At 38.8% G+C, this 478,860-nt stretch overlaps 5 protein-coding genes and 1 long non-coding RNA gene across 10 annotated transcripts; 4 read left to right on the plus strand and 2 right to left on the minus strand.

Moving 5' to 3' along the window:
- The first annotated feature begins 1,328 nt into the window (after positions 1-1,328).
- On the plus strand, positions 1,329-10,921 carry LOC114152385 (protein FAM13C-like). The gene is made up of 11 exons (XM_028030271.1): positions 1,329-2,176; positions 2,649-2,967; positions 4,845-4,986; positions 5,722-5,803; positions 6,089-6,149; positions 6,347-6,467; positions 6,560-6,643; positions 7,105-7,200; positions 7,513-7,721; positions 7,829-7,930; positions 8,403-10,921. Exons 1-11 carry the CDS (start codon positions 1,963-1,965, stop codon positions 8,524-8,526), a joined length of 1,554 nt encoding a protein of 517 aa, XP_027886072.1. The 5' UTR covers positions 1,329-1,962; the 3' UTR covers positions 8,527-10,921.
- On the minus strand, positions 10,117-21,038 carry asah2 (N-acylsphingosine amidohydrolase 2). The gene is made up of 21 exons (XM_028030270.1): positions 20,914-21,038; positions 20,125-20,240; positions 19,613-19,692; positions 17,626-17,769; positions 17,037-17,213; positions 16,734-16,861; positions 16,116-16,193; positions 15,750-15,870; positions 15,326-15,451; positions 15,155-15,241; positions 14,962-15,066; positions 14,373-14,454; positions 14,177-14,292; positions 13,862-13,956; positions 13,722-13,761; positions 13,539-13,637; positions 13,184-13,279; positions 12,847-12,996; positions 12,456-12,512; positions 12,231-12,319; positions 10,117-11,906 (listed from the first exon to the last, which is right to left on the minus strand). Exons 2-21 carry the CDS (start codon positions 20,237-20,239, stop codon positions 11,714-11,716), a joined length of 2,178 nt encoding a protein of 725 aa, XP_027886071.1. The 5' UTR covers position 20,240; positions 20,914-21,038; the 3' UTR covers positions 10,117-11,713.
- A 2,034-nt stretch (positions 21,039-23,072) lies between these two features.
- Positions 23,073-27,430, minus strand: LOC114151711 (microfibril-associated glycoprotein 4-like). The gene is made up of 6 exons (XM_028029065.1): positions 26,792-27,430; positions 26,054-26,209; positions 25,310-25,348; positions 25,043-25,139; positions 24,801-24,968; positions 23,073-24,057 (listed from the first exon to the last, which is right to left on the minus strand). Exons 1-6 carry the CDS (start codon positions 26,795-26,797, stop codon positions 23,804-23,806), a joined length of 720 nt encoding a protein of 239 aa, XP_027884866.1. The 5' UTR covers positions 26,798-27,430; the 3' UTR covers positions 23,073-23,803.
- A 2,101-nt stretch (positions 27,431-29,531) lies between these two features.
- LOC114152218 (stonustoxin subunit alpha-like) lies at positions 29,532-33,178 on the plus strand. The gene is made up of 4 exons (XM_028030035.1): positions 29,532-29,666; positions 29,806-29,905; positions 30,395-31,876; positions 32,130-33,178. The coding sequence occupies exons 2-4, from the start codon at positions 29,815-29,817 to the stop codon at positions 32,645-32,647; spliced, it is 2,091 nt and encodes a 696-aa protein (XP_027885836.1). The 5' UTR covers positions 29,532-29,666; positions 29,806-29,814; the 3' UTR covers positions 32,648-33,178.
- A 32,568-nt stretch (positions 33,179-65,746) lies between these two features.
- On the plus strand, positions 65,747-103,128 carry LOC114152246 (uncharacterized). 2 transcript variants are annotated; one of them, XR_003597085.1, is made up of 3 exons: positions 65,747-65,830; positions 76,256-76,321; positions 101,803-103,128. It is a non-coding gene; the product is annotated as an uncharacterized LOC114152246 (long non-coding RNA). The 2 variants fall into 2 exon arrangements; XR_003597086.1 differs by lacking the exon at positions 65,747-65,830 and adding an exon at positions 73,200-73,360.
- A 41,254-nt stretch (positions 103,129-144,382) lies between these two features.
- Positions 144,383-415,493, plus strand: ca10a (carbonic anhydrase Xa). 4 transcript variants are annotated; one of them, XM_028030174.1, is made up of 10 exons: positions 144,383-144,599; positions 178,416-178,490; positions 250,063-250,205; positions 377,127-377,312; positions 393,873-393,968; positions 403,755-403,827; positions 410,625-410,779; positions 410,947-411,121; positions 412,101-412,180; positions 414,456-415,493. In XM_028030174.1, the coding sequence occupies exons 1-9, from the start codon at positions 144,440-144,442 to the stop codon at positions 412,136-412,138; spliced, it is 1,101 nt and encodes a 366-aa protein (XP_027885975.1). In that variant the 5' UTR covers positions 144,383-144,439; the 3' UTR covers positions 412,139-412,180; positions 414,456-415,493. The 4 variants fall into 4 exon arrangements, with proteins under 4 accessions (XP_027885975.1, XP_027885976.1, XP_027885977.1 ...); XM_028030176.1 differs by lacking the exon at positions 144,383-144,599 and adding an exon at positions 148,805-149,480; XM_028030175.1 differs by lacking the exon at positions 412,101-412,180 and having other exon boundaries at positions 144,386-144,599.
- Positions 415,494-478,860: the final 63,367 nt, after the last annotated feature.

Raw genomic sequence — 478,860 nt, forward strand, 5'->3', positions numbered from 1 at the left:
TGTTTTGGGCAACATAGGACTGGTTTAACCCAACCGCTGTCACACATGGGATTAGTGTGGCCCTTTAAAATGAAGCTTACTAAAAATTTCAAATGAAATATCCCTCTCCTGTCTCAATATTAGCCTTTTCCATAAAATAAGCATTTTAGCTATTTCCTTCTCCCAGGTCAGTGAACCAGTGCATTAACTTTAGCAAATATATTAGCATTTCACTGCATAAGGAAAACTTAGCATTTCACTGCCCCCCACTAGTGCGCTGCCTTGCGGGGCAAGCATTTTAGCAATTTTTTATTGAATATCTGTTTAGTATAGTGAATGGAACAAGTCAAAGGTATTTATTTATTTTGGTAAAGTGTCAACATTAAACACAGGAAACAAGTGTGACTGGCGATGAATCATAAACTCAGAATTTTTATAACCAAAATGATGACATTTTTTTAATCCAACCCCAAGAATACGAGTAAATAACACAAAAAACACAAAGCAATATTAATCGACAATTACGCCAACATGGCCTATGTGACACACCTGCAGTTATTTCTATATACATGTACAAGCTTGTGTTGGCATTGGTGACAATATGTTTTTGTGTATGTATTGACATTATCATCATATGATTTCTCAGTCAATTTATTGACATTTTTCAACTCATAGCTGTCTGTGTGGACTTGATTTTCACATTTGTAATTTATATTTCCTCCCCATCTGCCTGCACTACACTTTTACATGTTCGCTATAGTTCAACTTGGTGGAGTTAGTCTGTAAGTCATTCATTTTTCTTTCTGAACTTGTTGTACGTGGGTCATGGAAAATTATATTGAAGGTCATGGAGAGTCATGGAAAAGTCATAATTTTGTTTTTTTTCTAAATACCAGTGGGAGCCCTGACTTTGGTCTTGAAAAGAACAAAATCTCAACATAACTACACTTTGGTCCAACTGATGATGCAATTTTGAAACATTAAATGATTGATGGTTTTATCAGCTTCTCAGTACTTCAGTCGGTCTTTTTTACCAAATACTTGCTTACTGTGGCTGAAGTAATTTCTTGGATGACTACTTTTTACTTTTACTTGTGTAAAAATATGTTGAAGTACTCTGGGTATAATCTTTGGGTACTCCATCGATCTGATGTTGAAGAAGAGGAGGATGTTTTGTGTGCATCTCTCTGTGAGGCAGCAGCGTTCACTGACTCTAAGGAGAAGGACGTCCCTCCTCCTCCTTCTCTTTCTCCTTCATCCTGCACATTTATGAATGAGATGATGTCAGCAGCAGGGCCCTCCCTCTCTGATGCGGGAAAAACCTCACAATCAGATAGAGAGACGGTCCCCCACGCGTCTGTAAGCCTGACGGAGGCAAACATCTCCATCCTCCTCCTCTCAACCCCCTCCTCTTCCTCTCAAGACTGAGGATGAGTAATCCAGCCGGTGAGGGAGGGGAGACGAGAGAGGTGCGCGCACAGTGAGAGAGAGAGGGGGAGGAAGGGAGGAGACCATTGCATCATCACCACCATCATCATCTCAGTGAACGTGCAAAACGACAGGCTGAGAATTCAAAAAACCATCCTGCTGAGCCGAGTCTGATCGGAGCAGGCTAATTCCTGAGCACTCGCTGCCAGCGCAGGAGGAAGGAATCAGGAGAGCATCATCTACGGCAGCCGGATTTGACTGAAACACCTGGACCACACCGCTGAGTGAGCGAAGGATTTATATTTAACCTCCTTACATCTGGCTGACCCACAGGGATGAGGCTAGTTCGTGGATTAAACGCTGAGTGAGTCATCCTTTCGTTTGGAGGACATGATCGTACCACAAGAAGCAACCAGCACATCTTCCTGCCACCTCAACATGTAACCATCCAGGGACAGAGAGCGGGCTAATATCTGGATCCATCTCAGTGACGGGACTCACTGCTGTGCGTGTTGGACACACTCCTCTTAGGACCTGGTTTACCAGTGTGTCGGCATGTTTTGCTTCTGCCTGCAGAGTTCCCTGCTTAAGCTCCAGGCTCTGGATGTGGAGGGAGGGTCCTCGCGGGGGACGTCCCCAGAGGAGAGCCCCTCTGCCCTGGGCAGCAAGGAGCAGAAGAGCCCCTGCGTCCCCGTCGAGTTGGGGGGGAAGGACGGGAGGACGACAGCTCTCTGCCACAGAGCCCCAACAGATGAGAACCACCCACCAGGTACACCTGTTTGTCTCTGTCCTCACCTGTCTGTCTCTGTGCAGGTCAAATGTTGTCCCTCTTAAGCTCCTTCTGAACTGTTTTCAGATTTTTGTCTCTGGGTTTCTGATGAATCAGCTCCTTCTAGCCTCTCGCAGAGTGTGTGTGTGTGTGTGTGTGTGTGCTTTCAGTCTCCCACCTCCCTTCAGCGATCAGCTATTTATAGCCACCGAAGTAAAACTCTGTGAAGCACACTGACCTCCTTCGGCTCCTCGACTCTCACTCAAACTGTGTGCTTCACCGAGGCTGCTCTCTGTTAGCATTTGCTGAGAATTTAAAGTGGAATCGGAGACTAAGCAGGATCAGCTCCTGTAGCAGGAGCATCTTTGCATCTAGCTAATTGCTGAAAATGTTGGAGAACCGATGTGATCCCATGAAATATGCATGAGAAATGGGCCATTATGTCCATTAATTTGTCGTTTGTTTTCACCAGAGCTCCTGGCGGTCCTGACCAGACCTTCACAACCCCCCAGACACCAGCCGTTAGCTTCCATCCATCCCAGCCAGCAGCCCCTGGTCTCCGACGGGACATTGTCCCCCAGTCCTCATCATTCCCCACAGAGGAGCAGCCCTGGGGGTGAGGTTGGAGGAGGAGGAGACGGATGGGAGGGGGGAGGAGGCGGAGCTCTCCTCCAGCTGCTGGCAGGCCTCCCCAGCCCTCTCCCCTCCCCACGCTGCTGCAGCCCCAGCCTGAGGTTCAACTCCGACCCAGATACAGCTCCATCACCGCCCTGCAGCCAGCAGTACATGCTGTGAGCATCCGAAGCGTAGCCTTGAGATGTTAACCTTGGTTAAAAATACGGGTGTCAAGCTCCAGTCCTCAAGGGTGGATGTTGTGCATTTCTTTGGATGAGAAAATTCGGCCGTCTGATTCAGGTGTGCTGAACCGGGGCATACCTAAATGTTGTAAGAAACTGTCCATGGAGGACTAGAGTTTGATGCAGGTCTCTGCATAAATTAAGGAAGGGATTCAGTCATTTGAATCAGGTGTGCTGGAGCATTTTAAACAAATTTGAAATACTCAAGAGAGCTGCCTCTGAGGAGCTGGATGGCATCGATTCAGTGGAATCGATGGCTTCTGGATTCTGGACATGTTGGATGACGTCCTGACATCATATGTCCCTTTATATGTCCCTTTATAACATATAAAGGGACATATAAATCAACATATATATAAAGGGAGTTGATTTTGAGTTAGTTTGTGACTTTAGGTGTCGTTTGTCCTGAAATAGTTTCCGTTTCAGTAATCAGAGTTTCACAGACCTGGGATGTGACTTAGAATTTGAGTTGGGACTTTTGAACCTTGACATCCGTCCAGTTTCAGTGTAGATACGTTTCAGACGATTTACCTGATTTAGGAACTGAAAAGGGACGTGTTGGTCCTAAGATGGCTCTGATTTTATCAGTCTTCTATGAGTGTAGAATTGGAGCCCCATAGACCTTTTATGTTTTTACTGGTGTAGTTGTTGATGGTTCTCTCTTGAGTCCAGATTTTGGTACAATGTAGGTCTGGGTTTAACAGTGGTACGACTAGACTTCAACAGCAAGCCCTGGTGTTTGTCAAGTTTTGGCCCTTGATGCCGTGTCTAGATATGAGACAGGATGTTTGATTTATCAAGAATAAAATTCTCGATCTATTCTTGAGCTTTATTTCTCCTGTCCAGCTCTAGACGAGCGTGTTGCTGGTTATAAATCAAATCTGGGTTTTGACCACAACAGTTGTAGATTTGAGAATTTGCTGGTGGTTTTCACTTGACAGTGCTGATCTGGCGGTGGATTTCATGATGTAGCTTTTGTTTTGTTTCTTAATTTTTTACTTCATTAGTGCTTTTGTGTTTTTCAGTTGGGTTCTATGGGTTATAGGTCACATTGCAGGTGGGGAAAGTTTCTGCGATGATTTATTTTGATCTTGTTTTTTTTGCCATAACTTTAACAACTCAATATGCATCAACATTTTAATGGGACAATGTATTTTTATTGTTTAATATATATATACTATATATATATATAGTATATATATACAGTATATATCCATTTTGGGCTCCTTTGAATGTTCATTCATAGTAATAGGTAGAGGCACAGTGTGGGTCTGGTTACACAATATGAATGTCTATTGGTTATTGTCAGACATAAAGGATTTTCATTCCAACACACTATCACAAGATTTATTTTTTAAAAAAGGCAGAGCGTTTTGAATGAAATCTACTGAGACTGTTGTTTTCTTTTTGTCCTGATGAGCCGATTGTATTTTGACCTTTTTAATGCATCTTACATAATCCATCCATTATTTTCCTACTTTATCTTTAGAGCCAAAGCTTGAGGCAGGGGGTCAAAATGTGTCCATGACCCAGTTTGTGGTTTGATGTCTCACTAGACTCTCTCTTCCCATATCACCGAATTTGACTCTGTGTTCTGCTAGAGAAAGGCTGGCCTTCCCAAATTATTCAGGCATTTTTTTTAGAATCGACTCCCTGATTATGGGTACGGCTCTGAGCGTTGATGCTCAACAGAAATGAGTGAAACTGACACATAATATCTAGTTTGAATTTCACCGAGGCCCTGGTTTGTAGTTGATGTTCGGCGGAAAGATAAAAACTAGTGACGCTGAATCTTACTTTCCTCTACGCAGGTGCAGAAGCCTAGGGGACAGGACTGAGGTTTCAGAGGACGAGAGTCCAGCGTCCATCCCTTTCCTCACCCGACACATTCAAAGCCTGAAGAAGAGGGTTCGCAGGTTTGAGGATCAGTTTGAGCAGGAAATGAACTACAAGGTAAATCTACACTTCCTCTCTCACATGATGAGGTAACGGTCGCCTAAATCAGTTTAAAGGCTTCAAATACGGTTTCCTTTTCTCTCCCTATTTTCGCTTTATTTATGGCATATATTTATATATCACTGTGGAGTAGAACGACAGAAAAACGCATGATTTCCAGCTGTGTTTGTTCCTTTTTTTATATACTGAAACACAGTACAAACCATTTCATAAGCAAACAAAATAAAGACTGTTTCTACACCGGACACCCACGCAGTCTTGATATTCAGAACATATTCCACAAAAATAGCCAAAGCCCTGCTTGCTGCCAGCCTTCAACAACTTAAAATTCATACAAATAATCTGAACTTTTAATATGGTTTTAAAGGGCAGTAGATTTCAGCAAACAGCATGTAAGATTAGCATGTAAAGCTAATCTTCCCCTTCTGAGTAGAGGTTTCCGCCCTCCGCACACGTGGGGGGCGGAAACTCCCTGTTTACTGCATGTGTGTAAAAGCATTAGAAACTCGTTCATGTCATAATTGTCAGATAAGTCATATTCTTTGGTGCTTATTCGTGCCCCTCTACTGAATGCCGCCCCGGACAACTTCCCAAAACTTCAAAAACGTCAACTGTCTACTGATATGTAAAGTTTAATATTTAAATAGATATTTGTTGTGATGATTTATTTTAAATGGCGTTGAACTCTTTAGTTAATCTGAATGGTCGTGTGTTTTGTGTTTGTTTTTTCAGCCGTCCCACAATGATAAATACTCAAACCCAGAGATGATCAGAGTGATGAGTGAGCTGGCAAAAGCTCGCAAACAACTTAAAGGTAAAATGCCACAAAGATCCGCGATTTCTGTCCCAGCTTATCAAAAAAAAGAAATTGATTTGAATTTAGATTTGTTACAGTTACTATAATAAATCTATTGTAGTTCGAACATATAAAAAAGACTAATAAAAAACAATGAACCACATGTTAGGTATTTAAATGGTCTTGCTACGATATCCTCTGTTTTCTCTGCAACACATCCCATAAGCAGTTGGTTCAACGCAATTATTAATGTAAATGTTATTCACTGTAGTTTTTGCTCTCCTGATTGTGCGTCCCCTGCAGAGTTGAGACTTCGACAGTCGGTGTTTGAGTCAAAGGAGCAGGAATCCAGCGAAAAATGCAGGTAATGTTCCATACAATTTCATCCATTCATTGTTTGAAGACCCTTAGAAGAGTCAGGATTTGCACAGCTAAAATTACTTAATTAAAACAATAAAATTTGTAATCAGATATTTAAAAGGTATGACTCAATTGTTGTATAAACAAAAAATGTAAAAAATATATATATTTTTATCTGGGTTCTTTACTCTTAATCTGCAGATCGGGTTCCGGTCAGCAGGGGGCGTCGGACCACAAACCATCTCTAGAGGAAACTGTGGAGTCTCTGTTCAGACGGCTGAAAGAAAAGAGACAGTCTCTGGGTCTCCCTGACAACATGAAGGTTCGTGTTCGCTGTGATGGCTGTCTGAGTTGCTTCTGTGAGCTGAGCCTGACCTCCGCTTCGACTTCCTGTCTGCTCCTGTTGGTGTACAGGAGATGACGCAGGCACAGATGGTCCTGGAGAAGATCACACTGCAGAAATGTTTGCTGTACTTTGAGAGTGTTCACGGCCAACCAGTAAGGCCCCAACGGAAACTCTACCTTCATCTCAGATACCTAATGAGCAGGGGCGTCCCGATACAACTTTTACACTTCCGATATGATATCGATATTGCACCCTTACATATTGGCAATACCGATAGTGATCCACAATTCATACGTTAGTTATTTTGTTGTAAGGAATGGCAGTAAAGGCTTTATAAAGTATTATAGTAAACAATAGCCAACAACTATGTATTGGTTATTATTAAACAATGTGTCTGGAGTGGAATAACGGAGCAGAGTGATTTTAGATGCCGATACAATCTGATACTCGGGTTTTTTGGCTTACATCGGACTGATTTTCGATATCAATATCAGCTCGGGACAACCCTGTTAATGGGGCTTTTTTCCCCTTTAGTTTGTGTAGAAATACTGTTGAAAAGCTTATGTCAATATAAAGGGTTTCAGAGGTTGATCATCTCCTTTTTATCCTTCAGGGAACGAAGCAGGAGAAGAACCTGGTGAAGCCTCTTTACGACCGCTACCAGATGATCAAACGGTTACTGTGTGCCAGCCCCACCATCACCACCATAGTGAGAAACAAACACACACACACACACGCATGCCCACACACACATACGCAAATTGTTCTTGACCAGTTTTGCTTCTTTCTCAATTAGGAAAAAGTCTGAATCAGAAGCATATTCTGAACTGAATCTGCTTTTATCTGTCACACTGTTTCCTCTGGTTGCACTCTTAATAAAAATATATTTCAGCTTTTACTAAACTCAGTGGGTTAATGTAGCTGAAAATCAGCTCATACAATGTCTAAATTACGAAGATAAAACCACAGAACTTGCGCGTGGAAGAGAGAGCGTAATCCATTTTCTGTTTCTGTCCCTCAGGAGGAAGAGGAGGGCTCAGATGAAGAGTCTCTGACCTCGGTGGTAAGTGATGTTCTAGTGCCGCCTTCTTGCAGAGCGACGTGGCCAGCTGCCAACGAGGAGGACAGCGACCGGGACAGCGACCCGGCCTTCGTGTCCCCAATAGACGAGGTGAAAGCCGTCCGTCAGCACGGCGCTCTCACCACGGCCAACCTGCATGAAGCGTCCAGGTGTGCCTTTATAGAATCACAGAATGCAACAGCGTCTGCATTCTTCATGTTTTACGCAACAACAGAGCCGAATGTCTCTTAACCCTTCTGTCCTCCTGCTGGTTAAGGTCTCAGCTGCTGGAGTGTTTGCGGCAAACCAGAGCTGAGAAGAAGATCAGGAGAAAAGTTCTGAGGGAGTTTGAGGACGAGTTTTACCGTCAGACCGGACGGTATGTAAGCCAACAGTGCCTGGTCTAAATCATGAGAAAATACACATTTGCCATTGTTCAACTTTGTAATGTATCAACTGGTGACAAGTTTTGAAAATTGGCAAAACTTTTGTCCTAGAGCTTCTGTAATGCAGAAAACGTGGAGGAATCCCCTTTAAGAAACAAAACATTGAGGATTCTGTTCACTTCTGGATGTGACCTAAATGAATCAAAAGTGCTATAAACTTTGTAAACGTGTCTGTGATGAGTGATCAATGATGGAGTTCCCCCTTTTAGCTCAGCTGAGGTAACGTGTACCTCACAGAGGACCCTGTGTGCACTGCAAAAAAAAATATCAAAAGCCTCTAATTTACGGTAAAATACTGGCAGGTGTGGTTGCCAGAATTCTACTTATTTGATCGGGATATTTTTTTTTAAATAAGTGAGCAGCCATACATGGCATAACTTACCATGTGACTGGTTTTCCCAACAGAGTCTGCCAGAAGGAGGACCGCACTCCGATAAAGGAGGAATACCAGGAATACAAACAGCTGAAAGCCAAACTGCGGCTCCTGGAGGTTCTGCTCAGCAAACAGGACGTCAACCAAACCCCCTGAAAGCAAACAACAGAAGTAAACTACAAAAAAAAACCAACAAAAAAAAAACTGTGTCAGATGCTGAAAATTAGTGCCATACGTCAGACAGGATAAGAATATATCTTCAAGATAGCTGCGTTTCGACACAATGTCTGAAATGACTCTGACACGTTTTGCACATGTTTCTCATACATTTCTGATGTGTTTCAAACATGTTTTCAGGTATTCAGTCTAATTTGTCTTCAGCATCAGTTCAACATATCGCACAAGTGCAAAATCCATTTACAGCGTCATTTATCCCACAGCAATGTTCTGACGTCTGAACAGAACTCCCACATGTGTTCGCAGAGTTTATACGGTTTGTCCAACGCGACCACGATCGATGGAAAACATGTTCACAGCGTGTTTGAAACGTTCTCCTCGTGAGGCTGGAGTGTGTTTGAAGTGTCGCCTGTGTGTGTGTGTTCGTGTGTGTGAAACTGTGTGACTTTGTGTTTGATGTTTCTGGCGTGAGCCACTCCCGGTTTTCCCTCTTAAACTGCCCTTCAGCTGATCAGTCAAAACGCCCGGACTTTGGTCACACACTGGAACTTCAGTCTGAGTGACTTCTGCTCCGGTCTCGGCCCAGTTGATTATGAACAAACATTCCTTCAATCTCTGACATTATTTTTTTTATATATAAAGAACGAAGGGGTCTGTTTTCTTTGGTGAAGAAAGTTGCACAGATGGTCGAGATGCTTTCATTTTATTTTACCATATGAAGACGACCAACCTTTACTAAAAAAAAAAAAAAGGTTTATCAGATCCACTTTATTCCTGGCTGTAGGATTAACTACATTAGTTACTTCTAGCATAATAATGGCAGCTGCTTCATTTGAGTATGTTTTATGAAATATCACACAGCAACAAGCCTGTCTCAATTGAATCTCAAACATGTCTGAACATGCCTACTTTTAGCAATTCTTTACAGTTTCAAATTTAACTCGACAAAGCTTGGCCATATATTGGTTATTTTAGAAATGATCACTAAAAATAGTCTAATGCACAACTTATGTGCTCCTAAGTCACTTAAAAACATTGGAATCACCAAATGAATGCTATACTAAATATAATTTTTTTACCATCACTGCGACCGTCTGTCTGTAGCAGAGAATCTGACAAGGCGGACAAATATTTTACTTTATTTCATTAGAGTTCATCCCCAATCCTGAAGATCCTGGCATGATGATGATATTCAAATTCGAAAATCACATTTAAGATGTGAAGACTGATGTTCCCACGTGCTTTTAATCACTACATGCTCAATCAGAGGCCGCTTGTCTACATGCTAAAATGTTATCGAATGAAGTTTTCAACACTCTATCAAACGCATCACAGCATCCAGGAATAAAGTGGATCGGTAAGCAAGTTTCTCAAAGCAGATAAAGATTAATAATGAAAAGACAGATATAAAAAAAAGTGTTAAATGTCTATATTTTTAATAGCTTTGCTTCAAAATTAAAGACAGTAAATAACATGTAAGGTGGCACCTTTCGGTTATTTGATGTTTACAGTCAAAATTCAGTTTGCATCCCAACAGACTGGAGAAATAATTTGACTGCGAAGCCACAATAGTTTTTACATGTATATTTTTTTACGTTTTGTTTTAACATTTGTGCCTTCAACAATCACAAAGGTATTAACAATGTTAACATGAAGCTGTGACTCAAACACGAGAACAATCTGTTACGCTTTAGCTCCGGTTTTAGGGAAGAAAATAGGATTTGTTTTTAATCCGAAAGAGCTGCTTCCTATTATAAAGTAGAACCAAAAGATGAGAATTATTGTGAATTATTCAGTTATATTTAAATATAATGTTTGTTGCCGTTGGTCAGAATGGTTTGGAGACGAAAATATGGAGGGATCCTCTGCTCCAGCATCATCAATCTACCTGTGACGTCACTTTAAGTGCAGGAGGACATCCCACCGCTCAGCGTTTAATCCGACTGCTGAATGAACAGAGATGCATGTTTTAATACATCCAAGCACTTTAGATTTTCAAAAAGGGAAAAATCATTTTCACCCAAAAACTCAATATGCAAACGGGTTTAAGTTGCTCCGGTGACATTTAGTTTTCCATATCTTCAACGGATAAGAGTTTCAGTTGTTCGGGATAAGTGCCGACAGATAACCTGTAAATAATCTGTGAATGTGCAAGATGTAGAGAGAGAGAGAGAAAAAAAAAAAGGGCTTCCAGAGGCTGCAGGGCTCAAATGTCAAACGTCACACGAGTAACGTCTGTGCGTCAGTAGATCCCAACTGAACCGTGATGCATTTTTACACTTATATGCCGAGTAAAGCTGGAGAACAAATCCGTTTTTCCCCCCCCGAGTTTGTGATGATGATTCATAAGACTGCTGACTTAAAAGGAAAAAGACAAAAAAACGAAACAAAAACAAAAACAACAGAACATCACATGTTTAAAAATGAAAATGTACTCCGTTGTTGAGGAAAAGCATGTGTAAAATAATCATAATCGAGCTTGTGGGTTCCGTTATGTACAAAGAAACCTTGGTAGTCTTCTGTAACCCCCGATCTCTCTGGTGAAATGTGTTTTACTTGACCGAGGTCTAGTTGTCCGCCGACTTCCTGAAACCGCCGAATGCACGTCAGTGTTGCTGTAGTGACCTTATCCATGCTGCTGTGACGATTAATATTGTTCCTGTAATGTATAACCCTGGCCTGGCTGAGACATTTCTATACAGACAAGTTTAAAATAAATATTTTTGCTATAATCGTGAGTTTGTCATTTTTAATTGAGTTAAATGTTTAGCTGAGGCTTAGAAATAAGTGAGAGATTTTAACAAATAAAAAAAAAGAGAAAAAATATGGTTGGACAATGTCGTAATAATAGGACAAAACATCTGCAAAGACGACCACAAAGACAAACAGAATGAACGTGTGCGGAGAGAAATTGTTCTCAAAAAACACAAGATTATACGTCTGAGACACAATGGAAATGCTACAGAATCAAGGACAACAAAAGATTCTTACCAATATACACAAAGCAATTAATTTATATTTCATAATTTACTATTTAGAAACATTATTTTTCTAAATGTGTTGTGGCTCATTCCTTAAATCTAAACAAATGTTTCTGAGATCCTGATGGAACAATTCTGGGAGTTCAAAGGAAGGATCAACAGTTGTGGACCGGTTGGTCATGTGATTAATAGTAGCTGGACCTGACCGAGAAGACGTCGGACGAGCCTTCATACGGCGTGATGACGGGTCTCAGGCTTTTCAGCTCTTTGTAATGTCCAAAGTGTCTGATCCTGTAGGAGCCAGTAGGAGCAGAGGAGGGGATGAACCATTCAACTGTGGCATTGTTCTGTAGATTTGAACCCTTTAGCCAGTGAAACCTGCAGAAATTACAGCTGGGGTTAACTTTAGTCTCAGGTTTAAAGAAAATATGTTTGCAACTGGGTACGCCTACAAAAAAAAAAAGATTTTCTTCTGCAATTTGTGGCCTGAAATTGAAATTGCTAGGTCCCAACTCAAAACCGTTGAAAAATAACATTTCCAAACCTCCTACTGTACAGTTAAGTCACAAATGAAACCCCCCCCCAAAAAACTAACAAGCCACACAACACTACACTGACGCAAGTATCCCGTTCATCTCATTATTTAAGAATGTTGAAATGTATTTATTTTTTGTCCATCAAGAAATTTGCAGGTAAACCAACCTGGTCTCCCACGACGCATCATTGTAAACAACCTCCCAGCTTTCTGTTCTGTTGTCATAAATCTCCACTGTGACAAATGTCCGGTCTCTCTGCAACAAAGAAAAGAAGTTGTTAGTAAGGACGAAAACAGAATCTTACAACAATTCTGTAAAACTCTCAGACGTTCAGAGGTAAAAATCAACAGCGACTACTGCAGAAAAAAAACAAAAAAAACTCTTTCCTTACAATGTCTCCTGAATGTCGAGGATTTCCTGCTACAAATGTGACTGAGACGACGTCACCCTAAAAATAAAAGATGTAAACAAAGTTTATTTTAGATACGTACATTAAAAAAAACATATCTTCATTTAAGTATATGCATATAGAGAAATTTAACGTGATTAGTGTAAACAGTTATCTTAAAGTGTTCCATTTATTTCGCTTTCGATTAAATTAAGTTAAATGAAACAAAATATGTGAATTGTTGGGAGAATTTGTTCTAAACTAAAGTATTCAGTGATTAATGGAAGTCTGTTGAATGCTTAATAAAGCTACATGACATCATGAAAACAATAAAACTGGGCAGATTGCTGAAGCTGTGAAAGAAACCTTTCAGGTGTGAGGGTGGGAATCCTACCAGCCTGTAGACGGGAAGAACTTCCTCCAGAACGTCTCCGAAGCTGCTGTTTTCAGGCTTCCTGTCCACCGCGGCTGCAGCCATTAAATTAAAGAGGTTGTTTGTAAAGAAGGGAGGCTCAGGGCCAACAGGCAGCTCTGACACTTTGTCCTGAAAACACAAAAAACATCCATGCTGTCACAGGAACTTCATGCATCTGAGATATATATATATATGTTCATCGTTAAAGCATCAAACATCTGAGATTTGATGTTTGATCAAGAAGAATATCCCTAACTAAAAAAATCTTTTAATTTAAAAAAAAATCACAGCAGACTTATTCATTGCCTGACCACACCTGGGCGATGGCTTTGGCTAGTTCACGGTACTTGTGCAGGTAAGCAGTGAGTGTGTGTGGACCGTAGATGGTGGACGCTCCTTCATACCGCTGCACCTGCAACACACGGGTGGAAATTTGTTGGATAATATCAGAAAGTAACTAGAGGCAACTATCAGGCCATGAAAAAAAAAACAAATCTCTCATCATAACTAAATTTATTGAAGTTATACATAACATAATAGGACTTAGTGTCTTAAATGCTTGATTTAGGTTCATTTAAACACCCTTTATGAATTATTCACATTTTGTTCTGGTCTTGTCTGCGTGGTACTGATTTTAAGATGACACATTTGACGACTGATCAGACAAATACCTGGTACTCCTCATACGTGGTTATGTAGTGAGTGTAGACGTTACTAAGTCCGGCAATCACCACCTCTGAGTTCCTGAAGGTGTCCACGGACGTCAGCTCCTGATAAACAACAACATGTGTTTAGATCTCAGCGTAAAGCCACGTAAAGAGCTGCAAAGTATTTGTGTCCATGTTGGCGCTCACGTTTTTCACCGCTTCTCGCAGCCTCCTTCCTGACATGGTGCTGTGGAAGCAACCACATAAATAAAGAGCATATAAGCAACAGTGCTAGTGTGCAGTCAGCTTCTTTATGGTCAGGGATAACTGAGGTAAAACATGGTTACGTAATTTCTCCAGGGACAGCGATGACGGCCACGGATCCGATGGTGATGATCTGAACATCCACAATCTGAGGATGCCAAGGAAGAGGCCAGTTCATCTGTACGCCACGAGAACAAAAACGCTCAGAGTGCTTCAGTGATCACATTTTCGATCTTTTTAAGTAAACTGAAGAGCAAGCGCTCACATTAGCAACAGGTTGAAAATGACAGAGTAATACTAATATCAGTCTTTTTTCATTTATTTATACTCTGTCTGGTCATCTTTTGGAGAAAAATTAAATAAAAAATAATCAGCATCTAAATTCTGCTACGTTTCACCTCGCCTGTGCTGAAGAGGATGGGTTTGGGATGATGACATTCCTTTGTCTGATTGGATGGTGGCCCCACCAGAGCATCCCTGATCCCATCCCAAAAGGGGTCTCCTTCCACAGCACCTTCACACACAGCGAGAGTCACAGTCACAGCCAGGGAAAGGGCGACGTTTCATAATGACATTTGACCACAATAAAATCACCTTGAGTGAAATTCAAGTCTCCTCCCCCGTCTATCGCTCCTGCTGCAAAACTGTGACCCAGTGCTGGTTTGCATGTCCTGACCTAAAAAAACCCCAGCACAAATATAAATATATACGGTGGCAACATAGAAGAAAATCCCAGTTTGAATTAGTAAACTCATAGAAGCTTTCCCCTGCTTTCAGATACTCACAACAATCTAGAAAAATCATGATTTTACTAAATGTTTATTCTATAAAACATCCTATGACTCCAGACACCAGATTTAATGATGACATGCATCTTAACTCACAATCTGCTAGCTGCCACGCTCTACAAACACATCAGTAACATAAATGAAAATACAGATAGAAGGAAAAAAAATCCTTTCAGAAATGAAGCATTGCAATAAAGGATAGTTTGAAAAGGTCTCTAACAAAAAAAAAGAAGGTCAAATTCAAACATTTTAATAAATCTGAATGCAAAGGATGCTTGAATTGTATTTCTTTTTTAAGCGTACAAAAATGTTTAATTTTCAATAAATATCTCAGGTCCTAAACTTTATCTAATAATTAAGATCATTCTAAATATGTTTTACGTGTGTCTCCTGACCGTGTGCGTGTCGTTGATCTTGACGGTCACGTCCGTCATGTTGACCCACTGATGAGCAAACTGGACTGGACCTGTGACCTCTTCCACTGCATTCGCATACAACTCCTGCAGGAGGCAGCAGCACAATGTCTGCCATTTTTGTAGAATCAACACTTTGAATCTGAGCTTCTGCTGTCCCAGAAACGTAATGTACCTTGGCCTTCAAGTAGATGTTGTGTCCAATGATACTTGTGCTGTCAAACATGTCTTTTCCTGGCCCCAATGCCTGACACATTACAGTCTGAAAGAGACGCACTTAATGCTCAGCTTTTACAGACGGCAGTTGCTGCGACTGTGTATTTTTATGTGGTGTGTATTTTTGTACCCCGCCGACTGGGCAGGAACTGTTGAGATAGTCACAGGGTAGCCCAGTGTTCGCACAATAAGGTCCTCTGGTGTTTGGAGTGACGTCGCCAAGGTTACTGGAGGAGAAACCCGCGACAAAACCCCCCTAAAAACATACAAGTGTGAGCGCTTCAGTGTAAAATTCCACGAAAATAGAATATTCGAGCATGAAATAAAGCAACAGGCAAGTTAGGAGAGACGCAACAGACTCGAATGCCAGTCTAAACAGACGTGTTGTTTGTTGAATAATTGTAAACAGAGGCCTCAACTCATCAGTAAAATCAATCAGGGGAAGAAAAATAACTACAATTTCTATCAATTCCCAACACAGAGGAGAACAAATGGGAGCTTGTCTTTGAATGTCCCTTACAAATTTATTACAAAGTAATAAATGTGTCCTGCACCTGTCCAGGTAGCTCTCCAGGGTTCTTGTCCTCCTCCAGCAGGTAGGAAGCATAACCCATGTTATCACTGCTCACCATGCGATTGGTGTAGTTCATGCTGACAGCATGCACAGCAAACCAGCTGTGGACATAAGGAGCTTCATATTAGGAGCTGCAATAATTAACTCTTATATATATGCAAATATTAAACTGTTTTACAATATTTTTCTTAACAGATATTAGCAGAAAAATACAAAAAAGTGCAAAAACCCTGGTTAATGATCCAGAATTAATATACTCATCAATAATTTACACAATATTAAAACAACTGAAGATATTTTTTCAGAAGAAAACGTAAGTATACATTTTTTAAAATCATATCTTTACCTAATCATACCAATCCCGTCGCCATCCAGATCTGTGAACTTCAGCACCAACACGTCTTTGTCTGTGTTCGACTTGTACCTGAAGAATAATGTTAGCACTCATTAATAGTACCTTCAGAAGTTTCACCAGCTGATTAAAGCAGGTCTGATTGAAAAAAAATACACAAATTTCAGCTCCTCTGATATCTGGACACATCTATTTATCGGAACAGACAGAGATCAATGAGATTTTTCTTGCTCTGTAGGCTCAACATATCCTGGGTTTCATCTAATGATTTAACCTAATATGCGCTAACAATGGATATAACACCTAATGGTCAATTTGATATGTGAATAAAAATAAAGTACCAGTACATTCTCCAAAGGTTTCTCAAAAAAGTTTGGAGAAAGTACAGGAAAAAATGCTCGACATCAAAGTAGAACAAACTCAAAAGGCAAAGCATCGTGAAACACACAAAGTAAAGGAAAAACCTGTTAATGCAGTAGCTTTAAACTAGACCCATTAACACAGTCAACCAACGTCATCATAATAAAACAAGATGAACAAAGATATAAAACCAGATGAGAAAGGCAAGAAATGTTGATCTTCACCTCCTTTATTGTTTGCATGCATTCATACCTGTTCCTTTCATTCTGTGGGTTGTTCATGTAGGAGTGAGGACTTCTGTTCAGGTTGCTGTCGTCCAGCTCTCCTCTGTTCCTATAAATCCTGCCTGGCTTCATGTTACTGTGAGCTATGTCTATGCTCTGAAATAAGATTGAAATTAGTTAAGTAACTATGGAGATGTTACAGATGACATGTTCTTTTTGTTGTTGTTTTTCCAGAAAAAACCGAAATGCAATATTTTAGGTAACATCCAGGTTGCTTGGGAAACCCAAACCGGAGTCAGACAGGAACCAGACCTCTCTGGTCCACACGAACCTTAACGATGCCGTTGACCAGAGGCTCCACGGCTGCCTTGATGTACCCCTTACTAGTGAGCATAAAAAGTGTGTACTGGAAATATCCTGCCGGTCCGCAGTGGGTGTGTGTCCCACTCAGAACTACGTTGTCATGTCTGTACAAGTCTCCGTACTTCTCCTTCAGTGCCTGAAGAACCTGAAAACAGAGAAATTTGTACAAGAACTATAATCCTGACACCAACCAGGTTGTGAATTCAAACTAATCCGGACAGTAAAAGCAGCATTGTAAGCTTCCATTATATGATTACGCAGGTAAGAAGTACAAACCTAACCCACTCAATTCCTTCTCTTTGCTTGCGATCAGGTAATTTCTTAATTGTTTATTTGTCTATGAGTGTGTGTGGAGCAAAATAAAGCAGGTCATTTGTTACTTCCCTGTGGAAAATGGTTGTGTTGCAGCAGCAGAAGAGATATTTTGAAGAAAACATACAGTACATAGTATGTTTTCAACAGTATGCACAATATGGGGACAATAACAACACAATCTGTACAAGGCACTTTGTCCATCATTTCTCTGTACAGATGTGTGTGTGTGGGTGTGTGTTTACCTCCAGCCGCAGCCTCTGAGAAATCATCCCCACATCAGCAGTGACGAACACGACTCTTCGACTCCCGTCGTCGATGATGAAGGCTCGACTGTACAGACGTGTGTGTATTCCTGCAGCTGTTTGTTGAGGCTTTGCATAACCCATCTGAAATACACAGAAAAAGCACGTTTTGGGAGGAGGACAGTATTCTTACCATCATGTTAGGAGGATGATTCTAGCATTTACCCTTACAGAATTGTGGGCGGCGGTGATCAAAGCTTGTGCACTTAAAGATGAGCTTTAAGCTCAGTCTATGTTCTCTGGCACAGTGTGAAGGATGGAGTTGAATAACAGGTAAACATTCAGCTATGTGTTTTTCCCCGTTTCTATAGCAACATAAATGTTTTGGACGGTTCACCCGCTATTGTCAAACTTATCCAACTCCTAATAGAGGATCCAAAGATACTGCCAAACAAGAAATTTGACTTCAAGGTTTTAGTTTCAATGTTCTGTCTAGAGAGTTCTGAATCTGTCTCAGGCTCCTGATATGATCTCATGAGGATAAATTGGCCTGAGGGTAGACGGCTAAACTACAAGACATTCAATTATCTCGAAGAATGTATGGAAAAATGTGTCAACCCCGTTCAGATTAGTGTAGACCAGGTCACCTGCTTAAAGGCCTACCAGCAGGAACCTGTTGGTCAAAACCTTGGGCTTGGCCAGGCTCAGCACAGAAGGTATTAAAAGCTTCCTATGCTGTAGCCCAGCAATCTGTTATGGAAACTGTTTTAATGTGGAATTTCCCAAAAATCCTGAATCAGTTCCAGACAGATCCTGCAGCACAGTGTACGACTCAAAATGTGTTTAATCTCACACTTATGAGTGTATAATTTTTTGGATTGTGACAAAAAAAAAAAAAAACTGAAATAAGCTTTGGATATGGGATTTAACAGGAGAAATGATTGCTTCCATCAGAACTGAAAACTGAAACACGTGCCTGTTGTCTTCTAATCAGATTAAGAAGTCTTTATCAGGTTGCTTTCTGATCCAACCCCTTCACTTTGACACAGTCCGACATCTCCTTTGCTGTTTTCTGGTAACTCAGCACGTGTGTCGAGCAAGATTTCTGATGAGTCATAATAAAGGATATCAGTCTAACACACCCAGTCAGGTAAAGGGGCATCCTGTCTTCTACCGACTTTCCTTCTTATGATGTTGTTTGCCTGCTTCAGATGTGTGGACCATTCAAACGCTGTTAGAGCCAAAGGATTTTTTTCAATGATAATCTGCTGATAACTAACAGATAAGAAGTCAACAACCAATGGCCTTGTGTAATTAACCCTGAATGAAATTGTAACCTCAGTCAGGCTCTGCTGTTATCGTCTGTACTTGATTTTCTGTATTGCACATGCAGTACTGTTTTTTTTTTACGTTGCCTCTTTCAGCGGGGTAATGCTCCCTGGCAAAAAAGCTGACCTGACAAGCAAAACAATGTGTTTGAGGTGATGAATTGGCCTCAAGTCCAATCAAGCATTATGTGCTGGTCAAAGAAGTGTGATTCACTGTGACCACACACACATATTCCAGGAATTAATAAGCATTTGCAGCTACCACAGCGCACCTTCAGTTTATACCTCATCAGAGTTGCTTGAGCAGCAAATGGAGAACCAAAACACTGGCACGTGTGCTGATTGTTAGATGACAGTGATCCTATAGATGCAGTTCACTTCAAGACTTTGATTGCTCCCAATAAACACTACAAAACTTTCAGTTTTCCTAATACTTGTGTGGCAGCATGTGCTTTCTGCTAAGCTGAACGTAATATTGCCTTATAGTAACTAGAACCAAACATGGAGATTAAACAGCAAATGTTATTTTGCAAATAAAGAAACTGAAGCATGGTTTTTGTACAGCTTTGAAACTCTCCTTCCAAAGCTTTGTAAACTAATGTGAGCAAAAAATGTTCACACAGAACGCCTTTAAATATTTGGTATGGTTTGGTACTGACCAGAGGGATTTCAGCTGGCGGTGCTGTGCAGTCAGATCGGCCTACTCCAATCAGGTAAGTTGTGTCCTGAGGCCCTGGCGCTGGAAGGACAGAGATACTGACTGAGATGAAGAGACTCTTGTCATGCTTATAATTAAATTCAACTCTGGAAATAAATTTTCATACTATTCATCATGTTTAAATTTCCAAAATCAACAAATACATGCACTGAAACACCCAGCAGAGAACAACCAGCATCAGGCAATGTTTATTGAATATCTCCGCTGTCTGATAGTGAGAACATTTATTTATAATTTGTGTTAATATTTGTTTTTGCCAAATATACATTTTGGCTTTAAAATGTGTTAAATTGATTCGTTTTTCTTTGTTTTCCCTGTGTAATGTCTTTGTGTTTCTACATCAGGTTAAAAAAAATCTCATAACTACATGACAGTTGAATTCCCCGAAACATCTAGGCTGTTTTTATTAAAATGGACACAGTTTATAAATGTTTCAGCTGCATATGTATTTACCTTTGTCTTTTTTACCAGTAGTCAGCACTACAATCAGTGCCACACAGACGGCTGTCATGACGACGAGCAGAACGATCAGCGCCACCTGAACAGCTGGACACCTCCTGGCTGCCATGCTGCCCGTCAGTGCAGGAGAAAACAAATTATCATCACTCAGCTGTGTAGCTTCAGATCATTCATTTTTCATTTCACATTTAATTATCAAAATGTGCTGCAGTACGTATGGAAGTCATATTACAAGATATTAACAAAAAAGGAGGAAATAAGCAACATGAAAACCTGCAGTTGTGTTTTCTTATCTTGCAGATTTGATAAAGTTTAAAAAAAAAATTAAAACATTGAAAAAAGTAAAATTTTTTCTGGAAAATATTTATTGCTATGTATCAACTAATGCATCTGGTAAAGAAGAGAGGTTGGACTTAAGAAGAAAGCAAATAGCATAAATTTCTACTAGGAATAATTTATATCTAAACAATTGTCGCACATCATCAAGAAACTTATAAACATAGTTATCTCTAATTGTTGCAAAACATGGAGAAAAGGTCAAATTAAAAATTAAAAAACAATTTTTTTGTCAGAAAATATCAGATGGGAAAAGCCATGGCTTCTGTGAAACCTTGCGTCAGATATATTTCGTCTTATTCAACCTTCCTTCTGAACATTAAATCTAATCTAAAATCAGTTTTATGCACTGGACCTGAAGTTTTACTGGGAAGTACAGACAGACTTACTGATGAAGAGAAAGAAAGTAAAAGAAAATATTTAGGAGCACAGGTAGTTTTTACCCACCTTTAATCTGAGTAGCTTCAGCACCAAGTAGGAAAAGTTTGTAATTGTTTATTGACCTGAGCAGTGCTCTACAGTTCAGAATATCTCCCAGCACCGAACACTGCAGCTGTTATCTACCTGTTGTTCCACACAATCTGCAGGTTTGCACTTCAAAGGTCAACAGCTGACCTTCAAACCGCTCATAGATCTGATAATTAGTTTCAGAGAGAACCAACTGAACAGCTAATAAAGATGCTATCAAAATCTGACTCCATATTTAGCTGAAACGCCAGAAATAAGGGCCAGATTTGCACTGCAAGTATGTTTTGCCTAAAATAATGGCCTAAGTCACCATTATTTTAGGAAAGTGATGATATTTAGTTCTGGCAAATACTTAAAGTCTATTGATCATGTTAATTAATAAAGAACAAACCAAAGTTTTCCCAAAATGACAGTTCAGTTATTTTAAATAGTCATGCAATTTACACAAGTATATCAGAACAAGTCAAGAGAGCTTATATTTTTTTTTGACAAATATCAGATCTAGGAAATTTGTTGTCATGTTTGAAGAACGATTATCTTTATTTCTATTTTTAGGTTTTAAAATAAAAATAAATAAATAAACTGTTTGCAAAAATGTATACAATTTCATCTGTAATATCGACCTTGTGACCTTTCTCCAATAAGTTTACAGTAAATATTATTTTCCCTCACAATAGGTTTTGAGTTATAACTTGCAGACACCCTGGTCTACTTTGTAATGTCGATTTAAAATCGCATGTGTACACACAAAGATCCTTAGAGAAGATGGGTTAATACACTGCACTGATCTGGTTTTAATGAAAGTTCCATCACCAGAGGGCAGAAGACATACATCTTTCTGATTTGACTGCAAGTAAACTGCTTCTTTTTTTTTTACTTCTTTTCCATATTTACAAGCTACAACTACTGTTTCTGTTAAAGATCTCTGTATGCTAAACTTCACAACCTGATCATGTTTTGGAAGAGGGTGGAACATTAAATCAATCTGTTTCTTTAGGATACAAGGTACAATACCCTATTTTTGTTTAGAAAATGATGTAAGTGAAGCTTTAGTTTTGTTTTTTTCGCTTTTTTGTGGTTTTACTCGTAGCTGTAAAACAAATTCAATCTAAATATTATGCTAAGCAAAATGATTTAGTAATGCAGTAAGAAAAAACTGAATAAGGTAACAACATACTTATATTTCTACATTTAATGTTGATTTTTTTTGTGTGACATTATGGGTTCTTTCCATATCAATATTGATGTTCCTTTATGCTCCTTTTTTATTTCATTTTAAGGTTTTTGTTATTCCTTAAACAAAATGGGACCACTTAGAAAATGTTCTGGCGAACAATTTGATCCTGATAAGTATCTTTATCTTTACTGATTCTTTTTTTATTATTATTTCAGAACATGGGTGCTAACATCATATTGTTGATGTTTTTACTCAAAGCCTCTTCTGCTTTGGCTTCGTGTAACGCTGCAACCTGGTGGAAACAAATCAATAAAGCTGTATCTTGACTCTGTGAGGTTCCTGATAATTTGCTTCCTGTTTGATAATGCAGTCACGTTTGAACCATATTTTAATGCTTTATTTTTATAAGGAAGCAACAAAAGGTTATAAAACATACAAATAGAATTTGGCGATAAATTCAATTGTCACAAAGCAATAAGATGTTCAGATGAGACAGGTTCAATACTCTCTAACCCTGAATGAAAACTTTTGAGGTGTATCTTTGTGCTCTTTCAATCAGATTTAACATATTATTTCAGATTTCTCGCATACAAGGAATACATATAGGTTAGAGAGAATTTGAATTATTAACTAAACATTTTTCAAGCCCATTTATTTGGGTCAGCAGTGTTTTGACCAGGCAACAACACAGCCACCTAATCTTCACGAACATTGTGTTTGGATTTGGCTGAAATGTAAAACAGTTTGGTCAACTTCAGGAGCTTTTAAAAAGTGCAACACACATGAACTGATTATTAGCATTACGACACTGATGGACTCATTGTGATTAATTCAGCGTATTAAACATTTTCTCCTGAATATAACTGAGATCTCATTCTCCAGCAGCAATGAGCATCCAGAAGAAACATAACCTCAGTTCAAACCATGTAACATTTGATACAAGACACATTGCTAGCACAGTAGATAAAATCATATTTTTAATTTACCAATAGCACATTTTAAGGAAGTTAAGCAATGTATTGTTGGGTAACTTCCACAACAACAGATAACAGAGAAATTTACATAATGAAAAAGAAAAGAATTAAACTGTACAAAACTGAAAAGCCAAGGACAATATGGTGTAATTTAACTGTTTCAATTGACTGAAATTAGGAAGTTGTGATTCAGCTCTCCATGAATAAAAGACTAGAAAGTGAAAGGAAATGTTTTGACAATGTAAACAACCTCAATTTAGAGTAGAGTAGCGGAAGATGATTTCAGCTACAGGTTAATAGTCAAGCTAAAGACGTGAAGAGAAAATTAAAATTTATATTCTGACTGAAGGTCAGAGCACATGACTGAAGGTCTTCAGTAACAACTAAAGCTCATATTTAATTCACAAAATGTAATTACTTTAGACTTTAATTACCTCTTTACTGGGAGTCATAATTTCCTTTGTAGTATATCACCTCATTTGCACAATTTAGGGTGAAATTGTCAGAACCTAAAAATCTCTAAACAATTTTAATGACGGTAAAATTATGACACTACTATTGCAAAAGAGTTTGCCCAATAAAAATAACCCACACATGTGATATAAGCAGCAGAAAGATATCTTAACGTGAAAAACAGCAGATGATCGCAGATATATATATATACAGTATATAAGAAAAACAACAATGTGATGCACTTCTAAACATTTATGCTGCTATTTTACTGAACAGGACGAATCTTAAAGCTGATGGCTTTCAATGAATAGTCGTGGCCTTTCCACGTGGACCATTCCACTCCAACAGCGTAGAGAGTATCATCAGCTCCCCAGCGATAAATCCCATTGGGGTTGTTCATATGACAGCTTCCGTACCAAAACCCCCCTAGAAATATTCTGGCACAACTTGATTCAGAACCATCCTGATCTTTGTCAAAGGTGGAAAATTTTAATCCATTATGGGGACTTAGAGAGTCTCCTGCAGAAACAAAGATGAAATTAGCCCACAGTTAGAAACAGTTCACTTCAAATGTTATACAGAAACAACTTATAAGTGTTTGTTTTCACCCTCCTTTCATTTTATGTCTTAAAATGAAATTAAATGCAACCAACTGCTTTCAGAGTCAATTACTAGAGAAAATTCTATTAGTAATTTAATGTAATTTAATATCAATACCATTTACCATTTCATATCAGTATAAATGGAGCTGCTCATTTAGCATGTTATCATATCTCTGAGGTTATCACCTCAGAAATATGATAGCGAACATAGTAAGCAAAACACACACAGAAAAAAACATCATAAAGACCCAGGAGTATGGCAGACATGTCAGGGACAAAACTCAGGTGAGGTTTAATTGAGGAGCTTCAGAGAAGAGAATCTGTTGACAAGACAACTATTTATCTTGCACTACACAAATTTTGCCTGTCTGGAAGAGAAGTAAAGAGAATGGCTTTACTGAAATAAAACCACTAAAAGTCTAGTTTTTAGCTTTCTACAAGCCATCAGACACAGCAAATATTTATTTATTTATTGCTCAACATCCAAAACATCTTATACAAAGTAGACTCAGGTGGCTGATTACAAATGGAAACCAAACTTTTTCGATTTTTATATGTGAAAAAAAATTTAAACCATGTATAGTTGTTACAAATATGCACAATTATTTAGTGTTTATCAGAGAAGAGATAAATGAGCTTGTATCTCAAACACATACTCACCTGCACCTCCATTACTGAATCCAGACACATGCAGAATATATCCATAAGACTCTGGACCAACAGAGAACAAGGAGTAACGAGCAAACGCCTTATTTCCTGCAAAATCCTGCATGTCGACCAGCAGCTCATACTTTTTCCTGAGACTTAAGTGGAAGAGCCTTTCCAGACCTAAAAAACCCCAAAATTTTAATAGATAATTGGTTCTTCTTAAACTTCATGGCTGTTTCAGTTTCAGGTCTCACCAAGCCAGTACTCTCCATCAGCATTCCCAAAGCCCTCCTTGTAATGACCCCAAGGCCTGTAGAAGTTCACGGAGCCGTCCATCCTCCTCTGGAACACCTAAAAAAAAAAAAACACAAACAAAAAAACAACTGAAACTGATGTTCTTGAATCTAATATTGAACTGAGAATGATTGTTCATAACAAAGCTCAATGCAGAGCAGCTGATAGCATCAATGAAGATCAATCTGTCTGAAGATGATAAGAAACTGAAGAGTTCAGACACTCACTGTCCACCGTCCTCCCAAAGAGTCCATGTCACAGAACACCTGCAGAAACACAAACAGGAAGCTGCTCAGACCTGCATCTCTGTTGAACTGATACAGAAGGCAAATCCTAAAATTTACTTCAGCTCATTGCTTTGAAGAATAATGTGAAAATCAAAGATATGACAATAACCTTCCTTCCTATATGGTTCCTATTTTGTTGGGTGATGGCCAACTCATTAAAACGTAATGCTTGTTAAATTGCTGACTGTATGGTGTTTCCTTTACAGCTTTGTATTTTTTTTTTTGTTTTTATAATGTAAAGCATTTTATCTGCCGTGCTGCTCAAATGTGCTACACAAATAAACCTGAACTTGCGTTACTGATACGTAATGTATTCCAAAATAGATTGTGATATCATTAACAATGTCTTTATGTGGCTCATTCTTTCAGATTTCTTTCATACAACTCATTGAACAATAGAGTTGATCCAATAGTTAACATAACACATGGAACTCATTAAGACAGAAGTCTAAGGTACATCTGTTTCCAGCTGTGATTTACACTGATGTATTATATCTAGGTTTGGGCAGCCTAAGCTTCAAATCAAAAATTGTGATTTAGGATTTTTTGGGGGTTGTGATAGGAGAGATAATTCTGTCCTGTGTGTCTTTTTTGTGTACATTTTCAGGTTATCTTTTTCCTTCTATTAAAACCGCCTAAAGTTATGAAATATTTAAATGTCTTCTAATATTTGTTTTACTCTACCTGGACAGCCGAAGTGGCCCCAATAGGATAGATAGTGTAAACGCCGCTGGGTTTTCTGTTATCATGGTTATAGATGTCGCTGCAGTCCAGAGGAAGGACAAGAGGTGCACAGCTGGCCCATAGAGGAATCAGGAAGAGCAGGAGAGCTGACAGCAGCTGCAGAAGAACAGATTCCATCTCTTATTAGAAATGCTATGTAAGCACTTTGTTTATGAGAAGGCTAAGGTTTTGTCTCAAATATATACAGTATATATATATTGCAATATGTAGATTCACTTGTGAGAGGTGGGTAAAAACTTCAAGTCAAAAATAAACAAATAAATGAAACTAACAATGATTTAAGAGCTTTGTCACCACAACAACTTATTGTGGAGTTTCTTCAATTGACACAGGACCAAAATTATTCGTACGTTAACGTCTTCTAGTTGTTGGCTAAGGACCCTTTAGTTTCAAAGACGTGATACTGTTTTATATAGCCCTCAACAACTTCTGGCATTTTTACAGCTGAATATTTGACCACTGTTCTTGGATTGGTTCACTTTAGTTGGCTATTTTATTGACATAAACTTAAACATCAATATTGAAAAAAACAAACACTAGTTTCTTTGCAGTAAATTAAATAATAAAAACTTAGCAGAAATAAATTAGGCAAATGTTTGGTATGGGATCCTTTGAGTAGTTTCAATATGTCTTAGGTACAACATAACCAATGCAACCCTAAAACAGCTGTAAACTCACCTTCATGTTCTTAGTTGTGCCGCAGGAAAAGGGATGAAACTGCCAGGAAGAGTTACTATGAGTTCTGCTATAGCGATCTGATGTCAGTCTCTGGTCTCTCTGAGACTTTTATAAACAACAAATTAGTAAATGATCAACATTGCATACCCAAAACACCTTAGACTTTGTGACAGTGTATTCACGAGAATGTAAACAATGTCTGATTAACATTTAACTAGTGATCATATAAAGCACACTTCTTTCCATATTTTAATTGGCTGACAAATGAGTCAAAGAGCAGGTGATATTTCCTGCACAAATTTAAGAGCAAGTGTTGCAAGTCAGCTATCATTTAATTCAAATGTCTAAACTATATCTGTGGCAGAGACTCTATTTCGGTAGCATTTTTATAAACCTTAAAAAAATCAAACAGACCAAGTGATATGCCTACATGGAAAGGAAGGGGAAAAATAGAAAGAAGCAATGTAGCAATCAAAACTGTAATAATTAGCCAAAAGTCAAGATAAGAATTAATCCAAGATAACAAAAGCTAGTTTGTGTGTGAAGCTGTTGCAGTTTTACAGTTCTCCAGGACTGTTTCAGAGTTTACTCTCTGAAAGAGAACAAGATCTAAGATCTAGATCTATCATCCTATAGCGTCAAAGATGACTGGTTCGTTTTCAGATGTTCATTAAACAAGAATATTAGTACGGCTATAAGGAAAGATATAACTATGAGTATTAAGGACCCAAGAGGGAACATTGATCTGATGAATGAGGAAGTGTTTCTTTTTATCCCCTGTTTCTCTCAGGTCATCTTTGTACAGCCTGTATCTGGGTCCGGTCTAATTCACGAGAATGTGGGTTAGTGGAACAATATCTGATTAACATTTAACTAGTGATCATATAAAGCATGGATTTCTGTTTTTATTGCTCTTGTCCTGAGAGCCTGTTCCTGCGCTGCCATGATTAGGGTGTCTTCCATAGTCTTTTTGTTGGCCATCAGGTGAAGAACCACATCATTCCATCAGATTTTTGCTTGTTATATCTTCTTTCACAGAGAATGCTGATGTTCACACACTATGATTTGCATTGTTTGCAACAAGTCAAATATGCATTTCCAATACAAAAAACATAGCTTAAATCAGTTAGTAAAACTACTGAGATAATTAACTCTCCATAAAGAGCATCTGAAAGAACCTTTTCCTCTGCATCGAGAACTTCAAGATGAAATTTGAAATTCTGGGAAGAGATTCATAAAGTCAAAGATGTTGACCAAGAAGGTATTTCCTCAAATGGTGATTGCTAAGCCTAAGATAACAGCCTGAGATCAACTTTATGGAGTGAAAAGACAAGAAAGGAATCGTCACCAAGAATCATTAGTTGTCACCAGAAGTTGGTCCAGAAGCTGATTGCTGGAAATATTAACTCTGCATGAACTGGAATTACACAGAATAAACTCACAGCTGAAACTGTGTTGCTGAAGGAAAAAGGCTTAGTCAATATCTGTGTTCATTTTCACATGAAGCTGCTGCTGTTTAATAAGTTGTCTGTGTGAGAGGATTCTTCACTGACAAGTCAAAACTCTTCCTAAATATCTGACAGCAAGATGTGTTCATTGTTCTTTGTACAAGTGGGGCAGATGATGTGATCTATGATGGCAGATCACGCTCTGAGGAAAAAAAAACAAAACATGTAACCCTCTGTCCAGCCAACACACATTTTGAAACTCCACGGGGTGAAAATAATCTGCTGATTTATGAGAGCAACAAGTCCAAACTCCTGCTTAACATTGAAACCAGAATGTATTTGTACACAGTAGATACACAGGATCTACATTTTATTTAGAACTCAAATGCTATATTTCTGTCTTCTGACTGAAGATCAATAAAAGAAAAAAAAGAAAAGAAAAAGCTTTACCATTAAATTAGTGCAGTCGATCTCAGTCACCATTGCAATACCAAGACTCTTATATCTTTTAGAGTGAAATTCACCATCCATTTTAAAATGTTTCTAACCCCCCCTTCTGGGGTAATTTGAGGATACGGAACAAATCAACCTTTAGTATTTGAGCATCAAGCCATGGCAGAACAATCTAGCCTTTGTCGACATTAGGAGGAAACATGCCTAGACTTTTCTTGCTGTGAGTCTTACTGGAATTCCTGAGACTTTACTGTTGTTCGGGCAAAGCAACAAGTCAAACCCAATCCTGAACATCTTGAACCAAAATAATTATCCACTGGATCAATAAAGTAGTTTAAAGCAAAACTCTAACCTTAGAATCTCAAAGAGATACATCATTATTCTGTAATGATCCTGACTGGATCATCTTTTAAATGTTTCTAAAACCCTTCCTGGGGTGAATCTGAGGACATGGAACAGATCGATCTTTAGATTTTGAACATCAAGCCGTGGAAAAATAAATCAATGAATCCATCACCGCCGCCAACATCCACCATTCATCTTCCCAAGTCAAAAGTCTTCCTAAATATCTGACAGCAAGATGTGTTCATTGTTCTTTGTACAAGTGGGGCAGATGATGTGATCTATGATGGTAGATCACTCTCTGAGAAGAAAAAAACAACATGTAACCCTCTGCCCAGCCAACACACACACTTTGAAACACCACGGGGTGAAAATAATCTGCTGATTTGTGAGAGCAACAAGTCCAAACTCCTGCTTAACATTGAAGCCAGAATGAATTCTTGTATGTATTTCCTTGGCACGTCTGAGCAGATCCTCAATAGTTCATTGAGTTCTACATGTCACAGAGACTTGAACAAGTGGGTGTTCCAGATACTTCAGTGGGAGTAGCTATAAGGATATAAGAACAAACCCCAAATCAAGAACTCAAAACAAGTCAAAAAAGCTTCCACTGAACAACTCGTCTTCATCAGGTAGGGAAATCCTCATGTTTCTGAAGAGCTGCATAATTGTTTGCTTGTCATCATTTTATCCAACAACATAATATATTTATTCCACAGTTCTGGAATTGCGTCTGTATTTACCTCCTGATGTTGCTGTCTGTCCTCTTAGATCAGAGACATGTCCTCAAATCAGGTTGAGATTGCTGCCCTCGGCCGGCCTTTCGCCTTGGGAATGCTGTATGATGCTCGCAAAGATCAGCTGATAACAGGTGAGAACAAACCTGCTCATTTCTGGAGATGATTTAGACTCAAACAGGGGGCAGATAGTTGTGGTTTGAAACTGTGTTTCCCAATTCTGAGCCTCAAGAACAACTGCCCTGAATGTTTTTGCTGCTTCCTTGCTTTGGTACAAAGAGTTTTGATGAATTGCAAACAGTTGAGTCAGGAGCGTTAAAGCAATGAAAGTCACACAGGTCAAACAATGCATCAGGAAGAGTAAAATAAATATATATATATATATATATATATATATATATATATAAGGAGGAGTATAAATTGCTTTTATTTACAACTTTTTAAATGTGAGGGAGACCTTGTCCATGTTGATGAAACGTTCATGTGACAAGTGTTCAGTTGCCTGATATTAAACAAATATTTTGGAAATGGGAAGCTGGAGTACATGCAGAGAACCCACAGAGAGAAAACTCCATGCAAAATCTAATCTAATCTAATCTAATGTGTTTTTGTGGATTCTACAGGTTTCACGCTTTGCAACACAGAAACAATCAAGAAGAACAGTTCTACTAAGGCTCAGAACAGCAGCTCTTATCACGTTACTGCATCTGACACCCTTGAATCCAAGTCTTCTCTGCTGGATGTGAATGTGTCGCTTAAAGCCAGTATCCTGGGTGGTCTGGTTGAGGTTGGAGGATCGGCCAGTTATCTGAATGATAAGAAAAAATTTAAGAACCAGAGCAGAATCACCCTTCAGTACAAAGCCACAACTACATATGATCATCTGTCTCTGTCTCATATTGACAAGAAGGAACTGGATGCTAAATGTTTTAGTCCAGATCTCAGTGCAACACATGTCGTGACAGGCATACTCTACGGAGCAAATGCCTTCTTTGTGTTTGACAGTGAGAAGTTAGACTCAAGCAGTCTTCAGAAGATTGGGGCCAGCGCAGAAGTTGCAATTAACAAAATTCCAGTCTTTAGTTTTGAGGCGAAAGTTAAAGTAGAGCTCACTGATGAAGAAAAAGCTGTAACTAATAAGTTCTCCTGCAAATTCTACGGAGACCTAATTCTCGACAAGAACCCTGCGACCTTTGAGGATGCAGTGAAGACGTACTCCAGGCTTCCAGAGCTCCTTGGAAAAAATGGAGAGAATTCAGTTCCTATTAAAGTCTGGCTGACTCCTCTGAAGGATCTGGAACCATCTGCATCAGAGCTGATGGGAGACTTTTCTGTTGGTTTGGTCAGAAAAGCAGCAGACACTCTGGAAAGTATCAGAGAAATGGAAATGAGATGCAATGAGGCTCTGGATGAGAAAGTGGTGGAATGTTTTCCAGAGCTTTATAAAAAGCATAAGCGCTTCCATAATCTCTGCAATGACTACACAACAATGCTCAGACAAACCATGCAGAAGAAGATTCCCCTGATTCGTGAAGGTAAAGAAGATGAAAAGTCTGTAGAGAAACTCCTTGATGACCACAAAAAGTCTCCATTCAGTGAGGAAAACTTAGATAAGTGGTTAGATAACGCAGAGAGAGAAATCAACATTATCAAATCATGTGCAGATATTATGGAGGGAGTCAAGACGGTCCCAGATGAGTCTGACTTGGACAGAGAAGCTCTGGCTGCAGGTGTAGAAAATGCTCTCTGCTTTGTTTTCACCTCTGTGGAAACTCATGACCCCTTCACTGAGCAGATGACCAACTATTTGAGCAGAGATAAGGCAGCACCCCCACCGAGTGTGACTGCACCCACTAAGGACCACTGGTTCTTCTCCAATGAGATTGTAACCACCATGAGGGAAAAGGCCAAAGAGTTCTACACCACTGCCAAGAACCTGAAAAGCAGCAAAAAATTTCGTTTCCTTGTAGCAGTTCTTCCAAATAAGAAATTCAAAGGAGCAACCATCTACCAGTACATGGACGGCCTTCTAAAAACTGAAGACTTCTCAAAACCTGTTATTACTGATGTCACAGCCAACTTAGATCGAAGAAATCTCTTATATTGTAAGTACATTATCTTCATGATATTGTTTAAATACGTGATTTTAATTTGAGCCAAGATGTTGAGAGTGAGGCCTTTCTTTTAAGGAAAGGATTCATATTCTTCTAAAACAAAAGATGTGTTTAAATTAAGCTAATACCATCTCATATTATCATTTATTGCAGTAGTACATTTATATTTACATAATAACTTGTTCTAAAATGAACTAAAAATAACTAATCAGACTTTAACAGACTGTCTTCCTATGTCATCCAGACTACTGTGATCTGACCTTGGACCCAAACACAGCCACTGACTCTCTCGAACTTTCTGAGGGAAACAAGAAGGCGAGGCTCACTGCGAATACTCCTCAGGATGGCTCAGTTCCTCATGTTCTGTGCACCGAAGGCCTGACTGGTCGTCATTACTTTGAGGTCACATGGACCCCAGGTGACTCCACATACGCTGGTGTAGTTCTTGCATGCACTGGTGGAAAACCTGGAAAGCAAAAAACATTTGAGCATTATCACAAATATTATGCTTTGCGTTGTCTGTGCGGAATGTACTGGGCAGACCAAAGCCAAACCATGAGCTATGATGTTCATCCACCAGAAGGATGCAACAGGTTTGGGGTGTATCTGGACTATCCTGTTGGTACTGTGTCCTTCTTTGCTGTATGGGGAAAAACTCTGCATCACCTGCACACCTTTAAATACAACTTCACTGAACCAGTTTACCCAGGTCTTTACATTGTACTGAAAGATAACTATGCAGCCTTCTGCCCAGCTGAATAACCGATGGTCAGATGTCGGTGATGGGCTTGGTTTGGTCACGATTTGTTGTGCAGCTAAAAGTGAAACAAATTAAAAACATGAGATGTTTAGTCTGCTGTAGTGTTTCATTTCATTATCTAAATCTATCAGCTTGTCAAATCTTAGGGTACTATTTTTGGATATAGATGCGGTGTATGTTTTGTTTTGTTATGTAAAACTTACGTGGAGCTTGAGAATTTTTTATTCAGTTTTGTGTTGAGGCTAACGCATGTCTTTTTGTGATTATCAGTTTTGTGTTTTTGTTCACAGCTGTAAAACAAATTAAATTTACATATCATGCAAAACTTTGAGCCACGCGTAAAAGATTAAATAACCCAAGTAGTGAGTAAGATAAAACCATGGTTCATGTTTTTCTGACATTTAATCCTGGATTTTGTTAGATATTTTTGGCTTAGTTTTGTATTTCAAGGAAATGTGCTGCATGCCGTCTTTGGCTGTGTGTAATGCTGCCCCCTGGTGGAAATAATCAATAAAGCTGGATTCTGAGTTGAACTGTGTGAGCTGATTATTTGCACCTTGTAAAATAATTCAGTAAAGTTGGACTTATATTTCAATGCTGTGAAATTATTCAACACTACGTTCAGTTTTAGCATTTCAATCAAATTTTAACCTTTCCTTATAGAAAAGTGACAAAACGCTGCAAAACAATCACCAACGATTTGATGATGAATACAAATATAACAAAAGAATTCATGTTAATTTGAGGGTTTTATCTTCAGCTTAAGATATTTTATGGCTTTGGCTGATTCATTTCTCTCTAAATTCTCAATGAAAAAAAAAGGAACCATAACTTTGGCAAAAATAAAAAGGGATTTACTTTGAAAGTGTATTCACAGTGCAAAGAGCGTAGAAGGTCTGATCTCTGCTTTAGCCTCAGACACCCAGAGTCATTTCCCTGGAAAGGTTCTGGTCCTCGGATTGGAAATATGAAATTTTATAAAATTATATGTAGTCACATTCTACCGCAATCTTAATGGCAACAAAAATAATTTTTTCTGATGTTTTAAAACATAAAAAACATGATAATAGTCTCAACAACACTGAAACCTACTGAAGTAAAGTTTAAACATCTGGCAAACTTTTTTTTAATCGGATCAGATGTAATTTTATTCTAATTGGACTTGTGATTAGATTAGTTTTAGATTGTTTTTGTGAAAACTGAATCTCTCTCCCAAAGCGAAAAAGAATTTTCCTAAACAACTGTAAAACTCAGCAAATTCTTGTTGAACCCCTTGGGTCAAAAGAGTGCAAGAGTTTGTTTATATTAGTTTTTATTGTAGCATGAAGCAGCTGATGTGAGAAAAAGATTTTTCTTGGCAATAGGATTTTTTTCCCCAGACAAGTCGATTCTGATGGCAGAATGTGCAAATTGTTCTTTGTGTAAGGACTCAATGTTTACCCACTGGCACCACATATTTCACACATCTGTGAAAAAAAAACTGCTGGTTCGTGAAAACAAAATAAATGCTAATCGCAAAAACCATGTCTGCCTTTGCCTGGGCATAACTTCTATACACGCAAATCAAATCTAAAACATACAACACACACGTCCTTTGGAAAACATGTTTTTTAAATCCTTTTCAAATGCCTTCTTGGTAAAAGAAGAGCTCAGTGACTTTTTTCTTGACTTTTCTTGATTCATCTGAATTCTCAAATAGCCACTAAGCTGTTTCTGCCTCCCCAGAGGTTCCATATCCTGTTGCTGACAGACTTATTGAATCCACTAAGATATTTAAACTTTGACTGCTTGTGTCAAAAACTGAAATTTGGGTCCTCAGTTCGATACCTTTGCATACTGTTCTGTAGCATCTGAGAAAATTTTGGCATACTTAACTCATTTTGTGTTATTTTCTGCTTTTCTGGGTTCATAATTTGTTTAGAATGCACAAACCCAGAGTTTTACAACAGACTAAATTTGTTAGAACTGCTTCTTTAGAATTTCTAGTTTCTTCAGAGTTTCTTCTTCTTCTACAGAGCAGATAGAGCCACACATAGCATGTGGTCTATATTTGACTACAGCTCCATATCAAAGGAAGACATACAAACACATAAATAATTTAATTATTTATGTGTTTGCATTATGTTTGCATTATATGTTTGCTGGTGGACAAGCACCAGCTTGATCACATTGCATCAACATCTGTTCGTTTGTTACATACGGGGAAATTGTTTGCTGCTAATTCTCTCAACTTGATTTCATTTAAAACTTGATCTAAGTTATTCTAACACCTAATTGTATTAGGAACTCTATAACCTGTTCTGATGTTTATCAGAAGTATCATACTTTATATTGTCTGACCTGAAAGTACACCACAAACCAACGGGTTTGGGGTGTATTTGGACCATCCTGGTGGTGCTGTGTCCTTCCTTGCCGTCTGCGGAAAAAAACTGATTCAAACCAGAATAAATAACGTCTGTGTAAACCAAATGAATCCTTGTTAGTGCAAACTTTGCATTTTTCAATTATGTGATTCTGACTCCACAGCTGTCCCTCAGTTGGTTGGCAAAACCTTTGTCAACCAACCATCATATCTCTTCTGCTTACACATAGCAGATGAGATATGATGTGTCTTTAATATAGCAAATATCAAAAGCTCAAAAACTGTTTTGGCAGTTGGCGAGTAAAGTGACCATCGATATTACAGGATTCTATAAAATGTGACTTAAGGCTGAGATGCTGATGTTTGGATATGTAAAAATATATATTCTGTCTGCATATAAATCTATAAATAGTTTGGTTTCTGTCAGTTCTGTAAAGACACAAGAGAGAACAAAGCGAATTTCTCTTTTATATTGACCAATAATTTAATTTTACTTAATTTAACAAACTATTGGCTCCTGTGCTTTATGATATATTTCATCCTATTTGATGACTGCTCTAAATATTTTCACGTTCTACGAACAAATGACGCAATGATGTTCTGGGTAAAATGTAGAAAAACGGGTGATTGTATTAATTTTTTTTTCAGTCTGTCTGCTTAACCTAAGGTCACGCGCAGACTCGTTGCCGTGGCAACCAATAAACAACAGCCCCAGGAGCGCAGACCAAAGATCACGTTCAAGTGCATCGGGAATTAACACAAAAGAAACGCACAAAAACATTTTCCACACAAAAAACAGAACATTCTGTCCGGTGCAGATTTATATTTTTGAATTTTCATTTTGCGATTAGTAGGAAGAGATCGCCTGAACTCTCGCGGTGGTTGATTAGCCAACTTAAACACCCGCTCTCCTGATTATCTGTCAGAAAATCAATGTGGGTCGCCTTATTTTTGTGCTAATTGAACCGAAATACTCGCTGCGCAAGCTAAAGTAATAAAAGTTAAGCTAGCATAGCTAACCTACTCTTTATATGTATATTTTAGTTAAAGTTTTTTACTGACCCGTGAAATGTGATCCCTCAGCCTTGTTGTCTTGCTATCGTAGTATTGACAATTAACACAGCAAGAAAAGTGGTGTTTTTGACCCTGTATACTGACGTGAGCGACAGCAACCGACAGCTAGCAGGGCAGCGCTTTGTCACTCACGGGAGTCAAAAACTGTCGGATGCGGAGTCCCGTAAGCGTAAGCGAGGTGCGGGGGAGCGGGCTGGCGGGAGGTGTTAGCGACTCTACTTAGCATACGAATAGCCTAGCACAGGGGTGTCAAACTCAATTTCACCAAGGGCCACTTCAGCATAGTGGCCACCCTCAACGGGCCACATTGACGGTATAAATCAGGAATGCCCAAGTGCAGTCCTCCAGACTGCAACTTTTAGATGCGTCCCTGCTAAAACATACCCCAGACAAAAAGTTGACTTCCCTCATTAGCAGCAACTCAGTTCTGTAGAGGCCTATGAATGAGTCAATGATCCAGGTGTGTTAGAGAAGGAACGCATCTAAAGTTGCAGAGTGATAGGTCTGGAAAACTAGACTTGGGCAACCCTAGCATAAATGTATGAAAATACAATGTTAAAAATAAATTAAACAACACCTCATATTGTTAAATAAGTGATTTTATGTATTCAAGTTTTAAATATTACATTTGAGTTTACATGGATGTAAAATTACTGCTCAGATTAAAAATATGCTCAGTGTTTTTAAACTGCTCAGCTAAACTTCGCTCTTTAGCTCGTTAGCTTGTCGATGTTTCAGTTTTATTCGCTGGGAAAATTATTCTTTGTCTGCTTTAAAGATAAGCAGACAAAGAATAAAAACAAGTTTTGATATTAACTCTCAACTTCATTCACAAAACTTTTTTGTTATTTATTACACAACGAACATGTATTTCACATAAGAACAAAACAATGAGGTGATGCTGCCTGTCCTTGAACACAAAGCTGATCCTCTTCACCCTGTCACCAACTCACACACATCCTCATTGTGTTCTGTAAATAAACACAAAACAAGCTAAATCAATAAACTATATGCATGTTCCATTATACTGAGTTTTGGTTTTACATTCATTCTATTTCAATTTAGTTTGTTCGTGCTTACCAATGTTTTCTGGCCGGATGTCTGGCACCGTTTTCCCCTGGTCAGTTCGTCCATGTCCGGTTTTAGTTCTTGTGCTGAGGAAATCCGCAAAATGGCGTGTAGGTTTTCGTCAGTAATGCGCGATCTGTGCTCGGTCTTGTTTAAAGTCATTATTGAAAACATCCGTTCGCACAGAGAGGTGCTTCCAAACATGGACAAAAAACACGAGCTGCATGGAGTCGCAGCTGTGGCATCAAATCAGGGGCAGTAGGTAAAAGTCCTTGATTGAAACATCACGGAACTTTGCTCTTTAGCTTGTTAGCTTGTCGATGTGTCAGTTTTATTCGCTGGGAAAATTAATAATCAGCTTGAGGTGACTCTGCTGCACTCTAGTGGCGAGAAGCCATAATGTTGGCTGGTAACAATCGGGAAGGCATTATGGGAGATGTAGTTTGTAGTCAATTCGTGCTCAAAACCTATTTTAAGTCAATCAATGGAGCTGTAAAACGGTGGTGGGGGGAGAGGGCCACACAAAATGACGTAGCGGGCCACATGTGGCCCGCGGGCCTTGAGTTTGACACATGTGGCCTAGCATATGCAAAGACTCTTCAGCGGACCACCGTGGATTCTCATTGGATGATAAACAATGACATCAAAATTCATCACTGACATGTGATTGGTTGGTTGATGTGCCCCCATTGGACAGCACACGTTTTTATAAATAAGTCCCGCCCCAATAATAGTAACTTGTAGTCATTTTTTAAATATAAAATTTGTGTCAAATTTTTATATTTTATGTACTGTATGTAAAATATGTGTCTTGATATTTTGGAAAAAGGTATTTGTAAGCATTTCTTCTGATAAGTTTAGATTAGTTGCGTTGCATAGTTTTAGTTCATGGTTGCTCTTTCTTTTCTTATAAAACAATAATCTAATTAACAAAACATCTCATGGACGTTTTATCCTGAACTATCATCCAAGTCTACTCACTGAGTTTCTGGTTAAGACACAAAAATATAGATGTTACCACGATGAGTGTGTTGTTGCTTTTAGGGCTTTCGTATCTGTTTATAGGCGAAACACTGCCACCTGTTGGGGAAAACAAACAAACAAGCTCAAACCTGAATTAAACTCTGAAGTGTTATTTCATTTTAATTTTAGTTCTTAGTGAATGCAGTGGAGATATGACCATAGCTTACACGTATCCTGTTCAAACATATTACAATTGGACAGATTTGTTGACTTTAAATGTCTTTATTACCTTCCAGAACCTGCAACTGTTGAGAAGGTTTCAAAGTGGCATTTGTCATGCAGACGAGATGGATTGGCAGCAGCGATTAGAGGCACACCATTGTTTATGCTTTATGGTTGGACCAAAGAACTTCTTGTTAAAATACCTCCACTGTCACTACAGGATATCTGTACAATGCAAGTACGCTATAAAATCAACCTCATCTATGAGCCATATAGCTTATATAAGTTAGGTTTGTTGTGGTGTTGCATGAGTTCTACATTCCGTTGAAACTTCTGTGACACTGAAAATATCATGACATCAACACAATGTCCTGACAATCAGTTTGTAACTTTGAGCTAAACTTAAAACTGAAAAATAAAGAAAAACATCCATCCATCTTCTGTGCACCCTTGTCCCTAATGGGGTCGGGAGGGTTGCTGGTGCCTATCTCCAGCTACGTTCCAGGCGGGAGGCGGGGTACACCCTGGACAGGTCGCCAGTCTGTCGCAGGGCAACACAAAGACATACAGGACAAACAACCATTCACACACAAACACACACCTAGGGAGAATTTAGATAGACCAATAAACCTAACAGTCATGTTTTTGGACTGTGGGAGGAAGCCGGAGTACCCGGAGAGAACCCACGCATGCACAGGGAGAACATGCAAACTCCATGCAGAAAGACCCCGGCCGGGAATCGAACCCAGGACCTTCTTGCTGCAAGGCAACAGTGCTACCAACTGCGCCACTGTGCAGCTAAAGAAAAACAAGGCCTTTTAAAAACACAATTCAATATCAAGTACCATAAGATCCAGTCACTTTGACATTTTAACGTTGACTGCAATTTTATAAAATAAATTACACACTATGCAACTTAAACCTAAATGAAACTTATTTTGTTTTTCCAAAATTCCTGATGTTTTTATATATTTTTTGTCAGAGAGACAAATATATTTAAGTTGTTCCTCAATAATCAGAGTGGGAATTTGTTTTAAATATAAATAACCATGACTTAACAGGGTATTATTTTAAACTACAATACAGTGCCTGAAGAGATGGGAAATTTTAAATAAAAATCAATCGAGACTAGAACTTCTTATATTTTTCCACTAGGGGGCAGTGTAACAAAAATTATAGAGCAGATGAGCCTCAGTTTTTCAGCAATCAACATCATCCACACCGTGTGAAAAAGTCATGTTTTATTGCTGCAAATATCAGTGATTAACTGAATCATGTTTAAGAATCGACATGTACAGATGTCTCCCGAATGATATATTCTATTTATTTCATGAAAATAAAAAGCAAAAACCTAACATAATTTGAATATCACACAAAAGCAAAAATGTACTCATAGAAATGATGATTAGATACAGACAGATTTCCCTTTTATTTCTATATATGGAATAGTTAAAAGACAGATGATTTGTTTCTCATAATAGAAAACGTAGCCACAAAACCCCTAAATGTTACCAGCAAAATATAACCCTGTTTACTCACATTTTCCCAATGGGTCATCTCTTCAGTTGCAGCTGTCACATCAGGAACACCAGAGTTTGAAAAGTCATTGGTTATCTGCAAACCGTCACTGTATGCAGATGGTTGCTCCTTTGAAAGTTCTTCTTCTTTTGGCAGAACTGCTACAAGAAAACACAATCTGCTGCTGTTCTTCTTGGTAATGCAAGCTGAAATTATAAGGATGCTGACATTATGTGTGAAATTGTGTGCTTCCAGGCCAGCTAAGAAACGTTTCTGGGTCTTACGTTGGGTCTCCTACCTGTGGGATATGTATGGTTAACCTCACCAGGAAGGCACCCAAACTAGATTCCGAAACCAGATGGCCAAGCTTTGTACCCTATTTCTAAGGAAGAGTCCTGACATCATGCTGAGCAAACTAGTTTTGGCCGCTTGTATCTTGTGATCTTTTTCTTTTGGTCAATATCCAGAGATTGCGAGAGTGTGAACATAGATCAACCAGTAAATTGAGAGAGAGAGACGGTTTTCTGCAGCTTTTAGATGTGTTCATGGTTCAGCACACCTGATTCAAATGGCTGAATTAACTCCTCGGTATGCAGTTACGTTCTCTAGAGTTCTGCTATTGACCTGATTTTGTGACTCAGGCATGTAGCATAGGATGCAGTGCAGAAAAGGTGAACAATGTCCAGACATTTCAGTGTCTTGGGCCAAATCTCATTCACTTGTGGCATCCTGAGATTGTACAGAGTTTAAACCCCATCATCGACCAATGAGTCAGTGACAAACTTACCTTCTCCCAAGTTCTCAGAGCTTTTCTTTTTAGCAGTGTTTCTTTCCTGAGTGAGAACACTGAAATACCTACTTATTTATATACCTCTGGAAGCACTTCTGGACCAACACACCTATGTTCCACTGAGTCTCGCTCTACTGGAGACACCTCCTGTTAAAAGGAGTCTTTCTTTTCCACTGTTGCCACATACATACTCAATATTAGGGATTGTTATCAAACTTAACTACTCAATGTAAACAACCCGTGTTGTCACTTTTGGGAAATAATGGGGCCTACAAAATGTGACATAATTTAGAAAAGTAGGAAAATAAAAATTCAGAGGTAAAAGACAAGATGTAAAATATCAGAAATAGCAAATAGAACTGCAAAACCGAAATGAAGTTGGAGGTAGTGTGGCATGGCGGCAGATTGACAGGACAAATTATGTGCAGACAGGAGAGAGGAAGAACTGTTCCAGGTCACATGCCGGGCCTGTTCACCAACACGACGAACAACACTGGGGTCTGTCAAACTGCCTCAGCGCCTCACATTAATTGCCCACTCTACACTCTGCTGAGCAAATGCAACACGAAAGATCCTGAGCAGGATAAGAAGGATGTCCTTGATTACAGTAAAGTGATAGGATGAGACACAAGGGTGGTATTTCTGGAGAAATGTCTTGGAAACTGTCCTTTGTTACTAACTGTTTCACTGAGTACCAGCACCATTTGCCTGCTCTGTCTTAGATCTCAGTGTTGAGATTACTCCGACAGACAGGAACAGACATTTATGTCCATCCATTTCAAAGAAGCCCAATAGAAACATATGAAGGATTTGCAGGACATGATTTCACTGTATGCGTTATCCAAAAAGCAAAGAATGGCATCTCAGGTTTGAGGTTTTTCCTTTACTTGCATAAAAACTTTAAAATCGACTTAGATTTGTGTCGTAAAGACCTAAAATATGACTTGAACCCCTGGCCTGAAACTTGAGTTTTTGTTAAAGTTTTTATCTCATGTAATGAGGAGTGAAATGAAACCACTATATGGGTGTGTTTTCTGCACACGTACAGCTGCAAAAGAGGATATGGTCCATTGTTAGCCATTACTTACAAATATGGGCATGCAGGCCAGTCCACAATCCTAACTTAGTAATGTCAAATTTATCGGGGAGAATTGGTTAAAATTCTAGAAAAAATTTGAAAATACCTTAAAAAATGTATGTCTACGAAAGACTAAGGAACTATCTGTAGAAATCTGGCTTTGAAAAAAAACCCTAAAAATGTTCAAAATGATCTAGCTCTGTGGAATTAAAAACATAACATTCATTAAATGATTCATATTTCATGGACAGCCATAGTGGTGGAGCGTCATAGTCTTTGAAAAGTTCAAAATAATTTTCCCTGATTACAAATGCACATACACTAACACTCTTCCTACAGAGCTGGTTTGTTTGTCTTTTTTGCTGGTTCAATTTTTTACCTGTAAAGTAGAAGAAGAAAAAAAAGAAAAGGGTAAATCTCCATATTGGAAGTGGAATTTCCAGATGCAAAGCAGACTCTTACTGAAAATGTTCAAATTCTACACAAAAGTTTTTTTTTTCTTTTTTAAATCAATAACTAAGGAGAAATAAAAAATCCATTAAGTTACCATGGTATCCTCTTATGCTTTTGGATGTTGGCTGTTTGAAGCTTGTAGTAATTTTCAATCAATTTAATTCAATACAGTACAAAGGAGATAGTGCACACTACAGGTAATGTCTCTTAATAATGTGGTTTGGGTTTTTTAAAATTTTGAACTGGCACTGTGCCTGCTACTCCTAACATTCTGCGCCATGTTCCTCATGGTTAGCGACATGAATGCTAAGTAGCTGATAAAGTCAATTACTTTCAAGCATTTCTTTTGAAGTCTAGACACTAACAACACTGACAAAAAAAAAAGTTTCTGAAGGTGTTCTTTGAAATGTACTTCAAAATTATGGCAGGATGTCAAGCGAGATTAAACAAAAAACAAAAAACCTGGTCACAGAATCCCATTTGTTCCAGTGGTTTGTTATCTGATACATCTTGGACTACTGTAAGTCATGCAAACGCACAGCAATGAGCTACAGGTGTCTTGACCTGTTAGAGGTTTTGAGGGCGGGGGAAAAGAATCGAGATGAACCCAAAAGACAAACTGACGGTACTCATCTGACTGAATGAAATGAAACTGAGCGTAACTCAACCTGATAAGAAAATGCTTGATTTTATAGGAAAAACTCAGAGATTTTTTTCTTGTTGTAATAAAATGATATACATACATAAAAGACACAACCATTTTTTCATGGTTTGAATTTAAATACAACATTTTCTATTTTAAATCGGGTACATTTATGAAGCTGACATGACTTTGAAAACTTCAGATTATTTCACAGTATTTGAGTTAGATCAGAATACACCTGTGGCAACACCTCCAACACACTAATGTCATAGGAACATTAAAAGAAGTCAGGCAGGGTATAAAGTATAGACATGTGGATTTTCATGGAACTTCATACAGTTTCCAGAGACCAAAGGACAACTGCTGAAACAATCTAAACAGGTGACCTCTGACCATAGCAAGGAGGTTATCATTAACTGCTTACCGGACATCTGTTACGTAAGTAGTCTTCTCCAAAGTTGTTTCTACTTTCCTGAATTTCACATTTGCGGCCATATTTTGTAGGATCCATTATTTCCCACAAGTGACAACAATGAAAGGTTGTTTACATTGAGTAGTTAAGTTTGTTTATTTTTTTTTTCTCAGACTCAGAAATATATTTTCTGAGTTTTCAGACTCAGAAAATTTTGTTTCTTTTTATGTAGTTTTCAGACCATCAAAATTCTGTGTTTTCATTTGCCACCATCCATAGTAGTAGAAATTAATATAAATAAATGGCTTAGATAATGAATCATGGTTGTAAATGATCTTAAAATTTATCACGATTAACTTGTAGGATGATAGTGCATACATCCAGGGGGGAAAAAAAAGAAAAATTCTCAAGCATTTAAGTCATTGCAAGCACAGATGCACAACTTTTACAGCCTTCTTCTGCTTCTTGTCCTCTGAGATTAGATTCATCTAACACTTTTGTCTAGCTCAGCATTTTTCTGTGGCACCACTGCCCAGTGCCTCCACACTACTGGGTGCTTATTCTCTTGTGGAAAGAGTTAATAGCTCCCCTAGGGGATAGGGACAATGAGAAAAGAGCTCAGCGAAAATACAAAAAAAGAGAAAAAAAAATAGAGAATAGAGAAAGATCTCAGTTCAGTCCTTCCCTCACTTTGGTCTATGTTAGTTCTTAGTAGATTTTTAACTGGAAATAAAAAAGTTTTCGAGTTTGTATCCACTAATGATGACAATGTAAGGTTTGTTGCACTCTCTGTGCTCATGCAACAGTTTAATGCAATGAGGCAGTAAAACCCCTTGTGGAAGAAGGAGCCACTACCAACCAATAAATCCAAGAATAGGTTTATAGCTGGTTAGTGATGTGCAGATCACAATTTCTTTGAATAAAATTGCAAACAACAATAACACATTAAAAATTACACATTTTCAATCATTTTCGAACTGTATTTTCTGTGGTTTTAGGTGTATGTCAACTAATATGGTGCTTAAATGTAATTGCAGGTCTTACATCTTAATTTTGTTATTGTCAGTTCTTAGTTTGAAGTCACCTTATAGCACCTGCATAGAATCTTTTCATTCTGTGGGGGTATAATAATAGTCTTCCAAACTATCAAATTATGCAACTTTAAAACACACTAAAGTTGCATGTTTAGTATCCTAAAACATACCACATCAAACACCAAAGCAGAGAGCTGCCACTAAAATACAGGAGGTCTCCCACCCAAACAACAAAACCTGGATTTTGATGCAAAACCTTGGCACTTGCAACCCATTAATAACAGCTTGCAGTTCTACTGTTGGACTTGAAATATAAATTTTAAAAATTTGCCAAGTTTAATTGTTTAACCTCTTGCTCTTCTTTATTATTTTATTATGTTTAAGCTCAACTTACAACCTAATCCTGATCCTAATCATGATCCACTCCTGGGAACAGTGATAAGACTCTGATCAGGAGTGCATCTCATGTGGTTCTGTGTCGGTGCCCAGGAAAAAAAAAACATTAAACAAAATTCATTGGAAGTATTATCCTATACCCCCAGGTATCCTTTTTAATACTTGTTTTATTTCTCCAGTTTGTTGCTTTCAGTGAAAACTTATCACACAATATTCAAATATTAATTAACATGGTTAGAATGTTAAACTATTTCTTTTCGCAAGCAGTGGGCATTTCTCCCTGCGTTTGAATTGTTATTCCTTTTCTTTGAAATGTACCCCAATTTCCTCATTAAATATCATTCTTAAACTAACTTCCATATACAGTATTTGTCTCTCAAAGTCCCAGTTATTAGGTACTGTGCCGACGTTCTTATTGCCAGCCTTTTATTAGATATTCTTCAGAATGGACTTGAGGCTTGTTCATTCTGAAGGTTGTTTGCTTTGCCCAGCACATCCCTCTTAAGGAAGAGTGAAATTTGTTACAATCGACTTTTTCAAGCTTTTTGCTTGAGTTTATGCTTCCGTGTGAAACAATGCATCTGCACAACCAACAAGCATTTTCACAATGAAGGAACTGCTTAAAGCTGTCTCTAACGTGAGACCATACCGGCCCACCTCGTGGCAGATTAAAATGTTTACGAGGCCCGTTCATCTCAGCTATACGCAAAAGAGCCCCAGCATCCATATGTAAATACGTTGCTCTCTGCTCCCTCTCACTGACAGTGAAATTGATTAAAGTTGTGTTCCTGGCTGCTGCTGAGGGAGTGCTCCAGTTCAATGGAATTTCACATGGCAGCAGATAAATGATCTGACTCCCCAGTGGAGCCTCACAGCTTTGGCAAATTCATCATACCACTGAATATAGATATCCATACCAAACAGAAGAAGAAGGAGGCAAGGTTACAGTTCCAGGTATGCTCCCGTCTTATCAAGGGAAAAGGCCTCTGACTCCATTTTTCTTCATCAGTCTATTGCAAATGAAAGACATTCATCGATTGCGTGGAAGCCCTGTGCAGATAACTAGCTGCTGCTGCAATCATTACTTCGCAAAGCCCACAGTGTCTGCGGGCTTATGTAAGACTTAGGACTGCTTAACTAGCTGAATTCATTTTGGAGGGTTTTCACACCGTTGAAAAAGAAATTTCTTCCGTTATGTCCAATTGAACTAAAAGTTCAATTATAATTTTTTAAAAAAAATTTATTTCAGTCTTGGTGACCCGGCTTAGCACACATCTGGATGACTCTGTATCTCCTCGGTGAGAGAGGAACATGTGGATAAATAAGTCCATCCACATCTCACACATCAGCAGTGAGTCACAAAGACCCAAGCCTGAATCCCCCCCACCTAAAAAAATGAATGAAAACAGTAACAGAAACGTACAAGCATGCAATTTGATGTTTGAATCACTTTGAATGCATCAGGCCTGTCTTGTACAGGAACTGGAAAATGGCTTGTGCCTCTCAGTCTGTCTATTATTTGCTGTGGGAGCTAAAGGAGATTGGATTCTATGACTAGCATCACAAAATGAGATTTATCTGTATGAAACAGAAAAAGACCATTCCCCCCCCCCTTCTACTTGTTCCATTTACTGGCCAAAGGAGCCATGGAGAGGGTGAATCCGACTGCAAAAAGTAGAGGGATAAACAAGAGAAGGGGTGAAAAGAGATGCACACCGGGGAAATTACTTTCTCCTAATTGTGGCTCAAACAATTTAACCCCGTCGTTAAAAACAAACTCGGCGAGCCGAAGGGGAGGGAGAACATTTTTTATCGACTGAGAATATCTGATATCGGGGTAAATTAAATTTGGGCACACGAGGACAAACTGCTGCTGGGAGGTTACTAGTGATCGGTTTATGTAGAGAGACTGAAGTGAAATAATTTGTGATGGAAGCCAATGGATGCTACTTTTTGGAATCTAAAAAAACCCAACAAAACAAAAAAACCGCCGTTCATTTAGAGGGTAAATTGACCCCAGATCAGGGTGATTATTGGAAGCGTTGCCATAACAAGCACACATTATAACATTATAACAACTCAGCTTAATGTTCATGCTGACCTCCACCATTTCACATGGACACCTAACTTTAAACTGGAAAGCTTTTTTTTCTTTTCTTCCAATGTTTAGACACTTCTGCGGTTTGATATTAAAATCTTGAGGGTGGTCCCAAAATATATTTACTGTAATATGATTAGCGGTTTGGATTTCTACTAAAGGGAACCATTAAACTTTGGTTCTGGACTCACTCCACTGGCTTCTCATTCATGACTCAATTGATTGTTTTTAATATAAATTGTCTTGCTCGTTCATAAGGTTTTAAAGTTTATATATAAGAACTGCTGCTAGACTAGAGTAGTTTAAGAGACTTCTCAATACCTATTTCTACTATTTGGCGTTTCAATCAAATATGTAGTGTTGTTTCTTTTAATGCTTTACTTTGCTATTTAGCAATGTAATGCAACATATTTCCTATTGTAAAGTTGGTAGTAAGAGTTGCTCCTAGTGTTGAACTCTAAATGAAACCCTTTCTACATTTAAGTGTTTCTCTATACAAATATAAAATCTGTAGCTTCTCAAATGGCTATTTTACCAAAAGGAGTGAATTTGGCAATCCCACACAACAGATCAAAGAAGGGGTTAACCAAGACTTTTTATATCATCTATAAGATTGAGAGTCAGGTTAGAGAAATGAGGTTTAACGTTTGTTTTCCCTCCAGAAGCCACGGTAGTTCTTTTTTTTAGCGTTTCCCTCCTGATTTGTTTCCACCACGGGAACCAAATCAAAAAAGGTGTGTAGAAGTGTGTGGAACTTTCAAAACGTATCAATACAACCAGTTAAGTCTCGTGGAAGCGATTGTTAAACGGAATAACCAAAGTGTGGACCACTGTCGGGGACAGAGGGAGTCACGTTCTCGTCTAAGTAATCGTTTAGGGATTTAAACCTGTCAAGTATAACGTTTTCAGTGTTTTTATTAAAACACTGCAGGATTTGTAGATCATGAAGCCATTTTAAGTCTGATAGAAGAAGGCTCTGTGAGCAAAGCTGCCAGTGTGCGAGAGGGAGTTAATCAAGACAGCTCGACGCTGCACGTGTGTGCTCATTAAACAGCGGTGGAGCTTGATGGACCTCAGCTGGATAAGTCTGTTGGACTTGCTGCCCAACTGGGAAAGAAGCTCTCTCTAGTTGTTGGCCAGCCTTTGAATGATTGGAAACAACAAGTGAGCAAACATGAATGTTCTTTGTTGACTAGTCACTGCGCAGACACTTGATTGCCAGATTACTCAGATCCTTTCTTACCTTCAGAATATTCTGTTTTTAAGAACATCTCTTTACAGGGATGACAAGTGAGCATGTCAAGGGCTTTGATGGCTCCATCTTTACAACACAAAAACCATGGAGCTGTGGGTGGACTTCAAAAGAGCTAACAGTCTGATGGTCCAACAAATGCCTGGGTGTCGTAGTATTCGATCAAACTGGAAAGGTCTGCCAAAATAAACATTGTGTGCTCCCAGTAAGGGGCACTTCTTCCTGAGACATAATATGCATGTTTCTGTTTTTCACGCACTCACTGAAAATACTCTGTTCTTTGCCGTTGTCTGCATGACAGTCCGAAATAGTAGGCGCCGCAACCAAAAGGGTAAAAATGGACACTTCTGTCAAAGGCAGGAGGCCGCACAGTCTCAGAACTAAGATGGAGCTGCAGATGAGGGAAGTTGTATTCAAGCACTGAAAAAAACCCCCAAAAAACTTCTCACAGCTGCACTGATGAGAGGCTCATCTCACTGCGTTGCAGGATTGCAAAGTTTAGCAGGTCGCTTAACCGTGACACTTCCATTCACGTTTGTTTTTACTTTCTGTTGTCGTAATCTTTAAATGCCTGCAAATATATTAGTTCCAGGCTTCCTGATCATTTTAATGCCGCCCATGGCTACACAGATAAAGTATTCCTGTTCTACTTTATTCTAGAGAATAAGTGCTCCTTTGTTTGGCCCTGATGAACTGATGAAAATAATAAGACAGACTTGTTTTTTACTCAGTTAAACTCGCTGCAAGAATATAGATGAGTTGCTTTCAAACATCCTCCCTTGTTGCTGACAGAGAACGTTAACGAGCTTTGTACTAAGTTAATAGATCTGAGGAGACTTGTCCCGAACTGACTCGGTATAGCATGGCGACACTCACTTATGTTCTTGCCTTGCTCTGTCTCCTGCTTTAAGATGCACTATCTCTTGCAAAGCACAGGTCCTCACTCAGTGACTCTACATAGATTACGTTGGAAGTTCATACAATAACAAGGGTTCTAACAGTAGTCAGTTGCTCCTTCAACATTTCCACACCATGTCCGTTCCTCATGAGGTCATTTGTTTTGTTAAGCGGTCCAGCACCTCCTACGGCGAAACTCCTCAACAACATGATATTGCCATCGGCGCATTTCATTTTCAATTCATGCTCATTATGGCAAGACACGTCAATATTAGTTTCATCAAAACACAGGCTGTACTATTAATAAAGTATGTCCTTGATTTGATTTGCAAACATTATTCTGGGTTTGTTTGGAGTTATTGGTTATTATTTTCAAGGCCACCAGTTTGACTGTGTGGTGTGGACAACGATGTCATCTTGCTAGTGTCAGACAGCATCTTCTAACCCCCTGTGGAAGTCTGTTAGAATGTATTTATTTTCATTTAATATGGGTAATACAAACACATTACCAGATGGATTGTGTTTGAGCGTTACAGCTAACATGCTAACTTTCAATGCCTGTTCACAGGAAGCTTTTCTAATATGGAGAGATGTACGTGTGTGTAGGATGTGACCACGTTGTCTGTGCAAACATACATCAACAGCTAAAGATGAAAACAAGGACATATTGTATGTTTTGAAGAAACACAGTTGAGAAAACACTTTATTTTTTTTCTGTTTCCTTCTATTCTTCTTGTTTACCTGAAAAAAGAAAAAAAATCACTGTATTGCGATACACCTACTGTCTGAGACTTGAGTAACAGCTTTCTATTTGAGGAAAAAAAGCTGTTCACCAGCTATAATAGTAACAATACAACCTCATAATTCTTCATAAGGTCCAAGCAGCATGCGTGTGTGTGTGTGTGTGTGTGTATTGAAGACAGGGATAAGTACTGCGTATCTCTCGACCCAAAGCAGCGTGGCTTATCTTAGTTTAAATCAATGCACCCAGATATAGATCAACACGAAAGATTTTAACGTGGGAGTTGAAAGTATACTGCGTACTTGCCTTATAAAAATAATCTGAGTATACAAAAGACAGTTGTTAAATGATTTAATTGTTGAAAGGGAGAAAAAAAGCTACCCAAATCAATCTGGGACTGTTTTGCTGTAAATCCTTCAAGGAATTAGAACAAAAGCTACTTCTATTGCTTGAAATACTTTAAATACTTGTTCAGTATTATTCACTACATTTTACATTTTTCGGCCCTGTGGCAACAGGTGTACAAATGTAGCTTAACTTGTCTCTTTAGATAGACGACCAGTCGATTGATTTGTTGTGGTTTTGCAATTCATCACTTTGTTTCCATATCGTTGAAGCATCCAGTTTTCAGTGATGAGATGAAAAAATTGTTAACAATGTTCTGTTATAAAAGTGACTAGAAATATAAAATAGGTGCTAAGTCTGGTAAGTTTCTGTTTTCTCTGGAGCCTAGAGGCAAGTGATTTCTTTTTTCTTCTTTTTCTTTTTCCCTCTGCAGGGACTGAGGAGGGATTTCTTCAGCTAGTGTAGCCCAAGGCATGCTGCTTTCAGGGGGCTTAGAGCTCAGGCTTCGATACACGCTGTGAGGGGCTGACCACCAAAACCTTCAATGTGTGTGTGAGAGAATGTGAAGATGTTATAGACTGAAGTTTGGGAGCTTCCTGAGCGTGACTTGGCATGCCGATGCACACGCAAATCTTGACGTCCGTCGTAACGCTCTCACCTGAGATTTCAACAGATTTCAACAAATTCTTTTATATTGAAAGACTATTCATATTTGTCTAGTTGTTAGAAGGAAATCCTCCTTAGGAAATGAGGGCAGATGCGTGCATTGCTCTCTTAAAGTCTGCTCACCATTTACGTTCTACACATTGAAAACACATTTCTTACCATAACCATCTCAAGTCGTGTCGTCTCGTTGTCGTTGGACTTTTTTTGTTCTCTTTATTTTATCAGACTTGCCTTAGTTTGTTCCTGCCAGACAGGCATGTTCTCTGTTTTGCACATTTCTTACTTCCAGTAAGGAAGCAGCAGGGCTTCTAGAGAGAGGTCCCACTGTGTGTTAAGGTGAAACTGTTCTGAGAAGGTTTAAAGAAGTGTTCCCAATCTGTTCTCCCCAGCAGCAGAACAGCGAGTACTGCACCACGTGAATATTAACATTCTAACCACTGACAAAAAAGAGGCTCAGTTGGCGTCTTTTGTGCTTTAAGCTATGTATATCTTTGTATATTGAGCTTTAACTACACCTCTATTTGTGGAATCATAACAGGATTTGCTCACATCCCTGTAGAACCCTTTGTCAGTGTAACTCAAGATTACATCCATACTATGTGTGCATATATATATATATATTTATATATATATATATATATATATATATATATATTTTTTTTTTTTTTTTTTTCCCAGTTTTTCAAAAAATTTAATCAGTCTGTATTGTAAAACAAATAAGTTTTTCAGTGAAACCCAAACAACAGGTTAAGGCTATACCCCCTTAATGGTGTAACCGGGCTGGTCTACAGAACTCATTGGCGGGCTGCACCTTCGGCAACACAAAGACACACACAGTACAAAATGATTTTAAAAATACATTTGCCTGACAGACTACTATAAGTTGTATCGCAAGTTTCAAGCAGAATCTATTTGAGGTTCTTTTTTTAAAAAAATGGTTTAGCCAAGTTGTAATGCAGATGACAAATGTCAGTAAGAGACGGAAGAATGTAACTGTGAACATGTGTTGTTAAAAATAAATAAAAATAAAGTTAAAAAAAAATGGTTTCAAGCTAATCGTTGCTGGCACGTCAAGCTCAACAATGGCTTGACGTGCCATTGTTGAGATGGAGGGTTACGCCATACGTGTGAAAAATAAATTTGTTGTTTTTAAACACACTGCGCCTTACTCTGCATTAATAAAACACACTAACAAAGTTTTTTGTGTTTCCTTGAATGTCTGAAACTGGAATTACGTCAAAAGCTGCTCTTAAGTTCTGAAAGTGATCTCATCTACAAGCAATCAATTTGAAGCAACGTTACCTTTAACCTGTTCCGTCTGCTATAACATGCATGTTAAGCGTTACTTGGAAACTTCTTTTTAAAAAGCTGAAGACATTTTAATAATCCCTCAGTGCCCATTTTCCTCAGATTACAGATTTATGTGGGCTGTTATTACATTAAAATGTGGTAGACCAAATTAAAATATTAATAGGTTATAAGAACAGGGTAGAATAAAAAAAATGAAGAGGGAAAGAAAATTAAAGTGCAATTTTGCTTATTAAACAATAAATTGGTGATGGGGGGAAAAAAAAAGTTTACTTCAGGTGCCAAAAGAAATTTGTCAATGTGGCTTAATCACAGTTTTATTAGAGGGGAGCTAGTAGCCATATGTTGCCTGCTCTAAGACATGAAGAATGCAACGTAGCCTTGTGCGATCACAACAAAACTGAAATCTCTTGTAGAAATAAAAGGATGGCGCTGAAGAGAATACACATCCATCTGTGCAATATCAGATGCAATTACTATTTTTCTCCCTTTCGATACTCTGGAGGTGGAGGTGCGGGGGGAGGTGAGGCGACCGGCTACCTATCAAATCAGCCCTGAGGACGCCTCATTGTCGGCGCTGCTCCGATAACAATTTGGACGACAGAGAGAAGCAGCAGCAGCTGAGAAGGAGCACGAGAGATCCAGCAGGCCTGAAAACAATCAAGTGGAGTCAGAGGTCAGTCTGCACAAGCCTTAGAACAGACCTTCTTCAATACTCATTGTTGTTCTGATAATGGGGTTGCATGGACACTCTCACACACACCCCCCCGCACACACACACACACACACCCGCAAACACACAGTAAATAAAGAGACGGAGAGGAAAGAGCAGCACATATGCTATCTCAATTTTTCAGAATTGTTTCCCTGTAGATTTGTTTACAGATTTGTGCATTGGAGGAAATGTAAACCTGTCTTACATTAAAAAAAGAAGAAGAAGAATAAGTTAACAATTACAAATCTAATAACATTGCTAAAACTATACCAGAGACCGGAAAAATTACAAAGTTGATTTCAAGCTAATGTTAAATGCATAATATCCTCATCACTATGTCATTTCTTTTCTGTTTTGTTTGTTGCTGAAAATATTAGCAAAATTAACCAATACTAAGTTCTCCAGAAGGAGATGTATTTGGTGTCACAGATGCTTCTCTTCTTTAGCCCTGAGTGCATGTTAAAGCCTATCCACAACATCATCCAATGCTTCTGATGCTGTAACTGTGAGAGAAATTGGCTGCGGATGATATTCGTTTGGTTACCTCCAGTGGACTGAAGGGCCATCTGAGGACAGAGGTGACTTTCTTTGATCAAATTATCCAGCTGCTTCCTCTTGGCTGTTGAAAGTTATGTTTTTTTCCCCTCCAGCAAACCACAGCATAGAAAATTGATAGTCTGACCTGAGAGTCAAAAAAATAAAAGTCGTTCAGGCCCCTGCATCCTAAAAGACCCTTATCTTCTCAGTAGGTAGTCTGTTCTACGTACTTCGGGTTTATTTTTTTGTTCGCAAGAACACCCACTTTCTTATTCACCCATTCCCTAGGATGTTCTGCAGGCACATTGCAGTGTGCCTGCGCCTGCAGAAGTCCCCCATTAGCCGTGCAGTTGTCGCCGCAATAATCTGGAGATGGTTCCGCTGGCACTGGTCCACAAAATCCTGTTTCCACAGTCTGTACCACGTGCAGTCCTCATCTGTGAAGAAGCCGACAAGGGAAGTATCTTCTGAACAAAGTAAAAAAAAAAAAAAGGAAGTGGCAGTGTGGCACAGTTGATGATGAAGTTTGCAGTGCACAGGGTAAACAGGATTTGTGCGTGCATCATGCCCTGCAGCTCCCCTCCCCCCATCCTGCTGACTATCTTTTAAGATTCACAGCTCTGGGTCTTCACAGTTTGCGGACTCAGGCTTCCTCACTTGTCAGCTCTAGTTTGTCCTTCAGACTTCTGAAGGACAAGCTGGTGGCTAAGCGAATACTGTGTAGTCAAGGAGCTCTGTTGGGAAACATTTAACTGAATATTAACACGGGTGTATGCATACATTAATTTGACCCTGTGTATATTATTCTCACAAGAGGGGATTAGAGACTATTCACAATAAATTCAAGAACGCCATGACTTTAAATTCTGGCCTGAGTTTGCATGTTTTCCCTATGTACAGGTGGATCCCTTTGGCTTCTCCAGCTTCCTCCCACAGTTAAAAAAACCTTATAGTTGTTAAGTTGATTTGACTCTAAATTGTCCATATGTGTGCATGGTTGTCTGTCCTGTGTCCATTTAAGTTACTCTGTGATGGACTAATAACCTGTACTCAGGATGTTCCCCACCGCCCCCCCAATGAACCACTGGAGCATTCAATCTGCCATCAATGTCTGGTCTTAAATACTTATTTGGATTTTCCTTCGTCATCATTCGCAATGTCAATAAAGTTGGAATATTGACCGCATTCATTTGATTTGACTAACTCTAAGATCTACCTGGTGGTAGATGTTCGTTTTAGCTTCACAGCTTTTGAGCTCTCTTCCACCGACTCTTAAAAATAGCACAGTGGCAGTTTCTTCTTCACAATCCTGGGGTTACAAAAAATTAATAATTAATATGTCAAGATGGATCATTGGGAAAGACCATATATATATATACATATATATATATATATATATATATATTATTAAGTATATAAATAGCGACAGAAAGCTCTACTTTTTAGGTCCAAGACAACCCGGGGTTAAATGATTGGCATTAACAATGTCCATGCAGATAAATTTATGTAAGTAATTAGTTTAAGTTAACAAGATGTAGCACTAGTATCACTTTGACATCTATTGCTGATATTAGCTTAAATTGTGTGTTTTGAAGAAATAAAAAAACGTTTTCCCCTCTCTTTTCCTTTGTTGTTAACTTGCTTTGTCTTGAGCAAAAGCATTATGTTTTTTCCTGCTTCTGTTCCATCTGCTTGCCAGCATGGAGCCTCTTTATGCATCTCAGCTCAATGACAGGTCTGAGCGCGAGCTAAATCACTTGCAGGTTTTTAAAGGGAAGAAAAGATCCTTGGAGAATATCCCTCATTGTTGTTGTGTACAGGATGTCGGCGAGCATCCCTCACTGTTGTTGATGCGAGATTTAGCTTCTCTGCTACTTTATTTGGCCAGGGAAAAGCTCATAGTGTAATTTAGACATTAAAAAAATTGCAACACAAAGACATATTTTTGTCTTTTGGCCAAGTCAGTGTTCAGAAATTAACCAAATGGCATGCTATGGAGTAAGTTATGTATAAAGGATTTTTGTTATTAAGAAGAGAAGGTCAAAATGCCTCAAATGATTCGAGGGACAGAACTGATGTAAAAGATGCACAACAGTAACAAGTACGGTTAGGTAATGTTGATGAAATAGTTTGCAGGCAGTATATAGGTCTGATCTTGTAATTTGTTCAGATTCTGTTCTTTGGTAGCTTTGGATCAGACAAATATGTAGCAAGGTCCATCTGACTATTCATAGTCAGATGGTTCACAGGGTATTTCATGCCCCATGAACTGCTGGCCTACATACAACAATGAATATTGAAGGCAGATGTTAGTTTGAAAAATTTCTCATATAAGATAAGACAACAGCTTACTGACGTACACAAACGTTGGCAAGTTCCCAAACGCAAGCAGATATTTACTGATATAGGTACAGAAGACCTGAGGTCAGATATCACCATGTCAGGCTGAGGGTAATTAATTATGTGAATTACTTTCACATAATTAATTATGTGAAAGGGTTGTGTGTCTGTGTCTGTATTTCTGCTGTAGCTTTAAGGCGCAGTGATGGCCAGCGGGGTGGCATGCTTCAGCACAATAATTGTTCTGCCAATATGATTGATTCCGAAGTGCTTCAGAAGGACTTCGGGTAATGAACAGAGTTCAACATGGGGAACAGATGCGGAAAGAGCGGGAGAAGCTCCTGTGGAAATTTTAGCATCCTGTTGGACCCCACTAGTTGTTTTATAATGACACATTTCAATATGCTACTGGTTAACCTTTTCATTTCATACAAATATACTAAAAGCATTCATACTAAAAGTACAACTGCAGGTTCAAAAGTTTGGCTATGCTTCAAATCCCCCTGGCGACAAATTCTGATGACTAGGCTCCGAACGGATTTGTAAAACACTGCCAGGGATTTAAATGTGCAATGCTTCTTCTCACAGTTACGATTACAAAGCTCAAACACACTTGTTCATTTTTTTTTAATGGACACATACTGTACATGTTGCTACTTGCGACTAAATCCCTGGATATGAGTAAACCTTTCCAAAAGCTTGGGTGGTGAAAATATTCAGAAAACTTAGAGAAGTAAATTTGAAAACCAAATAAATTTGAATACTACTTACATCTCATGATGTTCCCTAAGTTTCTTGCCTTAATTGGTGTAATAGTAGAGCAGGTTTTAGTTGGCCTTTTGCAATTCTTACTGTCTATAAAATCAGATTCAGAAAAGTTTTAATTTTAAAGGTCTTACTATAACTAACTTCTTTGATTGTCCACGGCCACCCAGGCTAGTACATATGCAGAACAATGTCAAAGTACACAAACATAGCTTTAATAAGCTATGTTTTTGTTTTTTTCCAGCAGTACATTTACAATGAAGAATGACAAATTCTGCACATCTTTTATACCAGTTACTGTTTTGATGACTTCACTTGTCTCATTCCCTGTGCAAAAAAAAAAAAAGAAAAAAGAGAGAATGAAGTTTTCAAAAATGAAAAACCAAAAGTTAAAAGAGAGTTTTTGATTCTAGAGTTTTAATTTAAAAAAACAGGAACATCTACAATGTGGGGACACACACATACACAAACACGGGCACAGAAAAATGACTTGTTAGAGCAATCTAAGCTCATGTCAGCCAAGGAGAGGAATTGTTCGTAGATTTGTGTTGCAGAATAGGAAAAAAAAAAAAAAAAAAAGGACCAAGTTTGGAGAAGCTTTGTAAAAGTGGCATTGGTATGCAGCATCTGGTTGTGACCCAAATTAAAAATGGAATGTATTACAAGGGATTTTACACTTGGTTGAGCAGGCTGGAGAAAACTCATCAATCCACGGAGCTAAAGATAACTACAAAGGTGGTAAATTGGGGTGGAGGCCGCGGGCTCCTTGTGTTTGTTTCCTGACCGTGTGAAAATCATTCCAACTCCAAGACATTTTGCCCTTATGTTATTACTTCTGTATTCATTTGACCCAAAGGTGGCTAATAAACACTCTCTAATCTCAGGAGGGAGACGAAAACTTTGACATGTTTTGTTCTTTGAAATTAGCTTTTGGACTTCTTGGTCTGGATTTGTAGTTTAAGAGTCTACCGCAAAGCGGCATCTATAGAGTAACCCTCTATAGAGGGACTGCAGCTCCCTAAATAGAACTGTCAGTAAAAGCAACAGCAAAAAGAGGCAGGAAAGTGGAACTAAGTGGGAAGCCGAGGCACTCATTTTTGAAAAAAAGAAAAAGAACACGTTAGGTCTTATGTTTTTGTCTCTGTTACCGAATAGACAGCATCAAATCTTTTGTCCCATGTTTTATTTGCTGTGGATGAACACACCGAAAATATTGCAAGTAGATCCCCGTCGTATGAGCATTGCTCTGACGCACACAACACTGTGCAGAATTATTGTCCATTGTAAGCTCCAGACCTTTGTTCCCAGTTTTAGATGATGCGTGCTGAACTTCTAATAGTTATTCAAGCAATGCCTCTCACTCGGAAATCATGTTTGCCACCATCACCTTGCAGGTTTACAGAAAGTAATCACTATAAACATCAACAAGTGTGGAGCTGAGTGGAGTTTTTTTTGTGTGTGTGTGAATAAATAGAGATGGGGAAAAACGGCAAAACGCTGCTAAATCATCGGTGTTTGCTGATCATCCATATTGTGTAATCATGTGTTACGGTCAAAATATAGATGGATTGATAAGTCAGAAGTGTTGCACATTAATTTAGATAATTTTCCAACAACAGATGGGAACAGCACCTCCATTACTGCAGAAGAGGCCTCCATCTGCCTATCAGTCACCCACTCCATCCCGCTATCACTTGTAAGCCAGACACCAAGATATTTATAGCCCATTTTGTGAAATAGGGACTGGCCCCAGACGTGAAGGGAGCCGTTAATCTTTTTATTTATTTATTTATTTTTAAAAATTGAACTTGGCAAATGTCAGACAATTTTACGTTATGACATGTAAAATACTCTGAAAGCGGTGTACATTATTCTGTACATTATTAGGTTTGTCTAATCTTAACGCACTTATATTCATATAGTTATCCATTTTTAAGGTTAACTTTGAAGAGCGAGGAAGAGTAGTTAAAATCCTATTAAAAGCTCAGAGTTTGGGTTGTCGAAGGCCTTCTTGGTGTTGTGATATAGTCTCCCTATGTAAATTAAGTTAATAGAAATAAGCTGAATGGATTGAATTGAACTGGATAAAAATCCCAGTGCTAAAATTGTCGTCAACATCTCTAGAACTTGAGAAAGTTGCAGTTTCAACTTTATCAAATATTGTTGGAAACAGTTCCAAAAAATGACTGCTGGCTAGACTAGAGTTACTATTACGTCAAGAAGATTAGATCTAATAATACATATTATGGGATGTTTATTTTTTCTCAAAGTAGCTGCTGGGACCGTATCAATAGGGATCGTTCCACTCCCATTAACGCAACAGGATATTTTATTGTTTTAAAGCGATTTAAAAACAGAGAAGATATGGTTAGTTGATGTTATGAAAGTATATAAACCATTTTCAAGTTTGTTGTTTCAATTTTAATACATCACTGTTTGCAAAGTGATCATTTGGCAAGAATCAAAAGACTTTATCATACTGACAAGTGTAGCTCTAGAACCCCTTACCTCCTCCTACATTTACCTAGAGTGTGCACACTGTGACCAAAACATCTCAGCCAAGAAAAAAAATCATCATCATGTCTTGTTTGAGTTTCCATAGTTTTTTTTTTTCTCATTAATTGACCACATTGTCATATGCAGGTGTTTGTGCATAGAATTTTAAGGAAAACTCATTTAATACAATTTGAATGAAGGATGTGACATAAAGAGATGCTCAAAAAGAGAAGTGCTGTGAATACTTCCTGGATGCATTGTATCTGTCTATATACTGCTATAAGTCAAAGTCCAGACTAAAGTCTGGTAAAGAATCTGTGGCATCGGGAAGAAATTATCGAACAGCAGTGGAACCTACACACCCGGAAGGAACAAGAACAGTTCTTTTGTGGTAATGGTCATAAAGCTCAGTGAGATACAGTATGCCACAGGCTGTTTGAACCAAATGAGCTGGTGTAACTGTTGCAAAAGGAGGCTGTAGAAAATATTCGCCCGAAGGATTGGTGAAAACTGACTTTATTTTTTTATTATTATTATTATTACTTATTTTGTTTGCTGTGGAGCTTGGCAGTTTCTTCAAAGTTTACTTTTAGGCAATGAGTGTAAGATTGTGTAAAGAAAAGAAATACTTTTAAATGTTAAGCTCCTTTGTAAATCTGTTTTGTGTTAAAATGAGAAAGGCAGCTTTTATTTTTGAAAAAAGGCAGCAACCAATAATGAGCAACAAGCTCTGTGTTGAGATATCTGGCATAACCTAACGACTGTGTTGTTGGATGCATTAGTTGACTCAAGCAGAGCTAAACCTTTGTATAGTCCTCAACTATTTGTTGTGGATTATAATCCAGATGATAGGACTTGCTTTTTCAGGCTTATGTTTCTTCATTTTTCCATTGTCTGGATTTTCTCTCTGTGTACAGAGAGCATAGAGCAGCCATAAGCTATTATACCTTGCCCTGTCTTTGTTCACAAGCAGGCATGAAAAACAAAATAAAGCTACAGTGGGTAACTCTTATAGAAATATGTTTCTTACATATTTGTTAAAATTGTCACTATGTCCAGACAGAGAATTGTCCTCACTGTGGCTGTACTGTCATATATATCTATTCCAGTCAGAAACAAACCAATCCGAGCGAGGAGGAATGTTTTAATGCTCTCAGTCGCACTTGTAAAAACACTGTTCACATTTTCCGTTTTGCTTTTGCTGCCTCTCCCACATCGGAGCCAGCCCTTAAGAATGGCCACCAATGATGGCAGGTAAACAGTTGTCCTGGTTTGAGGAGTGCATACACGAGTGTGATTAACAGCGCTACAACACGTATTCTGACTCCGACTGGTTGTTTCTGAATGTATCTTCCCAACAATTACAGAGGAGCGCATTTTTTCACAGATTCTCTTTCTCATATTATATTGTTAGAACATGGCATCAGATTTAACAAATATGTAAAAATCAAACAAAAAACCCCAACATATTTTTGTAAAAGTTATCTGCTATAGCTTCAAGGCAGGAGTAACTCAAAGTAAACAACTATAAGCATGCTAGAAGTGCACAGTTTAAAACTCAATTGCCACATTGTAATCTTACTGGTCAGGGTCCAGAAATGATTACTTTTGGTTTCCAGATGGGCTGTTGACCTCTGAGCTAGAGGTCATGAGGCAATAGTTCTCCAGCTTTATGGATATACTTCAAAGATTTATTTAATGTCCATTGAATGTTTCGTGATTCAATTTCAGTCTATTAATCCCTTCCTTGACGGTCACCCACAAAAGGCTTACGCATTAGACGACGGTTCTATGAAGACTGCTGTCCTTTGTGACAATTAAGATTTTAAATCACAACTATCATCCAAACATTTCATTGTGTTTGTTAGGCATCTTAACTAAGAATCACTCAGCCATAAAATACTTATAAAGTTAAGGGGTGAACTAATGTCGCACCTACAGAGACAGATCACCTGGGGAAGAGGCTGAGGTCATATGAAACTCCTTTCAAGCCCTCCAGAAGCAAACTTCTGTTCATTCAACTAGTTTTTGAAAAATGATCCAGTTACCACATTTCGCTGAAGAAAAAAAAAAAAAAATCCCATTTTATGTGAGTGGATGGTCATTCATCATCAAATGTTTGGAGGCCTGGGCGTGCTGACCCTACAGGAAATCACAAACCTAAACGGCTTAAAGTTTTGGACCTTTCCCTGAAAGCATTTGTATGTATTGCTGTCCGTAACCGTGTGCATGGTTGTGAGTATGTGTGTATGTGTGTGAGACATGGACAATACAGGTAACAGGTCCAAAGGCTATCTGCCACAAACTGACTACCATCTCTATGGAGATGTCTTGAAATCTTCCCCATTTCATCCGTCTACAGCCCTGCAAAAGATACTGACTTCTGCCTGAGTTAGTACTATTGTCAATTTCTATAGTTTGTACTGCAATCTACTACTAGGAATAATAATAATAATAATAATAATAATTAATGATAATAATAATAATAATAATAATAATAATAATAATAATAATAATAATAGGCAGAAGAAAGAGTATATCCTGGTAAATATATCCTATCAGATCCGATTTATTTTCAGATTCACTTTCATTTGTAAAAAAAAAAAAAAAAAACTCTCACCAGAAACGAAGAAAAGTTTTCATTCACATATATCTATCTACAATAACTCATTCTTCTGAACATTCTTCTAAATTGATAGTATGTAAAGACACACAAATGCACAATGGGTTTTCTTTTACTCCAGCAAGAAAATCCAGCTGTTCACTGAGGAATGCCCTGATGGCTATCAAGAGGAGGACAACCTGAACGAAATGAAATGAATAATTCAGCAATCAAGAGTAGCCAAGGGACCGGGGAGACATAGTAAATTAGCAACTTTGAAATTTCACAAACTTGTTTGGTGCTCATTATGCATGCAACCCATTTAAATTTCTTCCAAGCTCAGCACAGACCCTGAGGCGGTTTGGTTTCAAAACTGAAAAAAAGGGGGGCTATATTTCATGAATAGATAGGCCAGATGATCCACTATTCATCTGTAGTGGATTATAGGGAAATAAAGAGTAAAAAAATCTAAACAACACTGTATTATGTTCTTCTTCAACCAAGCAACATGCTCCCACAACTTTAGCGACTACATCTTCCAAGCAAAATTGTGATGCTTGTAAAAGCTCGAGGCTATTATGGACAACACCAGGCACCCTCTGCACACTGTCATCAGCAGCCAGGAAAGCAGATTCAGAGAGAGACTCCTCCTTCCAAAGTGCAGGACCAACACACTAAGGAACTCCTTTGTCCCTCTTGCAATGAAACTCTTCAACTTCTCACTGGAGGTTGGAAGGAGGGCTAGCAGGCGTACAATAAAAACAAAGTGACTATAGAATGTTAATGTAAAAAATAAAATAAATAAATAAAATTGTTTAAGTATTTGAGGTATTGGTGCTGAACTACAATTTCCCTGTGGGTAAATCCCAAAGGGATGAATAAAGTTTCTATCTAATCTAACTCTAACAAAATAAATAATAAATAGAACATTTAAGCGACTCTACAGTACGTTTGGTGAACCTTGACAAAAAAGAAAGAGGCATAAAGAGAAAAAAAATACCAATTGTTATAACTGAAAGCAATTAGTCTCACTTTTTGGCAAGATAAAGGAATCGAAAACCATGCTGCATTGTCGGAGTCTCTCTAAGCACTTCATCCTTGAGCAAAATGTTCACGAGAGAAAAAAGATAAATCCACATGGAAATGTGAAGTCCCGAAATTATCTTGTCACTTACGGTTTTAGAGAAAATTGGTAGCACTTTCAAACAGATCAGAAAGATCTGAATGAAGCAAATAACAGTTTCATTCCGGTCAACATGGCATGAAATGCGTCTCATCTCCCAACAACAATTTCTATGACAAAACATTTTATGTTTGGGAATATTTTACGGGTTTAACCATTTCATGATTGTTTATGACTTTTCTAGTGCCACCGCACTGCATTGTGGTGGTGTCCGTAACCAATGCGCCTGAAAACATTCTAGAGTAAGCAGACTTAAATAGAAAACTACTGTTGGGTATTTTCTGTAAATACAAATAACAGTGGAGCTGAGAAGCATATTCACAAGCAGAACTGCCTCCAGTGTGTGTACATTTTATGGCTCTGTAAGCCCTCTGTACGGAACTAGAATGTTCTAAAAAAAAAAAAAAAAAGCATTACTTGACTTTTTGAATTTTAATACTTTCAAGGCAGAAACTGTTGTTAATAGGTCCAATACGCTACATGTTGAAACCACAGTAAGCAAGTCGTGTTTTAGGTCAGTTTGGAAATTCATGTGACATGCATATCATTTCTACGCATCCAGTGGGGATGTTTTTTTGCATGAACGATCTTACATGTTCATGCAAAAAGTATGAAAAAGAGAAGCAATGTTTTGCTATTAATTGTCAACTCTATGGCAACTAGGCAACCAGGATGCCCAACTTGCCCAATCCAGTAATATATACACTGGTGGTAAGGGTTACCAAATTTATTTTTATTTGCTAAATTAAAAATTTGGTATTTAAATTCAGAAATTTGCCTTTAGACAGTTTGTGAAAGCTCAGAGGATGATGTGATGCCTTTGTAAGCTTTTGACAGGTTAATTAACTACCGAGTTGAATGGAAGCACAAATGTAGGTAAGAGCTTTCGGTTAATATTTCTGCTTGTCTGTGAAAACCCCTCCCGTACTGATGCTTCTGACCTGTATTCTTCGATCTCCTTTTCACTCTCTTCTCTTTTTCTTTTCTGTGTCCACTCGGACTGTCCAAATTAGTCTTTGAATGCTAGGAATGTGCGAATAAGAACATTTTATGATGCCATTTAATTTTAGTACCTCATAACATGGGCATAATGTGCAAAATGTAAGGGTAGGGTTTTGTGTTCATCAAGGTCATGAGTAAACCAAATGGAAAATCGACTAAATAATTTTTTTTGTTAGATGCAAAAAAAAGGTACTGTGAATGTGGTAGGGCTGGCACATTTATGCATCCACATTTAAAAAGATACAAGAAACAGTACTGGGAAAATCCGCAATAATAAGATGACAATTTAATGTTTGCATCAAAGTCTGTGCTGCCTTCACAGTCTGTCAAAAGCAACAAACATGCCTCTTTTTGAAGTAATCTTCTGGTCAACTATGTTGCCTTACTTACACAATAGGTTAAACTCTAAAAAAATGACAACTATTTTCATAACACCAAATTGAAAAAATCTTTGACAAATGTTTAATACGAACCTCTATATCCACTGCTCTGCCATAGTTGCAGATTGGCAGCCAAAATGTTTCTGTGTATCAAGAAAAAGACCCATAACTCAACAATGGAGGAAAAATCTCTCAAACCTGTCAAAATGTCACCCTAAGTGTGGACTCCCATCAACTAAAACCACATTTTACAACCTCTATATTCAGAGATTAGATAGCCTGACTTCGTTTGGGTTGCGACAGATTCCACAAGTGAGCCAGAACTAGAAATAAGGACAAGTAAAGTTCTACCAAATATTGCAGGACCTTTTCAATCTTGGACACAAGCCCACGTAGCTGCCTCTTAACTTTAACAGTATCCCTGCAAGTTGGGTTCTGCTACTTTGAAACCGTCACAGGGGACAGTATTGTTGCTATTTTACCCGTCAGTCAGCCATCACATAAAAGAAGAAGACATTTTCCTTTTTCTGCCTAGACCGGCTCCTGACCTTCACCGCAGTAAAGAAACCCTCTATGTCCAGGGAGGAAATATTGTCTGTAGCTGCACATCAACAGCCAAGACCCATTTTCAAAGGTTTGTCCCGACCTGAGGCCCCCTCAGCTATAGCAAACTACAAAGAGCGGGCATTTTTCAATCACAGGTCTCAGTTGCACTGCCCTCACTGTCTTTGGCCCCTGGGCACTCCAACTCAACAGTGACCCTATAGCTCAGTAGTAGAAGAAGCTGTTTTTAAAGATTTATCGTCCATCAGCAGAACGCGGAAATAAGCTCAAGTTTCAGAATTAACCTGTGTGAATACCTCAGCACAGGAACAAGCAAAACATCACTTATCCACACTGGGGATCTGAACTAAAGTGATTCTGCAGAGCATGAATGCCACTGACAGATTTACTCAAACATTTTTTATTTGGTGACACTAGTTAATGATGATTTATGGTTTCAGGTCTATAAAGCGGACTCTAATTCGCTATGGCCCCAAAACTTGCAAGACTCACTAACAGAAATTATTGCATTAATATTTTACAACAGTAATTAGGGCAACACTGGAAAGCTGTCTTCATTTTTTTTAGGGGAATTCTTGGTGGAGAAACTATGGTTTATTTTGATCTATCTCGTATCTGAAACCATAACAGTCGCTGGTTAGGGGACCAGCGTGCGTCGGAGATTAATCCATGTAAGAAATTAACCTGCTCTGTGACATGAAAAATTTGGAACTGCACCTGAAGTTACCTCACAAAGCTATTAATCCTGCTTTGGCTTCAGTTCTGTTTCATAATTATTCCCCCTGTGTATGTGTACTCCAGATTTTCGGTAGCTCTCTGCCAGAACCTGGTCGGACCCTGCAGGGACTGTAGAAACATTTACAATTTGCTTGGCCTACAGTCACCAGGTCCTTCCCAGAGTGAGGTAAGGTAGTAAAACAAACAGTTGTGAGGAACAAGAATGCTTTCATCAGTATTGCTGTTTGCAATTATTATGATTATTAATTCTATGGATATCCCATGTATGTACATGTAGAGTTATAAGTGAACAAAAACCACTAAGTATAAAACTAGGCACCCCTACATTATTTTTCTTGTTCTATCTTTAATTTCTCGTTGTAATAAGTTCTTTAGAGTTATTTCAGTTATTCAGTTCAGTGCGATTCCACATAAAACCAGTAGGGGGTGCTTATCGCATTGGTGGCATAGAGAAGGTTGTGCACACAGAAGAAGAATAAACCTTCCTGTTAGATGCTAATGGAAGCTCCACATGTGTATCTCAACTTTTCTGTATCTCACAGGTTAGTAAAATTGTATTTTGATGCATATATATTGTTTCCTTTTAACAGCTGAATCGAGAGTCAACTAGTGAGTCACGTTATGCAGTTTGTGATTAGTATTGTGTAGAAAACGGGACACATTTCTGCAGACAAATTAATGCTAATGCTCACGGACTTTGTACATGTGTGTTAACCAGCTGAAGGACTACTGAATCCACTTTGAATGTATTGTATTTTACACAGTTAGAAATGGTTCTTACACAAAGGACATTGTTTTGGTCTCTTGTAAAATGGACATTTCTTTATGAATTATTGTAAAAACCAATAAACTCACCGAATGCCATATTGCTATGACCTTCAGTGAGTAAGGCTGTCTGTATGTGAAGCTTAGTAAAGAGACACACCATTAAAGGAGCATGAGAAAAGCTAAACTGCTTAAATGTTAAAGTATATGTTATTTGTGCAGAGTAAAAATAGTTATTAAAAGCAAATTCATAGATTTTCCTTTTGATAGTTAATAATAAAAAAGGTCTGAGAAAAAGGGACACTGTATTTGAATTAATGCACTAACTTAAAAAAATCTGTGGTTTTAAGAACTAAAAGCCATCTGTTGACTTTCTCCCTTGATAAAATTCCTAATGTAAAACGAAGCATGTTAAAGGAATTTTTGTTTGGCTTAAAGGGATATTATGGCCATTTGTAATGTACTAAATTTAAGGGTTATCTATTGCAGTTACTGAGTGATATCTGAAGTTTTTGATACCTTAAGAATTTGACAAGTATTGCATATGAAGTATTGTATATAGAGTATGTTCATTACCCAGAAGAAGAATAAACCTTCCTGTTAGATGCTAATGGAAGCTCAACGTGTGTGTCTCATCTTTTCTTTATCACAGTGTCACAGAAAAGACGCTGTGATACAGAAAATTACCACGTCGCCCTCAGCCCATACACGGTTGCTGGGTAACAGATACGGGAAAATACATGTTGGCAGAAGTTAAAGGAACTTCGAAGAGAATTGTTTATGTTGTAATATGAAGAAAGAAAAAGCTTTTTTTTATTATTCACATCGTAGCTAAAGTGGCTAGAAAATGCAAAACGTTCATAAATTGAAACAGTTGGGAGTTTAGTGTGGAGAAAAAAGGTCAGTTCTTAAAAAATCATACACTGATAAGATTAGCATTGTAGTTGCTCATAATTCAGCCTCCGTTACCCTGTTTAATAAACTGAATGGAGTTTCGTCTAAAGTGCTAGACATTTATTGTGAAGAAATGACTTGAGATGAGGTCCAATTACAAAGATGATATATCCCTCTTCAGTTCAAGAAGAAAACAGCAGGAATCTGCAGGAGAACACAGAGTAATTTTAGAGGCTCCCATTCCTCAGAGGAGGTTTTAACCAGCAGCTTAGAGAAGGTGAGGCCACAGAAAAGTTGTTTTCCACAGGAAGTTTGGAAAATTGAAGAAACGCTTCATACTGAAAACTTGGTCCTATAACCAAAGCATTTATAGATTGTGATTTTTCTCCACATTTATTTTGAGTTGTTTTCTATACTTATAGCCCTACAAAATCTTAATGTAACAAAATGATTTTTTTTTAGCTATTTTTAGTTTTGTAACACACACTCCTAGATGAAAGCCATAAAATATACCAATTTATTATTAAAATAATCAAATCAGTTGAATAATATAGAATACTAGAGAATAATATATCAAATTAGAGTTGGAAATCATTATTAATCCTCCACCCCATCAAGGAAATTCAAAATGACCCAAATTGACCACATTTTTACTTAAAGTAAAAAAAAATTTTAAAATGACAAGAAACATATAATTTTTTGACAGCGTAGTGTCTTTTATTCATTTGATATTAACAAAAGATTTTCAAAAACCTAGTGCAGATGATCTGTCTGGAAGACATATTCAGAAGTGTTTTTGAACCAGTTAAATGTCTAATGCCTAAAGAAAAAAAAGAAAATCAGTGCTGTATGTTCTCAGGGTTAGGACTGACTGCCAAAGCTGTCAGCGACTCAACATTAAGAGCCGTGTATCCTTGCTGAATACAAAAGCTTTTATCAAAGCCACAATCACAAGGTTAGATGAAAAGCTGCAGGTGCCAGGCCTTAACTGTGGCTTGTGTGACCCAGCAAACCTGCAACGTGTTATGAAAATAAATAATCCTGTGTCATGGCTGTCTTGTTTGATGGAAAGATCCACATTTTGTGCTCTAAGAAAATAACAAAGATCAGTTCTTCTTATTTTTTGCCATATCAAACTTCCACAAAGAAGTATATAAAATGTTCCCATTTACCCAGTCATATACAACCAGCTGTGTATGTTTCCATTAAAAATAAACCAAAAAATTACTTTTGCTTCTGTATTTTCATTGAAAAACTGACCATTGTTGCTTAAAGAAGCCGAAGGCAGCTTAGATGTACCATGTATTTATGGTTGCCCGTTGCTGTAATAGTGTTGTTAGCAGAGTTGCTCTAGTCTTTCCCATCGCCAATAATTTTAACTCAAAAGAATTCAGTCAGAATCTAGCTTTACCCATCAATTTTTAAAATAACAATGAAATATTCAATTGCGTTTAATTTTTATTCGTTTAATATTCAAACTGAACAGAGAATCCTCATTGTGCCGTTGCACATGAAGCAGAAGAGATGCAACTTTTTTCTGCTGTGACGAAAACCATTAAAGGTGGTCCCATCTCTACTCATAAAATAATTATTACTACTACTCCAGTAACTCTGGAGTCGACTAAAATAAACAACTGGATATTCTTTGAATACAGCATCTCCAAAATCGGAAAACGCAACAATTCTAATGATGACAGGGGCTTATTAAGGAGGAAGTGCTTCAAGCAGGAGCTAAAACGACGGTGGACTGGGAGAAACAGGTGATGAGGCTATTAAAATCACAGAGAAGTGAGGAAAAGAAAACGATCAATATGTGTTATTCAGGGAAGATTGCGAAGTATGTAGCAAATTGCACAAAGGTACTGCAAGTCTCTAATCCGTAACTCTGCATAACGAGGAACTCGCAAAGATGAGCCCCGAGGTAGGATTAAACTCTCCGATTTTTGATTTACAGCATCAGCACTCAGTCCCTCATTGCTGCTTGAATGTTAAAAATATCCTCCTAGAAAATGAGTTAAATAATCCTTTTAAAATGCTGTTCTTCTTAAAAATGCATGCACGCAAGAAAGCAGATTTGAAAGATCTTAGCCTCTTATGAAAGATTTGTATTACTAAGTACAGACTGCATTTTGCAGTAAATACAATACCTATAGAAAATCCTTTTATAAATCCAATAGGATTGGTGAGTGACAATTTACTGTTCTAGTTAGGCAAATCTGTAATTAATTTAGTTATAAAAATAATCATGGCTACAATGCAAGTTGCACCATCTCCTCCAGAGAGACTTTACCGGAGTTCCTCTGTGGTGAGCCATTTAAAACAAATGTGAAATACTTAAAAAAAAAACGTGACATTTTAATCAGTGCTTTCACAATGGCATCTAAGTGTATCTAGCTTTTTAAATCTAAAGAAAACCACATAAACGCCACATTTTTCAGATGTGTAGCAAATTAAAATCCTTTTGGTAATCCTTGCTGACCTAAAACAGGGAATGTTTTGTCAAATCAATAATCGATGAGTCACAAAATAGGTTATCTGTCTGTTGTGCAGTGTAAGTACCCAGCTCTTCATACGTTTTATGTGGTTAAAACAAGAAGCAAATGCAGACATGAAAACAAAATGTTCATTGTGATTGATGTTTCATTGTTTTGACTTTAATTAGCATGCCGAGCGCACTCCATTATTTATGGAACACAGTAAGTTGCAAGAGTGATGCAAGAGTGGGTAACATGAATTCAGACCTCCTCCATAGTATAACAGTTGCACACAGTCGGCTGCAGACAAAATGTTTAGATTACAAAAAGATCTTAGAAGGCATAGCAGAGGTGAAGCTAAATTTTAACTTCCTGAGGGAAGTGAATCTTTAAAGGTCTTTCTATGAAAGTTTACATATTCTGTCAACTGAGATGTAATGAAGAAACTGAAGGCAGGTTTGTCAGCAAATATAACAAAACTGGCTGCTTGGCATTCGTCAATCAGTATCCTGTATTGGATCCAGATGGCAAGAATAAATGGCACATAAATGACGATAATGACACTGACTATGACCTCTCATTTTAGCATGTTTGTGCCTATTTCTTGTCAGGTTCACTTCTTATCTGTGCATTCTTTTTTGTTTTTAATTATTCAAGGCCTGTCTTGTAGTAGGCCATTTAGCCTTATGTTTAAGAGAAGCTATCTTCACAGCATCGTTTTCTTTAGTTTATCTGCCTGTCTAAGACTCCAGTCTTAGTAAAAAAAAAGTAAATAAATAAAAAGGTATCCTCTTTAAATTTTTTAATTTGTACCAAGACATAAAGATGCCCTAATTTAGGTCCCAATTTACTGAAATATGGACCTGGATTCAACACTGTTCTTTTACGTTAGCTTATTAAAACAATACCAAGGTGGGAAGTCATTTACAACAACATAGAAGATCACATCTCTTGGCCCTTCAGTGGATACGCTGAAAAATTATTCTAATTATTTGACTAATATGAGCTCCATCTGAAAGTATGGAGGAAGCATTTACACCAATTTTAATACTGGTCTTCTTATCATTAGTTAAGTAAACATGTATATTGGAAAAACAGAACTGATAACTTCACCCACACTCCCACATAAAAGCCTCCAATTGATATTGTGAAAATTGATGAAAATTACCTCTGAAAATTAACGTAGGAATAAAAGAAAGATTTTTATATTTTATTATATAAAATAATATAATAATTCTACTATATTTAGTAGAATTATAATAATCCCATAACTGAACTCTGGGATTTTGGAGAAAGTTCAGATTCTTCTTCCAGAGTGATGGACAAATCAGGGTAAAAAGTGAAGCACCCATTATACCTGGTGCCATGGGGGCAGTTCTGGGGTTGTTGCATTTTGTCAGGTCTAGTCTGGAACTTTATTTGTCCAAAGAAGAAAGGACAATTACTGAGGGATTAGGTTATTTCATCATTGAATTTCTTCTTTTCTGTTGCCATGGGCCTGTTCCAAGTTGACAATGTCAGGATTCATCAGACTAAAATTAAGCACGAATGGTTTAATAAACATGAGGCATAATTTTCACAAGTGGATTGCTGTCCAGAATGCCCAGAACTTAATGCTATTCTGAATCTTTTGGATGTGCTTGCATAAATTTGCACCACAGTCTTACTTTCCCATCTCTTCTGCAAAACATAAATAAATGTTGTGACATTGCTGAAAGAGATATGCCAATTAAGCATGACAACTTGGATAAATTACCAACTGCTTATTATTGACACATTTAGACTTTGCTGTTTCTAGTAGCAGTCACAGCAAAAATTCCAACTTTTCTTTAAACAGTCAAAAAATCCTTCACTAGTTTGCCGACATTGATGTGTCAAATGAGTTGGAGTAGGACTTAAAGCTGCGGGGAGGTTGTCACTCTAAACCACATCAAAAAGTCAAAAAAACAAAACATACCCTAAAACATAACTGTTATTGACACATTTTTTTGCTTATTTTATTTAGACATCTCCAAAACTTGGGAGGTCAAAATGAAAGAGACTGGAGCATATTGGTATCTGTTGGAGAGTTTTAAGACCAAATCCTCTGTTGGCCAAAAATAACTAGATGCCTAGCATAAAAGTAACATTTCAAAAAAATTAAAATAAAAAATCGCATCACCCGTCAAGCTCAGTAGTGTGGTGGTCTGGGGCTGCATTGTTGCTCCAGGAACTAGCCGTAAGTGTAAAGTTTTAAAGAGTGAATATGTTCAGTCATCAATTTGTGACTGTAAAGATTTTGATTTGACTTTTTCAAGCGAGGTTCTGTGAACTTGTTATGAATAACGAAATAATGTAATATCACATGGGCAAAGCCATAGCTTCACTTGGCTTAAAATCCTTCCTGCAGCGGTGTTAAATCCCTCACTTCAGTTCAGATTAGTTTTTTCAGCTAATTGTGGTTCGGTGCGTTCTGACCGGATTTATTCAACATTCCAATCAGTTCACCCAACAAAAAGAAAAAAACAAAACAACTTCTGAATAGGAGAATCTGTCAATGTGGCCGAGGCATCGTTACGTCCTCATCCGTCTCAGTGAGTTTAAAATATATCCACGCTGGGTTCGACTGGCAGCAGACTGACAACACTTGACACTGCTGACTAACAGCTCACGCAGTGCACAGTTAAACACCATGTGGCTCCTGTGTGCTAAACGGGCCTCTCCTCTGACCTCCATGTCAGATTCCTCACCAACACTATATTTCCTGCCTCTTTTGTTAAGTTCCAAATCAATAGATGACAAAATGTCAAACATGTTGGTATCTGCTTGCACAGCTCAGCATGCACTCTTATCTGCTGGTTGGGCTGGTGTCAAGGCTACCGGAGATTCAATCTGTTACACCTGCCCTGATAGAAATACTAATGACAGGTTTATGTTGAGCTACAGGGAGAATCGATGAGATTCTCTTTCAAAGAGTAAGCCTGTATTGCTCATATTTAATTTAACTTTTTCGATCTCCCAGTGTGAATCACGCAGGCAACAGATCTTACAATATTAATGTTTTCATCAATAGTACCAGAAACCCAACTAGTTTAACAACCATGAATAATAAGGACTCATCTTTAGAATAACGTGATTGAAAAGCTGCCACGGTCAAGCGTAATTGATTAAAAGTCTTTTGATGGAAAGGCTCAATGTGAAATTTCAGAATGGAAAGAGAGCGTTAAAAACAGCTTGTTCCACAGTTTAGGTGCAACAGTCTGGAAAGAGCAGTCCCTCTATTTTAATATCTTGTTCTTGTCACTATGAGTAGATTTTGGTTGAAGGGCCTGAGGGCTCAAGTTGGAGTATGTAGCTTTAACAAATCAAAAACATAGGAAGGAGGTTAGCCTGAAAGCCAAAGTCAAGATTTAAAAAATAATTCCAAGGTAAACAGGCAATCAGTGCACAGACATTAAGGCAATACTGATACTAGCTCTTTTGTTTGTTCCAGTGAAGAGTCTTGCAGTAGAATTTTGTCTTAAATGAAAGTAAGTTTTTGTTGTTGTTGTTGAATGTGTGAAAGTGTGTTATGTCACACTTTCACACATAAGAACCTTCCAAAAAAAACATCTTAATTTCTTTCTTTGACACTAACTTTCTTAGTTTAATTATTTCAAATATAAAAACACAAAAAACAAGTAATGTTGACTGAACTTCAGGAGGAAACACATCTATGTTGTGTAAGCTTGGTTGTGTTGGCTTAGTTCAGAAATCCTATCTGTTGCCAGAAACTCCCAGCTCTCCGGGTCAACGATCGCATGCTTGCCCTTCTCAACGTCTGACACGTTGTTGATGTGAGTTAGTTTTTAACCAGTTTGGATGTTTTTAAGCACTCAACTAATTCAGACAGCGTAAAGAACGAAGAGTTTTTTTAAGGAGCAGTATTTTTGAATGGCATCTGCATGAAAGTCATCGGAGGTATTGTGAAATTCAATAATCTGCCAAAATGTATGTGTATATAGCTAAATAGAACCAAGAAGTTTCCAACTGGATTCAGATCTTGGTATTTTTCTTGCCATGGGGTAAGAATTTCTCCGCTTTGACCCCTGAGCCATTTAGTTATCACATTGGTCTTGTGAATTGTGCTGTACCGTGCCGGATATACCATTGCAATTGCTCTTGGTTCATTGGCCAAAGTTGCTCATGGAAGATGTTTAAATTCAGTTTTTTTTCGCTCAAGGTAGAATTGAAGTAGCATTTTCTGAAGTAGCAGAAGTAGCATCCCATTAAACCCTGTTATTTTTCTTGCTAATACATGGCGTTTTTTTGGAGTCCTTCTTGTACCTGTTCTGTGTTGTTCTGTATGTAGAAGACACTCACATTTGCCATTCCCGAGCAAGCTCTGCACTGGTATCAACAAAATCCCTGCAATCCTACTTCAGGAAACATTGATTGCAAAAGCTGGACTTTGAGATTTTCTCTTCATCAATTGTAATATCGTCTTTGAAATTAAAACATATTGCTGCAGCACGCTGGTGTATGAAGCACTTTTAATGGAAAGCGATGGTGGCGTTTTTTCTCTGACGATCATTCATGTGCAGTAACAGCATGCAAAAGAGCAGCATTCCTACAAGCTGCTTTTCAGTTTCCTTCAGCCTGACCGCTGACCCATTGACTGTTCTTGTGACCTTTGAGTTGAGTCAAATATGATCCACCTCCACCAAAGTCTATTATTGAGCCCTTCCGAGTTCTCTGAGAGGACTAAGTATGATTGCTGTCTGTCAGCCGCTGATCTCAAGCCCTGTGACCGCTTCGGTAGATCCAGTGAACTGTGGCTTGATCGAATTAGCTTTTTCATTGAACTTTCCGGTCCCTTGTTCACCCTCTAGATCATCTTATTTAGTCCTTGTGGCCTCCATGTTGCCCTTTTTGCTGGTTCTTGTCTCCCTCGCTGCCCTCGGTTGCTCTGCTGGTGGTTCTCTTGGCCTCATACCTCAAATCTGTGCCTCACCTCTGGGTCGTCTGGCTGAATTGCACAGTAGCCCTCGCCACCTTTCCTGATTTTGGGTAAATCCGGTTCAGTTTCTGTTACTGAGTGGTAAATCTATTCCTGTGCTTTGTTTTGTTTAGTTATCTTTGCTTACTGTCTAGTTTTTCCTTTGTCCCATTGTTTTCAATCTGTGTTTACTCTCTACGCAGATTTAGCCAGTAGCTATGGTTCCTTATCTCCATCATTTGTCTTGAACCAGCATTATGAGCCACCTGTTTTCAATATAGTAAAACCCTTGCTAGTATCAGGCCTGTGATGTACAGAATTTCACACTACAACACCAGAGATTTCACGATGTTACCATTTACTAAATAAACATTGAGTCAACAATGAAATGAAAAAGTTTGTAATCATTCTTGTACAAAAGAGTCCATGTTTTGACCGTGACTACATGCATACTGATATTAGCCAAATCAATTAAAAGTAAGACTATGGAAGAAAATAGTTTCCGAAAACGACTAAGAGGGCAAAATGTCTAATAAATCAGATGCCTGAATGGTTGTCAGTTATTTTAAAATTTCATAATTTGGTTCGTCAGAATACAATAAAAATAAATAATTTATGTGTTTTCCTTCCTGGTCTTGTGTCTCCCAGACCATCTGGTGTCGCAAAGGTCAGAGGCTGCAAATGTTGCCAGAGTGTGTGAAGCTGATGTGCAGACCAAGTTTTATGACTGTGGAGGGCAGCATAGTGTTGCATATGTGGAGCAGGGGTTACAGCACCAGAAACGCATCAAGTTTAGATTCAAAGCAATGCAAACATGCAAAACCTTGGGTGGGTCAAAGAGTAATGAGTTCAAAATTGCTGACAAATAAGAATTCATTCTGAGTATTTGTTCTGAGCTGTACATGGAAAGTTAAACAGATTAAAAACTGCAGTGTAATGAGCAGAGAAATCGTTATGATCTGTGGGAAATAAAATAACATCAAAGCAAAGTAAACAAGCAAAAAACACTTAATGTTAGTACTAAATCAGAAAGGACAATCAGTTATTACCAATTAAACAAATAATTAAGAGATAGTTTCTTAACTTAGGCCAGACATTTGTAAATCACAAATGTCTGGCCTCTTTAAGATTACTCTTTCTGTTTTTAGTATAAACACAGTATTGTTTGAAAACAGAGCAAGGTTGGAAAATATTCACAGATTTGTAAATTTAGGACATATAGCCGAGAAAGCGAAACAAATGGGGGGAAAAAGGCTTCACTGAGCTTTGAACACAAGATCTTCTGCATCAACAGAAGTGCCATAGCCCACCTCGTGTGAGAAAACACTAAAAACAGTTAAAGCGTCGCTGGCGTCTGCTTTTACAAATTCGCTAACTGTGTAGTGCATTTTTAACCTAATACGAACAACCCCTGTTGTTATTGTTTTTCTTCATTTCCAGCTGCAGCCTCCTCCTCTTTAAAAGCCTTCCTTTCATCTCAGTTGTCTCTAATGTACATCGCTCCATCAAACAAGAGACACAAAATCAATTGTTTGCTTTCTATTTGTGTGCAGCGCAAACACCCTGCCACGCATCAATATGTGGCAGGGTTAGTCAGGCTCGATGGCCAAGGTAAGAGGTGTGCTGGTAGATATTTGTTTTAGTATGTGTGTGCTTAACCCAGAAAGAGGCCAAATTAGATCAGATCATTCCTTTTGGGGATCTAACTTGGTGATTAACAGCTTTTCTCCCTGAGTGTATTTTCTGTAAAACTTCTCTTGAAAGCTTCAGTGAATGCCCATATTTATGGCCAGTGGAAAATATATATGTGACGCATGAAATGCATACTCCATATCCTGTTTAGATTGTCCTTGATGTGCTGCTTTTTCTCCCTACAGATTAATTTGCTTCTTATCCTTGATGCAATGCCAATAATAATTTCTACTGGATGCAAAGAACTGAATGTGAGTACCTCTTTAAACCACTGTCACATTACTCTCTAGAGCCAGTTGATGTCTCAACCATCATTAATAAAGCACCTCCTTCGTCACTTAGCTTTTTCAAAAAACGCAACCAAGTGTTTTCATCTCCCTTTACTAGATCAACGCGCTGTCATAAACCCCTGTACAATATGTTGAATATATCTTGGATAGAAGCAAACCTGCACCCTAAAAGCAGAGTCTTACGGAAATTTACAGTAAATAACTATGATAGTAAGTAAAAACAAAATCTAGAGGTGATGAAAAGTTTGACGTCTGCCAGTTTTAACAACATTATCACAACTAGCTAGTATTCCTGATTCATTTTTAGAAATCTCTGAGGATATGATCTAAATATTCGATTTCATCTTTAAAAGTTGAACAATTGTTGGAGCTTATTTCCAACAAATAAAGATGTCTGTTGTAAGCCTGGGTTGTATTGAAAATGTGGTTTCTGAGTGAAGTCGTGGACGGTTTTTCTGGAGAATACATAAAGCTGTAGTATCAAATTGTGAAATGTGAAGTCTGCAGAAGCATGTCATCGCCAATACACGAAGCTGTGTGTGGATTTCAATCAGCTGATGGCCTCCACTGGTTCAGTCTGTCCGCTGACACCAAGCCATGAAAATTCACACATTCTCTAACCTCCATTTTCTCTCTGAAATCAAAACCCATGCTATGGAAATGTTTGCCGAAAATATAGCTGGAGCTCTCTTATGTATTTTTGTCTGCAATAAAACACTATTACAAAGTGTGTGTCCGTGCCACTGACAGTGTAGGTTTTGGTAATTACCTATACTGCCTCTGTGAAATATAGAGTTGATCATGATTGCATTGGGTTATTTTTTACTAAATGAATAAAATAAGGATCCTTGTTTTTTGGGGGGCCAAAACAAACTTGCATCTTGGTGTGACCTGTCTCCCGTGAATGACGACTGAGCTTCATGACCAATTTCTGGCAGGAAAAGGCTCCCTGTGCTAGACATGCAAGCATGAACAACACAGAATTAATTGGTGTAGTACACTATTGTGATCTATTGTGAGCTCAAAATCTCTATATGTGGTGTGAACAAATGTTAGAAAATGCATTATCTGTCATTATTTTACAGAACTAGGCAAAACTGGGATTCAAGCTGTGCCTTTAATGGCTGCATATAGTAGAGAAATACATTTTTGGAGGATGTTAACAGCAACAAAACAACAAAATTGCTCATTCGAGCAACTTCAGTCTAGCTTTGTCAAAGCATTATGTCAAATTAAATGACTTATTTCCATATCTTTTTAGATTATGTAGAAAATAATTGGATTAACTTGTAATTAGCATTTTTGAAACAAATTAATGCACAAATATAATTCTGCAAATTGGTCAACAGGTAAGGCGGTAACAAACCGATGTCCTGACACACACTTCAATGCAATAGAGTGCTGAAAAAGCTGGGGGCGCTTTTCTTTAGTATTCAAAACTACTTGGTGCTATGGAAATAGTGATGATTTAAGACCTTGTTATTTCCCAACTGATCTTTTGTTTGGTCCATATGTCATTTCTTTGCCTATTTTGGAAATTACTCCTTTGATCTGATGAGCAACAGGGCACTGGTGGTTCTGTGGAATAACAGCGAATGTCTTCACTACAAGACCGCCCAGTTTCACTTGAAACTGGTTAAATATTTCAATATTCGTTCAACAACATCTGCTTTTACACCCTACCCCAGTCAACTATGTTTTTCTTAAATTAAAACTTAAAACAGAAAAGTACATATGTATTGTAAATATACCATAAAATATTCTTATTGACAGGCAAATTATCACAACTTAACCTTAACTTGCTTCTGTATATGCCTACACTGACCAAGTTTCAGTCCAAGAGCCTCTTTAGCATTTTTGTTAAAAGTCTAGTTTCCCATTCGATTAATTAGTAAATTACCCTCACCATTTCTATTCATCACCCAATTTTTACACTTTTTCACGTTACATTATTATTTGTATTTTGTTCGTTTTAACAGAAAACCTGACGCATTGATGAAAATATACAAAATAAATTATTCATTGAATAAGTCCAGAGATTTTACATGGTACATGCTCAAATTATCCCAAAACATGCAGTAGCATTCCTGTTGAAATGTTCATGTCTAAAAAATGTCTGTGGATAATGTCAGTTTTATTGTGGCTTACTGCAGTAAAAGGTACATTTGAAGAAAAGTGAGCTTTGTTTTATTTTTGCCATGACTGGATATGGTGCTTTAACCTAAAAACAAGCAGATGTGGAAACTTTATCTCTCATCTCCTATTGTTTTATTTATTTTTTTATTGAAACAGGAATTCAGACATATTTCTTTCTTGACACTTTGATATTCAAAGAAGGTGCAATAATATATACCTATAGGAATATTGGGGGAAGAAAAACCTCTAAAGGTTTGAAATTCCTCAGCTAGACTTTCATCTGACAGTTTTCTGAGTATGTAATTACATGTCCAATGGCTGTTTATGTACTTTCAGTATTACTAATGTGAGCAAGATTTGCTTTATGATTGGACACCCGCGCGACCATGAAGGAGTTGTGTGGTGTCTTTTGTCATATGGCCTTCAGCGGTCTCTGCTCAGTGACATGGCCAATTTGCAAAGTCAGTAGACCAAAGAATTACTCTGGTCCTAATCTTTCAGGAGAGAGAAACAAATGAGGGTAATGGCGAGAAAAGAACCCCACAACATCGCAATAAAAGAAGATTGCAGGAAAAAGGTGTTTGACACAGAGATAATTTCACAGCCCACAAATGACACCAGCGATCAGCTTATTACCACGGGATGTATGGTGTTCTGGAACAGACCTTTCACGTTCCAAAATCATTATAGTAGGGCTGGGACATTGATGCAATTATTTCAATTAATCAATTAGATAAGTTTTAATGATTTGATTCAGTTAATCGCATTTGTTTTTACGGGCTTTTTTTGTTGTTTTTACGTACAAAAGTCCCAAACCGGAAACTTTGTTGCGTGCAAAACCAATACCTCTTTCATAATCAAATTTTTGTGATAAGAGGCTGTGTTTATATGTTACCACAGTGTGAAGTACTACTGGTAACATTATGCATTAACTGTAAATTTGTGATTCTATCTGGAGCATTTTTAGTCAAAACTTTGTATTACTGACCAAAACTTTGTTTGTGGTCCGTAATGTAACCTGAGGTGAGTAGTTTAGCCAGAAATTGTACTCAAGTAAGTCTATCATTACTTGCGGAAATAATATGACTCAAAAAGTAGTACAAATGTGTTATGCAGTAAAACCGCCCCAATAAGCTATTATTTCTCAAAAAGTTGCTCAAGTAAATGAAATTGAGGAACTAGAACCAGTTACTCCCAATCTCCGCCCAAAAGCTACATCATAGTTGGATTATTACATGCATACATGTAAAACACGACATATCTTAAACATACACCTTTTTATAGGAAATTCATTGTAGACTTGAATCATTTGGTCATCTTAACTATACCAAATACAGCTTGAAAAAATACTGCATTAACAATAGTGGGACAAAGTAAGTCTACAGTGATGTGTAAATATAATTTTGTTTTTGTCAAGCATTTATGGCTTTGACTGTGGAAATGCCGAGCACCTTTGTCACTGCTGGAAGGCAAAAGTTGCAAGAAAGAAACACCGGTAAGGAGTGAGGTGGAAAGAGAGAGGACAAGAAACAAGAGTAGAGACTGACAAAAATTGGGAGTAAGGAGTGACAGCAGCAGCAGCAGCAGCTGAAGGCAGAGACAGAAACTTAATCTGAGTAGCAGGTTGGCACTCAGCAGGAGTCTGAATGAGTAAACACACAGAGCCTTTATCAGACTGACAGAGAAACTGCTTTCCGGCACAACAAACACTTCCCCTCAGCAGCCCATCTACATTGGGCAGCCTGTTGGCTCGTGGCACTTGTCAGATTGGATGGATTTAGCTGTAAATGTTTTCAGCGAAAAGACGTGATGCGGGATCACCAAGCTGTTTTAGTTCCTTAAGTGTTCCTTGAAAGTTCCTCTAAGATTCCCTATGAAGAAAAGTAATCTAAAAAGAACGAATTCATTCATGGTTCATAATTCTAGAAATAGATCTATTCCATCCAGCTGTTTTTGTTTGGCTTTCTCGGAAAGGGTTTGGCAAGAGCATTAATAGGAAATGTTGTCACATACCAGAGATGTGTTGGAGTAGTGCACATTTCTAGTATGTAGCAATATAATATACTTTATACAGTATATAACTCCTCGCCCTAAACCGCCTCTTGAGCTGAATTACTAAGCTAAATGACACCAATATTATAGTATACTGACATCCACAGCTTTTTTTCTGTTGTTAACAGATCTGAGTTTACACAGAAGTGCAGCCTCCTGATGACTGGAATTGGAGGGAGTAATAAATATGATTAAGAAAGTTGTAATGGGGGCGGTAAAAGAAATTCAGCTGTTTAGGCCCAGGGATTGTTGGCCAGCGGCGTTATCCACCGTCGAATGTGAAAACACACCATTCTACTGTCGCTTTTCCATCAATCTGCCTGTAAATTTCAGTTTATCTTTGTCTTTTTATTCCTTATTTTTACTAATTAGTTTTAAGAATTCACTTTAACAAAATAGAAACCAAATCTTTGGGAGCTACAGCGAAGCATGACATATTCTATTCTGCTAAATGCGTACATCACCATCGAGCCACAATGCTAAATCTACAGAAACATTCCGCTCCATTTATCCTGAAGTTGTCACAAGATGTCCCGATTTTCCGTTTATCCCTTTATTTTGACCTTTGAAACAACCAATATTTCCTCTAGTCATTTCCTGAAGTTCAGCGATGGACACTTTAGTACAATCATAGGTAGCCAATTTTTAGGAGACAGGCTATGCTTCTGGCAAATGCTAAGACAAAGAAAATTGAGCCAAGGGACCAACTCTCGTGGCACAGTGTACCAGTCCACTAACTGATGGGAAAAGAAACAAGGAAACATTTTACTTGAAAGTTTTCCCTTGGTCCCAAAGAGAGTGAAGGTAGATGGAAAATAAAATGAAAAACATAAGTAGAAACTCAAGTTTCCAGGTTTCTTTTCCTTCAACCACCTCATTTTTTTTAGCTTGAATCAAAATATGATTTTTACAGTTATTTAAGATGGAAAAAATGTAGTATCTCTGTTATCCAATGTCAGAGTACGACCGTCTAATGTAGTGGAAAGATCAGAAGAAGACAATATAAATAATTGTTGTTAGATTTTCCTTTGATGGTTGACCTCTACTCTGCTATTAAAGATCTACAATATGAAGGCCCTAGAGTTCAAAGAAAATTGTGCAAAAAAAAAAAATGCTTGAAGGCAAAATGATTAAAAGATCAAGTTCCAACATAGCATCCTTTCAAACAACTGTCCATTCTTCCATCCCTCCAAAAAATAGTTTATCTAATGTCACTCTTATCCTAGACAGCTATCTTTATTGTCGAATTGTCTGTGGAACTTATTTCCTTCTCTTGACTGATACCACAGGAATTATAGAACGACAAAATATCTACAATCAAAATAGAAATAATGACAAGTAAAACAAATAGAAAGCAGACCGTTTTGAAATTTCAACCACTTCTGTCTTTACAGTTTGAGAGAACTGATCGGAGCGCAGGCATCTGTGCTTTACCACGTGATATTGTGACCCTTGCAGGATGCCTTTCACTCCCTTTACCACCAAATTGTTTTAATTTTAACAGCAACTAATCTTCTTTTTATATAAAAAAAGCACAAAACCAGGAATGAAATTATATCAAAAAGGTCATGTATTTATTTATTCATTCATTTTTGTTAAGCTCCAGACTCATATTTTTAGAGAAACTGAATGCAAAAAATGAAGTAATTTTGCAAATTTCTAACTGTTTTCTTAATCTATGTTTATCAGATTTATGAATAACGCTAAACAACACTACCGACAGCAATGGCAACATGGGGGGTGCTGACGTCTGCTGGCAACGCAACACCTGTCATTCAGAATGTGTTAAATTAATTTTGAACAAATAATGACATTAATAATAATAACGATAATAATAATCACCAGAAAAGAAGAAGCATAAAAGACAGACATGCTTCTGGCTGACTCATTAGTCAAGTCTAATTTCTACTTTGGTGACTAGGAAACTGCACAGCAGTGTGCATCAGACTCGCATTATATACACATTAATGCAGCATTTGATGAGATTCTAGACTGAATAATTCAATATTGTTCAGTGCTACAGCCTGGGCTTGAAATGAAAATTCAAATGAGTTGCTGGGATTACAGTGTCATGGTAGTTCTATGGAGCTTATTGGTTTTAAACTGCCAGTGCAACAAGCTTCACCTTATTGCCTTAAAGTAAAAAGAAGGATATATAGAAGTAAGTATATTCTTTCTGAAGTTCAACGAGATCCTAAACCTGGGTTGAATATACTCTTCTTCTGAGGACTCTTTTACAGAATCATGATAACTATGTTGTGTGAGTACATTTTCATATTACTTATTTTATTTCCTAAGATTTCCTAAGTTAGTCCTTCCTGTACATTGCCAAAAATAAAATCTTCTGCTAAATAAAGTCTGAAAATTCTGTAAATATGTAGGTTTTGTCACGTAACATTGCATAACATCTTCTCCAATTCATCCTCACAGAACTTTTGTCTCTGAATCAGGACTGCAGGAAGCCTTGGTTGCGAGCATCTTTTCAGCTTTGCCCACATTTCTTCTACAGGATTGTGATTGGTAATCCCAAACATTGACTCTGTTGTCCTTAAGCCGATTTGCAACTAATTTGCCGGTCTGTGTATGGGCGTTGTCGTTTGGGAGGCTATAATATAATGCCGTCCATTGTTGTCTTGTTGGGAGGTTTGGAAGAGGAACCAAATATATAACCGAACAGTAATGCAGATGAGCAGAGCCTTTAATAATCAAAACGGGAGAACATATAGGTTTAACACAAGGAAAGTAGGACGTGGAAACCAGGGGAGCAAAACAGAACAAACTAGCAAGGAACAATGCAAAATAATAAGCTAAAATAACGTGGCAAGGGTGGGGATTGAGGTGAAGAGTACTGTCAAGGGGACTAAGGGAAGGAGACTAGTAAACACAAAAAAATACAAAAGGAGCTGAACTCGGACACAAAGGGATCCACAAATTAAAAATGGGACAGAAAACTAGACAATAACATAGGATTTCTGGAGATCTGGTTGGTCAGATTCTAATACGCAACAAGAACAGGTGGACAAGTGAAGACACCAGATAGAAGGCAGGCAACCATAGACCTTTTTTTAAAAATGATAAAACAATCTAATCAAATGTACCGAATAGACGCTTTGACCAATACAACAAAAACACAGGAGGATATGGAGAAAACTAGCAAACCATCCAATGGCAATATGAGAATCTGACAATGAGTTAAGGAAAGCAGGACATACTGAGACAAGATGACTAAACTGATGCAGGTCTGAAAATGACAAATGGCAGCATTAGTGCAGTCTTGAGCTCGCAGCCACTCTGTTTCCCTTTCAAAATGCTAATTTTTAATTGGTTCCTGCATGGACATTTCCATTCTGTTGTTTATTTTGTATGTATGGAGGAATTAAAGTCTGGCTCTGAATTTACCACAACTGCAGACTAACTCAGACCTTCCAGGATTCCATCAAAAGTGTCCAGGAGGCAAACACCCAATATTATCTCGCCTTCAAATTGATGCAGTCTCATTAAATTTGTGCAACACAAAACATATTTATTTTCTTTGAAAAAGTTTGCAAATCATAGGTGAAGAGAAGAGCTGATACCCTGACAAAAAAGCCTTTTGGTGTTCATTTTATTTGCTTTTATAATACTATACTGCACAGTGGCGAAGTTCTGACCCTTGTTAAGATCCTTTTTATTCAAAATAGGCAAAAGAAAAAAATAACAAAATTTAATGAAGTGTCCAATATCTTTGTCCAGGTGGCAGTCACTCATGTCATTTCCCCATGTTACCACTGGCACACAAACATCGTTGACTGTCCTTGGTGTGGTCTCAGTGTTGTGTGTGAGTGCTGTTATGCGTCCACCTATGTGTGTGAGTACCTTTCCAGGGAAATTTCAAAATTTACCATCTGGCTTGGGAGTGCTAATATGAAAAATGTGAGATCTTCCCAATAAAGTGGATGAGATTACAGCTCTAACATGCCACCAAAGAAGCTACAGAAAAACCAGCCTGATCTGCCTGACAAGCGACATGGCTAACCGCGCTAACGGCGCTAACTGCAAACTCACACATAAACACGGCTTTGCTCTGTGTCGTCAGCATGAAAGAGAACGGTAAGAAGGCAGAAGGGGGTGCTGACTGTGTTTGTGAATGATAAATGATATGACTTAACCATCGCTACCATTAACCATTAGCTACAATTACAGAGGTGTTAGTTGTAACTAACTTATTTAATAACTAATACATGAGCTGGAAATGAAAGCATGCTATAACAAAAACATCTTTAAAATGTTTTGAAGACCTGAAACTTAAAAAAAAAAAAAAAAAGTTACCTTAGCAGTCACAGTCCAACAAATTTTGCTACATGCCAATCTGGAGATGTTTGAGTAATAAATAAAAAGCTCAAAAAATAATCTGAGGAAAAGCAGATCTGTTAGTTTCAACTGTTCCATCTCAGATGTGTGTGTCCACTGCGTAATGTCATTTTCATGATCTCGGAAAGCATTCCTCAATATTCTGAGCGGGTAGGAGGACACCAAGACCTGCCGCCGGGTTAAAGGAAAACACACAACCCTTTTGAAATAGAGTTGGAAGGTTTTCTTTTATTAACATTTAGACTGCTGAGGATTTTATGTTCTGCCCTGTGTAAACACGGCAGGAGAAGGTGGAATGAAAGAATAACGTCTTGGGCAGAAGTAGATTTACTTGCGGCAGCCGAGGAGAAGATTTTGAGCCATAAATAAATCAGAATGCATAAAGAACATAAATAATGTGTTCAGAATGCCAAGATGTACAAGTCCAGATTCTAAACGAAGCAAATTCTGGAAAGATATTATAATCCCAAGGAGTTGCATCTGGTGCCTCAACCCTGTGGATCAGGGCTCTCAAACTAATTTTTGTTTTGGGTCAAATCAAGATAATGAATGCTCTTAAGGGGCCAGTTGTACAAGAATGTATTGATAAAACATGTTCACTGTTAAAATAGCAATTACGTCTGAAACCTAATTAATATTATTGAACGTCTTTTCAGCCCCTCCAGGATTTTGATTCTTTTTGTGATTTTTTATATATTTTTTTGCAATAAAAGTCAAAGTGTTTGTGGTACTAATTTGGAAAGATTTACATTATTTGTGCTTATTTATGAAGATAAATGCGACTTTTTATTATTCGCTGTATAGATCATGGACTATAATCTGACATTAATTAAGGCTGAGGCAGCTGTTTAGTACAAGTAATAGACAATTTTTTGAGAAAAATGTGAAATAAACTCCCATTTATATATTAGAGCAAAAAAAAGTGCGGAGATTTGTTGATTTTGCGCAAGAAACTGGAGGGACTGATTGATATAATTTGGCAATAAACAGATAAAAACTCCATTGATTTTATCGATAACATAATATTTAAGCACATTTAGTGTTTAGTCTAAAATCTAGAGGGCCACATACAATGCTATGGCGGGCCGGATTTGGCCCGCGGGCCTTGAGTTTGACACTTGCTGTGGATGTACCATTAGCGTGCAGGTAGTATTTGGAGATTAATATCATATTATAAAGAAAGGAAAACCCCACAAATGTAAACTCCTGCAAATTAAATGCCATCTTTACAGTTTAACACTTTCCAAGAACGTAAAAGTGTCCAAAGATTTTTACATTAAAGACACGGGTCTGAGCTAATTAGTTGGACTACACAGCAGTGAAGTTTGAATAAAAAAACAAAACAAAAGAGTTTTGTTCCTGAGAACACAAAAACATTCTTGGCTATCACCGTCCAGCATCTGTCGGCAGAAAGATAACACCCCAACGCCGTCTTGATTTAGTAGAGGCTGCTGATGCATCGATTCATATTTTGTGCTTGTCTGTGAATCATGAATTAATGGATGAGACAGCCATTATCTCCATGGTTGTCTGCTCTCACCCACTTCAACATGGGATATAATAACGCAGCCATACTCTGTCTCTTGGTCCAGCATATACCTTTTCACCTCTCTCTTTTTCTATCCTTTTTCTTCATCTTAGATTGCTGGATCACTCCTTCTCTCGGGCTTCCAAAGCTCACCTCTTCATCCTGCTCTCGTTTCCTCCCTTTCTAAATTACCTATAACGTCTATTCTGAGTCCAGAAATCCTTGCCCGCTGTTTTATTAGTAATAGATGCTTGACAGCTTTGGAATTTTATCTTTTAGTAGAATGAGATTAAATTATAGGTGAGTGAGGAGAGCTGAAGTAAAATGTTAAACTCCCAGTTTAATAGTTTATGTTTGTTCCAGCAGAATGCGAAACTTTAAAGAACACACGGGGTTACTGCTTGGGGACACTTGTAAAGTTGTCCCGTGTTCAACTTGTGTTAAAGATAAAGACAACCCTTCATCTATTGTTATCTTTCAAAGTTATTTTATATCTGGCTGTACCTGCTTGTCTGTGCATCTTCGAGGGAGAAGCAGCCAATGGGCGAGAGGTAGAGTATGTCCTGGACATGTGGCCAGCCCATCACAGGACAACTCAGAGAAAATCAGAACAAACAATCACACACGCACACACACACGCACACACACACACACACACACACACACACACAAGGGTAATTAAGGGAGACCAATTCACCTAACAGCCATGTTTCTCTTGATTGTTAAGTATTTGTCAAGTAAGAACATCTTCCATGTAGCCACAATATATTGAGTCTTTTTTAAATGGTTCCTAGCGCTAACCCTGCTTACTCTTGCTGTAACTAGTATATTGCTAGTCACAGCAAGAGGGACTAGCACAAAGCAAAGCTCTTGATTTATCAGTCTGTTTACATTCTGTCTATTGTCATGAGATGCAGATAATGACCCAAAACAACAAGACCCAGAACACAAGCAGCTACTTTAGTTGTGGAGGTTGTGCAGTTTCATTTTCGGAGCAGAACCTTGGCGTAGAACCGTTGACAAAGTATTTTTTGTTGTATTTTGTGCTTCAGTTAACGTGGGTATGCAATCCTCCAAACTGATAGTTTAGTGTTTTGTACACCACTCATTAATTCGTAATGTTTTTATGCTATATTGAAGGTGGTGTAGTGGTTTAAATTTTCCATTTATTTAAATAATTTTCATTGTAATATTAGAAAACTCCTTTATGTCAATTTCACAAGACTAATTACAATCCTACGGGTAAGCTCAGCTTTGAAAGAAATTAAAAACAGTCTCGAGAAATGGAATATATCTTAGAAGCGTGAATAGAAAATCTAACGAGACAAACTGCAGTCTCATGATCAGCTACAAAATTAATCACTCTGCCTTCTCCACCACACACACACGTAGACAAACACACACACTGCAGCAGGCTTGAGCCAGACAAAGAAGTCTTTAGTCATATCCTTCCCCTTTTGTACGATTTGAATATAAAATAGCTATCCTTTAGCCTTTTCGAGATAGTAAACTAAAAGTTAAAGGACAGATTAATAAAAAATATATTTCTTTCACAAAGAACCAACCTAAGGCAGAATGTAATTTGGAGATCGTCTATGACACCGTCTTCTCATACACCTCTCACAACAGCACGGCTAATATTGGCCCTGCTTCACAATAACACCCATTCACAAATGAGTAGGAAAGCAGAAAATTATTCTGCTCAGGTTGGTGACTAACGTTTGGCTACAAGGCCAAAAACAAAATGTGTGTTATAGTGACAGTAATATGTGATAATTGCATTAAGTTACATACATCGATTAATTGTTCAACACATGGATTAACCCATACTTCCAAGATGCTTCCAGATGAAATTTGCAATGATCAAATATCCCAAATGTCTGAAGGTGATTAACAAAATGAAGACTTTGTACTACTTCTTTCAAATACAGTTTTGGTAACTTGTTGGTCTGCTGACATGCAGATCTGTTAGCACAAGGTCAAGTTCCAAATGCATCACAGTTGAGAGTGTTACTGAATAATAACAAGCTTCTCTATGATGCCACTAAAGAAAACAAGTCATAATTGGTCTAATGTTATTAAGCATGAAGACATCAAGGATACCACTCTTCATAACCAGCTTATCAATCAGCAACCAGTAAAACTATTAATAGTCTGGTAGACTCTGTATGATTAGGAATCAAAATTGCAACATTTGTCACCATTTCTAGTTGGTGAAATTCACTTTCACACACTATCAAACAAACCAAAACCTTTGAAAAATCAGCTCAACCCTTCTGAGCCCTTGTGGTGTCACTGGACCAAGAACCACTGAAGGAAACGACACAAAAGTCTCTGAAGCACACACTGAGAAGGCAACTTCCTTCTCCGTGAAAAGTAAACCAAAACGCAGTGGCATCAGATTTTAGTTGTGGGATGTCTCTTTTGTGTTTGGAAAACGACTACGTCTCATTTCTCAGACTTGCAACTTTGTTTTGAATGTATTTAACCAGATTGGCCTACATGAAGAACATTCAAAGTGTGGGAGAGCTGCACACTTGACTTCCTTTTAATTATTATTTTTTGCTTAGGCCAAACTTGGTTTCCTTACTGCCCATGTCTTAAGGTATAAAAAAAATCTATCAATTTTGTTTCTGGTATAGGCTTGGTGAAGTTGCTAAATGTCTCATGTCACATCCCACAATTTGAAAATCGTCCACCTATCTTATCAAAAACCCAGGTATCTCTTAAAACAGAGGAGACAATTCAACTCTAAATGTTAATTATGTAACTGCACCTTTCAAATCCAGTGGATCAGTAAGCAAAACATCTCTGTCGAAGCCTCTGACGCAATATTTGCCAAGACACGACCGTGTCAGTTTAAGTTTATACCAATTCAGAGATAATTATCCTGCATAGTACTCCTCATTTGTCACTGGAGTCAATGGGGTCCATCTTACTGCCATGGAAAAATCTGACCTCATCACTAAATGGCTTTGGGGGGAGAAGAACAAATGAGGGGAATATGCTCAGTTCATGTTGACAATCTTCAAACAGCTTTGTACAAAGAAGGACGAATAATGACTCCCCAACTCAAATGTTCTGCAGTCATCGTCACTTAATTCTCTTGTCCTGTACAAACGTCCTTTGTATTAAAGAGACAGAAATTTTCCTGCCAGATCCAGACTGATAAGATCCGTTCATCCTATCAGCTTGATGCAAGAATAGGTTTAAAAAAGAAAAGGTTACAATTGCATTCATTGACAGGACTTTATGGGTTGCGATTGCTCCTGCAGTGTGGAAATAAAGCGCATAACTTAGGCCAACCAATAACGAAAACAGTTGTGAATGTCCTGCTAAGCGAATTCCCCCATGACACCGTGTTCAAAAATAGCCAGAAACTTGAAAAATGCATCATCTTGTTTTGGCACATAGGGAAAGCAAAACATAAATAATGATGGACCCGATACTTAGATATATATTTTTCACCTTAATGGAAAACAATTATTCCTTTCGTTTCTTACCTGGCAGGGGTTCTTCTTTGCTTATCCATTGATGAAATGCTCTCCAACAACCATTGACCTGAAGCTCACATAAAGGCTTGTCCAGAAAAAGTTCAGCTCTGTCAGTGAAAAAACACATTACTTAAGGTAGCATCTCATTTAAAATATTCAGAGATTCAAGTAAAGGAAGCAGATTTGACGCTGCAACCGATTCACAAGCAACAAATCACGTGCAGACTTCAGCTCGCGATAACAGAAAATGCTGGCTAACTTTATTGAGCAAAACACTGAAGAGAAACGTCTGTAAAGGTTGGCATTTACCCTCAGAGGCTTTGCAGAATCTAATTAACCAACTGTGAAGATAAAACATGAAAGTGAATTAATTTAAATACTTGTTTATCTGCTTGCTCTGGATCAGCCGGGGAGAGTGATTTTCCAAGGAAAGTTTTCCGTGTCGTACTGCATGTCATGCTACCAGGTAGTACTTCGTCCTGTGATAATGAAATGTTACCATGCATGTTAGCTTTAGAATATAAGATGTTTTGTTTTTTACTTATACAACTGACTGAAAGAAGTCTTTTTTTTTCTGTGTCTCCATATTGTATCGCCCGGCTAAATAAACTCATAAGAAAACAACCAAGACCAAAAGCTCCCAACAAAAAAACGACTCAGAAAGTCCCCTCTCTGGCTGTTTAACACGTGGATCCTGATGAATGTCTACAGGGGCTTGATGAAATAGCACACTTATGTTGATTAATCCCTCCTCGCATCAGAGGAATTATCACTTGATTGATTTGATGTTCATCTATTGACCGCCATGACCGGTTAAGAGCGTCGATGAACGTCAGGACAGATCGAGTTCTGCGGAGGACGTCCCTCCTTCCTTCCATTGCAGGCTGAGTTTTTCTCTTGTGAAGAGGCCTATGTTTAGCTTACACCCCTCAGCGGATGAAGAATGGTTCGAAAATGTGAAGAGGGTGGCTACAGCCGGTGGTGGGGGACAATTTTCAGCTTTCCACCATAATTCACTGTGAAGATGCAATCAGACGTGTCCCTTGGTATTTACTTACTCCACTCCCTTTATCAGTTCTGGACCTCACCTTACCGTCAGTGATGGTCTTTATCTGAAATGCAATCTTTGTGAAGTGTAACTTGCTGAATTTGTTGCCCCACACTCAATGAGCACAGAACCAAGGGTCAAAATCAATAACAGCCTACAAGCTGCTCTGTGTCAGAGAGTTGGGTGCTTCAGTGGGAGTTTCCGTGGGTGCACACCTGCACAAAATCCTGTTCTGTTGTCGCCGATCAGAACTAAATTAAATGTCACTTGAAAATGTATTGAGTGAATAAAGAGAAGTATCCATCATGTGCTTTTAATAAAGCCCAGATGAATCCAAGGTTCATTTTTACATAAGTAGAGTTCCACAATATTTCTGAAATGTAAGGTCGTGTATGGTAAAAAAAAAAATAAAGAAGAAGAAACACAACCACAATATTCTGGGACTTTCCTCAGGCTGATTGCCATATTGGTCACCTGCCTTGCTTCGGAATAACATTTCATTATTCAACTAGCATTTGTTGCAAATCAGCTGTTATGTTTATTTTCATTACTGCAAGCTGATCCTGTGGAGAAACAAAATCTTGCCTAGTATTTTTGGACTAGTTTGTAGTGCAAATATCTTGGCAAAGCTTAGTTAGGCCACTGCATCGTTTCCACAACCAAATTTTGGTGGTCATGTTCTTATGCCATTAGAAAGATTGTCTAAGGGAATAAACCTTACTCCCATGAAGCATTGGTAAAATAAATACATAAATAAATGTATCACAAGTCTTATTTACTCTTCTTTCACCTTTTTTGAAACATGGACTCACTAAGTTTAGCATGTCGTTTTAGATTTATGTACATGTCACAAGGACAACCTTCAGGTCATTTCTGGAAAGAAACCAAAAGGCAAAGGAACTAGATAAAATGCGAAGCACAGCCAAAGCGGGATTTGGCTCACTCTTACCTCTATGTGATGCCAATTGATCTGTCAAGACGACCCTGGAACATGACGCTTTTTAAAATTTTTTATCAAGACCCATCATTTCACAAATTGAAATTGACTGACTAAGTGATCAATTTATGCATGTCATAGTTCTGCGGTCATCAGTTAATGGATGTCTCCAGGAAATAAATGAGGAGAGGAGTGCGAGTGAGAGTCATTCAAGCCTTGTTGGACGTTTGGCACAACAAGGATAAATGCTACCATCAGTTGATATATTTGCACTTTTTTTTTTTCATTGTTAACATGGTTACCAATTAGTCTTTTTACTTAACAATCTGCCGTGAGATTTTTTAGGGGTCATGTCTACCATGAAATCCCAATATGCTGCCATCACAGTATCAATCCAACACAGCCTGTCAATTTGAGCATGTCTAAAATGCTAAGGAAGCTTCAATAAGCCATAGCCACACCTTGGAAATACTACTCACGATTTAGCTCGATTTTGACATTGTACCACAGGTGTAGTCTGCTTTGACAGGGCCTCTAATTCAAACAAAGTGGCTATGCTTTAAACATGTCCTGATATGTTACGGTACATCTTTGGATAACATTAGATCCGCTTTTATGTGCAACACACATCGGGTTGGGGAATGAGGCCGTGTGTAATTGATGGTACTCAACCTGAAACACTTTCTTATCTTTACATTTCTGTTCTCTTGTAAACAGGGATGATGAGTGGCTGCCCAGTCTGAGTCAAATCTGCTTTTATTGGCCAAGATAAAAAGTGACATGAATAGATTTAGTCTGAAAGGTTTTCTTTCCTGTGATTAAGAGTCTAGCGGGATGCGGAGCAAATTTTGATTCCAGCAAATTTGTTTTCCATATGCAAACCCGCCTCAAGACAAACTCATCAATTTCACATCAACTTTTATTTAGCTTAATGGCCACCCATTAACAAGAGCAATCACCTTCCCCTCAGGTCCTCCCTTGCTTTGTGAATCGGCACATGGCATCATATTCACAAGCTGGCTTTGCAGTCAGTGCCACTAACTGGTGAAAAATGTTACTAGCCTCTTACTCTGAGGTGAGAAATCTTAGGTATTTATTACCCCAACACACTTCGGATGACTTTTTAGACCATAATTTCTCTTGTTCGGCCATCCCATTTATACTTCATATAATGTAGAGAGACAAAAAAAACAACAACAAAAAAAAAACGACTGACAAATAGTGGTAATATTGAATTAAATTTATTCTTTATTGACAGAGTTGGCATTCATTTGTGGAATTGAAAAGAGGCTATTATTCTGTATCTGCCCTTAAAACAAAGATAAACAGACACGAGAGAAGAAAGCATGTCTTTAATAATTTATTTAAAAAAAAGAGTTTCTAGCACCCTCAGATTACTAACTCTAATGTCTTTAGAGTTAGTAATTTCATCCGTTAACTCTGTTTAATGGATGAATTACTTTTTGTTGCACAATAAATCCTCGGCCATCTAAAAGTGCTCATGCAAACTCTGACCAGGTAGCATCAACAGATGGCTGGATAAATTGCCTGATTGCAGTTATTCCTGAGTGTGATAGAAGTTGTATTCTGTACATTAGCTCTATGTCAACTGTGACCTTTTCTTTTTTAGCACAGCACTGACATCCTCATTTTATTATTTCCCATAATCCATCACAATTTTATTCAAATGTCCTTCTCCTCAACTACAAATACAACGATTTCCATTTTAGTCAGTGCTTAGACTTCCATCAACCTTAAGCCTACCTGGAGACGGCAATCATTTACCGTAAAACTTATTTTCATCTGATGAAGACCCACGTCTGAACATGGTACACTCTAAAACATAGTAAACTGAAGAAAAAAAAGACATTGGGCTGGGCATGGTGGCACGCGACAGGGTCTCTTAGTTTGTCGATTTTGACCCAATTGTTTGAGATCTTAAGAAAATGTTTTGCACATTCAACGTCTTTCAAAACCTGATTACCATAACCAGCTCCCTGATAGACTGCCCTGAACTGAATAACAATGTGAGGAACAGCCTAAGTTTGACATCTCTTATTCTCCTGCTGACATTCATATGCCAGTTTCTGTGTCACAAGGAGTTTCTTTAACATAGACAGTCATGGCGCACTTCTAGAGTGGGCATCGTAGATTCCTCTTTGGATGTTCAGGTGGATATTCTCGGATCCCTAAGGAGAGAAGGAGGATGTGGCGGTGTGAAAATGTATACGTTTTCTGACTTTTACTGGAACGTAGCTGAATCAGCTAGACTTTGACTCCAATTTGGAAATCTGTGTTTTTGGAATTGTGTACTCTTTGGACAGAGATGTAGCAGTGACCACTAAGCCAATGGGTGGTCACCAACCCGGGGGTTGGTGCAACATTGTGGTTGCACTCCAGCTTATGCACGTTTATCGTAAACTTTGCACTGTTCTTGTGAAAGTGTTTTTTTTTTTTACTTGTTTTCTTTTTTTGAATCCATTCCTATCTTTTCTCTTATCTTTGTCACGTTTTGTCAGGAAGAAGAACTTCATTAAAAAACGCAGTAAAATCCCTGCCATGCCCCTTGGCAATCTTAGTGACGTCTATAAATATAAATAAGATAAGATTGTTATATCGGGTCCCATCAAACCACTACGGGCCAAATTTCAACTGTTGCAATCATGACAGAGATATAGAATGACACTCTGTAAAACCAATAGACTGAGGAAATCTTTCATTGCCACTTCTGTGAGATTGATAAATTCCAGTATGTGAAGATTCCACTGACCCTCCTTTTCTGCAGCGAAAGATTGTTTGTTGATCAAATTGCTGTATGTTTTTATGTGTGTAGCTGCTGACAGTGCTGCAAATTTCCTGTTGGGGCTAATAACGTTTAACTGAACTGAACTAAATGTTCCAGAATTACAACGTTTAATTCCCTGTAATTTTCTCAATCTGGTTATGAGAGCACATCCTAAAATCTGCAAATACCTGTGGCACCGTATTTTACATTGTTAATGTGACTCAGTGCCTGGGGCAACTTGGCCTAAAGGCGTGCTACAAGCAACTGAGGGGCATGGAAGAAGTCGCCCTTCTGTTTTGAATCATGTGAGTTTTCTGTTACACTCGGGGGGGAATAAAAAAATCACTAAACACAAATGTGAATTCAGAAATCCCCAATGATGCAACGTGAGAAACCTGTCATTGTCTACCAACAATTTTTATCACATAAATAACACTCTTCATAATTTTATTTATATCAGCAATTTATTAGATGTAAAAATATGTTACTCTATTTATACTCATATATGTAAAGGGAAAAAAAGCCTATAAAATGTGTCTACATGTGTTAAAATAAGAATTCTTTTGTGGAAAGAATAAGGTTAAGGATAAAGTATTTTGTAATTTTTGAGTTTCCATAAAGTATCCAGAATCTAGTTTTTCATCTGTTTTACCTGTAGGGATGGAATAAATATTTCTATCAATAAAACTGTCTTGGTTACTTTTATCTGGAGACGTAACATTTTCTACTGCAAACTGACATCGACAAAGTAGTTATTGAGTACAGTAACAGCAACACTGATTCAATTTATTGCCACTCACAAACATTTAACTGTTAGGATTTGGGTGAGTGTCGATAGGCTTATTGCCTGACGTTAAACCGTCACTCGTAGAGCCAAGTCAGTAAAGCATGTACACTTTTGCACCTTTTCTTTCTAATTTTTACTCTATTTTGTCACTTTTCATATCTGTTTTGTTCACATATTTCCAACAGAAACTTGGGACATGTGCACGTTTTAAATTCACTGTTGCCAGGTTGCAGTTTAAAAGCAATAAAAAAACTTTTTTCAAGGATATCAGAGTATTTTCCACGTAACATGTCATATTTGGATTACATAGTAAATCCACAACAGACCTAATGAGGCGTTTCATCTGAGGTCTAAAACATTGTCATCAGTCCCCATTTGTTATGGCATCAATTGTTTAATAATAATAATACACAGGATTATGAGGAGCAAGCAGCCAGCACTATCCTCAGTGGAAATGTTTGTCTTCTTATGAAAAGATTTTACACCGCTGGTGGCACTACATCTGAGTTACATGATGTGACTGCCTTCCCACAGAGCTGCAAGTAAAAAAGAAAAAAAAAATCTGTGCAGGATGGGCTCAATCTGATTCAGTGCACACAAGTCAGGAGATGGATAATACCAGAGGATAGGCACAGAATTCCATTATGTTGTACAATATTGCAAGATATTCATGTTATCTTGGATCTCTGGCTTGAAAACAATCTTTCGAAAGTGTCAGACCACAAAACAACAGCACAGACCAGAGTCGACAAGAGGACCGCTGACTTGAATCATTGTTGTTGTTTTCAGAAGAAGAAAAAAGCACAAACACAGTACAATTCTAACAGCCTCAACCCTCCAAGGGACACCGTATTCACCAGGATGTGGTTCTGGAGAAGTTTGCAGTTTGGTGTTCAGACTTCTGCAAACTTTGCATGATCTCACCTGCGGTCATCACATATGAAGTAAAAGCTGTGAACTTTTCAGATATTTAAGAAAAGCACAAACTTTATGGTAATATCTAATAAAAGCAGCTATTGACGTGCAAACATGGAAAAAATGATGTAGGACGATCTCTTGTCATCGCCAGTCGCAGTGCTGGTCTGTTTCTCCTTGTAGTGATTGGCAGCTTCACTTAGCAGAAGCAACTTTTTTTCCCTCCTGTTTAAGCAAGACATGATAAGAAAATTGATGGTAGCTGTAGCACTGTTGCAGGGCAGGACCGCAGCAAATTAAATCTGCTGAAACAAAAAAGCATTTATTTATTTTTGCTTACATACACGTTAGCATCAGAACTGCAGCTTTGTAATCTTCCACAGAAAGCAGCTAGTTTGCAAATAATGATGCACATTTATGGAAATCAAGGTAAATAACGTGGAATATATGCCCTATTTGACATATCCAAGTAGATGTAAAGATGCCCTTTTTACATATTACATATTTTTGTGAATTTATATCGACTGCCCAGTAGGTGGCAGTGCATGAGGCAGAAAGGTGAAACGGCTTTGAATGTCAATATATCAACAATCTCGGGTATTCAAAAACACTTTCTGAATAGCTCTCTGCACTGTATTTAGAATAAATATATTATTATCTGATGACTGAATTTATGCGCTTAACTTTATCAGTGAAATTTATAAAAGATCAGAGTTGTTATGGGAACCCTGGGGGGAGCCTAATGCAGAAAAATTACTGAAATGTCATTTTGTTATGAGAGTGGGACATTTTAAGTATAATTTAATGTCAAAAATAACACTGAAGATTGTACCAGGTCTTTGCTTTAACAATTATTTATTGTGAAACCGAGAAAACTCTGTAAACTGAACAAGTCATTTGTTAAATTAAATTGCAATATTTTTGATATACTACAAAAAAAAAAAAAAAACACATTCTGGATCTGATTTTTTTTTTTTAAACCAAGAGAAACAAGGTTCACTCCATCTTTTAAATTAACTTCTCTTGACTTAAATTACCTTTTCAGATCTTATGCTTTATCCAAAGTGTTACACTTGGGCTCTGTGTTCCTCCTCACTTCAATTCACTAAAGAACACAGAAAAAAGTAACAATATTCTAAATTGTTTTTCTCAAGTCTTGTTCTAATGATCACATCCAAATATATATACATATTTTATTTGTGTCAAGAATTCACCAAAAATGTTATTACAGCTAAACCTCTAATAGGTTTTGTCACTGAGGATTGTTGCTCTCAGCTGTAAGTAGTTCAGATTCCACACTGCTATGATTCATTCTTTCACTCAGGTTTTATTGTAATCTTTTAATGTTAAAGTCGAATTGATTTCTTTTGTTTTTCATCTTTTTTTTGACATCCAATAATTCATTAATCATTGACTTTAATTTTGTTTAGCTAGTTCAGCCACTTGATCCTTTAAACTTTTAGTATACCCCAAACTGCAAAGGTAAGACACTTTGATCAACACAAGCATCGCAGAATTTCTGAACAGGATAATGATCACATGAAATACAAAATAAATGTTTAAGTTGAATTTTTTTTCTGGTGTTTTAGGACTTAGGGCTGGTGTTTTAGTTGATTTTATTTTTGTTAGTATAAATGTATTTTTGACTCATTACATCCTCGCTTACAAAAAACAAAAGAATCTGGTATTACAATCAGTTACTCAGCACTTAAGTAGCCTTTCAAAACAAATACATATTTGTTCTTAATTAAGTACTTTTTAAGAATTACTACTTTAAGTTTTAAAAGTAGTACAATCTCACCCCAGTACAATTTTTAGCTATTCTGCCAACCTCTTGACCAGGCATCGCTGATGTACTTCCAGATAAGTACATTGAATTCCTATTTCTCCACAAGAAGAATAAATAAGTATGGAAAGCAGTTCATAAGTATACGCTGCCAAAGATATATGGTTCACTATCTCAAGTAGAATATATATATATATATATTACAAAAAGCAAAAATAGCATGCACAACTTGAACTTTGTCCTGTTTTATCAGATTCTGCTCCACTAGTTTGAGGTCAGCGTTGCGTTATGAAATTAAAACCATCAGTTCACTCTATCAGTGGGCTCCAAGAAGCATTTAGTCTTCTTTGTTTCGGCTTCATGATTTGTCGGGGAATTACTGTGAAATCTGGCAATGGATTAAGATGAGGCCTCTTTGTTTTTCCACCTTACAGGACATGGATACTGACAATTTCATCCCACTCTGCAGGTATTTGACATGTCAAAACATATTTTACGGTATTATTTTATAATTTTTTTTTTTGGTAATGCAATTAAAAAAGAAAAAACCATTTAAAAAAGTGCATTTCTTGTCAGTAAATATGGCTAAAGTTTTTCGGTTTAAGTTGTCAAATAATACTGATCAGAGGCATCGTGAGATCCTGCCGAAGACGTGGATGTCGTAAATACAGACTTTTAGAAATACAAAACACATTCTGATGTTTATTCTAAAAGTGAACTATGTCCACTTTTGAAATGAGTGGACATAATTCTTTCAGAATTTACCTTCCTTCATTTCTACAGTATTTGGTACCTGTTTATTTAAATGCTCTCAAACATTTATAAGTATATCGCTGCCTTTTAAAAATCTATAGGTTCCACCGAGGCTTTATAACTAGCCCTTGGATCCTGTATTTTATAAGTTTTACCAAAATGAATTGGTAAATAATCCACTCTCTGCTCCTGTGATTGTATCTTTTTTTTTTTTTACTCCCATACAACAAAACGACTGGCTTGATTGAAGTTATCTGTTCCCTTTAATTACTATGGAAAAATACCATAGTTGAATTAAAGAAAAAGCTTTTCTAAACTCCATTTTATTACAGCAGCTCTGTGCCTAGTCATGTCAGTCACACCCAAAGGAGCCTCCAGATCAGCCAAGACTCTTCTCTTCTGCCATGCCTCATACCTGTTAGGCCCAGCCAACCGGGCTTAACTGAGATGCTCATTTCTCTCCCCACTCGGATCGATAGGGCAATAATACGAGCTCCCTTGATTGCGGCTGCTCAAATTAGTGTACGTCTGGCAGATGCAGCGGTTGCATTTGTCAGCTCTTTCAGACACAAAGTGCTCGGGCTGTTTAACAATTCATGGGCTCTGATGGCAACATGCGACTCATCAGCGCTCTGGACCCTGTTTGTTGGTGTAATTGGCTGAAACTGGAGCCCGGTCTGTTGCTGCCATCGGGGACAAGGATGATGTTGTGGCATAAGATTCCTTTCCCGCATTTCAGCACAGTGAGAAGTTCTGTGTTCAGATGAGTACTGCGCAAGTGATGTTGAGAAGTGTACTTTATGCACCAGCTTAGTGTTGGAGAACAGGTTGAAGAGAGAGAGAGTAGAGGCAAAACCTTTGGACCATTCACTTGGCACAATGACACACAATTCACATGTGGAGCCACACTTCCATGTTTTGTTTTGGCTTTCAGTATCAAATTGTGACGGTCACATGAATGTTGCAGTTGCCTTTAAGACTTATTGGCCCAGGCAAATTTCTACTAATTCTGTCATAGTCCAATTCTGATTCACTTTATCGTCTGTTTCTGATTCTTAACTGACAGAAGAGGTCTTCCTCTGGTGTAGCCCATCAAGTTAATTTACAGATGGGATCATGCACACCATGACTGCAAGCACTGGTCATTTGAGGTGCATTGCCTTTCAATCATCTTAAACCAGTTTGCCCATTGTCCTGCTGTCTTGCACCTCCATTGCCACTCATTGGAAATTTTCTCGCTTCCAGACCATCGTCTGTAAACCTGAGAGATTGTTCTACTAGAGTCCCAGTCGATCCACAGTTTCACAGTTTCCGGACCATCTGGCACAAACAACGTTTATGCAACATAAATCCCCTTTCTTTAACATTTTTCAACACTTGTACTGCGTAGTACAATGTATATCTTCCAGATGGTGAGAAGATTTGCTACTTTGACAAGCAATGCAGAAGTTGTACCTGCTAAAAAAAAGCCAATGTGTGTACAGTGTACTTACACAATGCATAAAACAGCTGAGACACAAGAGTTAAATTCTATTTTTTTTTTCAAAGTAACATGCCATTAACTTGTTAGGTTAGAATATGGAAACTCTGCTAAAGTAGTTGCTCAGAGTATTTTAGAGGCCATGTAGTGCCACTTTATAGCACAATAAACTAACTGTTACCTTCAGCTGTTATGCAAAATACTGTACATATGTTAAGAATAACTTAAAACAAATGTAACTTTGCATCAAAGCTGTATCTGAAGCCTTAAAACTGGCCTCTATCTCTTTAAGAACTCCTTACCGTTTCCAACAGTTCTTCAAAAAAAAAAAAAAAAACATACTGATGTATGAAATGTATGTCTGCTTCTTTGTCAGACCCTTAACAATTTGGTTCAGTCTTGCTAATACATGATTTATTGTCTCGCGATGGATTGATGGAGACATGTATGTTGTTGAATGTGGTTAATCACACTTTGAAAGGAGGCAGTAAAATGGAGGAAGGGGGGGGGGGTGAGACAAACAAATCAATATTCAATTAAAGTCAACACCAAATTTGTGCATGCCACTGAGGAGGCAAGGAGCCTGCAGCTGAGAGAGATGATTACCAGATTACAACTGGCTGAATGTTACAGAAATGGACTCCCAGGCAGGAAGAAATACAACATATTTAGAGACTTTATCCTATTAACAAATCAATTTGTAATTTCAGCCTTGTGGTTTATTTTGCTATGTTTCATAATTACTGCAGCTTTCATTAATTACAGAGAAGACTCTGCAAAACCTGTGTTTACGTGTACGCACCCCCAGTTGTGCCATGTGCAATGTTCAATTTGCCTGCCTCCGGTGTTGGAACCACGCAGCTCCCAGTGGCTTGTAAGAAGACAGTAACTGAAATGAACTGGTTAATGGAAAAGTTATTCCAACAGCGTTTTATTATTCTTATCCTTATTGATAACTGCATAGAAAAATCAGTGTGACGTTTGAGAAAACGTCGCATGCACTTCAAAATGTTATCGTAGAATTGGAGGAAGGGGTCTAACAAGAAGTAACTCTAGTTTCTTAACTCGTAGAATTCATTGTCCGTTAAACTAACATAACACTTGAACGCGTACGCGTGTACGACTGTGCACGCGCTAGATGCAATTTTTGGCTGAAATCTAGATGTATCAGTTACATTTAACATGTTCATGGAAGAATGGGACTTTTTATTTTTTTTGCTGCCATGTGGGACACGTCATGATTTTCTTCATGTGTTCCATGTTTGAATTCCTGATCAGTTTTCTGCCTCTTGGCCTTTGTCTTTGCCTGCTCCGAGTTCCTCTGCTTTTGGCTTCTTTTACCTGAATTTTGACGCCTGCCTCACGGACTCTGAATTTCTTTTGCCCTCTAGACCCTCGCTTTTCCTGACCTGAACTGTTCACCTGACCACTGAGCTCTGGATTATGGACAAAGCCGCCACTCTCTCTTCCCCCATGGTGAGACCTGATCACTGGATTAGTGCATGTGTGAACCTTTTTACCCCGCTGCCAGTTTCCCCGCCCCTCTGTGACGTCATCGCCATGGCTTCCACCACATATAGGGGAATCCTCTATACCAAATGTGTCAAACGGTACAAAAAGATAGAAGTGGATCTACTGTGTACTGAAGTGTACTGTTGTGCCATGCTAACAGCTCAGTTTCTCTATTTCACAGTAATATGTCCTAGGTGACATCATCAGCTGTCGGAATATCCTTATAATCCATGTCATGCTTTTTTTCACTCTTTAAATGTCGGTCTGGCTGTATGGCAAGAAATCCAGGAGGGGTGATGTTGGAGTTGGGGATATGATTCTTGCCCAATATGATCACTGGAAGACACGGAAGTCTCAGTTTCAACTCCTCTGAGTTTTGGGGTTGTGGTTCATGTATAAGTTGAGTTTCCGAGATGCTAATCAGCTCCTCCCAGTTGTACAAACAACACCTTGTTGCCACCTTGCAACTGACCAAAAGAAAAGAAAAAAAAAAAAAAACAACCAAAGATTCCTGCTGCACCGCATCCAAACCAGAAAGAAAAATTGTTGCAGCACATGTTTGGACAATTCTTTACAAATCCCAAGCAACGTGCAGAGTTACTCCAGCCGGCGCTTAATTTTAGTGGTACAATACCACAGGTACTGTGCAGCATGTGGAACTAAATAGAACCTTTGTGTTTCGGAAATGAGTGATTTTATAGGATAGAACAGATATACATTACTTTGCTGGACTATGAATTATGATTATATATAGTCTGCTTTTGCATTATGGACAGGTCTTGATGGGGCCTGAGTTCAACACCTCTTATGAAATTCACCCTGTATGACATGAAGCTGTATAAATGATGGGAACAGCACTGACATGCTGGAACGATACTGCTGAGCTGTGCTCGTTTGAATCCAATTATAAGAATACCCAGATGGTTCTGTGTAACAAACCATCTGGTGTCAGGTTGTCTTCAATGGATGCTTTATAGTTGGTTTAGACTAAGTTATTGGAATAGTAATATAACCGACCGTTAAACAAAAATAAAACCAAAAGTATAATCAAAGCTCAAATAAACTCAATTGAATAGGTTCCTTTTTTTGATTTTTGTATCGCTTTGAAGTGGCTTATTGGCAGCCATGTTGCAAGCAATACTGCCTCGGAGATTCTTTCAAGCAATCAAGAGCTATGCCACTAGGACCAGGTTTCAGAGGAGTGAGAGGAAACAGAAGTATCTTTGAATAAAAAACCCTTCCTAGCCTAAATTTAAATGTTTTATTTTTTTTTTTTTTTGTGGAAGTTGACACTACCAACCGCAACCTCACCATGTAGACGAAGAGGTTTTTCTTTTTCTTTTTCTCAAAAAACATCTTATGTAAGACATTGACAAAAAAAGGGTGAGGGAATTTGCAGCAAGATGTAAAAAAAAAAAAAGACAACTACATATATAAAGGAGAATTTTAAATTACATTCTGAATTTACCAGGATGCCAGAGTGAGAAAAAAAAAAAAGAAATGCACTCCCTGTTTTTTACATTCTCATCAGCGCTTTCAGTCTAGCATTTTGAGATTTTGGACTTCTTGATTAGTAAAAAAATGAAAGTAATCCAGCCTTGAAGAGACAAATCCATTGATAGGTTTTTTTTTTGTACCAGTCTGGGAGAGGATATATCAATCCTTTCTCTTTTGTTAAAAAAAAAAAGAGAGAGGTTCTAAAAATCTGTTTTGAATAAGAAATCTAATTGGAACATTCTTCACTTTATTAGTGGAGGCCAATTGAATTCCATCCAGACTAAGCAGATTTTTTTTCTATGGTTCAAATATTACTTCTTTTGTGAATTTGAAAGAAGAAAGCTGGAACTCATACATGTTTTTTTTCTCCCCCCCAAGAAAAGATTTGCATGTAGCTTACCTGACAGATAAAAGCAAGTTAAAAGTCCAAGTAACAAAACACAAATTCCTGAGCTATTGTGACTCCAAAATAAAACTACTGGTAAGGGCAGTGCAGTATAAAACAGTTTTGAGAACCCCAATGAATTTGATGTGGATGACGGTGTAGTAGCAATTACTAAAGTAGCAGCATAGTCTGCTTGGGACTTGCAAGATAAACATGGAGCAAAAAAGCCAGATTTGGATCGATAAAACTATCGTAACTTTAAACCAGTTCCCTCAATTAAACATGCACTGCTAATGGACAGGAAGTTTGACTTTAAGAAAAGAAGAAAACACAACTAAATAGAGCCTCTAATACTGTGTTGTCAGTTATTTTTACAATTATCCAGAGAAATACAAAGTGATCAATGATGTTTGTTTTTGTGAGAAACACTATAGAATTGTAAATTAGCTTATCTCACAGACTTTGGGTAGGTTGAGCACTATATGGGTCAAGCTTGAAGCACCAATACATAAAAAATAATGTTTTTTTCACCAGGGTGGCATTTTATGTTTCAATTCACTCCTTGCCTTGCTAGGTTTGGCATAAATCTGACCAACTATCCATATATGATCACCGGTTGAAAAAAAAAAGTACACAAACTGACTTGTGTTTGTGTACATCAACACAAGTCTGAATAAACAATTTTCTGACAGTTTTTTCTGACAAAAACTGTCAAAAAAATATTCTGACAGTTTTTGCAGAAATATATAAAGTGACTAACAGTCAGTGACAGCTTTCCACATGATAGAGATACAGAAAGCCACACATCTCTTCTTACTCTGTTTATAAGTGCATTTATAACTACAGATGCACTGGCAGAGTTCTAATGTGCATAATGGTCTGCACCAGGTTTCCCCATGAGGAAATGAAACTGGGACACAGTCCTGTTACATGCTTTGACTTATCCTATAACAGAGACAAAAACTTCTCATAAAGTAGGATTCCAGACTGACTGAATTAAAGGGGATCCGTTTCTTCTGATACAAGTAAATGAAGGAACGTTTGTCAGCTTTTCTGCAGTGATTAAAAAAATAATCAGTTCTTACATCTGTTTATCTATTTAGTATTTTCCACCCCTAGGTTAAACTATCCATTAGTTTTAAAAGCATTTATAGTATTTTTATTTTATTATCCAATTTTGTTTTAAAGTTTAGCCCAAAAACTGTTTTTTTGTGTGTTTTCTTTTTGTTGTTGTAATGAATTAATATCATTTGAAATAACACAATTGGACAACCTCATTCAACTCCATTTGAACACTTGACTCGACGTGGCGTGCACGATACTTGAAACTGAAAGTGACAGGAATATTATTATTTCAGCTAGTAATCATCTGACCACACAGAGGCACAAGTAAAGCATGGCAATTGTATTCAGTGGCAGTCGGCTGATTGTTTTTTGTTTTTTTTTAAATTACGAGATGGCGTCATCTGAAGGAAACGTTACCCAGATGACGCCAAAAGTGACTCACGGACTTCAAATACCTGGCAGGACAATGATGCTCAATAAAATACCAAACATTAATACGCCAACACGTGACAGCATCTTTAGAACCGTCTTTGCTTCAGCTCAACCCGTAGCGGAGTGTCTACACAGCACCTTCTAGATCAATATTCCTTGGACTATTCGTGGTGAAGCAATGTTTAATTTTACATTTCAATATCGCCGCTAACAAGTAGGTGTGCATGCGACAGTGGCAGCCTGGAGTGCCGCCTCACAAAGGGTTGTGATTAAAAACTCCAGTTGGACTTTGATGAGTGTGGGATGAGTCTGTGTGGGCTCCCTCCAGTTACTATGTCAACTTCTTCCAGCACTTTCAAAAAGGCTTCTGTTAGTTTAAAACTCCTGCTCGTACCTTCATGGTGGATAATGCAACGGTGGCACGGGTGACTAGTTTGGGTTGTGAAACTTTGCCGACGCCCACGCACACAAACGCGGTTCAAGACAATATTCAAATTATGTCGATATATTTTGAAATATGGTGTTTCTTTTGTCAGCATATTCTGGCCAAGACAGGCATATGCACAAAAAAAACAACAAAGAAAACAGAGTTTCAGTTGTACAAACAGGTAGGAATCAAGATATTCCAACCATAAAAAAAGCTTTAAAGATGGTGCATCAACTTTAAAAACAGCATTAAGGTCTGGACGAGTTAGAAAAAGCCCCTGCAAACAGGTGCAAAGAGTTTTGCAGTTTATTCCACAAGCGGGAGCAGCATATCTGAAGTTTTTTTTTTTTTTCCTTCTATAGTTGTGACCTTGCTAATAAAATGTAGCAATAATAAGTTATCCAAAGATTTTTAAAGGGAAAGAAATGGGGGCAGTCAGCTGACTGCCGGATTTATCAGGAGGTTCAGAAAAGTGTTGAAAACCTGTTAATTTTTTTAATTTAAAAAAAAATATTTTTAGACTGAATCAAGCCTCATTGGAATACTTTTTAAAAAATGTATTTATTGAAGACAACTATATTTTAAAGTGCATCAATCTCTACTATTGCAAAACACCTCGCAATTTTATTCCGCCATCCCAGACTTTGATAGTTGGGATGGTACTCTCTGGTTTGAAAGCTTCTCTTTTTTTGGTTGAAATTTAACAATGATAAATATTGCCAAACAACTGAGCCAAAGGAGACAAATACCAATGATGGCATTTGTCGGTGCAGTTTCAACTTATTCAGTTCAATTCCCGTCTCATTGCAGGGGATTTGTTTGGCTTTTTTTTTTTTTTTTTTTTCGAATTGCTCGTGGGAAGAGTGATTTTGATTTTGAAGAAAGTGAAAAAAGTCAGGGTTTATTTGTTGAAAACATTTCAGCAAAGAGCCAACTCAAGGAGCTTTGAAAACAGAACACAACAAGCAACCAAAAAAAAAAAAAAGAAACATTATATTACAGTGGCAAAACAAAGTGACGAGATGATCTCACTATTTTGGCATTTAGAAAACAGGAATATTTATAATCTATACACTCTCACAGGGATGATCTTTTTTCACGTCATTACATACTCCAAGCTGCAGACATAAATAACTTACACGTCTCCCGAAGCGTGTCACATCACAAACACGCACAGCAGCATTTACATTTTCCCCATATCTCACATCTACACAGCCTCATTGATATAACATATATAGCACACACAGCCCCCATTTGTTTCCCTCGCCCCCCCTCCCTTTATGCACACTGACATCACATCACAGGAAATACAAAGGGATGATTGTCACAGGGGTTTGTTTAGTGCAATGATGGCAGAGGGTACAAAACTTTTCTTTAAAACTGGCTTCTTTTCCCAGGCTAGAGTTTTGGATCTGTGGCCAGATGGGAGTGCAAATGAAGAACCAGCTCAGATTTGATGAGTTGGTTCTTTCTGGCGACAGTAGAGTGAAGAAACGGGGGCAGCACCAGAGAACGATGCTTGAATGATGCTTTTGTAAAGTAGTAGCAGGAGGAGGTGGGATGCAAAAAACAGTGATCTTGGTTTATTTTATATGGTAAGCCCAAAATCTTTGAAAGTTTAGCTTGCATTAAGTAGTCTGGATAATTTGTAGTAAGTGGTGGTGGGCAGTAAACTCTGGCAGTCATTTGTGAAGAGTGTATTCGTAAAGTAAGGGAATAAAGACACAGCTCTGGGGGTCTCCGGTGTTGGTGATATGAATAATGTTGTCCATATTTTCACTGCCTGTGACTGATTGTTTTATGAGTTGTCTATCCATTGGGTGAGATGATGATAAACATTTAGGTGTTGTAGTTTCTTGATGATTTACTGGTGTTGGATCAAAAATATTTTGGTAATGCTGACAGGAAAAGTTAATATGGTTTCAGCTCTACACTCTTCATAATGGGAAATACAAGGGATTAATAAAAACGTTGTAATTGGAAGTGACTGTTCTTTCACATTCATCACAGAAAGAAAAAACCAACACTTCTGGACAAAATAAATCTTATGGCTAGAGAAAAGATTTATGAAAGTTAAAAAAATTCTTCAGCTGATTTGCCAGAAATTGTTTAGCACTTATTATTATTTTTTTAATTCTGGGAAGCGTTCTTTGAGAGCGAAAGGCTACAATGCTACCCTCTCTCTTTCGTCCTCCATGTCTCTGTGATTTCTAAAGCATAATAATCATGTATTGTTCCACAAAGCTAATGAGGATGGATCAAAGTTTTGTAATTGTAGGCCACAGAAGGTGGGTGGGACAGAATTAATAAGTGCCAGCCCTGTGTTAATTGTCTTAGAAAACAGGGTAAAGTTCTCGTAATTAAATTAAAGTGGAGATGAAAAACTGTTTTTTTTATATTCTGGGAGGTTAAAGAAAGAAGTCCAATCAGAAGTGGTAGACGGACGATTTCACTAAACAAGGATAGTTAAGGGCACCCCTGCGCACAAAAGACATTAACGTTCATCCATTTGTAGGTCTAAATGCAGCTGTGGAAATGCATGTCTTAGCTTATTTTATCCTTCAACCCATGGTGTATCTTTGCTGTAACTGATGGGTGAAGGGGTTGAACACACCCTGGACACAATGCCAGTGTGAGTGAGTTATGTAACTTTTCCAAAAATTTGTTTTGCAAAGATTGCAGGCCTATGACGTAGAAAAAAACAAATGCACACCCACAAAAGAAAACATTAACCTTTCACCAGATAGGTATTAGTGGGGATTTGAGAGGCTGACATTTAAGACGTTGCGTGTTGATTGTATGATAGTGCAAATCCAAACAATCCACATAGATGTACCTGCTAAAGGACATACTGCCCCATTTGCATTAATCATGTCGGAGCACCGTGGAGATGTCTGCAGAGGTTTTAGGGCAAAGTTGGCATAATGAAGTTTGCGTTGCCTTACTGCGCTCCTCAGACACAGAAACTACTCAGAAATACTCTCTCTATCTGTGTTTGATTAATGTGCATGACTCACTGGCCAACAAGCCTCTTGAAAAGTAAAGAAAGTAAAATCTCACTTTGGGTTTAAAGTTGTATTCGTGTCACTGTTAAATAGCACTCATATAAAGTAGGTTGTGTTCTTTAAAGAGAGCATTTTCGCCCGCATTTCTCTCGCATGACACAAACAGGAGAACGTCATCAACTTTGGCCCGATATGGACGCTTACCTGAGTTCTGCTTGCCACAAAATGCACAATGGTGTCCAGTCTGAGGTTCCCATTTCAAGGGAAACATTTCACAAGCGGTTAATCATGCAGTGGACAAACAGCTAAAAGTCTCAGCGGTGTGATGAGGGGAACTGCACACAAACACAAAACTACACTCACCCACTGGGATGTGACAGAATGAGAGTCTTTAGTAGGATTCTCTAAATAGCACAGATTGATTGACAACTAATTTACTAAATTAAATGTATAGTTCGCTAAACTCGATTTTACCGTTTCGTAAAGGGCCTGTCTTGAATCACCACATAGAAATACCTAAAAGTACCAAAAACTACATAAGTGTTATGAGAACTTGCTGAAAGTCAGTGGAACTTGTGATCAGCTACCCACTGCACATTCAGCCTAACACTGTTGTCCTTGACAAAACAGGAGAAAACAGGAATAAATAATGAAAAGGTAACTGTAAAAGTATTGTCATTATTCCATTGTATCCTCCACAAAATGGCTGGAAATAGGCCAGTCCTGCTCTTGGCTACACCTTGTTTATCTAACTGTCCCAATTTCATCTCGGAGGGCATTTTTTCTTTCTCATACATCGTTTGCATTTATTCAGTAACAGCCCAGAGAAGACACACCTCATGGAAAACCTTGACCTAGGAAAAAGAGTATGGGGTATGTTGAAGCTAACCCTAGATTGAAGAACTTTCTCAAGTATCTATTATTTATATAGTTCCTTGTCAAACATGAATGTCTTGTATGGATTTATTTATTATTTTTTATATATATCCTTTTGCAGTGTGTGGTGATCTTTGTCAATTACATCAATAGATTATTTGATCTTTGGAAGACAGTATCACAGACTTAGCCCTATTTAATAATCATTTTGACTGGCGCTTCTTTTGGCTGTACATGAAATGTAAGCAGAGCAGTGGAAGGCCGTTCTGACCGAGTTTGCCAAATTACTTCCCACACAGACTGAGCAGAAAAGGAGGGCTTCACTAATCTTGGAATTTTCATGAATTATCCCAGACGACATTGCTGAAATTCAGCTTCTTCTTTACGCTCAAATGAGATTACCAAGAGTTAAATCACCTTGTTATCAGCTTAAGGGTTTTTTTTTTTTTTTTTTTTTACTTCATGAGTTTGTAGGTTTGATGACACTCCAATTTAGGCTTTAGCTAAAATCACCACATTAAAGAATCTTAATGAGATGCCATGAGGAATCAGCTGAAGTGCCCATATATGAACTAATGCTACCGTGATCGGAAACTTTGCAGACATGTATGGGGATTCAGGTACAGCGCAGGTTAGCAAAAAATCACTCTTATGGTCTTGACAGACTTATGCTGAGGTTTTGAACAGTTAAGATTTAAACGCCACAAAATTTTCGCTCGCATGGTTTGGAGTTCTTTTAACCCCTCTCACGTGTGTCGATGTGCAGTTCCAGTCTTTCCATTTCCCCTTTAGCTGCAGGAAAACCGAACTCACCTGTGGAAATTAAAAGAGCGCAATATTGCCACACTAAGGTTTTGCTGTTTTCCACTGGAGGCAGATAGCGAATTCGTTAACCAGCTAAAATCATCAGAATTGGTGTAACTGTGTTAGTCGAGAAAGATCAGCAAAAATGTCAACACAAAACTGTTGAAAAGAAATTTAGCAACTATTTATTCTTTACATTTGCTTTTTTTGTGCTTTGTCTAACCCTCATGAAATGTTTGCAATAATAATAATAAGCCTCTTACATCACTGTATATGGGACGTGGTTCCATTTTTATTTGCATAATTCTTTTAATCATGCTACAGTGAAGCATTTGTTCTTTTTTACACGAATGGCCTATTTGAGGTTGTGCCACAGTTGAGTCCAATTTTTATTTATTTATTTTTTCTTTGATAGCAATCAAACTTGTACAAATATTTTATGTTTTTTCTCTTAAGCAATGAAATCATATTTTAAAATTTGATTTTCATATTTCGCCAGGTTACGTTTTGGACGGTGAAATGAACTATTCCCTGTACTGTATAGTCCTTTTGAAAGTTTCAGTTATTTAATTTTCTTCATTCATTTTCAGTTCAGTTAGAATTATTATTGAAGAACCTCGACTTACAATCCTAGACTTTCTGTAGCTCTCCACAGCTCTATACATTTGCTTTCATTTCCAAGTCATAGGACTTTAAGGCAAATTGCTTATTTAATGTTTTGATTACATATTTTTATAATTCTTTACAACAACAAAAAGAAAAGAGATGAAATTGTATTCGGTAACACTGCTCTGTTGCAAATGTGTTCATTGACAATCTGTTTTTTTTCTATTCAGCCTGAACCATTCATAGAGATTTAAAAAAAGAAAATCTCGATTGAACAATTTAAAAAAAAATAGTTTTTAGAGGGAATAAAAAAACCAAAAACTAAACGTTTTCCCTTTCTGTGGATCAACAATACAACACATCCCTGAAAACTGAGAGCAGGCCAGACTTTAGTACAGTCAATATGCATAATGTATTTATAACAGTGTTGCTGTTCAAAGAGGGTGTGCCCCGAGGTGAAGCTCTAATGAGCCACACATCTAATCAGTTGACAGGGAAAAGCCTTCGGGGTGGAACTCTGTACTGCACCGCTGACTCTTTTACATGTTTTTATCGCTTCTTTCTTCTAGTTTATGTGTGGCTCTGTAAGTCGTCTGGTGGGTGGATTCATATACTGTTCTATGTGCTCATAGTCCCAAATCCTGCAGCTCGGGTGTTTTTACTGGATCAGTTCAGGTCAACAACGTAGCCGAAAGATTTATGTGTGGGCTACAGACTCTCGGCTAAATGCAACGAACCAACCAGGTAAACATACCTCTCAGGCTCTATTTTAAGAAAACACACCATGAGAGGCTCCTGAACAGCCTTTGCTGAGAAGCTCGCAGCTTCCTGCCCCTCAGGGGAATTAATTACAACAGGGAGAGATTTCTGAAAATTATTATTTTCCTCACCATTACTCCCTAATCAAAGGTTCTCTGGCTTAGTAATCTCGACAGCAGCTTGTTGTTATCTGTCAGTCAAGAAGGAAAAGCTGGGAGGTCACACCTACACACAAGGAAGGCTTAAAAACATTATATCTGCCTTTGAAGCAAGGGAGCGAGAGGGAGCTCACATGGGTTCATGTACCTCTACAGCCCTACGTTCCCGAACCACTGGCGACAGACACCATACGCTGGAGCTGTTCAGCGTATGGTGAACAACTGGGGGTTTAAACAGCTACCGGTTTGAAAAATGACCTCAGTTGGTAAAGTGCCACTCCCCGGTCATTAAGACAGAACAAACAACAGCGGGAAGGGAAGCGCAGAGTTTGTGAAGCACTAAAAAACTTGTATGCTTTTGCGTGGCTACATTTCTCCTAGCTACAAAAAAGTGTGTCTTCTCCCATGAGTCAACAGTTGCTCCATGCAGTGAGTTAGTGGATTTAAGAATAAGTACCTTTCCCCCATTGATTTCACCAATTGTGCTGTAGCTCCTGTTTTGCGCATTGTTACAGAGGCCTTTGGTTGTAACGTAATTTCTTGACACACGGCGCCATTTTATAGCATGATCAAATTACTTTCAGTTCTAAAAAATATGCATCGAACATTACTTAAAATAAATGCAACTTTGCAGTTTGATACCTTGAAATTTGCCTCTGTCTCTTTAAGAATCTCCTACTCTTTCCGATACCCCGCCTCCGGCGTTAGGCAACAGCCAGAATGGCTGCCTCTAGATAATCAAGGATTCCTCAAAGATGTATGACTGATTGAAAGCAACACTCCAGGTACAGTTTTGATGAGGGAACAACAATGTAACACGATATAAAAGACAAGTCAATTTTACATAATGCCCCTTTGTCCTCCTAGATGTCAACTGTATATCAAGGTTTTCTTGGATATTATCTCTAGAATTTGTAAGTTGAAAGGATGGGATTGTCTTTCTGCAGCCATGACTTCCACCCCATTGAACACTCAAGGGATTACATTGAGTATGCTGTTTGTCCCAGAGTGACCAACACGACTACACTGGCTTTCCACTGATCCGACAATTGCTGGTTGAATGGAATGTCATCCCACAACAGTGTGTAACCAAGCTCGTAACTGGCATTTAGAAAACTATTAAATCAACCCTCTTATTTCATTAATGTAGCCATGCATGTCCAATGAACGGCTGTTGGACCCCATTGTGTTGGTTAATAATCTAAAAATTACAGACATTTAATGATGACTTGACTTTTCGAAGAAGTACACTATTGAGTGAGATGCCGGCATAATGTGGGGTGAGTTTCTACATTATTGGTATTGGATCATTGAATCAATATTTGATTCATGGTGGCACGGTGGTGCAATTAAATTAGAATATGACTGAGTGACATTTGTGGTAAGTACGATGATTTTCTAGTGCTAACAAAAAGACAATATGTAAGATAAGAATATTGCGTCAGACTCAATAAAGTAAATGAATGTAGAAATGTGGGTTAAATGTAGACTATGTTTAATGTCTTTTGAAAGGTTATTTTCAAAAGACACTTTTTATATCCAAGAAATAAAGATAATGTGTGTTAGCTGTGGTGCTAATTCTGTATAAAATGTTCTATGTCCAAAAAGTCTGTGGTAGCCCGGTTTATCTTGTGATCAAATGATGTGTGCTGCAGAGTTAAATATATCATAAGACAAGAAAGGAACAGGTTTTGTGAATTTGCCACATATGGCGATAACCTTTTTATAGCTAACGATAAAGTTTCTCAATTTGTTCTATTTATTCCGCGCCAATGAATCGTCCAAATTCTGTGTTGGCATATGACAGAACTGTACTGACACTGTAGAAGATTGATAGGGATTGTTTCCTTTTCAGGAAAGCTGTTCTCTGGAAAAAAAAAAAAAAAACTGAAGAAAATTCAAGTTGCTTTTGTAGACATCAGATGTCAATGAACCTAAATGACAATGACATGAACATCAAAGTCCTAATTTAAAAAATGCAGTTGTGGCCAGGATAAATGACGCTGCACGCAATTAATCTATTGGGAAAACGATTGTCCTGAAAATGTATTTCTGCTCATTTGTGTTACAGTGAGAATGTTTGTTGTACTGACTGTCTCCCTGCTCTAAATGTATTAACTACTCTTAATGTGGAAAATCCCATTTGTTTTTCTGATACAGTGTTCAGCTCAGTTTCTAATTTTGTTAATTCCCATATAAGAAAATTGATATTTTTGAAATTTAGTGATACATTCACTTTCGGCCCAAGACATCTAACTTTGCGCCTCATTTAAAACAAATGAATCAGTAAATTAAAACACTGCACAAATTATGTTTATTGTGTACGTATTTGACTAATCTTTTTTTCCCCTCTATACTCTTTCATTGCATGTCCTTCTGAAAAGTAAAATCCAACCCGTTTTTCCATCTTTTTCACCCACTCATAATAATAAAGAGCTTTAAGCAGACTTTTTTTTTTTTTTACAGAGGTCAAGAGTTTTTTAATTCTAACTTTATGAATAAATGATAAGCAGCTCTGATATCACACTTTTCACGCTGTCAGAGCAGCACAAACCTATTAAAAATACTGACCATGAATTATGAGTTACCCAAAAAAAAGAAAAAAAAAGAAAATGGTTTTACTGGTCACAGCTTCATTTTTGGGATGTCATGTTTCACAACACAAAAGATGTACACCTGGAAGTGATCATCCTGCTGAGTTACTGTTGGTCCAACCACCATTGTAAAACACTCCAAGACAAGAAGAGCTTGTCCTTATTGGAAAATGTAGGACCGGGAACCAGGAATTAAAAAAAAAAGAATTAAAAAAAGAAATATTTTGCCTGTTGGTTTTGGTCCTATACTACAAATATAGATTAAATTGTCAGTGTGTGCATCAACATTATCTCCACACTTGGGTCAGTTCTTCCTGCCATGGGGACCGTCATGGCTGCTGGACTGTTTCTGGTCCTTCTGCCTTTTTTTCACCCTTTTATGTTGGTGGTTATACAGTGACTATAGCTACGTACATCTACTGCTCATAATTTCATCAAACCTGACACATTACTTGACCACATGGTGAGGCGTAGTGAGGCGATTATGATGCTAACTAAGTTCATTCAGGTTTTTCTCTAGCATCACTTTCTCTAGTGATGTTCTCTGTCAAAAGGGAATCAAGAAAATTGTACAGCGAACCAACCACAATGCTCCTCTCCGCAGCATCAGAAAGTACACTTGTCCATCCACTTTGCCACCTACACGTAAACATTGCTCACAAATATCAATCTTCAGGGCAAAGGATCAGATGCTAACAAGCGCTAACAGCTGTTATCAGCTCAATTGGCATTTTCTGGAACATTTTTAAATTTCCTGTCAATTCAGTCTGCTGTGAAAATCTATCTTAACGAGATATGTCTTTATTCCAAGTTTATTAAACCAACTTAAACTGACGTCTTTTCCAGCAAGAATACATGGGTAAAATCTTAGCTTGGATTGTGACAGGCTAGCCCATAACGATGTCAATTTATCAGAAACTGATCGGCTTTTTAGGAATTAATATTTTTGCTTCTTTAAAATGTCTATTTTTTAATGGACCGCAGTAGGATTTTGGTTAACGTGAGGGCCTTTTGAAATAGTTTTCATTCTGAAGTTCTGCTTTTTTGTTTGTTTGTTCTGAATTTCTCATTTCATTAAGTAAAGGTCTTTTACATAAAAACACATAAAAGTGTCCCGTGAAACTTCAGCAGTTTAACATAATATGAGCAAAACTTTGAAATTGCCAGTTGAAAAAATATTTTTGCATAGCTAAAAAATCTGTTTGTTGTGTATTAGCGGACCTATCACAAATAAAACGTAAATATAGCATCTCTGTTCAATAGAGGAATTAAATAGGCATTTTTTTGTCAATTAAATAAAATACCCCTATGAACTTTATATCCCTGTTTCTGTTCTCTGTTAATTTCAGCTACAAAATTATGAGTACCAATGTAGCAACATTTGGAAAGTTATTCTTTTTTTCTTTCAGTTCACTGATCGTTTCTGCACTTTATTATTTTACACACCCATAACTGTGCCAAAATCCCATTAACACTATCTCTCCTTCTATTTTAACAATGGGGCGAGAACAGTTTGATGCCTCCATGCAGAACCAATTAGCCACCCGACCTAATCAGTGGAGGGAATTTGAATAACTGAGTTTGAATCTGCAGCGTTCTGCACGTACCGTGAGGTGGCCGCGTCTGATTACTTTGTGCGGTGGCTTCCAGCAGAATCAAACTGCCACAATGAGATAACCTGTCACCAAAGGTTGATTAGTCAAGCTTATTGAAGTGTTAAAAAGCCCAAAACAAACCTAAATTTTACTTTTGCATTTGTTGTAAATTCTGATTTAACTGGATAAAATTCACCTTTACAAGAAGTCTAAAGATACATGCTGTGAGCGTGAGATGTAAATATGACTTAAAGAATATTTGTGTCTTCACTGTGGTTTCCTTGTGTCCTCTGTGACTGCATCGATGTCTCTGGGGTATTATATGGAAGATGCACAAGATAGCAGCCATGTAGGTCACAAAATTAGGCTTTCCGTTCTCGTTATGCACTTTGTAATGCGTAAAACCACGGATTTGTGTGACTGCTGTGGGAGTATGTCACACAAATGACATGACAGCAGCAAAACTCAGAATACGGTGGCTACACAAGGATAATATCAATCGAATACATACTTTCAGGGAGGAATAAGCACGGAATTGTACCAGTTCTGGACATGAATCTTCTCCACCGTTCATTTTGAGCCTCGGCTTCCACATTTGTATCCATCATGGCTTGTGGATCGTCAGTCATTTTCTGGCTCAGACATGTAAGATAAAGAAGCTGCTTTCCTCTGGGGGAGAGCGCCTCTGTCTCTTTCCTGAGTTGTGAAATGGTTTACCAGAACTTCTCGGGGGCGATGTCGTAAGCCCGTCTGCACAGCCTCTCTGAATTCCTTGCTGCGGTCTCTCTGGTCACTGGGTACATGTCTGCTAAATCCGGCAAGTAGCGCTACTCAGCACGAGTAACGCTACTTCAAATTATTATTTTTTTTAAGTAGAAGTAAAATGTAGTCATCCAAGAAATGACTCAAATAAGCATAAAAAAATAGTATGTAACACAAACCGAAGTACTGAGTACTTGATTCCTACAGACACAAATTCTGTACAGGTCCGGATACTTACGATAATAAAACAAAGAAAATTAGTCAAAATAAATAATGAATGCATTATTATGAAATAAATTTGTGCAGAAACAAACACACTGATCCAGATCTGCGTTTTTCACAATATAAAACTTTCAAAATTGACACTAAATGTAGGCAATGTATAAATTAAAGAACAATGTGAGAGTACTTCCTGTTGACACTACCTGTTTCATTTGTAATGCCGTTGAATATTTGAGCCAAACCTCAGTAGATCTGTAAACAGAAATGTCTATTCTAAGATTTTAATTTTAAAATCAAGTATTTGCTTAGTAAAAAAAAACAATGACTCACATTTTTTGAAACATCTATTTAATTGTAGTTCAATGCACTGGTCAGTGACTGCATAGTGAGTAATATTCAGTTTAATATGAACCAGTTAATAGTAATAGTCAAACTGTTAGTTTCAGGATGTGTTCACTTATGCAAACAGATTTCTGATGTTTTTATAACATTTCTTCTTCCATAATACAATTGGCTTTCAGTTGTTCTATATGTGTTTAATTTTGCTCTCAGTTTTAATATAAAAAAATGTAATTATTTTTAAGCAAAGTCGGGCGATATTTAGGTCCTTAGTCATCACAGTTAATAAATAAACTAAGTAACTTAAAGTAAGCGTAGAGTCAAAATAGCTTGCTGTATTAAATAAAGGTTTTATGAATGCATATTATGTTTTTACAGACAAAGAGACACTTGTAGTTTGGTTTTCCGGGCCATCAGGACGATAGAAGAACAGAAATACGAAATGACTTCATGGTTCAAGCAGCGTCTACTGAGAAAAAAAAAAAAATCTTCCTGAAAGAAAACCTTCCATTCCACGAATGAAGGATTTGATGAACCAGTCTGGATTAATTAACCACCAATTTGATGTTTAATGGCGGATTTCAAAAGAGTCTTGTCGCCGTCTCGCTCGCCGTCGCTCGTTGCGCGGGAGGCGTCCTCCTCTCCCCCGCGCACTTGCAGAAGAAACACGCCGCCAGCTCTGCCTCTGAGGTTATAATAGGCGGCGGGGAGGGTGGCATTGGACTCAGAATTGGATGACGTGGGAGGACTACATGCGTCAGAAAACGGATGAGAGTGCGAGTAAGTCCGGGGGAAAAAAAAAAAAAAAAGAAAGGAAAGAAATAAATCAACCGCCTTCCTGCTCTTACATTGCTGAGCCAGTTTCTTCTGATCAGGGTGACAGGCTTGGTGGGAAGCAACTGTGCAAGGTCACCGCTGAAGCACAGGGCTGCACAAATACACGTTTGCGCTTCCAAAGGCTCCTGCTCTCTTCAGAAAGGCGAACGTGCGCGCAATACGAACGACAGCGTTTCGAGGCACCGAGATATATATCTATATCTATGTGTGTGTTAAATAATACAAAACGTCTGAGAGTTGAAACACACAAAAGTGGATCTCTGGCTGAGTTGTGAATTCATCCCCATGTGGAGCTAATCATCCTGCATGTGTCCTTTACTTATGTGCTCACACACACACACACACACACACACACACACACACACCGAGAACCTTCGTCCAACCTAGTCGTCAGGAGCTGGGATAATCTTGGGGTAATTTTCACAACATGAATAAAGGTGTCTGAGAAGAAGAGTGGCAGTTTAAAAAAAAACAAAGAGGCAGATAAACTGTGAGATAAGTTCATGCAAAGTAACAGACCCAACAAATGATTTTGTTTTTAAGTCTTGGTTCTAAAAATCAGTCTGGTTTTACTGAGATACAATCACAAAGTAGGTCTCTTCCTCAAAGCTGGGAGTTCAGTGTATCAACTCGGAATCGGTACCAGGATCGGATCGATTCTGACGTGGTGAGATCAGTACTTTAAATTGAAATTTTGTTTTATTTTTGTGTTTGTACCTAAATATCAGAAGTTTGAGGACATATCAAACTTAAACAAAAAGGTATTGTGCAAACAGTCCGCAAAACCACTAAAACTCTACAGGTCAAATAAGATGAATTCATTATTTCAGTTATGCATTCTTTAACCTTCACTAGTCCAAGTAATTGTGTGCCTGTTAGTTTTTTTTTGTTGTTGTTTCTTGTTTTTTTTTACTTTCAACTAATGTGTGTGTGCCAATACACATCAGTTGGATAAATAATACGTTTAAAATTTAATTACATTAATAGCTTATGGTGATTTTGTCCTAATCCCTTGCTGACACATAAATTATCTCTGATTTGATGGCTGAAACTGCAGCACTTAGTTCTGAAAACAAAAAAGGGAAAGGAATCATTCCCAATAAGTTAAAGGATCAGGATCAGAGTTCTTCATCTTTCACCAGAAAAGCTGTAGCACCATTTTTTTTTTCTTTAGCACATTTTCCCTCTGGTTTATACACCGGTGCATAGCCCTGTAGTTGGGGAGTTCTTATTTACATCGATAATTGATAACAAGTGTTCCTGATTGACTAAATGATTGAAAGTGCATCTCATGAATTTCCATCACACACCATATATACTCTGATGTGTTATACTGTAAATAAAAGGTTGTGGAAGTCTGAATCCCTAAATAGCTTAGTACATATATAACTTGCGGTCCCAGTAACAACATCTTGTGTATCTCGCATAGACTGAGTAGCCTGATCTGTATAAAAAAAAAAAAAAAACTGCATTTGGCTTTCTGAAATCAGAGTGTACTAGTTTCGGAAAACATTGTATAAATGCAATCCATGCAAGAAAACAACACACCCTCCAAGATGGAGTCTGGAGTCTGCCACAGTCTTGAAATGCTCAACCCAATAAAAGGTACGACAAACGTTTCAAGTGCTAAAGGATGCTTTTTGCAACCACAGGCAGCGGGTACAACACGAGCCAACGTAATCGCTCCCAATGCCAGTAAGGAGCTATACATAGTCTCTTTCTTTCTTCTTGTGAAAACGTCATAATCCCCGGTGAATGCAAATGTTATTTCCATAGTGACAGAATCAAAAGATTTCACAAGTCTTCCAGGTCATGTATGGTAAGTCGGCGTGTGCAGTTTCCCGTTCTGTGCTGGTTATCTGGGTCTGTCAAAAAAGGGAGTGCAGTTTCACTCTTTTACTACATGTCCGAAGCAGGAAATTCATCTATTAGTTAATATGATTTTTTTTTTTTCCTCTTTTGTTTTTCATAGAAAGTACTAGCCTATTGAACAATTTGGTTACTACTTTAGTACACAATTACAAAACCAGACATCTTTGTCTTGAATTTATACGCCATGATTCACTTCCGTTGGATGATGGACTGTTAACCTGTCCATGTCTACCAGGCACATGAAAACGTCTTTTATATATATATATATATATATATATATATATATATATATATATTGTATATATATATTGTATATATATCCAGAGAGGACTACAGATAAGCTCATGCAGTAACTTGTAGTGACAAAAATCCAGTAACATTTATTTGTTCATCTTTTTCCGCACTGCACACTTGTAAACAATCATTTCACCCTTTGCCTTGCAACTCCACGCCTCGAACCCGATTTGTTTCCAGTGGCTTAGGCTTAAGTTGAAAGAGTTGTCGGCTCTTCAAGGCTGAGATTTTTCAGAAAGACATTTTGAAATGAAGGGTTAGGAGCTGTGCGTGCAGCTACACATACAAATACAAAAAATAAAAATTTAACCCATTGAAGCTACTAAAAGAAAAGCTAAAGCCAAAATATTACATTTAAAGGTTAAGTATCCCCAACAAGCATGCAAAAAATCATTATACATGTTACTATTAGTATAATATGCCTTTATAAACCAATGTAATGCATCATTTTTTTGACATAAAAAAAATGCTTCCAAAAAATTGCAGATGTTTTTTTTGTTCTTTCTCTATATGCTGATCTTTAGGTTTCATGTTGAAAGACATTTTTCATTTTACCAAACTGCTTCTTCTGACGAAAGAATATTAGCATTCTGGAGACACGTCAACATGATGGCACGGAGCCCCTCCAACGTCAAAGACAAAATTGATATAAATCATTAAAATAGCAGTAGAAATTTGCAAAAACAAAATAAAAAATTGCTCTGTTTTTAGAAGACGGGGCTGATCGCTGCAATACCAACAAATGTTTTCTCTCTGTTTTCACTGAGAAGGGAATGAATAATTAGCAACATGTCATCTTTTTTTTTTTTAAATAAAATGCAAACAAACTTATTTTCAAAAGTCACGCTGTTAGATTGTTTTATTATCTTTTGAGAAATGCCTGTTTCATTCCCTTCCCTTCTGTCAGTCTATCTGTCCACTCTGAAATTACTCATCTCTCCATTTTGCTGCAAACAGTTGGCTTTGTCTGAAATGTAGTAGCAATGAGAAACTTTTATAGATGAACCGAAGATACTAAACTCACAATTAAAAGGCCGGGACTTACTGGGAATCTTTGAAAACGTCCAACATGTCAAGTTTATATCGCAGGTTTTCCTCTCTCCACTTACTCTATGGTTTTATTTTTGGCATTCTTCTTCCTCTGTGTTTTCCGGAGTAGATTTCTAGAGTTCTCACATGTTTCCACCTCATGCAGTCTTGGTGAACACTGGGCCACTTACGCTGGGGCTTTGTAATTGTAACTTAATTTTTGCAACTGAGGGACATTGCCTCAGTTAATCCAAGTGTACGGGAACATCATTAGTGCTTGGCAAAAAAAACAAACAAAAAAAAAAAAACAGGAGCGTGGGATCCCTGAAAGCCGTAGCCACAAGAGTGAGGAGAACGTGGAAACACAGGGAAATTGGGACAGACTGCTAATGAGGCCAGCTGCAAACAGGAATGCCTTGTGTTGTAATTTATGGAGTGTAGACTTTGGGAGGGGTGTTCAGGGTTTGAGGTAACTAGCAACAAAGGAAAGGAAGCTCCACAGCGGTACTAACGTTAGAGTGTCCTCAAGCTCACTCTGCTCCTTGAGGAACCATTTAACAACGGAGAAAACTTCAGTGCAATTTGAGGTAGTTATTTCAGACGGCGTTAAATTTAGGATCCCAAAGGTGCAGAGGAGCAGCGGAACGTACGACGACGCCTGTGGTTGCAAGTTAATTAACACGAGAGGCAGGTTGGAAAATCGGAAGCAGAAACGTTTCTTCCAGCGATGAATTGGGCTCGTTTACGTGGGGCTGAGGCTGAGGAGCGCGCGGCTGACCCATAAACGCGAGGACATAACTCCGGCTGGAATGTGTTAAATGGGAGGGATATTCTTCTTGGGTTGTTTTCGGTGAAGCGTCTAGTGTTTCTTGTATTTTGTTTTGTTTTCAGTGTTTTTTTTTTCCACTCCCTTGTTTTTTCCCCACACAGTTAGTAGATCTTTCTTTTCATTTTCTTTCATTTGTGATGTAAATTTGGCAGCTGAGTTGATGTTCCTTAAACCATTTGGCTCACTTTACTCCTCATCCACCATTTTTTTTATATTTCAAATAAAAACCCAAACGCTTTAATACACTCGCTTCCATTCATATGGAATAAAGTAAAACTTACTCATATTAACTGTTCCATATTAACAGCCCTTCTGATTGTGCAATATTGATACTGAGTTTCACGCAGTTCTGAACAACCTCAAAAGCTCCCAGTTGGCTCACTTTATCCTTTCACTTGGTTCAAATTATCCCTGAGGTGGGACAAGACAAGCCGCAATCGTATTTGATTAGCTTTTAATCCTCGATGTGTTCTTATTATCTCCGCTGTTAAAATACCCTGAAGAATTTGCTGATTTGTTTTTTCTTTGTAGATGTATAATTTGTTTTCGCCTAAAAATATGAGACGATGGGACCCCGCTCTCTTCTACTCGCTACTTCCCCTCGAAGATGAGGCTCTAGGTCTTACGCTTTTCCAAAAAACAACAAAAACAAAAAAAAAAAACACGCCTGATGATGTCAGAATTCCACGGCACAAAAGCTGAAATGATGCTCCTCCTGAACTCCCACGGTGGACCGGATTTTTTACAACAGAATTTGCTTGTAGAACTGAGAGTAAAGGGAGTTACAAAAACGCCTCACAAGCACACGTCACACACACACACACACACACACACACACAGGGGTATAACGCGTTGATCTCTCCTGGGAAGGGAGGTAGTTCCACCTCAGGGAGCTGCGAAGGCCGACGCTCTGCAGAGTTGACTTGAAGCAGTGCAGCAGCGACCAGCAGCATACAGATTGTCAGGCTTTGTTCCACGGGTGTCTGCTTTAAAGGCCAGGTGAAGGCTGCTGTGCACTGTACTGTATGTACTTTCGGGGGTAAAGGGGCAAAAGGTCGGGACATGCTTCCGCGGGGCTACATGAGCAGATGGTGTTTCCGGCTGCAGGGGAGACCTATATGTGCAGAGGAGAAGACGGACTGGAAGCAGCAGAGTGGGGTTGCGAGGCACCGGAGACAGCAAAGAGACTGATAAGCAGAGCTATCTGAAATCAGTGCACAACTCAATTTCGGTTTGGAAGTTTCTATTTGGAAGAACGAGTTGTCGTGTTGACGCATGCAGAGCTGGCGCATCCGGAGATAAGTTAAATCAAAATCAACAATGTGTGGGGGGGTGTGTGTGTACATGATCAAAATCATATCTCCATTTGGATCTCATATGCACTTTGTTGACACACAGCAACTTAAAACCATGCACACTGCCGGTTCCATAAAAAAGAAAAAAAAAGTCACTCCTTTGATTTAGGAAAGCAGACATGTAAGAAGCTCCTGATAAATAATTATGAAGTGGATGATTTAGTAACTGTGCATAACAATGTCTCTAGAATCGCCTTTAAACTGTTTTACAGGTCAAACATTTGGGGCATCTTCCTACAAACTTCTCAGAACATTTTTCTGCAATATTGGGCCATTTTGTTTCCCATCTGGCGATGCGCTTAGGGTCATTGTCCATCTGGAAAAAAACCCCCAAAACATTTGTGCTTCCCTAGATGATGTTTTGAGATATTGCTTGAAAATTGCAAACTGTATTATTCCGTCCAGCAGAAATACAACAGGTACATAAAAATGATGTTGCCTTCCGTGTACTTCAGTTTGGTAGCCCTGCAACCTTCCCCTCTTTTTCCTTGAAATGGCCACTACAAGACAGAAATGTCGGCGTTTTGGGGATGGCCTAGCCAGTTAGGTTGGCTGATCTTTCACCAAAGTATTTTACATTTTTAAAAATTTGTATCCACTGCCTTCTAATTTAGAGAGTCACATTACTCTCCTCATTTCTTTCGTTAAAAACGCAGAAATGAAAGAAAATGTAATCCTTGAGACAACGGGCATTTAAAGCTTCAAGGAAAAAAATTGGCAATATTTTGTTTGTGTGAAATAGTTACAGAATAGTTACAGTGCTGGATTGGCACTTTTGTGTGCTTAAGTTGTTTTTTTACAGCTTAAAGAAAACATTCGCACATGGCTGACTTATGTCTCAGAATCTTGGATCAACAGTTCATAAAAAGCTTTTGGATCATAACATTTTTGTAAAAAGAAAAAAAAAAAAGCATATATTTTTTATTCTCCTTTTCGGACTCTTTCTTCTATTAAGACAACTTTAGATGGAGCCTAGCGTAAAGAAAAAAACAGTGTCGAAAGGTCAAATCTGGAATGAACGGTGCTATAATCGATCAAGACTCCAATCAAGTTGGTGAATCCGATGCAGTTTATTAAAAAAATGAAACTAAATAAATGTCCCAACAATTAAATCATTTGACACATTCGCTGGTACAGGACGAGCAGCTCGACCAAGAGAACTTCGGTACCGACAGATCATCTGGAGAAGGAACTTTCTGAAGGAAGCGCAATCGAACACAGGTTGTCTCGTCTGTCTTTTTAACTCGAGATTATTTCATTGCTTCGGAGGCCAGTGCATGATGAGTCATCCTGGCTTGTGCATTAGAGTATGATAAAAGCAGATGCTATTAGTCACGTCACTGGCTTTCTGACAAGCAGTGGGCTTTTTCGCTGCTCTCTACATCGTGTTTAAAAGACCAAAAATGGTTTTTGTTTTTGTTTTTTTTTAGATGTGACTTTGACATGGTCAGATCCCAGCCATCATTTCACAGAGGTGAACTCTAATCAGTGCAATTCTGATTAAAGCGCAGGAGACCATTCTACTCACTCAGTAGCAACACCCTGTTTTAGATGGTGGCTGTATCCCAAATAAATTTGTTCAGCGCGAAAGTCATTGTGACGCTACTAAACTCTCTGTACTTACAAAATAGCTCTTTCACTGCTGGCTCCTTATTTCTGACATATTCTCTTGCATATTTGTTGCATACGTTAACAGTACCTTCCCAGAAAGATCCTTGAATGTATGCCTGCGGCTGCAATATTTTCTGGGCCACCGCATTAGGATGTGGAAATCATTTCACTCTTTTATGGCACTTTACACAGACTGTGACTATGTCATGTTGTCGGGATGAAGCCAGTGTGGTCACTGTCACAGACTACAATACTTCAACTAGGAAGTTGCTGCTACCTCAGTAATGCACAACCAGCTACAAAAGCTCATGATCCTCAGAAAACTCTTGCACTATGTAGTGTAGAGAGAAGCCCGCCCTTGGCTTGGTCTTCTACTCCAGAAGACAAAGCTAAGACTCCGCAAAGACCGTTCACATTCTGCTAGAGATTTCTTACATACTCAAACTCAATCATTACCCAGCGAGTAAGAACCTTTAAGAGTTCAAGTGGTCTGATGTAGAAGGAGTTTTACTCATCCTGAAGGATCAAGAAAGTCTGGTGAGGACAAAGGAAACACAAGAGTCCACTTCTTAGGGCACAAGTAAAGAAGGGCAGCTTATCAGGTAGAGTACTGGGGCCAAATCTGATTGCATACGATTAGGAATGGATATAAAAATGTCACATTTGGATGTTCCAACATGACACAAGGCAAAGTTTACCTGTCATTGGCTTTAATCCAGAAAATTCAAGGTTCTGGATTGGCTGCTGTAGTCTCCTGTCTTTGCCTTTGATTATTGTTTAGTCTGGAGATAGACTACTGACAACCCAAGAACTTACAGAAAATGGAAGTATTTGCAAAGAAAAGCTGTCGATTTTACCGTCTAGAAAACATAAAACATCTTATTCACAACTACTGCTAAACTATGTAGATGGGGGCAATACACTGAAGTATGAACCTGACCATGTAAATTTTTTGTCAATTATCTCTTTGAATACCTTTTCTCTATCAACCACATTTGTGAAGGAGAGCAATTGTTTCATTAATTAATTCATTTGTATTTTATTGATTTGAATTACAAAATATTTTTGCCATTTTGATGCATTTCCAAATGTCTGATACCTAGACTTGCTTTCCTTTACTGATCCTGTGTTTGATGTGTGTTTTGAATCTCGCTTTGGATTTTTAATTTCTAAAATTAGTAGAAGATGTCTTTAAGGTAAAATAAGTAGCAACTGATTAGAAAAACATAATTTGTTAGGTGTGGTCTTCAAAGCCTTTTGAGTCTGTCTATGTCCCCGTTTGTTCAGTTACCATGGTCACGGATGGGGGGGGGGAGGGCTGTTTATTTGCTTTCAGATACAGGGCTCATCTTCTGCTCCGCAGCAATACAGCACATGGCTCTCTCCTCTATATTAATTCCAAGCTGGACGCAGATAATATATCTTTCTCCAGACACCTCCACTGTCTCTTTTCATGTTAGTTCAATGCCTTGAAATAGACCAATGATCCGTCCAGGGTATATGTCGCCCAAAGACCGCTGGAGACAGGCAGTAGGCATGCCTGCAAGGATAGCTGTGTATAGACAAGGAAGTGATGAAGATCTTGCTCTCTCTTGTTTTTTATTCAGTTTTTCATTCAAGTCCTGTGAGTCAACATTTATCTTTTGCCTTTTCGTTCCCCACAAAGCTTTCAGCTTACAAACTACCAAGCCTATGTGACCTTTGGTAACCTAATTTCTCGTCAAAGAGATTTATTGCCCCATATCTTTCACAGACCGCTGTCAGGTCTCTTTTCTTGATCCGTTTGTGCATATTAATTTGAGGTCAGTGTGCTCCCCAGCAGACCAACATGTCGAAGGAATCAGTAGACCGATGATCGAATACAAGCGGAGCAAAATTATTCCTATTCCTGCGGTGGATGGCAGTGGTCCTGACTGAATGTGTTGCACAATTCCGAAGCAGAAGAAGAATGAAACATAATTTCTACAAATCAATATTTCTGGTACAGCACTTTTAGACCACAGCCTCCAAATTTTTGTCGAATCATATTTTGCAGCATGTATTGATCGGTTTTAGTTCGAGCGCAGTCATATTGGATGGACAAAATTTTCAAATCTTTTCACATGTACTCACTTGGCTTCAGGTCCTGGTTTTGACTGGATCAGTACAAGCAGACTTGCCAACAGCTCCCTCCCCTCTCCAGCATCCCCACCAGTTTTACCGTCCTCGCTAAAGAAAATCTGTGCAGCTTATCAAATTTGTTCTCGAGTTTCTCTCAGGCAAACAACACAACTAGCAGGAGTTTTTCTGTTTGTTTATCTTGGCATGTTCTGTTTTGCAAGTACGCTCACTTTTTTAATAAAATACTTCAACCCCCTTTCAAAGGCTGATAACCTGATAACAGGCATTAATTTTGAAAAACCTGAATGGCTATAAACTGGCAGAAAGACGAGAGAAGAATCCAGAGTTCCACCCTTGAGACAATACATTTCATGCCAGGTAGCACCATTTCTCACCTAAAAACATTGGAGACACGGTGAACAAAATATACACAAAAATATAGAACAAAAATAATTATTGTCATATATATACTGTTTTTTCCATTATCAAAAGTTTAGAGATTATCAGGCATCTCTAAACTCTACCCTAATCACTGGGTCCTTCAGGGTTCTGCATATTGTTTTAGTTTTCCTTCAAACAAAGCTATTTGCATGTTCATTTCTGTGGGTTATGGCAAACTGCACATGGGACTTCTTATGAATTTCTCTTCAGTAAAGAGCAGATTTGTGAAGAGTAAACCAGTGGTGACCCTTCACACAGACTGATCAGTGCTCTGTGAGGAGGACGCTTTTAACTTAACCCTTATTCAAACTTTTCCACAACTTCAACCTTCACCTGTCTGCCGTGTTCCCTGGACCATGCGATCCTACCTGACGGCTCATTTTCTCAACAAACCCGCGGGGCTTTGAGGGAACAGCTGGCTTTATGCTGAGATTAAATTACACACGTTAAGACACCTAACGAGGCAACTGTAAAAGTGTGTTGTTTTTTTCCCACACATGAGCATCTTATGACTCATTGTTAAACAAATGTTATGTTTGGCATCGCTGTAGATATTAATGTACAACATTGACATTCTCAGAAACGCAAACAAAATAGATGTAAATACTAATCACCTTTTTTCTATTGAGTTCTTTAAATTTTGCACACTGCACTGTTTGGCAACGTGATCTGTGTTGTGTTTGTGCTCCTTATGTAATAAAGTATGCAGTAGTGATTTACATACGTTGCATCCCATCACAGCTATAGGTAACCTGTTTCACTCGCTTTTTTTCCCCCTTTCATTGTGTGGGATGCATGTTGTTTGGTCCCTTTCATGTTTTGTTTTTTGCCTTGTGCTTCATCTGTGTTATGCTGCTCTGCAGCTCTTCATCTCCCTCCACTTCCTTATGATTATATTGACCTTCCACGCCACCGTTACCTCTACCCTGTTGCCTTTTTTTTCTTCCTCTTTTCCATCTAAATGTCCCTAATCTTGCAAGGACGACACGTCGTGTCTCCTTACAACTTAATTTCTGTAAGATTCACAACGGCTTTTTAAAAAATATATATATATAGGTATTATTTTAAACCACAAGCAAGTAATTATTGTGTGTGAGCTTTTCTTTAATAATTTAATAGGTAAACTGAGGTCATGCCTTTCCTGGTAAATTAACGTTTGAGCATAAATGACAGGATGTCTTAAAACATTATTAGAATCTATTGCCATTCATGTTAAATGCTACACTAATAGACATATACTTTTACGGTGTTAACATTCAGTAGAGAGCAAATGCTAAATTTACTTTCAGAAATACAATGTTGGACAACTGAGCAACAGTCCAGTCATTTTCCTCCTGAGCCCACTTTACATTCTCTATGGTTCAGGAGTGGCTTAACACACAGATTGTGTCCTGAATATGTTTATGTTCTGTGGCCCTTGAAGCACTGACTTCAGCCGTAGTCCATGTCTTGTGAATTTTCTGAAATTTATGCTTAGATAAGGCACTCTGTGAACAAGAAGTTGCTTAGCAAAATGACCTCTGGAGGCTTAACCTCCTGTGGAAGGGTTGTCAGCGACCGTGTGCTGAGTCAGCAGTTTTCCCAATGATTACATAGGCCACAGCACAATCATAAAGTCAGGTTTCTGTCATAAAAATCCTCAGTTTAATCGTCTGATTAAATATTCATTAGGGGTTTTCATTAGCTGTTGTCAAAATTAAGAACATAATTGCTTAAAAGTAATCTATTTAATCTATCTGTTAGGCCTTTTTGATTCAAACCACAGAAAACTTGATTTTCATATTTATTAAAATTCATGCGTTTCATCACATGCATTTGTTATTTCAAAAAATGCCTGCATACAGGATGTGATTTACAACTGGCACACACACAAACAACCTCTCCTGATTTCAGATTTTGACATAACCCTAAAAATCAAGCCCTACATCTGTGCTGCAAGACAGAGACCACCCTTCTCAATAAGCATGTAAACAACTGCTGGGATGGAGCTGAGCATTTAACTCTGTGTGTTTGCAAGCTCTGGTATCCCCGTTATCGGAGGTTAAGTGTCCAGATGCACGCTGCACTCCACTCCCCATCCGGGACACAGCAGGACCACCGAGGACTCAATCTGTGGACTCCGCTGCAATAACGACCCCGTGCCGGGGGGGACGAGTGTGTGTCCATGAGTGAGGAGCATGTCAATAAATGTCTTTGGGTGGATGGAGGTATAGCAGTTAGCCTGGTATATCCGGTTTAATGTTATAAACTTCACGAGGCCTAAATGCGTTAAACCTTCTGCTCTGCCCTCACAGTTTTGTCCTCACCATCTAGTGAGAACCCGATCATGACATAAAATAGGCTCCTACTGATCTTGGATTGACAAAAAAAAAACAAAAAAAAAAACTACATATTTTGTGTGTATAAGGACACATTTGCACTACTGCTGACAGTTGAAGCTAAATGCAGTTGTTGGGTTCAATTAAGTTCTTAAAAGTCTTAAACCATACATTTCAGAGCAGCAGCAGTCAAACACATGCATGAGTTGACATTGATGATGATGATGATGATGATGATGATGATGATGATGATGATGGTGATGACCTTAATGGTGATATTGGTAGTCTTCAGATCAGAGGAGACTTCAAGTTACCCATTTGTTTTGAACTGAGAATTAATCATCCATTGGTTATCCTCCACCAAGCAAAGTGCAGCAAAGTGCAAGTGGAGCAAAGCAGTGAAAGGAGTTTAGTGGCAGTGGTGAAAAAAAACAACTCAAAAAATATTCCGTCATTCCCGGTCTTTGACCACGTCAGGCCAAAACAAGGTGCAAATTCTTCAAGTGAATCGGTGCTCTTTATGGAGCACTTCCTGCTCCTGCTTCAGTTTCATCTATAAGGACTGGACTACATTGTCACCATGCTCTTTTCAGCATTTATAATCACCAATCTATGCTCTGAGAACTGACAGCAGTTGCACCTGAATTTATCTCTGCCCAGCTTGCAGGCAGCAGAGTTGGGAGAAACTGCGTCAGGCCCACAGAGGCTCCTCTAGGTCAGGAGTCTTTAATTCCAGTCTTCGAGTGCCAATGCCCTGCAATCTTTGTCTGCAGGATATTGGCCTTGACCGTTTCAGGTGTGCCTCAACACACCTAAAGCAAATAGTCAGATCATTAGCAGGACTCTGGAGAACTTGAATATACGCTAACGAGTTAATTAAGCCGTTTGATTCAACTGTATTGGAAGAGGGACGGGCAGGACGCCAGCACTCGAGGATCTGGTCTAGGTGTTTGCAGGTTTGGCGACCTAATAGTTAAGAAAGGCAGCAGTGGTAACTTGATTACAATAAGTTTTCTTGTTGCACAACCGTCTTAAGACACGACTAGCTGTTTTGGTGCATTGTGGGACAGTATGGCGTGAGTGCTATACCGGAAGGTCGTCCGTATTAAATAAATGAAACCATCCCACAGATGTGATTGTATCGTGACTCAGAAAATGGTTAGCAGGCTTTGAGCCTGACATGTCTGTTCTAGTAGGTCATATTGGCCATGGAGAGTACAGAGCGGTCTTCACATTCCCAGGATCATTTTAGAACTAATCTACCTTTCAGTGAATGAAAAAAATATATATACTTGTTCACTTTGAACAAGGCTGACCTGTAGCTATTGTTGGTCGTTAATGTGCTGTGCTTTTTTTTTATTTTATTTTTTTTTATCCTGATTATAAACCTTTAGTGGTGAGAGGTTATGAATAGGTAAGCTGCTTGCTCTTTTTAATCAACAAATGTAAGGCATTTGGCTGTATCCTGCTGAATGTCACCTTCTGTTTTTAACAGAAAGCCAAAGCTGTTTGTCAGTCTGATGCAAACAATGGATGACAAAATAATAGCTTCATGTAGAAGACTGAAGTTGCCTTTTGTTTGTTGCGCCCTTTTTGTTTTTTGTGGGGCTTGCGTCTTTCCGCTCTCGATGTTCTTTAGTAGAAGATGCATCACTTAAAAATAAACCTGTGAATGAGTTTACAAAAAACAAATGGTGAGTGGGTGGAAAGGGTTTTCAAATATGCGTTCACGGCGACACACCACTGCCTACGAGGAATCTCGCTTATCGAGCTTGCTGTGTTTTTAGCGGTGGCTGTAATTCGTTTCTTGTCTGCATTAATACTCAGCTATGTAAGAAGCCTTGAAAAAGTATTTGAATTGACAGCCTGTTTAAGAGACAGCGTCCCAATCATTGGTTTTAGAATTTATAATTTTCTGTAACAGAACGCACAGCTTCCAAGAAAATCCCCTTTTACGCAAAAGGCTTGCAGATCATGAAGATGTTAGGAACGCGAGGCAGTCCTATATGTGTGGGTGTGTGAGTTACACTCACAAAACTCAGTCAGTCTTCTGGCTTTGCTCTGCCTTTCGGACATTGGTATGATATGGACCTGGTGATTTAAATAATTATATTCAAAATACCTTAAATTTGTGTACTCTGTATATAGCTGAACTCAGGTGCCTTTTTGGAGGTAATCAAAACAATATAACAGTACCTGTGCGTGCATTTGTGTATGTGAGTGTAAAGGTCAGACTGGTTTGATGGAACTCAAAGTGACGTCTTTTTTTGAGGCAGAATATTTGTGAACTCTGTAGCTATTTTGGAGATTTTGATTCCAAAGCAGCATCATGCAATCAAGTCAGGAAGTGGACATCAGGAATAGCCCACCTGTGAGAAGATCTAGCATTAATGAGGCAAGCAAATAGAAACTCCGGGCAAATGTATTAATTTCCTGGGGATCAATTAGCAGCCAGCGCTCCAACCTTTTTAACCTGCAGCTCGTCCAGAGAATAATGACGATAAGTGAAAACCGATTAACATGTGAAAGGTGGACTTGGGCCTGAGAATCAAAATCTGATCCATTTTGTGACACCACTTTACAAGACTGAGACTTAAACATGTGAACAGATTTAAAAGTTCAAGAACATCCAATACAATTCAGTTTATTTAATTTGTACTAAAACTACATCTGTAAAAAACTACAGTTACGAAGGAAGCTAATTGATTGAATTGAATTCTCACTCATCCCGAGTCCAACATCCGCTTCAGGAGTGGAGGGTAAATGAAAAAAAAAAAAAACCACAAATAAAACTTATTCTAAGAGGAAGAGACCTCCAGGAAAAGCAGACTCAGTGAGGACAGACAGTGGCCTCGAGAAACTGGACACTGAGAGAACAGAACAGAGGCAGACAAACACAAAGACGCCTCCTAAGGTGACGAAAACGAAAGATATTTGACTTTTTTTTTTTATTCCCCTTCCACTCAAGAGTCTTTACTTTTTGTTGTTTGCTTTCACCCATCCACATATTCATGATTACGAGTCTGCAGAGACGGCCAACAGGACTGACCTTCCCTCCATTCAGGACTATAGGGTCTGAAAAAGTGAAACAAAACAAGCACATTTGCACTTCTAAATTATTCCATTCTTTTTCTTTTTTTTCATTTCTTTATATGTAAAGATAGCTGTACAGACACATACATGTGCATGTTATGGACAGACTGGCGACTTGTCCAGGGTCTGTCCTGTCCAGGACCTGTACAGGGTAACTGTCCGGCCTCTCGCCCGGAACGTTACCTGGAGATAGACACCAGCACCTCTCCTGACTCCACTAGGGACAAGGGTGTTAGAAAATGGATGGATGGAGGATTTCTTCTAAAGTTTATATGGTTATATTTTTTTCTCTGTACACTGTGAGAATCCAAAGTCAAATATCTTATTTAAAAACCCAAGATATTAAAGCATGAAAATAAAAGACATCCTTGTAGCTTTTTTTTTTTTTTTTTTACCAGTCACTAAAACATAAACCGTTAAGTGAAACACCTTACCCTTTATAAATTATTACACATTTGTCACTATTACGATGGAAAGTGTCATAGGTTCAATTATTTTAGTAACTAAAGTTGGACCCATTCACATCGACTTAAAGTTGTTACTATTAGTGACTAATATTGTAAACATCGCTACCAAGGGGGATATTTTTAACTTGTCACTTTACTGATTCTGAGATAATTCATTTTTATTTAGCCCATATTTAGATTTTTTTTTTATCATTGGTGTTTAATCTTAAGTCACAAAATGTTTTAACACATTTTCACAGATTTTTAAAAAAATGTTTTGAATTAAACACCTGTTTGAAAGAGTTAGCAGGCAGTGAAGACATGAACAATGGAGGTTTATTTCCCACTTTTACAAGCCTTGAAAGTGCTTTACATAAAACCGTTGTATTCAGTGAGTCTGATCCTCTAATCATAGAATAACAGGGAGAAAAAAAGCTGCAAGTGGAAAAAACTAACCTTTTTTGCTGTCAAATCCTTACCTGTCGTTCCGTCAGTCCCAGTAATCTGGCCATGAAAAGCTTTCATTTAATCAACCAGTGACAGTGGCTGTCTCCTGTCCTTCAGAGAACGATCTACGCTAATATCACGCCGTCCGTCGTATTTTGCAGCTCGCTAAAACAGAGGTGTCACTGTGACAACAGCTTGATCAGAACCACTCAAATCTTAGACTGTTCCGGTCAAACAGAACAAAAGTTGGACATTTTCTATTCAGAAAGATATTATTCGATTTTAGGGCGAACGGAAGAACAGCAACTGATGAATTCACAGTAATTTGGCTAGATTTGGGATATTGATATTAATACACTAGTGTTGTGTTTCTAGCATAATTTTCAAATACGCCGTGCAACCACAGAGTCACATATAACCTGCAGTTTATTGTCTCAGTATTGATGTCTGGGACGTCACTAGTGGGGTGAAAGGCAGCAGGGGTAAGTGTGAAGAAAAAGTGTGTTCTATCTGTCAAGGGATCACATTTCTCAGCCTCTGTAGGTCAGATTGCCATAGGTATTTGGAGAAGAGCATCTGATCTATTGTCCAGCCTTGAATTCAGGTAATGTTGGACAATAGTTTTTTTCTTTATTAATCTGGAAAAGATCTGCTGGCATTCCAAGTTTCATTTACAAGGGGGACCTGGCTGAGAACAACGGCACAACCACACGTCTAATGTTCTTTTACGGGTTTTCGCCTGGCATTTTAGGCATACCATTTAAAGGCACTTGTGTTCTTCGAAACAAGATATCTCAATCCTGCGTGACTGACTGTAAAATCAAGACTTTGTAGTAAGTAGGAAGGCCACCTTTCTGTACAAGTTCAAACATTTGGAGTATTTCTAAATTCATTCTCGTCTAAACTCTTGCCTCCTAATGTTTTATTGTAGAGATGCACACGTTTCCATTTAATATCATGTTGACGGCAGGATATTCAGTGACAACTTCAAATTTGGGATTCCTCACGCGGTTGTGCTGTCGGACTGCATTAAACAATCCAACAGGATCAATCCAGTTAAATCAGAGATCCAGTTCTTCTTTGACACGTTTTGGAAAGAAAAAAAAATAGTCGACGCAATTGTAGGGATCCGCATATATTCCTTTGAATAGTGACAAACAAGTCACCTTTTAGTCAAATTTTGTCTTCATTATTAAAGTTTTCTATGTTATGACTCTCTCATGTAAGTGGCAGCAGCAGCAGCAGCAGCTCTCCAAGATGACCGTTCTAAAACCTCTTAAGTATTAAGTTATCTGGAAGACAGCTAGCTAAATGGGCTACTTTTATAATCTTGTTTTCCGCTCAAATTACTTTACAGTACAAGCTACATTTATTCAATCACACACACATACACACCCCCGCATTCGTGGAACGACTTTGTCTATAAACTCTTCCAGGCAACAGAGTTCTTGCACCCCTTCACACTCCATTGAGCTGATTGAACATAAGATGGGGTTCAGCGTGTTGCCCAAGGACACTTTGACATGTGGACCGCTGGCGCTCAAAATTAAACCGCTGACCTTCCAAATGGCAGACAACCGCTTTATCTCTTGTCCTGCATCTTCAGAACACACTGAAGCATTTACAGGCTGCAGCGTGTGAGCAGCCTAAAGGAAAGGAGAGGGATTAAATAAATAAAATAAAATGTAATTGCTTAACTGGGCTGGCATCTGACTCTCAGTGCTGTGTAGTAAGGCAAAAGCGGGGAGAGGATGCAGACAAACACGAAAAAAGAACGCAAGAAATGATCTATATTTGGAGAAGGAGCTAGCGGAGAAATGTCAATCAAATTTAAAATCTGATGTAAATGTGTCGGATAAAAAAAAAAGATGATCAAAACTGAGAAAAAGAAACAAACCGACAGATGAGCGTTCTTACCATGCCACAATTCTGACCCGCCCCCATTGTTGTTGTTTCATATCCTCCTTTTTTCCCACAAGGTTTCATCGGTGTGCTCAAATCCCAGATGTGTTTTCCTCACAAGGAAAAATAAACATTCATTTCTAACTCTGAGATTTGCTGTTAAAAAATAATTGCTACAGCAAAGTAAGAGTTGAACAAATGCAAATGTGCTTATTGTTTTGTCCAAAACATATTATTAAAAGAAGATATGGTAACACTTTATTTGAATGTGTGTGCATTAAACTGACATGACACTGTCACAAATATGACATAACACCTATTATGAACATGAAGGAGTCTTCATGAATGTTTCTAACTGTTGTCATGATGTGTCATTTGGTAAATTATGCCAATTTTAATGCAAAGTATTACTAAAAGTTGCATTAAAAGAGCATTAAAATGGCCAAGTTTGCATTATTTGATAAATAATGACGCTTTCAATGCAATGTTGTACTAAATCTTTCACTAAAAAAATTGATTGAAAGTGTCAACTTTGCTCTAAAAGTGTCATTATTTTCCTAAGGACACTTCATGACAACAGTCATAAACATTCATGAAAACTCCTTCATGTTCATAGCAGGTGCTATATGACATTTATCACAGTATTATGTCAGTCTTATGCACGCCCCTTCAAATAAAGCATTACTGAAAATATATTTAAAATTGCATCTCACAGCCCTTTGGACCCGTTTCAAAGGTGGCATGTTCCTCCAATTTTTGTGTTACTAGGACAAAATGTTGGTTCGAATGGTGGCTTTTCAGATCCACCTAGAGCCAGAAGAAGTACAATTTATTGTTTGTCTAACATCGTCTCCAAGTCTTAATCTAATTGTAATATGTGAATGAAAGTATCAGCTGAGGTGTGTACCCTGAAATCTGTTTTTTCTTTCCTCCATTATCAGTCTGTGCCGTTTTATTCTCGCTTTGATGGACACTTTGGATTCCCGAGAGGCCTGAGAAAAGCTGTCTGCTTGCAGCTGCAACATGACTGTCATTACAAGAGAAAAACAAAGCTCAGACTGAATAATAATGAGACATGTCCATCTTTGAACAGGGATATTCTGAATGAATCATAATTAACTCAAATCAAATCTTTTTTCTCTCTCGGTGTTTCGTTCTTTCGTCTCCACTTCTAATCTCTCTCTCTCTCTTTGCCTTCTATTCTCCATCTGTTTCTGATAAGGCAAAGTCATTGAAGAAAAATAAAATCATTTGGTCGGCCTTAATGTGTTTTGATTTTTCCCATTAGCAACCCAGTCATTCGTCCTCATGTAGATGTGAGCATAATTAGTGTCTTTCATCTGCATAAATTTGGTTTCTGAACCACCAGAGCTCCGAGCGGGCCGCTAAACGCTGCCATATCGACAAGTAGTTGACTCCGCAATGAAGGTCAAGTTACTAAAAACGTCTAGGAGGGTGCTTTCTTACTTTCTTCCATCACAGACAATTTTGAATGGCATTTTAACCGAAATCGAAGAACTTGAACAACCTACAAGAATACACCGTTTATGATAAGCCTTGATTGATACTGTCCAACTGTTGCCAACTCAACGACTTCATTGCAATTGTGAAATCCTTTTCAGATCTGCCCAGAGATTTTCAACCAAAAACAGTGTGTGTTGCACTTTCAAACTCTATTTAGAGCCAGCCGTCAGTAGTACCAATCTGTTTTGTCTGAATTTTGGTCAGAAGTATTTTGGTCGGCGCTAATCCGTTTTCAAAGCGAGCAGCCAGTGTACAACTTCGCTCCTGCCTTCGAATTACACTGATTAAATGACTCGCGTTGCCAATGAGAAGTGCGCCGTAACTTGGCGGGTCCGCCATTGTTTCGGTTTTGTCCACATTCAAGCCACAGCTGCCTCTCAGAAAAGCCCCGCCTTCGTCCTCCCTATTAAGACCTACCACAGTTGTTTTTCCGCACTCTTCTGGCGGCCTGGGCGAAAGAGTCGGCTCGCATCAACTTAAAAAAGCAGAGGCCTCGAGACACAGCTGCGAGAGAAGGTGTGCGCAAAGTGTGCTGACACAGGAGGTGTTCTGTCTGACCCAGACTGACTGTGGCTTTCACTGAGGAAGTGAGGCAGTTATTAAATTTAATGGTCTACTTGATAGCTGCATCGCTGCACTTCTTCTACCTCACAACAAAGTCGTGTGGCTGGGCGGCACATATCTGTTGGGGAGTCGTTACGCTCTGTGAGCTTTACTCTCCAAGAATGACTGTCTGTTTTGCTTTAAAAACGTAACCCCAATAAGCCGAAGGAGGCCTATCCTTGAACAGGTTAGGAAACGTCTGTTCTGTCCATTAACATTCTTGGATAATGAGATTTTAGTCTGCTCAGTTCTGTCTATTTTCAGCTTATTTCAGAATGAGCTGTTTCGAGGCCTCTTGTCACGTTAAATCCAAATTTTTTTTCTCCTTGACTGATGTAAAGCTAACACAAAATTCTGTTAATTTTGGCTCAGTGGTACCAAACCGGCTGCTGCTTGCCTTCCTCAAAATTTTCAATTTCAATCAAATATCTATCATGAAGTTAGTTTTTAAACAGACACTGGTGACAGGCAAAAACTATGGACATGCAGGACCGTATCTCAATGTCAAATATAAATTGGTCTCAAATGTCACAAACCACTGCTAGTTTGTATGTTTTGCCAGGAGTCATTTTGTTTCTGATTGACGCCCGGTAGCCGCCCGTCTGACTGTCACTCCGCTGGTGACACCGCTCCTTACGGCTTCTGGTCCCATGTTTTCAAGTAGATAAATACTGGAGAACCTCATTGATTATTGCTTATTCTTTACGCCCAACTACATGAAGGTTCAAAAGAGCAATGTCCACCTCACCGCCAATATCGCCAACAATTTGTGCAGTGCAAGTACCTGCCTACGCCCATTTGCTTGATTTCCGTCATCCTAACTCCTCTGAACCTTGCAATATTGCTTAGCTTGTGCGGCCTGGGAGACACGGCCACATGTTTCCAAGAGTTTAAAGAGATCATCATTTTAATTGCATCATTACAAGCGAGGATACACTCTTGATCATGCTGGAGTGGATCCTAACATCTGTCTGCCCTCTGGTATCTGGAATGAAGTCGGCAGAAGGAATTAGGAAACTCTTCAAACTTTTAATTGCGTGTAGGATTCTGGGCATGGAGAGTTTGCCAAGAAAAGAAGTGAACTGTTATGTCTTATTCCCAGCTTTCCCCCCATCACCGTGTCTTGCTCCGTCTGCAGACTTATCTTTATTTGTCTTCCCTGCCTCAAAGACAAAGTGAATTCTGCTCTCTTTCCAATTTGCATTTGACCCTTTAGAGTTCCCCTAGCATTTCTTGTTGATTTCTTTTTTGTTGTTGTTAAAAATTGGCGTTTTCTGACCTGGCCAGTGTAAGAGAAAAGAATAATTACATCTCTTGCTTCTTTGTGCTGTGTCAGCTGACAAGTAAATTGCGCTAAAGAGGAGACACAGTTTCACTGTACTCCCCTGATTATTTGAATAAATTGCACTCTTTTGGGGGGGGCATTATGCCATTTATTTCAATCCTCAGGATGAAGGTGCATTTGCAAGTGTCATGCTGTCAACGTATGGGACCTTAAATGATGAAAATAGGTAATGTGACAACATGTTGTCTGTCTTAAAGCAGGGGTGACATCACTTTCACATTCTGGAAAACACTCATAAATTCGGTGTGTTCCAAAATCGTTGACATTAAGCTATGATCATGTAGCACTCAGTTTAGTTTTGAACTAAATATGAATACCTTTTTTTTTTTTTTTTTTATAAAATAGTGGTTGGATGTTGGGCGTTTATTCCGAAGTATGTTGATCCTTGTCTACAACTATGATTTATATGTCACAAAGCTTAATGAACTTAATGAAATTACTGATCTGACTTCAAAGACTAGAGTCCAGACTGCTTTACAGTGCTTTAAATTTATTTGACTAAAAAAAAACAAATAAAAATTTCAGTTCATAAATAACAGAGATGTTTGTGAATATAAAGGAAATGCGCTGTAAAAATACGGAAAATTTCATTTTCGGATGAACAGAAATGTTGGTGAATTTAACACGGAAACCTTGTTAAATTACAAAGTTCTGACGGAAATTCCATAGAATTACAGAAAATGTACTGGCAGGAGATTAGCAGGATATTTTCAGGGTTTTTTTTTAGGGATTTTCTTCTTTTAGGGAAAAATATGGAATAGTTTTTTCCAGAAAGATGGACTCTTTCTACCTCGGTTCTTTCCTTCCATCCCTCCATTTGCAGTGACTCTCCTCTACTGTGTCCTTTATTTTCTTCTCTCGCCTCACTGTGTTCTTCCTACATTTTTTCCTCCTGCCATCTCTCCATTTACTCCTTCGGTACATATTACCTCCCTTTATTCTGTGTGTTTACTCTTCCTTCCTTAAGTCTTTTCTCTTTTGTTAAATCCCCCTCCGTATTTTAATGAGAAATGTCTGCCATATTTTTGCAAATTGTATGTTAATACATAAAACCTCTTAAAAGTTGAGTCTGGAAAAAATCTAGAACGTTTACATTAAAAAAGTGGGCAGAAGCCCTTGGGAAAGCCTCCAGTCTGCCCTTAATAGTGACCCTGTGAGTGAAAACTTGTTTTAGCTTGCAACCTGTCTGGAGCCTATACCCTCCAGACTGCTGGAGATGGGCACCAGTGACCCTGAACAGGGCAGGTTAGGATAAAAAAAAAAAAAATAGCTGGATTGATTTGATGACTCATTTTTCATCTGGATCCAAGCAGCATTTTGTGTCGCCAAGCGGTTGAAGTGGACGCTCTTTTATTTTTCATTTTTCTTTGCAAGCCACGATATACATTCAGCGCTTGCGAATAAACAGAAACCCTCTAAAAACACGTCGTAACTGAATAGTCGCAAAAATTGAGTGCAAATGTAAATGTGACATGCAGCGGGGCGCTTTTAGAGAGGCAAGAACTTCAGTTAGCTTTCTGTGACTTTTAGTGTAATGATAAAAAAGTAGACTCGTTCATTTTGATATCTTATTTCTGTAACGCTAAAGCCTGTGGCTCTTCTGAAATGTTCCTACTGGTAACAATTTGAAAAGATTGGACGCTCTTACTTTACAAATCTGTTGTTTGTTTTTTTTTGGCACCTCTAAATAGAGACGGTCATGATGGATCATTTCTGAATAGACACCATGACAATCCCATTGACACAAAGAGTGAGCCTGAGTCAAAGGAGGAATGAAGGTGAGAGCTGCAATTTTACCGTTTTTTAAAAAATTTTTATCCAAATGCTAGCTGAACAATCCATTGATTCCATCCTTCCAGGAGAAAACCACTGTTTAAATGTTCTTTTTAAAAGAAGCAGCTTTACTCTGAGAAGTCACACACTGCAAGAAAGACACCGGACGGATTCTTGATGGGTTAAAGCATTGCGGTCTAAAGGGACACGGAAAAGAAGCACTTTGAGAGAGAGAGAGAGAGAGGAAAAAAACCACAAGCTGTGTATGATATTGATCGCCCATGATTCTCTACCTCCTGCCCGGTCTGTCTGACTTAGAGCATCACATGGGCAATAAGCTGAGTGGGATAAATGGAGGAAAATCACAGAATTAGGTTTTTTATGCCTCTGAAACATGGCAACACTTTGAGATAAAATTCTGAGGCTTCCAGAACTGGGAGCCACAAGAATAAAAGGTTTTGATTTTCCACAAATTATGTTTCCGCTGGGATGACTTTTTGTTGCATTTTGACTGCTTTCATGTCAGTGCTTGTGTTCAAGCCTTGCTCCTGTCAGACAAAAAAAAAAAAAAAAAAGAGAATAAAAACCTCCCTGGGGTGTTCTTGTGTCTGTAAGGCCATATTATCGCTCTGCCTTAACCTTTAGACAACTAGTGGATCAAAAATTAATTTTTGAAGATTTCTGGTTTTCCATTGTACTGTAGGTGACAGGCTTTTTATTACTTTATCAGTACCACACAGTTAAATTTAATAAACATCATGCAGTTACAGCATCTACTGAAGTTTTATTGAAAATTAAAATACCATATATTTCCTTTTCAATGCACTGTATTTGAAACTAATATCTTGCATTGACTGTCTAGAGTCTCTATTGATTTACATGCCATAAATCAATAGAGAATTGAGCAGGCTTGTAATATAGATAATAAGGTGGTATAATTAGGTTATCGCTAGCAATGCTTCTTCAAAACGAGACGAAACCTTACAAAGTGAGTCTTTTTTGTTTTTGCTGAATATAAATCTAGCAAAATTTAAAGAGTCTGGACGTGATAATAAAAATGGCATGTATTTTGTTAAAGTGATTTTTCTGAGTATTTTATACATTTATTTGACATCTTAAATGAAATCTGTTTATTAACTATAAGTAAAGAGTGGTGCTAAAACTCAGAAACTTTGCACCTTTACTTGCTGAGCTACCTAATCACATACAAATGCAAATTATTTACACAATGATAAATACTTTGGTTAGTTAGAAACTAACCGAAATAGATTAGGCCTCAACAAAGATTTCAATATTGATTTATTTAGAAGTGCTGTGTCTGTTTTTACAAATACAAATGTAAAATATAGCCATATTTCCTGTTCACACCTTCATCCATTTTTTCTACATTTTCTTTCATATAAACAAAAATGCTGCTGTTTCTACACATTCATATAATTAATGCAAAGTCACAGGAAAAAGGGTGAAATTCTTCCTAAATCATATGAAGCAGTTTTTAGAGTTTCGATTTGCTGAAATTATGCTTTTTTTTTTTTTTACAAACTTGTTTGTGGGTCTTACAACCCCCCCCCAATTTTAGACCACTTTTATATCAAGCTATTTGTTTAGCAGCGTATCAAAACCCAGTAATATGTACACACAAAATGGTTACAAAATCTGAACACTCTAACCGGGTTGTATCGATTCTGCCCCACCTCACGGATGAGAGGCAAATCAAATCTTAAACAGATAATAAACAAGTGAAGTATTCTCCGGTGTGATGCGAAATGTTGCTCATTCTCAATTGGTTTGAAAAGGTGTGAAAACTTTAGAAGATCAAGCGCTCATTTTCTACAGGATATCCACAAAACAGCGTTTTGCCCGAATATGTCTGTGCTAAGAGTAAATTCCTCTACATTTTGAATTGATTTTGGCTCATAGCCAACGCTCGCTGAAGCTATATTTTCATCCGGTAGCCGAATATCCTGCAGTACCAAATGCACCACCGTGATTAGGATGATCCGTTTCACCTGTTGTTGTTTGGGCAGAACAACAGAACTCTGAGAAGGCCGTGGAGAAAATGCACAGTTCGGTGGTTTTTGTTTGTTTCCACCGAAAAAAGAAACACTTGTAGCAAAACCAAACATTTTATTATGAAGAGAAGTGACCTTTTTAAAATAAAATTGACCTGAAAGCCTCACCTGTGAAGTACTGGATTGAAAGGTCGGGAAAACTACATGAGAAGCTGCTTTCCGGTGTGCTTAGTAAATAGAGGTCCAGGTGAGCTAACAATTTCATAGTTTTAACGTGGCTGCTCAACAACGGTTCTTATAGGTACTATAAGACATTATAAGAACTGTATTGTTTTTTTTTTGTCAAGTGTTTTGTCACTTTGGTGAAACACACCAAAACGTTTTGGAACTTTGTCTCTCAGAGTTTTCCATGATCATTTTAGTAAAATGCAGCTAATGGCATTAGGTTTTGAAAGCCTTAGCAGTGTTTTTTTTTTTTCCTATGTAGGTGGTACAAGCTGGCCGTAACGAGACAGAGTAGTAGGACATAAATATATAAAAGTGATTTTTCAGACATTTTTAAAATTACCATACCCATCTTTATGAAAAGCATTTGGGATTCTCTGTATATTCCTGTGTTATTTACACAATGAGAAATACTTTGGTTGGTTAGAAACTAACCAAAATAGATTAGGCCTCAACAGAGATTTGAATATTTATTTATTTAGAAGTGCTATGTCTGTTTTTACTTTATTGTTGTTATTTTAACCTGACTTTGCCTTTGGACTCTGATATAAGCTTTTTGCTGTTCTTGCTAATCGGGTGTCAGATGTTTAGAGATGGAGTCCTGTTAAAGCACACATTATAATTAACTATCTCTTTAAAATGTCTGATTGGGATATGCTTTACTTCCCTATGAATGCTTATGCTGAAACAACTCAGAAATGCTATTGGCCTTTTAGACCATGCCAATGTTCTTTGGAGATATTCTTTGTTGAACTGCTTTCAGACGCATCACATGACCCCCTGTGTATTTTCTTAAAACCCTGAAAAGACTTTCTCAGCACCTTTTTAAAAAAATATATATATATATTATTATTTTTTACTGTAGAGAACCTGCCAGTTCGGTCACACTGGAACCTTCCACAGCGTGACCCAGAAAACTGGAACTGCCTAACGAATGTGCCGAAAGAGAATGACATCTCTGAGCCAACGAGGCCAATTCAAAGAAAGGCGTGTCAAAATTCCCCACCCGGCCGACCGTGCAACGGAGAGGGAGTGTTGGCTGGACTGGCTGTCCATCTGTGTTGTTGAAAGGAGGAAGGAGTCTCATGTTTCAGGTGGGACTCTCTTTGTTCTGCTGCTGTGAATCTGAAGGAGGCTAGAGTGTTTTAGAGAAACTGAATGGCTTTTCAAGCTCCCACTTTTCATGAGCATTCGATTAGAATCAGAATGATTTGGCAGTCTTTTTTTCCCTTTGGATTTCTGGGGGTCTGAATTTGATCCGTTACATAGCAAATTAGCCGAATATTCACTTAAATGGTCAAGAACTGCAGTATTAATACCTTTTTTGTGTTGGACATCAACACAAAAATGTCAATAATGCACTTTTTAGATTTTTATTTGTTTCTTTAAGAGCAGATCAAACTGTTTCGCTCTTCACTTGCACCAGAACTGGTAGTATTCATTTTAGAGCGTAGTACATTCCTTCTTCTGGGGATTTTTCTTTTCTTGAATCCATTTCTTCTCTTAATGAAAAATGTTGATAAATTCCTGTAGAATTTTTGTATTTTAAAGGCATTGGAAGATTGTGCATAATCAAATTATTTGAGCTTTACACCATGTCATTCCCTGTTTTGTTTCCTTCTTGCATATTTGTGGAAGTTTGAATCTCTCGTGGCAGCCGTTTTGCGGTTTCTAAATGCTTTCTCTCACAAAGCTCCAGCTAATTCCACAAATCTCCTCCTTGGAGTTGCCGACTCCAGCAGAGCTCCAGTAGAGCTCCAGCCTCACACAACTCCACCAGACTAGTGGCAGCAGCATTTGGCAAAAACCTGGTGGAACTGCTGAGCTTATCATACATACTTCAGTCCAACACTCCTAAGGCCAGTTGTAAATGGCTTAATGGAAGACGTTTGTGATGAAGTTCTGAAGGCAGTGTGTCAGAAAGAGTAGGAGCTTCTTAAAAAGACAGAAGCTAATTTCAAAGCATCAAATTGCAAAGTCAAATTTCTTGTGATTGATGTATACAGCATATTTGCAACAACTAAAGGAAGCGATTACAGTTTTATAGCAAAGTATGCATGGAAGGAATTGGCACAAAAAAGCTTATTCTTGTATCACCGCATTAGCTAAGACTCATGCCTTGCTAATGTCTTGTCTTTTTCAGTCCATGTTGGATAGTACTCTCTTATATGTAAAATGCCTCAATGTTTGATTCTCCCATTTTATTGATGCATGTTTATACCTGAGACAGACCCAAAGTTATGATGGAAAAAATCTAATTAAGTTGTCCGTTTTTGTATTAGCTGCTAGTTGAAATCAACACATTTAACCTAACATCTACACTTTACCTTTTTACTGGCTGATTTCTTAAAATATATAAATGATGTGTTTTGTCTTTTATTGTTTTGTTTTTTTTGCCAAACATGTATTAAACATAAAATTCAGGGCTCATTCACAAATTGAATGAGCCCTGGATCACTCATTGATCACTGGATCACGCATCCTGGATCACTCAATGAGTGGTTGATCCTGTTAGGTGTGATGCTGTCTTCTAGTCACTGTGATTGGTTGATGAATGAGGGATACAAAAAAACAAATACACCTCCAGTAATCGATTGATAGAATTTTAAAAGGCATGTCATGATAATGAAGCAACAGTATACTGTACCCCATTTATATCTCCATTATTTTGATTTGTCATGGATTCTCACCATGCTAGCCATTTTACTCATCTGTTTATTAATGTCGCTGCTCAGCTGTAGGCAATTTACAGTGATTGCCTGCTTGTAAAGTTGTTGTTCTGGCGAAATGACCTACATACTGTAAAATGCAAGTACAAAAAGGACTAGAAAACCAAACATTGACAGAGGAGCAGTGGCTGCTGCTGGCACAGCTCTATCCATTTTACAGACTTAATCTTTGCTTTCTGTCTCTCTTTTCACCATCTTCCCTCGATTAAGACACTCTTAGGTTCACTAAAAGTCCTTCTCACTACTCCTGACAATTTGTCACATTAGGAGCTTTCTTAAAGCCTAAGGTGCTTTGTGAATAACTTTTCTTACCAAAGTAAGATCCTAAAGACTTTTTGAATACCAGAAATTCAAATAATTTTTTTAAAATAACATCACAGTATGCTACTTTTAGTGTATCAAAAAAGTAGTTCAGTAAACGTTTGACATTTTTGAACTACTGTACCCTATATGTCCCAGTTTATTGTATTAAATCAAAAGTTTAAAAGATATTTAAGTCTGGTAGACTTACAGTTTAGATCTTTTCAACCCCAAAGGTTGTTGCTGACGAGAAAGGAGACTAATCTCTCAACAAACTCACAATTTAAAAGGAATATAAATTCAGATTTGTTTTTTCTTGACCTCAAATGTATTTTTATTTTCAGAATGGCAGATTATTTTTCAGTATTATTTTTGAAATGAGAGATTTACATTAAGATTATTTTGCCTTCAGACAGTTTGGGTGATGTCAGATGATAATGTTGCGACTCTGTAAGCTTCTGTTTTTACATTCATATTGTTGGATGGAAGCACACTTGTGGGTGCATTGGTACTGTAGTGAACAAAATGATCAATTTCAACAACAATATCATGCTTAAGTGGGAAATATAAAATAAGTCAGTCATCCATGTGCACTGGTTGAAGAAGGTATTTAAAGATTATGGTTTATCAGCTGTCCTGACTGCAGAGGTTATATTACAAAATGTATATGGCATATATTCCTCAAACATACTTTTTTTTTTTTTACTCAAGTTGGAAAGAATATTATTTTTCTGCCTAGAACATTTCATGCTTCACAAGTAAAGTGCAGAGCTCCTGGAAAGTCTCGATATGGTGCTTCCACTGCAGCATATGTCAGTTTAGTAATCACACCCACCTTATACTTATGAGCAATCACACACTTATCTGAGACCTCATGAAAATAGTTCTGCTAAGATGCGTCAAGGACAAGCTGCGAGAACTCCCATACTTCACTTACAAGAGCAGAAATATAGTTTTCTCGTGCAGTCCTAGATGAGAATGCTTTTTTTGTTTTCATGGATTAAAGCAGAAAGAGGTGTCTACAATCCTGACAATGGGATAAAGTCACCATACTTTGCCAATTGACTCCTGGAGATAGGGGGGGAAATATTCCCCATGCAAGCTTTTACAGTTGGATTTTGGTCAGAAATCTTAAATAAGTGTAGTTTTTCTATTGTTTTAAGCTGTGGAGTGTGCACAGAACCTGTTTAGGTTAATTAAAACAAAAATAAAATGATGGATATGGCATGTTTCTATTTTAAGATTTGCATGTGGTAATAAATGTACTTTAAATGTTCATATACATTTTATCTTCATTGTCTTTTTGTCATGAATAAAATCTAGGAGTTTTTTTGTTTAAGTTCAACCGTTTTTTTTTTAACAGTGCACCATTTCGATTTTTTTTCTTTGCTTCGTCTTCGTCTATCAAATATCTTTTCCTGTTCGCGTTTTAATCCACTGACTTCTTCCTACGCTGCTTTGAAATAAGCCGCATCTGTGAGGAGCCACCAGTACTTTAATTACTGCGACACGGACAATATTTCAAACCCAAACATGTCACACTTTATCCCCCCCTCTCTGTTTCTTTCTCCCCGCAATGCGCGCGGTCCGTCCACCTGTGTGCCAGCCGTATGAGCGCGCCTCGATGAACCGCGCAGGATAAGCCAGACTCAGTCTTGGCAGGAAAGCGTTCATCATCTTATCGTCAATCGATGAAAAACACAATTTACTTCTCAGAGGACTTTTTAAACCAAAATCGACTTTCCTCTTTAATTAGTTTTAGTCGCCAGTTTAGATTTCCGAAGGGCCCACAGGCGCAGTTGTCGCCTGACGGCTCCGGAGGGTTTATTTACAGTTTCCCTGGTCTCCACTCAGCATGGTGTCTTATACTCGGGATGCTTGGATACTACAGGGCGCGGTGGAAAGACGAAGCTGCATCACTTTTACTAACTTTAGAGGCGGAATAAACGGAAACTGAGCGGTGATGGATTAAAAATAAAAGCGCACACAAACCACTAACCAGAAAGGGGGCTAGGGAGGAGTACATGACGGACTGAAGGTATTAAGAGGGCCCGCATAATTTTATTTATTTGTCGAATTATATTTCGAAGACAACACTTCGGTAGCAAGAGCTTTTGCCCTCCATACTAAAAAACGGACAAAACTTATCTAAAAAATGCTACATTTCAGGCCTAAATATAAATAAATAATAATATATATATTTTTTTTAATCCCCAAAACTCTTAATTTGAAGTGCTCCCCGGAAGTTTAGTTGCCACACTGTCCAGCTTGACGCTGGCACGTTCCGGTGACGCGGAGAAGTCTGGATCCGAGGCTTGCACCTGGACGCGAGTTTTGCCGAGTTCTGGGTTCGTCTCCAGGTGTTAGACGGACCCCACAGCTTACCCAGTAATTACAAAAAATCAGTCGCATTTATTTTTACTTTCGCACACCTTCCTGTGGGAGAAAACAAAACAAAAAAAAACCCTCTCAAAGATCTTCTTTTGACGCGTCTGTGAGGACGGGATGTCCGCCGATACGTAAAGAGGACGGCGCCGGATGGATGAGCGGACGGATGGATGGATGCACTGGAATATTACTATGAACTAAATGCTCGGAGGAGGAATCTGCTCTTGGATCTTTCTCTCTGGAGTTCTTGATTGTTTTCTTCCTGATCAGTGAAAGCCATCTCCCGTCCTGAGGATCTGATCACCTGCTATGCGTCTGGTGTGGAGGATACCTGGCGGAAGGTGTTCAGCGGGATCCAGCCTGACAGGACACAACTTCAGCATCTGATAACCCAAAGCCCCGCTTCCCATTCGTTTTGCCCCATTTAAAAAAAACCCCAAAAAAACCAACAAAACAAACCAATCGTGTGCGTGATGCGCGTGGAATGAGGACAGATGATGGATATAATTTGGGAGCTATTGATCATTCTTCACGCGAATGTTATTGTGTGCATATCAGGTGAGTCATGGGCGTCACTTGCGCCTTTCTGGGCAGGTGCAATCAATATAGGCAGATACAAGATATGTTTGACTGATATTAACGCAAGAGTACGGGACTTTGGGGACTGATGTGTGACGGGGGTGGGGTTGGGTGTTGAAGTGTGTGTGGATGGGGGGGGATCGAGATGAATTCACCAAAAATGCGTATTGACACCTTCGGATCGTGTTTTAGTTGGCTTACTGCATCATTCACTCTGTATGTGTGATTGTTTTGTTATAAACAGAGATTATATTTTATCCAGTTTCCAGGACTGGATGCGCAGTCCTTGACGCATGGATCACACAATGGGGCTTCAAAATGTTAACAGTTTCAAAGAACACGTTCAGGCTATTTTATTTATTTATTTTTTTTTACTATTCATCTACCCCCTCTGGTATTGATGAATCCTCTGCACTAAAGAAACTTCTGAGACTGGAGCTTTCGTGCGAAGCGCGATCTGCGGTGTTGTGGCGCTGTAGATTGCACCCTGCGTTAATGGTTTTCTGTGGACATGTTGACGCGCCTTTTGGTTCTTTCCTCATTCTGTAGTTTTTCCCCGGTTTGTTCATTATCGGCCTGCTGATCGCATAAATGACTTCTAGCTTTGACTTGTGTTGGAAACTGGAACGCTCTAAATATACGGCAGGTGTTCAGTGTTTCTAAATGACGCAAATCTGGAAATTTATGGCAACTTGTGCGTAAATTCCTGTCTCTGCGTACTGCGCTTGTCAGGTGAAGGGGGATTTTCAAATATTCATGCAGACTTTCTTTTTTTCGTTATGAAGATCACAAAACACGATTTGCCTCCACCCATGTTTGTCTTTGGTTTTCTTCACTTCATCAAAATGCCTTTTTTGTTTGAGAAGTGCTTTTGGTATCTTCCATTTAGCCTTCCTATTTCCCCTCTTTTTTTTTCTTCCTTTTTCTGTCAATTATAAAGTTGGACTAAAATTTATGCCAAGACAATAAGTTAGATCTCTTAGGTTATAAATATACATAGTGGAGTTTAAGTCTGATGCAGCTTCTTCAGATCAGAGGACGAACCCTTACAAATTAAGTCACACCATGTGTTTGGAGTATTAAATGGAAAGCTTTTCCAATGCTACATGGTTTCAAATCAAATGGTATTTCTATGATCTGTAACAGAGACAATCTTAAAACTGATGAGAGGACAATTAAAATGTGTGTCTGTAAAATACGTAATCTTAACAGTACTTCCACAGTTAAACAACTTGAGGCAGAAGGTTGTGAAGCAGGTTAGTGTTGTTGCCGTTGATGTTGCTGTACTCTGTCTGATGGCAGCAATTTAACAAGTTCATAGGGAGTGTGTGTAGAGTTCGACAACAATGAGAACCATGATATACCACCTGCAGTATATCTGAAACAGATGAAAAGATGCTAAAATCACTTTTTCATCTCCCCTCGTTATTGCTTTAATTCTTTTATGCATGCTTGAGAAATCCTATATTCTCCTTTAGCAGCCATTTGGGGGTGCCTAAACGCTTGCTCTCACCAACCGCCACGTTTTCTTCAGTAAAGTAAAGTAAACCAAATTTCTGTGCAGAAATTTCAGAGGAAGATTTTGTGTGCATGTCCTCACATCACTTTACAAAGCTATTCCAAAAAATGTTTTTATCTGGCAATCTATATAGTCCATGCAAATAATTTATAGATCTCCTGCTTGAAGCTGGGTTGCTATCAGATTTGCCAACAGAGGAGTATTTTCAGCTTTACATGTCATTCACTTTTTAAAGTCGTGACTGAATTTACCATTCGCTGGTTTCAAAAAAAATAATTTCTAACTCAAAAGTCAGACTTTTTAAAATGTACATACATCCTGACAGCCATTTAAACAAACATGTTTTGATTGTGACAGCACAGCAAGGTCTTCAAAACTCATATCTTGAAGGTCTCACTGCATTGCCTTTAGGATAAAAGGTTCATTTGATAATGTGAATGTATCTAAAGTCATGATAAACATTTATTCAACATGTGCAAAAGTTCAGATCTAAATGGTTGTATGCACGACAGGATGTGAACACTAAAAACTGCTCTGATTGTTTGTCCAGGATGCCTAAACTTTGATTTGTGACCTGGCATGTTTGCTAGCTTTTTACAGTTGTGCATCATCTGTACTTATTTGACTCAAGTTGGTTGGTGAAACTCTTCATAATTATTTGGAACTGTAACTAATTGGAGTACTTTCTTTTTCATAACGGTGTCTTCTTCACTGGATGGAGCTGTATTTTCTGAGCTGTACATGGATTGAAATCCGGTTAAACCAGATTTCTTAAGATGTCTGTTATGTAGCACAGTTGAGCATGGAATTTGAACATGACTCTTATCAGCGCTAAGACTTAAATATCTGATGCAATCGAGAGCCAGAGCTTGATGCCGCTTTCACAAGGAGGAGACTTGCTTGGTGGGCTCTGAAAAGATGGAGCTCCATGTGTAATTTTGAGATAAGATTTAAAAGAAAACAGAAACCTCATTCGTGTAATTGTAATAAAGTTGAAATGCTTAAACGTAACAATAGAAACAAATAATTAAAATGTCCACTTAGCTGTGACAAAAGAGCTGGTGTATTAGTAAAAAACAAATTACTGCTACAGATTACTGTGGCAACAATTAGAGAGGTAATGATTACATGATTACATTACACACTGAAGCCTGTGACTTCTTGCTGAGGTTGTCACGGGAGAGGCACAATACAGACACATCTGATCAGCATGCAAAGCAACGAATGAAACCGAAAGAAATTCACAGCAATTCTGTCAAGATTAGTCATACAGCGAAGCACTGACTGTGTGAGGTTTGAAATGAAGTCGCATCATCCGGTCGCGCCATCGTCTCTGAGTTGGAATGGTTCTGAAACTGAAGAGCCGGCTACTCATGCTCAGGTCACAAAACCATCTCCCAATCCATGCCGTCTAGAACTGTAGTGGATGTAAATGCCTAAAACCAATCTAAATCCTGTTTTCATAGAAACCTAAGAAGTCTATTTGAAATGAAGTTGAAATAAAAGTATCATTCGGCAAGTAGTGAAGCATGCCTTCTGTTCTCAAATCCTCCCGCACAGCCAGATTGTAACGTTTGAATAGGAGAAAGTAAGTAGCTGCAGTAATACTGTGAGCCATCAGACTTCACCACATATCTAATATTTTTGCATAGGTTAAACAAATGTCACCTGAAAACACTTTATGAATGAGCCCTAAACTTTATAAATTTCATTTATAGTAAATATTTTTGAAGATAAAAAGCACTAATGCTCCCATGAATAGGTCAGTAATGGACATCAGTCATTTTTCTCTTTCCTGCCTCTCAGTTGTAATTGACTTTTTGTATTTTGAAAAATTATTTGGGGATTTTCATGTGCATCTTCAATAACTCTTTGAAGAATATAAATTAATACATTACAACATTTAATTTCCCTTTGGGATTAATAAAACATTGAATTGAGTAAGTGAATCTTAACTGAAAGCCTTCAAACCTCTCAGTGTAACATACTAGGAGCATGTTATTTAATGCACTTTATTTTGAATTAAGCAAGTTAATATGGATATTGAGAAGATCCTGAGTGCTTGAATTTGGGTTCTGCTGTGTTTTTACCGTTAAGTTTTGTTCATCTAGCTCTTGCCTCATTATTTATAGGTTTGTTTAGTTTCTGTATTCTTGTTTTGTGCTTTTGGATCATGTTCTCTTGGGTCAGTGTTGTTCGAACTCACCCACATTTATTGTTTGTGTCAGTTCAGCTCTAGCCTGGTAAAAACCATACTGATGGCCTGGGCCCTCAGCTGTTGAGAAACTGCTAGTTGTGGACTCTGAAGCTTTAAACGTTAGGTATTTAACTAATCACAAAGGTTTGGCCATGACGTATGTAATGTTCCAGTTTGACTTGTTGAGGCTTACCAGCTGTCATCAACCGTCCTCCCACTGCAAAGAGAGAAGAACCAAGGTAAACAAGATGGCTTTTAATGTTAAGTCAGTATTTAGAAGCGTGGCCAGCACACACTATTTCTGTTCACCGTTTGGCCCAGTTGAAATTCTACCAGAAAAATTCATCTCAATGGGAGAAATTCCAGATGGAGCACAGAAGGAAGTTGAGAATCTAGTGGAATGAAGTCATCTTCAGCCCTTAAAGTGTTCATTATTCACTTTCCTCATCTTGATTATTTTGCTCCCTTACACAGCAGTCACCTAAAATCTAAGCATGACACAAAAGCACAAACTGAGGTTATATTGTAATCCCTTTTTCTGTTGGATGCAAACTACAACTTTAATCAGAGCATCAGTGTCACACTTTCTGTAGGGTCATTATATTTTTTGAATTTCTCAAATTAGAACATAGTTTGAACAAAAAGCTTGTGACAGCGACTTAAATGAGTTTGCAGGTCACAAAAAAATAGAATACAAAATTATCAACTATGAACTGTGGACTAATTATGTAGTTAATATTTTTACCATATATATATATATATATATATATACACCTTATTATATAAAATATTAATAAAATTTACAATTTCAACAGCAAAAACATCTTATGGCAGTTCAGCTGCATGCTGCTATTTCAAAAATTCAGAATTATATATATTTTTAATGGCATTGGTACATCTACAATTACAATCACAAATTTAAGAGAATTTGTAACTTGTCCTGTGTACTCAACACTTGTGTAAAAATCACAGGACCCAAAAAGTTATATTTTCCCTTCTCCCAAAGAACGAAGTGAGGATTATGACCGCTTGGCTTTGTTTAGTGCACTTCATGGGTGACTCAGGATTGAACCTCTTAGGCTTCTGTAAATTGTAGGGTTAGTTATTACTTGGACCATCTTCTGATATTTCTTTCCCTGCATTTTCTCGCTCTTACAAGAAATCAGGCATAAGAGCATAATTATCTTGAATATGGAATCTTCCCGTTATTGATTGCTAATTATAATCCAGGAATAATGGACTGAAAGGCTTTGATGTTCAAGAGACTTCATATAGCTCTCCAGACCCTCTAATGTGCATAATGTTTGATAAGTAGACTGTGCTGCACTTTGATAAGTAGATTTATGACTAGTGTTACGTCTACTAAACTCTGGTTGCTTAACTTTAGGTTTATAATTCGTAGAAATATTTAAAGATTTTTTTTTTTATCATAAATCCCAAAACATGCTTAGAATACTCAATACATTCATACAATACATTCATATTACAATAGTGTAATATTACAATGGTGTAATATTGCAATAATGTAATATTACATTAGTATAATATGAAGAAAAGTTAAGATTGGGCACTTTGGAGAGAGAATGACACTTGATTGAGGAGAATAATTTGAATAAATCAATCAGTTGGCTTAATTGCATTCCTTTAGAACCAGTTTTCTTGTCCACATTAGGGAAACAGTTGGATGACATCTAATTAAATATGAAGTCAATACCTCATAATTTGCAAGCTGGTCTTCATGAGAATTGGCTTTCTAAGTGCTATTTTAGGGATCATAAAAAGACCTGACTGTTAAATGTGTCCCAGTGGATGAAGCAGGACTGAATCAGTTCACTCTAAATCAGTTCACCCCGTTTATTTTTCTGTTTTTGAGAAACTGTACATTTTTTCTATTAGTAAATGGCGTTTTACCTTTAGACCCAGCCTTGTTTACTTTGAGTATGGATTCTTGTGGGTTTTGAAATCAACAACTGATATTATAAGATAAATTTCAGTATTGTTGAAACATTTGAGATGCATGTTCACTCTACACCACAACAGAGTGATGAATGGAGAAGCAAACTAGTAAACCATAAAAGAACACAGAAAGAATGGTTCACTTTAGACTTAATTTGGCATACAGATATTTTCATGCAGACCAGAAAAATCTCACAAATCCAAGTCCTAGCTTGTAGGGAAACTCTTGTGCTGTTGGCTTACCAGGCAAAATTCAAACTAATTGACAGACCAAGACTTTTCAATACTTGTGTAGGGTCTGTTTAATCACAGCACCATCATCTATCTATCGCTGTCTATTTCTGTTATTTTGCATTTATCTCAGAAATGTATGGTAAAATGCCAAGGCAGTTCATGCTGGGCAGCTTTTGGTAACAGCACCCAAATGAGCAGCTGCTGTTACTGCATAGTTGTCCAGGCATTTGGTCTTAAAGGTGTAGTGTGAAAATGAACAAAACCAAATAAAATTGAGACATTTTTCCTCATTCCTATCACCATGGCGTTGAGTACACCTAACTGTTGTGGTGTGAAAGCACCATTCGATGATTTTTAAGGCCTTGATATACCTCTCAACCACCCACTTGGATCTCTCAGACAAGCATGCGCCCTTATTCATGCTCTTTTTAGTTCAGCTGAACAACTGTGTTCCACTCAGATTTACTACAGCCTCCTAGGAGCTTTTTTTTTTTGCCCTTGATTTTACCCATCACTTTATCTGCTCCATGTTAGTCACCACACTGATTCAGAGTAATATTGTCCCCGTAAGCACATTCATTTATTTGGTCACAAAAATCCCGCCTGAATACAGATATCCACAGGAACTCCTAGTGGATGGGTACAGATGACAACATTTTGACGTCAAGTGGACTGAGAAATATGAATTGGGCCGAAGTACTAACACTTGACAGATGTTAATAAGCCAAGTTGCATGCTATCTTTTTTTTATGACGTAATTCAAATGTAAATTTACAAAAATGTGATTTAAAAAAATATTCACATCTATTGTTTCTGTTTTCTATTTTATTTTTATTTCAGAAAATATGAATAATTGAATCATTTTCTTTTATTTGGGTGGTTGGGTGTATTGTGTTTGTTCTTTTCAAATCATAATGGCAACAGAAGTTACCCAATTGGCTCAGTCCTGAAGTTGAAATAATCATGACCATCTATTGCCCTTTGCCATGCAGACATATACATGTAGCTTCACTTGCGCCAAAAAGTCTCCAGTTTAAAGTGAATTCACTGCACATTTGATTTCTCCCCAAAAAGACTGAGATGGTCATTCCACAATCTTCAGTTTTTCTTCAGGAGTCAACTTGGATCATCATTTTGGAACATCGGCGTATCTCTCGTGCAGCTTCATGTCTGCTGGTTGCAACATTTTCTGGAATATTCTCTGATAACCTTTCTCTTGCATAAATTTGGAGCAGGTTCTCAGTACCTTTGTAGCTCACATATTGCAATATTATAAGCAACCCACATTTGTATGTAGCTGCAAGGAGTTTGTACTACTTTCCTTTCAAATGTAGCATTCACTTTTGGTTTTTAAAATCCCTTTAGGTTAACATTTCATGCTGTGCTGTTGACATAGTAATCTCATTCATCAGGGGACTGAACTATGCAGCCTGTTTCTAACTGCCTTCTTATTGTGCATCTTGAAACGGCAACATCACCTTTTTCAGGTTATTATATTTCAGCTCAAGTTACCGAGAGGATTTTCTTTGTATTACAAACATCCTTGTGGTTGTGGCTAAAATCCTTTTGTTTTACAGAACCATAGCTTCTTAATCAGAGTTTGAAAACCTCTGGCATTCTCATATCCTACATTTTTCACCCTCTTATTTTTGACAGTTTAGCTAGCTTTTCCAGCAGTTCCTTTGATTATGCTCGCCACATCCCCATGGCTCAGAATCCTGGAACGCCGCTGCAGTTCTGGACAGAAATGGTTGAAAATAGATTATTCATTTTTCATTAATTCCCTTACAGTATGGGTTCCTCATTCATTTGATATTATTCCTGTCGGTATTCCATGGGTCTCTCATGGATCAGATCAAAGTATTGGATGTTCAAAGACCCCTTTTGTTTGCCTCTTGTTGCAGTTGGCTGCTCTTGCCCACTGTGATGATAAGAGAAGAAGCAAGCCAAATGGTGCTTCTGGTTTTATCCAATCAATCGCATTCATTCGGCAAAGCTATTATGCATTGCATTTATTATTATAGCAGCAATTTAACCTTCCTGCTTATTTTCTTTTCTGGCTTATCATTTGAGGACCCAGATATACAATGACTACAAGTGTTGATTATGCCCTATTATAATTAGACCGTCTTTAGACTGTTCTTCTGATCTTATGACTTAGCATGAATAAGAGAATTGGCTTGCCCCTACAGCACACTCTCGCTGTTTCAGATATTCAGAAACAAAAAAGGATATAGATTTTTTTTTTTTTTTTTTTGTGCTTCAGACTGTGAGATCTATAGACTATTTGTGTGTGCTTTTACACAGCTTATTTCTTTGATGGTAAAAGGCCATAACTCAAATAAGATGTGATGTAGAAGACATTCATAAACTATTACAGTATCTTTTATCCTACAGAATTAATTTCCTTCTACTTGACTGGAACAGCTCTGAGTATTTTCAACTGCCTTTCATGTGGTAGGCATCTGAGAAACCCTGTACAGAAATCTAAAATATTACAACAGCATATAGAACAAACATGCATAATATAATTAAAAAGGGAGCTCAGACTTTTTATATTGTGGGGTTATGTGGTGTGGCTGTGAACACTCACAATCTTACTCTCCCTAAACTCACTGGGTATTTACTTTATAAACATGCAGGTGACATTTTCTAGAAGGCTGAATCTAACGGCTAATCAGCCAAAGAAGATTTCTATGTGATAAAAAGAAAACATTCATGCGCTTTAGACCAAGGTAACTGTTGCTATGGTTTTACAAAGCTTAACATTTTAGTATTAAAGCACACTGGCAGCACAGGAAACCAGAGAAAGACAAACAATTTTTTTATTTTATTTCTTTTTTTTTTTACCTTGCTCCACTGTATTGCCTCACAGCAGGAGGGCTTCCGGTTCAAACCTCATCTGACGCCTTTCTATCAGGGGTCCACTTGTTCTACCTGTGTCTGTGTGCTCCAAAGCCCGAGGGGCTAACAAGAAAGGTTAATTGGTGGTACGGTTGTTGGCTGAAGGTGTATGTGCGTGTGTGTGGGTTTGACACACAGCAACAAGCACAGCTTAATTAACCTCAAGACCCCTGGGTAAAGATTAGCTGTCAATTTTAGTTTCATTTCCCCGAGGCCCAAAAAGAGCTGGAACCAAGTAGTTGATCTTAATGTGATTGGCAAAAGGTGTATTGTTTCCGTTTTGATAACTAATTTCTAGTTGGTGGGTGAATATTTGAACATTTTATGTGCACTTCATTGAAAAAATTATTGAAAGCTTGTTTAAGATTGTATCCACTGGAAAAGATTTTAGTTTCATGAAGAAAATGCATGATAGACTTTTTAACATTTTACTTCAAGAGCTTGATTTTTCTACTTTATGTCTCTGTCTCTGAACTGTCTTGAAACCAGAAAAGTCAAATACACACATTCATCTTTCAGTAGATTCAGAGATCTAAAAGTCTGTTGGTTGTGGTCCATATTTTTTTCCAAGACTTGAGACGAGGTATGAATTCTGTAGCAATGCGCCTCTTCATAGTCATGGTCTCACTATCGTGACCTCACTTTATCTATTATTAAAACACATCCTGCTATCATTTTTAGAAAGTTCCAGGAAGGGACTTTCACACGCAATGACAAGGTAGTAAAATAAGATGGTAGTAAAATATTGACTAAGTATTCAGAGAGAAATAAAGAAATAGGATGTTTAATGAAAAATTTGAACAGTGCATATGATTTGGAGATGAAGATGGTGTAATTAAACTAATTATGTTTAATTAGAGTTAAACATAATTAGTACAAACTCTAAAAAGCTATGCATTTTCTTTTACCCTATAATAATCTTGACTAAGTTAAACACTTTTTTTGTCTCGTTTTAGAAGGTACCATTCTGGGCCCCTGAAAGGGTCTAGAGTAGTCAGATAAAAGTTGGAAAAAACAATAAACAAGGCACCAAAATCTCACCTTAATACACTGAAATCCGATGCATTCAGTGACATTTAACCCCAAGGAGCACTGAATCCAATGTTTTCGTTATAACATTTTATTCTTTAAACTTAAACAATAAACTTGAACTATATCTATCTCCATACAATAATGTAACTCCCATATAAATAACTAAATAGATGGGAAAAGCACCATTGGATGTAACCGGTAAATTTTCTCTCTTTGTCACATGTAGATGTAAATGCACATTGGTCTGTGCGCAGAAAAATGCATTTAAAAATGAAAGGCTGCGCTGAAAAAGAAAACAGGGCTGGATCAGCAGCTCAACTCCAAACAGGTCAGATTTGAGGATTCTTGAGGTGAACAAGGTCTAGAAAATCACACATGTTCATGTGTTCCACTTTTCCTGCGCAAAAGTGGAACAATAGCAACTTTGGCTCTGATGGAAGGAGAGTGTGTTCAGAGATCATATTGATCTGCTGGCACATGATGGTTTATTATTCTTCAGATTGCCCAGAGCGATCATCCTGGAGCTCCATGCTCACTCCAGAGAGAAACTAGAAGGAGCCCTACGTTGTCTGTGCAGCTGGAGCGGGCTGACAGGTTGAGGATGTCACAGTAATGCCTCATCCCAGCCGTGCCATCCGTATGGAACGGCCTCGGATACATAAAGTTCTCCTCACCGTGGCTGAACAGGCAGAAATTAAATTGCAATTTGCTGAGATTTTTATGAGAGGAGCTGTTCACTGCACTCTCGTTGGTATGACGGCACTGTCTAGAAATCAATGCCTCTTTGTGAATGAAAATATTTCCATTCAGTAAACGTGGAACTTATTTGTGATGCACAAAAGTGCCTAAAATATGTAGCCGTTTGTGGTTCAAAACACGATTCCTCCAGATGGAATTGGCTTCTACATTCCTCACTCTCCACAACGGACAACCTGTGTAAGTCCCAGCTGAAAACTCAGCTGTTCCAAGGAGCAATTCCACTTGGATTGATCAGCAGATCCATCATTTTACTTTTTTTTCTTTTCTAGTTTGAAGAATTTATCACTCTTAGAAATACTTCTACTATTGCCATGTATTCATACACATGTATATATGTATATATTTATGGGAGGCCACAGGGCAGTCCTATCGGCACCTGCATCTGTTCTCTATTCCATGCAAATTGAGATGTATAAAGGAAAGGTTCCGAGTCACATGCGAGTGCATGGATTTATACATTTCCAAAATTTGTCCGCCTGCCACCTTTCAGTCTGGAAGCTGCGTTCTCATTATGCATAAGGACCCTGGTAAACTGTTCCATTGGCAGGACAAAACCTACTTTGCTTTCACTGAAACCCAAGGCCCTCGTTCTATGCCCAAATTTTTTCAAAAAGTGAAATCCTTACACTGATTTGGGGGGGCAGTTTTTGTCTCAAGTAGAATGCTGTATGAAGTATGATTGGTGCAGAATCCCTGCAATGTGGGCTCTGCACCAGTTGGTTGTGGTGAAGATAGGGTTCTTTCTACTTTATCTTGCAACAAATTCCTATGGACGAGAGACAATTCTTGTGAACAAAATAAAATCCCAGTTACAAGCAGCAGATTTTTATTTATTTTTTGTCAATGTAACTGTTAAAGATAATCACAGCCTACCCTTAGAAAACAACATGACCTCAGGGAAGCTTAGAAATTTTAAATGGTGTGATGAAATCAGAGGGTAGGAGCCTTTGGTGTATTGGTGAAAATAACACGTGTCTCCACCAGCCCGGCCATATGCCACCAAAGAAGCATGTTACCAAGGACGCTTGCAATCACTCCTGACGCTACGAGTAAATGCAGCTCATGTTGCAAACCCCAGTGGCATATGGTGTCCGCACTGTGTTTCTCCTTGAATCTCTGCCCATTCACTTCGTTGCTTCTGTCTGGTCAGTGTCCCTGTGCGTCTGCTGCCCTTCTGCTTGTTTTGATTACCAGCCAGTTAACTTTAAACACCAACAGCTAATGCACAGCAGCTCCATTCAGTCTGGAATTTGCTTAGAAAAGCGTACTACCCTCTATAAGCTGTTAAATTTGACTGGGGAGAGCAGACGTTATTTATTGATTATTGAAAATTTGCTTCAGTTTTTTTTTTCTGGTGCAGTATTTAAATTTTGTATTTTTATTTTTTTAAAGCTGTTGCCAAGACTTAAAATGAGACAACCGGGGCTTCCATACTGTAGAGTAAAAACAGTCACATATGAATAAATGTCAATCCGTCACCTGTGGATTGCAAGTGCAGTTCCGCCCTCTTCCCCCTTCGAGCACTGATTTGGTCTCCACCGATACTTCAATTAGATCCACCTCATTAGCTGCTAAATGGCTTCACTATGTTTCACAGCTTGGAGCAGGCTTCATCTGTAGAGAGCCTTTTAGTGGATTTAAGTGTTGTTTTACATATAAACAGCTGCCTGCTGCTAATTATGTAAATGAGAGTGGTAAGACTGTGGCATGTTTTTTTTTAAAAAAAGTGTTAATGTCAATAAAATGCATTCTAACCATTTTGTATACCTGTCATCACTTGCTTAAGGTTTATTCGGTCAATATGTAGTTCTGAGATTCATGATGGCCAGCACATATAACAATTTGAAATTAATTTCATAGAACAGGGACTAGTTTGTTTATTTTAGACTTGTGTAAATATTTCCGTTTGCAAGGAGCTGGTGTGTCTAACAAGCGTCAATGGTGGTATGAGAAGTGTGGTAATTGTTATTGTTTTACAGGCAGTCGCTGGCTCATCCAACAGTTCAGTTACAATAATGAGGAAAGATTACCAGATGCACAATGGACGGCATTATCAGCACTCAGTGTTTGCATTAACTTTGGATGTGCAATAGGCACCATTATTGGGATTTGACAGGAATTTATGGGATAAACAAGAGTAGACCTGGTACTTTTAGGCTTCACACAGGGAGCTGCAGGGCAACTCTTTAGCCCAGTCAGTTCAGCACTGGCTGCTTAATTAATTGGGAAAAAATAACATTATTTTACAGCATTGAAATGGAAGTTGTTTAGCTTCTTTTGTTTAGCCAATTACCCACTGATTTTATACAAACAGAAAGTTAAATTTCCCCACGCTTTTCACTAAACCTTCCCATTACTTTTAATTTATGTATTTAAATGGAATTTATATATTTTACATATTTAAATATTTATATATTTAAATAAGTAAATGCTAATAAATTAAACAATTTATTAATCTTTTACATGCTCAGAAAAAATTATTAAGAACAGTATTTAAAAAAGCATACACTATAAAATATACTGTTTAGTACACAAAGTCCTGAAATGAAGTTTGTCAATCCTTTCCTGCCATTCTTTTCATCCTAGCATATTTTTTATTCCTCTTTGCTGTCCTCTTGTTTCTGTCTTGTTCTTCTAGTCTTTCTTGATGATCTAATCTTCTACTGATGTTCCTCTTTTTAATATTAGACCAAACTGTGTTTTTTATTATAATGGGTGGAAATATTACTCACAACTCATATTTAATGTCCTAAGCTAAGGAAAAGATTCTCTATTTAGTGTTAGGCCAATTTATTTAAATTCCAGTCGCTTTTAACCACAAAGGAGCATTTTACTGCTATTGGTTTTGTAGCATCCTATCTCTGTTCTTCCTTTCCATTTCTTTTTTGTGTCCCATTTTTATTCTCCATCTTCTTCATCCCTTCCCTCGCCTCCTACCTACAAACTTTTCCTATGTTATAAAGTCAGAGCTGTGCTAAAATATCTATCTTAAATGTATGACTTATTCTACTTATATTTTTTAGAATGAGGACTGAGGATTCTGCAAAGCTGAGTTGGAATAACTCTCAAGGTTTGACATGAAATGGTATTGGACCCTGATATAGATGTTTCCCATCTGCAGTTTTTTTGTCATAATGACAGTTCAATTTGAGAGGAAACTGCAGAAAGAAGGAGCCGGCCTCTAAAATGAGGCAGAAAAATAAAGATGCTGCTCACAGTGACAAACTTACAATTATCAAGAACTCTTAAGAATGATCCTCTCAGTAATTTTGGCCAATTTGTGTTTTCCATTTGACTGTTTTGGCAGCATTTGTCTCTTAGGCTTTCATCAACCATGATTTCACCCGCAGTATTACACTCCTTATGTGCTGAAGAATTTTTAATGTTATTTTCCTCAGGGATAAACTTTCAACTTTTTTTTAAGATTTCTTGAATTTTCAGTATTTGCAATGTTGTCACAGTCATTGGAAACAGTGTATCAAAATGCAAATTCAGTTTTTAAAATAAATTTGTTGGCTAAAGGATTTGCACTACACAGCCAACTTAGAAATTGGTAGTTTTACTGCCCTAAAGCAGAAGTTTTATGTGACGTTTTATTTTTAAATTGGTTCTTCAGTGGAGCGAGTTGGCGTTGTGTGGCTGGAAGAAAAAAAAAAGATGCCTGAGCTATAAGCGATGGCTCTTGATTCTGCTTTGCTATTCAGATGGTTGTCAGAATTTGGTGTAAACATCAAAACATGGGTCCTTCCTGCCTTGTGTCAAAGGTCCAGGTTGCTGCAGGTGGTGTACTGGTGTAGGAGGTATTTGTGACATACATTGAGCCCTTTAACCCTAGTTGTGCATCATGTATACACCACAGAATTGTAGTTGACATAATGTACCTGTCTTTTGCATTATAATGTACCATGTAACTAAGCTCATACTGAGTCTTTTTTTTTTCTTTTTTGAAGATAGTGAGATGTTCAGTGTTCTCTAAAGTTCATCAGTCATCAAGTCGAGCCCTTTTTGTGGTGGAACAGGAGAATGTCCCCCTGGATGTTGGCTACCAACATATGTGATTGCATCACATCATTATGAACCAGATTCTTTGACACTATGTTGAATCTTTGCCATCTAGGCATAATTTGATTAAGGAGTTGGACATAAGTCAAGTACTTGCCTACCCAGTGAGTGCATACATCAAACGGTATACCTGGGAAAAAAATGCAACGCTGTGTTGAAAATGATAAATATACTAACACAAGCGGGCATATGGCAATGAGTACACAGTGACCACCCAGCAGGCTGTCCCTGAGCAGCCACAGCTCTGCACGTTTTCTGCTCGGGATTCTGCAGTCTATCAGCCAGCTGGAGTGAGACGACCTCCATGCCAGCTGTAATTTACCACCGGGAGATGGGAGGGGGTGAGTGTGTACATATGCGAGTGTGAATGTTTGTTTGTGAGGGATTGATGAAACTTGCAAGGACGAGATTACCAAGTCAGCAATGAGTGGCTGAGATAGGATGCAAAAGAGGAAAGGCAAGCGGGCGTGGTGTCAGCGTTGATGTGGCAGAGATGCCCTACAGGTGGAGGAAGAGGTATTTGTTTGTTGTTGTGTTTTTTTATTTAAGCTACCCTCTCTATTTTGTACAGAGCCACAAGCTAATCGCCCCCAATTCCATCACACACAAACCCGTGCACATCCTAGCCCTGTTAGGGAACCCAAATCTCCAGCTGCTAATCTGATAATCCTGTGCAGATGGATATCCTGCAGCAGGAATGGAATTTTGTGTGACAGAGATGGAGTATCTTCTGCAGTAAGAGGGAGACTGATACTGTAACATGTGGAGATGTTCCTAACCCAACTTGTGAGACTAGTGTTAGTCAGTTGATTGCATTGTCAGAATGTCCTCTGAAATAATATATACAGGGCATCACTATTGCAAAGTTTTGACAGTGTAAAAGCTTGATGTCAATAATGAATTCTGGAAAAAAATTAAAGATAAACATTGCAAAATGAAGGTTTATTTGATGTTTTTGTACATTATTCACTTTTTACTCAATGTGTTCGCCTTTAATTGGCCAGAAAGGTTAGGATAAATTTGCAAGTTGTCGAGGCTATTGATAAATTCTAAGAAAATAATTTGAAAGACTAAAGGAAATGATCTAATTTGCAGGTGTGTGATGAAACATCAACCCTATAACTTATTTAATGTATCATTTTATAATTTTCAAATGTCTTTTAAATGCAGAAAGATATTTTGATTTTTATCTTGCTGTTAAGACCATTCTATAAATATTCATAAATAGTACTTTGTGAGAAATATCAGAGCATTTTGATATCACAATTCTAGTATCTTTATTTTATTCCCAAAGGAAAACCCAGTAATGTTAATTAAACATCCTAATGAAGTAATAATCTTTGAAAAATTTCTATCAGGATTAAAAAGGACGGTTGACTCAATACTACTTAGACATATTTGTATTAACCCAGACTGAGTCAACAGCATATAAACCAACAAAATTATTTCTTTTGTCTTGGAAGTTTTCAAAAATAACATTTCTCTTAATATTCCATAAGTAGTGCTGATTTCAATTTGCTGCGTTTTCATTGCATCATCACCACAGTTTCTTTTTTGACAATCTTTCCAAACATATTGGATTGTAATGGGGATAGTTTAGCTTTTCTTTGAAGTGTTTGATGGAGAGATCTAAAGTAGTTTAAATCGTAACAGTAGATGCCTCATTGAACGCCTGCATGGATGAAACAGTTTTTAATGCCCCACTGTGCCACTGGTTAGTCAGAATGCTGAGCAGACACATGGAAATTTCTGCTTTCATAAACGAGTCTAATGCAAGAAATGTTGTTCATCAAAATTCTATTTTTAAAACCTTTACAAAGGTGCCAAGTTTGCATTAGGTGCTTGAGCAAAATCTTGAAGGGGAGAGAAGTTGCAAGCATTTGCCTTTCTTGCAGGTAGATCATAACCAGGTTATGAGCAGAGCTTTAAAATACAAAAGAAAGTCATAAAAGTTACAATAGGCAAACTAGTAAAGATGCATTTAAACCTAAACTATTCATCTGCCAATGAAACGTTTAAGATCATTAAAAATACTTTTTATGTATTTTGTCAGCCATTGATACTGTAATGAACTGCAATGGTAAAAGTAAAAGGCTTTTTGTATTTTAGAGTGCAGTGATGATGCATAATGTGAGGCCTCACTTGCAAAGAAAGCTCAGCAATACTGTCAATGCCCAGACAGTCACTTTAAATGTTTGTAAAGACCCTGAGAGTACTGGGATAAAAATGTCAGACTTACAGCCTGTAATATTTCATCTGCACAAAGAAAAAGTGGTGAGGGATGCTATTGGTGGTCCATGAAGACATGGACAAATTCTCCAATTAAGGCCTATGCTAATGTGGACTACGATCTTAAAAGTCCACATGTCCAATGTACCTATGGGAATTGTGACAACAGTTCCAATGACATGAAAAGATTTATTTTTTAACGGTACATGATGTTTAAAAGTGCTCTGCTTCAATTTTAAGTTTAACTTGATTTTCAGATTTGCAAAACACAAAGTTAGTTAAATTGCTTTATGTCATCTTGGTGATTATGTATGATACACCACCACACAGATCGACTTACAGTATTAACGTTAATGAAAGCTCCACTTTGTGTTTCCGTGATAAATGGAACAGCGCCGGTGCCTCTGCTCTGGAGCCGGGGTGTGCGTGCAGAGATGCTGCCACTTGAAGTTGTCTTGTCACAGGCACGACTACAAAGGGTTTCATGGCTTTAAGTTCAGGAAGATCAGAGGCCAACACGCACAAAATTTCCTTTTTAAGACTCAATCAATTATTAAGGGCTGCTTTCCTATAGTCTACTTTCCTGTCTACAAAGAAAATGTTTTTTTTTTTCATCTTTTTGGTTGAAGAGAAAACTAAGGGAAAGTTTTTTGGGTTTTTTTTTCTATTTTTTATTTATAACTGTTGCAGTTTGTGTAATGTGAGCCCTAAGGAGTTTTCTTTTTGTGTCTTTTAGTTTACCCCTTTCAGGAGTGATGTTCACTCCTGTATCATCAGCCAACATTTGTAGTTGACAAGCATACTATTGAACCGGATTTTTAAAAAAAGAGCTGATAAGGTTTATGTGAAAGTGTGAATAATGTCGAAACACTATGCTTATTGCTTGGTTTCAGACACGTGACCCGGATGACGCCCAAAATTCAGATGGAGGGCCTGAAAGGGATTTCTCCGGTTCAAAACAAAGCAAAATTGATCACGAGTACATTAATGCCCTAAATAGGCTGAAACAGACAAGGCATCTCGAAAAAAATACACGTATATTTAGGATATGATCGGTATTAACACAGTAAAAAAGACTTGTCTTACAATCTTTAGGATTTACCCGGTGTCAAGGCGATACACATAACTATCTGGAGCAGCAGACCTCATATTATAAGATGATCCAGAAGAAAGTTTTCAAAAGCCTGGAGAATACAATCATTTAGATTCAAGCATTTATGATCAAAAGAGGCATTAAATGACTATCGACTTGTTTCTGGTGAATAGTGAATTGTGTTATTTTAAGTAATTAGTCTATGATAACGATGCTATTGCTAACAACGAACTAACCCATGTTATTTCTATGAGCTTGGATCTCATGGTAAATTTATTTAGCTTCTGTAAACCCAAATTCTTGCTGGAGCTGTACGTTAATGTTGAGTCATTGCAGGACGGTGGATCCAGGTCCAATGTAGGTCAACTATTCGCACTGATCTACAGAAACCCCGATGTTCGTGTCTGGCCACGAATATAGTTTGTGTCTAGACACGAAACATGTGGGGGAATAGTCATAACTCACTGTGACTGTATGGCTGTGTAGGTTATATTTAATTTATTTAGCTTTATTTTTTTTAGCATGAAATAAACTGAATGAACATTATCTTTTCTGTCTGTGACTCGGCACTGAGCTAGCTACTAACATTAGCACTTTCAGGAGTGACAACCAAGCTAGGGCATAAAAGTAATATATCTTACCTAACATATGAATGCTTGTCTTTCTAAGTAACTGTCCAATAAAACATCTGAAAATACAATTTAAACGATGCGATGGTTACCTGTTAGAAAGTGGGTGCTCCAAACATTGTTAGTTTCCGCAGCTTCTGTTTTTAGTTGTAGATTGTTGATCCACTTTTCTTCTCTTTTTTTTCGGTACGTTTTTTAAAAATTAACTCCCTTGTGTCCAACTACCTTTGAAACACAAAAATAATGTTTATCTTTCTCTCTATTAGAACGGTTGGAACAACCTAACAGGACACAGACTTTAGGCATTTTGAAGCTGGATCAACAGAAATAAACAGTCTGCATTTACTTCTGGCCCTCCATCTGCGTTGGGTGACGTTGGTGCTACATCGTCTGAAACCCATCAATACTCCAACTACAGACTGATCTGATGATGGACTAATTCTGGACAGCGTTATCAAACAGTTCCACCATTAATATGTTTCCGACATCACATTTCTGAACATAACATATTTTATGAAGTGCATTATGCTAGAAATGAACTAAACTAATTATCTATATTGACATATATTTACAATTATACAGCCAAATAATGATATTCAAATGTCGTCAGAGTAAGCTATCCTTGTATAGACTATATGTCTGCCATTTCTGCCATTATACACCTTTGTACTGGTTACATTTTTTTAATTCTATAAAATAATGAATACTAATTTATACTATTATCAGATAATATTGTATGTTTTAACATCCAAGTAGCCACATATGTTACAGTGGGACATTCCTACAGCACCATTTTTGAATATTATGATTTTTAAATGGCAAGTTCAAACTGACAGTTCAGTACCACGGACAGCATCATCCCCAAAGGCTACGCTCAAAATAAACTGGAAGACTGCCGATATTCAGTATGCAGGCTCTGGTCTCAGTTATGGTCTGATTAGGCACAATTAATCACCGTTTCTGAAAATGTTGGAATAAGTTTATTTCACATAATTATTGTGCATGTCTTTGCTGTTTGCATTGTGGGACTGAAACGTGGCAGTGCAGCATCCCGACGGGGTTCATGATGAGTGTTCAGTTGGATCGATATCCAACTTTTCACAACTTGAGGGATCATTAATGTAATGGATCACTAGAAGGCCGAGGTGATGCTTCCAAGACAATAACTTCTGGGTCATGGTAGAGCTATGCAAAAAAAAAAACAGGCCCTTTGGCCTGTTTTTTTTCCTCCATTTTCTGTTTTTTGATCTTAGCCTATAACTGAATGTATGAAAAATTAGGTTTGCATTTAAGAATCCTAAAACAAATTAAATCCCCAGTCACATTCTCTTTTTTTTCCTCCTCCTTTTTTTCCCTCTAATTTTTCTTTGTAAATTGAATATCACAAATGATTACACACCACTTCCTCTGTGCTCACATCTGTTTTGGCAAAATTTGTGCTTTTCCTGTTACATACAAACGCTATATCAATTGTGCTTTTTGTATATTGAGCTTCATTTTCCATTTGCAGATATTACCTTATTGTTTTTTTTAGATATTGAGAGCATATTTTTCCTGTGATGATGCCTGTGCGCTTTTAAGCTAAATCACTGAATGCATGTGACGACACAGCAATGGATAACGCTCCATGTGCAGTAGTAGATTTGTATCTACGGGTGCTTCTGTGTGAGTGTTTCCTCCTGTTGGTTTTCATCCTATTTATTTAATTAGTTTATGAGACTTAAGAGGTGATTAGTGTGAAAGTGGCCTTTAGTATGTGATCTCCTGAACTGCCAGAGAGAAAGGAATGGCAACCCTGTTGCCCCCTTTCCTCATTATCTTGTGGTTTTAAAGCTCAAAGACTATTGACGCTATCACAGATTAGCTTGTGTGGTTTCCTGATTGGTCCTACAGGATAATTTTGCTCCAGTCACAGCTGTAACACTGATAAAACATAATGGTAGCTCATCTTCTTTCTTTGGCTGCCTAAACTGGCTGCATCTGTGAATGTATTTGTACACTTGTATAAGGTGTGCTCTTTCTGATAGGTAGCTTTAGTGAAACTGCAATATTTCTGTTTATAAATAAAGTCATCAGATTATTTGGCCTGATTTCTGATCAGAATTTCTTAAGTGCTCACCTGCTGCCTTTTAGAACAAAAGGTGTTATAAAAATTTTTTTTACAATAAAATCTTTGATGTAGCCCGAATTTGAGCAATTATTTCTCAAACACTGAAAATATTACAGTAAAATCCTAAAAGTGATGGGGCAGAGGCATCCTTATAATACAGTCCAACTAGAAAAAGTAAGTGAAAATAACCTTTACGAGATGGATTATTGCTCTTTTTTTTTTTGTTGCACACCTGACAGGAAATATAATTTTTTTTAAATTCCAAAATCAATATTATTCAAAATCCAGAACTGGTTCTTGATTCCCGTCCCTATCTGTGTCCAATCTGACTGAACTTGAACTTTTTTCCCAATTAAGAACTGGCAGAAATTCAACATCAATATATTTTAAAAAGTGCAGGAGCTGTAATTGCACTGAAAGCTTGTTTTGCAAAGTGTTGACATAGCTGGGCTAAATGCATGTGTGTAAAATCTGTACATTTTACAGATTTTCATTTCCGAAAAAATTTATTCTTTTTCTTATACCTCGAACTTATTGGAAGTTAATAATTGTTCATATGTAACAAATGTATAATATATATAATTGGTATTTAAACCAGTTATAAACTGTGTAATTGGTATAAATACCAGTTGTATATATGCTATATAATAACCATATAATTGGTTTATATTTCTAAACCAATATAATTATAAACCAATATTGGCCATATATTGCTCATATATACAATCCCAATGAAACCCATTGAAGTGATCAAATGTGAAGAAGTTATTAGGAATATTACTACAGAAAGGACTTTCTAAAGTGAGTTCCCATTACCATGACACATACTATTATAGCTTGAAATAATTTTTAAAATGTGTCTTGAAAGTGACAAGGAATTGTCTAGATTTTACTGTTAGCCATGACTAAACAAATCAATAATTCATTAACAAGAACAAAACAAATGTTTTATAAAACACCAAGCCATTCCTCTTGCTCACTGTAAAAAGCTCAAAGGAAAACAATCTTTAGTCTTTACATGTGTAACTTTAAGGAGCTTGTGTGGTGCAGCTGCAAAAGCAGCTTTTTTCGTTTTAAGTTTTGATTTGAAATCAGTGATATTCCTACAACCAACCATTTCTCTGATGGGTAACTAATTGGATTAGGTTTTTGATGCAGTGCTCACCGGAGGTGCGCACAAACACACATGGGCACACGCAAATGTACACAGCTCTAGCAATTATAAAGGGGGGTACCGAAAGGAGCTCAGTGAGAGATAATTGTCTCTTAAGTCAATAAGCACAGCTGTTGGCAAGGTCAGCTTTCAGTTATGGACACACATCGCTGCTCTCAGTTTTGTGCATGTCCTCTCCAATCTGTCTTTCCTCTTTATCCTCTCCTTTCCAGTCTTCTCTCTGAGCTCGTCCTGTAAGTTGGCTGCTCCCCTGTCACTCCCCTCCATCCTCTCTTTCTGCGTGACTGGGTTTCTAGATTGCTCGTGTCCCTTGATGAATATTAATGGCGAAGTTTAGATATTACATGAAAATGAACTGTTTATTTACAATGACTCTCCTTTGGCTTAATGGGAGGTTGGCGGGGGAGATGCACGGCAAGATGGCAGATTCCCAAGTATGGGGGAAGAAATTGGGTCAGTGCTGTGCTAAACAGGATTCCTACCAGTGAGAAGCTGTGGCCAACCAAATTTGTCATGGAACTAAAGAGGAGCATTCTGTTTTTTCACCACACAGGCTGAAACTGTTTGAGCAGAAGACCTGAGTGGACAATAAACACCCTCCTTACTGGTATATGCTCTTGTAGCTGAATTTTGTCTGCTTCTTCAAAGGCTATGAAACACAGAGATAAAATGTCACAAATTGGTTTTCACTCAGGATAAGCATTGCGGGACAAATGACTAAAGTCAAATACAACAAAATAAGCATTAGAGGTGTGAAAAAAGCTCCAAGGTTGAATGAAGGTATAGATAAGAGGAGATTGAAAGACAAACAGGAGACAGAAAATGGGGAAAAACATGACAAGAAAAATTTAAAGTCATTGAAATGGTACGACATATGGCACTGAAGAAGAGAGGGAAAAAGAGAATTAAAGATCAAATTAAAGGTAAAAGTTATGCAAACATGATGGCATTGAAAAAAGTTGTGCCAATTTACTAAAGAGACTAAGTGAACAAAAAAGCAGATGCCTAACACTAACCGATTCAATGCCGATATCAAGGTAAGTAAACAAATTAGACTACTGCTAACATTAGCATTAGCTAGGTAGCTACTGGCTGTTTAGAGCAGACTGCTTTTTTGCACAGTGGATAAAACATGTTCAGTTTGTACATGCATAGTGTACTGTAGTGAATACTATATGGTGGTTAAAATATCCCAACTGCGATTTCACTGTTATCTGCAGTGCTGCATCTGAAGTGAGGAACTGATATTAAACTTGCCATCAAAAGGTTTATTGGCAAAGGTGATTTTTATTTTTAAATGTAATACTAACAACCCTAAAACTATACCAGACATGGCATTCAGTAAAACCACAATCTATTTGTTTCCTCCTCCATTTATGAAATGGCAGGAAAAGGACAGCTAACCAGTGGCTAGGGGTCATAGAACTATTATAGAATATGCCTCAGAATATCCCATGATTCTCTGCTTCTCCTTATTGCCAGCATTTTCTAATCCGTCACAATCTAGTATCATCTTAGCAGCCAGCTGTAGTTTAGACATGTCTGCAAATTTTCAGGTTGGGTGGTGGCAGCATTCTCCCAAGTTTTTTTTTTTTTTTTAAGTCTTTCTAGTCGCATCCAGATATTTTTAATGAGATTTAGATCAGAGGAACACACAGGATGCTCCAAAAGTAAATTTTCAGGAAGAAGTCCTTTGTCAGGTGGATGTTAACTGCAGCATTGATGTTTTAAACCCAGTCATGAAGGCATAGAGGAAGAAGGATACCTGCTGCCACGTCTTTATGTAGCCTACCACAGCTTGACAGCTCTGCAAAAACCTAAGCTACTTTGTCCTATTTAAGGAAAAAGGCGACCCAGATAATTATGCTATCATGTATAAAGCATTATTTTTAATATACAATTAAAACCGGCTATTTCCATACACTGCATTAAGAGGCATAACCTTTTATTGTCCCATGGTCAGAACTTAAATCAGACTAAACTTTTCCTGTTTTAAATCAGTGAGGATTACCAACATTATTTAGTAAATGCAAAAAAAAACTAACAAAAAAAAACAATGCAAGTGATATCTTAGATGTTTGTTTTTTTTGTTATTTAAATTCAGTATTTTCCTTACAGTTACTAAGAACTGTCATTCAACCTGTAGATTTGGGTCATTTCTTTGGGGAATCTTTTAACAAGCTTCTCACAGTATTTTTCTGGAATTTTGGCTCATTATTTCTGATGTAACTTACTGAACATTTTTAACTCTGCTCACGAACGCAGTATGGGATTGAGTTTAGAGCTTTGGCAGTGGTCATACCCAACATTGACTTTAACCGTAAGTTGCAGTATTTTTGCTGTGTATATAGGGTCATTAGGATATCTTATAAGATATCTAAGGAATTATTTTTGTGTATATTGTAAAAATAAAAATGAACCTAAAACAGATTTTATTGATCTACTCTCACAAACCTGAGGCATATTTTAAACAGATGTCAATGGATGCTTTTAGCAAAGCAGTTTCATGTTGAGAGTTAATCATCTTCTTTATCAGAAGCTTACAAACTCTTCAGGATTCCCTAAATTGCTTGACGTGACCTCTATATGCAAGCCTCTGAATTAGAAAAAAGTTCTAAAATAAGAATCCTAAAAAGAAATGTCATGGTGCCATTTAGCAAACAGAATTAATTTAAGTTTTCATGTCAGACAAGTCTGCGAAGTTGAAAAAGGAGAGAGACTTTTTAGCTACCTTGATCAAGTGAAATATGCAGGAGCTATTTGGTTCTGTAAACATGATGTCCCTGGAAAGAAAGAAAAATTGCGAATGCTGTCGTACCGCGAGGCCCAGAATGCCCTTGAGACAGAAACGGTGGGATCCTGGAACACGGTGGACAGCATATAGCCGTCCCACTGCTCTTGAACCACCTCCCTGACATTTTAAGCATCATGCATTCTCTGGGACCCTGTAAAATGAAATACAGCGATCCATCAAGACCTGCGGAAGGCTTCTCTGCCTTCCGCAGTATCTAGTCTGCATTTCCTTTTAATAGATCGAAAGCATTTTCTTTTTTGCTGATGTCAGGAAGCGTGTTTCAGGCCTCAACCAGTCATTGTGAGAAATGGGACTCCGCCTGTTGTGCCACTTTGCTCTACCTTCTCCTCACAGTCCTTCTGCTGAGCTGCAGGAAATGATTGTGGCTCACCTATTGACTGCATGTCCCCAAGCAACGATTACAGCAGGCTACAGGATTTTGTCAAGGCTGTATGTTAAAGAATCTTAATTACCATCTTGGTTTTAAATGTAACATGGTTTTGAAAATGACTGTGGAATGTTTTCCATAAATGTTGGGGTGATCATCTTTTTGTTGGGAGGTTGTGAATTAGACTCCACCTTTCTTCCATCTTGTTTTGTAAAAGTTCTTGGATAAGACACTGAATCTCACATCACCAGTCTGCGAATTGAAGTGCAAGTGTGTGTGACAATAGCTAATTGAGACATGAGCGTAAAAGTGCTTCGAGTGGTCAGACCAGCAACTCGTTCAATAAATGGAGTCCATTTACGCAGAGGATTGTTCACATACACAAAAAAACAAGAGCCTGATCTTTGCTCTTTCCCTCCTGTTATTTGAGAATAAACTTAATTCTTGGGTTACAACTTTTTATTTTTTTATGCAAAAAATAAATAAATAAAATTGTGTTTTTTTCAATATTGAGAAAACACACAATTCTTGCTTTTGAATTCTGCAGTCATATTTGTGATTAACCCAGATTTTCTTTTTCCTCCCAATGATTGATGGCCTCAATACTGGCTTTAGTATTTTGGGAACATTTGTTTGTTTCTCCCAAATGCAGGTACATCACTTTGCTTTACAGCTCACCAGAATTTGCTCAACTTAGAATGGCAAACATTCAAAACAGCTCCCAATATTAGTCACTGAATCTGTAATATTAAAAGTAATAAACCTCATAAATTACAGCCCGTTGTCAGCTGAAATGGTTTTGAATTCTCAAAGAATGCTTTGATTATAGTCTTAAATTGTGGAAATAATATATTTCTCTTTTGTTTGGATACATTTCTCCAGAGCTAGGTTCTTAAAGAGATGGAGGTAAATTACAGGGTGTCAGATGCGGCTATGATGAAAATTAAAATGTACGTTTTTGACGCATGTCATCTTAATAGGTGAATGTAACTGCTACTTTAAATAATAACCTCCATTCAAGTAAAAAGAAATAATGGACATTCTCATAAGCTGATTGGTTTGCACACAACAAATGTTTTCACAAATGTTTTATGACAGAACTGTGCAATTGTAATCCTCTGTGTAGCCCGTCACAGCCAATACTAGGTTGTGATTTTTTAAAAATGTATTTATTTTTTTAGATTTAATACATCTACTGTGCTGGTACTAATTTCAGAATATACGCTTGGTACAACAAGTACAGAGTATTGAGTGCATTTGAATATGCACCTAACTGAAAAAATATTACATAAGTTCACATTGTATCTGGATATATTTACACTAAGACTTTTTCTTTTTTTTCTTTTAATGACATACATTTTCTTTTTCCAAACACGGCCTGTAACAAGCTACTTAAAAATAAAGTAGACTATCAGGAAAAGCCATTGATTGGCGTCTTCATTTTCCTTGCGTTGACTAAAACCACTAAAGTATTTGTCAGTGTCTGAACTGAACAGGCTCACACACACTTGGTGTCTTTTGTTGTCGCTTTCATTGCCACTTTCGTCTTGAGGCACATTTGCTCTTGAGATTATGCTGTCCTCTTCATCACACAGCTGTCCAGCCTTCTGAGACCTGTTGGTGAAAACCCATATATTAGCCGCATTGCAGTGTTCATAGTGCGTGAACAAAGTAATGGATTACAGTCTGGAAATTAGGATATGCAAAGCTTGTATATTTCTCCTTAATTGGACCACATTGCAAAGAAAAATGCATTTGTTGGGTTGAGCAGCAGAGTTCAGTATCAACGTGTTCCCCAAGGAAAATGTACCAAATTCTCTTTTCCAAACAGCTTTTTTTAGTCCCAGTGTGATAAAGTGGCTAGAAAAAAATATCTTCATACAAAGATATGCCAAGGTGAGATTTAGCAACTAGTGGTAATCCTATTTCTCTACTCTTGCAGTGGGCTCAGAGCAGAGTTTATTAGAAACTACCTTCACTACCATGGAGTGGCGCCGACGCAGTGGCATCTTGCAGCCATGAACTGCTTGCGGGATATGCATGGGTGTTGCAGACTGAACACAACTGACTTGTGACAATGCTGTTTGAGGGATGTGATGCAATGCGATGAAACAGTGTGTGTGACCAAGCTGGTGACCAGCCTGAGAAACAGGTGCCAGGCTGTTGTGGTTTTATTTGGTTTGGGTGCGAGTGATGGTCATCTTTGCTGCTCTTTCCAAACATTCATTATTCTCATGAATGGGGATATATTTGGAAGAGAAATAAAAAGGTTTTACAAAAGTAATATTTCTGGCAAATACAAGTTCCCTTACTTTTTTAGCTGAGTGTTGAGCATGGTGGAGGATTTGAGACATGTTGGATGTACTTCTCTTTTGTAGGTTCTGAGAAGCTTATTAGCTTTTGTGGCATCATAAACTCTTTGAAATAAACACTTAAAGTTTTCATTTGGTCTTTTACAGGAGAATGACCCAAAAATGAGGCTTAATTACCAATTAACTATACAGAAAACATGTGGGTAGGGCAGAAGGAAAGAATACATTAGAGAGGAAGCACAATTCTGCAAAATAAGGGTAAAAGACCTTCTCCTCTGTGTTTCAGCTTTCTAAAATGTTACAGGAAAAGACCGTTTAAACAAGCAAATATACAGTCATGTGGGATACATGATTTTAATATTGTTTTCACCCCCCACCCCCTCTAATTTATTTTACTCATATTAAAGATATTTAATTTTCTGAACGTCTTTGCCAAAGACACCAATAAAGTAAACTGCAGTTCCTAAATATAGATTGCACTCAAGTGGTCATAAATCCTGACTTTTATTTTCCACAAACAAGCCACTGAAGTAAACTGAGGTATACCCCAGAAGAGTGCATCCAACAAAGACCTTTTAGCTAAATTTCATAATTGATGTTGTGTTTTGAAAAAAGTAAATGTCTTTGTTGTGGCCCAGCAGTGTTGGCCTGGAAGCAACCAGTTCATTATTGGGTTGGAGAAATTTCTTTCCAGGCCTCGAAGGAGTTGTTCAGTTTGTTGTGGGAGGAACTGTGGATAATTTTGAGTAAAGACAAAAACTCAAACATTTTAGAACCCTGGACATTTAGTCAGTGAAGATTTAGTTCAAATGTGAGCTGCTGCTCCAGAGTTTTGTGGCTGCACTGATTGTTTAGAAACCCTTTCTGGACTTGGTCCAGCCAGTTCACTCATTTGAAATTGAACCTGCTATCCAGCTTTGGTGCGGTGAGGCTGTTGTACAGGGATAGCAAAAAAGATGAGGGTTGTTTGGTTACCTCAATCTCCATTATAGCCAACCAAGCAGGGCAACCTCTGAACTGTGATTAAACTTTCCTTTTTCCTGTATCGGAAATGAACTGGAAAAGGTGTAAAAAGCAATATCCCAAATTCTTAGTGGGTAATGCTCGGTCAAACCTTGCCTTTTTGTACTTGGACCTTGTGTTGTCACCTCAATTATGCTGCACCACCCAGCTCTAATCTAAGGCTTTCTTTTGGAGCTCACAACATTACAGAATGCATTTCCATAATGCCGTGAAAGACTCTGCACCAAGAGACAGTCTCTTAAGAGTGCTAAGCTGGTTCGATGTAAGAGCTTGTATTCTCCACAAAAGAACTCCGGCATAGTCCTAAGCCATGTCTAAAGCTCTGTTTGCTGAGGTCTTCTTCTGAGAGGGTTGGTGTGTCTGAAATTGTTTTTTTTTCTTTCTTCAGAACAAGATTCGGATGTCTGTGAAACCTTTAGGACATGGTTTTTGCTTCGTACTCTCAGTATTACACATAAAAGGCTGATGTCCTTGCTTCTGTCTTCTCTTTACCTCACAGCTCAACCAAACCTACCGAAAATTCATGAAGGATGGTGGGCGTACAAGGAAGTGGTGCAAGGGAGCTTTGTTCCAGGTAAGCCTCAAACAGCATGCTGCACTTTGATGTGTGGAGCCTTTCCCACTGAACACCGTTCCACCCCACTTGTCCTTCCCACCCCCCGTGTGCATACACTCCAAACACAGTGTGCTTGATCTTGAAGTTGCCACTTATTACATATTTAAGATAGCATCGAGCCACCTTGCCGTTGGCAAGAGTTATATTTTCTTATTCTGACAAGACCTCTTTGTCCTTCCCACACAGTTGACGCTTTTTCACATGATTGACTGACAGCTTTTCCCTTTACCTCCAACCTTTTCCATCTTGTGTGTGTGAGGCTAATGTTTTCTTAAGATTGTTTTTTTTTTTTCTGAACTGAGAGGCTCTTGATAAAGCCTGCAGTTGTATGCAAATTTGTGTGTGCAAGGCAATTTATCTCCTTGTGAGAAGCAAATCGTAAATATTTAAGTAAGGTTTTACTGTCAGGGAAAATATAGTATTAACATTTATTTCAATTCAAGAGCTACAGATTACTCACAGTGTGGGATGCCAGGGAATTGTAGTACTTAAATACCATATTCTGTTACACAAATGGTCCCTTCAGTGTTTTCCTGCCCAACCACCAAAAAGTGGGGAAACAATCTGGTTGTCTTGACAAATACCAAAATTTTAAAACCAAGATTTAAAGAAAAAGCAAACAAATTTAATGAAATTCATTGATTTTATTTTAATGTAATATCTGTGGGAAATGTACTTTTCTGCACTACTGCCTCTTTAACACCAGTGGCACCCTTGCTTTTATAACAAAAAACAAACTTTGAAGTTAAGGCAAATTGTTTTAATTAATTAATTTATTTATTTATTTATTTTTACCTTTAAATTTGAACAAGACTTATTTTTACTGTGAAAGTGAAGGCTTGTTCTAGCCAAGTAATAAATATGTGGATCTACCAGTTAAAGGACTTCTGTTTGATTCTATGTTGTGATGTCAATGTTAGAGCAGAAATTCACTCACTGGGTCAATTCAATATCAATGCTGTTATGTTTGTGGTTAACACAAAAAGTTATAAGATTGTATGCAAAGTATGTAGACTACGGCTGCAAAAAGATAATTGGCTGTAGCAACAGATTACTTGAAACAGGCTGCAAATCCTTACAGGTTCACCAAAACTGGACAAAAGCTGATTGGTAAATGTTTCCTGATATTCATCTTGATTCGAGTTGTAACCTTGAAAAGTTCATCAGCATTTGACTTAAACATGAAAGCGTGTTGCCTTGTATAACTTCAAAACCTTCATTATGATTCTCCTTTTACCCATTACAATGTAGACTAGGTAGAGTGCTTGGAGATAAGATCACAAAAGCATGGTCAGATATTTTCCTTCAGGATTTTCTGGGAGAGATTAATGTATTAAGTCAGTGTTATGTCTTCTCAAAAGGAGACCTCAGCCCCAAACTATGTAGTTTCACATATGGTCATGTTGGTCTTCATAGCTTATTTCACATAATCAATAAAATCAATGTTTAAAGACTGCTGCTAAATAACTAAGTACTTGATTTTAGTTTGCACACAGGACCAAATACAATCTGTGGTTTTTAAGATAATTTTCCCACTACAATGGTCAAGTCTTAAAGTTCTTCCACCTTATCTGATGACAAACCTTTTTGTGTTAAAGGCAGAGGTTATAGGATCAAGACCCCAGGAAACTGAAGAACAAATAAAGGTTAACATTTGTTTTAGTGTTGGGAGCACAAAGTGGGTAAAGGCTTACCCTTCTTTCTTAAAAAACCCCCAAGAAAGTAGGTTCTTTTACTGCTCTTTTTATATCACAACCATGTCTTTCAGCAGTTCTCCTTGACAAACTTACTGGCCTAACTACGGTACAACAGCTAAAGCTGTGAAAACATTATTTGAGATTCTCCAGCGGCCCTGCAGAGAATTCCCAGCCCTAGTTACCTTGTTCTGCACCCAGCAGGATTTCACATTCGGGATATGAAAGAGAGAGAGAGAGGCCTTTTAGCTCCAAATGGAGCCTAATTTGCTGGCACAGAGAGGGATAATATTGATGGAAAATATTCCTATTGAACCTCGTCTACTTGGACAGTGACTTGTGATAAAAGAATTCTCTGTGAAGTGGGATTTCATGTTGGATGTGCACACTGGGACATATCAAAGGAATGAAAATACTCTATAAAGCTGCAATCTGAAAGAATTAGTTTTATAACTATTCCTCCTCCACTCATACCTGAAACGTCCCAGAGAGAGAGAGAATCGTTGCATTAGTTTCTGGAAACGCTAGCACCATCTAGTTTTTGAATACTTTATGAAACATTTTGCAGTCTTCACAGCTGCAACGCCTCTTCTCCGTTTGACTGGCAGTTGGAAAACTCTATAGGAATAAAAATGGAAAATTATTTTTTCGTCCATCTCCAGAAGAAAGGGAGACAATTGTGAAGCTCGACACGGTAATTGTACAGAGATGGAACCCTGTGCCATCTCTGATCCTTTTTTTATCCGTTAATGGCTCATATGGCTTCTCCGATGAGTCTCTCTGAGGAGACTGAGAGCTGCAGCTTTTCATATTGGAACATTTGCACCCTGGCATTAGCAAATCAGATGAAATCACGTTCTCTGACTTGTGTCATCAAAGATGACCTTTGCTTATCCTTTTGAGCACTCTCAATTAGCTTTAAATTTGCTAAAGGTCACACGGCTCTAAGTGCTTCCTCCATTCTCTCACCTTTTGTCTTAATGTTTAACTTCTTAAATCAGGGTTAAAAAGCTTCCCAACCTCAGTGTTGTGCTTCCTCCTGCAGCTTCAACCAGGCTCAATGATTCAACCATTTATTCAACTTCTGTGTCCCCAAGTAGTGTTTTTTTAAGTTGGTGAGTTGAAGCATGCAGAGTATTTGTGCTCTTTTTAATTTGTGCATTCATTAGTTTGTGTCTCATGTATTATTTTATAATTCAGCAGAGCTCTAATTAGCATATCTTTGCAAAAACACAAGAGTTTATCTCATTAAATTCTCCTCCAACTTAAAACTTTAAAACCTCCTGTGCTTTAAGTCTATTTGAGCTTATTAGAATGTCAAAGGTCCAAAAATAGCAGAAGTTAAAGCCTGCATTCAGTGTCATTAATAGAGTTCTCCTGTTTCATTATACTATCATTCTTTTTCAGTTTCTCTGAAAGCACTGTTGCCTAAACACTAAAAATTAAATTTGGATGTGGTTGTCTGTGTTGACTCGACTGTTGTTTCATACCACTGTTCAAAATCACAAGAGATAGACTAAGTGTTGTTCAGCCCTCCTAAGTCATTGGATTTAGGTTTTGCCTGTCACTTTCATGGTTTAAGGGATATAAAATCCAGCACACAGACACGGAGACTCATTCTTTCACAAGCTTGAAAGAATGAGTCGGTGTCCAAAATGTTTTGAAAGCCGATGCGGCACCGATAGGATTGCAGTCCGTTCATGAAACTTTCTCTCAGTGGCATAACAAATGTGGAAGCAGTTAAGAACAACAGCATCTCAGTCATGTTTCCATCCCTGTTTGGAACAGCAAATGCTGAGGCACACAGTGAGGCAAGGTTGCCACGTTTTTGACTTGGCACCTGGGAACAGCAAAAGGCCCATAAGGATGGGAATGAGTGAAATTTGTTGTGGATGAACTCGGCATCCCTGCACACAACCCTCACTTTGACCTGATGGAAGAATGTCAAATATTCTCATGGTAAGTGGGCTGTGCTTTATAACACTTTATTAACTCCAGAGGACTCTACAGCACTTCACACTTCATTCATTCAGCCATTCATGCACACATTCACACGCTGATGGTGGTGAGCTACATTGTAGCCACACACTCCTAAACCTTGAAGATTATTTCCCATGAAGTTGCATTTGTTGTAGCTGCATCTGTCTTTGTGATGGATTTAATCATCTTCTTTTAATAGATTATGGTTGTTGGTGGTGTTAGTTTAACCTAAAATCCCACTTTGCGATGGACTTTTTTTTTTTCTTCAAATTTGTGATGTTCCTTATGCGAATGAGATTTATTTTCAGTGCGCCTGTGGGTGCATTACACCGAGCGAAGCCACTTTTCCTTCAAGACATTGTGCTATTACATTTTTGAAAGGATACTGCAGAGAGAATGTGGATCACAAGAAAGCTGGTTTTAGGATGAGAGTGCCTGTGGGTACTGTTTATATATATATATATATATATATATATATATCTATGCTAAGGTAGTTTAACATTCTTTTATTTTTCTTTAATCAAAATCTCTTTTTAATCCAGGCAAAAATGCAAGTCTTTTTAGAACTCTATAATAAAAGACTTAAACCACACAAGCGTATATGATTTATACACTTTGCTTTTCAGTGTTATCAACAAATATGTATAGTAGTTCTACTGGACAGACTTTTCTATGTCTCACATTTTAAACAAATAATATTCCAACATGGCAGCAATGACCTGGTAGCATTGCTTATAGTTGATATGTGGCATTAAGTAAACAAGGTTCCAGAATGGCCTTCCTGTGCATGTCATGTTGTACAATTGTTACTAAAATGCCATTATATTCTATGTAGACGTTCTGTCTGTACCACTGAAGATTAGTTGACCTTTTCATGCCTAATGTTTTTTGTGGCTCCAACTAGCAGCACTGTAACAAGCAGCACTTTCAGATTCATTTAGACAATAGGTTTTTGACCACTAGGCCAGGAGGGGGGAAAAAAACAGTGAAATCTTGGCAAAAACAAACTCTCTCCACCTGCAGTAGTAGCCTGTATTCTATCCTACAGTACATCCACTATAAAACTGTTAATAAATTGGACACAGACCTTAAAAATGTCAGTAGTACTTTCTAAGGTCAACAGGGACAACCATGTAAACATGCATAGACACCTGAAGTCAACTTTGAATTACCAGATGGGTGGAAAAGATTTTTTGTACTGTGGTACAAAACTCTAAAACAGCAGTGGAAGGCAGTGTGAGAGCATAGAGCCCCCCTACAGGAAGGCCGAAGCCAATGCTTTAAATCATGTCCTTACATCTAGCTGTAAGGCCATCATCTTAACCACTGAAACCATGATGCAGGTAAAACTCTGTAGCGAGACTAAATATCTTCTGACCGGTCTCAAAAGGTTTTTTAACTGAAAGATTTTCCTGAAATGACCCAACTTCTTGGCACCAAATGGAAAACCTGAACAGTAAATTGGCATGTTTATTTTTATTTTTTCTGTTTTTATGTAGAAGATAATTAGCCACTTTTGATAAATCTAAATGGTTTACATGAATTCATTTACATGGTTTAATCAATCAATCAATCAAATTTTATTTGTATAGCACATATCAGCAGCAAGGCATTTCAAAGTGCTTTACATCATTACAAACACAGAAACACAATGCAACATAAAATCAACAATCAAAACGCAGCATTAAGTCAAGTTCCATCAATAAATTTGTAATTGATTACATTTCAAATACAATTTTAAACAGGTGGGTTTTTAGTTGAGATTTAAAGAAGTCAGTGTTTCAGCTGTTTTACAGTTTTCTGGAAGTTTGTTCCAAATTTGTGGTGCATAGATGCTGAAAGCTGCTTCTCCTCGTTTGGTTCTGGTTCTGGGGATGCAGAGCAGACCAGAACCGGAAGACCTGAGAGGTCTGGAAGGTTGATACAATAAAAGCAGATCTTTAATGTATTGTGGTGCTAAGCCGTTCAGTGATTTGTAAACTAACAACAGTATTTTAAAGTCTATTCTTTGAGCTACAGGGAGCCAGTGGAGGGACTTTAAAACTGGTGTTATGTGCTCTAAGTAGATGTAATTTTTTCCCAAGTGTATGGCATCTAAATTAAATGCTTAAAGGTATTTTATTGTTGTTCAACAGATAATTGTTTTAATTTATTGTATTAGGTTTCTCTATGTTGCCAGCAAATTTTGATATTCCAATGCATGTCATGTTAGTTTAATTTCAGTATAAACACACTGGTAAGTTCAGATATTCATATTCTGTGAATAAAAAGGCCGATCAGAATGTTTTGTTTTTGCCCTTTAGCAACGTAAGGTGAAATGCTAAATATGAATGTAGAGGTGACACTATGAAAACTGTCACAGAACACAATACACTAGACAACCTCAAAAGGAAGCAAATGTTGTTCATGTGTCAGACGTGATGCATTCAGACACAGTACTGATGCTCTGATGTTCCTCAGTACCCAACAGGCAACCAATATGAAAAACACACAAACATTCCTAACAAAAAATATCTAGTTTTTTGAATTTTTAGAAAAAATTTAATTTTATATCATTCTGAGTATTCTCTTTGAAATTACGTGCACACTGAAACCATGTGCAGTGCTACAGTCGTGTCAGTCGCTCTTCGGATTATGATAGGAAATTGTTGCACTTTAAGTCTTAACGAAGCACGGAGGAGAGCGCTTGATCTTATAAGTGAGAGCAGCCGATCTAATTATCAGGCCTTATCGTTCATCTCTGCATCTGATTTGTTTTTAAAGGCATCAGTGCATTTTTATCACAGCTCCTCATTTGAATTCTGTTTAATCTGACGTTTCCTACCCGGGATTTCTTGTTTGATGTCCACTTTTGTACCAGCAAACGAGCTGCAGCGGTGTTTCCTGCAGGCTTATGAGCTGATTAAAAAACATTTTTCACATCCCACTGAGACAATAACCAACCACCAACTACAAAATTCCAGTTGTAGAGTCAAAAATCTGGGTTGTAAAAAGAAAAGAGAAAAAAAAAAATACCCTCAAGTGTTTGTCTTGTTCTCTTTTTGCTTATCCAGCTAAACTCCTTTTATCAATCAATGGAAGATGCTAATTGGCCAGTACTTTGTAAATGTCTAGGAGGTAACAAGATAGTCTTCAGGTGGCAATCAGTGATCGAAGAACAATTAAGGAAGCAGAGAAAACTCCAGCAGGGCGAGTCTGCATTTGTCGCTGACAAATCTGTGCGATGAAAAAGGATATCCATTAGCTGCTGTCTATTGTCGGTTTATTTTGAAGCCGGCCTCTGCTGCGCAAGTAAAATATCCAACTTTGAAATTTGCAGAAGCCACTCTGCTGCAGACAGGTCTGATGAGAAAAGGCCTCTCACTGGTGAGGTGAGTGCCTTTAGAGTGCATGGAGCTGCTTTCTGACAGCTGGTATTGCACACATGAGACTTTTTTTAAGGGCAGTCAACATCTAGCAAAACAGATGCTAGATGTTGTGGAAATCCTGCCACCTATCACAGTAAAATACTAGTTTCTTCACTGAAACACTGCCTTGATATGTTTTTTTCAATTTGGGACACAGATGTACCTTCCCAAACTATTAGTGTTGAGGTATTGGCAAATGGGAAGGATAAAACACTGGATCTGTTTTTACTTTAAGTGTAAATTGTGAAAGCTCTTGTAGGCTTTCGGGTTCTCTGAGAGGCAGCAGCTTAGTCCAGCATGACGGCTGATATTTTCTGTTTTCAAAAAAAACAAAACAGAATTAAATCTACAAATTGATGTCCTCTAATAGCTTCAATATTTTTCCAGCTTGCCAGAAGCAATAATCATAGTAATTATTCTTCTTCTACAGGATAAGAAACATTACTCTTCCAAATCGTACAGAATAATCAGACTAAGGCAAATTTCATTTTCTGGTGCTGCCCATTAGAGTAATCAAAGAATTGAACATTTTAGTATAATTGCTTGTATGAAAAAAACAAATTACAAATTGGTAAATTTGCCTAGCATCAATGTTTGAAAATGAGTAATGATGTTGTGCAAAATGTGCTTTCATAATTGGCAATAAATCATCAATGCATGACTTTGTTTTTAACCTAAAATAGAAAATTACATCTAATGGTAGCCAAATGCAAAACAAAAGGGGAAAATTCAAAACTCAACTCTCATGAAGACACAGGTGTCCTCATGGACCCGTTGTCTGCAATATAAGTATTCTAGGGGTCACTCTTAAGGGAAATCAGATAGCTTAATACTGAATTGAATTATCTATGCCCACTATTCTTGTTGGCAACAGGGAAGTTGGAGCACATAAATATGCTGAACGACTTAATCAGATTCCATTTATCCAGAACAAGCAAACTCCAGGCAGAAAGAGCCCAGGGCCTTTTTGGTGCAGGACAACAGTGTCAAGTATAACAGCCATGATGTTAAACTGTCTTTAGGTGATATACAAGCAAAATCGATATAATTCAAAATGGTTAAATAAGGCTTAGACACCTGAGCGGTCAACAAAATATTTAGAATTTTTTAAAATTTTTATGTTGTACACATTAGAAGTCACTGTCCACTGCTACGCAAGACTCAAAATTCTGTTTTTAAGCAAAATCCAGTACGGTTTAGAACTCATAAGGGGAAGTAATAGAAAGAAATAAGAAATAGAGAAGCAAAAGGGAGAAAAATATCCAGAAATATAACATACAGAAAAATGGTTGAACAGTTTGCTCTTTGCATTAGGGCAATATCTCTACCGGAATGGCAGCTCTGTTTCAGAAGTCCTGCATGTGACAGCTCTTGGAGCTTGATGGACACCCCTCTTGTCTCGCAACACAACGGTCTTGTGTGAGCAGCAGTAGCTGTAGTGGTTTGTCCTCTTCTGTATAAGTGTGTGTCTGACACGCTGCTCGTTCACATTCGGAGAGGCTTTGAGGCGAAAAGCCTGCTTGCTGTCAGAAATGCCCCAAAGAACTTGCACACAGAAAATAATTCAGTTTCAGCAGAGCGGAGAGAAACATGGTGTGCTGATGCCCAAGCATCACATTAACATTTTTGTAAAGCTTCTGTCAATTACCACTGCCATTTTTGGGGGAAGAAAATCCCATCCGTACACACACTCAGAGCCTGTGGCCACACAAAGGTTCTTAAGACGCACACCAACATGCTCTCAGCGACAGCTGTTAGAATTAAGTGGCGGTGTGATGGATAGGGTTCAGACAGGAAGGCTCTCATAACCTCCCCTTTATTTACCCTCCAATGACTTGGAGCAGGGAGAGAGAGAGAAGGAGGAAGGAGAGATTGTAGGGCAAACAAAAGTTAAAGGAAGTAGAGACAAGAACATATCAGAAGATAATTTAAAGTGTGCCAATGGAGCCTCTCAGTAAATGATCAATGTAATAAGTTCTAATGAGATATCACACAAATACTAACGTTTTATAAGACATAGGGGAGCAGCAGGGATTGATTTATATATATATAAAAAGAATCTTCTAAACAATGTAATAAATGAAAAGTTATAAATTATAATGTCTCTGGTTGCTATGATGATTCCCACCACTTTCAGAAAAAAAACCCATAGACCAACACAGACCCACAGTAAAAAAACACTGCCAAGGAGCAGCACGCTCGGAAATTGAATGGGTCTACATGTGTCTTATGATGAATACATGACAGGATGAAAGCAGTTCTAACTTCCTCTTTTGAAGAAAAGACTCAGAGGAATTATCATGGCACCAGATGATGGGGTGGGTATTCACTCTGTGCACTCTAGAGGACGTTTGATGGAGAATCCTATAGCAAAGAGACATGCGGTGTACGACACTTGACAAAAAAAATTTGTATGCAAAATGGCAACAAAAGTAGCATGAAGGCAGTAAGCAAAAGGCTTCTGAATAGTTACCAGGACTAAAACCCAATATGCATATCCAGAACCTCCTAGCTGAACATCTCAAAGTGGAACACTTACAAGTATGATGTGCGAACTAAAGTTAAGCAAAGGTCAAGCAACATATGACCTGTTTGAATGTTGCTTCTACTGCAAATCATAGTGCAAAAATACTTTTAATATTTTGCATGGAATGTACAATTTGCTACCATCAAATTGGGTTTTAATTCATTTTTTACATCTATCATTTCAACACATTGTGTGAGGAATGATCTATCGTTTTTACAAAAAAATCATACTAAAGTGGATGCATGATGCTTTAAAATAGAAGCCAGGTAACTGAGAGCAAAGGGAGGTAAACAAACAGGAAAAACAGAGAAGGGGCCAAAGGTGTTAAGAGACAATGGGTATAGATAATTGGAGACATAAGAAGATGATCAATAGATGGAGAATACAAGCAAAGTTTTATAGTTCAAACAAGGAGACGGTTTGAAAGACGCAGTTAGAAGTAGAGAATTGAAGAAATGTCAGCAGAGAAAAAGAGTGCAAAGGGAGGTTGGGAAGGAAAGATGAAAGAACGGAGATGAGAGAACAGGTAGACGGACTGCGAGGGTTTGAAGAGCGAGGAGAGGGGAGGGTAGTTGTGAGGGAGAGAAGTCAAGTCCGAGTTGGACCAAGCGCCGAGATGAAAGCAGAGGCAGCCGAGTGGAGGTTAAGAGAAAGAGAGCACTAGGGATGAATAGAGCTGAAATTTGGAAGGAGGGAATGAGGGCAGGGGGATCTTAAAGGCGCAGGCAAAATGGAAGAAAAGAAGCGAAATTGAAAAAACATTCCTCTCAGCTGGCCGTAACCCTGTGATGATGGGTGCAGTCGCTCTCCTCACCTCCTTCAAATCCTTCAATTGCACGGGTCGGTGTGAATCTGTCAATCACAGCTGCTGTGGCTTCTGCTTCCCGTAATGACAGAAAACTTTCTTTTCACCGTTTCATTTTCATCTCCTCTGATCACTTAAGTTGTGTTCGCTCTGTGGGTTACTTTGGCCCCTCCACTTTATCCCTATTGAAACACATCCTTTTTTTCATATCTTCCATTTGGCTTAGAATTCAGATATCAATAAAAGGTTTCTCAAGTACTGCACACTCTCACTCCTTGCTCCTCTAATACTGATGGGCACGAAAGAGCCCTGCGCATCGACTTTTAATGCACGATGAACTGAACTGCACCACTGTAGAGGCGAGTTGTGGCTTCCTTCTTTATGTTATACTGTGGATATAACTGTCGCATAGCATTCCTAGAAAAACCTGTTGGTTTTTCTTATTAAGGCATATAATTTTACACAAGTGAGAGCTTTTAATGCACATTTTTCAATTAAACACTTACTATGCTGTTATTGCTATGGTGTAGCCAAGCATTCAGAATCGTCTCTTGTAATTGGAAAGTTCTGCATTGCATTGGGGTTGATGACTAAGCCAATGCCACACAAATTTAACTCGGGAGAGAAGGAGAATGAAAGGATACATAATGGATTGCTTATAAACACAGAGGAACTCAACATTACATAGGGAGTGCATAGACAGATGTACTATCTGTGGATGTCTTAGTAACGTTCTAATAGAGGCAAGACCTGTCAGTGGCTCATGCCGTCATCAGGATCCTCTGAATCACTCCGCGATGTAAAGTTTCATGGCTTCCTCACACCATTATGCCACAAATAATCCAATTCAGTGTCCTGCAATGTTGGCAGAACAATGCTCCCTCCTTTGTGCTGCACATAAATGTCATCAGGCCATGACATCCCTTATGGCACTTTACTAAAGCAGCTATCCCCTCTTTTGTTGTTGACAGCCTGCATGTATTCATTAAGACATTGCATATGGTGCAATAAAGACTTCAGCACCTCCGCTAAGATCACAGGCACAGAAGCCGAGATGAGGTTGCTGTATTGCAGGAGGCAGAATGTTGTGGCCAATCTTGGTTGAGCAGAAGCTTAAAACCATTTGTGGGTGGTCTGAAGTCAGCTTTGTTTTTAGATGTTTATTTATTTTTTTGCAACCTCATTTCTAAACGGTTGGAAAAAGTGGTGTACTACAAGCATGGCAAAAGACAGTTGCAACTACTAACTAGGTATGCTTGACCCAACAAGATGAGTTTGCACTCTTAGTGGAAACTGGACTAGATACAGAAAACCAACTCGCGTATGGGTAGAATATGCAAACGGCACAGAGAAAGTTACATTAGCAGTTGCCACCCATCAACATGCAAAAGCGACCAATGACTTAAAAAAGTCCTTAAATCAAGGGAGTATTATAAAATGATTAGAAAATATAAATAAGCACTCTTGCTGAGATAAAAACGTATTTCGTGTAGGGGGGTTTGTGTTTCTTTTTGTGGTTGAATTTATCTGAGATTCTTGTGAGATATTTACATTGATTTGAAGATACTTGGATTCTTAAGGAACTGTGAATAGAAGAAGGATCTCCTCTCTTCATTTAAGCAAAAAGAACAAAACTCTTGACTTAGTTACTTGAAAAGCAATGCATCTTCTGCAAGTCTAAGCCAGTTACGTTATCATCAGAAACACTGTTTCTATTCACAGTTCACCCTATCTGTCTGTTCTAATTATTCATTCATCACCCACAGATGCTGTGCTTGTTATTTATCTTCAGTGTGAATTCCATCTGCCAAACCATCACGGTCTCTCAGCTGTTAGCATTTGACCCAAATGTGTATCAGCATTCAGCCCAAGCACGCTTGCAAGGCTCCCCACATATTAAAGTCTGAAAACCCCCCCCAAATCTCTCCAAAAGCCGAAGTATGAATATCCTCGCCAAAGAGTACTGCCTTTAATGATAGTGATACGTTAGACTGAAGGGATTACAAACTGATACCAGTCAAATAATGCACGTTCATCTGAGCCTGGTGCAGTACAAAGAAGATTACAGGGGAAAAAAACACAAGATTACATCTGGTTCCCCTTCACGACCCGCTCTGCTTATATACTGCTCTGTCAGCGGCTCTGCAATGTTTTTTTTTTTTTGTCTTTTCCAAGTGGCATTCGGGAGAGTCAAAGTACACTGCGCACATAGCATCTGTTCAACTAGCCTTTTGTAAGTTAACACTTACTGCTTAAGTTAAGCCATTTTAATAAACTTTACAGTTCAGACAGATTAACTGCAGCTGCAATATGTTTTGTTCTTCACGTGGCCGTTTATGAAGATTTAGCTTTGTCAATCTGCATTTTAGCAATCTGCACTGGTGAATGAAACAATCACCACAGCGGTAGTTATCATTGATAAAACTTGCTTTTGTCCTCGAGGATCTGCAGGGTTGTGTCAGCAGAATGCAGAAGCTGAATACTATATCAGGGACTTGTGTTGCATTGACTAGTGTGCTCCGTGAGATACTGAGATTAAGCTGCATCCCCAGGCTTGCCACTTCCTTCATCCTGCTTATGAAGGCAGAACCGCAGAGTGCATCCTAAGTGCCAAGCAAGAGGAAGACAAAGGACATTTGAAGTCATTCAAGCTTGTACTAAGACCCTGTGAAGGCTTCCAACACAGAAAAATCAGTGGTAGTTGGAAACCCAACGAACCATATCGCAAAGCACTTCAGGTGTCTATTTACTGAACAACAAAAGCATGCAGAACTTGATCTTAATTAAAAGCAAAATTTTATTCGATTATGTTTCACCAGTTTTGCACAAACGTGACAGTTTTCAGTGATTAAGCAAGGCGTGGTTGGATCATCATAATAAATATCTGTTTTTTGTTTTTCTTTTAGATGAAAAGTTATTTCACACATTTACATTACAAACTAAATTTTACAGCAGCGTTATAATAAATACTAAATTGAAATGTTTGTAATTTACTTTTCTGGATGATTGGACTGAACTGACAATATATTGCTTGCATGCAAATGTAGTTTTTTTTTTTTTTTGTCTTGTGAAGTGTCTTGAGATTTGGTTTGTTGGGAACTGACGCTGCATAAATATACTGATTTGAATTAAACATCGATAATCAAGTCATGTCTGAAAGAAGGAATTACTGAAATTAACAAATTTTTTTAGACATCCTAATGACTGATGATCACCAGCAACTCTGAAACATTTTGGTATTATTGTTTAAACATATGAAGACGTCCACATGGTCAGGATCTACCTGAAGCTGTGTTGCTACACATGCTTTATGACCAGCCTACCAATATGCTTCATTCACACAAAATGCATTGTCAAGTTAGATCTTTGATGTGCTGATATTTTTCAGCATCTTTTTTTCCTGGTAGATTAATCTTACGTAGAACTTTATGGGGTTGTTGATATTTCGGTTTCTTTTTTTTTCCTTAGAAGTGGCCAGTGGTTTACAGATAAGTGTCATCCTGGCCAGTCTATAGTTTGGAATAGGAGTGTCGGTTTTAGTCGAGCCAAAAACTGTTTTTGTTGCGACAAAACATTACAAAAGTTATAGTCTTGAAACGCAAGCATTGATTACATACACCATATTTATGTGCCCCATTAACTCTACTGCTGCTGACCAGTAAAGGAGGGAACATATCATTTTGATATTGAGCTGTGGTTTCAATGCTTCTAAGTTACTGAGTAATGTTAACTGTGTATTTGACTATTTTTAAGTTGCAATTTTGTGACTTAGGTAGGAAATGCAGTCAGGGCTCGTGTGAGATACTAAGCAATAAAGGCACACACAACACAGTAAAAGTCTTGAAAGTGTTTTATTATTATTATTATTATTATTATTATTTAACCCCATTAGAAGTACAAAATGGTCTAAATACCTGATGGGCCCACACAAGAGGTCAACTAAGTATAGCTCAACTCTATTTGGTCAGACCATTTGCACACAATAGGGGAAACATCAATCCTACCTAAGGGCCAGATAAGCTAGCTAAGCCTGACCCCCTCTTGGTGACACACACATGGTTGGTCCGGCTGAGTTGACATTGTGCTTTCAAAGTCCATAGCACTTAGTCGCCCCTCTTGCCCAATTAGGAAACAGCCCAACTCAAAAAGATTAATTACAACAAAATACATTTTGAAAACCCTATGATGCTATTATGTGCACACTTTACATTACGAATACTGTAAGGATATTCATGAATTGCATTGCTAAAATACATTTAACTGCAAAGAAAAAAAATTGAGGTAACTGTGTGGACTTTTAATTTTTTTTCAAACAGAACAAAACTGTTGCTCATTATTTCCAAAATTTAAAGTAATGCCTGATGTGATCTCAGCAGCACTGGCAATCATTTTCAGATGCTAATGTGAGTTCTATGACCAAAGCTAAAATATCAGCTTAAAGTTTAGCTCTTTCAAGCCAAATATGCAGAGACCTTTAGGAAATACTGCCAGTAAATACCTCAATGTCTTTTACTGTGATGTGTCTGTCTGGGCTGCTGGTTTGCAGAGTGCTTCAAGGACTCCTTAAGTTTCCTGTTTAAAATTTGGATAATTTAGTCAATATTATTATCTAGATTTTTTTTTATATATAGCTGTAATAGCACAAGAAAAAAGTTACACGTGGTGCACAATAAGCAGAATTGTTGCAAGATTAACGGTATATACTAATGCTGAAACAATTCTGCTGGTAGATTTATTTCTTTTCTGTACAGCTATCCAATGGTTGCTTGGCTGGAGCATCAGCCTCCACTGCGTTTGTTCTTTCATTCATGTTTCCCTGCACTTCAGCCATGTTGCATTTATTGCAACATGGCTGAAATTTTAAAGAAATTTTAAAGAGAAAAGCGTGTCTCTTGGGAGTAGCAGTTCCTCCTTTCATAAATCATGACTTCATGTTAAATGTAGTTCTACAAAAGAAAATAGTGCATTTCAGAACAAGATTAAAAGATATTTAAGTTAAATATGTATCCCAATGCAAAGAAAATCAAAGGATATTTGTAAGCACTGCTTAAGTAACTGTTTTGAAATTAATTTATTTTGGTCGTTCTAAAGACTCTCTAATTTTGACTCAGGACATTTTTAGGTCAAACAATTTTGGAAATGCAAAAATGCAAGAGCATTTAAAGCACGTAGTCTAAAGGCGACACTTTTTGTTAATGAGATGGCTTCGTGAACAGCCACACCTTTAAGTTGCCTAAACCTTCCACAAGTTAATCAGTCAAACCAGCCAAATCATCATCGGATTGGTAAGTGAAAGTAGCATCATTGATTCAAAGTTCTGACTGTGTTAGAGAATGAGCTTTAGTAAAACACCTAAAGACTACAAGACACCTACAAAGAGACAAATATTGGCAGGGAGCAAATGTTCCCCTCAAACTGCAAAGGAGCTTTTGACAGAGAAGAAAACTAGAGGCCCACACTGAAAACAAAGTGGGTAGAAAATCTAAGACTTTGTCTGTGTAATTGACTCAACCAATAGATGGATTGAAAGCAAGAATTGAGAAAACCTAAGGTGTACTTTGTGCTTCTGTGTTGTTAAACGAGTGGCTAATGAAGACATGACATCTTGGATGCATATCGTTGCTTTAAATATTATATCTAGCAACTTATGTTGTTTAAGAGAGGAATCTTTGCATTTATTTACCTTTACTATTTAGATTCCCCACTGTACTTTTAACAACTGCAGACTCTTTACACCTCAATTAGTTGTATACATGTGACAATAACGTAACCCTCCTTATTAATTGTCAGAGGTAGCATGGTCCTTAGCATGGCAATTACTAGCCAAAGGTGTTCAGTGTTAAATTCCTCATTACGCTGACTACTGAAAGAGTGACAGAAGTAATTTTACAAGGTGAACCTGAAAATGTCTTTAATGTACAGTAGATGGTCTTAAGCTCTTATGAACATCACTGACCTACGTCACTGATATGGCATGTACTGTAGTCATGCTTGTCAACAATTTAGAAAGGTTCATAAACTGCTATATTGATTTCCCCCCTCCTCACTCCCAACACTGATATGTTCAGTTTTAAAGCCGTCACAGCATTACTCAGCGTAGTATTAAAGCATCCTCACATTGCAAGTTCATCCTGCTCCATCAAATCCATTAGATAATCATACGTAGCACACCTCAAATGACACACTGTTGTCAGAAAAAGAGCAATTGCTAGATGAAGTCCATTTAAATCCCATTTGGCAACTGAAGAGCATTCATAATGTAAAAGCAGAGAGTTAGAAACAAGAAGCAGGTTGTGTGGGTGAAGAATAACAGAATGGCCTCCATGATCTACCCCTTACTTCCAGACATGGTAGAAAGCAGTGCTAAAAGGTTGTCTTTAGACTGTAAGTAGGTAAAATTGCATTTCTTCTTCTTTCTAAGTTTCCAAATGTCTCTGGATTTTGTAAAATAAGTTCTTAATTGGTTTGTTTCTGGAATCTTAGTTTATAGATCAGTGTGTGATGTCCATTGTCATTCAGTCAGGTTACACAGCCCATGTCATTCTGGTGTAGGTCTCCCATACAGAACCTGACAGTCCTGTATGCTGAGGAGGAAGGAAACTGGACTTTTGTAATTTCAAGATGTCTTGCTTCTCATCAGATAGACTTCTTCAGTACGCTTCAATTCAAATGTCTTTCTTAAGAAGCTTTCTTGAAGCATCAAGAGAAGTTAAGTTGCCTTTTTCCTAAGCATTTAGGAAAGCCTGTCTTCTTCAATTTTTCAATTTGAAAGAACAATTGCTTTGTTCTAGCTTTTAAATTTGGCTTTACCAGGTGGAAACCAGCTGATCTTCCACTTTTATTTACATCTGTTAAAAGAAATAGCTTAAAATGACCTGCTACTTTAGCTAGGTGATTTTTAATTGATCTTACAACTTGTGAATAAAGTTGCAATAAAGTTAAACTATGAAATCTCACCAAAGGACTCTTACTGGTAGGTAGAACCCTAATACCTACCACACTTTGTTCTTTATTGGAAACTTGTTTTTTTGTATCTTGCATATCTTTGAAAAATAACTTGTAAAAACTTTGGATCCAGCTCAGAATGTGGCATTCAGATAATCTAGGTCCATAGGAGAGCCTGAAGGATTCAGGGGCTGCCTACAATTAGAAAAAAATACATTCACACGCAAAACACACACACTCAGAAAAGGAAACAAAAGGGTTGAAAAAAAAGATTACATCCAAGTTTCTAAAATCTAAGAATTAAAGCATTTCCATTCATGTCCCATGAAACTGTTTAATTTACCCAACCAACCTTTCTTCCTGAACGGTTTTCCATCTCATAAAATACAATTACTGTTCAATGATGGGGAGAATCTGCTTTGCACACTAAAAATTTCTCCATATTTTCTGTTGCTGTAGGAAAAAAAATGTAGCATATGAAATATAATCAGAAAATCTTTAGCAGCAGCTGAGCGTCCCAAATAATCTTTGGTGGAAACTTTAACTGCTGAAGCTGATAAACTTAAATAGACCCATTCCTTATCAAATTTCAACCATACTTCATTTGCATACATGAGCCTGGGACTTCTGGTAATTATATTTCATATCTGCTCTGATACTTTTAAGGCTGAATTATGATCACAACTTTGTCCCCTTTTTAAAACGTCCCTGTTTGGATGACCTTAGATTGCGTCAGCAGTTAAAAGGCCTCATAAAACGGTTGGTTGCTCTCTGCTTCTGCTGAACTCATATAACCATTCTTCCACAACCTTACACATTCCGAGATCTAATTTTCCAACTTTTCCAAGTTCAATTTTCCCCACTAACCCATTTCCACCCGGGTGTGTCGCTCGTCGCGTGACATTGAAATCGGATCACCCCGCCGTAAATACACGAGCTGCCGAGGGTTGAGCTCGAAATGGAGTCTCCATTAAGTTGGGTAATACAGCGCAACGCTGTTTGAACAAAGCTCCTCTGTGGGATTCTGCCGCAGTTCAACCCCGGCGCCTCCAGGATACCTTACCAGACTGAACTGTAATGAGGAAGGAGAGCCCCCGAGGCTGGTGACCCCCCGCTGATTACCAAATCTGCTTCACAGATCGGAGCAAGGACACAACCATGGATTATCAAGATGGATTTCACAGCAGGGACAGAGTGAAATGGGTAGATAATGACATAACTATTCATTTGCACAAATCTTTAGCTTTCCTTTCATCACTCGTCCCCAGCAGTATTTTTTTAAATACATTTTGCAAAATGCGGAATGAGACCGCGTTCAATCTTCGAGGGATTGCTGTGAAATAATGATGAAAGTGAGGAGTAAAGTGCTTGTCACAGTGAGACAGGAGGGGAAGGGTGCATATAAATGTAATACAGTAGCCTTTTATTCTCCCTGCTTTTATACCTTCCTAAAGACTCAGCTGAGATACCGTATGTAAGCTTAGATGAGGTGTCTGGAGTTTCTGAAGGGTCCAAACTCATCTGAACCAAACTCTCCTTAAAAATACCAGCTTCAACGCCACCCACTACCTTCTGTATCCAAAATCGCTTTTGCTCATCGGGTTTTTAAACGGGCAGTGTTTTCCATTTTATGTCATTTTACAGCACACTAATGTAGCTATTGCCTTCAGTTGTTATAAAAATGCTATATATAACATGATATAAAACTCAAACTTTACATACCACTGCCCCTTTTTAAGTCCCACCTTCCTAATGGTTTCAGTAAAAGATAATGACATTCTAAGATTAAATTTAACTTCAGAGTTTTTATTCTTTTGCACACTTGTTCTTGCATTATGACTCCTAAACCACAGTATGCAAGCTCTACGTTGTGCTATCACCTTCTTAAAGACACGGTGACACAGTTGACGTTACAACTGCTAGCTGGCAGCTGTAGAGATCCACATCAGTCAGTCATCATGCAGCTTTTAAAGCAATTATCTCATTTGCTGCATCAATAAAACTCATCATTCCTTGACAATAGTGTCATTTTGCAGCATGTTGAATGCCGTTTGAATGCAGCAGAACAAATTGGCTTTGAAATAGAAAAGTTTCTCAAAGAGGAACGTAATGGTTTTGTTTGCGTTTGTTTCTCTAAGAGGAGAATTAATTCTTGAATGCAATGGAGCTACGGGTTTTTTTAAATAAAGATTTCTGAAAGCAGACGAAGATCCTCAGCCGTCAGTAACGGATACTAACCAGAACCAAAAATGGCATTTCATGGTTTGATGGGAAGAATGTAACGAAAGTACAAAAACACAAAATTATACCAAGTATTTTTTGTCTGCATTCTAGGACAATAATCTTAGTTTTAAAAAGTGAACTTCTCAGCATGAAACATAAGCTTGTTTTAAGTCAGTAATACCTTAAAATTTATTTTGAAAAAGTACTTTATCCACTGGCAGATTTTTAAACATAGAAAAAATGTATTGGTGTAAGTGAACAAATCTGCCAATGGAACTAATACTTTCCATCAATATTGAGGAATTATTGAAGTAATTTTAGTCTTAAGTGAACTGAGATATTCACACTAAAAACAAGACAAAAATACTTTTGTTGTTGCAGTGTGAAATGTTTTATAGGCTACATTATATCAGTTTTTATTATTCTGTTGATTCCATGATCACCCCCACCCAGTCCCAATGCTGCCCTCTAATAAGCGCATGCATCACTTCCTGACTCCTAAACCTTTTCACCGTGCCCACAGGAGGCAGCTGCAGGGTGCTGCTCCTCAGCTAAAGGTTAACCAGGCTAATATCAGTTCCATTACCTCTGCTGCTTCATTGGATTTCATGTTACTCACCTCTGAGCATTGAGGGGGCCATCATGTCTTCCCGTCAGGCCGCAGAGTTGACATAGGATTTACGCCCGAACCCGTCTGATGTAAATTCAGCGGGCATTTTTACGAGCAGTGGAGACTAAGCTGTCCTGCTGCTGGAAGGGTCCAGACAAATGGATCTGTTTGACCGGCGTCTGAAAACAAATCACGGCCGGGCAGGTGCTCCGGTGTGATTTGTTTTTAACGTACGTGTATGTGTGTCCAGGTTACAGAAAACGGCATTTAATCTGTTTGGATCGAGCTGATGCGAGGACTTGACGGAGAGTACATTCTCGCCTACACAGTCTGCACTCTTGGCTCTCCAAGCAGAAACAGTTTGGACAAGCTTAGAGAAAACACTGCCCAGACATCTTTGACTCCTTGCAAATATTTTTATGTACAATCAATAGAACTCAAAACAGTCTGCCCAGTCTTTGTGATGTAGTCCAGACAGAACTCTCTGAAATGTTTGTATTTTCAGCTTAAAACTTCATTGTTGTGTACACTCGCATAAGACAAAAGCAAAATTACTTTCTCCTTCTGACATTCAATTCCATTCAGAAATACTTTAATAATCCCAAAGGGAAATGAAATGTTTTTAACTGATGTCATACAATTATCTTAAGAGTTGCTATAGATGCTCATGGCTGTGGGCAGGACAGATGTCCTGTAGCAGTCTGTGTTACAGCAGGTCACAAGAAACCTATGTGACCTGCTTTACTGAGGGTGCTCAGGATTGTCCACAATTTTCTTGATTTTATGAATAATCTTCTTTTCCACAGTAATCGTCAGGTTGTCTCATGGGGCCTGAAATGTTAAAACGCCACTTTCCACACAAAGATTTTGATAAAACACAAAATGTTGATGTTCTTTATGCAATATCTAGTCACAAATGCTGAAAAACCTGAGCTTCAAGAAGTACTGTTGTAAGTGTCTGTGTTACAGGATGCATACAGTATGTGCGCTCATCAATCACTTATGCATGCCTATTTACTACAATAGATTAAAAAAAAATCTAATTTTTTTCATATAAAATCAAATCAAAAATCACGTTTGTGTGCCTCAGTCCAATCTTGTAAATGTTCAAAAAAATCTCCAACCTTACATATATTCCCCTGCAGTATTTTACAAACTCTTCTGCCACTTTATTTTCTATTTCTCCATTATAACTGATTATAAAATACCCATTTGAGCACTGAATAATTGTAATAATCATTGAAAAACACAAGATAAAATCTTTGCAAAGAGATCAGAAAAAAAATAAAAGGCATGTTGAGTTACTGTAAGCTTAAAATAAACATCATTTTTCTCAGAGATGGAACTTTTTACAATGCAATTTTTTTCCCTTTGATTTACTTATATATAAGTACTTATATATTGTGTTATGTAGGTGCATTAGAGCAGAGTGGGTTTCATAAATGCGCTGAATTCATAAAATTGCAAATGCATTAAAAGTGAATATATTACAATCAGCAAGCATAATATGGAGTGTGGCATAAATAGTTTCTGGTTGAAAACTCATCCGAGGGAACGGTTCATAATAACCTGTTGAAAATATGATTCTGCAATCTCTCTGCTGGCACATAACTGAGAGAAGTATTTAGCTTCCATAAAAGACTTGATTACAGTTGTCATTCAACTGTGTGAAGTGTTTTGTTATAATTCAGTCTACTGTGGGATTTCCTATTATTGCATGTTTTTAATACATGAGGGATAGTTGTTTTTTTTTATCAGTTTGAATAAAAGTACTTTTAAATAAAAGTAATTCCAATAGGCATATGAAAACAAACTATGTTCAGTCATGGTTAAAATAAACCACACGTTTTGATATTCTGTAAAATTTTAATGTAGAGATGTTGGTCTGAATATGTATACAAAACATTTGGCAGTTAAATCTGAAAGCAAACCTTGCATATGGATGAACTACAAACTGAAATAATAAAAAAACAAAGCATATGAGAAATGTTGTTTTGGACTCAGGTGTGAATTTTGGCAACCATAGCTTTTAATGAGATCAACTTAAAATGATCTTTAAAACAATACCGGAATAAAGGGTTTCCTGTTAAAACAGCACACAAAACAACTGGTGCATTATTTTTAGAAGGTTAGGTTTCTGCAACTTTGTCTTTACTGGCTAAAAATAATCAATCAGGCAGATACAGCTCATCAAAAGTTGTAACCAATATCAGAAAAATAGGTCATGTTACGCCCATTTTTTATTTATTTTTTAATTACTACACTGCCTGCCTGTTTTTCAAAGAATAAACTTCATAATTCTGCTCTTGGTTTATGAAGCTCTAATGGGTGTTGGACCAAGATGCATTTGAGTTGCTTGTCATGTTGACCCCTCAGGTTTCCAGTCACCTGCTTACTTGGTGTTGCCTGGACCACAACTAAACGATGTGAGGCAGCATTTACTTTCATTGTTCACAACTGCTTCTATCGAGGAATCCAATCCAAATCGTTTGTCTTACTGATTGATTGAAGTATGAAATTGAAGAAAACGCTTGGGTTTCATCTTTGGTTTCAGTTTTTTTTTTTTTTTTTCAATGGGTTGTACAAGCTTGAAAGTTTTAGTTATGCCAATGTTTTTAATTTGATTTTGTCTTAAGCACCTTGGATCCCCTACTATACAAATAGAGCTATAAAACATAATCTTGCTCTGCCTTATGGAACAGATTGCTGACTTCACAGTTGTGCATCAGACAGTCACTGCCACACTCCAAAAATGTGCCTAAGCCAAAAAACACAATTGCTACAGTAGCTGGCTGTTTAGACTGCTGTATTCAAACACAAATTATGCAAAATTTGAGTGAAAATAGATAAAAACAGAGATAAGTACAGCCTTTAGAGGATTGTGGAACAAAACCAAGGTGTAGATCAGTCAACAATTTAAGAGCCATCAAACAGATATATCCATGACATGGACTACTTCTGTCAATTCTGACAATCTTTCAACAATGCAAAGTCCTCATTTCATTTCATCCATCCATTTTCTAACACCCTTGTCCCTAGTGGGGTCGGGAGGTGTTGGTGTCTATCTCGGTGTTGGTGTCTATCTCCGGCTAATGTTCCGGGTGAGAGGCGGGGTCACCCTGGACAGGTCGCCAGTCTGTTGCATGGCAACACAGAAACAGACAGGACAAACACACTCACACCTAGGGAGAATTTAGGGGGACCCGACAGTCATATTTTGGACTGTGGGAGGAAGCCGGAGAACCCGGAGAGAACCCACGCATGCACAAGGAGAACATGCAAACTACGTGCAGAAAGACCCCGGGCCAGGAATCGAACCCAGGACCTTCTTGCTGCAAGGCGACAGTGCTACCAACTGCGCCACTGTGCAGCCCTCATTTCATTTCAGATGACAGTAATTTTTGCATCATAGTTGGGAAAATTAAGGTCACAGGCTCTGGAAGAAGAACAGCGGCGAGGCACAGCATCCAAACGGCTTCAGTTCCAGTGCCGCTGTCAGCATTGATTTGAGGAGTGTTTCATTAAGTGCAATCAAGTCCACAAGGAAATTTCAGAGCATTTTTCTCTCCACTGCCCACACTGGCCAAAGTACCAGATAACCTGCTCTTAATGACCATAATATCACAGAGTGTGTCTGGCCAGCAAACTGGCCTGACCTAAATCCCACAGAAAATCTGAGGGCTATTTAACAGACACCAGAGCCAACAAACCGGATGAGCCAAGGGGCAACTTGGATTTGTACAGGATAGCCACAAGCTGTTTGCCTCCATGCTACACCACAATGACACAGTAAACAAGCAAATGGAGCCACAACCAAGTACAGTATGTACTGGAGATGCTTTTCAGCAAACCCACATTTTTGTATCCGAAAATGTTTTTATTACTAATGCACAAAAATAAATTTTCTGAGAAACTTCACTTCAAGTTCCATTAGCTATACAATTATAAAACAGGGGATATATTTCTCTGTGTATTAAGATTTAATGAGTTAGTTTATAAATTAGATTCTAAAAAATGCACGAGTAGATGCTATTACTGGGTCCTAAATTGATTTACCTCTAACTTGAAGTGTAAAAAACCAAACATTGCATAATATTTGTATCTTACAGATGGTAGATTGGTGATTTCCTTTTTGTTTTCAGATGAGGTCAATATTCCAAATCAATATTCAACCTACGGCTGAACTCCTAAACAAAATTTCAACACATCTTCCTGTAAGAAAGGAGATATTCCGTGTTTTTTGAGAGAAACTGTGAAGAAGAGACTCGTGAGTCACATTTAAGAAATGAACTCGCCTTCTAAGGAATGGGAAGTAATTCCCTGGATGAACCATTAGGATATTGTGAACATAAAAGGGGAGCTGACCCAGCACTCAACTTAGTCGTTGATTTATGTTCTGACCATTGCCAGCGCTCGCCCAATTTGTTATTGCAGATGAAAGTTCTGTTGCGATTTTGGAACAGTCTATGGGTAGGAAGGAAGGATGGTGTATTATGGGTAAGTTAGGAAAGCAGAAACAAAAGAAAGATGGATTTGAAATTTGGGTTCTAACATTCTTTTGGACAGTCATTTCCTAGTTTTTATTTTAAGATTTTATTTACTTCTTGGTGTGATGAAACCAGAAAATAGGTTAACAGTTTTAACCTATTTATATAACTAGGATTTATTTCCTTTGCTTCTGGGGATTTTCTTCAGGTTATATCACTCTTTCCTGTCCCACATGATCAGTTGTGATATTATTAGCCAAACTAAAAAAAAACAACAAAGTTCTAATTGCTTGCTTTTAGAATGTCCTACTGCAGCTGTGTTGCAGTAATGAAGCTAAATCCACAGAAAAGTTGAAATAATTTCATCTTTCACTCTTTACGTCTGTCCTCTACTGTATCAGTGCCTCTGTTAGCACCTTTGCTTAAAATTGGGACGTTTACTTCTGATGTAAAGTTTCTATTGAGTTATGTTGTTGTGTCCTTCAGCCTCCACAAAGCTGGACAGCAGCCCTGGCAGTTTCCACTCCTATCTCTAATGACCAGGTCTCTAGAATGGGGGGGGGAAATGATAACCTTGAATCATCCTATCAAAGAAATTAATGTTTTTCTATGAAGCAAAACTATTTGGATCTTTGGATTCTTTTACTTGTAAACATGGTCAAATGGTGTACATTGTCTAGGATAGTCTTACAAAATGCTGCTTTTCAAACCCAGCGAAAACAAATTCAGTGTCTTCTGCTTGCTAAACGTTTCACAGACATAAACTGCTGTAATTTTCCCACCTTCACAGATTTCTTTTAGTTTTGCTTTTGTGTAACTCTTAAAGATTTCAGATCGTCGAATTAAAATTTGAACACCAGAAATAACCAGAGTAAATGCAAAAAATAAAGCCGTTTTCAAAGGAGGATTTAATTCATTAAGGCAAAATGGGAACCCAAAGCAATCTAGCAATATGTAAACATATACCTTGCCTCTTTGGAAAAAAAAGAAGCAAAGTATCTAAGTAAAGCCTCTGTGATAACAAAGTAGGCTACAAGATCTCAAAAAGTAAGGCGGCGTTCCCTGACCTAAAGAGATTTAAGAACAGATCAGAAATTTGTGAGTCCAGAAAGGTTTCAAAGCATTTGCACTCAGGTGAACCACAGCAACAGCCTTTATTAAAAAACAGATTAATCATGTTACAGTGATGGACCTTTCCAGAAATGGATGGTCTATCTAAAATACTCCATTGGTACTGAGTATTTACCAAAACTAACATAAAAGGATTTTGCATGTTTGCCTGGCATAAAATTACAGCAGCTTTTCAGAAAAGGAACATACCAATAGAAAAACATGGTGATAGTAGTAGATACTGTTGAGGAGTATCCTGTACAAATCGACTTAAGGAGTCATAAATTTTGCTCTTTAGGATATAATTGTGAATTTGTGATCTTAAACTTAAATGAATTATTTAGTAAGACAATTAGCCGTAGTCAAAAAGACTCAAATAATGGATCTAAAGACGAAATGAAGGACTGGAGTGGCCTCATCACAGTCTGGATTAAAATAGGATTCGGATGTTTTGAACAGGGTGCTATTTAAAAATCCTCCAGAGCAGCTAAACTGAAACAATTTCGCAAAGAGTGGGTAGTTCCTCCATAGGGATTTAAAAGTTTCATTGGAAGTAATTGTAAAATGCGTTGATAGCAGTTGTTGCAGCAGAGTATGACACAACCAGCTATTAGGCTTTAGGGGTCATTTTTCATGCTGCAAAAGGTAATAACAGCCATATCTTCTCACACAGTTGTGGCAAGACCAAACTACCACTCATGACCCCCAATCAGCAATAATCAGTGACACCCTAAGTATAGACTTGCATGCACCCATACTTGCAAATCAAAAAATGTTTCTCAATAGCTCATTTGTCATTTTGAGTAAAACTCCCCTACTGGACAGAAATCGATGTAACCTCAGCTTCCTGGGCAGCATCTGCTCACTTCAGGTCAAGAAAAACGACCTAGACGAAGAGATGCTATTGGCATTCCAAAGCGATTATGTCTGGGCCATGCTGAAAATCATAGCAGGCATATTTAATCAATTCAGTCTGGGTCAGCAGCATGCCTACAGGGAAGAGAGGCTGCATAATCATCAGAGATGAACCCCCCACATCCTTTCGCTCCTCATCTGCCCCTATGATTGTTCTGTTAAACACAACCCCCAAAACACTGATCCCCCAGTTTTGTGCTCCTGGCAGAAAACCAAAGAAATATGACAAATAAGCCCATTAACCAGGGGGTAGAGCAGAGATAAGGGAGAGAGCGGTCTTCACTGAACGCCCAACAGGATCCAAATGAGACTTCCGACGTCACCACCACAGCCCGCTGATGGATAGTCGTGCTGCCACTTCTGCTGTCATTACTGTAGATTTGTATTCAAATCACTCCTCGGTGGCATGAGGGTGAGATTCATTTTATGTTGTGTTGTTTCATTTTACGGCTAACAAATATTGCCGGGGTGCCTGGCTGGTCCTTTGTAGCCGGCCGCTGCATTACTGTGGCTCAGGGGCTTTTATTTGAGTCCATTTGCTCAATTTCACTCAGTCAAACAGATAAACAGCATGTAATTTAAATCAAAGAGGGAGAGCGGGGAGAACTCAAAGCAGGTGTTTCAGAAACAAAATTTAAGATAAAGGTTGTCCGTTTGCCGTTTTTATTTTCCAAAGGGCCTCCGTTGGTACACAAAAGCGAGTTGTCCGAAGAAATGTATAAGGAAGAGTGGTGGTTGTGCATTTTTATGTGCATACACAGGCAGATTTGTGTGTGGTGTTCAGGGAAGTGATAAATCACCTTAGGCTCACTGCGGAGTCCCAGCGAATAAACCACTAAATCTATTATGGTAGTGTGTGTGCGTTTGATCCTAGATGTGTGTCAGTGTTTTAATAGGTTGACCCACGGATCACCAGAGGCTGCCAAGGTGGAGCTCCTCACCCCTTGAGACGACTTGTCACGCACCAGAAGACAGGCACACAAGAGGAATGGCCGAATCAGAGAGAGGCGCCTCGGCTGTCTCTGTGTTCTTGGCAGCATTTCCCCCCCAAACTCACAAATCTTCTGCTGTGCCATTTTTACTATTCAAGAATAATTTTCACTGTAGTTGGAAGTGATCAATAATGTCTAATATGTGTTCAAGGCTTTCTACTCCAATGAAAAACTAATCTTGGAGTCCGTTTACCCAACTGACCAATGTTTACTGTAAGGCAGCAACTCGGCCGATTTAGACTTGGAAGAGTAAGTCTTAAAAAAAAAAAGCAGACCATTGGGACTTTTTTTTTTCCTCTATTCTTTTTTTCCCCCTCTGGTGTTATCACCTTTAGCGGACAGAGTTGCATACCTAATGTCAGATTTAAAATTAAAATGTGTGGCCTAAATAAGTCTTACGAGGATCTTCTTGATTAGAATGTTGCTCCGCAATTATTATTTCAATCATGTGGGAGCTTAGATGAGTGTAGACTGAATTTCATTATTGATTTTTGTCAGAAACCTGAATAAAGATAAAAAGTAAATAAATAAATAAATGAGCAAAGTGAGATATTTTGTTCGTTTATGCAGTCACTGAGGAAATCAATTTGGCACCAAGAAGGAAAGCTTAGAATTGGACATAGTTTGGTACACATGCAAACCACAGATTATTTGAAAGATCTTAGGCAAAACTGAAAGACCATTGATGTCAGATTATTTTTAATGACTGACGTTTCAGAGTTATTCAACCCCTTCACAAAAAGCATGTGCACCACTTGGAGCACCCTTCCTGTTGAGAGACTCTGACTGCTGAGGAATCTTGCCCTTCTGCTCCTAAGTAAAACCCTCCATTTTATGTTAGATACAGATACTGCCCTTTTCACTATTATGTTATGGGACTTTTCTGACACCAGTTCTCGGCGAACTTTGACGTATGCTTTTCCTTTTGTAAAAGTCAGTGACATCTTCCACCTTCAACATCCACATGAATGCCAAGATAGTGGTGTGAAAGTGTTTGGTGCCTTTCTGATTTTCTTTTTTCATTTTAGTATGCGTTTTGGGGAAAATGAAACCTCTGTGTCTGATGCCAGTAAGTCATTCAGAGGTTTTTGGCCACCTGTCTCCCTGAATTCTGATGGCAACTGTCAATAGCCTTCTCTTGCTGCCACTTTCAGTAAAATAGCACCGTTTCCTTTAACTTTAAACTTGTGAACTTTTGTTCCGAGTTCTTTCACCTTCTCTGGTTGAATCGCTGTGCCTGGGAACACACCTGATTTATGAGAATGTGGTTTTATAAAAAAATAAAATAAAAATAAATCTGCTTAGGAGATTGTTGCTCCTCTCGAGTTTAATTAAAGGCTTAACTCAGTTCTTCTGTTATACAGCCATTTATTGTGGACACATCTTACAACGTCCCAAAAATGCCATCAGAACTAAAACAAAAGGTAACACAATACCCAAATCAGTTCACAATAAATGGAAGAAATAAAAGATACAAATAAACAAAACCATAACTCATTAGCCGCATTGACTCCAGAGGAACAAAGCTTCAGCTTCTTGAGCTTGAATGCCCCATGTGGCTCTAAGTGCGCCAGCTAATGTTTTCCCGGGCAACACATGGTCCGCGGAACAAAATAAAAGGCCCCCCCTCCCCACATTTGAACGTACACTCAACTGAACCCAACGAGCACCAACACAAATTCACCAAAACTACGACACACACCAAACCCAATGTTCAATATCAAATAAACCTCAACCACTGCCACCCCAAACCAAACATCAAAACAGTAAACCAGATGCAGTTGTCCCAACAGCAGCTACAGAGATTGAATCGATTTGAGAAACAGAGACATTTAGCTTTGTGTTTTGACTTCACAATATTTTCAGATATTTCTCCCTGGTTGGGCATTGTAAGTAATGTTTGAAAACAAACTGGAAAGAGTAGCTTAAATAAAACATTATCATCCTGAGTAGCAAAACAACACAGACACAGACAAAAAGAAACAATTAACCCCTACAGGGAATAAAATCTTCAGTGCCGGCGTAGATTAATGCGAAAACGCAGTTAACCGGCAACTACAGACAGTTACTGAAACAATTACCAACATCAATCAGGAAAAATGAAAAAGAATCACAGTCAGAGAATACTAAAGGGAAACATGAATGCTACGTCTGCCAGGCCCAAAGGGGCCCATACTGCCTGTTAGGCCAAGAATGTTTTATTTTTTTAATATGAATAAAAACAAATTCTTCTCAATAAGGGGAGAAAAAGTAAAACATTTCATTTACAGCATGTAAATGGTGATATCCAATTTGATTTTTGCCTGTCAATCACACACTTACAGCATATTTTAAGGATCTTCATATCCTGACAACATACTTTTTTAACTCTAGTTATTAGTTTCATTTTCATACACAAATGTATCAATGCACGCAAACAGCTCTTCAGATAATATGTACATTTCCCTTTAAAAAATCAAAAGTACCGTTTCCAGTCGGACAAACACCGTGTAGCACCACCTGCTCATTAGAACATGAAACAATGTCACTTGTTGTTTCCAAAGTGTTTTGGAATCACAAGACTCCTATATTATTCCCTCGTGAGTTTTAAAAGGGTTTTACAGCTTTTTTACCTTTTACCTTGCCAGAGTATGGCAGAGTATTACAAAGGCATGCATATGTTTCGATGGAGCAGACTCTGCTTTCTCTAATAGGGAATCTTAAATGGACCCACTGTGTTTTATACAGTCATTTATTCCATGGAGCTTGTGACGTTTGGAAGATTTCTGCTCACACTACAAAGTCATAGGTTCATCCCTGGAAGTGTGTGTATACCAAAATCTGCATCTTTTAGAGGACTTAGTTCACATATGCTGTAATACAAACTTTCTGTAGCCTGTGAAATGAGCAAATTAATAACATGGATGGAAAATTGCACATCTACCGCTGCCCGCGAGGTTACAACTTCCACCCCATATATTTTGCATGTTATATTGACATACTGTCAACCTGGAGCCGTAAAGAGTATACATAATTAGCATTATCCAGGTTTTGTTTTCGATTTGCTTATGGATGTCGGCACAATTGTGGTAGTGGAGAATCGTTTTGTTTTAAAGCTTAATTACAGTCTTGGAAGTGATTATCTCAAACCTCCATGTAAGGTGAAAATTTTCATGCTTTGCTGTCTAGTTTTCTTCCTGTGATTATAAGCCTTGACATGGCATTCATACACAACCTGACAACACTATTTGTGTTTTGGCATAGGATGTTGCTTTGCCTTAAGTAATTCTGAAAGCTTTCAACAACAGAAGCGATTTCTATAAATAACACAGCCACATTTGTGAAACAGGTGATTTCTTCAGCTGGATTTCTCTCCAGCTCATTGGAACCTGAAAGTATTTTGTAAAAAGGAATGGTTAACGTCTGGCTTTTGAGCACAATCGGAAATGCTAAATGACATGTATTGTTGCTTGTTATGGCTGTACAGTAACTGAAGCCTTTACAGGGAAACAGTTTCATACACACACTTACCTTTTATTGAAGCAGCTGCACCTAAAAGCTACAACAGTACGAACACCATGTCTGCTGTTTAAAAGTGTACTATGAGGAAACTTGGACTTGGATATTAATTTCCTTCATGACGTAGAAGGGTTTTTATTATTCGTCGCCTTGCTTTGCATGTGACTCTCTACCATCCACAATTATGTCAGAAGATGAGCAAGGCTGCCAAGTATTCTGCTGGCACACATCATGTACCCTGCAGATGTGCCCGACTGCCGCAAAATCCACACAATTAAGACTGGTTTTGTGTAGCATACCCAATAATATTACTTAATGTTAAGCTGTCTGCCCTGAAAAAAGATTCAAACATCTTAGCATTCTGAATGCAGTAAACTAAAAAAACAAACAAAAAAAAAATCACTGGCTACTTTCTTAATGCTTTGGGTGACAGTTATTTTACCACAGGGGTGGGCTCTCAATAAAGCATAAAAATGTAATTTGCAGGTGGTCAGTTGATCCTTAGGCATTAACATAAAAACAATAATAAGATGTGACTATTATTATAGGCGCATTTTATTATTGTGACTAAGATTATGCACACTCCTAATCTTAGTGCACAAAACTGGTTTAAAAGTAACAGGGCTTGATTATTTTCAAAATCTCACTCATTCTCTCACATTTACACCCACATGTAAGACATTTTTCAATATCCCAGCATACATGTCAAGATAGGAAAGTGTGACTATGGGGTTAAAATAACTCTAATTGAAAATGATCTTCCTCCAAAATTGAAACGCTGCTGCTGGTGAGATTTGTTGCTTGCTAAATGAAAAGCAAAAAAAAATATTCTTTCAGTCGCCTTATACGTTAAACATCCATCCTTCCATCCATTGTCTAGATCCCTGTGACTCGCTGTGTGAGTCACAGGAACAACTGTGAGCAATTACCACCAAATATCAACCCAACCACTCTCTTCAGCGAAGGCTAGAATCTCAGGATCCATACTTATTCTAATTAAGCTCTGCAAAGACCATCCAATTATATCCAACCTAATTCTTTTGGCTTCAATCATTGTAGTGTTTCCAATGCGCAGTGGCAGAAATACAGCAGCACTGCCACGTGCACAAGCAACGTTTTTGCAGAATCTCTCAGTAGCCAGATGGCTGCAAGTCAGCCTCTTCATACAGCAGCTGGTGAAAAAGCACAAGCTAAGCAGTGCACCCTAATTTGGGAGGCACTTGTGAAGAATTTTAACAGGAGTTGCTTGCAGAGTTGTGTAGCTAATAACTGGTTTAAAATCCAAAATATCAACTTAAACCCTCCGCCTACATTTTAGCCCTCATTAGGAGCCATTTTGTTTCTTCCTGAAGTTTTCCATAAATGTTAATTTTCTTCCATTTAGCCCGTAATTGCTTTAGTGTTTACACTGCACTCACCAGTAATCACCGTGGAACTGCATATCTCTAACCTGTCAGCAGCTTCCACACCTACAAACAAGGCACTAATTTAAGACATTATGAATATATTAATGTGTTAACTTGAAGATGTATTCATCATTTCCTATTTCTCACACTGGTACCAATGGATCAGCTGAGTGTGCATTCTATGAAACGAGTGTGGTGCAGTTACAAGGCAGAAATATTATTTCAAAAATTCACTTTTGTAAAGCTTTCAATTACGTTTTTATTCTTTCTTTCAATATATCAGCTAAATTGACCTGATCGGAATAAATGTAGATGATTTTCTTACCCCCCTTATTTCTTATTTGTAATAATATTCTTATGGAATTTTAACTGAGCAGGAACAAGACAATGTTACTTTTAAAGAACAGTTGATCTGTCTATATGCCGTTCCGCTGATTTTGTAGATGAACATAAAATATGTAGTGCGACTTACTGTTTTTTCCCAACATCTTGCCATACTTTATACCAAAACTTAGCTTTGCATATACTTTGGTACTTCCATGTTTTGGGGATAATTGTCAGTGCAATTGACTCATTTTATGTTCTTTGCGTCTTAATAGACAAATGAGGACAATAACTCATGTCCAAATTACACAAAACATTAAGAGTTAAGAGATTACATATTTAACACCAGTTAATATCACATTTCTAAATGGACAAAATGGGACATGCTTTTATTCTGAAGAACTAGTTAGTTTTGTAATACCAGCTTAACAGTGAGAATACTAAGTTGTTTTTTCTTTTTGTTTTGAACCTACCCCAAGTCACCCAAAATGATACTGCAGCTGACACAAAGAAATTATGAACCGCATTTCCTCCAAATGCAGTTGCCATAATAACCATTTGTACCATTTTGATAGAGTAGCTTACTTAGTGTAAGTACTTGCCTAATGGTAGCATGAAAAAACTGACAAAATTGGAAGCTGGCATTATCTCTTTATTGTTCTGTTGAGAAACAATTCTCACAATCCACATTTACTGCTAGTATAGTTGCCATAATAACCATTTGTATACAGTACGGTGGCAGTTATGGGTCAATAACTATTTTCTCAAACTATCTACACTTATTGCCTCATTTCCACTCATAAACATGAAATTTGGTTTGTTCATGTGTGAAACTCCAGCCTAGATCAAAGACCTCAGTCACCATGCTGATTTGGTTCAACAACTACAAAAAGAATAAAAAACAGGACTTAGATTTTAGGTTAGTATAAAGAAACATAATTATATGGTCGCCAAATTCTGACAAAACTTATTCTGATTTCAAACATTTACTGTTTTTCTTACTTTCTCCCAGTCCTTTTTAATCCCACGAAGATATTTGTTTTCTTCGTTCCGGTGCAGCCTTCGTTGCCTCTCTTTCCTCTCGTTCCTCTGACTGATAAATCTCATTGTTTTCTTTAGATTTTCTGTTCTTTGTCTAATCAAGCAAAGTAGACTGCTCAGCCAGACTGCCTCTGCTCTTCAATTAAGTGCAAACACGCTTCTGTTGCACCAACAAACATTAAAAATGTCTATTTGCTTTTGCCTGTGGACAAACCAGCTGCAGAAGCTTACGACGGTAAATAGCAAAATCTGACACTCTTGGGTTACAGTATGGAGTCCTAAATCGCCATTATTTTCCTCCAATTTGCTCTATTCTCCCCATTTTGTATTAGAACTTGGTGGTTTTACCTAAAACGAACAATCGTACATATTCAGCACAATATATAAAGACCACAGTCAGAGGAGAAAGTGTGCGTACATTCTGAACAAAAGCAGATTTTTCAACCATTGGCGATGCAAAAATGCTTACGGTGGTTTTATGTCAATATATGAAGTAAAAAAAAAACTCCACTGATCTTTTTTTTGGAAGAATTTAAAGTATCCCGTTGTTGTAAAAACCCACTGCTGTGAAAGTGAGACAGCATCTCCTCTGGTAAATCACACTCCTTTTTGCTCACTCTGATCTTTGATGCTCAAAAAAAGAGCAATAAAGACTTGAAAGAGGATTTGTAAAAAAAAAAAAAAAAAAGACAAAAAAAAAAACAGGCATGATGACGATAGAAGAGACCTGAAAGGAAGTTTATAACAATCCCCCACTGAAGCAGAAGCAGCTTGATGAAAAGTTAAATCGGTGCTGGGGTTATGGCATCATCTCTTTAATTACGGTGCTGTGGCATGTTGAAGTAAACAGAGTGGATTTGAAGGAGGAAAACACAGTATACACAAGCGAGTAGCGCCTTTGGTAAAATTCAATTTCAAATGCACATAAAATAAACCTGCCAAATGCAATTACAGTGACTGCAGTCAACATTGGAACAGCTATTTTTAACACCCATTAATTTGCACTGACAAGAAAGTAGTAAACCCCCTTCTTCAATCTAGAATTAACACTTAATCTGTATCTGTACATAAACCTAATCTGTTTGAGCGTTAAACACAGAACAGCTTCGTGTGCAGGTCTCAGTTGTTTGTGTTTCTATCAAGTACTCACAAATATAGCACAATTATGTACAAATATAGCAATGATGGGCATATTTCACTGAAAAAAAGATGATTTAAAAGAACTGATGATGGCAAGCTCTACCACATTTGAAAAACTGTATTAAGTGGCTTTTTAATCTAACCAATGTTTTATGTCCTGAAGCCATGGTTACATATGATTATAGATAAATTGATGGCTCACATCACAGGCTGGTTATCATGCTCTTCCTGTTACTTTTTTGAATATACTACAAAGTTGAGCGCATGTAGGGTGGTGGTCAGCCAGTTGGACTGGTGAAGACTGCTGCAACCAACATTTGTGAAAAGGTGCAAAATAATAGCCGTGTTGTTGATAGTAAAAAAAAAAAAGTCTAATATATTCTTAAACTTGCATCACATGCACATAGCACCCAGAAAACAGGCTTACAAGGGGAGAAAGCTATAAACTGTAAAGTTTTAAATAAGGTCAACAAAAGCTATTGAACACAATGCAAAAAGTAGTTTTAATCTAATTAAAAACTGTCTCTAATACTTTCACATTTTTAAAACAGCCACACTCAAAAAAAAAAAATAAATAAATCAACCACTTTAATACTTTGGGACTTCAAGTAAACTTCCACCTATGAATGGTGTTTCGTCACATTTTAAAAACTCTTGCATATTTCAACCCCTTTCTTAGTTCATTTATACTTTTGTGAAAAGTCTTTCATTTTACTTTCTCCTCCGATCACTCCCATTCCTACTTAGTTTTGACAATCCCCTTTCAAGTTTCTCGGCTTTTCATTTGGTCTGAGCTCACGCTGCGCTCTGCCTTGTTGGTGTGATTGTAAGGCCCAGCCACGAGGCACGACTCTGTCTGCAGAAGAGAGACTCGGCCTTGCTCCGTTTTAAAACCTCTGACACACCGAATAAGGTGCCAGAGATAAAAGAAAAAGGCCCTCTGGATAATTTTGCCGGTTGCTGTTTGTCAGAATGTTTTCCTTGATGAAAGTCGTAGTGCTTTGTTATCGAAGTGGCAGCTGTTTAGACAAAGTGTGACAAAGTTCAAGAAGTAACAAAAAAACAACTGGTAGTTATGGGATAATTTCAACCTCCAACCATCGCTTTTATTTGTGAGATGTTTAAGGGGGATTCAAGTACAACCTGTTTCAAGCCACCTTCCAGAATCTCAAAAGGATAAAGATCTGGGTGCCTCAGTCCAGGGCTCGTGTTTTGTTAAATCTCAGCCAGTCCTTGATTGATTTTTATTCTCTTTCAGGCCATTGTAGTATTGAAGGGTTCAGTTCTGCCTCCATTAGTTTTTGCTCTTCAAAAGATGGTGGATGTGGTAGAAATGAATGTATATTCTATGAGGGTGAGCTGACCATGAAACCCACACCGCTACATTTTGCGTTTGAGTTTTGACTTTCTTTTCATTGAATGCTTATTTGTTTTAAGCAAAACATGTCCTTTCTTCTAGTGACTAACTTTTTAAAAATTATTTTAAACTCATATGTTTATCCAAAAGTTCTCATCGTCACATACATTCTCACTACAACACATAAGGTTTACCTTTGTATTTTTCTTGGAGACAAAGGTTTCCATAGAAACCTCCTTAAATCCCTCATTGGATTCATAAAATCCAACAATCTTTTCTGAAGATGGTTCGGAAGTAGTATATTCAGACAGCCCTCTACAATTCACTTTAGTAGTAACTTTCACTTCAACAGTCAGGAGCACATCAAATTAATGTCTCAGGTTTATACAGGGTAATATAACAAAATTCTTATTCTGTTCACCTAATTTTTGTATTTGTAAGTGATTAAATGTGGGGGTGCTCTGATATATCACTCACAAGAAATTGCAAGTCTTAAAATTATATTTTGAATGAAGTTTTACAATTTTAAATGTTTGGTTATAAAGTTTTAATTTAGGCCTTTCATTTGGTTTCCTAAGCTTTTGTTTTATACATGACTGTATAACTTTACCTTTCATGGTTCACAGCAAAAGTTGACAGTGTGTGGATGATTATATGAGGAACGGTAACAGTAATATGGATTTTGACACTGATGTCAATAAATAATAAAATGTTCGTATGAGAACTGAACTATGATCCATATCACTTCTCAGACTGCACATAAACTGTACATAGAGGTCATATATACTTCTACAATGTTCTGCTCCAAACGTGGGAGTATGGCGAACGCCCAGCTACTGACATTAAACCACTCTAAATGTACTTCTGCTCTGTCAGTAACACAGGCGAGCTTAGTGGTGAGTTGGGTTACTTCTTAAGCAGAGGAGCATTTTAATATGAAGGATTAAATAACAAGGCCCAGAATTTTTAATACAGTCTGTATGTAGATTTTTTGTAGTATGGAAACCTACCAGAATATTACCTGTATGTATTGTTTCAAGATAAACCAGGAACACAATTCAGTCACAGCAAAATTTGAGCTGTGACATTCAGCTAAAGTTTTTCTTTAACCATTCAACAGTTGAATTTGCAGTGATCACCACTTAATAGAAAACAGTTTGTTTTTTTTGTTTTTTTTATTGAACTAATCCAAAGAGTCCAGAACCATTTAGTGTCTTGTCTGCAGTATGATAATTCATAACTTGGGGCCTAGTCACAGTGCATTAGTTATTAAAGCTATGTTTCTCATCTTTTTCAGAAGTAGCTTTTGTAGCATAGCAAACAGAAAGTTGGGTTCAGACTAAGATTCGATCACACAGGTTTAGATAAAACAATGTATAACATTGTCATCACAATATTACTGACAAATGCAATATGCACAATTATCCACTTTTGAAAGAAATAAAGTGGAGACAAAGTGAAGGAAAGGGTGGAACATGGACAGTGTCAGTGGTACATGATGTGCATTTTATTGTATTTTTGGGGTTATGTACTGGTACTATAGGTCGTGGTATCTGTTCAACTTTACATGGCATGGTCAAGGTGAAGGTTCTTTCAGCAAGAGCATCTCTGGGGGCAACGGTGTATTAAAGCAATTTGGACAAAATTCTGTAGTTTTACATGCTTTAGAGCTATAAGAGAAAGTAAATAGTATTTTTTTCAAAGTGAAGACACTATCAACATGGCATGGTACAAGTAAGATAACTGGTAACATTAATTTTCCTGTTTTTGGTTTAGTCTTCAAAATGTGTTGTGCCATTTTCTTTTGAAGGTTTGTTTAACTTTCAACCAAAACATAAAAAATATTCAAGTGTGAGTAAATTCCTAGTCATCACACTCCTAGGACCTCAACTATATCACATTTACTTAATTTTCACAGAAAACAGAAAACGACATCTTGATTCAGTCGAGCAACAGTGTCACAGTGAGCGATGAAATCCAATATATTTCTCTTCTGAGACAGCCGTTTTAGTACTAACCACTCATAATTTTCTGCAAAGCCTTTCTTCCTAAGTTAATTACTTTTGCTGCTTTTGAATTTGCAGCATTTCAAAAAGACGTGTCTGCAGAGAGCCGTGCAACAAATAAGGACCAGACTGATTCTGACCGGCTGTTTTTCCCACTCCCTGCTCTCTATCGATCCATGCCATTTGCACCTTCGTTCTGTGTGGGTGTGTTGCCATTTCTGGACTTTGAAAGCAAACGGGCGTTGGCTAAAGGCTTATCTTATACTTCAATAATTAACTTTGTCATCCATTTTTGCCTACAGGCTTTCAAGAATATTATTTGCCTCTATTTGCAAAGTTGAAAGAGTTTAACCTAAAATGAGCTAGTGGAGCTTTCCAAATTGATTTGTGACAGACGTACAACATATAGGCACTCACCACTTGCAGAGTCACATGAATAACATAAAACCCTTTCTTATTAAATTTAAACCATTTTTGAAATTTCTACTCTGATTTCTATACATATAGAGCCACAAGCTAACATAAATGATTCTATAATGAATTAAGTCCATTTCAGACTCCAAGTCTATTTTGAGACTTGGAGGCAGTTAATCCAAACAGTTGGTTACTATGGCCAGAAGGTTAAGGTTGTGCATGCAGAGTGTTAAAACAAACTGTAGAGGGATTTTGTCTCCATTAATCAAATGTTGGTCCACCTGAGGAAGTTCTTACAAATCTATTACTGCTCAATGAGGTCCAATATAGAAGAAGAAAGAACAAACAGATATTCATGCAGAGGTCAAACTAGACAAAGTGACACCTGTTGCGATTTAAACCCAGTCAATGCTGCTGAGGGAAGAAGAGGAACCCTGTCAATGTTGCGAAGAAAAACTTTTGTTTCTATAGGGTATCACTCCTGGTAGTCATTCAGAGAACCCTGACAAACACGCCTATCACTACTTGCATAATAAGAAAATGTGTCAACATTTTTTTATTTCTTTGGAGGCACCACCTTGGTAAAGCCCTTCAGCAAAACATCACCTGTCCACAAATGCCCTTTGTCTATGTCTGTCTGAGTTATGGTGGAACCTTTTCTGTCTCTCAGTCTTTCTGGAGTTGCAACAGCCGGGAGCTGATTTGCTGCAGGAGATGAGGTATGATCCCGTTCTCCACCAAGAGTTTGAGAGGCTGTGATATTTCAATACATGCAGTTTCATATCAGTTTCACTACTCCATCAGGATACTTAACTTTTTTGACAGTGTATTCTGGGCTATACATAGATTTTATAACTAGATTTTTTGGGGGGGTTAATGGATGCAGCTGGGAAACCTTTAATTTCAACCTGTGGCCTATTTTTTTCTTTAGTAATAAATATTAGCTTGCTAAAAAGAGAAGAGACTTGGATAAAATGTGTTATTTTCTAAAGTATTTACAGAGATTTTCTGATATTTCTGCAATTTTTTCAAGGTGATGTAGTTTTTGAAACACTTGTGTTATAGTTTGCTTTTTCAAGATGTTTTATATCATATAGAATACAATAATCTGTACCGTCTGTTGTTTTTCTTTCTCCTGAGCAGTTACTCAGATTAAACTTTGGATTTATTTCTTCTTTCATGTCAAAAACCACTTCCTTTTGAAACCTGTTCCTTGTAACAGACAAAGATTTTGCACCGTACGTCTGCGTCCTTTTTCTTTATTTCTACCGTCTTGTTTCCCACTGTTCCACTACTCCTTTCATCTACCACTTGTTCCAGGAGTGGTGGCTGCTCTCAGCAGGGCGTCCATTTTGTTAAATGCCTGCAGGAGTTTGTGGAGTGGCAGTTTTGCTAGCAGAGCATCGGAATGAGATGTAGGAACAGGAAAGAGGCAATAGTAGGAAGTGGGAAGAATTTATGGATATGAAATGAAGATGGAGAAAATGCAAAGGGACAATGCAAAGAAGGAGGACGAAGTCCGGGACGTCATATTGGTTAAAAAAAATTAAAGAGCTTTTTTAACTGATATCAACTTGCGCTAAATGCGTCGAAGTCTGCAAATAATTTAGAAAATCTCTTTATACCAAATTATTTGTCCTATTTAAAACAAAATATTTGTGAATGCTTTTTCCTGTCTTGTTTTTTTAAAGAGTGAAATCTACAATGTTTGATCACATCTTTCTTTTTTTCTGTAAGACAGCCAGCAGACAACTAAAAAGTGCACATTGAACTTATTGTCCTTATTTGTTATTCATACATATACCCTTGCTTCTCTTGCCTCATTCATATCATACTTCAAATAATTTTTGCAATCAGGCCTCTGGGGAAGGGGAAGGTGGGAGCACAGCAGAGAGGGTAGGAAATATAACCCTGCATTTCAGCTGTTTAGTAATTATTTCTTGGGCCAAAGCGAGAAAGCCCAGAGGCTGATGAAAGGCCAGTGGATCTTGGGAATCCTCTGAGAGCATGAGTGCTCTGTGAGAAGAGCTCCATTAATGCGAACACCAGGGGAAATCTTGCTCTTGGTGCCCAAATGTGATCACCAAAAGCTCTTAATGTTGCTTTTTTAGTTCTGATCATTGCTCAGAGCCTTTAAAATAAACCTTTAAGTTAGTATAAGTAGACCTTGTTACTCGTATTGTGGAATACTGTAGAAAACGGTAGAAAAGCATAATTCCTATGGAACTAATATACTTGTTGCAGTTGCGTTGGCAAGACAAGACGGGAAGATCTGCATGCCCTGACCCACAACATGCTATAGCATCAGTACTGCGTAGCATAAAACAGTGGCTCTGCTGCGATTTCAGTGCATGTAGCATTAGCAACACAGAAGGTCTCAATTTTACCATAAAACCCAGCGACACTTCATGATGTCCAAAACTACATATATTTTCTGTAGTTGGTTTGAACCACACCAGAGTTTGTTTGGAAGCAGACCAAGACCACCTCAAAAAGTTGGTTTTGATCCAGTTTGTTTCGCTTGACTGTGTTCACACCTGCGCAAAAGGTCTGGACCAACAGGGGAAACAAACTCTGGTCTGTTTAAAGTGGACTAAATGTGTTAGGTGTAAAAACACCATTAAAATCACATTTCTGGTCTGTAGAACTAGAATGACAATGTAGAACTATGCCATAAATAATGTATAATGTTAGTGATAAATTAACAAGAATATCTCTTGTAGAACGGATGCTCCCTGACTTTAGTTTGTACTTCATTAACAAGATTCACTGATTCAATTTACCTTTTTGTATAGTTTCACACAATACTATGCTTGTATTGTGATTTTGACTAAACAAAAATCTGATAGAAACAAAAGAAAATGAGTGTCAACTGAAAAGTCATGCATGCTTTAGACTTTTCTTTGTTGTATATATATTTTTTTTCTACCTAACAATCTTGTCTGCTAATCTGTATTTGTCAAAGGTCTGGTAAAAATATTAGGGGGAAAAAAAGTAAGCATCTTTTATGTTGGACAAGAAAAGCCTTAAGCTCGTGTTATTTTTTTATTTTTTTTGCAGAGTATTTTCGTATCACTATTTAACGGTCCGCTTGCCGGGACCATCTGTTGGAACACACTATTATCAAGACATCCATCACAATCGGCTCCAGAGAAAGGTGCCATGAGACAAGATTGATAGATTCAGCTGAATGATACAGCTCTTTAATCCTTCTCTAATGAAGCCATTTCACATGGCTCACATTTCAACAGTTTGCTTGGTTTTTCTAATTTTATTTTATTTTTTTCAGTTTTCATATTCATATTTCATCTTTGACCATGTCTTCCAGAGCTATTATAAGCAGCTCAAAGATTGAGTTGTTCTGTCACAAGGTTCTCTGCACCGCTAAGACATTAGCTGTATGCCAGGACATGCTTCCTGTCTGATTGCCAGTTTTCAGACAGATCAACTTCACATCTGTTTAATTCTTATTTGATTAGAGTCTGTGTGGCTGAATTGTAGCAACATTCTAATGGCTTAATCATGAGTTCTTTTGTGACATAAGCAGAGGCAATCTTGCAATGTTTACTTTTTTGTGACCAGAATATGAAGTGGCTTAAGCAGGATGTGGAGTCTACCTAATTAGACATGGATATAAGGTTTTGAGAAATGAATTTGGATTAAAACATTTGTAAAGTGCTCTCTCCTACTCCACAAAGGACAGAATACAGCCTGTTCTTATCCATTGGAAAGAGTAACTATTTTTATGATTTGGCAACCTGGAGAAAATAGCGTCTTCCTGTATCTCCTTGAGCTTCTGCCAAAGTCTGTCTGTAGTGAACAGCCTCTCTCACACTGTCTGCACTTGTCAGCAATGCATTTAAATCAACTGTTGAGAAACCATAGCTTGAGTTTTCAACTGTGATATGATTTGCTCAGGGCCAGAGTTCAAATTTTAATACTTCTGATGTGGCCACAGTTACTGTTTTTAGTTCAAAACTACAACTATGTCAAAATAGCTAATGGCCATAAAAAGCTTAATCCACCGTCCAGTGAATAAAATCATTAACATTCATAAACTGCTGAAAGAAACGGCAGAACCACAATCCAAAGCACACCAGCAAGTCTGCGTTTGAGTAGGTAAAAAAAAAATATGTATATATATATATAAACATTTATATTTTTTTGAATAATCTAAAGTCGAGGCTAAACTCGAGATTTAAGTCCTTTTGGCCAAATCTCATAATTTAGCTAAAATTAACTGTTTTTCAAGAGTTTCTACAAAAGAGTGCCCCACAAAGATGTAAAACACTCACTGCCAGCTAACAAATGTTTGATGTTCAAGGGTGGCACAACAGATTTGTAGGTTTAGGGGATAATTAAATGAATCTACATTTAGCAAATAAAACACGGGTCAGCAAATACTTTTTCAAGCCGCTGTATTACTAATCTTCATCTACGTGTACCCAAACGGTGTACCCAAACCACACTGTTTGTTTGAGCACTTAACTTGCATCTTTGTTATTTTTTTCCTTCTGGGTCTGAGACTATAATTGACTGCGAAATTCAAATCAAAGCCTATCGAAGCCTATCTCTAGATAGAGCTGGAAGCAATTGCATCAAATTTGTAAAGTTTACCAGCAGCATCCTAAACCGAAAACTCTTCAAGGAAGCAGATAACATGAAACCATTTTGGCGTAAAAGCCATCAATTCAAGTGGAATCAGAATTCAGTTGCTGACCACTGCCTCGTCTCAAGCTTTTAACTCGCATTTTTATCTCTCTGTTTCCTTCTATCTCTTCAACAGTGATGAATTTAAAAAAGGAACTATGCCAAAGGTTTCAAAACAAACTACCAATTTTCATTTTGCTTTTGGGAGAGGTCAGGGCGAACTCTACTTCCCAGCCTAGAGAGGACTTTCACACCCACTGTTCTGCAGACGAAAGAGGCGCGATCCTGACTGTCTTACTGTGACTCCCATTCAACAACATGTATTACCATAAAAAAGCCTTTGAAGCCTTAAAATGCAAAAAACATGAGGTTTGAAGAGGAGTCCCTCAGTGGAGAAATAATTGGATGTTTTCTACAATTTCAAGTATGTAAACATACTGTTAAGAAATCCTTTTTTTTTTCCAAGGCAATCTGACTACTTGTTGCTGCAATGGAAAGGAAAATGAGCCAGGATGGTAATTTATACAATGAATGGGGAAAAATATCTTAAATTACATCCAGCACAAACTTTTTAGACATTTCCTTTAGATAGTTTTATAGAAACCTTTAATACTAGTTGAAGCACAGGACCTTGAAGTTCATTTTAATCTACTAAATATATAAATATTGTTGATCAATGCTCTTACAAGCCTAACATTTCACTTTATGAGAAATAAAATAATCTGCTATACTACTATATAGAGAATCACATTAAGGTCTGGGCTGTTTCTTTGGAATGCATTTACATTTTTGTCTTGTACGTACACTAAAGAAGTGTAATGTGAAAAGCAGATGGCATCTGAGATTTATGCAGTTTTTAAGCAAATGCATGTTAAAAATGCGCTTCCAAGAGAAACGGAGCACTTTATGTTGTGCCCACTAGCTTTTTACAGCTGTTATTACATATTGCGATACTGTAAGCCAATGTGTTTGGATCACCCCGCTTGAGATGAAAATGCATTGGGGGATCAGTAGCGGTCAGTCTATCCCCCACACAATCCCAGTAAAAGGATGACACCAACCCTCTGTTTAAACCATAAAATGATGAAGATGGTAGCAATTTTGAGGGTTATATTTTACATTTCCTTTTAATACAAAAAAATCCCTGTTGGAGAAGATATCTTCTGTGTAGAAAATTAGTTGTAAGATCCACAGTACTACAGTACACAACTGTCCTGGGGGAGACACTGAATCCTCAGCATTACTGTTCAAAATGTGACTATGAATAGAAGGGGAACGTGTACAATATGGATAAATGTTAATCACTGTCATTCCTCCTAAAATGTTGTAGATCCAAAGCACTTTGGGGAGAAGCAGTTGCATCAGAAGGACTTACCTGGGAAATCAGTGCAAGTCCCTCTGATGTGTAACTCTTTGGTCAGCAATGTCTGTTCAATAGACTGAGCTAAGTCTCCATGACAGCTGACTGCTGGATGCATTGTGCATGTACTTAACGAAGTGAATTAAACATCATGTGAATAAAAACATTCTTTTGTCCAAGGGACAAACAGTTGCATTAAAAATGCAATAGTGTAGCAGTTTGAGGCAGGGTATCTCTAACCAACAGCTCTCCTGCTCAACCATGGCATCCTCCTTTTACTTTTTGTTCATTCTCACTTGGGCAGCCAGGCCAGCTGGCTGCCTCCTTAGCAGCTTGTCATGTAGTTTGTCCTCCATAAAAAGCTGCTCTACATCATCAAAACTGAGACTTATCTCCACAGAGAAAGCCCTGCTCATGCACATTGCATCCGTCTAAAAATAAACATACTTTCCACTGAACAAGCATTGTGATACAAGCACCTAGGAGAAATGGTCTGATTTGAAAGCAGTTAGGTGAAAATGTAGACCAGAGATGGGTATGTATACTTCAGGCCAGACACTTGGAAGCTACATTGACACTCATGCCTTTAAAATAATAAAAAAAAAAGATCACATGAGTTCTATGAATTTTGTGCTGTGTTTACTGAAAGATTAGACTTTTATTGATTATGCACCATTTCAGTCTACCTATAAATATAAATTGTATGCTACACTCTCATTGCTGAATAAGTTAACAACAAAAGGCATGAAAAGCAAGGGTGACTTACTTTAGTGTTAGCTAAAACCAAATCACAGCTATCATATCATATATGCCAAGTCAGAGGACATTTCTTAAAAGAAAAACAAAGTCCAAACAAGAAAAGCCTGCATATCCAATAATGATAATGCTGTTCATAAATCAGTTGAACAAGACAAAAATGAAGCCTTATAGATGCTTTAGGTAGACATTATTAGTAGCACCTAACAGAAGTGTTAAGGACTCGGGTTGTAAGGTCAGGTTCTTGTATCATGTATCTGTCTGGCACGTTGAGAGTTTGTCTTACACACAGTGCAGAAAAGCTCGGGGTGATCATGTATCCAGATGCACCCATTCGTCCCAACACTGGGTCACTGTGGTATCATTAAACCCCAAAGGGACGGATGGGCATTTTTACACTGCAAACTTTTATGTTTGCACAAAAAGACAACATGACCCCAACAAAACTCTCTCAGGTTCCCGTAAGGCTGTTAATGGAGCCACAAGGCATCTTCAGTGTCTAGTAGTCGGGACTCACTATTTTGAGTGAAGCTGGGAACGGCTTTTAACACAGCGATGCACTCTTGATTCTATCACTTGTGTTCTTTGACGTCCGTTCGAGAGGTGCCACCACCTTGCATGCAGAATATTTAGACACCCACCCACTGGCTCCTTTAACCAGTCCATGTAAATCAGAGAATGGAAAAATAAGATCTACACAACTTAGTCATGGTTCAAAGGAACCAATGTAATAGCAGGTGATATACAACACATAGAGTAATGGAGTCCTCCAGGCTTCTGTAAATTGCAGAAGGCTGCACTGAAGATGTACTCTCAATGCCACATAAGCACATTTGTTCTGGGGCTTGTTAGCACACACATTAAATCTGCCAAACACACTGAGGTGAAGTGTAAGTGGTTGCTTGTGCCAGATGGACTGGTCTGTATATTAGAATCTTCTGATCTGTGGAGAACAGAAAAGTTCTGGGGGAAAAAAAAATCTAGTGAGCAGAAGTTGCACTGACAAACAGGTAGACTGATGTCAGGTGATAGGCAGCAATAGTTCAAATATCCGCTTCTTATACCCAAGGTAGTCATAGAATAAACTATGAATGTACAAGACTTTGTACCTTGAAACAGTGAACCACATGTGGCCCCCTATCTGTCGGCCGGCCTTGAGAGTATAATTCACACTGACTCACAAATCGTTTCTCAATAACACTGGAAAATGATTCCTGGTATGATTTGTCTCAAGTCCGTTAGCAACACTTCGGGTAAGAATTTGTCAGGACGTGTTTAATTGGCACTCTCTGGGTTCTTTAGTACTAGGTTGAATGCTAGTGCCCATCCCTTTAAGATCTCATTGTCTTCATCTTCTGATGATGGCTGCTTCCAAAATGAAAATGTCCAACATCCAAAAGACCAAATTATTGGTAAATTTTTTTGTCAACAAGGCAATGGGTTCACTGTGCTGCTGTGTCATCTATGATGTCAGTTCAGAAAGAGAAACCTTACTGACACCTTCTTGTACATATGCCAGGCAGTTCTGAAAGCAAAATGGGGCCAAATATGCAAATATGTTACTTTCAGTTGTTTTTACACAGTACATCAATGAAAACTATGATTCTTTATGGTATTTATGAAAAGCTTCTCCTAAATTGAAAAAATTTGTCCTCCGTCAGACCGAGGCAAGCTAAAACGAAGTCTGTGTTTTACTGCAGCAAACTGATGCCTATGCATGTATGCTGTCAGTTTTGTAGTGCCGGTTGAAGAACAATTCTGATTTCATCTGGAAAAGTGAGAGATATAAAGTGCACCCATACAGATTTAGCTTTAGCAAAAGTAGACCTAACTATGGTTGACCTCATCTGGAGGTTAAAGGATGACAGAGAAGATGACATCTGAGTTTCAGCTGAGAGCTTTGTCGTGTCTTCCTGAGTGCGACCGGGTGGTACGCTTTCTAAGGGGAAGACTGGGAATACCTTCTGTGTCTATTCAGGATCAGCCTCAAGGGTTGCCCCCAGCCTCAGATGCACAGCATGATGCCAGTGCTTTAAGTTCTTCTTAGGACATCGGAAGCTGAGGAGAAACAGACCTGCATGTTGAGTTCTCTCTCGACAGTCTTTCTTTCTTTTCTTTTTTTCTCTTCTCAGTCTGTGTTCTAGAGATGCTGCAGAATGAGTAAGCTAGGAGGATAAACAAAAGTATCAAAGCCCAGATGATGCAAAAGGCTTTCCGGACAGAGATTTCCGATTAGAGCTCCACTGACGTTTCATCTGCCTGCAGCCTTGGGAACACATGACACTGCAGATAATCTGCTCAAATAGCTCACAATAATTAAAATATCCATGTGCCAACATGGATACATCACAGGCGAATCTAATACACCAGCTCCAGCCTGGTAATTAGGCACCAGTAGCATAAGGAGATTTGAAGTGCATTTTAAGCTACTGCTCCCCCCCCCCCCCCCTTCTTCTTTATTTTGCTAATGAGAAAAGCAGATGTGCTGTACATGTGCTTCAGATAACAAAACACTCCTAATCCTTAGTGAAGGAGGCTTTTTAAAAGCCTTTCTTCAACTCACTTTAAGCAAAATTATTTGGCCTGCCAGGCTAGATGCATTACATAAAGACGTAACACACTCCTTTCAGTCCTACGTCACAGCCTAGTTGGCTCTAATTAGGACCAGTCATGTCAAATAAAGCCTTGCTGTTTGTTACCATCCCATATTGTATGATTTCACTCAATAGTCCCTGGAGGTGAGTCGAGAATAGATTTAATTTGTATGGAACAAATGAAGTTGTAGGCTGTTTATTGTTGTGGGAGAAATGCAGGACGTGAGACAGGAAAACCCAACCTGGCTATTTTGTGTATTTAATATCGAGTGATAATATTATGAGGGAGATATTTTTTACCACCAGACACTCGGGGGTGGGGGTGGGGCAGAAAATGCCTGGCAGAATGTGTAATGAGCGAACAACTTAGACACTTTGGGGAAAACTGTTAGAATCACTTATGAACACAGCTGTGAAACCACAGTGCTAGTTGATAGAAGAGAACCAGAGATATGCAGACATGTGGGACAGTACATACTATAAACCTGACTCGCATAAGGTGGTCTAAATTTGGTTATTTTCCATCATAATTAAGATTATTAATGCAATCTTTTTAGGTTAAATCTCAGACAAAGCTAATTTTTTTAATGTTTTCTCAAACAACTCCATGCTTTACAATGTTATTACATTTATTTCTTTAGAAAATAATCTATTCTGAAGTTCAAAATTATATTATTATATTATCTACACAATGGCATTTTATCATTGATTATCAGAGTAGACTGATAAAGCTCACTTCATATATATATATATATATATTGTTGTAGAGTGTCTGGCTTTATGTCTGCTGCACCTGCTGACGCAGCAGTGTGTGTTTTCTCTCACAATCTAGGCGTTTTTCATTCTATACGATTATGTTTGCAGTGAAAGAGAGACTACTAGCTTCTGGATCTTCCTATCAGCCCGTGACAGCATTTGGTTTAGGGAGAGCTGTTGAGAGAGCAGTTCAACCAGCGGATGTCTAATTAGGCAACCCTGGCCTGCTACTTCAAGCAACTGTTCTACTCCTTTGAAGAAAAAAATCAGTTTCAGTATGGGGTAGATAATTCAAAAGAAAATGAGTGTTTTAGATCACTGAATTTTTTAAACTAATTAAATTTCAATCATATCCATTGCACTGATGTCCATGAAGCACTGAAATGGAACCACTACTGATTGTTTAAGGGGTCACATCAGTATTATGGCTAAGATACCCAGAACACTGAATCCTTTCTCTGACTTGGCCTTTACATCAGATAGTTATTTGGGTAGTAAGTTAGATCTATTTACTTCAGTGGCTAAGTTGAACCTTCTGAAATGCATATTAATAATAAATCTAGTGAAGTAAACGTGATAGGAATAACTTTTTCTGACAAAAATTGTAAGAGATAGAAGTTACAACATCTTGAGCTAGTTTTGATTCTTTTCAGTTTCTTGCTCTTTCATTTTCTTTCAACACTGAAGTTATTCATTGCCATTTACTGCAAGTGACATACTGACTGATCAGAACTTTACCACAGGAACTTTCTCCAGACTTCCAACTACAGACATTGTTGGATTTTGGCTTCTGGGGTTGAGCCCTGCATCTCACATCGTACAAAATTTACAATATATACATTATAAAATTCTACACTATCCCCGCCCAACTTATAATTGGATCCTCTAATGATGCATTTGTTTGGATTCTGTTTGGATCTCATACACGAAGTCAACTGCACAAACTACATCAATACAGATGAACCAGCAAGAAAACAAAGAAAACATGGGCACATGTTGCTAGTGATTCAGTTCAGTGTCTAAGCATGTGTACAATTGGAGTTCTTGGTAGGTTTATTTCACCGACGGACAGAAGTGTAGTTTGGAGAGGTAGAGTTAAAAAATTTATTTTCCTGTCATTTCAGTAACCGTAGAGATGAGGGGTTTTATCCGTATGAACACAATCTGGTCTTGAAATATGCAAAATAGCTGTACAAATATAAAAAGGTTCACATTTCCAAACATCTTTGGTTATTTTTCAATGTCCTTCCATGGAGTAAAATTTGCAATCATCTACAGGGAATCGCTTGGTTTTTTAAAAATGTATTTTATATTTCTGTGCTTTTTCATTCCTTTTGTGTCTAGTCTTAGTATTTCTGATCAATTTTATGACTTGGTTGTGAATTGGTGGATTGGACCCATCTCTCTTTATTCACAAAATACATGTCGTTAATTTGTACCTAAACTGTAGCAGGATTTCAGACTGTATTAAATATGAATAAAGCAGAAACCGAAGGACAAAATAACCATCATCACAAAATTCAGAAATCAGGGGAAAACATCCAACAAAAATATGAATGAGTGCCGCAAGAAGCAGCAAAGATTATCCGGCTCATTGATCCTTTTTATGAGGGAGGGAAGGAAATTGGAAGCTGAGGAGTGAAAAACACTTTGATGGAACCATAAGATTTCATTTTAAATGAGAGGAGGATCCCATTTATGAGACAGAGTTATCATAGTTTCTGTAGGTTTAAGAGTCAGATTTTAGACAAAATGTGTTTCTGTAAGTGTACAAATTAAGTTTTTTTTATAGCCCTTAACCCAGACTAACAAAAAAAACACCCAAGTAAAAATATTTTAAATTGGGTGTTTACAGGCAGAGGACTGGTACTGACGAGCTTGATGACATTTTTGTTTCACAGTGTCGATTGAATTACACAGATTATTTTGTTACTGATTTTGAAAATGTTTCACCACTATACCTTGGCCTCACGCATACAATCCAAGGTAAACACATTAAGTTGGAGCTTGTACTGTGACACAACCTGGGAATATTCGGATATGATTAATAAAACTCTCTAAATTACCCGTGACAGTGCTAAAATTAGGAGAGGCAGAGGTGTGCTGAAACTAGAGAACAAAATTTGTGATGTTATCACAGATTTATCAAGTACTTCCACAGAATGATCCCTGTTGTGATGGTGGTATAATATCGTTTTTAAGGTCAGACAGATTTGTAGATGCCTTAATGAAATTTGGCAGAGATACCTTATTCTCTTCACACATGATTTTCTTCAAAGGGCAACTAACTGTCTGCGAGGCATCTTTCTTGGGAGCTCAGCAGAGGGTCTCTACTTCCAGAACTCAACCCTCGAACCAAACGGCTAGAGTAAACAACGTTGGATGTGTGTATGCGTCTATGGTGTACGCCGCTGAGCTCGGTGTCAGTTATGCAGCGAAACATTAAAGTCACCCAGGATTTCAATCACAACCCAGATCTGCACATCTGCTGTCCTCTTTCTACTGTGCTATCAGGCTTGGAGTTGAGTCTACTTTTTAATACACACGTTGTTTTTTTTCTTTCTTTCTTTCCCTCTCCGTCTCAATGTGGTTCTGTTTACATTGTGCTTCTGTCCCCAATTCAAAAATGCGCCCCCCCCCCCACACACAAAAAACGAGATACCCAAAACTATGTTTTTGGCTAAAATTAACATAAACCAGGCTAAGAAATCTCAAAATAATTCTTATCTAAATAAATCTAAGAACAAATGAGAAAATAAGTTTTGAAAATAAGAAACAGTGGCACACTATGCCAGGCAAAGTTACTACAAGAGCACATCGACGACAGGTACAAAATGTCAGAAATGAATCCAGTAAAATATTATGGAGCCAAATTTTGCCAATTTTGTCACGGGTCAGAAAAATGTTGCTTCTCAACAAAACGCATCTTATGTTAAGCTACAGCCAGACACCTTTTAAACTGCAACTCCTTCTCAATTTATGTATAAATGGCAAAGTTTCACACAATGTTATTATGTGCCAATATACCCAAAATATGAATACAAGGTATATTTAACTTACTCAGTTGTGGTTTGAGTTTGTAAACAGTAAATTCCCATTTCTAAAACCAATGCGGACCTAAAAGAACACCAAAAGCCTGTCTGAATAATTCTTGATTATTCACAGTATTTAGAGGAAAGTTTTCTGAGAGGACAGGCGAGACCAAAGTGGAATTTTTTAAACCAATGGCCCTCATAACATCCTGCATAATACATTCAAACATGGCGGTAGTCTGATGTTTTGGGATGCTTTGCTGCTTCAGGACCCAGAATACTTTCCGGCCATCTGTTCATAACCTTGATATCCAATACTCTTGGGTTATGCCGCAAGTCTACCTCTGAATACTTCTAGGAAGAAAAAAAAAGAAGGTTTTACAGTAGCTTTGTCAAAGTCTAGACTAAAGCCCAATTGACATACAGTGGCATGACCTTTAACAAGCTGTTCATCCTCGAAATTCTTGTAGCATAACTAATTTAATTTAAAACAATTTTACAAAGAATACAGTTGCAGAATTCATTCGCTATTATTTAAAGTACGTGTTGGCAGTTCAGATATTAAAGGAAATTGTTTCATTCAGTGCCGTCTTAAGGAATCATTAGATTTAACAGATCATTACTTTTTCACATGGGTACAAGTTGGCCAAAGTAGCTTTTCTTCCATTCTTGCATTTTGTATTTGTCCAGGTTATATTTATTTCATACAAAAAGTTGTTGAAGTGTGTGAAATATTTAAAAATGATTAAATAGCAAACAGAGAAATCTGTAAGGGGGGGAATATGCTTTCATGGCTCTGTGAGTAAAGCTTTTTGCTGCTCACTCTCGTCTTCACACCATTCGTCCTCACCCTTACGTTGAGTTGGTGGCAGCAGAGAAAAGCTGTGTCCTTCTCAGTACATGCATGCATCTCATTCACACCACGAATGGTGGCGCAGCAAAGCCTGATCGTGGGAATGCTGCAACTGCAAAGAAAACCGCTTCCCCGTCACTGTCTCTGCATCTGTTTCTAGCAGCCTGGATGCAACTAACAAGGATCAGCATGCCACTGTTTGTAGGGAAAATTTGAAACATGCCAGCAGCTCCAGCTGCTGCGCGAGTTACCAAGCAGGAAGACAGCTGACACGAAAGCCCTTATTGGATTGTCCCATCCATTCAGGGGAAAAAGTGAGCTAGAAATAAGCCTTTGGTAGTTCCGGGATATAAAAAAAAACTCCTTGCCTGACCATGTTTTTAGCTTTCTTTCAGACTTTTTAAGAGAACAAAATCAGCGTAACAATCCCCTTCCGTGTCTGTTTTAACCAGACTACAGTTACCAAAATATTGAACAGCAAAAGACTCTGTTCTCCCTCTTCTCACTCCCACGCTGCCTGAAGAGAAAGCCTCCAACACATCATGGATGATGTGACATGATGTAACACACTCTCTCTCATCTCAGTTCATATCTCTTTGTTGAGGTGCCTTTTTTTTTTTTTTTTACTAATGGGGGTGTACATTAGTAAACTCGGGGCTCCCGCAGCATGTCTGATAACATTACTGACAAAATGCTTCATCCACAGATAAAATCCGAATGCACAGCGAGGGCTGAGTGTGTGTAGGCTTTATTCAGAAATCCCAATCTAATTCTCTGATTTGTAGTAAATATATCTCTTGCTTACCAAGTCGGGGTGCACAAAATAAAATATGCAACACTACTCCATTTAATTGTCAACTTGACATTTAAAAATAAGTTTTCTTCATTTATTTGAGCAAGGGGGCAGTGTGGAGCTTTACTTCAAATCACTTTTAATCTCAGTATTGCCAGAGAAACAATAGAGAGGAGCACAACACTGATTACCAGGTGGAGGGGTTAAAACAAACGTCAATAGTAGAATCACCAGGTATTTGTAAGACGATTAATAAAATCCCCACATCTCAAGGTGGCTGAACTGAGTCCGCCACACTGTAATTTGTCCATTTTTTGCTCCTCAGTTTCCAGAAGAAAAAACATTTCCAGCTGTTTTAGAGCTATGACTTGACGATATCACTTTTAGCCAATTCCCACTTCTCTTTTATGATGCATGTTTATGTGTCATGACCAAGTATCTCGCTTTTACCTTGATGGTGATGTTTTGCTGTGTTTTTAAAAGAATCAACTTGTGCTGTCATTGGTCAGACAAGTAGTTTACCTGTTCTCAATAATTATTGGTTGAACTAATCACACAATGAATCCTGCTGTCTCACTTTCAGTTTTAAGTGTCCTGCACACAGAAGTGAGTGAAGGGTTAAGATAGCAAAGAATGAGATTACTTTGCTAGTCGTTAGTGCAATTTTTGAGTTGATGTTGCCTAGTTTATATGGCATGGATGTACTGTATACCTGTGGGACCAGTGGGCAGCTTGCTTGTGTGGTTAGATTATATTTTCTATAGTTTTAAATGCCTAGGAAAGTCCTACTGTCCTACTGATTTCTTGTTTTTTAAAAACTTGTTTGAAATAAATAAATAAAATAAATTTCTAGGAAAGTGATGCCTATGATGATGCGTCTTCCGGGAATCATAAAAAAGACAGACAGGCATGCTGATGTGGTGTTAGATTTTGAACTACAGATCCAGACTCATTAACAAACTGGGAAGAACCGTTGGTCACTATCTTTATCTCCAGTTCTTTCAAACCCTATTTTTCTCTGTCACCTTGTTTTGCTTCTAGCGAGTAACGCGGCTGCCGCATGATTTCAAAATGTTGAAGGCTCTTTAGAACTTGAGTGTTATCAGGAAGGACAAAGAAAAAAGTTTATTCAACTCTATCAATACAACTTGAGAACAATTTCCTTCATAAGTGTCCCAGACACAGATGAAAACATGTCGAACCTTATAGCACTAACCTCCTTGGGTCATAAAAATGAGTTATTTTATTTACAAAAATATGGTTGTTGTTGGCAGTTAAAAACTTTCTTTAGCTGCCAGACTTACAAAGAAAAATATTGTGGTGTTTTATTATCATTAGAATTCACACAACCATTGGTGTGAGAACAAGCTGTTGAATGGTGCATTTCTTACAGATTTGTACACATCTTATCAGGGATGTCAGTAGTTGTGAAGGACACTACTGTTTAAGAGCTTTAGTAGATCTGGGAATTTGGAATGAGTTTTTTGTACTCTTCTGTTTTCATACCAACTCCTCAAGAATATCTCAAGCAAAATTTCCAAATATGAAACATCTCAAGGATAAAATCATTAAGGTATTTGAAAGGCTGCACCAAAGTTTTACCCTCTGTTTTCATTTATCTTGGTCCATGCTGCTAAATTTAAAAGTACCTTACACTGTTTCTTATTAATGTGGAATGTCTTCAGGCCAGACTTTCACTTTTACGTATATTTTCAGTCGATGTGCTGGTGCGCTTACTCAAGCGTGACATATCTCCCTGACCGCCGGGACGAGCCTCAGTGCTTGTTTTGATTATATATGCAGCTTTGCGCTCTATCTGTAATCAAAATGCAAAATGGTGCAAATTAATTTTGAGACTTTATTTATTAATTTATTTTTTACCCATCTCAATTCAAACGCAACAGAGCAGACCACACACACAAATGAAAAGGGCAGGTACATACTGTATCTATCCACCTTTTATGTTGTTTTCATATACATCTTCAGTTTTCACATTTTGTGAAACGTACAAAACAACTGAATCAAAAAAAGTTATTTCGGCTTAGTCTTTAGAAGGAAAAATGAAGCGTTCCTTGTTGCGAACCAAGATTTATGTACCTCTTCCAGCAATATCCTGCGCCCCTTACAGGTGCTGCAGCCACACAAGACCTCTGGCCTGCTTTTGCAAAGAAAACACGGCGGCGATCACGTTATTACCATCAAAGTTGAACTCGAAGTGGGCGTGGGACACTTTAATGTCATTCACAGCCCAGAGCCTTAACTTAACTCTAATACTTTCCATCGCTTCATTAACAGGGACAGCATGTATGAATGGATGTATGTATGTATGTGTCTGTGAGTGGGTGTGGGGTAGAGAATAAGGAGAGAAGAGCAGCACTGATGCTGTAACTCGGCTGCCATAATGGCTCAAACAACCCACGCAGAGGCAGACGGAGTGGAAGAAAAACCATTATTAATATTTCCCCTCTGAAATGAGCCTGAGAAGAAGTCGTCGCCTGCTATTGAAGTTCCCTCCCTTACCCCCCGCACCCTCACTTTTTTTTTTTTATTTCTTTTTCGGACATGAAAGCTGACACAATGATTTCTATTACTGCACCTTATCAGGCGCTTACCTGGGAGATTAGCACTGGTAATTCTCTCTTTTTTTGAGGGGGGAGTTAAAGTTTCTTCTTTTCTTTTCAATAAAAAGCTGATGCAAAAGCTTATGAGTGAATAAAAAAAAGAGGAGTGGCTCCATTAGCTTCAGGCTGGTCTTTCAGTCATAGCCGCATCAGAAATCCACTTCTTTTTTTTATACTATACTCTCAGCTCTTGGACTTTAATCATGGAATTAAAATTGTGAATTTCAGTAGAAAAACTAAAATATACAGTAATTGCACTTTGTACGTACGCCAGAAAGGTAACAAACCTCGTAAAGGTGCAACTGTGACAACATTTTGTTTCTCTTTCAAGGCTTGAGAAGAACAGAGATAGCTTCCACCTGGATTAAACGTGGTGTTCAAGCCATGAATTGGTAATTTCACAGCGTTTACATTGTGAAAGTGAATTTGAATCACCTCGTAGTCAGTGGGAGATGGTAAAATTCACAGAAATTGAATAAAGCCTGAGACACACACAGAAAAAATACCTAATTTCTTTAAAAAATCAGTGAAAGATCCCCAGATGTTGCCTGCTTTGTCCCTCAATGCAAAAACTGTAGATTTTATTTAGAGAAATTCTGAATCTCTTATTGTCATGATCTGTGTCTTTCTGTGTTTATTTAGAGTTTTCTGTCCCCTTAAGTCTCTTCGTTGTCCTGTCCTCCCCTTGATTGTTCCCAGGTGTGTCTCGTTTCTATGATTACCCCCAGTGTATTTAGTGTCACCTGTGTGTCTTTTCTTTGTCGGGTCCTTGTCGTTACTTGCCGCCCTTGGCGTTTGTCGTGCCGTTCCTGTGTGCCCTGTCTACCTTTCGTCCCTCGTTAACCGGTTGCTACCGGCGTCGAGCCCTGGCTTTAGCTCGGCCGTGCTGCCCGGCTTTGGGACTGTTTTTGGACTGTGTGTTGCCTTATTAAATTCCTTATTCATCATACCTGGGTCTACAGCGTCTGCCTCACCACCATCCACACCACTTTCATGACAGAAGGACCCGACCAATTGTACGGTGAGGCACGCTAATTACATCATGGACCCAGGGGGCTTGCGGAAAACCATAAAGGACTATGTCGAAGAGGTGGCAAGGCCATACTCTGCCCATCACCGCCTGAATATAGCCACACGCTTGGTGATTATGCTGGCCGAATGGATCCCGCGACTTCCGCATCTGGGGCTGGCGGAGTTGCAACAGGAGGCAGAGAGGGAGTGCCTGACGGCGGCTGCCGTGCTGAGAGGTAACCCTCTGCCTCCCAATCCGCACAGTTTCTCCGCCAGCCCAGATCCAGCTCCAGCTCCGGGACCAGCCCCCCCAACCGGCGCAGCCGGCGCACCCGAGGCCGTTTCAGCCGGCGTTCCAGCCGGCGCACCCGAGGCCGAATCAGCCGGCGTTCCTGCCGGCGCACCGGAGACCGTTCCAGCCGGCGTTCCTGCCAGCGCACCGGAGGCCGTTCCAGCCGGCGTTCCAGCCGGCGCACCCGAGGCCGAATCAGCCGGCGTTCCAGCCGGCGCACCCGAGGCCGAATCAGCCGGCGTTCCAGCCGGCGCACCCGCCGGCGCGCCGGAGGCCGTTCCAGCCGGCGTTCCTGCCGGCGCACCGGAGGCCGTTCCAGCCGGCGTTCCACCCGAGACCCTGACCTCCAGCGTTCCACCCGAGACCCTGACCTCCAGCGTTCCACCCGAGACCCTGACCTCCAGCGTTCCACCCGAGACCCCGACTCCAGAGACCCTCTGCGTTCCTCCCGACACCCCGACTCCCGAGACCCTCTGCGTTCCTCCAGAGACCCAGACCCCCTACGATCCTCCTGAGACCCCGACCTTCTGCGTTCCCTCCGAGACCCCGACCTTCTGTGTTCCCACTGAGACCCCCTGTGCTCCACCAGAGACCCTGCCTCGGGGGGCTCGTCGTCGCCGTCTGTGGGCGGCCCCCGGGACTCCCCGTTGCCACCTCCGGCGCCGCGGATGGCCGCTAGACCGCCTCCGGGGTTCCCGCCTCCAGCGCCGCGGGCGACCGCCGGACCGCCTCTGTGGTTCCCGTCTCCAGCGCCACGGACGGCCGCTGGACCGCCTCTGTGGTTCCTGCCTCCAGCGCCGCGGACGACCGCCGGACCGCCTCCGTGGTTCCCGCCTCCAGCGCCGCGGACGACCGCCGGACCACCTCCGTAGTTTCCGCTGCTGCGGACGACCGCCAGACCACCTCAGTGGTTCCCGCCTCCTTTGCCTCCGCCCACCCTGTGGGTAGTTTTTTTTTGTTGTTGTTTATGGACTCTTGGCCCTTCTTGTTTTTCCGCCCACGACTGTGGGTTGTTTTTTTTGTTAGTTTGGACTCTGGCCCGCCGTCCGGCATCCCTCCACCCACCCTTGTTGGGTTTTTTGGGTTTTTTTTTTTTTTCTTGGGCGTCTGGTAGCCGCCCTTGAGGGGGGGTACTGTCATGATCTGTGTCTTTCTGTGTTTATTTAGAGTTTTCTGTCCCCTTAAGTCTCTTCGTTGTCCTGTCCTCCCCTTGATTGTTCCCAGGTGTGTCTCGTTTCTATGATTACCCCCAGTGTATTTAGTGTCACCTGTGTGTCTTTTCTTTGTCGGGTCCTTGTCGTTACTTGCCGCCCTTGGCGTTTGTCGTGCCGTTCCTGTGTGCCCTGTCTACCTTTCGTCCCTCGTTAACCGGTTGCTACCGGCGTCGAGCCCTGGCTTTAGCTCGGCCGTGCTGCCCGGCTTTGGGACTGTTTTTGGACTGTGTGTTGCCTTATTAAATTCCTTATTCATCATACCTGGGTCTACAGCGTCTGCCTCACCACCATCCACACCACTTTCATGACACTTATTGTTGAAATTAAGAAAAAAAAACCTGGTTGCCGACCATTTTAAACAGCTGTGACTCGTGATTATCATAAATTGTGGAGAAGCGCCACAGACAACTGGTTGTCGTAAAAAAAATAAAGTTGTACAACAGCCCATGAACTGTGCCACAAGAAAAACTAGAGGACATCAGATTGGAAACGACAAAGCTGGAGGAGCACAAGATGACCGGCATAGAGGAAAACAGAATGCAGCTCGAAGGAGAACCTTGCAGGATTACATCTACTGGGGAGGTGGATAATTGACGCGAGATCCTGGTGTGAGTAGAATGGCTGTACAACCAGGAAAAAAAAAAATACATGTGCAGGGAACTGGAGAGAAGGTGACTATTACTACTAATACAGAAATAAACACAGAGGGAATCAGACAGAACACAGATAAAAATAGCCTGAGAAAATCACCTCAGTTCCTGGAAGAGAGTCTCATGCTGGAAACACAGCATAATCTTTCACCAAGCTTAAAAAAAAAAAAAAAAAATCCTCAACCTTTTAATTGCATGATAAAATTAGTTTCATTCAGGCTATTGTCGAATTGCATTCCAGGCTTTATGCTGGCGGGTGACTCTGGCGCTTCCCCCCTCCAGGCTAACCTGAATGTAAGGATAAAAGGATTTGTTTACTAATACCAGTCCTGTTCCTGGGTTCTCTCTCTTGCCTTTCTGAAGTGATGCTTCGTCTTGACCCCTGGAGGACTTGGACTCATTGCCACTGTGATTTTTAATCATGTTCATCCGCGTAGGCTCGGATGCTCCCCGAGTGTTGCTCAGACTGCGAGCCGGCCGGAGAGAGTAAGGCAAAGATTAGGTCCGCTCATTCTCACAGGGATTTAATGCTGCATAAACCCACGAACTCGCTTGCCAGGACATGCCCACTGCGCAGTCGAGCAGACCACGATAAAATGTAATGACATGGACTGTCGAGTGCCCCGCTGTGATTGAAATGGAGACACAAAGCTGTGGGAAAATGGAAGAGAAACGCCGGAGCTCAGTCTTATTCTGTTCCCACTGTGACATGCTACATGGTTCGTCTACTTGTTCAAAACCTTTGTTTGCGACTCGAAACCGTTATTCAAGCTCTCTTCCACAAAGAAAACAATGGCGGAAAACTTTTTAGCGCATGTGTTAATGCAGATTACTTTGCAGCAAATCTATCTGCAAAAAGCAGATTATCCCCAGGACAACTTGGCAGAGCTGTGGATTCTTTTTTTTTTTTATTTACGTGTTTGTAATTACTGGCCCAGTTTCTGCTTGTACCTGTCTCTTTCTTCTCTACTGGGGGTAAGTCTGTGAGCGCGGAACTCCTGAGGCGAGAAGTGGCTTTGCTGCGAGCCAAGGGGATCGCCATCATTTTGGTGTTGGCCCGTAAATGAAGCCTGGAGTCTGCTGCTGCTGCAAAGGATGTGCCGGTAATTAACAGAGTTTATGACTGTCACAGATTAGGGCAAACTGCTAATGTACTACAACACTTCTTGCTGCTCGCCATAATAGTATTTTGTGATCCTCATTCATTCGACAGAGGATTTCATCGCTGATTGGGAATCCTGGAACACAGCAGCGCCGACACAATGGAGTAGAATAGTGGGAGCAATAATAGTAAAAATGCACGTTAGTCACAATCATTGGTGTCTTCCTGAGGATGGCATGCACAATCCCCAAACCAAAAAAGCTCATAGGCGTTCTTCATCTCCCTGACTCCCAGTGATATTCCTACACAATTCCTGCTCACAAAAAGAGGGACAAAGAGACAAAAAAAAACACCCAACAAAAATAACCTCCCTTCCTCCAGAGTGACGATCACTTCCTCTTCCTTTGCCACTCCTTCAGCTCCACCTCAACCCACCTCCAGGGACTGTGTATTTGTTATTCCTCCCCCTAGAGTAAACCCTCTGCTGGCCGCCAGCTTTTATATTCCACGCCATTAAGAACTTGACAAAAAGAGTTAGCTTGAGTGGCATGTTTATTGCTCTGTGTACTGGGTGCTGCTAATGAGGCCTTTGCACTGTGCTGGGCCAGCAGGATTAGCCCAGCATCACAGGAACAAGCCAAAACACGAGTCACTGTCACTGGCCATCTCCTTGCGTGTCCAGATTCACTCGCAAAATCAAACGTCATGCTTACGGTACTGTGACACAGAATTGCAATGAATCTTAGATCCATTTATCTCTAGCAAATGCAAACTGCTTTAAAGTAATTTAATCATAGCTGCAGTATCTGCGGTCAAGTGGTGCTGGAAATTAAGAGAGACAAAAAAAGAAAATTAGCATTGTGCACATAGTTGATGCTTTAGTAATTTGTTAACTTTGAAAGGAGATTTAGCTAAGCAGTAGTGGGATGGCACAAAGCTTTCTAAAGCAAGTCATTAATTAGTGGGGAAATAGCTGAGTACTTGGCATTAGGTTGAGAGGGCTGGTTGGCTCCGTTTACAGTCTTCTGTGCTTTCTATTCCATTCCATTAAAGCTGACCTGAACAAAAATGTTCTCGGCAAATGGAATATGATGAGTGAACAGTAGCAAGTCACAAACGGAAAAAATGTAAAGTAACCATGGTGTCTTATCTGGTTTTCATAACAGAAGGCAAAATGTGTTGTCACAATCTGATCACAAACTTTTAAATGTAATTAACTTAAAGTTAGTAGGAGGATGACGAAGCTGATTTTGTGGTTTACATTCACCAGCCCTTAAAAAATGGATTTAGGAAACGGTCATCGATGCTCGTCGGTCTGCCTTAAGTTTTAAATGACATGTTTTATGTTTCTGGCACACAATTAATTTTGTTTTTCTTCTGCTTCAACAACTGAAAGGTGCACACTTTATAATTTCACTCTCCTGTATGCAAGGTCTCATTTTTCAGCTGTTCAACAAAATTCTGTCAAACTCAGCAGCCCCTAGGGATTTTTTGTTTCCAGTTATTGGCGGTTCCCACAAAAAAAAAAAACAACTTGATTCATGTAGTTATGAGTCTTAGCAAGTCTAAATCAATATTATTTTTACAAGGCTATCAAAAACTAACCCACAAAATAAATTTCTTGGGCCTCTGTATTTTGTATGATGTAGACGAGTGTCAGATATTTTGATGATTGCTTACACATTCTGTAAGCCATCTTTACTTGTATGTCAGGTGATTGACTTTGAAGTCTACAGTTATTTATACTGTAAGCCACTATTATCTGCAACATAGTTTACAGTAACACCAACCATGACCTTCCCATGTAAACACATTTGACAAAACAGAACATGGTGTTTCCAGTTAGTTTTACACCATTATACTTTTCTACTGTTAACTTTTCATTCATTTTTGGAACATCCTTTGTGTAAAAACTTATGTAATCAAATATAAATAATTATTACTGTGCTCCTTTTTGACATGGCTGAACTCTTCGAGATCGAGGTAGAACCTCAGGTAGAGAAACTCTGACATTGATCTAGCCAGCAACACTCCCCAGCGCTCCTTACAGGGGATCTTGACGCATGTCAAGAATAAAAGATTTTGACTTTAGACTTAAGCATCTAATACAATAATGTAGTTAATGTATGAAAGGACTTATGTAATATAACATAAATGTCTTGTAAATCTCTTGGTGAGTTTACTAAAGTGTTAATCTTTTACCATCACATTCATGTTATGTAAAATGAGGGGAAATAAGTTCTGCCTCCCTTAATGGCGTATTTCAGCGCCTGCTGCCTGTCCAGAACCTTTACTTTTAAGCATATGTCCTTCTGTTCAGAGACGCAGCAGAATGCCTATAAAAAAGCCCCCTAGTGAGTCAACACGATGGAACCCACAGCGCCGCAGCGGCGTTTCAAATTGAGAGCTCGCTGAATGTGACATTGCCTTTTTAATGCCGTTCTTAGACATTCATTATCATTAAGATGTTGCTTTCCATACCTGCTTAAGTAAGCATTTATCCTAAAGCTGTTAGGTCCCATGTACCTCATACTTGCTCTCTCTCCTACTGCAGGCCAATTTGCAACCCAGCTTTGCATCAGCAGTTACAAAAGGATGCACTTTATCGCATACTTTTCCCAGCATGTTCAAACAAAAAAGGCTGTACACAATCCAGCTCTTTGACGGATGGCATGGACATAGAGTGTGTGTGTGTGGGGTGGAGGGAGGAGGAGGAGGGACGTGTGTGTGTGAAGGTAAAACTTCTATATAGATTCTGAATAGATTCACTACTAATAATTATTTTTGGAAATACTTGGTTGGGCCTGAATTACTGCAGCAATGCGTTGTGACATGGAAGTGACTAATTTCTGGCACTGCTGAGGTGTGATGGATGACCAGGTTGCTGCATTGTGAGGTCCGGTGTCTGTCATCTTCCTCTACAGGACTCAGGTCAGGTCAGTTTGCTGGCCAGTCGATCATAGTAACATCATGGTAACTGAACCAGCTTTTGGTACCAAAGGCAGTGTGAGTAGGTCCCAATTACAGATGAAAAATGAAACGTGCAACTCCATGAATCTCGTCAGCAGAGGGAAGTAAGCGCTCTAACTTACTGGACCAAAACCAGCAAATGACATGGCACCCCAAATTATTAGTGTGTGGAAACTTCAGTCTGGACTTCTTCAAGTAATGTGGATTCTAAGCCTCTCCACTCCTTCTTCAGATTCTGGGACCTGGACTTCCAAATAAAATACTAACTTTTTTTTTTTTTATCTGAAAAGAAAACATTGCACTACTGAGTAAAAACCCTCTTCCTGAAAAGAGTGACTGAAGCATCTTGAACTTTTTCATGATATTTTGACATATTTAGATCATTTTTGTGGATGGTAGTTGTGGTTTGAGCTAAGATGGGAGTTGAGTTTAGGTCGATGTTTGGGATAGGTATTATCTGTTAATGGTTTCAAGATTGGTTACTCGTAGGGTTGTGTGAATGGATAGAAATCAACTCAACATCTAATTAAAGACAAGTGTAAATGTGTTTGTGTGTATGCATGTCTGTGTGATTGAATACTTGCAATCCTCCTTCAAATTTCTAATCCACATCTAGTAAACAAAGTAAAGATATTTTGCTCATGCTCTCTCTGCATTTGTATAATGAAATGCATATCTCTGCAGTATCCAATATCCATTTCCATGTTAATCTCATTTGCATCAATTGGAAACAGGATGTGTTTGGTTTTTATTTTAGTGTCCTCAGATTTCTGATCTTAATGCACTTTTCAAGTTGCCTAATGCTATTCGAGTGGCTGTAGCTTTTCGCCTGCATGCAATGTGTAAGATGCTTACTTGTGGAAGTAATTAATGTTAGATCTAATTGCCCAGCACATGTCTCCTTCGACTGGAATCCCCTAGGATCCCTTTCGTACAACCCCAAAGTCTAATAAGGCCACATGGGTCACCCAGACAAGGCAGTCATAATTAGTCTCCAAACATGGCCTCACACACACGGGGAAGTCGAGGTCCACCCTCTACCGTTGCGCACACTGACAATGTTGGACAGTGTTGTTTTGTGTAGGACATCCATTCAGTTGGAATCGGTGAAGACAGTGGAGTTTGCTTTACAGATGTTGCAAATTGAAATGGCTGCCTTTTTCAAGCAATGCCCAGCAACTATGGTCGATAGCAAAGAAGAGACAAGACTACAAACATGAAATATTCAAAGACTGGGAATACCACAGACCAAGACAAGATAATCCATGACCATAGCAAAAAATGATGCAACCAAAGATAAAATGTTGCAACAAAGTCAATGACCCAAGTACAAAACTGTACATGTAATGTTTTGTGGCTACTGTAGTACATCACTGTTCAAGTTGGGACTAAAAAATTCCACTTGTTCCAAGAAAGCAGGTGCACACAAGAAGAGAAAAGAGAAGCGAAATACGTGAAGACAAACAACTTGAACAAAGGACAAGACTGAAGATGAGTTAACCAGTTTTAAAGTTGGAAACAATACAACTACTGTAGATAAAGTATTTTGAGTGTCCTGTGTATATTGTAGAACATGACCTGTCACTGATTTTGATGATTAGTAATTACACAAAAACGGTTCCTGAACTGTCAGCTGAGGTCTTCTATGTGGAATGTTTTGACTTTTTGTGTTCATCTAAGCTACATGTTTTAAATAATGCAACGTTGGTAGGGGTTTTGTCCACCTCTGTCTTTGTGTCCTTGAGGGAGACACTTTACTCACCTTGCCAGAGGGCACTGGGGCAGGGCAGCCTCGCTTCTGTCATACTGCCCTAAGGCAGCTGTGGCTACTATCTAATAGCTTGCCACCATCAGCGTGGGATTGTGGGCTTAGATGGGTGAGTGACTGAATGGAGTATGAAGCATTTTGGGGTCTTCTGGACTTGATAAAGTACTATACAAGTACAAACCATTTACCATAACAGTGGAAGCTGGTCACTTTGACACCTTTGGTAGATTTGATTGATTTGTACCATCTGGGACAAGGCGTTTCACACTGGCTATCAGGCATGATGGTTTTGTACTCACTTTGAAAACCAAAAACTTTGTGTAATTTTCTTTGATCTACATAGTTTTCTGCAAAGGAAATGTGATTATATTAGTATAGAATAAATATCTATCAGCAAAATTGAGCTGAATGTGGAAATCTTAATCTATTCCACATATTGCTTAAGAGGCAACTGGTCCAAAGAAGAATCAGAACTACAGTGACTGTAAAAAAAAGGTGTATGGCTTTCTTCACAGTTTATGAAAATTCTTAACTTGGTTAATACTTGCGAAAATAAAGCAAAGATTTGTCTGTGGGTACAAAGCAAAACAAAATGGAAGTAGGAATAGATGAAAAGGCAACATGTGTTTACAAAATGGGGACTGTTAGAAGCAAACTGACCCAGAACTGATTTGAAGAAACATGGACCTCAAAACATCCAAACCGGGTCGCCGCTGAGAAGGAACCGTTTTGCAGTGCTGGACTGGAAATTCCACTTTGAAAATGATGTGTGGCACCTTATGAGCGAAATTGACCGATAACCTTGTTCTGCATTGATTCTTGATCCATCCAAAATGTTTTTTGATTCACGAAATCAAAATTGGTTAAAGAAAACAGATGGATTCACACTGCCCATGAAGCAAAGAAAACTTCCCACCGTCAATTGCCCTTTTCTCATGCACATTATAAATCAGCTCGGTGTGACATCTTCAAAAGGCCACACCATATATCCCTGTCCGCATTTACTGCGTGCCAATAAGAAATGGAAGTGGCTCCAACACTTGTGAGGAGCTCTAAGTGAAATATATCTGTATCAATTCTAGAGGAGGAGATTATTGACAGAGCAGCTTTTGCCTTTTACAGCAGTGAGTGATATCCCTTGCCGCCATTGCTGCATTCAGGAATCTATCAACGGCTAATAATTATGTGTACATTTACCAAAGGGGGCGCGGGTATAATAGATCGATTCACACACACTCCTATTTCCATTCTGCACATGGATTTCCTGTCATTTTCATGAAGGATTCTGCTTCAGAAGACTGCTCTCTCTCTCTCTCTCTTTCTTTCTTTCTCTCCCTCTGTGTTCTCTCAAGCAACATTCCTGATGAATAATGTTACTCTCTAATTCATTAATGCTTTTTAATAAATCATGACTCGCAGCATGTTGATGTTTTCCCATTTTGTCTTGCTGTATTTGCCTCTGTGAAATAGCTGGCGATTGTTCATACATGACAGAACTGCTGAGGCTGCTGATGACGAGTCCTCAGTCTGATGTTTAAACATCACAGTTTGCTAGTGGCATGTTCGTGTATTAGCAGTGGTGTGACTATGAATATATAAACCTATATAAACCTGAATATATAAACCATATCGCTGTTAAGTCATTCGGACTGTTTTAAGGAGTTAAACCTAACAATGTCTTGCTCATTGTTCTTAGATTCCTGACAGATTTTTGCTGGCGTGTGAAAATTGAGTAATTAATGTAAATTATATTTAGGACTAAAAAAAAAAAAACTGTGAAATTAATATCTGTTCAACATCACTAATAAAGTCATCTGAATGTTTTGAAAACTAGCACCAAGCTAAAGCAGGGAATTATAGCTATCGTTAAAGTCTGCTGTTTAGAAACATTGCGGTCTTGCTAAAGAGATTTGACGAGACAGATATGAATTTAAATATTTACTCTACGATATTTTGTAGGTTTAAATTCAATAATACCATGACGTAACAGCAGGTTTTCTGCAACACCTTTTTTAAATATTTCGTACAAATACAAATTGACCCAGCCTATCACGTTTTACTCAACACATCAAATTTCCTGAAACACTCCTCTGAGTGCAAATTAAGGTCATTTAGTTGCTTCGATTGAGTAAACTTTACAGATATCTAGAGGTTGATTTTAGTCTCCCGTTTAAACCTTAATGTAATGAATTAAGTTGCAAGACGCATGGAAAATGTGATCCGAACTGATTAGTTTGGGATATCCGCTTGAATTTGGCAACACTATTTAAAGTCTTACATATTTACCTCCATAAAGTCAATTTGTTCCAAATAAGCTACTCAGTGAGCCTATGTTGACCTTTTAGGTGTTACTTTAGAGTTGAACTGCCTAATAAAGTGTAAAGTTGGTGGTTTGTTTTAGTAATTTACAACCTGCAACTTTATTGCTGAACGTTATAAACTGTAATTACTCTCATTAATTAATGGACCGAACAGCATGAAGGATTGATTTTAGGGTGGCTGCCATTGCTATTTTTACAACACATTCCGATTAAATTACAGTTCAAATTCAACTATGTGTCAGTCATGTTTTCTGAGAAGCTACGAACAGTTTGATAAAATCACAATCAGCGCTTTACAGCAATCACTTTGGTACTAAATGTCACATGAGAACACAATTCAAGTGTGTGGCATGATTACTTGAGTAAGTTTGGATAAATAATAAATAAGCTTCAGGCAAACATGTAATAAGCTTTGAAAGGTCGTTGCTAATTAACATGTAGTTTAAAAAGGTCAGCTTGTCATGTTATTAAAAAAGAAACAAAATATTCAGCAATGTTTTTTGCTTCCATAAACTTAACTGAACTGTGTTCTGGTACTTTATATGCGGTAATAAAATAATTGCACCATAAGTGCTCCAGGTAAATGCACTTTGACATTGACATTTGATCAGTAAATATGGCAGATATTCAAAATAAGTTAAAACAAAGTTTATTTGCAATATTAAATTATCTACTTAGAGTGAATTTCAAACCCCGAGTAAAATGACTGTTTTGTGACATATAAACTATTTCTTTATAATGTTTTATTTGAAATGTCAACTCTCTTTTTTTGCCTTGTAAGATATTGTGCCAAGCAAGTCAACTGAAAAGCAATTATAGAGGGAACAGCAGAAAAAGAAATGAGGGCAATACATCTTTTTATTTTAGAAAATTCAGCAATAAGATGAAAATAAAAAATGTTCAAGCCAAGTTTTTTTGCTTCAAATGCAACAAGTGAATTGCTTTTTTCCCCAAAAAACTGAAAAAAAGATCAAGACATTGATCTTGGAGAAGCTGCAGTTTTTGTCCACCAAGCTCTAAAAGAACTATTCATGCCCATCTCATGAAGGAAAAAGTTCTAGATCTTTTCTAGCTCTCAACAATCTTTTTTAACTTTAGGGTACAAATGAACAAATGCAAACAAAATCATTCTAGAACAGGCATTTTGATTTTGTCACTCTAAAATCATTATTTTAGGCCCATGCACATTTATGCAACCAGCATTTATAGTTTCCTCCCCTCTGACAGATTTGCTTGTTTTTCTGTTGTATAAAACAGGATCCATGTTACATATTAAAAGGTGTTTTACAAAAGGTTGAAATTATTTATAGCACTATAATTTTTGTATCACAGGAACTCATTACGTATGTATTTGACAAACACCTGTTTTTGGTCTTTGCCAGTGTTTAGTGTTTGGAGAAAACTCCATTAAATGTGCATCCGTCCCTAGCTTACAGCGTGTTCGCAGAGGGAGAAATGAATACACCGGCACTTCACTTCTCTTGACTCCATGCTTTTATCTGAACAGGGAGTTGGTGTTTTTCTCTGCAGAGCTTGCCAACGAGCGCAGCAAACAAACACCGTGGCCCAGAATCTGGAGGACTTGTTGACTTCGTGAGCCTTTAGTTCTAAATTCACGCTGCACTGTGTCAGATTGCCTCTGATTCATTGTGTATTTGCATATTTTGAAATTATCTCTTCTTTTGTTGGAACTCTCAGAGGAATTTGCGTTCCAGTGAGTCATCTCAGTCTTATTATGTCTTTCTAAAGGTGGGGGGGAATACACTTGAGGGGCCGCAGTAGAAGCTGCAGCTGAAATCTGTGTTTTGCAGTAGTTCATGTTGATGTGGATCTGATTCTTTCTCCCTGAAAAACTATGGAATCCTTCGTCCTGGTGGCCAATTCTTACATAAGGGAATTACAGCCTGTCTGTCACTTCACCAAGGCTGGCATTCACTTACAAAACCAGCCTGTTTTACTGACTTTACACTAACAGAGCGTCTCACAGTCGGACAATAAAACGAGAACTCAATGAACATGGAGGACGCCTTGTAGACACACGCGACTCAATTAACAGCACTTAACAAAGTTTAGCAGGTTAGTAATAGTTGACTAGGATGCTATATTATGCAACATTGGAGCACAGAGGATGATAAGACACGAGTAGGCGCTATAGGGGGCTCACATATCTTCAACTCCCAATATTGGGTCACCATGACAAATCTGACATTTCATTTTTAGTGCTTGACCTAAAAATATACTTTATTTCTAGAACCGTATGGGTGACAGCAGTTTTTTGTACAGATGTTAATAAAGTTCACCTAGTGATTATTGAAAATAGACAGCAGTCCTCTGTCACACTGCACTGACAAGTGGATGGAGAGATCGATAGATTACTACAGCACTTTTTCTTTTGCTTTTAAATTGCAATAGCAAACAGTGTGGGCTGAAATTATTGACTTCCTACAGAATCCTGTTTATGCTTCATTCTCACAAACAAAGATAAATAAGATATTAGTTAATCCAAAATCTAGCTTTCAAATGAGATTTTGTAAGATTAAATAAGATTATCCTAACCAAACTGCATTCTTGTGAAACAATGCATTGCTTCACCCCCGCCTTGTTAACTATCAAGTCAGCAGTGATCAATCACATTTTTTTGTGTGGAAAGCTGAAATGAGTTTCAAAAGCCCTGCCTAAGCCTGCATCCTGCCAGAATGACATCAGTTGGGTTCAAACCTGTCTGAAAAACATGAAGTATGCTTAAATTAAAACACTCCATGCTACTTTCTAAATAAAGGCAAAGCTAGTTAAGAAATGCCATCTTATCTCTGTCTCATTGTGGTTAAAATGCCCTTTCTAAAGCTCTCGGTTTTTATTGAAAGTCAGAGACAGCTAGCATTGAAAAAACGACTTAAACAAGAGTATGGATGAAAGCAAGTAGCACATAAAAAAAAAAAAAAACTTGTAAGGTGAGGATGAACATAAAGAGTCTGTCTAGTCTGCTAGAGCTAACAGTTAATTTAGTATGTCCTTTATAGGTTCTGGTCAGTAGATCTTGCCTCTGTTTGTGAAAAAAAAATTTAAAAGATTTTATTGAACACTAGGTGTGAAGCTGTGGAATATGTGCCAAGGATTTTAATCACTTAACTTCTGTTTTATGACACTGTGTCACTGGGTGTATCTCTGTGAGGCTACCTCAACAAAATTAATGAAGAATTATAATGAAGATGAAAATAATGAATTGGTTGTTACATCTATTGTACACCTAACAATTCAGGAAAAAAAAAATTATACTGACAATCTCGCCTGGTTTTGCAACTAAAATTTTAGAAATGATTGAAAGGCCACCAACAAATCCACTACTGAATAGCTCAGGAAGAAAATAATGTGTTTTTTTTTATTGGCCTACTAAAAAAAAAGAGATGGTGTGGCATAACTTTTAACGGGGAGCTCATGCTGGGAAATGCTCACACTAAATTAAAGCAATAGCGGGCCAAAATTATGGGCCATATAGATGTAAAAGATTACTGCATAGGCGCATGGAGGTTTTTCCTGTTAACGGTGGAACCAACAGTTAGGATGTTAGTGGATAATTTATTTTTCACAGAACGTGGGTTAGGCTGGATGGCTTTTTTTCGTCTTTAGTAAGTTATTCCACAACTGCTAATCAATGTCTAATTTTTTTTGTTGTATTAATGAGCTAAAGTACAAAAGGAAAACTGGTTAAATACTTTACAACGATGCACACATTGAGCTTTTAAAGACTACGGTACTGATCAGAATGTCCGGGTGTGCCAGCAAATGTGGTATTGTTAAAAATATTATCCAAGGATTCAGGTCCTGTTTTGGTCAACTGTTGCAAGTATGAATTTGTCTCTCATTCACTCAAGCAGTCACATTTTTGTAAATCTGTTTGTGTTGCAGTGCCCTCCTTCTGGGGATTGGTAAACTCGGCCTGGAACCTGTGCTCTGTCGGGAAGAGGCAGTCGCCAGTCAACATAGAAACCAGCCACATGATCTTCGACCCCTTCCTCACCCCCATAAAGCTGAACACAGGCGGACACAAGGTAAACGCGTGGACGCAAAGCCGGCCGTTATCTCCGCTGTCTGTTTGATGAATGCGTTTGCCTTCTGCAGCCAGTTGCTCTGCTGTTGTTTGTCCTCTCGGACGCGGCGCTCCTCTGTTCTCAAGCTATTGGTGTTGGTTGCCATTTTGCAAGCTATTGTAGTTTGATCAGTTGCGAGGCCCTGATTGATGATCTGGACTTCTGTTTGTGCCGGCAGACAATCTGAGCTATTTGTGTGAACAGCACTCCCTTCGGAGATAAAGTGCAACACAATTCACCTGTTTAAGAGCAGACAGTAGTCGTGCTCCGGTTGAAGAAAAGCTTAAAGTTGATCCTGAGGGCTTTGCAGATAAAATCCTGCAGCCTAACAGCAGATTAGTTGAGAATAGTGCGCATTATTTCCTCCTATATAGTGACACTCCAAAGACAGAAATCTGTTCCATCGTGGGCCATATGACAGCAGCTAATTGGGGAGCCTCCACAGATGGACCGCCTTCAAAAGTGCACACTTGCATGCTGAGATTAATGCTTCGAGTGGGTTATGTTTGTATTCCAGCACAAGCTTGGCCCTGAGCAACAATGGAATGCATAGCACACATTGCAGATAGCCACCCGTGGCACATTGCAGCTGTAAGTTCGCTTCGCTTAGTAGATCTCGGAATAGACACTTGGAGAATCCTTGTGCTGCTGTTTGAGTGGTCTCATTGAAAATTGTTTGGTTTTTAAAATTAATTTGAGTTAAAAGTGCCAATTAGAATAGTAAACAAAGAGTTTCTCATTTACATAATCCAAAAAATGAAACTATTTCCTCCTTTACAGTTCTGGGAGAGCAGTGGACATGTGTGTTTAGAGTGACAATTTTCTGATTTTCTGACTGCATTAGGACACGGTTGAGAGAGGAGGCTAATTTAATATTTACATCTCAACGAGATCACCTTTAAAGTGTCCTCATCAAATTAGATAATTTGATGATTTGTTAAGGATGTCAGCAGGGAGGAACATCTTGGAGCCATTAGAATGAGTATTATTGTCTGCAGAGACACAGCAGCAGTGGAGTGACATTTCTAAAGTTCATGTTGACTGCTAGTCAAAAACACAAACACAAAAAGTAGTTAAAATGAAAAATGAAATAGTTTAAATTATTTACTCCATACTTTGGTCTCTTGCGTTGGCTTTGGTTTGTAACTGATTATTCCACTGCCCTTTCCATTTTGTAATGGAAACTGTGATGCACACATACAGAAAGGTGTAACACCTTACAGTTCCCTCTGCTTCTCTTCTCTTCGGTCTTCAAAAAGGCCACCATGCAGCCTCAGAACTACTTTGGTGATGCTATGAGGACGATGCATAACAATATGTTTTATGAACTGAAACATTTCAATTATTTGTCCCTATTTTCTGGAAAGAATGCAGAGCACAGCAGAACTCGTTTTTAACACACTTATTCTTTAATCTTTAGGGCCGAAACTAACTTTTAGGAGCTTATTGAACACATTTGTTGATTCTATGGTTGGTTGTCTCACTGAGACATAGTGCTTTGTGTTACGTATGTGTGCAACTTCCTGACTAGCATCATGACATATAAACAAAGGGTCCCTTTGTTTAAATGTGTATATGGTGACGTGATAGAGTAAATATAAATAAATCTATGGATTTTTGTGATCTCGGAGCTGAAATGGAATGAAAAAAAGAACATAATTTGATTCAACTGAATGAGACAATTCACCTCATCTGCAAGATTGCCCTTGAGGATTGTTACAATTTCCCTGGAGAGTGGACCTTTAAAGCTGGATGCATCAAATGTTCTCATATGTAAGCTGAGCAACGGGAGGTTCAGAACCACGGGTTGAGGGGCCCAACCGGTTCGCTTGGAGGCGACACAAAAAGAGTCAGGCCAAGATTAAAGCATGTCTAATCAGTCTTATGTCTTCTTTTATTGCTTAAAATAAAAGCAATAAAAGGAAAAATGCTATTGTGATTTTGTTTTTTGTAGGTTAACATTTTAATAAATAAAACATAAGAAATATTTTTTTTAGTAGAGAGGCTTTAAAGCATGCATATGATTTTAGCATTGTACTCATTTATTCATCTAAATTGGTGAACCTTCTTACTCTACAGGAATTCACCCGATCGCATGTGCAGCTGTAAACATTACAACAAGTACCAAAACTTTGAAAGATGTTCATGAATGAATTTAGCTAAACAGGAAACCACTTACTTGAAAAAAAATATAACTTACTACACATGATTGGACAACAACACAAACCAGTGTACTTTGACGTACATTACCTGACTTTGTTCCCACAATCAGGACTACAGCCACACCACCAGGAATAATTTTAATGTCCTAATTAACTTTCACCAATTTCTGCAACAATGTTAGTCTGGGTTGGTCTTAGCTTAGCACTACTAGTGTAGCAATCCATGTAAATCCCAGGTCAGTAGTTCTCTTTAAGGCTGTGTAATGCATCATCATTACACAGTTTCTCAATGCGCAACATTATTATCGCTAAAGACTGTTTGAGGTGCGATAATTCTTGGCTAATACTGTATATTCCAATATTAGCCAGTTAGCCACTGGCACATTTCACACTAATCTTTCTTTACACAGCTGAACAGATTCTCAAACTGGATGCGAATGACCTGTCAGGTCACAGAGCACAGGAGGCACAGATGAGAAAGAGAGGAAAGAAGAAAATACAAATAAGTCACAAATGATGTCACCATAGCATTAATTTCTAAAATTGTGCAGCCCCTGTTTCTGTGTCGTTACGGCTAGGCATCCTTGCATGACTTTGGTGTAGAGTGCTTTAGATATTGTCATCGGTCATGACACAGAATGAATGTGGTGATTGCCTGTGACAGATACAGACGCACTCTGTATCTGAGCGAATTCACCAGACTGTCTGTACCATTGCAGTTTAGTACAAACACGTTTACCGCTCAGTTCTCAACAGTTAATCTGGCCCGTATCACAATGCATCTCTGACACAGATGTGATGCCCTGTTAGAAAAATATTGCTCTTTATTGGTCACCGTCACCAGATTTATGTTTCAAATCACTTCAAGGGACATTTGAAACGACAGCTGAAGGTCATCTGTAAAATATTAATGTGGGTTGTAATAAGCTTCTTGCACATGATGGGTTATTAGGTATCTCTTTTATGGAGGAGGCATGTCAACTGAATTACAATTTCACCACAAATAATTTGAAACCTTATTATTTACTGTTGCCCTGTGGCCTTCAAGAACAACAGCTTACTGTAACGCCCACACATACAGATAAAGGCCAAATATCACAACCTATCTGCAGGAAACGTTTCCTTCGTTTTAGAATGCCAGTTTTGGACCGTGTCGTACTTTCTATTTTCCTTTATCTCCCCCCCACCTCCATTCCCTGCAGTGGAACTAAATGTAATCTGTTGTGTCTCCATCTCTCTGAGCACCTGAGCTGTCAGCCGGTGAACACGAAGCCGGCTTCACCTTGTCAGTGCTGATTCATCTCCGCTCTGTCTCTGGCTGTTTGGCAGCCAGTCAGCCTTGGCCAAACACGCTGCGGAGACCAGTAAAGAGCTTCCGCTCAGGTTCGCGGTGGCTCAGCTCGCCACTTCGGCACAGGGAGGGCTCAAGCCCACTTTTTTTGCTCCAGGGAAGAAGCCGAGGGAAAGATTAACCCTCCCCCACCACCCCCTCCCATCATCCGCCAATACGCAACACAATCATGAACACGGCTCAGGGAAGATGAACACTGCTCTTAATGGATTTTTGTGCTGCTCCGTATTATGGCTAATGAACAGTTAAAGGGAATTAAATTGACCTCCAAAGAGAAATTTTAATTAACGACATGGAGATACGTAAGACTCTGTGCGACGGATTGAAGGAATCACAGTTATTAAAAAGGCACTATTAATTGAATATTTACTCTGCCATAGATGAGCTGCAATTACTTGAAGAGATTTTAATGAATTTAATCATTTTGAAGCCTCATTGGTGGGAAAGACAAGTTTGGTCCTTTTGAACTGTGGAGTGATTCCATTAAATCTTAGTTCCAGTGAAACCAGATCAAGGTTTTGCCCTGTTCCCTCCAAATGCAAAGATTCTCCTTACAGAGGGACAATCTCCAGGTTTGTCTACAGCACAGAAAGGAGTCTGATCCACCCTTAACTGGCACAACTCCATGTTCAGTCAGGCAGAGTCATGCCTTTCTACTCTCTGTGCATTTACTTTCCCTATGCCTGTCTTGTTTAACACATTGTTCTGCTGTCTTGATCAGCCAGATGAGTGTATCTCGCAAGCAGACAGTTTGATCCGATGCCTCCCTGCACTATCGTCAGCCGTGAGTCTGAATGATTACAGGTACTGTCAAGTTTAACAGCAAACAGCGGGCTCTTTAAAAGGAAAAAAAACAGCTGCAGTGTTAAACCGAGACAACGGCGTGCTCTTGTGTTTTCGCTACTTGTCAAGGTCACCAGAAACCGGCTAATTGGTTGCTGGAGCTTCGTCTGTTCATGACTCTAATATCCTGAGTTTGATGGCATGTTTGATACAGTCAGACTGAGGTCAGAGATTGTTGTCAGGTTTGTTCCTTGTTGTTTCAATACTTCCGGAGTGATTTCTGAAACGTGCTTGGCTGCTGCATCTCCTGTAATCTTATCTTTTCAGCCAAACATGAACAGCAGAGCGCATGAATATCTTGTGCTGTTCATGGTTTGGATGGATGGAAAGAATAAAACTTTACACCAGTTTTGGAGACTCAATTTATAAAATAAGCATTTTTCGGGAAGTGTAAGTGTCATAAATTCATTGAAGTATTTGATTCACTGCATGAGGTTCACACATCCATGTGAAAACAAGACTGATTATGTAAAATTTGGTTAAATTTTAAATTTTACCAAAAAGTGAAATATGACCATTATTTTGAAGAGGGGGGGAATTATTTAACCCTTTAAGGCCTTAGTTTCAAATCTTTTGGTTTTCATATCTTATTGGTTATTTTAATTGCACAAAGTTCTTTAAATTTCCTGTGAGAAAATATATTTGTCCATAACAACTGGAACGTTCAATATCTAGCAAGTTATTTTCGCAATTTACCATCTACTAAAAGAGAGTTTTATGAGAGTAAACCACAGGTCTCAACCTCCAGTTCTCAAGGGCCGCTGTCCTGCAGTTTTTAGATGTGCCACAGGTACAAAACACTGGAATGAAATGGCTTAATTACCTCCTCCTTGTGTAGATCAGTTCTCCAGAGCCTTTCTAGGCCCTGTTTAACTAGCCCCAGTGTAGCACTCATAACTTTGTTCTATTTGTCCAAGCTGAGAGTGGAAAACTACTCTAGATACATAGTACCTTGCAACTGTCCATAACCTCAAAAAACCTTTGATTTCGGGAGCCTTTTTAAGATTCTTTACAATAATAAAGTAGAAGTGTGCAGTAATGAAGCCTTTTTTTGTATTTGATACAGTGAATGCAACATGGAACGTTACAGTTCACTCAGCAGTATGTGAATTGACTTAATTTACCATAATCTCCCCTAGCCCCACCCCAGAAGCTCTTCTGTAAAAAAATGAGACACTATAAACAAATGTTCACTCATAACTCATTTATTATCCTTTGTGGCAACAAGGCCCATTATAAGACTCTTCAGTGGCTTGTGCAAGCCAACCTGGAATAACTACACAACTTTACCGCTGCATGACTCTAAGCTCATAAGCAAGGTAAAAACACTCACTAAGCTACGCAAAGTGCGGACTGCTTGTATTCATGGTTAAAATCCATTTCTTTTGGAGAAATTCTGTTCCATTAATGCAAATGTTCTCAAAGAATTTTAGACTGGGTATTACCGTACCTGATTTCTTTTGTTTTCCATCTTGCTATATGACACGGATGTGACAAATGATGTTTTTGCTTTCTCTTCATCATGCTCTGTCAGCCCTGCCTGTAAAGCAATATAAATATGACTGTCCCTGCGGCTTCTCAAATTGTCCTCCTGTTAAAAAACAACAACAAAAAAACTGTCAAAATACTTGTCAAAGTTGAAAGGGATGTAAGATACGGACAGCACCCCCATAGGTAGTGTTGGCAGTTCAGAGATAAAAATCAGTCCTGCAACGCTTTGGCGTGGAGATAAGCTTGAATGTCAAAGAGCATCTCCCCAGGTTATACCACCCACAGCTGAGCTAAAATAATTTGTTTTCCGGTTTGCACAGATCCCAACACCTGTGCTTCATCTCATTCAAACTGTTTTATTTTTTCCTCTTTGCCTGCGTGAGTCGCTGAATATATTAGCAGGCTGAATACTTCCTGATTTTCTGTTGTAGTGCAGAAAGAAGTTAAAATCGGTGAGAACTATAATGAGGAAAAACAGAAAAGGATGGAGCATATTTCATTCATTTTGCTTGTACCAGTTTACACCAAATTGTTGTACCATGTTAGTGAACTAATTTTTTAGATTGTAATTATAACAAATGGTCCATAAACTACTTCTTCCTAGTTGAATTTTTAGAAGAACTTTTAGTCTTTAACTAGTTGATCTCATTTTGCTTGAGGATAGCTAAATGTGATTTGCATAGTGATTTCTCTGCTGCAGCTGAATCATGTGAAAATCATACAAAAAAGAAATAGTGCGAGTACACAACTTGGTGGAACTCCATGGTTACTAGGTGAGAGGCAGACACAAAATGTGTGGGGAAAACAGGAAGTGAAATCTTAAAAAGCTTTTGGGAAGATGCTTATCAAATTTCAGGATCTGTGATTGCTTTTAGCTGCCTAACATATCTTATGATGTAGGGTTATTATAAAAAGACCAGCATACATGCAAAAATAAACCCCCCCTCAAATTTCAATGTTGATAGTTGGAACAACATTGAATACAAAAGCTGCTCATGTAAGCCAATAAATTGTCCAGTGGTCACTCTTGTGAAGTGTATACAGTAATTCTGTTTGGTCTCAGCGGCACAAAGCAGCGATCAAACCTGCTAGGAAATTATTAAATAAATCCAGTTTTATGATCACATCTCATTAGTTCTTTTGGCTGACCAACTATCAACCATCATCAGCATAAAGTTTTTTTGTTTTTTAATTATTATTTCAGCTTCATTTAATACTTCCCAGGTAATGTTTTTAGTAGTTGATTTGTCTCGTTTTAACTATACATGTCCATCAAGTGGAATATGTTTCATTTTCAGCTCAACTGTGTTTTTCTTTCTTCTCTCAAATTTCACATTTCAAACATGAACTTAAGAGATGTGACAAGGTTACATTTTCCTTCTTGTCAGGTACAAATGTTAACTCATGTACATGGAAGAGTAAAAGGCCTGATTAGTCTGCAAACAAAAGCCTACGTCAGCACAAAAAATCCGGAGCGTGAATTACAATAAGCCAAATATTCAGCTATGCAAATTAATATTTAAATTACGGGGACACAAGGATAGTTGCACTTAATCTGTGAACGTGATGCAGCGTTACAGAAGGGAGAGCGGGCCACCGTACAGGAAGATGTGGCATCACCTAATGGTGGCCAGCGCTCACGTATTGCAATTTCTTCTGACACATGGGCCATTGCAAGCTTAGGGATGCTTCACGTGTCTCTCATTTCACAGCGAGGTGTATGTGGAGTGGTGCTGTTTGAGCCAACATGCAGAGCAGCCATCCATCTGAATCTCAATTAGCAGAGAGGCTGGAGGCCAGGGGAGGGGTGTATGAAGCAGGTCAGGGAATAGGCTGTTGTTGTGACAAAAAGTAAATCCAAAATCTTTTTCCGGACACATAGCACACCTCCACACATGTACAAAAATACAGATTTGATGAAAAAAACAAAAACAAATAAGCATTCAGCAGAATAGAGTAATCTTTGGAGAGGGTTAAAGTAAACCCTAAATTGGACCATTGTCCAATTTGGGGCCTTTTTATTATGAGGTCTTTTCATTGGTTATCAGATATTTGATGTTGTCTGTAAAGTAACAGCCAGAGAGTACAGGATAGTGGATAATGGAACAAGAACATTACGCATCAATATGTAAACAGATTTTTGGGGGAGGCGAAATGTCGGTGAATAGATCTATATTTTTTTTGCTTTATGGTAGGTTGTAATTTTGTTACTCCGTAAAGCCTGTGAATCCCATAACTGATGAATGTCACCATGATTTTTCTCTAAGATAAATGAATAAATCAATCAATGACTTAAGAAATGTAAGTATTACAATATATTAAAAACTACTGTGTAAAATGAAAGCATGTAAAGGCTTTTGTTAGAAACTGAAGTGTTATGACACTGCAAAAAAAAGAAACAGTGCACTGCATAGCAATAGGTGGGGGAGGGTGAGTGAAACCTTGTGCCACATGTGGCCGTGATCACTCCAGTACTTGTTGGCATCACAATGAATGGAGTACAAACCACACCACCAGATCACATGAAACAATACATTGCTATAAAACCCACTAACAAAAAAAACCAAAAAACAATGTAAAATGTTTTAATTTAAAAAATGCTTACTGCATTCACCCAATTAGTGACCAATATTGTATAATTTTTGTTGTTTACTAGTTTTCCAGTCATAAATTTGACCTTTTCTCTGCTTGTGAATTGCTCTCTTTTGACCCTTTATGGCAGTGGTTCTCAAACTTTTATCAGTGATGTACCCCCTTAAAAATATATTTTTAGTCAAGTACCCCCTGACACGGGCAAAACATTTTTGGAATAAAAAAGAGGTACAGTGCTGTAAAATCACTGTCTGATTTATTAAAGCCAAACAACTTATATCAGTGAACCTGACAAATACATCCATATTGCAAACATTGCATGGTTAAACAAAAAAGAAAAGCAGAAGACGGTGACCACCAGGAGGGTATAAAATCAGTCAAAACTGAAATATGCAAAACGCTGCTAATTTATATTGGTCACTGTAATGGTACAAAATTAAATATATACATAAATAACTAAAATGTGTTCACAGAAATAAATCTATAACTTAATTATAAATAAATTATATTTTGTTTATAAAATAAATTAACTTAATAAATAAAGATTTGCTCACAAAAAAAAATAAACGTTACCTCTTTTAGGATAAAAAAAAAAAGAAGATTGCACTTTAATCACTTTGCATTGAACATTTGATTTGATTTGAACAGTATGTAACAGGCAGTGATTTATGAACAGGAAAAAAATTACTTAGTTCATTTTAGTGAGAAATATGGGCTTGCACCTCACTGAGGATCTTTGTCATTCTTGGTGGCAGGGAGGCAACTGCAGTGATCAAGCTCTTCTCCAGGCACAGTCTGTTTCTTTGCTTTGTTTTGATCAGCATCATTGCTGAGAAGGAGGCCTCACATAAATATGTGGATGCAAAGGGTAGCAGCTGCTCCAAGACTGATTATGAGGAGCCTACTGATGTTTTAAAGATATTTTGAAAAGCTTCACGTACCCCCAGCAGTACCTCCACGTACCCCCAGGGGTACGCGTACCCCCATTTGAGAACCACTGCTTTATGGAACGCTATGAAGAGCTAAACCTATATAAAGTAAAATTATGCTGAACATGGAGGAACATTTGCATTGGCATCGAATTATCAATTTGATCCTCTTTGATCTCATCTGGTATACTCCATGGGAATTATTTCTATTACTCAGTATAATCTTGGACTTGATATCTAACCCGACTTCCCATGTATTTTTCTTTTTTGTGTCTAGTGTTTTACGCTCCCGCGGTTGGCTTTTTATGGCCTTTCCATTTGTTCCTATTTGCTCAGCCTGGTTACCGGTGCCGGATTAGAGGAGCCTGCTTTCTGTGCTTGTGCTGTCGGGGTATTATAATGGCAGGGAGAGATAGCGAGCACATACAAGGTGCTAAATGTGCACAACAGGATGTGCCAAGATGACTCAAAGAGCAGTAGCAGTTGGTCATACTCCACTGTTATCCCGTAATCCTCCAGCATAAATATGCAGGCAGGGGAAGGTGGGTTACACTGAGGTTTGTCTTTGTTATGCGCGAAACTTTAGCAGATTGGAAGCAGAAAATCTGGAAGAATGGATTTTTACTAAAAAGCATGATTAGGATTTATCTTGTTAACTTCCTGTAAGCTTTCATCTCTAACTTTTATTGGTAAAACACAAACCGAGGGGTGTTTATTATCTTTATTGTAATCTGACTGTTTCTTAAGAAAGGAGATTATGTCCCAACATTTTTGCAGCTGCTATTAAGACACATAATGGTTTCCTGCATTTACTTAGAAAAGGAAATTAACCAAGTTTGTACTTCAGTTTTGATTTTTGCTCCAAACAATCACAAAAACATCATCATTGAAAGATATTATTTTTTAAATATAAAATCCTGACCAAAATAATAAGATCCAGGGTGAAAGCGTTCAAAGGAACAGTTTCTATATGACACAAAGAAGTTGCTTCTACATGGCATAGAAGTTAGTCTATCATCCAGGGAGAGTACCAACTCGACTAAATTCTCCTCTGTATCAAAATTAAACAGGTGGGTGATTCCAGCATATTAATGCTATATTTGTATATATGTAAAGAAAACTCTCAGTGAACGTTTTCCAGGCATAATTCTGGAGCACACTCGTCAAATTGACCATATATTCAGTTTGACCTGGAAATGCCAAAGGGATTTCACATAAGGAGCTGAAAAGTGTTGGACTGAAAAGGGATTGGTTTCCCTCCAGGATTTTATTGGGGAAAAATGGAAGATGACTTATAAATGAAAAACTTGAATGCAATTGCAAAATTGAAAACCAAATATAGTGTTAACTCAATTTTCCTTTTAAAGTTACGTGTGTAGATCTGCACCCTACAATTTTTGTCTTCAACTGTTATTTTATGGTGGAAATGATTTCTTTTGCATGTGTTTCACAAAACAATATCACCATAATTCACTCTGCAGTTATTTTCTTGTTCCCAATAGACGGGCTATGTCTAAGATATGCAAAAGTTGCCCTTTAGTTTTAATATCCTAATGTGCCGGTGAGCATAAAAGATGAAAAGCAAGCAGAGTCCACCCTGTGAGGTTTGCATATGTTAGGATGATTAAAGGTAAGGAAAACAGTCAAAGATATTTAAAATGGGATTTCTGTCTTCATATTAACCTTTAACTTCCAGCTGTAGTAGACTACTTGTCTGATTTAAGAAATATTTTCAAATTCTCCTCAATCCGTTTTCAGTTCCAACATGCCAGGGCATATATGAGAAGTTCTGCATTTTTCTCTAACCAGGTAAAGAGATTTTACCTGGACTTGGTGTACCTTACACAGAGAGATACCAAAGACATTCAATAGTCTTTTGGTACTCATACTTTGGAAGTGGTTAAGGAAAGGATGTGCCAGCACTACTGGTTAGGAAATCCCTGCCTTGGTTTGATAAGATTCAACTGCAGCTTCTGTACAAGTAGTGGATGAAAGCTTTTCATTTTGAAGAACCATACAACTGTACCTTTAACTTGACTAGACATATTTCTCTTAGGATCTTTCTATATTCTATGTGTGACTGTATCCAACCTAATAGTCTGAACAAAATGTCTGAGATGTCTGAAAAATGATTTTCTGACTTTTAAAAGCATCATTGATCTGTTTTCTTTGCTTTATTTACTGCAGAAGCAACTTCATAATGTAACAGACTGACTTAACAGGGAATTGAAATTATTTTTTTAGTATTTTTAACAAAAACAAAACCCCTACATTGTATCAGTTATCTCTAAAGACTTTCTTAAACAACCCTCACTGTCTTACTGACTCATCCAAATTCTTCCTGTGTCGTGCCTGTAATCTAACCAAGTCAGGTTATGATAATTGATGGAGTCAATCTGCCGCCTGCCAGGACTCTCTGTGCATCTTTGTTGCTGATGAAGACAGATTATTTAACCTAACAGGGTTACTAGACTTCTGAGAAAATGACACGGAGTGGAAGACTGACAAACCTATCACTCCGACTGTCCCTAGACAAAATAAGAAGCAGATGCTTGAGTAAGTGAACCTTGAATTTTATTTAGGAGATCTGATGGACTGCTTAGATGGGATGAACAATGGCCGCATGAGTTTGTAGATGCAAAAGTAAAAAACTGAGTGAATCATGCCTTATCATGCTGAGTGATTTATGCTGTGACATTTTATCCTGTTCATCTGACAAGTACAGGGTCCTCCACTGGTTATACCGGTACTCTATGCTGTTCTTCTGCTTCTTTATGCTACTTTGATTTTCATTAACCAAAACATGACAACTAGTGTCTACAGTTGAAGCATCCTTCCCCTGGTAACACAGCTGGTGTATGCCATTTTTTTTAAAAAGTGCTTAATTAAGACTTACAGAATGTGATAAAGATCCTAAGGCTTTCCAACTAGACTCTGAGACTGCGAGATAAGATGGTATTTTTAGGAAAGAAGTGCCTCCAAAGTGACCCTACTCCCCAAAATTAACCAAACAAATTTAATCTATTTCCTATAGGCCACTGTGGACAACTAGTCATTTGGATAGTTGTTCACTAATTGTGTCAACTATACAAAGGACAGTTGCCAAAGGATTGTCTTGGCAACTGTTCATTTTGGACTACTTGTCCAAAATGAACAACTAGTCCTTTGGGTAGTTTTTGTCCATTTTATGACTATTCATAATTATTCGGGTTGTGTTCAATATTAGGAAAGTACACTACAAGGTATATTTAATAGACTACATGATGTAGTAGCAAAACAGTGTCATAGAAGAAGGTTACCTACCTGGCATCCAACCTGGAGTTTTACAAGCAAATTGTAAACTATTTGGGTCCAAAATCATCAAGGTAACGTTAAGTACATGGTTTTGTGTCATTTTACGTTTACCATGTGATGGATTGGTCACATGACTAGGTTGTGCCCGAGTTCTTTGTTTGTAGGATAAGTTTGTTTTGGACCAGAGCCAAACTATAAACCTCTGGCCTACTCTACTAGACCTGAGTTGCTCTTCTACAACTCCTCTCTCCGAGCCCCTGACACAGATCCAATAAAGAGTTGTTAGGGTTACATCCTGTCATTGACTTTAACCTGCAAACTAAACCACAAAGAGCAAATGTAAAAGGGCTTTCTTTTTGACCCTGCGGGCTACTCTTTTGAACCTTTTACTGATTTCCCCAAGAGAAAGAGCTGCAACGCTGCAATTCCCACAGTTTCTACAGAATAGATGCTGTTTTGCCGGAAGAGTGAGTCCCTGGTGGATTCATGCTCCGGATGGTGTTACTAAATATTGACCATGTAGGAAACCAAACCCATTGAATTGAGTGACTCCAAAGCTATAAAAGCTACATTATATTGCTGTCTAAAATATTTATGAAAATCTTTAAGTTGTTTTCTGCTCTATAAAAATCAAATCACCTTTTTTTTTTTTTTGTCAAACATTTTAGCGTGTAACATGAATCTCTCCAGGGATATCAAATGTATTTTATACAAAAGAGCGTTAGGAAAGCCTATGTGATTAAATACCTTTGCTGTAAAATTTAGTGAAAATACTTTGGTTCCTTAGATTTCTTCTGATTTTGCTCTTTTGTCTCAATGTTTCAAATCATCAAATAAATTTTAATAAAAGATGAAAATAACATGATTAAATACAAAACAAGAAATCTGGGTATTTGGCCTTTTCTTTTTTGGCAGAATTGTTTTCATTCACATTGGGAGTTTCAATGCTTTTTTGAGGTTATGCCACACCACCTTTATTCTAAACTTTGATTAGACCATTGCACAAGATTATTGTCCTGCTGTAATAATCATTTGTATAATTCATTATTGGCAGGTTGTTCAGTCTCATAGTAAACAATAGTCCTTTTAAAGACTATTCCAGTTCTTGTGTTTTCCCCTCTTTTCCAGCTGAGCGATTTTTCCCTAGAAGAAACAAGCTAATCAGTCGTTCAAGCTGCTTCTGTTCTCTGCTGACTTTGATTGCAAAATGTTTGATATTTAACATTTTGTGAACCTTTACAGAGTTAAGAGATTGTCAAGTTTGTTGCACACTCATTTTCTGCTTCATTTTACTGACACTTCTGTAACGTTATAGTCCATCAAGATAGAATGATAAACACTGTTGTGGTGATTCTGGTTCCAAGAAGGAGCAAATAGACTGGTTAAAAAGGTAAAATATTTTCAAAGGAATGGCCAAGAAAAAAAAAAAATATATATATATATATATATATATATATATATATATATATCTGCAAATATTCTGTTGTATCTCACAAATGCATACATTTTTAGTTTGCTGTTTCTGTGCTGCTAAAGACTTGTTTGTCTTCAATTTCTTTGAGGTCTTTTTTTTTTACTTTCAAACAAGCTCACTGTGATGTGACATCTTTATAGATCAGCTGGCATAAGGCAAATTAACTGCTATCAATAATTACTGCACAGAACCTCACTTAAAGCTCACTTAAACTTCATTATGCCTTTAAGGTCTATAACTACTTTAAATGGAGGAGATTTTATGGAGTTTTTATTTTTTAGGTGTTCTAGCTTGCTTCATGTGGTCAGACAGGCTCTGTACAAGTGATGCACTGATTGTAGATGTCAACCAGTACAGGGAGCTCTGCCTTCTAAAGCCAATTCCCAAATTAAAGTCAAATTATTTAAGTTATGTTTGATATGTACAGCATTTTTACAACAACTGAAGTTAATATAGTTACTTGATTGTGCTATAAAACGGCACTTAATTCCTGTAAAATACATAATATATCTCCTTTAAGACACTGTTTTATGACAAACAATGAAACAGGACATTTGTTGGAAAACAAAACTGAGAAATTACATTAATTTTAACAAAGTATTGTGTTAAACTCAATATAAAATGAAATCTATTCTGAAAGCAGTGGAGACTTCGAGCCCTGATCAGAACGGGGGGAGAGTATGTTTGTATTTTGTGAGCTTAATGTGGTCAAAGTTGTTTACTATCCTCTGTGTTCTGATTTAAACTTTTCTTTATTCAAATGTATAAATAAGGTCAGATGTTTTGATAATCTGATAACATTTAAAGTTGGATTAATGATATGAGCATTTTGCATTTGTTGCTTTTACCTATAAGTCGTGGGAGAGAAGACGAGTGCGATATCCCAGTTGAGTTTAAGATGTAAAGATATTTTTGTGGAGCATGTGATCTGTAGGTGGCCATTTTGCTTTAGTTTTGGGGTGTCTTATAAGCAAAAGCAGCCTAGGGACTAGAGGTGCATGCCACTTAAATAAAATCAATCAATCAAGCAGTAATCGCGACTGGCTGTGGTAAGTAAAACTGAGCTACAACAACATGGCTGAGGATTTGACAAGGACAACGGGCATGACTTAAAGTAGGACCAGGTTATTTGGGGTAGCTTTTTACTCTTAATAAATGACATTTAAATAGTTTTGTCAATTGAATATGATTATTTTTATTGATAAAAAGCAGTTGGATTATCTTTTTAAACCTCTATGTGTGCCACAAATTTAAAAAACTGTATGAAATACGTAAAAGGGAAAAATGCTTTTTTTTTTTTTTGCATAGAACCTGCAAAATAGGTTTGCCTTCTCAAAAAACGTTCACAGCTCCAGATGCTCCTTGCTGACATGGCTTCTTTCACCTAAATGTTGCAGATCATACCAACAGAATTTCGTAAGCTCTGTCCAGACAAACCACACTGTGCAGCCTTTGTGTCCCCAGTGCATAGCTGCCTAGAGAAATCTACATGTTTCTCACAGCTTATTTCTCATCCATCAGAGTAGCTGACAGCCGGCTCAGAGCCCCTCGAGATGATATACTGCTCCATCACCTCTCTCCACCCCTCACACACCCTTTGCTTCCCCCCACCCCTCTTATTTTGTTGCCCCATAATCCCATACACTCCTCAGTCATTAAACAAAGGTCTCAAGAGCCTCATAATGAGTATAGTAATGATAGTCCTGTTTTATGGGCCTGCTCTTTCAGAAGACATTTTTCCCAGAGGCACCTGTTTTTTTTTGGGGGGGGGGGGGGGGGGGGGGTTCTGTGTTTGAATCTTTTTCTGGGTATTTGTAAAATAGGTGGCATTATAAAACTGATGTAAGCCTGCACTTAGTCCCCTGTTCCCAGATGGATTAGTGTCCATTATGTTCAGGATGAAGAGCTAAAGATGGCACAAAAGGGAGAAGTCTCTGCTACCTTAAGGCGGTGCCGCCTCCTGGTTGAACCTCCAACCCCTGCCGCCTCCTTTCTCGTAGCAGGAAATGAGCAACAAATGAATCATGTGTTTTGCATTCGGACATTTATTACGACGGATTTAATGTTTCGCAGTTTGCCGAGCCCGTTTAGCATTTTGTAGATGCCGTTGTCGGTAGCACAACACGCTTACGGGAAATCAGCTGGGATGCGCAGGTCTGTCTTCGCCGAGAATGCGCTGAGAATTAATTGCATGTTTTGTTTAGGTAACAATAAAATGATGTCACGTCAAAAATGCTCTAATTCCTTCTGAGCCTCTCGGATGGCATTTGCTGAAGATATACCTCTGAGGCGCCGAGCGGCTCTGGTGCATTCATAACGGAGACAATTTATTTTTTTTCAAGTGATCAACTAAATAAATCCTCCTGTGTCAAAAGTACACATCTCTGAATGGAAACCTGGAAACACTGGAAGCTGTGCCAGAACACGACGTAGGCAGTGAGTGACAGTTCAATGAAAAGACATGAACAGCCGTTTTAAACTAATATTATTTACTCTGACAGCACACTTTTAATGGAGTTCCTCAGGTGAATGAATCTCGAGAGCTACCACTGGCTGAAAAGTAAGTTTTTTTTCATATGAAAGTCTAAAATCTGGTTTTAAGAGCAGAGAACTACTCAGATTTGATCAGGAGAGAAATACAAGGTTGTAGTAAAACAGGCTACAATAAAATATGGTAATATTTAATAAATCTGCCCATTGCATAATCTATCAAAAATCTACTTGGATGATGAAATATAGGAAAGAAGATTCTTTCAGTTTTCAGAACAATGTTGGAATCATCCAACCCATTACACCTACGGTGATGGTTGTGTTTGTAGTAAAATCAACATAAAATGTGAGAGGAATGTTAATCAAAATACATTAGACTTTTTTTTAGGACGTACACACTAAACAAAGATCTAACGTGTACAATGAAGACACACCTGTTAAATTTAGGTTTTTCTCTGAAATTAATACATTTATTATACTGTTTCTGAGATCGTTTACGTTGTTTTTAATTGTAGGCATACGAGAGACTTATTGTGGGGCCTTTAAATTGAAACAAATACTGGATTATATGTGAGACCTTAAAATGTGAAGCATTTTTTTGAAAAATGTTGTGTAATGATTGCCATCATAACAATATTGTTTTTTCTAGAATTTCTCATTTCTAATTTACCATGTGTAGTGGTTATCATCATGGTTAAAGTTAAAATGGCAGCAAAATGGCATGCAGCAGCACAGTAACTTTCTTGGACAGCACCAGACAACCACAACCCTCACTATAAATGCTTTGATCTAAACAGTTGGGGTTCTCTTGTGCACCATAGTGTTAACAGTATTCACCAGAAGACATTGACATCGACTGCGCAAAGACAACTCAGGTTGTCCGTTTTTAACATCTTATCACATAGTATTAAGGAGAGATCCAGGAGACTGAAACTAATGGACCAAAACATAATGTGTCTTTTTCCACTGACGGATTCCAAAAAGCTTTTTAAAATACAGAATTACCTAAATCATTCCAGTTCGTATTTTTCAGAACTGGAAAAGCTTATATTTTGTCTTCCAACATTCAGCAGAATCGGATTGGGGAAAGGGAAGTGCTATAGTACTACATGTTTGTAGAAAGCTTATCCCTCTGGAACTGTATCTGTAGCTTTTTGTGTAAAGGGGATTCAAAACTTGCTGAAGCTTACTTTTTAAAACTGAGGTAGAACTTAAAGAAGTGAACTAGCTCAAATCTTAAGAACCAGTTTCATTCTCTTATATATTCCTGTGGTATTACAGTGGGATCCTCGGATGGTAAAAATATATGAAGCTTTTGGGCATTTTTATTTATTTATAAAAACATTTTTAACAAATATAGGAACACATTGTAGATTTTAGTCAGTAACAGCTGAAATCCCATACATTCACTCTGTTGCAAAAATACTTCCTCAGCATTTGCTATTTAGGAAGATTGCATTCACAGCTGATGAACAGTCACAAAATATGAAGATTTTTTTGCATCCCACTGTGCAAAGTGACCTTAAACAAAATCATCTGCCTCCTACTCAGTATCCATCCACACCCATCCTGTCTTATAGAGTTGCACTTAGCCACACTGATGACATAATGATGCATTGGGCAACACTATCAGAGCTGTAGGGATGCACTTAAGGGACTGACACAGAGTCAGGAGGGTATTAAATATGAACGCTGCTGTACAGCTAAAAATAATGACATTTCCATTTATAATCTAAGATATCGGCACAGACTTGGGCCTGGGGAAAGATACAGCTCTTATCGAACTTGTTCCAACTGCTGCATATTTTCTACCCTAATTATCCTCAGAATCTGGTAGATCTCAAGGAGTTCAGTATAAAATGTTATTTTCATTGTATAACTGAGGCAGAATGAGGGTTGTTTTTCTTTGCATTTGATTCTAACCACCTCCATCACCTGATTTTTAACCTTTTAACTTTTCGGAGTAATTGCCCTGTCTCGGTATGCTTCCCATGGTTTTCTATCACTCACGACTTCCTGCGCCGTCTTGGCACACGCGTCCCTTTTTTTTTTGTCTTCCTCTCCATGAGATCAACGTTTTCCTATTTTTAAAAGGTTATCACTGCCACAGATTGAAATACACTGGAGCACCTCTCTAAATCCAATTGTACATGTCCGTCTTTGTCAGCCTTTATCCACGAGCTGAAGAGGGATTCATAATGTTTCGTTCTTTTATCTCTGCCAATGTTTTTGCTAAAAAGCTACGTGCTGTGCATGTCGAAACTCAAATCCATTCAGGTGATATCTCTCCATTTCTCCCCCTTCCCCTCCAAGCCATCTGACTTTCCCTGCTCCCTCAAGGCATGCTCAGCTCCTAGAGTAACTAACTATGTAAGAAGTTGGAGACCTTACTCTGCAGCTGGGATTTTTGACAGTTGGCTCAGTCTCTAACAACATGCCAGCTCTAATATTTACTCAGAAGTGCGAGGTCTGGCTTGAAAATCCAGCAGAAGCTCTGATTGACTTTTGCCGCAGATAGACTGTAGTGCTGAATTTGTGCTCCTTTTTGTCGCCTCGCATCCTTTTTTTTTCCCCAGGGCAGGAGAGCAATACTTGACTTGATGAAGATGTAGTTAACTGTCGCGCTAATCAGCACTCTACCTTATAGCCTCCCTCTATTCCGCCTCCTCCTGTGCTCTCACGCCGTCTTTGTTCATTCTAATGATGCCCATCCTGAACTCTTCTTTCCTCCCCTTTCATTTGAGCACAGGCCCTAATGGCAGACAGTGAGTTAATGAAGAGCAAATGGGAGCGGAGAATGGTATTAATCATCTTTGGCTCTGCCGTGTGCTCGATTATCATTCGGTTGCTTTCATCTGGGTCTAACCTCTCTCCCATCTCCTGCTCACTTCCTGGTGCCTGTGAGCGCTTTAAGGTTCCCACTGGTCATATAATATTTCTGGAACCTTTAAAAGCCTTTGAAGGTGACAGTCAGTGAATCTGATATGGGCATGGGCACTTGAAGAATTTTCATTTGGTTTTTACAAAGAAATTCATTGTGAAAAAAAGAGTTTTCAGACTTTGCTTTGAATCTAACTGCAGTCACACCGTTTACTATCTCGCTATTTCAGGGGGGAAAAAAGCGTTATGTGGGTCTAAGTGTGAGAAGAAGAAATGGGTTTTCTTGAATATAAGTCCCATCATCTCTCTAATGTATTTGTATTCCATTTAATTCACCCAAGCTTTGAATAGTGTGTCCATAATGGGATCAGAGATGTGGAATTCACTGTTCTTCCATATAATGTTGTTTTACATCACTTCTGCTGTGGTGTCATCATCTTTTCTTATTTATTTTAAAATGACAAATTATGTTTATAGAGCATTTGCATAGCATAAACTGACATTCAAGAGATTTTCAAGTCACAGTTGCAATTATTCTAATGTCTGTTATGCTTACACAGCATGCAAATATCTGTCAAGAAGAAATGATGACAGCATGCCATAGCTGGTGATCCACTTGTGTGTCAAAACTGTTGCTAGGGGATACCATATTTTCCTATGGCATCATATATTCCAATGGCCTTTAAAAAAAAAAGCTGAACGGCTGTAGATATAAAGATATTAAGGAGAACTTTTACTATGGGTTGGTTTATACTCCAACCAGGGTGTGGTACAGATAAAACAGAAAAACATATTTTTTTTAAAAATAAAAAATTATTTTGATGAGTGAAGGTAAATGATTTGTTTGTCTCTTTCAAAATGTCAAACATAATCCATCTTGCAAAAAGTTTAACCTGAATCTGAAATGTCTCCCCTGTAAAAAGATGGTACAGACAAAAAGTAATTATAAGGTTGTCTTGGTTTTTTTTAACCATTTGCAAAATGAAAGGCAATATAGACTGATTAATTTCTCCCAATACAAAAGAACAAAACAAAGAAAAAGCAAAACATTCGCCTTTTATCTTCGCTATTTATGTACTCTAGTGGAACTTATAAATGGCCTGGCAGTGTTTTTAGGATGATTTATTAGACTTTATTCTACACCATGAAAATTATGATTTTTCTTTTTTTCTTTCAATATATACACAACTTGCTCTTTACTTTTACTGTCTACCCCGATGAGTATTTTCCACCCTGCTGAATGAAAAGAGCGCATGTGTATCTTCAGCAGCCATTTTGACATTTCCTTGGTGATGAGTGTAAACGTTCATGTCTGCAGCTACTGATTTTGTGTCCTGACACTTGGCACAATCTATTTTATTTTATTTATTTATTTTTGTCAAATTGAATTCACTGAACTGACGTCTGTTGGCAAAACTTGACATAAACACCTTATCCTTACTGATAATTTTGTATTATGGATTTTATGGAATCAAAAGGAAGCAGCGGAAAATACAGGTGGACTTTTTAAATATTACTGTTTAGTCTATGTAGTCATGAGCAGTTTAAAGTTGTTTCTTTTTCTCTTTGAGGATTTGATTTTTAAAAGTTAACAGCCTAAATTCTGAGGTGTATTGCGGTATGCTTCTTTTTAAGCTTTTGCAACTGTTAGAATTAATGTTAGAATAGACATCTTTGAAAAAAAGGCAGTTGCTAATTTGGGGAGGTAAATAAATCTTAAGACGCTGACAAGAAAAGCATATGTAAGAGGATTACATAATTTTTTTAAATCCGCTCCAAATCCGACAAGTTCTCTTTGGACATTTTTACATCATTCTAATCTGACATGAGAAAATTGTGCAGAACAAAGAAACCCAATCATTGCACGGTACAATTCAAAGCTCTATGGATAAACTTTACATTAATATAACAGCACCCTAAAGAAGGCTTCCAATCAATAGTCAAGGATCTTGCTTTTCTGGGCTGCCCTCTCTCCGTCTACCAAGGTCTTCCATGGCTGAATTTAATGCTCCTGCTTCATTGCGTGTCCGTGCGGATGTTCCAAAGCTTTTGTGTGTGTGGAAAACTGCTAGCCCACCAGCTCTCCATTTCAAGGCTCAGGAGGTGAAGGACGGGGTCGGAGAAAGAACGAGGAGCCTCGGGTTGAATGTGATCCCACTGTTAATGACGGGTGAGTGGACTGGTCTAGGAGCTACAGTCCTGTCGATCATCATCTCTTGTCCTTTCTTGGCCTACACTCAAAACACCCACAAGTGCTTTTTTATCCTGGCATCACCTTCTGTGTTTAGCTCTCAGATAACTCCTTCTATTTATACAACCTTAAAGGGCATTTATGTCAGAACAACCCATAGGTATATCACATAGCAGAGTCTATTTTGGGCTTTTTTTACTCGTAATATACAGTCAGTGGTCAGTGTAAACCCTCCTGTGATTTTGGTGCGATACTCAGGAGGAGTTCGGCTTTGCCATGATTGGACAGTGGGAGAGATGTCCAGTCAGAGCGTCAGTTCCCGAAACAACACAAAAAAATAACGTTTAAAAGTGCAAGCAGACTCAGTGCAACCCCACAGGGTGAAAAGCTTGCAGGGTCCAGTTGACCCGGTCTCTTAAGATCGCGGAAATTTTAATGTCGTTTCTGACCTAATAGACATAAGACGTTAGATAATTGTTGATTTTCTTGGATTTTTTTCTTTCTATAGCAGGTTCAGATTGCCTTTTTTGAGCATAAAAGGCAATCTGAACCTGTTTCTTCCAGCTCAGCTATACAACCAGAAGTTGCTTTAAGTTAGACTTTCGTCTGCAATTCAGTTAGTAGAGTTGTTCTCTTGCAATCAACAGGAGGTGGGATTGAGTCTTGCTTTCTCCCCCACCATACTGGTATGGCCTTGAAGAATCCATTAAACCCCAAGGTGCTTGTTTGAGTAGTGCTATACAGATTCAGCCCATTGACCATTACTCTACTTGTTAAATTGGTGGATAAAATAGGCTCCACATGTTGTTTATCACCATTCTGTATGTCTTGGATTTGAAAATGTGTTGGGGGTTTTTTCCACTCATATGGTGTTCATCACTTTTTTAAATTTTTAAATAAATATATAAAAGCTTGTTAAAGCTGTTAGGACCACATTGAGGTGGTGTGTGTATGTACTACTGTGTCTTTGATCAGACGCACAATATCTTCTGAAGGAATACAAAATATTTATTTTGTTTATAGGAGAAGCCACAACCTCCTAGGAAGCGTATATTAGAGTGAAAACGGATTATTAAATTGAACTGAAGAAAGCATAATGTATGGTGGGTAATGCATATGGAAAGCTGCAGTTCAGAATATCATAGGTCAAGCTTCATCAGTTTTATCATCTGTCTTTCAGTCCACTGAAAGTAGCCATGATGACGGAACTCTAGAACTTAATTAGATAAAAAGCCTTTGAAAAATTCAGATTTAATAATGGTAAAATCTATATTTCCCACAAAATGCAATCACTGGATACAGTACTTATCACCACTTTTGCCTTGGTTTGACACTATATGGTGAAAGGGCATCACTGTAATTTTCAGCTGTGTTCTTGAGTGTCTTGTGCTTGTGTTTTTTTTTTTCTTTGCTTCCCCCACCCAACATTTCTTGATTCTGGTCATGGAAATGAATGTACAAACTCCAAAAGCTATAAAGCTGAACATAATTAAACATGAAAGTCTGTCAAAGTGGTAAGAAACAACATTTAAGTACATTACCTTGTTTTATGTGCAAAATGAAATGGATTAGGGACAAAACTGATATATATGATTGTACCATGATTGGGATATGATTGTCAGAGTTTCAAAATGACCCAGAGACAACTTATGCAAACACAAAAATCTAAAAAGAGGCAACAAATAAATAAAATAAGAGTTAGTCATCTCCAAGTCCAAATTTTGCTTTATTTGGTTTAGCTGACACATTCAGCTGTCACGGTAATCTACTTTGGGACAGTCATGTATTGAAGCCCTTAAACCAAATATTAAACTTATTTGTATTTTTGAAAAAAAAAAATGCATTTACTGTTGTGGTCCATTTATGTCTCTCTTATCAATTTTTTTTTTCTTTTGAAAACCGGCAGGTTTGAAGATTCAGCCTTTTTTTTTTAAATGCCTCCAAATGTCAGGTGTGTTTGTGGAAGCACATCGAGATGCACCTGCTCTCCGTGTTCAACTCAATTTTCCACATATTTCAAAAGAACACATGGCCGGGCCGCGCCGCTGTCATTTTGTTGAGAGTATTTGTGGCCCGCCAGCAGACAAACACGTGGACAGCAGGCCACCAGGCTACATAGACCAAGATAAATACAGCTAGTGCACACGACGCAAAGAACTTGGAGCAAATGTGGTTGAGACGTAGCTTGAGCCTGAGGTTTATTTATGTTTATTACCACCTGAGGCAGTCATCTCCTCCGTTGAAGAGATGCTGGTGAAATAAATGCAAACCTGGACAAATGTAGGACAGGATGCTGTTGTCTCCTTGTCTTCCTCCCCTCCTTAACACCTTGAATCTCCCTCAACAGAACAGGGTGTACTTTCTTTTATACCGCCTTCCGGTCATATCTCCCTTTGGAGTGCCACGTAAAATGGATTACTGGCTCCAAGACTGCTAAACAGCTATAAGAAGCAGATGTATATATTCTGGTGGCGAGGATTCATTTTACGTGTAAGAAAAATGTGACTAAATAAAACTCCATAATGCTGGCATTAGGCAAATGTAAGAACACTGTGTCTCTGTTTGGCTTTCTGTGCTGGTAAGTTCCTGTATAGGCAGCATATGAGGTGTCAGCAGTTTGCAGAATATAAAGTGCCTCTCTATAATGAAAGGCTTGAAGATCATAGGGAGTTTTTTTTTTTTTTTTGCTTTTTAATATTTGCTTAGTTCTGCCTCTCCCCAAAGCCCCCCCTTTTTTACTTTCACAGTAATAAAGCTGGCTGCATTCACACAGTTTGCTGCAGTCTGTTTTCCTACATTTGCAGTTTGACTTTGCTGTGAAATACAACTGTGTAATTTTGCTTTAAAGTGCAATTAGATGTAAATCTCACTGACTACAGTTTCCCACTAATTCCTCAAACTGTGTCCCTCTTTAGCTGTAATTCTTAAAGAACGCTGATGCATGACTGTCATTGTACCATCGTACTGTGTTGTCTAGAAACAGTTGTATTGTTTCTAGACAATACAATTGTCTAGAAACAATTGTTTCTAGTAAGGGTCTAACCCTTACTAGTTAGACCCAGTAAGGGTCTAACTAGAATGTTAGACCCAGTGAGGGTCTAACAACACAATTTGCTTGTGCAGTTGTATTTACCACACTAAGATCCCCTTAGTTTTTGCTTTTTGACACACTTAAATCTTCAAAAAAGATTAAAAAGAAGGAAAAAAACATTAAATAAATAAATCCACAGATAGCCTGACCAAATATTTAAACATATTTTATCAAATCATTCCCCAATATATGTAATTTAACAAAAATACTGAAATCTATTAGTTTGGACTATGGTGTAAAGCAGTTTCAAAGGCTTAGAAATTCTGCTGAACTATAGCTAGTCGATAACTACATGAAAAAATTGTGGTAACCCTCATAGAGATGGTCAACCTACCAGTTACTGTAAGAGTACTGACACATTTTCCAGGTCGTCACAATATAGAACCCAACAAAACATTTGAAGCTCGATGGGGCTCACCTGCTTACTTTAAGGTCCATGTTTCTTATTCAACATTGAAGAAAGAGTCTGAGCAAAAATGTCATCAATGCTTGCCAAAAAAAGAAACATCATACTGCCAAATTGAACACAGTTGTGGTGATAGTCTGGGGATACATTGTCTCTAGGTTAGTCCAAGTGTTGGATTGAGTCATTATTTATGACATCTTGATGTTTATGACAATATCTCAATGTTGTGGGATGACATAACTATTATTCCTACAGTGCTAAAAGATGGACTCAGTCCTACACATACTTATATAGCATTAAAAAGACAACTAAAACCTGCCATAACCAGTCAGACATAATGACTCATACTTGGTCAATTACATTTGATATCATGGGTTCATTTAAAAATTTTCAACTGAGACATATAAATTAGATATCATTTGGCCTGACTTTGTATCACCCCCTCTTTGGAGTTTTGATTTCCCCCATGAGGTGATGAATGTCGAAGAAAACTTGGATCGCTCTGATTCTTCTACAGGAACCTTCGCTGGATGAACTGTCGGTTCTTCAGGATGTGGAATGGTTCTTTAGGGAAGATGGGCTGAGACAGAAGGCCTCAAAAAAAAAAAATCAAATTCTGGCTGTTCAGCAGAGCAAAGCAAAAAGCATAAGCATCATGACGCTTTATCCGTAATCATGATCCTATTCCATTTTAATCCATCAGGTTGTGACAGGAGTTCTTCTTTAGCATAGTCCAATTTCTTCACGGCCCTCCCAGTCCAAAGCCTTGAAGTTGTTCTTTGAACGGCAACCTTCCTGTAATAGTGGCCAGTCTACTGTAGGATGGCATGGTGCTTGATTCTCTGGCCATCTTCTTGTAATGTTCTGGTTCGCTGTAGCTAAGAACTGGCTTGAGCACTGCTTCCTCATGGACCCCTTTCTTCATCAGTAGTACTGTGTTGAAGTTCAGTACTTACTTTACAAAATCTTGGGCGTTGAATCTCAGCTTGATCACCGTAGTTGCAGGCCGATCTTGAGCTTTAATCCAAACTCTCTGCCCTGTTTTCAGTGACACTTCAAGCTGCAACTTCCCTTTTCCTTCCTAAGCAAAAAGGAGAAGTGTCTTCGCCTCCCTGCTTTCTGTGACGTGAACGGAGTTCCTCTGCAGGGGAAGACCTGCTCTTCTAGCAGTTGTCACTGTGTCCATCAGCACCAAGAGGTACTTCTCACCTCTCTTTCCTGTTGTCCCCATTGGCTCTGCTACATCCATGCAGACTGAACCCCATGGGACTGTGCTCTTGATGAACAAACCTTCCATCCGCTGCCCTCGGCGACCTGCGTTGTATTGACCACACACTTCACAGTCCCTCAGCACGCGTTGGACTTGTTTCACTGGGATCCAAAGATCTTGCTCCTCCAGCTCCTTACGGGTAGGTCGCACGCCTGCATGTCCAAGGGCCTCATGCACGCTCCGCACGACCTCGACCACGTACTCTTCTGGGACCTCCCGTCCTCTGGGAGTACTGTCCCACTTCTTGGTACCGACAAAGACGATCTTCCTTTGTTGGACATAACAGTCCACTTCATCATTCCCACGCCAATGAGCTCCCTCATGCGTGTGTGCTCTTTGATGCTCAACTTCTATCTCCAACTGCATTTTTAGCTCAGCAATCTTTTTCCACAAATCTTTGTGTGCCACGGGCTTGCCCTTTGCAGTCTCGAAACCATTTTCTTCCCAAATGGCCAAGTCCTCTCTAAGGGCTTGAGCACAGTAGTAACTGTCGGTTACTAACCTGGCACTCTTGATTTTCCTTTTCACCAGCTCCAGCAATCCTTCCAGTACTGCCGTTACTTCTCCGGCTTGAGCACTACCGGGAGCTTTTCCTTTCTGACGGCATTTCTCTCTGCCATCCTGCTTCAGAATAAATCCCCAGTATGCCGACTGGTCGGACCCCTTTCTGGATCCATCGGTGTAGATTGTCCATTCCGGTTGTTCTGGCTTCTCAGATGTCTCTTGCGGTCGTTTCTTACTGGTGGGTTGTGCTGGCCCAATTTCAAGCTCCGGGTCCAGCAGGATGTCTTTAACCATGTCTGCGTCTGTGTGATGATGTCAGCTGCTGGTGTTTGTTCCTCTGTTGCCGGATGTCTTCTCGATGGCTGCAGTGGAGGACGCGGTGTGCTTCCTCATCCATCGTCGGCTGATGACACCTTTCTCCGTCTCCTCTGCATGGTTGCTGGCTGGTCTGGTCAGCATTACATCACGAACCACTCCAGCAAGAGTGAGCCAGCTTTCCTTTGTCAGGGGTTGATGTTTCAGTTCCTCATTCTTGGAACCAACTTCCCCACTTGCTTCAGGTCTGAGTCACAGTAGCTGTGTAGAAGCTGATGCAGTTCTGTTGAGGTCTCCTCCTTTTCCAAACGATCTGGACGGCCGGCTTCCTCCGGTTTCTTCCCCAGATTTTCCTCCTCGAAGTGATCATCCATCACTCCGTCTCTCTGTCGGTTCGAGTTGTCTATCCCCCAAAGCCTCTCTTTAGCCTTCGAGCAGGGATGGGTCTAGACTATGTTGGCTACTAGCTTCACTGTCTGGATCCGGTCATTTATCCTCAGTAGAAGCTTTCCCTCACCTGTATGCTATACAGTTACTGCAAGGGTTGTGACTGACGGCCTTATCAGTCACCATTAACTCTATTCCTTAAGAGTTAACCATCCAAGTGAGCTATTCAGATCCTCACATCTGTTTTTACTAACTTGGCCATAGGGCCCTCCTACTCCGTTGGACTGGGCCCCACGTTGGGCGCCACTTGTTGTTGCGCAACACCCCCCCCCTCCTTTCTGTCTCTACTCTCTCACTCTCGTACTTCCTCTTCTGAGAGGGGAGATGTGCTACCAGCTCTCCGTCTAACGGGTCCGTTGAGTTTCCTAAATCTGCTGGGATTTACCCTGTCCAGAACTGAAGTAAACTCTGTTTAAGCTGGTTTCGAGAAACGATTCGCCTGGTTATCTGACGGCCTACATCCAGGTGTCCCACCCTTCTTCCCCCTGTGAATTAGCCAGACTGAGCAGCCTACAGCCAACTAGTTTCACAGAGCACACCTGTTAACGGTCGCTCGTTCTCTATTTTGCAACTTGCATTTGTTATTGAACCAGGTAGGTTTTAGTGACTCGGGCGAGTCCCAAGGATGAGGTTTTAAATATGGGCTACCAGCAACCTAAAAACATTTTCCACCTCTTCCTCTCCAGAATCAAACATCACAGCTATTTTACAACCATCAAAGAACTTTAAGGTGACTCATTAACTGAATGTCCACAACATCTTTTAGATTTTCTTTATGCTAAATATTTTATTAGTAAGGCATTTTTGCAAGGGTCAGTACAGCTTAATTCAGTAGCAGAAATAATCAAATAAGTAAAATCAGTCATCTAGTCTATCTTTCCCTACTGCTGATACTGAGAACTAAAAAAGGGAACCTTTGAGAGAGACGGACGGAGTTTGGCGTTTCGAACCCCAGACCTGGCTTGATGATGAAGAAGGTGTGGCAGCAGGAGGAAGATGTTGATCGGCGAAGGCCAGGATCTCCGCAGGTCCGATGAGCTTCTTCTCCGCATGGATGCTGAGGTCACACAGGACTTGGTGCTGGCAGGAAAAAAGGCACCAGTTCTTCTTCCTTGTCTTTGTCTTCATCTTTGTCTTTGGGGTCAGAACCCAGCCGATGAGAGAAGTGCGATTCGAAGCCACAGATTGTGGGCCAGACGGGTTGGTCTCCATGTGCAGGACAGTCTCCGGCTCCGTGGCCCCGGCTCTTCTTCAGCTGCAGAGTTCTTTGTCCATCTCGATCTTGGCTCGAAGCTGCCCGGAGGATCCAACAAAAGGTTCCTCTTTTGCACCCACCTTTTATAGGGTTTATCCACCCCCCTGGTGCGCCTGCTGTCTGCTTAGACAGATGATCTCATATCCATCACTGTCTTACAGACATTTCCTGATGTCTGTGCTAATGTCTCAGGGTTGCTCAACCTCCTGTGTCCTTTGCCTGCACAACCTTTCACCTACTCTCTACCTCCAACATATCAGTGATGTTTAATTGCAGTTACACCTTTTTACACCATTTCAAGTTTAATGTCAAAATCACATTTATATCACATTTATTTTCTTTAGCTTCATTTATGATTTTATAACCATAACTTATTAATTATTCTTATTATGATCTTAATGTGAGTTATTACAGATGTTTTTCTGAAAAGAAACCAAGAATAATACATGATTCTAATTATTTACTACTAAAGTTACAGTTACTTGTTTTTCTTGTAGTTCCCACAAATATAAGTGTATTATTACAAGTAAACCAATATTCATATAAGTATTTTACTTTGAATCTTATCCAATTACTAATAATGTTTAGATTTAATTTTTTAAAACTTTCATGCTTTAAACTAAGAAATAGTCTCAGCTATTTTTATAAATGTGCAGGCTGGAAACTTCCTCTTTTTCCAGGAAACCTGCTTTTCCTGTTTAATGAATCTCTCTGACTGACTATGATTTTTTATGATTAGATAGAAAAAAGTAGAATTAAAGCAAAGTTTGCATGAGACAAAAACAACACACACAACTAGATTTATTTTATTGACACTTAAGTCTAATGTTGGGCCTTGATGTCACTTGAGTGATTCATTTTAAAGATAACTTTATTTATTATTACTGTTAAACTAAAATCTCCAGCATGGGGAAGTGGGATGAGCTCGGATTTTCTTGACACCCCCTCCACGAGGTCAGACCTTTCACATGCTGGGAGTCCATCACCCTCCTGCAGTTCGCCGTCCTCATCCCCTAGAAAGAGAAGAGGTTCGTCTGGGATGTGAAGATGCAGATTCTTCATCCTCAGTTTTCACAGAGGGCTCAGTGTAGTCATCAAAACTCCACTTCTCTTGACATTGTTCATTCTGCTGGTTTACTTTAAGAAGATGTGGTTGGTTCCTTACCTTGTGGAGTTTGAATCTCGAAAGTGTGTGTTCTCATGAGTTTTCTCTAGATATTGTGATTTTCTTCAAAAGACCCAGAGGATGCATTGTTAGTGTGAGTGGTCACTCTAGGAATGGGCATTTTAAGCACGTGCTATTTGTTGATGATTTGATTTAGTTCTCTCTGGAAGATCATTGCTTCCAGAGACTGCTTTCACCCAACTTTCCAAATTGATTTTCTTGATCATCTCCTCTTTTACTTTTAAAGATTCTGAGAATCAACTTTTTTAAAACAATAGTCGGTTTTTCAGTCCACCTTTCGCCAGTCTCCCCATAGGGTGTGTACACACATTGGAAACTTCTGGATATTGAATGAATTCTCGGTTCAATTTGATCCAAATTTGAACTGAAAATAAAACTAGTTTTGTATCTTCTGAAGTCTTGTCTGTATTTTCTTATCAAGTGTTTTCATGGACAAATGTGCAGTGAAGCAGCAAATACCTTCATGTTTTCCCTTATGATTTATTTCAAGTACTTGAGCATGTTCTCTTTTTTTTATTTTTTTTTTTTTATTTTGGTTTGGTATTGGAATAAATCCAGGCTGAACATTTGGCTTTGATGTTGCAAGACTGAAACTGAAATCAGGAATATCGCTGGGGTTCTCAGATGTTGAACGCACAGTAAGAAATTCTTGCCTACTTTAGCTTATGGCATCATAAAAGCAGCGAAAAACAGTTTGATGCTCTGCACACTTGATATTTCTTAGAGGGGGTTTGACACTTGAGCAATAAAAAATGGACTAAAGGGTGGGAAAAAGAGCGTGACATGCATTCTTCCACTGCTTTTAGCCATTTAGGCGGATTATCTGCAGCGGGGAACACTGATAGTAGACGCATTCTGTCTGTGCTGTGCCGTGTTGTCTCGCTTACACCAAAAGCTAGAGTCAGCTGTGAAGCATTCAGCTTGCTTCCCAATTATATCAAACTGAAGTGCGCGTGTGTGTGCATGTGCCGGTGTGTGTGGTTTTGTACTTCTACAGTCATGGAGGCCTGCCGTACTTGTGGAGCCCATAAGCTTTGAGGAGGGCCGACTGGGCGGATAGTCGGAGAGGCTATGTTTTGGTAATGGGATGCTACAAAGAGAAAAAAACAAGTGTGTACACGTACGCTTGTGTGTGAGAGGAAATTCAAAGGGATTTCAACATGCCGATTTGAGGCATCTGTTTCACTGCTTTGGCCAGGACTTATTAAATCAGAATATGCTACAGCATGTGTACTCTTTCCACCTTGACTTGTTTATTTACGGTCTTTTTTGCAGTAACATCTGTCAGAGTTGTCGGCCATCCTACAGAACTATACAGGCATTTTTCTTTTCCGCAGATGGAGATATTTTATAATCTGTAGTTATTTGTCTTAGTTCTTTATTGATATTTTTTCTTATCCATTAAAAGCCTCATGGAGTCCATCTTGCCATGGTTTAAACTTAAGTCATCCTTACATAAAGTGCTTAGATTTAAGATATATAAAGTCACTATTAGGCTGTTTAACACATATCAGGAGTAGCTATCTCATCAGCTTCGACACTTCCTTAAAGGTAGTTGTTTACCTTTCAATTTCTTTTCTCTCCACTGTGCAGAACTAATCAGAGAGACAAGGGGGGTAAAGTCACAGCAAGAAGGCAGGCAAATGTGACCTTTATCAGCATCCCGTCTCCTTACAATCTCCCTCCCTCTCCATTTTTGGCTCTTGATCTCTGAATATCTCTGGAAACTTCCTTTGCAAGCTGTGCTCTTAAGGGGGTTAGGTTTTCGCAGGTTGGGGGGTTAAACACGTGGGATGGGAGAGGTGTAAGGAAATGCTACGCTAAAGGTCACAGACACCTCCGCACCCATCTGTATGCACAGGAGAAAAAGGCAACTTTGTTTAGCACTTTATATAAACTAATAATAGAAGTTGAACTGCTACATTCATTGATATACTGTACATATATCATATAAAAAGAGACTGGAGCTTTGTGACAGTCACTCCCAAACATTTTCTTTATCTTTAAGTCACTTTGTGATTAATTTAGCAGTAGGATGTATAGTTGTTCTCAATTTGGAGAACCTATTCTTACGCAGGTTCCTATTTTCTGGCTGATGTCTTAAAAAGTTGCAAACTGTTCTTTTCTCGTGAGATCCCATTGACATTGAGAAGTGCACCAGTTCCTCCGAAAGCAAAATACTCACATCATGATGCTGCCACCTCTTAATGTTATGTGCGGTGTAGGGTTTTCAAACTGTATTTCTCCAAATGTAAGGATGTAATTTTTATTAAAGCAAAACACTTCAATTTTATTTTTATTAGACCACAGAAGATGTCTACATAATCTAAATTCTTGATGATAATCATAAAATTCTCAAACTGTTCTAACCATCAGAACTCTTTCCATATGTCATGCTTGATTTTTTAAAAAAAATTTTCAATGATCTCATTCTAAATAGCCACATGTTTACGGTCTTTCCTTAAAATGCATCCAAAGGCTGCATGAGTGTTTGCAAATCCCACCATTGATAATTGGTCTGCATATATTTGTATGAGTGCATTGTTTATTTTTATTTTATTTTTTATTCTTTGCCAAGCTGAGTATCTCATTAGTGGCCTCATGTCGAAGGGTCAAACCCGGCTTTTAACCTTTGACCGATCGGTCAACCTCTCTAGTTCTCCAGTTAACTCCGGGCTGCTGACCCCTGTACTAACAAGCTGAACTCCCTGCAGCAATGACAGACCTGTCCTCTGCTCATCAGTAAAGGAAAGATTCCGTCGGGAACCTCCGAGCCAACACCCCCCTCCTTCTGCACTTTACTTTTTAATTACCTCAGCTGTGCCCAGAGAACTTCCTGCTTTGCTGTCTACTGTAGTTTGATATAACTGATTTATTTTCAGTTCAAATATGGATGCTTTAAGATTTTCATGGAATATATATATATATATATATATATATATATATACAGTATATTATACGTTCCAAAGTTTTGACTTCAACTGCAAAGATTCTAGATTCAGGCGCCTTCAGATTCCAGTTTCTGTAGGGGAGCAAAACTTTCTCAGACTTTCTCCATCAGTGAAAGTCTCCTGTAAATTGTAAATGTTTTATTGGATGAGCAGCTCCATCAGGCAGGCTAAGACATGTGTCACTGTAGATTTCACAGATGGCCCCTTCCAGAACCGTGGGACAAACACGCACCACCCTGGAGTGTGACTTGGATGAGTTTCTTTTTTTCATGAAAAGGCTGAGGGACTGCCTTGTTTGAGTTTGCTATATGGGATGTGTTGGTTACAAGATGCTCAGATTCAATTGAGCTTCACACTGGCTGCAGTTCCTTATTTTCTGTTAAAATAATAAAAAGGCAAGAGAGATGAAAATCTAAAAATGTTTTACATTTGGATTGATTAGAACAAGCTGGTTTCGTATGGATCCTTTTTCCTCAAAACATTGGTACACATTGTAGGGTTGGTCCTATATTTTATTGGGATACTATGTGATAGATCAACATAAGGTAGGACCCAACTGTGAAGTGAAATAAAGAGATAGATGGTTAAAAAAATAAGTAAATGGAAATCTGAAAAGTGTGCTATGGATTTAGTTAAGTTAAAAAAAAATATTAACAACCCTGGCAGATTTAGGTTTAGAGTAGTGTTTTATTTTGTCAATCATGGTTCTACTGACTGGAAGTAGTTCAGCATTGAATCAGCCATTGTCCCCAACTTGAATCCGACAGAGAAAATGTGTAGCTGGACAAATTTTAAGATGACGGCATGCAAACCTTTTAACCTCAAAGAATTGGAGCTCAAAGTTGATCTATTGGGCTGATAGACCATTGTATTCTTTCTCACCAAACTCACTCATCTCCATACAGACTTTGTACATGTAGATGCCGCACACGCCTTCAAGTGTGAATACTTTTAGCACTTGTGTACCTCACTAGACTAGTTGCTGTGATTGAAATATAGAATGCTTACATAAGCCACTGATTCAATGCATTTAAATGTCATAAATTCCAACATATGGCCACTGTAAAGTCAAGATGGCCGTCTCCCAGGCAGTTGCCTTTTACCCTCAAATAGGAGACTAATGGGTTGAGATGCTGCTGTTAAATGATTAATATATGGAGATTGTGTATTGTTTTTCTAATCATATCAACCACTTTATGAGCTTTTGGCCAACAAGAGACATTGACTCATCCATATACAGAGATATAGAGTTCAGGATCTAGGACATGATTTGAGAAACTGGAATTCAACCAGCAAACTTCTCTACTGTTCTTCCCCACAGACACATTATGAGTTTAAAAGCTTACTTTCTGTGCGGGTATTAAGAGTGTCCCTTGAAAATACTGTCTTTCCACAAAGAAACCATTTCAACCATAAGAGGCGGACATACAACTTCAGCTTATTAGTGTCTTTCTGTTTGTGTTTTGTCCAGTGTGCCTGCATCTTGGTTTTCAATGCTTCGTTTGCAGTTCCGTACTCGAGCTCTGTGGTCTCTTCATTTGTCACACTTAGAAGTGAAACCTTGAGTGCACCATGCTTTAGGAGCCAAGCAGAAATCACACACACACACAGACACGCACACAAACGCTTAGCAAAGACTGATGACTGGGTCGCAAAGAAACGGAGCAAAATATACGATTTCAGTTGGAGTCGGATGCTGTTGTGATGTTGGGTCTGAGTTTCCTGTTGCTACTGTTGGCTATTTTGAGAGGGTAAAAACACTAGACTTATATTTTCTAAGAGACAAAGTTTCAGTTTTCCAAAGCTTTGGACACTTTCAAAGCTTCGTTTTCCTGCTCGCATCACAACCTCAAGTCAGAGCCAGAAAGCTGAACCCCGCTCTAATCTCTGGCTCTTTTTTTGTAAAATGTTGATGGAAGTTGAATTGGCCAAGTTTTCTTTCTGCCCACCTTTATCTTTCACCCTTCCTCCCCGTTTCTATCCCCACTATCATCGTTAATTGCTTCCCCCTCCACCTGCCTGCGCTTGATTTCCACCTGTCTCATTGTGTGATGTGATTAAAATGTAAAACGCAACAGCGGATGGGGCCGCTCGCGCGCTCGGCTCCTCCATCATGCCTTATTGCGCTGGGCCTTGGCTGTTTTGCAGGCAGTGCTGAGGGAGTGCGCAGGGGAAGATTGAATAGGTCTGTGGCTTAGCGCGCTATTTGCTCTAATGCACGACGGGCATGAAGGCTATCAGGGAGATTAATACCGTTTTGGGCTGTTTGTATCACTGGCATTTATTCTCTCCATAGTCCCAGCCACTGGAGGGTACTTCCTTATTCCGGCATGCCAGGCCTGTTTACCTATCAACTATGTGCTGCTCTTGGCCGTAATCCATTTTTTCCCCCTCTCCACCTCTATGTATGGCTTTCTCCATCTTCTCCTCCATATGCCTATACTTTTCTATCCTTTAATCATATACTCTCTGTCTCATGTCTTTCCTCTTTTTTTTTGGAGCCTGAAGCACCAATCCACTCTGATTTTGAGAACTGTACAAAAATAGAGGAAAGGCCAGAGAATCTGCAAAGAAATAAAAATGCAAGGAGATTTTCCCCTGCAGATGTAATAGAAACTAACGAAGCAAAATAAATAAATAAATGTATATATTTGTTACATTTTGTCACTTCTTTCCAGCTTACTCCAGAGGGAGGAATATACCTAATCAAAAATTGGCTCGACTGCCTCCTTCATCTACACATTGCTTTGATAGCATTAAGGATGGCAGCCAACTCTGAGCAGGTAAATAGTGCAGAGACACCCGGCTCCGAGATTTAATTCACACTGCTGAGATAAATAAACTTGTCAGCCACATAAGAGAGCGCGTGCGTATGCTAGTGGGGCCAAGAGTTTGTGCGGATTTACTCCCGCACCAACCTAAAAACATCAAATGGTTTCATTCATTTTCATTTCTCACTATACACCCAGAGCCTATCCCTTTCTGCAATGCAAGCATTCTACAAATAGCCCGCCATCCTTGCCCACTCCCTGTTTCGAAAATAAATTTTGGGCATACTTCTAGGGTATCGCATATGAACCCCCGCCGCCCACCCCACCGCCTCCTTTGGTTTCAATTTACGGTCATATTTCCGTGGGTCCTGCGAAACAGAGCGGATTTGGTGCTCGGGGTGCAATAGAAGAAGCATTAAATCCCCTGCAGTTTTCTCATCAATCAAGTGCTTGGGCCCTGCCAAGGCGGGACATGTTAACGGATTTTACACTTAAACTCACTCAATATTGCTGTACATTCCCAGGGCTGTGGGCACACACACAGACACACCCCGACATGCACAACACACTTAAACTGCTGGCTGAAAACAACTGAAACCAGGTATGTACAGTACATAGTCTGTATAAGAACTAATGGTATGACTTTATTTGGAGGGGTGTGCATAAGACTGACATAATACTGTCATAAACATGATATAACATTTGTTATATCATGACAGGTGTTACATGAAAGAGTCTTTTTGAATGTCTGACTGTTGTCATGAAGTGTCATTCGGTAAATGACAGTTAATGCAAAGTTTACACTTCTAATGGACTTTTAATGCAACTTTTAATACAACTTTGTATTAATAGTGTCATTATTTACTGAATGACACTTCATAACAGTCATAAACATTAATGAAGACTCCTTCATGTTCATAGCACGGGCTATGTCATGTTTATGACAGTATCATGTCAGTCTTATGCACACCCCGTCAAATAAAGTGTTACCAAAGAAACATTAGCTTTTGGTTTTTTGTCCATTATCTCAGTGGTTCCCAAAGATTTTCTGGGCCCCCCTATGGATTGCAATAAAATCCCCCCCAAAAAGGAAAAAAAAAAATCAACTGGGCACACACATCGTTCAACCAGACATAAACCATCCACCCATCCATCCATCCATCCAGGGAGGAAGCCGGAGTACCCGGAGAGAACCCACGCATGCACAGGGAGAAAGACCCCGGGCCAGGAATTGAACCCAGGACCTTCTTGCTGCAGGGCAACAGCTCTACCAACTGCGCCACTGTGCAGCCCTCAGACATGAACCTATACATATATTTTGTTTTCAAACTCCACTGAAGTTTATTTCACATTTCAAGTTACAACAAAACACACTACAAACCGTCTTTACAGTGAAACACTTTTGTGCAACAGTTTTTTTTTATTTTTTTTTTATTCATCCATACCGCTTCCTGCACCCCCACCCCCCCACCCCCCGCAATGGCACTGTGCCCTCCCTAGGGAGCGCGCCCCACACTTTGGGAACCACTGCATTATCGGATGCTAAATAAGATTTTTTTATTGTTTTAATATTTTTTTGGATGACATTGTTTTTCTTGTTTTTTTTTTTTTATTAAATGCTAAATTATATAGTGAGATGACTATGGTTTTTCACAAACTTCCTTCAAATTTTGTAATTTGGAAATTGTAATGTTTTTGGTATCACTGCAGAAACTTCTCTTAATGGTTTGCTGAAATTTGGGCTTGTTGTTTCAAACAGAGCAGGAGTAACAGAGTCAGATTTATAAACTGCTCTGCCCACACAGTTCAAGAACGCTTCGTAAAACACCATTCTCATGGTGTTTATGCTTGTGTTTATATGTTTGAACAGATAAATGTGATGCCTTCAGGCTTCTGGAAGACCAGACATGGACCTACGATTATTTTCTTAATATCTTAACTGATTAATTTGGATTTTCCCAAAATGTCACTCAACCAAACGATGTGCTCTAGTTGTGTCCTTTACACTTACACTTTTCAATAAACTAATTCAAATGTTGTGACGTAACCAATGAAAAGGCCACAAATCTTTCAATATTCAGGAATTTTGCAAATAAAAGAAATATTGTGGTAGTTTCAGCTGACCTAAACCTGGGAATACTTTCTGATTTTACCAGCAGACACCAAGAAAAAAAAACAACATAAATTTTTATGAAGCATAGGTGAATATCTTTTTCTGCAATATGTTTATTTCCAAGTGTGAATACATAGTTCTTAATTGAGGTGTGCAATTCTTGTCATATTTCTCCAAAGAGCTCTCTCTCTCTCTGAAGTATGCAGGTTAGAATGCCGTAGATCCACTCCAAAAACACATTCTGCTCTTGCAGTCTTATCTCCACTTGTACTGATGTGTTTCTCAAAGATGGCAGGCCCGTGAAACACATTTGGGAACTCTTTTTTTTTTTGCCTACACTTTTAGATGACACTTCATGCATCTTTAAAGCACCCGACCGGTAAACGGTACACAAACACCTTCAGCAATTTCCTGTCTTCCGATCAGATCTAAGCGCAGCTCGTGGGTCTCCAGTCCTGCTGAAGGTCTTCCAGCGTAGGTGGGCTGACTTTATTGGAGAGCTGAGTAAATCCGACTGTGTGTGGGGGGAGGGGAGAAATCAGAGAGTTGAACAGATGGATGGTAATGAAAACCTCCTCATAAAAAGGTTAATGTGAAGGATAACCTTAGAAATATTTAGACAGTCAACAGCCGCCTTCCGCTTAAAGATGCCGTGTACGCAGCATTGTGCTTCGGTTATGAGGAAAACATAATACTTCAAGGACTTGTGCTTTCTATTGGAGATTAGATGGAGTGAGTCATGGTGGTGGCTCTGAGCACATGTGGTTGTAGCTTCTCCTTCCGTTTCTTTTCCCATGGGTCATGGCTCCGGTTATTCTGTCTGAGCCGACACAACACTCATCTTCTTTTTAATTTCTTCTTCCTTGATCAGAGCCAAGGTTTCTGCAGCGACAACGATGAATTACCCTAATTGAACTAAAAGTAGATTTTCCACTGATTTATATTGCAGGCTAACTGAAAGGATGATTTTTATTAAATTATTGTTGTTAATGAAGGCATGTAAGGATATCTATCACAATATCTCCTATTGTATCAAAGCTGGTAACTGCATAGTGATACATTTATTAGTCATAAAATTACTAAAATTGATCAGCTCTCCTCCAAATGGATGTTAATCGAACTGTTTTACAAGTTTTTCAACTCATAAAAAACAGTCGAAAACAGCTTTTTAACCCTTTATGACCTCAGTTTCAAATGTTCGCCTGGATGTTTTTGCTTATTTTAATTCTACGCAGTTCTTTAAATGTCCTGCGAGTAAATATATTTGCCCATTTATCCATAACAACTGGAATTTTATCTAGCAAGTTATTTTTGCAATTTACCGTCTACTAAAAGAGTCGCCCCTCAGATTAATTTCACTCCCTTCCACGATGGGGGTGAAATTACCGTAGTAACCTGATTTTGGCTGAAAAGCGCAACGTCCCCCCTTTCAGAAACGTTGGAATTTTTCAGACAGCGCAAAGTGTGGCGGTATTATGGTACTGCAAATTTGGTCGAATCTTCGGCACTCTTCAGTCTGGAAGGGTTAACTCAGCTGTTTATTTACTTTTTTTTTCTATCTAATGCCTGCTCCTCTTGAGCCTTTTGGTTGCTATATAAAAGTGTTACTGATTTAACTAAAGACTTCCTGTTTTAAACCCCATCTCTCTCTCTCTTTTCTCATATATATATACAGTATATATACAGTATATATATATATATATATATATATATATATATATATATATATATATATATATATATATATATGTTATTAAAAATAAAGTGGTGACACGAGAAACATGTCCAGCTTGAAGGCAGCAACTGCTGCAAATAGACTGACATGCTGTGTTGACAATCCGGCTGCTAACTGTCTCTAAGATTGACAGCAGAACCGGGACAGGACTGGAGGAGGTGGAAGGAAAATAATATTTACAGTGCAAGTGTGCGTCTGGGACATATAAAATTAGAACACACAGTTCGGGATCTGCTTCAAAGCACACGAGGTTTGCAGAGCCCAGGTATGGTTCAGAGTAAGAAAAAGCAGGAACAAGAGAGGAGGGAAGAGGGGGCTCTGACAGAGTTTGCCCTTCACCTCCTCAGTCTGGATCGCTAGAGGCCATCACTCCACTGCCTTTGATCTCCTTTCTCTCTTCAGCCCTACTGATCAATGACAGTGATAGTGATATTTTGTGAAAATGTGGCTTTTTTTTCCTCTCCTTCTCTCTCTCTAGTCCTCAAAACCACCTCCTTCAAGTGTTCAAAGTTTAACTAAAATAAAAAAACAAACAAACATATGCTTATTCCTTTCCTAGATTAAGAGAGAGACAATTGTTTATCATTTTGCATGCGTCTGTCTCCTTTGCCAGCTAAGTTTTGGGTTTCCTTCAGGACCAAAACAAAAATGCCTTAGAGTAATTCCTGTGGACACACAAAAAACTGCACGTTTCCCCTTTTTTTTTCCTGTTCCTTTACAACTTGCAGGGTTGAGCTCTAAGCAATAAGGTCATTGAAAGTAATAAATGGAGTAAATGGAGTGGTAGAATATAGCATGTTTTGTATAGCCAACTTCACACAGGTCTTTCTATGTTCAATCAGCAATGTCATCAATGGTACTGGGTGGAACGTAGCATCTTTCATTACATCTGACTTTTTTTTTTGCTCCCTACTTTAAGTTCCACTAATGTCAGTCAAAGTAGTCTCACAAGAAATTGTAACTCAAAATAAGTTAAAAATAGCTATACTTATTTTAAAATCTGTTGATCTCTCTGGAAACACATTTAAAATGTCAGTTAACTAAGAACTGGGATCAAATCTGACATTAACATGCTGAAAGACATTTCTTTTTCTTTTGGAAAATTGGCACCCTGTATTGTTCCCTCTTCTTTGCCCTCAACATTTTTCCTCATAGTTCAAAATGATCTTGATGAAATTTATATAATTTGCATCGCTGCGAATTTGTGAAAATGTGGCTTTTTATATGGTGCAACTCAAATGTTGTAGTAATGGTTAAACCAAAACAAATTTTCAGCTAAGTCCATGCGGAAACGAATATGGTACATATTTGTATAACAAGAAAAAATGGTTGCACCCAATGGTGTGTAAAATGAAGCATCGTGGCACCCAGTTACCAAAATCATTTCTGAAAGAATAAATTACTTCCAGGACTTTGTCTCAATTTTGGCAGTATTGTGCATGCCATGTGACAGGACACTTTTTAGATTGGAAAAATATAAACAGGTCAAAAAGAAGTTTGTAAGAATGAACCAGTCATTTTCTGAAAGTGTAATTACTATAGTACTCAAAAGAAAATGTGTGAATATACATAATAGATAAGCCACCCACTAGATTACAGATATTCCCAAAAAGCCTTTTATGTGAAACTATTCCCATGGTTGGTTTCTGTGTTGAGTTGTTTGCCATTTACCATTCCCTGTAAAGTGACTTTCTCCTGCAGTAATACAAGCTGGTGTCATTTTACCATCTGACAATTATAATACAAAGCGGGGGGAAAAAACGTCCCCCTTGCAGCCCCTTTTTAGACTTTTATCTCATATTTGGTATGAAAGCATGTTCAATAATTCTGTGAACTGTGAAAGCCATTTTATTTATTTATTTTTCCACCGGACGCATGACTGATACCTGGCTGACGGCTCATTGAGCAGCAAGCTGAGCAAATTTATGGACCTCCTGAGACGGTTTACAAAACACAAACTGGACTCAAAAGGAGGATTTGTATCGGGGCCGTTTCATTTCATGATGCATTTTCCCTGGAAAATTTGGAAAAGAGCAAAGGTAAAATATTGCCCTCAACCTTGGATTCATCTCTTATTTTTTTACTTTTTGGCTTTTACAGATTTAGCTGGAAAGGTTGAATGTTTTGTGTGCAGGGGAGTGGCACAGATAAATGGATGGTCTTTCTGGTAGCTGGCCTGGGCGTGGAAGGCTGCAAGTAAGGATGACATTTGGAGCTGTGATTGCCTGGCAGGCCATCTGACACTTGGAAGTGCTGCAATCCCCACTGGGTACATCACAAAGATGGAGTGAAGCTTGCAAGATCACACACACACATGCAGGCGCGCACATGTGCGGTGTGTCACACTGAGCGGCCTAGGTGCTCCATCCATGACCAATCTTGGGTGTGATTCTGGGAAGATCCAGGCAGGGAAGCTTGTCTAGGCTGTTATATCCCTGCTGCTTTATCCTTCCGCCTAACCTCGTCAACCTACAATCCCACCACGGCCCAGAGGGAATTGCAGCTCATCACCACACAAATCTAAGTAATGCAATATACTGCAGCGGAGGGGTCAAACCGGACCAGGGTGAGCCACGGGGGACACTCTCCATCCGAATGAACGCCCTTTTGAGGTAAATCTGAGAAGACATTGTGTATGAGCTCATTTTTTAACTCGCTAAAAAGGTTTTCTGAATAAAATACATAAACAATGGAAGCTCTGGTAAACGGTTTAGCTGTGTGTGCTGGAGATTCATTCCCTTTTCTGAGGCTGAAGGACTGATTTGGATTTGATGACTTTCACTGACTTTCCATCGCTTTGTTTCCCTCCATCATGCTGGTTTAGCCTGGGTGTGATGAAATGATTATGGAGAGCACGCACAATTTAGACTCGACTGTAAAATATGATGTCAGTCAAACTGCAGCAATAACGGCAGCGCGAGAAAAGACGGTGGTTCTAAAAACGAAAGTATAATTTTTCTTTTCCAAGACATTTTCAAATACCTTCAAATATTTTCTAAGGCACAAATTGCAATTCCCTGCAAATCAGAAACATAACATCATACATGTGATATTGGTTCCCCTTGAACTTTTCCAATTTGCCAAAGTAACAGCCATGAACCTCAGTGTGATTCAGAAAAAGCTTCAACTTATTTTGCTATATTTTTTTTATATGAGTTTCTAAAATGTGTGTTACCTATTTGTATTTAGCCTGCTGAGGCAATACTTTCTTGAAACAAATTTTCGCGCAGTTACAGTTAAGTTGAGTTAGCTGTCATATCTTAATCATTTTTAACAGGAAATAGGTTTTATCAAGTTTTATTGGAAAAGTAGGTTTATCAACTCACTCCAGCCTGCCACCATCCTCCCATCTGTCAGCAACTAAGAACAAAACTTTCAACAAACAGACGTTTTTACACGCAGCCATAAAACCATTTTCATGAAAAAGGATGAAACTTTTATCGACCGGCAGGTGTTGAGCAACAATGCCTGGCTTTATTTCCCCTGCAGCCGAGCCTGCGAGTGGAGACCATGTTGCATTGAAGAGTGGTGGGTAAGAGCCGCTTAATAATTAATTTGCATTATATTCGATGAGCTGTTCGTGGGCCAGCAGAACCCTGGACCACGAAGTCTTGCAGCATTCTAACAGGCAGACCATATGCAGCGCCTATCTGCATCTCCTCTTTCTGTGTAAATCATTTAAACAAAGCTTTCTTCTCCATCTCGATGTCCTATTCTCTTTCTGAGCACATGTGGCGGTCCAACCTAGAGCTCATTAAAAGTCTAGCACAGTTTTCCCAATTGGCCATGGAAGCAAACCCAATGCATCATTCATTCTTTCCCTTGTTTCCTGTGCATTATAATATAATTTAGCTTTCAGTTCGTTTTATTATTGTTCCATCTCCATGCTTGTTTAAGAACCCCGTTCTTTCTACGAGTTAATAGTAATGAATTCTAGCGCTGATGACGCAGCTCTAGATAACAAAATCAAGATGTTAACACAACTCCCACAGCAACATCGAATCATGCTGTTCTTCATCTTCACGTTTATCTTAGGTTTTTCAGTTTACTTGACATTAGTCCTGCAAAATAAAGACGTTTTCAGAAAATAATTTCTACGTTTTTTTTGTGTGTGTGTTGCACTTCATCCATAAAATAATATGCCAGCTTTAGCTGACACTGTACAATAAAGGCAGATCATAAAAAATACAAACCTGATCATCAATCTGTTTCTTTCGAGTAACTCGTAGACAGTTAAATAGATTTGTTTATTTTGATTTTATGGTTGTGTTTTGGTTGTGTTCTTTGACTGGTTTACTGGTTTGTTTTTTGGCTGGTTGTATAATGGATTGTGTTTTTTGGCTTTAAACACATGATAAATAATTGTAGAAATCGTTCAAATTCTTCATTTTTTAACACAATCCTGTCTGAAAATATTCTCTTTTTTTGGTGCTTAAAATACTCATTTGGGTGAGTGTTTTAAAATAGTACTGACTCTTCATAAAACAAAAACAACTCTTCATTCTTGCTGTTAGACATTATTTATTGGCATTGTAAAACCACATTCTTACAATAGACTTTGAATAGGCCACTAGTTTTACTGACAAAGTGGATTTGAGACATCGTGTCTGGACGGCAACATATGTCGAGGCTTCCTGCTCTAAAATGTTAAATGAAACAACCAAAATTTCAAAGGCAAGACATGGTGAACATGCTTAAAATCATAATCTTTAGAGTGTTTCAGGCCAAGTGGGTAAATGTTGAAAATGCATATCCATCTTAAGCTCTTAGTATCATTTCTTCCGTCTCAATCAGCAGGGAAGCCCTTAAACTGCTCTAAATTGGTGATGTCACGCACAACCAAATGAACTATTATACGAAAATCTTAATAGGGTTGTACTAGAGGACATTTTGAGTTCATTTAAAATGAGAGAATGTGCATTAACGCACATTCTCCGGCTTTGGAATGAAGACATTATTAATAAATTAGTGCTCAGGAAGCAGGTTAGGGTGTGTGCTCAATAGCTGCGTGATTTAGTGGTGTTGATGTAAGACTCTGATAGGAACCTCACGGCATTAGCTAGGAATGGGAAAGTAATCAGTTGAAGTACATGCGCTCGGACGACATGGAAGTCTTCCGCTGCTGTCTGCACGTTCAATTCATTTATTTATTTATTGTGACTGTGGATCTGTTTGCGCGTGGGCTAGCTGTACAAGGCCATCAACAAGAGGAGAGGCTGACTAACAACCACAGAGAAGCAAACATACTAATGCAAAGCCAGAATTATATGGACTGCAGCTCTGCCTGCAGCCTTGCAGTGCGATGACGCTCTTTTCTCTTATTGACTACCAGAGCACAAACTGAATAAGTAACAAAAACATCAATGTTTTACATTAAAGTTATATCTGATCTAAATAAAATCCATAAAATTGCATCTGCAGAGAGATCGGCTCATCTTGGATTCAGGACATCACAGTAGAATGCGTTGCAATGTATAAGCATACTTATAAGGGTCTTATTCGTGCTTTAAAGTGTCTTTTGAGAACTGCACTGAAGGGAATATTTTGGCTGTTATACACACTTGATATCTGTTAGTAAAATCTATTAGATTTAGTTGGAAAGATCTGAATATCCTTTAATTCTTTTTCTTAAGATTATACCATGCTATTTTATTTTTAAAGCATTTTATAAAAACATAGCATCCGATCAAAGTTCTGTACAATAATGGTAAATAAAGAGCAAAGATAATACAATAACACAGTTATGAGAATCCAAATGGAAAAAGGGAGTTACAATAATTCAGATGTAAAGTAATAAAAGCGTAGATTGCTGCCTCTAGGTGGCGCCTGGAAAGGATGGGTGTGATTTTTGACAGGCGTCTCGATTGAAAGGAACCTCCATGCCAACACAACATTCAAATTTTAGGTTGGAGTCCATTTTCATTGCCAGATTTAAAAATCCTAGACTCAGACTTTTGTTCATTAAAACAGAGGAAATTCAGGGCCATCCATCCCCTGATGGTATCAATACAGCCCAGGAGCGGCTGAGTTCTGTTTAAAGGATGTAGACTTGATAGTCATCCGCATATAAGATAAATGGGATGCCATCCTTTTTTTAAGAAATAGAACCCAGTGGCAGCAGATAAAGCAAGAACAGGAGAGGACCAAGAATAGAGTATCAGAGGTAAAATAATCAATCGTCACACAGAAACTTCCAAAACTTCCAAAGGTTTCTGTGCAACTTAATGCTCTGATGAAAGCCTTCCTGGATGAAGGCATTCATCCAGGAACTTTATCCAAGATTTTCGGATAGAAACGGTAACCTGGAGATTGGCCTAAAGGTTGACATGAAAGGCACATCAAGGCCCAAATTTTTTCAACAATGGTTGCACCGCAGCATGCCTAAAATTGATTGGCACCACACTAAAGATCAAATTGCTGTTGGTAGCATTAAGAACAAATGGGTCGACAGTAGCCAGTTTGTCTAGATAGGAGAGGGGAAATGGGCTCTGACTGATCAAATACAGCAGGGCAGGGAACCAGGATGGAAGAGAAATACAAGCTCTACTGTTTCTCCAACAAATCCGTGGAGACCGATTGTGGTTTTTTGACTATTCATTCTCAATTCTACAAAATAAACTTATCAGAATATACAAAATATGAGCCTTGCTGATCCTTTCAAAACATAATACACTGCAGAGGTTATTACGCCTCAGCATTTCTGTGGAAAAAAAAAATAAGCAAAACCACACCATGCACTAAAAAGAATGCAGGAAATATACTTGTATGGAAAATTTGCTAAGCTATTTTTTTTTTATTATTATTTTGTATTCTGTGTAAAACACATCTCACAAAACAAGTAACTTATTCTCACTTTTCTTCAGTGAGAATAAGGTAGATTTGTCAGTCTTCGGGGAAGGAGTCCATCTGAACCAAGGTGGCGACTGAGTTAACATGTCATTTCAATTTCTGTGGTTGTTAGGCAGCTTGTAAAAACATTCAGCATGCTCAATGGTATACTACCGTATACATGCCACAGAAACAGACCCTCAACCATCAGAATGCCATTTAAACACTGCGCATTTACTAAGTGCATTTTACATTTTCCCTCCCACAGTAATCAAAAAGTCAACGTCAACTGATGATCCGTGAAAAAGACAATGATGAGAGCTTTTGTTTCCAGAATACATCATCAGTGATGAGACATGATTTCTTTGCCACAGTTAATTTTACTGCGGCAAAGATTTAATTTAAGTTCTCTTCACTGCGCTGAGCAGAGGAACGGATGTCAGAATCAAAGTGCCTTTGTCAATAAGCTAATGAAATACAGCAAAACAAGACATTAATACAGCAGATAATAGCTTTTCATAGGCAACACCCTGACTATGAACTGTAACAAGACAGCTTTAAGACAGAAATGTAGTGAATCTAACAGCCCAAATCCCATCACAGGGAATGTTTCCCAGCCTTTAAAAACAAGAGAAATGCTAGCTGTTTAGTCTAGTGTGACTGGGAAATCACTTTAATATGTCTAATTATCATCGCTTTTATTACCTTACAATAAAAGTAAGTTATTGTGCGCGAGGTGTGGTACATCCACTTTCCTGTGGGTATAACTCTGGGCTTTATTAAAGCAAATTCAGACACTGCGTATCGGGACACAACGCCCATAAAGACGAGAGGAAAACTCTAAGAGCAAATGGGACAACTCGTGAATTGATATTTGTGCCACTCTTTCAGTGCCGCCATCATTCACTATGCAGCCCTCACGCGCTATATTGTCTGAAGTGGCGAGCGTTGGCATGGTGTTATTGCATGCCACCGGGGCCTCTCGGTGCTGATTGATGGCTAAATGCTACTCATACATCTCAACTTCCATCTGGGATGGGACGGCGGAGGCTGGCTGACTGCAAGTGTCACCTTACAATAACACAGAGAGCCAGAGAGGATTGGGGCGTGTGTGAAGAACTGCAGGGCCCCACATTTGATTGATACATACAAGGTAGTCAGGTGTACAAACAGATCATCTTTTTTTCCCCCCCTCATGTCACTGCTCCGTCTCTAGAATTGTTATGCTTCTTCTTTCCACTTCTTTGAAATCTCTGTCTTTATCTCCACTTTTTCCCAATTTCAATATCTGCATTAAAACCCTTCCACACGTCCACGTAGCAGGCGGTTTATAATAAGGTCATTTATCACCGTGGTTTTATTGCATGTGCGTGAGCCCTCCTGGAAAAAAAGACACGTTTTCAAAAAAAAAAGAAGATTTTTAGAGTTTCGATCTTGTTAATCCCTCAGAACAGTCACGCTGAAGCACCAGACGCCTCTCCACCACTTTTCTAGGTTTCTAAAGCTATTAAAAGTTGTTTCCTTGTGATGGTATTATGAGTGAATTGTGTTCCTTGTGTCTGCCCTCTAGCTATCTCCCACTCTTTCATCTTTGCCCTGGCACATTCGCCTTCCCATTATTAGCCAGCCAGCAACAGTGTTAGTTATAAAACATAATTGGTTTAAAAGACCTCAACTTCTTGCATCAGTTCGATAAGTCACTTTTCTTAGCACACCTCCAGGAAAGATCCAGTTTTCTCTCATCAGTCAATAGAATTTAAAAAAAAAAAAATGTTTTTGGTATGGAGCCCCATAGGGGACATGGAGGATTTTTTTTTCCTTTGCGTTCTCTCGCAATGATGTTCTGATCAGTTCATGCGGCATAACTGAATACTAAAAGTCTTTCTGGCCACCGTACTTCCTGCTATAATGTTTCGTAATGTCTCGTTTGTATGTTAATGTCTCGTTTGTGAGATATCTGAAGTTTTGCATTTTTTTCTTTAGGATAGAAGTGCACCACAAACCTACAGTATGTGCAAATACAAAAGCAAAACAGGTCAAACATGGGCTTTGCAGCTCTTTCCATCCCTTCTAAGATTTAAACAGAAACTTTCCGCAGGAAAGAAAAGAAAGTAAAAATACATCCCAACTATTTGGACCATTTCTGAGTTACTTTCGCGGGGTAATAAAATCATCTGACATTTGTGACGGTCTCATTTTTGTGCGTGTAATTTGAATGGTTTAGAGGCAACTTTTGTGTGCAGTTCTATCTCAACCTTACACAAACAAATGTTTAGTGAATAAAAAGATTTTGCGTCAAATAGTTAAGAATGTATAAACACATTTTCACCAAGCCTCTTTAATTTTAAACTGAGATTCATGACTGTATGCAAAAATAGACCAGCGTGTATTTGCTAATTTATTGCGAGGGAATGCAAAAGAAAAGAATTTCCCATGCCCCCTAGGGGGCTGCGTACCAAGATGTTTCTGGTAAAGGTGTTTTGTTTTTTTTTGTGAGCAGTCAGACTTGTTTTTGCCTTGTGTCTCCTTTTTTATCATTGATTACTAAACACTGATTTTCACTCTACAAGTAAAGTCTGCAAGGCTTTAAGTGTTTTCCTCGCTCCTTTTGTGACCTTCTTTTAGGACTTGTTGATAAAGTCCTAATTACTGGAGTGATTTGATAAGCTGACCACCCCTGCAAAAGTTCACCGCTGTTTAATGTTTTCTCCATTTGAGTATAATGGCTCTCACTGTTCCTCAATGCAGTCCCAAACTCTTGGAAATGATTTGGTAGCCTTCTCCACCACCTAGTTTTTGAATTAGTTGACACATCTTTCACATTAAAACAAAGCCTCATTTCTAAAATACAATGACAGTTAAAAATTATGTCTCGGTCTCTGTGTTTGATAAGGATGAAGAAAAGAAGAAAGAAACCAATGCCATTATGACTTATGCATTTTGTTCCTTCCAATGAGAAATTCCCAGATCACACTTTCATTCGTCTGGACAATTGACTCTTTCAGTAAGTCAGTCAGTCAGTTCTCAGACACACTTTATAGCACTCAATCCAAGAAATTCAAGAAGGCTGGTTGTTATGAATTGCCGTTTGGGACACAGAAGGAGACGCATGTCATTCAAAACCTCATTTGTCATCCAAAGGTACAGAGAAACCTCCGTCCCTGAGCACAGATGAATCATCAGTGGACTTTTGCGACGCCTCCTGCAGGAAACGGATCAACACAACCGTCGTCTTATGTCCTTTCTCGAATGTTTTGAGTAAAGATTCCCAAAAACCGGATGCATAGCAACAAGAATCCCCACCAGATTAAGACATTAGGATCTCTGGTCCAGATGAGGAATCACAGTCACTTGCTTTTGTTTATAGAACAGTCTTTAGTCAGACTCTGCATTGAATCAGTTTGCCAAGAGAGATCCTACCAGTGAACATCATGATTACTAGACGAGCCTAGAAAAAAAAGCTTTATTTTTCTGTGTATGAAATTAAAATAATAATGGGAAGCATTCTGTGCTAGGGTGAATGGGAAAACAGCTAACACACTCAAATACTCAGTGGTTGATGCTCTTGTGTGAGGTGCTTATTGAGGTAAATTCAATTCATTGTTTTTTGTTCTCAGCCATTCCTCTTGAATAATGCAGGATCATTTTGTTATTTTTCAAATGATTCTCCATTCTGAGAAAATGACTCTGTAGCCTCTTGTGAGGGGTGGATGAAATTACAGAGGAGCCAAAATGATTTGATTAATGCAAGATGAAAAAAAAAAAAAGAAGTCATTGTTCAAATCCAAAGCTGTCACTCTTCTCGTGACACTGGGGCGACAACGGCTATGAGGCTCGAAAGGATACATTTGTGTTAGCGTTTCTCCCAGAGCATCGCACATGGTCCTTGATAGCCTTGATCCCTATGCACAGAAATCCCATAAAGTTGGGATTGAAATTACCTGAACCAAAGGATACAAAGACAGAAACATCAACATGTCATTCAGCACAAAAAAATTACACCATAGATTCCTAAGTACCTTTAAAATGTTACAATGTAATCTTCCTTCCTCTATCACTGCCTCAACGACGCAGTTGAGGCAGCTTCATGTTTTGGATGAAATAGAAATTCCGAGTTTAGCTTAAAGGTTACAGTTTCAAAAGTCTTTGAACATAGGTAAATGATAAGAAAAGAAAGTAAAGGGGGACAGACTTTAAGAGCTCTCTAACAATTAAAGTATACCAGACTTCTTTAACACTCATTACTTTATCACTGGACATTTTTATTTAAAAAAAAAAGTTAAAACCTGACACATGTAGAGGACCAGTCAAAATAAACGTATTATTGCTGCCATCATGGTTACATTTACTGAAATTTACGGGACCTGAAGGAAAAATTCTTTAACATTTCGTCTGTGCTAATGGAATTTGAGTCATATGCTAAATGTTGGCAGCTAAAAGAAATAAATGATTGCAGTGAACGCTCTCATTGCGGAGTCCATGCGAGGGTTGTACATTTAAGGTAGGGGTATGTTACTCTAGTGTTGAAATATTAGCTTTGTAATAAAAGCCACTAGCCCAAAATTCACAAAAGATTTTTCAAAGACTCAATAGCTCAAAAGAGCTTTGATGTTATTGGTAACTGCATTCAGCATAAAATCACTTTTTTGAATAAAGGTTTTAAATCATAAATTTGAGAAATCTGCTAATGTAAGGTACAATTTTATAATTTTCCAAATAGGATAAAGTTTTGTTACAAATCTGAAACCTTCATCATTAAATCTCTAAGTGTAGAATTAACCAGTTAAGATTTTACAGTGTGTTTTAGATTTTTGAACAATCTTGTCAAAAGCAATCAACACTCCTTAAAAGCCATTCTGTAACATTAGCACAGATGGGAAACTCCAAAGCTAATGCTACACCTTTTGTCATTGTACTTTTACAGTTCTTGCTACTTGTGCGCTCTGGCCACACATTGTGGATATTTCATCATGAACACCTACTGCTCCAAAACCCCTGTTCACTAACACCATGAAAACGTTTTTTGTTTCTAGATGCCAAACATCTTAAAGTGTAAAGGCAACATCTCCATACACAGTATGTGCTTTTACAAAAAATGTATTTCAGGGGTATGGATGTGTTCCTTGCAGTTGTTTTGGACTTTATTTGCTTAATTTGGTTAGTATAATACTTAAACTTTTCATAGACCTCCATGTGCAACGTCCCTCCCACCCCCCTCTGTCATGTTTTCAATTTTAATTCAATTAAGGCCGGCACGAAAGCTATCGATCCATATTGTTTCCAAACTGCCCTTCTGCAGACACACAAACACACCTAATGGCATTTGTAACTCTATCCACACACAGAGTGCTCTCCGAATGGCCGGAGATCAACAAAGAGGGGCCGAGACGCAAAGAGTTTCACAACTCACTTACAGCCAGCCTGAATGATGGCCAGCGGAAGGGAAATCAATAGCAGGAGGGGGAGACACCATCAAAGCTGTCCGCCGACCAGCAACCCGTTGCTGTCGACAGGTTTTAATCCATAAAGCTGGAGTCTCCCTGCAACAAAGAGAGAGGCAGGAGGCCCCTATCTCAACTCTATTCAGGGCTTTGAATTACAAAGACCTAACATTGTAGTGTTAGCGAGGGCAACATGCACCCAGACTAAAGATCTAAAAGTGTCTTCGCAGCCCTCTGCTGCATGTTAATTTCAAAAATTCTTCCATCCACTGTGTGGTGAACAACTTCATTTAGTTGTGAGCAAAGATACGTTTACCATCACTGCCAAAAAAAAAATAATAATAATTATACAAAAAGATGAACCTGATTTGCAGGCCCATCTTCAGTGGTGTAGCCTCTCTGACTGACAGCAGAGTAAAGAGGTTTACCCGTGCCGGAGAGTCTGCGCCCTTCTGACAGCCATACATTTTTTAAATGATGTAATAGGCTGGGAAATAGTTCAGCATGGCTTCAAATCAGTTGTACCTCAAATCACTGTGATTAGATAGCTGCCAGCAGGTACGAAAATATGAAGAAGAAAATATGGATACAGATTTTTTTTTTAAGTAAGGTTTTAACTAAACCTTAGAATCATATTACATATTTAACTGTAATATTTTATATTTGATATATCTATACATATTTGAACAAAGTTTTAGCCTTAAAATAATGACATCATGTTCAAGATAGGATGAGAGCTCGCAATGCTTTTTTTTACAGCTTAATTCATAGTCTTTTTTTAAATGATTTTGCGTAAAATCATTTACGCAAAAAATAAGCTAATGAACTCAATTCATAGAAATAGACTATTTAAATGAACAGCAGTAAAATTGGAGGTTTATAAACAGAGAAAAAACGGTAAGCTGTCACTTTCAGACAAATAGATGAACTGATAATATAAGTAATCAGCCAACGGTTTCCGCACACCTCAGATTCTCAGTGAATATTCGAACCTCATGCCGCTTATTGTTTAGTTTTAGTTCTAGATACACTTGGTCTTCGGCCAGATAAAGGACAACTAACGTCTTTGCAGACCCCACACATCCTGGACACGCACTGTTTTACACAGTTCTAAGCAGCCTACAGACAGGTTAGTACCCCAGACTCTTTGATGAACACAATGATAATCTTACAGCCAGTCATCTTCTCTGGAAATGTTTTTATTTTATTACTTCTAAAGTTTATATATTCCAAAACTTTAAACCAAAGTGAATGTATTGGTTTGTTCACCCTCTCTTGGCTTATAAGGCTGATTCTAAATTATTCTAAACAAACCTGTGATGATCTGAGGGATCCAGAAGAGTCCTACCTAAAGAGGGTTTAGTGACTTGCAAATGTTTTCATACCCCTTTAACTTGTTCACACTGTGTCCGTTTTTCTTTGCAAAGTGACTCAGGCCTAGTCGCACAGGAAGGAGAACGCCTGCGAACATCAATTTTCCAAGTCTTTCCACAGAATCCCAATTAGATTTGATATACTGGGAACTGGTTCCTGACTGTTATCATGTGGTGACTCATAAGAGATATTGTAATATTGTAATCTGAGCAAGCGGGAGATTGTAGATATTTTGCAAGCAAGTGAGCCGAAAATGGTGCATTGAAGAACTACATATGTAATCTTGGTGCATAAAAAAACATAAAATTACCAGATCGTACAAAGTAATGCTGCTCTGCCAAGTAACATTGGAGCCAGTTTAGCAGAGCATCAGACAACCTTACTGATGTTCCCTGTCAATCAGCCAGTTTGCTATGAACAAATCTGTCAGACGCAGCACTGAGATCAAGTTGAACCAAAATATATAAAGTTTAAAACTTCAGCAAGTTACTATAGGTGTGAAAGTTGTATTCATTTTTTTCTTTCTTGTTCTTTTTGGATTATTTGTGTTTTTTGTCGTCTTAGGAAACTTTTTGTGTACATTTCCATCTGTAACTGTCATATCAAAACTAAAACTATTTACAAGTTTACTGCTGACTTTTGGCAGTACCTGGACAGACTGTCATTTTAAACAGGACAGTAGAGTAATCAAATAGAGCTACAGTTGTTCAAAGTCCATCAGCAATAGACAGACGTTTGCAAATGGCTCAAACATAAAAGACCGTTTATAAAGTTTGTTTCAAAACCTCAGCTTTATTCTGCTGTACTGATCTTACATTTGAAAGGTCCATTAATGACAAGTAAACTAAAGAGATCCCAAATTGAACTCTTATGTTTTTTTTTAACATGCCTGGTAAACAGCTGGCTGAGCAGATAGCTCGTATAATTAGCCAGCCGATATCGGCGTGTATTGCTTGTGACAAGTAGTGGAAGTGCAAAGCGGTGTAATAACTACAAGAACTGAAGAGTCATTGTATTGTTAGTCAAAAACATAAACCAGGGAGCACACAAGAAAAACTGTATTGCAAAGACTTGCAGTTGGTGAGTTAAAGAATCCATAAACGCAGAAGTACAGCGGGTAAAACGAGTATCGAGCTCATTTAATTTCAATAAATGTAGATCTTTAATAATTTATCGAATGAAATTCACACTGGATGTCTGTAACAACCCGAGAAAATTCACTCATGCAAAGCAGTCAAAGCCAATCCGTCTACAAATGAACCTATCCAGTCTTACCCACAACTCAAGTGTCATTTTTATTAAATATTTCAAACGAGAATATTTGTGTTGTACTTGAACTCTCATTAAATTGTCAGCACACTGTCTCTGCTTGAACTGAAAGGAAAAAAGTTGCTTCTATATTAAACCAGTAGAAAAACTAACATTAAAAGTTGTTAAACAGTTTAAAAGTCTCACAAAGGCAATAGACCATCATATAATTCAGTTGAATATTACATTTGGCTTATTGTTAGCTTGAGGAAAAAGTCAGGGTAATTATTTGATCCAGGACAATTAAAAATCTTAATTCACATTACAATAAGGTGATTAGCAAAGAAATAAGCTTAATAATCAACTTGAAATAAGCCAGAATAAGAAATACATATTTTCCTTTGGTATGAAGAGAACCAAACTTTCCAGTAATTTAGCTTTTTTTTGCACATGCAGTTCATTAATATTAATAGAGAATACCATGTACAAAACTATGATTTTTTTATTGTGTAATGAGATCAATTATTCTTGAAACTTTTCTTTTGTTACTTAAAGAAATACTACTATCCTTTTAAAAAAATATGAAGGACAGGATGATGATAAAGGTTTGTACGCTTCTTCATTCACAACATTTAAGCAAAAATGGAGGCACACCTGAGGTTATGTTTAAAACATCTCAGACAAACTGATTTGTTTTGTGACGCATCGGGAGAATAAAGACATCAGCCAAGATGTTGGAAACATGACAAACAAACTCCATGAATTAGGTCCATTTTTGGGTGAGACGTGCAGGTGCTATTCCCATCTTTTCAAATAATGTGCACCATGCAAATCATCCAACCATCCAGAGAGGAGATTTGAAATGTTGGTATCAACACTAGAATGAATGCAAAAGAAGATCTGGAGCTAGTAAGAACGTTATTGTCCACAATATAGTGAGTCCTGCAACAACATGGGCTAAAAGGCCACTGAGCAAGGAACAAGAAATTGAAAAAGCAAGAAAAGTAACCATGTAACAGTTTTCAAATGTACTTGCGGACAAAAACCCTAATAGTTGGAGACATATCATGGGCTCTTGTTGTCAATATTGATCTGTAGTTGACAGTAGAATATCTACTTTTTGTTCTAATAAGAACATGAAAACAAAATGTGTGTTAATTACTACTTAGTAATTGTAGATGAATCACACAATCCTAAATAAGTTCCATTTGTTAAGTCGGGGCTGGTATTGGTTGAAGTTCCAGAAAATGATGGTGACAGCTTTTTTGATGGGTTTGCAGCATCTTCTGACATTTTTGTACATTTCTGACTGAAAGATTGAATTATTCAAAAATTAAAAACAATGCTTTCAACATTATGCCGTTTAGTAAAGGGAAATAGTTTAGGTAATTGTGACTTACATAACACAGGAAACGAATTCAGTCTGATTCGTTAAGAATATTTTTGCCTCTTTTCCACATTTTGGATGAATGTTAGGTATATATATATATTTTTTTTACACTGCCTGATTAGTTCTGGGAAGTCACCATCATTCCTGAATGAAATTGAATCAAAATATTTTAACAAACACACTGTGGAAAGGTTTTAAAGCAACACCCAGCTGACTTTGGCCGTGCATGTGCTCTGCATTATGAATGAAAACTCAGCTGTTGAGTCAGCATTGAGGACCGTCCATCGATCCAGTAAAAATTCATCCCGACACCCTCACTCAGCTCTCAGCTCCCCGCATCTGATCCTGGTGTCTCGTCCCGTCGGATCCTTGATCTCCCGTTTCCGCCCCACAAACCCACCCGTCTTCATCTGCCCCCTGCAGGAAGTGGATAAATGCATGTGCCGGCTCGAGTTTTCGACTTAATGCATCTGCAGGGGTGTGCGTGTGATCTCGCAGCCCGACAGGCTCATGTAATATTCAGCAGACCCCCGCGCCCCCTGGGTGCCACAGGTCTGTCCTGTGATGGAATGGAAGTATCTGCCCTCATCTCATCTGAAGATAGGAGTTACCATAACCTTTTTTTTTCTTCTTGCCTGCCTCCCATCTCTTCTTCCTCCTCTTCCTCTTCCCCCAGACTGCCTGCTCCCTCTCTCACCAGCTACTCTGTCATCTCTCTCATGTTAGCATCCTGCTGTCACCCTTCTGTCCCCGTCTAACCATATGTTGTCTCCCTACTCTCTTTTCTGCCATTCTTCATTTTATCTCGCCCTCTTCACAACTCTTGACGCAATCCTTTCTCTTCTTCTTCCTCCTCCTCTGCACCCGCCCCCTCCTCCTTCTCCTCCTGCCACCTCTCCCGGCCTCCAGTCTGCCTGTTTGCTGTCAGCGCAGCGGAATTAGCCCGTCCTCCCTCCGCCTCCCACCCACCACCCCACCACCACCCGTTAGCTCCTTCTCTTGATCCTGAGGGAAATAACACTGTTGCAGTCTGCTGCCGTTCTTTTTCACAGATCAAAGAGTTGAAATTGAAACTGGCTGACCGAATAAAAAAAAAAAGAAAAAAAGAATACATATAACAAAAAAAGGGGGGGGAGGAGAAAAATAGCTGGCTCCATTTGCATCATTCTCCTTCTTCCTGCTGAGCGGGGCGTGGGTCTCTGCAGCCGACTGTATGAGCGGCCTGTTCATAAACTGTGTACCCAACAGTTGCTCAGTGCCAACACTCCCCCTGGTGGAAGGGACTGCTGGGGAAAAAAAGAAAAAAAAAACATGGACGCATGAAGAAGCTGTAGCACAAAGCAACAAGTGTGGCACACTCACTTGTTTTTGCAGAGCCAATGCAGAAGCAGATCTTTATGGTCTCTAATGTCTAAATGGGGATTGGGCAAAATATGACACCTGCCTCAAGTGCTTCATGTTAATCAACTTTTGCACAAGGGAAACAAATAGAGAGTTCAATAACCAGAACTTGGTTAACTCATACTAAATAAAATAGTGTTCATCTATAATTATGCCTCTTTGCTATAATACAATGTACTAAGTTAGAATTCACGATTTAAGATGAAGTTAGCTCAATTCTGTCCAGTGCTATAAAAAAGGCCCATTTAAGGCTTCAGAAGTCTTCAAACTGGAGTGAAATTTTACCTTCAGTCCATGTGTGTATGGAAAACACAAACATGTTAAAGTGATCTTGGTCTAGATTTAATTCTCAATATTTGGTATAACTTGAAAATGGATTTTCACAGTTGCTATTAGTCAACTCTTAAAGGGCTTAAGCTTTTTGTGAAGAATAGTGAGGAATTTCAATGTCTAGATATGCAAAGGTGGTACAACTGAACATACCACAGTTCTAGATTTTTATTGCCGTTAAACACTTTAGAACTAAGCTCTGCATTGTGTATTTTATTCCAACTATTTATGATTGACCAACAATGATGTGACTTATTTTATAACATTTCTGTCAGGGCAACTGATGGCATTTCATACTGTCCAAGTTGACTTGGACTGTTTTGATCATGTGGGCCCTACTTCCTTTTCTTCTTTTATTCATCTCTGCAGGTTGTAGCAAGAACAGAAAATGAGGCCAGGCTAGATATAACGTTCCATATAAATGTCAGTGCCATATGATTAATGAATAGCAGTAACTGGTCTGGCTTGAAGGCAACAGAAACAATATTTCTTTTCATAATTTTTCACACAGTAGCTCTCTCATAGTCCCATCGCTCTCACTAGACCACCTTAAAATATCACACAGTGAAACGCTTCTTGAATTGCAAAGCTGTTTCTGAAATCTAAATGAAAGCGCTCACCCTATTCCATAGTTGGTTTCATTTTGTTGTAATTCCTGGATTATAATTTGTCATAAGTCAAATGGAAACTCTTGATATAAACAGTTACTGTAGCTGTATTTAGTCACATTGTCTGTGAAGTCTGTTAGCATACAGTGTTGGTTGTTTCCTAAAGATGACTCTCCTGAAGTTTTTGTTTAGACTAACTGGTCGGGTTACAAGACAGATGCATTTAAAGAAAAATAAAAACACCAATGAAGACCATTCCTACAGTAAAACGTGAGACACTGGTATGAACAGTTGCAGTTTGCAACTTTGGGCACAAAGTGGGTTGCAAAGTGGTTATACAACCACTAAAATACAGACTCAATATGAAGGAGAGAAATGACTTTTTTTGTATAACAATAAGCACAAACATGCCAAAAGAACATTTTTTGACTCCAAGATAGGAAATTAAAAATAAAATACAGAATTATAGAATATATTTTAAAAAATGGTGTTGGCCATTTTGCCGTCACCCTGAAGACTTTTTATTCCAGTTGATCATTTTTGGAGAATTGTACAGCGGATTTAATGCCGTCGTTGTCCCATGTTACCTTCAGTTGTTGATGGCATTCTGTACCATAATGTGTGTGTATACACATACGTTTTTGTTCATTATGACATGGAGGTACGAGTTGCTGCAAATGTTTCGGCTGTACATCATTGATTCTAACCTCCCACTCCACCACATCCTAATTATGTTGGTCTTATTGTCATGCTCGAGAAATAAGGTTAATCTTATCAGAGCAGAAAGAAGACACAAGGATTGTAAAGCAATAGATAGACAGTATTTTTTGACCCCTAATCTATATTTACATCAAAATCTGACCCCACCTTTGAAATTTGATGGCTAAAATGGAGGTCCATTCAACCAGAATATGTTTTACTAATCTATTACCATCTGGTTTTGGTGAATCTGACTGAATTATAAACTCAATCACTTCGTCTTAGCTGGAAAAAGTAGTACTGGGTGTGTTGCTGCTCTGTCCCATCTCCTTCAAGATTTGCTGCAGTGTTCATTCAGAGGTGGCATTTTGCAAACTTTTTGCAATGCTTTATTTAAATTGAGTCAGACATACAGGCGAGACTCAAAATGAAAATGTGGTCTAATTGAAGGATTGTCATCTCTAAGCTAAAGACAAACTCCATTTTGTTTCTGTGCCCTCTTAGCCTCCACTGAATCGTCCAGGAGGACCAACACACATTTGTCACGCAAGACATTTGGACTGTCACAGCAGTGTGTAGGCATAGCGTATTGAAGATTGCTGCAATCCACTTAAAGGAGGCCGTGGTGTTGTACATGCTGCCTCACTGTCGTGGCTTCCAGGCATAGCTAACACAACTGAGCCCTCATTAGTTTCACCTCTGTTTCCCCAACTGCGACAAGTAGAAATGTCACAGAGAAGCTCTTTAGAATCCTACACAGCCGTGTGTGAAAGGGAAACCAAATCTGTCGTCTGCATAGTTCCTTATGGTTTACAAATCGTTTGAAGCTGTAATCATACGAGTCAGTTCTGTGATGTACAAGAGCTGATGATTCCACCATTTTGATAATGCCACCATTATACTATAATCAGCCAGAACATCTGGATGTACGCTGAACGGCGACCTCCTGCAGAGCAGTGTGCCGACACGGCCGCTTTGATGCAATTAGATTTTACTGGATCTTAAACTGAAGAAAAAAAAAAGTCTTGGCCTGCGTTCAACTTTTCTTACTTTTTTTTTGGGCTGTAACACAGCAGCGAGGGAGGGGGGGGAAAAAAGCAAACAGTGTGTGATATCCAAACGTCTGCCGATGTAAAACGGGAGCAGACAAGAAGGGGTGGGGATGTGTCAAGTGTAGTGGGAGTATCAAGTCAAGTGGGTAATATTCTCACCAGCCGTCTGTGTTTATGTGAGTGTGGAGGTGTTGAGGCTGGGCATGATGGAGGAGTGATGAGAGAGCATGCTGTGCTTTTTAACATCTGGGCAGCTTTTTTTTTTTTTTGCTTTTTTTTTTTGAAGTACCCAGGTGGCAGGTACTGCAACAGCTGCACTGCTTCTCTTCTTTCTGCTCACATAAGATCAAGGGAGTCTGACAGACTCTTGATCTATAACTCTCCCCTCCAACGCCCGACCATCACCACCACTCCCAGTAAAATGCAGGCCCTTCCCTCATCCCATTGCTGAGTTATACAATCAACACCACCACCTACTACCTAGTCCAATACACGTGCAGATGAATTCGCTCCACAAGTGGGAACAAACTGACACTTTCCTTCCCATCAACAGTAATCCCACAGTGGAAGTTGAAACCAGCTGTTCCTTTAGTGCCTAATCCAAACTTTAATAACAGTGTAAACTTTAAAAAATTATGTAGCTTTATGTTATTAAAGCTAAAGTTTAATCAGTAATACTTTTATAACAAATTTGTCAGATCATGATTTCTTGATTAATGTCAAGTTGTCATAGCAAAGACATTTTGAATAATGTCAACTTTGTATTAAAAGTGTCATGATTTACAGAATGACACTTTATGACAACAGTCATAAATATTCATGAAGACTTACTCTTGTTCATGACAGGTTATGTCATGTTTATGACGATGTCATGACAGTCTTATTCACAACCCGTCAAATAAAGTGCTACCAAAAACGCAAACTGAAGAGCCATGATACTTTCAATTAGTTGTGTTCCACACCATCGTTCTTGCACATAAACACATTCTTGCCATTAATACTTGTGAGGGACCAGACTCAAACAAGGACAAAAGGTGTTCAAAAAGTAGAAAAGTTTCCATTTAATACGTCCAATTATTTTTAGAAAAACAAATCATATGGTCCAGGTTTCCTCCTCTAGGTGGTCTGTAGTTGCAGCACTTCAAACAAAACAAGTGAGTTAACCATTCAGACATTCGCTAAAGTGTGCACCTATTAGAAAACATATGTCTAAATAAAATAACTAACTTAAACATACTATAAGCTGTAACTAATATAAAGAAGAAAATAAATACTTACACAATGTGGTGGTGGAAGGAGCATCCACCACATTAGTTTATTCAATCTAAAACACTCAGACACACACACATAATAATAATAATAATAATAATAATAATAATAATAATAATTATTATTATTATTATTATTATTATTATTATTATAGTAGTTGTTAATCAATCAACATTCCAACTGCAAATCAGAGAAATTCAAAACAAAGTCGGATAACAACAAAATGTGGTATTGATCAAAAAGGTGTAGGCGGGGGCCATTCAGGTTTATACGTTCCCGACTCCTGCGTATTCATTACAAATAAGCCATTTCCACCCTTTGTAGTTTTTGTACAAGAAATATTGATAGAATGCACAGAAGCTACAATTAAATTGAGACGAGAAGAAAAAAAAGAAGCAAAAAAAGATTAAAAACTACTTGCCATTTCAAAATTCAATACTGCACATATCTGGATTTTTTTAAGAATAAAAGAAACATATGTCATATAGTTTATCTTAAAATGTCCCCATACATTACGTTGAGGCATGCCGTCATGGGACGAAATCTGGAAAGATTCAAGGTATGTCAGCACCGGCAGAGGTTTATTTTCCACCATAATGTTTCTATTTTTCTAGTACTGCAAGATGAAAGTCTGCCGCATGATCATATAAACTTGTACCTAGGTAATTCATATATTGCCTTAGAAATGACATTATGACAAAGTGCAGTTAAACGCTACACTATGCGGACGCTTTGTCTGCAACAATAAAAATTACAATGGAATTGGCTCACGTCACTCTCTTTATCCACCCGAGGAAGTCGCAAAAAACTGGGAATGCCTTTGGTCTGCAAGAGGCAGTATGTATATAATTTTGTACAAATCTCAGGCAGTAGAAGCAGCTTTTCAGTCTTCTAGTGTAAACAGAAAGCAGATGTCCTTTCTGTCTGAAATATCATATATTTATAACATGAAAAATATGTTGATTAGTAGACTCTAATGAACTGGATGGTACACAACAACTGTGCTTGTATTTAAAAGGCTGAATCTATTTGGATGGTGTGCATAGGAACTGTGTCACAGATTTCAGCCCAGGTGAAATCCCTGAGGTTACATCCCCTGCAGGTGAGACTGAAAGCCGTGGGCCACTCCCCCTTGATCCAGCAAACCCAGCTACATGGTCTGAATCCTAACACAGTCTGTGATCTTGCTGGATTGCCTTGCATGATGTAAACAGACAAAGCTTGTGTGTCTAGCGTTACAACAGAATAACAACGCCTGGCACCGCCGGCTAGTTCTTGATAATCTGATTTATATTTTTCTCACATCGTTTAGATTTACCTGATTTCGCTCCAAAATCTTTAAGCGACAACAAACGTTTCCGCATTTTAACAAGCGTGCCAGATTTGAAAGGCATCTAAGTCAATATATGTCACAGATCTTCATTCTCTTCTTTGAAATAAACATTGTAGCTTCTCTACCTCTTAGGAGACTGTCTGGATCTTTGCTCTGGGTTCTAATGATAAAGTTCTTTTCTCCAGTGAGATGAAACTCGCAGTTGTGTTCGGTCAAGATAAAAAAAAAAAGGCCAGTGCAAAGTTTTCTTAGAGTGATGGAGTCAGAAGTAATTGCTTATTCATTAAATTTCTCCTGTGTAGTTTACTTTGAACTTTCCTTCTAAGTTGTGGCTCCACGGTGTTTCTTTATGCTCCCCAGTAGCATTTTCCACTCCGGGGCTTCGCTACATTGAAATGTTGAAGGGCAACATACAGCAAGCATATTGCACTAATTGCTTTCAGAACCATTAAAGAAGCAACTCTTTTTTTCTTCTTCTTCTTCTCCTTTCACACTTGTCCATTCAGAACCATCGTAACAGAAAAACTGATTAAATCTGAGGTCCTGTGTGATGAAATAAAACTGAAATCTCACACCTTCGCAATCTCATTTATGGGCTTGTGCAGAAAGAGTCGAGTATTTGAGACGAACGGACTAGTCTAAGTGTGCGAGCTTCTAAGAAATGTTATTGAGTTCCTTCTCGGTGGGGCGGAGGCGGGAGGAAGTCTGGAAGCCTTTCTTTCCATCTCCCACACGCCACAGACCCTCTATACCCTAATCTAATTTACCAATAAGCTGTCGTAATTATGTCCCAAGATCTGCTCCGCCGTGTGAAATGGGTTCTGTCCTCTGCTCGAGTGGTGCGAGTAAAAGCACTGCGCCGTCGCTCCCGATGAAGCCCGCGACGGGGAGGCGATGTGTTGGGGGCAGCAGAGTTACAAATGAACATCTTTAGCAGATTAATCGGGGGGGCTGGGGGGGGAGCCTCCGATGTGTGCTTCAGGTAATTAAGGGAGACAATAATGGCAACGCTAATACGGTCTTGATGTCGTTAATAAAATACCACAAAACGGTGATGAGCAGCCTGATTCGGGGTTTTACGACCTCACGCGGGGGGATACATAAAACCTGCGTCTTGGGCATTAGTGAAGTGTAACTTCTCTGTTTATTTGAAAAAAAAAAAAAATCCTCCTGCGATCCTCCTCTGTGCTCAAAACAATTTAAAGGCTGCGTTACACGTTAAGAGCTCCATAATGAGCCTTGCAGTGGGCCAGATTACATTAGAAAGCATTGGAGTTACCAGGCAGCTGCTTTCTTTTTCTCCTCGACATTCGCAGCGGGCAGACTGAGCTTCCGTGTTTTTTGATTTCTAATTAATCAGACCTTTCTGATCAAGCCATTTCATGTCATGTTTCTTACTGACTAATAATGTTGCAAGTATTTAATTAGCTAACACTCCAGTTCTGTGTTTATATCAGGTCTTTGAAATCTTCTTCCGCTGCGTTTCTGTGCAGAGGAACTTCGTCGTACCAACAAACTCAGCATTAACTTGGGCTAATAACTTTCTTTTAAAGATTAGCTACATTAGCCGACTCAGCCTTCCTGTTATCTATTTGTGCACTGGTTCTTGGTTTAACTCTGTCTGAGCTTTCATATTCACTTTGCACTCTTGAGAATTAAGTGGTCCATCATACATATGGCTAAAGGGGCATAATATATGTGTATATACATAATTTATTTGAATGCGAAATGAGGTTCTCTGAACAAGGTTCCCACATGAACAACTAAAGTGATGGTCTGCAACATTTTGACTTACCATTGCTTGTTGCCTCTCATAAGATTCCGGCTTTAGCTAGCCTTCTATGAAGGTTAGCATTATCTCTCTCAAACAAGAGATACTGCAGTGTGTGGGGTAAGAAACAAATGACTTTTATTCTGTCCAACTTGTTTTGCAGTACTCTGTGGGTAATTACTCTGCCACCACCAACCATGACCAAAAAAAAAGCCACGAGCGTTCCCAGTGAGTGACTCGGTAGTCTTATCGTCCTCGCTTTGTGACCTTTAACAAAGACGTAGATGGTGCGTCCTAATCTCCATCATCCTCAGTCCGTAGAGGTTATATCAGAGGGGCACAGGAGGCACAGTCTGCTACCCTCACCATCTGATAACACCTGAGCAGTAACTCTGCTCTAACACAAGAACAGGATTTACACTAAGAGTTAGAAGGTTGGTGTTATTTTATTAAATGTTTTTTCCGTTTTTCAAGGAGTTGGACAAACCTTTAGGACTGCGCTGTGTTCCAAATGCTCTCCCTTCACCAGAGCCTCTGATAAATCCCTGTACGATGAGGTGGTGAAGTTATTTTGCCACAGACAGACTGGAGATGCAATTCACTTAAATGTGTTGCAGGTTCATGTTTTTAGTTAGGTTCATCTGCCCATTTCTAATGTTGTTAAGTGTCACTGCCCTCATACTTCCAATACTTTTATGGAGCTAATATAGTTGTTAGGTGATGTAGCCAGTTGTTGCCAGCTCTGAGCTAGCTACAAAATTTAGCTAACATGGCCAAAAGATGGCCATGGTGCAAGAAACTCTTGCACCAAATTATCTGGCGGACGTCCGCATTAAAATGGTTTTGAATACTCGCGTACCTCCACAAAATGAGGAACGCCCGAGTCTGCTGGGGCCTTTAGGTTACGCATCCACAGGCTTCCCGTTGTCTGTCCAAAATAAGCATTAAATGAATAGACTCTTAACAGACGATAGAAGAGTGACAGAAGACTTTGTATGTGTCTGCTTATAAAATGTTGGGTGGTTAGACTGATTGCATTAAAATGCTAGGATGTGACTGCTATGAAACAACCTTACATTTCTGCAGTCCAGTCAGTTTCCTGGGCTGCCTGCAAGGTGTCTACAGAGGCATTGATGGCACTTCCTTGAATCCGTTGCATCTTTTCTTATGAAAGATGACGATCTGCTTGTTCAACTTTCCTATTCAGAGAGTACACTTTCATTTTTGATGACATCAAACCCTATTTGGACTACCCTAAAGGCTGCGTGTTTTTCCCCTTGCTATTACTTCTGTTCACAAAAAACTGTGCCGTATCCCATTAGGTTGGAGCATAATTTAGTTTGCTGATGATACAGCCTTGCTCTGCCTTCTTCAAAATAATGAGCAGGAGCATGCTTCTGTTGTGGATGAGTTTCTAAATGGTGCAAAGTGTCTCACCACCAGAGATGCCGACTCATTTTAGAAACAATCAACGTAGCAAAACATCCGGTCTGAACGTTATCAATGGGCAGCCCATAGCGTTGGCGGCAGAGTATCTCGAAGGTTGTTCTAATGAACCGGTTGAAGTTGGACCCATACATAGAAGTCATTCAGAAATAGGGAAGCTTTTTCTTAAATTGATTTAGTCTGATATTGACTAAAATACTGACAATTCTCTGCAGGAAGGAAACTAGCACTTGTTTCCAGTAATCTGCTGCGTAGCCACTTGGATAGCTTAGAACACACTCGCAGAGAGATATTCAAACAAAGCGAAAAATAATTCCAGCTCATTAAAAGCATCCATTTCTTATTGCTTTTAAACAGTTATCCCTCAGCAAGAAGGGACTGCAACCCAGCTGATTACAATACAGGAAAACCCTTAATTTTCCCTGAAACCAAAATGGTTTATAAACAACAATTGAACACGGTTTTGAATTTTTACCCATTTTTTTATGATTAGCACGTCTGAACAGTAAAACCTTTTTTATGTGTATTTTATGAGAAGATCTTTGAACATGTCATGCATTTATAATAGCGTTTTTCTATAATGGATAACCCTCAGTGCATTACTGGATTGTACACATGGAATCCATGAACTGCAGAGGAGGCCGCTGTTGTGTCTGCATGTTGGGATGCAGATGGCGTGTTGTAAGAAGGTGAAAAGGTAACTAATGAGACTCAAAGATTGCAAAACAGATATTTGCTGGCAAACAGACTCAAATTTACATTGAACTGAAATGAAAGGATCAAAAAGGTGACTCAAATGCACGGAAACGAAGCAGGAAAAATAAAAAGTAACAGCAGAGAAACGAAACTACCGCCAGTTTCGAAACTACGCCCGGAGATGCAGAAGGATCGCGTTGACAGCTGCTGCATGTGATTGTGTTGTCTCCTGCAGTTTCACTTTGGGTTTCTTGCTGCTGTGTAGGAGTGATCAGGAACCTTTTAGAAGCCTGTTCTCAGGAGCCCGCTGTGTCCCAGTTTGTCTCTGTCACCTTTCAGTGCAAAGAGGATTTCATAATGCTCGGCACAGTTGATGTGTGGGCCCTCAAAAGTGACTAATATGAGGGAACTTTTCTCTTCCCTGAGTAGACAAGTGGCATTATTATCAGTCACTTTTATTTACCAGCCATAATTACACAGAAGTGGGAGGAATGGACTGTAAATGTCTCTTTTTTTCTTTTTTTCTTCCCTGAAAAAACTGGTTTTCAAGTCCAAAGGTCACCCTGAGAACAGACTCAATCTTCACCTCAAACAAACCATGACAACCGGCTGCATTTATCTGCTCTGAGGTCATATACTTTATCCAACTAGACGCAGAATTTTTCACGGCTGCGAGCTATGAGTTGCTGATTGTTTCTGCCTGTTGATCTCTGACAGGCTGGGCCAGCTCACTGCCTTCTCCTCCACCCCACTCCTCCTCTATTTTTTTTTTTTTTGCTTTTTATCCCCCGCCCCCCATTTGTCTTTCTCTGCCCGTCTCACAGCTTCTATCACGTCAGTTCTGGACGATCACCGCCCATGCCGTGCAGTTATTTCATCCTCGCTTCTGCATCTGCCGCTCCGCCCTCTCCTCCCCCACCTTTCCCACTCGGCGTCCTTGTCCTTCAACGACTCGTCTCTGCTTTTGCAGCCCACACTAAAGACTTTGACTGACATGCAGCGTTGCTGCGTGAAGAGCGCTCCGTCAGTGAGCTGAGGAGCTAAACAACACTGTATCTCCGAAGACCGTTAAAAATAAATTAAAATAATCTGCTTTTTAGTTTTCTTCCGTGGTTTTAACTTGCAACCATCAAGCTCTGCTTTGAAACAGATTTATCTTTAGGAAGCTTTAATCCGTATGATTTTGGATTTTTTAAAATGGGTTTTAAAATGTGCGCTCTTGTCTGACTCATTGTTGTCATTGTTTTCAGCAGTGGTATTTTGCCTGTCCCAAAAATACTAAATATTGTAGCTTTTCACAGGAGTGTTATGTAACCACACATTCATCTCTTTGCTGCTTGAAGCAGAATTACATTTCTAAGGAACCACTGACGTTTAAATGAATTTAAATTTCAGAATGTAACTGCCTGTTATTCCTGCATCTCTTAGGTCTGGTGTATGTAATGCCAAATCTGTTTGGGCTTCTGTACATTTTACTTGGTAAAATGATTTCCATGACAGAAATAATATTTTACATTTCCAGTTTTCGTCATCTGAAAGATTCATCCATTGTCTCCATGCTCAATCTTTACAACTTCACAGATGACCTGGTGCCCGTCTTCAGTGCGTTAGATCTAGCTCAACAGTACATCACAGGGCTAATGCAGAAATAGTTAGGATTCAATTTATTTATCTATTTTTTGTCTCTATAAATTCCCCAAACTTCTTGGTAAAACTCATAAATAAATCAAGCCCTTATCTTTGGAGTGAATCAATGTGTATTAAAAATATTTCCTGATTTTTTTTACTTTGGTTATAGCACACATTGACACATGTTTAACAAATGAGCGTGCTACTGTAATCGACTTTCCAGCCGGAGAACTAATTACCATAAAGCTTTGTCACAGATGGTTCCCCTCATCCTAGGAAAGCTCCTACGTAGAAGTGGGAGCTAAAACAGTTTTGTAAATCGCACTTGTCTGAAGACTTCAAACAAAAGAGGGAAGTATATTTGTCATCTGTTTCTGTTTAAATCCTGGAAGCATCCAGGAGGTGTTAAACAGATGATAAATGTTTGCTTGATCCAAATTTTTATATGTAACATATTATGTTTTTTATTTTTATTTTTTATTTCAGTGCCATATATGCAGTACAGAGGTAAACAGACAAAGAATGAATAAAAGTTGGCTTATCCTTTAAGACCTCCCTTGTCCTATTCCTTGGAGAACTCTGATTGGTTCAGATGTGTGTCATGAGTGATATCATAAGTGAGGTGCCTCCATACATTGCTATGGCAGGCCCCAAAAGTGAGTACACCTTCAACCTTTTTGAAGATATTTTATCATATCCTTTTATGGGACAACACTACATGACATTTTGATACAATTTAAAGTAGTCAGTGTGGAGCTTGTATAATAATATCTAAACCGTTAGCAACAAAAGTGAGTACAGCCCTGTAGCAGAAGGGCTGACATTGTGCCCAATAAGCCATTTTCCCTCTCTGGTGTGATGTGACTTATTACGGTTAGAAGATCTCAAGTGAGATCGGGGAACAAGTGTGTTATATGTGGTGTTATTGCTCTCACACCCTCTCTCATACTGGTCACTGGAAGTTCATTACAGCAAAAAGCTTTCTGAGCATCTGCCAAGAAAAAAAACAGCATAGCTGCTCCACATGAAGCAGCGTTTGAGAATAATTGTGGAGTGTCTCGCAGGACATGTTTGAAACACGGAGGACAGTTTGCTCGCATGGCTCAGATTTACGTGAGGGCACTGTGGTGAACGCTAATATTTGCATATTTTAAACTGTCATTTAAAAATGGTAGATAAGAATTTTATATATCATGTTTACAGCTTCTGAAAAGGACAGTGGTACTTTATTCCATGAGGTTTGGCTGGCAGAATAATATACCAAACCACCTCAGATTAGCTCATCCCCTAATTCTCTATGATAAAGTTTTATGGAGGTAATATTTTTAATTAATAATAACGCCAGAAAGAAAATAACTTCAATTACAATTATTTTTCTTTTTTATGTATTCATCATGTTTGTCCATCTGTGGTTCACTTTGTGACAGCTCTGCTGCCTTCCTGGGCTTTTATTTTGGTTTGACAACCCACTATAAACTTCCTGGTCACTCCTGCTCAGCAGTCTTAATGAGCCACTTAATATAAACACTAGCATTCAAGAACTATTACCTTTAAATATTTGAAATATGACACAATAAATTAAAACTCACTCATGGGTTAAACACTGTGGCTGTCACACACATTAATAAACATCGCTATGGATTCATGGCTCCTCCTTTTTTTTCCCCCTTATTGTTCTGCTGCAGGAAAATTTCTCCCCATAGCTGAAGTCTGTGAACCTGCTACTCTGCATGTCACTGTAAATTACACTCTGTAATTCAATGCAGTTTTTTTTTTTATTTTTTTTTTTTTTGCAAATGCAACATTTGTCACACTCTGCAGCGCTGCGGTTTTCTAGTGGCATCAAGTTTGTGTAGAGGCAACCAGGCGAGGAGTACAAAGATGCCTACATTCAACCATGGTGGTGGGAATTTCATGGTTTGGGGCTGTACGCATGTTGTGGGGAGTCATAGTTAATTTATTGTGAAATATTTAACAAAAGTTCTCTCTCCTTACTCCTTACTGTTCCTAAGTCTAGGAAACTAGGAAAGGTTTAGCAGGTTTTAGATGTCAGACTGGGGGAAAAAAAAGAAGTTTGTATTTGTGTTTCAAATCAAAGGCTGGTTTTAACTGTACCTCTGTTTTCATTCATTATGGAAAATCATAATAACCTTTCAACTTCGACTAGCTAAGAAAACTTGCACCATAAGGAATATCTATGGCTCTAGGAAAAAAAAAAACATTTTCCAGGTTGTTTCACTGAATATTGCTTTACTCTATCAACACAAAGGCAAATTAGATGTATAATTTATTTAATGAAAGCCAGAAGCTGTTATAATGGAGAAAATCATAGCAGCAGCTTGATGACTATTAAATGTCTGAGGGAGAAACATTTCTGTGAAAGTGTACCTCAGCCTGATATAAACATGTCTTTTTTCTCTCTCTCTTTTTTTCATATGCTATTATTACTCTATCCGTGTCCCTGCCTTTTCATAAGGACTAATAAATCTTTGTCTCGGTGTAAACGATATCTTAATGGATACTATCTAAATAGATCTTACCCCTGCTCTTCAGATATTAGGTTTTTGTTAGATTACAGCTTTGCTGGATCTTCTCTTTTTATCAGCGGGATTTTATTGCAAATCTATCACGGATGGAGAAGTTCACACCCATCAGAGGCGGTGAGCAGAGTGACAGCAGACGGGGTTTCTTGACATAGTCCCGCGTTGACAGTGAAAGCCAATATCCTTGGTATTTGTCCAACACAGTTTCTCATTTCGAGGTCAAAATCACATTATGGTATCGTGCCGTGTGACAGCGGGGCATTTATCAAGGCTTAGGAAATGAGTGAGATAGGTGCACATCATTGGATCCCCCTCCAAGAGTAAAGCTGTCAAGCTAATGCACGGAAAAGAGAGGGGATGATTTTTGGTAATATCTGTCTCGTTAAAAAAAAAAAAAGAGCGCCTGAGTTACACACACGTTACATGAAGGCACATGTAACGTGTGCCTTTATGAAGGCACAGACCGACAGTTTCCCCTGCATGGGCCAAACATACGTCTGACGCGTGTCATGGCGCCAGCTCTGCGTCCCTGATTTGAACTCTTTCTGACAGATTTTGATGCTTTCCAACACATAACAAGGTGAGTGGGTGCATTTGGGATGTTGTGAGTCTTTAAACAGATTAAATTACCTCTGTTGCTCAGGAAACCTTTTTATTTTTATTCCAGAAAGAAGGAAACACAACACATGAATTGCACAAGGAGGTAATCCGTAGATGTTAGCTTCAAGTCACCCCCAAGCCCTGAGGGTGCACAGGCACCTGGCTTTATGAAGATGTTTAAGAATTACTATAAAGATACATGCATAAAGTTGAACTTTAGCTATTCATCTGCCATAATTTAGGTGTTGTTGCAGAGCTTTTGTGGTCTCCTGGATGAATCGTCAATGGACTCCTGGAGTAGCTTTAGAGAAATGCTAATTACTCTAAAGCACAGGTGTCAAACTCCAGTCCTCAAGGGCCGCTGTCCTGCAGTTTTTAGATGTGCCACAGGTACAAAACACTGGAATTAAATGGCTTAATTACCTCCTTCTTGTGTAGATCAGTTCTCCCAGCCTTGCTAATGACCTAATTATTCTATTCAGGTGTGGTGCAGCAGAGGCACATCTAAAAGTTGCAGGACAGCGGCCCTTGAGGACTGGAGTTTGACACCCCTGCTCTAAAGATACTCTGGTTGGGGCAAAATGTGTTACTTTTCAAGGTTAGTAACCTGGTTAATGATGGTATTCTATTTCATTTAGTCCGATTTGAGCCATGAGGTTGTTGCCCGCTTAACGTCAGACAACCCAACACTTTGGCATGAACGAGCCCCTCTACTGCAGCATCATCGTCTTCAAACACAACGATCGCATTTTCCCCATTGTGTGAATGAAGAGCCACGTGCTAACACTGCTAACAAGCAGCATGTGTGTCAATTTTCACTGCTGAGCCGAAAATTGACACGTTTCATCAAAATGGAAGCTTTTAAGCCTTGACTTAAAGGTTGAAAGAGTGCTTACCCTGAGGAAACACAGAGTTGCTACTGTAAAAGATGAGTGCGATAGCTACACCTCTGCCTCCCTTTATTCTCTTAGAACATGAAATGCTGTGCTTGGAAAGTGTACATTTGAGATGTTTAAGAAAAAAATGGAGTCTGAAATATTGTTTAAACTCCTCGCCACGATGCCATCAGATTGCCTTCCGTTTTGATTCGGTATTGTAGAGGAGAGATCCGTTTGCCTCCCTGGAGTTAACACGCAGCCAACATTCATTGTCAGCTTATGTAAGACAGTGGCCAGCGGGGGAGCAAAGCGGAGAAGAAAAAGAAAACAGTGATAAAGCCGGGCGAATATGATTGCATGAGTGAGCGATGGCCGTGTTTGTGAGTGTAATTGGATGCGGGTGTGTTTGTGTACTGTTCTGCCTGCACGTAAAATCCCAGGCCTCTGCGTCCTTCCTTCCACGCTATCAGGGTCTTCATTTTTCCTTCCCTGTTTTCCAGTCGGAATAAGATAAGTGGATCAAACTTTTTTTTTGGAGCCAACGCAGAGGCCAAACAAGAGTTTGCTCTCCATATTTTCTGGAGGCTATTCCTTTATCTCTAATTATGCAATTAAAAAAGAAGAAGAAGAAGAAGAAGAAAAAACTGATATGCCAAATCCAGGCGAATAATATCTTTTGAATCTTGGCTGTATATTGGAAATGTCTCACCATTTATTCACTCTCTAGCTGAGTGCGGCCTCTCTTTAGCATCTGTTCGGTCAGGCTGTTCAGCCGTGGTTTTTTGAAAGCTATTTTCCACCTCTGAGTGGCTTTGAACTCTGAGAGCTGTTGAGTTTTGTGTGATCATGATGATGTCTGTGCAGTTGGGATCATTAAGAAAATGTGGGTTGGTATAAAAGCCATATGTTGTTGTGCTTGTGTTCCAGCCTACTGTACTATATTATAACTTGTTTTACAGCAGAGGTATCATAACAAAATTACTTTTAGCACCTGTACTACCAACGTTTACATTGTCAAGTAAATGTACCTTACATCTTTAATGTGTTTTTCATGAAACTGTAACTGTGAAGAATGTACTAAAGATATACAGCATGCAGTGCATTTAATCTTTGCTTTCTTTGCTACACTGAAATGGTTCAGATCAGACAAATGTTATCAAATTTCAACATAACCGCATATGTAGGTTTTAATATAACTTGCCCAAGCTTCGTTGCGTCTACGAGACCTAGTTGATTTGCCATAATTAATGGAGCCATGAATTCTGCTCTTTTGCACAAATACTGATGGGAATGTTTGGCCATCAAGGATCCTTAAGTTTGACAGTAGAAATATGATCCAGGGGATTAAACCAACCTTTTTGAACAGCTAAATTTCCTCAACGGTAGCCAAGCACTTCAAATCATACCATAATCCAGCGGTTCCCAAAGTTTTTCTGGGCCCCCTATGGATTACAATAAAATCCCCCCCCTAAAAAGAAAGAAAATCAACTGGGCACACACATCGTTCATCAAGACATAAACCTATACGCATATTTTGTTTTCAAACTGCACTGAAGTGTATTTCACACTTCAGGTTGCAACAAAACACACTACAAACTATCTTTACAGTGAAACACTTTTGTGTAACAGTTTTTTGTTGTTGTTTTTTTTTTTTTCATTCATCCATACCGCTTCCCGCACCCCCCTGCAATGACACAGCACCCCCCTGCCCCCAGAGGCCACGCCCCACACTTTGGGAACCACTGCCATAATCCAACTGTATCTGCACCAGGAAGCAGGTTGTGTCATCTTTGGCATTGTTAGTTTCTCTCTCAAACTTCCATTTAACATATCCAATCATCATATAACTATTGTTAATAAGAGAAGATGTCACATTCAGCTGTGAGTTACTGTCAACACCAATGTGCTCAAGAATACATATAGTTGCTGCTTTCATGAAAAGGCTATTTACTATTGCATAGCCATGGAAGCCACATACATTACTATAAGCTAGACAGTGTGACTGTATAACTGTTATCACTATCAAAGTCTGTCAGCTAAGAACTGACAGAAGCGGTCACCCACATTTAAGTGAAACCAGTGGATATCATCAGTTGGTGACAACCTGCTAAGCTAACTTTTTTTTTTTTCCTATTATAGCTTCCTGTGTTTTGAATCGACTCTTTGCTAAATTGGTTTGCCTTGCACCTCAGAAAGTGCTTTGTGCATGCGTTCATTTGTAGTTAGAGAAAGCAATTGATGCTGCTCAAATGGGAAGGTGGCTCCATGACAATTTATTCATGCAGAAAATAAAAAAATAAAAAAAGCAGCTGCCTTCTGTCAGGGCACTATTACAAAGTATTTGATCATAGAGTTTGTGTGGCAGCTGAGCTCATGGGCCTGAAGAGGGAAGCAAATGGAATTGGAATTGGAGTTGTCTCCAAGTTCATAAAAGCGCTAAGAAAACTAATTTTCACAGAGCAACAGTGGCTTAAAGTGATTTACCTGTACTGAACTGCCATGGCACAGACCATTTGATGAATCTGCTGTCAGTTTGCCACCATATTGTCAAAGTTAGTTTTGTCGTTAAATAGCTATTAATGCCTAGAAACACAATGTGCAATTGTTGTACCGATAATTTGTGGGGGGTTTTGTAGACTTTTGAACTGATTTACATTCTGGTTGGATAAATCGGTAACACTTTATTTAAAGGGGTGTGCATAAGACTGATTACAATGTCATAAACATAACACCTGTCATAAACATGAAGGAGTCTTCATGAACATTTATGACTTGTCATGAAGTGTCATTCAGTGAATGACACTTAATGCAAAGTTGACTCGTTTAATTGACTTTTAATGTAAGTTTTAATGCAACTTTGCAAAAAAATTAATTATTTACCAAATAGTGCTAAGTTGACACTTTTAATGCAACTTAAAATGCAAATTACCAAATGACACTTCATGGCAACAGTCATAAACGTTCATGAAGACTCCTTCACGTTCATAGCAGGTGTTATGTTTATGACAGTGTAATGTCAGTCTTATGTAAAGTGTTACCGGTAAGTATCAGGTTACCACAGCAACAAACAATTTTGCTTTGTCAAAATTAAGTGCTATTATAGATTCAACTGTTTTAAGTCTACCAAATCAGGACTGAGGAACGTGCAAATGGAAAGATGACTTTATGGTTTTCCCACATCTTGGATTACTATTTTAAGTCACACATGTTAGACTAATGGTTGCAGTAATTATACGTGCAAATTAGGGGTTAAAGGCAAATGAAATTTTTAAAAGAAATAAAGGTCAAGACAGCGGAACAAGTTGCTTTAAATTATTTCCGAATTCAACGATCTCTTTTTCTTCCACATGCCACCAACTGTTTGACACATTTTCATCTGTTCAAAAGTGAATGTGCATGTGACGCACATGCTGTGAAGCATTTAATACTCCCTGAGTCTGTGTGCAAGATACCAACCTCAGATGATACCATTCTGCAAGTCTTCCACCGCTTGCTTGTACAAAATAACAGTATTAATTGCTTTACTTTAATGAAAGTAGACAGAGGATTTAATAATCTTTGTTAAGGTCTGCTTATATGTATTACTTCACGTCTCTCATTAATCTAATCTGCCAGTTTACGTTCCACACTTTAGATTTAGGCACACTTAGATATTGAAACGTTTGCTTCGAGGAAGAAAAAAATTGTGCCATAGACTATTTGACATTTACAGTGTTAACCCTGCATGGCAGATGAAGCGACTATGAACTATATGCTTCCGAACTGGTCACTGTTGTCAACTGTTGACATGACATTGCCCCAAACATCTTACATGTGATTTGTAGACAATCTGAGCATGTGCCGACCATATTGATTTTAACCATTTGAGATGCACCATTGACAACACCAAAGTATGCTACCAGAAGGACGGGCCGAGACCGGACTAAGAAGTGGGAATCTAAATTATTTAATCAGGAAGGAGGTGGCAAATTGAAAACTGGAACACTTGGAAGTCAAGGCAGTTTCTTTTGAAGTTTTGCAATGTCCTGGATGATTGGAAATCACCACTGTGCAGCTGTTCACGTGTAGCATTCTTCCAAACTGCAGTATCTACACTCCCACACTGGTCTGAACATATACTAAAATAGGTTCACATTGGATTATTCCAGCTGGCAGCTTAGGTTGGTGGTTTACTGTGTTTGTGACTGAGTCGACTAATGTCTTATCTGACAATACAGTTGCATAAAAATTGAAAAAACCTTGATCAATTTGATATAGTATGAAACATCTGGTACAGTTAGCATATTACTTACTATAGGCGTAAACTACAGATCAATTCATTGATTATGTTGGTCTTTTTTGGAAAGTGAAAGGGGCAATACATCGTCTGCTCAATCTTGACATATCTTTAAATCAGTTGTGATTCATGAAACTTGTTTCTTCTTTATAAATATTCTCAAAAGGATTCTCATTCTCATGAACTCATTATTTTGTCTTATCTCAAGAACTGAATTTATCATTGCACTCTTAGTTCCCATAAATGTTGTCTCTTCATGCCAAAATAGGCAACTTTGGAAAATAGCATCACAATAAAACGCCAAGAACTCCAATTTGCCCTTTTTGTCAGAAAGGTTTCTTTGATTAGTTTTACCAAATTAGTTTTTACCAAATATTGAAGTATTTAATTTTAATTATTTTTTTTATTGACAAACTAGGCTGCGTTTGTTGTTGTTTGCAGTAACTAGCAGATGGAATCTAAGCAAATTCTTCAATCAGCTCTGTCCACTGCTGCAAGGTCTCTAAATGTCATGAGCACTCACTGCGAAATTGCAATTAAGAACATAATAAATAAGTGATCGAGAAACACTTTGTCTGCTGAGCCTGAATGGACTGAGAGACATCCAACTAATTAAGATTTTATGATCAATTAGAAGCATTCATGGTGAGGCAGAGGAATCGTTTGGCATAAAGTGACACAGGGAAGAAACAAAGTGGAAAAAGTCACCCTTTTTTTTCTTTTTTTTTTCATCCAAATATCCAGCACAAGACACTGAGCGCTTATAAGGAGATACTCCTCTCTCATCCTCAGACAACCTCGCACAGTTCTTACATCGAAACAGGTTGGCGTGGGAAAGGGTTGTGAAGTTCATCTGGCAGATTTAAACTGGCTAAAAAAGCAAAATAGTTCACCGCTGTGCCTTTTCTCTGCCTTTCACATGGAGCAAAGCAAGCAAAGCTGGATTTATTGTCTGTTCACAGAGGGGCAGAGTGAGAGCGGGGCGAAAAAGAAAAAAAAAATAAGGATGGAGGAAGCAAAGAGAGTGAGTCCTCAGAGGCTGCAGCCTGTAATGCGTTTCAGGTTGAAACTAGATCAGACAATTAGAGAAGAAACGGCTGAGTTGGTAAACAGTGGTCCTCCGTGGACCCATCTCAGATGGAAACTAATTCGCCTCTGTGTGTCAGAGAGGAAGTGTTTTCTGTTGCTGTCATTAGCAGCAGCACTTTGGATTCCGTCAAACTCCTGCTTGATTGTTTGAATCATAAAAAAAAACAGAAAAACGAAAATTTTGATCTCACTGTCTTCCTCAGGGAGTCAGGCGCCATCTGACTGTCTTTCTCTACTTTTGGCGCTCATCTCCTCAGTTGTAGAGTCCAAACATAAATCAGAAGTGCCTCCTCTCATCCACTTTCGATATCATAAAGAGGGAGATTAGACACAAAAACACAACAGATGTAGGAAGGCAGTAAGAATTTGAGAAATGAGGGGGGGATAAAAGAGAGAGAGAGAAGGGTAAATTAGGCAGAGAATGGGAGTTTACTGTAATGAGCGTGACAGATTGGCCTCTAAACACACTAATTGTAAAAAGGCATATTCCCTTTTAAAAATAGATGAGGAGTAATGAGGCAGGAACACAGAGGACAATGCATGAAGTAATGACGTGTGTGAGGTGAGTATCCGTCAGCGGGCGCTTTGCCATAACACGGTAGCTAAGGACAGAGAATTGCTTGTGGGGTCCAAGGTTCAGCACTCGAGGACTTTGGGTCATTTGGTCACTTTTTGTGTTCCTTCTGTAAGAGAAGGTGATAAGTGAACAGAAAGAGGAGTGAAGAGGATTAGAGGGGAGAAAGGATTGTATCGAGGATAAGTGGGAGGACAATTGGTTATAAGAAGGGGTGCAGGATGTCCCTTTAGGCTTATTACTTGGATGGAGGGTTACTGACACATTCGAAATGTCTTCTCATAGCTTTGACAGAATCTTCCTGCAACCAGCAGAAATTCCCTGGAATCGCACCACTAAAACGGGAGTTAAAAACTAAAACGGGAGTTAAAAACTAAAACGGGAGTTAAAAACAAAATAGTATAACTGCTTTTAGTTATGAAAGAAACAATTACTTTGCAGTTGCTGCTAATATATTTGCGCAGGCCTCAATTGATTGTTCTTTAGATTCTAATATATAGACATGGACATGGGCAGCGAAACAAAATGGTAGTTGCATATTTTTCCTGTGAGGGTTGAGAGTCTCATGGAAATGATTTGCATGTAGCATATTTAAAAAACATAAAGGTGAAAAAATGATCTCTTTTTGAGAAGACAGATGTAGAGATGCATTTAAAGTCATGCTGACTTTAAATGTCATTAAAAAAAGTACAGCTTAGCAAAATACGGAGTAAACACCTGCTTAATTTAGTGGATGTTTTTTAAAGTAAAAAAAAAGTTAACTTTAGTCAGCCTCTAAACATTCAAGTAACACTGAAAGTTTAACAAGGTTATATTAGTTGGTTAATTTGCTGGACTGGTATTAAGCATTGACTTAAAACCACTAATTGGCTGAACTCCTTAGTCCACATTAGGACTTTACAATTAGCCGACTTATTGACTTGTGAAGTCTTGTGAGCCGTGTGCAGGAGAGACTGGTAGAACGCCAAAACAGGTCAGGGAGGAGCTCTCTGCTTACTCAGTTGGAGGACACAATGTTCACTCCAGAAATTTATTTATTCGTTTAGTTTCTTTTTTCCTGGCATCTCACTAAAGTTGTAAATAAAATATTTAACAAGCACAACCTGGTCTACAAGAAGGCAACTTTAAACAAAGTGCCTTCCCGTTTCACTGCTGTAATGCTAAGACAGAAACTGGGAATGTAACAATGGATTAAAAGGTGTGGTTGGGATTAAAAAGAGGCAGAGATTTGTCAGGAGATTAAAGATGTTTCAAGTAGGCCATCATTGGTGATTGCAATAGAGGAGGCGGTGGCTCAGTGGGCAAAAACATTGTCATCTTGCAACAGAAATGTTGTGAGATTGATTCCAGTAACCCTTTTCCACAGGCTGATGTGTCCCTGGTCAGATTACTTAAACTCTGTTTGCCTGTTTGTCGATCTGGGTATCGGTGGAATCATCTGGGCACATTTGTGAGTGTGGCTGGGTAAATGACTATAGTGGCCTACATAAATTCAGCTCATGATCAGTTCTGGTGGTGGTCAGATTCATCACTCTCTAGCAAGTATCTTAGCCAGATGATACTGACACATTCACACCATATCAAAATTGTCATTTCCCGATCGGTATAGATAGTGAACCTTTGGTATACAAGGAAGTTTCCAATCACTCCCTATAAAAACACTTGAATGTAACTGCTTAATTTAATTGTTTAAACATCACATATCACTTAAAATAGATTAATAAGCACAGTGGGAACCATTTTTTATTTTAAATGTCATCTTGAGGATGTCTCTGTAATAAACAAAACATGTTTTGTTCATTGTTATCCAAATTCACCAAGAAAAAGTAACTGAGGCCGTTATACCGTCTTCATGACATCAAGACATAACAAATTTAAAGCATTTTTATAACAAAACAAACAAAACTTAGTTTGAATTAAGTGACACTAACAAAGATACCATGTCTTTCCTCAGGCTTTTTGCTTATAACATCTCTCTAAATCCATCATGTACAGTGAAACGCTGCCCATTAGTAGTTCTGTGTAAGTGGATTTGCATTTTTGCATTTTTCTGCAGAATGTGACTTCAAATTATTTGCGAAGAACCCAATTCTTTTTGGATTTTTTATTTTTATTTTAGAACATATCTAAGATATTTTAAATAAAATGTAACTTGGGAAGCTGAAATATCAAGTCACAATGCCACTTGATACACTATTGTCTGGTGTTTGCAAGTTTGTTTGTTTCTACGTTAGCGCTAAGATGGTTTCCACTGTGTGTTAATGCATATCGAGATATATTAAAATTTTTGGCTATTAAAATAGGCAAATCTATAAGCGTTTTTTGTTCTTTCCAGGATGTCACAAGTACCGGTACTCCCAGATTTCAGCTATTTGTGGTCCCTATGCCCTGTGGATACCACTGCAATATTTCATACATTCTTTATTCATTTCCTTTATCTGCTTCATGCTACTATGTTTTACGCTCTGCCTTATTGTAGAGTGATGTGGCCCAGCAGTTGTGATTTCATACACAACTGAATGATTTTATGCAAAAATGTTTCTCATTTTGAGATTTTTTATTACTTTTTCATCTCTCACATACTGTCCAGAATAAAACTGAAGAAAAAAAAAAGACAGTGGATTTCAGGCACAGTGAATAATCAAACATGGATGAGACACGACTGGCTACGTTGTCAGATCTGTAATTTGCTGGCATTAATGTTTAATGACAGCTCTTTCATCTATATTCATTTGGCACTTCTATCCTTTAACCCTCAATTTTAACACCATAAGTAACGAAGCCTCTAATCATCTTTTTTTTTGTTTTGTTTGTTTTTACCTCAACGTGTCCTAGACATGAGCCCAGCGTAGTAAGAGACAGTGAGTAAACTGTCCAGTGAAAGCGGTGTTACTGGAGTAATACTTGGCTGCCGTGACATGTAAGCAGTTTGTTCTGTTTTCCACACACCCACAGAGTTATAACCCTTCTGCCCGTTGAGGCGGCATTACCTCTCCTGTAAGGAATTCTGTGGAAGGGACGAAACGGCTTAATCAGGTGTCAGCCTGGAAGCGGCGGGTGTCACAAGTTATGTCATGCTGCATCATCACAGGACCCATATGGTCTCCCTTCGTGTCACTTCCTGTGTGTTGTGTGGTGCCACTTCCTGGGAAGGATGAGGCAACTGAAGGGCTGCTGGTTGCTCTGATCAGAAATGTGCTTTTCCACAATGTGAGCAATGTGGGTTGATTCATATTTGATGCTTATTTGACTTTGCAACCCGCAAGGCCTCAGTTGGAATATTTGTGTCATATGTCATACAATGTTTATGTGAAATACTGTTTTTGATTGGGTAAAGCATATACCTGTATTATATTTTGAGTTCTTTCAGCCTGTGTGACACGTCAAAAGCAGAGAAAAGCCAAACACAAAACAACCTCCACAGGTCATAAATTGTGATGACTAAGTGAGGTCATGGTCAATCTGCATGACCTCTGTAGATTGGGGAATTTTTTCCGTTTACAGTGGTCAAGATGGATAAACCGTTATCAAAGAAAGAAAGCAAAAAATCTTGATTCATTGGTGAACGTGTTGTTGCATTCAGTATTGAATGTGAAAAACAAAAGTAGGCCAGTATTTTTCAGTCTTCACTCAGAAGGTTCTGGGGCTGTCCCGAAGTCCAATCAGGAGGTATTGCTGACCTCAACTATCAGTGACTCAACTCCTCGCTCCACCCAAATGATGGAGATCCTCATTTCGTCTCTAATATCTGGCCTCAGTCTTTTCATCTGTATCTCACAATGGTTGTGGTTGTTCCCATCTGCACACAGCAGATGGGAACAACACTGATATTGCAGCAAACAAATGAAAAGATTTCTACTGACTTCAGGAGTTCTAAAGTCGTCTATCCCTCAGTGAATCATGATATCAAGACAAAAAGGGGAGCAACCTGCATGTATTTTAAGGAGGATAGGTGAAGTTTAAATAAACAGTAAAACATAAGAAGTGGTTTAGCAGGAACTCCTTTAATACCACTTTTTCTTCCGTCATCATTAGATAACTTCATGTATTTAAGACAGAAGAAAAAAATAGAAGGATACAGAGAGCATTAAAAGAATGACAAAATAAATGCTTTTAAAATTTTTCTCTTGCCAACTTGTATCTAGAGAACTATCTCTCAAACATGAATCGTATGAATATTTTAGGACTGTCGAGGAAAGCCAAGTACCCAGAGAAAATCCATGCATTCCCAGAGACAGCTGCCATGGAGAGGTATTTGAAACTTTGCAGATTTCTTGTACTTCTATTTTGTGAAGCACTTAAATAATGCAGATCATCAATGAAGCTGTAGCATAATGCAAAAAAGACACTCAGTAAAAACAGAATACAATTTCTAAGGGATAACTTTATCTGTTAAAAGAAAAAAAAACGTATCCAGACCGAGCTGATTTGTTTGGAAGTGGAATTACTAATTAAATAGAACACAGCATTTCACAATTTCATATTGAAAGTATCGCAAAATAAAAGGATATACAGAAGAAGTATTTATTTGGGCAAATATGTTTTTATGAAACAGTCGTGGAGATCTTTGCTGTCGGAAAATGAAACGGTATTCCAGATGTAGTTAGAAAGAAACGACCTGTTTGTTCGTTTCTTCAATTCAGAAAAGAATATAGAGACCGCACAACCACCACACCACCAGGAGTATCAGTTATAGGACATATTTCTAGAAACTTCCATTCTTTTTTTTTTCTTTTAAAGAAACACTGAAAAAATCTCAGAGAGAAGAGAAGGTAAAGAGAAGAATATGGGGTGAAAACAAAAAATTGAATTAAACAACCAATTTGCTGTAACAGTTAGACAAAGGGGAAAAAACCCACCTAAAACAAGTTATTGCTTAGTTTTACTTATTGGCAGCATATATTTTTAACTTTGTGAGAAATCAACATCATTGGAATTGGTGACAAATCTGAGATTTTAATGGAAAGAATCTCATTAGACTTTGTGTGACAAACTGTTTTGTTTTTACTTCTGTCCAACAATTTACTTTTTTTAATTAAAATGAGACTTAATCAAATCACATCTGCTGTTTTCTAAAGGTTTACCAGCAAATTCAAGTCTAAAACTTGGAATTTGACACTTGGGATTTTGGCAAAGTGAAGCACAGGGGAGAAACCTCTAGACATTATTGGGGTGTGTGTGTGTGCGTGTGTGTGTGTGTGTGTGTGTGACCAGCAGATTCACATCTATCAAACCGATGTTAAACCTATGCTATTACCCAACGTCTTAATGGCCCATTCAGATTAAAGCTACAGTTAACAAGGCAGTTAGCCATTTCAGAGCTATTGATCTGAGGAGACAATTATCTTCTTTAAACTGAGGGGGTAATGAAATAGTTAGCAGAGACAGTAACACCGAACTGTCCTGTAATTTGGACATATGCTTCATGTGATTACTGAAAGCTCAAGCTCAAAAAAGCAGCACTTATTTTTGTGAGGAAGGTGGCATGAGAGGAGAGAAGGACAGAGCAACGACCTTTCACCTCTGCACCCACAAAACCGTTACCTAAATAAACTAAATAAACTGACCAGTCAATTATCCCGCGGCGTTTCCCCAGCATGCTATCTAAGCACGCTAAGCTGCTAAGTTAGCTTAGCAAGCAGACGAGTTAAATTTCCTTTGTTGTGGTTCATACATGTACCACTGCACCCCCACAACATCAACAACATCATTGGTTTTCCTCTCATCACACCTTTTTCTGTCCTTGTGCGAACCCAGCTGGTGTACGTCTGTTCGCTACGTTCATAGCGAGAAGCCGTAATTCTGTTGTATTTACCTCTGGGCTGAGTGATACTGTTGCTCCTCAGTGATCTAAGACGAGTGTTTGGGAATTTCCGGGTCGCATCTTTGCCTTTAATTTTTCAAAACAGTGCAATAGCTGTTCAAAGGTTAAAAAGTATGCCTTTAAAATGACAGAAAACAATGACATGAAGATGTGAATAGTGGATAAAGCATTTCGATCTTTATTATCACCAGGTGGTGTTAGCCAAACCTACTACAAATGGTTTATTCAACTCAAGTTTTCCTACACTGCTGGTTCGTATCTAAATTGGAATCGCAAAACAGCGTTAATAAGTTAGTGTTGCAATTAAGGCATCTATTTGCCGCTCTAATGAGATAAATAGTATAATTCTGTGTTATTTTATGAAACTAGTTTAAAAGCGGCCCTGTTTAAACATAGAAAATGCTTATTTGAAAAAAAAACCCTATTAGATCCTTTTCTGTGAGACTGAACTGTGGTAGCTGTGTCCTAGAATAGCTTCACCCACATATCGACAAAAATAGATACCTCTCAGATCCTTAATGCAACTAAAATCAGCCAGACATTAAAAGAAAGGCCATCTGCCTTGCTGCCGTGAGGCAACACAATGGAAGTCAATTTGATTTTAATGCTTATGTTAGGCTTTTTTTTTTTTCTTCAAGGTTTTCCCTGTGGCGGCAAGGTGCACTGGTGGGCCAAGGTTCAGGGTTTTCCATCAGCTTCCCAAGGCACAGAAAAATGCTGCTGGCACCAGCAGGATGTGTTTACGTTCATAAAAAAAAAAAAGAAAAACAATACTCCATAATGGAAGCAGATTGGGAAGGGAAAATGGGACCTGATTGTGGTCACTAAATTATGTCTGCTTGTGTTTTCCATCTGGTTACGCCATCTCGGAGGGAGCTATTTCTGCAACGTGTCGGCCAAGGTGTGAGCTGGACCACCCGCCGAGCCTCTGCTTACGCTCCAAAACGCTCTGCCTTATTTTCTACACTGCTGACTTGAGTCCCATTCAGATGGGATTAACGCTGCAGAGGAGGCAGGGAATAGCATATTCACTTTCGTCTGCGGTATTTTAAGTCGTAATTTTTGATGGCAAAAAATATAGACTACATTCATTCAACTGGAGAGCGCCAAAAAATAAAAAATAAAAACGACGATAAGAAGGATGGAGGAGCAGAAAAAGGTCTCAAATGAAAGCTCGTACATAGACATGTTACAGCTCTTACATTGTCTCACAAAATCACATTATGACTCCAGAACATGCATTTGAATCATAGTTGCTTCTTTTTCATCCAGATTTCTAAGATGTTGTAACAACTACAGGTCATATTACTGGTGATACCTGAGGCATGATCTATGCTGAAAGAGCAATGAGTAAAGCATATTATATATTAACTAAAAAGATCAAGCTGACACTGGAGTTTCTTTAATGTTAGGTAATCCTAAAGAAAACACTCGGGAGGACAGGGAGGGGGGGGCGTGAGGCATTTTCAGTTAAACAGCAACCTGAAAGCCCAAAGCAGTTTGAGCTACACGGCGTGAATGGAGTGAATACAAGTTTAGGCAGGTGGTAACTTTCGCACAGGAGAAGAAAAAGCGAGAATGTGACGAGCTGCACTCCTGGCTTTGCCACCAATCATCCCAGAGCAACTTGCGTTATGTAGATGGTGCAAAAGAATAAATAAAAATAAAGTACCACCTGCTAAAAGTTGGTATTTATAACCCAGAAAAGGACAAATGAAAACTGCAATTTAAAAAAAAAATTTAATTAATTAATTAATTAATTAATTTAACCACATTTATAATAGATGTCTTTAATAAGTACGTTTAAACTGATTGTCATGCTGTTGTACGTGTAACCAACAGAAATACTGCGTTATCCCATTTTTGAAACATATGGATTGTACATTTTTTTGTACTCTTTGTAGCAATTCATATCATCAGCTACTTTACAAGATCTACCTTTCATTTCCAGTTCCACGCATGCAAAGAAATGAATTGATGAACAAAAACTCACACTCCAACAAATAAGTAAAGCCAAACACATGGAGACCTTTGGCATGAGCTTTTTTTCCTCTGCACACTTCTTTTTTCCCCCAACTCTCACTGTCCAAATCCATACAGGCTGGGTTGAATGGCAACTCTAAATTGACTACAGAAGTGTGAGTAAATGCAGGTGTCATGTATCTCTCTGTTGGTAGCCTGATGGACTGGTGACCTTGATGTCCCTCCCACCCCCGCCTTTCAGCTGAGACTCTTTCTAAAGGTAAATCTGTAAAGACGCCTGGGGAATTGCATAATTTAAAAGGCTTCGGATGAACCAGGGGGGAAGAGGGAAAACATCTACAGAAGTGACAATCATAGCTAAAGCTTACTATTCAATAGCTGTAATGTTGAGTCGTGCATTGTGCAGCGGAAACTATTATGTAACTGCAAGGTCTCAGGAAAGGCTTCTGAAAAGCACTGTTGGTTTGGAAAATATAAAAATCAAACTTAATAAACTGCAAGTTAAAACACAATAGGAACTCTCACCTCATTTTACCCTGAACTTTAGAAATCCCTGAAGCAAAGTAGAATCATGTCACATGGTCTGACCAAATGAACTTGAAATGTCTTTTTTGTAAATAATGAAAAACAGATTCTTGAAGATTTAGACCTAATCAATTAATGGTTCCTGCATTTATGATGCAACAGGGTGGAAACAATGGAACTGAACTAGTACTCTCTTGAAGGCGAAATAGAGATTTTTATAGCTCCAGTCAGGTGGGGGAATCTGTCCATCACCTCAGTGAATAGACAGCCAACTGTCCCATACGTTAGTGTGTATAAAATAAAACCTGTAACACCAAAGAGGAATCTAAAATATTGTTTGTTTTCTTTTATTTTCATGTGGACTCTATAGTTTGTTCAGAATATTTAATCTATGATTTTGGAAGGCTCTCCAATGTTGCTTTTCTTTTATCCCACACAAACAAATTACAAAAACTATTAGTTATAATCATAGTTGTAAAGATTAGACACCACTGAAAAGTCTTGTTCTGTAATAAATCAATCAAGTGCAAGTCCAGATAATTTAAGAACAATACCTGCACTGCTGAGATAAAGACGTAAAACACTTTTAGCCTGCTAGCAGCTTTGAAAATTCATAAAATATGACTATGTATTAGGACATGTATGGAGTGATGTATAAATATATTTTTACTTATTCGCTCACACAGTGCAGCATTTGACAATGAAAACATGCTGCAAGTGGCACTGAAACATTTTCCGTCTTTGTGTTCCATCCATCTTCCGCGTCCTCACTGGCTTGCTTTCCCACCATTTGTCCCCTGAAGGCAGAATATTGGAGGAGTCTTTAATCATCTTCACAGCCCACTCCATAATCCCTGCTACGAGACTAATCTATGGTGGGCCACTATGGAGACCAATCTCACCAAGGAGAAAAAAAAGAGGGGAAAAAAAGAACAGAAACGAACAGCAAAATTCAGTCTTGGTACGAACGTTTAATGTGGCATACACAGAGACTTTGATGACAAGAAAAAGGAAACGTGTATATTCAAAAATAATTCAAATTTGAACGTCTAAATTGCATCAAATATAATTTATGATGTTTGATATCAAATATCAGACATACAGGGTCATCTGAATAAATACAATATGGTTGAAAAGTTTATTTCGGAGACTTAATTACACATAGATTTGATATTTTCAAGCCTTTGTTTTTCTTAATGATTTGACGTTAATATATTTAATACCTATTTAAATTACATTTTAAAATGGTACTATTAATTTGTTATTAATCTTTATTAATTAAACAAACCACATTGTAAGGCATATTCCAATTTACTGAGAGTAAAATATGCACCTTGTAAAACTATCCATATCTAATATTTTTCCCAGTTTTTGGCAAACTTTCAGCTAATTAAAAAAATAGTGGAATCTTACAACGGTGTTCTCTCAAATGTTAAAATGTTCTAATAAAAACCTTGTGTGTTCCTACAATAGTTGGATTCTTCACCTAGTCACTCGATCGACTGTCTAGGTTTTTATCAGGCCTAAACCATTTATTATTCTTATTCAAGTAAATTGAAAAAACTCAATCGTCCATCGTATATAAAGATTACTTTATATACGGTCCAAACACCTACTTGTAGCTGAGGTAGAAGGAAAACTTTCAAATATAGTACCAAAGGAATCAAGTCATTAACTCTGATGTATGAGTTTATCATCTTATCTCGATGAGCTGTAAGTATTTGGGTGTGATTTGATTCATAACCCTTGGCTTTCTCTTTTTTTCTTGTTCTTCTTTTTTTTCAAAGACATATTTTAAACCTAAACAGATGGGTCTAATTCATTGTTAGACATACAAACAGAAATCCTGTCACAGTGAGGACGGCTAAATTGCTCGGACTACAAGCGGTCTAAACCTAATGACAACACACACCAAAAGGTTGCGGCGCGCCCCGTCACTTAACGGATATTGCAGAAGTGGGCCAGGAAAGATTAATGGACTTCACCCGAGGGCAGTTTTATCCAGACGTTTTGCCGACGCTCCAAGGTGCGGTGCCTTCGAAAGGACAAAAAAAAAAGTTTGTTTTTTTGTCGTGCCTCTGAGGAAACTATTCTGCTTTGCCAGTTAAATGAATCTTTGTAGCTCTAAACAAAGAAGCGTAGATTGACTGAACACCAGGTAGCATCTGATTGAAGTTTTTGTATTGTCACAACTTACAGTATTGATTCCAAGCAGTAGGGTTAATTTGCCTCAGATGTTAGTTTAACATATCAATGCTGCTTTATTTAATGTATTTACTTTCATTCATTCATTCATTACAAGCCTCACAACTAAAGTACCTCATTAACATTTGTACAGAAGCAAGTTTGTTGGCTACCAGCCTGCTAGTAAACCCAGACAGGTTCTGGAACATTCATATGGAGAAAGTCCAAATCAAAGACATGCTTTTATCTCACATATTATTATTATTATAGTGCATGTGTGCTTGCTACTTTTAATCTATTCTGTTATCCAAGAGCCAACAATTAGTGGGAGTATTTAGTGTTGCTATTGTTTTCTTCATCTTATCGCCAAGCTGCGTTAAGCTAACAGCTTTTCAGCGTGACATCTTTTGCTTTTCTTGCATTAAGACTTCTTCAAAAGCAGCAAAAAAAAGAAAAAACTGTTTTATTCCAATTGCAGGATAATCCAACTATGATTTTTGATGATGTTTTTCATCTAACTTATAACTATTCCTATGGGTGTAATATCGAGCACTTACAATAATCTGTATTTTTGTCAAGCGGTCACTGAAAGCAAAGCTGTTTAAAAATCTAAATTGTCCAAAAACTTTTTCAATTAGTTTTGCATCTCGGTCTGAGTGCAAAGTGGTTTGAATCAAGATGAAAATATTGTCTTCATTCAGTGAAGTGGGGTTTTAATACAAACATCCAGTTATAGTTTAATTATAAATTCAGTGTTTCTGAAAGCACAAAAGGATGAGTTCTACTCCAGAATTAAAGTAAAATCAATTTTTACCATGCTCCAGTTGAGTGTAGGAAATTAGATATTCTATCAGCTCGGTCTGTCAAAGTGTACTAAGCACAACTCCACCCATGAGACTCATTATCTGTTGAAATTTAATAGAAACCTGCTTCTGGAGCTCCTGATTATTTCTAAAAGAACCAAAACCTCTTAAGCTTTCAACAGGGAATCCATTCAAAATTGATCCTAAATTCAAAAGCGGATGTCCTCCTCTGTTTTGTAAAATCATTTCTTCCAGATCAATGAAGAAGAAATTCTTCTGTCTGTCCAGCTCATTATTTAGCAGGCTACAAAGAATACGGCCGCGACATTTAAGAAAGATCTTATCCAGCAGCTTGAATTAGGCGGTGAGGGGAAAGCTCAGTATGAAAACCATCTCTGTTTGTCACTATTTATTTTTTTTTTTTTTAGATTTTTAAGAATGTCTTAAAAGGATATATTTTTGCTGTTGGGCTTTTTATGTTGGAGTAAAACTAAAAATATAGTGAATTACATAACAAAATCATTTTAAGCCAGCCTACAGTACATTACAAAACCTTTTATAACTCTAATGCCTCTTCAGAAGGAAGGTGTTTGTATGGTACTTGGATTTAATTGATTTTGTCATTTTTTGTGATCAAAGCAAAGTCTGTGAAAGTGCTATCTAGTTATTGTGTGTGTGTGTGTGGGTGTAGGTGTCTGGGTGTGTGTGTGTGTGTGTGTGTGGGACTTCCTCTAGTCAGTTTACTGTAGGTGTAATCTATTGATATGGGCTCTTGGTATCAAGTCTTGTACTCTAAATCCCTGTTTAAGCTTTTCTTTTATTTTCTATTAAAAAAATTATTTCTTTCAACGTTTTTGTACTAAAATCTAAACAAAGTACCAGTTACGTCAGCCTCAGTAACTTAAAAAAAAAATAAAAAGGTTAATACGGATAGAAGGTTATGTTTGACCTTTTCTAGGTTTTCAACTTGATCCAAATCATTTTGAAAGTTAACGTGAAAGCTAAATATATGGAATGAATGCGACCAGTTTGGATCCAGATTTTGTTGAAGCCTTTGAAGTCGGACGTCGGCGTGCTTCTCTCTAATCGGAAAAAAGTCCGCGTGCATTTAACCGATCATCAAAAACCTTGCAGCGCAAGATCTCCACGTCTCACTTCAGGGCGTCTCACGTGCGACGCCCTGAAGGGCCCATCTGTTGCACGTGAGACTCTGCGTACGTTTCCGCTGTGTGCATGTTTGGTTGAACACACGGTGAGCTGGATGGGAAAAGAGCGTCATCTGAAGAGCTTTTGCACGTATACCGAGAAACACAAACACTGCCGGGAGAAAGTGTTTGCTTCTGTACAGATTTCTTCTGTTTTTGCTTAATTTTATTCCACTGAAATGTTTTAGATCAGGGGGGTCCAAACGTTTTTGCCATATTGACCTTAAATCATCAAGTTGAAAATGCCAATGGGACACACACAAGAAACAAAGTTTGACAAAATGCAGAAAACAATCATTTGTTTCTTAGCAGTCATCTAAATATGCAATATTTTACTGAAACAAAATAGTATTTATTTGTGGAAAATGTGTTATCACTCCACACTGGTCAGCAACAACTGTCATATTGTTGCTGACTGATTAGCGTGTCATCATAACTGACTATACGCTTCTTTACATCATTGTGAAGACATTTTGGCCTACTGAACACTTTAATATATATAAAGTTTGCTTTCAATATCCTACAATATGTTGTAGGATGGATACAATATCAATATTGTATCCTCCGCTTTCAAAAGAATTGCTTAAATGCAGCCACTTTAGAGGGTTTTGAAAAATGAAGAGAATGTCCGAGCTAACGTGCCTTGAGTAAATTGTCCAAATGCGCTTCACCTCACAGCGTATCGCCAGACATTGTAGCTTCTGGACTGTATTTTATTCTTCCAAAGAACTGGACTCATGGTTCTAGCAAGTCATTCGGCTCCTGAAGCAGCAAAGCAGTTGTAGACCACCACACTACTCTTCTTTGTTGATATGTTGTTAGTTTTACAATAAATCTAACTGAACACACACCTTCCAAAAACTTATATTTTGTTTTGTCAGTCCAAAAGGCCTTGGGATCAAACGTGAGACTGGTCTGTTCTTTTAGGTCGGCAAAGTTTTTGGCCCTGTAATCCTCCCAGGGTCGCAAATGTCGCCCTTGATGGCCCTTTTTTCTTTTGTTTGTTTTTTTTTACTGTTGAACCATGAAAGCTGACCTCACATGCAGCAAGTGAGATCTCCGGTGCTTTAGATCTTGACTCTTTTGTGTCGGTGACTCTGCTTTTAGTAGAGGTTTTTCTTTTCAGACCTTTGAGCCTGCTTCACGTCGTCAGACAGGCTCGGTTAAAAAGTGCCGTCTCGACTCACCGGCTCTGGCAGTGTGCGGCAGAATTTGCGACTAGTGAAACCGAACACTTAAAAAAAGCCTGCATTAGTGACATTAAAAAAATTTTTTAAAACACTGAAGAAAACTGTGAAAAAGGGGAAAGACTTTTTCACAGCACTGCGTAAAGTGTGTCAGGGTATGAATAAAGTGGGACGCTAAGTCTGGGGAGGAAGTGAAAATATGCTTCCTTGAACAGCCCTGTTTAGCATCAGAAGCACACAGGTGTATGTGAACTGCAGCTCTCTGAGAGCAAATACAAGACATGTTTGAAGATTTAATATCTTGTGGAGATGCAGTAAAACTTTGTTTGGTGCTTATGTGTCTGGGCGTGTGTGTGTGTGTGCGTTTTCTGATGTGATTGGACAAGTCTTTTGAACTCCCGCCAGAGAAGAAAAGTCGGCCTCAAACCTGTTTGTCTGCACCTATAGGAATGAAAGTAATGATCAGAATCGGCAGGAGAAGAATTCAGTAGTACATCTGGCCGCATCACTCCCAAAATTCCCCCCACCTGCATCCTCCTTCATACTTCCTTTCCTTTCCTTTCCTCTTCTTCTCTTTCTTTTTTTTAAAATCCACCGATCAGCTCCTCGCTCTGCTGACTCTGTTTACATTTGTATGCACTCCTGATTTCTAACACGAGCGCAGATGCATATTTTCCCACCTTTCGCTGTCACATTATCACATCTGTCTCTGTGGCTTTGTATTGCCGCACAGCAGCAAGCATTAAAGCGACTAGTTTGGAGTGTGCGCGCATGTGTGTCTGAGCTCTTATTGGCGAGGCACTTATTCTTCCACCTGCCTGCAGTCCCTGTCAGACTTTTTTTTTTGTCTCATAAACACCAAGATGTAGTAGCGGCAGAACAGATGTGCTGCTGCTCGGCTCTCCGGGGGCAGCGGCGGCTGAAATATGGCACAGTGAAACTTCAGGGCAAAAGTGCTTTCAATTTAGGCACAAAGATCTATTTATACACAGATGATGCAGCGGTGTGTGTGTGTAAAACTGGAGACATCGGAGGCTCTGAAGTGTGCGTGTGCATGAAAACACTCTCAGGAACATTTGGGAAGTGTAACCCCTTTGTTTTTTGGGGGTTTTTTCTGCTATTAACTTTGCCCTACTATTGCTATTAGCGATGTGCAATAAGACAGATGGATGCAATTTGAACAGATTTTGTATCAGATTGCAGTTCTCTCATTAGTCACGCAGACAATGGGTGCAATGTTGAATAAAAACACTTTTTTTCCCGTTTTTATTTTTATTTAATTCTCATGGTGCCTGGCTCATTCTCAAAATTCTTTTAACAGTGTTGATACAAATAGGATGTAATTTGGTGAGGTTGTGTGTTTCGTGTGATTTTAAAAAAAAAAAACATTTTTACCTCCAGTTCTCCTAGTTTCTTTCATTTTCTTTTTATAGAAACTGAATTTTCTCTATAAGACTCAAAATTCATTTTTCGAATATGCTGCTCTTCCAACTGGATTTCTGTTTTGATGTTATTCTTTTTACTTATGCCATGTTACTTAAATGCTTTCAGTATTTCATTTGCGTGCCAAATTTGACACTTAAGAAAATACGTAAACAGCGTACCTTCAGAGGACTGAAGATGATCTCAAAAAAAATAAATAAATAAAAAATCATTAAAAAAATTTTATTTCATGACAATCTTTAAAACAGCTCTGTTGTGTCCACGGGACCCAGGTGGAGCAACGAATAAAGGAATAAGAACTCCAGGCACTGAGTTGATGAGGCATCCCTTGCTGTTTTTTCAGTGTGTGTTCTCAATCTTCTGTCGCGGTTTAGGCCAGACCGTATGCACTTCCTGTTCTATTTGATCAAAACACTCGAGATTCAAACGTTTTGAATCGAGGACTTCTTTTCTGTGCCCATTTTGTGCTGTGAGCCAACATGGCTATCTATCTATTATTCATTAGGTTTCTTGTTTTCTGAAGAACATCTTCTACTGACATTTATAGCCAACTCCGAGCACGCGATGTGACGGGTGGAAAGGGGCTACTCGATTGTGGTGCCACACAGCTACAGCAATGATTTTTATTGTTGTTATTAAATGGCATCAGATTATTAGTTTGTTTTTTAAAGGTAGAGACGCTGACAAAACGTTGAACACTTTTTGAGGAAGGCAGAAAACAAAAATGGACTCAACATCTTTATTCTTGATTCACATAAAACTGCAGCATAGCTACCATAACATTTTTACAGCAAGTAGCAATTTAAAAGAAAAGCTAAGTGTTAATTAATGAGCCACCACACATTCCCTGGTTAAAAAAACCTGCCACCATCATAAAGGTGCATTTGAAAATGCGTTATGCTGCCAGTGATCACCCGACATAGTCTGCACTAAACGTCTTATGACTTTGAAATAGAGCTGTACTATAAATCAAATCACAGTTGCAATGGACTTCTGGTAGGAATAAGTGCTATGATATAGTGGAAATAATGTTACAATAATATTTTGGGCTTCGTGTACTTTTCCTAATGTGATGCAGTCCTGCTTTGAGCGCTTCACGATTCTTTTGGAAAGGTCTTCACCCCTTTTTTACAAACTACTGATATGACAGCCATGTTTCAGTTGATTTCTGAAAGAACAAGGGAGAAAAAAATGATGTTTCAGGGCAGTGACGCATATCAGTGAGTTGGTCCAATGACGGAAGACGTTCTGCCGTAATGGAGTTAGAGAGGATAGAAAGAGATGTAAGTTAAACAGTTCAAGAGATTAATTTCTTTTCACTTTGGCTAAATATTAAAGCGTGATGTTTCATTATCTCTTCCAGCCGTAGAGATGGTGACACCCTTCATCTTGAGCTAACCTCTGCTGTTCGGTAACTGCATTAGGAAATGCTTGCCTTAGATCACATCTCGTTATGATTGCCTCTTGATTCTGGCAACATAATCTGGCCGTTTCCCAGGAACCTTTTGACATCAGTCATTGCTACATTAAAGATATCCCGAGCCTCCCACCCAAATATTCCTATCTGCTCTGCAGTCGGCTTGGCTCGATTGCTGCTATCGATTAGTGCCGGCTCTCATGGAGGCTCTGGATGCCACCCGGCATTGATCCAGTATTAGCATGGCCGTTAAGAGTTATTGACCCTAATCATCAGAGTGTAAAACATGGATTTGTGGCAACGGGCCCAGGAGGGTGGAGGGTAGAGATGCAGATGCAGTATGAGGAGGTTGCTGATGTTTCAGTTCGCTTTCATTTTAAAGTGACAGTGATATATTTTAGGAAATACATTTGGCGATGAGACCGTTTTGTAATTTGCACATCAATCACGGCGAAAACTTCCTTCGATGCTTTACTTTTTTCCGCTCCAGGAGGAAAATGGTAGGTACACGAAGTTCTGCAGGGTTGTGTGGGTGCAAGTTCCAGATGCCTGAAGATGACACATTTATCTGCTCAATCATATGAAACTTTACAGTGCATATTATGGGAATATCCAGCCATCATACTGTTCAGGGAGAAGACGGGTTCTTTACTCTAGAAATGAATTTGTTTTGCTGTAAAAAGTACATGCCAATTGCAGAAAAGAAGTAAAACATCCAATGAGCGTGCTGGCTAAAGCTCTGAGAGCATCATCACACACACTAAGGCCTCTTTCAACATGAGCTGAGATATCACTCAGAGAGGAATAAGCCACAACTCCAAAATCAACAGAAAATGATTAACATTTGCAGGCCTTAACTCTTCCAGACCGAACGCATCGGCGACTATTCAGGCAAATTTGCAGTACCGTAATTCCACCAGTTTTTGAAAAATTCCAACAGTTTCTGCAAGGGGAGACTTTGCGCTTTCCAGCCAATATCGAGTTATTACAGTAATTTCACCCCTGCCATAGCAGGGAGTGAAATTAATCTAAGGGACACTCTATTAATAGATGGTTAATTGCTAAAATAACTTGCTAGATATTGAAAGTTCCAGTTGTTATGGATAAATGGGCAAATATATTTTCTCACAGGACATTTAAAGAAGCAAAAATGTCCAGGTGGAGATTTGAAACTTAGGTCTAAAAGGCTTCATTACCACTGTTGCATTTGGAGAGAGGACGAAAGCTTGCAAACCTGAAAATGCCATCACAACTGTGAAGTACAGGGTGGCAGTATCATGTTGTGGGGAGTGATGCACTTCCTAAAATAAATCACACCATGAGGAAATGACATGATGTGGAGTTGTCAAAGTAACATCTGAAGGGACTCAGATCTTCAAATGAGTCTTCTATGTGGACATTGACTGAGCGTTTCACCTAACTGGACAACAAAGTCAATATTTTAGAGTGCCTGTCGCAATGAACTCATCTCAGGCGCATATAAAATATGTGGAAGAAGCTAAACAGGTGAGCGTAAATGAGACTACATACAAGAAAAATTCTATCAAATGCAAAGTCCATCTAAAGAACTTCTGAATTAGAGGAAAATTAACAAATATATCAGCCTTAATTTGGCACTCACCTAATTAAAGCTTTTTTTTTTGGTAATCCTACCTGATTTAAAACATAAGTTTAGTTGGATTTAACATTTTATAGTCAGAAAAAAGGGGATTCTTTTATGCATGGTATATAACCATCCAGTTTCCACTGTAAATGAGCATCAGATGATGCTTCCTGTGTCTGACAGACTGCTATCTCATCCTTTGCTAATGTGTCAAAGTGAAGCGTCTTCCACAATGGGACAAGAAGTCTCAGCTTCAGCTTGAGCTATACTTAACTGTGCACCACCGTGTCTACGTCCCGCAGTATACTTGGTATTTAACCGCAATTAATATCGACCTGTACGGCAACATGTTTCATTAAGCCTTTCTTTTTTGCTCAGTTCAGAGTTTTGACTCTATTAATGCAGCAAATACACGCTTCAAGAGACAGATTTCTGCTTCATCAGTCTGCGCGGTTGTTTAAGGGACGCCTACACATCTCTGTAAATCCAGGTCATCATTATATCCCAGAGCCACTGTGGAGGGTTTTTTTTTAATTATTATTATTTTTACGTAATAACTAGAAAATAAAAGCCTGCATTACTGAAATCCAGGAATTCATTTGTGTGATTATCCCTGTTTTTTTTTTGTTGTTGTTTTTTTGAGGATAAAAATATGCAGTGTATGATTTGCATAGCCTCGATTCTGCTGCCTTACCCCAAGCTTCCTGGCTGTGGCAGGAATATCCCAGCCAGTCCATGAGAGGCTGTGTTGAAAAGGAATTACTTATCGTGGACTGGCAAAGACATTGACTGAGATGGTGTTAGAGTAATGAAACGGCAGAGAAAGCGTTCTTTGTCGGCGTTTCATTCCCGATAAATCCTCGTTTCCATCACTGTTTTGTTCTTCGGAGGCTTTCTTAAGGAATCCTCACTGAATGTAGCACACACTGTGCTTCTCCCGCCCAGGTGGTTACATGGCCTGTGTCTTGCCTTTGTCTTAAGCGGATTGGCACGTCTAGCTTGCCGGCTAAAATCAGCCAGCCATTCATCTGGGGTAAGCAGAAAGCAAAAGGGAAGATGGCAGCGCACACCAGGCAGGTCACGAATTTATTCCAACAGAAACTTAGGTCTTTTATGTCTCTGCACTGGGCTAAAAAAGGGGTTGATCTCGACACCTACTTTAATTCTTACTTACTGCTTCAGGGAGATTGCACATGACAAAACAGTTTCAATAAGTGTAAACCCCAAAGCTTCCTCAAAGAATAATTTGGTCCTCAATTAGTTTTGGTAATGAACTACTATTAAGCTTTTCTTCTTTTGATTATTTTTTTCCCCGTTGTGTTAAGTTGGTGCTCCTGTTATCAAGGAAGAGGACCACAACGACTGAGCTACAACACACACTGGAAGAGTTTTTAAGCCACCATCGGTTTACCAAAGATATTTTTCACCCTAATTATGTGGATGTTGAAAATAAATAATTGTGTTTTTCTTCTGTCTCTTTTAGCTAGTTGCAAAACTAAAGCTAAGGGAAGTGACATGTTAGGAAATACCCTCAAAGCTAGGGTTAAAGGAAATGAGACACTAGGGATCGCCCTCTTTAGGGTGTAGCTCAAATAGAGAATTACAAACTTTTGCTTGATGCCGTTTTGTCCTGCTAGCTCCTAAAGGTAGCATGAGAAATGAACCAGTTGTATTTTATTATTAATAAATGGAATTCATAAATTCAACTCACTAACTCTTCTTCAACCTCATACATCAAGAATTTAGCATGGAGAACGGATAATTCTCCACATGGATCAAAATGAAGGCTTAAAATGTTGACTGAGACAGACGTTGACCTTAAATGTCACAGACCTTAACCTTTGTCTTGGCAAGACTATTTAATCGTATATTCTATGTAATATTTTTACTTTTCCGTCAGACAAAAGGTTGAGTTACACGCAGTCATCTTCATTGCATTCTGTGACTCACTGCCAGCATTAGCACTAGCGCTAGCTTGTTGGAGTTTTGATGTTTATCATGGATATGTCCAGTCAACTGGACAAAGTTCCTACATTTCTTTAGAGATATAGGTCTTAAATTAAATAATGTTTTTAAAAAGTCTTAAAACTGTGTTGGTGAAAGCTGCAGAAACCTTGTTCAAACTAAGGTAAATACATATACAAAGTATATACACAGTTTTAAGAGTAAGGGCAAATTATTATTGATTATTATGGATCTCTACACTGTCTTACTTTTGTAGTCGGTAGTTTCAGAACTTGCTTCACACAGGAAGGCTATTGGTGGTACACTCAAGTTCATCTCAAGTTATTGTATATGATGCAATTTGTATACTGAAATATAAATAAATCACGTGTATCCAGTTATACATGGTGCAGATGGTTTAAAGGTTCATACATTGCCTTCACCATAAACTGCTGTGCCTCTTTTTAAGATTCAACTTCTGTATAAAAGTAAATGTCTACTTTGGTCTTGGCGCCTCTTGGAGCCGTTTCCGACTAATCTGGATTTACACAAATTGAGATGCAAAGACAGAGATCTACTGTAGATAAGATATCATCACAACATCAGAGAACGACACTTCAAAGCCGCTTTTTCCTGAATATGGTGGAAACTGACGTCTGACTTTGCAAATCAGAATGACTGTTTCAGCCCAACCTGCCGCTCTGCCAGTGGCATTTCAGTGCTCTTGTTAAAATCTCTTTAGTATTAATTCCTCTCAGTGGAAACATTTAGACTCGGTGAAAAACAACAGCAAAAACTAGCTGACCCTTAGCTACTCTTGTTTGTTGCTTTAATGAGTTCGGGACTGTAAGACATTTCAACTTCCTTCTAACAACTTCAAAACCATAGAAGGACTTTGTTTTTGTTTTTCCCTCCTTGTGCATTTCTCACTTTGTTCCAGCCTTTATCTCAGTGGCTGAGTTCGAACTCTTTGATTTCTTCTCTGTGTTCCTGGCTGCGCATCCAGCAGATGAGCAGCCATTCAAGAGCCTCATCTTTCATCTCTCCCCCCACACAGTACATAGTCATCTCAGAGGCAGTATGCCTTCTCTCCCCCACCCCCCCCACCCCACCCCACCCCCACCCCCCCACCCCCGTTTCTTCTTGTTGACGGTCTTAACCTTGCCAACCAGCTTGTCTCTTCTGCTGCAGCCCTGAGATGTGAGCACTAACCGTGAATCGGTTACAAATCACTTCTGAAATTTACTGTTTCACATGCTGTGGTGCAGAGCGGGTCCGCGAGGCTTTGCGCGCCTCAAGATCACAACGTTTCTCTGTTCCTGGGCTCGGAGAATACAGTCCAGTCACGAGGAAAGCAAATTTCAGAGTAGCGCACCCAGCCAACTAGCAGGGTGATAATGATGTGTAAAATTAGAGGTTTAAATTTAGCAGCGCTGCTACTTTAGCGCATAAATAAAGCCTAAGGGCCAGGCACAGGGTTCTCCCCCCCCTTATAAATCCCTGCTGGATTGTTCTACAAACAAAATAAATAAATCAGATCTAAGTACCCAGGAGCAAACTGTCTGAGTGGGCGCCCTGCTCTCATTTTGAAGTCACATTATCTGGATGAAGTTTTTATTCCTGTTTCCTTTAGATATGCTTTCTATCTTTGCTGTTTCCTTCTCTCCTCTCTTTTTTTCTATTTCTCCGGCCCGTCTCTCAACAACATGCGGTAACGCAAACCGATAAACTCTTTCTATAATTTGCAATAACTGAAGCTCTCCCGCCGCGTGTCAAGTAAAGTCTCAGGGAAGCGCGAGAACAGGGCGTCTGGTCTGCATCTTTATCTGCACGCTTTCATTCTTCCCGGTCGTTAAGCGTGCTCGTGGGGTTGACGGAAAAAAAAAAGATTTTAAATTAAAAGCCTTCCGAGTCGGTATCTTGACAAAAAGTTTCTTGTGGGTTTTTGTTCCCGCTCGAGTGCCTGCCGACGCCCCGGCCGGGCGGGGCCCCAAATAACACGGAGCCTCCCGCTTGAAAAACAGCCCTGGCAGTTCACTGCGGCCGTCTGCGTTTGGAACAGCTGGAAACGGTGGTAGGAATCGAGATCTTCGCACAGAGATAAGATACAGTATTTCATGCAGGCTGGCGGATACATATGGCTCTGCGTTTTAACCACCTCGCTGTGATAAGTAGGCCGACAGCAGCTTTTGCGAGCGTGCGCCGCTGTCTGAATGCTAATGAGGACGCGGCCGTGCAATCAGAGCAGCTCCTGCAGAGAGCCCAAACTGGACCAGTTAACTGATTCTTGACCTTCTCTCCTCCTCCCGTCTGTGGTGGTGCATGAATAAGAGTCCAGAACTGTTCCGTAACATTTCTGGACTGTTAGGAGTGTCAAAACAAGACATAATTGGTACGCATGAATCGTTTTGAATGGGACTCATAAAATGATCAATCTTTTCTGTGTCCTGAGCGTACACACCTAATCAAGCATAACATTATGACCCCTAACAGATGAGGTGGTTAATGCTGACTTTTTCGTTTGATGATGGTCTGTGGCAGATTTTGATTTGGACCGTTTGGGCAGCGGATTCAGATTAAGAAAAGGAACTTACTGTAGTTTTTTTTTTTTACTTGGAAGTAATTCTGTTACTTCCAGGCATAACTTTGTAATTTCGTCTCTTTGCTGTCATCATTTATAGGAGTCTTTGTTATTTGTAGTGGGGATTGTTTTTATACAATCACTGACCCTCAAGCCTATACAGAATCAGACTGCTGAAATGTTCCCACACCAGCGTCATTGCTGACTTTGGCTAAAGCAAAGAGCTTATTTAATTTCTGAATAGATCCAATGGGTTCAAGTCATGAACTTTGTCAAATTAAGACAAGGAAATGTAGTTATGGAGTAAGGTACTGTACTAAAGAACCACTGTTGGAACCCTTGCTGGTAATTTATCAAAATTTGTGAAGTTTTGTCCTCAGGGAAATGAAGCACAACTCAATTTCGGGTAAAGAGTCACCGATGTCTTATTTTTGCTGATTCCTAGTTCATTGGTAAATTTGAGCTATTTCTCTTTATAAAGGAGATTTGCAAAACATGGATTACATGTCGGACAGATCCAGATTATTGCATCAGAATTATTTGGGCCGAGTTTCTGCTCCTCTGACTAACAGCCAATAAAGGCAATTACATTTGAAAGTGGTTTCCTATTTGCACTGTCAAAGAACAATATTAGCATTCAGTCGGAGTTGTGTTTCTGTTCCCTCTCCAAATATGAGCTGAACAGTCACCCCCGGAATCTGGCTCTTCACCTTGAGTATCTGGCTCTCTCATCAGGCACTGTTTAAAGATCTGCCAGTTCCAGAGACTAATCACCTGGGAATTTTCCAAGGAACTACACATTCCCTTAGCCTTTTGTTACGGCGGCCTCCACTGGAGGCTAAAGCCTTATAAAGATCAGACAAATTAGTCAGCTAAAAATTCAGGAGAGTAGTAACTTTTTTTTTCCCCCTTTGATTCCTTGCTCACAGTAGAATACAAACATGGCCAGAAAACTGTTTAAGGCAGACCTTCATGTTCTCATCAATGTTGTATTCTTTGAATGCTCAATGAAAATAAGTCAGTAGTTGTTTTTTATGTCATCAGTACCCTTTTCAAATTGCTAGAGGTCTCAAGTTTACTTTATCCCAATGATAAGAAGAAGAAGAAAAAGAAAAAGAAGAAGAAAAACAAGAAGAAGAAGAAGAATTCACTTATGTGGCAGAATGGCCCAGTCAAAGGCCAGTCAAATATCTGAAATTAAACAGAGTTTAAGCACTTTTGCAAAAGAAGAATGTGCAAAGATTTCTTAAAAGACTTGCTGCTGTAAAATTACATACCAAAGGTGATTCATACAAACGTGCTGACTCCAGGGTTGAAAAGAAAAAATTTAAATCATCTATTATTTCCTTGCACTTTACAATAATGCACAAGCTCGTCACCTTCATGACAAAACATCCCAATAAAATCCATCAGAGTTTGCTGGTTCTGACAGTCAAAATGTGAACAAACACAAGCGGTGTAAATATTTTTTTTTAAAACACTGCAGATGTTCAGCTGGGTTGTTGGGTTTTTTTCTGACAATGAATTGTGTAGCATGTAACATTCAAATGTAGGTCACCGTTGGCAAGAGGCAGGGCAGGGAAGAGAAAATACAAACAAATGGTGCAGAAGGTAAATTATTCATGGAAACTCTGTTAAATTTAAACAGGAAGAAACAATCCGATGTTTCTTGCATTCCGTCTTCCTGCTCTCCAAGCTGGGTTTATATTGGTAGCAGGCTCATCTGAACCCAGACGTCCCCGTCAGCAGGAGCAGCTTCCAGTTTCCGGCGGTGTTCATGTAGCTCCCTCAGGTGAGGTCTGGGTTTTTCCCAGGATTTCGCTTCAGGTGGACATGCCTGGAAAGCTGCAAATAAAAGCTTCTGGATCAAATGCCTTAAAACGACATCCATTCGGTCTTAAGACTTCACTTAGACTGGACTGAATTATTAGTGTGTGCAGAACATTTAAAGCACAGTTTCTGAGCTGTGTTGCATGTAAGTATGTTGTTTGTGAAAACAAAACCTACAAAGGAAAATGGCTGTCAGTCGTTTAAGTATCTAAACTAGATCCGATTTAAAGTCCATTGAAAAAACAGTGGTCTAAGACGGTTTTATCTATAAGTTGGCCAAAACTCAAGGCACTAAAAGAGGCACTTTTTCAGGAACTAAGGTACCTGGTTCCTGCGGTACCAAACTACCCCCCCCTGACGTCCACTGATTTTATGAGGGTAAATTTTAATTTATTATTTTAAACAGTTTATGTTCTGAGGCCCAAATAAAAGCAACCACAAACATGTGGATCACTAGCCTGATAAAAATCGATCCATTTTTTTGTACAGATTGGTCTGGTTCTTTGGCTATTGAGATTTGATTGTTTTGGATAGGATTTTATGAAATCAGTGATGCTTGGCCGTAACGTATCTAATTTAAACCTCAATGATGACAGAAGGTACGCCGTGAAGCTTACCTGAAATCACGTGCGATACAAGCAACCACCCAACACTGCAAAGAGAAACACAGAACAAGCTGAATGAGATGGCTGCTAATGAGAGCTTTGGGCTTTGTGAGGCAAATTTTAGAATCGGTGGCGTGCTCAATATTTGGAACCTTGGCCAAGACGGACCGACTGCCTTCGTTCGTTTCCTCCACTGCCATTGCCAAAGTACAGTCATGGCAGTCTACAGAAACACAACATCATCATTCACGACTCATCTTTCTGCTTGCCCAGGATGAAACGCATCCTGAGAAACTGAGCTCAATGGGAAAAGTCCCAGATGGAGTCCTGAAGGAAAATGAGAATCAAGTGGAATTGCGTGGGAAGGCAATGGCCAGGCTTGTGGATTATTAACAGATCCGTAAAACGATGTATTACTGCTGCTGTGTGTGTGTGTGTGTGTGTGTGTGTGTGTGTGTGTGTGTGTGCGTGTGTGTGCGTGTGTGTGTGTGTGTGTGTGTGTGTGTGTGTGATTAATGCTCCTTTGGACTTGAACCACTCATTTATTTATTAAATGTCTGTGAATGAAAAGATTAAAACCCAGTTCCAGAGTATGAACACTGTGAAATGATCAGAAGACAGAACTGAGAGTTAATCCCAACTGCAGCCGTCACTTCTCCTCTTTCCTCTCCTGACATGGATGAGAGGGTTCTCTTTACACCTTCCTGTGGAGTCTATCTAAGTCGAGTTAACAAGTGTTTTACTGTGTCATTGGTTATAGTTTTGTTACTGAAAACTTTAAATTGGTAATGGAAGTGTCTCTCCCACTGTTAGTGGCTGAGTGAGGATCTGTACACACTGCAGTGGGAGAAATTACTTGCTTACTGTCTGCTGATCTCACAGCCCCGTTTGACAGTGGAAATGCTCACAAAAAGATGAGTAAGTGAAAAGTGAAAGAACAAGAATGATTTGGCTCTCGTGGTCAAAATGTGCCTTAAAATGGTGACATGGTAAATCAAAGAAAAAACGTTTTCTGAATATTCTTTATTTTTGGAGCCATGTTTCGGTATCCGGTTTTACCCTGATTTGATTATTCAGACTTGGAAAATAATAAAATCCAATTCCATGCTTTACCAGACTTCTCGAAGCTTCATAGGAATCATATTGGCTGAGCTGCTTCTGTCTGGGATTTTGTTCTTTGCATCATAAATTAAGGCCAAAGCAAAGTGCTGGAATGGGCCCTCTGCCCAGATTAAAGTTTGTCACCTTCTGGATGAAATATTTTAACAAGACCAGACCAGAAATGCACCACTATTACTCTAGACCAGGAGGTCCAAACTACTGTCTTTGAGGGCTGGTGCCATGTTTAGATGTCAAAACACACCTAAATCAAACGACTTGGTTCCCTCCTCGGCATGCAGTCGCGTTTTGCAGAGTCCTGCCAATGAGCCATTATTTTAATCAGGAGTGTTAAAGGAGAGAAACGTCTAAAATTGTACACTACCATCTGCGACACCCTTAGTTTGGAATAAACCACCATTCTGTCTAACTAACACGCCATCCGGCCATGACTTGTGACAAAGAGGCCCAACTCAATGAGGGTGGTAACTGTCTAATTTGGAAAAAGTCAAGTTATTTGTACAGCACACTTCAAAACCAAGGGACTTCAATGTGTTAGATATCAATAAAACATCATGCAGTCACCAATTATAAAACGAGCAATAAACATTACATTTTGTCAAACACCATGAACAAAATCATCCAGCAAACACATATCAAATACGCTGATCAATGTTCCTGTAACTACTAATCAAGGGCAACTCTAAACAGATGGGGTTTTGATTTTAAGGAACTCAGCGTTTTGGCTGTTTTGCTGTTTTCTGGAAGTTTGTTCCAGATTTGTGGCGTGTAGAAACTGAATGCTGCTTCTCCGCGTTCGGTTCTGGTTCTGGGGAACAAACCACACAAAGACTTTTAGAATGAAACAACATCAAATATGGATGAGACGCAAGTTCGAAGTTCTGAGCTGCGTTTGAAGCCAAGATAAAATAAGAGCTCCAAACCACACGCAAAAGGAAAAAACAATAAAAGCCTCTGTCGGGAATTCCCAATCTTCGAGGCGGCCCTTGGATGCTGGTGTTTTGTGTCCTTTGGAGTGTTTGTCTGCGTTCCCGCTTCCAACCTGCCACTCTCCTTCCATCTACGCTCCCTGACATGCCTCTTGAGATAACAGATGGCATGATGGGATGGGTTCCAGAGCGCCCCTTCCTACTGGGCCCCTGCCTCACTGTCATCTCGCTGGCACAGCCTCAGTCTTAATCAGCGGCTAGATGGATGCCACTTCCCACCTGCACTCTGTCACTCAGCCAGAGAGCATCCATGCAGATGAGGTTGATGTAAGGAACAGAAGGCAATGCCTCATCTTCTTTTCTGTCCCTACCTCCCCTCTCTTTTCTGACAGTGCCATCTCAGAGAATAGGAGAATCGCTGAAAAGTTTATGGGAGCGGAGTCGGCACGGGGAAAACAAGACAGATGGTTTCAGAGCATTTGAGCTCTGATCGTCCTATTCCATTTCTTTCTAACATGCTCTAAATGAATGTCAAGCAACTGCTCCTGTATTTAATTCTATCCTTGCTCCGTTTGCCTGAAAGACGTGTTTGAGTTTTTATGTTTGTCATATTTTAGGGGTTTGTCTTTCTCAGAAATCCACGGCTCTAAGTTGTCGAACTAAATTTTCAATTTGCTTAAAAATGCAGGGCACCATCTGTCGGAAGTCTGTCTCTGATGTTCAGAGCTGAAACAACACCAGAAAAACACCTCCTTTTGCCGGCCAACTCAGCAGGTTACCAGAGATTGATTCGGTGTATCGGCTTTTGGACTCGGGATCGTCTCTTTAGGACGGACTACCGAACAAACAGATGTGGAGGGTAGCGTCGGTTTGCTGGCAGTAGTCTACCTTTTATTATGTTTGAGCGTGCTAGTTCTCTAACTCTCATTCTGAGCACAACAACCCGTAAGTAGCATCAAATATTTATCGTTGTACCTGTCTTCCATCAAAGCTATTGGCTGCCTTTGCCTGTCTTTGCCCTCGGGTTAGCAATACACTGTTGAAAAAGTTGGAGTGAAGAAAAAGTCTATTATTTTTTATCTGCCTTTCTGGCTTCTTCATGCACGTCGTACATATTGTATTTATGACCTTGGCGGGGCTGAAAGAACTTTAAATCAGAAACAAGCCTAACGCTCTTGTACCTCCATTGAATTCCAAAATAGAGCCCTTGTCCACTGTTTGGATTGCAATCAGCCGTTCGGACAGCACAGCATAGCATTATACCCAAATTCCTATTTGTCACTCCTTCATGTGGCTTATCTGCTGACAGTTAACAGATGTTGCAGTACAAAAACAAACAAAAAAACCACAAGTTGATAAGCCCAGCAGGACAGCCAGAGCAGTCCAAAGGACTGTGGGGACAATGGCCGTCCAGTACTGTGGAAAAGTATTTGCCTCCTTAATGATTAAAGTTTTTGCTTTATGTCAATCATAAATGTTCTACATCAAAGATTGTTTTAATAGCAGACAAATCTAATTGGAGTAAACACAAAATATGTTTTTAAAACGTGTTTTTAACCCAATGTAAAGATGTAATTATTCTCCATGTTTCAATGTGAATTAAAAATGATTAACCACATTTTTTCAGACAGCTGAGATCACTTCCATTTGGCACACCCAGATCTGTTTACGGTCAGACAGAATGAAAACATCACTTAAGTCAAATATGTATGGCAATATGGAGTAGGCTTAAATATATAGCACAAAGTGTCATTGATGTCTAAAGTTAAGAAGCCAATTCAAAGTGAGAAATGTGAAGTTCCCAGGAGGACCTCTAGAACTCATCTGTGGGGTCACAAACAAATCCACAACAGCAATGTAGGCCTCACTTTCCTCAGTTAATGTCTGTTTTCACGATTCAGAAATAATAACACAGTTAAAGAACTAACTCGTAGGTATGGATCCTCCGTTGTAGCATTGAAAAAGAGTCATTGACAATGGTTGTTATGACTCAGGTCATGTAGGGAAACCTTGTAAGTGTTGGTTTATTTTTAGTTCCATGGTTCAGAAGGGGAGTAAACATTTTTGGTCATATTATGTAATGCAAAATACCATTGCAGTGTTTCAATATTTCAGTTGAAACACTGATCATGGAATATACTTGAATTATATATATATATATATATATATATATATATATATATAGGTCATATCAGGTTTCCCTACATGACCTGATATATATATATATATATATTTCATTTTAAAGTCAGAGAAACTGATTGCATAATATTTAGCATGGTGGTAGATTTAAGCAGAAATGCCGTATCTTTGTACACTTGTATGACATATTCATATATTGTATGAATAAATTGGGTGCTCCATTCTTTAGCTTCACAAAATATATTTTTTGACCAGTTGTAACCAATCTCAGGACTTCCAAATGTTACAACAGCATTCTGCACGGCATGTAATTATTCACTGACTGTTCAGATAAAACGTCAAAAACTGCAACATCATCACAGCCAGCATGTAAGGACATTAAACACTTTGCACCTGGAGATGTCTCTTTACATAACTGTGCACAGGCGCTATTACAGTGGCCATGGCGATCGTTCTAAAGCCTGTTCTAATGGAATTTTGCCAAAATCTGGAACCAAAGTGAACCCGGTTCTCAACAGAAAAGGTGCTCTTCCATGCTGGCGTCGTTGGACACTGGGATCTTTCAGTGGGAGATCAAGGAAGCATGCATTCAGCCACTAAAGCAAAATTTGCTTTAAAACAAATCCCAAATGTTCGCAGACAAACACAAATACAGTCTTGAATCAGAATCACAAATATATAACTGTAAGTTGAATTAATGCTGAGCTCAAGAATACATCCTGAACCTTATTTTCATTTAGAAAAGTGTGACATGCTGTTATCCAGAAAATTGCCATAAATAAAAAAAAAAAGTGGAACTTGAGAAACTGGAAGCAAAAGAGGCGAATGTGTCTCAAATGGGTCTAAGAAAAAGAGAAATCTGGAACCTCGGTTCAGTCTAAAAGGGTGAAAGAGCAGAGAAAAACAGTCAAAAAATGTCACATGCTAAATTAAAATGAATGTATTTAAACATCTACATCCAGACAAATTGAAATGGGAAACTGAAGGGTGGAATGCAGCAGAGATCTGTTGTTTATTCTCTAACCAATGCAAGGTCACTTCAGCAGGATTTCCACTTGATTAAATCTTACCGTTCGTTAGAGTTGCTCTTGGTGTTTCTTTATAGGAAAGTCCTTGAGTGATTGCAGTTAGGAATATAGGTTCAGGTTATGCTTCCAAGTTTTAGAGGAAACAAACTATTTCATGTCTTTTTTTTCAGGCAGATAAGAACTCTATACCTAACATTTAATTATACCACTCAATATCAAATCTTTTTTAGAGGCATTATGAATCGGCACAAAAATCAGTGTTATTTTGAGTAAATGTAATTCTCTCACAGTATACCGATAAGAACTTAAAATCAAACTTATCATTAGAGATACATATGCAAATGTCGTGGTTTGATATTTTTACATAGACTTAAGCAAACATATAGGACAAACACTTCAACTTTGCAGTATTTTATAGTTCTCCTTGGAGAAAATATTGGCCTTTTTTTAATACTTCTGGGTAAAACTTTAAATGAAGGGGTGTAAATAAGACTGGCATGACACTGTCACAAACGTGACATAACACCTGTGATGAACATGAAGGAGTCTTCATGAACGATTATGACTGCTGTCATGAAGTGTCATTCAGTTAATAATGACACCTTTAATGCAAAGTTGCACTAGATGTGTCTTTATTTACCGAATGACACTTCATGACGACAGTCATAACCGTTCATGAAGACTCCTTCATGTTCATCACAGGTGTTATGTCACGTTTGTGACAGTATTATGTCAGTCTTATGCACATCCCTTCAAATAAAGTGCTACCTAATTCTGTTCTTTTTTGATCAACATAAGTATGACAGCTTGATGTAAACTGTTTGGCTTGTTGAGGAATCTGCTCAGGTAGCCAACCTGCAGTCTGATGTCTAACAAACAGTCCACTTGTAGCTTTTCCAGCTGTGGTTGCATTAGTATGAGTGACGGCTACTTTTGTTTCAGGCATATTGGTGTTTTTAGCAACAAAATGTTTCCTAAAAATTTTAGCGATGGTTGAATCATCGTTGCTCATCGAGTGGTGGTGGCAGACTTTGATATAAAATGACTTTCATTCAGTCAGGAAGTTTGATTTTGAAGTGGATCAAGATAAGCATCTCTCAAAAGACAAAAGTAATATAAGACAAGTATTTTTTTTAAAAACGGATAAAAATGGAACAGCAAAAAAATACATTTGCTGACCAACTTTTTGCAGTAGTTGTTACAATTCTGATTAGGTCAACATGTGGACGAATGCTCTTTGTTCAGATGTACGCTGTAATAGAGAATGGGCAAATTAACAGATAAAATGTTCATTTTTAAAATGGCTAATGAAACATTTTTCTTCAAATAAATCGTCACATATCATGAAAACAAACATTTTGATGTTAACTGAAAGCAGAAGCATAGAAGAAAGTAAAAAGGCAATTCCCCACACGACTGCAAACTCTCCACCTCAACTCATCTTCTACTCTTAATTGTGATTCCATTCGCCAAATCGTGTATTTTAGACTCAATGGTGGTTTTATGAAACTGGAGGAATATTAAAAAAGCTGGAGTTGGCAAATCCAGACAGGACAAACAAAAAAACTGGACATCTGTGTTGGTATCGGACTCGGATTGAGCACTCTCTGGGTCAACAAGAGCTTAAGAACATTATTTGAATTTTAATTGCCTGCGTGTTGTAGTCTCGTATGTCAGCATGAAGCATAATTATGGGGAAAAGTCCTCTACGGTTCAAAATAACTGCCCAAAACAATAAATAGCTTCTAACTTTATGAGAGGAAGATGGGAGGGGAGGCACCTCAGAAAGAAACATTGCACTTTATTAAAATAACTCCCTGCTGTTCAGAATAAACTCTGACAAATATTCCCCCTAACAGGCATGGCTGAAAAAGAATATTTAAAATCCAGAAGGTAGTAAATCTAGTAAACAGCCTCTGTGAGCCCAGCTTCAGAAATTAGCTCTGTATTATTCATAGAAATGTTTCTCGTTTTGGAAGCATTACTCTTATAGCCACCACAAAGAAACACGTCCCATGATGTTAGAAACTGACTATTAGAATTGGGGGGTAAAAAAAAAAGATTCATCCAGATGACTGTATCTATTAAAAAAACGTATGTGCTTTTGCATGACATCAGAGTCTACTTTAAGAATTAATAATGCACAATTCTTCTTAAAGTCGATGTTCCTATAGAAGCAAATTCTCCTGATCACAATCTGCTTATGGGATTAGAAGGGGAGGCAAAGTTCCTCATTTGTAAAGGCTCTGTTAGGCTTTCCTATTAAAAGAACCAAACCGAATACTGCATCAGTATTCACAAGCAGTCCTTCACCCTACAGCTAACGATTTAGAGAACTAGTAAAAGCAGGCATCTGTTATTTGGATTTATGTATGTTTTCGTGTCTTTTTGGCAGCTACGCTCTTTGTATGTGTACAGGGGGTGGAGGTTCAGTTTTCCTTCTCCCTGTTGTATTCTAAAAATCTATAAATCAACTATAATTAGAGTTGTTTCAGTAATACAGTGACTGTCGAGTTACGTAGATGGCCTGGGAGTGACACAAATGTTTTGCAAATTTTTCAGCTTCAGTTTTTGTGCTGACAATTTACATTCTTGTTATATTTTTGGGCACATTGATAAGATTGACATGAATTGACTGTAAAAAAACACCGATTTGGTTATCATCGACACAGGTAAAGTAGCGAAATGGACCGCTTGAATCACTCAATTATTTAGAGATGAACCAATCCAAAAAAAATTCGGACCAGTTTCCAATCGTTGCATTTGTGAAGTTGCCAATTTTAGCCAATTTTGATATTGCTTTAAATACAATATATGATATTGAGTTTTGCAGAGCGAAGGAGCAGACAGTCATTCAAATTTTATAAAACCCAGGTTTTAAATGGGACATGGAGCATGGATGATCATAACAAACAAGAATAGAAACTGAATGAAAGTCAGCCATAATAATAGATCATGGAGTGAATGAATCCAACAGGAAATGACAGAAACATAAGGGTTTAAGTACTGGGGGTGTGATTACTGAACAAGAAACAGGAAGTTGCTTAGTGACCTGATGCAGCTGTTAAGGAAGACCACACAAGCAGACTGAGGGAAAGAGACTAATTAAATTGAGAGGCTAATGTAGACATAGACAATAAACCAATGGGAGAACCTAAATTCAAATCTACAAAGAATAAACTAAAACTAAACAAAAGGAATGAAACAGCATCAAGATAGTTACGAACACTCAGAAATGAACACCTAAATGGCAATAATTAACCCAATTTTGTACAAAAGAGAACCAAAACACAAACACTAGTAGATCATGACACAAGATATAGGAAAAACTCCTGAGACCATATTATGTGTTTTAGCTTTCCTGGCATGATTACTTATTTATTTATATTAAGAGCAATGCTGCTGTGTGAGAAAGCAACGACTAGCGAAAAGGCTTATTCTAATATAAAAGTATGACAAAAATAATTTTAGGGTTGACCTTTAAAATCTATTTCGCATCTTATTTCATTGATTAGCACGTGATTATCTGACATTTCAGAAGAGGTGTATTTGTAATGTAATGTATTATGTGCCCTGCGTATTTATTTTGGAGAAATAAATACGCAGAATTAACATCAGAATTTATTCTGACTTTTCTGAAAGGTTGCAAACATTTCCAGCACCAACATGTTCCATGACAGACAAGTAGAAATGCTCACACTGATAAATTAGAACAAGTTTGCTGTACTCAGTTTAGCTTTCTTTTTATTTGCCGAAAGTTTCACTCGCTCTTCCTCTGCCATGTCTTTCTGACTTTGTCGGTGTGTTGTAGAAAATGCTTTTTCCTTTTAAATAGCAGCTTAGTGTCTCTGTGCTTCACCTTACATCCTTCCAAACATCATTGCAGACACTAAAATTAAGTTAATACTGAGTCATCTTTCCTCAGTAACAGCACCAAAGAGAGTTGTCGTCGTTATTGTTGGTGCGCCCTTGAAGTGCGTAGTATGGTGCATTCAAATGGGTAAATGATGGGAAAACGATTAGCTTGTTGCATTTCTGACCAACCAGCCAATTACCAGCCAGGGCTGACGAAGGCTATTCCAGTAAATAGCCGGCATTTCTCTGCAGACTGAAAAACATCAGCAGGTGAGATTAAAACTCTTCTCTTTTTTCTTTTGTCAGTTAACGCAAAAGATAAGCGTGAAGCTCACTCTATTAAATTTGACCTCACATATAGAAATAAAGTGAGAGGGTTTTTTTGTTTGTTTGTGCAGTCTTTAGAACATCCAATGAAATCAAGCAGCTTCCCGGATGGTCTCCTCCTAATGAATGTGGCGTTTCCATTGCCAACCGTGCAGGTCTAGTTCCACATGATCAGCAAGTGAATATGCAACAAGTCAGAAGACAAATAAGCAACATATATCCATGAAAGGCAATTGAGGACACACTGAAACTCTAAAGGAAGTAGAAATATTGATGTAAATATCTGTTCATTTCTTCTTCCCAATGTTAGAAAATTCTGTTTTCAGTCTTTTTGTTCTACTTTGAGGCCTGTGTTACAATCACTGGAAGCCTAAATCTAATCTTTTGAACATGTATCATTCATTACAACCCAAAATCTTTTTTTTTTTTTATCTAGGTTTGATCTTTACACTTGTCCTTGCCTCCCACAACTTTCACTCTGCCAATAAGAGCAAAGCGGTGTTCATGTAAATCGCTACGTAATTACAGAGCTTACTTATGGCTTACTGCACATGTTCTGTTAATCATATATCGGATGTTAAACGCTCAGACTTAACTGATGTAAAAATTGCAAGCTCTAAAAGTAGTAAAGAAATAGAATTATAACCTTATTATTTAACGTGCACCAGGTATGAGCGCTACCCGATGTGCATTAGTGTGCATTAAGCCTTTTACAAGGTTAAAAATGAAATCTAAGTACATTTTTATAAATGAGCTCCCAGGGGTACAGAAGGTTGATTGGTTTCTTAATGCCTTACCGGGTCTAATTAATTGCTTCTCTCTCCACCTACTGAGTTTAACAGCCTATTACGACGGTTCAAAGAATCTCAGATAAGAGGAGCACGGACATGTGCTCTGATTGCACACCGGTACACAAGAGGAGTCGATACAGGCCGCGCTTTGCTGTTCTTCAAGAATCTTCTACCGTAAAAAAAAATCTAAGCGAGCAACCGATCAAAGCAGATCGGATTAAATTAATCTTTTTAATATCCATTGATTCCGTGGCATAATTTAGAGTTTGATAAAAACAACAACTGTCTTGCCATAAAATAATATGTTCAGGGAGCACTTCAGAATGTTTGTCTAAGTTCACACAATTTGACATTCCATGGTTACTGGAGATCAGGACCACACTGCAAAAACACAAAATCTTATCAAGTATTTTTGGTCTAGTTTCTAGTGCAAATATCTTAGTACACTTGGAATAAAACAAACTAACTTAAAATAAACTTTTCAGCAAGAAATACTCACTTGCTTTAAGTAAATAATTCCTTAATATTGATGGAAAAAATTGCAGTTCCATTGGCAGATAAATTAACTTATGACATGGTAAAATGTCTTGGTATAAGCAGTGATGGCATAGTTACTTTGAAAAAGTAACTTTAATCTGACTACTGATTACTCCTTGAAAAAGTAGCTTAGATTACTGATTATGTTTTGGAAAGTAACTAAGTTCCATTAAAAGTAACTCTTTTAGTTACGGCCCTGCTTTTGCTGTCAGAACACAGCACACAGATCTCCTCCTCCTCCACAACTCAGATGGCTGCTGCACAGATTTGTGACACTTATCTTAATATTAATAATTATAATGGCATTTAGTTGCACAACTTTACAGACTCGTTCATTTGTGGCTGTTTTCATGTTTATTGTGCTGTTCATATTAGTCTCGATGTTTGCAGTTTTCTGGAGCGCAACCCGAATGCACAGGTAATATATTAACTTGACATCAACAAAGACACAGCAGGACGGATCATCCAGGAAAGGATGGAGAGGGAGAGCCTGACTAAAACTAACTGGATGTCAGTCAAATTCTGACATACAGTTGCTTATTTGCAAGCCCAAAAACCGCAACCCCGCAACTCATTAAATCTGCAAGCGACTTTAGAAAAACACAAGCCCAAAGCTGTTGAAACTCAAAATAGTTGCTGTTTTTCCAGCAACAAAATGCGCATCTTCCTCATCCCTCCATTGTTGACGTTTCTGTCGCTGCTGATACTGTCACATAGAAACAGTGGTCACTCCCCGAGACGCGAACAGGATATAAAATTTAATTACAAAAGAAAATAGTTACACAAAGTGGTTTCGATAAGTAACTGTATTCTGACTACTGGATTTGAAATAGCAACGCGTTAGATTACTCATTACTGAAAAACGTGGTCCGACGTCAGTAACTCGTTACCGACATACAGTATATATATATTTCCATGTTAACTGTTGATTTGAAAGAGGGTGGATTTTGTTTTTATGACTGTAACACGCGGTGTCGTACTGGATTCTTGTTCCTGGAGGTTTTCTTCCTCACAAACATTGTCGCATCGTTTTAAAAAGAGAGTCCCTGGAAAAATGCCATTAAATATAACATTTCTATCCTTACTGCCGATCTCAGGCAGAGACCTTTGGGAGTCTTGTCAGTCTCTTGTAAAAGCCACCAGGTTAAATGCTCACATTTATTTTGGATTCCACACAAGTAAAGACAGATGTGATCCAGTGAGCTAGAGAAACAGTCAAGTCAATCCTGTCATAACAGGTGTTGCCTTTTCCTGGGAAGTTATTATAAATCTATTTATTTTTGCAGTCTAACAGATATACCTAATATAGATGCTCTCCTTTTTACAGTATCAACTGTAGCACTTGTACACACTTCACACTTCAGCCAGTCACAAGATTTTTTATTTTTTATTTATTTTTTTTGCATTGTGCCTCATTTTCTGCAAACTAATCCCAGTTTTATGCTTGTTTTCCTACAAACGAAAGGGATCAAACTACTGCCTGCTGTATTCGGTCACCGAACAGAATCGTGGGGAGCAATCCTTGAAACATTGCTGGTGAATATATAGCGGCACTGAGCAGGATCACGGAGTATCGGGCTCCTTGTCTTCTAACAGAATTGATTTGAACTGCTGCAGCTGTGCTTTTCTTCCCCACCGACTGAGCATGGCACAGCTTCTGAAAATCTTCCCACTAATGCCACAGATCTGAGCTGAATCTTTCTCATTATGTAGCATTACTGGAACTGCTTTGCTGACATTTGAGTCTGTGACTTGGCTGAGCTGCAGCCCACACAACCTCGCTTGTGTTTAATTCCTCGCTGTGTTTCTTTTGTTACAATTTCTTTTTTCTTTCTATGCAACCTCACTTTGCCTTTCACATCCCCCGTGCCATTCTCATTCTTGGTAAGCGCGTACATTAATGAGAGGACCAGCAATTTTGCTTGCATCAGGTCTAATATTTGTCAACTCGGATGTGCCCATGCAGTTAATGCCTGTCTTTAGAAATCTTTTTGCATTTTCTTCTGGTGGCTTTTATGTTTAAAATGTCCCATGTAATTGCAGTGCCACTGCGGTCTAATAGCTGAACACGTGTAGCAGTTAGTGGGAGACTTCATTTCCTAACAAGGAGTAATTCGCCCTATTGATCTGCAACGCTCAGACAATGATGATGTCCCCGGTGTTTTTCATTACCAGTGCACGGTGGTTATCGCTGTACCTACCTGCCTGCTCGGCAAAGTCGAGATTCATCTTTGCCGACTTGTTAATGTTCACCCAACGTATTGCCTCTACTGTCGTGGCGGGCTTTGATCATCATCATCACTATCTGTTTAAGGGAGGGAACCGGCAAGCGGTTTTAGCAGGAACTTAATGGGAGTTCTCTCGGGCTGCTTGAGCAAAATGAGATGTGGTGTTTCTGGCGGCCACAGGAGACGCGGTCGGTGATGTGCGCTAATCAACCCTGGAACATACAAACAATTCGCAAGCCTCGCGTCGGATCACAGCGCTCCAGCTGCTGTGATGTCTTCACACTGCATACCAGTGGCAACATATCTGCGAATCTGTGATCCAGGCTGGTGTCGGTGTATGAACTGTTGTGTCAGCTGGGAGGCTTGGAACGAGACAGTTGTTAACTTCAGTGCAGTTTCTGCCTTAAAGTTTCAGGATGTAGTTTTTATTAAAAAAAATTAATATTTGTTGAAACAAACTAAGACACACGTCCAGTTATCTGTCTCATACCAAAAATGATATGAGGCAGATAATCTGTGAAAAAAAGAGTCAGAGCCAGGAGGAGGGTCTTAGCGTTGTCAATCATTCTACATGTAACGCTGCTCATCCCTCTCTTTCTTTGCTATGGTACAGCAAAGTCTGTACTGAATGCTAAGGCTAGTTAGCATTGCCACTGATGACGGTGGATAGACTGTGTTCCTGTAACAGTAAGTCGTTTCTCCGCCAGGAGTTCATGAAGTTGATTGACAGCATTAAAACCTTCCTCCTGCCTCTGATTGGTTGTTTTTGGTCGAGAGCAGTGAGTGCTTGTAGAAGACTAGCTCGGAGATCAATCTCTTTTCCAATTATGTCTCTCATAATACACTTTTAACAAATTGACAGTTTTAACAAATATGTAAAAAATTACTTAAAAGTTAGATACTGCAGCTTTGAATACATACTATTGGCTGATTGCTCTATTTTTCACAGCTGTGATTGACTGTCGTGCAGCTGTATTGGGGAGGAAATTATCTTTTTAGAATGTCAATGCAAATGGAAAGCAAGTTATTTACTTTCACACTCGGATGTTGCATCGCTCTGCTCTCGAACTCAAAATAAATTAGTGGTTCCCTCTAGGAAATATCTTTCTGCAGTCAGATTTAAAGCCTCTGCCACAAATATCTTCTGGCCCTGTTAGAATCCTGCTTCTTGTGCTCAAACTCCTTCTGCTTGTGAGCAACACCAGCGCCTTCCATTTGGCGCTGGAGATTCTGCTCACGAATCTCCCTGGAGTGAACTCTGTGAGCGCAAGAGGCAAAGTCAGAAGGAAGGCAGCGAAGAGAAATTCCCTCAGATTGTGTAAAACAGCAAGCAAGACGAAAGCCAAACCTGTTTTCGTACAAGGGTATAAAACATGGGGGCGACGAAAGCAAAAAATAAATGAATTATTTGAAATAAAAGGAATGATAAAACATCTAGCTGAGAAAAGCACTCTATAAAACCAGGCTAAGCACTGACTGGACGCCAGAGATTGGTATATAAAGATTTAGAAGTTAGTACATGTGGGACCAGAGGCATTTAAGTGGAGCAGAAATGTTATCAGACAATTACTACCGGAACTGACAGTAGTCCAGACAGTGAGTAAAAGTCTTCAGAAACGGCACGCAACAGATAAATTTGCATGATCCGCATTAGTACTGATGCCTAGGGCAAGAATCTTTAGGCAATGTTGTTATATTTAAGGCAGTGGTTCTTAACCTTTTATGAGGTACCGAACCCATCAGTTTCATATGCGCATTCACCGAACCCTTCTTTAGTGATAAATAAAATAAAAACTTTTTCCAAATTCAAGACATATGTATATGTTTTTTTGCTGGTGCACAAAATGAGCAATGCATGACCGTCACTTTGCTCAAAGAATAAAACCATGAACTCACAGCAAATTGCAGTATTACTTTATTCTGGCCCCCAAAAAATATTTCGGCCCCATAAAAGAATTTCAGCCCCCAAAAATATTTTTTTTACTATTTTACTAATTAAAAATAAATTTGGATTTTTTCACAGAATTAAAAAAATTTTCTTAATTTTTTTTCAATTTAATTTGTTTTTTGTCGTTTTGAATCCACAAAAGACTTTTTTGGGGCCAGAATAAAGTATTGCACAAATGACATACCTGCAAATCAGTGTGACTTCTGCTGTTTGTCTTTGGGAGACCAGTTCAGAGAGGCGTGGCTTCACCTTGGCAATTGCATCTTCAGAGCAAAGTCTGTTCATTTTCTTCTTTTTTTGCTCGACATATTTAGTATGGATTAAATTATTAAGAAAGAAACCATGCAACGTACAACTACGACAGCCGTTGAATACTGCGCGCACTAAATTTTCCGCAGCACTGATTGGCCGAGCAATGTAACATGATCCTCTGCAGCAAGTGATGGCCAAGCGGGGCGTGTCATCACGACTTTACACAAGTGTGTCTTTTCCTCCGCGGCAGAGGCTCTACCGAACCCCTGAGACCGGCTCATTGAACCCCTGGGGTTCGATCGAACATAGGTAAAGAACCACTGATTTAAGGCAAACTAAAGGCCTAATTGGTGCAAAATTGCCTTTGTGTGTATGTAATAGCTGAATTGCATCTTTACTGCTCACATACATTATGTGTTTCTATTTTCACAAGGACTTTGCATAGACATCCATTAACTTTTCTTTCATTGTGCTAAACCTGACACTTACCACAACACTAACCAATGCCAATATGTGACTAACCATAAACTCAATTCACACCATAGTCCTAAACAAAACCTATAACCCTAAAACAGCACTTGTTCTTTTGGGACCCGAGTTCTGGGCCTCACAATGGGCCACTATTTAATAGAAAAAAATTAACTTTCTGAGGTGAGAAATGCTGAAACACAGCACCGCCCCCCCGCACGCCCACGCCCCATCCATTTTTGCACCTATTTTCAAAGGAAACATCCCAAGTCCAACCTTAACGAAACATCATGTATAACTTGGATTCACCCCCAATTAGAGGAATGTTAAAATGTTGGGGAGAATTACATACACTTTTTAACATGTAATAAAATGGTATTATTCAGTTCAAAGTACCCCAAAAAAGCGAGTTCTGCTCAGAAGAGCTTTAACTACATTTATGTGCAACGCCGCATTGTGACACCTGCCACAGAGATGCAAGAGAGACTGATATATGCCTCATTTTCTCCTTTTCTTAGGGATATTAAACCCTTTTTTTAAGATTTGCCAACCATTCTGGCAAGATGAGAAACAGTGTGACAGTAACTAAAGGGCCTAAATGTTATGTTGAGATTAGTTAACCTGTCCTGTGTTTACCAATTTAGTCACTGAAGCTTCATAGATCTTATCTTCAGGGCCTAAAATTCAAATGTTATTTTTGGCTTGTTGTGTTTACTCTGGAGATAATGGAGGATGGTATTTTTTGTTGTTGTTGCTTTTGTTTTAATAAGTTGTACTTTACACCGGGTAAATGATTTCGAGTCAATCTAAATGAACCCATGTGGTTCAAAGTTCTTTGAAACGCGCTCGGTGTTCTCATTTAGTTCTAAGAGTTCTATGGGGAAAAAAATGCCAGCATACAGTAAAGTTTTAATTATCAGCCGGAGAAAGAAAAAATGTAACTGTTAGGTTTGGGACATGAGCCGACCTCTGAAGCCACATGTTTCCAGAGCATTTCCGTCACTGAATAAGTAATATTTCTGTTTCATAAAGCCTTCGCAGGAAGTCCCTTTTTCATGATTTAGACGTGGGTGACTTTTATGTTTGCGTTCCTGCAGACTGTATTGAGACTGATAGGATAATGTCATTACAGGCTAGACTAGACTGTACAGGAAGTTATGTATAATGCATGCAGTCTGCTGAGGAGATTGTGGTTATAGACTTTGGCAGAGAGAGAGAAAGTGGTTCTGTGATATCAATTTTTTAGCTACCTTTGAGAGACTCCTTTTTTTCCTTTTTTTTTAAAGCGAAAAATGTGATGCCCAGTTTAGAGATGAGAGGGAATTGCAGCTTTTTAAAGACAGGTCATCCATCCTTCCAGCCAGCCAGCCAACCATCCATTCATGAAATTATACCAAAAGATGAGGTTAATCACAATAAATTCATGATTCAATATGGGAGGCAATCACATTTTCACATATTGCATATTGGGTTGGTTTGGATAGCCCCCCCCTCTCCTCCCCCCCCCTCCAACACTTCCCTGTGTATCCTTCACAAATGTTGTGAGGTTCTCTTCACTGGAATGTTGTACTTGCTTAATGCCAAAAATGTCCTCCCTTCTTCTAACAAATTAATTAGATTTTTGATGACAGCCGCCTGCTGCCAAAAGTCCTTATGCAAAATATTAAAACCTTGGCTGCAAGTGCTTATGTAGCTATAACTTAAAATTGCGACTCACTAAATTTACAAAGTCTAAAAGCATGCTTAAAGAAAAATGGTTTTAGTATAAGTCTACAACTTAGCAAAATGTGGAAAAAGTGAAGCAGGATGTATTCCCTCTTGAGGCTTTCCATATCAAACAATATTAGGTACATTTTATGAAGCCATTGCCAACCTAAAAATAAATAAATATGAAAATTAAAACCTTTTTCTGTAGCCTTTCTTGGTCTCCTCTTGCGTTGTTGTAGATGGAGGAAGTACAGTTTGTGTTTCATTTGTCGCTGCATCAGCACACGAAACGAAACAATGACAATAAAATAACTTGGCAAACATAAACCTTGGATGTTAACAGAAAACGAGTTCAAAACAATGTTTCGTTCAAATGCTAAAGCACACAGAGGTGTTGACACAAGCGTCCTCATTATAGCAAAACAAAGAGGAGTAGGCAATTTGTGTCAAAAAAAAAGTTATAGGCCTACTTGTATTTTATTATTAATGTGTCTTAGTAACAATTGACATTTAGAAAACCATAAATTAGCAACTTTTTGGTTGCTTGCTGTTGCAATCTGGTATCACCATATCATTATGTTGTATAATTCATACACTCAGATATTTATTAAAGGAATTCATAAGGCAAATGCAAGAAGATAAATAAGTCCAGAAAAGGTGCTGAGTCCAGATACAGCAGCACTGAAGACCACAGGCACAAGCTTTCCTACATCTATGATGTATGCCTGGTTCTTCGCAGTATAAATAAGGTAGACACACATTGTATATAGAATTTATTAAATACAAACTACACCGTCTTTCTGTTGTCATGCAATTAAAAAAGTTGTCTCTGCCTCTTTCTGTAACAGTTTTCGGACGATAATGGAGCTCTTCACTTGCCGTTGAGAGACAGAAGAGCCTCAGTTTCAGGCGTGCAATTGCTAGAATTTAAATAATGTGCTGATTATTGCAATATTCTCAACAAAAGACAGTGCAAAGAGCACAGCGGAGCATTTCCTAACGTTGTTTGCGAGTCATTAGCATAAAAACGGTATAATCAGTGTGGCGGTGTAATGCCGGGACATGAGTTTGAGAGCTGGGAATGTTGTTTTTGTCAATTGTCATGCAAGCGTGTGATTCAGACGCCGGTGTACAAGCCAACACACAGACCTGTGTTTGTCTGACAGGCTGGATTTGTATTTGATGAATAGAGCACAAAAGCCAGTGATTTTCGCAAATACATTCAGCACACAATGTGAAAACATTAACAACAAAAACTGCTGCAAAATGATTAGGTTACTACTAACATGAGTGCTGAGACTCCAAATAAGGACGAGGCTGATTGAGATGTAGTACTTTTGCTTCGCTTGCGACCGTTCCAGCATATCTGCTGTGACTAATAATTGCCTTTGCGGGGGGGAAAAAAACGTGGCTAAACAAAGTTTAAGTCAAGTCATATTCATTAATTCACCAAGTATGGCTGCGACCAGCTGGCTAAATATAGTCAAATGTGATCTTTTAGCCCCAACAGTGATGCTTTAAATTTCACTTTAATTTTAAGGGATTTTTATGAGTTCAATCTCTCTTCTGAAATTGCTTTTGTGCTCCAGCAGAGTTTTGTTTGCATCTTCAATCACCAAATAATCATTTACATATCCAAGATTGCGTTGCACACAATAGGCTGCAGGAGGGAAGTGCTCCCTGGAGCAGCAGAGTCGCCCCCGTAACGTCGCTCTGCGCTCGGCAGCTATAGGTAGCCGTACCTTTCCAGGAGATTATTGATCCCCGGGAGGTGTGGGCGGCCAATTAGGAAAAAGTGCAGCTTTCCCCCTCGAAACGCATTCTTGTAGCGGCCGTTCCACATGTCAATTTCTCTGTTGTACACTAAGTGCATTTACTCTCAATGCCTTTGTATTGTTGAATACTCTTTCCCGTTTGTTAGCTGTCCTGCCTAACAGGACCTCTCCTACTAAACAACATGCAAGCTGGGAAAATAATTTCCCCATCGACACTAGATCACATCTCTGATGTATGTTTTCCTGCTTAACATTCCTGTGATGGTTAGTCGTGGATTACAGAAGAGTAAGCAGTCTCTCATTTTACGTTGCTGTCTTAAAACTTAATTGTTTCAGTGCTGATGTGTATACAGCGTAATTATCTCCAGTCCACTGATGGTCATTGTCGGGGGGGGTTGGCGTATAATTAAGCTGCAGTAAAGCGGACCTTTTACTCCATCGTTTGGTGGTATGTTTGGAGGATTACTGAAAACAAGATATGATGGTTAAGTCCTCGTTTGTTTTCATGTCAGGGAATTTCAAAGTGAGCTGCTTTGGTGTTTATCTTGCTTGGTTCTACAGCGCCTGATGGTAAATCCCTCAGGTCAGAGAGCGAGACTTGGTATAATGGAGACTGGATTACATACACATTAAGAAATGTGTTTGTTGGCTACTATATTTAGCAGTTTTTTTTTAGAAAAGCCAAATTGCCAAAAATCTGTTCTTATTTTCTCTAATTAGTGTAGATTTTCCAGGCAGCCTAGAGACTGTAAAGTTTGGGAAAGTATGGACTAATAGATTGAATTTTCAGCTCTCCTATGCAACTTCATGACATAAAATAATACAATACAGTCCGCAGCAGCAGAACTTGCCTTCCATCACCTTCTACAAAACTCGTCGTTGCACATGTCACAACAATGAAATGCAGTTTGCATCCATCCAGAAGAAAAATGTGAAGTTTAAAAAATGCTAACATTTAATTTCCCTTTTTGCTCATCAGAGTTTTTTTTTAATATAAATCAAATTTAAATTCATTACAATATTTAACAGACATCTGAATATTCCAATAATTTATATGTAAAAATGACCATTACTTTTGGTTTGCTACGTCTCTATTTGACTGGACACATTGATCACTTTGGGTTTGCTTTTGTTGTTGTTTTAATTGACACAATCATCATTGTGCCACTTTTTGCTTTCGATTTAGCCAAAGTTTGGTGAGCATAGCTCACCTTGAGGTCTTCACATACCTCTCTGTGTCCGTGGATGAAAGTCGCTAACACACTAAAGACAAGCGACGGCCTTTCCACAGAAAGAAATATTGTTTTGTCACTATCGCCGTACTCCGGTTTGGCAGATATGTCGCAGAAGAGATGCTTGTTGGCAAAGTGGTATGCAGAACACCATAACCAAGGGCCTGAAACACTCTTAACACACAAGCATGGTGGACAATTAGATCTCTGTAGGACATCCAGACCCATACCGACAAGCACGTCTAACAAGCCGAACAGTATGGGCCACAGAGTAGATCCCAAACATGCTAGTAGCTTCCGAAAAAAAAATTGATCACTACATCGAGTGATCTAGAGACCGCTTACTCTACCCTGGACCTCCCAGTTCTCTGGTGGCTCATCCAGCTGGATGTGGAAGATCACAGGGCCACAGAGGGACAATGAAGCTAGTTTGCTGCTAGTTAATCCGTGTTTAACAGCTGGTAAATGCTGAACTGTGTTCACAAATTATTTGCCTGGTGAATTTCCTTGGTTGAATGCCCACAGTAAAACCTGTCCGTCACTGGCTCTACAAAACCAGACGGCTGATGTTGAACACAAACCGCTGCAGAAAGATGTCAAAACATTGAGTTGTTGTTTTTATTCATCATTCCTACAAAAAAAAAAAAACTTGCCATAATTATGCATTCCAAATTAGCTTTTTTTTTTTTTTTTTTGTCAGCGGTGAATCACTGTGGCAGCAAATCAGAGCTTTCACAATCAGATGTTATGTAACGCATTTGGAGTTTCATAGTGGAATATTAATGCCTTCTCTTCTCTCTTCTGGAGTTCTTCAATTTCTAGCCTGCTCGATCTTTTCGTCACAGAGGATTTGGAAAACAAAAACACTAACCACTTCTTCTGCCTGGTGAATAATGGCCTCAAAGAAAAGAACAAAAAGAGAGAGAGAAGGAGAAAGCAGGCTGTGAGAGAGAGAGATTAGGTTTTCTTGGTCTTTTCAGAGGTCTCACCTCGCTCCTTTTAATTCACCGGGGAACATAAAAAGGCTCAGTCTTCTCTACCTCTGCTGTGTCTCCCTCGTCGGGAACTAAACTCGGCACACCTTTCTCCTCCTGCGCACGGCACTTATCTCTCTTTGCATCACTCCCTCTTACTCTCACTTCATCCTTTCAGACCATTGATTTTTCACAGCATCTATAAAATATTTACAAAGTGTGGGCAGACTTCTTTTTCTAGGACTTTAAAGAAGGGAAGGAGAGATCATTTTTGAAAGGCAACGGCACAAGGAGAGAAGGAACAGAGGGGGAGGAAAAGCAAATGGATGGAAGGAGGCAGATAAGGGCATTGGAAGTCCACCCAAAGTTGCTGCTTGAATAGCAATGTTTCCCCCACCCTGAACCTGCCGATGATTATGAATAAATAAAAATACATACTGTACTGATGAATATCGCTTCTGATGTATTGATTGGGATTGGGGTTTTTTTTGTTGTTGTTTTTTTAAAAAAAATAATTTAATTTACTAGTTCACAAGCTCAAAGCTTGGTACTGCTCCTATATAACTCTGAAGATGCGAAATCAAGTAAGAAAAGTTCACAAAAAGGTCACATAGACGACGCATTATCGCTACACTGCAAAAACACAACACCTTACAAAGTATTTTTCTTCTAGTTTCTAGTGCAAATATTTTATTACACTTAAAATAAGACCAACTAACTAAAACGTAACTTTTTAGCAAGATATAGAGGCTTGTTTTCGGTAAATAAGACCTTAATATTGATGAAATAGTACTAGTTCTATTGGCAAGAAAACCCCAACTTAAAACATGGGAAAAATATCTTTTTTATAAGTTAAATCCGCCAATGGAACCAGTACTTTGTCATCAATAATAAGAACTTATTTACCCGGAAATCTTGCTAAAAGTTACCTGTAAGTTAGTTTTGGCTTATTTCACGTTTGCTAAGATATTTGCACTAGAAACTAGACCAAAAGCACTGGGTAAGATTTTGTGTTTCTGCAGTGCATGAACAAACAGAGTGGGATTTGCCTCTCTGCTGAAGTTCTCAGTAAGAAAATGTTTTGCATATGTGACCACCATCATTTAGGAAGCAGCATTTAATCTCCAAAAATATTTTAGTGAGCTTTAAGTTTGGGTGCACTTTAAAATTTCGCTGCCGAGTTTGTGACATTCAAAACCGCCATCCATCCATTTGTTAACATAACTCCACCAGCTCAAGCTGCTTGGTTCTGCCCAACTGTTTATTCTCATTTTAAGCGCAGCATTTCACTCAGAAATATACATTTCTACCCACAGCCCAACGGGGGGCATGTAAGGCTGGGTTTTAAAAGGAGGAAATACCAAGTAGTCATTCCTCACCAGAACATAAAAGTAGTTTTGCATTCTTGAGTTTCAGATAGGAGAAAATCAACCAAATGGTCTGAAAAGCAGACATTACCACACCATATTTCTTAAAAAAAAAAACAGGTGTAACAAACAACTGCTTGACCCCAAAAAATAACTGGTTTGATAAGTTTGCAACCCACCGATATGGACATATTCAAAAAAAGTGGAACATTATTGAAAAGTTTATTTATTTCAGTAACTTAATTCACTAAGTGAAACAAGTTGTATAAATGGATTACACATGCCGATGTTTTCAAGACTTCATTTCTGTTTTTAATTATGAAGATTTCTTTTTATGCTGACAGACAATAAAATGATTAGAATATTACGTCAGACAAATGCAATCATTTATTTTCAATGGCAACACATTTCCATTTACTGAATGCCTTCAGATTAAGCTTAGGCAGGAAATATTTATAAAATTAAATTAGTTTTGATATTAGATGGAGAAACGGCAAGTGGGTCTAAATATAAAGAAATTGTGCTCATTTATGTTGATCTTTAAAGAGTCTTCTATGGGCCTGATGAGATATTGTAATACTGTTCGATTATCATGTCCTCTCTGTATTGCACAACATCATTCATGTGCTTCATTGCAAATTGGATCAAATCAAATTGCATTTGAAAGCTAAATTGTGTCTAGGTTTTGCTTTTTCCAGAAGAAAGATGCACAACTCCAAAATGCGCCACAGAAAATATTAACTCCTTCATTTTTATTTTGACGTTTTATTTTTACCGTTCTACTGTGGGCATTATTATAAAGGAATGTTGTTGTGCTAGCCTTGTGATCCGTGTCCCTGAATTTGTTTTACCCCAGGTGGGAGGGACCATGTACAACACGGGCCGCCACGTCTCTCTGCGACTGGACAAGGAGCATCTGGTTAACATCTCCGGGGGCCCGATGACCTACAGCCATCGTCTGGAGGAGATACGACTTCACTTCGGCAGCGAGGACGGCCAGGGCTCTGAACACTTGCTGAACGGACAGGCCTTCTCTGGAGAGGTGTGTGTGGATTCAAAAATGTTGAGCAGTCATTGACTTGCGTATCGAACAGACCTGGGAAACGATGAATCATTTCAAATGAGTTCTGTTACACAAGAAACTGTGGCCAGTAGTGATTGACGAGAATACTCCAGAAAAATCAAGTGAGACTTACTAGGAACTGTTTAGCAGGAATAGTTGTCCCCTTTTCCAATCCATCAGTGGATAGCTTTAAATTTCATAAAAAGTTGGTCATAAAGCCACCACACAAGAATGAACAATGTACTATATAGGGCACAACATTATGGTCACTAAGCAAGTAAATACGTTAGGCATTAGGTGAACATTTTCTTCTTAAAGTTGTTGTGTTAGAAGCAGAAAGAAGGGAAATTATTTTTTAAAAACATGTCAAAATTCATCCTACATTGCAGTATGATGCTTGTAGAGCTGTATAACCACTGCAAATGCTCTAAAAATCATAACAATGGGCTGAGCAATGGATAAAAGGAAGAACTTTGATTATGCAAGTTGTTGTGCTGGAATACTGGAGACAGAGATGAAGGTAAATGTAAGGTGACTCCCCTACTTACTCTATTTGTAAAACTGCAAATATACGAATGTATTTTTGGCAGAAATGAAATGGTTTCTGGTTGAACAATGATGCCACTAGCTGAGCTGAAGGATGCGTCTGAATCAACTCATCTACTTTAATTCTAACCTTAACTCTAAGAAAATTGCAATTAACCCTAGCCAGCTGTGAGAAGGAAAGAACTGAAAAAGGAAGACTGGGAAGAAAATTGGAAGAAGAAACGAACCATATAGAAGCATAAAAAAACACCCCAAAATGACTTCCAACAGCTCGTAGATATTTCTTTCTTTTTATGTCAAGTAAGTGGTATTGACCAATAGCCATTGTGTGTCAATGGCATCACTACTGAGATAAAAGCTGCAGTCAGACAGTGGAAAGGAGTACATAATCACCGTACAATTTTGAGTCTCTTTTTTTTAAAACAGAAACATTTTCCTATAAAGATCAAGACGATGTTTTATCTGTTTTCAGCTGGGTTTCCTAAACCTTCAGTCTGCCATTTAAAGTGAAGTGGATGCAATTATATGACCTGGATATCTTGCCATAAGTGACAAATTCATGTATTCTTCTCTCTTGCAAAAAAAAATTATTTTTGAAGGGAATAACCTAGCGTTCCACAATAAACTCGCAATGGCTCAAATTTATAAAAACAGAATTGCGGTTTTGGAGTCCCGACCCAAGTGAAGTTACTTTGCAAGCTCACAAACCCTCCAATTTGACTAAATGAAAACATTTCTGCAGAGAAGAGCCAAATACTCGACTATCTGCCAGTCATTATAATTGCTTCATGCCAGCTGTTGACACCAAGAGTGGCACAACCCGTTATTAGGTGTAGGGAATAATTACTTTTTCAACACAGGCTGAGGTCGGTTAGGATTACTCGTGTTATCTCTGCTTTTCACTTTTTTTTTTTCCTGTCTCTTTTTTTGTTTTTTGACCTGGAAAATTAAAGTGTGAAAAAAATCATGGTACAAGCAGAATAAAATGTATAAGGCAGCAAAGACTTTTTTCGCAGCACTCTTCTGTGATCGTAATTGTCCGTGACTGAATGCATTCCACGTTTTGTTTTGTTTTTTCTTCTTTTTTGTTTGTTTGTTTTGTTCTCTTGCGCTCAAGCCTCTGTGGAAGTTGCAGTTCATGGTCCATTTTCTTCATCCGCCAGGCCTGGTTCTACCACACTCCTCGCAATTTCATGTAATTTTCGTCGACTCTAAATGATAAGGGCAGCCCCTCTGTGCAGTAACTTGAATTACCACCAGTGAAGTCAAGTTGAATCGAATGCAGAGAGGCCATTAGACAGCCAAGACGTGTTGTGCTGAGTTGATAACAGCAACAGCACAGCAAGGTGTCATTTAGAGTTGGCTGGGGGTTTACTAAACACGCTGCGGTGAAACTAGCGGTTCTTTCTGTACCAATTCCACACACCTTCATGGTTTGATGATGAAACCCTTAGGGAGAGGTCGAAAAGTCTTTAATATTAATGTGGTAACTACGGTGCAGATTTATATTTGCTGTACTGGGGTTTGACAACAAAATTCTGTTTGTTTTTTTTTTTTGTTTTTTTTATTGGTCCCTTTGTATGATCAACCAAACACCAGAGAGGGTCGTGGCAAAAATAATAATAAGTTCAAGTGTAAAAATTCTCAACAGTAGTTTTCTTATGCGGCGCTCCGGCCCCCTTTTTAACATGTAAATTTAGCTGCTCGTTTGAATATTATTTTTAAGTTCTGTTCACAGAGATTAAAACTGAATAATTTATGTTCACAGTACACAACTTAAAAGTTCACAACTTGAAAATTCTGAGCCACATTCATGTGTCCTAACGTGCTTATCAGTTTTTCACAAGATTTTGCCTTCTAAATGAACTTCCTCAAGGTTGGTGGATCACACCGTCTGTCATGTTATTCATGTCATGTTTCTGTCTTTCTCCCAGGAAATTTATATTTTTTGGATTTTTAAAACATTTTTTTACATTTTTTACATTATTTTTTTTACACAATATCCACAAACATTTATGTAAATTATTGGAATTTCCTGTGATTAATTGAAAATATTGTTCGTAAGCATCTTGAAAACCAAGGAACACAAGGTGAAACGGGGTTACTATACAAAATATTATCCATAGCCTTAGACATCTCACTAAGCCACTGTTGCAACATACAGTGGAAACTCTTGGTATCAAGTGAAAATCGGACACCTTGATTTTCTTCAAATATTTTGCACATGCGATGAGAAAAAATACACAAATGGACGGATTTTCCGTGAACAATTTGGAGTCAATTTCCACAGGAAAATCTTCTTGGTGAATCTGCAAATACTGAATTGCAAATAGGCAGGCGTCCACTGCACTTACACCCAGACACCTTAGACACTGTGTAGTCCTGGATGAACATACAGGTCAAGCAAAGGTGGCATTATTTGGGTAAAACAAATCTGGAAGAAAAGCTTAAAAAAGATCCCAGTCCATGTTGGAGCGTATGTTGACAGGTCATCTATTAGTTTTACACCCCACTTCTCTGACATTAATGGACGAGACAAAAAAAGAAAGAAAAAAAAAGCCATTAAGAAGTACCATTTGCAGTTTGCACAAACCATGTAGAGAACAGTAATTTTTTAAAATGCCAAATTTTTGGTTAAAGAAAAAAAAGAAGGAAACTGAATATCCTGAACACACCATGTCCGTGGCTAAACATGGTACCGGTGCCATAACAAAGAAGAGGACATTGCGAGCCACAGGAAACCATGAGTCAGGGTCAGCAGATGCTGAACCACAGTCGCTACAGACCTCCAAACTTCATGCGGCACTTAGATTAGTTCAAAATCTACGCAAAGAGAGCTGCAAGAGTTATTTTTTGAAAATGATTGTCATGGCTATGCTGCTTCATCAAAGCCCCACACCACCAGGTGCAACACAAAAGATTGGATGCAGTGGTGTAAATCGTTCCGCCAATGGAGTCTACAGCAGTGGAGATTGTTGTTCTCCAGAGTGATGAATTATGCCTCTCTTTCTGACAATCCAATTAATGAGTCTGGGTTTGGCAGTCACCAAGAGAGCGGCGCTTGCCTGATTGCAGTACATCAAGTGTAAAGTTTGGTGCAGAGGAGATTGGGGGTTTGGAGCTGTTTTTCAGGTGCTGGTCTTGTCGTCTTAGTTTCAGTGAACTCTTCACTTTCACGGAAATCTTAATACTTCAGTATTAGAACATATTTCGGACAATTTCATGCCCCCTACTTCCTTGGAACAGTTTGGGGAGGCCCCGTTTCTGTTCCAACAGGACTGCTGAGTAGAACGCAAAGCAAAGTCTGTGTGCTTGAGCCATTTGTTGCTTCTGTGAACTTAACTGGAAAGACCTTTGGGAATCAGTAGAGCGAGGATTGTGAGCAATGCCTTCCCAGCCAACGTCAGCGTCTCACTTCACGCGTGCGCTTCGGGGAAAATGGGAAAAAAAATTCTCTTAAACACACTCTGACTCCCTGTGGGAAGACTTCCTAGAGGAGTAGAAACTGTTACATCTACAAACGGTAGGTCAACATCGTTTTAAGCAGGATGTCCCTCAAGTTCATAGCTAAAACCTTCAGTGATATTGTGCATATTATGTTCTGACGTTCGAAACGCATCTAATTTTATTCAGTGCAAAACTGCCTCTTTGTCACGTCATGTACATTTTTAACATTCTCAAAATAGGAACCTGTTACTGTTCTCCGTTTGAGCTCATACTGGTTGTTGAAGTTTTTTTTTTTTTTTTTTTTGCACACCTACAGGCTACAGGGACCCATATGACATTCTTAATGAGCTTTCACATCATGGCAGCAATTTGCATCAGTGCTTCGGGCAGAAATAAAGTTGTCTTGGTGATGACAGTTAAGCATTTAACGGCGCACACACAGCTCCCTCACGGCACACACCTGAACCCCGCGCTGCTGTGAGCTCTGGCTTGCTCTTTTTTTTTTTTTCCTTTTTTTTTTTTGAGTGAAACAATTAGCTTTCTTGGCTTTTGATTGTTCAACAAACTCATGCGTCACTCACGCCGCTCCTTTCCGTCGGCATCATTATACGAATAGGCAATTTGTGTGGCAACAAAATAATTGCAGCCTTGACAGGCAAATTTATTATAATTAATGATAATAATTTATCCTCCCTCAGAGAGAGAGAGAGATATTCTAATCCTAACAAAACATGTTTATGTGTCCTTGGGAGGATGGAGAGCTCTGGATCCCAAGTCTAAAAGGATGCATCACCTTCCCTTCACCCCCTTCATGTTTTATTTCGCCCCTTCCTTCACTTGCTGACTTACCCTTTGAGGGTGAACTTTGTGTTTGAGGACTAGTTCAGAGCCAGAGAATAAAGGCTTCGCATGAGACGTGCAGCTGAAATGTGATGTTGTACAGTGTCCTCCAGGCAGGCGGGAGTAAGAGGTGGGGGGGAAAGGTTACGTTGACAGCAGATTTCCATTTCCAAATGGATATGTGTTACAAATGTGCCTTCAAAATATTTACTCCATTCTATTTTACTACAATGGCATTAGAGCCTGGATTTGAAGACGAGCACAAAGATGCGGCTGCCGGGTTTTTTTGCCCTGTTCTCGGCAAGTCTCTCAGAACTTGCCAAGAACTTTCCTTCTTTTTTTTTTTTTTTTTTTTAACAAACCACAAAAGGAAAGCAACACTTTAACCCTGAACAGAACAGAAGCTGTTTATTCATCTGTTGTAAAGGATTTTGCCTGTCTGTAAGGCCTCTCTGCAGGACTAAAGTGATAGTGCGATGGCAAAGAAACTTTTAAACCTAAAAGACTTGGAGCTCATTGCCAAAGATGAACCAGTGTAAACATGCAAAAGCCTGGTGGTCAAATGAAAGAACAGCTTGATTGCTGCAATACACTTAAAATATTGTTCTGTTTTTCGGTATGAATTATTCCCAAAACACCATCCTGTAACAAAATAGATGATATAACTAGCTAAATATATATGTAGTATCAATAGGTTTCTTTATAGGTTTCCGTTTTATAGCTGCTTGTATTACGTACCATCAGAGAGGCATTTGGTTTAATTAAAACGAAAATTATTTAAAAGATAAGTCTGCCTGGGGTATGAATAATTGTATGCCTAACTGTTGCTTAAATTATGAAACGGCAAAAATGCTGAAACACTGAGTTTCTTTAACTCAAGGCAAAAAAAAAAACATTTTTAGAGACGCCTTTCATTAATAACAATTGGAAAATCATAAACTGTAATCAGTCTTTCAACCTGTTATTGTTTTCCCTTACTTTGATACTGCAGTGTTAAGTTTTTGCTAGCTTGTTTTTTTTTATTTTTATTTTATTTCTAGTCATGTAAATATGACTAAAGACAAATAAAATGCCTTGCCTGGTACAATCAGTTAGCTTTTGTCATGACCTGTGAGGATTGTCATCTGAACTAAACCTTAAGCCATTGGAACTACAATACCCAGCCCAGAGAAAAACAAACATTAACTTCAGCTAAAAGCTGTAAGGTTTGACGATCCTTCGAATGTGATATAGTCTAAATCGATGCCATATTCACTTTTGTCACAAATTCCCCTCAATGTCTTAGTTCCCTTTGATGCATATGACAGTCTCTAATTTCTTCTTTTTTTTTTAGCTTATTTGCTAAAGTTTAACTGGGAGTCTAGAAGTTTCTTTTGAGGGTTAGGATTAGACGATTAGAAGGCATCAGAACTCTAGGTCAGTAGAAAGCTCGAGAAAAGACGCAACACTAGAAAGCTGCACTTTGAGCTAAAATGAAAAGGAGAACATCTTCTCTGAAATAACTTCTTCTGAGGTAACAGCGAATAGAAAATTTCCCTGTCTTCTGTAACCTCTGTGCCCTTGTAGATGAATCCCCAGCCGGCCTTGGATACTTCACGCTCCAATAAGATGCTTCCTGCTCCCCTAGCTCCTCGTTTCTCTCTATTTGTAGACAGAAAGGTGGCTAGGCATGTCCTTGAAACATGAACAAAGAGAGTGATATTTAAAATTTTTAAAGCTGAATATCCTTCTGAAATGGTAACCTATGGGAGTAGTAGTGAAGAACTGGTTTGTCGGGGTGTGTGTGTGTGTTTGTTTGGTTCTGCTCCCCTGGAGCAGCTTCACAGTCTAATCTGAAAATGAAACACCTTGCTCATCCTGCTAAAATATTCCAAATATTTCTCCACAAGGCTAACTTATGTTTTTGCACTGTGAGACAACGCTCTGCGGCCTTTATTATCCTCTGATATAAGAAACGGGAGGAAACGGGTTAGAAGACGGCAAGAAAGGTTGAAGCTGCCGCCTGAAAATTGGGACGGAAGTCTCTGAATAATTTAAAACGTGCATTTTGCTTTATAAGAAAACTAATGTAAAGGAAGTTCATTTGATTTGAACATTTAACCTTGGTCTTCCTGTATGCAGTATTAAAATCCCAGTTCCCTTCTGGGGATCTTTTAACTCATTTAATTGTTTTACCACAGGTATTCTTTTTTATGAATTTATTAATTTCTGGAGTGTGTTCATTTCAGTCTGTTGTGGAGTCTTCAACCGGGTGATCTATGAAGGAATTCATCCGTTTAATTTTTCTGTCAACGCTGTGTTAAAGTAAAGCCACACTCCTGCTGTCTAAGGATAATGTTTGTCAGAGTTGATTTCAAGAAAACCGTTTGGATTTTGTCCACCAAACGGGTCCTAGTTAAAGTTGTTGCTGCTGAAAATCCAAAACTATCATCTTGCAGAACCTGCTAAAAACTGGATCTCACACTAACTTTGTTTAGCACTTGACTGGTTTGTAAGAAAAATGCAATATTGTGTTTGGATATGGAAATTATGAACAATTAAAGTTGCTTAATGGATTCCAGTTATTAATAAGCTACTGAATTTTACATGGCCAACAACTGTCACCTGTTCTTGTCTTCATGCTTCTTCATTCAATTTAATCACATTTATTTTTGCGGTACCACTTTACATAAATTTTTAACGCTAATTCCTTTTCTGAAAAGACAATACTAAAATTAACACGATAGCCAAATTAATTCAGTGCAGCACAAATGAGACATGCAGGCCCAAATTCAGTAACATAGATTACAAATCAGTCATTTACAAAACAGAAAGTTAAAAGTTTAGGAAGTTTGTAAGGAAGCCGTATCAAGACATTGAGTTTACCTCCTGATGTCTTCTGCACATGGAGACAGCAGGAAGGAATGACTTCCTCTTAACACGAAGAAACCCTACAGCAGAACTAAGGTCAGTGTGGTGCATTTCCTTGACACAATGTATTACAAGAAAGTAAGTAATTTGTATGTAGTCTTTGTTACAGTCAAACAACCAGTGTTCCACCCCTGATCCACCTCAGGAGGAAGGTACACAGCCAATACCACCATGGTAGAAAGAGTGTGACGTACAAATGTACAGATAGCAAATATGTCGGAAATCTGATTTGTGAAGTACGATGAGAATGTGATGCAGGTAACGTCCCCTACGCCACCACAGCACGCCCCCACAAATCATTTTAATGTTGATAAAGTATTTTAGACACCCAGAAGCTCTGTTCATTTTGAGGTCAAAATGCTATGTGCGTTTTGAGCGTCATAGCGTCTGGTTTGCATTCAAAGTCTTTGTGCCAAACGGGCGCATTTGGAGCTTCCAGCATGGCGCAACGTGGACTATTTGGAGCGTTTTGAGTGTTTGATGCTCCACATAGACTTTGAATGTAATCGCCTGACGCTCAAAACGCGTTTGGTGTGAACCCACCATTACGTTTTAACAAAACAATTCAAAGGAAAAACCACAAAAACACCTAAAAGTCAGAAGTTTGATGATGTATCAAACTTAAATAAAAAAAGTATCTGTGTCAGTATTGGTATCGGCGATATGGGCCCTGTGTTTACTTGGTGTTAAATTGATACTACCCCTACTGTGTTGTCCTGGGTTGATGTGACCACTTTAAAGTGCACCCTTCCTTTTACCCAATGACAGACGGAGACCATCTCCTTTCCCACAATAACTCATGGATAAAACCGACATGTAGGAAATTGTTAGATGCGTGAGTGCACGAATTGAAGTCTACGCCGCTTAAATATCAAATATATCCAACTAAGTATCCACACAGAATGAAAGACTCCATATGCTGCTAAAGAAACAATCCAGCTATATTTAATTCAAATCCTGTCAAGTGTCTCAGAAGGATTCGCCACAGGCAGCTGCGGCAAAGATTTAAAATCCCCATCAATCACAGATACATCTCTTGTGTGTCCTCTTTCTAGCAGAGCCGTTGCACATGGAAAATCGCATTGAGCTAATATTGCTGCGGCAGATTATCATCACAGAGATGTTGCCGTGGAAGCTAGTTCTGTTTTATTTTCTCTTCCTCTAATTATCATTAATCACTATTATGGAGTAAATTTCGCCCACGTCTGGTCTGTGGCGTATTAATTTCTGAGAAACTTGGATTAATATCAGATCAGAACATCAGTGTGTGGCTAATTTTAATTTTTATTTATTTATAAATTTTTTTTTCAGAAATGCATATTAATGGAAAACAAAATATTCAAATGAGAAGATTATCAGTAAATGTGATCTACATTCTAATGGATTGAAGAGGATGATTTCTGGCCCGAGCACCACTGAAAAGCAGCTGAGTTGTAACGGCAAAAATGCATAATGTGACTGTGATCAGACTGTGTGGCAACAGGAGAGATCCTTTTAGCTTTATGGGCCCATGCTCCAGTTAATCCGAGGGGGGGGGGGGGCAGATAGATGGAAGCTGGGATGGAGAGCGTCATTTCCAGCCCGGCGTTTACACGCAGCACTGAACACCTTCCCTCTGCTATCGACTTGCTGTCTTCATATTTCCGTATCCCTGGAGGCCAGGCCAGCCATCATGCCATAAAGAGGCTGTCATGACCCTCAGAAACAATACCCTCCTCCACCCCCCAAATCTCCCACACACTTCGGAGATTGCTGCCCAGCGAGCCCTTCACATCTAATTCAACTTTATCGTAAACCCCATCCAGTTTACCAACACTCGGCAGGTTACTGCAACAGAAGCCCCTGACTCTTTATCAGGACAGTATCCCATGATGTTGTTGGCCATAATATTTACCTGAATGACCTTTATACTTATATACAGCAATGCGGGATATATGGGAGTTCTGAGGACTATATCTTACCCTGTTGTTGATTAAATTCTATCAGTTTATGACCGGAAATAATTGCGGTAAGAAAAGTTTAGAAGTTGGCGAAACAAAACGGCAGGAAAACCGAGACACCTCCACTGTTCAGACCTCTGTGGTTCAATTACATCTCAAGAACAACTTGGAAGTCAAGCCAGATGATCTGAAAGAAGAATTAAACCAGCATTAAAGAAGAGGTAGTATTAGCTTAAAACACATTACTTCACTTTTCTCAGATGGTTCTGAACCATCAAATCCATTCAAACCAATTCAAACCATTCAAATCCTCAAACATGTGACCAAAGAAACTCATGTTGGTCTCATTAGGATATCATCCACAACAACGTAAAAGACTCATGAGACTGGCATCTGGGCTAACCAGATGCTAGCTGTTTGTTTAGCTTCTGCGGAAGCTTCTAGTTGGGAGTGTTTTGCTCCTTGGCATTGTCTGGCTCAAAACTCAGACTAAAGTTACTCCCAAACTATTTCTACCTCTTGGTTTTATCCTGGTTAAATAGCAGGGAAGATGGAGGCTAAGCGTTGTGTTCAAAAGCAGGCCCGATGGGATTCCTGGACTTTCCTCACTTACTCTGCCTGACCTGAGTGGAAGGAATTCACACTGCAGGAATCTATTCTCTCCCGGTCCAGAGACTGTGCTGTCTGTCTCCAGTCACCAATTTGTCTCTGTATTTGAAGGAACATATGCTGCCTTTCATTTACCTTGAAAGTCAGAACTTGGAGCCAGGAATGACTTCACACACTCTTACAAAAGCCGCTGTACTCTCCACATGCAAACACCACTTTTAATTTGTTCAGCTTAGTTTCATAACAGATGTCATGTCATGTTTGACAGTGTCATGTCAGTCTAATGAACACCCCTTCAAATAAAGTGTTACAGATTCATCTTTGCTATATGTAACATTGCTCTAAGACACACACTTTCAACTTTGTCTTGTAAAATAAACAATTTCCGCAGACCGAATTTCTACGGAACACATCATTAGTCACTCTGCAACTTAGACTGCAAATTCTACACCTGGTAGCATATTTGAAAAATAAAAAGTTGTGGGAATAAGCTATACTGAGACCAAATTGCAGTCTGAAACTAAGCTTTGCGAATCAACCTTTGGGCAGTTTTTGGCTGAGATCCCCATTCAGTTTCACTTCTGTTACCTGAGGGTTAACATGTTCAAAATGTCTTCATGTCGATTGTGTGGTATGATGAAAGCTTGCTTCTGTATAAAGGTTTGTTCATTCTACCACGTTCATGAATTAGAAAAAGAAATCACATGAGCACAGGCTACAAAAATAAAAAATGTATTTATTTTAAGACTTTTTGCACATCATTACCAGGGTGCCATTAAATGTGTGTGGTATTGCACAAGTTAAAAGTCATGTAATTTATTTTTTTGCTCCAGCAGCAAGACTAGCTAAACCACGGTCTGATAGGTATTTTCCTTTCAAACCTAAATAAAAGAAAGAACCACAGACAACGTATATGAATTTTATGTAGAGCTTTTGCAAAAGGAGAAGGCTCTGAGAACCTTTCCTCCGAGGAATCCACAGAGCATTCTGATCTGCTCTCACATGAGCTCCTGTTTTTATTGTCAAAGAAGGACAGGCAAGGGGGCAGTCAGGAAAAACAACAGAGGTCGTAAAGCTTCTAACCCAAACATCTAACAACCCAGGTCCAGATGTGATATCTGATCAAAGGTCTGAGCCCGGTTCAAATCTCGGTCAATACTGTCAAGAAAACAAAATACGACTGCTCACAGGTGGTTACTAAATTAGGAGGTGTTCTTGCAAAAGGGTTTAAAGTCTGAGAAACTCAGTGTTATCTATTTCTCGTAAAGTTGAACAGACAGTAGTGACCTCCAGGTCATTTAAAGAAGAGAACACTTTAAACAGAAACTCACAAAGATCTATAGACTTAAGGTGAACTAGAGTAAGAAAATAAAATGATAATACCAAAAAATCTCTAACACGGTCGTTGCAGTAAACCCCATTTGAGCATAGTTCAACGTGGATCTCGTCTCTGTGTTTATATATCAAACATCTTCCAGTTCACACCTTCAAAAACAGCGCGTCGTTTTACTTTTTTTTTTTTACCAACTTCTACTCAATAAAATTAAAATAAACCCTTTTAATCTGAGCCAAATCTGTCATTTTTGTCACATCCTGTTCTGAAGAATTGTTTAGCATGTATTCAGCGGACGTCAGAATGCAGCGTTCTTGCTGAATCCAAAGTGCCTGTACCTGTTAAATAGGCTGGGGCATCACTAAAATCAGCAGTCGCCGAGAGTCTGGTGCAGCTGAGGAAACGCTGTGATAAATGATGTAGTGCTGCAGGAGCACGGGTCTGGCCAGCCCTCTGCAGCTCTCCTCCTCTGCCTTTTCTTTAACTATTTCTGTATCTAATTACAACCTCTGTTTTTTTCCTTTTCTGCTTCGTCTCCCTCTTTTCTTTCCCCTCCATTTGGCAGATGTTCTCACTTTATTATGGCCCACGCTGGCCTTTTTATTGCCCAGCAGCAAACTTTGGCGCAATTAGTAACCGAGGGAGTGCACACGGATCCTTTAGGCTGCTTCTGACGTCCTCATCTAAAAAAAATAAATAAAAGTAAAAAAAATAAAACCGCAAATCAAATCAGACCCTAATCACGTCCGTGTTCGCCTTGATTGCGTTTATAGACGTTCTGTCGTTCTGCACTCCCCCGGTTGAGCTTTTTATAATTACTCTCCTCTTGCATTTGTTTATTTATATCCGCCTGTACAATATGTGCCAAGCTCTTTGCCAATAAGGGAGGATGAGACGATTATGGAGGTGAAGAGTAAAAAGCTGGAAGCCTTTTAGGAGAGATCTGAAAATTATTACCATCCTTTTTATGTTTTGAAACGATCATTTGTTAGACTATCATGCCACTGCAGGCTAAGGGGCAATGAAGAAGAAGCTCTCGGGTTAAACATGAGGTTTTGGAAATTCAGGCCAAGAGGCATAAGAAAACTCTTTTCTTTTCAACTCTGGTAACTTTTCAGAGATTTAATATCACCTTTTGACAAAAGCTTATATATATATATATATATATATATATACATATATATATATATATATATATATATATATATACATACACAAGGCTGTTGGTGTATAAAACGTTTGGAAAATCTATTGCATGTTGCCCGTTTAGTTGAAGTGTAGAAGACAAATGACACCAAGCGATCTTCCTCGTGACAGATGGGGCATCCAGGATGAAGAGGGTGGAGTTGGACCTTGTGGTTCTGATTCAAGTGTTAATGGGTTGCAGGAAACAGGCTGGTGCTAGTGCTGCAGATAAGACAATGGACCATTAGCTATGATAAGAATCTGCACAGATCTTGATAAGGGATTACCAGCACTGGACGATGTCTTGTACAATAAAAAGCCAAGATCAACTCCAGACTTTTCTCAATCTGCTAATACTCTAGCCGAAGCAACCACTGGCTGTGTGTGCATTTCAAAAACGTAGAATAGAAATAAATGGAATTGAAAAGAGCTGTTGTGCAATGAACTGTACAGAGTCAGTATTAAAAAAAACAGATTTTGTTGTTATGGATAAAGACAACTTGAACAAAGAAGTGAACAATTTAAATGTTTTACAGTAGTTGTCTTTGTGCCAACGCCCCCCAAAAAACAACGTTGAAGGTCCAGAACAAGTATTGAGCAAATCCATTGTGTTACATTTTGCTTACCTCTTCCAATCAAAGGAAAATGTTACATAAGGTGCTGTTTTCTGGATCCCTACATCCATATCCAAGTCTTTCTAAGAGAATGCGGTGATCTGATGCATCGAATGCAGCACTGAGATGTCATTAGTGACTTTTACCAGCGCTTCTTCAATGCTACGAAGGGCTCTGAAACCTGACTGGAACTCTTCAAGCGGGTTATTACGGTGTAAATGCTGACATAATAGAACAGGCAAAAAATTTTCCAAGAATTCGAGGTAAGAAAGGAAGATTAGATATGGTCTGTGATTTATAAAAGCATCTTCAGAGATGATTAAGTTGGTCTTATTTCATCCTCTGTTCAAGTTGTCTTTATTCAGTTTTTTTTTACAGTTCATTGCACAGTAGCTCTTTTATATTTATTTCTATTCTATGTTTTTGAACCACACACACAGCCAGCGGTTGAGGGCTTAAAATATTCTTAAATCCCAATAGGCGGTGGTCTTTTTGTCGGTCTTCATATCTCCTCTCTCAATTCTTTATCGATTCCCTCTCTTCCTCTCCTCTATTGATTATCGATTATTCTTCTCTATTGGTTCTGTCTAGCTCTTGGAGAAATGTTTGTAGAGTGCCCGGCCAACGATGACGCTCTCCATCGCCGTTTTGATGTCCCCTATTGATGATTCAGCTTTAACATTTCTTTTTTCTTTGCTGCTCTACTTACTCAAATGTGGAAGAAAAAACTTAATCTAGAAAGATTTGTTATCCTGCCTCTCAAACAAAGCCCTTTAATTTAAATGTCGTGTTTTCCTAAAGGCTGTTGTTATAGCAGCATGCTGGGTTGCGCTCAGCTTTCTCCCAGACGATGGTCTGAACCAAAGATGAGTCTCACTTGACCCGGTTTAGTAAGTATTCTCTGTATTCCAGAGATCACAGGTTTTGAATTGACGTGGGATTTGGTCCAGATTGGAGTCTGAACTTTGAGAGTTGCTGATCTGAAGCTTTTCACCACCAAAGCGAGCCACAAATTCGCTGGTAACAGCCACACGCAAGAGCCAAGGGGATCCAGTAGTTTTCCAATCAGCAGTTAAAAGAGGAATCGGGTTTCCTAGTATGTTTGCAGCAGAGAGCGAGCAGGCACGTACAAGAAATTACATTTGGGTTCACTTTTGCACCTTTTTCAATGCTCATTCACCAAGGCACGTAAAATATTCCCTCTTGTTTTTTTTCTGTGAAAGGTCTTTTTCTATCTATTTTTAATGTAGGGTAATTTTCTGTTCAAAATAAGCAAAAGGAACCTGTGTATTTAGCATTTGTTGTTCTGTTTTATGGGGTGGAGGTTTTTTGCCTGTTGTACTAAAGTAGCCATAAACAGACTGGGGTACATAGTAAAACATGACCTATTGATCTGCAATGTAAAGTAATTCATTATGTAGTTTTTGTTGTTTATATTTCAAAAAATGACCAAATATAATCTTATGCTCCCTTTCCAAAACGTTTCACTGCCCCAAAAAACAGTCGAATTTGGTTTTCTTTTGTTGGCACATCTTCTTACCATGCAGTAAAAACAGGAAGAAATGGTGCCATTTTTTCCACTTAATTACTTTGAACATAACAATGTTTACCCCATGTTATTATTTTTTTTAAATGGGACAGTTGACATAAAAATTCACACCAGATGTCTGGAGTAACTCATGTGTAAATTTCCTCTTTAACCTTTTAGGTTGACGTGCCCAACGTGTCTCCCTCTACCAATCTGCATTGACATCCAAAACGTTAAGCTTTTGCCTCATCTGCCCAGACTATGTTCTTTCTCTTCAGCATTAGCTCTTATTTTCATGAGAGGAAACAAAAAAACATTGGCTTTGCCAGGTGTTTCAAAAGCTTAGTACTCTTTTGTTCTTGGACAAATATTTTATGATTCGTTTGACTTTTCTGTCACACATGCTTCCCATCTTTGCTTTGAAGCTGAATTACATTCTTTCCGCTGCTTGCAGTTGTAGACATTCACGGTGGCACGCTTTGCAACAACGAGATTCTGTTTTTTAGAAAAGGTCTATTTGTTTTTACCAATTATGTCACTCGTACCATACTGATTTTCAAGAAGCAACCGGAATGCTTTCTAATTACTACTACTACTATCATATCTGTTTTCATGCCTTTTTGCACATCCTTCTATTTAATACTCATTAACTTACATTTTAGGATTTTACTCATAACCTTTTTTTCTGGACTCATTTGTTGCTGCTATTGCACCAAAATTTCCCCTTTGTGAGACAAAGAATATTTTACACATATTCTTGCTCTGATTTCTTTGTTTGAAAAATATCTTACTGCATAAGTTTGACCCCCAAAAAAGGTACAACATCCAGGTTCAGTAAGCAGCCTCAAGGTCAGCGAATTATGTCAATGGAGGGACCCTCAATTCATTTATATTTCTGCCCCCTCGTTTTGCAAATAAAAGTTTGACAAGCGCATAAAAGTCCTGTCTGAAACACACATTAATGATCCACCGTGCGTATTCCAGATGGATTCATTTTGACTGGCTCAGAGCTGCTCATTAATGCCCTCTTTGTTAGGACAGACTTTAAAAGCACAGATTTCATTCTCAGAGCCTTTCCACATTTACGAGGTGGAAATTGAGCCGCAGCGCCCACGCCCCACGTCTACATCATTAAAAAAGCTGGAATATTGAACAGCTGGGAGACGGCAAAGCATCTGCTTCAGAGAAACATTAACCGTGTCCTGCAATTGAGCTCACCCGCTCCCGCCGCCGACTCAGTGAGCCGGCCTCGGAGCAGGCGTCGCCGGCGCTCTCCCCCGTTTCTGTCCCTCGTTTTCGGTGCTGTTCACGTTCGAAACGGGGGATCACAATGTTCCGAACATCAGCGCCTTCCATTTACAATCTGAGAAATCCCAGGAGGATTTGATCCCTCCTTGATTTTTTCCTCCTTTGCTCATCATCTTGAAAAGTGTACAGGGGAGCGTCTGATAGAGTGTCGAATGTTCAGTTCCAGGGTTTCCATTTGCTCTGTACAGTTCACATATAATCTTTCGGTTCGCTATCTAAAAGTTTCAAGCCGATGACTTTTTCTTGAGTAACTCTGTCAATGTCCTCTGTATTTTCCAGGTTCAACTGATTCACTACAATCATGAGCTGTATACGAATTACACGGAAGCGGCAAAAAGCCCCAACGGACTGGTCATAGTGTCCATATTCATGAAGGTAAGTCAGATAAGGTAAAGATAAGCCTTTGATGATGTCCGCCTACCAAGGATTTATTCATTGAAAGGGAAATGTACTTTGTGTGGACTCGGCTAACCTCAGAAGATGCTCCCAAGACATTTTGTACCGAGTTACTTCTTAGAAATTTAGCAAAATTGATTCGGACATAAGTTTTCTACATTTAAGGGATTTTGAGGAAGCAGTAGCTGCACAAGAAACCCTGACCTGGTTTTATCTGCTGTTTAATCATGACAAGACGGCTGTGGTTTAAAGTACGCTGGTGGAATATGCAGTCCAAACGAGAAAAAAAAAAAGAGAGAGAAATGCCTTAAAGAACAAGTCTTTATAAGATAGACATATTTTCTCATGGACAAACATTCTTACTTTGCGTGTGGACATCTTGAGATCATTCTGAGCTTTACAACTGTCAATAAAATATAGTGCTTTGCCAAATAAAAGAAATCAGCAGTTAATCCGTTTGCTGTAGCCAGAACGACAGCTCAGAATCATGTCAACACTATATACAAGAACACGCTCATTGAGTATATACGTGATATTCTGTTTGCTATAAACCAAATTGCTGAGAAGTAGAGAAATATTTTGTTTACCCAATGCAAAAAGAAGTTTTAATATTTGTTGGGAATTTAATGCTCTACAGACAAGCTGGATGGAGTTTAATTCGTTCTAATTCCAGACTCTTGAGCACAACTGAATATAAGCCACACTCAGTGACTTTGAAAAGAAAAAATCATTTTATGTACAGCTCTGGGAAAAATTAGGAGACCACTTAAGATCATCAGTTTCTCTGACTTTACTTTTTATAGGTATATGTTTGAGTAAAATGAACATTGTTCTTTTATTCTATGACCTACTGACAACATGTCTCTGAAATTCCAAGCAAAAATGTAGTATTTATTTGCAGAGAAATGGTCAAAATAATGACTAACATGCAGTGCTTTGAGACCTCTAAGAAAACAAGTTTATATTCATTTAGAAGCAACAATACTGATGTTATAACTCAGAAAGAGTTCAAAAATCAATATTTGGTGGAATAACCATGAGGTTTTCAATGGTTCCGTGCATTGGGCTCTTCATTGTTTCCAGAACTGTATATGGGCCACAGGTCTCCACATTTAACATGACATTATTTTTTTTTTCACTTTGGAGAAATTATTTAAGGTACGTATTTGTATGTTTTCGGTACATATTTTATTAAAACACTGTCTGTATCATTGTTGCTTGAAAAAAAAGAGGGAAAAGTCATCGATTGCTATCTCCACCCTCCTAAAACTACTGACGGCGTCTTCTTCGGTGTCGGATTCAACAGACTCGCTCACACTTCCTCAGTCTGTCTTTTGTTGTCGCTCTCAATGTCACTTTCGTCTTGATTCGCTCTTGGGTAGGTGTGCCGGCCTCTTCATCACGAGCCCAGCCTGTCAAATCCTGTTGCTAAAACGCCATACATTAGCCACATTGCAGAGCTCAAAGTGTTTGGAAAAAGAAGCAGCTTGCAATTCAGAAATTACAGCATATGCCAGTCTGCATTTCTACAAGCAGGAATGACGCACACAGTTTCAGGCAGAACTTGCTACAACTTGTGACGCTAAAAAAGTCTGACTGCGTTAACAAATAGAGACATTATGTTTTGTTGGTGAATCGTGAGTCCTTGATTCGGATGAGTCCAGACACTCGAGGAGTTAGGAGGGAGACGGGCTGCAGTAAATGTGATGTGTTGGGGTTTTTCATATCATGATGCTTTGTTTATAGATTGAGCCGTAAATAGCGACTTTGACCACAGTTCCGTGCGGGACGCTGAGCCAAATGATCTACAATATTAAAACAAACAGAAAGGCCAGAAGCAGTATTTCTATACCTGTCTCTGCTTTCAGTGGTAGAAAGAAAAATACTTATTTTAAGTACGCATTTCAGTACTGCAAGAGATTTAGAGGTAGGAAAACGGTCACACATGAATGTCAGTTTAGCTCCAACTTGAACTTTAATGAACTTTCAAGAGATTGGTGAATTGTCCACTGTGTTACTTGACAAATGTTCATTGACTGAGAAAGGCTTTATAATCTAGTGATTTAATCTGAAATCTGTCCAGTAATCAAGTGAATAACCTTTACCAAATTACAGAAATTTCTGAATGACGTTTAAAAGATATTATAGTGGTTGAAATAGAATAGAATAGAATTACTTTATTCATCCCAGCAGGGAAATTATTTAATTTCCTTTATATATATATATATATAAACTATAAGCAGCCATGAAGTACAGAATTCATTCCAATCATGTACCAAGCGATGGCATTCTAAAGCTGCGTGTCTCTCAGTAAAAAACTAGTTAAAACACTTCTCATGGTTAGCAATTGTGAGTGGACGAACACAGTAAACATAATTTATTTGCAACGTTTCCACAAACTCAGTTTAACGCATCATGATATGAAAAACCCCAACACATCACATTTACTGCAGCCCGTCTCCCTCCTAACTCCTCGAGTGTCTGGACTCATCCGAATCAAGGACTCACGATTCACCAACAATTAGCGCTCTAATTACCCCGCCGAGCGAAACGGCATGCTCTCTGGATCTGTGTCGGTGCTGAGCAGCGCTATTAGGCTGATGGCAGCGCTTTGTTGTTTTTGAGAAGTCTCCATCTCGAGTGAAAGGCCGGGAGTTCAAAGAGGCAGCCGATGTCCTTTTGCCACTCTGCACACTGAAGCTGAAAGTTCAGCTCCCGACGGCTAATGAGCTCCCCAATGTCAATGGGCCCATCACCGAGTCCTGAGAGGGCGGAGGAAATGGTGACCTCGGTCGGCCCTCCTTGACTCGGCTCCTTCATCACGAGAGCGAGGGGGTGCTGCAGGTGTGATGGCCTTGGGAAATAATGCTGGACGAGTTGCTGCACCGCTCGGTTGCTGGGAAAGAACATGAACATTTATTGGTTGCACTATTGAAACTGGGGGTGGGGGAAACCTTTTCTAAATTAAATAATTTAAATGAAAGCATACTTTTCTTACAAGATATAATTCTAGAAAGACTATTGACTTGAAACTCACACCAGATGTCTGCAACATCCCAGTTAGTAAATTAAAGAATGAGATTATAACACACAAATTCATAACCGAAGCTAAGCGCAACCTATGACATTAAGAAACTGATATTTATCTACACATATAGGGAACACGATTTTCGTCCCAACACCGACAGATTGCAGCTGGTTTCTCAACTTCCCATGGCTTTTTGCGTTTTCTTTTCTTCACGCTTTCAGAAATAACTGAACACGTGAAGTCACTATATTTGTCATTACATTTGTTTTTCATGTGTTGCTTAGGTTGTTGCCAACATCTGGTGTGGATTTTATGCCAACAGCCCCAATCGTAATGCATTTCCTAGAAAATATAAAAAAGACATTAATGTGTTTAGTGCTTGTTTTCCATTTTATGTTCATACAATACAATAAAGGTGCTATGCAAACGCAGAGGGGTCATACAACCAGGGTCATTCATCAGGATTTTATGATTTCTTACTTAATTTACACCCAAGTTCTGGAATCCTCACAGCATTCTGGAGCAATAAAGTACAAAGTCAAAATAATCTTTAATTGACCAAGGTAATACGCGGTGCAAAGTTCAACAAAAACCTACACTCTGCAGGCCATCGTGGCTGTCTTACTTTGTTTTGTTTTGTTTTTTCATATGTATAAAAAAATGACCAAGTAAAAACACAAGTTAAATGTGAGCTATAGTTTTTTTTTGTTTGTTTGTTTTTTGTTGTTGTTATTTATTGAAAACTACAATCTCACATTTGTGGATTGATGCATTGCATTGTTGGAAAACAAAGTAGTGCAACATCTGCTCCAATCAGAGAGTTCCAGCAGCTGGACTAAAGGTGTGCAGGGCCATCAGTCAGAAAGAACAAAGTAGCTGTAGCATAAATGTGCTGCTGCTTCTGTCCCTCATTAAAACCGGAGTGCTGCTGCCTTCTATATGGTTAGAATATCTGCTGACATTTAAATGAGCCCATGTGGAAGCACGGCTCTGCATAAACATGATGCAGGAAAGCATTAGGGGCTCTCGCTCAACAAAGGACCAAAAATCTAGCAATGCAAATTGAATGTTTGAATTTAAATGTCTGTCCCCAGAGTTCAGTAGTGCTTGTTCTTTTAAGAAAAAACATCAGCGTTAAATAATCTAGATGAGCCACCGGTGTACCACTGTAAATATCCATTCCACATCTAATAGGAAAATAGTTTGTTTCCTACAGACGGGAAGCGATGCTAAGCTTTCTCCAAGATGTTTTAGAGTAAGAATATGTGTGGCACGAAAGACTCTGGGCGTTTTTATGTAAAGTTTAAAATGTTCGCCTTTTGAGTCCGTAGGGTCTCTCTGAAAATTCAGCTCATCTTCCACATTGGCGTTTCCAAAATGCCCTGAGGCGTTATTGTTGTTCTGAGCGGCTGTGTTACTCTCTGCGTCGGCCCTGTAATGCACCGGTGACCCGTCCTGGGGCAGACCCCACCTCTTGACTGCGGACCACCTGAGACAGCCACCGGCCTCCTCGTGACCCGGGAAACAGAATTAAACTTGCATTGAAGACGGATGGATATCATAACCTAGGAAAGTCCCAGCACACCTTTCCCCCCTCTGAGCTCGGGATTAGTTTCCAATCAGAACTTCTCAAGCATAGTAGTACATTAAATGGTTTTGTTCTTCACTACAACAACAACACATTCGGAAAATTGACTGAGTCGATTCTCGCCTCTGGCACGCCTCTTCTTCTAGGCAGCACTAATTGCCGCTCTGTTTAAAATATTCATATCCAGACAAAATTAACAGTAACGGATGAAATCAGACCCACATAATGCCAAACGCGTCGTGGTTTATTAAAGCAGCGCCGCACGCACCAGATCTTTCCATGCAGCAAAACCAATCCTTCCAAAAGGATTGAATAAAACGCAGTGTTGTCCCACACAAAAAAAAAAGAAAAGTTATGTCATATGCTGCGCCTCCCCACCTGACACCCACTCTGACACCCACTGCTAAAAATCTGATACTCTTTTCTTTCTTTTTTTTTTTTTCGCCCCACAGTGTTGCTTCACTCCCACTGTCTTAAAGCATGTGTCACCCACTTACTTCCTTCACACAGTAGTTAGGTGGCAATTAGACAAATCTTTCACACAATGGAGGATCGTTTTTCTCACTTTCCCAATGAATCATTCCTTTTTCTTTTCTTGGCATTTTCGATTTCATCCCTGTGACTCAGAGTGCCAGGAAGGACGCCTATTCTCTTCAGTTTAGAGCCACCGTTTAGGATGACTGAGGATTGCCTCACAATGCGAGGCAGGAAACCAGAACAGTCCTTTTGCTGAAGCATTCACGCTGCTGAGAGGCTTTTGTATTTTGTTGTGTAAACAACTACAAACATCAATTGTTTCTTTTTTTTAATGATTTTATGAAACAGACCAATATAAATTAGTGTGATCGTGACGCGGAAGGAAAATGATTCTTGGTTTTCAAACTAAGGCGTGCATTTGTTTTAAGTCCCCATCACTGAGATAAAGATTAGGGTTCCACTGACGCTAGGACAGTGAAGCTGGTCAGAGTTGAAGGGAAATGCGTGCAGCTAAATAAAAATCAACATCAGAAGAGGAATATGGAAATATGCTGCAAAATACCTGAGACTATAGTAGAAGTTCGCATTCCAGCAGGACAGGGCTGTAAAGAATGGATTAGATTAAAACATATCTATATGTTAGGCCAGTCGAAAGGTATCTTAGTAAATTGAAAACCTGTGGCAAAACTTCAGTCGATGTTCTCTCTATCGAATCTGACCCATCTTGAGCTATTTCACTAAAGAAGAATGGGCAATTTTGTATCCTGTTTTCCGTCCATTTCAGAATTACGTTGAATTACGTAGACATGGAAGGTGGTTTTATCACAGGGGTCTGCAGTCTGTGTCATTTTTACCCTCCATCCTGCTAAATAAGTTGCTTAGAATCACAAACGTTATATGACCGCTTGAAAAAAAAGGATGCGTGTCATTTTTTTTCAAGAATCGTTACTTCTGTTTTTGTTTGTGATTGCGTTAAAGTTGCAAAAATGCTTTGCAAAAGGAGGCTGAATACATTGTCTTCAATGGGATGTGGGATGTTGACATTTGTAGAAAAATATATATCTACAAAAAATTAGGTAGATAAAAGCTCATATTTGCCAACCTAATGACAAGAAAAATAAATGCAAATCTTTACATCTATTTGCTAAAACTTGCATTTAAAAAAAATAACTACAGTTTGTTATTTATCATTTGAAAAATTAATTAACCGATGTCAAGATTTTCCGTTTTGATCTGAAAACAAAGCATTAGTTTATGGGGTAGGAGTTCTTTTTTTTTTTTTTTTTTTTTTTTTTTTTACTTATTTCTTCTCCTTTCCAAACATGTTGAGATTACTGTGGGGGGAAAGATATGCGTATTTTATTCCTTGTTTATGTGTGTTATTTATACTCCCTTCAAATTCAAAATAAATAAATAATAAATTTGTAGCCAAAGTTTTCAAGAGTCATTGTGGAACGTCCAAGGTGCCACTTGCAGCTCCAGAGCCGCGGGTTGCAAACCCCTGCCTCTATCACACAACGTCCCGCTCAACAGATGACAAATGTAATTTGACAACATGAAAAAAATCTCCAAGGCATATGAAGGCGCTGTGAACAATCTGTCCAAGTGTTTTTGTTTCCATTACGAACCATGCAAACCGTCCTAATCCATCACAGATCGTCTTGAGCCAGAGCGACGTTCGGTCGTATGTTTTACAGTCTGCACTAATACTCAGACCTACAGCGGAGACATTTCCTGCTGCGGAATGAAAGGATACCCTCGGGTAGCTCCTAGGAAAAAAAAAAAAAACGAGGGAGACAGGGGTGGGAGGGAGAGCAGGAAAATCCACAGAGCAGCATGAGGGGTTGTTAAACCATAATGCCTGCCTGAAGATGGGAAAGGGCAGCGACTGAGTAATTTTAGTGCGAGGAAAAGAGGTGGATGACAGGCACATCTCTTTTTAATCACTCTGCCGAAAGACACCTCGGCCGTTAGAGCTGCTAAGTCTGCAGAGCTGATGGAGGGGGGTGGAGGGCGAAGGAAGAAAGGAGGAAGCACATAGCCTGGAGGAGGGCAGGAAGCACAATCCCATGATGGTCATATGCATGCACCTCCAAGTAAATGAGGGCCATCCAGTACGCAGGACTACTCACTAAATAGGATTTAATGTTCCCTGGCCTTGTACAGGGATTTTGGTTATTTCCACACCCTGTGCATTATGTCAACCTAACAGATTTAATTTGAAATGTTTAACTTGAGAAACCGTCTAAGCTGGATAGCTGTCCACTGAAAAAGCAGCAGTCTGTGTTCAACACTCTGATTTCAGATATGGGTTGCATGGGCAGATGCCGAGGGCAGCATTTTAAAAATGAAGCATTCTTTATCTGTTAGAAAGGTATTGAGCAAGTTTTCTATTGCTTATATGTTTGTACGCTCAGTGCAGAGTTGGAGCTTCACCCACAACCCGTCGATACAAAGGCAATTGTTGATACTGTTATTAATCTTATGGAAGTTCTGTTGAGAAGATTTTAAACAGGTTTGTTATTACTGAAAGTCGATAACTCGCTTACCATTGTTACTTTTGAAAAAATGTAGATTTGTTGTTCTTGGATGGTGAAGCTAAAGTTCATTTAAAGCAAGAACATTTTAAAACTTCCTCCTTCATAAAACAACTGTCAAGCGCAGCATTTTCATTTGCAGTCTTTCTAAACCTTGGATTTTTACTTACAGTTAAGCCCCAGAATATTCATAATCCTTGAAGAGTTAAATTCAAAATAAGATTAAATCAACCATGAAGTTCAAAACATAATAAAATGCTGTAAAATACATATTTTTTTCTAAATTATATTTTAGTAAAAGTGACATGTCAAAAATGATGCACACTCTTCTCGATAATTAAGGGAAAAACTTTCTTGGCACTGCAGGAATGAAACTGTTCCCTTTGTTAAGAATTTGTTTTGGGTTCAACCATGATTTGCTTATGACTTATTGGGATATTATAATTTAATATAAGTAACTATTTGAGTTGTAATTGTTGTTTCATAGGTTTATTTAGTGTTTCATAGTTTGTATCTGGTTCAAAACCGACTATTTGTGGACCTTTAATGGAATGGACTATATATCCCATGATGCTTTAAAAGTAGAAGTTAGGAGAAGGAAAACATGGAGGGGTTTTCCAGAGAGAGTTTTCGGATCTCTGACACTCTGTCACACATCGTATCATGCAAGATTCGTTCATCCTTTTTATTCACTAAGGTCCGTCTGAATAATCTGTCCGACTCCTTTTCGTCTTTGAATTAGTCGAATATACAACACCCTTCGTTGCTGACCCCACATTTGCATGCTTCTTCTGGTGTTTTGACAATTTGCCTTTGTTGTTCAGGTTGAGGTTGTTTAGCCACCTTGACGTCACCATAATCTGTAGCTCCGTCCACGCGCCACATATTCTTTCATACACATAAACTTTAATGCTGCTTCCAGTTAGAAGAAACATTTTAGGAAAATTACAAGAGGGCAAACATAAATCTGCCAGAGGTATAAATAATTTTGAGCATATCTATTTAATCAACCCAGTCAAATGGTTTTCAACGTCAAAATGTTCATAAGCAGCTTTGATAAATCACATCAAAACCATCATTTTTGACTTTATTCTCACTTTTGGGGTTAGTAACTATCAATGATTCTTGACCTCTTATCAGTTCCAGCATCCTTTAGGTGAAATATGTTCCCATGCCTATGTACTTATGTTTTATGCGATGATATAGTAAACCATTTTTAAAATGGGGGTGGGGGGGAGTAACTTCAACCTGATTTACTAATAAGATGTTATTTTCTTAATGTTTAGTTGAAATAACTTATATTTTACCTGTGTGTTGCAATATGGAGCCAGCTCTAGTGCCAGGATTACTGACGATATAAATAAGAACTTGTGCTAAACAATATAGAATTGGAATCAATTTGGTGTGACTAATACAAAACAAAGTGTTCAAGCATATTGGAGGCTGACTGGTACATTTATACATTTCAGTGACTGTTGGTGTAATATAAAATCAAAGAGCATTGTTTGGCTGCTTTATACACTGTTTTCTTACCAGATTCCTGTTGTTTCAAGTGCTTTAAATGCAGGATTAAAGCGTCTTTGGTTGTCTTTCCCAAAGGTTGCGGGCAAACGTCCTTTGTAGGTAGAGGACGGGTGTTTTGTTGTTTCAAAAGGAAACACTAAATCAAGCCGAGTCACATTCAACAACCCTCTTTTACTTTCATCTCTGATCAAATTAAACTCGTTTTGATCTATAATAGAATTATGCCAGGATGGATGAAGAAAAAGACACGTTGCATTTCCTATTCACAAAGATGCATTGTGTTCTTGGCCCAAAGCAGTGTGTGTCTACAAGATCTTTTATTTTCTGCTTTCTCGAAACCAGTGGGAGCGTTTGTTTTTCCTCCAAAAAGACAGAACAGCAGTAGAAAATTGTGTAAGGGCGTCTGACTGAGAAAAATACATGAGCGGGCTTCAGCATTTCAAAGATAAGATTTGAAAAAAGAACATTGGCTCTATACTTAAGAGCGCTGTCCTGAGTAGATTAAGTACTGAGTGAATTCGGGTTAATTTTAGATGTGCTCAATTCAATATTTGACCAACGTTAACCTCACTCTTTTCTTCCCATGTTCTCCCCGCTTCTCTTTCATCCAGATCGCTGAGACGTCAAACTCTTTCCTGAATCGCATGCTGAACAGAGACACCATCACAAGAATAACATATAAAAGTAAGTGCCTCTGCAGTCGTCTGCATGACAGAGCATCTCCACCGATTAGATTCTAACTTTAAATGTTTCGCTGAGCTGTACAGTAGCTGCTGGGTCATTTTGAAGGCAACTGGTTTTTGATTTTCAGCAGGAGTGAACAACAAGCACCTTGTTCCTTTTAGTCTGCAGCACTTCACTGAAATGAAAAAATGTTGCTAACTATGCGAACAAGATAATTAACCCCCACCCAAAACAATGTGGCAAGAGTGTTTTTGCGTGGAGTTTACATGTTCCCATTATCTTCCCTCCACATTACTAAAATATGCATATTAAGTTAATTAGTCTCTCTAAATTGCCGCTATATTTTCATGCATGGTTGTTTGTCCTGCATGCTCCCCAAGCAGGACATGGTGGCATGGTGGGCACTTATAGTTATGAAACATAAATAACTGTTTTATGCAAAAACATTTGTCAGAAAGTAGCATGATCTAAAATGTTTGTTTATATAAACTAAGGACATGACATTAAGTCTACATTTTCAATTAAATATTTTTCCAAACAAAAAAAAAAGCTATCCTGGAAAAATTCAAGAATTCAGACATTTTGGCTCTTAAATTAAAAGCAGATTTTTCTAAATAAAGGCTGGAGAATTCACTGTTGTTCATTGATACTTCCTAGTATTTTGTCATCTACCTTGGTTCACCTTGCCAAATTACTGTAGTGTTCTTTTCAATGCTTTAAAACATATATATAGTGGTTTTTTGAGATTATTTTTAATTCCCACATTGAAAATTAATATCTAATCCATACCGTCTAATTCCCTGTGGCATGGAAAAGTGGTTACTAAGAAACAATGAGACTTAACATCATCCAAAACTTGACACCACACCCCTTTTTATTTAGTTTCAGTTGTCTCAACCACAGAATGTGCAACACTGACTAAAGAAAGGTGGCAATACTTTCAGAAAATTATATATTTTTTCTGTTTTCTGTCAATCTTAAAGTGACAGCATCACGGTGGCATGTTAAACATAAACAAGACAACACACAAATAAAGTATTTGTACATATTGTGCTGTTTACATACAGTTTTCGGATCCATATCAGTTCATTAGGCTTCAGAGTGTCTTTGTGTAGAACCACAACAAATTTTCAGGCATGTTCAGTATAGAGACGGCTCTGCTCCAGGGTAGATCTGTGCTTTAATAACCCAAAGGAGAACTCCACAACGTCCAGTCTCTGAATGTACGCTTTTCCGATCCCTCATGAAACACCCAGCTATCAGAAAACCCCTCCACAGAGAGCGCCTGCACTCCTACAAACGTCCTTTAAATGGAGATACAGGTTTGACATTTTGAGCTCCATAAAATGTTTTGGAAGAAATAAATTCATCGATGTAATAGCCACTTAGCCTCTGCAATACTTGACGTAAATGAATATTTAAAAGCCATGAATTAAAAATATTACTCTGAATGAACTTACCCCCTTACATCTTCAACTGCTAAACATCATTTCTGCATTGGTATGAATTTACCTTAAATTTCCCATATACTTTCCAAGTCCACACTGAACTGAACTTTTCTACATTTTTTAGAGAGCACAAATAGGAAAAGAAAACAACTATGCATTTATAAACCAACGTCATTATGTAGAAAACATGTTTAACCTTTTCATTGATACTTGTTGCATTTCTGTCAGAGGAATCTTAAGACAATTATGTCTTTTTTTCTTTTCCTTTTCGATGACAGAAACAATATATTACCAAAAGCACTTGCTTGAGTGACACTTTATTCTCAATCCAAAATTTTTAATTAGGTGTAGTCCAACTCTTTGCTGCTGTAGCAGCTTTAAATCTTGTGGGACGGCTTTCTGGGAGTGTTAATATTTTTGCTTCTATGGATTTTTAACCACTAAAAATCCATAGAAGTGTCTGATGTCAGACACTGATATTGAACCTTAAACTCTTGGCTCCAATCTCTTCCAGATTTGTTCAGTTAGGTAAACTCTATGTGCAGCAAACTTGTTCAACTATGTTTTATAGACAATACCAGTCCTAAAGTCTTCAAACAAATTTGGGGGCCTTAAATTGTGTTAAATTTCTGGTGTGCAGAATAATTAAGAGTTCCTTATACTGGAACCAAGGCACAAATCCCACCTCCTAACAAACAGCCTCCTTAACAACAAAACTCTCTGCACATTCTGCGCCTCTGTTGACCTCACTGTGACTTTACCCGGCCTCCACTTCAAGGCGGAGTTGCCGTTTGATACTTTGATACAGAATGACATTTTAAAGCTGGCCTTGTCAGACACATGGTCTCATATTACAGTTTGACCCATTATGTCGCAAATGTTTGCAGAAACAGTCTTAATGTCGAGATGCTTGATTTCTACACCTCTGCTGCCTGGAAATCGAGCTTATTGCCAGGCCTGTCAAAATAACACTTTGTTGCTGGACGATAAATTGTCCCAGAGGTTATTGTGATAAACGATAATATTGTTCTTTTGAGACCATTTTCCAGTAATATAAGGGTAAAGGCATAATAATGCAAGAACACAGTCTCACAGCTCAATCAGCTTTAGATTCTAACAAACATTTAATGCAGGAACTGAAGGAAATTTTAAATATCCAAAATAACAGAAACGGTAAACAGAATGAATTATAAAGTCGTTAAGTCAATTGTCCTTCAAATAAAAGGGCTAGCTAAGACCAAAACACCAGCCTGAAAACTTTTGTCATCTAGATTTTGGTAGAAAGAGAGAGTTAAAGAAGAAAAAGGATAAATCATGCGATATTGAATTTGTTTAATTAATCACCTGATAAACTGATTTATTGCTTATTGCGACAGTTCTACTTATTGGATGTCATGACAGTCAAGAGGCTTCGTTGCTGGACTGGAAATACTTCCTGTCCACACCATCACCATCCACAGCGAATTACGTCAGCATTTATTTCCCCTGCGGGATAAATAAGGTATTTTGAACCAAACCGATTATCATGTGCGATACTCCACAGATATGGCGTGTAAATAACCTGGTGTCAGTTAGTCTCAGTTGCTCTTACTGTAAGAGATCAGTATGTTCAGGCACTCGCTTTGAGAGTCGCCAAGTTTGAGAAAAATGTAACTTTTGTTCCTGGTGTGATTAGACAGTCAATGCATTGCTGTTCGGGATCTTTTGGAGAACCATTATTTTGTTGGAAGATTTAGACATTGAGATACCTGCCGGGGGAGAAAAAAAAAAAAACCCCAAAAAACCTCCTGATAGCTGGAAGGGGGCTTTTGGTTGCGGCAGAAGTCGACGGCTGTTCTCCAGAGATCTCTCACTCCATCCCACTGCAGAGATTGCCCGAGGCCAACTTAAAAGAAAAGACAAATAATTGGATTAATGGGTTGGAGGTGAGTGGCAGATTACATGTGCTGACCCCTGGTGGTTTGGAGGAGTCCCAGAGGGATTTGGGTGCAGCTGGAGGGTGTTGTGCTGTGAGAGGGAATTCTTTCTGTCCAAATGACGGGAGCTGCAGAGGATTCTGACAGCTGTCCAAAAACTCAGTCTGATACAGCGCCTCACACACGCTGACTCACCCCCACACACACACACCACCACCCACTCATGCTTCTGAGTCCTGCAGCCAACGTTTCTCCCATCCCAAAGCATCGTAATGCACATATGTGCACTCGTGAAAACAAAATGATGCATTCACACCATGCATGATTAAGAGATCAGAATTAAGATGTATTGCCCAAAAAAAATTGCCTGCCTGGACTTCACAAAATATGTTGTTCACTAAAGATAATTATTACCTTCCAAGAATAATGGCCCAAGTCATTTTTTGCCAAAAGTGATTTTTGCAAAAAAAAATAATCTCTTGGCCAAAAAAAGACCTAGACCATTATTTTAGGAAGGTGACAAATTGTTTTTGACTAAACTGCTGCAGTAATGTTGAGAATGATATTAGAACTACTGTATATAGTAAGACTTAAAGATTATGTGAAATGTTACAAAAAGTAATAGTAAACCACAAATCAATGCTTTTTTTTGCTAAATTTGAAAGCATCAGTAAATTCAATTTTGCAAGTAGTACTTATTGTGTTGGGGTTTAACACAGAAATATTCTTAAGACACGTTCAGACATAAAGGTCATTTGGGAGACAGTAAGCCAGAGGTTGCGTGTGGCCTGATGGGTTTAGATTTGGTTGAGCTGACCTGCTGAAATCAACTCTCGCTGTCGTAGCTGCGTGAAAAAAAACTGCGTCATTTTGTTGTCAGCCTCATGTCGTCCGTCTTTTCTGGTCACAACGCCGTTGGCAAACGTTTCTCCATGCAAAACTATCGTTTGATTGGTCTCAATTTCATGGGCGTGTGTACTTATGCGGAAAACCACACTACTCAACCTCCATGAGCCGCTGGGCTGAATATCTGCGCAAGGTAGGACGAATCGTCGGGAAGCACAGATAGTTAGAACAGCAGCTTCTTCAATCAGAGAGCAGATTTTGTGGAGCGGTTTTCTGAGGCCATGATGGCACTACAAAATGGTATTATGTGCCAGGAAAATACATAATCCTGCCCCTTTAAAGAAATGATGATGGGCGAGGTTATAGCTTTACATTGAGCCAGGCTAGTTGAAATAGCTTTTATCACTGGATAAATGAATCCAGAATTTAAAAACTGGTTTATGTAATCGTTCAAGTTACCTTTGGGATATTACGTTTCCATCAGTTGTCACAAATAAAAGCACTTAGACCAGTCAAACATTTGAACATTTTTGTCTGAAATGTTTGTTCTTTGTATTGTAATTCCATCCCACTGTGGATTACGTCACACCAGCAGAATCTCAAACTAAACCAGCCTTAATGCCGTTTAATTAGTGCTGGAGTTTTCAGCAGTCCACCACGGTGACCCCATCACAGTAGGCTGTCCATTTTGTCATCCGAGGCGTCAGACTACGACGAGTTACTGGGAGCAATCTAGTGGAGTGTGAACACAGAGCAAGAGACAGTCTGTCCAATTAGCATTGTGACAGTGAAGACAGTCTGGATAAAACGGGTTTTGAAGTGCAACACCAACAGCCTGCCACTCACTCGGCTGTAGACGCCACGCGGAAGGCGAGGCGAGGAGAAATTAGCTCTGAAACATGAGCTGAAGGCGCGATGAGCAGCGAGCAGCGTGTACCCACCAAACCCCCCGCAGAATACCACGCTCAGGTCTCGGTGACAAGACTGGGTTGTGATGAAAGAGTCAAACTGCAGTGCATGTTGTGAAGGGTTCAAACCAACTGCATCGCTTGTCAACATGTCAGTGTCCAGGGTCATAAATATTTCACAACGCTACATTACTATGAGCCAAGAGAGTGCGGCTGGGGTTGTTTTCACATAGCGAGCCTCGGTGTTTGGAAGTGTGCAAACACGTCCTGGGTAGCATTTTCACATTTTTTGGATGGGGCAGCTCTAGCCTAACTAATTCTGATGTATTTTGTCTGACTCTGTGCTGTATATATGTTCAGCTAACATGGCTAAGCAATCGTAACCAGAACTTTCTAACCCAATAAACAAACAATACGCTTAAGTTGACCCAGTAAGGAAAGCAACCAAATAAGCAATGGCAGTCATGTGAATGTGGCATGATATATTGTCGTTAAAAAGCACAAGATGATTTATCAAACTATTCGTCTTACTAAAACTTGCTGCTAGAGGCATTTTCTGGGACGTGTAAGCGGGCTTCAGTCTCATTCTGTCATAAGTGACTCCGTTTTAAACGCTCCTGTACACTAAAACAATAACATCGGAATGACTGCTGTTTAATGCTAGTTGATCAAAAGATGAGCTGTGTGAGACAAAAAGAGTGAAATAGTTTGTGAATGTGGAACATATTTCGACTGGTGAGTCATCATTTTAAAAACATAAATAAAAAAAACTCAGGCAAATCATACATATTGTTGAAGAAGATGATCATTTAATGCTAGCTTTGGACAAAAAGTTTTGGCTCTTTCCTCTTTTCTCTCCCGAGTCCTTGGCGAGTGGCGGCGTCCTGCTAAAACGAAACTAACACAGCGTGTTGACGTCACAGATCACAGAGTTTAATTCATCAACAAAGCTGCAGAGATACAGAGATATGCATTAACTCATAAAAAAAAAATAAAGACACACCAGGGGAAGACAAACGAACACAGAACACATAGACAGACAACGGCGCCCACGTGGAGAGGGAAAAAAGATGGAAAAACTCTCTCCCTGTATTAGCGTTACATTGTACTTTATACTGACTAGGCGTTTCCTCACTTTAATATATGCAAAGAAGGCGTTCCGTAATTCAACCAATCAGAGACCTGTTTCGGCCCCCAGAGAAACCTGAGAAGTCTCCCCCTTTACACCCAACTCGAACGGGCGTCTGGTCTCCGTCAAGCCAGAAGGGGAAGAACACTTAATCTCAGAGGTACTGGGTACGACTGTCCCCAGCACCGAAGTCCTGAGATAAATCTCGCAGACTCCCCTGGAGTTTTGACGTCCCACATTCCAGCTGCCGTTTCCATGGAGATGCTACTTTATGGCCCTTGTGTGCTCTTTAAGCAGACAGTGGAAGGCGTCTGCTTGTCTCCTTGGGCCATCTCAAAGGGTCACACAAAGCCTGTTTTTCCAATAAAAATGCTTAATATTCCTTTACACATGTTGTAAGTATTTTAACACTTAACTAATCATTTTCCTTTACAATATGTAACCTACAAATTTAAAGTTCAAACACACAGAGTGCAGTGGGTTCTGTTGAGACATTGTTGGGGTTTTTTTCATGTCTGTTTTTCTTTTTCCTCTACTTCTTCCTCTGCAGACGATGCATATCTTCTGACTGGCCTCAACATAGAAGAGATTTACCCAGAAACAAATAGTTTTATCACCTACGAAGGATCAATGACTATCCCTCCATGCTTTGAAACGGCCACATGGATCCTGATGAACAAGCCAGTGTACCTCACACGCATGCAGGTGAGCCACAGCCATCGTACTAGGCTGCAGAAAAATCTCACCTCACTAAAGGATGCATCCAATTCTAACCACTTCCCGGAAAGTAATGCCGTAAAGAGTTTGGTAACGCTTCTGTAAGCCTCTCACTCTGTTTCTGTCTCTGTGCCTTCCTCTGTCTTTCCACCTAGATGCACTCCTTGCGGCTGCTGAGCCAGAACCAGCCGTCTCAGATCTTTCTGAGCATGAGCGACAACGTTCGCCCTGTGCAGCCGCTGAACAACCGTTGCATCCGCACCAACATCAACTTCAGCATGCAGGGCAAGGACTGCCCTAACAACAGGGCTCAGAAGCTTCAGTACCGGGGTACAAAACGTCACTTTTACTGGCTTTTGCTACTATTTTCTCCTGAGTATAGTTGCTTTTTTAGGACATGTTGACTAGTTAAACAGGTTAATTATTTTAGCACTAAGTAAAATATAAAAACCTTTCATCTACTTTGGGTCAAACCAGTGACGTCCGGTGATTGAATGAATGTGCGAAACTAAACTTATAACCAACATCCTACTGAAACTCAATATGTTCAAAAAGGCCATCAAATTCAGATGTTAACGCACTCTTTTATAGTTGTATAGTTTTGCAGAGTCGGTTTTAGACCGTGTGTCATTGGTCAAACACAAGCTGCTCACATAGTTTGCTTGAATTTTGCCCCATTCCTCCTGACAAAATTGACGTAAACGACTCTTGTTTGTGGGGCCCTTTGCTTCCAAACACCTTTTCACCACTGCTGACCTTTATTTTCATGAGATTGACATCGGAACCTTAATATAACTACTCCAAAATGTTTACTTTGATGTCCTTAAGAAGCCAATTTGCAGCTAAATTGGCTTTATGCTTAATGCGGTTTTCTATATGGAAGACCATGTTTTGCCCAAAGCGTCTCCAAGCTCAGGTCTTGAGATGTTGGCTTGATGTATGAATGTAATGTTCTTTCCTCATGATGCCTTCTATATTGTTTCTACTTACTTCAAGTGTTGGGCTGTTGTTCCCAGGATGGTAGCTTCTGCTTATTCTTCCAAACGTAACTATGGTGATTAAGAACAAACACTTATATTTTTGTTTCGTTGGACTATAGGACCAAAAACGAAGGTCTTTGTCCCGGAATTCATTTTGAAATGTTAGGCGGCTGCTTTAGTAGTAGTCTTCTTCTACTCTGAGTAGTTTCTCTTTGGCTGATTTAGTAAATATTCCAATTTTTTTTTAATCAGAACATTTGGTTATGACTCATTTGTGGCTTAAAATGGTCTTGTCACTACTGACTATGACTCTGGACTCTGTTATTCAGCTTCCAATCTCCTCTTCACTGATTCTGGCCAAATATGAAGTGGCTGAATTGTCACTCCTGGAGCGTAAAATGTGTTTAAGGTGAGCGGTAGCCTCGGCGCCTTCTGATCATTGTGGGGTTTGCTGTACCGTGGCTCACCCAAAGCATGACCATTTTTCTCTGTATCTCGTTCCCTCATTCTTCCTCTGTTCTGCACTGTTCACTCCACTTACCCCCCAAAAAGCAAAACCTCTCCTTCTGTGCAACAGTTTGTGAGGGAGAAAGCGTGCACTGCAGGCGATGCCGTACAGGCAACACAGCTAATGCATTGCTAAGCTAATAGCTTTTGCGAGTGGAACATTTTCAGAACTGAAGTCTTTAATTTTAGCTTAAATATGTGAACACGTTTTGATAAGTTGAGGAAAATACAAGGCAGGGAACAACGAGACCCACACCTCCATCTGAGGAACGAGCAACAGTACTAATGTAATAAATGGGAGATCAGAATGTTTCTGGACTGCTACTGACAAAAAATAGGGTATCTGAAAAAGTTTGAAATTTGATTTAATTATTTTTCTGGATAGGAGTAAAAAAGAAAATAGGAGTATCACTGGAACAAATTAGCTGGATTTGTTGTTTGTTCTTTCCTCTCTTTCTGTTATTGCTCTTTTCCCTTCTTCTTTTATCCCTCACTCCTTTATGTCCTTATTTTTTTCTTTGTGCTCTTACTCTTTCTATCCTTATACTTGGCATTCCTTCTGTCTTTGCAATCCATGTATCCTACCTCTATTTTCTCTGTCTTAACTCTATTGTTCCTTTCCTCCTTCCCTTCCTTCCGTCCTTTTAACGTACGCCTCTCCGGGAAAATAAAGTGGACATGTTCCAGACACTGTTCAAAAAAACCGATGTGCTTTGATCAAAATGTTAGCGGGGAAAACAAGCTAAAACACTGCCGCTTAGCTAAATCTGTTCGAAATGTAAAACAAAACCATAAAGACGATGAAAGAATCGGAAAAACTATCATTTGAACAGATCAAAGATGAGTCAAAATGGCAAAGACTGAGCCAATGATCCACTCACAAAGGTGATCAAAGCAGGCTCTACTGTTACCTGTGGGCACTGTAACAATTCAAATGCACCTAATGTCAGGAAGAAGCCCGTTGCAGCGTCTCATGTTGAATAAAGCATGGTTCAGGTATGTTCGGTGGTTCAGGTATGGTGCGATAGCTTCGTTTCTCAAATGTGGAGCTTGTTCACACCAGGCTACCTGAGAAGGTGATGTTGCCTTATGCCAAAGTGAAAATACTCTTGAACAAGTTCAGAACTTTAAGCAAACCAATAAGGATGCAACACCTTGGTTGGAGGCCCGCAAGACTGCAAATAAATAAAGCAACAGAAAACTTGTGGAATGACAAAATATGACGGAAAAAACAAGAAATTCAGAGGAATTGTTGAATGTCAGAAGTTGCTGGACTCCATGCGACAAAGATGTGAATCAGCTCTTAGTATTAGTGGTAATACCAGGAAATACCTAAGCGATTCACGAGTACCTTACTACTTAAAGCATTTTTTCACTTCATACAGTATATGTTGATTTTTCAACAGAAAAATGTTAACACTATTCAGGCTTTCTGAACATTTTCACATGCCTTCCTCCTTTCACTCCTAGTCAACCAGTAAAGAAAAAACTTCTCTTTATGTTATGATGTGGAGTAGATAAATCTGTTATTGGGATTTCGAGAATCAGTTGCTTTTTTAACACACTAATATTCGCTGCACACTTCACATGGTACTAATTTCAATAAAGCATCCAACTGGGCCCATGTTTAATGACTCGCATCTGTATTGTGAGCAAAAGGAAAACCTGGTGGCATAAAAAAGGCACGTTGACGTCACTTTACTGACAATGTAGTTAGTTAGTGAACAGTTTGCATAGTTTTTTTGGGTCTATTTTAAGCATCTGATTATGTTGCAAAAAAAAAAAATAACCGTTGCCTTAAACAAATATGCCAGTTCCCGTTTTAATAAGCCCGGTGTTTTCCTCACCTCTCCTGGCTCTGACACCGCCGTTAAATTTCTACAAAGGCTGGCACTTGAAAAATAACAGTCCCCTCCTTAACTCCACCTCCAGCCCAGCAGTCAACACACACATTTACATTCACTCCACTCACTCGGGCAACATCCCTCTGAAACAGAGCGCTGTGGCTAAAGATGAAATATGGCCGGCGCACAGAGGAGGAGGAGGGGGAATAACGGAGCAGAACAGCTGAGCTGTGGCGCGTGGTGCATACTTTTACAGCAATTTTTTTTTTTCTTTCTACATACAAATCATTATTCTTGCTGCTCTCTCTTTTTTTTTCTCCCCCTCTCTTGCAGTGAATGAGTGGTTGCTAAAGTAGGCGCCTCCCCCTCTCTCCACCCCTACGGATGAGCGAGGACAAGAAACGAATGTTGGAGACGGAGAGTGGGAACGAGGCAAGCGGGCGGGACGTCGGAATGTGGAATCGGTCTAAAAGGCTTCATCTCATCTGAGAATCTTTCATGACATTGTACAAAGAAAGAAACGGATCACTTTTTTTTTTTCTTGAATGGGAGAACTTGCAAACAAAAAGACTCTTCTTTTCATACATTGAGAACTGTTGTAGCCCTCAATCTAACATGTCCTTTTAACCTCCCTACACTGTATGACTACGTCTGTATGAACATTTTGATACAGATTTTTTTTTTTTTCCCTGTTTTGGGGTGGGTAGGGCAATCAAAATAGAAGACACTTAAAGTAAAAAAAAAAAAAAAAAGAAAGAAAACTCAAATGATTTGATAGCCTCCCAGCCAACAGGACAACCTCGGGACATTAAAGCCTTTGTACATAAAAAAAAAAGATGCTGCCATCAGTGGTACCATTGAACGACAAACCGACCGGTCAGCGCTAAGCAGTCAACGGGACTCACACGAACATTTCATCACGGTCACCCGTACGGGGCATGTAATCAGCAGAAAGCAACAAAGACGACACAGCCTTACTTAAGTCTCTTTTTTTTTTTTTTCTCCCAAAACTGAGTCATGCTACAGGAAACAAGCAATCCGGCGCCCGGCTGGGAGCGCCCCGGGCCTCGTGTGTACATATTACTAGTATTATCCATACCGGAGAAAAACGACAATGTAAAGAAAAAGTGACGAATTACAAAATAAAATCCCCCCCAAAAAAAGAAAAAAAGAGATATACATATATAAAGAAGATTTGAAGTGAAAAAAAAAAAGATACAAATGTTAAGAATTTTAAACAGCTTGGCACACTTTGAATTCTCGAGCGGTTCTCGGTGTGAGCTGATGCCTTTTTTTCTGTTTTCTTGTTTACAATGGTCATACACTGTGTTTGAGTAATGTTATCGGCCCAATAAATGTGTCTAAAAAGTCCACTGGAGAACGCTTCAGTCTGTAAAAAAACAAAACTCCCTGATATCCGTTCCTGTCTTTGTGCTGCTCAAAACACACACAAAAAAAACTTAAGACAAATCGGGAAAAGTTCACACATATACAAGTAATCTCATTTTTCTTTCACTGTAAAAGGGAAACAAAACTGCAATGTTTGTTTTGACATGTTCAAGACATAATCTTCAAACCCCCCTCTGATATATGGCAGAATTGCAGGTGGATTCAGGTCTTTTTCAGAGTGTAAAGTCATGCTGAACGCCCCATTATGATATGTTAGGGTTTCTACAGACTTAATTAGGATGCTGGCTGGCAGTTTATTTAAAACTCCCCGTGTTCAGAAAAGAGGAATAATTGATTTCAAATTCTCTTGAGGCCTCTTTAAATCCCTGAGCTCTTTGGATCCCCAAACGATGTTTACGCTCAGTTTAAAACTCGGGGGGACTGAGAGGTTTTAACAAAGTAAGCTTCCTTCAAAAGTAACAGATGTTGTAATCATACGCAGCTCATGTGATGTCGCTGTGTGGGAACGAATATCAAAGTGTCCTAATTGATTCGTCAGCACAAAATGCTTTTTTTTTTTATTGCATTTTAAAGGCATTTTTTAAAATGGGCATTTTTCTGCGTTTTTATTGGTTGTGCATATTGCATCAGTTTTATGTCATTATTAAAATGCATCCTGCACATCCGTATGTCAAAATGTGTTCGGAAAACAGACAGGCTGTCACAGGATGTTAGCATTGTTTGACATAAATGTGTATTAAATGTGTTCGTATGTCAATATTCCGCCTTTGGAGACCCGACGGTGCATCTGGAGCGGCACCACGGGGTTTTTGCGGAAAGTGCAGATGCGGTATTACAGTCAGGCTTTTTTTTCATCTTCTTCTCTTTAACTGTCACATGCACAGCTAGAGCTTATTAGACGTGGAGACTGCTTATTACAGTGGAGGCTCTGTCGGAGTTACAGTGACATGTCAGAGTCTTTCGGATCACATCGGCGAGCATCAGGGGGCAGGAGGAGGAAAGAGTCTCCACGCACCAAATGGCACCAGGTCTGGTCTGTGGCAACAATCGTCAGGGAGGAAGCTGGAGAAAACGCTTTTGTCTGAAGATATAAAATGACACTATATGGATAGTGGATCGCGGTGGCTCCTTCAGCTGTTCAGAAATCTTAATTTTCCTCAATATTTTTGCTCCAATTTCTTAAAACTGATCTGCTCTTATGGGAAATTTCACACATAATGGCCTGTAACAACAAGTTCAAGGGAAAGTGGGGAATCTCGTGAGCTATGGGTTGGAAAAGTAGGATGCTGAGCTTGTTGCTAAGTTCAACCTATTGAAAACTGCCTCCAGTTCATTGGCTCTGTCCAGACTTACATGCTTCTGATTGCCGTTTTCTGCTGAAAGCGTGTGAACCTCTTCATTCCTGATTACAAACCTCTTCCTTTGTCACGCTGCAGCTTGCTCTCCAGTCTCCACCTCCTTGCTGCCTCTAATCCTGACTTTAAGCTGCTTTTGTATACAACTCAATAACTCCTGTCCTCCTTCCTGAGGGCGCTTCCTTTCCTCGCTTAGCAGTTCTTTCAAGTTGCTGGTGGTCGAGCGTTCGTCAACAAGGCAGCTGCTAACTCCTCTGCTGGGGATAGTGTTATCTGCACAGACCTTTAGTCAAACACCGAGTTGTGGCGTTGATGCTATTTCCGTGGCGCTCGGAGAGTTTATGCCATTGTGTTACAATATTTAAAAGTTCTTTTTAAGTGAGTTTGTTTCCACAGAAACAAGGCATCAAGGAGAGCAAGAAAATATTGTGATCTGCTCTACGGAGCAAGTGATAATTCCATGATGCAAAACCATTTTTTTCCCCCGTCTGGTGAAGCAACGAATAAAATTTTAAAAATGTTTGAGCTGTAGAAAGAGAGAGTGTATAGAATGAGTGAGGGGGTGGTTAGGTTGAAATCTCCAGATGTTGCCATTGTTGTGTTGCCTATATAGCCTAGCTACAACTGAGCTGATGAAATCACATGCAGAGTGGGCAATGGCTGATGGTGGAATATGTTAACGTTGCTAAGATAACACCGGCGGACCCCCTAAGGTAAACAAGGTGGATGAAAACTCATAGCTTGCAGTTTGTTATTAAGGCTGCAGAGATGATCTTTCACTGTAGAATGACTTGGCTTACGCCACCTGTGGTTGACTAGTCCATCTAATTTGCTTTCACTGTGCTTCTCTTCAAATCTCTGTCAGTGTGTAACGTCAGAAGGTTGGGCAGAATATGCACATCTGCTCTATAAGTTTATGTCCAGAATTGTTAATATAAATAATACCCATATGATTAAGCAGGCGCTTTCCTAAAACAAGAAACAAAAAAAATGAGTATCTGTGAGCCTGAAAACTTGAAACCTGTTCGAAATCCTGCTGCTGAAAAATGAAGGGAAATTGTGTTCGACTCCAATCGGGTTTGAAAATTCCACATCTTAAATTTTTAACTTTTCCCAAGATCTTCTCCGTAATGGTTTTAATAGTTTTGGGGGTAGCATATCTCTGGAGTCCATGTGCTGGTCCAGGTTAATGTAACATGATGTTTCTGTTAATGTCTCACATTTGGTTTCATTTCTTTGAGAAGCTCACACCAAGATCTGGGCGCAGAGTCCCAGGCAGATTTATTGTTCTGTGGCTGCAGTCCAGTTAATTTGTTGAGTAGTGAGTAATCGCGTCTCACAGCAACGGGGTGAACCACTGCTTTTATTACAGCACATTACATTAGACTGCACCGCGCGTGTGCATCGACGTGTGTGTCGCTTGCTAAACAATGTGTGATATGTGTTAATGATTTAAATATCGCAGCTATTACTACTGTTAAACAAGCATGGAACGGTTTTAGAAAAAAAAAAAAGTACCGGTAGTTTGTTAAAAAAGAACAACCGAGACAGAAATCACAAGAGTTGGAGATTCTCTTTGAATCTTTGACGTGCCAACAAGAAGTCAGAGATGCACAAAGTTTCTACCAAATGATTCAAAACACAATGTTTCTATACATAGGAGTCTGTGACGATGGATGTGTTTTAAAGAGAGATCTGCACATAGACAGGAAATGAACTTGTTACAGTGAGGAAAGTGAATTTCCACACAATCAAATGAACTGCTGGCCATGGTCAGACTATCACTAGAAATAAAATATCTAAGGATCATGATGATTAGTAGGTAAGTGAAACATGAAATGATGATGATGAAACATTTTTCCAACAGAAAAGTACCAGATTTAAAGGCTTGTTTTTTAAAAGTAACCTCTGCCTACCAAAGTCATGATTTGACTTCAATTTTTCTCCCAAAGAAACATTTGTTTGCTAATTTACTGTCTGCTTTCTCTTTTTTTCCTTAGATTTCCTTCTTCTTTTCTTCTATTTCTAGTCTGTTTTCTTTCTATTTTCCCGTGATCCTTTTTGTTTTGTTTACTCCCTTTTCTCTGTTGCAGTGGTCATTTGTTTCTTATGTATTGCCGTATTTTGTCTTTGATCTTTTGTCTACACACGTAAATTCCCTGGTAACTATATCTGCATATGTTCTGAATAATTTTCATAGGTTTTTATGGAAGTGTACAGTATGTAAAGGTTTGTAGTTTGGTGCCTCCGATAGCATGGGGAGCCTGGGTTTGCTGGAAAAGGGGGGCTGGGTTGGGGGTAAGTCTTCAAGCATGCAAGCCTGTGTTTGTACAGTGGCTCGCTTTTCACAGAGACCTGGGTATGGATAAAGCCTTCTGTCTGTGTGTTGTCTTCTGTATTTGTGCAGCTGTTTGCACGGCGGTCTGGTGGCGTGGAGGTCTGTGTTTGCATGGAGACGGGAGTTTATATGGACGTCTCTAATTGCACGGACGCCTCTGTTTGCGTAGAGACTTTTGTTTGTAAGAAGACAGTTGAAATTAGAACATTTGATGCATGAAATATGTAAAAAAAAAAAAAAAAAGAAAGAAAGAAAAGAAACATTGCTAGCTACTCAGAAACAACAGCGATTTTAAAAATTACACTGTGTTACAAAACAATATTTTTTGGAAGTTGTCTTTTTAACTGAGTTGAGACTATTTTGTGCGTCCGTTTTTCTCAACCAGGTCAGGTTTTTATTCTAATTTGATTTAGGGAAATCAGATCTTCTGATTAAATTGATTACCTTTTTCTGACATGATCAGTTCATTTCCGTTAATATTTCTCCTCCAAAAGAAGGTTTTAGGAGGAAAAAATGTTCTAACAGAGTGTATTAATTAAATGTTCCGAACTGGGATTTCCGTAAATTGAATAATAAACACTGATAAAAAGTAAGTACATGTAAATTGAATTTTGCCATCATGTCGTTGATCCCAGATTGTCAGGAAACCGATCCAGATGTGAGAACAGATAACGCATTCTGACGCTCATATTGCATCCATAGTTCCTACGGTTGACTTGATTGAGCAAAACCAATGGGATTTTTAAATTCAACACATCAAAATGACCCTAAAACAGTTGAAAAAACCCCAGACTACTTTTTTTTTTTTCTTTTCTGTTGACCGGTGTTATTAATGTTCAGATTTTGGTGAAAAGGGCTAAACAACTTTCTTCCACACGCTAAAAGAATAGAAGCTCAGAAATAAGACGGTCAGTCGTAAATTAGAAAATACACGAAAAAGAAATCGGCAACTGGCTCCTTATCACTCTAATTAATGAAATTAGCATATAAATAGATGCATGACCTTTACGTTTACTGTCTTGTAGAAAATTATTCATCACAACAACCAAGATTGTGTCAGCTTCATATAAACATTAAAAAAAAAAAAAACATAACACTCGGCAAGCCTGCATGGCTTTTTCATGTAATCCTTTCTTTCTGTGTTGCCTTTTTCCTGATAACAGAGTTGCTGTGAAAGACTTCCATAAACACTCGACTGCTTGGTAATGAAGATGTCATGAAATTGCTTTTGATATTGCTGGCGACCTTCTGTTTATCATTTCAATGCACGGAGGAAGAATGGACGTCTATTTATTCTTTCATCTGCCATGTTAACTGACCCAGCTGGCCGACGGGCATACCCGTATCCACTCTCCCTCCCACACACACGCCCACACGCCTACACACACGGAACGCAGCATTATTTTCTATATCAGGAGAGAAACAGCATCCATTAGCTGAACAAAACTAATACATTCTCATTAGAGCCAGTTGTCCCAGAGGAGCCCATATCTTGGACGTTGGGCTGTCGGTATATTCTGGGCCAGAAGTCATGCTATGCACAACATCACTGATTCCCAGTGACACGGGCAAATAGAAGCAGTTTTGGCTTTAGTTTGCACCGCTGCACAATGAGCAAAGCGTCGAAGCCCTTTTATTTGTACTGAGAAAAGTATCATAGTAAAGTGTTCAAGTAGGAGTGGAGATGAAGTTTTTGAGAGGGGTAAACTTTGGTGTCAGGTGGTTTTCACCTGCTCTTTTTTTTTTTTTGCATTTGTATTTATATTACAGGAGGAAATATGAATTGATAAAAATCTAGAAATACTTAAAAAATAAGGTTAAAGCACCGGGGGCTTACCAAGTAAGTTGGAGACATCATGTATGGAGTATTTCCCTGTTTTTGGGGGATTTTTTTAGGATTATATTTCGTGGTCTTTCCCCACCGATTCATTCATTTGTGTGCCTGGATGTTTGGAGAAGGTGGACGTCTATTTCTTCGTTCTTCTGCAAGCTGCAGATGAACGCTGGAGTCTTGGTGGATATGATGAAATAATGTTTTCATTAAAGTCCGGAGACAAACTTGTAGAAACGGGATGAACACACAAATGGACGCAGGGGAAAACGGAGACATAATGGTGGGAGCTGAGCAAGGAGTGAGAGAAGGAGAGGTGTTTAAGTAGAGAGAGAGTGAACGCTGGGACTGGTTAACTAAGGTGGAGGCTGCAGGTGGAGGAGACTGTTCACCTCAGTTATAAAAAATACTGTAAATATTAAATATGACATTTAAAAAGAAAAAAAAACGTTGTATTTTAGAGCCTCTGTCTCTTTAAAACTCCTGCTCTTTCTGAAACTCCACCTTCAGGAAGTCATCACAACATTGCTCCTCTATTAAACCCTTAACATTTTTACCAGCGTTGCACGGAAAGGTAGCTGGTATAATGAGCTCGGCAGATGTGCCGTTCCATCAGGTGTCTGCTAATTGCTGCTGGCTAGTCTGATGGAGCTGAGTGGGGGAGTCGCGGGAGGAGGCTGCTCTTCGAAGAGGAACTTTGTCCTCAAGGAGGCGCTTGGTCCATCCAAGCATTTTGTACAGCCGAATGGCTGCCACGGTAAATTAAAGGATTTCTCAAACATGGACGAAAGAGTGAAGGCAACACTGCGGGCGTGCTTTTGATGAGAAAATAACATTATAACATGATGTAATGTACAAAAAAGTCAATTTTACAAAACACTGCCCCCTTTAAATATTTTTGATCTGGACTACTTTCAATGTTCAGAAACTGTACAGAATTATTTAAAATACGATTTGTAGGTTCAAATGATTTTTAAAAGCATTGCTCTGTCCACCAGTAGCATTTCTAGAGTCTAAATATTATGCTCAGATTTTTTTTTTTTTTTCCACCCCAGGACTCAACTGCTCAGCCCCTCTGTCTCCCAGCCCTCATTAAATTTCTCCAATCCAGGTCGGGCTGCTTCCTCTTGTAGCCCTGACATGGAGATAAATAACGCCTAGAAGTAAATGTGAGCAAACTTGCACATGCACCGGGGTTTTTTTCTTTTTTTTTGTTTGCTCTTTGATCCATGCCCTGTACATTACACATCTGTAATGAAAAGATAGCAAAGAGGAAAGGTGGAGAAAGGGTGTTTTTTGTTTTTTTTTCTTTTTTTTAAGAAACCCTCGAACGCCCAAGGTTATGGAGGCCATTATTATTTTCTCTCTTCTTTTTTTTCTTTTTTTTTCTGCCTGATCTAAAAGATGCAGGATTGAACCAGAGCCGGAGGACGGATAATAAATAGGCCAGATGATTCAATGGGCCCAGCCACCCACTCCACTCCAGCCCAGCCCGCCGCCACCACTTCTCTCCAAATAATCAGTTCTACCCTCCTGACTCGGCCGTAGATCTCCACGGACTCGCCCGCTATCTGGCCCCCGCCAAAAGGGATGGATGTTATGAGCTGTGTATAAATTGCTGCTCTCACGTTTTCAGGGGGGGCATTTAATGATATTACATTAATAAGAGCGTAATAAAGCAGAGGCGCACCGGGAGCGCGGGCAGAGCAGGAACAGCTGCCGAAAATCAAAAATGTGAAGCTCGTGTGTTGACTCGGGAGACATACCTGAGCAGATGTGCGGCCGGCGCAGAGGGGCTTTCAATCAGCCCGGCTGCAGGAGAGTCAAGCTTCTCCCCTCGACGCAGGCAGAGGAACACTTAAGGCGGTACATTTGGAAATGAAGTAGCAGGATATCGACTAGGGTTGCATTTCTTTTTTCTCTCTCTCTCTTTAAGCAAAAATCTAATCTATTTTGCAGGATTGATTAAACAGTCATGTTCAGGGCAGCTTGAACTTAGATGGTGAAACAGGAAAGAACATTTGTTTCCCCTCAATTGTCTCTGTGCTCACACACATTGTTTTTGTTTTTTTTTTTGTGCTTTTTTTCTACCAAACCTATACTATCAATAAAGCTGCTGCTATTCACTTATTTTTTATATTTTTTTTTTTGGTTTCTACAGGTGTCAAACTCCAGTCCTCGAGGGCCGCAGTCCTGCAGTTTTTAGATGTGCCACAGGTACAAAACACTGGAATGAAATGGCTTAATTACCTCCTCCTTGTGTAGATCAGTTCTCCAGAGCCTAAATGACCTAATTATTCTATTCAGGTGTGGCGCAGCAGAGGCACATCTAAAAGTTGCAGGACTGGAGTTTGAGACCCCTGGTTTTGAGGCAAAGGAAAAACTCTCAGGGCTTCAGTAAAAATCCCAAAGGTTGCTTTTCTGAACCCCCTAAACGTCCACAGTAACGGAAGGTTACATCCGTTACCACCGCATGCTAAAAAGCTTCCATTGGCAGCTCTCTTCTCTCGATCGATGGAGCGTATCTGCAAAACACATCAACAGATGATTAATGCAAGAGTGGGGCTGAAACATGAAACCCAGATTCAGCTGACACGACACGAGACGTCCGAGACGCTGAAATGCCTCAGACGTTACAACAAATGCATTTTGCCTTTTTTACGAGTTCTCCTGCGTTGGAGACGAAAACTCTAACACGATCCGTTTGGATTTGGTATAAGGAGTTTACCCAACATTGCAGAGCTCTTGTTACACTTTCAACTGTTTAATTCACAAAATAGTTCAACGTTTGCTTCCTGTGTGGCCTGACAGTGTGTTGACTCAGACCCAGCTTAGGACCATGAAATAAAGGCTAACCAGCTCAACATTTCTCCATTCTTGAAGAACATTTTTTACTGCAGCGTCTTCTGCCAGCAGGAATTTAAGGGCGGAAATTGGAAATGAAAATATACATTTTATTCTATCACATTTCAGTGAGCAAGGAAGAACTTGTCCTCCGTGACTGAGATGTTTTCACACCTCAGTCGTCTGACTAAATTGAACATGTAATGCTGACGTTGACGTTATAATTTCTTTTAATTGTCTACACAGCGTTCGTATACATTCTACGAATATACTGTAACATAAGTTGAATTAATTCATTTCACTCATTCAAATTACTTCCACATGCAGCTCTTTCGAAAAAAAAATCATAAAAGAGACGCCTTCAAACCATTCAGAATTCATCTCGCCATTTGTGTGTGTGTGTGTGTGTGTGTGTGTGTGTGTATGATCCATGCAATGTAATTAAAATCCAATCAATCGCATCTTTGAGGATCTCCGAACCAGAGAGGGCCGTGTGAGCCACGGCAAACATGCGTCGGCGTCATCAATGGTTCTAATTAATTTTGGGCATTAGCTGCATGTTAGAGGCTGTTATCCTTGAAGGCATCATGTCCTCTCTTTATGTTCCTAATGACACAGAATGCAGGGCTGCAGAGGCATCACACGTCGCAATTAGTTTGTACCATGAAGGCAGATGATGAATCATCTTCATTACAATGGTAGATGTGTTGTAGCCGAATGTCATGCTGTAAAAAAGAAAAGAAAAAGATTTTCTTCAGTTTCGGATTATAACCAGTCTGTTCCTCATGCTTGACTTTCTCTAAGGCCGACATGAAATTATTCGACGGAACAGCAGAGAAAAGTGGATCCTGCTGTCAATGGTCATTTTTCAAAGACCTCACAGCTTCAGGCTCCTTATTTTTTTTTTTTTTTTTTTTGCCCCAAAAAGAAGAGGGATGGCAAGGTCCTGGTCATCGTGCCTCAACGAAACCAATCCGTGAAAATAAAATTCATTTTGCATCTTCTCCGCATCTGTGCAATCGATTCCCAGCCAGCAGCTGCTGGGGCGATTGAATTTCACTCCATTTGGTTTCTTTTCACTGAATAATGTGATTTATTGCTCTTTCACATATTTCTGAGTGGCTCTCTAAATGGTAAGCAACAGAATATGGCATAATGATGTGCATCTATTGAAACTACGATTGGACTCTCCGATGTCAGAGTTCTTGGTCGGAGAAACAACCATTATGTCGATCTGAAGTCATTTATTATGTTTTTGGACAGTTTATATCTTATTAAATCAGTTTCAAACAGTAGTTGGAAAAATTGTTACTGGTCAACTTATAATAACTTTTAAACCTTTGCAGCATCAAAACTACATATTCTGATGTATTAAAGTAGTTTTAATGGAAGCCGAAATTAATTTTTTTGCAATCACTGGAGCTTTCTCTAACTGCATGGAGCAAAGAGTAATGCAGCACTGCCCAGCCCCCACCTGTTGCTGCCCACTATAGGTCAGCTAGGTGAAAGATGGCATCTTTATTGTCCTAGTGCTTCCAACAACAACAAAAAAGACCTTTGGAAATAATTCCAGTTGATGGTTTGGAAAGGAGTACCACTCACGGCTCTTATTGATATACTGTAGTGCTCATTCTATGCAATAAGAAATTAAAACAAGTAATTTTTGCTAAGCATTTATCCTGAGTTGCAATGTTTCAAATGGCATCAATTAAACTCCAATGCTCAATACGTTGCACTGGGTTCTTCATGGATATCCATCCATCCACGTTCATCTAGTGGTCGAGGCGTAGCGCTCATCTCGCTTAAATTCTATGCGCAGTTTTTCTTTCCTCAAAGTTAGACTTTGAGAATCTCCCAATCTACAACCAGACCCACTGATTTCCAATTTGGTACACTGCAGGACTACAACGGCGTTCAGGTTGGAGTGTGTGAAGCTGCTCTTCCACGCTCTCCTTGACACCTTAGCGTTCATGTAGAAGAAAATCAAATTTACATGAAACTTGCCAAACAGTCCCCGCTGACCTGCTCTTGCGATGTCTTCGTCCTGATTTAAGATTTCTATTTATCCGAGGTCTCTGGCTTTTATGCAGTTCGCTCCGTTGCATTTTCAGGTTTTATTTGGCATTTAGGTTTTGAGACTTCGAGTTCTGTTTTGAGTTTGTGTATTTTTCTTTTTTTTTTTTTATATACCATATGCTTTATTTGGGGTTATCTGACTTTCTTTTGGTTCTGTTTCTCTGTTGCAACCTTTTGGGTGGTGTTAGTTCGTGTGGTGTTCATTCTGGTTGGTGCTCTTGTCTGTGTTCTGTGTTTTCCTGTGTCCTTGTGCATTCTCTCTGTTCATTATTCGCTTTGCCGAAGCCACTCGCACCTGCTCCCCTCCCTGCTGACATCCACATGGCTGCTTAATTCACCTGCACAGCATTCCATTAATCTCTTCTTAACAACAATAGTTAAGGACTTTATTTTCTGTCACTTCTTCTTTACTCCCATTGTTCCTGGTTCTCCAGTGTATTTTTTCCCCTCTGTGTTTCTGTACATTTTTGGGTTTTTTGCCTTTTTGTTGTTTGTGTTCCATTTGTTCTGCCTTATGGCTGCATCTGAGTTACGATTGCTTTTATGAAACTCACTGAGCTTTTTTCATGTGTTTTCCTTTCGCTACCCTTTTTTTTAGGTCATTTTTGCTTATTTTACAAAACATGACTGTCCTCCCGTAACATTTGTGTGTGTTGTGTGTCTAAGGGTCTGGTCCTGGTCTCCATAGTTAGAGGTTACAGTTTTTAAATATCTCGAGTAACACTTACTTTACCTCTTGCTGGCCCTTTTCACCACCTGCTCCCTCTTTCTAATTTCTTGGTTTCCTTACTCCAGGGCCAGACTTCATCCTCCTCGCCTCCTCCAAGTCAGAGCTGGCTTTGCCTCTTGGAGCCCGTCACAAACATATTTTTGGATGTCCCGCCTGGCACCGCCTCCGAGATGCAGACAAAAGAAAATTCTCCTTCACGACCGCAAGCCGTGACAATGTCCCGGTACGAATGCACAGGTGAAACCAGATGTGTATGTTTCAGTAGAAACTGACTCGCGGCACTGTGACGGGGCCTCATGTGCCGGGCCTAATTTAAGCACAAATTAACAACGCGTTGACGCTTTGACCTCAAGGCTTTGTGCGGCGTATGTGACGGGTTCTGTAGCTAAACGGTGTCGCTGAGCACGCTCCGGTGAGCCTTTTTTCCCCTCTGCCTTTTTCCCTCACATCCCAACGAAGAGATAAAAGCCTCCTGAAAGCAGCCAATAATACAAGTGCGAGCCATAAATCTCCAGCAATCTGTGCGGCTGCTTTAACAGCTCAGCGAGTGTCGCCGGCCCGCAAGCAACCAAAAGTATAAGGGCTTCTGAGGGCCGGTGAAACATGAAGGACTGACAGCTGCATCATGACCCTGCTGCTTGCTTTAACTTGGGTTTTAATGGCCAACAGATGGGCTGCCCCCTCTCTGCCGTTTTCACCAGCGTGACCCTCAAATGCGTAGAAAACGTCCGCTCTTCTGTGTGCTGTTCAACCTCTGCTGAACAGCAGGGCGGTTAAGAGCGACCAGGTTTCCGTCTGTCACAGGGGACTCATTGGATGCCTGAATGTGTGCTTTGGTTTCTTGAAGTTTATTCATCTCAGCGATTCTTAAGTGTAAGACTGCTCAGCCTGCATCAAATTAGACTAATAATAATGCACAGAGCGGTCAAAATCGATCTGCAGGATGAATTCTTGACCCCGCGGATCAATCTTTTTCATAAATACTGGAAAAGGAAAAGGGAGACGGCTGTTTGTTTGTCAGGATGAGAACTTATTTACCATCTGTGGAGGGGAAAAAAATCAATATTAATCAACAAAATCAAAAATTCATTAATCACGCTAATATCCCCGCCGCCCTACTGGCTATCAATCCTTTTGTCTTGATTGATCTTAAACCACATGCCACGGGAAACTAAAGAAATGATTTTTGTTACCACGCAGGACACCAAGCGCCTTAGCTGTCAGACATCATGTATCCTGCAAATATGAACCACTGCTATGGGAAAAAATAATAATTCAACTTAAATGTCACATCAGTGACCGAATAATTACATCATATCAGTATGGAGAACTACTTAGTGTTCTCAGCAAAGCAAGCAACCACATTAGGTAGCTACTTGTTTAAGAAAAGGGACAACATAATTAAAAATATGGCTATATATGGTGAGCTTATCCTACTTTCCACTTTTATGTGTAAATGTTGGCAAGTTGCTACACACTACATTTTAATTTGAAAGCCTACAACTTGTCTGAAAGCTACCTGGAGAAAAAAAAAAGCAATTTGCTTAAAACTGTAAAACTAAGAGCTAATGGGTTGATTTTTTTTTTTGTTTTGTTTTAGTTTTGTTCATGGACCAAGGAATTATTTACAAGCAATTTAAATGTCAGAAATAGACATCCAGTTCATGTCTGTAAAAGTTTTATCTGTAGGTTTAGACATTGGTCTAGCCAAAGCACTGGCATGGAGACTCCAGCAAAAACAAGAAACCAGCCTCCCTTCATGAAATAGGAAAACAAGCGTACTAGTTTGATGTCAGTGCTGACAAACTCGTAACTCGTTTTACGATTAGTGATGGTGACCCGCTAAAGATAAAATGTTTAACGTTAACTCTTTCTCTATAGTTCACAACGGCTCATGAATTCCGTGTTTTGTTGTTGTTGTGTTTTTGTAGCATTTGTCCGGTCATTGATCAGTTCTTTTTATGTCCTGCATTATGCGGACAGGAAGTTTAGCTGGTGTAGTAAACATTTGAATTGGTTACAGATGAGTCACAAAAGTGAGTGTGTCCTCCGCTCTGTCTGTGTTCTTTGTAGAAGGTACATTACCATCCATCACGTCTAATGGATAATCAAAATAATATTCCGGTCCAAACGTAGAGTATGAAGATGGAGCACCGTTACTTAACTAAAACGTCGATATTGTTGCAAGTAAATGGGTTCAGAATCCACAACAGGATTATTGTTTTTTGTTTCTTTATTTTTAAAATTCATGTTCTGAGAAACCCTGTCTGGAAACTCAGACATTTTGTGTTGCTTCACAGAACCTACCATTTATTTTACTTAAAAAAAAAAAAATTCTTTATCAACGTCTCAGATGACCTAGTTTAACATCAAATACCCATGCGCATTTACATAAAATCATTTGATTTGTGAAATACTTTTTGTTTGACTTTGACTATAATACCAGCAATGATTTAAATTGTGTTGTCATATTTTCTTGCAAATTAGTCACAGCGGTTTCACAGTAAATGGAAACCTCCGTCGGTGGAGTAAAAAAAAAATCTTTTTTGACTCTGCATGTCTTTAAACACTTGCACTAATAAATGCAGGAGCAGCCTGCCTAATAATTGCATCATCAAATTTTCTGATGAGCCGGTGTTTTTGTCCCTCATTGCGGCATAAGGATGAATGCTCCCCAGTGTACTTTAAAGAGATTGATGATGAACCGTGGTGTGACAGTGTACAGTTAATTTTTAATGTTATAAAGGGTCAGGTTATATTTTGCGATATTTCAGCCCATTACTGTGTCATGACCAGTAACAAAGCATTTGAATATCCTTAGAAACTCGGGTTCCTCCGATTTTATCTTAAAATATTTGACATTTTTGTGCTTTATTGGAGGACGGGGGAACTTTAACATCCAAGCGCAAAGATTTAGACTAAATTCTGAATTCAAGCTGCAGACATGGGTAGAGTGGCCAAAAAATGCCTTCAAGGATGAAGACATTTCATCCTTGAAGCAATACTACTGCTGAATACTTACATAAAAATGTTTTCTATTTTTAATAAATATGCAAAAAAAAAAAACTCACGTGTTTTAAAATATTGCCACTAAAGAGTATTTATGTGTAAAATTTTAAGAAATTAATTTGATACAACTTTAAGTAAGGCTGCAACAAAATTATAACATAGCTCAATCTGCCTTTTTTTGCTATATTTAGTAGTGTCTTAGATAGAAAATGCTAATCTTACACACTTTGAAACTGTTCAAGATGTCAGGATAACGAACAGTAGTAGTTGGTGTCTGCAGTCTCCAACTTACTGCAGAAAGAAATGTCTGACACACCTCTGGAAAGAGAAATGATGTGATAGAAAAAGTGGGCAGCATGATAAATCAATAAAATAGCTTTTGGCTACTGTCCAGGGTTTCTAGCTGCATGTTCTAAACAAACATGGAAAAACAGTTAATGTATACAGAGTAGCTGCAAGGCAGCTGTAGTACTGTTGGTCCAAAGTCTTTCAGTCCTTTGGTGTTTAACGTACTCTGACAAATTTGTGTTTTATTTGTACTAAAATGTTGTTTTTGCCTCCATTATTCACTTTGGAAAATTGTGCACTTCATAACATGTACGTAGATTAAAACACACAAAATCTGTCCTGAATAATATGATCTTTTCTTTACTCTTCCCTAGTGATTATACAGCTCTGGAAAAGATTTAAACCACTGAACTGAACCCCATTGAAAACCTCCTGGTTATTCCTCCAAACATTGATTTCTGAACTCTTCCTGAGTTAAAACATCAGTTTTGTTTCTAAATAAATATCAACTTGTTCTGTTTGCATTATTTGAGATCTGAAAGCATTGCAACTTTATCGTTATTTTGACCATTTCTCATTTTTTGCAAATTAATCCAAAAGTTTTGCTTGGAATTTCTGAGACATGTTGTCAGTAGTCCATAGAACAAAAGAACAAAGTAGTTTACACTAAAAGACACATTTGCTAGTATTTAGGTATGTGGTAACTGTTAACTATCAAACTGTTAATGTAAAGTCAGGTGTGATAAATGGTTTTAAACAACAAATAAATAAGAACATAAACTTACAAACTAGATATTTTACATAAAATGAACTTTCAATAAATTTTAGTGCTGTTAAAACCAAATTCTCCAAATTGAATGGTTTTCCTTTTCAATATGGCGCAAGCTTTGGTGTGCAAAGAGTTCAGGCAGTCAGTGCTGCTTTTTCTATTTCTCTGTTTACAGGCCAAGCAGTAAATAGAGCAAAGCTGGAAGCTGTGCTCTATTTACTGAAGCAGGACCAATGTTTAAAAGGTCTGTTTTCAATTAATAGAAAAAATTTGAAACAATGCTATTATTCATAAAGGAGCCATAGTTAAAAAACATTTGAAATCATTGTTTACCTCTAATCTCTGTGACAGCGACTAGCAGGTTTTGCTAGCCAAAAACTAGCCGCTTTAACAAGCAATGATTCATTGATGTAACTTTAAATTTAAACATATATTTAAACATACATATATAATTTAACATATATGTAAAAGGAAATATATATCTATATATATAATTATTTATTTGCAATAAATAGTTAAATAATAAAATTATATTTTTAAGTTCTCAGGGAACCATACACCAATCGTTGGCTCCTCAGTTGACAGCATGTCTTAAACAGAATAAATAATTGAGCTTTATGCTGATTAAAACTAGCATAGAACAACCACCAGCATAACAATACTGTTGTAATATATATATATTCTCTTTTTTAAACTCCTCTTCCTCTGTTCTTCTTCATGAAATCCAATTAACAGGAGGAGGGAGCTCTGTGGCTCCACACTGCATCAATTATTCATTGTGGGCTTTTTTTTCCACAGCAGATTCCTGGGAGTTACTGTGAATATTAAAGACCTGGGAGATGCTGACAGACCAGATGTGTTACATCGCTCTCATCTGATAGATCTCTCAGGGATTCAACCAGTTCTCTTCCCCCTTCGCTTCGCTCTCCGAGTCGCCAACCTCTGCCAAGCAGCTGTACGCCCCGATATTTCACCCGGTTCTGCTGCGATAAACTGCCAGGGCTTGCAAATTGCATACTGATTCCTCCGACTGGGAGGTGTATTTACATCGTTGTTTTCATATGTTTTTTGTAAGCTATGAAGGAAAAAGGAAAAAAAATAGAGAAGTGTTCACAACAAGGCACGGCATATTTAGAGGGAATACTGTTGAATTTTCTTTGGGATGTAAATCCATGTTTATTTCATATTCAGTGGTGGTGAGGGTCAATTATTTTGGAGGTCTTGTTGTGGTTTAACTTTTCTAGATGAAAATTCGCACCTATAAAGTCATTTTTGTTCAACTACGCCAAACTACGGGTTGCGATTCAAGAATGAAATGTTGGAAATGAATTGGAGGTTCATTTCCAACATGAAATGTTGGAAATATCTGGTGATCTAGATATTTCTAGATCACCAGTTAATTGTTTGGGTTTACAAACTCGGGCCACCAGTTTATCCTACCTCTGCATTTAGGCGTTGATTGATTGGTTAAACATATAAAACCCGTTATTTGTCCCATCAGGAACCACAAACGTCAGTCGTGTCTTATTGAGATTTGTGATCAACACAAATTAATTACAAAGTCAAAGGACCTCTTATGGTCTGCTACCAGAATCAGCTCCCAGCTGCTTACTGGGTTTGGTAAAATCCACAATGATAGACGGATAAAGGAATAAAAGAAATTCAGTACGTTGGATTTGATGTTATCCAGGATATGTAGGGGGTTTATTCACCTCGGACTACTGGTCTTCTCCAGAGTAAATCCAGGAGAGAAGCTTCAGATTTTGTGTGGGTTGGAATACAAAGAGGAAAGGAGGCTGACAGAAAAAACAGTTTCCATCCTGCCTGATAGGAGTCTAGTCCCTTTGTCTTGTTAAGATATTCAATAAAATTCAACTGAAAACATGCAAATATGGTCGACAAAAAAAGTACCGTAGCCTAGTCTAAGTGTGAACATCCCGTCTGTTTCAGTTTCTACGTTAAACCTTCTTTTGTAGGAGTCAATCATCATGCCACATCTTAAGTCAGTCTGCCTTGAAAAGACAGATCTGTCCGACTGTGACAACATTACTTCTCCACGACCCTTTTCAGGGACGCTCTGCATATTTTCTGTCAGATTTAGTTCTGAACGTTGGCAGGACCATCGTAAAACATGACTTGTTTTGTCAGTTCGGATGGGTTCTCAGTGACGCTGAAAACTACAATCCATTTTCTTATCTTCACCTGTCTAATAGAAACTTCCAGGTTTTGGAGCAGAACTTGTTGGTATTTGGAGCTGCTTTTAATGCCATTAAAAATCTCAGTTTCATCAAAGAAAGTAACTCCTATCCATATTTCGCTATTGGTGCCACATTGTTTTGGTAACGCTCATTGGTATTTTGGTGCCAAATTTCAAAGATGCCTCTGATCCTTTGTGACCTTTTTGCCCTTTTATGTTAAAGAATGTGTATGTGGTGGTGGGGTGAGAACCATATATTATAGGTTAAACAGATTCAGAGTAGCAGATGGAAGGTGTGAACCAGAGGTGTGACCAAGTCACTGTGTTGCAAGTCTCAAGTAAGTCTCAAGTCTTTGTCCTCAAGTCAGAGTCAAGTCTCAAGTAAAGACAGGCAAAAGTCGAGTCAAGTCTCAAGTCAGGAACCTTTAATTTCAAGTCATTTCGAGTCGTTTTTATTTTATTTTATTTTTTATAATTTGCAATTATACATAAAATTCAAATAATAGACCATTTGTTCTTTTTAAAATATGTATTTATCTCAAATGATAGAACATGTGTAGCTGAACACAAAGTATAAAGAACATTTTTAAATTGGACCACTTTATTGCGCAGTTCTGTTAAACTTGATATTCAATAAAAAAAGAGGAAAATGCTGACATTTCCACAGCACAATACAAAGAACCATAACAGCAGTTTTTTCCTCTTTTCTCTGACCTGTCAAAACAATATATTGTCAATATAAGTTCCCAACGTAGATGTCTTCAAACACACCAACCATCCTTAGATGATACTAGACCCGGCTCATCATCATGATGGGACAGAGAGACTCTGTTCCCTGTGTTCAGGTCCAGAATCTGCTTTCTGTTCCGGAGCCCCGCTCACTATCCACCGGCTTCCTGAGCTAACACGGTGCACATTATTTGTGGAGGCATTTGAAGGACCGGATTTATGGTAAATCATCACCAATTTAACCCGGAGTACACATGCTAACACGAAGTTAGCTAAAGTCAGCTATCTTACAGCAAAAGAAAAGCGCCACCTACCGATCTTTGTGAAGCTTCAAATGCCGGACAAAGTTGGACGTCGTGGCATCTCCATCCGATATTCTCTTCTTGCATGTTTTACAAGTTGCAGTTCGGTTTTTAGTCGAAAGTTCATAACCTACGTAGCCAAAAGAAATTACTCGCGGAAGCATATTCGAGCGGTTATTTCGTATTTCGTTCCCTGAGCTCTGTAGCTTTGCCGCGTTTTTTTAAACGTCCAAATCTTGTTAATTTGATTGGTTGTGCTGCAGCTACGTACACATACATACATAAGAAGAGAGGAAAACCATAGTGACGGTCTGCGCATATTGATACGGAATGAGTGAAATTAATTAATGACGCCACTTTATAAATAATGTGTTTTAAATTTTAAGACTGAGTAAAAAATATCAAGTCTTTTCAAGTAAACAGCTTCAAGTCGAGTCAAGTCCCAAGTCAATGGCATGAAAGTCAAAGTCAAGTCCGAGTCTTTGAGCATTTTTTCAAGTCAAGTCTCAAGTCGTGATTTTAACGACTCGAGTCTGACTCGAGTCCAAGTCATGTGACTCGAGTCCCCACCTCTGGTGTGAACTCAGGAGGGATGCATAGCAGTAAGCTACCGTCAGTTGTGACTGATAAGTTATTTTCTTCCCCAGGTCAATTCAGAATGTTGGTTCTAGTATCAGCTTGCAGGGAGCGTGTTGTTTTTGTAATGAGGCGCTGTAAAGGAAAATGATTATTTAAGTGCTAAAATACTTACAACATGTGTAAAGGTATAGCCAACACTTTTATTGGAACAGTTTTCTGTTGAGCATGGGAGAGCTGACAATAGCAGACATTTAAACAAGCAGGGCTTTTTCCTCCCCCGCTGAAGACAGAGTAATAAATTTACATTCCGATAGGGGGCAAGAGACTTCTTGGCGCCTCTCCTCGTGCCAGACAGAGATGAGCACGAAGTGGTTCGCCCTCTTACTGAGATTAAGTGTTTTTCCCCTTCTGGCCGAAAACAGGTCTCTGATTGGTTGAACAACGGAACGCCTTCGTTGCATAGATTAAAATACGGAAACACCCCTTTTGTTTAAAACGGAGTGTAAAGAAAAAGAGGGAGAGAGTTTTTCCATCTTTTTTCCCTCTCCACGTGGGCGCCGTTGTCTGTCTATGTGTTCTGTGTTCGTTTGTCTTCCCCTGGTGTGTCTTTATTTTATTTTTATGAGTTAATGCATATCTCTGTATCTCTGCAGCTTTGTTGATGAATTAAACTCTGTGATCTGTGACGTCAACACGCTGTGTTAGTTTCGTTTTAGCAGGACGCCGCCACTCGCCAAGGACTCGGGAGAGAAAAGAGGAAAGAGCCAAAACTTTTTGTCCAAAGCTAGCATTAAATGATCATCTTCCTCAATAATTGGGGGCTTCGTCCGGTTCTGGAATCTTGGCGGGTGGCGGTCTCTCCCCGATCGATCCGTTCGGCTCGTGCGGTAAGACATGTTTTAATTACTCCTTTGTTGTCTACAGCGCCATGTGCTCGGAAAGGGGAGGGGTGCTTGATTGCTGTGGCTGTGTGCAGCCACGCGGAGTTGTCGGAGCTGCAGGGATGCAGAGATTGTGTTTTTAAAAGAGTCTTTATGATAATTGGATTGAAATACACGTGAAACAAGAGGTTCGTGACGTTCCAAACATAGGATTTGCTACCCTATTGTTGTAAAGGTCGGGTTTTTCTTAGTAGTATTCTTTTCCCCGGAATGTTTAGTCTTGGACTTCCAAATAGAAAGGAAATTGTGTATTAAAAGTTAGTTTGAGTTTGCATCAGCTGGGAGATTTCGGCTCATCTCCGATGGACTAATAATTGGACAATCAGAAAGGTCTGCGGTAGACCGACGGGAAGAATTTGCGGTAAATTCTTGATGTAGCTTGCGGGAAGCTTTGATGTGTTTTGTTTTTGGAATAGACAAGTCTGGGGAAGGCTGTAATGGATAGAATTTGTGGTAAATTCTTGGAATAGCTTGCGGGAAGCTTTGACAATAGTGTGAGGTACACTTTAAAATAGCTTGCGGGAAGCTTTGAAAATAGTGTGAGGTACACTTTAAAATAGCTTGCGGGAAGCTTTGAAAATAGTGTGAGGTACACTTTAAAATAGCTTGCGGGAAGCTTTGGTTTGTATTTTTGTTTTGAGTTAGACAGGTCTGCGATAGACCGACGGAAAGGATTTGCGGTGAATTCTTAGCATAGCTTGCGGTAAGCTTTGATGTTGCATCTTTATTTTTAGCCGGCGCTTTCTTTGTATTTTTGTTTTCCTTCTCTTTCTGTTTTTCTATTTTGTCTATCATTCTGTTTAGTGTTATCTGTGTTTGTCTGTTTGTGGTGCTTTTGCAGCCAGCTGCTCTTCTGTGTGAAGTGTGTGCAGAGATCTGCGTGTGTGTCTGAGTGTGTGTCTGCGTGCGTGGCCGTGTGTGTGCGCGTGTGCGAGTTCGAGCTGGCTGTGTGTTTGAGCGGAGTGTTACGTTGTGTGTATCTGTGTGGTGATTTGTGTGCTTGTTGCCGCGGCACGGGGCTGTTTGTATCTGCGTGTGTATCTGTGTGATCGCTCTGAGCGGAACGCTGTGTTTTAAAAAAGAGGGAGCAGTTTGTGTGGATTTGAGTTGATTTTTGCTGTGTGGTGTTTTGAAAGTGCAGTACAGAAAAACACGTGCTGTTTTGGTTTTAAATTAAGGGTTAAGTAAAATACTGGTACCAGATAGCGGGAAATTACTCATTGCTGAACAATTTTGACATGTCTCTTTGTGAACGTGCACGATATTTAATACAGGCTCCTGAAGGCTAGAGTTAAAATTAATTAAATTAAATCTTGAAACATGTTGACAAAACATTGGTAAATTCCTGAAGCTTCACTACAATTTAAAATAAGACTGCAATTTGATAAAATAATAGGGACTGACTGACATTTTGACTGACTATAAAACTGGCCAGATGTGTTGTATGTCCTCGTTTGTGTTGTAATACATGTTGGTGTGAAAGTGTGTGTCTGCAGATAGGATACCACTTGGTATTTTGTCTCATTTAAATACCACGAGAAGGTAAACAGCGCCTCTGTCAGCAGATGCCATAGGCAAGAATTTCTCACTTGGGACACCAAGTTGAAGTAGAAATTACTCTACAGAGTATTTTTTAGTGCTGTCTCGTGGTGTAACAATCTCCAGTTTTTAGAACACCCTATGTGTTAAACTGGACTAAATTATTAAAATTAGGCAATAACAGCAGTTAGTGCGACCTGCAGTGTAAAGATTGGAAGGTTATTGAAAGATAGAATCTGGATAAAATAAAAACATCTGAACAAATTGAAAATAAATTATGGGTTCTATTACAGGATGAAATACATAAATAAAATTACATTGTGATCTCAGGGGATTGTGGAAATGATGTATTGGCAAATTAATAGATAAGTACATAAATGATTGGGTAGAGCAATAAAGTAAATTAACTAAAATTTATATAGAATTGAGAACTAACATAGTGGATGAAGATGTTAATAATTCCTTCTCAGGCTGTAACTTCTACCCCCACTGGATTCAACTAATTAACATGTGAAGCCTCTTTGCATACCACTAATTTTAAGTGCGAAGTAACTTCTGCTCACGGCAGCTCAGCAGACAAGAACAAGCAACTGTAAGGCAAATCATTTTCTCTCCCATCATTTAAAGTACCTCCTGACAAAATATCAGTATATAAGTTTCAATTTTAGTAGTGGAACGACAAGAAGTATCCCAAAAAGGTTTTTAAGTTCAAATTTTAAAGTTAGAAGAAACTAAAACATATCTGATGATTTAAGTGCCAAAGCCTACTAAAGTATTAAAAGAATTGGGAGTTCCTCCTGAAATCCTTATTGGCTCTCTTTCCTGCCATAAAGTCGGCCCCTCCGAGAAGTCAAAAGGGGGTTTTATGGTGGGCTTAAGACTTTGTTTTATGGTCTGACAATAGAGATTGCTCGGACTAGTGTAGCGGCTTTAAAATATAAATTGGGCAATATAAAAGTACAAAGGATTTCATTTTTTAGGTGCATAGAGATTGGCTGTTTAAATCTTGGGGTTTTCTTTGACATTATAGATTGTGGAAAGTTGTAGAGAGTCACTATCATCACATGACGCCGGATTTTGATGCAGTTTGGTTTCCTACATTTAGTGAAACCTTTTATAATGATTTTCTGTTTTCTTTTCATATTATTTTATATTGTTTAGGGAATAGTTTAGATTTTTGTTTTTAAATTTGTTTTCCTTAGTCTGACTTTTATTTAGCTATTTGAGTCTGTTCTCTGTCTATTTTGTTAAGTATTACAAATTAATTTTTTTCTTTGGAGTTACTAGTTTCCCCTGGACCCGTTCATCAGGGGACAGGGAACTTTGGTCTTTAGTTTAATTTCTTTCATTTGTAAATTTAGTGATATACTGACCTGTATTTGTTAAGTTTGTGTGTTTAATTACCCTTTGGTGTGTGTTAATGGTCTGATCAGCCAGTATCTAGGTTTCCCTTGTGTCTTGGTAAGTCCGTTTGTGCCTTGAGTCGTTCTATTACATACCTGAATTGTGTTTTGTTCTGTTGATCTCAGTTTGGGCCCAATTTCTTATTTTTTGGATTTTTCTTTGTTAACTGTGTTTTGAATTTTCTTCAACGTCTCTCTGGCTGGTGTAGGCGAGACCAGCACAGTGTCTTAATTAGTAAACTTCTTGAGACGTTTTTTACTGAATTATTTGTAAGTCATAAGAATACGATGACATAATGAGCTTTAAAACTGTAATGTGAAGTATTTTGGGAACATCGTATTCTTGACGGTTTAACACATGCTAAAATGACGTATTCTGTTTGTTTTGCAAACTTTACTTTTTAGAAAAAGGCAGCATTGCATATCGGTGGGGTTCTCAGCTAACATGTTAACCCTGTTTCATCAACATTTTTATTTCAGGTACTGGGAATGATGTTGCATTTAATAGCTAATGCATCATCAACAGGGGGAAAATATGTTATGGGTTTATTTTACTTAATTAGAGATTACTGAAATTTATAGTACTTAAACAAAACTTTTGAAAAACATGTCTGATCTGTGCTATACATAAAAGTGAAAGGAAAATATGGTCTGGTGATATATGTGCTTATTTTAAATGGATTTGAGTTGTTCTCCGTTGAAAATGTTCTGACAATGGGCTAAAGTATTTTGAAACCAATAGAAAACTTTATAGTGAGAATGAAGCATATTTTGGTTAATTAACTTGGGAAAAAATAATTATAGAAATTAAAAAATATTATTGCGCTGGCCATTTTCAGAGCATTAATTTAATGGAGTAAAACGTCTTAATAAATGTTTTGAAGAATCTGTTTTTTGATTAAGTATCACTAATCAGTAGAAGCACTCAGGGGGCCTGAGATGAGGGATTATAATGATTTTTCTAAATTTGATTTTTGTTTTGATTTATATCCATTTAAAACGATTTTGAATAAAACTTTAAATTCGACAGGCAAAAGACCTAGGTAAAATTGGTATATTTTGAAAATGTCTGGATTTGTTCACTGATACATTGACATTATAATTTCTCCAGGTTTGTCTCTTTTGAATTTTGTTTGAAGAACGTATGTAAAATGTTTTAGACAATAACAACCAGTAAGATCTCGTTGGTTCTATAAAAGTAATTGATACTGGACTGTTTAATTCATATTGATATTCATTTTTTGATGGTGAATGTAAGCTTTACGACTACGATCTTAAGCTTTTGTTATTGTTTTATTTCGTTTGTTTAATCCTATTTTTACAAGATTGGTTTAAGAAAAGATCTGCATTTGTTTAACATTCTGGCAAAACATTACTTTGGACACATGTCTTTTGAAGCAAGTGATTACAAGGTTTTGGCGTTTTCCACCAGTTGGAGGTATGATATGAAATAATTGAAACGTAGGTTGAATGGATCACATCCTACGTCGAATGTGCAGAACGAGACAGGTATGAGATCTGCTCACGGGTTTCTACATATAGACTGGACTGAAGTTCCGAGCTCTAAGTCTGACTCTGGAATTTACGGCAAATGCTGTTGTCTTAGAGGGGGTGTGCAGCTGCTTGGAGGAGCAGTTTCACATTTTTTCAAAGATAACAGCCACAGAGCCACGAGCGGGGAGGATTCACTCGGACACGAGTGAATTGAAGATATTTGTGTGGTATACACAAATGAATGATGCTTTTGGAGACTCTTACATCTGCTTTCTCATTTCAGTTTGCAGCTGTGTTCTGGTGCCGTCTGGATGTGATCTCCTTCAAAGTCTGCGTTATTTGATAAAAAGCGTAAGAAGTAATTCTCCTGATGGAAAATGACAAAGCACAAATTTATTTTTAAGTGAGGCCATTGTTTGATTATGATGATATTACAGAATGTTGTAATTGTGTTTCTGATGCTAATGAAACTCATGTTGAAACAAAATGTCTGTTTTACAAACCGGTGACGGGTCACGTGACAGGATCTAGTTTCTCAGGAAGAGATTTCACCTTCTTTTTGAAACTCACTGTTATATTGGCATAATAATCCAATTTTCAGTGAGCAACGGCCGCTCGGCTGGAAACCTGAGGTTTCCATCCGAGGAGGTTCAGGCTGCAAGAGGATCATCATTAACTTTTTATTGCGTGTTTTCGTTCGTTGCGAACTCTGAAAAAGGACTTTCGTTTTTGCGCGCATATTTTTGAACATTTCCTGATGAAGACTGCGTATTTTGTTTTTCAGAGACTATCGATGGACATAAAAAAAAAAATTTAAAAAAAACAGAAAAAGACGAGCAACAGATTGTACTTTTGTGTGTTTTTCATTTTGACAGATTGTAATTTTGTGATGTATGTTGTCTTTTAAGTTGCAGAGCCTTTCTTATTAATTTTTTGTATATGTCCCTGTTTTATTTTTTGTTTCATATTTTGGGTTTTTTGTTTGTTCTGTGTTTTGGTTGTGTATTGCGCGGCTTGATAGATTTTTATTGAGGTCTGTTGTTTTCAGACCTCAACAGGGGGATTGTAAAGGAAAATGATTATTTAAGTGCTAAAATACTTACAACATGTGTAAAGGTATAGCCAACACTTTTATTGGAACAGTTTTCTGTTGAGCATGGGAGAGCTGACAATAGCAGACATTTAAACAAGCAGGGCTTTTTCCTCCCCCGCTGAAGACAGAGTAATAAATTTACATTCCGATAGGGGGCAAGAGACTTCTTGGCGCCTCTCCTCGTGCCAGACAGAGATGAGCACGAAGTGGTTCGCCCTCTTACTGAGATTAAGTGTTTTTCCCCTTCTGGCCGAAAACAGGTCTCTGATTGGTTGAACAACGGAACGCCTTCGTTGCATAGATTAAAATACGGAAACACCCCTTTTGTTTAAAACGGAGTGTAAAGAAAAAGAGGGAGAGAGTTTTTCCATCTTTTTTCCCTCTCCACGTGGGCGCCGTTGTCTGTCTATGTGTTCTGTGTTCGTTTGTCTTCCCCTGGTGTGTCTTTATTTTATTTTTATGAGTTAATGCATATCTCTGTATCTCTGCAGCTTTGTTGATGAATTAAACTCTGTGATCTGTGACGTCAACACGCTGTGTTAGTTTCGTTTTAGCAGGACGCCGCCACTCGCCAAGGACTCGGGAGAGAAAAGAGGAAAGAGCCAAAACTTTTTGTCCAAAGCTAGCATTAAATGATCATCTTCCTCAATAGCGCACAGCTGATGGCCTGGAGGCCCAGATAAGGCTGCTGGCTGGTAGAATGTCTCCATACAAAGAGATTCATTTATAAAATTAGAACGCTACAGTTTCAGTAACTTCCTCTCATTATTTTACAGCCTTGCTTGTCACCACAGACTGTGTGACACTTCTAAAACTGATATGCTGCTGCTAACAAAGATTATGAATTCTTGTACTGTTGGCATGGTTACGAGGATAATTCGTACACGTAAGGTGTTTCAATGAGCTTTGATGAGCGTAGCAACGTTAGAGAGTTTTCCTGTGATTTGGACTGGAAATATCTTGATTCTTACTAAAGTTAATTGAGAGGTCGTTTTACTCGTCACCAGCTCACACTGAATGTGTGTGTGACACCTAAGGAGATTGTGTTTGTTCATCGTCAATTAGAAAAACCTGCCAATACTCAATCGAGCAAGTCATTTTTAATCTGTCAGCTGTTAGACGGAGATCTGGACTCTGTTGCTCTGCTGAGTTGGAACTGGATCAGAACATAATATGCAGAAGAACGAAAACCATTTATTTATATCTCATATTGATTTCGTTTATATTTCAGACGTAACAAACAAACCTGGGAAATTATTTATTAAGATCTCACTTATTAACAGCATCTACGACTCCAACACCTCTGTAGCTGAACAGAATCCAAATCCCCACAGAAGAATAAATGAGGATTTAAAAAATATGAAGAAAGATGTAGTTAGTCATACTTTTGGCACATTATCCTTCTTTTATATATATATATATTGTTCGGTAGACTCGCAACCTCCTATGGTGTCTGTTAATCAGTTGCTCATAATGCAAGAATTTAGAGGGTGGATTTTTGCCAGATTAATTGGGACATGAAGCAGGGAAGCAATTTATTAGTTTATAAAAGGTGCGCTATGTGTTACACGAGTTCAACTGACTTTCATTCTGAGTCACTGATGGGAGTAAATGCATAAAACGCCCGTCCTCTTTGGGGTACAGAGACGTTCCAACCTGCAGATGCATAAAGATAACGCTGCTGAAGCTCAAGACGTTAATCCTTCTGAATGTATGCGTCTGAATGCAGCTAACTACACCCCATAACACACATATGTCAGAGTCAAGGCCCGCGGGCCACATCCGGCCCGCGAGAAGGTTTTTTACGGCCCCTGGAATGATCTTGATTTATTATTAGAACCAGACCGCAGTAAGCCGGCACCCCGTCTGAAAAAAAAATACCTTCCTTATTTGAACTGTAAGTAGTTCTTTAAATGTTCTGTGAGATGATGTACTTACCCATGTATCCATAACAACCGGAACTTTCAATATCCACCAAGTTATTGCCGAAATATACCATCTATTAAAGGAGTACCCCCCGGATTAATTATTAACCCGATACTTGCTGGAAAGTGCAACCCTTTCAGAAACCGTTGGAACTTTTCCACTTAGCGCTACGTGTGGCGGAATTACGGTACTGCAAATTTAGATGTGTCGCCGGCGACACGTGTAGCTGCGCATCCAGGCTGCTCAAACGTTGTCTATGTTTGGCAGCACATACCTGTGTGAACAACTGTTTTCTTTGATGAACCTGAACAAAACATCACACAGAAGTCGACTTACTGCTGAACACCTTCACTCAATTCTGAGGATTTCCTCAGCTCAGAGCCTTACCCCGAACATTGATGAACTTGTGGAAAAGATGGGACACCACCAAGTATCACCCTCAACCTCAAACAAGTGAACATTACTGTGCAATCACATATTTAGAGTTTTTACTCAGTTCAAGTTTAAAAGTTAAAGTTTAATATTTGTTTTCACTGCATGTTACTTCTCCTTGATGAAAGTGCTGTTTTTGATTAATAGATTTTTGCACTTTATTTTATTGTATTTCAATCCAATTATATTTTAAAAATATTTCAGTTGTGTCTGTTGAAAATTAAAGATTACTGACAGAGCCATAAGAAAATATTGCTTTATTTATCTGATCATATTGGAATATATTTGTTAGGTTTTCAGTAGGTTCAATTAGGTTCACTAGACTATATGCGTCATTTAAAAAAAATTCAATGAACATTCGATCAGTCCGGCCCTCGGCTTGTAGCTAAATTTTTTATTTGGCCCTCCGTCCATTTGACTTTGACACCCCTGCCATAACAACACCAGTTTGTCCTTATTCATGAGTCAGTGGTGCACAACATTAAAAAAAAACAACAACATAACAGTCACATGGTTCAGAGAATGTAGGACATGACACTCCTATGTGGTGCACAGCTGGCGCACAGCTGGAACCGGAGTGGGTCCTCTTGCTGAATCTGTCATGGCAAATTCATGACACCGATTTTCCTCTGATGTCAAGCGGCGCTCTTCGTACGGAGATGGTTCATGCGGGAGTGATGTCCTTAGCGGCGGTGCGCAATCGCCGCAGGATTTCCTGGCACTTCCAAGGTGGAATTGCTCGTTTGCCAAGGTAACGAGCTGCCGGGATTCAGGCGGAGTCGTCCTCCTGCAGATTCGTGCTAAATCACGGCTAGGATTGGGAGCAAGATGGACTCCCAGCAGATGTGTGCCAGAACTGGCTCTCACACTTTCTCAGTAAATTATTCCACTTTTTCTTTTTCCTTTCTTTTAATTCACTTTGAGCTCAACTGGCTGCAAAGGATATTCTACCTGTCGAGTTGTATGTAAATTTATCCGTGTGAAAATAAAAAGGACACAAGCCAGGGCTACAATGGCTGCCAGAAAACATGATTTGGGAACCAAATTCTCCATAATCACATTGACATAGTGCTTACTGTCGCTTATCTTGGTTTAAGGCCATGAATCTTGCTGTAAAAGCTTATTTCAGCTTATTTTGGAAGTTACATGATTCTAATGAAATACCAAGACCTGGGGTCTGTAACGCCGCAATACGTAAGAATGTAATGAAATCGGGCTTTAAAATGTCATAAAACATCATTAAAACCACATTTTGTTAAAATGCAAAATGTCATAAAGTATTTGAGCACCTTTTGTAATACTTTGTCACATTATGTAATATTCCTAGTACATTTAAAGATCAATTTTTTCACATTACTAAATGTTGCGACACATACATAAACATCTTGACTAATCTGCACGGCGTTCTCGCCTCAACCTGACAGAACACCTTTGGGATTAAATAGAGCCAGGCGTTGTCATCCAACATCACTGTCTGACCCTTAGAAGACCTCAGAGTTGTGCTGACTCAGGTTCAGCGTTTTGTTTTGTACCTCAAGTTCTTCTATAATATCTATTATAGAAGAATCATTATAGTTGATTTTCATGTATCCTGTGTTCGATATTGACTTCTCTAAGTTTATTCTTCTAGTTTGCGTTCCCCTTTTTGTACTGAGCTATTTACTCATTTTAACATGAACTTTAGTTCTGTTATCTACAGATCTGTTTCATCCTGATATCATATTTTTTGCACAGTGTTCCAGTTACTTTGTTTTCCGTGGTTCACCTGTCTCTGAGATTTCGACCTCACAAGTTTTACCCTGTCTAGTCTCTGTAGCTCTCTGCTCGCCCTCAGCTGTTCTTCGTCTAATAATTAGTCGCCCTGTTTTCACGCCTTATTGCTTCTGCCATGCTTTGTCGGATTCTGCTGCTGCCAACATCATCTTCTGCTTTCTTTTTTTCGAAGTGTGCCAGTTTCACTGTTGCTCTCGGGTGGATTTTTAATTTTTATCTATTAATTTAAGCTTAGCAAAACCTGCCTTCTACCTGCATTTGCATTCTCATAGCACTTACATACAACATCTCCACTTGTGGACTGCTTACAAATTTCTTTCATATAAATAACAGATTACTAATTTTCTGAAAATTGGAATAGTAACTCTTTAAATTAAAATACATAAATATGAACAGTGCTGATTTTTTCTTTTGTTATTATTTGACAAGAAAATGTATATTTTGAACTACATCCTGTTGCCATGACTACACTCTCTGCTACCCTCTCAGCATCCTTCTCAGGAGGTGCGGGGACGAATCTCCGAGTACCGTTTTGACAACGAGCTCTATCACTTTACAATCTGAATTCCATATAAGAGCAAATTTGCAACCTCCCCAATGGAGTAGAGTATTTATTAGTAATGATTATAAAAAGATAAAGAAGTCTGTAACAAAATGAGCCATATAATATTGTGCGTGCAATGAAATTCCTACAAGGACTTAATCCGTCTCTGCAGAACAGTAGACTGCTAAACACCAAGTTTTATTGAGCGGGTTTTATCTTTCAGCGAAGCACTGTCACGAGTCTCCCAAGCACTCCTTTAGGACACGCCAGCAGCTGATGATATCCTCTGTAATAAGTCCTATCAAGTCCGATCAGACACTGTAGTTATTATGTACCATGTGGATTCTCAAACAAACGGCAAATCGAGCGAACAGCAGGGGAATAGTTTGGTCTGAGATGCGTTTGGCAGATAAGGGATCACCAAAGGGCTAAATCTCCATTAGCTGCCAGCATTGCCGATGCCTGGATGAAATATAGCGCAGATAAGGTTTATAGACCTCAGCGCCGATAACAAGGTTATCATAACTTGGGTCAACACACATCACAGTCGTGGTAATCTCCAAGGTATGGCATTGCGATTTCATCGCGTGCCCTTGGCACAAATAGTTTATGATATGAAGCTCAACTGTACGTAGCAGCAGGCACAAAGGGCTTATCTGAATGTTCCAGTCTCCACCACTTATCAGTCAAACGCCCAGTTTGTCTCTTATGTGTTTCTTCCCGCAGTAGATTTACTGCAAGTATGGGAAGTGGTTTACCGAATAGTCCAATTTGGCTGAGCTCTAGCAGCCTCAAGAGTCGAATGGGAGGGGGTGGAGTTGTGTTTTCACAGACTGGCAGGATAAAAATGAACACAAACAATGACATTAATAAGTGAACACTTCCTCAAACATAGCAAAAAAAAATAAACTACTTGAAGGACCCATAAGGGCGTGAAGAACAACAATTAAAAAAAAAAAAATCAAGTGCCATTAGTGACCATGTAAATATTTAAATTGTGAGCAAGAGAGAAGAAAAAACAGAAATTTATCGTACCACGTTTTGCTCTCTAGCAGTTGGTCAAAAAACCGTGTGATTCAGTTTTAACTCTGTCATTTGTTAAAGCACGGAGGTCGACTCTGTATCAATGTCAGCAGCAGAGATTAATGTGCTGACTGCACTTCCAGCATGAACGAGAAATAAGACTCTTACAGTGAGATCAAGGCAGAGAAAAGGAACACTTGTGTAAAGAAAACCAGATCCAACAAAAGGATGTGTTTTTCAAAAGTGTTTCACATATGAATATTCAACAGACATATCAGATAAATCTGATACAAACATTCAGGACATCTGTAGGACTCTGAAAACCTTGTTTATAAGCAGAGGATACAATTTAGCAATTTTTCTTTCTATGTTCTAACACCAAAGTAATGTTCTTTGACAACAAAGTGTGGTTATAAATCAGAAAGAAAAGAAAAGGATGCCGTGGCCTTCAGCTAAGCAGGAAACTCTGTAGCTGGTTGTTTTCATTTCATCTGACTGCAAATATGAACTTTGCTGCAAACAAATCAATGTGTTTGCTTGAAAAGCAATGCCACTGATGTCAGTGTATTTCCAAGACGGCCACGACTCGAATTTGATGAAAAAGGGTCTTAAGTTGTTTGCTTTTGGAGGAGCTTGTTAAAGAGTCCGAGGTCCTTCCTGCGACCCCTCCGACCGCAACACAGCACGCTTTACGCCGTCTGGAATAAAACGGCTCATTTTCTTCTCTACTCTTCCCGTGCCCAGAAAATATGAAGTTATGAACCAGAGCATCTTGTGTAATTACTGCAGTGCTTTCCTAAATCCCCTGGCTTCGTGCTGTTTGAAAAATTTCACCCTTTCGTTGACTTAATGCCCGTGACTCAAAACCCCGACTGTACTTAAATTAATTCTAAAACAGCTTTTGACCCACGTCGTCCTGTCACTCATGATTTCTAAAGGTTTCACTTTGCGTTTTCAGTTTTTTTAAGAGCCATTTCCCGCAGAATAAAGAGCGAATTACACCAGCAAAAAAGCCACTAATGTTCCGGGTTTTCTCCTGCAGATTTGCTGTATTTCAGAGACCAGCTCCTGTGTATCTTATACATCAATGGCGTAGTATGGTTTTGAATAATGCTGATGTTCTCTGAGCGGCCGGCTGTATCCCCTCGCAAAGAAGTTATTTTTATGCGTCCAAGTTGCATTTGTTCCACAATGTTCTTAGCGAGATGAAACATCTTTAAAATGTCAGCATCCCTTCTAAAGAGCCGAGTCCTGCAGGGAGCGATCATTCCACCGAGCAGCAATTTCTTTTTTGGAACATTATGAGAATGGAACAACAGCGAAGCAGCTTAATATAAATTAGATTAAGGAGCGAAGATAAAAAATCATCCGTTACTTGCGCCATCTGGAGAAACACAAGCAGAGGACATAAAAATATTACGAATGATCTTGTAAAAATGAAACGGGGCGAAGGCCTGGCGTCGTGGCGCTCGCGCTCTAAACGCATCCGAGGCCACATTTCTCGCCGAGTGTTGCTCGCGAAGCCAGCGGGAGCTCGGAAGCAAATGAAGATGAAAGACGCTCCGTCTCTCACAAACATGTTATCTAACATCTATTAAGAAAGCAATTTTCATTTCATCTAAATGTCAAATGTAAAAGGAATTGTGCTGGGGGAGAGAAAGGGAAGAGGAAATAATCACAACATTTCTATTGCATCATTGGAACTGCATGACGAAAATCGTAGTTGGCCTCGGTTTATGCTAGTAATGACTAGCATAGTTTAGTTTACTTATGGTAAATAAGTAAATGTGGGTTAATGTTGTTACAGAAATTCCATTCATAAAAGCTGAACGTAATTATTAGCTGAACTTCACCAGAGACACAATTGAAATTATATTTTACACGAAGAGTGTTAAAACTACAAAGATACAGCTGGATTCGTTATATCTAAGTTGCTCAATTGTGGCTAAATGCTAACCTGAGTCCTCAAAGTAAACCTAATTTGTACATACAATGTCAAATCTACTGATTTACTGCTGAAACCACATTTATCTACTCTATCTAGAAAAATACATGTTCTTCAGTGTCGCGGTTCGCTTGCACTGTGTCAAATGATCCAAACCTTTGTAAAAACCTGTTGACCTCCTCGCCTGTGGTGGCGCTGCACCAAGAACTACTGAAGGAAACGACACAAAAAACCTCCGAAGAAAACGTGAGCGCAACTTCCTTCCACACAAAATGTAAACAGAAATGGAGCGGTGTCAGATTTTAGGATTTCTCTTTTGTTGTTGGTAAAAGACCACAAGCCATTTCTCCCACTAGCGCTAGACTCTCAAGTTTGTTTTGGTTATATTTACCCAGAATGCCATGCTCCACAATTTGCTTCCTGCTTTTGGTCCGCTGGGCATTCACATTTGCATTCGAACCGCGCCAGAGTTCACTTCAACCGAACCGAGACCAACTAGTTTAGGCGGATCAGAGATCAAAACCGTAGGCAACCTGAAAAGACGTTATATCTCACGTCTTCCGAAAGGACGTTGGCATACCACCTAAAAAATGACAAAGTGGCTCAAGGAAAACAAAGTAAGTAGTTGGTCCAAATTAACTAAATACTGAACAAATGTATGTAAACTTCTGAACTGAACATTTAAAAATATCCCACAGCTCATAAACTGTTAGTGTTGGAATGGAAATCGATGGGAACTACTCTATCCCTGAAGCACGTTTTAGTTAAAGTGGATCAGATTGACAAAGCCTCTGTGTCTCACTGTTGCTGTCTATGCAATTCTAGTGCTAAGATGAGTATATCACAACGTAGGCTACAGATAAATTGAAGAAATATTTACATGCCCTATTAAACACAAAAGGGAGGAAAGCCATTGTGACCATACAAAGAGGAAATATGTGTTGAATAATTTTCCTCTGAATAGACGTGCCAGTGGGAACTAGTCTCTGTTGTTTTGATTTTAAGTATTATGGTTTATACTTTACATTTCCAAAGAATGGAAGCCATTAAAAAAAAGGAAAACACGTGCACACACCCACACACACACACACGCAGCTTCATCCATTGAGCCGGCAAAAGTCATTCTATTTAAACTGTTTTCTTAACTCACTAATTATCAGAGATTGTTCTGTTGCCATTTAATTCAAACAATAAAAAATACTACTGGAGGGGGAAAATGTTTCTTATTGAGGAAAAATCAAATGCAAGGATGGCTTTCATTCAGACATTTATTTTTGTGTTTTAAAGAAGACCACAGGTCTTGCGTAATGATTTGAACACGGCTACAGACATGTTTGGTGGCATGCCTTTCAAAATCTGGCCTCCCTAACCCCACTAAAGCTACAATTCATTGAAGAGTGTTAAAAAAAATACAACAATATTGTTTTAAATGGGTTACAGCAGGAGTAAAAGGTTTGGTGAGTGAGTATAGCTGTGGACAAGAGAGAGAGTGAATCTTGAGGCAGGCTCTAGGGAGAGTTAGTCGATTTGGAGATTTTCTGTTGTTTTGGTATAAATGAATGAATGATGAATATTCCCAGAGGGAAATTCACCTTACCTGTACATAGTAGAATTCAAGGTGGATTATATAAGGGTAAGGAGACCAGGTCCTGCTGCAGCAAAAGATCCCTGCATCCCTTCCATCTCCATGCTTCATAGTTAGTATAATGTTTTGGGGGGGTTTTGGAATGGAATGCTGCATCGGTTTATTCCCAAACATGTCCTCAACCGTCAAAATGCAAACCGTTTAATCTTTCTTACAAATATTTCCCCCAAGAGTTTCATTCATTCATTCATTTCATTTCATTTCATGTTTTTTATTTGGGGGTGAGGGGTATTTTTAGACTTCATTTACCGTGTTCTTCTCTCTGGGTTAGATTGCTTCAATAGCTAAACCTGGACAGTCATTTTCAATGTCTTCCTCTTGCCAGCTGTTTCACATACAGTAAAATTGATTTCAGTTTCTTTAGAGACACATAAGCACGTGGAACAAATGTGACTTACATCATTTTTAGTGGGAATGTGTTTGCTTATTACCTTATTTCCAACTTATCTTGGAAGTAGAAGTTTAGAAGGTTTTTTTTTATCTCACTGTGATCTCTTCAGTCAAACAGCATACAGCCGTGAACAGGTAAGGGCAAACTTGAGGCTTTCTAAGTATTTTCAATAGCACTGCATCGTCAAATAAAATACAATAGAAAAAACAAAAACTTTGCATTGAATTTCTCTATTCCGGTGGCGACTGCTCAGACCTCAAACGTTTTGACACAGGCCGTCAAGTGTCATTCGGTAAATCATGACACTTTTAACACAAAGTTGACATTATTCAAAATGTCTTTGCTATGACAACTTGACATTAACCAAGATACTCATGGCCTGACATAAATTTGTTATAAAAGTATCACTGATTAAACTTTAGCTTTAACGACATAAAGCTACATCAAGGGCGCTCCCTCCTCTGAAGGCGGCTTGACGTCGGACGCTTTAAAAGAAAATGTAAATGTTTGATAAAACTCACACAGCAGCTGAAAGACTCGGAAACATTCAGGCAGCGTTCACTGAAGTTTTATAGCAACTTCTTAAACTGAGACCGTGCCTCACAGCACCGTGCTCCCCCTCAACATTTTCAGTTTGCAAACACAATAATTGAAATGTCTGTCACCGAACGGTGTGTTTCTTAATTAATCATCTGATGCCGGGTGTCACTGGGCCCACTGGGCATGCTTTGTCTTTGACAGAGGAGTTATATAAGGAGCGGCCCTTTCTACACAAGCAGTATCAAAGCGGCCCGTCTTGCTGTATGATAATACAGAGTCGAGGCGCTTAAATTATTCAAAAGATGGAGTGTTCTGAAATCTCATGCCGTGTGAGCGCTGTAAAAATGTCTCACGAATTCAGCCAATAATAAGGGGGAGAATCCAAAGCCAGGAAGAAAAGCAGAATTATTCCACTACTTCCAGCAGATGATTTGACTTCACACCAGCCAAGGCAACTCTAATAACCTTAATGTATTTTTCTTGCGGCAGGGCTGGTCTCGATGAGAGGAACACGGGCTTTGACCATCAATAATTGAAGCTGTCGTAACTGCAAAACAATTAAGGCTGCACTCTTTCTGTTTGATTGAGAAGCCTGGGGTTTTCGCTGCAAATTGGATCACTGGACTTAAAACAAAAAGAGCGGGGAAAAAAAGAGCTTATTTCCGGATAAGCTTTAAACCAGGGGTGTGGTTGGAGGGGAAAATGGAAAAAAAAAAAAAAAAAACATTGTACAATGTCTTATGCAGCAGCCCCTCAAGGTTATTAAAAATGATCACACTTGAGTGCAAGAACGCCTCCCATAATGGGAGAGCGCGATGCAATACAGTAATTGTTTAAATGGGTGTTGGATGCATTTATTTCTCGTCATGCCACACTCGCTTGCACACATGGAAGGTGATAAATGGTGTTTTGCGGAAACGGAAAAAAAAAAAAGAATGCCTTATACAGGGGTGTCAAACTCCAGTCCTCAAGGGCCGCTGTCCTGCAGTTTTTAGATGTGCCACAGTTACAAAACACTGGAATGAAATGGCTTATTCACCTCCTCCTTGTGTAGATCAGTTCTCCACAGCCTTGCTAATGACCTAATTATTCTATTCAGGTGTGGTGCAGCAGAGGCACATCTAAAAGTTGCAGGACAGCGGCCCTCGAGGACTGGAGTTTGACACCTGTCCCTTAGAAGGACGAGCTTCATCAAGCCCACCACATTTGCTGTATGGAGGACCCATAGTTGTCAAAAGTGTCAGTTTTTAATTGATAACAGGAGGTTGATCCCAACGCGAGAATGTGATATGTGATTGAGAAAATATTGTGTCCCATCTCACCAAAACCTTCTTTAGTACAGTTAGCCTCCTCAGAACAGCACATTGGAAATGATAGACAGACAGACAGACCTGTGTTTTTAATTCTACAGGCCACTGCCCAGCATGTTTTAGGCGTTTTCCCTCCTGCCAAACACCTGAATAAGTGAGCGATAAACAGGTGGCAGCAGCACTTGACGGGAAGCGCAGGAAGTCATTCGACCATTTGAAGCAGGTGTTTTGGACCAGAGATGCATCTAAAATAAGCAGGGCATGTTGAGAAATAATGATCATGAATAATCAAAAGCACATTTAAGAGCAGTAAATGAGGAAGTCTCATTTAACGCCTGTCCTTTTAAGTCCAAAACTACTAAGTAGTACAACTCTCCTTGAGTGAAGTTTCTGTTTATGGGTCGGAAGGAGGTATGGCTTCTCATTTTCATCCCTAGTCTATTCTGTCCCTGCGACCGCAAATGTGTGAAATGTAAAAAATAAATAAATAAATAAAAAGGTATTCTGTTACAAGCCAGAAATTAACTAGAAAGGGATCAAGGTGAGGTGAACATTTAGATTACGCCTGCGGGAGAAATGTGGAACTCTACTGTTCTGCCGACAAATTTTATATATATATATATATATACATATATATATATGTATATATATATATATATATGTATATATATATATATATATATATATATGAGAGGTTAGTGAGGACTGTGCTGTGCGTGAGTGCGCTCCAGGCTATGGTTTATTCACATCGCCATGACCTTGGGACTCGTACAGCCATTACATTGTGATTAGTTTTGATGTTTTTCTGCTGACTGAGACAAGATGCGCATGCCAGCAAGCCCTCTCAGAGGAACAGTCTCATAAACCCAATTCAGTTTATCACTATGTCAATATCACCAGAATTATGAATAGCAATAAAAATATATAAAAAAAGAGCCTAATGTATCAGGGAGATGATAGTATATTTCTGGGTGTCTGTTCAATTATTCCCACGCAGATCCTGCAGAAAAACACACTCACACACACACTCGCGCGCGCACCCATTTCTGTCGTTTCGAATTATAGCGTATAGTGGGACAGCTTCTTCTAACCCTATGTTCCAGCAAAGGGATGATTGGAGTGGAAGACTAAGTGGGAGCTCAAATCAGAAATGGATATGGGGTTAAGCCAGCGCAATCCGACTACAAAATAGTCAAACTGCTAAAACAGAGGTCATTTATCAGCGGTGTCTGGACACGGACAAGCCCTGCTAATGATGCTCTCTTACCGGCTGAAGTCTCCGTGGGATTCAGCCGCTGGAGTAGCTTTTCATCAGCGCTGGAAGTTTTCAGACGGTTAAATGAGAATGAAAGCAGACTATATATATATATATATATATATATATATATATATATTTATATGTGTGTTCTTATAGTTCAAGAACACAGTGAATGAGCAGTAACCCCTTAGAGCAGGGATTTACTTCCAGAAGCATCATTCGGTTTCTATGCACCACAAATCTGGAGCTAGGTCCTAGAAAACTGCAAAACGGTCGAAACACCCAGTTCTAAAAACACACCTGTTAAGAGTTGCCTTTGATTAGTCGTAAGTGAAACATTGATCAACATATCTGATGTGTATTTGCTCGGTGATTTTAACAAAATGCTATGTTTATTGCTTGTTTCATGACTGGATGATGTCTTAGAGCACGTTGAACTGCCTTGTTGCTGAAATGTGCCCTACAAATAAATCTGACTTGACTTGAGTTATGAAAGACGAATCTACCTGTATGTTTACTGTCAAGCTGATGAAAACTAAATAGGCATTCTTAATTTAAGTCAAGTGCACACTATGAATCCTAAATGTGTTGTGGTGAAAACTGGACAAGTTTGGTCAGAATTGAATTTTGCTCAAAAATACTTAAAAAGTAAGTTTCCCAGGTATAATGCTGCAGAACACTGTGAGTTTTCCCCCTATTGATCTACAATACCAGCAGTCATGCAGTCCAATCAGGGAAAGTAGTAGACTGCAACTCTGGAATGGAGCAAATCTGATTGATACCCTAGTATTTCTTTTAGGCTGAGATTTTTACAGACAAATCAAATCTTCCTTGACTAAAAATTGGGTGAATTAGAAATTGTTTATTATTTATCAATCAAGTTTCTGCATTAATCCGATTTTTGGAGTAAATAAAACTACAAACGTCCAGCCTCTCACTCAAAGCCAGCTTGGCCCACCGCTGCTTTCGACTCGACAATTTTGGTCCTCAGGGCAGAAATTTTGGACATCGCTGCCCCAGGCTATTAAAACCAGTAATTTTCAACATCAAAGCGTGTCTGCTTATATTATTTAGGAGATGCTGGAAAAATGGAACCACTTTTAAGACACGAAAGCAAGAAAATTTAAGCTCAGTTTGAAAGCCACAAGTCAGAAATAACCCAGTGTTTTCATATCACTCTTCCAAGCTCTGCTCTACCTCTGCATCCCGAGTTGTACCACCGGTTTGTTTTGAGCATCCGCAAGCTGTTCTAAATGTACGCAAAACAGGCGGCTTGTCGTGTTGCCTTATACGCTGACCCAGATCGTTACGCTTCCACCCTAACAAGAGTTGATGTGAGCTCAAAAGCAGGACGAGTGTTCAATGTCGTTTTCTCCACGAGCTTTGCAAGCTATCTCTACGTGGAATAATTTAAAGTGTATAGTTTACAGTTAAACACAACTAGACACAAAATGTGGGGTTCGCCCATGGGTGTAAAGTGTAAAGGCTCAAAAGGAAGGTGCCGCTGTCTTTTGATATACCTGTAGAACATTGCTTTTATAGTTGGTCCCATTCATTTTTGTTCAATTTTTAGATGAAGCCATTAAACACAAGAGACGATCCTCTATGAATGCATATTTAGATCTTGTTTTGCTAAAATGTGTTTTTGTACTTTTAGCTGAATACTTTTCATATTGACCTTCTATTTTCATCACACAATAAAATGTTTTTGGAGTTCGCTCAATGGTGTTTTGCGGAGTGACGAGATATATCCATGTGGTAAAAGGAAGTAAACTTAAAATTCTTCACCATCTAATTTCATTTTCTGTTACAATGAAATGGAGCCGTGTTGACTGATTGTAAGGCAGGAAATGACACGCTGTGGGTATGAAACAAGCTGAAAAGGATGGCGACAAAGAATCAAAGTAAAACAATATCTGTTACCAAAGCTATGGCGTGACATGTAGCGTTTCACGGTCCACATCGGTTCTCCTCCATGAGCCAAACTGTTTTTACATAAATATTCTCACCGCAAAGACCATAATGATCACAATTACGGCAACGACACCTGTCATCTACACAAACAGTAAAAACATAATTGTAGAAAGAGCTGCCTCGCAGGTGACAAATGACAGTCCAACTAAACAAATTTGTGTGCAAATTATGACTCCCATGCAATAAATATCAACGTTTGTAATAGCAGGCAGTTGCAGACTGGGTGTTTCCAGGAGGTGGTTCGTATTCGTCACCTCTTGTTCCTCGCTGCGCTCGGCTTGGAGAGAGGAGAACCGGGATGCGGCATGAAGTGAAGGTCCGAAGTATTCTTCACACGTTATCAAAGTTCACTTTTTCTTTCCCACTTGAACCACAACTCTGTGAAGCTCTTACAATCAGAGCCTGGATCGGCCTCTCTGGGAACCACGTAGAAAGTCTAATGAATACTTTTAAGTGGCTGCAGAGCAAAACAAACAAGCAGCAGCATGCCTGATAATGTGCTGGTTATATCTTTGATATGAACTTCTACTATCTTTGATAATGGTTCGTGCTTTTTCTCAGCAGTAAGAAATAAATCCTGTTGAAGATGAGTCATAATTATAACTTAATACTTGGATGTTTTTGCTGTCCGACCATGTAAAGTTTCTCCGTAAACATTCCGACTCCTTATTTCATGTATTTTTTCTCGAACTGTTTCTATGGTAAACTGCAATTGACAGAAAAAAAAAGCACATTTTGCTTTCAGAGATGGGATATCTTATGTTCCATTCCCACAAGATGTCTTGCATTACCCATTTATAATTCTCATTCTGATATGAATATCTGAAGTGTGACCGTATCAATGAGTCTCCACACCTAAGAGTTAGCAAATGTTAAAGTTTTATGTTAAACTGCATCAATTTGATTGGCCCTTTCTTTACTGAGCTCAATTTAAAGGGAGTATTTATGACGAATTTACGGAAGAGGATTAGGGCCACCGAAAAAAAAAAAAGATTAAAGTCAGAAACTCAGAATTTAAAGTCAGAATTCTGAGTTCTGAGATTAAACTCAGAATTCTGACTTTAATCTCAGTATTCTTTTTTTTCGGTGGCCCTAATCCTCTTCCGTACGAATTAAATGAATATAAGCTTAGAAAAAAAAATCTGAATCTGAAGAAAGGATATTTTATTAGATTCCGGTTTGTTTTTGCATCAATGTTTTTTAGTGGCCTCTGAACTGTTCACTGCTGATTTAATCAGACAACTTTATCTTGACTGGCTGACAGCGCGAACAGTGAAGAGGTGGAAAATTTACACCGAATAGCAAGTTTTTCTGCCCATCAACAGGCGAAACAGAGGGAGCTTCTCTTTGTTTCACCTGTTTGCAAAAAGGCTGAAAGGCAGGGCAGTAAAGGATAGAGAAAATGAATCAGAAATGAATGAAGAAAGAAAACAAAAACGTGGGGAAATACTGCCGTGGGGCTCTTGGGCTTCAACATCCGGGGGTCGCGGCGTGTGTACTGTCGATCCCACGCTGGCATTCAGATGTCATGTTCTCGTGTCTCAGGTTTGACAAGATCCACTGTTTTGTTCACGAATCAAGAGTGAAAATGTGACAAAATCTCGGGACCTTTCCTGACTTTTCACTCAAGCCTTTGAATGAAAAGGTGCGACCGCTGCGTCGTGGTGCGATTCATTTTTCATGGCCTAGTGGCCTGCTCTCTTTCAGCGCTGGATCACAGCGACTCATCCGGTTCGACGGCAAACCGGCATGAGCTGGGAGGAAAGGTCTCAACGTTTCTCAGACGCAAATGTCAAATTGGATCAAGTAGCGGGCCATTTGTGCACGTATATGTTCGGAGAGCTTTTTAGGAAACAGACTGACGTTAAAGACCGTGATTCGGCGTAGTTTCCCGCTGCTCATGTTTTAAGAAAAAGAATGTGGAGTGCGGCTGTCAGATTTCTTCCGACTAAAAATCCAGAGACAAGTCGAAACAGACAAGCCGTCTCATTTCTTTGTGAAGTGTATAATCTTTTGGAAGCCCAGAGAGTTTTGAGTGACAGCGAGCCTGAAGATGGACTCGGGATTTCAGAATGACTTAACCCTTTTAGACCCAAGTTTCAAATGTCCCCCTGGATGTTTTTGCTTATTTCAATTCTACGCAGCTCTTTAATTGTCCTGTGAGTAAATATATTTGCCCATTTATCCATAGCAACTGGAACTTTCAATACCTAAGAAGCTATTTTCGCAATTTACCCTCTATTAAAAGAGTCGCCTCTCAGATTAATTTCATTCCCTGCTTCGGTGGGGGGTGAAATTACCGTAATAACCCAACTTTGGCTGGAAAGTGCAAGTGCCTGGAAAGTGCCTTTCAGAAACCATTGGAGTTTTTCAAACAGTGCAAAGCGCGGTGGAATTGTGGTACTGCGAATTTGGCTGGATCGTCGGCGCTCCATTAAAAGCAAACGTGTTCAAACAGCGAGATGATGAGTGGAAAGAAACTTTTTTTCCCCCCATCCTCAGATGAAATTAACCACCTGTCAGAATTATTCTTTCCACCATTCTTCAAACGTTAACTATCCAAAAAAAGGCCAAACAATAACAGCAATAACTGTGATGGTGACGCAGCGCGGGATTGTGGGAAGTTTAGCTGAGGCAGAGAAGCGGAGGTGAAGTCAGCGGTGTGGCCTGTCGAAATGATAGCAAAATATCGGTAAAAAAGCAGCGATATTAGCATCCGATATCGATACTGGTCAAAATGTTCATATCGGTCCGTCCTTACTTCTGCTATTTATCCATTAACGCAAGATGTCGGAGTCTGACAATGAAAAGCAGTAGCTTCCTTTTGCCTCTTTCTGAATGTTTCAGCTTCCTTCTGCCGTGCAGCTGTTCAGTCTCTTGGATCAAAACCCCAGACCTGCATGAACCACTTACCGCATCAGAGATGGGACTGTGAGGGGGGAGAGGAGTAAATGAAAAGTTTGAAAAATGCATGCTATTCTCAAGAACGTTTAAATTCTTTCCCTTTCCATTGTGATGATGTGTACCTTTTGTAAAAATTATATATATATATTTTACTTCTATAGTTCCTCCGAGGTGCTCACTGTGTGAATAGAACTTGCAACAAAAGGAAACACCTCTGAGAGGTGAGCAGAAAAGAGGATTTGGGAAGGAGAAAGAGAGACGGTAGAGGTTATGAACTAGAAGGTGTGTTGTTTTTTTTCTTCCCCCCCTCCCCATTTGTGCTTGCGCGTGCTGACAGGATGCTCCGTCATCTGTTTGTCTGTCTGTCATGAAACAATTTGCTGATAAAAGGAGAAATGGGTGAAAAGCAGGATCTATAGTATATTTTTGCTCCATCTGCTTTGTGCTGCTTCAAATGAGAAAAATATATATATATATTTATTCAAAGCTGGTATTATTCTCTCACCGTATTTCCAGAACAAAAGCGCGTTTCCTGCCCCGGCGACAGGGCGGCTGATCGCACTCAGCCGGCGACGGCGCCAAGAACGCTACAATTTCATTCCCACGAGTCAGGCTTCCACGTTGTTTCTGTCAGGAGCCGAGGATGTTAAGCAGGAACATCCTCCCCGTGCTTCCTTCTAAATGCCCCAAAATATCAGATATTCTGCAGCACCGCCGCAGCCGCGAAATCAATTACCCAAGCCGGGCTCGAGATAACACTTGCCGTCTGCGGTATACAGTAACGCTTGTTATCAGGAGACTGCCGTTGAATGAAATTGAAGCGCTTGAGTGTGAAACTAATTCCAACCTAGGTGTTATTTATCCTGGCCTGACAATAGCGGTTGAGTTTGTGGCAAGAGGGAGAGAGACAGGATGAGATCCTCCAACGTCCCCACAATGCATTAATGACCTGAAACCAATGAAGAGAGTTTATCAAAGGAGCAGCAAAGTTCATCCAAAGTGGATTAGGCTGAGACTAAGAATTGCAACAAAAAATTAACAAAATGCAAATGCACCAAGATACGTAAGCATCATATTCACACACCCTCCGCTGGGATTTTCTGCTAGAGAACAGGTTTTGTGGTTGCAGTGATTGCTGCAAGCCGTCTCGGTTAGCGGCAGGGATGTCACAGTTCCGCCATCTTGGCTAATTGTTGGTAGGATGTTAACTGGAATGCTAGGTTACTTTTTTTTTAAAAAAGAAAGAACATTTTTTTGTTTACCAGCATAATTGCTATTCTACAGCAGGACACTGTTCTGCAGATAGCCAACATCACATCACGCTGTAAATACACAAGACACACCAATTTACAAAACTGAGGCGGGAGCAGCGTTTTGCACGCCAGACTGCAAGACGAGGGGTCCAACAGATGATGTTTTATTTGATGATATCTTGGAGGAATTTCAGTGAGCCAGGTTCACCACTAGTCCCATGCTTTCTCCATTTGTAGATAATGGTTCGGTTCACCCAGAGTCCAAAAGCTTTGGAAATTGCTTTTAAACCTTTCCAAGACTGACACACATCAACGACTTCACTTCTCGTCTGTTCTCGAATTTCTCCATATCCGGGTCGTGACCTGGCGCTTTTTAAAAAACATTTCTATCCTACTACATGTTGTCAGATAGGTTTTATGTACGTGACCTCTTGATCCAGACTTTTGAGCGACTGGTTCAATCAAAGCAAATCAAAACAAACAAACAAAAAAACGTCATCAGGGGCTTTTACTCAATCATGAAATCCTTTTTTCAAAAAGATTTTTTTTCTTTTTAGATTTTTCCTGGTTATCTTCGAAATGAAAAATGATTTAATGATGCAGAACATATAAGCTTAACAAAAACAAAAAAACAGACGTTAAATCTTTAAGGCAGCAAATACTGATCAGAGTTGGAGACTCCAGTTCCCCTCTTCAACTCGAGTCGCACTTAAGTAAAAAAAAAAAAACAACAGTGACTTCAGACTATATTCCTTCAGTCGACTCATTCAAAGAGAGAAAATTAAATTTTTTCTGTTGTTGTTGCTCCTTTTGAGCCAAGACAAAGACGGTACGATTGAATCTGGTAATATAAATGTGTCTCAGTTCACAGCAGTGGGACATCACCTCTGTTCCTAAAATGAATAATTAATGACCATTCTCAGTGGCAAGGTGACAAAAAATATTCACTACTCTTAAATGTTGCTACACTCTGGAAATCAAACTCAGCTAAAACCGGTTATTGCAGGTCAATGCTTTACAGAAACATAAAATCTGAAATTTTCCACAAAATTCTGGCACATCTGTAGTTTCTTTTAAAGGGAGTATTTATGACGAATTTACGGAAGAGGATTAGGGCCACCAAAAAAAAAAAAAAAAAAAAAAAGAAGAATTCTGACTTCAATCTCAGAATTCTGAGTCTTTTGTTTTGTTTTTCTCCTAATGCAGGCAAGCCGTGCCAATGAATAAGTCAAAAGTTTGCATACAATAGCCACAGTTTTCCAGCTGGCAGTTAACAGAGTCGCAAAGTAAAGAGGACTTACTGCGGCTGTGGTTACTGCGTTTTGAGAAGCAGCGTTCCAGCAGTGGAGAAGATTCATTTATCTAATCTACCCTAAACCTCAGATCCTAATGGAAACGTAACCGATCGGCGCTTGAATAAATATCGGAGCCTCCCCAACCCCAGCGATCCATACGTATGAAAAGCAGCTTTGCGTTTACTTTGAAGGAAGGCATCAAGTTCACAAACATCAGCGTGCCTTCCTATTAGATCCAAGACAGCAAATCCAATAGAATAGTGCTGAGGCAGACTGTCTGTCTGGGGATTTGCTATGCTGATCATCTGTATTTGGAAATTAATTTTGTGTCTTAAGTGCAACGTTGTGTTTTAGAACCAGGGAGAGAAGTGTCTCACCACAGGCGGGGCGGCATGGATGCCCGGGCGGCTTTTTGCTGCGGTCAGGCTGTAGCTCACTGAACATGGCGGGATAATAATGAGCTTTTCCTCCTGGAAACACAGGAAGTGGTTCCCACAACGTGTCACTTATCACTTAACTTCTGGTTTAGTCCAACCAATTTTACGCGCAAAGGAAAGAACGAGGAGATTCATTTTAAAGTTTTGCAGCTTGGAATTTGATTTGGAGATTGGCTGCTTGGTCATTCACTGTAAAAAAAAGAAAAGAAAAAAGAAGACGATTACCATCAAACCCTAACGAATACATTTTTTCCTTCTCAGCATTATATTTCACTACCCTTCCACTCAATTGTTTTGTCTCCATCCCTTGACCTTTTGGCCTCCCAGTTTGTTCCTGCTGGGTCTTGTCCTGGATTTTAATTGGACCTGTTTACTTTCTTTTTGTGCACCGTCCTAATACGTCAAGGTCAAGGGAGATTTTTTTTTTTTTTTTTTGGATGGCCTTTAAAAGAGTTTCTCTCCTTTAGACAGGGATGAAAGGGGGTAGAGGGGGAAGTAGATGAAGCCATTAGAAATGAGAAGGAAGTGGCCTCTGAGTTCCATCTTTCTAACTCCTACAGTGCGACCTCGGCCCGTCTCCCCAGGCTGCTTTATAGTCACTCGTACTATTAGACATGCAAGATGAGGGGTGGGGGGGGAGAAAAAGCAAAGATTCAAAAAATAATAATAGTCTAATGCATTTTTGAATCATGCATTTAAAAAGTAAAAAATTTTAAAAAAGCAAAACCTACAAAATATATATCTACATTTTTGAACCATGCATTAAAACAAAAAACTTCAAAAAGCATCAATAAAAATAAAAATAAAATCTAATGCCGTTTTAAATCACACATTTAAACGGCAAAATGTTAAGAAAGCAAAAAAAGAAAACAATCTAATCATTTGTAATCCTACATTTTAATTTTTTAAAATAAAATATGTCCTTCAATCATTATTACAACACATATATATCACCCATATATTACATATTCATATATTATTAAATAGTTATTTGCCATGCTTATGTTTCTGATGGGTTACCAGTCAAATTTATCAAGCTGCTTTGCTCCTCAAGTTTCTGTAGAGAAAAAGAGGAAAGCGACTATTCAGCAGCCCTAATGTGGACGCTGCTGCTGCTGCTGCTCCAATAAAAAAATACAAAAAGAAAAAAAAAAAAAGAACTGTACAGATGAAATAAAATTTGATGTGTGAACAACACTATAAAGTATTACTAATTCTCTTTCCTCTCAGAAAAGGGGATTGTGTTGGAAAATGTAATTATCACATAACACGATATGACACAGGATATGTGGTCGTAATATATTTATCTGACAATAAAACTCATCCGTAAAACAGAAATCAAAAGTATGAGGCAGCATAAAAAATGTAGTAATTATTGAACAGTGAATAAAAGTGGATGTTTCCTTGAATATTGTCTGGGTTTTGCTCCCAGATGCAAACGCTGTTCGGGGGGCCAAAGAGTTGTGAAACTCTTTGGGACCCCAGAGTTACACAACTCACATGTCAGCCTCATTAGGAAACCTTTTCTATGTGTAACCCACCCAAATGACTCACTGGGTGCAGCCCTAATGTGTATTTTTACTGTCATTCCCATTCCAATAATCAAGAGAAGTGGCATATTAGACAGGATGTGAAACTTTTTAAAACAGATTGAGATTGGTTGCTGGCTATTTAAGCCAGGGGTGTCAAACTCCAGTCCTCGGGGGCCGCAGTCCTGCAACGTTTAGATGTGCCTCTGCTGCACCACACCTGAATAGAATAATTAGGTCATTAGCAAGGCTGGGAGAACTGATCTACACAAGGAGGAGGTAATTAAGCCATTTCATTCCAGTGTTTTATACCTGTGGCACATCTAAAAACTGTAGGTCTGCGGCCCTCGAGGACTGGAGTTTGAGACCCCTGAAAGCTTAAATCTTGGAAAATCTCTTCCAAGATTTTTTTTTGATATCTTGGAAGAGTGGGATGTTTTACTCGCACTGCTACTCCCACATTGCATCACCCGTACAAATGGTCAAACTCTTGTTTTCTGATCGCCTCCATTGGCCCGAAGCGTGATCAAATCCAACGCGTGGGGCATGCGGGCCACCGTCGACAACTCGACCGAAACGAGTCGCGCTCATTTCCAGCGCGGTAATTCGTCCTACTCCTGAAGTTTCCCTGCTTCTAAATATTCCACATGCTGCTGTTTTTTTTCTTTTTGTGGCGCCGTGGCAAAGTGGAAGCGATTCTGAACGACTGCCACTCGGCTGTGAAGTGGCAGCGCTGTGGCCAGATGTCAGAAGTTTAACCGCCGCTCCAGAAGCCTGAAATTATCCTAATACAGGCAGGAAATTGTTGCATTCTGCCACCGGGCAATTTGCTTTAATAACGCATCATCACGATAGACTGAATACATCAGTCTGATACGGTGGTACGGTATGAGAAAACGCTATTGTTCGCATTGTACTCCTCAGCTTCTGATTTGAAGGAAGAAGAAATCTGCAGAATAATCATCCTGTTGAATGTAGCAAAGAAGCAGTTCTGCTGAGATGTGTATTACAAAGATTTTCTGATTATCTACAGCGTAACATGGAGGAAAGGAGTAGAAAAACAATAGGCATCCTTCATAAAATCCCCTCAAGTCCTTTAATAATCTGCATGTGTTTCTGCGTATGCACTGATTTGAATTCAACGTTTAAACCTAGTATCAAGAAAATAAACATGTATTTGTTGTCAGTTAAGAGGAAGAGTTGTTGCATATTTACAAGGAGCACTGCAGGCTGGATTTCTATTGGCTCACTCAGACCTCTGAGCTTTTCCCCCTCTCCTTCTAATGTTATTCCTAGACGTAGTTGAGTGGTACATTTTGTTGAGATTAATAAATATAACTTCCATCCATCCATCCAGTTTCTGTTCACCCTTTGTCCCTAATGGGGTCGGGAGGTGCTGGTGCCTATCTCCAGCTACGTTCCGGGCGAGAGGCGGGGTCACCCTGGACAGGTCGCCAGTCTGTCGCAGGGCAACACAGAGACATACAGGACAAACAACCATGCACACACACACACACACCTCGGGAGAATTTAGAGAGACCAATTAACCTGATAGTCATGTTTTTGGACTGTGGGAGGAAGCCGGAGTACCCGGAGAGAACCCACGCATGCACAGGGAGAACATGCAAACTCCATGCAGAAAGACCCCGGCCGGGAATCGAACCCAGGACCTTCTTGCTGCAAGGCAACAGTGCTACCAACTGCGCCACTGTGCAGCCCAATAAATATAACTATGAGCCAAAATATGATTATTTTTTGTTCTTCTTCTCTCTCTCTCTCTATCTGCCACTGCCTCACCGCACGTCGCCATCGTCGTCCCCGTCCCGGTGTTTCAGACCGGCCCAGTCAAATCAAAAAAAAAATTTGAGAATCTGCGGACTCGGCTCGAAAATTGTTGCTTACAGATGCTCTCCATCCACTCCGACTGAGCTTGAGCTATTCCGCCAAAAAAAACCAAAAAAACAGACTATTTCACAGCCCGTTGACGTGCGAAGTCGGTAGAGAACACACAACGCAAAAGACCCAGAGTCGTAACTGCGGCAGAGGTGTGTAAAAAGAACTGGTAAATCTCAATAAAATATACAGTTTTGTGACTGTTACACAGCAAAAGAAAAAAAAAGTGTGTGAAGATTTTTTGCGAGGCGCTGTTGCTGGTAACAAGCAATCGAGGCTACACAAACATCCGAATATTATTTGGCGGGTGAGCAAAGCTAATTACTGAAACAAATAATATTTCCTCTTCTTCTCTCCATGTTTAAAGCTCTCCTAATAAGAGGGTAGAGAGCAAAAACAAGTTCGCCGGCAAGAAGGAATCAAACAGCAGAAGACAAGGAAGCAAGCTGTGCTGCTTTAGAGGCCATGGGTGGCCAGAGAGCCAGCTTGAGCCAATTCTTCTGTATTCTCACTAATCTCCAGCTGCCTCCGTCCAGGGACAAGACTTCACAGCCTTTTCGCTCTCTCATCCTCTGTGCTTCCTGTTTTTATCTGTGTCTCTGGTCCCCGCAGACGACAGGAGGAAAATGAAAGCAGGTACAGGTGCTCTCTGCCTCTCAAGTCTCCTCGCCTGCATATTTCATTGAATTCATTCCAACTGTCTGGCTTAGTCTGTCTGTTTACTTCTCGCTGCCGTTACCCGAGCAGAACGCAAACCTCGCCTCTGCAGACGCGCAGGGTGCATGTGTGAGATCACCCCGTCGAGGTAACGGCTCGTTTTAATTCTCGACCATCTTTGGCGGTGCTGTTGTCGAGCTACAACTCGAATAATTTGGTTTGTTCCATACAAGCCAAGAGGATTCTCTCTGATACTTTTCTGGAGACCAAAGCATCGCAGAGCCTCCCTTCAGAGGCCTCAAAAACTAGTGTGCATGCGGGCGTGTGTGTGTGTGTGTGCGCGCTTTCCTTTGGGTGTTTTTCTGGTAAACTCGGTTTCATTCGGGACCAAAATTGCAACGTTTGTTACGTTGTCAGCTGGTGCGGTTCGCTTTCACGCTGCACTGTTTCCAGTGATTCAAACCCCTTTAAAAACACCCGTTCACCCCCTTTCCTGTGGCAGCGCTGCACACAGAACTACTGAAGGATACGACACAAACTTCCTTCTTTGCAAAATGGAAACAGAAATGGAGTGGTGTCAGGTTTTAGTGATTGTAGGGTTTCCATTTTGTGTTTGGTTAAAGATAAGCCATTTCTTCCATGATCATTAGACTCCCACGTTTGGTTTTGTTGTATTTACCCAGAATGCCCGGTGCTACAGTCAGGTTCCTGCTCTATTACTCTATTGTAGAAGGATGTGCTGTAACAGAAGTAGTAGAACACGCCTTGTCCAAGAAACTCCAAGAAAGTAGGAGGCCAGCATCCTTCACTGCTTTTCGACTGAACATTCACTGCTCTGCTTTTTGGTTCTGTTTTATTCTGCAGTTTACATAAACCTCCCACCTATTCTACATCACCCACATTTATATTCTGTCCCTAAATTTTTCTACGCTTCACAGGCCGAGGAACAAGCATGTTCATCTACTGAGTCACTAAGCTCCGATCTGCTCACAGTCCAACATCCGTCTCTTTTTGTTTCCTTTCGGTGAAGTGTCCAACTAAGCTGAAATAACGACATTCCTACTTATAATGAGAAAAGATGGCACACCATGAGTGCAACTGAATAGATGGGACAAAATTGTGTCTGATTTTAATAACAAGCTAATATATGGACAGCCAAAGCCCTTGTCTGGCTGATGCCAGTTGTCAAGACATGAACACATGAATACTCATATTCATGTAGTAGTTGCCTATGTCACAGGGTTTTGTTACTATTAGGACAACAGATTGGAAGAGTAAACGGAAAGTGAGTTTTGCGAACATACTATTGTCACGTCTCGATCTCGGCGTGAGGACGCGGATCTCGACGTTGACCAATAGGAGCGGAGCTGACTCTGAGTCCCCGCCCACCAGGCTCCCCTCACCCTTTCTTCCCCTTTTCCAAATTACATCACACGTTATGTCGTCACAAACCGTCAGAAGGAAAAAGGAAAAGGGAACATGAGGAAAACAAAAGACGTTTGAAAATAAATGGACTAAAGAGAAAACGGGAAAGGAAAAAATGGAAAGATACAATTGAATAAATCAGTGTATAATAAAAGAAAAGTGGCAGTAAATAAAATAATAGAAATAAACTCTGAATATTGGACAAATGGAAAAAAAAAAATATTTTCAGTAAATTTGGTAATCATATTAAGTAAATACACAATATTAAAAATGAGCAAAAAAATACTAAGCATAAAAAACTAATACAGCAACAAGACTGCAGATAAATCGGTACTGTTGAAATGATAAACAAATATTAATTTATGGCACAATATTTAAGTTTGGTCAAGGTGTTTTTCACTTTGGTTTGTTTGCATAAATATTGCTACATTAATCTGTCCCATACAGACATCTTTTAATTGTACAATTTGTCAGATAAACATAACCTGCACCACCTTTTCTTTTCTGGGCTTTATAAGCTCCTGCAGGGAATCCAGCCAAAACGGTGCCGTGCTGCCAAACGTACATGCACTGCGATTGATTGGTAATCCAGCAAATTTGTCACCACTCATCAATTATTTTTTGTCTTGTATGTTTAAATGTTCCCAAATATTTGAGAAGCAATGTCTCCGGTCATTGTACCTACGCCTCCTTCTCCCCGCAGTGACCGCCGACATTTTTACGTGCCGGTTTGCACAAACCTTTCAAAACGTGCTAAATATAGACGGGAAAATTGCACCCGCAATCCGGTTCAACGTTCATAAATCGCACTGCCGGTGGTATGTAACTTCCTGATGATCAGCATTATTGTTCTGCACATTCGCAACGGAGAGACCCACTAAATAAATTGCGCCTGCTATGCTGGTAATTCTGTAGACAACATTTGCACGCGCTATCAAATTTGCACCCGTTTGTGTATGAGCAAACTCTTTACAGATCAGGCCCTCTGAGCACATTGTAGAAAGTTACTGTAAATCTTCGCTTGTCAGATTGGGTACCAAACATCCACCTGGAAGAAGCGAAGTGATGCATCGTCGATACCAAACGCCCGATTTCAGGCAGCTTGTCATGTACCTCTCTGCGAGAAAGAATGCGATGAGTGACAGAGAGGAAGGCAGGGAGATAGAGGAAGTAATGACAGATAAAACCAACATAACCCCCCTTTTATGTTCTCATGACTGCAGCAGACAGAAGTGGCACAAAAGACAAAAAAAAAAAAACTACGCTTTCGTTGCTGCTTAACAACCCACACCTGTAGTGTCTGGTCAGCAGCCTTCTCTCCGAGGCCTGCTTTTAAGCAATCTTTTTTTTTTTTTTAACCAATTTATTTTCAGGATGATTCTGACAAAACCATGTGCAGCTAAATCCACTCCGTCCCTCCCTTGTGTTAAAGGCATCAGTTAATGAGACCCACAATGCGCGCTCCCCTGTAGACTGCATATTAGTCAATTATTCCGCATGACAATTTGAGTGAACAATAATTAAAGGCTGACAGTCACATTAAGGTGCCGCACTTGAAGGCCAAGAGCTCTGCGCCGTCCACACGCAAGCACAGAGGTAAATATTAGGAATTCTGTGAGACCTACGCATAAATTACGAAAATTATGAGACGGAATACACAACAGGAAGAACATCAGACCATGAAAGAGTCTGCAGAATGCCGTAGCCCCATTTCCAGGATAATATTTTGGGGGTGAGATGTTTATGTATTCCTGTTCATTTTGGCTCTCGACAATAATTCATCAAGCAGAATGTAACTATTGAGGTTTTTGATTGGATGAAATAACACTGACAGCCTTTATCACCCTGTTCTTGCAAGACCTTTCGGGAAGTCTCCGAAACAGGGATGTTGTATTTCATTTGGAGACAACACACAAAATATAATGTTAATATTTATGTCTAAAATATAGTTTAGAAGTTGGGTGGTATCCATGAACAGTTGTTTTAGTTCATGTTCGGGTTTCATTAATCTTTGCCAACATGTAGTGTAATGAATTTTAAGCAGACATGTCAACGTTTGGTTTTGCTCATTAAATTGAAATTAGTCGCATCCACACTTTACGCAGGATGAATTGTTTTTAACAGAGGTGACTCGCTTTTCCCCAACTGGACACGGGCGACTGGAAAGACACACCGCACCAGAATTATTAATGTTCAGTATTCTCAATATTTAATCCAGGCTGCAAAGGTTAGGCTTCTGTCACTCTCTTCTGTCACTCTTGTTCTCTGTCCACCTTTCTCACCGGGCTCTGATTTCTAAGCATCACACCTGTCCCTTGTCACTCTTCATTCCTCGTTCTTTTCCCAGTGGCTTCTTGTCAGATCCTTGTTGTTATCTTGCCTGTGCTTGTACCGTGATTGTTGTTGCTCACACTTTTTTTTTTCTTCCTCACTTTCTCTGTCATCAGTTTTGCTAAAGGCATCCCACAGCAGTTCTGCTTGATGGCTACTGTGTGTGTCCCCATTGTACCTTTGTAACTCTACCTCAGGGCAGATTGAACATAAAGATGCTCTGTTAAAACAAGAGTCCGAAATGCATTCATTCTTATCCCGGTAATTGGGGGCTGCTGCCAAACTGTGTTGCCAAACGCATTCGCTCATCTGTGTTTGCGTAAGCATGAACCTGAGTGAAATCCACTCTTAAGCAATAAGGTGTAATAAACTGTCTACCTAACCTTACATCTTCTGGGAAGGCTTTTCAGATTAGAAAGCCTGGGTTGAAGTCTCTGTTCTAATTTGCCAGAATTAGAACAGAGGTCCGTCTGCCATACACTACAGGACACTGTGGATATACGGTTACAGATATGGTTATAGAAATTAAATTAACTTGTCGTAAAATATGTTTTAATAGTTGATCATCTGAGCTGCAAAGGGTATTTAAATGTTGAATAAAAGTGGGCTGAGAATGGACCCTTGAGGAACCCCATATGTGATCTGTTTATTCCTGGTCTTCCTAATCTAACTGTAAGGCTGCCATCATAATAATCAATGTAGCACTCAGGTCTCAACAATTATCTTTGGCTCTGATGGACAAAGTGGTGATTGTTGATCACAGATGACCACAAATTACATTACACAGATGGACTTTTCTTCCTCACCCTAGTACATCCTTACCCTTTCATTGATGTTTTATGTCAGCAACATAAAAGTCTTTCTGATGTGCCTGGACTGTATTTTATTTTAAGCCATGCTCTGGACTCCGGATTCAGAGTTAAGACATGACAGGGATGTAGCGATTTCAGAATTTGATGGAATAAGTGGTGGCATGCTGTGGTGGCGCAGGGGGTTAGCACGCCCCACATTTGGAGCCCCACGACCTTTGCCGCATGTCCTCCTTCAAAAATGGCGCCGGCTCAGCTGGCTGCCTGCAGACGCAGCTTCCGTCGTGTGTGTGTTAATCTGTGTATAAAAAATTCTTGCTGTAACTGCGAAATAATTTCCCTGCTGGGATGAATAAAGTAATTCTTCTTCTTCTAATGGCATCAATTTCCACAGTTACACAGACTTGTAGCTTTTTTTCTTTCATAATGTCAGTATATAAAACTGAAACGATTGTGCAAAAGTGGGTAAATATTGTTAGAGAAGTAGAAATAGTACAAACTAGTCTGTACTAGCAGATGTGGTGTATTTTTACTCCTGCGTCATTTGACACATTTATTGTTCAGTTCAGTCAATGGGCACAAAAAGATAGGTGCTGTTATTGCGTATACACATGTTTTAGTAATTCTTCTTCAGAATATTTTCTTTTAAAAGTAAATATTTGCCTTATATTTTTTACAACTCTACAAAATCAATACATTAATTTTTTGTTGGACAATCGTTACTTTTTTTTTTTAATCGATAAAAACGTGCATGAGTGCATTAACCGTCTTGTGACCTTAAGAAATGAGGTCATTTGGATACAACAAGTTTTTTTACTTTGAGTGCTGTCCGGCGTGGTCACTGACCCCGCGTGCGCTTTTATAAAGTTTTCTTTGTGTGTTTGTGTGTGCGTGGTTCTGGAAACTGACGGTCTAATGGGACAACCCCGTCGCTTCTTTGCTGTCCGACCGTGACATCTGCCGCTCTCCTCCTGAGCGTCACGCTAAGACCATGGGAGGGTAAACTGGAAGGTTACACTTTGTCAAAATTTAGCTTGGAACAAATATTTAAAAAAGCTAAAGCAGTGATGAACCTAACCTGTAAATCCTGTGATCTCTACTTCACAGTCCATCACTCACATACCTCGTTTACAAGGACCAACTGAAGAAATACAACGTCTGTTCCTTCACCACATTCACTCGGAACCACCTCTGACAATCGTCTAAAAGCAGAGTTAGCATCCTAGCTGCATCATGTGACCCACCAACATAGGAAATGTGTAATTTTCCTCAGCTCAGTGGAAAGTTTGGATTCGCAAGCAGCTTGGAGTAAAATTAAAATCTGGAGAAGGAGGTCATGTCACCACCAGAACATTCCAGCCGTCAGATCCAACAGGGTCCGCACATTCCCAGAAGGGCCTTATACATCAAGCACAGAAAGCTGATGATTCAAAAGGCATTATTCATAGGCTGAAAGGCCCCACTTGTCTGCATACTAAAAAGATGTGATTTAGTCTCAGGCATACGCATAGACTCCATACACTCCCTTACTACAGGGAATTACTGTGAGAGTCTGTTGATGTTTCTTGTTGCTTCTCCGTAAGGTTTTCCCAGCGCGCTTTCAGTACGGTCAGAACTGTCGGAGAACAGGACGGAGCAAAGAGAGTCAGCAACATTTTTCTGTTTTCAATCTTTCTTTAAAAATCTGAGAATTGGTCGGTTTTGTACTAATTTGTTCTTTTCTTTTTTTTTTGGTTCAAGTGTATTCATAGTGCATTCTTGCAGATAAATTAAACAACTCCCTCTTGCTCCTCAACGCGGCGGTCTTCCTTCTCCAAGCGATCTCGGCGACACCAGCACAAATAGGTCGTCCAGAACTGCCGTGGATTTTTTTCTTCTCAGCCGAGTGGGCTTTAATGTGAACAATACATGACAGCCAATCTGCACTTGCTTGTTCGTTTAGCAGCTAAGAGCGCTTCTGTGTCTTTGAAGACGAAAATGGGCACTTGCTTCGTCTTACACCTGGAACAGAGCTGTCCACATAACGAACGTTGTGAAAGTCATTTCAATTCCGGCATTTTAAAGACTCGGATCATCAAGTCGAACACCGCTGCTGAATCTCTGATGAGACTGACGCCATTTATCAAGCAAGTAATGTCAGTTTTTGTGCTAAAGATAGCAGTCTGGCTCTCGAAGTGCATCGATTTTTGTTTTGTTTTGTAGAACCGGGTCTTTGTCGTTTACAGTACCAGCGTTAAGCCGGCTAAAACTAGCAACACCGTTTATTTTTCTCAGCCAAATAGTAATAAAACAGACTAATTTACGGTTTGTGTTTTGTAAATCCGTTTACAATTTTCCACTTTATATCGGATACTAATGGTTCAAATTAATGTCAGATCTTTCTCAAAGAGAAGATCTGAGCATGGGAAATATAAGACATTTCACTAGTACTTGCTTTTGATGAGCCTAGAACAGTTTGTCAAAAGAAAGACTTGTTTTGTCCAAATCTTCTCCCAAACACAGACAGTTTCTGATTTGACATTGTTAAACATCTTCATTCCGATGTTAATTTTTACTTTTCATTTTTCAGCGGGATTTTTATGTTGTTTATTCAAAATTCTTGGGCTACTGGAAATCACACTGACCACTTTTCCTCGCTTGGCAACTATATCCAGACATTTTCGTTTTTTTGCCATCGAACAGAAGTATGTTTCAAATCACTAACATCGGCATGCATACATGCAAATTCCTTTCTCCGGTAAATAGATAATTTTATCAGCACCGTAACTGCTGATGGCTGTTGGAACGTCATGGTACTTTAGATACAACTTTTTGCTGTGTCGAATCATAGACAGATGTAGTTCACAGTTTAACTACTACATATAAAAACAATTGGTTTCCACTCAATTCTGCTCGATTTTCATCTCCTTCCAGCACTCCGTCTGGGGTTTCTCCAACTGAAGTGGATTTCTCCAGTACAATTTCAACCAGCAAAGAGAAGGAGAAGTTGTTAATGATTACGTCCATTTTCTGTAGTTTTAGCAATGGCAGTGGAGGAAGGGAAGGCAGCCGTTTAGTCCGCGTTGGACACGCTTCCAAATATTGAATTAACACTAACAGCCATCTTGTTCAGCCCCAGCAAGCAACCTTTTTCTCAATAACTGAGAACTCCAGATGCTTTGTATAAAGCAAAGCATAGAACTAGGAGCTGGTTTTTAACAAGCTGTGGCTTTTAGTTTTAAACCTGAATCTTCTTCTCCATCTTCATCCTCTTATGCCAAGCGAGAGAACAAAGAGGTCCACATCTGGGAAATCCTTTCACATTTTTATCAGTGACAGAACATGATGTCAGCCAACACTGTCGTAGTGGAAGAATTTAGATGGACATAATGACCCTTATCTACAATATCTCGTTAATTAAATGAGCTACAACAACATTTAGTTTCCCTTTGAGATCAAAAAAGTATTTTTGAATCTGAATTTTGGCCTCCACAGTAAAAATACTCAGTAAAAAAAAATGGCCTGGGTTTATAAAAATGTTCTGGTAAATTACAGGAAAACAACAAATTTAAGATACTAAAAGCTCACAACGTTGCAAAGATTTTGAACTAACCATTCTACATTACACTTTTTTTAAAACCTTGATATACGTGGGAATAAACTCATAGTGAAGTCCGGCGGTTTATCGTCCATTATGTGGAGGAGGAGTGGAGTGATTTCCTTGGTCTGTGACTCCCGACCAGCCAAGCGTTCCTACCTCCGTAGCGCCGTTTCCCCGAGAAAGTCAAGACACTTAAATGCACAGTCGACCATGAGATTATGCGCAAAAAGAGGAATCAGTGCCGAATCTTGATGGTCAGACTATAAATGATGGAAATGTATTTGGGAATGAAATTGCCAGTCAAGTATTTTATTTATTTTTTTATTTTTTCGATGAGGTTGCTGTGCGCCTGTGTGAGCTCTCAGGTTCGGCACTTCCTTGCTCTCCAGTCCAGTAATAACACGCTTCAAGGATTATTCACTGATCTGTTGAAAACTGTTAGCTCACTGAAGGCTGAAGAGTTTATCACTTGCCCTCTTCCAGCAGCTACAAGAGCAGAGAGATGACACTTAACATATTGCTCTCAGCTACCTCGACGTCCCATTTACTCCGTTTTATTGACAATTCCGACTTTCTCTGAGACGGCAGACGCCTTTTCTAATGCAAGACGGACAGTTTGGGAACAAAGCTTTTTTTGCCTTTAACTTGTTTCTTGTACAGCATCACTCATCTTCTCTCTAGGCCAAGGACAAAATACGAGTACGTTTAGAAAAAGAGATATAAAAAAAAAAAATCAAAGGAGAGCAGACCCCAGCATGAATAGGCATCGAATAGGAATCAAGCAGTACCCTACCCCCAAAGATTTGGACCAAACTCAGGCTATGTCTGTTTCCCCAGCTTGCTCTCATTTTATCTCCTGTAAATCCCCCCTTGGCTATAAACCCCCACAACCTCTTTTAAGTTTGGGGCTGGAAAAAAAAACCCCAAAAAAACATCCTTTATCAGAGCACCTTCCCGCCTCTCCTCCTGCTCTACAAAAACGTCAAAATCATCTTTCATCTCCCACCACTGATAAATGTGTAGCTTTTTTCAGGCGGCTCAGGTTTGTGGAACTTGCGGCAGCAATCTCTCACGCCTCCGAGAGTGCAGCTATTGTTCGAGGCTTTGTCATGCATGTCGACTGTTCCCACCGCAGAGTAAATAAAGAATTTCCGAGCAACTGGAGAGCCGGTGAGTATGTTTTAAGTTGGGATTCAACAAACAGCAGCAGGACTCTTGAAAATAAATTATGTCTGAGTGTATTGCTTTACTGTACGGTTGTGTTGTGACACATTTGGGTGTTTGTTGTACACGAAATGGTCAAAACCAAAATTATTTGAAATGGTAAATGCCTTATAGAACTATCTCTTCATTCTTGTTGTTGGCATTTATACATTAAAACATATATTTAATTACTTTATGCTAAAAAAAAAAAAAACAGAATCTTTTTTAGCTGTCTGAAGTTACATTGGACTGGGCATTTATCGTATTGTTTATCCTTTACCGTGATAAACTTCTTATGAGAATTATGATTCATCATTGTCATGATAAATTCCAGTTATTGATGTTTAAAAAAAAACCAAACTGACCATATTGCCGGGGTTGTGATGTTTAATATTTTCCCCATCGTTTGTTCAATGAGAGAGCGTCAATAAATACCAGTGCATTTGGAAATATGATTAAATGTTTGTGCAGCCTAGTGACATACATCAAACGTCGTCATGTGACCGGTGACCTTAAGACGTGTACTGCAAGTGGGAATGTTTTTAAGAAGTATTTGTGTTTGTGGGGTTATAGTTGCTGTGACACACAGTCGCAGCCAAACACTTACCTAAAAAAGAAGTAGTAAACAGTATTGTCACTTTTATCGTTATCACAATAGTACCACAAAATATTGTGATAGAACTTTAAGTCCATATCGCCTAAATTAGACTAAACTTTCTCTGCTTTTAGGTAGGATAAGAAACTTTAGTTCTATTGTTCATATTTCTGTACACCAATTAGACTGTTGAGAGTTAACATATTCTTTGTCTATTATATTTAATATAAAGCAACAATTATTAAAGCGTATTTTAGATTTTTTTTCATTTCTTTTAATGGTTCATTGAAAATCTTTCCAACTTTTGCAATGGCTTACAGTTTGGCTAACAAATCTAAATCACAGCTTTCATTTCGCAACATAAGCGACAAATAAATATAGTTCAAGCTAACACTCATTTCCTGAACAATACTGTCCTGGTGACCGCTTAGCTTTTATCCACCGAGGCTTGCAATGACTCACTCTTTCCTCCAAAATGTAAAAGTTCATCCGTGTGACTACTCCCTCCTTTAAAAGGTCCTGGAACACCTACGCCACGACGTCTTGTTCTCACTGGAATCTTCATGAAGCAAAATGCCAAAGCAGCAATTATTGGTTATAAACATGAAAATAGTTTCTCAACCGAAAGCTCCTTCCTGTCTTAATTCTTAAGACAGGAACCTTCTTTTTTTTTTTTCCTCATTCTTTTTTCTCACTTGCTCAGCTTGAGAGCTCCAGCATTTATTTAACACATCTAACGCTTTCTTTCACACAAGGTCTGCTAATGTGAAAAGACTTCCCAGCTGAGGATGTAGTTGAAATCTTTTTTTTATGTAGCAATTCGGAAAAACAAAAAAATAGACTTGTCTACTCTTGCATCTAAAGGTATCAGGAACAGTCTTCTATACATTTTCCCTCAAAGACAAGAAAAACTAGGATTTCATGCCACATCAAAAATCAGAAATAGTTTAGGAGGAACATGAACATCTTACTGGATAAAACTGACATGAGGAGTTCCTCAGGGCTTTATTGTGAGAACACTTCAAATTAACTTACATGATTGGTTCAAGCAGGCATGAACCAATATATTGATTATATCACGATTTTGTTACAGATTTTAAGAATTTCAACACCAGTAGGAATTACTGATACCTGTTCCTTTGGTTTAAAGTCATTTCAACAGGATGCCAGAGACAGGTCTGGAATAACCAGTTTTCTTTTGAGTTCTCTGAAGCATAGTTACTCCACAATCGGATCCTCCTTATCTCCCATACGGTTCAAAGGGAATTAAATCTTTATTCATTTATTTATTTTATGAAAAAACATTTGACAGCCACTGAGAAAAGGACACCGACGCTGACTTGATCTCTCTCATCTTATCAACAATGTCAGTCAATTTCAAAAACAAGAGTCACAAAAACATTAGAATATATATATATTATATAATTTTAGCTGCAGCAATGTCATAATTGTTTCCTGCTTTAAAACTAAATGTTTTTTCTATTCGTGTAGTGAAATTAGGGTAGCATAATGTGAGACTGCTATACTGTCCCAGACCTAAAGGCTGCTGTCGCTAATGTTGTTAGATGCAATGGTTTTGTAAGCAACCCCATAAAAAATTGTGCAGATATGCAACCATCATGCATAGCCACCATGTAAAACCTGTCAAATTGTAAATAGGGGCACTGTGATGGTAGGGGTGTCTAATGGTTGTGTCTTGTGAACTACAGTCACTGTTTTTATAGTCCTTTTGTGCAGAAATACACGTACTAGGGGGTATTAGGGCCATAGATTGAAAAAAGGAGTACATTTCTGCCGAAAAACTCAAAAAATTTGTAGATTAAACTCAAGAAACTTTGGCAAAAGTTAAAAAAAAATAAATTGCAACTTTTGAAGCTCAGAAATTTACAAGTAGCTATCCCAGAAAATCTCTGAGATTGGACTCGAAATGGGTTTTTTTTCTAGCAAATTAACTTTTGAAATTCAGAAGAGTTCACATTTTTACTAGAAAATTTCTGAGATTAATCTCAAAATTTCCAAGGTTTTTTGGTACAAATTCACTCCTCTTTTCCTTTTACTTTAATCTACAATTGCCCTAATACGCATTTGTACACCGAAGCTCACCTACTAGCTCTGCCCTGTGGTGCTTCTACAGGCGATCCAGTCATTAACACTCTTGTTAAATCGCCACGTTCCACCCAAGATAAAACATTCTTTTAGTAGAAAGGATTTAAAAATGAAAGCATCTAAATCCATTGGACTTGGCAGATCTCTGTCGAACGATGTCCACATTAAACACCCGCTTCCCTGTTCTTGAGATGTATTTGTTCTGCTTAACCAGCTCAGCCACAAGTCAACCCCGTTCAAGACCTGGCAACCTTTGATCATCCCGACTTCCACAGGTGAGTTATGAGGATGAATATATTCCGAATGTGTCACGTTATCCACTTTTATCATGTGCAGCCTAGCCACGGGGAAGCTTTTAATTGGCTTCCCAGAGACATGTAAACATCAGCTCAAATATACAGCGAGCAAACATCAGAGGCGAGGAAACCAGGGGCGGGGAGGAGGGGGGGATGAAGAAGGGCGAAGCGGCGCGCGCCCTCCGTAGTGCAATTCCAAAATGTGTGATTTCCTGTCGTAGTGCTGTGAGAGCTTCCTTGTTCCCGCGCCGCGAGTCCCACTGAGGAGGTAATTGAAGTGATGGTGAGTGAAGACCTGAGGGGTGCTCTTCCTCAAACGACGAGACGGCAAAATGTTCCAGACGCCTCTTGCCCACAGAAAGTGTGAATGGAGCCCGGACTCACTGAAAGTTATTCACAGGCACTTCAAAAGGCTCAGAGTAAAGCAGGAAAAAAAAAAGTAAAAGGCTCTGAGTAAAAGAGGATTCTTAAATAAAGAATGTAATTTTGGGGTAAATACTCGCAAGTCTTTGTTCCGATGAAAGTGTTTGGAGAAACTCTTTGTGTGTTTGCGGTTACAACTCCCCGACCCTTCACGCCTCAGGTCCTTTGCTGCGTTTTTTAATATTTTTCAAATTCTGTTTACTCATCTGCTGCGTGGGTACATGGCCAAATCCGCTTGTTGTTAAGCAAATCAAACTACAGACTTTAAGAAATACAACCAAAGAGAAAATGCTGGGTTTTTTGGTTTTTTTTTT

The sequence above is a fragment of the Xiphophorus couchianus genome, chromosome 10 (genome assembly GCF_001444195.1).
Source record: "Xiphophorus couchianus chromosome 10, X_couchianus-1.0, whole genome shotgun sequence".
Classification (NCBI taxonomy): domain Eukaryota; kingdom Metazoa; phylum Chordata; class Actinopteri; order Cyprinodontiformes; family Poeciliidae; genus Xiphophorus; species Xiphophorus couchianus.

What these genes read in the sequence shown, in the direction of transcription:
- LOC114152385 (XM_028030271.1), top strand. Translation starts at nt 1,963, where the DNA reads ATGTTTTGCTTCTGCCTGCAGAGTTCCCTGCTTAAGCTCCAGGCTCTG. An exon ending in AGCAGGAAATGAACTACAAG is followed by an intron (nt 4,987 to 5,721) that starts GTAAATCTACAC and finishes TTGTTTTTTCAG; the next exon opens with CCGTCCCACAATGATAAATA. An exon ending in GTCTCCCTGACAACATGAAG is followed by an intron (nt 6,468 to 6,559) that starts GTTCGTGTTCGC and finishes GTTGGTGTACAG; the next exon opens with GAGATGACGCAGGCACAGAT.
- asah2 (XM_028030270.1), bottom strand. Translation starts at nt 20,239, where the DNA reads ATGGCAGCCAGGAGGTGTCCAGCTGTTCAGGTGGCGCTGATCGTTCTG. An exon ending in TGGTCAACGGCATCGTTAAG is followed by an intron (nt 16,862 to 17,036) that starts GTTCGTGTGGAC and finishes ATCTTATTTCAG; the next exon opens with AGCATAGACATAGCTCACAG. An exon ending in CCACAGAATGAAAGGAACAG is followed by an intron (nt 16,194 to 16,733) that starts GTATGAATGCAT and finishes ATTATTCTTCAG; the next exon opens with GTACAAGTCGAACACAGACA.
- LOC114151711 (XM_028029065.1), bottom strand. An exon ending in GGGCCACTTCGGCTGTCCAG is followed by an intron (nt 25,349 to 26,053) that starts GTAGAGTAAAAC and finishes GTGTTTCTGCAG; the next exon opens with GTGTTCTGTGACATGGACTC. An exon ending in TGATGGAGAGTACTGGCTTG is followed by an intron (nt 24,969 to 25,042) that starts GTGAGACCTGAA and finishes GGGGTTTTTTAG; the next exon opens with GTCTGGAAAGGCTCTTCCAC.
- LOC114152218 (XM_028030035.1), top strand. Translation starts at nt 29,815, where the DNA reads ATGTCCTCAAATCAGGTTGAGATTGCTGCCCTCGGCCGGCCTTTCGCC. An exon ending in CAAAGATCAGCTGATAACAG is followed by an intron (nt 29,906 to 30,394) that starts GTGAGAACAAAC and finishes TGGATTCTACAG; the next exon opens with GTTTCACGCTTTGCAACACA. An exon ending in TCGAAGAAATCTCTTATATT is followed by an intron (nt 31,877 to 32,129) that starts GTAAGTACATTA and finishes TATGTCATCCAG; the next exon opens with ACTACTGTGATCTGACCTTG.
- ca10a (XM_028030174.1), top strand. Translation starts at nt 144,440, where the DNA reads ATGTGCCGAAAGAGAATGACATCTCTGAGCCAACGAGGCCAATTCAAA. An exon ending in GAAGGAGTCTCATGTTTCAG is followed by an intron (nt 144,600 to 178,415) that starts GTGGGACTCTCT and finishes TTTACCTCACAG; the next exon opens with CTCAACCAAACCTACCGAAA. An exon ending in TGTACCTCACACGCATGCAG is followed by an intron (nt 410,780 to 410,946) that starts GTGAGCCACAGC and finishes CTTTCCACCTAG; the next exon opens with ATGCACTCCTTGCGGCTGCT.